At 46.1% G+C, this 525244-nt stretch overlaps 17 protein-coding genes, 2 non-coding genes and 1 pseudogene across 44 annotated transcripts in view; 7 read left to right on the forward strand and 13 right to left on the reverse strand.

Moving 5' to 3' along the window:
• Positions 1-7323: 7323 nt before the first annotated feature.
• Positions 7324-7806, forward strand: LOC120866321 (cytochrome c oxidase subunit NDUFA4-like). Its single transcript, XM_040243989.1, has one exon. It carries the CDS (start codon positions 7390-7392, stop codon positions 7636-7638), a length of 249 nt encoding a protein of 82 aa, XP_040099923.1. The 5' UTR covers positions 7324-7389; the 3' UTR covers positions 7639-7806.
• Positions 7807-15039: 7233 nt separating this feature from the next.
• Positions 15040-50918, reverse strand: LOC120866330 (DDB1- and CUL4-associated factor 12). The gene is made up of 9 exons (XM_040243997.1): positions 50347-50918; positions 48751-49005; positions 29932-30138; positions 28834-28894; positions 21956-22149; positions 20953-21018; positions 19550-19712; positions 17632-17810; positions 15040-17124 (listed from the first exon to the last, which is right to left on the reverse strand). The coding sequence occupies exons 1-9, from the start codon at positions 50422-50424 to the stop codon at positions 16966-16968; spliced, it is 1362 nt and encodes a 453-aa protein (XP_040099931.1). The 5' UTR covers positions 50425-50918; the 3' UTR covers positions 15040-16965.
• A 47365-nt stretch (positions 50919-98283) lies between these two features.
• On the forward strand, positions 98284-164223 carry LOC120866348 (ubiquitin-associated protein 1). Of its 5 annotated transcripts, none has more exons than XM_040244027.1 (7): positions 98284-98508; positions 139669-139709; positions 147385-147509; positions 153704-154627; positions 161552-161734; positions 162439-162540; positions 163079-164223. In XM_040244027.1, exons 2-7 carry the CDS (start codon positions 139676-139678, stop codon positions 163217-163219), a joined length of 1509 nt encoding a protein of 502 aa, XP_040099961.1. In that variant the 5' UTR covers positions 98284-98508; positions 139669-139675; the 3' UTR covers positions 163220-164223. The 5 variants fall into 5 exon arrangements, with proteins under 5 accessions (XP_040099961.1, XP_040099986.1, XP_040099968.1 ...); XM_040244034.1 differs by lacking the exon at positions 98284-98508 and adding an exon at positions 98526-99031; XM_040244043.1 differs by lacking the exon at positions 98284-98508 and adding an exon at positions 125405-125446.
• LOC120867958 lies at positions 119574-119680 on the reverse strand. Its single transcript, XR_005722096.1, has one exon. It is a non-coding gene; the product is annotated as a U6 spliceosomal RNA (small nuclear RNA).
• Positions 164081-229113, reverse strand: LOC120866340 (kinesin-like protein KIF24). Of its 2 annotated transcripts, none has more exons than XM_040244015.1 (14): positions 228944-229113; positions 206999-207650; positions 205310-205414; positions 203273-203462; positions 195511-195608; positions 192460-192675; positions 189149-189236; positions 182239-182360; positions 181341-181446; positions 174151-174222; positions 172240-172349; positions 168210-170435; positions 166894-166987; positions 164081-166146 (listed from the first exon to the last, which is right to left on the reverse strand). In XM_040244015.1, exons 2-14 carry the CDS (start codon positions 207619-207621, stop codon positions 166006-166008), a joined length of 4191 nt encoding a protein of 1396 aa, XP_040099949.1. In that variant the 5' UTR covers positions 207622-207650; positions 228944-229113; the 3' UTR covers positions 164081-166005. The 2 variants fall into 2 exon arrangements, with proteins under 2 accessions (XP_040099949.1, XP_040099941.1); XM_040244007.1 differs by having other exon boundaries at positions 205310-205417.
• A 221-nt stretch (positions 229114-229334) lies between these two features.
• LOC120866378 (bis(5'-nucleosyl)-tetraphosphatase [asymmetrical]-like) lies at positions 229335-240176 on the forward strand. Its single transcript, XM_040244071.1, has 3 exons — positions 229335-229441; positions 237327-237460; positions 239583-240176. Exons 2-3 carry the CDS (start codon positions 237334-237336, stop codon positions 239897-239899), a joined length of 444 nt encoding a protein of 147 aa, XP_040100005.1. The 5' UTR covers positions 229335-229441; positions 237327-237333; the 3' UTR covers positions 239900-240176.
• A 6656-nt stretch (positions 240177-246832) lies between these two features.
• LOC120866389 (myogenesis-regulating glycosidase) lies at positions 246833-254037 on the reverse strand. Its single transcript, XM_040244082.1, has 2 exons — positions 253923-254037; positions 246833-250349 (listed from the first exon to the last, which is right to left on the reverse strand). Exon 2 carries the CDS (start codon positions 250280-250282, stop codon positions 248138-248140), a length of 2145 nt encoding a protein of 714 aa, XP_040100016.1. The 5' UTR covers positions 250283-250349; positions 253923-254037; the 3' UTR covers positions 246833-248137.
• Positions 254038-254839: 802 nt separating this feature from the next.
• LOC120866397 (spermatid-specific manchette-related protein 1-like) lies at positions 254840-270049 on the reverse strand. Of its 3 annotated transcripts, XM_040244111.1 has the most exons (7): positions 269834-270049; positions 261591-261735; positions 259334-259482; positions 258267-258342; positions 257820-258060; positions 256549-256635; positions 254840-255749 (listed from the first exon to the last, which is right to left on the reverse strand). In XM_040244111.1, exons 1-7 carry the CDS (start codon positions 269966-269968, stop codon positions 255644-255646), a joined length of 939 nt encoding a protein of 312 aa, XP_040100045.1. In that variant the 5' UTR covers positions 269969-270049; the 3' UTR covers positions 254840-255643. The 3 variants fall into 3 exon arrangements, with proteins under 3 accessions (XP_040100045.1, XP_040100035.1, XP_040100024.1); XM_040244090.1 differs by lacking the exon at positions 269834-270049 and having other exon boundaries at positions 255662-255749; positions 257825-258060; positions 261591-262682; XM_040244101.1 differs by lacking the exons at positions 259334-259482; positions 269834-270049 and having other exon boundaries at positions 254841-255749; positions 261591-262682.
• Positions 270050-270429: 380 nt separating this feature from the next.
• Positions 270430-331355, reverse strand: FAM219A (family with sequence similarity 219 member A). 4 transcript variants are annotated; one of them, XM_040244142.1, is made up of 6 exons: positions 331008-331355; positions 279813-279861; positions 276591-276693; positions 276250-276330; positions 275577-275631; positions 270430-273353 (listed from the first exon to the last, which is right to left on the reverse strand). In XM_040244142.1, exons 1-6 carry the CDS (start codon positions 331065-331067, stop codon positions 273195-273197), a joined length of 507 nt encoding a protein of 168 aa, XP_040100076.1. In that variant the 5' UTR covers positions 331068-331355; the 3' UTR covers positions 270430-273194. The 4 variants fall into 4 exon arrangements, with proteins under 4 accessions (XP_040100076.1, XP_040100085.1, XP_040100066.1 ...); XM_040244151.1 differs by having other exon boundaries at positions 270430-273350; positions 331008-331346; XM_040244132.1 differs by having other exon boundaries at positions 270430-273350; positions 279762-279861; positions 331008-331346.
• TRNAG-UCC lies at positions 321371-321443 on the forward strand. Its single transcript has one exon. It is a non-coding gene; the product is annotated as a tRNA-Gly (tRNA).
• A 108-nt stretch (positions 331356-331463) lies between the features above and the next one.
• On the forward strand, positions 331464-400359 carry LOC120866428 (dynein intermediate chain 1, axonemal). 3 transcript variants are annotated; one of them, XM_040244165.1, is made up of 20 exons: positions 331464-331852; positions 354071-354103; positions 355865-355963; positions 356126-356206; positions 361676-361802; positions 362052-362161; positions 362545-362664; positions 364400-364459; positions 365740-365874; positions 370719-370803; positions 374085-374202; positions 374481-374524; positions 384368-384615; positions 390173-390262; positions 390389-390476; positions 391007-391086; positions 393003-393151; positions 393257-393356; positions 396758-396943; positions 400036-400359. In XM_040244165.1, the coding sequence occupies exons 1-20, from the start codon at positions 331799-331801 to the stop codon at positions 400132-400134; spliced, it is 2106 nt and encodes a 701-aa protein (XP_040100099.1). In that variant the 5' UTR covers positions 331464-331798; the 3' UTR covers positions 400135-400359. The 3 variants fall into 3 exon arrangements, with proteins under 3 accessions (XP_040100099.1, XP_040100093.1, XP_040100109.1); XM_040244159.1 differs by having other exon boundaries at positions 331591-331852; positions 393234-393356; XM_040244175.1 differs by lacking the exons at positions 393257-393356; positions 396758-396943; positions 400036-400359 and adding an exon at positions 391350-391485 and having other exon boundaries at positions 331591-331852; positions 393003-393124.
• On the reverse strand, positions 354962-355665 carry LOC120864930 (annotated as a pseudogene).
• Positions 400360-400423: 64 nt separating the features above from the next.
• Positions 400424-402338, reverse strand: LOC120866444 (adropin). Its single transcript, XM_040244188.1, has 2 exons — positions 402114-402338; positions 400424-401190 (listed from the first exon to the last, which is right to left on the reverse strand). Exon 2 carries the CDS (start codon positions 401058-401060, stop codon positions 400830-400832), a length of 231 nt encoding a protein of 76 aa, XP_040100122.1. The 5' UTR covers positions 401061-401190; positions 402114-402338; the 3' UTR covers positions 400424-400829.
• Positions 402339-426079: 23741 nt separating this feature from the next.
• On the reverse strand, positions 426080-463974 carry LOC120866450 (ciliary neurotrophic factor receptor subunit alpha). Of its 8 annotated transcripts, none has more exons than XM_040244214.1 (11): positions 463814-463974; positions 455878-455991; positions 450328-450361; positions 444145-444229; positions 439293-439526; positions 432459-432576; positions 432126-432292; positions 430921-431084; positions 427350-427530; positions 426827-426995; positions 426080-426732 (listed from the first exon to the last, which is right to left on the reverse strand). In XM_040244214.1, coding segments are annotated over exons 4-11 (1119 nt in total). In that variant the 5' UTR covers positions 450328-450361; positions 455878-455991; positions 463814-463974; the 3' UTR covers positions 426080-426731. The 8 variants fall into 8 exon arrangements, with proteins under 8 accessions (XP_040100148.1, XP_040100166.1, XP_040100158.1 ...); XM_040244232.1 differs by having other exon boundaries at positions 455878-455951; positions 463814-463968; XM_040244224.1 differs by lacking the exon at positions 450328-450361 and having other exon boundaries at positions 455878-455951.
• An 18544-nt stretch (positions 463975-482518) lies between these two features.
• Positions 482519-484741, reverse strand: LOC120866484 (ribonuclease P protein subunit p25-like protein). Of its 2 annotated transcripts, none has more exons than XM_040244270.1 (2): positions 484638-484741; positions 482519-483924 (listed from the first exon to the last, which is right to left on the reverse strand). In XM_040244270.1, exon 2 carries the CDS (start codon positions 483889-483891, stop codon positions 483400-483402), a length of 492 nt encoding a protein of 163 aa, XP_040100204.1. In that variant the 5' UTR covers positions 483892-483924; positions 484638-484741; the 3' UTR covers positions 482519-483399. The 2 variants fall into 2 exon arrangements, with proteins under 2 accessions (XP_040100204.1, XP_040100210.1); XM_040244276.1 differs by having other exon boundaries at positions 482519-483921; positions 484638-484734.
• A 1424-nt stretch (positions 484742-486165) lies between these two features.
• Positions 486166-494061, reverse strand: LOC120866500 (dynactin subunit 3). The gene is made up of 7 exons (XM_040244286.1): positions 493913-494061; positions 490932-491016; positions 490014-490100; positions 488353-488436; positions 487342-487400; positions 486686-486745; positions 486166-486493 (listed from the first exon to the last, which is right to left on the reverse strand). The coding sequence occupies exons 1-7, from the start codon at positions 494006-494008 to the stop codon at positions 486404-486406; spliced, it is 561 nt and encodes a 186-aa protein (XP_040100220.1). The 5' UTR covers positions 494009-494061; the 3' UTR covers positions 486166-486403.
• A 1119-nt stretch (positions 494062-495180) lies between these two features.
• Positions 495181-502354, reverse strand: LOC120866509 (AT-rich interactive domain-containing protein 3C-like). Of its 2 annotated transcripts, XM_040244296.1 has the most exons (7): positions 502031-502354; positions 500127-500199; positions 497886-498069; positions 497443-497726; positions 496536-496718; positions 496218-496307; positions 495181-495760 (listed from the first exon to the last, which is right to left on the reverse strand). In XM_040244296.1, the coding sequence occupies exons 1-7, from the start codon at positions 502352-502354 to the stop codon at positions 495660-495662; spliced, it is 1239 nt and encodes a 412-aa protein (XP_040100230.1). In that variant the 3' UTR covers positions 495181-495659. The 2 variants fall into 2 exon arrangements, with proteins under 2 accessions (XP_040100230.1, XP_040100236.1); XM_040244302.1 differs by lacking the exon at positions 496536-496718.
• A 3915-nt stretch (positions 502355-506269) lies between these two features.
• LOC120866523 (sigma non-opioid intracellular receptor 1) lies at positions 506270-512309 on the reverse strand. Of its 2 annotated transcripts, none has more exons than XM_040244312.1 (4): positions 511951-512219; positions 511618-511818; positions 511392-511484; positions 506270-506541 (listed from the first exon to the last, which is right to left on the reverse strand). In XM_040244312.1, exons 1-4 carry the CDS (start codon positions 512099-512101, stop codon positions 506411-506413), a joined length of 576 nt encoding a protein of 191 aa, XP_040100246.1. In that variant the 5' UTR covers positions 512102-512219; the 3' UTR covers positions 506270-506410. The 2 variants fall into 2 exon arrangements, with proteins under 2 accessions (XP_040100246.1, XP_040100241.1); XM_040244307.1 differs by lacking the exon at positions 506270-506541 and adding an exon at positions 509430-510476 and having other exon boundaries at positions 511951-512309.
• A 6831-nt stretch (positions 512310-519140) lies between these two features.
• On the forward strand, positions 519141-522495 carry LOC120866542 (galactose-1-phosphate uridylyltransferase). Of its 2 annotated transcripts, none has more exons than XM_040244323.1 (11): positions 519141-519303; positions 519576-519745; positions 520016-520091; positions 520182-520230; positions 520355-520484; positions 520636-520692; positions 520851-520973; positions 521254-521386; positions 521489-521572; positions 521883-522037; positions 522318-522495. In XM_040244323.1, the coding sequence occupies exons 1-11, from the start codon at positions 519279-519281 to the stop codon at positions 522396-522398; spliced, it is 1083 nt and encodes a 360-aa protein (XP_040100257.1). In that variant the 5' UTR covers positions 519141-519278; the 3' UTR covers positions 522399-522495. The 2 variants fall into 2 exon arrangements, with proteins under 2 accessions (XP_040100257.1, XP_040100262.1); XM_040244328.1 differs by having other exon boundaries at positions 519195-519382; positions 522318-522484.
• Positions 522496-524521: 2026 nt separating this feature from the next.
• LOC120866556 (interleukin-11 receptor subunit alpha) overlaps positions 524522-525244 on the forward strand; it is a 9534-nt gene continuing 8811 nt past the window's right edge. Inside the window, exon 1 of one of the 3 annotated variants that reach the window (XM_040244360.1) lies at positions 524522-524550. The gene's annotated coding sequence lies outside the window, so the exon portion shown is untranslated. Of the gene's footprint in view, positions 524551-524708; positions 525132-525244 lie in introns of those variants that run through there. The other 2 variants (XM_040244337.1, XM_040244342.1) reach the window with 2 other exon arrangements.

Here is a 525244-nt window from a genome sequence, read left to right on the forward strand (position 1 = left end):
TGACGACTCATTGGAAAAGACTCTGTTGCTGGGAGGGATTGGGGGCAGGAGGAGAAGGGGACGACAGAGGATGAGATGGCTGGATGGCATCACTGACTCGATGGACATGAGTCTGAGTGAACTCCGGGAGATGGTGATGAACAGGGAGGCCTGGCATGCTGCGATTCATGGGGTCACAAAGAGTCGGACACGACTGAGCGACTGAACTGAACTGAACTGAACTGAGTGACTAGCTCAATGCTGCTGTTAATTTACTGTGTGTCCTTGGGCAAGACCCTTCGTCTTCCAGGATCTTAGTTCCTGTATTTGTAAAACATAGAGGTTTCAGTATAAATAATCTCCTAAGTCCTTCCAGCTCTAGAAATCTTAGGGCTTTCTATGACTCCAGTTAAAGAGAAATTTCAGCCTCCCTCTCTGGTTTTCAAGTACTTTTCCTGAAATCACAGGTACAAGCCACCAAGGGGTACAAGAGACAGCCAGGTAGATTCCACAGTGGACTCAGTCCAAAGTGTAAAGTTAAAATTGTCAGTCTGGGTCTGTCTGGGAAAACTCCTCCAGAGCCAAAAGTTTCCAGCACTGGGACTCTCCCTGTGACTGGCAGCTCCAGGTGCCGGTCAGTTTCAACCACTTCATTTGGATGCCTGGCAGGAGCCTTCCTTCAGGAACTTTCGATTCTCCCAGGCTAAGTAGGTGCTGAGGGGAATACCTTTTTTTCCTTTCCTTTTCTTTGTTTTATTGGAGAGAAAGAGAAATAAAAAGAAGAAAACAAATACAGAGAGAGACTAGATTAATAGAAACAGAGAGATTGAGGAAAAGAAAAAAACATCAAGAGAAAAAGATTTTTCCTACATTTTCTAACAAGAGAAAACAAATACAAACAGGGTTGAAGATGAACTAAGAGCAGACTCCGACCACGCGTTAGAGAATTTCTTGGAAAGGATCATGTTTAAAATAAACACACATGCAGCACAGATGGAGGTATTTCTTCCTTTCCTTTTAAAATATTCCTTTCCTTTACAAAATTAAAAAAAAAATGTATTTTGCTGCCTTGGGTCTTAGTTGCAGCACGTAGATTCTCTTGCTGTGGTGCAAGGGTTCAGTAGTTGCCAATCCTGGGGCTTAGTTGCCCTGAGTCATGTGGGGGCTCAGTTTCCTGACCAGGGATCAAACTCATGTCCCCTGCATTGGAAGGCAGAGTCTTAACTACTGGACCATCAGGGAAATCCCTGGAGGTATTCTTTGCCTTTTCCCACCAATTCTTAACTCTGAGGTAACCTCTGTAACTCCTACATCCAGATGCCCAATGGAATAATTCTACATATTTTTTCATTCAGGCCCATGAGTTTCCTGGTTAAATTCTGTAGGAGCTACACTTATCATCTTGGAACTGAAGAGTCTAAAAGCTGAAAATGGTCTCAGTGCACCCTTTCCGTCCCTGCAGTGCTTTACAAAGGAGGAAACTGAGGCTCAGGAAGGCTGAGTAACTTTAGGTCCCACAGATAAGTGACAGAGCTAGGTTAGGTGGTAATTCATATATCTCAGTGGTACTTGCCCTGTCTATCAGGGTCCCAGCATGAGACAAAGCATAATCCCCAGGCCAGTGACAGGGGGAAATTGGATCATTATGGGACCTGAGAAGACAATTCTTACAATTCTTAAAGAGATGGGAATACTAGACCACTTTGCTTGCTTCCTATGAAATCTGTATGCTGGTCTCAAGAAGCAACAGTTAGAACTGGACATGGAACAATAGACTGATTCCAAATTGGGAAAGGAATATATCAAGGCTGTATATTGTCACCCTGCTTATTTAACTTCTATGCAGAGTATATCATGTAAGATGCTGGGCTGGATGAAGCATAGGCTGGAATCAACATTGCCAGGAGAAATATCAATAACCTCAATATGCAGATGACACCACCCTTATGGCAGAAAGTGAAGCGGAACTGAGGAACCTCTTGAAAGTGAAAGAAGAGTTTAAAAGCTGGCTTAAAACTCAACATTCAAAAGACTAAGATCATAGCATCTAGTCCCATTGCTTCATGGTAAATATATGAAGAAAGAATGGAAACAGTGAGAGACTTTATTTTCTTGGGCTCCAAAATCACTGCAGATGATGATTGCATGAAATTAAAAGAGACTTGCTCCTTGGAAGAAAAGCTATGACCAACCTAGACAGCATATTAAAAAGCAGAGACATTACTTTGCCAACATAGGTCCATCTAGTCAAAGCGATGGTTTTTCCACTAGTCATGTATGGATGTGAAAGTTGGACTATAAAGAAGGCTGAACACCGAAGAACTGATGCTTTTGAACTGTGGTGTTGGAGAAGACTCTTGAGAGTTCCTTGGACTGCAAGGAGATCCAACCAGTCAATCCAAAAGAAAATCAGTCCTAAATATTCATTGGAAGGAATGATGCTAAAGCTGAAGCTCCAGTACTTTGGCCACCTGATGCGAAGAACTGACTCACTGGAAAAGACCCTGATGCTGGGCAAGAATGAAGGCAGGAAAAGAAGGGGACAACAGAAGATGAGATGGTTGGATGGCATCACTGACTTGATACACGAGTCTGAGCAAGCTCCAGGAGTTGGTGATGGACAGGGAAGCCTGGCATGCTGCAGTCCATGGGGTTGCAAAGACTTGAACACAACTGAGCGACTGAACTGAACTGAGGAAACAATGAGATGGAGAAGAGAGTGTATGGAAAGGTGTCTTCAGACCCTGCTTTTAGAAAGGGGGTGTGTGTGATTGTGATGTGGAATAAACAGTCTCACATCCCTCTTTCCCCTTCCTTTAGCCTTCATTGGCTGAAACTAACCAGAAGCCAGAGGATAAGGAAGTGTGTTGGTAAGAGACCAAACTGCGGCCCTGAACAGATCTGGAACTAAAAGGAAGCAACTGTCATCTTTTTTTTTTTTTTCAATCAATATTTTATTTTGTGTCTGGCTTCTTTTTTTAAAAAATTGTTTTGTTTATTTATTTTTGGCTCTGCCAAGTCTTTGTTGCTGCATGGGGCTTTTCTTGAGTTGCGGCAAGCAGGGGCTATGCTCCAGTTGCGGTGAGCAGCCTTCTCATTGTGGTGGCTTTTATTGTTGCGGAGCACAGACTTTAGAGTACATGGGCTTCAGTAGTTGCGGCATGTAAGCTCAGTAGTTGTGGCTCCTGGGCTCTGGAGCACAGGCTCAATAGTTGTGGAGCACAGGCTTAGTTGATCTGAGGTATGTGGGATCTTCCCGGGTCGAGGAACAATGGAACCCGTGTCTCCTGCATTGGCTAGTGGATTCTTTACCACTGAGGCAGCAGGGAAGCCCAACCTGTCATCATTTTATTTACTGACATTTTCAAACAATGCTATTTATGCCCCATAAATTTGCCTTAAAGTGTGCAACACAACAAGCTGCCAGGAACGTAAGATACAACAGGATGCAACAAAGCTCCAAGTTAGAGCACTTTGCTGTCGTATGCTGAGGGAAGCAGAGACTAGATAGGTGGATGGAAGTATCCAGGCGCTGCTCTGCTCCTCAGCCCAGTGCTGACTCCACACAGACCTGGGGGAGAACCTTAAAACAGCCCAGGCCCTGCCTTCAAGGAATCTGAGTCTAGTCTACAAAGGGTGAGGCCTGACCATAGATGACTTCTCCTGGAGACCTGTGTGATGGTGTCAGGCAGGAAAGACTTTCTGGAGAATCAACAGAGATGCCCACTAGACAAGAGACAGAGAGGGCTGCAGTCTGTCCTGGGCTGTGCGAGGAAACAGTTTGGTGAAAGCTCAGGGAGACCTCGGGAAACTTCTCCTTCCTCAGAGTAAAGTTACCTCTCCTGATTTCAGTTACCTTTGACTGTATCCTGTCTCCTCCTCCCTTTCCCTGATTCCTCCTTTCCCTGAAGCCAGAGGAGTCTGGGGTGGAGTTAAGACTCTCAGAAGCAAGTGAAGCCAGTTCCAGCAGGCCTGAACATGTCCCGTTGAGGAATAGCCCCTGTAGAAAACGACTGGCCTCAACTGTAGCCACAGCCAGCTACAAACAGTGCAGAAAGAGGGGAAAGACCTCAGAGAAAACACGTGTCAGAACCTGACTCCAAACATTATGGCTGTTGTTGTTCACTTGCTCTGTCGTGTCCGACTCTGTGACCCCTTGGACTGCAGCATGCCAGGCTTCCCTGTCCCTCACCATTTCCCAGAGTTTGCCCAAGTTTATGTACATTGAATCAGTGATGCCATCCAACAGTCTCATCCTCTAGCGCCCTCTTTGCCTTCTTCCTTCAATCTCTCCCAGCATCAGGGTCTTTTCCAATGACTCTGTTGTTCACATTAGGTGGCCAAACATAGATGAACCCAAACTGGACCTGTAGAGGGCAAAGCTAACGTTCATCAAGCCCTAACCCTGATTAGTTAAAAAACATCTCTTTCCTGAGACCTTGCTCCAATTCTACCAGCTCAGCTCCTAGTAGAGTTCTTAGAGAAGTTACATCCCATCAATGACTCTAGGAGCCCTGCTTTCAGCTTCTTTCTCCAGGGTTGTTCAGGTCCCCTGTGTCCTAGGGAAAGGCCAAATAATGGCTTCCTTTGGCACAGGCAAAGTGGCTAAGCCTCTTTCTCTCCATAGTTAAAATGGGAGGCTGAGCCCAGGAAGGGTAAAGGGGCTCCTGGTTCCTGCTGTGGTAAAGGCCTGGCTGGATGCTTGAAGGCTTGGAGCTTTTTGTCCAAGTTAACTCTAGCTAGTTCCCATGCTCCTAGCTGCCCCATAGTCATAATTATTTGGACTTGAGTTTGAGTGAGGGAGGCTGGCCATCTTCCTGAGACTGTGAAATCTCAACAGATGGCACAGCCTGTTGGGAACCTTAAGAATGCTTCACACTTGTGCCCTATTTCAAAGCCCCTTCACATCTCTTATCGCAGAAGTTCCCCATCAGCCCAGAGACATTCAGACAGCCTACAGTCAAATAGCTGGTTTATGATTGGAGACAGGATGCCACTAGGAACATCAACCTTAGACCCAGTGGTCTTTCTCCAGACTGCCTCCTACCTCATTCCTCCAACACTCAGTTTACTGAATTTGGAGATTCAATGGCAACATCCTGTTCGTTCCTGGCATGGTGAGGTCTATCTAGCTTTAAACCACACACACACACACACACACACTTTTGAGAAATTGTGTGCATACATTTTTGTAAGTTAAGTCTGTACATAAATGCATAGAGGAGTTTGGTTCAAGGATGGTCTCTCCGAAAAGTCCATTATAGAAAACGAAACAAGAAAACCTTCTTTAAGACTTTACATTACAGCCCAGCCTACTCCTTCTTCCTCCTCTCTAAAAAAACATGTTTTGTACCTATCTCTGATCACACTCCATATGGAGTTTGCTTATACAGGGGTGGTGCCTCCAGAGGTTGGAAGTAAGTTCTGGCTCCCCCTACTGGGTGTATGATGAATTCATTGGCCCAAAGGAATTAGCCTCTCCAGAAGACTCTGGGGCTCTGGGAATGATGAAGTACCTGCCTGAGCTTGGAAAGACCCTGAGAAGCAGGGCTCCCTGAGAGGGGTGTGATCACAGAAGACTTCATAAAAGAGTTAGGCTCTGAACCACACCTTGAAAGATTTTGGTTGTGAGCAATTTTTTTTTTTTTTTTTTTTGGCCTTGCTGCATGGCTTGTGGGATCTTAATTTCCACATTAAGGATTGAACCTGTACCCTCTGCATTGGAAGCTCAAAGTTGTAACCACTAGATGGCCGGGGAAGTCTGGTTGTGAGCAGTTTTGACAAGGGAAGTGCTGTGTGAATTGAGAGGTTTGGATGAGTTGGCTGGCCTAAGCAAAAGGTTCATGCCCCAGAAAAGGGAAGTGAGGAATTTTTGTTCTAGGTTTTTTTGAGCAAAGGAGCAATCAATATTCTCTCTCCTCAGGACTTCCCTGGTGGTTCAGTGGCTAAGATTCCATGTTCCCAATGCAGGGGGCCTGGTTTCCATCCTTGGTCAGGGATCTAGATGCCATATGCTGCAACTAAGAATTCACATAACGCAACTAAAAGGTCTCACATGCTGCAACAAATACTGAAGAGCCCATGTGCTACCCTAAGACCCGGTGCAGCCAAATAAATAAATAAACATTTTAAAAAATCTCTCTCCTCCTTTATTATTAACTACTTATTCACAACCACCACATGTTGGGAAAAAAACTGAGGTGTGTTTTATTTCTATTTTATTTTTTTAATTTAATTAATTTATTTATTTTTGGCTGAGCTGGGGCTTCGGGCTTTTTCTCTAGTTGCATAAATCAGAAGCTACTCTCTCCGAGGCTACTCTCTGTTATGGTCGGGGGCTTCTCATTGCAGAGGTTTCTGTTATTGTAGAACTGGGGCTCAAGGGTATACAGGCTCAGTAGTTGGGGCTCCCAGACTCTAGAGCACAGGCTCAATAGTTGCTCCAGTAGCGTGTGGGATCCTCCCGTATTAGGGATTGAATCCATGTCTCCTGCACTGGCAAGTAGATTCTTTCCCACTGAGCCACCAGCAAAGCCTGGGAGAGGTGTATCTTAAATGACACTACTAGCAAATACAGATGAACAAGGGAATTTTAAAAAAATCATTAAAACTCTGCTGCCAAAATTCCAAAGGGGGTAATAGAAAGACCCATGAGCTTCCCAGGTGGCTTTAGCAATAAACAATCCGCCTGCCAATGCAAGAGATAAAAGAGACACGAGTTCTACCCTTGGGTTAGGAAGATCCCCGGGAGTAGGGAACAGTAACCCACTCCAGTATTCTTGCCTGGAAAATTCTGTGGACAGAGGAGCCTAGCGGGCTACAGTCCATGGGGCCACCAAGAGTCAGACATGACGAGCAACTGAGCACACACACCAAGAGATCCACTAGTGATAGTCTAGTGATAACATTTCAGATTTTTCCTATACTTAAATCTAGATATGTATGAATTTTATAAGAGATGGAAGCTGGTTTATAACTTTCTTAGTTAATAATATAGCCTATGTTTTGATTATTCTATGTCATTGCATATAGGTTTACCTGTTATGTACCATTTAAAACACTTTTTATTATAAAAAATCCCCAATATTACATAATTAGAAAGACTAGCATAATAAGGCCCCATAAACCCATCTGACAGCTTCAACGATTATCAGCATAGCTCTTTAAAATAATCTAACCCTCTGAATTATTATTAATTAATTAATTTAGCCACACCTCGAGGATAGGAGATCTGTTTCCCAGCCATTGATATAACCTGTGCCCTCTGCTGTGGAAGTGCAGATTCTTAACCACTAGACCAGTGGGGAAGATTCCCTTAGGATTATTTTAAAACAAATCCTTGAGTGCTTAATCTCCGGCCTTTCGGTTTAGTTTTTCTCTCGGTTTGGACCCGAGGCCACTGTCGAAACCATGCTCCGCCAGATCATCGGTCAGGCCAAGAAGCATCCTAGTTTGATCCCGCTCTTCATATTTATTGGAGCAGGAGGGACTGGAGCAGCACTGTATGTCGCACGCCTGGCGTTGTTCAATCCCGATGTCAGTTGGGACAGAAAGAATAACCCAGAACCCTGGAACAAACTAGGTCCTAATGATCAACACAAGTTCTACTCTGTGAATGTAGATTACAGCAAACTGAAGAAAGAAGGTCCAGACTTCTAAATGAAATATTTCACTATAAAGCTGATTAGAATGAAGGTCTTCCAGAAGCCATCCGCACAATTTTCCACTTAACCAGGAAATATTTCCCCTCTAAATGCACGAAATCATGTTGGTGTATTGTGTTGGGGTTTACACTGATGAATAAATAGTCTGAAACTTGAAAAAAAATAAACCAAAACAAAATAAATAAATAAATAAATAAAACAAATCCTTGACATCATGTTACTTCCTCTATAAATAAAATATCTCTAAGAGGTAAGATTAAAAGAAAATGTAATTATTAAAAAAAAGTCCATACTCACGATATCATTATTATACCTAGAAAAAGTAATAGTAATTCTTTACTATTATCTAATATCCAGTCAGTGTTAAGTTTTCCCTAATTATCAGTGTGTTTTTTTTTTTTTTTTAGTGGCATTTTTTTTTCTTGGCTGTGCCCCTGGCTTGTGGGGACTGAACCCTGCCGGCAATGAAAGTACTGAGACATAACCACTGGTGCATGCATGCTAAGTCACTTCAGTCATGTCTGACTCTTTGCAACTCTATGAACTATAGATTGACAGGCTCTTCTGTCCATGGGATTCTCCAGGCAAGAATACTGGAGTGGGTTGCCATGCCCTCCTCCAGGGGATCTTCCCCACCCAGGGATTGAGCTCGCTGCATTGGCAAGTAGGTTCTTTACCATTAGCGCCACCTGGGAAGCCCCTAACCACTGGACTGCCAGGGAATTCTCTCCCTGATTATCTTTCTCAGTTGCATTGTTTTGAATTAGGATATAAACACCCTTATGCATTACATTGCTTCCTATGCCTGTCTCAAGTCTCCCTTACTATATAATAGTTCTCTCTTTTCATGCTATTTGTTTATTGAAAAAAGTAGAACATTTTCCTTAGGTTCTGCATTTGGTTGTTTGCATCCCTGCTATACCATTGATATGTTCTTCTAGCCACTGGATTTTCTGAAAACTTAAAGATCTAAAAGCTTGCTCAGATCAAGTTTGATTTTCTGGCAAGAGTAGTTCTTAAGCAATCCTGTTAATTTCCTATTGCAACCCATCAGGAGGAACACAGAATGTGGTGGTCTTTCTCTGTAGGAAGATTAACCAAGAATATTTAACATTTTTATTTAGAACTTCCCTGGTGGTCCAGCAGTGAACACTCTGTGCTCCCAATACAGGGGCCCTGGGTGTTGCAACCTAAACCCAGGGCAGCCAAATAAATATATAATTTTTTTAATTTAAAATTTTAATTCTTTCCTTATTAATGGGCTTCCCAGGTGACGCAGTGATAAAGAATCCACCTGCCAATGCAGGAGACGTAAGAATCGCTGGTTAGATCCCTGGGCTGGGAAGATCCCCTGGAAAAGGAAATGGCAACCCACTCCGCTATTCTTGCCCGGTTTCCTCTATGTGCCCTCTGATGGATGAGGCTTATGCAAGCTTCCTGATGGGAGGGACTGACTGTGGGGAAAACTGGGTCTTGCTCTGGTGGGCAGGGCTGTGCTCAGTAAAACTTTAATCCAGTTGTCTACTGATGAGGGGGTGGGGGCTGTGCTCCCACCCTGTTAGCTACTTGGCATGAGGCGACCCAGTCCTGGAGTCTACTGCTTCTAGAGTGAGTGAAGTGAAGGTTGTGTCCCACTCTTTGTGACCCCATGGACTATACAGTCCATGGAATTCTCCAGGCCAGAATACTGGAGCGGGTGGCCTTTCCCTTCTCCAGGACATCTTCCCAACCCAGGTCTCCCGCATTGAAGGCAAATTCTTTACCAGCTGAGCCACAAGGGAAGCCCATACTGGCTCTATGGGAGGGCTATTGATGACCTCCAAGAGGACCTACCAGAGATGTAGCTCCCAGGACTGCTGCTGCCAGTGCCCCCGTCCCTGTGGTGGGCCATTGCCAACCCATGCCTCTGCAGGAAGACCCTCACACACTCACAGGTAGGTCTGGCTCAGTTCCCTGTGTGGTCACTTTTCCTTTCCGCTTGGTCTTGGTGTGTACAAGATTTGGTCTGTGCCCAACTAAGAGTGGACTCTGTTTCCCCCAGTCCCGTGGAAGTCCTGTAATCAAATCCCACTGGCCTTCAAAGTCAGATTCCCCGGGGATATCCAGTTCCTTGTCCAGATCCCCAGGCTGAGGAGCCTGATGTAGGGCCTAGAACCGTCACAACAGTGGGAAAACTTCCTTGGTATTATTATTCTCCAGTTTGTGGGTTGCCCACCTGACAGGTATAGGATTTGATTTTATCATGATTGTGCCCTTCCTACTGTTCTGCTGCAGCTTCTTTTTTGTCCTTGGATTTGGGGTATCTTTTCTTGGTGGGTTCCCTGTCAATGGTTGTTCAACAGCTGGTTGCAATTTTGGTGCTCTGGCAGGAGAAGGTGAGCGAATGTTCTTCTACTCCACCATCTTGAATCATGCTCCTCCCTCCACTATTCTTGTCTGGGAAATCCCACGGGTTGAGCAGCCTGGCGAGGCTACAGCCTGACTGAGCCTGAGCATGAACTTCCAGTTGTTTGTTTTGTCTTTTTGCTAATTAATCCTATGGACTTCCCTAGTAGTCCAGTGATTAGAAATCTGCCTGCTAATGCAGAGGACATGGGTTTGATCCCTGGTCCAGGAAGATCCTACATGCCTCAGAGCAACTAAGCGTGGGCCACAACTACCAAAGCCTGTATGCCCTAGAGCACGTGCTCTGTAACAAGAGATGTCACTGCAATGAGAAGACCACGCACCGTAACCAGAGAGTAGCCCCTGCTCTCAGCAACAAGAGGAAGCCTGTGTGCAGCAACCAAGACCCAGTGCAGCCAAAAATAATAAATAGATAAAAAATACTGATAAGTTGAGAAAACATATTAAAAAGAAATAATGCCCAACAACCATTTTTATACATCTGTCTTCGCATACTTGTCTAGAATATTTCCTAAAATTTCTAGAAGTCTGGGTCAATGGAGGCAATCAATAATTTTTGTTGTGGGTTTTTTGTTTTGGCCGCACTGTGCGGCATGTGAGATCTTATTTCCCAGACCAAGGATCGAACCCTCACTCCCTACATTAGGAGGGTGGAGTTTTAACCACTGGACTCTCAGGGAAGTCCTGAGATAAGAATTTTTCAATGCAATAAATACCATTTTGCTAGGCTCAGTCTTCCCAATTAAGACCATAGTAAATAAAATAAACCACTAGCTTAGGAACAATAAAGTCATGGCTGACTTTTCTGTTGACTTGGGCATCCTTCTTACTCTGGCTAGCAGCTCCAGGTCCACAGAGACAGGCACGGGGCAGATCCTATCATAAAGCAGGTTTAGGTGTGTTAGGCCTTAACTAGATCTTCTATTTTCTATTTTCAAGGGGGACTGCAGAGAGCTGTCCATATTTACTGGCTAATAAATCCAGAATGAGAAAGCACCCTGAGTCTCTACTGTCTCTACTGTCTATACTGTGAAAAGGTGACCTAGAGTAAAAGTTTAAAATGTTGAGGCAGTTTGAGATAGGAAAAAACAACCAGGGATAGGCAGCTTTGGGGATTACTGCCTCAGTTCTGGAAGGAACAGGATTTTCAGCCAGAAGCAAATGTTTTTATTTATCTATTTGGCTGTGCCGGGTCTTAGTTGCAGGATCTAGTTCCCTGATCAAGGATTGAACCTGGGCTCCCTGCATTGGGAGCATGGAGCCTTGGCCACTGGACTTCCAGGAAAATCCTTGAGCTTTAATTTTTGCTTTTATAAGTCTTAGCACTACTATGTAAGTACAGTTCCTCTTTGTATTATCAGAAAAGAAAAAAATTTTTCTTAAATCTCAAAAGTGATTTTATAAAAATTGGCATCTGAAAATTCCTCAGAATATTTCTGTATTAATTTGCTAGGTTTGCTGAAATAAATTACCATGAATTTGGTGGCTTTAAAGCAACAGAAATTCATTCTCTCATGGTTTTGGAGGCCAGAAATCCAAAATCAAGATGTCAGCAGGGCCACAATCCTTCCTAGGGCTCTGAAGAGCCCTTCCTTGCCTCTTCCAGCTTCTGGTGGCTCCTGGCATTATTTGGCTTACAAATGCATCACTTTAATCTCTTTTTGTCTTCACATCATCTTCTCTGGTTGATCCCGTATGTCACTGAGTGTTAGTCACTCAGTCATGTCCGACTCTTTGTGACCCCATAGACTAGATACCAGGCAGGAAGACTGGTATCTACTCTTTTCTCCTGGGGATTGTCCTAACCCAGAGATCAAGCCCAGGTCTACTGCATTACAAACAGATTCTTTACTGTCTAAACCATCAGGGAAGCCCTCATTCCTTAACTCAGTATAAGCCCATCTCAATCCTTCCTAATTACATCTACAAAGACCTTAAAGGTCACACTGATGATCTGGTAGCTTCCCTGGTGGCTCAGACCATAAAGAATCCACCTGCAGTGCAGGAGACCCAGGTTCAGTCCCTGGGTTGGGAAGATCCCCTGGAGGAGGGAATGGCTATCCACTTCACAATTCTTGCCTAGAGAATCCCATGGACAGAGGAGCCTGGTGGGCTACAGTCCATGGGATCACAGAGTCAGACACAACTGAATGACTAACCCTATCACTGTTCTGAGGTTCTGGTAGACTTGAATTCTGGGGATACACCATTCCACCTATAATTTCCAGTGTTTTATTGGAAACTATTAGGAAAATAAGACTCATTAATAAACCCTACTCTATTTACTTGCTTTGAGAACACTAGTAGAGGATCACTTCCAATTCTTCTTAGGCTTCCCTGCACTAGTACAATAGTTGTTGTGGATAACAGAAATCTAATGTCTAATTTGAATTCCTGTCTTCACTGTGTAAGATTAAAACAAAAAAAACAACTCATATCCAGAGAGGAGTAAAGACTTGTTTAAATCATGTCCATGAGCATCAGTGGTAGAACTGTAACTGAACCCATATCCTCCCCTTGCAGGCCACACTCACCTTGGGCAATTGGTACTTTACTTCCTCCAGGGAAGAGCAACAGTATCTTTTTTTTTTTTTCCTCCAGTATCTTTAATCAGGTAATATAACACCCTCTTCCCTCAAGAAAAAAGAAAGATCTAATGGAAACTTAAGCATGGTGATTGGAGCAATGATTTTTGTGTTTTTAGCACAAGGGCCAAGGGAAGCAGAGTAGTGGTGGTGGTGAAGGATGCTTCTTAGGTAAGCAACACATTGTAGGGCCCAAACTGCTACACCCCAGGCTAAGGTACCCAGCACAGTGTTCTCTGCATTGACAAATGGCCTTGACCCTGGGGAACAAAGAAGCCAGATTATTTCCAATCCTCTATCCAAGCTGTCATCAGCTAAGGAAAAAAGTAGCTATGAGTGAGGGAAGTTTATTTTAAGATGGGAGTTGATCATTTGTTTTCTTCCTGTTCATAGCACTAGGGATGTTAATTACAATTCTGAATACTGCTTAACAACAAAGGCAGTAAACATGTGACACTGAGCTCAGCTAATGAGTATTATTATCGTTTAAAAGTCCTGACTTCAGCAATTACACACTAATAAAGAGGAGTGTTCAGATGTGAGGCTCAACCCAGGGGGAATTAAGAGGACAACTCACACCTGTCTGGAGAGCTGAATCATAAATTCACACAATTCCATCTTGAGTTCAGTTCACACCTCTCTCTCTCTAGAGGTAGTTTAGAAACAAATTTCTACCATCTGTTTCTCTAGATAATTCTTTGGAGGAACTGAAATGAAGGCAGGAGAATCAAGTTAACAAACCTGAACTTTTTTTTGTCTTCGTCAGTAATTACAGAATTAGAAGCCCATGTTTCTACCCTTCCAAAGCTTCCAGCCATTTCAGCACAATAGTATGAAATGAGATGTGGGTAAAAGCAAGAAACATGGAGTATTTGTTTCTTTCCTTCATACCCCGTGTCCCAAAATTGTTGTCTCTGAGACACTAGCCAACTGAAAAGAAAGGAAGAAAACACTTGGATTGTAGGATCTTAGAAGATTGACTCCACAATCCTAAACCAAGGATCTTGACACCCTGACTTCTTTTCCTGGGTACCTGCTCTAGAAAATGTTTAGGATCGGAGAGCCCTGTGTTGGCAATCTTTAGCTTTATTAGGAACACTAATAAATTTAACATTAAGTTATCTTAATGGACCAGACTAATACTAATCCACTTTTGGAGTGGCAGGGATGGGGGAACCTGGAGCATAAATGAGATTCCAAAGCCGTCTGCAAAAGGACCCAAAGTATGATGGGAGGAGCCAGTAGACCATTTCGAATGAGGCATGTGCCTAAAAACAAGGACTTTCTTTCATGGCCTGGGAGTAAGGCCTGCTGGCAGGAATGGGAGGGACCACGTAAGTCCACAAAGCCCTTCTGTGATACATAGCTTGCTGCAAAGTCTGGCTGGAAAGTGGGAGCAGGGCCAAGATTCCACAGAGGCCAGAGGTCTAGGCCAGGCCCTCCCCACACTCTGTCACCTTTTTCTGAGCATGTCTCATGCACGAGTCCCATGGTAACCCCAAACCTCAGGTTGTGAAGAAGCATGTCTTTGTTTTCATCTGCATTTCCCCCAAGTAATCTGAACATGGGACGTTTTGCAAACAACCATTACTATTCTATGGATTGGGGATTCTGAAAAATCTCATTCTGGGAAAGGCTAATGTCAGTCCCTTGCCAAATGCTTTAACTGTTCTCCTCTGGGAAGCCCTTTCAACCGCTTCAACTCCTTCACTTCCCCTTTCCTGTTTTGCAGCCTTTGATCATGTATCAATAGGTGGTTGCTTGTATGAATCATCTTCTGAAGCAGTCTCTAACAGCAGCTGTATCCAGCTTGCCTGACTCTGTGGCCCAGTCCTGATGGGTCCTCCAGAGATGACTGTGAGGAGAGTGGTAGGGTTCAGCAGTCCACCTTTCTCTCAGTGACAGCCCGCTGGGAAGAACATCACTCACTACTGGTTTCTCCTCTTACAGTGAGCATCTATGGTTCCAACTTCAACAAAATGAAAGCCTGTTCCTGGGGCACTTTCAGTCATCCTCAGGGCCCCTCCACTGAAGCAGACGGGGCCCATCACCACCCCTGGTTTATGTAAGAGGAGCTGGTCACTTTGCTCATCCAGTCACTCAGAGCAAGGACTAGCATGCTCCCTCCCTGTCAGTCTGTACTTTTCTCCAAGCACCACACCACTTCCTCCAGGCATACCTACTCTCAACTGGACTCCAGAGCAAATGCTCCTGGGCCAGGGTTGGGGACCAGGAGCAAGCAGGTATTAGTGTGTTTTGCCCTTGACCCGCCTTTACCCTTGAGGGAACTCCTGTGTTCTGCTTCAAGCAATCCGAGAACCCCAAACTGACCTTCCAACCAGTCACTTGGGACCTTTTTCCTGCTGCCTCTTGGCTACACATACTCAAACCACTTTGCACTGGAATATTTATTTATTTTTACTTGGCAAAAAGTCAAGTGCTACATTTTGAAAAACAAAACCTCAAACAATCAACTGCATTACCCATCACAGAAGAGGGTCTGGCAACAGTACAAAACATTCTAAAATTATTTTTTTATACAAGTAGGTTTAAAATGAGTTCTGTGAGAACTAAGAAATCTACAGCTTGTAGTTTAATAATAGAAAAAAATTAAGACAATTAAAAGATCTGTAGCATCCAGCATTTTGCTTAATTCCCTGTTTATAGCACCTATATCTCTAGGTTAGAAGATGAGAATTCTAGAACCTATGGTGTATGCCTTGCAACACTATACAGGGTGGACTTGCTGTCTCCCCTCCCCATCAGCCCCCATCACCAAAGAGAAGATACTCTTTTTTTTTTCCAATCTCCTTAGTTACACCCAGAGCAGGGGGGACAACTGGGAAAGAGACTTGGACAATAGAGTGCAGGAATATGACTTCTTTCCCCAGAATGGGCTGCTACCAGAGTATGTGCCTAGAGTGGTGGAGGAATGTGGGGGTGAGAACAACTCTTATCTGTAATATGATGCATAAAAAAGCAAGGAGTAACTGGTCAGTCAGTTGCCTGCAAGTTCAAAAACCTCAGACTAAACAGTTCAAGGGCGGAACAAATCACTGATCACATTGCTGCTTCTACATGCACAACGCTGTTGGCTGCAGGCCACCCCATTGCCATCCCAGGACTGAGCCAACAGAGTGGCTCCACTGTCTTCAGAAAACACACATTCCACACATGAGGCACTCACTACACACAGATAAATCCCCTGCTCATCCCCACCCTCCTGAACTGAACCCATTTTAGAAAACACAAGCAAAACCCACTGGGGAGATTAGAAGAAAGGCAAAGAAGTTTCTCCTCAAAGCCAAAGGGACCAAAGTGTGTGAATTTTAGCAGACCTGAGGTCTCCCATTCTAGGTCCCTGAGAAACCATATCAGGTCTTGTCTGAAAGGAGGGGGAGGGAGGTTGGGATGGAAATTCTTTTTACCAAGTCCCACCAGACCTTCTGCAACTGCCAGAGCCACATTTTGAACTAAGACTCTGATGTTTTGGAGGTAGTGGCCATGGATTTGACCAGATGGGAAGCTGAAGCGGAAGTGACACATACACAGAAATGTCCTCCCCCAGGGGACACACAGAAGGGGAGAGGCAGGTGGGAGATGGATTACTTTGGAGTCCTGGCATCAGAGTCCCAGGAAGCTTTCAATCGAACTCAAAGGGTTTCCTACTGGTGATTTGTTTTCCTTTCTATTTTTACTTCCTATAATCAGTGTTGTTAGACTTTACAAAACAAGATAAAGACCAGTCCCAAAGCTGGACTCTGTGAATAAAGTTGTTTCTTTTATAAATATTTTAATTACAGTAATCCTCACTCCAGGTAACTTCAATGACACACAGAACTTGCAGGCACACAAGTTCTCTCTCACACACACACACCACACATACAACACACACACAGCCCCCAAACTTTCACAGAAAGTCTAGGACAGCAACTATATAATTATAAAGGAGCCCTACCCCTCAAGAGTGAAGTAAGGGTGAGAATGACTACGTCAATCTAAGGAACCCAGAGAGGGGAGAGTGTGTGTCACTTAAAGAAAAAATACAAACAGGAATTAACAATGTCTAGTTGAGAAGCCAGAAAGAAAAAAAGATAGTAAAGTTAAATTCTGTTTACCAAAAAAAGAAAAAACGAAACAAAAATACAAAAAATCCTTTAGATTTCTGTACAGAGGTTCTTCCTATCAAGTGCTTAAAGCATAGGCAAACTCTGGTGTTCCCACTAAAATATGAGGGCCTCACACAATTGGAAAAAAATCAAAAGAAGTAATGGAAACTGAAGATGGAAGTTAGTGTAAATCTCTGCATTTTGGGAGAGAGTTGGTTGTCATTAACTCCAGAGCCCAGCATAGTTTCCATGGAGCCCTGAGGGGAGGGGACCTCCTGCCACAAAGAGTTTCGTTCCAGACGAGTCGTAGCAGTGGGTGTAAACAGCATTGGGGAAGAAATCAATGTCCGAAAAGTAATTCCTCCAGGTTTCATCATGATTCTATGGGGGAAAAAAAAGAGACTCTATTAGCACTTGCCTGGGGGGCAGAAAAGGCGAAAGAAGGGACAAGGATGCTTTCTGGGCCCCTTGAAAGGAGAAGGTCCTGTTATGTATCAATGGATCCCAGGAGACTGGTGCTCATGGACTTGGGGGCCCATTTTTCCAAATGACATTAGGGAGGAGCCAAGTAGGATGAAGAAATGCTATGCAAGCCTAAGGTCTTCTCAGGACTGCTGGAACCAATGCTTTAATAATTCACTGGCAGTGTCAGGGGGAGGCTCCTTCTCCTTCTGACTGTTATCACCTGCAGGTTATCCTGGGTCAACTGGTGTGTCTTCTGGGCCTCAGTTTTCCCATGGATGTGCAGACACAAAAACAAAAATCACGGGACAGTGTCTTTACCTGCCTCTTACTAGTGAAAAACTATGATGTGTTAGTAGGGGTGGGAACGTAAACACAACTTTTCCATCACTGGCCAGTAACCATGTGAGGCCTGGGCTTACTCACCAGCCAGCCTTTGCCAGTTGTTAGTTTCAGGTTCTCTCCTGCGAGTTTGGGCTTGGACCCGTAACAAGCTGAGAGCTTCTCTTCCAGGAACCTCTGAGCTCGGATGTCATAGAACAGCAGGGAGCCCTGCCCTGTGCCCACAGTGATGATATGCTCATAGAAGCTCACTGACCGGATTCCTGAGAGAGAGAAAAGTAAAAAGGGCGATCGGATCTGCGAGCCCGAATTTCTCTGGCATTGAGTTCACATGCCACCCCAACATACCACAGCACCTTTCCTAAGGCAGACCTAGCTCATGCACAAGCCAAAGCACCGTGATGCCATACTGGCCATCCGCACATTAACAGGACCCTTCCCATAGCCTCAGAGAAGTGCTTGATGATGTCTGAGACGCTTGTGGCTTAGGACCGCAAGTCTGCCCTGAACCTTCCTGCCTCCCCTTGGCTCACTCTGAGCTCTTCTCCATTATATGTTTCTAACCCACACTGAAACTGAGGGTAATGTGCATATTTATAAATCATTACATTAACAAAGACTTTCTTGTATTTGACCTAAAACCACTACCATGGCACGGCAAGAGGTCTTTATCTGGTATTAAGTGTGTTAGGAGAGTGGCAAATCGCCTAGAACTCAAGACTCAAAGGTGCACAGTCTCTCACTTGTGAATTTAAGACAAGTCACCTAATCCCTTTGGGTCACAGGGAAAACACATTTGCTGCATCTGTGGATTAAATAAGAGCATGCGATGCAAAGAGGTTTCACTAGTATTTGTGAAATCAATATCTTCTTATTAGGTTTGAATGCTACTCCTGTAACAGTAACCAAAATCTCTTCACTGCAGACATCATTCCTGCTAAGGCAATTTACTCTTTCCCTTACTTACACACAGTTATGCTCTCAGTTCTGAAATGTAAGTATTTCAAAGATAACTAAAAACAAGCCCCAAAGGCTGTATCTGCAACATCTGCATGAAAATAACTACTACTTGAAAGAGAGAAGGGAAGCTAAAGTGTAACCCATGCAGTGCCTTTTAACTGCAACCATGCTTTTGCAAGAGAAGGGGGACAAAGGAGAGAGAAGGAGAAAACACACTTTGTTAAATTGGATCCTCTAGATTCTGGTCCCTGGGCTGTTCCCCCACCAACCAGTGTGATGCTGGGCAAGTTATTTAACCGATCTGGGTCCTAGTCTCCTCCTCTATAAAATGGGGGTGTAAACTGCCTCCCACAGCGTTCTTGGTAAGATGAAATGAGATGGCTGACTGAAGTATTCTAAAATCTTTAAGTACAGTACAAGCATGCCTTTTTATTCCTCAATAAAGAATGAGGGTGCCCTCAGAGAGAATATGCTATTAAAGATTGGTGGTGGTGGTGATGGTGGGGTTTTGAAGTCTAGTTCATCCAGTGGTCAGAACTAAATATCTTCATCTTTACTGACATACAATCGATATACAAGGCACTGGAAATGTTCAAAGTACACAATGTGAATTTTAACATATGTATATATCCACGACACCATCACCACAACCAAAATAATCATTATCACCCCCAAAAGTTTCCTCATAGCCCTCTGCAAAATGCCCCTCAGTCGACTGCATCATCCCTTAGCATAAAATGAATTTTCTAGTTCAGGCAGAGTTCCAACAAAAAAACTAACACAGGAAAGAGAGTAGGGTGATGTGAGGGAGTACAGAAACCACCAATATCCTGATGGTTGGTTTCCATCAAAGGCTTCTGTGACCACACATTTGTCTAAAGTGTTTGAAGCTTGGCTGCCATGCAGGCATTCCAGCTCCCCTCTGTGTTACCAAACACCTTCATAAAGATCTCTGTACTTGTCTGGACACCAATATAGAAACAGAAGGTGAAAAACCAACGGCAATGCAGCTGTAAGCCTGAGGGGCACACAGGGCTCTTACCACTGCCACGCTCCCTGGAGCAGACAGACTTGACGTTGTACGATGGCTGCCGCGGATCCAAGAAAGAGACGTGAGCTTGGGAGCCCACTGCATAGACTGACCATTCATTACCATAGGCCAGGCACACATTTTCACGGCAATACGGCAGTTTGGTGGAGAGGAGCTGAAAACAGAGAGGGGAGAAAGGTAACCACGGTAATACTAGAGAGTATACAGAAGGGCGCTGTTCTTTGCTGCCCACCTCTGTGGGCTTTCCTCATACACAAGACATGCAAAGTCAGAGATCAAAAGACATGTACTGCTCCATCCCAAGGCATGTTAGAGAAATAAAGGGTGGTGATAATAAACAAGATCTAGGTACTGAAGAGGACTGGTTAGAGGAAAAGGTCAAGCTGGAACTAAATAATGAGAAGCAGAGAGAAAGGCCAAAAACCACAGGCTGTTTCCAGGGATAACTCCAGGGCACTAAAGCCAAGGGCCCATCTGTTTTCTCTCCCAGGAAGAGCCCAACCTTCTCACTGATCTTCAGGTAGGAGACCTTGTTTCTGGCTACCTACAGCCTAAATCCCCCACTGTGTGGTAGCTTCCACTACAGAAAGCACACTCGTGGCTCTGCTCAACCCAGGCAGCCCAATCAGCGCTGACCCTGGATCCTTATCATTTAGCCAATCTTCAGAGTCCACTGAAGTTGAGGCACCCAGCAAGGGTGGTGGAGCCCAAAGGCTCCTGCGACATGAAGGAATCAGTAATTCCTGGAGCTCTGCTTCCTCTTGGAAGAGATTCCATTAAAGAAGGAATAAGTCTCAAAGGCCTCTGGGACAAGAACGGAGCAAAGGATTCACAGGTACATTTAGCTTTAGGCAAAAGCTGCTTGCAAATATTGTAAATTCATACCTTGCATTAGAGAAAGAAACTGCAACCTACTCCAGTGTTCTTGTCTGGAGAATTCCATGGACAGAGAAGCCTGGCAGGCTACAGCCCATGGGGTTGCAAAGAGTTGGGACACGACTAAGCAACCAACACACGTACCTTACATGATTATTTTGGAGATGACTTCTTTTAATTGATTTTTGTCAACAACTCCTAACATTTAGGTTTGCCTGCCCTTACAATGTTGCAAATAGTGCACAATCCATAAGCAAACACTGAAATGCATTGTGGAATGGAGGACTGCGAGTTAAAGGAGTCTCTCAGCAGGCCCTTGCAATGTGAACAATGTGAAAGCATCACCCCACTGACTTCTTTAAAAGATTTCTGAGAGAGGCAGGCTAGACTCAGAAGTTCATGTACCACGTGATCACATGTCCAGGCACTTCAAGAATCCATGTTTTAGATAAGAATGAAAAATTCAGAGAAGATTACAGTATTTTAAAGGTGAAACTACTAAGTCATGTTCATCATACCTTAGATAGGGTATTTTCAGTCTTCCAGAGATGAAAGTAGCCATCCAGCGATACTGCTCCCAATTCCTGCAAAAGCAATGAAAAACAGGTCATACACACAGCAACTAACATACAACAGTAAGCAGGAGAATACCTGCAGGATGGGGTCCTCCATTCCTCACTTGGATCCCATGATGGTGCCAGGGATTATCAGCCCCTCACCTCACCCTATGAAATGCAGCTGGACAACACAGTAAAGCAAGGCTGCTTCTTGAGAGAAGCCAAGAAGCTAGTCCAGGCTCCAAAAAAACCAGTAGCATACAATCATACACATGACATCCTATTTGATAGTTAGAACAGAGCACACACATGAAAGCCAGTTTTGTAAGTCTCAGTGTGAGAGCTTCTGTAAGTAGAGGGTCTAAGGTAGGAGATAAGTCTACCCCTAACCCCTAAACATGGATGAGAGATGGGAGGCTAAGGGAACTAGCCCTCAAATTGTGGTCTGACTCAAATTTTGGGAAAAGCCTTTCTTCTCTCATGGGTCTGGGTCTTCAAACCAGCAGTCTACTTAATAGTTCAGTTTCAGATCTGACTCAGATGATTAGACTTGATGGAAGTATTGAGAAGAGGCTGTGAAGAATGAAAAGAAACTGAATACAAGAGAGAAGAAAGTGAGTGCACATAGGAAAATCATACCCAAAACAGAGCACCTGCAAGGTCACGTGCAGATGAGAGACAGATCAGAATGGCTCTGGGGAAACTCTGAGAGGTTAACAGACATGAACCATGCAAAGAATACTCACTGCACAGGGTAGGTTTCGTAATTTTAGTTATAATCTTTCTCAGAGAGAGACTGTTACTGAGCATCCCTCAGTCTTCAAGAGATGCCGCTTGGGCTCAGAACCGAGTTATGCAGTAAGCTCTGACTCGGGAAAAGAGAAGGGAGGTGCATCTTCCAAGACATAAGCCAAGAAACTGAAGCAAGGGGAATAGGCTTCAGGGACCTCTGGCAAGCTCATACCTTGTTCTTGTTGTTGAAGGCCAGAGCCCGGACCTTGCAGTTGTCAGGGTTTGTGTCCTCCTTGGGGATGTCCTTTAAGGCCTTGTGAGTGATGTGAGAATACACAGGGACTTGCGACACATTGTGCCTTGCATCACTTTTGGTCAACACATCATCTGTCACCTCCCAGAGTCCCATAGAACCATCACGCGAGCCTGCCGGGCAAGGAAACCATGGGTATCAGACATACCAACTCGCCACGAGAGAGTCCCACAGAAGCCAGAAGGACTTTCTTAGCCTAGTCCTCTGGGCACCATGTTCACATGTGCAGAAGTCTGGCCAGTGGCCCAAACCAAAACGGACAGCAGTATGCATTTTAACAGCTACACTGAAAGGATGATTCAACTGAAGTGTAGGAGTTGATATCTAATCATATATATGTATGTTTTTTTGACCATGCCTGTCCCACAACCTGTGGGATCTTAGTTCCCCAACCAGGGATCGAATCTGCACCCCCTGAAATGGAAGCGCAGAGTCTTAACCACTGTACTGCCAGGGAAGTGGTTACATCAAAATGTAACCTTTAAGTGTAATGTGGTTGGTGAGACTTTTCAAAAGAGAACATAATACATTTGACAAAGCTCAGTAATGTTCCAAGCCAAATGCTCAGGTTACTGGGGCATGAATGCACAGGTGATTTCTACTAGGCAACAGGATCTGGCAACTTCCACTCTAGATCAGTGGTGCTTAACATTTTCTGAGTCATAGCACCTCTTTTTCAGACTTAGGAATGTTAAAGACTTCTTTCTCTGGAAAAATACACCAAAGATCTACATTGCACACTCAACTTCAGGGAGGTTCCTAGGCCCCTTAAAAGGACCACAATTCCTGAATTAAGAATGATTGTTCTACATAAGATGAATGCTTAAACATAAATTGTTTTCCTTAGGAAACAATAATGAAGCACTCAAAACAGGTCTATTGGATAGATATTAAAGAGTATCAAGAACCATTAAAAAAATTCTCAAATTCCTTTCAGTATCAATATTTGCCAACATTCCTTTCAGACCAGAAGCTGCCCCTCCCACACTTTAAATCTCCTGAATACTTCACAGTAAAAACTGTCTAACATGGGAGGAATATCACTCAATTTGCTTGCACTGTAAGGTCTGTGGACAGGTTCAAAACAGAGGGTTCAATATGTGTGAAATCTAGAAAAGGACACCAAGAGAAGGGCATATCTAGAACACTACGTAAGAGTTATAATGCAAGTTAAAAAAATAAAACACCCCAAGCTTTATTATGAAAAATGTCAAGCATGTTGAAATGTTGAAAGAATTTTACAATGAATTATATACTTACATCTAGAGTCTACCATCAATGTTTTTCTTATACTTGGTATATCATACATCTATCTATCCCTCTAAATGATCCTATTTTAACCTAGTAATGGTCCCATTTTAACAACTGGAATATATACTGAAAAAAGACTAGCAAGATGTATTTTAAAATGTTAACAGTGGCTATCTCTAGGCAGAGATTGTGTGGGTAATGCTTTCCTTTTTTATTTGAATTTTTAAAATTCTTATAACAAACATATGTTACTTTTGCAGTAAGGAAAAATTTATTTAAAGAACTAATCTGGCAGCAACATGAAGATTAGATTAGAGGAGATAAGACTAGAATCAGAGAGAAAATACAGAAGGACATTGGGATAATTCAAAAGACAGATGACAAGCACCCAGAGAGGACAGAAAATAAATTGATGGGTATAACAGATATTTTAGAAAATCATATCAACAGGGCTTGGTAATCTACGGAGACTGAACAGTCTTAGTTCCCTGGCTGTGTGCCTAGGTAGAAGGTAGGAGCATTTACCAATATGTCAATGGTAGGGAGAGGTGTGGTCCTGGGAGGGAGAGGATGAGTCTGAATACCCTGAATCTGAGGGGAATGTTCATCATCAAGGGGTTGATGGTCATCAAATGTAAACATTAACACTGGTTAACAAGTATTGAGCATTTTCACTATGGCAGCCACTAAACACTAAATCATTTGATCTTCCCAATGACCCTTTAAAGTATGTATAATCATTATCCATGTTTAAACCCAAGTCTTAAAAAGGCTTAAATAACTTGTCCTCTATGCTAATAAGCGGTAGGACCAGGATTCAAATTCAGGTCTTTATTATCAAAGCCAACATTCTTTTTTTTAATGCAGCAAAACCTATTTTAATGTTAATGGTACATCAAACATTCTTTTTTGGTAAATAATACAACCTTGTTTATACCCAATTAAGTAAGACATCTACATTGACTTAAAACTATCTGAACTTTCTTACTGATGTGACCTCTCAGAGTACGAAATTCCTGATTTGGATGTAAATGAAGCATAACTGAAAATTCAACAGCTTTTTTTTTTTTTTTACTGTACTGTGCAGAGTATGGGATCTTAGGATGCCAACCAAGGATCAAACCCAGGCCCTCTGCAGCTAAAACGTGGAGTCTCAACCACTGAACCACCAGGGAAGTTCCTCCCCAAGAATCTCCCCCCTGCTCTCCTGCACAGCTGAATGTTGGAGCTATTAATATTTGCAATTGAGCTGCTTACTGCAAAATTTTGAGGCCGTTTCTCAATCTTTATATATATCACTCCTCCAAATTAGGCTTCTTATAGTCTCTGCATGTATTATAGTTTTAAAATGTATACTGTGATTTTACTCTTTAGCTTCCAAAACTGTATGTGGTGGTGTGTATCCTGCACACAGCTTGTCACAGGACATCTCCATCATTAGGGTAGGGAGATGTACCAACTTAGATTTCCTCAATTTAGATAGCAAAATTATATATTAGGAACATTGATGGGTTTTGTTGTGTATGTAGAGTTTTTATTTATTCTACAGTTTAAAAGGAAGGTATGTTCTATATTATCATAATTAAAGTTTCAATAGATGACGAGAATAGCGCATTTAGATTTTAATCTTTCTTTTTTTTTTGGCCACTCCATGAAGCATATGGGCTCTTCCCCAATTAAGGATTAAACCACTGCCCCCTGCATTGGAAGTCTTAACCACTAAACCACCAAGGAAGTCCCTAGATTTTAATTTTTTACTATTAATATTGACTTACAATATTCTATTTGTTTCAGGTGTACAGCAGTGATTCAATATTTTTATAGATTATACTCCATTTAAGGTCATTATAAAATAATAGCCATATTTCTTTGTGCTGTACAATATATCCCTGTTGCTTATTTTATACACAGTAGTTTGTACTTAATTCCATACTTCTATCTTGCCCCCCACCCAGCCACTAGTTTATTCTCTTTTTCTGTGAAACTGTTTGTTTTTATACATTCATTTTATTTTCGGATTTCACATTCCAGTGATGAGTTTTTGTCTTTCTCTGACTTATTTCACTAAGCATAATACCGTTCAGGTCCGTCCATGTTGTTGAAAATGGTAGAATTTCATTCTTTTTTAATAGCTAATAGTCCATTGTGTATATATACCACATCTTCTGTTTTTTTAATTTTTACTTTACATTGGAATATAGTTGATTAACAGTATTGTGTTACTTTCAAGTGTACAGCAAAGTGATTCAGTTATATATTATATATATATATCTATTCTTTTTCAAATTATTTTCCCATTTAGGTTATTACAATATATTGAACAGAGTTCCTTGTGCTATATAATAGGTCCTTGTCGTTACCTGTTTTAGCTTTTCAGATGTGCCACGTGGCTTATGGGATTTTAGTTCCCTACCCAGGAACTGAACTTGGGCCCTTGGCAGTGAAACGCAGAGTCATAACCACTGGACTGCCAGGGAATTCCACAGCTACCTATTTTATTAAATTTTATTTTGGCTGCTTTGGGTCTCGGTTGTGGCACATGGGATTTTCACTGCCTCATGTGGCACTGTTCGTCGTGGTGCAGGGATTTTCCAGTTGTGGGGCTCCGGAGCACATGGGCTTAGCTGCTCCTTGGCCTGTGGGATCTTAGTTCCCCAACCAGGGATTGAACCTGTATCCCCTGCATTGGCAGGCGCATTCTTACCCACTGCACCACCAGGGACGTCCCCTGACCAATTTTTAACTGGGCTGTTTATTTTTTTATAGAGTTGTATGAGCTGTTTATATGTTTTAGATATTAATCCTTATTGGTCATATCATTTGCAAACATTTTCTCCCATTCCATAGGCTGTCTTTTTTTTGCTGTTTCCTTTGCCTCAGGAGATCAAATAGGACATTGTTATGATTTATATTAAAGAGAGTTCTGCCTATGTTTTCTAGGAGTTTCATGGTTTCCAGTCTTACATTTAGGTCTTTAATCTATTTTGAGTTTAGTTTAGTATATTGGTGTGAGAAAATGTTCTATCAATAATTTCATTCTTTTACATATAGCTGTCCATTTCCCCCAGCACTTCTCATTAAAAAGACTGTTTTTTTTCCATTGCATATGCTTTGCCACAGATTTACTGACCAGTTTTACTTCTTTGTTCTGTCCCATTGATCTGAGTGTCTTTCTGTGCCAGTACCATGCTGTTTCAATGACCACAGCTTTGTAGTTTAGTCTGAAGTCAGGGGGCATGCTATCTCTAGCTTTGTTCTTTTTTTATCTCAAGATTGCTCTGGCAGGAGTGCCCTGGTGGTGCAGTGGATGAGAATCCACCTGCATTGATCCCTGGTCCAGGAAGATTTCACATGTCGTGGAGCAACTACACCCATGTGCTACAACTACCACGCCTGTCCTCCAGAGCCCAAGAGCCACAACTACTGAGCCCAAGTGCCTAGAGCCCACGCTCCACAACAAGAAAAGCCACCACAATGGGACGCCTGCACACTGCAACAAAGAGTAGGCCCCACTCTCTGCAACTAGAAAAAGCCTGTGTACAGCAACAAAGACCCAAAGCAGCCAAAGGCCAGCAAGCAAGCAAACAAAATTTTTAAAAAAACTGCTCTAGCAATTTGGGCTCTTTTGTGGTTCCATATAAATTTTAGGACTGCTCTAGTTTGATGAAAAATGTCATGGGTATTTTGCTAAGGATTGCATTAAATCTGTAGATTGCTTAGGGAAATACAGATATTTTAACAGCATTAATTCCTCTAATCCAAGACCATAGGATATCTTTCCTTTCCTTTATAACATCTTCAATTTCCTTCATAAATGTTGTACAGTTTTCAGAGTCTAGTTCTCTCAGAATCAATATTCTTTCTTCTTTTTAAATTGAAATATAACTGATTTATAACACTATATTAATTTCAGGTAGATAACAAAATGACTCAGTATTTTTGAAGATTATATTCCATTATAGGTTATTATAAGATACTGAGCATAATACCCTGTGCTATACACTATATCCTTGCTGCTTTTTTATTTTATATACAGTAGTTTATATCAGTTAATCCCATACCCTTAACCTGTCCCGACTCCCTCCCTCTCTGTTTTGGTAACCTTAAGTTTGTATTCTATATTTGTGAGTCTGTTCCTGTTTCAGAGCCAGTATTCTTAAAACCTGCTTACTGTTCACAAAATGTAGTCTTAGAAGCTATCAGTCTGAAAACAGAACGTTCCCAGGGTATATTAAAAAAGAGAAGGAAAGCTCTCCAAAAAAGCGATGTCCTGGCTCCCAAACACCCCATTTAGTTCAGGTTACTGTCATACACATAGTCCCTATAGAGGGAACGTGATTCAGACTTTGCCCTCCAGGAGATCTCAATTCTTGGGGAGACAAATGACAGGGAATCCAAAAGCTTCCGAACCACTACTGAAAAATTTTGAACTGTGACTATGCTTGTCCATTAGACTTCTCTTCCTTCCTTGCTGTTTTCTATTGCCTTGCAAAAAATCCAAAGAAAGAAACATTTATGTCCCCTTAGCTTTGTTCGTAGCAGTTTTAAACATGGGCTTTGAACTGAGAGCTGGCTTCAGATCCTGACTCCATCCCTCACTGTCTCTGTAGCCTCTGGCAAATTATAACTTCTCAGAATCTAAATCTTCTTGTGAAATGAGGCTAACAATGCAAACCTTCTAGGATTGTTATGATGGTTCTAAGAAATAACATATGAAGTACTTAATTTAGCAACTCTTGTGATTTTTAAAAATTTGGGAATCTGGAATGGGCGATTATATTTTTACATATATATGCAGGCATGCTCCATCCCTCAGTCATGTCTGACTCTCTGCAACCCCATGGACCATAGCTCCTGAGACTCTTCTATCTATGGAATTATCCAGGCAAGGATACCGGAGTGGTTGCAATTTCCTCCTCCAGGGGATCTTCCTGACCCTCATCTCTTGTGTCTCCTGCATTGGCAGGTGGATTCTTTACTGCTGTGCCACCTGAGAAGCCAGGTACCCAGAAAAGCTGGCTGGCACTCTGAGCCTACGTTCTAGGCTGCTGTGGGTATTCAGAAAGCATTTGAGTATCTCTTCACTCATTTCCATGTATTTTTCCTGACTGTTCTACCACTGGGAGGGGAATTCCCCCAATCCTGTACAGCTTTATTAGCATTATAGAGTTGTACAGAAAATGATAATTGCTCCTAATATTTTCCAGAGCACAACTTTTCCAAAAGCACTTTCCCAACTATTGTCTCAGCGAATCGCAACAAAATGTTGAAGCTAAGGGGCCATCACACAGGCTCTTTTAAAAAAGGCAGAGTATGAGTAATAAGTGTGCCAGTACTTCCAGTACTTTCCAGATTAGGAATATACAAGGGACATGACTTATCCAAGGTCACATGCTAAGTCAGAGAAAGAGACAATACGAGGTTTTCTGGCCCCTGGCTGATGGTCGGTTATTGGGCTATTTCCAGTCCCGCTACTATCTCTTTTGTAACTTCTAGCCTCCCTCCCACCCTGCCACACCAGAATTCCTTGCAAAAGGGCAATTTACCAGACACGGCCATAGTGTCACTGATCCACGCGATGGAAAAGATCCAGTCCTTGTGTCCGTCCTTCAAGAGGAGGGCGCGATGGGTGCGGGAGGCGGGGGGGGAGGGGAAGAAACGAGTGAAATGAGGATAACAATGCACGCCCCTGAAAAGCTTAAAAGGCTGAATAAAAGTATCTCTAAAAATTACAATTCCCATCTTTGGTGATCACAACCCAAATGGCATGATCCTACAATCTTTAACTGTCTTGAGAAGCTCAAGGCTGGAATGAAACTGGCTTGCCTACGGGCTGTAAACATGGCCGGTGGACACACTGCTCCAGCACTCTATCTCTCGATGTCTTACCTGTGGCTCCTACACACCATTACCCACCTCTCATCCCTCCAACTTCATCCTGGGACTCTCCCCTTTGCTTCCTGGGACAACAGCTAGAACCGACCTCTATGTTCTTCCATCTTCTGAACTCTCTGCCTCAGACATCAGCATGGCTTGTACCCACATTTCCTTTAAGCCTCCCTGCTCAGTGTTATTCTTATCAAAGAGGCCTTCCCAGACAATAGCATCCTCCACCACACTCTCTCCCTTTAGCCTGCCTTTACTCTTCTCCATGGCACTCACCGCTCTGACTTACTGCTGGTACATTTCTGTTGGTTTATATGCCTCCCTTCACTTGAGCACAGGCTTCAAGAGGATGGGGGGGCTTTGTCTCTTTTATTCACTGCTACATCCCCAGAGTCTAAAACAATGCCTGGCCACAGAAGGGTCAAAAAATAGTTGCTGAATGAATAATTTAACAAACTTTTCTGACCATGGGCAGTAGGAGATGTGTAAACACTGTGGACTCAAACACCAAGCCACTGGTGCTGGCATCTGAGGTGTGCTGTGCGCGCGCACCTTTATCAACCATACCTTCTGCCAACATCTGAAGCTCTCTGTGGGGAGCGCAGTACCCACTCTGAAATCTCCACACCCACATCTCACCATGACAACTCCTCACCCCCACCCCAGCCCCCGAGTCAGCAGTAAGCAAACTATTCCTTCCTGAAGGGCTTACGGGAGGAAGGTCCATGTTACCTGCTGGGCTCTGTCTAAAAACTTACATCTCCCACACACACAGGATCTAGCGTAGGCAGCCGGTAGATGGCAAGACTATTAGGGTTGTCTCCTCCAGTGGCTAACAGAGTTCTAGAGGGATTCAGCTCGATGGCATGGATACCACAGCCCTGCTGAGTCACACATCCAGGCTCCCGGTCCTTCAGAATGGGAATCTTGGTGATCTGGCTTGTCTGGACATCCACTACAAACAGCTACAAGAGAAAAGAGATAAAGAAGGTGAAGTTTCTCTTCAGTGTGGCTGACCTTGGGTATAAATATCCATTCATTCACTCAGTTATCCATCAAACATTTAATTAATGTCTACTAACTGCAAAGTCAGGGCTACACTAGTCAAATGGAACATGTAAATAAGAAAACATAACAGAGATAGGTGTAGTATGTTATATAAACACAGAAAAGGAAGAAGTAAATTCTGCCTGATAGTCAAAGATGGCTTCAAAGAAGACTCGTATTAGACTTTGGACCTAATAAACCTGATGAAAGGTTTTCTACCAGTGCAACCGTATTATGTATCACTAATTCTTACCAACACATGTGTAGAAAATTATACACAAAACACATCACAACCACTATCAGACATAAGTATAAACCATACCAGGTTTGCTAGAGTGACCTGAGATGTGAGAGAAAAAGATATTCACATCTCAACTACTCATCTGTCCTGGGCCTCCATGTCTCTGCTTATGCTGCTCCTCCTGCCTGAAATGCCCTTATCCACCTCTGTAACAAACCAACCCTCTTTCGTTCTCCAAAATTCAACTCAGAGAAATGATTGATAGAAAAGATCAGTCTTAGAGAAAGGGCATTCCCAATGGAGTCTATTATTAAACTCTTTATGTGTCAATGATTCATTCCTTTATTTGCTCACCGAGTCAGCACCAATTCAATGCCAAGAACTGTTCTAGGTGTGAGAAACCTAACTACTAGGAATGATCTCTGTCCTCATATACCTTATAGTCTAGGAAGTTCATTTAAAATTCTATCAGCAAATCTCAGTGTGAAGCCAAAACATGTCAAATCTTTGTATAAACAACCTACTGCTTGCATAGGAAGATCTATGAGAGGAGGAAGTAGGTAATTCTTAAATTTAAAATAGAAAAAGAAAAGGAAGAGTAGCTAGAATAAAAGTGTCAAGCAGAGACTGGTTGGGGGGTGGTGCGGATTTTAAAAAGAAAGGAAGAGTGAGGGGAACCACTCACAAACCTGTAAACCCTGACAGCTATTTAAGGCCAAGCCCCACCTAACTGGCACCATCACCAATGTGTCTGACAGGCATTTTCAAATTTTCAAACTCAATGTGTCTATTTTTTTTTTTTTTAATTTTTACTTTACAATTCTGTATTGGTTTTGGCATAGATTGGCATGAATCTATGTGTCTAAAACAAATTATCTTCTTCCCCTAACTGTTCATTTCATCTGATACCACCACAATCTGTCTGCTCACACAAGCCTGGGATTCACCCTAGACTCCTAACTTCCTCTAAATATTCTTACAGTTGGCTCCTTCTTCTTCATACTCTCTTCTCTGCACGACTTGCCTTCAGGCAAGGCCATCAACAAAACTATACTCCATACTATAATCATTCATCTTCCTAAAGAATGGAAATCCTCCCATGTCCATTAAAAAATATCTAATAGTTCCCCTTCCCTTAACTTTGACTTCCCTGGTGGCTTAGACGGTAAAGCATCTGCCTACAATGCAAGAGACCTGGGTTCAATCCCTGGGTCGGGAAGATCCCCTGGAGAAGGAAATGATAACCTACTCTTGCCTGGAAAATCCCATGGACAGAAGAGCCTTGTAGGCTTCAGTTCATGGGGTCACAAACAGACGGACACAACTGAGTGACTTTACTTTCACTTTCCCCTAAATTCAAGCCCTTCAGCATGGCATCAAGATTCTCCTCAACGTGGCCCCTATCTATCTCTCCAGCTTCACATCCTTCCATGGACGTTATACTATAGAAAGAGCTGCTTATAAATTATTATAGTAGTAAATAGTAAATGTCGCTCAGTCGTGTCCGACTCTTCGTGACCCCATGGACTGAAGCCTGCCCGGCTCCTCCGTCCATGGGATTTTCCAGGCAAGAATACTGGAGTGGGTTGCCATTTCCTTCTCCAGGAGATCTTCCGAACCCAAGAATCAAACCTAGGTCTCCCGCATTGTAGGCAGACGCTTTTACCGTCTTAGCCACCGGGGAAGTCTTATAAATTATTACTTACACAAAAGTCTTCAATGATATATAGTGATTTTATTTCATGGTTAGGCTGTTCCAATGCCAGAAATGCTTTTGCCTACTCTTCTCTTTACCTGGCCATTATGTCCTTACGTTTCATGATTCAGTTCAGACATGTCCTCTCCTAATAGTTCTTAATGTCCAGGCTGATTAAGTTCCTCTCTTGCAGGCTTCCAAGATAGCCCTCTACTCACAATACTCAGATCTTATCACAGTTTTAAAATATTCACTTGTCTCTCTTCTCCATTAAGCTAATAATGCCCTCTCAATTCCAAGAGCAGGGGCTTTATCTTATCTGGTTCTGTTCTCCTGCCCCAACAACACAGAGCTATACAGTAAGCACTTAAAGAATAACCACCTTACCGGGGCCTGCCCAAAGATGTTAGGGGACCCCTATGTCCCTGCACTCAGAGTGGGGCCCTGGAGCTGAGTTCATCTGATATAAGCCCAGATGTCCAGATCACAGCATTGTCCTGGGGTGGCCTCCTGGCTTAGGGAGAACCAGTCCAGAGCCTAGATTAGACTAGGTCATTCAAATTCTCTCAGCAGTATGGAACTGGCTGGTGGCGCTAAACCAAACTGGGTGGCCATTTTCTACCAAAGCCATTCCCAGAGAAAAGGAAACAGTAAATTTATGAAGCCACCCCTGGGTCCTAGTGGCTTTCCAATTCCCAGCTGTTTCCTTCTGAGATCCAGGAATATTTTCTGCTCTTGGGGTTTGCGAGCTAGCCCTTCCAAGAAATATGATTGCATTTCTTACTCTTTTACAGCCTGCCAGATTTCTCTGTCCATGAATTCTCCAAGCAAGGATTCTCGAGTGGATAGCTATTCCCTTCTTCAGGGGATCTTCCTGACCCAGGGGTTGAATCTGGGTCTCCTGCGTTGCAGGCAGATTCTTTACCATCTGAGCCATCAGGGAAGCCCTAACCTAACCAACACAGCCCCTCAAATGTTAAATACAGCAAAATTTACTGCCCACTTACGCCTTTGTGTTGTATGGGACAACGTACCCGTAATATGTCAGCTTCTAGACCAGTGATTCTCAAACTGCTTATCACAATAACCTGGGGAAGTTTCTTTTTTAAAAAAACTACAAAACAAAAATAATTCCCATAGCCTACCATAAAACTCTTTCAACTAGAAAGTTCTGAATTTTGGGCCAGTAAAACTGAATTTTTGTCAAGAATCTCCAGGTGAATTTACTGACTGCTCAGGTTTAAAAACCACTGATCTAGAACTGTGCTAGTCAAAGGAACTTCGGAAGCTTGCTGGAAACCAAGAATCTCAGGCCTCACTCTAGACCTACTAAATCAGAATCTGGAGTTTCTCAAGATCTCCAAGTACATAGAAGTATCTGAGAAGCACTGGCGTAGAGACAATCTGCTCTGCACACTAAGGACAATGTATTTGATAAGAAACAACCCTATATCTTAAACAAGTCTCCATTTCTGCCTCCCAGAAAAGGAAAAGAGAAAAGGCTTTATTTATTTGCATCCAAGAGAGTCTTATGTCCAACCTCTCCAGTTTTGGACTTGGGAGAGGTCTAGGTTTAAGAATGCTTATTTAGCAGCTATGTGAACTTGATCAGTCATTTAACCTTTCTGAATCTTGCTTATCTAGAAAACTTAAATAATATTATTTATCTAATATGGCTGCTAAGAGATTTAATAAAATGTTAAGTATTTAGTACAGGGCTCAGGACAGAACAGGTGTCTTACAAGTACTGGTTCAGAGATAGTCTATTCTAATGTTTTGTTTCATTTCGCAGGTTATAAGACAGAATAGATGAACAAAATTTCATACAAGGGAGATACAAATGGCTGGCTCTGTAGAGGAAACCAAGAGTTTTCCCACAACCTCACCCTCACCAAGGAATGACAAAGCAGCATGTTAAGGAGGAAGCCCCCTTGCTTTTTCACAGGAAGTTTAAGAAATGTGGATGGGGAGACACTATGTGGCTGTATGACAAGGGGCCAAGGCTTCATATAGCTCCTGTAATATTTCCCAGAATGGGACTGCTCCCCACTCACCTACTGGGATACCTGCCAGCAACCAACAGCATGGCAGGGTAAGCTTGAGGCTTAATGGCTCCCTGCAGCTTATAAGTTAGGGCAGAGTGAAAAAAAGAAAGCAAAGGCCTTACAATCAGGAAGATTCTAAGACCAGCGAGGACACCTTTGCCTGCATGTATCTGCCTACAGACATATGTAACTGTGCCTATACAGAAAGCCAGAATGGCTTAATAAAATGGGGAGAGGGGAGATTCACAAAGTCTCTAAAACTCAGAGTGTGTTAGGCGGAAGCTAGTGGAGAAAGGAAAGTAAATCCACACAGGAAGCACAGATATCAAGATGAACTGTACTGAGTCAGATAATTAAAGGCCAGAGGGCAGCTTAAATCTGGGAAAGGGAAGAGGACTGAAACCTAGCAGAGGAATACACTCTCTATCCCCAACAGAGACATGGAGAGGCACAGGAGAGAGCCAAGACCAAGAAACACAGCAAAACAATGGTCAGCCAACACGCATCAAAAATTAAAAATGTATAAATGCTGCAATTACGCTAAGGAAATAATGACAAGTGAATAGCTTTAATTACAATGAATTCCATTTACTTATTTATTAATTTTTTTTTCTTTTTTTTTTTTACTGCATTGTGGCATGTGGGATCTTAATTCACCAATCAGGGATCAAACTCATGCCCCCTGCAATGGAAGCATGGCGTCTTAACCACTGGACCATCAAGGAAGTCCCAAGTTACAGTGACTTTTAAACTAGTGAAACACCACAGGCGATTGGATTATGATACAGCCTTTAAGAATGAGAGAGTGGCGGAGACTTACTAACACGGAAAGTTTCTCATGCTACGTTATTAAATGAATACCCTTTTAAAGACCTAAGTCCTAGAATGTTAATTTTTTCCCTCAATAAACACATATGACATGCATTATTTTAAAAGAAAAGGAGGACTTCTTTTCTGGTGGTTAACAATCCACCAGCCAATACAAGGTATGCGGGTCTGATCCCTGGGTCCAGGAAGATCCCACAGGCCCCGGAGCAATTAAGCCCGAGCACAATGGTAAAGCCTATGCTCTAGAGCCTAGGAGCCAGCCCACATGCTACAACTACTGAAGTTACTGCACCGCAACAAAGAGCAGCCCTGGCTCTCCAAAACTAGAGAAAGCCTGCAGGCAGCAAGGAAGATTCAGCAGAGCCAAAAAATACATAAATAATTTTAATTAAGTTTTGAAAAAAATAATTTAAAAAGATTGAAGGATAAGCAAAAGAATTGACCAACTAGCCTCATTTTACACAAATCTTCATTTCTTGCCATGAATAATGAAAAATAAATTCTATAATATTGAAGGATACTAATACTTAGTGTATAGATTATTCAGAAGAAAACAAGATACTCTCAGCTTTTTGTTCCCTAGAGCATCTTAAGGCGTAAGCTATTTTACTCAGAATTAACAGGAAGCCTTATCTCTAAACTGCAAACTACTAAAGAGCAGATTGTCATTATACACTAACTAATTATCTGGTATATTGCGAGATCATAAGCTTTTAATAATAACAGTATTAAAACAATAATATAATCTTTTCCCCTCATTCTTATTTCCTGAGCATTATAGCACAAAGACTTAATAATAATATGGTTATGTACTGCCCACTGAAAGGTAAGACCCCTCTCCAGGTGTTATTTGGAGCTCAAGACACTTGTGTGACTAAGAGGGGAAACTCTTTTGCCATATATCCTGCTGCTACTGCTAATCGCTTCAGTCGTGTCTGACTCTGTGCGACCCCATAGACGGCAGCCCACCAGGCTCTGCTGTCCCTGGGATTCTCCAGGCAAGAACACTGGAGTGGGTTGCCATTTCCTTCTCCAATGCCATATATCCTACACCACCTTATTTCCAAGTTCCTTCTTTACACCCTTTCCCCAGAGAGGAGAGAGGAGATATATTACATAACTGCTCCATCTTTGTCAGCAAACAAGACAAGCAATGAATGAAACTGGGCAAGGCCACTTTCTCCACTGCTTTAGGATAAGAAAATACAAGATTCACCTAGCTGAAGGTAACAATTTTTTTTTTTAATTACAGAGTTTACTGACAATACTTTATCTACAATACTGGAAATTTAAAAATGCAGGGAAATATTGTTCAGAATAGTATCTCTTGTCAAGTCTGTTCTCTGTTTTTCATTTGTCAAGTGCCTATTCAGTTATTAACCACATGCGTGTATAATGTGCATAGCTATAATCAGGAGAGAGAATTCTGTACCTTTTAACGTATCAAAAGCTCTGCATGTTATTACAGTCTTCACAATCATGTCAATGGCTCCATAATATCACACAGATTTGATTTACCATAAATTACTTAAGTATTCTATCATTAGCATTTTGATTAAAAATAGCTTCCAAAAAAAAAAAAAATAGCTTCCAATAATTATTCTGTTATGATTAGGTCAAAGGGCATAATATTTTAGGCTTTTCATTCAACAAATAATATATCCTAGGTCTTTGAAACATATGTTAAATTACTTTCAAAAAAGGGTTTTAGTGGCATTATAAATGTATTATCTATTCCGTTGTATTCTTATCAGAATTAGGTAACACTTTAATTTGTATACAGAAAATATCTCTTATCTGAATCCTTTTCATGATGAAATTAAATATAATTTCTTAATTATATTTTCTCATATAAATAATATCTACATGAGTAATTTTTAAATGCTTAAGCTATTTGGGATAAGACTAACATACAAAAAACAGGTCATTCACAGGGTAGAAAAATGCCAGCTTCTTATCTTTGGTGTACATGAATCTGGCCAGAAATACACCTAAAGAGTAGAACCATCAAACTACTGCTACCACATCCTCCTCCACCACTGCCATTAATCACATCAACAATTTACTAAGCATATATTCTAGGCACTTCGCTAACCGACCTCTTATTTAATTTTCTTCATGACTCTGGTAGGCAGATACTACTTGTTCCATTTATTTTAAAGGTGAAAGAAAGGTTTAGGAGAAGATATTTGTTCAAGGGTACAAAGCTAATAAGAAATGGAGCCCAGGACTTCCCTGGTGGTCCAGTGGCTAAGTATCCATGCTCCCAATTCAGGGGGTCCAAGTTTGATCCCTGGTCAGAGAACTAGATTCCACATCCTGCAACTAAAATCCCAAAAGGAAGATCAAAGATCCTGACTGCCGTAGCCAAGACCTGGTGCAGCCAAATAAATAAGAAATGGAGCCTAGATTCAACTCATGAATCTCTGAATCCAAATATACAATACAGAATGACTGAACCTTATTCATAGTGAAGTGAAAGTGAAAGTGAAGGCACTCAGTCGTGTCCGACTCTTTGCGACCCCGTGGACTGTAGCCCATCAGGTTCCTCCGTCCATGGGATTCTCCAGGCAAGAATACTGGAGTGGGTTGCCATTTCCTTCTCTAGGGGAATCTTCCCAACCCAGGGATCGAACCCAGGTCTCCTGCATTGTGGGCAGACACTTTAACCTCTGAGCCACCAGGGAAGCCCCTGACTGAAGTTTACTCTAACTCTTCCAGTAGAGAGACTAAGAAATTGGAACTAATGACCTAAGTTAAGATTTGACCTAAAAAAACAACAGGCAGGGACTTCCCTTGGTGGTGCAGTAGTTAAGACTTTGCACTTTCAATGCAGTAGGGTGCAGGTTCAATCCTTGGTCAAGCTTCATGGTGAGGTCAAAATATAAAAATAAAAAAGAATTTCTTGCTTTGTCTGTTGAGACCAGTAACAGGCATATAAAGAAAATAATTATTTATCAAGGGCTTCCTCAAAGTGATTACATCTAACTGGTTGCTGAACAGATTTTTTTTTTGGCTGCGCTGGGTCTTTGTTGCTGCAAGTGGGGTTTGTCTAGTTGCAGCAAGTGGTGGCTGCTCTTCATTGCAGTGCATGGACTTCTCATTGCTGAGGCTTCTCTTTATTGTGGCTCTCAGGCTCAGCAGTTTTGGTGCATGGGCTTAGCTGCCCCGTGGCATGTGGGGTCTTTCTAGACCAGGGATAGAACCCATGTCCTCTGCACTGGCAGATGGATTCTCAACCACTGGACCAGGCAAGTCCTACTAAACAGATATTAACCAAGATGCCTACAAGAAAATTCTTCCAGATCCATTAAACATGATGTCTCATCTGTGCCCTGAGTGTGGTTTAAAAAATACAAGGAAGATTCAAACAAGTGGTCCAGATTTAAAAAGATGACAAATATATATATATATATTACTGCTATATAGCATCAAGTCTAAGCCAGTGATTCATATAAACACTGCCTATAAGTTTGTTTAAAATTCCAATTTCTAGGTTTCAATGAAGGAAAAATCCTGAATTAGTCAGCACCAGCAAACTTGCATTTTAAACACATACCTGAAGTGACTATGATACAGATAACAAAGGCCTACGCGATCAGAAAGAAATCAAATACACATCAATTTAGAAGAATATGGACTTGCAAAGGAAGACTGAAGGAAAAGTCCAAGGAAAACAGGAACCAAATGAAGTAACTAGACTGTCTTATTAACTTTCCTCAGGAAGTTAGCAAACCTTCACTCTCAGTAACCTGGGTTTTCCCATCTTCCAAGCCTCCAGGACTGCCAGAACAGGCCATAAATTCACTAAGGCCATGCTGCGAAGCATGTGACTCAATTCTCCAGATGAGAAAGGTGATTAACAGGATTATTCATTATTAAAGACTACACATGAGTCTAGGAAAAAGGAAAAATGTTATCCAAAGGAGATTCAGTTAGTCTCGTCAACCAAACCCCCCAGTGACTTGAACTACTGTCTCTTGTTTCTGCCCAGCATCAGCCAAATGAGTCTATCTAGGGTCCCTCCACACTCTGTGTGTGTTCCGGACTCTGCTATAAAATGGACATCCCTGCTTCCTTTCCACTGCAGAAGCCTCTTCCTCCTCCAGGAAATCCCCTCTGAATATCCTATCTAGGAATGACTTCCTTCTTGGAGCAGTCCTGGCTGACACTTCTAGTGAGGCATCTATGTTGTCATTCACTTTGTCCATAGCTATTGAGACCAGTAGCTGTTGAGACCAGTAACAGGCATATAAAGAAAATAATTATTTATCAAGTGCTTCCTCAAAGTGATTACATCTAACTGTAATCTGCTGAACAGATTTTTTTTTGGCTGTGCTGGGTCTTTGTTGCTGCAAGCAGGGTTTGTCTAGCTGCAGCAAGTGGTGGTTGCTCTTCATGGCAGTGCATGGACTTCTCATTGCTGAGGCTTCTCCAATCCCACACAAAGTAGCGTTCTGCTATCTTTGGGAGAAAATCAATAAATGTTTATAAATTTAGTAAAAGTACACACAAACCATAAAATTGTCCTACTACATTCTAGCCAATGAAATGGAGAAACATTATCCTATTTCTTCTCACATTCAAAAACTGTCCTGATGAAAACATCCCCACTTAACATATAAGAGGGACTGGTGGCCTCTAAGGATCTGAAGGCCTGTAAGGCCATTCAAGTGGAATCAGTTTAAGAAACCAGAAGCTGCAGTCTAACCATAATTCTGGGTTGAACCCAGTTGCCACTTTTGGGTTAGTTTCTTCCATTTATCTCCTAGACCAGGAAACACATGAAGAATCTTGCTTAAGGTCAAGCTGGAGAGCAACACTCCTAGATAATACCAGGGAAAGCTCATTCCTCTGATTCTCATCTTGAACCAGATCCAGGTACCACTCACAGTCCAATAGAAAAAAATGCCTATATGTCCGCTTGACAAGAAGTAAAGACAGTTTTCTCTGATTGTAATACCTATCAAGGATCAAATCAGAAAATACAGCCTGGAGGGCAAGAGTCAACATGGTACCCCTATGTTCATTCTCCAACATCCCAAGCTTCCAACAGACTATTTATGAAATAAAGAGCATACCTCAAGCTCTGAGGTGGTTGTCAACTGAGGGCACAATGCCTAAAAATGCATGTCTGCCTATGTACACTTGTGCATGTGGCCTGTCACAGTAACTGAGGGTCCAAGATCCAGGGTTGCTGTCATCTATGGAGCAGAAGCCAAGAATGGGAAACACCCAGCAACAGGAGGCAAAGTCCCAGAGAAGGAAGAAACCACCAAAACACTTATCAATATTCTGGTTACGAAAAGCTGCCCTAAAATTCTTGAATCCTTCCATACGATTGCTGTTCAGGCCCTCATCTTTTTTTAAAAATTTTTACTGAAGTATTTCATGGAGAAGACAATGGCAACCCACTCCAGTACTTTTGCCTGGAAAATCCCATGGGCAGAGGAGCCCGGTGGGCTGCAGTCCATAGGGTTGCTAAGAGTCGGACACGACTGAACGACTTCACTTTCACGCATTGGAGAAGGAAATGGCAACCCACTCCAGTATTCTTGCCTGGAGAATAACAGGGATGGGGGAGCCTGGTGGGCTGCCGTCTATGGGGTCGCACAGAGTCAGACACGACTGAAGCGACTTAGCAGTAGCAGCAGCATAGCTAATTTATATTTGTTTCAGGTATACACCACTGTGATTCAAAATTTTTATGGCTTATACTCCCATTTAAAGTTATTATAAAATATTGGCTATATACCCTGTGTTGTAGTTTATTTTACACATAGTAGTTTGTACTTCTTTTTCTTTTGTTTGTACTTTTTAATCCCCTACTTTTATCTTTCCCTTCCCCTCTCTTCCCTCTACCCATTGGTAACTACTTGTTTATTCTTGATATCTGAGAATCTGTTTCTGTTCTGCACATACTTTAATTTTTAAGATTTCACATGTAAGTGATAACATATAGTGTATTCTTCTCTGACTTATTACACTAAGCATAATACCCTCCAGGTCCACCCACGTTGTTGCAAACGGTGAGTTTTCATTTTTTATGACTGAGTAGTATTCCATCATTGTGTGTGTATGTGTGTGTGTGTATATGGGCTTCCCAGGTGGCTAAGTGGTAAAGAATCCCCCTGCCGAAACAGGAGACGCAGGAGACCTGGGTTTGATCCTTGGGTCGGGAAGATTCCCCCGAGGAGGAAATGGCAACCCACTCCAGTATTCTTGCCTGGAGAATCCCCTGGACAGAGGAGTCTGGAAGGCTACAGTTTATGAGGTCTCAAAGAGTTGGACATGACTTAGTGAGTGAGCATACACACACGTATATATGTATGGGTGTGTGCTTTTATCTCACATCTTTTTTTAAATTTTTATTTATTTGGCTGTGGTGGGTCTTAGTTGCAGCACTTAGGATCTTTGATCTTAGTTGCAGCATGTGGGATATAGTTCCCCAACCAGGGCTCAAACCCGGGCCCCCTGCACTGGGCATGTGGTGGCTTTAGCCACTGGACCACCAGGGAAGTCCCTCACATCTTTATTTATCAGTTGATAAGAAACTTAAGTTGCTTCCATATCTTGGCAACTGTAAATAATGCTGCTATGAACACTAGTGCTTGTTTCTTTTTGAATTAGGGTTTTTACTTTTACTTTTTTTTGGTCAGAAATCCAAATTATGATCCATAATTGCTGGGATCTTACAACCATTCTATCCTCAGTTTGCAAGGAACCTCCATGCTGTTTTCCGTAGTGGCTGTACTAATTTACATTCCTATGCACAGCATACAAGGGTTCTCTTTTTTCTACATCCTTACCAACACTTGTTATTTGTGGTCTTTTGATAATAGCCATTCTTACAGGTGTGAGTGATATCTCATGATTTTGATTTGCATGTTTCTTGTAACTAAAAATGCTGGGCATGTTTTCACGTGTTTCTTGGCCATCTGGTATATCTTGTTTTTTAAAGATTTATTTTTAGTTTTCGGCTGTGGTGGGCCTTTGTTGCCCCTAGCTGGCTTTCTCTTGTGGTGAATGGGGGCTACTCTTTGTTGCTGTGCTCGGGCTTCTCATCACGGTGGCTATTCTTGCTGCAGAGCACATGGCTCTAAGCACACGGGCTTCAGTAACCGTGGCACACTGGCTTAGCTGCTCTGAGGCATGTAGGATCTTCCCAGGCCACGGGATCAAACCAGTGTCCCTTGCACTGTGAGGTGGATTCTTAACCACTGGACCAGCAGGGAAGTCCCTGTATTTCTTCTTGGAAAAATGTCTATCTGCCCAATGTTTAATTGGTTGTTTGTTCTTTTGATACTGAGTTGTATAAGCTGTTTACACATTTGGGGTACTAACCCTTTATTGTTTATATCATTTACAAACATTTTCTTGCATTTAGTAGGTTGTCTTCTCATTTTGTGGCTGGTTTCTTTTGCTGTAGAAAAGCTTTAAAGTTTAATTAGGTCCCATTTGCTTATTATGCTCTTTTTCTTTTCCCTTAGGCAATATATTAAAAAAATACTACTGTGATTTATGTCAGTTTTCTTTTTAATATTTATTTTTTGGCTGTGCTGGGTCTTAGCTGTGGAACACAGGGTCTTTGATCTTTGCTGTGGCATGCGGGATCTTTAGTTACAGCGTGCAAACTCTTAGTTGTGGCATGTGGGATCTAGTTCCCTGACAAGGGATTGAACCCAGGCCCCCTGCATTAAGAGTGTAGTCTCAGCCACTGGGCCACCAGGGAAGTCCTTATGTCAGTTTTCTGCCTATGTTTTCTTCTAGGTGTTTTATCACAGTTTCCAGTCTTAAACATAGGCCTTTAATCCATTCTGAGTTTATTTTTGTATATAAGAAAATGTTCTAATTTCATTCTTTTACATGTAGCTGCCCAGTTTTCCCAGCATCAATTTTCATTGAAGACTATCTTTTGTCCATTGTATAGTCTTGCCTCTCCAGTGCATGGGTCAGGCCCTACCACTCTTGACCATTAATTCTCTCACATACAGAGGGTGACCAAAGCCTGCAATATGCTAGGGTTTCTGGAGCTCATACCTGTGTTAAGCCAAGCAAGGTCTTCTCAAGATGAAGACAAGTCAGAAAGGAGCTGCCAACTCTAACACCATCACATATAATAGGCATAAACTTATTTCTAGTGCTCCTCTTCCTAAAGCCTTATAACATAAATTAACTTGACATAGAACTTCAGACTTTTGGAAGCATTTCCACGATGATTTTCAATCTAGATACACTTCTGCACACGTGCCCCAGCAGAATGAACGTGCCGAGATAGCAATTCTATGGCTTTCACATCTAAAATCTTCCTCTCAAAAGAGTCAAATATTCTAAAATAAAATGAAGACTAATTCTGGGATAACTGTGAACATGTTTTACTAGACAAAGAATAACCATATGCCATTTAAAACACTAAAACCTAGTTAGCAGGTTAATATCTTAACTACAAAATACAGGCAGATCATACAGATAAGAATGCTGTTAACCTGAGATGTACATCTGGCTGAACCCAAGGAATTCTGCAAGCATTTTAAAGCATTTTTTAAAGGTAATCCCTTTGGGAAAATAAAATAGTGAGACAAGGAGGAATGAATAAAAAAAATCTGGTCAGGACAAAACTCCCACATTTTTCCTTTGTTTCCATGTATCTCAAATTGAGTTTCATATTCTGCTTTTATGATTTTAGGAATATGAATATGTCAACTCAAGGACAAAAAAGTTTAGCTGTCTTCTTAACTCTGGTAACTACCATTCCACTCCACCCCCAAATTAGGCTTCTGCAAGGTCCTTCTTCGTCTTATCTGGCAGCAAACTGCAGCCCAAGTTCATTTTGTCTGCATCATAATGATTCACCAAGCCTAACAGTGAAGTCAGCAGTATATCTCTGACCATGACTTGGGAGATGGTGAGAAAGATAAAAGTAGCTCTGGCAACCAGGAGTTAGCCTGGGTTAGGCTTTGGGGTCTTGGTGAAAATAATTTCATAGGAGATTTTCCTGTGAAAATCCAGTTTATTATTACTTAAGTCTTTCCCCAACATCTTCTACTGAGGCTCCATAGTTCCCTATGGTGGAGGTCACCCTAGCTGCAAAGAGCGATTTATCTACTATAGGTGAGTGAGTCTCCAATAGTCAAAAAATGGGAAATAAGAGTTCATGTCTAAAATTAATTCCCCAAACTCTGGATACCTTATCACTCTGCCTATCACCATCCTTCCCGAACTGACCCCTCTCAAAATATCCACTTTCTTGATTTGTTTTCGGTATACTCTGGGTTTTCCTCTGACCTCCCTGCACCCCCTATAGCAGTTCTTCTTGCCCCATAAATACAGGTGTTCTTCAAGGGTCTGTTTGAACTTCTCTGTCAATATCAATGGTTCTTACCCATTTCTGGCTCCCAACACCCTTTCAAAATGTAGTGAGGGACTTCCCTGGTAGTCCATTGGCTAAGACTCTGGGCTCCCAATGCAGGCAGGGGGCCTGGGTTCGATCCCTGTCAGGGAACTAGATCCCACATGCCACAACTAAAGATCCCAAGTGCTGCAACAAAGACCCAGTGCAGCCAAATAAATAAAGAAAATGTAATAAAATCTGCTCCCCTACACCACTCTCCCCACATTATGCCCAGAAAATATATATAAAATGACATTTTTGCAATTTTAGGGAAGGTTTATAAAACCCAAGAGAGACCTCTCTACACTCTCTCCATGGTAATAGAACAGTTTTAATAATCCCTTATACATAGATGACTCCTAAACCACCAACTTCAATCTTTACCCCCTCTCAAACTTCAACTAATTAAAAGCACAAAACTAAATATTTTCTCTTCAAATGTTTTTTTGTGCCTGGCAAGCTACTCTTATTTAGCTTTTCTGTATAGTTTGCACATAACCTGAGTCTGTAACACTATACCAGCAAAATATACCTATCCATCCTGGTTCCCCAACCCATATTCCAGTTAAGGTTAGACTACCTCCTCTTCTTTAAATAATTTAGTAAAAATATGAATGTACTAATGTTTCAATCCTAAAGGAAATCAACCCTGAATATTCATTGGAAGGATTGATGCTGAAGCTGAAGCTCCAATACTTTGGCCACCTGATGTGAAGAGCCAACTCAGTGGAAAGGATCCTGATACTGGGAAAGACTGAGGGCAGAAAGAGAGGGCGCGACAGAGGATGAGATAGTTGGAGGACATCACTAAGTCAATAGGCATGAGTGGGAGCAAACTCCAGGAGATGATGAAGGACAGGAAGCCTGGCGTGCTGCAGTCCATGGGGTCACAGAGTCAGACAGAACTTAGTGAATGAACAACGTCATTAATGATTAGGACATCAACGTGGGAATTCTCCAGTGGTCCAGTGGTTAGGACTCCACACTACCAATGTAGGGGGCACACGTTTGATCCCTGGTCAAGGAACGAGGATCCCACAAGCTGTGTGGTGTGGGAAAAATAAACAATCACCACTACAACATAAGCTGGCCATCTAATTCCTGTAATTACTAGGCCCAGGGAATTCAGAGAGGTTGAAGGACTGCCTCTAGTTTGAGTGTAAGCCTACAGCACAGGGAAATTCCCACTGCAGGAATCAAGCTACAGAATAATTTACAATACTTCTGCTAATTTTTTCACAGAGGATGACCCACTGCCTCAGCGAATGTTTCTATACTACAGCCCCAAGTCAGTTAGTCTGGAAATGATCTGTGTCAAATGACCTGTGTGCACATAGCTCATAAATACCAACAGCAGCCAAGAGAGAAACAGCTTCGAACCCACAGATACATATTAAAAGATTATTTTAGAATATAAATAGTTGTGGTATATTTTTCCTACATTTAAATCATTTCATTGACAGTAAAATTTCAATACATCAAAACTTTACTACCAAGAATCAGACATGATCTCCTCCCTCTCCAAAATTTTCAACTGTTAGCCAAAGAGAGTTCTAACTGTTTAAGTAATTTTCCTTTTAAACTGAGGGAAGTCCCAGGGAGTGCTAAGAGCATGGGAAAAGGCTTTGGATTCATTATTCCGACTACTCCTTTTGAAGAATAAGATATTGCTAACTTGAAATATTTCTGAAGATGTTTACAGCTACATTCTCAGCACTGGATGTTACCACTCCCATTTTACAGACTGGAAAACAAAGGCACAGATGAAGGAATTATTTGCCAAATATTACAAAATGCAGACAAGAGCACTGTTTCTGATTCCCAATTTTGGTTCTGAAAGCTAAGAAAAGAAAAACACTACAAAAAGAAAACAAGCTTCCACTTTGAGTCATAAGGACCTAGGAAGGAAATATACTTTAAGTCATGAGGAAACAGGAAGACAGAAAGAGGAACATATCAAGAGTAGGTTAAATTACTACTTAATGTTAGTCTCACCTTCAAAAGGTCGTCAATAAATTCAAGAAACAGAAGACTATGATTCAGTTTACAATTAGCAACATTTGCTGGACAAAACACTATGATGGTTTGTGTAGGGTGTCCAATGAATTCCTCTAAATTCCTCTGTGTCAAGTGATGACAGTTCGCTTAAAACAAGAATGGTAGCCTGAGAGACTAAGAAAAGGAAGTTTTGCAGGAGCTTGCCACCACTATTTGGTTTTGAAAGGCTTCTTTATAATAAGCAGCCTTCAACAGAAGAGGAAATGAAAGCTTGGCCTCAACCACCATGGTACTGTACTCTTCCTTAAAACTAATATGTAAATCTTTGGATACCTCCTTGGTCCTATAGTGCATAAGAATCCGCCTGCGAATGTGCTGGCCATGTCTATGGAAAGAGGCTGAGGTGGCTGAGCTCTAGCACAAGGTGCTGAGGATGTTGGCTTTAGTCCAGGCCACTGTCCGGGCTGTAAGCAAGAGGAAGCTGCAGCCCACCCAGGCCCCCCTCACCCAGACACCTTCGAGGTAAACAAGATAAACAACTTCTTAAAGCTAAGCCTGAACATGTTGGTATGAAAATTGGCATCTGAACCAGGGTCTTTATTTCTCTGACATCATGCTATTTGTACTCTTCTATCCCAATCAATATCCACAATATCCAATCATGAATTGATTTATTTTATCCATGGTTTTAATTGTTCTGGATAAATTTACTGATAAAATTTTCCCTTCATTCACTAATAATTATCTAAATCATGCTATGTAAAAAATACTCTCCTACTCATGTCATATTCAACTTTCTTGCTTCTGAAACCTTTTCAGAAGGCCACTTTGCAAAGACCAAGCATTTATTTCCTGAACTATAGCACCAAACATACTTCCCTACCCTTTCTAATAAAAAATACATCTTTAGATTCTATCCCCTAAAATAAAGTGTTTGCCTTATTCCTATGCAAGTCAGGAAACAACAGTTAGAACTGGACATGGAACAACAGACTGGTTCCAAATAGGAAAAGGAGTACCTCAAGGCTGTATATTGTCACCCTGCTTATTTAACTTATATGCAGAGTACATCATGAGAAACGCTGGGCTAGAGGAAGCAACAGCTGGAATCAAGATTGCCGGGAGAAATATCAATAACCTCAGATATGCAGATGATACCACCCTTATGGCATAAAGTGAAGAGGAACTAAAAAGCCTCTTGATGAAAGTGAAAGAAGAGAGTGAAAAAGTTGGCTTAAAGTTCAACATTCAGAAAACTAAGATCATGGCATCTGGTCCCATCACTTCATGGCAAATAGATGGGGAAACAGTGGAAACAGTGGCCAACTTTATTTTTCTGGGCTCTAAAATTACTGCAGATAGTGACTGCAGCCATGAAATTAAAAGACGCTTACTCCTCGGAAGGAAAGTTATGACCAACCTAGACAGCATATTAAAAAGCAGAGACATTACTTTGCCAACAAAGGTCTGTCTAGTCAAGGGTATGGTTTGTAGTCATGTATGGATGTGAGAGTTGGACTATAAAGAAAGCTGAGCGCCAAACAACTGATGCTTTTGAACTGTGGTATTGGAGAAGACTCTTGAGAGTCCCTTGGACTGCAAGGACATCCAACCACTCTATCCTAAAGCAGATCAGTCCTGGGTGTTCATTGGAAGGACTGATGTTGAAGCTGAAACACCAATACTTTGGCCACCTGCTGCGAAGAGCTGATTCATTTGAAAAGACCCTGATGCTGGGAAAGATTGAGGGCAGAAGGAGAACGGGACAACAGAGGATGAGATGGTTGGATGGCATCACTGACTCAATGGACACGGATTTGGGTAGACTCTAGCAGTTGGTGATGGACAGGGAGGCCTGGTGTGCTGCGGTTCATGGGTTTGCAAAGAGTCAGACACCACTGAGCGACTGAACTATCTTCAGCCAAGTGTGAGTTTAAATACATCTATATATGCCCTTAGGCTAGCAGACAACACCAAGGTTTTCACTATCCTGTATCCTGAATGATGCCCTGACCATCATTCTTTCCTCTCCTTTGAGGTCTCTGACTTTAAAAAAAAAACAACATAAAAAGAAGGAAAAAAAAAAAAATCTAGAAGCAGTGGCATAACCATAATACAGACTAGACTCCTCTGAAGATTTATCAGAAAAGAAATGTGGAAGTGGAAAAAGGAATAGAGAAGAAGTCATGGACAGGTAAGAGGGGACGTAACAGAGACTAAGGCAGTCTCTTCCCCAAAGAACTGATGGGGAAACCAGAGTGAGAGATACCAGGGCACACGGAGCCATGTATCCAGAGCCAGGATAAAGTTCATACCCACCCAGACACTCACCGTGTTGCATTTTGTGCCACACACCACTTGCCTATGGTTCAGCCACTGAGATGCAAACACTTTATTAAGGGTCCCAAGGTGAAACTCTCTCTCCTTCAGGAGACTGGGAAGTTGCTGTGCTGCATACCCATGCAACACTCGGGAGTAGCTCGTTTCATTCTGTAGCCTGACTTCTCGGTTCTTCAGGTAGTACACTAAGGATCTCTTCACTGGGGGGAGTCGCTTCCTTTTGTGAAGTGAGTGATCCCAGCCAAACTGTGGAGAGCAAAAGGAGAAATCAAGGCTTTGCCAACTTTTGTCAGAATTGGGGATCCTCCCATATTATAGAACTCATCTCGCAGGATTTACATAGAACAGAGTTACAAATTCAATGCAACAGGAAAGTCAATCTTGAAGGCCACAGAAAAGATGCTGCTCATAGTCATACCCATGGGAAAAAAGGACTTGGAAGACAAAGGAATGAAAGCAAGACAATAAAAGAGGACAATAGGTTTCTTAAGGCCTTTTAAAGTGAAGGATTCAGGTACCTTAAAGTGAAAGTAAAACTTGGCTCAGTACAGTCGGACTCTTTGCGATGCCATGGAATATACAGTTCATAGAATTCTCCAGGCCAGAATATTGGAGTGGGCAGCCCTTCCCTTCTCCAGGGGAGCTTCCCAACCCAGGGATCGAACCCAGGTCTCCCGCATTGAAGGCAGATTCTTTACCAGCTGAACCACAAGGGAAGCCCAAGAATACTGGAGTGGGTAGCCTATCTCTTCTCCAGGGGTATCTTTCCGACCCAGGAATCGAACCAGGGTCTCCCACATTCCAGATGGATTCCTTAACCTTAAAACTATCCTTAATAGGGAAGGGAATGAAGGGCCCAGAGATTACCATACAGACCTGGGCTGCATCTCTAATGGCCCCCCTTCTCCCTCTCAGCCTGTACTCTACGCGGAGCCTGGTAGGTGCGGCCCAAGAAGCCCAGCTGGGCTCCCAGGTCTTTCAGGGATGCCCTAGCAATGGCCGTCTGCTTGTCACCAGGTCCGCGCTCCTGGGAGTTGTAGAATTCGAAAAATCAAACATCAACAGGGTGACAGGAACGGGAAATATGAGTCTGAAGAGACTCAAGACTCAGAGCGGGACAGGGTGATATCTGGAAACTGTTTATCTAGGGGGCTTGAGTACCCATAGGGAGGCTCATTCCTGAGAGACGCAACCATCTCCGTCCCCCGGCCACAGAAAGACAGACTTCACTCTCCCTCCCAATATCTTAGGCGAGGTTTTGTCCCCGATTCTCCTCGACTGGTTTCCCTTTCTCCGAAGCCCAGATTGTTTTTTCCTCAAGCCCCATTCCCGCCTGTAGATCTCCCCGGAACATGCCTCATTTTCAAGTTCCCCTTCAGTTTCTGACCCCTGCGGGCCTATCTGCTATCCAAAGAACTCCTAAGGACCCAGGCCTGATCCTATAGGCTAGAACACTGCTCTACGCACCTCCGTACATCACCCCTCCCCCCGCCAAGACCTTGGACCTCATTCCGGTTCCCAATGTGCGAACCCTATCCTCTGGGTGCCTCGGCCTTATCACCCGGGGCCAGGCGTCTCGGCCCTCACCTGTGGGTCCTGAGCGTCGCTCCCAGCTCCCGGCAAGGCGGGCGCTTTCCGCTTCCTGCTAACTGCTTTCCTGGCCATAGTGGGCAGCGCCGCCGCGGCCCCGCAGCCACATGGGGCGGGCGAATCGCGGGGGAGCTAGACGGCGGGTCATATACTGGGGCCCGGGGCCGCGCACCTTAGTGCGCCCGGCCCGGAAAATGGCCCGGACTCCGGGCGGCAATAGAAAATAAAAAAGGCAGGCAGGCAGAAGGGAAGGAGGGAGGGAGGACCGGGGCAGGGAAAGGGAAGGGAAAGGGAAGGGGAGACAGGAACCCGAAGCTTGTAGACGACCGAGTCTTGAAAGGACGGCGAGCGGCTGGAACCAAAACACCCCCTCCGTTTCGCCCGCGCTCCGTCACCCTCGCGCAACCGCAGTTCGTTTCGCGTCGCCACGGAGACGCAGTCCGGAGAGAAGGGCGGGGTTTAGGGCTGGCCGTAGAGTTCGCGGCTGTTGCTCACGGCTGCCCGCTCTTTTTCAACTGCCGTTGGACTGCCGCTGGAGGTTCGCGACTTCGGGGCAAAGGAATCTGGGTTTTGGCCGCCGACACCGGAGCCCCACCCGCCCATCCGGACGTACCCGGAAGTGAGGATGTTTAACCTCGCTCGCGGAAGGACTCCCTCCCAACACGCCTTTACCCCGCAGTCGCCACTGGTTATATCTCTTGAGCCCTGTGCGTTTTCCGGAACCTGTGAACCAAACCCTGGCGCCAAGGGCTGGACTCTGTGAGAGGAGGAGTTTACTTCCTCTTCCCACCCCCGGTAGCTCAGACGGTAAAGAATCTAATTGCAATACAGGAGCCCCAGGTCAATCCCTTCGTCGGGAAGATCCCCTGGAGAAGGGAATGGCTACCCACTCCAGTATTCTTGCCTGGAGAATTCCATGGACAGAGGAGCCTGGTGGGCTACAGTCCATAGGGTCACAAAGAGTCAGACTAACACTGCACCCCACCCCACAAGGTAGAGTCTGACTCGAAATCATTGCCAGCATACCTGACTTTCATACTGTAGAGAACCTACCCTGCTCGCCACAATCAGCCCAGGTACCCCTCAACACCCCCTGGGGAGCTCTCAGGCTTCATTTTCCACAGTCTTCTGCCTCCACTGGCCTCCTCCGCCTTACCGTCTCTGCTGCCCTAATCGCAACCGCCCATAAGTCACGTCTCCTTTAGCTGCTGCGTGAGACCTCGCCTCCCTTTAGAGTCCCATGACCTGCCGGTCACCCTGTCTTTTGTGCTGTATGAAATAGGCGTGCCACCGTAATTTTTTTCTTAGGTCTCCCACGCAGTCCTGAGGACTGGAATGAACAGGGGACTGCCACTGCCTGCCTGTCCCCCAGGGCCCAGGTTGTATCTCCATCAAGGCAGATAGGATGAAAATCTGAATCACAGAGAAGAGAGGAGCTTTTGACTTTTCAGTTCAATAAGGGCTGATATTGGTCACCAGGCAAGGGGCCTTCTTCAGGATCACCTTTGCTTCCATTTTCAGAAGATTCCGTAGGGGTGTGAGTGCCAGCCCCCACCTTTTTTCAGGCAAAGAAATCCTTTGAGGAAGCAGAGAGCTTCCTGATAGGCCTCAGGCTGTTAGTGCCCAGTTACCTGCTGATCCCTTCAGGCTTCAGGCCTCAGGCCTCATACCTCCAGGGAGCTCTGTTGGCCCATCTGAAGTTCTGCCTAGGAGGAGATCTGGGTTTGTTTTCCAAGCCGAACCAAAGACCAGATTGAGACAGTGTCCTCCGCCATCCCAAGTCAGCACTGTCACTAACTCCTAATTCCACCTTGGGAAAGGCAGCTCCATCTTACTTGGTCAGGTCTAGCCCTTCAGAGACATACACACAGTAAGTGGATCAGAAGTGGGTCAGCTTCCTTTTTTTGAGCCTGTTGTTCCAGTTCTGTCTTGCCTCACAATGCCCTGGATGACTCAGGAGCTCATTGGGCTAGAATCTGGAATTCCTTTGAGAATCTCTAGGCTCATATTGGGCTGCGCTTAGATCTTGGTCTCCTCTGCTGCTGTCATAGGCTATAGGCTCATCCTCCAGGTTGGTGCAGTTCATCTTGACATCCCAGGAGCTATCCCTGAATGTACCTTCCAGTGGAGCTCACCATTTCTGTGGAAATAAAATAGAATGAAGAGTTATTTGAAAGTGGGTTGTTATTCAGTCGCTAAGTCGTGTCCAACTCTTTGCGATCCCATGGACCTCCCTGTCTCTCACTATCTCCTGGAGTTTGCCCAAGTTCATGTTCATTGAATAGGTATTGGTATCCAACCAACTCATTCTCTGCTGCCCTCTTCTTTTGTCTCGGTCTTCCCAAACTTCATTTGGAAGTTTTAAAGTTTACAGTTGTTTCTAAAAGACTGATAATATGAAGTAATGGTGAGAAACAACTGGGACTCTCATACATTGCTAGTGGGTGTGGTAAATTGGTACAATTTGGAAAAAAAAATCTATGACCATACCTACCAAAGCTAAACACATGTAGGAGCAGTTTACTTCTGGCTGTAAACCCAAATAGAAATGAGTGTTTTTGTCTACCAAAAGTCATTTACAAGAATATTTGTAGTAACTCTATTCATAATAGTCATCAGTCAGTTCAGTTCAGTCGCTCAGTCATGTCCGACTCTTTGCGACCCCATGAATCGCAGCACGCCAGGCCTCCCTGTCCATCACCATCTCCCAAAGTTCACTCAAACTCACGTCCATCAAGTCAGTGATGCCATCCAGCCATCTCATCCTCTGTCGTCCCCTTCTCCTCCTGCCCACAATCCCTCCCAGCCATCAGAGTCTTTTCCAATGAGTCAACTCTTCACATGAGGTGGCCAAAGTACTGGAGTTTCAGCTTTAGCATCATTCCATCCAAAGAACACTCAGGGCTAATCTCCTTTAGAATGGACTGGTTGGATCTCCTTGCAGTCCAAGGGGCTCTCAAGAGTCTTCTCCACACAGTTCAAAAGCATTAATTCTTTAGCGCTCAGCTTTCTTCACAGTCCAACTCTCACATCAATACATGACCACTGGAAAAACCATAGCCTTGACTAGACAGACCTTTGTTGGCAAAGTAATGTCTCTGCTTTTCAATATGCTATCTAGGTTGGTCATAACTTTGCTTCCAAGGAGTAAGCGTCTTTTAATTTCATGGCTGCAATCACCATCTTCAGTGATTTTGGAGCCCAAAAAAATAAAGTCTGACACTTTCTACTGTTTCCCCATCTATTTCCCATGAAGATGGGACCAGATGCCTAATTATAAAAGTTGAAAGTAGTTCAAATTTCAATCAATAGTAAAATAGATTAACAGGGTTCCCATGACTTCTTGAGGTTTGATAGTTTGCCATAATGGTTCACTGAACATAAACACTATTACTGGTTTATTATAAGGGATATTAGGGACCTCCAGGAGGCTCAGTGGTAAAAAATCTTCCTGCCAATGCAGGAGCTGTGGGTTTGATCCCAGAGTCAGGAAGATTCCATGGAGGAGCAAATGGCAACCTAGTCTCCAATATCCTTGCCTGGAAAATTCCATTGACAGAGGAGCCTGGTAAGCTACACTCCATGGGGTCACAAAGGCTTGGACATGACTGAGCATGCACACATAAGGAATATTAAAAAGGATACAAATAAACAGATGAGGAGGTACATGAGATCTGGAAGGGTCCTGAGGCATGGGAACTTCTGTCCCCATGGAGTTGGGGGTGTTCCACCTCATGGCACGTGGATAATATGTTGACCAACTTGGAAGCTCTCCAGACCCTATGGTTTACAGTTTATATGGAGGTCCCATTATGTAGGCATGATTGATTAAACTGTTAGCCCTTGATAATTAACTCAGTCCCCAGTCCCTCCCTCCTTCCTGACAATTAGGAGACTGGGATTGAAAGTTTCAACATTCTAATTACAAGGTTGATTTCTCTGGCAAACAGCCCCCATCCTAAAGTTCTCCAGGGGCCCTTCTTTAATTTTTTTAGAAAATAATTTTATTTCTTCTTGGCTGTGCTAGGTCTTCGTTGCTGTGCAGACTTTTCTCTCATTGTGGAGAGCAGGGGCTACTTTTTAGCTTTGGTACACAGGCTTCTCATTGCTGTGGCTTCTTTTGTTGCAGAGCACGGGCTCTAGGGCAAGCAGACTTCATATTTGAGGCACATGGACTCAGTACTTGTGGCTCCTGGGCTCTTGAGCACAGGCTCGCGGGCTTATGCTCTGAGGCCTGTGAGATCCTTCCAGAACAGGGAGCAAACCGTGTCTCCTGTTTGAATCTCCAGGTGGATTCTTTACCTCAGAGCTACCAGGGAAGCCCTAGGGGCCCATCTTGAGTCACCTTACTAACATAAACCCAAGTGTGGTTGAAAAGGACTTATTATGAATAACAAAAGCTTCTTCTCTAAACATTATCACTTGGTAAATTACGAGAGTTTTAAGAGCTCTTACTGAACCAGAGATGAAACCAGATATATGTATTTCTTATTATATCACAGTATTACAGTAACGGATGTGTGCTAAGTGGCTTTAGTAGTGCCTGACTCTTTGCAAGAATACTGGAGTGTGTTGCCATGCCCTCCTCCAGCGGATCTTCCCTACCCAGGGATTGAACCCAAGTGTCCTGTGTCTCCTGCACTGGCAGGCAGGTTCTTTATGACTACCGCCACCTTAGAAGCCTACATCACAGTAATAGAAATCAAAATAGTCATTATTCTTGGTTGTTACTAGCTGGGAAGAGAACCCAAGGAGATTTCTGGTGTGCTGGAAATACCTATATCTTAATCTTGGTGATGATTATACTAGTGTACACATATATAAAATTTCTTCAAGCTGTAGATTTAATGATTGTGCAGTTTAAGTAAGTATACCTCAATATAAGGAAATAAACTTTCTATGGGAATTCCCTGGCATTTCAGTGGTTAGGCCTCTGTGCTTCCATTATAGGGGGCACAGGTTTGATCCCTGGTCAGGGAACTAAGATCCTGCAAGCTGTGTGGAACAGCCAGGAAAAAAGAAACATTCTGAATTCTTTCACCTGGATTCTTCTGTAATTTATAAGAGACAATCAGGCCAGGAAGGGGAAAATTTTTAAAACTGTAGCCATAGGCTGAGATGAACCCGAGAGGACATTGAATTTACCACATTGCTTTCAGCTTTACAAACAAAACAAAAATTCTCTTCAGATATGTGAAAAACTGGGAATCACCTTTGCCTCTCCCAGTTCTCATACCCTCTCACATACTCACACATCTATTCCATCACCAAGCCCTAATTATTTTATAAGTATCTTGAGTCAATTCACATCTCTCCATTACCCTAGTCCAACTCTGTCACTTATTGATCCAACCATTTGTGAAGGTCTCCTAAAAGAACTACCAATATCCACTCTTATCTCTTTTATTATTCTGTTCTGCGTTCTGCAGATTTTTTGAATGCAAATTTGAATAAGTCATCCCCATTCTCACCTCCAGGTTAACTTTCTTCAATGTCTTTCTCTTGTTCTTTGGATAAAGATAAAATCCTTAATCGGGCCTATAAGACCTTGCATGATCTGGTTCCTAACTTGACTCCAGCTACATCTCATACCATATGGGCCCTCTTTCAATTCTTCCTAACCAAAATGCTCCCTCCTACTCCAGGACCTGGGCACAGCTTTACCTCTATTTAGTTCATGGAAAGATTGAAGGCAGGAGGAGAAGGGGATGACAGAGGATGAGATTGTTGGATGGCATCACTGACTCGATGGACATGAGTTTGAGCAAGCTCCAGGAGTTGGTGATGGACAGGGAAACCTGGCCTGCTGCAGTCCCTGGGGTCAGAAAGAGACGACTGAGTGACTGAACTGAACGGAGTTCATCTGTTTGACTATTTGCTATTGTAATAGTCATTCTTTGGATCTCAGTTAAAACATTACTTCCTCAGAAAAGTGTTCCCTGGACTCTTTGACTAGTTATAATCCTTCCCCTCTGAATTATTCAGTTTCATAGCACCACATGCTTCTTTGTAGCACTTAACACAATTAGAATTTTATGTTTATTTATATGATTATTTGATTAATGTCTGTCTCCCCTACTAGAAGATAAGCTCCTCAAGAACAAGAACTATAGTTATTTTTGCTACCATTATATCTCTAGTGCCTAGCACGTACTAGCTCTCTACAAATAATTATTGACTAAATGGATAAATTAATGAATGAGTGCAATTTGAAACTTCCAGTATTAATGTATCCCTTGTTTGTCTACTCATTCTAGTATCTAATAAGAATCATTCATTCTTTTTCTTTTTAAATATTTATTTATTTGGGTGTGCTAGGTCTTAGTTGTGCCATGCAGGATCTTTCATTGTGGCATGTGGGATCTAGTTCCCCAGGGATCAAACCCAAGCCCCCTACATTGAGAGGGTGGAGTCTTAGCCACTGGACCACTAGGGAAATCCCAGAATCACTCATTCTTAGTAAATAATTTCTTGGACCTGAGCATCATCTTTTCTGTGACTAGTCTCCTACTACCATTACTCATCTCTCAATCTGGCTAAGATACTTTTCCTCTGTGCGCCCACAGAAACTCTGTATGGCTAATTTATCACATTGTGTTGTAATGGTCTGTTTTCTCTCCCAATATGACTGTTTCTCCAGCTAGCTTGAGAGCTACTCAAACAAATGACATCCTTATTTACCACCACATCCCTAGTGCCTGGGAAGGCATCTACCACATTTGATATATTCCCTAGATGTTGAATGACTGAATGAAGAGTAAGTCAAATGTATGTTTCTCAAAGTCCTCTAGGTATGTTCATAGTGATGTCAACAGTAGGTACAGGGAAGAGACTGTGATGAGAGTAATGCTGCAATAACTTGCTTTCAGAATGTTGAGTAAATCTATTTACTTATTTAAAATAGCTTTTTTTTCTAATTAAAAAAATGTGTTCAAAGTGCAATCTTGGAAAGCAAGAAAGGAAAAGATGGACACAAAAGAGACTTTCCTGGTGGTCCAGTGGTTAAGAATCCACATTCTGTAGGACAGCTAAGCCCGAGCACTGCAACTCTTGAGCCCAGGAGCCTCAACTAGAGAGAAAACTGTACACCACGAGGGAAGATCCAAAATCATGCAGCAAAGGTCCCGAGTGCTGCAACTAAGACCCGATGCAGCTAAAAATGAAACAAATAAATAAATAAATGTTTTTAAAAGACACACAATATAAATCACCCATAATTCCACCCTTCAGATAACCACTGTTTATATATGTATGTGTAACTTTCTAATTCTTTTTTTTAATGTAACTGTATCTGTATTTATATATCCATAAATGGTTCTTTTATTTATTTATTTTTATTTTTTTTATTTTACTTTACAATTCTGTATTGGTTTTGCCATACATTGACATGAATCCACCACGGGTGTACATGAGTTCCCAAACCTGAACCCCCCTCCCACACCCCTCCCCACAACATCTCTCTGGGTCATCCCCGGGTACCAGCCCCAAGCGTGCCATATCCTGCATCAGACATAGACTGGCAATTCAATTCTTACATGATATTATACATGTTTCAATACCATTCTCCCAAGTCATCTCACCCTCTCCCTCTCCCACTGAGTCCACATAAATGGTTCTTTTAAAAGATTATTTCAAACTATACTATTTGCAAAGAGTTGCAAAGAGTCAGACACGACTGTATTCCCTGGTGGCTCAGAGGTTAAAGCATCTGCCTCCAACGTGGGAGACCTGGGTTTGATCCCTGGCTTGGGAAGATCCCCTGGAGAAGGAAATGGCAACCCACTCCAGTATTCTTGCCTGGAGAATCCCCTGGACGGAGGAGCCTGGTAGGCTATAGTCCATGGGGTCGCAAAGAGCCGGACACGACTGAGCAACTTCACCTTCACCTTCATACTGTTTTCAAAAACTTTTATTATTTATTTTTGGCTGGGCGGGGTCTTCATTGCTGCACAGGCTTTTCTCTAGTTGCAGCAAGTGGGGGCTACTCTCTAGTTGCTGTGCATGGGCTTCTCACTGCAGTGGCCTCTCTTGTGGAGCACAGGCTCTAGGGCTTCAGGGGCTGCGGCTCCCAGGCTCTAGAGCACAGGCTCAATAGCTGTGGCACACGGGTGTAGCTGCTCCGTAGCATGTGGAACCTTACCGTATCAGGGGTTGAACCCGTGTCTCCTGTATTGGCAGGTGGATTCTCTACCACTGAGCCACCAAGAAGCCCTAAACTATACTATTTTATATTTTTAAATAAAAACCTAAATAATTCCCATTATCTTTACTTCCAAACCTCCAAGTCAGCCCTGGTAACCATTCCATCACCATGCAGTGTGCTACAGGAAGCCCATCAATGGTCGGGGGGACAAAGGACCTGCTTGTTTCTTACTTTCTCTTTGTTTTGGTCTTGCCAGGAAGAATAAATAACAAGAAATGCTATAAAATACTTTAATACTCTGGACAAATTGGATTGTGTTATACATGCTTAGTAACAATAATTCTTCATGTTTACTTGCAGAAATTCTTTGGAACAAACAAAGCAGATGTTGTCACAACACATTTCCCTTAATGTGTTGGAGCTAATTAATTCTCTTTGCTAGCAAAGGGCTCAGGAGGAAATCATTTTCTGTACTTGAAATTTTAATTCATACAAACCATAATAAAACATAGAAAGAAAAGAGACCTGAAAGACACAGGAGCATGAACTGGCACAGATGGCAGCTCAACAACTGCTCTCTGGTGATGTGAAAATGTTAGAAGTCCCCAAGGCATGTGAATGGTAATTATTTCACCCCTGTGGAAATATTTTTCTGATCCTGGGTCATAGATTATTAAAGGTGGAAAATACTATAAAGATACACGTGTGTGCTAAGTTGCTTCAGTCATGTCCAGTTCTGTGACTCTATGGACTGTAGCCTGCCAGGCTCCTCTGTCCATAGGATTCTCCAGGCAAGAATACTGGAGTGGGTTGCCATGCCCTCCTCCAGGGGATCTTCCCAACCCAGGGATTGAACCCACGTCTCTTATGTCCCCTGCATTGGCAGATAGGTTCTTTACCACTAGCGTCCCTGGGAAGCCCATTATAAAGATAGCTCATCTCATTGAATTCATACATTTATAGGAAACTGAAGCCAAAAAAGTCAAGTCACATAGGTAGACAACCCATGAGTGAGAAACGGAACCCAGGACCTCTGCTATTTTTTCAACTATTTCTGGGCCTGGTTGAAGTTGTAATGGTTTGGTTAAACTCTGGGAGTTGGTGATGGACAGTGAGGCCTGGCATGTTGCGGTTCATGGGGTTGCAAGAGTCGGACACGACTGAGCAACTGAACTAAACTGAACTGAACCATACAGATCCCAACTGTATAGTGTTCAAGAAATTCCAAAGTTAATGAACACATCCATGTACTACTGGGAGGGTGATACACCCCCAGTTCCACAGGGACAGAAGCTCTTGTGCTCAGGACTCTCTCAGACCACCTTGATGTAGCTCTTCATTTGGCTGTCTGTCTTCTTTATCATATCCTTTGTTATATAATAAACCTGTAAATATAAGAGTTTCCCTGAGTTCTGTGAGCTGTTTTAGCAAATAAATCCAAAGGGGAGGAGGTCATGGGAACCCCCTGATTATATCCAAGTGAAACAGAAGTTTTCAGTAACCTGGGGACCTACCACTTGCCATTCGAACCTGAAGTTGAGGGCAGTTTGTGGGACTGAACCCTTAACTTGCGGGATCTGACACTGTAGGGTCAGATTGGAGTTAACTGTTAGGGAAAAAAAGGAGGAAGACAGGGTTTTTTTTAAAGATTACTGCATTAAAGTTAAAAGGTTAACTAACACATCCATCACCTCACGTAGTTACTTTTCTTTATGTGTGGCAAGAACTTTTAAGATTTATTCTTTTCAGTTCAGTTCAGTCTCTCAGTCGTGTCCAACTCTTTGCCACCCCCTGAACTGCAGCACACCAGACCTCCCTGTCCATCACCAACTCCCGGAGTCCACCCAAATCCATGTTCATTGAGTCGATGATGCCATCCAACCATCTCATCCTCTGTCGTCCCCTTCTCCTCCTGCCCTCAATCTTTCCCAGCATCAGGGTCTTTTCCAATGAGTCAGCTCTTCACATCAGGTGGCCAAGATATTGGAGTTTCAGCTTCAACATCAGTCCTTCCAATAAACACCTAGGACTGATCTCCTTTAGGATGGAGTGGTTGGATGTCCTTGCAGTCCAAGGGACTCTCAAGAGTCTTCTCCAACACCACAGTTCAAAAGCATCAATTCTTCAGCACTCAGCTTTCTTTATGGTTCAACTCTCACATCCATACATGACCACTGGAAAAACCATACCCTTGACTAGATAGACCTTTGTTGACAAAGTAATGTCTCTGCTTTCTTAATATGCTGTCTAGGTTGGTCATAACTTTCCTTCCAAGAGTAAGCACTTTTTAATTTCATGGCTGCAATCAGCATCTGCAGTGATTTTGGAGCCCAGAAAAATAAAGTCAGCCGCCCTTTCCACCGTTTCCCCATCTATTTGCCAAGAAGTGATGGCACTGGTTGCCATGATCTTCGTTTTCTGAATGTTGAGCTTTAAGCCAACTTTTTCACTCTCCTCTTTCACTTTCATCAAGAGGTTCTTTAGTTCTTCACTTTCTGCCATAAGGGTGGTATCATCTGCGTATCTGAGGTGATTGATATTTCTCCCGGCAATCTTGATTCCAGCTTGTGTTTCTTCCAGCCCAGCGTCTCTCCTGATGTACTTTGCATATAAGTTAAATAAGCAAGGTGACAATACACAGCCTTGAGGTACTCCTTTTCCTATTTGGAACCAGTCTGTTGTTCCATGTCCAGTTCTAACTGTTGCTTCCTGACCTGCATACAGGTTTCTCAAGAGGCAGGTCAGGTTAGCAACTTTCAACTGTACAATATGGTATTGTAAACTATGTAGAATATTGGCCAGCCATATCTAATCTACAAAATACCTTCACAACAACACCTAGATTGGAGAAGGAAATGGCAACTCACTCCAGCATTCCTGCCTGGGAAATCCCATGGACAGAGGAGCCTGGCAGGCTACAGTCTGCAGGGTCTCAAAAGACTCAGACACGACCCAGCAACTAAACAACAAACAACAACAATAACAGCCTAGCAAAGTTGACACATACAACTAATCCCAGTCCACCCCTTGTCAATTTAAAATCTATACTTAGCTCAAGTTAGACTTAATCTTCAGATAAGAACAATCACAAAATCATACTTTCGCCTAGCATAATATAACTATCCCGCATTCAACCAAAAATACACCAACTCTTTCCCCAGAAGAGGACACAAAATCTTTGGGTGATGTCCATGCTTCACTTTGATATCTTGTAAGTGAAACACTTCAATGTAAAGTTAACTTCATTAATGTGTCTTATGTTATATAAAAAGATAAGAAACAAAGGTATTTGATACACATCACAAACGTATTCTAGTTAAAGGTAAAGTTTTTCCAGTACTCATGTACGGATGTGAGAGTGGGACTATGAAGAAAACTGAGAGCCAAAGAACTGATGCTTTTGAACTGAGGTGTTGGGGAAGACTCTTGAGAGTCTCTTGGATTGCAAGGAGATCCAACCAGTCCATCCTAGAGAAAATCGGTCCTGAATATTCATTGGAAGGACTGATGCTGAAGCTAAAACTCCAATACTCTGGTGACCTGATGTGAAGAACTGACTCATTGGAAAAGACCCTGATGCTGGGAAAGATTGAAGGCGAGAGGAGAAGGGGACAACAGAGGATGAGATGGTTGGATGGCATCACTGACTTGATGGACATGAGTCTAAATAAGTTCCGGGAGTTGGTGATGGACAGGGAAGCCTGGCATCCTGCAGTCCATGGGGTTGCAAATCAGACACCTCTGAGTGACTGAAATGAACAAACATATTCAGGACAAAAAAAAAAAAGAAGAAATATACATAAAATTACAATCCTTTCCTTGTTTCTGCAATGTTATGGGCTCAGAAAGTAAAAATTTTGGTAGTAGATTACTAGGCATCATAGTGAGGGCACCACTTCCATTTCCACCCCTTGATTCCTCAACCTATGAATATTGGATAGTGACAAAATAGCACAATGAATTATGCAGGCTCCTGGAGAAATCTTTGTGCATATCTCTGATTTCAGGGGATAAATTCCCAGAAGGAAGAGTGCTAAGTCAATGGGTATAAGCATTTTTAAGGTTCTTGATAGATTAAATCCCACTGCCTTTCAGGAAGGTCATGTCAGAGTTCATACCCTTTAGAAACATGAGCATTGTCTATTTCAACACATTGTTATCAATTCTGCTACTGCATGTTGTCACTATCAACTACTTTGAATAAACTGTTCTCAAAAGAGATTTCTGTTGAGGTAAATCAAAAATCTTACAGCCAACATAAGCCAGACTTTTTTAGGTATAGTACATTGGTAGAGAAAGACTGATGAGGTCTTTTCTAGTTGGAAAATTGCTGCAATTATGATAAAGAAATTTCCAAAGTGACCTCACCTTCTACTTAACATCATCACCTCCAACCTCAATAGAGAAGGTAGCACACATTCTGTTTGCTGTTGGCCAATGAAAATCATTGTACAAAAGCTGGCTTGTGATTAGAAAGACCCTCATAGGTAAAAACAACTAGTTTGCAATGAAGTAGGCATCTCAGTTGTATCTTGTAGAACTGAATGCAATGAAATTGTGGAACAGCCTAATGAATAAACAGGGATTTGGAACTGGAACAAGGATCCCTGTGTCTATTTTCATTTCCTAACCAGGGATTAAACTTGTGCCCCTTATAATGGAAGTGAAGACTACCAGGGAAATCCCCAACTATACTTTAAAAAGACACACACAGGACATCTCTGGTGGTCCAGTGGTTAAGAATTCGCCTGCCAATGCAGGGGACACCAGTTCAATTCCTGGTCTGGGAAGATCACACATGCCGCGGGGCAACTAAACCAGTGCACCACAGCTGCTCAGCCTGTACTCTAGAGTCGATCAGCTGTAATTACTGAGCTGAGAACCTAGAGACTGTGTTCTGCAACAAGAGAAGCCACTGCAATGAGATGTATACACTACTAGACAGTACCACCACTAGAGAGTAGCCCCTGCTGGCCACAACTAGAGAAAGTCCATATGCAGCAGCGAAGACCCAGTGCAGCCAAAAGTAAATAAATACATAAATAAAAATTCGAAAAAAAAGACACACACAAGACAGTAATACACACGTACATAGCACATAAGACACATACCATGTACCCACAACATACACAAGAAACACATACATACCACACACAATACACACGAGACATATAGCACATCATTCAACACACAGAACACACACCACATACATGTTCACAATACACAAGACCCCTACATAAACAGAGCACATACACAATGAAGAAGCTATTGTTTTCTGGCTGTTCCATAACACCTCTCACCACTTAGAGGTATCCAAGAGCCCACAATCATGACAATAACTGGTTGAAATGGTAGCACCATTACCTTGAAATGTCCCAATAAGATTTGATCCAACGTGGAGGACCTGTAATTTGGAACAAGTAAATTTATCTTTTTCTCTGGAAAAAGTAAAAAGAACAATCTTGAAAAGACTTTAACATAAGTATACTCTGAATTGTCAAAGAAAGAATAAGAGATTGAATAAAGCATAAAGAGAATAAAATATTGTGAAATTAAAACAGGCAAAAAATATGAATAGGTATACATAAAAATCAATCAATTTAATTAATAAAAACTATGGTAGTTTTAATAATGTCCACAAATTACTTGATACTTCTTCCTCCAGGAAATGGGGCTTAATTTCCCTCTTCTTCAGTATAAGCTAGACTTAGTGACTCACTTCCGAGACAGAATATGAAAAGGGAAAAATAATAACTTTTCAGTAGAGTCTTGGCAGATAAATTGAAAAATATAATAATATTGATAGATTGATATTATATACTCCCTGATGTGATGAGATGAGAAGCCACTTCAGGCTTATGGTATTTTCCCCCCAGATCTATAACTATAGTTTAACAATGAGAAAACATGAAAAAAAACTAAATTGAAGGACATTCTACAACATATCTGCCCAGTACTCTTCTAAAGTGCTGAGGTTATGAGAGATAAGGAAAGACTAAGAAACTGGAGGAAACTAAGGGGACTTGACTATAGGAGGTAATATAATATCTTGGAGTGGATTCTGAACATGTAAAGGATGTTAGTGAAACAATTGAGGAAATCTGAATAAAGTTAGTAGCATCGAATCAATGCTACTTTTTTAGATTGTTATATGAGAAATGTATCACAGTTAGATGTTACCATCGGGTGAAAAATATACAGGAAATCTCTGTGTGATCTTATAATTCTTCTGTAAATATAAAGTTACCTCAAAATCGGAAGTTTAAAAAATATAAAGAGGATGTCCTTGGTGCTCCAGTGGTCTTTTAAAGAATCTGCCTGCCAATGCAGGGCAATATGAGTTCGCTCCCTAGTATGGGAAGATTCCACATGCCACAGGGCAACTAAGCCTGTGCACCACAACTACTGAGCTCATGTGCCATAACTATTGAAGCTCTCATGGTCTGCAACAAGAGAAGCCACCACAATGAGAAGTCCTCACATTGCAGCTAAAGAGTAGCCCTTGCTCACCGCAACCAGAGAAAGCCCACACACAGCAACGAAGACCCAGTGCAGCCAAAAATAATAAATAAATAAATAAAATTTAAGAAAAATATGTAAATAAATAAATGAATCAGTTAAAAATCCTTAAAAGGATTTCCTTAAATGGAAAAGTACAGTTATTGGTGGCGGAGGGGGCCGGGTGGCCATCAATAAACAAGAGACATAATTTGAATAGACACAAAGAGAGACTTAGTGAATAGTAAGGTTGATCTGAGGAATTCACTGAGAGGATGTCACAAAAAGATAATATATAGTAAAAAGACATGGAGGATAGAAGTGGCATTAGTGAAAAAATGCCAAAGTATGGGTTCTGTCTCCAGAAACTCTGAAAAGACCTGGCAAAAACTGTCTCAGTTTTACCAGAACTCTGGGAGATAGTCAAAAGTTTATAACAACTAAATGCTAAAACAGAGAAAGGCCACTGAAACCCAGCAGAAGATCTTTGTGATGTTTTATCTTATCCTAGCCCCACCCTCTCCACTGCTCTCTGGTGCGGTAATATTCTTAAAGTTGACAGACCATATTCCTGGCGTGGGTACCTGCTTCTAGAAGAAGCAGAGGGGACCTTGTTCCAAAAGAATAGTTTGTCTTTTTGACCTGACTGAGGTTTCCCCAAAGGACTGATGTAAAGGTCTTTCTTTTGTCTCACTTAACCTGGAACTCTATGGGGCAGACAAACTATACAGAGGACTTTCCTTAAAAACATTGAAAGGCAATTGAACAAATTAGCACTTACCTGGACAAAAAAAATAATAATTGGAGCAAATGACAGGCACACCAAAATTCTAGGGAGGAAAATGCAGGGAGTGATATTCGAAGAGGGAATAAGGACTTTGAATGTTTCCTGTATATACTGGAATCCAGAAAGCCATATACATGCAAAGGGAAGGAAGGACACATGCTTAGAGAAGAACTGAGAAAAACATACGTTTTCACTTCTGGCCATTAAGCTCAGGGAAAGCAGGAAGTGGAGATTAAGTCAGGGTTGCAAACAACCTGTCTAAGCCTGGGAGTGAAACAACACAGATCACTGCAAAGACATGGAGATTTTTTTCCCCCCTTTTCTGCTCCTTTTTTCTTCTTCTTTCTTTTCTTCCAAGAATGTAAGGAAATCTCTCTGTCCAACTATAATTAAGAAATACGGTTATGTTGGAGAAGTTACTTGCTTTTAGAAAACAAAACATTGAATTATTTAGGAGTTTCTAACTTTTCAACATTCTAATATTTCCAACTTACTCTCGAGGTTCAGAAAAGAGAAGCAGGTTTGCTAATTTAGCAATCATTTCTGGGTTCTACTGTGTGATGGGTGTGGTGGATGGCAGAAATCTGACTTGGACCTCATCTCTGTCCTCTAGGAACTCATAGACTGGTAGGAGAACCCATCTACCTAAAATGCCAGACAGCCTAAGGGACTTAAGATGTGTGAAAGGACCATGCTAGCTCAACTGAGGGAGAGGACCAGGAACACCTTCTTAAAAGAGGTCATATAAACCAATTCTTGAAGGATGCTGAGTGTTTCAAGGGAGACAGATGAGTAGAATCTGTCTTTGATTGGAGGAGTGAAGGAGAGTGACCACTAATTGTTCTCCAATAACCCCATCTTTCAGTTGGTAATGAATCCTCCTTAGCTGGGTGCTTGGCAGTCAGCTGTAACACTTTTTATTTTTTGGCTGCGCTGCCTCTTCATTGCAGCTGGCATGCTCTCTAATTGAGGCACGAGGGCTTAGTTGCCCCATGGCCTGTGAAATCTTAGTTCCCTAACCAGGGATTGAATCCACTTCCCCTGCACTGAAAGGCAGATTCTTAACCACTGGTGTGCTGTATGTGCTAAGTTGCTTCAGTCGTGTTCAACTCTTTGCAACCCTATGGACCATAGCTGCCCTGTCCATGGGATTCTCCAACCAAGAATACTGGAGTGGGTTGCCATGCCCTCCTCCAGGGGATCTTCCTGACCCAGGGGTTGAACATGAGTCTCTTGCACTGACAGGTGGGTTCTTTACCTCTAGCACCACCACCTGGGAAGCCCTTAACCACTGGACCACCAAGAAGTCCCTTTTTAAAAAATAATAATAATAATACATTTTTTAACCCTGGTAATACATTTTTACAGTTGGGAATGACAATATGACTACATTCTGGTCAAAAGGGAAGTAAGCCAAAATGATGCTGGCAACCCCCAGGTCACATGTTTAACAAGAAGCGGCATAACTTCTCATTCTATCTTTGGGAAATAATAATGGTGAGTCAACAGTGACCCTATGGACAAATATATTATTATGGGTGGGGTAATGAGATGGCTAGAACTGGGTGATCCAGGGGTGACTTTGGGGAACAGTGCTTCTGGTCAGCCTTGCACAGTCTACTAATTCAGAGCTTCACCTGAGACAGAAACAGAACTTCTGCTTTGATTAAGCCACTGATATTTTTGTCTCCATCTAGTCAATATCCTAACTAATAAAAGCAGGAAGAAGACAGGAAAGGTAATGAGGGTATGAAACCTACTAAGAAAGGCAAACTCTCATTTTTTCCTTTCTTCTTTTTTTTCCCTCCTTCCCCTCTTCTAATCTATCCTTTGTTTCCTATGGGCTGTGCTCAGTCGCTTCAGTCATGTCTGACTCTTTGCAACCCTATGGACTGTAGCCTGCCAGGCTCCTCTGTCCATGGGATTCTCTAGGCAAGAATACTGGAGTGTGTTGCCATGCCCTCCTCCAGGGGATCTTCCTGACCCAGGAATTGAACCCATATTTCTGGTATCTCTTGCATTGCAAGCAGGTTTGTTCCCACTGAGCCACCTGGGAAGCTACTTGCTTCCTATAGTTATACATAAATGTATACACACACACACACACAAATACATGTATACACACACATTTGCTCTTCCATAACCCACTGGTACCAGATTTTTAGCTCTAGACATATCAACAGACTCATAGCTTCTATGTTTTTCCCGCTTAATCTGGCTACAAGTGAAATAGCTGTAAGTATGGAAACCATACTTACAGAGGTTCCTCAGAGGTTCCCTGCCACAGCATAGTGAGGCAGTAGGCATGTGGACGAGCTGTGGACAGGCGCATCTTCTTTGTCACTGTGGATGGAGGGTATTCTCTTTGTACAAATCAATTTGTAGGGAACAGAGGAACCATAATTTTCCTGGGAAGCTTTCTGTGTTTCCACAAAAGGGTCTTTTGAGGAAGTGTTCAATGTGAGAATCACAAATGTCTTTACTTTCCTTTTTCCAATCAAAACATCTAACTTCTTTATGTTACTTTATAGAGTATTTTAAGTACTGTTTTGGTCTTTTCAGTATCCTTGCTTTTGGTAACAGAATCCGCTTTTACTTTCGGTTCCTGTGCTTTGGACTGGGGCTGACCCAACCGTTTAACCCTAGGAATGCATACGTAATCCAGTTCTGCTCAAAGCTGGAGGTGGGGGTTGGGGGGAAATGCTTTCATAACGCTAAGATTATGACACTAGAAGAGTAAATATAATGTTGGAGCTGCTGGGATCCAGGAGGAGGGAGTCTATCTTAAAGGCAACACCGAGGAAAGCAGAAGCTAGGGGTAAAAGCCAAGCATGATTACCTCTGGGAAACCTGCTGCAGTGTGAATACAGTTTCTGTCACTGGAACCAAACAAAACTTGATAATCCATAGAGCATATCAAAAACACCTGTCTGGGGGTTTGCCTGATGGCTCAGTGGTAAAGAATCTGCCTATCAATACAAGAGACACGAGTTCGATCCTTTAATCGGGGAAGGTCCTGCCTGGGCGGAGCAACTGAGCTCAGGCGCCACAACTGTTGATCCTGTGCTCTAGAGCCCGGAAGCTGCAAGAACCAAGCCCACGTGCTACAGCTACTGAAGCCCACGTGCCCTAGATCCTGCTCTCTGCCACAGGAGAAGCTGCTGCAAAGGGAAGCCCGTGCACCGGAACTAGAGAGAAGCCTGAGCAGTAACAAAGACCCAGCACAGCCGCTAAATAAACAAAAAAAAATTTTTTAATTAAAAAAATACCTGAGTGACACAGATGTTATGCCTACCCAGATGTTTCTTTTTTAAAAAATTGACTTGTATTCCATCTTGTTCTGGAAAATATTGTTGGTCCCATCTAGTAAGAAGACTGTTCCTTTGTGTTCTGTCCATTTTGTTCTGTAGGAAGAAGGACACCAGCTGGATTTTAGGGATTTTAATCCTACCTCCACCATGTCCTAACAGTGAGACTCTGAACAAATCAAGGGAATACATTTGAACCTTGGTGTCCTTATTTTTCAAATGAATGTGTTATTGAATTATACTGAGGATCACATAAGATCACATATATGACTTATAAAATGCTCTAAAATGTTAAGAATTATTATAAAGTGGACTTTTAGGACCTAGGGAATCCCTCTTCCTTTCTATAGCCTGACTGTGTTGTAAAATTTGGAGTTGAGTAGAAAGGCCACATCATCCTCCAAAGATTCTACTATTTATACTTTCCTTATGAGAGTCTCTATTTTCTCACATCTTAGCCAACACTGAGTATTATGCATTTTTAAAATATTTGCTAGTCTGAAAAAAAAACAACTAAAAACATTTTAGCCTGATTACATTTTAGCCTTGTGAATGGTGCTTTTAACGCAGCTGGAGGTATTTTAAAAAATCTTCCAAACAAGAATCCTAAAGTCTACACAAATAGCAGAAAAGCAACTTCTTTTCTCCTTCCCTGGTACCAGCTGACTATTCAGCATGGTAATTAGATAAGATAGTTGGCCAGAGGCTATTTTATTTATTTATTTGCAATATTTTATTTTTATTTATTTATTTTTTTACTTTACAATACTGTATTGGTTCAGAGGCTATTTTAAAAACATTTTTCTTTATTTACTTATGGCTGTGCTGGGTCCTTGTGGCTGCGAGGGTTTTTATCTAGTTGCAGTGACCGGAGGCTACTCTCTAGTTTCAGTGCTTCTCACTGCAGTTGCTTCTTTTGTTGCAGAGAATGGGCGTTAGAGCACGGGCGTTATAGCACAGGGTCTAAAGCACAGGCTCAACTGTTGTGACACACAGGCTTAGTTGCTCCTTGGCGTGTGGGAATCTTCCCAGATCAGAGATTGAACCCATGTCTCCTGGATTGGCATGCAGACTCTTCACCACTGAACTACCAGGGAAGCCCTGGCCAGAGTCCCTTACAAGCTGTTGGGGACCTCTTCATTTCTGCCTCTTTTGTTGCGTGAATAAACGAACACATGCCCTTAGTGAAACTGCTAAATCATGACCCAGTGATCCACATCTCTTCAAGCCCGTTTCAGTCCGTCCTTGGTAACTTCTGAAATCATTGCATGATTCAGGTCAAATTTGTTCCCCAGGAGTTGATATCTGGAATGAAGGATCTATTCATGCATTTAAAATATAAAAGAATGATTAGAGGTAAAGATGAATAAAATAATATTCTATTCTATTTTATAACTCTTCATGCTTCTTAAAACACTATCACAGCACTCTTTTGAAACTTTCAAAAGCCCTGAGAAAAAAGACAACGTCATCTCTATTCTACAAAGGAGGAATTTGAGTTCCAGGGAGGTAAGGCAACTTGCAGAAGCAACACAGTGAATTATGACAGCGTGTGTCTGTGTGTGTCTGCTTATTTGCTCAGTCATGTCCGACTCTTTGTGACCCCATGGACTGTAGACCACCAAGCTCCTCTGTCCATGGAATTCTCCAGGCAAGAATACCGGAGTGGGTTGCCATTTCCTTCTCCAGAATTACGGCAGAGGCAGGACTAAAACCATGTCAACAGTCTTTCTCCTTTATCACACTGCTAGGGATCCCATTCACCTTCTGTAGCAGTGAAATCAACACTCACAAAGGCCCATCACAGTCTAGGAAGTTCATTCGAGGCACCGGTAGCTCTGTAAGGCCATCTGCCCCTATGGTTCTTTGTAAAACCCCTTCTTATTGGCCAGAACCATGAGGTATCTCTTACATTAGATCCTGTACACCTGCCATCATCAGTGTGTAGACAGTGCTAGTGAGGAAGGGTCCCTCATCCTTCACAATTAGTTAAGGATAGAATATCAAGCAGTACCCTAAGCTCCCAGGTCAAGTTGTAAAATTACAGAGTGTGTTGATAATGAAGTTTTTCTACTATTAATGGGAATTCAGCTGAAACAATCAGCAAGAACCCATAAGAGAGAGATTTCTGGCCACAGCCAAGAGATTGTATTTCAGCCAATTCTCCTAAGTATATGAGCCAGATGGGAGAGGGTGGGGGCCAGAGGAAGAGATAAAGGATAAAACATGATTCAGGAAATTGTAAAAGAGGGAAATGAGAAAACTCTAGTGCTTCTGGGAAGGAATGTCAAGACTAAAGACTCAAAGAACTTTTCACCATCCTCCCTCCATCCCTTTCTTTCTCTCTTTTTTTCTCCTCTGCTTTCCTTCCTTCCTTCCTCTCTTCCCCTCCCTCCCCCCTTTCCTTCCTTTCTTCGTCTTCTTTTTTTTTTTTTTTTAACAGTCTGGATGTACATGGATTTAAAAATGCCGAGGATTTAATTTCTCTAATTACTTGGAAGACCATCTGTGCCCTTCTTTGACCCTTAAACCCTTGCTCTGACGAAGGAACCACCTGCTAATCTGGCCAGTCCTCCTCTTCTCCAGTCTTCCCTACTTCCCATTCCCTACCATCTGGCTGTGGAATCACTTTTGTTAGCGAGTAGGACTGGGGGATGAAGCTCTAGGCAGAGGTCCTTCCCACCCAGCTGTGTCCGTGGTAGCTTGGGGACTGGCAAATATCAGGGGACCGCTTGACATCAGTCCACTCTTGGCCACCCACCAATATCCAAGAGCTGCCTTTGGGTGGAAACTGATTCTGGCTGAAGGAGTGTTTTTATCCTCCCTCTGTGGAGACTTCTACTCCTTTATCTCCCTTTTGCAGACCTGACTTAAGTTCAAGGCTGAGTCATCAGGGTGAGAAAGGAAATAACTTTTCTATACTTAAATGCAGGTTAATGACATGATAGCAGAATTCTAGTAATTACCATATATTGATCTAGTTAAAATCAGCCTCTATAATGAAAAATTCTGAGCAAAAGTGGATTTTTTCAGATTTACCATTTACAATGACATTAATTGTGAACTGACAAAGAAGAGGACCGGAGAAGGCAACGGCACCCCACTCCAGTACTCTTGCCTGGAAAATCCCACGGATGGAGGAGCCTGGTAGGCTGCAGTCCATGGGGTTGCTAGGAGTCAGACACGACTGAGTGACTTTACTTTCATTTTTCACTTTCATGCATTGGAGAAGGAAATGGCAACCCACTCCAGTGTTCTTGCCTGGAGAATCCCAGGGACGGGGGAGCCTGGTGGGCTGCCATCTATGGGGTCACACAGAGTCGGACACAACTGAAGCGAGTTAGCAGCAGCAGCAAAGAAGAGGACAAAGTTGGTTTAAACTGTTGCATCTTTTTTTTTTTTTTTTTGCTGTTGAGCAGTAAACTCCCATCAATTTCATTGACTCTTTCCTACTCTCCCAAGAATATGGGATAGAAAGAAAATAGAGCTGAAGATGAGGGCAAGAGTAGTAGAAAATTGAAGAAAGTTGCTTCGGAGGGTGGCTCACGTTTCTTATCAACTCTTTATTTATTTATTTTTTTGGCCATGCCACATGGCTCATGCGATCTTAGTTTCCAACCAGGGATCAAATCCTGGACCCTTGGGAATCGTAAACACTGGACTGCCAGGGAATTTCCAACTTCTCTTTCTTATATCTCACTGTTCACCCTATCCAGCCATTTCTCTGACTGATCTGCAGACCATCTCCACACTTCCAATCTTCCAGAACCTCCTTCTTTACTGGAATAAGCCACACCTACCTCTTGGTTCAGAGCTTGGTTCAGGGCTGGTCCTGGCACAAAGTCCATTAAATGAGACTTTGCTCTTACCTCTCTCTGGGTTCTACAGAAACTTTGCCCAGTTTCTGAGTGTGATGTGCCCCGAGAGTTAGAGTGAGCTCAAGAGTTTTTGTTTTGTTTTCTAATCACTCTCACAATTTGGAAACACTTCTCTTTTTCCTGGTAAACCTTTTGGCCTGAGTTACAATCACGAGTTTCAATCACCTGACCAATAGGCTGCTCCTGTGAACCAGAGATACAGGAGTGAGGAGCCCCTGAGGCCTGAGGAATCAATGTCTGAAGCACCTGTAAAGCTATGTGTGTGCTAAGTCCCTTCAATGTGTCCGACTCTTTGCGACCCTATGGACTGTGGCCCGCCAGGCTCCTCTGTCCATAGGGATTCACCAGGTAAGAATACTGGATTGCAATGCCCTCCTCCAGGGGATCTTCCCTACCAAGGGATCGAACCCACATCACTTATGTCTCCTATTGGCAGGCGGGTTCTTTATCACTAGCGCCATCTGGGAAACCCATAAAGTTGTGTACCAATGCTAATTTTAAGGAATAGTTGTAGGAAGTGATTCGGACAATACAAACTTTAGCTCTTTGCTTAACACAGAATTCAGCTCTTTGCCTTGCCAGTGGAAGCAAAAATCAGAGTTAGGGTACCTTCGGAATTGGCAAAGAGATGGTTCTCTGGCCTCAGTACATAAAGGACAGGACAGCCTCAGGTGGGCAGGGCGGTATAGCAGTTCAGGGCACCAGTTTTGGGGTCAGGAGGACTAGGGTTTGAAAGTGCTAAGCAAAAATGTACACTTTCTAAACCTGTTTCCTTTGTTGTAAATTGGGGTTAATAATATTGTCTACTTTCTGGGACTATTAAGATAATTAAATGCAAAGAGGAATATAAAACACTATGCTTAGGACATATTTTTTTTTCTTTTTACCTTTACTCAGTTGTGACAAAGGATACAACTCAGGAGAAACATCCAAATGGAAGAGATGTCTGGGGCAAAGAGTCGGGGTGGGGGTAGTATTGGGGACTCTCCATTCCCTCTGTAGGTGCACCCATCTCCCAGCACTTCCACTTTTTAAATGTGTTTATCAACCTAGAGGCTCTGAGAATCTCTATAATAAACAGTTGTTATACCTCCTCCCTGGCTCCCTTCCCGTCCTTGGGAGATCTAGTGTAGAGCTGAAAGCTCTTTTGTTTGTTTTTGGTTTTTTTGGCCACGCTGTGCACCAGGGATTGAACCTGGGCCTGGAAAGTGCCAAGTCCTAACCACTGGACCACCAGGGAATTCCCAAGCTGAAAGTGTAAACTTCTTTTCATTGATCTTTTCAGTGACCAGCCCTACCCTATGACTATCTAGGATCCCCACCCTAAATCACCTTCTTAGCATAAACTCCTATGTGATGACAGGGGCTGGTTATGAAAACCAGAAACTATTCCTAACACTCCCAAAATTTCAAAGATTTTTATGACCAGGAACTGGTGACAAAGATCAAAACTTTGGCTTGTATAACTTTAGCTTCTTAAAGTCATAGTTTTTTGTTTTTTTTAAATTGGAGGAAAATTGCTTTACAATGTTGTCATGGTTTCTGCCATACGAAAACACAAATCAGCCATAATTATACATATAACCCCTCCCTCTTGAGGCTCCCTCCCCTCCCCCTATCTCACCCCTCTAGATCATCACAGAGTGCCTGGCTGGGCTCCCTGTGTTATATAGCAACTTCTCACCAGCTATCTGTTTTACACATGTATATATGTCTAGCTACTTTCTCCATTTGTCCCACTCTCTTTCCCCCAGTGTCAACGAGTCTGTTCTCTATACCTGCATCTCCATTCCCTCCCAGCCAATATATTCATAGATACCATTTTTCTAGGTTCCATATATACAGGTTAATACACAATATTTGTTTTTCCCTTTCTGATTTACTTCACTCTAACAGGCTTAAGTTTCATCCGCCTCACTAGAACTGATCAAATTCATTCTTTTTTATGGCTGAGAAATATTAATATAAAAGTGAAAGTGAAGTTGCTCAGTCATGTCTGACTCTTTGTGACCCCATGGACTGTAGCCTACCAGGCTCCTCTGTCCATGGGATTTTCCAGGCAAGAGTACTGCAATGGGTTGCCATTTCCTTCTCCAGGGTATCTTCCCAACCCAGGGATGGAACCCAGGTCTCCTGCATTGCAGGCAGACACTTTACCATCTGAGCCACCAGGGATGTCCATTAATATAAAGCCAAACAGTTTTAACTTGTAGGATTTGGGGAGAGCTGAGGCACCTGGGCTCTTGAGAGCCTGAGCTGCTCCATCAGCCTGGCTGAACTTTCTCTGGGTATACAGGGGTGGGCAGTCTTCTGAGTCTTGAGAGCAGTAAATAGACACTGCATCACACATCCATCTCCATCTTCATGCAGAAAGCCTGGGAACCACAGGACCCTCCCTTCTGCTGCTGGCCTCAGAAAATCCCACCCATCCTGCCCTGCCTCCCTCCCCTACAACCCACAGCCCCAGCCCTCTTTTCCTTCCTTTCTCAGCCTGTCTCACAGAAAAGTGACGAGCCTTTCCATCCTACATTTGAGATTCAGCCTTGGTCCTGGTCTCAGACTTAAGCTGTCACCCCAGAGACATCACTGTGTTAGTTACCCCTCCTTCAACTCCAGACCAGAGTCCCAGCTGCCTGTACGTCATCTCTAACTTGGGGTCTCAGAAAGAGCAAGGGCAAAATTCAGCTCCTCATTTTCCCCTGAAGTCTGCTGCCACATCAATTTCTCCACTTCAGCTCTTCCAAATGTTCAGCCAAAATGAAACAAGCAAAACAGACAAAAACCAACCAAACAAAAAACCACCTTAGTTGTCCTTCACTTGATTTATCAGAAATCTTATTACTTATATTCCTTCTCTAGCCACTGCTTTGGTCTGGGCTCACATGCAGTCATCTGATCAGGAGACCCTCATTTGGGACTTTAGGATCTGCCTGGGGTTCAGACTTCCCTGGTGGCTCAGACGGTAAAGCGTCTGTTTACAATGTGGGAGACCGAGGTTTGATCCCTGGGTCAGGAAGATCCGCTGGAGAAGGAAATGGCAACCCACTCCAGTACTATTGCCTAGAATATCCCATGGACAGAGGAGCCTGGTAGGCTACAGTCCATGGGGTTGCAAAGAGTCGGACACGACTGAGCGACATTCCTTCCTTCCTTCCTTCCTTGGGGTTCAGGCAGGTGAGGGTGGGCAGGCCTCATCTATCAGCCTGACTGTGGCCACAGGAGCCTGTGGGCAGAGCTGGGCTTGGAGTGATAAAGTGATAAACTACTGAGACCCCTGGGAAGGAAGCAAGTCAGACCAGCTCTTGTGTGATGGGAAGGACTCCTGCTCTTGCTTTCGTACTCCAGTTAGCACTGGTGGCCCCAGAGATCCAGAGCCTCTGAATCGGTGAACAAAATCAACGGCAACCAAAACTAAGCATTTGGAAAACAATGAATATTATGCATGCCATTACACTAAGCTTTTTTTTTCTTCCTTTCTTCCTCTTCTAATCAATGACAGAAGAAACAAAGGCCATAGGAGGCCCCTCACTTCCAAGGGAGCCCTGGTTGCTCTGCAAATCTGTTAGCTGAGATACCCAAGTCACTCAGGACACCCAGAGCAAGTCATTACTTCTTTCTACTGTTGGGAGAAATGAGGAGTGGAAATTTAATCTTTTCCCCAGTGGAATAGCATGCTGTAATAGAAAGAACTTGAGTTTTGAAAGTAGGGTTTTGGGATTTCCCTGGTGGTCCAGTGGTTGGGACTCCATACTTGCACTGAAGGGGCGTGAGTTTGATCCCAGATCAGGGAACCAGGATCCCACGTGCAACAAGGTGAGCCCCAGAAAGAAAGAAAGTAGGGGTTTGACCTGACTTCAAATGCTGATTAGGCTGCTGAATTGCTTCATGATCAGTAACCTCTTGCAGTCTCTCTGAGAGATATTAATGCTTAGTACACAGGGTTATTGTGAGGAGTAAATGAGATGATGTATGTATATGCCAACCATATGCTAAGTAATGGTAGAATCTATGTTTTTGCCAGTTCCAGTAATTAATTTCCCTTATTCTAGTAGTTTAGTTTGATTTATCTTTGGAGAATGTATACTCTGAGGCTCTGCCAGTCAAGATGCCCTTCTGCCCCAAACGAAAAACTCAGGCTAGCCAAACACTCTCCCACCCTTAAAAATTTTTTTTTGGCTGTGCTGGGTCTGTGTATATCCTTTCCTCCTGCTTAATTTTTTAAATAATGTTCATGATAAAATTGCTTCTTCAATAAAAAGTACTAATTGCAAAAATTAGTAGTGAACTCCGACTGCAAGGAGATCCAACCAGTCCATCCTAAAGGAGATCAGTCCTGGGTGTTCATTGGAAGGACTGATGTTGAAGCTCAAACTCTGATACTCTGGCCACCTGATGCGAAGGGCTGACTCATTTTGAAAGACCCTGATGCTGAGAAAGATTGAGGGCAGGAGGAGAAGGGGACAAGAGAGGATGAGATGGTTGGATGGCATCACCAACACAATGGACATGGGTTTGGGTGGACTCTGGGAGTTGGTGATGGACAGGGAGGCCTGGCGTGTTGAGGCTCATGGGTCACAAAAAGTTGAACACGACTGAGCAACTGAAATGAACTGAACTGAACTGAAACCTAGGAGCCATGCCCTCCTCCAGGGGCTCTTCCCCACCCAGGGTTCAAACCTGCATCTCTTGCATTGCAGGTGGATTCTTTTACTGCTGAGCCACCTGGGAAGCCCAAGGACAGTAATTATTATAATTTGGTAACCTTTAATTTTGTAACATTTTTTCAAGTCTGCTTGAGTTTATAGTGTTAACTGTAATAAAATGTGCTGACCTAGAGTGTTCCTTTTTCACTTTTTTTTTTCCTAACTTATTTATTTCTTTTTGGCTGTGTTGGGTCTTTGATAAGGCACAAGGGCTTGTGGTCCTTGCTGTGTGCTGGCTTTCTTTAGTCGCAGCCAGTGGGAGCTACTCTCTAGCTGTGGAGCAGAGCTCTAGGGCACATGATCTTAGTTGCCCTACGGCATTTTAGACCAGGGATCGAACTTATGTCCCTAGCACTGGTAGGTGGATTCTTAACTACTAAACCTCCAGAGAAGTCTCTCTTTCATAACTTTTAATTTATATATGGTGAAAAATTAATCTACAGTGATAACTTAGGTCAAAACAAATTTAATCAGGAAAGTTCTTCAGAAACACATATTTTTATAGTATTTAAATTTTTTTTGTTTAATTTATGAATTTTAAATTTAACTATAGAGAGTTTTGAAAGGAGTAATTAATTTAGAAACAGATAAATATTTCTCTTTAAACTTCTTTAGATTTTAGTCTATGATTTTTTCCCTTTTCAATTCAATTTTTTATCCTTAAGTATTTTATTTTAAAATTTATTATTATTATTATTATTACTTTACCTTTTGGCTGCACCAAGCAGCATGTGGGATCTTATTTCTTGGACCAGGGATGGAATGACATGGAAGGGCAGAGTCTTAACTGCTGGACTACCAGGGAATCCCAATGCTGAATTATTTTTAAAGCAATCTATCCATTCCTAAGGGCTTCCCAAGTGGCTCAGTGGCAAAGAACCCATCTGCTAATGCAAAAGACATAAGAGACTTGGGTTTGATCCTGGGTGGGAAAGATTCCCTAGAGGAGGTCATAGCAACCCATTCCAGTATTCTTGCCTGGAAAATCCCAAGGACAGAGAAGCCTGGAGGACTATAGTCCATGGGGTTGCAAAGAGTTGGATAAGACTGAAGCAACTTAGCACATATGCAAGCAGCCATTCTTAAATCTCTTGCATCCTCAACTGATCTAATTCTCACTTCCTATTCATATTTCTCCAATTGTACCAAAAAAGACTTATACAGGTGGTCTGTACAAAGTAGGATCCAATCACAGACAAGACTGCAAATCTTTGAATCTGGTTGTTACATCCCTTTAAGTCTTTTTAAATTTATGAGAGTACTTTTTAAAAATAACTTTAGGACTTCCCTGGTGGTCTAGTGGTTAAGAATCCACTTGCCAATGCAGGAGACACAGGTTATAATCCTGATCTGGGAAGATTCCACGTGTCTTGGAACAACTAAGCCCATGCACTACAACTACTGAGCTCAAGTGTCACGACTACTGAAGTTCACATGCCCTAGAGACTGTGCTTTGCAACAAGAGAAGCCACCGCAATAAGCCCGCACACCACAACTAGAGAGTAGACCACTCTTCACTGCATCTAGAGAAAGCCCCAGAGCAGCAACAAAGACCTAGTGCAGCCAAAAAAAAAAAAAAAAAACACCCCACCAAATCGTTATTTTTTAGGGCAGTTTTATATTCATGACAAAATTGGGCAGAAAGTACAGCAGTTTGCACCATAGGCCCTGTACTGCCTCCCCCACTATCAACATCTCACAGGAGAGCAGGTTTTTTTATTTTGGTAAACAGTATATCACATAAAATTTACCATTTTAACTATATTAAAATCTACTTTCCTTTTATTTATGTATTTTCTCTTATTTTTTCCTTTTAAAAAGTAATACTGGAAACTAGACCAGTTTTCCTGCCGAATGTTTGACTTTATAAATTATTCTGATTGCTTCCTCAAGCTGTCATTCAATTTGTTCTTCTATTTCTTGTAAGTGAAGGTTAGATTTAAAGGCTTCATTAGTTCGAGTTAAACACTTTCAACAAAAATACATCACAGATGATATTGTATATTGCCCCTCACCTTCCAAGGAGATACATAGCACTGGTTTGTCCCCACCATTATTAAGAGTAAGACCTATTTTGATTGCTGGACTGAGGAGGTAACAGCTTGAAATTTATATTTTTCTTCACCTTACCATCAGAGTGGGGTTGCTTTGGAGATACAAAGGCACAGCTCCCTATCAACCACTCATTAATGATTAGCATCAATTAATAAACTTTGCCTGAATTAATAATACAATTATGTACTGGGAAATGATAATTTTTAACTACTTTTTAATATATTTATTAGCAAGCTATCTTTGATATAGAAGAATATTTTCTCATTACTTGGATAATTTAGTTTCAATGAAATATGGTTTCTACTGAAAAGGTAGAATAAATGTTTAATTTTTTATGTTCAGTTCGTAGCTGCTTCATTTGGTAAAAGTACTTTTTTTCTCACTTCACCTTTCAGATTTTATTTTGGATTTTTAGAGATTCATTGTGTTTCATTCAATAACAGTCACTACTTTTCCAGTTTTCAAATCTACCTAGCTTTGGATGATAGGAGGTCCTTCAAGATCAACTCCTGTGAACTTTTGATGTAACTCCATTGGTGTTTGAAAGTATCCTTGATTTTTCCATGTAACATCTCCTAAGTTTACCTTGTAATTTCCCTGCCACAGAAATGTAATCCACTAGTTTTCTCTGTGTTAATATGTTCTTTAAGCACCTGTATGGATGTGAGAGTTGGACTGTAAAGAAGGCTGAGTGCTGAAGAATTGATGCTTTTGAACTGTGGTGTTGGAGAAGACTCTTGAGAGTCTCTCGGACTGCAAGGAGATCCAACCAGTCCATTCTGAAGGAGATCAGCCCTGGGATTTCTTTGGAAGGAATGATGCTAAAGCTGAAACTCCACCTCATGCTAAGAGTTGACTCACTGGAAAAGACTCTGATGCTGTGAGGGATTTGGGGCAGGATGAGAAGGGGACGACAGAGGATGAGATGGCTGGATGGCATCATGGACTGGATGGATGTGAATCTGAGTGAGCTCCGGGAGTTGGTGATGGACAGGGAGGCCTGGCATGCTGCGATTCATGGAGTTGCAAAGAGTCGGACACAACTGAGCGACTGAACTGAACTGAAACATCCTTCTAGTGGCTACTTTGAAATCATTGTTGGTTAAATTGGACATCTGGTCACTTTCATAGGCAGTTTCTGTTCCCCATGTTTTTCCTTTTTTGGCTCTCTCTGTCTCTGACTACACTCAGCTATTAAGCTTCTCCAATTGTCTGATTACTCTATTTTCCACAATGTTAAGACATCCATTGCTTCACAGAGTAATCCAATCAAATTTGGGCTCCTTTGAAAGGATTCTTCTGGAGGTCAGTGTCTGAGATTTGTTCTATGACCAGGATGGATCTCGGCAGTCATCTCTTTTCCTGTTTTTCTTTGGCATCGTAGCTGGTTTATATCTGAGCCTATTGTCAAAGAACTTCTCTATTAATATTGTCTCCTAGTTGTCTTTTGCCACAACTTCCACTGGTTTTGAGAGTACTCTTAGGATTGAATTTCTCGATGGTTGGTTGCAAATGTAGTCAATTCCTTTGGGAAGGGATTAGAACTCACTGTTCTACGGCCTGCTTCTCCTGTGGTCAGAATCTGTGAGCCACATCTCTTGTGCTGGAGGAGGACACAATGGTGCTGTTCTTTCTAAGTGACATCCCGCTTTCAGACCTGACTGCTCTGTGGATGTGAGGGGAGGAAGCAGGCATGGGTCCCCTTGGCTTGCCTGCCTGAGATCCCTGCCGATAAGCCTCAAGAACAATCAGTTTTTTCATCTGCACCATACCCAAAGAGTGAGGTCTGGGCAGAAGAAAGGAACCCCACACCTCTTGACTGCCCTTACCCTGAATTTAGCCTGAGCAACAGGTAGCTGGGGGTAGAATGAGAAATGCTGTTGTATTTATTGTCCCTTCTAAGAAGACAGCCCTCTGACTGAGAGCCTGGGAGATGAGGGGGCTTGGGTTCTCGACTGTACAAGTCTCCAGTAGAGTCTCTGTCTTACTGAATTGGGAGCAAGAAGACAGAGAGTGAGATTTTTGGTTCAAACAACACAGACTGTAACAGTTCTTACCGAGTTTAAGTAGATGTTTTAAAAAATAAATGTTTCTTCATTTGCTATATGCTCATAGGGCCATTTCCAAATATTTAAACTTTTTAAAAGATAATTTTCACCGGTTTCCTCTGAGATCCTCATGCTCTCATGCTGAAAGTGGGACTTCTACATCATTCATATTTGATGTAATTACTGATATGGTTTCAACGTACCTTACTGCAATTTGTCTTCTATTTGTCCCATGTGCTGTGTCTTTCCTTTTCTCTTCTACTTCTTTAGCCCCCACCCTGCTCCTCCCTCCCTTTTCTCCTTTTGTTCTTTGTATTGTTATTACAATATGTTTTATTCTATGTATGTTATAAACTACAAAATACAATCCTGTATTTGTAAACAGTCAATTATCTCAAATATATTTTAAAATGAGATTTTTTTTTTTTGGTTTGTAATTATGTATATACCACTCCTGGCTTTCTTTTCTCCTTTATGTAGATCTAAATTTCCCTCTGGTATCATCATATTCTGTCTAAAGAAATTTCTTTAACATTTTTGATATTATAGATCTGAGGGTGATAGAATTTCTCAGCTTTTAAAAAAATATATATACATTTCAAGTGTATAGAATTATAGTTCAATACCTGTATGTATCACATAGCCTACTATCATCCATCATCACACAGTTGACCGCCTTCATCCTCTTAGCCCACCTCGCCAAATCCCATCCCCTCTGGTAACCAGTAATCTGATCTCTGTATCTATGAGTTTGTTTTTGTTTTATTTATTTGTTTTAGATTCAACATAAAAGACAAATACTTTTACCTTCTGATTTATTTTAATTAGCATAATACCTTCAATATCCATCCATGTTGTTGCAAATGGCAGGATTTCATTCCTTTTTATGGCTGAGTAGTATTCTACATCTTCTTTATCCATTCATCCATCAATAGACACTGATTGTTTCCATATCTTGGCTATTGTAGATAATACTGTAATAAACATAGGGATGCAATATCTTTTCAATTTAGTGTTTTTGTGTTCTTCCATAAATACTCAGAAGTGGAATTGTTTGTATCATATAGTAAATATTTTGAGGAATCTCAATACTATTCCACAATAGCAACACCTATTTATAGTCCCACCAAATGTGTATGAGGGTGAAATTTCTCAGCTTCTGTTTGTTTGAAAAAAGTCTTATTTTCCCTTCATTTTAAAAATTAATTTTTAAGTTTAAGGAAGTGTGGAAAATACAGGTACATGTAATTGATCATCTTAACCATTTTAAATGTTTTAATTTTTTTAATTAATTTTTATTGGAGTATAGTTGATTTATAATGCTGGGCTGACAATTTTTTTGTGGGTGTGTGGCTATGCTGGGTTTTTGTTGTGGAGCATGGCCTCTAGAACACGTGGGCTCTCTAGCTGTGGTGTGTGGGCTCTAGAGTGAGTGGGCTCAGTGGTTGCAGTGCTTGGGTTTAGCTGCCCCTTGACCTGTGGGATCTTGGTTTCCTGACCAGGGCTTGAACCTGCATCCCCTGCTTTGGAAGGCAGATCCTTAACCACAGGACCACCAGAGAAGTCCCTGAAAATTTTAAATTATTAATTGTGGTAAAATACACATAACATAAAACCTAACCATCTTAATCATTTTTAACTGTACAGTTCAGTAGTGTTAAATATAATTATGCTATATAACCAATCTCCAGAACTTTTCCATCATGCAAAACTGAAACTTCATTCCCTCGTTCCCCTCAGCCCCTGAGTAATCATCATTCTACTTCCTGTCTCTATGAACTTGACTACTCTCGATACTTCGTGTAAGTGAAATCATAAAATGTTTGTCCTTTTGTGACTGGCTTATTTTACTTAATAAGTAAAATATTTACTTCCTGGTGGTACAGAGGTTAAAGCATCTGCCTGCAATGTGGGAGACCTGGGTTCGATCCCTGGGTCGGGATGATTCCCTGGAGAAGAAATGGCAACCCACTCCAGTATTCTTGCCTGGAGAATCCCATGGACGGAGGAGCTTGGTGGGCTACAGTCCACAGGTCGCAGAGTCGGACACGACTGAGTGACTTCACTTTCACTTTATTTTATTTAAAGTGTCTTCAAAATTCATCTATGTTGTAGCATGTCAAAAAAAAAAAGTTTTTTGCCTGCTCTGTGCTGCTTGTGGGATCTTAGTTCCCCAACTAGGGATTGAACCTGAGCCTACAGCAGTGAAAGTATTGAGTCCTAACTACTGAACTGTAGGGGAATTCCCAGAATTTCCTTTTTATGGCTGAAAATATTCCTTTATATGTATAACCACTTTTTAAATGTGCTATTTTTCCTTCATTTTTTTCCCACTTCATTTTTGATGGATTTTTTTTGTGAGTAGAGAATTATGGGTTGCAACTAAAAACTTCTTTGATGTCATTCTGTTGCCTGGCTTGCATAATTTCAGTTGAGAGATCTTTGATCTTTCTTATATCTATTCCTATGTATTTTCTTTTTCATTTCTTTTTTTTTTTTTTTTTCTGATTGCCTTTAGGATTCATTTTTATCTTACTGTTTTCCAGGAATGTGCCTTGGTATGGTTTATCTTCATCCTAATTGGATAAATGGTTTTTCAGAAAAATTAAGAAAATGTGGACATTATTAAAAACATTTTCCTGACTCCTCCTGGGACTCCAATTACACATGTATTAGAACACTAGATATTGTCTCACAGAGGAGTGAGACTATTCATTTTTTTTTCCAGTCTTATTTTCCCTTGTGTTTTATACTGTATACTTTCTATTGCAATAACATTAGTTTCATTGGCGTCTCCTTTTAGTACTATCTAATCCGCTATTTTATCATCCAGTAAAATTTTCTTCTGGCCTATTGTAGTTTTCATATCTAGAAGTAAGATTTTGTTCTTCTTTTACATCTCCCATCTCACTCCATTATGTTCACATTTTTCTTTAAACGTTTTGAGCATATTTATAATAATTCTTTTAAAGTCCTTGCCTGTTAATTCTATCACCTATCTTTCTAATGACTAATTTTTTTCTTATAGTTGATTTACAATGTTGTGTTAATTTCTGATGTCCAGAGAGGTGATTCAGTTAAACATATATACATATATATACATACTCATTCTTTTTTGTATTCTTTTCCATTATAGTTTACTCCAGGATACTGAATATAGTTACCAGTGTTATACAGTAGGACTTTGTGGTTCATCCACTCTATGCATATTAATTTGCATCCAAATTCGCACTTCATCCTTCCCTTCCCTCCCCTCCCCCTTGGCAACTACAAGTCTGTTCACTATGTCTGTGAGTCTGCTTCTGTTTCTTAGATAAATTCATTTGTGTTAAATTTTAAATTCTACATACAAGTGATGTCATGTGGTATTTGTCTTTCTCTTTCTGATGTATTTCATTTAACACAATAATCTCTAGGTTCATCCACGTTGCTACAAATGGCATTATTTCATTCTTTTTTATGTCTGAGTAGTATTCCATTGTATATATGGTACCATGTTGTCTTTCTCCATTCATCTCTTGATCGACATTTAGGTTGTTTCCATGTCTTGGCTATTGTGAATAGGGCTGATATAAACATAGGGTACATTGATCTTTTTGAATTATAGTTTTGTTCAGATATATGTCCTGGAGTGGGATTACTGGATCATATGACAACTCTATTTTAGTTTTTTGAGGAACCACCATATTATTTTCCATAGTGGCTGCACCAACTTACATTCACACCAACTGGGTAGGAGGGTTCTCTTTTCTCCACATACTCTACAGCATTTATTTGTAGACTTTTTGGTATGGTGGCCATTCTGACTGGAGTGAGGTTGTATCTCATTGTAGTTTTGATCTGCATTTCTCTTACAATTAGCCATGTTGAGTATCTTTTCATATTTCTGTTGGCCATCTATATATCTTCTTTGGGGAAATGTCTGTTTAGGTCTTCTGCCCATTTTTTGATTGGATAATGATTTTTTTTTTTTTTCCTCCTGGTTCTGGGTCACATTTCTTTTGGCTTCTTTGCATGTTTTGCATCTAAAAAATTTCATGCCAGAGATTGTGAATGTAACATTGTTGAGAGTCTGGGTTTCCCCCCTTTTAGTAGCATTGACTTTTGTTTTGGCTTGCTGTTAAGTTACTTTCAGATAAGCTTGATCCTTTCAAGGCTTATTTTTAACTTTTATTATGGAAGGTCTAAAGCAGCTTTTTCTCTAAGGCTGGTTCAGTATAACTTTAAGTGTGAGATTCTCTGGGGAACTCTACTAAATTCCCCACATTTTCAATGGGTTCTCCTTTCTGGTTGAAAACTGAACACCTCCAGCCCCGTGTGAGCTCTGGGACTTGTTCAGCTGACAGTTCTCTTACAGTCTGACAAAAGCTGTCTTTGATTAAATTCTAGCCAGGCTCCTCTGAGCCCTCTTCTTGTTTAGGACTCAATTTGAGCCTATTAAAAACTATAGACTGTTAGCACAAATTATTTTTTCAGTCCCCTTCCCTCACATTGAAAGTCTTACAAAACACTAACATTGTTTCTAACAGCTCAAGGGAGCAGCCCTAGAATAATTCTCCTTAAAGTGCCCAAGAAAACTCAGTTACCAAAAAAAATTTGTTTTGTTTTATCCCACACCTGACAATAGGCCCCTGACCACTCTTTCTTAGAGCATTTACTAAAAGGGCTTACAATTATGAGTCTTTCTCCTGTCCCTTTGAGATGTATCTTTATCTCTTATAACTCCATAGTGTCTTTCTCAAGGACCGAAAGCCATTCCTTTGAAATGTAATCATCAGAATAGATAAGACTCTCCCACGCTCTGTGGAAGGATAGAATCCTGACTTAGATAATGGCCAGTAACAAACATAGTCGCTTTAATTGGCATTTACACTGACCAGCCCTTTGTAATTTTTCAATTCCCTGAGTTTTACTCAAACCTCTACCTTTCCCCCTGGCTTCTCCCTCATTCTCTCCTCGTCACTTCTCTACCAGTCAAAGCTGAGCTTGGTTCATGCTGAACTCCCTTCCCTGTTGCAATGGTATGTTACAGATCAAAATTTGTCCTTTTCACCTTAACTAGTGTCTGGCTTTGTTTATCTTTGACAATATATTTAACTAGACTTATGGTGTGCTGGATCATTGAAAAAGCAAGAGAGTTCCAGAAAAACATCTATTTCTGCTTTATTGACTATGCCAAAGCCTTTGACTGTGTGGATCACAATAAACTGTGGAAAATTCTGAAAGAGGTGAGAATACCAGACCACCTGACCTGCCTCTTGAGAAACCTATATGCAGGTCAGAAATCAACAGTTAGAACTGGACATGGAACAACAGACTGGTTCCAAATAGGGAAAGGAGTATGTCAAGGCTGTATATTGTCACCCTGCTTATTTAACTTATATGCAGAATATATCATGAAAAACACTGGTCTGGAAGAAGCACAAGCTGGATTCAAGATTGCCGGGAGAAATATCAATAACTTCAGATATGCAGATGACACCACCCTTATGGCAGAAAGTGAAGAGGAGCTAAAGAGCCTCTTGATGAAAGTGAAAGAAGAGAGTGAAAAAGTTGGCTTAAAGCTCAACATTCAGAAAACGAAGATCATGGCATCCGGTCCCATCACTTCATGGGAGATAGATGGGGAAACAGTGTCAGACTTTATTTTTGGGGGCCCCAGAATCACTGCAGAAGCAACAGTTAGAACTGGTGATTGTAGCCATGAAATTAAAAGACACTTACTCCTTGTAGGGAAAGTTATGGCCAACCTAGATAGCATATTCCAAAGCAGAGACATTACTTTGCCAGCAAAGGTCCATCTTGTCAAGGCTATTGTCTTTCCAATGGTCATGTATGGATGTGAGAGTTGGACTGTGAAGAAAGCTGAGCGCCGAAGAATTGATGCTTTTGAACTGTGGTGTTGGAGAAGACTCTGAGAGTCCCTTGGACTGCAAGGAGATCCAACCAGTCCATTCTGAAGGAGATCAGCCCTGGATGTTCTTTGAAAGGAATGATGCTAAAGCTGAAACTCCAGTACTTTGGCCACCTCATGTGAAGAGTTGACTCACTGGAAAAGACTCTGATGCTGGGAGGGATTGGGGGCAGGAGGAGAAGGGGACGACAGAGGATGAGATGGCTGGATGGCATCACTGACTCGATGGATGTGAGTTTGAGTGAACTCCAGGAGTTGGTGACGGACAGGGATGCCTGGCGTGCTGTGATTCATGGGGTCGCAAAGAGTAGGACACAACTGAGCGACTGAACTGAACTGAACTAATGGTGTGTGAGCATGCCTGTGCATGCTTAGGTGTGTCTGACTCTTTGCAACCCCATGGACTGTAGCTCACCAGGCTATTCATAAGCATGAAATCCCATTTTAGAGTTTGCCTTCTTGGCTCACTCCTGGCCCAGATCCCTGTCAGTCAGGTTTTCCAAGAAGCAGAGATTTGAATCCTGAAAGTTTATTGTAGAGAACTTTCAGGTTCATTGTGGGAAGGTGAAGAAAGCAAGGGTGGGCAGAAGAAGTTATGGCGTGAAAGGCATTCACAAAAGAGCTTCGGGCTATTCCAGGCAGAGCACTGGAGTTAGGATGAACCTGCAGAATTGTCTCTATTTGGAGCCAAGATAACTGGGCCTTTATGCCCTTGTGTCAATCAGTCTTTGAGTGTGGGCTGCCCTGGGGAAAAAGGCATGATTTGAAATGAACCTCAAGTAAGGTTACCTGGGGAGCTTAACTGCAAATGATCAGTCATTAACACTCCTAGCAGCTGGGGGAATGAACACTTTACTTTTGAAGAGTGGAGATATGAGGGAGCTACCACGACAGTCCTAAAATATGCTTCCCATTGTTTGAACCATTTACAACAGGAAAGTATTCATGCATTTGTCTAATAAAAAATGTTCAGAAGCATTTTCAAATAAGCAAACAAAAAGAAATAAGAAATTACCCATAGTCTTTCCTCTGACTTAATGACTAAATATTTTGGCATATGTGCTTTCAGAATTTCAGATTCAAAATTATATTGTGCATGTATATATCATGTCACAAAAATGAGACCATATTGTAGACATTGTTGGTAGTTCTTTTTTAACTTAGTAATGTTTTAGAATAATCTTCTCATATTTACATTCTCTGGAACATCCTTTTTTTAGAACAGTTTTAGGTTTACAGAAACAAATTGAGTAGATAGTGCAGAGTTCCCATATTCCTCCAGCTCCACTGCAGTTTCCCCTACAATTAACATACTGCGTTAGTGTGGTACATCTGTTACAATTAGTGAACCAGTATTGAAGCACTATAATTGGCTAAAGTCTGTGGTTTACATTAAGGTTCACTTTGTATAGTTCTGCAGATTTTGACAAATGCATGTTATGTGTTCACCATTACAGTATCATACAGATACAGCCCTAAAAATGTCATGTATTTCACCTACTCATTCTCCTTCTTCAAACCTTGGCAACCACTGATCTTACTGTGTCAATAATTTTGTCTTTTATAACGTCCTTTTTGATGGCTGCATAACATTGTCTCATATGGATTTATCCAACCACCCCTTTACTATGGGACACTGATTCTGTTATATTTATGTTACATTCTGTTCCATTAATGACTAGAATGCTGATGATAAACCTTGGATTTACGCAGCAGCAAATCAAATTTTGCTGACCTTGGGCACACAATTAATTCGCTTGCTGAGAAACTCATACTTAACTCTTACTGCTGTTTCATTATTTTTGGGCAAAGGAGCCTTTTAGATCTCACACACTGTCTTGGAAACCAAGGAAAACATCTGGCATTCACTCTGATGGGAGAACCAAAGCAAAGCTGTAAACACCATCTGCCAATTTTGCCTTCCAAAGGAGCCTTTCCGAATTTCCAGGGTTTCTCTTTGCCAACTCCTTGTCACAGCTAGCACCAGAAACAAATGAAATCATTGAGGTTTCTAATGATGTTCCGGGCCAGGAGGCCGGGGTCCCAGAGCTTCCTGCTCCACAGGTGTACATCCTTATAGGCTACCTCTGTGCATGTGTGCTAAGTCGCTTCGGTATTGTCAGATTCTTTGTGATCCTATGGACTGTAGATCCCTATGGACTGTCAGGCTCCTCTGTTCATGAGATTCCCCAGGCAAGAATACTCTAGTGGGTTGCCATGTCTGCCTCCAGGGGATCTTCTCAACACAAGAATTGAACCCATATCTCCTGTGGCTCCTGCATTGCAGGTGGATTCTTTACCACGGAGCCACCTATGAAGCCCCGCTCTCCATAGGTGTCTCCTTAAGCCAGGCAGCTGTGCATGGATGTTCACTTTGTTCTCTGTTTGAAAGTGCCTGGCTGAGGGTCCAGAGAGCTAAAATTCAGCTGCATTCAGCCTGCCAAATTGTAAACCCTGGCACTGCATCCACTCAGAGAGGGTGTCTTTTTCTATCTTACACAAGGCACAGTTTAGTGGCCGGCCTTGCCCTTGAGCTTGCTGCAATTAACTGTACGGTAGTTGTCTGTTTACATGTTTGTCTTCCTCCAAAAAAAATTTTTTTTTTTTTTTTTGCCACATGGCTTAGTTCCACAACCAGGGATTGAACGTGAGCCCTGGCAATGTAAGCACCAAGTCCTCACCACTGGGCCACCAACCTGGTCTTTTTTTTCCTTTGGCTATGCTGGCTCTTCGTTGCTGCGCTTGGACTTTCTCTAGTTGAGATGAGCAGGAGCTACTCTCTAATTGGTGTGTGAGCTTCTCATTGAGGTGGCTTCTCTTGTCGCAGAGCACAGGCTCTAGAGCTTAGACTCGGTTGTGGCACACAGGTTCAGTTGCCCCACGGCATGTGGAATCTTACTGGCCCAGGGACTGAAGCCACATCTCCTCTCCTGCATTGGCAGGTAGAGTCTCAACCACTGGACCACCAAGAAAGCCCTTGTTGTTGCTGTTTAGTTGCTGAGTTATGTCCAACTCTTTGCAACCCTATGGACTGTAGTCTGCCAGGTTCCTCTGTCCCTGGAATTTCCCAGGCAAAAATATTGGAGTGGGTTGCCATTTCCTTTTCTAGGGTCTCCCCACCCAGGGATCGAACCCACAACTCCTGCACTGGCAGGAAGGTTCTTTACCACTGAGACACCTGGGAGGCCCCAGAAAAGCCCTACTATTTACTTTTATTCTTTCACAGAAAGACTCTTCCCTTGCCTTCTGTTGTTTTCTCCTATTTTTCATATCCATCTCTCTCACTGATTTCTTGAACTACACAATAACTTTTTGAAATTGGTCATAACATTGTAATTTCCAAGCCAATTCTCTGTTTTCTCCTGAAAACTGCATTTCCAAGCTCCTTTGCTGACTGGATACTAGCTAGATTCATTCACTGCCAGTGAGGCACTGGCAGAAAAGGGGGAAGGGAGAAGTCCCGGTGATTCTTCCTCTCTCTTGTAACTGTGGAAGTATTTCCCAGCAGGGCCTGCCATCCTCTGTAATACATGATTTCTACTTCCCTTCCTTGCTTGGTTCCATGTCCTGCTGCCCATCTTCCTTCAGCTAAGTCCTGCCCCCTCCAGAGCCACTGCTGATACCTCTAGAGCCACTGTTGGCACGTGGGATCTTCATCGTGGCATGTTTTTTGTTGTGGTGCATGGTCTTAGTTGCCCTGAAGCATGTGAGATCATAGTTCCTTGAACAGGAATCAAACTTACATTCCTTGCATTGGAAGAAGGACCCTTAACCAGGGAATTCCCTCCTTTCAGTTTTTAATCTAGGCATTTAATACCTATCCATATATAGTTTTATTTTACAAAAATGAATACAATATGCATTATTCTGCAATTTGCTTTTTTAATTCCACAATGTATTGTGATAGTCACTGCCAAATTGCTCTACAAAAAGTTTTCACCAATTTGTATTGTCATTATATAAATTGTATATACTTCTCCTCCTGCCTTCAATCTTTTCCAGCATGAGGGTCTTTTCTAATGAGTCGGCTCTTCACATCAGGTGGCCAAAGTATTGGAGCTTGGGCTTCAGCATCAGTCCTTCCAATGAATATTCAGGATTGATTTCCTTTAGGATTGCCTGGTTTGATCTCCATGCAGTCCAAGAGACTCTCAAGAGTCTTCTCCAACTCCACAGTTCAAAAGCATCAATTCTTCGGCGCTCAGTGTACATCATTATCTGTACAACTCTCTAATTTCCTTACTTAACCGTCTTTAGAGCATCTTTATAGACTCATGGCTCCTGGCACATAGTAGGACTTTGTCAATGTTGGATGGCTAAATGAATGAAAGAGTGTAGAGCTGCTTGTATGTCTTTCCAGTCTCTTCTCTTAAATACCCCAAATCCTAGTGTATGAAGGGAGAGAGAAATAAGAGGAAACGCAGGAGGAATGCAAACTTGGTGTTGCTTGTCTAGAGTGCTCCTTCTAAGGCACCAGATGTGCTGGCACTGGGAGTGAACACAGGATAGGAAAAGGAGAGGACTGGCACCTTGTTCACCATCTTCTGACCCCAGGCGAGTTACCACTGGAATCCACACCTGGAAACTAACAAGTATGAGTCTCTCCTAGGAAGATTAAGAACTATTTGTTTTTCTAGAAAACTTCCCCACTTTCTTTCCATTTCTTTTTAAAAAATATTCTTTTAAATTAAAAATTAAAGTTTAGTTGATTTATGATGTTCTGTTAATTTCTTCTGTATGGGAAAGTGATTCAGTTTTTTATATATGGTTCTTCCAGTAGCCATGTATGGATGTGAGAGTTGAATGGTAAAGAAAGCTGAGAGCCGAAGAATTGATGCTTTTGAACTGTGGTGTTGGAGAAGACTCTTGAGAGTCCCTTGGACTGCAAGGAGATCCAACCAGTCCATTCTGAAGGAGATCAGCCCTGAGTGTTCTTTGAAAGGAATGATGCTAAAGCTGAAACTCCAGTACTTTGGCCACCTCATGCGAAGAGTTGACTCATTGGAAAAGACTCTGATGCTGGGAGGGATTAGGGGCAGGAAGAGAAGAGGACGACAGAGGATGAGATGGCTGGATGGCATCACCGACTTGATGGACATGGGTTTGGGTAAACTCCGGGAGTTGGTGATGAACAGGGAGGCCTGGAGTGCTGTGATTCATGGGGTCGCAAAGAGTCGGACACGACTGAGCGACTGAGCTGAACTGAACTGATATGTATATATATACATATATATATATATACATTCTTTTCTTGTTAATATCCTTTTTCACTATGGTTTATCATAGTAAACTGAATGCAGTTCTCTATGCTTTTCCATTTCTTTTTTAAAAAAGATTTATTATTTGTTGATTTTGGCTATGCGGGGTCTTCTTTGGTGTGTGAAGTTTTTCTCTAGTTTGGGCAAGTTGGGGCTACTCTCCAATTGTGATGTGCAGGCTTCTCATCGCAGTGGCTTCTCTTTGCAGAGCACAGGCTCTAGGTGTGTGGGGTTCAGTAGTTGTGGCGTAAGGGCTTAAGCTGCCCCACAGCATGTGGGGTCTTCCTGGGCTAGGGATCAAACCTGTGCCCCCGCATTGGCAGGTGGATTCTTCTTTTCTTATAAATACTTTTTATTTGTTTGTTTATTTTTGACTGTGCTGGATCTTTGCTGCTGTCAGGCTTTTCTCTAGTTGAGGCAAGTGGGGGCCACTCTTCGTTGCAGTGGGAGGGCTTTTCACTGGGGTTAGTTCTCTGGTTTGGAGCACAGGCTGTAGGGTGAGCCGGCTTCAGTAGCTGCTGCACGTGGGCTCAGTAGTTGCAGCTTGCAGGGCTCTAGAGCACAGACTCAATAGTTGTAGCACACGAACTTAGTTGTTCCAAGGCCTGTGGGATCTTCCTGGACCAGGAATCAAACCCATGTTTCCTGGTTGTCAGGCGGATTCTTTACCATTGCACCACCACAGAAATCCCATTTTTCCATTTCTTAAGGATGAGTTGCCTCCATGGAGGCTGGGGGGACATGGCAGGCTGGCTCAGGAGTAGGTGGTCACCAACTTGTGTGCGCGCTAAGTCTCTTCAGTCGTGTCGTACTCCTCGTGACCCTATGGACTGTAACCCTCCAGGCTCCTCTGTCCACGGGATTCTCCAGGCAAGACTATTGGAATACGTTGTCATACCCTCCTTCAGGGGATCTTCCCAATCCTGGGACTGAAACCACAGTTCTTATGTCTCCTGCATTGACAGGCAGGTTCTTTACCACTAGCACCACCTGGGAAGCCCCAGTTAGCTACTTGGTCCCCACTTAAAGCAAGAAGATAGAGAAGAAAAATTACTAGATCAGGAGACCAAGGCTGATGAGAAAGCCCCTGTCTGATGGAGGAGGTTTGTCTCTGATCTCAGAGAGTCGTACTCTGAGAGGAGAGGCACACGCCCAGTCCTCCAGAGGGTTTTCCTTCCTAATCCTCCATAGCACCATGGTCTTCTCATTCCTTTTCTACTTCTTGCTACTACCTTTGCATGTCTCTGCTTTATCTCCCCATGCCCTATTTGTTAGTGTTCCAAAGGGTCCCAGTCCCAGAAATTTTAATTAATCTCATTTTCCATTCTTCTAGCCATACATGCAAATTTGACTCAGGTCAAAAACTTTAAAAGTCATCCTTGAGTCTTCTGATTTTCTCACACTGTGCATCTAATCTGTGAGCAAATTCTTACAACTTTACCTTTAAAATGTACCCAGAACCTGACCATTTCTTATCACTTTCACTGCTATTGCCTGTCAGTCTACAGCACTATTTCCTGCCTGGGCTACTGCAATAACCTCTAAGTGGTCTTTCTTCTTTGCTTGTCCTTCTTTGGTTTACGCTCAGTCTTGTCACTAGAGTATCCTGATAAAAATTTTGATCATTTTCCTTCTCTGCTCAAAATTTTCCAATGGCTTTCAGCTTACTTAAAAAGCCAAAGTCCATAAAATGATCTACAAATCCCTATGTGATTTAGCCCCCTGTTACCTCTCTGCTTTCAGCTCCCATTATTGTCTTCATTGCTCACTCCATGCCAGCCACACTGGGTTGCTTATTGTTCCTAGAACATAGAAGGTGAGCTTTCATCTCAGGCCTTTGTACTTGATCCCTTGGCCTGGCATTTTGTCCTCCTAGGTATCTGCCTAACTCATTTCCTCACTTCCTTCAGGTCTTTTCTCAGATGCCATCTTTCCCTGGCCATCTTTTATACATTTCAATCCTGGATATTTTCTATCCCCTTTCCCTGCTTTATTCTTTGTAACAACTGTAACCATTATTATTATTATTTTCCTCTAAAATGTAAGATTTGTGAGAGCAGGGGTTTTTTTTGGGGGGGGTGGGTGGGTGCAGCAGGAGGTCTTTTTATATACTGCTGTATCACCAGTGCATAGAACAATGCCTGGCATACTGCAGCCATTCAATAAATACTTGCTGGATAAATGAATGAAAAATTCATTTGTTTAAGGAGTACCACTATTCTATACCTATGTGCTCCTTACCTCCTTCCTGATTTTCAAGCTCACATTTCCTTCTGAGTGTCTGTCCAGAAAATCTGCCATCATCCTAATCTCAGTTTGGCCAGCTACACTCATTGTTATTTCCCTTGGTACTTCAGTAAAAGTTAGGTCTTACTTCTGTTAATAAGACACCCCCAGAACTTGGCTCTTTCCTCTTCATGATTGCTCCTCCCATATAGAAGGTCTCTAAATCTTGTGAGTCTATTTCCCAAGTCTTATTCCAATTGATCTAGTCTTCATTCCCACTGTCTCTGTTTTAGTCCAGGTGTAAGTATTCAACTCAATGTAGAAGTCTACCAGACTTCCTTGGTGGTCTAGAGGTTAAGAATCTACCTTCCAACACAGGGGACAAGGATTCAATTCCTGGTCAGGGAACTAAGATCCCCCAAGGCAAATGGCAACTAAGACTGGGCAACTGCTGAGCCCGTATGCCACACAGAAAGATCCTGTATTCTGTAACTAAGACCTGAAGCAACCAAAATGAATAAATAAATATTTGGGCTTCTTAGGTGGCTCAATGGTAAAGAATCCATCTGCTAATGCAGGAGACACAGGAGACTCGGGTTTGAGCCATAGGTTGATAAGATCCCCTAGGGGAGGAAATGGCAACCCACTCCAGTAATTTTGCTTGGAAAATGCTATGGACAGAGGAGTCTGGAGGCTACAGTCCATGGGACTGCAAAAGAGTTGGACACGATTGAGCATGCAGGCACACAAAGAAGTCTACCTGGTAGTCTCCAATCCATTTTATTCACTGCTACCATGGCATCCGGTCCCATTACTTCATGGGAAATAGATGGGAAAACAGTGGAAACAGTGTCAGACTTTATTTTGGGGGTTCCAAAATCACTGCAGATGGTGATTGTAGCCATGAAATTAAAAGACGCTTACTCCTTGGAAGGAAAGTTATGACCAACCTAGATAGCATATTCAAAAGCAGAGACATTACTTTGCCAACAAAGGTCTGTCTAGTCAAGGCTATGGTTTTTCCAGCGGTCATGTATAGATGTGAGAGTTGGACTGTGAAGAAAGCTGAGCGCTGAAGAATTGATGCATTTGAACTGTGGTGTTGGAGAAGACTCTTGAGAGTCCCTTGGACTGCAAGGAGATCCAACCAGTCAATTCTAAAGGATATCAGCCCTGGATGTTCTTTGGAAGGAATGATGCTAAAGCTGAAACTCCAGTACTTTGGTCACCTCATGCGAAGAGTTGACTCATTGGAAAAGACCCTGATGCTGGGAGGGATTGGGGGCAGGAGGAGAAGGGGACAACAGAGGATGAGATGGCTGGATGGCATCACCGACTCGATGGACGTGAGTCTGAGTGAACTCCGGGAGTTGGTGATGGACAGGGAGGCCTGGCGTGCTGCGATTCATGGGGTCGCAAAGAGTCGGACACGACTGAGGGACTGAACTGAACTGAGCCATTTAAATTCTCCTGTTGAGGAGATTTGCTCAGATCACTGCTCTCTCCACAAACCTTCTGTGGCTGTGTTTGAATTAAGCAGGTAAGTTGTCCAGAACTGATGATTTCCTACTCTCTGTTCATTTTGACTGCCCCTCTTCTGGAATACCCACCTTCTCTCAATAAAACTGCTGCACTCTTCAAAATACAATTACCTGCTCTGGAGTTCTAGAAAATAGGGCTAGAGAATTAGATACCAGAATGTATACATTCTTTACCTGTAGAATCAAGAAATTGTAGAGATGTAAATCTTTCCTAATCCTTTAGCTAAAACTCATTTTTTTCCGAGAGCAACTGAAGCCACCATCACTCTTTTTCTAGAGTTACTGTTTATGCTTCTATTTCTCCCACCAGCTAGGAACTTTTTGGAACAAAGATTTATCTCATTCAGTTGTGAACATCCAGGCACCTGATTCTAGGAAACAGAAGGAAGTAAAGGTTTGGGATTGGATTACCTGGTTTAAATCCATTGAATGTCAGAATTGGAGGGAGATGTATTAGAGGTCACCTTTCAACCCATTCATTTTGTTGCTGAAATTTGTCCTCTGTTCACTAGTGCCTAAAAGAAACACGGAGACAGAGTTCTGGGTGAAATAGAAAATAACAGCTTTATTGCTTTGCCAGGCAAAAGGGGAACAGTGGGCTTATGCCCTCAAGATTGTGTGTCCTACCCCTGGTGGGGGTAGTAAGGAGTTTTATAGCTTCTAAGAAGTGGGGTGTGGTCAGCTTGTGGGCATTCTTATGATTGGATGGTGGTGAGGTAATTAAAAGCTTTTGGTTCCAACTTGTTTGGGGTCTATGTGCTTTCCTGTGTGCTTAGACACTTCAGTTGTGTCTGACTCTCTGAGACCCCACGGACTATGGCCTGCCAGGCTCCTCTATCCATGGGATTCTCCAGGCAAGAATACTGGAGTGGGTTGCCATTTCCTTCTCGCTTGCCTATAATTAACTTCTTCCACTTGGTGGTGGTGGTGGTGTGGGGCGAGGGGCAGGGGTAGGGGCTTCAGTATCTGCAAGACAGCTTAAATGACATAGCTCAGAATATTTTCTATAGTCCTTGAGGAAGAAATAAAGGTCCTCAACTTCGTTTAATGGCTAAAGTATTAGTTTGTAATGCTTGTTTTCTTTTTTTCTGTATTTTTTCGACTTGTCTGATTAAATTTATTCCTTGACTAAATTTTTCTACAGACAAGAGGCAGGAGGAGGACATGGGGGGAGGTCTGTTCTGAAAAGGCCTTATAGGATCCTGATCCCTTACAATTTATAAATTGGGAAAGTGAGGCCCAGAAAGGGTAGGACTTTGTACCAAGTCCATGACTCAGGATCTGAAGCCAGACATTCTGATTTCTAAGTAGGTCCCCTTGGAAAGCCTTTGTGCTTCTCTTTGAGATTCAGGGATCGCGGGCTTCCTCCTGGGAGGCTCTTCCAACCCCTACGTACTACCCTGTCGGTGACCCCCGCAGCTTTCCTCCAACCCTCCAGTCAGCCGGGTTCACTTGTTCCAATTGCAACCCTCCAGGTACCAGCAGATGTTCGCTCCTGGGGGAAATTAGCTACGTCACCATGACTCCTCCCATTGGCTCGAGGGGTGGGGCGCGACGGCACGACGTCAGACGCCCAAAGGGGAGGAGCAGTGAGGGGAAGGAGGAGGGAAGTGGGACTTCAACATGGCGGCTGTGGTACTGGCGGTGACTACGGTGACGGTCTGGCCCGGGGCGGGCAGAGTTGGAGGTGGTAGTGTTCGCTCTTCCTAGGGGCCGTCAGGAGCTCAGCAGGGACCGAGCCAGGGAGGCCGGTCGGCGGCAGCACCTTTCGGCTTCTGGCACGGCGGCTGCAGCATTCAGGTGAGGGGGCCTCTCGCTGGGGGAGGGAAGAGAGGGGCGGAGTTGGGAGTGGGAGCCGGTACCGGGAGACGGATGGGGGAGGGACAGGGAGGAAGCTGGAGACGGAGTGGAAAGAAGGAGCTGCAGCTCAGGGGGTGTGAGGGCCAAGGGGCCAGAGATGGGTGACTTGGGAAGGATTCTGGGAGAAGGGACGGGATGAGGGGACCAGCATTGAAGGGGCGGAGGGCAGATGGGATGCGGAAAAATAAGTGAGTTCGGATTAAGGGGACTAATGTTCTGCTGGAAAATAGGCGCAGTACGTAGCTGTCTGGAACGAGAGCTCGGTGGGAAATAGAGGATGTCGGGGAGAGAGAGGGACCTAGGTTTTAGTAAAGGTGAGTGATGGGGAGTTGAGAGAGAGCTGCGGACTTGAGATACAGATTTAGTTTTCTCTGAGGCGATGAGATTAGGGGGAAAGGGAGGAGACCAGACTCGGGGCGAGTGATCTTTGGGGATATATTCGACATTGCCTGGTCTTCTCCAGGTATGTTAGTCTTGCTGCTTTTGTTTCTTGGTTAGAGACTTATCTGTCCAGTCCACCTGGACTTCAGAAACACTTCCTAATCTTTCTTGTGAAACATGAAGTTATAGTTCATTTATTTGATCTCTTAATAGTGATCTCTGACCTTTGTGTTGTCTTCACATGTTTAAAGTGTGGCTGGCCATAAAAATACATTTTATATTAAAGTGAGATAAAATTTTCAGAGTTTTTAGATCCATGGAGTGTTGCAAAAACATATTTGGTAGTTTAGTTATCTGTTTAGTAGCTTTTGTTCTAACTCCACTTAATAGGGCTTCTTTCCTCAGTTCTAATTATTAGTGTTTTAGGATTTGGGTAGATTTGATGGATTTTTCTCTTTAGAATTTTTCCCGATTTGATGATAAGAAAAACAGGGCACTTAGTCTTTAGTGATATCCAGTTCGTTCTTGTAAGTGTCCCAAACTGAAAGTTAAACTGAAAGTTTCTGTATTATTTTGTAGCAAAGAATGTAAAATGTCCGAGGTCTAAAATAATTCCTTTGTCTACATTAACCTACTTTATAAAGTAGGATTTTTTTGGTGTGTTTTTATAGTAGGCTTTTATAAATTAAAGTTTTGTTTCTAATCCATCCTATTCATTCTGTGACTTATTCAATGTTTATTACTGCCTACTTTGTGTTGCATTAATAAGTCATTATAATTATGGAAATGGGAAAATTAATGTTTCTCTAGTGAGACTCTATCACTGTACAGCTTCATTGGAAGAAACTGTTTTTTTTGGAAATGAAAACTATGGAAGAAAATTATGTAAATATAAGAACTTCCTAAATTTTTACATTGTGTAGTATTTGACTCAATATTTCATCATGACATACTTTTTTTTTTTATCATGACATATTTTTTGTATATCTGAAAGCTTTTCTTTTTCTTTTGAAGAAGGCAGTATCCTGATATGATTGTATTACGTCTGTGATGAGTTCTCATTAGTAGTTGTTAGTTCCCATTTCTTAGGTTGGCAAATATCACTTTATCTTGTGCTACTTTTCTTTGATATCTCGACTATAGTAAGGTATTTAAAATGAGGATTCCTGAAGTTTAATTCAAATTTCTCTGAATTTTTTCACCATTATAAATGTTATCTTCATTACTGTAGAGTGTAGTTGTCAGTACTATACATTTTTCCTGTTATTTAATTATATTGTTGAATGTTTTGAGGTTTTTTCCATATGTAGATTATTTTAAGCATAACCATATTTTCCACAGACTAACCAAAACCAAAAACAAGCTACTATCTGGTCATCATTACAGGTAATTTTCTTCAGATAGCCTTTCTCAAGAAATGCAAAAGTTAGCATTACTGCAGTACTGTAAGTATTAGGGCTTCCCTGGTGGCCCATTGGTCAAGAACCTGCCTGCCAGTGCAGGAGGCTCGGGTTTGATCCCTGGGTGGGGTAGATTCCCTGGAGAAGAAAATGGCAACCCACCCCAGTATTCTTGCCTGGGAAATCCCGTGGACAGAGGAACCTAAAGAGCTACAGTCCAGGAGGTTGCAAAAGGATCGGACACAGCTTAGTGACTAAACAACCACCTCCACCATTAAGTATTAAATAAGCTTCTTAGAATCAAGAAAACCTTGAATTGAAGCTTAAAATCAATTGGATTTAGTTTCCCACATAGCATGAGAATCCTTATTTCTGTGCCATGAAGATAACTGAAAATCTGTCCTCTTTTCCAGAATCTAATTTCTTATAGGAAAAGAGCCTTTCAGTTAGAGAAAGATGTAATCAGGGTGTTGCTTTTCTTAGCACACAATGTCTTGTAGTATTTGAAAATAATTTGAATGTAAGAATATTATTTTCCTATGAATTGAGAGTTAACATTTCAGATTTTAAAAATTTTAGATGAGAGCTAGATTTACAAAGGGATAGGTGCTAACACTGGGTCTATATTAATGAGCTTAGGCATCGTTAAACACTTTACATCATCTCACTTTTATTCATATGATTTGTTTGGGTAGGCAAAGATAGCCTTGCTTTTTAGGTATTGAGGAAACTGAGGATCAGAAAAGTTAAGTAACTTAAACTAAGGAACTGCTCTAAATTCGTCCAGTTTCAGTGCCCTTACTCTGTCTGTTAGCTCAGACAATAAAGCGTCTGCCTGCAATGTAGGAGACCTGGGTTCAATCCCTGGGTCGGGAAGATCCCCTGGAGAAGGAAATGCCAATCCACTCCAGTCCTCTTGCCTGGAAAATTCCATGGATGGAGGAGCCTGGTAGGCTACAGTTCATGGGATCGCAGAGTCGGACACGACTGAGCTACTTCAGTGAACTTCACTGACTCTATCATAGTTACATCATTTTGCCCCTCTTACATGGTCACAGGGCCACTCCAATTCCTATGAAGTAAATTTAAACTATAAGTATGAGTTTTAAAAGTAATGTCATTTTAAACTGCTTGTTCTAATTGAAATAGCGTAACTGGAATGACAAATAGTTCATTACAGTTTAAGTCGCTTAAGATGTCATCAGTTCTAGGAGGAAATAAATACCTGAATATTTTGTACTTAACAAAATGAACTGTGTAAACTGGATAAAGGACTAAAAGTTTTTATGATTGTAATTGCTGAGTCAGGTTAGACCTGGTTCATCAAGGGCCAAAATTTGTATTTGGCAGTAATCCACTTGTGTTCTCAGAATTTTGGATTGGTCATTGTCAGTTGCTTAATGCTTACTAAACACTTCCAGTGTTTGACTCACTGAGTTGGTATATGGTATTTGTGAATCTTGTGGTTTACTGAGTCAAGAGCCAGCAGTGTGTGTGTGTTTTGGTTGCTTCACTTCCTCCCCAGTACTTGATATTGTCAGACTTTTAAATTTTTTTCTAATCTTTTGGGTTTGAAAGAGTATCTACCGTGTTTTATTAGCGTTTCCTGAAGTTGAGCATCTTTTTTGTATGTTCATTAGCCATTTGTATCTTTGTGATATGTATGTTCAAGTTCTCTGCCTATTTTTGAGTCGTCTTTTTTTCTGATTGATTTTTGAGAGTTTTTAATGTATTTTGTATACTAATTATTTGTTAATTTATGGTTTGCAAATATTCTCTCCCAGTTTTTAACTTGTCTTACCATCTCTTCATAGTCTTTTGATGAGAAAAGCTCATGGTTTTAATGAACTGAATGAACTTTTCAGACTTTTATGCTTTTTGTATCGTATTTAGGAAATCCTCTTCTGCTAGGCATGTTATTTTAATAAGTACCAAAGTTTATGTGTCATGTGGCATCTAATCTAACATTTAATACCAATATTTGCTTGATGAGGAAGGCCAGCTTCTCAGGAGTTGTGCTCGTATTGTATTTGGAGTTTTAAGAACCAGAGGGTTTTTTAAAAATTATTTTTTATTTAAAAAATATTTTTTTATTTGGCTGTGTGTATGGCATGGAGGATTAGTTCTCTGAATGGGGATTGAACCCATGCCTCATCCAGTGGAAGCTTGGTATCCTAACTGCTGGACCGAAAGGGAAATCCCAGGCCAGAGGGTTTTAAAAGGATTTTAAAAGCACAACCTGAATTGTACACATAGGTTATATATATTTCCCCAAGCTGGGAAACTTAACAGGTTTGTGAATGACGTATACATTTTATTGGGATTCCTAGGTGGCGCTTGTGGTAAAGAACCTGCCTGCCAGTGCAGTAGATGTAAGAGAGTTGGGTTTAGTTCCTGGGTTGGGGAGATCCCTTGGAGGAGAGCATAGCAACCCCCTCCAGTATTCTTGCCTGGAGAATCCCCTTGGACAGAGGAGCCTGTCAGGCTACAATCCGTAGGGTCGCAAAGAGTCGGACACGACTGAAGCAACTTAGTGAACACATACGTTTTACTAAATGTTAACCATGTGGTTTGACAGTGAGAGAGTTTTCTTGTGTGAACAATTGATAATGAGTCACTTATTCTGAGCAGTAGGATTTCTACTAAAATATGTTCATAAAGATTTTTTGATGTCTAGTCTGTCTAGTGTTGGGTTTTATCAAGAATAATTGTGAACTGTCAAAGGGCTGATTCGGAAGCATTTTGGAAGAGTATTTTTGTCTTTATTTTCAAGTAATATAGTATATAATTAGGTGGAATGTAATTACATGATTAAATAAAAAGAAATATGTCCATTTTCACAGTTAATGAGTTATTTATGTGGGGGGTATTTTTTGGGGAGGTGGGATTAGTATCATATGTTTATGGTATTTAAATTTAGTTAGATACTTTTAAAAGAATGAAATAACTCTTAGTACTGGAGAAACTATTTAAAGTTATGATTTATGATGGGAAATTCCCTGGTGGTCCAGTGGTTACGACTCTGTGCTTTCACTGCTGAGGGCTCAGATTCAATCCCGGTCAGGAAACTTAAGATCTTTCAGGCCGTGCCGCATGACCAGAAAAAAGTTATGATGAAAATTGCAAATCAGGTAGAAAATATGTGATGGAGGATATAGTTGTTCTTTTTTTTTTTTTTAACTCTCTGCCCAGTTCTTTAGGCTGTGTCTCCTATCCATATTAAACTCTTACCTGTTAGGTTATTTTTATTAAAATCTTGAGGGATTTGAATTTCTCTTTTGTGTATTAAAACCTCGTAAAAACTTTTGTTCTTTTCATAAGAAGGAACTGTTCTTCTAGGGAATTGGATGTCCTTATCCTGGCAAAGATCACGTTGAAATATAAAACATCCACCAGGCTTTAATTATACTGCAAATACTGTATAGTGTTATACAGTACACCTTTGATATTTGTGAAAGTTATTTTCCTAGATTTTTGAGAGTCCTTGCATAAATACCATACTTTAGAATGTCCCTCATAGTTTATAGAAAAGTATAATACAAAATTTTTAGTTACCGTCAGGTTTAATGGGTAAATAGATAAAAACAAACTTAAAGATTGTGATGCTAAATTCCATCTTTGGCTACCTTTAATTCTCAGTCTCTTACTGTTTGTTGGGATAAGCTTGATGGCCTGTCCCTAACCTTTATTAACCTTTATTAATTTATTAATAAATTAACTTTTGTTAATCCTTTGGAAACTCAAGGTCAGACTGGCTTTGCTTGTTTTGTGCTGCATCTCATCATCATGGTCTTAGTCCCAGGCAGAGTTCATATCCTCTTTCTCATTTCTTCCTTCACTTGGTAAGAATGAAATCTTCCTAATCCTAATACCTTCCTGTAGTTGGGAGTGTTAACATTTCCTTTTAGAGTTCATTGGGGAAGGATATGGGCAGTAGCTTCCTTTTTCCCTCCTTCTGGTAGATTATACCTTATTCCACGCCATGTATGATAAATGATTCTTTTCTGTGAGCGGAATTCAAAGTCCAATGTTGGATTACAAATTATTATGTGGAGTGGATTTTAGAGCTTCCTGGGTAGCTCAGTTGGTAAAGAATCCGCCTGCCATGTAGGAGACCCCTGTTCGATTCCTGGTTTGGGAAGATCCATTGGAAAAGGGAAAGACTAAACACTCCAATATTCTGGCCTGGAGAATTCCATGGACTATAGTCCATGGGGTGGCAAAGAATGGGACATGACTGAGTGACTTTCACTTTCACTTCACGTTCACGTGGAGTGGGTTTTAGGGGTAGCTAGTGAAATCTCAAAGAATTCCGTCAAAGGTTATTCTATTTCCAAGTGATAAAAACAATAGGAAACCAACTTGTTCTGAAATACTTCAAAATCACTGAAGGTCTTGAATTGTTTATTGATTGTTTATTGTTATTCATTCAAATGTCCCATCCATTTTCTAAAACAGGAAATTCCACCTAGTTCTTATAATTTAATAGGGAATCTAACTTTATCCTTGTAGTAGGTAGTTTTTATAATAATATTTCACTTACCTGGCTTATTCAGAGATCTCAGCATTTTATATAAGCGGAATTTAAAGATAATGGAACATTTCTTCTTTGAAAGCCCATATTAAAATTATTGGAAGATTATTAAATGAGTCTTTTATAAATGTAATTATATAATGCAGCCAGTAATAGTGTATGACTTACTCTATAATAATATAGGTCTTACTCCAAATGTCTCTAGGAAGCTATACATTTTGAGTTATGTTTTAAAAAAAGATGGTTTTGGTCTGTATGTATTGCTGACAGAATTCAGTGAAAGAGTACATGTTACGGTAACAGGCTTATTTTATTTAGTGGGTAAGAAATTATATTTAGGCAGAATTCTAGTTTGAACTGTTCTTGATCAGTCCAATATGATAGCCACATAGATAGTGGATATATAAAACATTTTTATCATTGTGAAAAGTTCTTTTAAACTGTTCTCAATCCTTGTTAAATTTTATTGTTCATGTAGATCACCTGGAGATTGTGGTAAAATGTAGATTCTGATTCAGTAGTTCTGGGTAGGTTTATGATTGTGCATTTTTAAAGAAATTCTCAGGTTATGTTGATGGCCCAAGGATCATACTTTGCATAGTAAACTTTGGAATTTACTATAATGTGAGGTTGATTTGGGACTTTTTATGAGATTTAAAAATTTTTTAATTTATTATAAGCTTTTTAATTAGTGTCTTTTGCCTGGAGAGATTATATTGCAATGGTCAGAACTGTAGAGTGAGTTTAAAGGTCTAAAGTTGTAGTTCCAAGTTTCCTTTTTAAAAACTAACCATCTCTTTCAGACTTGAACTTTTTAGTTTGTGAAACGAGAATAGGAATACTTGCTTATATCTCATAGAATGTAAGGTTTGCATAAGATGATGTATGTGATGGTATTTTCAAAACTAAGTAAGACTTCAACATATAGTTTTGAAAATTATGTAAAGTTTCTAACATGTGCTTCAATACAAGCATAATACCTTTTCACTGTCAGCTAATATCCTTATTCTCTAAAGGTAATATACTACATTTTATCCAGTGAGTCTCAGTAAGTTTAATTTATTCTTTTATGTTTAATGTTTGTCTTTTTGGATTTTTCTTTTAATAGTCTATCTGTTTGTTTAATTTTTGGCTGTGCTGGGTCTTCGTTGTTGTGCGTGGACTTTTCTCTGGTTGTGGCTAGTGGGGGCTGCTCCTTAATTGTGGTGCGAGGGCTTTTTGTTGCAGTGACTTCTCCTGTTGTAGAGCACAGGCTTCGGTAGTTGTGGCACATGGGCTTAGTTGCCTCATGGCATGTGCAATTTTCCCAGACCAGGGATTGAACCTGCATCCCCTGCATTGGCAGGCGGTTCCCAACGTGGACCACCAGAGAACGTCCCCCATTAGAATTAATTTCAAGGAGATGTTTTGTCCTGTTATAGCTGCCACTTAGAGAAGTGTGTATGTGTTTGTGTGTGTGTGTGTTCAGTCGCTAAGTCACATCTGACTCTTTGTGACCTCATGGACTATAGCACACCAGGCCTCCCTGTCCTTCACCATTTCCTTAAGTTTGATCAAGTTCATGTCCATTGCATTGGTGATGCCATCCAGCCACCTCATCCTCTGGCATCCTTTTCTACTGCCCTCAATCTTTCCCAGCATCAGGGACTTTTCCAGTGAGTCGGCTCTTTTTATCAGGTGGCCAAGTATTGGAGCTTCAGCTTCAGCATCAGTTGTTCCATTTCTCATGTCTGTATATGACTACTGGAAGAACTATAGCTTTGACTATATGAACCTTTGTGGGCAAAGTACTTAGAGAAGTATCAGGCAGTAATAGTAGGTACACCTTAAACAGATGTTAAATGAATGAGACAGATAAGTCTGAGAAATTAATTGCCTTTTGTTGTGACCAGGCAGGGATATTTTTTTAAATCAAGAGAAGTTGATTGGGAACCAGCTTTAAGCGGGGAACAAAGGGTCGGGAAGATTCCCTGGAGAAGGAAATGATTCCCCACTCCACTTTTTGCCTGGAGAATCCCAAGAACAGAGGAGCATGGTAGGCTACAGTCCATGACGTTGTGAAAAGTCAGACATGACTAACACACACACACAAAAGTAATTATATAGCTAGTTTTTCCATTGGGGGGAAAAATTAAAGCCAAATAACATACCTCTTCACTTTAGAATTCTGTTTGCATATTCCTGTGTTTTCTTACTGTGCTCTTTTGACTCATTTTAGTTAACTGTGTACAATTTCTTGTGGGTTTCCTTTTAACAAGATTTAACAACATTTTTGCTGTCTGATTTATTTTCAGAAATATTTTAGAGTTAAATTATAGTCATTTTACACTAGAATGTTATATAACTTTTTAAAAAGAGGACATTTTTCTTCATACATACACTACTGTTAACCATGCCCAACCATCTATGGTAAACAATGTTTCTTTTTTTTTTTTCTTTGGCCAGGCCACACAGCTTGTGGGATCTTAGTTCCCTGACCAGGGATTTCACCATGGCAGTGAAAGTGCTGAGTCCCAACCACTGGAGCCCCAGGGAACTCCCAACAATAATTTCATATTATCATATTATGTCAGTACTTACTCACATTTCCTCACTTGTCCCCTAAATGTCTTTTATGAGTTCACAGTGCAATTCTGACACTACCTAGAATTAGGTTAATGGGCTTCCCTGGTGGCACAGTGGTAAAGAATCCCCCTGCTAATGCAGGAGATGTGGGTTTGATCCCTGGGTTGGGAAGATCCCTTGGTGGAGGTAATGGCAACCTGCTCTAGTATTCTTGCCAGAAAGTCCCAGGAACAGAGGAGCCTGGCAGGCTACAGTCCAGAGGGTTGCAGAGTCGGACATGACTGAGGGACTAAGCACGCACACATGCACACAGGTTAAAGGCATAGTCATTCAGAAGACTGGCCAGATATCAGCCACAAGCTCAAGGGTTCCCAGAACATCTTGAAACAACTGGCTACAAATTTAGAGGTTCCCACACAGCCCTCAGGTTAGATAATTTGCTACAATGCCTTACAGAACTCAGAAAAGTGCTATATTTATAATTACAGACTTGTTATAGCAAAAAGTATACAAATCAGAACTAGTCAGAAGATGCCATAGGGTGAAACCTGGGAAGGTCAGAAACATGAAAATACTCTCCTGGTGGAAGCAGGATGTGTCACCCTCCTGACACATCATTGTGTCACCAGATTCAGAGAATATTGTTAACCAGAGAAGCTCAGCAGAGTTTGTGTCCAGATTTCATTTTATTGACTTATTACATAGGCATGATTCATTGGCCACAAGGTTAAATTTGATCTCCAGCCCTCCTCTTCCCCTCCCTCAAGGTTGAACATATTACATGGCTTAAAATCTTTACCTTCTAATCACATGATTTGTCTTTCTGGTATGGTCATCCTCTGTCCTAAGTCATCTTGTTAACATAAACATCCAAGTATGGTCTAGGGGCCCACCCAGAAAAACAAAGACTTTTGTATCACTTGGGAAATTCCAAGGATTTAGAGGATACCTCCAAGAAAAAGGGGCTTCCCTTGTGGTTCAGCTGGTAAAGAATCCGCCTGCAATGCTGGAGATGTGGGTTCGATCCCTGGATTGGGAGGATCCCTTGCAGAAAGGAGAGGCTGCCCACTCCAGTGTTCTGGCCTGGAGAACACTGGATGGGGTCGTCGAGAGTTGGACACTACTGAGCGACTTACACTTTCACTTCCCAGAACCAGAGACAAACGCTAACCAAATTCTTTATTGTACAAAATGGTTTGTTCAGTTCTAGGTCCAATAAAACCACTTAAAAAATATCTTAGGCTTCCTTTTCATTTTTTCAGTATTATGGGAATTTAAAAGTGTACCAGAGAGCAAGGAGAAAGTGTAATGAACTCCCATGTGCCCATTGCCCAGCTTGCACAGAGATCAACATTTGATCTTTTTCAAGCCTTTTCTCCTCCCTTTTTTGGGGATTGGGAAGTGCCTGAAATATTTTAAAGCAAATCTCAAACTTTCCTATAAATACATTATAATGTGTTTCTAACTGATAAAACTGTTAACTTTCTTTAAAAAATATAATTATGCTATTATCTAACAATTATTAGTAATTCCTTAATATAATGTAATAACCATCCTATATGAAAATTTCTCTTATTGTCTTAGAACTGTCACTTTACAGATAGTTTGTTCCATTCACAACTCAGGTCAGGTCCATACTTATCACTTATTTGGTTTTCAGGTCTGTTAACTTCTTCTGTGATATGGTAATTATCACCTTTTCATTGGAGAAACCAGGCCATTTGTCCTGAAGGTATTCCAAATTTAGGATTTGTCTGTGTGTTCTTGTGTTGTCTTTTTTGCTTGCTCCTCTCATTCTTGTAAAGAAAGGGTTCGAAGCTTGATTTAATTCATGTTTCTGTTGTTTGGTTGGGGGTAGCAGCCATCATAGAAGTGGTGCTGTGTCCTTTTTTTTACATCCCATCAGGAGGTACGTAATGAATGGTTGTCCCACTTTTTGTGATTCTAGTTATGTTCAGATGGTGTCAGCCCCATCCTTCTATTATAAAGCTCCCTGTTAATCTTTACCTAATAATTTACATTCCATTGATGATACTTACTTGAATCAATTATATAATTAGAAGTTATGAACTTGTATCATCACGCTGTTTTTTTCACATTTATGTTTATGAGGTGCCTTTCTTCTATGAAGAAGAGCTTTCCCTCATCAGCAGGGTTACCCTGAAGTGTAGTTCTACTGGAAAAGAATGAGGACTGCTTAATCTTTTCTTTTAATTACCAATTTCAAAGTTGGTATAATAGTTATCTCTTAAGAGTAGTAGGTTATTTGTGGTTTGTTTTTTTTCTGATAGTTTTCTATGGATCTTTGAATATCATCATAGACTTGTGGCTTTATAATGTGTGTTTAAAACAACTATAGTCATTATTTTTGATGCACAAGTTTTTAAGAATTTGGTAGCCTTTTGATATCACCTGTAAATCTTTGGAAATTTTCTTATATTCATGTACAACAAATGGCCCAGGTTTATCTTATAAGTTCTTTATCCATATCTGAAAGCAACCATTTCTCAGTGCAGACATACAAGATGGCCATCAGGCACGTGAAAAGATGCTCAACATTACTAATCATCAGGGAAATGCAAATCAAAACCACAGTGAAATGTTACCTCACACCTCTCAGGATGGCTATTATCAAAAAGTCAACAAATAACAAGTGTTGGCAACGATGTGGAGAAAATGGAGCCCTCATGCACTGTTGGTAGGAATATAAATTGTTGCAGCCACTATGGAAAACAGTGTAGAGATTCCCCCCAAAATTAAAAATTGAACTACCATCAGTTCAATTGCTCAGTCGTGTCCGACTCTTTGCGACCCCATGAGTCGCAGCACGCCAGGCCTCCCTGTCCATCACCAACTCCTGGAGTTCACTCAAACTCACGGCCATCGAGTAGGTGATGCCATCCAGCCATCTCATCCTCTGTTGTCCCCTTCTCCTCCTGCCCCCAATCCCTCCCAGCATCAGAGTCTTTTCCAATGAGTCAGCTCTTCGCATGAGGTGGCCAAAGTACTGGAGTTTCAGCTTTAGCATCATTCCTTCCAAAGAAATCCCAGGGTTGATCTCCTTCAGAATGAACTGGTTGGATCTCCTTGCAGTCCAAGGGACTCTCAAGAGTCTTCTCCAACACCACAGTTCAAATGCATCAATTCTTCTGTGCTCAGTTTTCTTTGGATGCCCAACTCTCACATCCACACATAACTACTAGAAAAACCATAGCCTTGACAAGATGGACCTTTGTTGGCAAAGTAATGTCTCTGCTTTTGAATATGCTGTCTAGGTTGGTCATAACTTTCTTTCCAAGGAGTAAGCGTCTTTTAATTTCATGGCTGCAGTCACCATCTGCAGTGATTTTGGAGCCCCCCAAAATAAAATCAGCCACTGTTTCCACGGTTTCTCCATCTATTTCCCATGAAGTGACGGGACCGGATACTATGATCTTAGTTTTCTGAATGTTGAGCTTTAAGCCAGCTTTTTCACTCTCCTCTTTCACTTTCATCTAGAAGCTCTTTTGTTCTTCCTCACTTTCTGCCATAAGGGTGGTGTCATCTGCATATCTGAGGTTATTGATATTTCTCCCAGTAATCTTGATTCCAGCTTGTGTTTCTTCCAGCCCAGCGTTTCTCATGATGTACTCTGCATATAAGTTAAATAAGCAGGGTGACAATATATAGCCTTGATGTATTCCTTTTCCTATTTGGAACCAGTCTGTTGTTCCATGTCCAGTTCTAACTGTTACTTCCTGACCTGCATACAGATTTCTCAAGAGGCAGGTTAAGTGGTCTGGTATTCCCATCTCTTTCAGAATTTTCCACAGTTTCTTGTGATCCATACAGTCAAAGGCTTTGGTATAGTCAATAAAGCAGAAATAGATGTTTTTCTGGAACTCTCTTGCTTTTTCCATGATCCAGCGGATGTTGGCAATTTGATCTCTGGTTCCTCTGCCTTTTCTAAAACCAGCTTGAACATTTGGATGTTCACAGTTCACATATTGCTGAAGTCTGGCTTGGAGAATTTTGAGCATTATTTTACCAGCGTGTGAGATGAGTGCAATTGTGCAGTAGTTTGAGCATTCTTTGGCATTGCCTTTCTTTGGGATTGGAATGAAAACTGACCTTTTCTAGTCCTGTGGCCACTGTTGAGTTTTCTGTGCTGATAAACATTTAAAATTATATTTCATGCATTTGAGAGTTATTCTCTTAGCAGTGTCTTTTGAGAAGTTTTCAATTTTAATGGTGTATTTTTTCATTTATGATTCGTGCTGTGGTGGTATATCGAAGATGTTACCTAATCACAGGTTGGAAAGATTTTCTATGTTCTCTTCTAGACGTTGTATGGTTTCAGATTTTACAAAGTCTGTGATCCATTTTTAGTTAATTTTTTAATATGTGGTGTGAGGTATGAATGGAAGGTTTTTTTTTTTTTTTTTACAATATAGATATCTCTTTGTTCCAGCACCTTTTGTTGAAAAGATTACCTTTTCTCTATTGAATTGCTCTTACACCTTAAAAATATTTCGTCTGTGTGTATGAGGATCTGATTTTGGATTCTGTTCTGTTCTTTTGATCTACTTATCTGTCTGTATGCCATCATACTATCTTGATAACTGTAGCTGTATAATTCTGAAATCAGGAAGTTTCCCAGTGTTGTTTTGGCTGTTCAGGCCTTTCACATTTTTCTGTGAATTTTAGAATTAGCTTGTTAGACTATCTACAGAAAACATGTTAGTGTTTTGTTTGCCATTGTATTGAATCTACAGATCAATTTGGGGAGAGTCAGTGCCCTAAAGATACTGAGTTAGAACCTGTGAACATGATATATCTGTCTCTCCATTTATTTAGGTCTTTACTGTAGATTGATAATTTGTGTATGCTGATATTTGTATGTTGAAACCTAATCCTCAATGTGGTGATATTTGGAGATTGGGTTTTTGGAAGATAATTAGGTCATGAGGAGGAACGCTCAGGAATGGGATTAGTACCCTTATAAAAGAGGTCCCTTACCCGCTTCCGTGGCCATGTGAGGTTATAGCAAAAAAAACAGCTATCAACGAACCAGGAAGCAGTCTGTAACCAGACACCAAATCTGCTTTTGCCTAGATCTTGAACTTCCAAAGCTTTGAGAACTGTGAAAAATGCATTCCTGTTTTTTTAAGCCACCCAGTCTAAAGTATTTTGTTACAGCAACTTGAACAGACTGAGATAGTCTTAAGTTTCTCTCAGCAGTGCTTTATAGTTTTCAGTGTTCGGGTCTTAGACATTTTTTTTGTCAGATATATTCCACAGTATTTCATAACTTTGAGTGCTCTTGTACACGGTTGTCTTGAGGAGGCCTTACAGATAGCTGAGAAAAGAAGAGAAGCTAAAGGCAAAGGAGAAAAGGGAAGATACACCCATTTGAATGCAGAGTTCTAGAGAATAGCAAGGAGAGATAAGAAAGCCTTCCTCAGTGATCAATGCAAAGAAATAGAGGAAAACAATAGAATGGGAAAGACTAGAGATCTCTTCAAGAAAATTAGAGATACCAAGGGAACATTTCATTCAAAGACGGGCACAATAAAGGACAGAAACAGTATGGACCTAACAGAAGCAGAAGATATTAACAAGAGGTGGCAAGAATACACAGAAGAATTATACAAAAAAGATCTGCATGACCTAGGTAACCATGATGGTGTGATCACTCACCTAGAGCTAGACCTAGAATGCGAAGTCAAATGGGCTTTAGGAAGCATCACTCTGAACAAAGCTAGAGGAGGCTATGGAATTCCAGTTGAGTTATTTCAAATCTAAAAGACAGTGCTGTTAAAGTACTGTGCTCAATATGCCAGCAAATTTGGAAAACTCAGCAGTGGCCACAGGACTGGAAAAGGTCAATTTCATTCCAATGCCAAAGAATGTTCAAACTGCTGCCCAATTGCACTCATCTCACACACCAGCAAAATAATGGCTCGAAATTCTCCAAGCTAGGCTTCAACAGTATGTGAACGGTGATCTTCCAGATGTTCAAGCTGGTTTTAGAAAAGGCAGAGGAACCAGAGATCAAATTGCCAACATCTGTTGGATCATCGAAAAAGTAAGAGCGTTCCAGGAAAACATCTACTTCTGCTTTATTGATTACACCAAACCCTTTGACTGTGTAGATCACAACAAACTGGGAAATTCTTGAAGAGATGGGAATACCAGGCCACCACCTTACCTGCCTCCTGAGAAATCTGTATGCAGGTCAAGTTAGAACTGGACATGAAATAACAGACTGGTTCCAAATCAGGGAAGAAGTACGTCAAGGCTGTATATTACCACCCTGCTTATTTAACTTATATGCAGAGTACATCGTGTGAAATGCCAGGCTGGATGAAGCATAAGCTGGAATCAAGATTACCGGGAGAAATATCAATAACCTCAGATATGCAGATGACACCCCTTTATGGCAGAAAGTGAAGAACTAAAGAGCCTCTTGATGAAAGTGAAAGAGGAGAGTGAAAAAGCTGGCTTAAAGCTCAACATTCAGAAAACTAAGATCTTTGCATCCGGTTGCATCACTCCATGGCAAATAGATGGAGAGACAGTGAAAACAGTGGCTGACTTTATTTTGGGGGGCTCCAAAATCACTGCAGATGGTGATTGCAGCCATGAACTTAAAAGACGCTTGTTCCTTGGAAGAAAAGCTATGACCAACCTAGACAGCATATTAAAAAGCAGAGACATTACTTTGCCAACAAAGGCCCGTCTTGTCAAGGCTATGGTTTTTCCAGTAGTCATGTATGGATATGAGAGTTGAACTATAAGGAAAGCTGAGCGCCAAAATACTGATGCTTTTGGACTGTGGTGTTGGAGAAGACTCTTAGAGTCCCGTGGACTGCAAGGAGATCAAACCCATAAATCCCAAAGGAAATCAGTCCTGAATATCAGTCCTGCAAGGACTGATGTTGAAGCTGAAGCTCCAGTGCTTTGGCCCCCTGATGTGAAGAGCTGACTCATTTGAAATGGACCTTAATGCTGGGAAAGATTGAAGGTGGGAAGAGAAGGAGACGACAGGGGATGAGATAGTTGGATGGCTTCACTGCCTCAATGGACATGAGTTTGAGCAAGCTCTGGGAGTTGGTGATGGACAGGGAGGCCTGGCGTGCTGTGGTCCATGGGGTCGCAAAGAGTCGGACATGACTGAGCAACTGAACTGAAACTGTACATGATGATTTTTAGCATTTCAGCTTCTCATTGTTCATTGCTAGGATATAAAATGTAATAATTACGTAATGATCTTATGTTCTCCAATCTTGCTAAACTTGTGTATAGTTTACTAGTTCTATTATTCTTCTGTAGATTCCACTAGACTTTCTACAGACCTTGCTGTCCAGAATAAGGTTTCATAGTTTTTTTTCCAATCTGGATGCCTCTTGTTTATTTTCTTTTTTCTTTTTTTTGTACTGGCTAGAACCTCCAATACAAGATTGAATAAAAGTGATGGAACATGGACATCCTTGCCTTATTCCTGAACTTAAGAGAAAAGTCTTTTCCATTAGGTATGATGTAGACTGTAGGCTTTTTTTTTTTTTTTAAATAGATGCCCTTTATCATTGAGGGCATCTATTAAAGTTGAGGAAATCCCCTTCTATTCTTAGTTTACTCAGGTTTTCAGGAATGGGTGTTGAATTTTGTTAAATGAACTCTCTGTGTCTCTTGAGATAATTGTATGGCTTTTCTTTTTTAATTTGCCAGTATGGTGAATTTCACTGATTAATGTTTTTTTAGTTTTATTTATATTTAATAATTTTTGGCTGTGCTGTGTCTTCATTGCTGCTCAGGCTTTACTCTAATTGTGGTGGCTTCTCTTGTTGCAAAGCAGAGTCTCCAGGGCATGTGGGCTTCTGAAGTTGTGGCATGTGGGCTCAGTAGTTGTGGTACACCAGGTTAGTTGCTTGGTGTCATGTGGGATCTTCCCAGGTCAGGGATTGAACCTGTCTCCTGTTTTGGCAGGCAGATTCTTTACCTCTGAGCTACCAGGGAAGCCGGTGCACTGATTAATTTTTTAGAAAGATATTCAACCAGTTATTTTTCATTATATTCAACCAATATATGCAACCAATTTTGCATTCCTGGGAAAAACTCAACTTTGTCTCTATATGGTATACTTTTATATGTTGTTGGATTTGAGTTACTAAACTTTTTAAGAATTTTTGCATTGATGTTTAGGAGGGATATTGTCCTATCATTTTCTCTTGTAATGTCTTGACTGTTTTTGTATCAAGATAATTTTTTGCCCTATAAACTGATTTGGAAATTATCCCTTCCTCTTTAATATTTTGAAAGAGTTTGTGTTCAATAGTTGATTTCACCAGTAAAACTAGGTGGGCCCTGAGTTTTCTTTATAAGATTTTTAACTTCAAATTCAGTTCATTTGAAAGGTATAGGGCTATTGAGGCTATTTATTTCATTTCAGGTGAGCTTTGGTCATTTGTGTTTTTTGTGAAATTGGTTCATTCATTTCACCTAAAATGCCAAACTTTTGGCATAAAATTGTTTCTGTATTATATTCTCTTTTAGTCTTTATAAGATCTATAGTGATATTCAGAAGTCGTCCATTCCTGAAATCAGTCATTTTGTTTTCTTCTAAATAGCCTGGTCTGGGGTTTTATCAATTTTATTGACCTTTGCAAAGAATCAACTTTTGTCTTTATTATTTGTTCTCTTCTGTTTTTCTTAATTATTATTTAGAAAAGAATTGACATGTTTAAAATTTGAAGTCAGTGGTATTCTGATTTTTAATATGGGTCCAGGCACTGATGGTTTCATTGTGCTATAGGTATTTTTCCAGACCACTGTTCTTGCTTACAGTTGTCAATGTTTCTCATTTTTGTGAAAATAATATACATTAGTTGCATTATAGGTAAATTAACTAGCTTGTACATAGTTGGATAATTTGTACACCATGTTGATAGAGTCATAATATTATTCTATTAGGGAATGAGGATTTTTACAACTTATGTTTACATTTGCCTTAGAAATAGTTCTGTATTATGTAACTGCTGCAAATTAAGCAAATCCTTTATGTTTGGAATTTCCTAAATATACTTTTAACAGAAGCTTCCGTTTCTGTAGTAGAGCAAACCAATATGTCATATTTCTGACTTTGTAGTTAGAAATTTCAGGTTAGACACTGGGATGCTATATTTAAGCAACTTGGGCCAGTAACCTGGTAGGATTTGTATTTCTATTCAACATGGATATGAAAAGGTAATATTAATATTTTGCTAATAGACAAAGTTCACTGTGTTGACATTTTATCTGCTGTGATTTTATTTTTTGCCCTAAAATAAAATATGCCAGTATTTTCATTCTTTTATGACTTTTTAAAAATTTATGTGGTGATGAGAGGAGAAACTTAGTGGAATACTTTTACACTCTTTGGAGGGTGGTAGAGCTTTGGTTATTTTCGAGAGGAGTTTCAAAAGATTTAGTACATATGTATGCTGAAGAAACACAAGCTGGAATCAAGACTGCCGGGAGAAATATCAATAACCTCAGATATGCAGATGACACCACCCTTATGGCAGAAAGTGAAGAGGAACTAAAAAGCCTCTTGATGAAAGTGAAAGAAGAGAGTGAAAAAGTTGGCTTAAAGCTCAACATTCAGAAAACGAAGATCATGGCATCTGGTCCCATCACTTCATGGCAAATAGATGGGGAAACAGTGTCAGACTTTATTTTTTGGGGCTCCAAAATCACTGCAGAAGCAACAGTTAGAACTGGTGATTGCAGCCATGAAATTAAAAGAAGCTTACTCCTTGGAAGAAAAGTTATGACCAACCTAGATAGCATATTCAAAAGCAGAGACATTACTTTGCCAACAAAGGTCCGTCTAGTCAAGGCTATGGTTTTTCCAGTGGTCATGTATGGATGTGAGAGTTGGACTGTGAAGAAAGCTGAGCGCCGAAGAATTGATGCTTTTGAACTGTGGTGTTGGAGAAGACTCTTGAGAGTCCCTTGGACTGCAAGGAGATCCAACCAATCAATTCTGAAGGAAATCAACCCTGGGATTTCTTTGGAAGGAATGATGCTAAAGCTGAAACTCCAGTACTTTGGCCACCTCATGCGAAGAGTTGACTCATTGGAAAAGACTTTGATGCTGGGAGGGGTTGGGGGCAGGAGAAGAAGGGGACGACAGAGGATGAGATGGCTAGATGGCATCACTGACTCGATGAACGTGAATCTGAGTGAACTCCGGGGGTTGGTGATGGACAGGGAGGCCTGGAGTGCTGCGATTCCTGGGGTCGCAAAGAGTTGGACATGACTAAGCAACTGAACTGAACTGAATGCTGAAATTATATCTTTAACTTAAAAAAAAAAATCTTTTACCTTTTAGAGGGTTTTCTATTTGATTTTCAGGGACTCAGAAGTCAATATAAACATGAATGTACCTTCAGCTTTAGAAGTAGAGACCTTATCACAGTTGCCAGTAATTTTGTTATCTTAATTGCTGCATGCAGTAATCTGAAGCAAAGTATGTTAGTTGATATTTTCAAAGGATGAGGAGCCTTTGTTGATTTTGTTTCCTAGACTTGAAACACACTGTTATCTTTTCCGTAACAGTTCGTCCTGTGTGTTCCCATTTTCTAAAAAGCTTATCTTTTATACTTTTTCTTTTTGGAACCCAGGCTGAAAATTGGTCTTTGAACAGAGGGAGTAAATTTTTTCATGTTAATTGTGATTAAAAATATATTTAGTTTAATTCTTATTCTACATTTTCTGTTTTCCTTCCTTTTTTTCTTGTTTTTTAAAATCATTCTTCCTTTTGATGAATTTTCTATATTTGACTTCTTTAGTTACTTGAAAGTTGCTTATCTTACTCCTTTATTCCTGTTGGTGGTTGTTAAAATTTTTATATGTAATTTTTATATGTTAAATCTATGTGTGCTGCATATGTGATCTCTACAATAAGACAAGTTTGTTTTACTTATTCCTTTCCCATATTTCTCCCATTTTAGGTCATCTCAGATTTCAGTTCCAGATCTATTACTTTTATGTTGGGAGTTGGACTAAATATATTTTACTGATTTATCTGCCCTCTGCTTTTTCTTTCTTTCTAAAAAATATTTATTAGGTTGCATCAGGTCTTAGTTGTGGCACTTGGGATCTTTCATTGCAGTACATGGACTCTCTAGTTGTGGTGTGAGGGCTCCAGAGCTTGCAATCTCAGAATTCGAGGCTTAGTTACTCTTTGACATGTGGGATCTTAAGGCCCTGAACAGAGATCAAACCCGTATTCCCTGGATCGAATTCTTAACCATTTTTTCACCAGGGAAGTCCCTGCCCACTGCCTTTTCTGATGTTTTACATTTCACCTACTTTATTTTTTTCCTTTTTTTTAAACTTTATTGTATTGGTTTTGCCATACATCAGCATGAATCCACCACGGGTGTACACGTGTTCCTGAATCCCCTTCCTACTTCCCTCCCCATACCATCCCTCTGGGTCATCCCAGTGCAACCAGCCCCGAGCATCCTGTATCCTGCATCGAACCTAGACTGGCGATTCGTTTCTTATATGATATTATACATGTTTCAATGCCAATCTCCCAAATCATTCCACCCTCTCCCTCTCCCACAGAGTCCAAAAGCCTGTTCTATACATCTGTGTCTCTTTTGCTGTTTCGCATGCAGGGTTATTGTTACCATCTTTCTAAATTCCATATATATGCGTTAGTATACTGTATTGGTGTTTTTCTTCCTGGCTTAACTTCATTCTGTATAATCGGCTCCAGTTTCATCCACCTCATTAGAACTGATTCAGATGTATTTTTTTTAATGGCTGAGTAGTACTCCATTGTGTATATGTACCACAGGTTTCTTATCTGTTCATCTGCTGATGGACATCTAGGTTGCTTCCATGTCCTGGCTATTATAAACAGTGCTGCGATGAACATTGGGGTATATGTGTCTCTTTCAGTTCTGGTTTCCTCGGTGTGTATGCCCAGAAGTGGGATTGCTGGGTCATAAGGCGGTTCTGTTTCCAGTTTTTTAAGGAGTCTCCACACTGTTCTCCATAGTGGCTATACTAGTTTGCATTCCCACCAGCAGTGTAAGAGAGTTCCCTTTTCTCCACACCCTCTCCAGCATTTATTGCTTGTAGACTTTAAAAATATGGAACGCTTCATGAATTTGCGTGTTATCCTTGCTCAGGGGCCATGCTAATCTTCTTTGTATCATTCCAATTTTAGTATATGTGCTGTCGAAGCGAGCACCATTTCACCTACTTTATATTAATTTAATGCTTTGCTGAACTATTTATCTGGATTCTTTTTTCAGGGAGAAATCAATGAAAGGTGAATTTTCAGTCTTTGGATGTTGAAATGTTTTCATTTTGCCAACTCATTTGGATACTGGGATTCTAATTTTAGAACAATATTTTATTTATTTTTGACTGTGCTGGGTCTTTGTTGCTGTGCGGGGCTTTCTCTAGTTGGGGCGAGGGGGAGCTACTGTCTAGTTGCAGTGTGTGGCCTTCTTGCAGTGGCTTCTCTTGTTGCAGAGCATGTGCTCTAGAGCACCAGCTCAGTAGCTGTGGCACACAGGTGCACATTCCACAAGATTGCCCCGTGGCATGTGGAATCTTCCTGGAGCAGGGATTGAACCTGTCTCTCCTGCATTGGCAGGTGGATTCTTAACTACTGAACCACCAGGGAAATCCTTAGAACTATTCTTAATTAGATTTTTGAAGATAATAGCTCCATACTTTTATAGCCTCAGCTGTTGATAGTGAAAGTTCTTGAGGCAAGTCTTACTCTTTCCTTTGAAGATAACCACTGTCTATCTGGAAGCTATTTGTTACTCAGATTTTTTAAAAATCTGGTGATGATCTAAATTTTTCTGATGTGTTTAGATTTCAGTTTTTACAAGTGCATTTTGCTTAGTACTTACCTCTTGAATTGGAAGAGGTGAGTACCGGCTCTTAGAGGTTTTATTTCTCTTTTTCATTATTTCAGTTCTGTCCTGAGAAAGTTGTTAGACAGATTTGGGAACTGCTTAAAACCATTGATCCTGAGCTTGAAACACTTTAATTGTGGTAGTTTTTTCTACCTTCTGTCCTGTTCTGTATTTAGGGCTGCATTAAAAAAAAAGCTTTGTTAGGATATAGTTCATATACCACAAAATTCATTCATTAAAAATGTACAATTCGGTGGTTCTTATTATTTTCACAGTGTGGTAAAACCACCACTGCAATCTATTGAAAATGTTCCAGAGAATTTTCAATACCCTAAAAAGAATCCTAATGCCTGTTAACATTCATTCCCTATTACTCTCTTCCCACAGCCCCTTGCAGCCACTAATTTACTTTGTTTGTGGATTTGCCTATTCTAGACATTTCACATAAATGAAAACATAATAGGTAGTCTTCTGTGACTTACTTCTTACTAATTCAGCATGTACTCTGTGTTTAACCATGCCATAGTATTCTTTTTATTGCCAAATAACATGCCATTGTGTGGGTATATCATATTTTATTTATCCATTCATCAGTTGATGGACATTTGGGTTGTTTTCACTTTGTCCATGTGAGTGTATGTTTTCATTTCTCTTGAGGATTATATTTAACATCTTATATTTCTAATAGTCTAGTTTGAACTGATAACCCACTTCAGTATCATATAAAGACTCTGTTCCTATATGGTTCCATCATATCCCTTTTAAATGTTGTTGTCACAGACTGCAACTTTATATACAACATGAGTGAACCTAGAGGACATTATGGTAAGTGAAATAAACCAGACATGGAACGACAGTAACATAGATTTATAATAATTCTTGTGCATTAAAAATTCTGTACAAGAAAAAAGAGGAGTTGGAAACCAAAAAAGCTATTTAGCTTATGTATCCTTAGCAGAGATCTTTATTTCTTCTTAGGGCTTTGAGTTAGTGTAGTATTCTGCCGTTTTAGCCTGAAGCATTTTTAATGTATCTTATAGGCCAGGTCCACTGGCAAGAAAGTCCTTCAGGTTCATATATCTGAGAATATTTCAATTTTTCCGTCATTTTTGAAGGATAGTCTCTTTGCCAGATACAGTATTCTTGGTTGACAGTGTTTTGTTTTATTTTGCAATTTAAATATGTCATCCTACTTACTGTCTTCTGTCCTTCATAGTTTCTTATTAGAAATTGGCTGTTAATCTTATTGAGGCTCTCTTGTAAATGATGAGTTCTTTTTCTTGGTTTTAAAGAGTCATTCAACAGTTTGGTTATAATGTGTTTGGGTTTGAATCTCTTTGAGTTTATCATACTTGGAGTTAATTGAGCTGCTTGGATTTGTAGATTGACATTTTTCATCACATCTGGGAAGATTTTGGCCATTATATTTTTAGATAGTCTTTCTGTCGTCCTTTTTCTTCTGAGACTCCTGTAAAGGGGATGTTGTTATGCTTAAAGGCATCTCACAGGTTCTTTAGACTCTGTTTGCTTTTCTTTATTCTTTTTCCTTTATTTGTAGACATTGCTCTATCTTCAAGTTTGCTGATTCTTCCTTTTGCCTGTTCACATCTACTCTTGTATTCCTCTAGGGAACTTTTTGTTTCAGTTATTGAATTTTTCAGCTCCAGAATAAAAATTACAGAAGTATAGAAAAAAGAACATCAAAGCTTTCTTTTTTCTTTTTTCTAGAACTAACCACTGTTAACAGTTTGGTATGAATCCTTCCTGATAAAAAAACCAATATATGTGCTTACTGAGTTTATCTTTAAGTTTTTATTTTGATACAATTTCTGATTCACCAGAGTACTCTCAATAATAGTACAGAGTTCCTGTATACCTTCTACTGAGATACCTAAGTGTTTCATATTTTTTATCTTCATTTATTCTCCTCCTGTGTCATCTATCTGTAAATTTGTATTTACATTATACATACTATCTTTTTCATAATTGCTTGAAATATTGCAGGCATGATACCCTAGTACTACTTTACAGTGTGTGCTTTCTAAAAATAAGAATGTTCTCTTACATAGCTAGATATTAATGATAAAAATCAAGAAATTAACTGATACTGAGTCACCCATTGTCCAGCAGTCTTAACAACAGAAAAGCATCTTGGTTCATGTAGTACATTTAGTGGTTTTGTCGCTTAAATTGACTTTATTTAATCTGAAACAGTTTTTCAGTCTTTGTCTCATGATTTTGATATATTTGTAGAGTACAGATCATTTATAGAATGTCCCTCAAGATCAGTTTGTTTTGGTACTTCTTCATGATTAGATTCAGGTTGTTTGATACCCTCTCATGATTGATTAATTTTTGGCAGGAATACTGCAGAATTGATGTGTTTTCAGTATATCATATATGGAGGTGTCAGTTTGTCTTGTTACTGGTGGTGGTGTTAATCAGTTTTGGTTACTTGGTTAAAGTGGTGTCTGCCAAGAGAAAGTTACTGTTTTCTCCACTATAATTAATAAAAAAATATATTGGGGGGAGATACTTTGAGACCATATACATATCCTGTTACTCTTGTGGAACTTGAACCCACTAGTTTTAGCATTTGCTGAAACTGTAGATTATTAATAATGATGGTTGCCAATTATATTAGGTTTAATTCATAGTTTTATAAAATTAAAATTAGAAAATTTAGAAAATTAAAATGTGATTAATTGCAGCCTCTGTCATTTAACAGTATGGCAGTAACATCTTTTTGTTTTAGTTCTTTCTTTTATAATGTTCTAAACTTATAAATGTAGATCTAAGTGTAACAGGTGTTAATCTTTTTTGTTCCTTTAAAAAAAATAAATTTCAAAAAAATAAAAATAAATAAATTTCAGGTGTGCAGTATAGTGATTCACAAATTTTAGAGATTATACTGCATTTATAGTTACTATAATGATTTTGTTTCATGTACATGTCCTCTTCAGAGTTATTTTGGAACAAATCCCAGATGTAGCTTTCTAATTGTAAATATATTTTGGTGTATCTCTGAAAGATAGGAATTAAAAAAAACTGATACCATTATCCTATCTTAAAATTTAACTTATTATTTAATATTATCATATGTCCAGTGGGTGTTAATATTTTCTCAATTGTTTTGTCTTTTTTTCTCAGTTTATTTTGGTTGGGATCTGGTATCCAAATAAAGAAATCTGTATATTATGACTGCTTTAGATTTATCTCTTACCCTCTTTTTTTTAACTTATAGATTCCCTCCTTTCTATTTTTCCTTTTCCTTTTCCTCCTTTGAAATTTTGTGTTGAAGTCAACACAATATTTTTCCTGGAAAATATCCTACAGCCAGGAGTCTGCTGTTTAATTCAATTTACTACTGTTTTAATTAGAAATTAATGATAAGTATATGTGGGCTTCCCTGGTGGGTCAGATGTAAAGAATGTGCAATGCAGGAGACCCATGTTCATTCCTTGGGTAAGGAAGATTCCCTGGAGGAGGGCATGGCCACCCATTGCAGTATTCTTGCCTGGAAAATCTCATGGGCAGAGGAGCCTGGCAGGCTACAGTCCATGGGGTTGCAAAGAGTTGGACACCACTGAAGCAACTTAGCGCCCACGCATACGTTTATTTCTTATTTTCTTGTTTTTCTCCTTCCCTGGTCAAGTTTTGGTGTCAGTATTATGCTAATCTCATATAATAACTTGGAAATTTGGCAACATTCATTCAGTAGGTACTTATTGAGCACTACTCACAGGGCAGTATGTTTGGTGAAATAGTGAACAAAACCAAAGTGGTTCTTGTACTTGCAGTGCTTAAAGCCTGGGGGAGAAAGCTAGGCAATAAATAAATCCTGTATAAAACTAAACTGCAAAGCTGTGTTTGTCTGCTTCCATTTTATGCGTAAGGATAATTTATGTGTTGGAATAATTATTTTCTTAAAGACTTGATAGAACTTTAAATAAAATTATTCTGGTACTTATATTTACATAAAGGGGTTTTCTTTGCCTGTGAAATTACTTAGCAACCCTAACCTTCTAACCTCAGATCCTTGATATTCTCTGACGTTGCGCCATCTTTATTTGTTCCCTGTTATTGCACAGTGTTCCCCTGAGGGTATGAGTTCTTAAGTTTAGGGAACAAGGCTCTGTTATTTCTTTGTTTCTATGGGAAAAAAATCATTCAGATTTCACATGACTGGGACAGTCAGACTGAAGTAATCCACTGAGTGTGAAGACTGCTGAAAGGACGAAAAGTTATGTTTGTGATTACTTCTCTCAGGTCAGATTAATAGCATCTGGTATGATAATTAGCTGCTTTGTATTTACATTAACCAGTTATTTTGTGTTGGCTTCTTGTAGAGTGAAATAGTATTATTAGTGTCAAATAGTAAGCATTTTCTCCTTCAGAAAAACATGGGTGTGGACTATGTACACTTACTGAGTCATAGACTCAACAAGTGAATACATGCTTTTATGTGCCCTCATAACTAAGAATGGGAAGTCTTCTGATATCTTTCTTATATATGTATATATGTTGTGCTGTGCTTAGTTGCTCAGCCATGTCCAACTCTTTGCAACCCCATGGACTGTAGCCTGCCAGGCTCTTCTGTCCATGGGTATTCTCCAGGGAAGAATACTGGAGTGGGTTGCCATGCCCTACTCTAGGGGCTCTTCCCAACCCAGGGATCAAACACAGGTCTCCCGGATTGCAGGAGGATTCTTAACTGAATGAGCCACCAGGGAAGCCCAAGACTGGAGTGGGTAGTTTATCCTTTCTCCAGAGGATCTTCCTGACCTAGGAATCGAACTGGGGTCTTCTGTGTTGCAGATTCTTTACTGTCAGATTTCCTTCTACTAGCAAATTCTTCGCCATCTGAGCCACCAGGAAAGCCCCTTATATATATATATGACTGTAAAAACGATTGAAGTACAAAGTTATAAAAGTATGTGTCTGGACCCATAAAGAGTTTGAAAAGATTGTCAGAGATCATTTACTCCAGGCTTCTCTTTTTACAGAAGAAGCCCTGAATTTTTTTTCCTTCTTTCTTTCAGAAGTTTTGACTGATTCCAAACCATCCCAAATTGATGAAAGAAGTGAGACCAGAACCCAAGTCTTTTGATTTTATTTATTTATTTATTCTTGGCTGTGCTGGGTCTTTGTTGCTATGCACAGGCTTTTTCTAGCTATGGCATGTGGAGGCTTCTCTCTAGGTGCAGTGCGTGAGCTTCCTGCTGCGGCAGCTTCTCTTGTTGCAAAGCACGGGCTCTGTGGTGCATGGACTTCAGTAGTTGCGGCACACGGGCTCAGTAGTTGCAGAACATCTGCTCAGTTGCTCCGTGGTTGTGGAATCTTCCCGGGCCAGGGACTGAACCCATGTATGCCCTGTGTTGGCAGGCAGAGTCTTAACCATTGGACCACCAGGGAGGTTCCAGATGATATTTTGGTTCAACAATTTCTTGAAATTATTTTTTCCTGGTTAATTTTTTTTTCATAGTTTTAAAAATTTAATGGGATAGGTTTATGGCTGTATTTCCTCTTGGGATATTGTACTGTTACTCACAACTCTAAATTACATAAAGGAAAACATTTTAAGTGAATTTAATGAATTGGCTAAGATACTGACTTGAAATTTTTAATTGACTAATGATTTATGTTATCACTTCCAATACTAAGTTTTAGCTAGTCAATACATTTCTGTTCTTACATATGTTAGTCTCATAGGCCTAATAATTTCAGACTATTTATTGGTAACTATAGGAAATCATTGTTTAACTTTTTGATTTTAAGGGTGTTGTTTTGTCTGGTTTCATTATCAAATTATGTATTAGTTAGTGATATAGAATTATATTTTCAGAAAGTTTGAGAGGGCAGGAAGATATGAAAAGCCACCTCTACTAAAGATTAGATGCTGTGCTAGATGTTTGGAGGATTAAGAGGCATCCAGAGTCCAGGAAAATCCTTTTTTGGATTTTTCTTGACCCATTTTGGAATTAGGTAGAGTTCTTAATTGCAGTTTTAATAACATCAGATTGGGTCAGTAATTTGTCTTGACAGTACTATGTTATCTTTTTAGTTACTGCTTTTTTTTTTAACCGCATGGCAGGGCATATGGAATCTTCTTTGCCCAACCAGGGATTCAACCTGCATCCCCTGCATTGGATGCACAGAGTCTTAACCACTGGACTGCCAAAGAAGTCTCTACTTGTTGCTTTTTAAATTTTAGCAGGCTCATGTTTAACTATAATTGGTGTTTATTAAATTGTGTGAAATGAACTTTGCACTGAATCAGTAGTTGCTTTTCTTTAGTTGGAGGATAATTGCTTTACAATGTTGTGTTGGTTTTTGCCATACTTCAAACAAGTATGAATCAGCTATAAGTATACATATATCCCTCCCTCTTAAGCCTCCCTCTCACTCCACTGTTTGCTTTTCTTAAAGTCTTTAGTATACTACATGATGAGTAGCTTTGGTGAAAACCTCAATTGCAAGAGAAATTAGTGAAAAACCTTGTACAGTCAACAACTTGCCTTTAAAAATAACCTTTGTTTTTGAAGTTTTTCATGAAGCAAGAGTTATGTTGGATTTTAAGTTTCAGAAAGTTATTTTTGGTTGTTAGCTTTCTGTATAGAGTGAAAATAGGGCAGTTGTGTACTGACACTGTACTTTTGTCTGGAATTTGATATGGAAGTGTGAGATGAGCATCCAACTTTTTTCTAGGTAGCTAATTGGCACTTGACAGATTTCAAATGGCACTTTAAATGTCTATATTAGGATATTTTTAGAGATTTCTACTCTCTTCCATTGATTTTATGTGCCAGTACAGGACAGATTTAAGTGTTGTTTCTTGTAATAAGTATTTTAGTATCTGATAGGCTGTTTTCCATTTATTATTTTCTTTGAAATTTTCTTGGCTATTGTTAACTGATATTTTCATATGAACTTTAGAATCAGCTTGTCTTGTTAAAAAAACAAAAACAAGATTAGGGAAACAAAAACAGCAACTTAGGGAGGAATTGATCTTAATGATGTATGTTTTAGCCAAGATTATCAATTTTTTTTGCAATTGTGTCTTTTTTTGTGTCTTAATAGTTTTAGTGTTTTTTCTTTTTTTGTTGTTGTTCAGTTCCTAAGTCATGTCTGACTCTTTACGACCCCATGGACTGCACCACACCAGGCTTCCATGTCCTTCACTAACTCCTGAAGTTTGCTTAGACTCATGTCCATTGATCTGATGATGAGATTCAACCATCTCATCCTGTGTCGTCCCCTTTTCCTCCTGCCTTCCATCTTTCCCAGCATCAGGGTCTTTTCCAGTGAATCAGCTCTTCACATCAAGTGGCCAAAGTATTGTAGCTTCAGCTTCAGCATCAGTCCTTCCAATGAATATTCAGGGTTGATTTCCTTTAGGATTGACATGTTTGATATCCTTGCTGTCCAAGGGATTCCCAGGAGTCTTCTCTAGCACTACAGTTTGAGAGCATCAGTTCTTCAGCACTCAACCTTCTTTATGGTCCAACTCTCACATCTGAACATGACTGTTGGAAAAACCATAGCTTTGACTATAGAGTTTGTTGGCAAAGTGATGTCTTGCTTTTTAATACACTGTCTGTTTTTGTCATAGCCTTTCTTCCACAGAGCAAGCGTCTTTTAATTTCATGGCTGCAGTCAGCATCCACAGTGATTTGGGAGTCCAGGAAAATAAAATCTGCCACCATTTCCATTTTTTCCTCATCTATTTGCCATGAAGTAATGGGACCCGATGCCATGATCTTAGTTTTTTGAATGTTGAGTTTTAAGCCAGCTTTTTCACTCTCCTCTTTCACTTTCATCAAGAGGCTCATTCGTCTTCCTTTCTGCCATCTCGGTGGTATCATTTGCATAACTGAGGTTGTTGATATTTCTTCCGCCATTCTTGATTCCAGCTTGTGATTCATCCACCCTGGCATTTCACATGATGTACTCTGCATGTAAGATAAATAAGCAGGGTACAATATACAACCTTGACATACTTCTTTCCAATTTTGAACCAGTCCGTTTTTCCATGTTCAGTTCTAACTGCTGCTTCTTGACTTGCATACAGGTTTCTCAGGAGGCAGGTTAAGATGAACTGGTATTCCCATCTCTTTAAGAAATTTTCAGTTTGTTGTCTTATCTCTTATGGTACATTTTGCTTCCATTGTACTTCTTATCTGATCATTGTATGTATGAAGGCTATTTGTTTCAGAATATTAATTTTGTACTGAGTAACACCTTTTTGTATTCTCTTGTTTGTAATAGTTTTTCAGTTTTTGGATCTCCTTGGGGAAGTCTGTCTTCTGACTTTTATACCTTTTATTCCTTTTATCTAATGTTAAATAAAGCAGTTGTGATAATCGACATCTTTGTCTTGTTCCTATGCTTAGTGAAGTCTTGGTATAGTTTCTCCATTAGTATTCTCTGGCTTTGGTATTGAGTGAGATGATTTTTGTTACTATTTTTAATGTTATGTTAAGGAGATGGCTATATGATTTTTCTTTCTAGATGTATTAATATATGGTGAATTACATCAACAGATTCCTAACATTGAACTCTCCTGTATTCATAACATAAATCCCACTTGGACATGATGTTTTCCTATAAATTCTCATTTTTTGAGGATTTTTTAATCCGTGTTTATACATGAGATTTTTCTGTAGTTTTTTCTTTTATGGAATCAATAGTCCTACTGTTTTAATTTTTATAACAATATATTCATGTATTTATTTATTTGACTGCACTGGTTCTTAGTTGTGGCACGTGGAATCTTTGATCTTCATTGCAGCATGTGAGATCCTCAGTTTTGGTGTGTGGGATCTAGTTCTCTGACCTGGGCCCCTTGCATTGGTGAGCATGGAGTCTTAGCCACTGGACCACCAGGGAAGTCCCAGTAGTCTTACTTCTAAAAAAAATTAGAAACTTTTCTTTTATGTTTTTGAACCATTAAAGTCATTGGACTAAGGTTTCTTTTGGGTGGCAAGAGTGCTTTGATAATTTTTTCAATTTCTTCTTTGGTTATATGTTAAGATTTCTGCCTCTTCTGTGGTCAGTTTTGATAATTAATATTTTTCTAGAAGATCTATTTTATCCAGGTTCTCAAATGTATTTGAAAGCAGGTGAACAAAGCAGTGATTTGGGATTATTTTAATTTCCTCTGTTTTGTATACATATTCCCCCCAACGTCCATTAAAATTACCTTAGGTGGATGGTTTTAATTTCCAAAGAATCAGCTCTTGGGTTTATTTAGTTGATAAGTTTTTCTGAGTTTAAATTGATTATTTTCTGCCCATTTCTTTGCTGTTTGCATTGTTGTGTTTTCCCTAAGTTCTCATGCTGTGGATTTTCCTCTTGAGTACTGCTGTGTGCTATAGATTTTCCAGAGTATCACTTTAGCCACTTATAGTATGTAGGTTCTCAACTGTAGTATTTTCATTGTCGTTATCTTTTGTGTTTTATTTTTGGTTGCCTTTTTTTTGACTGTGCCACTTGGCTTGTAAGATCCTAGTTCCCTGACCAGGGATGGAACCTGAGCCCCCAGCAGTGGAAGCACAGAGTACTAACCACAGGGCTGCTAGGGAATTCCCTTCTGGTGCCCTCTTTGAGCCATGATTTCTCTAAGAGACAGTTCAGAAATTCAGGCAGTAGGGCTTTTTTATTTTCTGATGTAATTTATAATTTTTTTGCCTTTTGACTATGGGCTGTACTACTGTTGACTTTTGAAATTCATTGGAATTTTCTTTGTGGCCTAATAATTACTCAAGTTTTTTATATAGTGTTCTGTGGATGCTTAAAAAGGTATATTCTGATTTCAGGGTACTTTTGACATAGTATGTTAGATTTATCTTACAAATAATGTATTTCTACGTAGTTATTTTCTTCTTATAGTTTGTGCTTTATGAGTGTTGATGCTATGTTATTTGAAGCATTTTGTAACGTTAGCTCATCATGGATTGCATTCTTTTTTTTTAAATTTTTTGGATTTCATCTTTTTTTACAGGTAGACAGAAAGAAACTTGACCACAGAACAGAAGCAAAAATTTGAGTCTAGTCTTGGGCCCTTTGGTGGCTGTAGGTTGCCCAGGTTGCCCTCAGAGGGGAGTACTTTAAAATGTTTCTCCTTTGCCTTTCTATTAGTATGAAGACGTATTTGGACCACTTGTGTGTGTTTGGTGGCTCCTCCCCCTCAAAAAAAAAAAAAAAAAAAAGGAAAAGAAATGTTAAATAATTCTTTCTTCAGGAAGAGCCCAGGCTATTCTTCACAGAATGTGTATACAGCAGGGGTCTGGTTTTAGCTCAAGGTCTGTCTGCGGTCAGGATCCAAACAGATCTGGACAGGTATGGCTCTGGCTGGTAGCTGGGGCCCTCCAGGAATCTGCTGATAGCTCAGCAGAGGAGCCAGACTGCCAGACAGGAGAGAAAGTGGGAGAAGGCCACAGTGTCTGCAGCCCCAGGGAAGAGGAGTCAAATTGTAGGGCCTGTGTCAGGGGCCAGAGGCAGCTCTGCCTAGCTAGCTGCTTCCTGTGACCAGCACCTCAGCTATGAGGGTGCAGTTCCCTTTGCTTCACTCCGCCACTCCCCCGATGCTGCCCTGCTGCTCCCCCTGCCCCGCCGGCCACCCAGCGCCACGGCCAGGCCACACTGCTACTTCTGTCCTCTGTCTTCGCTGTCCACCTCCAGTTCGGTTGTAAAATCAGTCTGCCCTCACTGAGGCCTCCTCTGCTATCTGTCATGGACTCCATTCTTTGTCAGTAAAGTAAAACACACCTATATTATACATCTATGAAATCTGTTACCTAGAACCATTTGTGTGTTTTCAAGTATTCTTACTGGTCTAGAAACCTCTGATTTATTCTTTTTTCTTCTCTCTGAGGTCACAGTTCATTTCAGTTCAGTCGCTCAATCATGTCTGACTCTTTACAACCCATGTACCACAGCTCGCCAGGCCTCCCTGTCCATCACCAGTTCCTGGAGTTTACCCAGACTCATGTCCATTGAGTCAATGATGCCGTCCAACCATCTCATCCTGTCGTCCCCTTCTCCTCCTGCCTTCAGTCTTTCCCAGCATCAGGGTCTTTTCAAATGAGTCAGCTCTTTGCAGCATGTGGCCAAAGTATTGGATTTTCAGCTTTAGTCTCAGTCCTTCCAATGAATACCCAGGACTGATCTCCTTTAGGATGGACTGGTTGGATCTCCTTGCAGTCCAAGGGACTCAGCTTTCTTTGGATGTCCAACTCTCACATCCATACATGACTACTGGAAAAACCATAGCCTTGACTAGACAGACCTTTGTTGACAAAATAATGTCTTTGCTTTTTAATATACTGTCCAGGTTGGTCATAACTTTCCTTCCAAGGAGTAAGTGTCTTTTAATTTCATGGCCGCAGTCACCATCTGCAGTGATTTTGGAGCCCAGAAAAATAAAGTCTGACACTGTTTCCATTGTTTCCCCATCTATTTGCCATGAAGTGATGGGACCAGATGCCATGATCTTAGTTTTCTGAATGTTTAGCTTTAAGCCAACTTTTTCACTCTCCTCTTTCGCTTTCATCTAGAGGCTCTTTTGTTCTTCTTTACTTTCTGCCATAAGGGTGGTGTCATCTGCATATCTGAGGTTATTGATATTTCTCCCAGCAAGCTTGATTCCAGCTTGTGCTTCTTCCAGCCCAGTGTTTCTCATGATGTGCTCTACGTGTAAGTTAAATAAGCAGGGTGACAATATACAGCCTTGACCAGTCTGTTGTTCCATGTCCAGTTCTAACTGTTGCTTCCTGACCTGCATACAGGTTTCTCAAGGTCAGGTGGTCTGGTATTCCCATCTCTTGAAGAATTTTCCACAGTTTATTGTGATCCACACAGTCAAAGGCTTTGGCATAGTCAATAAAGCAGAAATAGATGTTTTTCTGGAACTCTCTTGCTTTTCCAATGATCCAGTGGATACTGGCAATTTGATCTCTGGTTCCTCTGCCTTTTCTAAAACCAGCTTGAACATCTGGAATTTCACGGTTCATGTATTGCTGAAGCCTGGCTTGGAGAATTTTAATCATCACTTTACTCGTGTGTGAGATGAGTGCAATTGTGTGGTAGTTTGAGCATTCTTAGGCATTGCCTTTCTTTGGGATTGGAATGAAAACAGACCTTTTCCAGTCCTATGGCCACTGCTGAGTTTTCCAAATTTGCTGGCATATTGAGTGCAGCACTTTCACAGCATCATCTTTCAGGATTTGAAAGAGCTCAACTGGAATTCCATCACCTCCACTACCTTTGTTCATAGTGATGCTTCCTAAGGCCCACTTGACTTCACATTCCAGGATGTCTGGCTCTAGGTGAGTGATCACACCGTCGTGATTATCTTGGTTGTGAAGATCTTTTTTGTACAGTTCTGTGTATTCTTGCCACCTCTTAATATCTTCTGCTTCTGTTAAGTTCATACCATTTGTGTCCTTTATTGAGCCCATCTTTGCATGAAATGTTCCCTTGGTATCTCTAATTTTCTTGAAGAGATCTCTAGTCTTTCCCATTCTATTGTTTTCCTCTGTTTCTTTGCATTGATCACTGAGGAAGGCTTTCTTATCTCTCCTTGCTATTCTTTGGAACTCTGCATTCAGATGGGTATATATTTTCTTTTCTCCTTTGCTTTTTGCTACTCTTCTTTTCACAGCTATTTGTAAGGCCTCCTCAGACAGCCATTTTGCTTTTTTGCATTTCTTTTTCTTGGGGGTGGTCTTGATCCCTGACTCCTGTACAGTGTCATGAACCTCCATCCATAGTTCATCAGGCACTCTGTCTGTCAGATCTAGTCCGTTAAATCTATTTCTCACTTCCACTGTATAATCATAAGGGATTTGATTTAGGTCATACCTGAATGGTTTAGTGGTTTTCCTTACTTTCTTCAATTTAAGTCTGAATTTGGCAATAAGGACCTCATGATCTGCGCCACCATCTGTTCCCGGTCTTGTTTTTAACGACTGTATAGAGCTTCTCCATCTTTTGCTGCAAAGAATATAATCAGCCTGATTTCTGTGTTGGCCCTCTGGTCATGTCCATGTGTAGTCTTCTCCCGTGTTGTTGGAAGAAGGTGTTTGTTATCACCAGTGCGTTCTCTTGGCAAAACTCTATTAGCCTTTGCCCTGCTTCATTCTGTACTCCAAGGTCAGATTTGCCTGTTACTCCAGGTGTTTCTTGACTTCCTACTTTTGCATTCTGGTCCCCTATAATGGAAAGGACATCTTGAAAATTTTCCGTAATTCTACTATTATAGATTTATAGTACATTTAGATTTGGTTGATTATTCAGTCTACTACCCTTATTTTACCCATGAGAAAAGCTGAGGCTCCACAATGTCTCTGAGACCTGGGAGAAAAGAAAGCTTTTTGTCATGAGTATAGGGTAGCCTGGTATTGAAATTTAAATGGCATTTACATGTGTGATTTTTTTTTTTTTCTTTTTGGCCATACCACTTGGCATATTGGTTCCTAGCTCCCTGATCAGGGATTGAGTCTCTGCCCTCAGCAGTGAAAACGAGAAGTCACAAACACTTGAGACCCAACCACCGGACTGCCAAGGCTGCTGCATTTGTGATTTTTGTCACATATATGCTGTATAAGTCTTAACTTTGTTTTCAGACTTGCAATTTTCTGGATCCCAAAGCCATCTTTTTCTGTAAGTTGGAGAATTTCCTGATTACTTTGTATCTTGGGAAACTCCTGATGATTATAGCTTATATTGTTGTGTGTGACTGGGATAGCTTACTGAGTGATTAAATTGCTGCTGTGTATTATGAAGCTGTTTATAGAGCGTAATTTCTTGCAGTAGTAATTTGATGATGGTACAAGAAAGAAAAGAAATTTAGGACATTAATATTAAATTGCTCTTGGGCTTTTTCTTCCCCTTGTGAAGCTGGCTGGGGCTTGCTTAAAATGTTTTTCTTCTCCTGGTCTCCTACCCTTACCTCCTTTCACTTACCCTCCTCACCTTTCCCTTTTTCCATTCCTTACTCTATCTCTTCTGCCTTTTGCCCTCTAGCTCCTTCTCTCTCTGCAGTTAATTCTCTTGTTACCTGTTTCCCCATCTCTCTTTGTTCTTAGATGTCTTCCATCAGTGATTCAAAAATTTAAATTACTAGGTTATTTTCCTGTAGCATTTGAACTGAAATGGCACTCAACTAGTAAAGTAGAACATTGTTTTTAATTCTTGGTCATATGAGGGAGTTCTGCACTTTATTAGTGTAAAGTTTATGAATTTAAAATGTGTTGTTCTGCTTTCTACTTTTCCTTTAATAGAAGCATTTATATTTATTTTAGTGGAAATTTATAATTGTTTATGAATATATTGTCTCCTGGGAGCATTTATAATTTTATTTGGGGCAAAATTTATTTTTTCGATCTTTTTTTGTGTACATTTTTTACATAGTAAAAGTAATTCAGTTCAACTTGTAAAAACAATTAAAAATTTATTTCCCATCATTCATGTGCTTTTAGTGAATACTCTTCATGCCATCACAAACTTTTTTTTATTTCCAATTATTTAATTATTTCCATGATTGAACATTTAGATTATACGAAAATGTTACAAAAAAGTGCTTATGATTAAAATATAGGAAGTTTATGTGGAAGCTTCTATACACACACACATAGCATTTGATTTTGCTCAGATGTTCCGGGAAAAGAAAGTTGATCCCAAGTAGCTGTTAAACACTTTTTTTTTAAAAAAAAATTATTTTTGGTCACACTGTACAGCCTGTGAAATCTTAGTTCCCCAAACAGGAATCCAACTGTGTCCCCTCCATTCGAAACCCAGAGACCCAACCACTGGACCCTGGGAAAGTCCCTAAAATACTTTTGATACTTCAGAGATTGACTGCATAGCAGACATTAAAAAAATTCTTCAAGTGACCAAATATGGATGAATTTCTCATATTCTTAAGGTTTGTGAAAAATATAATCAGAGTTGCATTCAGTGAGCTATTTTAATATTTAAAGAAGACCCCTAGATAATCTATGTTTTATCACCTTATTAAGGCATAATTTTAAAGAATTTTTAATTGTTTATTTAATACTTTCTAATTGTTTATCTAGTAATAAAGGGGTATGGTGTTTTAATTTTCATTTATTATTCTTACTTTAAGAGAAATTTTGCTTTGTTGTTGATAATATGTGTGCTTTAATGGGGTGGGTATAGTTATTTGATTTGCGTTTCCCTGACTGGTGAATAACGATGTGTTAAACATCTTCTCATGTGTTTCTTTGGAGAAGGCAATGGCACCCCACTCCAGTACTCTTACCTGGAAAATCCCATGGATGGAGGAGCCTGGTGGGCTGCAGTCCATGGGGTTGCTAAGAGTCGGACATGACTGAGCGACTTCCCTTTCACTTTTCACTTTCATGCATTGGAGAAGGAAATGACAACCCACTCCAGTGTTCTTGCCTGGAGAATCCCAGGGATGGGGGAGCCTGGTGGGCTGCCATCTTTGGGGTCGCACAGAGTCGGACACGACTGAAGTGACTTGGCAGCAACAGCAGCAGCATGTGTTTCTTAGTTATTTGTATATCTTCTCTGGGAAATTATACAGATTCTTTTGCCTACTTTCTAATTGGCTTGTTTCTATTGTTGAAGTGTAGAGTTATCTATATATTCTAGATAAAAGTTCTTTATCAGATAGATGATTTGCAGATCAAATCTGCAGATCATTTTCTCCCATTCAGTGCATTGTTGTTGGTCGAACCTTTTTTAAAAAGTCATTAAAAATTCATTTAAATTTGGTGGAACTTCTTTAAGACATTCCTGATGTTAGCTTATTCACAAAATAATTTACTAAATCATTGCCTCAAAAAAAAAAAAAAAATCAGAGCCTCCGCTAAGCCATTTACCGCTCAAAAACAGCTGCTTCTTCAAATAGCTGATATCCCACAATATCAATAAATATTTGAAACAGACATGAAAACACTAATTTCCTGCACCTGTCTGTGAGTGTCTAGATGCTTAGATTCTCCTGCTTTCAATAGAGATTTAGAAGAAAATGCATTTCTGGTCTGTGCCTCTGTGGGAAGATTGAGGCTGCCAAGAATCTTGCTTCCAGGTTTATAAGTCTCCCTGTATTATTGTGTTTTAGGTACGTTATAATGATATTGAAGCCTGTAAGTTTCTATGAAGTCTTCGGTTCATACAAAAAAAAGTTAAGTCATTTTCAGTATGGTTTGTTGGTTGCTTGAAAATTGATGGTCCATATACTTTAAAATTATTAAGTTTGTTAACTAGTAGAATGGCAACCAGAATGCTTCATCCCAACATCATACTGGAAATTGAAACTATTAAAGTAGAGCTTTTAAAGACTATAAAATTAGTACTTGCTTGCCATAGAGTGTTCAGAAACTATAGAGAAATTTTATGAATTATTCCCAGTGCTGCCACTTAGAGGCAGCCACTTTAAATATTTTTAATATATTTCCTTCCAATGTTTTTCTTTTCACACATTCTAAAATATATTTTCTTTTAAAATCTGCTAGTGTGTACTTTTTCCATAATACTTTTTATTCTTAATGGGGTTGAGCACAACCTTTATCTTCTGCTCAGTGTTGTGGTTAAGTCCACAGCAGTTAACTAACCAGTAACTTTTTATGAGTAATGGAAATGGCGTGGTAATTGTTTGCTGTTGACACTTAACACTACCGTTGAATGACACTTGCTGGCTAGTAGTAAGTCTTAATGTGGGAACACCTACATTACCTACAGTGTTGGGTCACTGAATATCAGGACAGTATATAGCATGACTTTCTAATCAGTGTAGGACAGATAAGTTGGGATGTGAAATAAGCTATAGAACTGCCTCTGTGAGATGGCCTTGGTTAAGTTAGAATCAGGAATGGGTTATTGGAAGTGGTTTGTTCTGTTTGGTAGCTGCTTTTTTCCCCTCACTAAAGGGAGTTAATTTATTATCTTTCGATTGTAAAAAAAATTTTTTTTAAATTTTGGCTGTGCTGGGACTTCCTCGTGGTATGCAGGCTTTTCATTGTGTTATGTGTGGGCTTTCTCTAGTTGAGACAAGTGGGAGCTTCTCTTAGGTTGTGGCACATGGGTTTCTCTTGTTTCGGAGCACGGGCTCTAGAGCTCGTGGGCTCAGTAGTTGTACTGTGTGGGCTCAGTAGTTGCCCTGTGGCATGTGGGAGTTTAGTTCCTGGACCATGGGTCGAACCTGTGTCCCCAGCATTGGCAGGTGGATTCTTAATCACTGAACCACCAGCAAAGTCCCCATACTGTCTTAATTACTGTAATTTAATAGCAAGACTTGAAGTTAGGTGGTAAGTTCTCCAACTTTGTTCTTTTTCACAATCGTTTTGGCTGTTTCCTTTGCCATTATATGTACATTTTATTACTTAAAACTTGATTATTTTTGGCCGTGCTGGGCCTTCCTTGCGGTGTGTGGGCTTTCTCCAGTTGTGGCCCGTAGGCGTTGCTCCTCGCTGCTAGTACGCGGGCTTCTCACTCTGTTGGCCCCTCCTGTTGCAGCTCACGGGCTCTCGGCACAGGGGCTTCCATAGCTGCAGCACGTGGACTTCAGTCGTCGTGGTCCATGGGACCTAGTTGCTCCTTGGCGTGTGGAATCTTCCTAGACCAGGTATAAACCTGTGTCCCAGCATTGGCGAGCAGATTCTTACCCACTGTACCACCAGGGAAGTTCTACATGTAAATTTTAAAACCAGCTTGTCAGTTTCTTAAAATTCTGTACAGATTTAATTATTCTGAAGATTTTTCACATGATAGGTGTGATGTTCTTGCCTTCTTAATATAAGTGGAAAATATAGGCATACCTTGGAGATACTATGGGTTTGGTTCCAGACCACTAAAGAAGACAAGTATCAAAGTAAAGCAAGTCACACAGGTTTTTGGTTGTCCAGTACATAGAGAAGTTATGTTTACCCCGTAACCTGTTAAGTGTGTAATAATAGCATCATTTAAGAAAACAATATGTATACCTCAATTAAAAAATACTTCATTGCTAAAAAAAAATGCCATAATAATTGCAATATCAAAGGTCACTAATCATTATGACAAATATAATGAAAAAGTTTGAAGTAGTGTGAGAATTACCTAAAAGTGACCAGATGTGAGGTGAACAATGCTTTTGAAAAAATGGCGCCTCACTCCTTAGACTTGCTCAATGTAAGGTTGAGCATACTTTTAATTTGTGCAGTAAATTGAATTGCAGTAGAATAGGATATGCTTGTAGATCATTTTGAGTATGATGCTTTTCACTGTACTGTATGTAATGCAAATTGGTAGAGACCATACTATAAATTCATTATTCTTATATCTTAAGTTAAAAGTATAAACACTGCATCAAGGTAAATAAACTTTAAATTGAAGAACTCAGGTTGTTTGTGCAAGAGAAGGACTTTGTAACTGCTTATGTAGGGGCGAAGTGCAAAAATAGTATTAAGCTAGATGTGTGGTTTTATGGATTTTCCTCTTTGGTGTTTTCAGTTTTGGGGGCGCAGCACCACACACATAGCCTGTGGAATTACAGTTTGTGGAATCTCAGTTCTCTGACCAGAGATCAAATCCTGGCCCCCACAGTGGAAGCATGGAGTCTTAACCACTGAATTGTCAGGAAGGTTCCCCATTTTGGAATTTGCTACAAAATTGAAACAGTACAGAGGTGGTCCAGGTGCTAAGATTCCCTACTCCCAGTGTGTGCAGGGGGCCCAGGTTCAATCTCGGGTCAGGGAACTCGATCCCACATGCCATAATTAAGAGTTTACATGCCACGGTGAAGAACAAACATCCTGCGTGCCGCAACTAAGGCCAGCGCAGCCGAACAGATAGGTAAGATTGTACGTCATGGACTCCCTAATTCAGAAGTGTCAGTCTTAACAGTTACAGTTCATTTTCAATAAAAGGTCTGTATTTACATAACTGAATTAAATGAGATGGTTTAAAAATCTTGAGAAAACTGCCAAATACTGACATTTGTAGTTTATATCAGGAAGATAAGTGTTTAGTAGGGTTTTTTTGGGGGAGGGGTTTGACAGTTTGCATATAAATTGGTCAGTGGCCAGTTTGCTGTTCTAATATTTTGTTTGTTTTCAGAACATGTAGATTACAGGATTGTTTTTGTATAGAAAAGTGGTTTCTCCTCCTTTCTGCTTTCTTTTTTAAGACTTTGGGACTGAGAAGTTTGAGGTTGTATCAGTCCTGGAACTCTTTAGCCTTCTGGGTATTTTTTTGTATCTAAATTTTCTTACAATGGTTTGTTTACATCCCCTTGAGGTGTAATGTGGCTAAGACATGTTTCTTTGTTTTTCAGGTTCTAAATGGCTTCTAAGAAGTTGGGTGCAGATTTTCATGGTAAGTGGACTGTTAGATATTATGGTTTAAGTTTTGATCTGATCAGATAATTTGAAATCACATTAGTAAATGTCCCTTTTTGTTTATTTAAATGAGCTGATTGAGAAAAATAAAGTTGTACAACAGTGTAGCATATATGCATTCCATAGAACTTCACATATAACTTTAATATTGAAGCATTTCTTCAAATAGATAGTTAAACTTTGGAGTGTCATTGTGTTTATTATACTCGAAACTACTGGAGCTGGATAGGGAGCCTGTCTGTTTCTGTTGCTCTTCAGCAGTATTTTGAAGTAGTTACCATGCCCTTTCTTATTCACTGGTCCATCTCTTCTCCAATCAGGTGTGAACAATTCTAAGCCTTTAATTAACATTTTATAATGTTTCGATTTAGGTATTTTTCCCCCATAAAAAGAAGTAATTTACAACAAATGAGGCATGATTAGCAGGTCAATATATTACAGAAGTATTGGTAGTTGTAATGACAATTTGGGGCTTCTGTGGTGGCTCAGCAGTAAAGTATCCTCTTGCCAATGTAGGAGATCCCTGGGTTGGGATCCCCTGGAGAAGGAAATGGCAACCCACTCCAGTATTCTTGCCTGGGAAATTCCATGGACAGAGAGCCTGGCAGGCTACAGTCCATGCGGTGGCAGAGTTGGACATGACTTAGCAACTAACCAACAGGAATTACAATTTTGCATTTAAAAGCTAATAGTTTATCATCTTTTTCTGAGATACAACCTTCCAAAATGAATACATTAATAAACTTTGTTATCTGCATTTGATAGGAATGGAAGTACCTAGGAAGTTAAAATTAGACCATCTTTTCATATAGTAAAAGATAAGAAATACCAGAAATATCCAGATAACACAATTATTTTAAAGGGGTTTTAAAACTAATCTTCCATTTTAAAAATTGTCATTGTAAAAGTGATATATTAGACTGGATGGCAACATGTATCATTACACTCTTCTGATCTACAAAATATCACTAGCTAAGTCAGAGTAGTGCAACAGTTACTATGGTTTTTAACTTGTTTATATATTTTATGCAACAACTTTAATATTTTGAACCACCACTGTGCATATGCTTACATACATTGCTTGCATGTTTTGTTAAATCCTTTTGGATCAGTCATTCAAACTCTGGAATTTGTATTCTGTGTAATAGGTCAGGCATCAGATCTTCTAGGTAAGCTAACTCTGTTAAGGATTATTACAGGGCTTTTTCAAAGTATTCACATGATACAGAGAGGCAGATCTTAGTTGCCTCTGGATCACTTTTTCAAGGGAAAAGAGAGGACAGAGCCAAGGAGAGAGGGAAGACCTAGGAGAGAAAAGAACAAGGAAACTCCATTTTCATTGGAATGAAAATAAGTTGGACCTTAGTTTATTAGGTATTCCAGCTAAGCAGCCTAGAGAGAAGATTATAATTCTGATCAGTGAAGATTAATTTTTAAGGACTTCCTCCTCCTCTTTACATTCCTAACCAAAATATTGTTTAAATGAGACATTCATTCTATCCAAGTAAAATTTGAGAAGATTTTCTCTCTTTGGCTTCTGCTTTAATTTGCTGAGCTCCTACTTGAATTTTGGTGGCTTTAGTTTGGTTTTTAAAATAAAGAATCTTATTTTTAGATATCATGTAGTTTAAGGAATAGAAATTAAAGGGAATGAGTGGAGGATATTTAATAGGCAATCTTGTAGGCATCTGAATGCAGGAAATCAAATTCCGCCTGGCCTTACAAGGCTGAAATTAGAAACCCAGGAAACAAAGTCTACAGCTCTGTCCATCTCTCGTGCTCTTCTCTGCGGATGTGCTCCATTTTTATTCTGTTTATAGACTTGCTTTCTTGACCTACTTGTGTAGAGTGCACAGGGCCAAAAATGGCCTCCCTAGTTATGTTTGCTTCTTGACATCTGATTTTTGAACTTAAGTGGCTAGCATCATATAGCTAAAGTGTTTGTATCTCCTGGTCAAGTGAGTATCTGATTTGACACCATTTAATTTATGAGCCTCTGGGTTGGTCCCCCCTAAGTTAGGTATTATCTGATTGGGGATTAGATAACGTATGTACGTGTGTGTGTGTGTGTGTGAGATAACGTGTGTGTGTGTGTGTGTGTGTGATAACGCGTGTGTGTGTGTGTGTGTGTGTAATTCTAGGTCATTTGGAGTGTCCCCTAAGTTAGGTATTATCTGATTGGGGATTAGATAACGTGTGTGTGTGTGTGTAATTCTAGGTCATTTGGAGTGTGCACAAGGAGTTAACAGCTGCTCTCATGACTGGATATGAAAATACTTTTTTAAAAATTTAAATATTTGAGCTGACTATATCTTATACTGTGCTGTCTTATAACTAGTATTTTATTTTTCTTCAAGTTCATTCTTTTCAGCTGAGATTGAACTTCTTTCACTGTCATCAATAACCGTATACACCTAAATAATAGAATAAGAGATATAGTAACTTTTCAAAGACCTTTAAAAATATTTTTCTTATATTATGTAAATTGCAAACCTTTGTCTCGTTTAGAGCTGGCCTTTCTGAATGTCAGTCTTTAATTTTTAATTAATTTTCCACTTGTTTTATCTGAGAAAAAGTTATTTTCCAGAGGTGAATTTTAAAGGATTTTTAAAAAACTGATTCAACAAACAAATTACTTTTAAGTATCTGGAAAAATGCCTTGAGATTCTAATTTGAAAAAAAAAAGTCTTTGTAATTGGGCTTAATAAAACTAAACTCCCTCCTTTGAAAGGCCAAGCTGTCATATTTATGACCGTTTTTAGCTAACTTTTAGAAATGTTTATTTTGCTCTTTGTGTAATTTTTACTAACATATTGAATTACTTTTTCTGCTGAATGATAGAAAAAAATGTATATATTTATTTTTTGGCCACACTGTGTGGCATGTGGGATCTTAGTTCCCTAACTAAGGGAACCCGTCCCCCTGTAGTGGAAGCTGAGTCTTAACTGCTGAATTGCCAGGGAAGTCCATAGATTGTTTTAAAAGTTGATGTGTTACTGCTGTAAGTAACAGTGTAATATAGAGAAGTCAGCCATCCTTTAATCACTTTCTTGTGTACAAAATATGATGCCCATCTCCCTTCTTTTAAGATTTTAGCTTTTGTTTGCAACATTTTGACTATGAGGTGCCCTGGTGTGATTTTCTATGTATTTACCCTGCTTGGAGTTAGCTAAACTTCTTGGATCTATGGGTTAATGTCTTTTACTACTTTTGAAAATTTGCAGCGATTATCTCCTCTTTCATTTCTTTTGCTACATATCTCTCTCTCAGCCTTTTGAGACTAATCACATGCACATTAGGCTGTTTGATACTGTCCCAGAGATCTCTTAAGACTCTGTTCCATTTTTTTTTCTCTTTGTGTTTTAATTCTTTTAATTTCTTTTGACCTAATTTCAAATTCTTTAATTCTTTCCTCTTCTGAGTATTTTCTTCTGATTAGCATAGCCTGGCTTATGAACTATCAAAAATTTTATTCTCTCATACTGAATTTTTAGTGTTTTCATTTGTCTCTCTTTATTTCCATTTCTCTGTTGAAATTCCCCATCTGCTCACACATGTTCACCTATTCCACTAGATCCTTTAACACATTGATTACAGTTTTAAAATTCTCTGAGAATTCCGATACCTTTGCTATCCCTGAACTTGGGTTCTTCTTTTGATGGTAAATCACTTTTTCTTGTTTTTCTGTGTCTTATTTTTGATTTAACGCCAGAGCCTGCGTATTAAAAAGCTGATTTTGTAGGTTATCTTGTTTTTTGTTAGGGTATGAATACCATTTTCTTTTGACTGCTTATCTTGTAGTGATACTTACATGATTGTATGTGTGTATATGTGTGTATGTTTGTCTCTCCATTTATCTATGGATCTAATTTTGCAACTGTTAACCTGCTTTACAGCTTTAAGGTAATGATAGTTAATGGAATTGCCATTTTCACCTAATTTTAAATTTGATCTAGTCTTCTTTTTCAAAGACCTCAATTTGAACACAGTAAAATCTGCATTAAGCGTAATCTGTTTGCTACCCTCTATTAGGAATTTCTATCCCCATGTAGAATTAAATTTTTTTTTTCAGAAAATCAGGCAGGTTACAAGATCATAAATGTATCAGCAATTTAGAAAGAAAGGAAACAGAATGAAAACTTCTCAGAATTTATCCTGAGTCATTTACACATTCAGCCTGTTTCCTTCTTCCATGGCATAATGGCAAGCAGTGTGCAGAAACTGACCTCAAGGAACAACCCCTCCATCAGAGATGTACTTTGTTTTTTTTAATGAAACTGAAGGTAATGGTCTCAGATGTTTTAGAAGGATCTTCAGTAATAAAGACTGAAACTAAAAGGTACTTGGGTTGAGCCAGGAAATTGTTAGCCACAGAGCTTAATTCTCTTGGCCATGTGGTTGAGGTTTTATTGAATCTATTTAATAATAAAATGTATTGAGATACAAGAGAAATTGATGTTTTTAAATAGATATTCTGATATATTGGCTAAAAATGAATGGTTCCTAAGGTATAGTTGGTTATATTTGTAAAATTATTCTTTGTAATCCTCAAAGCAACCTTATTCAGTTGTACTAATCTCTGTCCATTATTTAAAAAGTTGCTTTTTTTGCTGTCTCTTAAATCCCTTTTGCCTTTTAGCTCTAACCCCTCATCCCAATAATCATGAAACTTCTTTACTCATTCCCTGTTAACAAAGCCTGGAGGAGGGGGCAGAAGGTTAGAGAATGTGCTAAATCACCCAAGGGTTGGCTTTGTTAGTGAAATGAAACTGCTTTTTAAACCAGTTACCTGTAATTGGTGCTTATTTAATAAAGGGGAATCACAGTTGTTTCAAGGTGTTCTACTTGATCTGGTCCGTCCTTAAGCCAAGACCTACTTCTGTTTATAGAATAGAAGTCATCTGTGTGCATATACAACACTGTCATAATTTTCTAACTGAAAGGTGTGCAGGGAAACTGAACACCTATCTTTAAAGATATTATCATTTGGCTCACATATCTTAAGTACTTTTTAAAATAGTTTTCCCCCCTTAACTCCCAATTACCAAACTCTAAAAGAACTATTCATTAAAAAAAATTTTTGTTAGTATTAACGTGGATAGGTTTTCTTATATTTGTGTATCATATATGCACATAAGTATTATTATACATAGGACTTTTAAAATATGTATGTGTCGTATAATTGGCCTACTTTGTGTACTTAAAATTTTCTTAAACAGAAGACTTAATTTTGTGATTATTGACTTGACTGTAAGTCTTTCCAGTGCTTCTTAGAAAATACCAGTTCCAGCTTTGTTTCCAGTTAATCAGGGCGCTAGCTGAAGGTAGACTCTAACTTTCAGTAACTTTTGAGCACCTGTTTTCATGGAAAACAGGTAAAACTTCTCTACAAATGAAAAGAGCCTTGCTTTTGATCTCTATACTGTAAAGCATTTTAAGTGACAGAAGGTTTTAGTGTTGTAACCAGGGTTTTGTTGGCAAGCTATGATGGTACCTGATACTTGTGTTTTTTTTTTTTTTTTCTTTTTTTGGTACCTCTGGTAAATTTTTGTGACTTTCTGCAGAACCTTATAAATGTGCTTACATCTTGCATGAATATCTGTTAAAACCTTTTTATCACTAGCTTTGTCATTTTAGGTAAATCATTTTGAGTTTTAATAAATACTAAGAAGTATAAGACCATGTGGTCTTTACTCTCATGAGATCTGCTCAATTTGATCAAAGTGTTGATCAAAGTCTTTGGTGGGGGGCAGGCAGGGGGTATAAGGAAACACACTTAATAATACAGAGTGGTAAGACCTGTTCTGAGATTGAGAAGGAAGTTTTTCTTAAGCTCATTCTTAAAGAACAAGACATAGTTAATCAAGTAAATCAGGGTGGGTATGTGACAGGCATTGGCACCTGAGAAAACACTTACACAAATATGACCAATATGAAAACTTTCCGAGAATGTTAACAATTATGGTTGTGCCTCAGAAAAATTATTAAATTGAACACAGTTGTGGATTTAATTTACTATCTGAGTTAGAGACAGTTAAGATGTTTTAATTCTAGCCAAAGGTTATGTGGGAAAGAGGTGGAACCTCTCCCCCAAGGGTAGGAACAGGAGCCTTCTTTCTGTTGGAGGTTTCAGGTGTATCAGAGCAGTGTCTACTACTCTTGGGAAATGGGAATGATGACAAGATTACAAATATATCCTGACCTTGATAAGTCTTGAAATCTACGGAGTTTTTATTAAGAGAAGCCTCTTCATGGAAGATGTATAATTGTCTTATTCTGTCCATGAGAATACTCAAGAAGATATATGTGTGTGAGACCCAGAAACAAGCCTTATTCTACCAGCTGCTAATATTAAAAAAGCAAAATTTATTTTATCAACTGTATTTCATTGTCCCTGATACTTCTGCCAGCATGTTAGCCCCAAACTTGTTCCAGAAAAGAAAAGATGGTCTGATTTGGAGTGTATACCTCGTAAGCTTCATAGACAGGAACGACCTCATTTGGTCTGACCCTATCAGTAGATTATAAGGTCCCGTCTTTCTGTGTTACTCAACTGTGATGGACAGAGAGCATTTAGGGAGTTAGAAGCAGTTCAGTTGCATATGGTTTGTGTCTCCTGATAATCCTAGTCTGATTCCTCTGGTCTTGTCTGGGTTTCCTTCCACATCTCCAAAATATCACTTTAAAATTTTTTTTAGAGTAGTTCTTTGTATTAATTAAAAAATGATCCTTACTGGAGTAGAGAAATTCTAACCAAAGAGGTTCTTTTGTGGAGATTCTATCAAGATTCTGTCATCAGTTCAGCAGTATTTAATAAGTGCCTTATATGTGCTGGGCAGTACTGTAGGTTTTGAGACTACATCAGTAAATAAAACTTAAATACTTGCAAGTTACTTGTATTCCATTGGGCAAGACAGACAATAAATACAATTAAAATGAAAATTACATAATATGTTAGAAGGTAATAAGTGCTATGGAGAAACATAGATAGTAATGTGAGATTACTATGGTTAGGGTGTGGGAGTAATTTTTAAAAGGGTGGTCAGTGTAAGCCTCACTTAGAAAGTGACATTTGAGCAAAGACTTGAAGGAGGTGAAGGAGTAAGCCATGTGACTGAGGGAAGAGCATTCCAGATAGAGGGAGCAGCCAGTGCAGATTCTTTGAGGTAATTTTGACCACGTCATGGTTGAGGAATAGAGAATCACTGTGACCTAGTGCAGTAAGCCAGGAGTTGAGGGCAAGAGAGGAAATGGGCGTTGGGGGAGGCCTTTTAGGTTGCTATGAGTACTTTGGCCTTTGTGCCAAGTATTCAAGTGTGCTAAGTCGCTTTAATCCTGTCCTGCTCTTTGCGACCCTATGGACTGTAGCCCATCAGGCTCCTCTGTCCATGACGATTCTCCAGGCAAGAAAATGAGTAGGTTGCCATGCCCTCCTCCAGGGGATCTTCCCAACCAAAGTAAAATCAGGTAGCCTCAAGTGAGAGTTCTTCCTTAGAGATATAGGGTCAGGAAAAGGTAAGCAGTCAGAGAAGGAACTCTGTAGCTTCTAGTCTTAGGATAGCATAAATTAATGTTGTATCCTAGACATAAGATTATACAAAAACAAATAATAAGTTCTTTGCTGATATTTTCTACTTTATTTTTGATTGTAGGGACTTTCAGTTACCTTGATGATGTCCCATTTAAGATAGGAGACAAATTCAAAACACCAGCTAAAGTTGGTCTTCCTATTGGCTTCTCCTTGCCTGATTGTTTGCAGGTTGTCAGAGAAGTACAGGTAAGTGGTAATTTTTAGTTAAAGTTTAGTACATTTACAATTTTAAGGAGTAAGAATTTGATGTATAGTACAATAGAAAAAAAAATCTTCTATCTCTTGTTGATGTTTCTGATAGCTCCTGTTACTGCTTGGCTCACATTGTCTCTGTCACGCACAGACATGCACATGTGCACAGGGGGGCCCGCCCCCCGCCCCAGCACCTTGTATATGTTTCTATATCTTTTACAGATCTTGTATAATCTGTTAGGTTGTATGTTCCTGGGGTTCTGTACCTTGTGCAAAACAAATTCCTGTTGCTCATCTGATTTGCTTCTTCTCCTCTTTCCTTCTGTAAATGTGCTCATTACCTTCTTGGTTACTCAAGTTACATAATATGTTCTCTCTGCTGTGTCTTCCCTTTGCCATTCAGTTTATTCCTTACCTTAGTTTTCACCTGGGCTATTTCCGTAGTCTCTTCAATGGGCTCCTCTGCTTACAGAGAAGCTTACAGAATTTTCCTTCTATTTTTCATACTGCTTCTAGAATAATATTCCTGAATATAAAAACTTACAATGATTCACCAACCCTTACTGAATCAAGTCTAGACATAAGATAATGGTCGAGTACCTTAGCTTATCATCTCCTCCATATTCCCTCCAAACCAGGATACTAGTGGCTTGTTGAATGTACTACATGTACTATTTGTCTGTATCATGCTTTTCTCATGAGTGGTTATATCCACTTGAAATAGTCTCCTCTTTCTCACCATACTGAAAGTGGTCTGCCTGTTAAAAATCTATTTATTCTTCTCGACTGTGCTTAAATGCCATTCCCTCAATAGCTTCTTTTTCAGTCCTTGGATCTTTAAAGCTCAGTTATATATAAATGTATAAGATTATATCTTGAAAGCAGCAAATGCCCCCATGCTATGTGACTTCCTACACTTACTGAATGCCTGCTTTTGAGGGACACTCTGCTGTGGCTGAGGATAGAGACAAATGCCTTACACTGTCCTCAAGGAGCTTATAGTTTAGAGAAGAAGTTACATGGAAAAACAGAAGGGTGCACTACTCACCCAAATACTTATTTCTGTGACTTTAGATTTTTAAAATACAACCTCTTGGCAAAGACGGGGAATTTACTAAAGCATTACTATGTTACTCTAAAGTGTATTCTTTGGGAGAAAAAAAAGATTTGGGAATTCCCTGGCAATCCAGTGGTTAGGATTATTCTGTGCTTTCACTGCTGAGCACCTAGGTTCGATCCCTGGTTGGGGAACTAAGATCCTACAAGTGGCATGGCACAGCCAAAAAATAATAATAAAAACTTTAATTTTTTTCTGGTCTTTGTAGGGAATAATCATAGTGGGAGAACTTATTACATTTTTAAATAATAGCTTTATTGATAAATAATTCACATACCCACAAAATTTTCCCTTTTAAGGTATGCAAATAACTGGAGTCTTTTTATTATTATATTTGGAGTTGTGTAACCATTACCACCATCTAATTCCAGAACATGTTTATCACCCCGAGAAGAAATCCAGGGTACATTAGTAGTCACTCCCTATTTTCCCCTCCCATCAAACCCTGGCAACCACTAAATCTACTTTCTGTTTTCATGAATTTGTCTATTCTGGAATATCATATAAATGGAATAATAGAATATTTAGTCTTTTATATATGACTATATAAATACATATGTGATAGGTTTATTTTATATAACATGATGTTTTCAAGTTTTACATTGATTTTTATAGCTGAATAATTCCATTGTGTTGATATACCACAGTTTGTTTATCCATTTATCAGGTGATAGATTTTTTTTTTTGGTCGTACTGAGTGGCATGTGGGATCTTAGTTCCCTGACCAGGCATTGAACCTGTGTCCCCTGCAGTGGAAGCTAGGAGTCTTAACCATTGGACCTCCAGGGAAGTCCACCATTGATAGACATTTTTGACGGTTTCCAGTTTTTTGGCTTTTAGGAACAATAGTGCTGTGACTATTTGTATACAGGTTTTTGTACAGACGTATGCTTTCAGTTTTCTTGGGTATGTACATTGGAGTGGAATTGTTGGATTATATATTAACTGTTTTACCTTTTGAGGAATTGCCAGACTGGAGTGGCCATACCAGTTTATAATCTTGCCTACACTGCATGAAGTTTCCAGTTTCTGCATATCCTTGCCAACTTTTGTTATCATCTGTCTTTTTGGTTATATACATCCTTATGGGTGTATGGTGGTTTCATAGTTTTTTTTTTTTTTTTCCTTTTTGGCCTCACGGTGTGGCATGTGGGCCTAGTTTCCTGACCAGGGATCAAACCTGCATCCCCGGCAGTGAAAGCAGTGCGTCTTAACCACTGGACTGCTAGGGGAGTCCCTCTTCATGGTGGTTTTGATGTACATTTCCCTAGTTTCAGGTAATGTTGAATATCTTACATGTTTTTGTATACTGAATTGATCCTCCTTTTGTATGGAGAATTTATTGAGCCAGGAGAGATGGCAATTTCCCATAGAAGTTTTTACCTTGTTCTGTTTGCCTGGTAGCTTTTTTATTGGCAACAACAAATACTGAGTAAATAGTACCCTGTGTGCAGGACATTATTAGCAATATGATTTAAATCACACCTGCATTTTATTTCAGTAGTTCTCATATTCACTGCCTCATTGAATCATTCAGAAAATTTGTTTAGAATCCCACATTTGTTGCTGTTGTAGGCTTTGCGGGGAATTTTCTATTTGAGCTGTGTGAAGCCCTAATGAGTGCCTGGTTCTTTGCCTGCCATACTCCCAGTGCCCACTAATGACAAAAGAGGAGATCAAGGCTCCAAGCTCCATTCCTGTGTGGGCTAGCTGCAGTGTTTTTGTTCTGGAACTGCAGCTAGCTCCCTTAAACTTCGGCTGCTTCGGTCTCCGGGAGGCAGTTAGGCTGTGGTGTTGGTGCTGCTCTCTCTCCATCCAGAAAGGAATCAGACCTAGAGCCCTAAACAGGTAGCTTGAAGCTTTGTGTAACTTTTTCATATTTGCCCTTGGGTTTCAGATTAAAAGTCCTCAAAGCGAGTCAGTAAATCATACAGAGACCTTGCACCCAGGCCCAGAAAGTTTTCATTGAAAATGAAACAGTAGTGGCGGCCACAGTAGTGGAGGGTGGCCCTTAGTGTCACAGCTTAGAGCAGACTCTGGTTCACTGATTAATGGGCTGGAATTGCCAAGTAATAGCTGTGTAATCTTACAAGATTGTTATAAGGATTAAGTAAAATAATGCATTTATAATGCTTACTCTTGATTCCTAGTACTCCATAAATATTAGATGCTGTTATATATTATTGCACACTCAAAAATCACATTTTTTCACCATAGTAATTCTCCTAATTTTTTCTGTTTCTTGTTTGTTTTTTTTACTATGTTCCAAGTATTCTACATTACTTTGGTAACTTTAAAAAAAACTTGAGGTTTTATTACAGAGGGAAGAAATTTCCAGTTGCTTTCGGGAGTAAAACTTCAGAGACCTGTGTTTACAGGCAGTGGGAAGTTGGTCACGCCTGTTTTTGGTGGGGGAAACCAGTTCCAAAATTGGATTTCCTCCCTAGTTAGAAGCAGCAACCTTTGGCCAGTGTTTTCTCACTGTTCCGTTAGAGAGAGAAAGGAAGCCCTGTGATACCCCAAGTGTTTTTCTAAGGCCCAGTAACTGACTTAGGAGTGTGTGAATGAACTTCTGGATCTGTGCATTTCCAGGCTTCTGTTGTGTTGTTTGCAGCTGGAAGGTTTAGGGATGAAACCTACTTTCTTCTACAGTGTTTTTTCTACTCTGAGACTCTTGTCATGGTAGGCCTCTTTCCTCTCTCTTTCCCCTCTTTACTCTTACTGTGTCTCCAGACACACTGTTTAGCTTTGATGCCTTAGGGTGAACACCAGAGGTTTTTACTCCTGTTCTAGCTGAATTTTGTTTAATATAATAGGTAATTTTTTCCAAGTATACAAATGAAATTTTTATAAATTGATCTATACTTGATACTTGAAGCTGCAAGTGGAAACAGTGACGATTTTATTTTCTTGGGCTCTAGAATCACTGCGGACAGTGACTGCAGCCATGAAATTAAAACACACTCCTTAGAAGAAAAGCTATGACCTACCTAGACTGCATATGAAAAAGCAGAGACATCACTTTGCTGACAAAGGTCTATATATAGTCAAAGCTATGGTTTTTCTAAGTCAGGTATGGATGTGAGAGTTGGACCATAAAGAAGGCTGAGTGCTGAAGAATTGATGCTTTTGAATTGTAGCACTGAAACTTTTGAGAGTACCCTGGACAGCAGGGAGATCAAACCAATCAATCCTAAGGGAAATCCACCCTGAATATTCATTGGAAGAACTGATGGCTGAAGCTGAAGCGCCAATACTTTGGCCACCTGCGGCAAAGAGCCGACTCTTTGGAAAAGACCCTCGTGCTGGGAGAGAAAGATTGAAGGCAGGAGGAGAAGAGGGTGACAAAGGAGGAGATGGTTTGATGGTGTCACTGACTCAACAAACATGAATTTGACCAAATTCTGTGAAGGACAGGGAAACCTGGTGTACTGTAATCCATGGGGTTGCAAAGAGTCAGACATGACTTAGTGACTGAACAGTGCTTAAAGCTATTAAGGAACCTTGAAGGGAATTTCTGTGCAGTTTATACTGTAAAATCTTTTTGTCAAAAATTGAGGTAACATTGATTTATAACTTTGTGGAAGTTTCATGTATACAGCATTATGTTTTGACTTGGGTATACCCTGCAGCACCCTTACCACCAGAATTTAGTTTCCATCTCTCACTACACTGTTGACCTTCTTTACTCAATTTTTGTCCCTTGGCTCATAACTAATCTGTTTTCTCTCTGTGTTCTTGTTTTGTTTTGTATGCTTGTGTGCGTGTACATGTGGAATCATGCAGTATTTATCTTTCACCTTCTGACTTCTTTCAGTTAGTATAATGCCATCAAGGTCTGTCCATGTTGTTGCAGGTGACAAGATTTCATCTTTCTTTTTTTAATTTCAAATTGTGTACATATGTACATACATAAACACACACCCCTCCCTCACATCTTCTTTTCCATACTGTTTTCCACAGTGGCTGTGCCAGTTTACACTCCCACCAACAATATGTATGAAGGTTCCCTTTTCTCCATATTCTCTCCAACACTTGTTATTTCTTGCCTTTTTGATAATAGACATTTTAGTGGGCGTGAGGTGATACCTTATTGTGGTTTTGATTTGCATTTCCCTAATAATTAGTGGTGATGTACATCTTTTCATGTGCCTCTGACCATCTGTATGGCTTCTTTGGAAGATTCTCCTCAGATCATCTGGCCATATTTTTTATGAGGTGGTTTGTTTTTGTTGAGTTTGCACTGTAAAAATCTCAATTTGAATATGTCTAGATTTCTTAATAAGCACTTTTCCTACAGTTAGAGTACAATCTGTTCATTGTAATTTGGTAGTGGTTTAGAGCATAGAATATATTGTCAGACTGCCTGGGTTCAGATCCAGGCTCTACCATTTAGCAGCGTCATGAACTTGAGCATAGCCATTGTAACGTTGAGGAGATCTAGAGAGCTAATACATAAAAAGTGTTTAGAATCAGGCATGGCACCTTGTAAGTGCTTCTTAAATACTAGGGCCTCTTGTTATATTGAGCATAGAGGACATTGTGTTAGACAATAGAGATCTTAAGAGTGTCTAAAGCCCAGTTGCTGCCCACAAGAGGCTTGTGATAGTGTTGCAGAAATGTTTTAGAGAAAGATTTCATGTGGTCACATGTGCTCAGCATCAAGTGGTAGAGACAGATACTATGTAAGAGTTCAGAGGAAGGAATGGGCCATCGGGAAAGCCTCATAGAGGAGGTGGTTGAGTTCTGCCTGAGCCACCAGTGAAGAATTCTAGGAAGGGAAATGGCCTGAGGGGAGAGAAGCACAGGAAGCTGCAAGGTACATATGACCTGGGTATATGATTAGAGATGGTGGGAGTTCTTTCTCATTAATTTCTATATGTAACCAGGGCGCAAAGTCTGATGAAATCTTACAAGCTTAGGAAGTCTTAGTTTTCCTGAGGCGGGATCCTCCCATACATCTTCAATGCTGTCTTGTCCAGTTCCTTTGTCTCAGGGTGAGAAAGAAGTGAATTCGGTGGGGGAGTGATGGCCACCTGGGTTCACATCTTTCTGTGATATATCTTTGCAGTATGACTTCTCCTTGGAAAAGAAAACCATTGAATGGGCTGAAGATCTTAAGAAGATCCAAGAAGCCCAGTGGGAAGCAGAGCGCAAGGCTGAGGAAGCAGAAGCTAAAGTGAATTCTAAGAGTGGCCCAGAGGGCGACAGCAAGATGAGCTTTTCCAAGACGCACAGTGCAGCCACCATGCCGCCTCCTATGAACCCCATCCTCGCCAGCTTACAGCACAACAGCATCCTCACCCCGACTCGAGTCAGCAGCAGTGCCCCGAAACAGAAAGTTCTCAGCCCGCCCCACACAAAGGCAGACTTCAATCCTGCTGACTTTGAGTGTGAAGAAGACCCGTTTGATAATCTGGAATTAAAAACTATTGATGAGAAGGAAGAGCTGAGAAACATTCTGGTGGGAACCAGTGGACCCATTATGGCCCAGTTATTGGACAGTAACTTGCCTCGAGGCAGCTCTGGGTCTGTGCTACAGGAGGAGGAGGTCCTGGCCTCCCTGGAGCGGGCCACCCTAGATTTCAAGCCTCTTCACAAACCCAATGGCTTTGTAACCTTACCACAGCTGGGCAACTGTGAAAAGATGTCGCTGTCCTCCAAAGTGTCCCTCCCCCCAATTCCTGCAGTGAGCAATATCAAGTCCTTGTCCTTCCCCAAACTTGACTCTGATGACAGCAGTCAGAAGACACCCAAGATGGCAAGCACTTTCCATAGCACATCCTGCCTCCGCAGTGGCACCTTATGGAATTTCCTAAAGCCTTCCACCCAAAGCAGTGCCAGTGAGCTCAACGGGCATCCTACCCTTGGGCTTTCAGCTTTGAACTTGGACAGTGGCACAGAGGTGCCAACCCTGACCCCTCCCCAGACACCTTCCCTGTCTGTCTTGTCTGTGTGCACAGAAGAATCAGCACCTCCAAATACACGTCCCACGGTAAGCCTTTTAAATTGCCCTGTATTAAAACTCCACAGATTTCTAAATCCTACCTAGATCCTACCTAGCAGTTGCCACCCTCACATTCTTTTCAAGATTTAGGGAAGGATGGGGCATGACCAAATTGACTTTGATTACATTAAGTACATATAGTTCTGGTTATTCTTCTGAGGACAGGGATTATTAGCTTTGCAGCTAACCTGGTAATGATTTTTTCCTCCCTATATCTTTTTAATCTTTTCCTTCAAAAAGATAATGTGTAGCATGTGAGTGATGTTTTCCTGCCTAATCAGTTTGTTGTTTTCCATGCTGCCGTGTCTTGTGTTTGCACTTTTTAAAGGTTTGCTCTCTTTGTGCCTTTTTACTTTTTCCTATTAACTTTTTTTTTTTTTTAACACTTACTTGGTACTCCTTATTTTATCTTCTCTCTACTTCCCTCTCCTCTCTCCTCCCATCTCATTCTGCCCTGAAGTTGGCTCCTGTGTGTTTGACTGATTTGGGGTTATGTTTCTTTTAACTAGGTGGTACTTTAGTAACTGGGGAAGTTTGAGCCAAAGGTTGAAATTTGCCATTTTTAAACCTGTGGATTTTAATACTGCAGTTACTTTTTTTCCTCTTTTTTGGCTTACTACTAAGAATTATGCAGTTTTCTCCAAAGGGAAGGAGAGGGGAAGATTGGAACAGATTTAGTATTGGAGGGTGGATTGACAGAAAAATTGTACTTGGGTCATCTTGAGTTTGGCCACCTGATGTGAAGAACTGACTCATTGGAAAAGACATTGGTACTGGGAAAAATGGAAGGCAGGAGGAGAAGGGAACAACAGAGGATGAGATGGTTGGATGGCATCACCGACTTGATGGACATGAGTTTGAGCAAGCTCTGGGAGTTGCCGATGGACAGGGAGGCCTGTCGTGCTACAGTTCATGGGGTCGCAAAGAGTTGGACATGACTCAGCAACTGAGCTGAACTGTATCATCTTGAAGGAAATCTGATTTGGTCACACAGAGAAGTTGCATATACAGGGAGGTTACTTTATGTGGTTGTTTCAGCAGCACAGAACAATACGTTATTGTATTATAGAATAGAAATCATAGAAGTCCAAGAACCTTTTGTTATACCAGTTCAGATTTTTAAATAACAGCATATCAAGGCGGTATTTAGAGTCAGAAAGGAGCCTGATTGTATTGGTCGGATATCTCTGAGACCATAATCAGCCTGCTCTTAGCTGATAGAAAAGATGAGCTTTGGCCTGCCTTAGAAAGAGTGCAGGTTCCCAGCTGTAACGTTCTTGATAAATGATTGTTTCTGCGTGAGTGCTTCCATTGTCAGAGAGCTTACTGCTGTAAATGTCCATGGACCTTGGCCCAGAGAAACTCAATAGAGTGCATAAACATTTCTTGTTTTTGTTTAGTCGCTCAGTCATGTCTACCTCTTTGCGATCCCAAGGACTGGAGCTCACCAAGTCCGTGCGATTTCCCAGGCAAGAATCCTGGAGTGGATTGCTGTTTCCTTCTCCAGGGAATCTTCCCGACCCAGGGATGTCTTCTGCATTGGCAGGTGGATTCTTTACTGTTGAAGTCCCCAGTGAAGCCTGTAACATCTCTTAGCATGGGCCTTATCCTAACTCCCCCGGGTTTGTGGTTGGGCTCTGGTCAGCAGGATACTCCTCTCTGCTCCCTAATTCATTGTATGCTTTAGAGAAATTAAAACCACTCCAGAAGGTTAGGGATCTTCAGCCACCACCATCCCCCACCCTCACCCCCATCTAACTTAAGAGTGTTAAAGTGAGCCATTGAGAGACCAAAGCCAGTGAACTAATTGCAAAGGGTATTTCTCAAACCAGAACACTCATCATTCTTTGACACATTTGATTGTGCAGTTTCTTTTGGGCCCATCCATTTTAGGGTACGAGGGTCCCTGCTTCATTCTGGTCTGGGGATTTGCTGCCCTGTGGGGGCAACTTTAAACAGAGTTGGAGTTGTGGTGATCTTTAAGGAAGTCGAGGCCCTTACTCCTAGGGAGCAAAGCCTAGTTCCATCCTGGCTTTCTGTCTTGGTGAGTCTTTGAAGCTGCTAGTTGGAACCTTTCCTGTGATGGTCGTCAGTTGGGCCATATACATCCTTCACATGGGAACTCCCAGGGAACTTCCGGAATTTAGTTCTTGTCATCTATTTCAGGCCCAGTGTTTGGGTCTCAGTTTTCAGATTTTCATGTGTCATTGTTTGTATAAACTAATCTTAGCAGTTGAGAACTCCAGGGGTCATCTTGAGAGGAACAGTCTTGAGATGCACCCTTATTCTCTGTGCAGCAGAGAGCTGCCTGCTCTAGCCCTAATCAGTGTGTCTTCCCGCCATGGCTCAGCCCCACCAGAGGCCTTGCTCTGCTCACAGCTTAGGCTCATCTGCCATCGGGTTCTCTTTCTCCAGGTATGGCTGTATATTCTCCACTCTGTCAGAGTTACTTCAGTGAAACATTTGCCTTTTTCCTTGTATTTGAGTTCTCAATTTACTTATTGTGGCCAGGAAGGATATGAGAAGTGCCAGTTCACTCTTAAATTGTATTTCAAATGATTTCTGATAATATATATTCTCTTAGCTTTTTGGTGCTTAAATCTGTTGATCATTTCACATGTTGCCATCGTTTTAATACTGAGTCACTCTCCATCTCTAGATTTAAAAAAAGGAGAGGCTTCCCTTGTGGTCCAGTGGTTAGGAATCAGCACTTCCATTGCCGTGGCCCTGGGTTCCATTCCTGGACAGGACTAAGATCCCAAAAGTCACGTGGCACAGCCAAAAAAAGAAATAGGAAAAAAATAGGAAGCTTTGAAAAAGACACAAAGAACTGAATTAAAAATTTTAAAAATTTAAAAATGAATTTATTTTTATCAAAGTAATACAAGAATATTTTAATGAAACCAAGTAGCATTTAAAAGGCTTATATTGAAAGAGTAGTTTCCTGCCTCACCTCTCTCTGATTCCAGTTTTGCTTCCCATAGTCAGGCACTTTTAACTCTTCAAACTGTATACTGGGATTTATCTCTATTTCTAAATTGGATGTTTACATTGCATTTTCTAAATTTATTAATTTTAGACAGGTTTATACTTCCTGTTACAGTAAGTTGAGGATTTAGCCCTTATAGTAGCCTTTCTTCCACCTTCTTGTATTTTTCATCATATTTATATCACAAGTTTTGGTTCAATTAATGTTAGTTAATATTATGATTGGGATGGAATACTGTGGTGGTGATGAGGATTTTCTTGGTAGCTTTTATTTCTTATAGTTTAACTGCCCCATTAAAAATTGTGTAATTTCTTTATACCTGTTGCTAGTTTTGTCCAAATGCTCCAAGAGTGTCAAAGACCTAGTGATAATTTTCTCATTCAAATACATTCAATTTTGAATCCTTGAATATCCAAAAATGTCTAAATTTTATCCTCATGTATGAATAATAGTTTGGCTCAATTTAGATTTCTTAGTTGAAGATCATTTTCTTTAAAAAAATTTTAAGACATTACTCCCTTAAAAACAAACAAACTTTCAGGGACTTTCCTGGTGGTCCACTGGTTAAGAATTTGCCTGCCAACAGGGGGATGTGAGTTCAGTCCCTGGTCGGGAAGATCCACATGCCTTGGAGCAACTAAGCCCGTGTGCCAAAGCTGTGCTCTGGAGCCCAGGAGCCACCACTGCCGAAGCCTGCGCGCCTAGAGCCACGCTCCGCAACGCAGGAAGCCACCGCAGTGGAAGCCTGTGTACCCCAACTAGAGAGCAGCCCCAGCCTGATGCAGCTGGGGAAAAGTGCGCACACAACAGTGAAGACCCCACGCAGCCATACATAAATAAATAAATAAGAACTAAAAACAGAAAGCTCTCAAGTTGAAGTACAAGCACCTCTGATTTCTAGCAATACTGTGCCATTTGGAGTTCTTCCCCTGCACCCACAAGCTTTTGGGATCCTTTTTTTTTTTGCATTTCTGGAGATTTGATATTTACCAGTGTAAATTTCACTTATTGTGCTTGACCCTGGATCCTTTCAAGCAAAGGCTCAGCTCAGTCTTCAAAATCTGGTTGCTGTGGTTTGTTTTTGGTATTATACTTTTCTGTTTCCTCTGTTCTTCCTATTTATGCTGGATGTTGGACCTCCTTGATGTTTTTCTAATTTGCTATCTCTTTTCTATCTCTTTGACTTTATGTTTTACTATCTGAAACGTATCCTTGACTATTATACCATTTTAAAAAAATCTCATAATATTTTAAATAAAAGTTTTACTTTATTTTAAATTTCCAAGTGCTCTGTCTTTTCCGTCTTCTGGTTTGGTCTTATGTTTGTGGCTTTGGCTTTCTATTCACTTTTAAGAGTGAGTCACTAAAAGAAAAACAGTCAAAATGTGGGGAATATGTATGTTGGGGTGTGCCTGCTGATCGTTAAGATTGACTAGTTAGTTGGCTTTGATGTAAAAGTGAAAGTAACTCAGTTGTGTCCGATTCTTTGTGACTCCATGGACTGTAGCCCCACTTCCATGGCTCCTCGGTCCATGGAGTTCTCCAGGCAAGAATACTGGAGGGGGTTGCCATTCCCTCCTCCAGGGTATCTTCCCGATCCAGGGATTGAACGTGGGTCTCCTGCATTGCAGGCAGATTTTACCATCTGAGCCACCAGAGAAAGCTTTGAAGAAAGTCAAAGTGAGGTTGCTTAGTCGTGTCCGACTCTTTGTGACCCCATGGACTGTAGCCTACCAGCCTCCTCCATCCACGGGATTTTCCAGGCAAGAGTCCAGGGGATCTTCCTGACCCAAGGATCAAACCCGAGTCTTCCTCATTGCAGGCAGACGCTTTAGCGTCTGAGCCACCAGGGCTTTGAAGGGAGCTCTGTAAAACATCAACATATGAAGATCTTGGGGGCTATTAAAGTTTATCTAAGAATTCTGCTTGAAGGCTAAAGAAAGTGAGGATACTGAGATAGGCTTACTCAATCCTGTTTTGGTTCTTGCACCTCCCTCTGCCATATGCTATGCCTGGTATCCTCAGTCCTTTTTGTTACTGATTCCCATTTTCTAGATTAAACCTTCTATCTCCACAGAAGGTGGGTTGGGGAAGGTCTTCCTGAGGGTTTTCTGCTGATCACTGCCTTCGTACTTTGCCTTACCCCAACAGTACCTGGTGCTTCCAAATGCTGAAACCTTCTCAGGGGTCTCCCGCTGGACGTGACTCTCCCATCTCCCACTTGTAACTTCATTGCTTCTGCCAGTTATTCTGCCTCCGTTAGCATTCCACCTTCTAAAATTTCATTGAAATACATTGTCTTCTGTTATGCCCTCTTTTTCTAAGGTTAATACAGCTTTATTATCATTTCAGTGGATTTTGGAAGGTAGAATCAATGTATCAGGGCCCAGGCTGTCTAGCTGGCTCAGTGGTAAAGAATCCGCCCGCCAGTGCAGGAGACACAGGAGATGCAGGTTCAATCCCTGGATTGAGAAGATCCCTTAGAGAAGGAAATGGCAACCCATTCTGGAAAATTCTGAGGACAGAGAAGCCTGGCAGGCTACAGTCCTTCGGTCGCAGAAAGTCAATTATGACCGAGCCACTGAGCACACAGACACGCGTATCAGGGCCATGTAAGTTTCAAGCTCAGAGCCAGGCTTCAAGCATTCAGAACTGCACGCGACATTGTACCTAACGTCTGGGAGCTCCTTCTTGTGTGAGAAGTACTGTGCCAGCAATGTGAAGAAGATGCTGTTTGGCTATTGGTATTTCCAGGCCCAGGCAGAACCTGCCCCTAAAAAGAGAGAGTCTTGGGGCCTGCAAAGTGGCCAGACTGGTGTGCTCCAGTTCCCATGCCCTGTTGTGACTCTTGTAACCTGAAGACTGAGCCCCAGGACTGTACTGCCTGGAGTGTGCTCTGGTGAGAGGGTTCAGCAGACACTGCAGGCTTTGAAGCTTCTTGGCTTCCCCCAGCTGACTTGGAGGAGAGTATCTGGTTATAGCTATAGAATTTTGAACATGCTTCTAGGATAAGCAGGCTTTTTTCCTCCTCTCTTCCTTTCCCCCAACCCCCCAAAAAAGGAGAGGGTTAAATAAAATTTTCTTGGATGATTTTTCCTGGTTCTTGGGAGATGAGCCAAGTTGTCAGAGAGCTTTTCCCATGGTGGTTCTGTCCTTCAGCCTGGGAGTGAGCTGCCTTTTTGCCTTGGGGCTGGCTGATTATTATCAGAAGTGGTGGTCGGGTTTAAGTCTGGGAATCTGTCCAGTCAGGCTGGGGGCCGGTGGTAGGAGCAGGCCGCCTGTGGCCAGTGCAGTAGAGGCTGGGCCCTAGGGACCTTGTTCCAGTCCTTGAGGGTACAGCCTGGAGGGGCTGTAGTCTTCAGCCTTGCTTTTGTAGCAGAGCATGGGAGCCCTGAGCTGGCCATCTACCAGCCCAGTGATAGACGTGACGACGGACACTGGGATGTGATGGACACGGTTACTGGGACAGTCAATTCCAGAGTGAGGGGATTTGAGATTAATGATCCCTCTAGTAGTCAGATACAGCAGTTTAGGAAAGGGATAATGGAGCCCTGGAGAAAAGTCGTAGCAGCCAGCAGGGTGCTACCAAAGGCGGTTTTCAGAACTTCTTTCTCCACTACAAACCCAGGGGATTTGGGCAGGGAAGGGCACGTGCTTTCATGGTGCGTCCTCACTCTGCAAGGTGGGATGAGGTCAGGTGTCTTTCCAACTTTTCTGTCCCTCAGCTGGAGCTCCCCTGCCCCTCTCTGTTCTTCCTCAGGATGTCTGGCCAGAAATCTGGCCCTTTCTTGCACACAGGTTACTTGACTGGAGGCTTGATTAGGTCAGGATTGATAACCCCCTGGATTGGGCCACCTCAGTGACTTGTCTTCCGGGGCCTGGGTCTGTCTGCTTGCCTTAATCCTTTCTCTCCCCCCCACTAGGTCACACCTCCTAATCTCTCAGTGTCACAAGTGCCCAACACTCCCAGCTGTCCCCAGGCTTACTCTGAACTGCAGGCGCTGTCCCCCAGCGAGCGGCACTGTGTGGAGACAGTGGTCAGCATGGGCTACTCATACGAGTGTGTCTTGAGAGCCATGAAGAAGAAAGGAGAGAATATTGAGCAGGTGAGTGCTTGGTCAGCCATAGGGCCGGGGCAGGGGAGAGGCCCCTGATCTTGGGAGCTGGAAGTGTCCTGCTTCTGTCCTGGAGTCCCTCAGACTCACAGCACCATTATCTTTTCCTGTGATTAGGGAGGGCGGGCAGGATTCAGGGGGGCTTTGTTGGGAGTTTCCAGCAGTGCTTCTGTTTTGGGGGCTCTGGGACCTAGGCTGAGGGGCAGACTTGGGAGTACCGGCGTTGAGGACTACCCTACCCAGTTACCTGTCTTCTCCTCTGCTTCTCCCGAGGCAGTGGCAGAATAGGCTTGAGTATGGTCAGATGTCGTCTTCCACAAATGTCTATCCTGTCAGAAGCACCCAGGCAGTTCTAATACAGGGTACTGGAGCCCTAAGCTTTGGGGGCACTTTCTGACTTGGGTGGTTTCTTAGGAGAATATCCTGCCCAGGCTGTGGGGTTGACGTCAGTTGGGAGATGTGAGTCAGCTGTGACAGAAACTCCTTTGAAGACTGTGAATGCATATTTAGAAGGGTGTGTCTATCAGCAAATAGTCACTGGGGTCCTGCTGTGTTGGACACAGTTCAAGGTACAAAGTCAAGTCCTATCCAGGATGTAATAGTCAAGGTGGGGAGCAGATGTGTTGATTTGTGTAAGACTTTTGGGAAGCACAGAAAACAGTGGCAGTAGGTGCTAAACCCTTTCTGTTTTCTAGATTCTCGACTATCTCTTTGCACATGGACAGCTCTGTGAGAAGGGCTTTGACCCTCTTTTGGTGGAGGAGGCTCTGGAAATGCAGCAGTGTTCAGAGGAAAAGGTAGGCACCTCCATGCTTCATGGGAACCTTCTAGAAAGAAGGGACAAAGCAGTCTGTCTTGAGGGCACTCCTGTTCCACAGCCTTCATCCCTCCCACTGACTGTAGGCAGAACTAGTTGGAGCAAGAATCTCCTGTGTCCAGACAGGCATGTGGATGTTTGGCTCACATGGAAGTATCAGATTGAAGACCGTCAACGATCCCAGGGAAGGGATGGGAAAAAATGACTTGGGCAAAAGCTGTACTTTCGGGTGATGGGGGAGATGTCTAGTCATTTTGCCTAGGCTGGATGGGAGCATGGATGTCAATGATGGGACCTGAATGAAGGTCAGTAAGATTTGGGGCCTGGGTGTGGCCCCTGAGGGATGACTGGCTGTGGCATCAACCTGTCTTCCTCCACGGCCATCCTCTGCTTGCTCGGGGCCCTGAGAGGCTCCGGCAAGGATGCCCTCCCAAGCAGCCCCTTAGGCATGTGTTTTGCTACTCGGCTGTGCTATGTGGCCAGAACCCTTTCTTGAATCTGTATTCTCTTCTCTTTAGATGATGGAGTTTCTTCAGTTAATGAGCAAATTTAAGGAAATGGGCTTTGAACTGAAAGATATTAAGGAAGTTCTGCTATTACACAACAACGACCAGGACAATGCTCTGGAAGACCTCATGGCTCGGGCAGGAGCCAGCTGAGATGAGGCCCTGCCTAGGCCCTGCCACAGAACCACCCCTGCAGGAGGCCCTGAGGAGCCCACCTGTGGGGAAGGAGAAGGGGCACACTTCCAGGTTTTCTTTTGGGGGTGGAAGGTCAGGTGTGGAGACTGCTTGCCAAGTCTCTACAAGCCTAGGTCCTGCCTGAGCTGGGGAGAAAGTGGGTAAGATTTGGGCATGCACATGCCCCCAGAACTGTCCTGGCTCCTTCCATATTAAAAGTATTTGTATCCTGAGAAGTGTCCTTCCCGCCTTGGCCCTCCAGATCGACTTCTCTGGTCTTTTTGGGATCTGTATGGCTTCAGCTGAAACCTGGCCCAGCTGCCAAAAGGAGCTGGGGAGCAGGAGGTGGTGGGGCCAGACTCAGTGCTGCTTCGGGGCTGAATGTTCCCTCGTCCGCAAGAGTGGGTTGACCTCTAATCCAAGTTGAGTGCAATTGAAAGGTTCCTCCAGGGTTCTGTTTCTTTCCCTTTTTAACAACGTCACTTAGTGTGACACTGGTTCTGCAGTGTCTCTGAGGTGCAGAGAATGCCCTTTAACCCTTGGGGCCCTGAGTTTGCCTTTTATGCCAAGCAGTTACCACACTTCCCTGCCCCAGCCTGTTTCTTTTGGCCTGGTTTGGACTACAATCTTCTGCTACCCAGGATTTTAGAGCCCCCTACTCTAGGAAGCAGTTGTCAGTTTAAGGAATCATTTGTCCCTTCCCAGCACATCAAGTGGAGGAAAAGCAGGCCATGATTTAGTCCCCCAGCACTAACTCCACCTCAGTTCTCCCTGGAGAACAGCCTCTCCCTCCAGCCCCTGCTCTAGGACAACACAACGAATAACACCTAGTCATAGAAATCAGTCTCTTTGGTTGGTTTTGTATTATGTTGTACATCATTAAAGATCTAAATACAAAGGATATACAGTCTTGATGAATCTAAAGTAATTTGCTAACTATTTTGATTCTTCAGAGAGAACTACTAATAAAAATCTAAAAGGTATATCCTGTTGTGGTGATTTCTTTATTGCCAAGGAATGTTTCGCTGCAGGGTGGAGGTTAGTGAGTGGTAAGCAGATTTGCTGGGGGATGGAACAGAAGCTAACCATTTTCTGTCATTTCACTCCTTTCTTCCAACTCTTAGGCCTGTGCAACCCAGGTTTTTGGTTTGGAAAGGCAGGCCTAGACACAAGGGTCTGTTTAAACCTGACATAGCTTGGTTTCTGGGTTAAGGACATAGACATGTGCCTTCCTGCAAGACTGACTGTGGAAGTGAGACAGGCTGGGCCTTTGGGAGATGCACTCAGAAGTGAGGACTAAGTCCCTTGTCCTGTGAGCAGCATCAGGCATATTTATGTGTTCCACAGGTAGGACGGGGATTCAGACTGCTTCACTAGCTCTCAGTGGTGCTGTTGTATTCAGTGGTACTAGATTTATCCCTAGCTTCTTGTCCTTAGTTGTAATACTCTCTCCCCCACAGTCCTCCCTGTGCTCTTGGCTTGGATGGGTCTCTCATTTTTGTAGTGATGATGATGTGAGGATACAGAACCTTTGGGCTCGGAAGCAGTAAGCTGGAAAGAGGCCGCCCTCTGGTGGTCAGATGAGGCGTGGCCATTGTCTCAGAAAGCCAGTTGGCCCCTCTTCTGGCCTTTAAAATTAATTAAACCCTTCTTTTAAAATTTGTAGAAGTTATCCTTTAACTTCTACAAGAGACCAAAACTTCATATCAAAATGGGTGTCAGGGCCAAGGCTTTGACATGTGAATCTCAACTTGATCCAAGGTGGCCTTGGTAAGTGATGGACTACCTGGTATTTCTTAAGCTTCTTTCTGCTAAAAAGATACACAGCAAACAACTCACATGAAGGGGTGCATGTATGTGTGTAAAACTGCTTTAGAGTCTCACTGGCCAGAGCGCTTAATGCCAAGGCACTGAACACAGGCCACTGCAAGGGTGAGTAGATGGCCAGGGCGACCCTGGATAAAGGTAAGGCTAGGAGATGGACTTGCCTGAGATACTCCAGCCATTCAACTATTCTGTGGGGGAGTACGGTGGGTGAGGACTCACAGATAGGACTTAGGAATATGATGCAGGCAGATGGTCTCAGCAAAAGGCAGATTGGGAAAGAATGCAGTGATGCGAGCACCCTCTTCCGTCTAAATACTGGGTTGCAGAGAGGGAGGGGAAATGGAAGCAAAAGACCTGTCCCGCATCTGCTCCTGTTATAGACGTCAAGTTACGGTTTATTCATTTTACGTTTTCAAAAGCTAACCTCCCAAGGGCTGGTGGGGCAGATCTCACCCAACCCCCACCCCACTAGGCACCAGCGTTTTAGTTTTGACCAAGTCCTGGAGGAAGGCACAGAATCCAGCTGGTAAAACCTCTAGGCTCAGCATGTCCTGTCCCCTAGCTTGCGACCTCCAACCTGTAGGTTACCGCTGACCACCCCGCCCCCCCATCCTCAGACCCCCAAATTCAGAAACATCTATAGGGTTGTTAGACCCAACTGTGTTTCCACAAAGGGTCAGTAACACAAATCATCAACCCCAAAGAAAAGGGGAGACCTATTAGAAGTTGTTCAGGCTCATCTGTCCTTCCCTGCAGAAGCCCCTGTGCTTGGAATTGGACAGATGCTTGCTCTGAGAGAGGAGCTGGGACCCAGGCCATGAGTGGTGAGGGAGCGACCAGCTGGGAGGGACAAGGGAGTGGGTGCCGAGATGTGCAGGGGGACCTGGTGGAGGCCCCTCCAGCTCTTGAGAGCCCAGCCACCCCGTACCAATTCCAATCTAAGACACCGCTGTCCTCTCGGGGCCTGCAGCTGGCTTGTGGCAGGCCAGGTATAGCTGTAGCTGGCTCCTCAGACTCTGGATGCACTTGGACTTCAGAACCATGATTTCATCTAACTGAATCACAAAACCTTCAAAATCCTGAGAAAGGAAACAAAGGTCAAATGGAGCTTTTGCTGTTACTGGCCCTCTGTCATATCTGCTTTTCTAATCCCTTCTCTTGCAGGAGGATTTCAGAGCCCAGGCCCTTCCTCCAGTTGGAAAACCTGCAGGATAGTCACCATGGCATAGGGTGGGCCCCCTTCTCTACAGAGAAGTATTTAAAGGGCAAAAGGGTGTTTTTCTAGAAGTACCTCTGATCTGCATAAGGCAAGTCACTGTTACCATCACAGGGAGGGGCCTCCAACAAGCCACTAGGAAGGCAGAATGGCCCGGAGAGAGGCTGGAAACAGTGGCCTGGGAATGGGGAGTGTCACGCTATCTCCCACCTGTCCTTGCACCCCTCAAGCCAGCTCAGAGGAGTGGCAAGAGAAGGAACAAAGCCTCAGCAAAGCTACAGTGTGGCAGCAGACCCTTTCTGCACACACTGCAGGAAACAGGGATGACTATCAAACTAGGGGGACTTCCCTGGTGGCTCCGTGGTAAAGAACAGGCCTGCCAATTCAGGAGACGTGGGTTCAATCCCTGGGTCGGGGCGATCCCCTGGAGAAGGAAATGGCAACTTAACTCCAGTATTCTTACCTGGAGAATCTCATGGACAGAGAAGCCTGGTGGGCAACAGTCCATGGGGTTGCAGAAGAGTCAGACATGACTTAGTGACTAAACAACTTCAAACTAGCTGCAGGCTAAGTCCCAACAGCCCTGGAGGCTCAAGCCAAGACCACTTACAGTAGGAGCCAGCTGGCTCATCAGAGTCTCCTCCTTGAAGCCCAACTCAGCCATTTCATCCAGCTGTTCCTGGTGTGCTTGGATGACCACCTGCCTGGGAAGCAGAAGGGATGCTGTCAGCCTTGGGCCTCCCATCTCATGGGCAGCTTTCTGGAACCGAGCCTCATTTCTAGGCCAGGAGCTGCTGCTTCCCAAAGAGGTCGAGGCTTTGATGGGAACGAGCTCCCCACCATCTCCTGCCTCTTCACCCGTTCTTTTCAGGGCTTGTCAAGGGACTAGGGAGTAGCCATGAGGTACTGGGAAGAGACAGTGGCTTTGGGAGCTGCCCCCCAGGGCGTCCTGGGTTCACTGAGAGACAGGGCTGGATGCTGCTTCTCCTCCGCTGGAGCTGCTCACAGCTTCCTTGCGCAGAAGCTAAAGGCTGTGCCACTGCAGCCTGCACGTGGCACAAGGTAGAGCCTACCACCTAGCCTGTGGGCATTTCTCCTCTCTGAGGGGAGTTCAGGGACCAGAGCAAGGGAGTCTGGGCTAGAAGCTGGAGGATCTGCCTTCTGTCAGACCCCCTTATGGGTAGAGACCACACAATAGCATGATTGTCCCCTGGCTATAGGTGGGCTCCTGCCCTGGACATCCCTGCATGCCCTTCTCTTTGCCAAAGGCCCAGGCCGAGCCCCAGTGAGCAGACAGACAGCTGGCCCTGGGGGTCGAGCCAGAGTGGAGGGCTGCGGCCTCACAGAGAAGCATCTGTTGCCACCCTGCCGTCCTGCGCCTCTAGCCCTCGAGCCCCGCTCCTTTCACATCCTCCAAGGCAGTCTCATTCTGCTGCACCATCCAGCCTCCTCTGGGGAAAGCAGCACAGTCAGCAGCCCCTGTTTCCTACCTTTGCCATCCTAGAAGGTGCCTAGAATGCTGGGGCTCTGGGGGCACAGTCTGCTGCTGCTGTGTCCTGGGACAGCACTTCCAGGAATACATACCCACCAGAATGAAGAGGATTCTGGTCTCACCTCGGGTCTCAGGCTTGGTCACAGGATCAGATCCTCCCTTCTCTCCCTCACATCTAGCTTTCCCAGGCTGAGGGCCCACCCACCCTGGGGGCCCACCCACCCTGGGGGCCCACCCACCCTGGCAGGCCTGCTCCAATACATTTTACTCCTACTGCCCATGTCAAATGCATCTAGGCAGGCTCCCTTGAAAAGGTGGACAAACAGCTTGTCCCTGAGCCAACCATAACTATTCCCAGAACAGACAGAACAATAAGCTGGCGTGGGAGTAGGGATGCCAAAGGGCCCAAGTCTAGGTAGCAGAGTCCAACTTACTGTGCATGTCCCAGGGCAGGCTGCCGGAGTTTCCCGGTGCTCTTGGGAGAGCCTGGCCTTGCTAAGGACCTTGGGATTGGCCTATGTTTGAGCCATGTGATGTCCTCATTGTAGCAAGACAGAGTGACGGGGTCTGTGGAGAAACCCAGTTCCGGCCAACTGGGCCCAGTCAGCTGCTTTCTCTCCTGGGCCCTGGGCTGGTCAGCCACATCACTATTTCCTGCTCGGAGGATGAGTGTAGGCCCAGCGTGAGGTCCTCCAGGATGTAAGGTGAGGAAGGGGTTTCCCAGGAAACCCTGGGAGCTGTCCAGCTCTGTCTCAGCATTGGCATCACGGTGCCCCCGGGAGAAGAGTGCGGTCCCTCTGCTCTGGCAGGCCTCCCCCGGGTCAGCCTCCCCGTTGGGCAGCTCATCAGGTGGGTGCTGACGGATGGGTGATGGGGACAGAGCTGGAAGACTGCCCCCAGGCTTGTCGTCGGGGGGAGATGAGGAGAGCCACAGGTGCTCAGTTGCCGAAGATGTTGGCAGGACCGCCTCTGGATCACCTGATGACACTGCGCAGCCCAATGCTGGCCCCTCTGTGTCCACTGCCACGAGACCACGCGCACTTCCATCCTGGGCCGGCTGCTCCCAGGAAGGAGCGCCCCCATCATCCAGGCTCTCCAGGAGGGACATGGTGAGCGGAGCCATCAGTCCAGAAGCATACTCAGAGCACGTGCCTAATTCACCATTAGAGTCTTCTCCTTGGAAAGGGTTACTGTTTTTCCTTGGTCTGGTCTCCAGAATTGGGCTGTCTTCACTGACTTCTCTCAGGGGTGTGCTCACTGTATCTCTCTGGTCTGGGGATCCAGGAACTGCAATGTGGGATAGTGAGCAAGTGAAACCATCTTCCTCCAGGGATGGCAAGCTGCCCTCGGCCTGCCCAGGAACCTCACTTCTGAAGGCTTCCTGTCTGAGGTCAAAAGCAGGGCCACCACCTCCTTCCCGATCATATACAGAGTCCACCTGTGAGCAGTAAGGCTTCCCTGCCAGGTCTTCTCTGGGAGGAGGCCCTGAGGAGCCTGAGTCCTCCTCTCCGCTCCAGTCCAAGGGCACCTGACCTGGGCTGCGGCTGTGATCGAGTGCTATCCTTCTGTGGCCTGCGGGGTCCCTGGAGTACACCCAGCTTCTAGTTACACCCTCCTTGTCACCATCTGGGCTGAGAAACAGACTCTGCTGCCTTTCAGCCATCTGCTCCTCAGGACCTTGCTCCCTCTGATGAAGGAAGAATGAGCCTTCGCTGTTCTCCGGGCTCTTTCCCTGCTTTGTGGTCCTCTGACAGGAGACATGTGAAAAAGAATCTTCACTGAAGTCACTGTCATCAGGGTCCTCGGCTTGGGGAACTTGGGCTCTATCATGACTCTCAGCACGATGAGGGTGGAAGGGAGGAGGGATGTCACTCTGGAGCTGCCCCTCTGGGGGCCGGGACCGGCATAAAAACCTTTCGAGGGGTTGGTACTGTAACTTCTGCTGGAGGAGAGGTGGCTGCTGGAATTGCTGGTGGTAAAAGCGCAAATGCTCCTCCCTCGCCTCCTGCTGCTCAGGGATGTTGTTGGTCCAGGCTTCAGAGGCAGGCCAGCTCGGCGCGCCCTCCTTGCTGCCCTGACCGTACTCTGCTAAGTGCTGGGCGCTGCCAAAGGAGAGCTCGCCTCGAGACACAAGCTGCTTCTGCACAGGCTGCACAGTCTGCACTTTCTTGCACCGGGAGGGTGGCTTACCATGGGCCAGGTCCCCTCCTGGGCCTGGCGCCCTGCTTCCCCAGCCTAGGGCGGTTTTGTTGCCAATTGCGTTTTTCTCAGAGCATAATGCAGCTGATTCTTCTGCCCTTTTTATGGCTACATGTCCAGACAGCACGGTTCCTTTGCTAGAGATAGTCTGAATGACCCACTCTCGGGGAGGACTCCCTCGAGAGCTACCCTCTTTGCCAGGAACCTTAGGTACAGAAGCAAAAGGGATGTTGGCTGGGTGACTAGCCAGAGGATGGGCCTTCCCTCTCATGAAGCCAGATGGCACTGTGAGCAGCTGCTGAAGGCCCAGCTTGACTTTTTTGGGAGAACATTTGTCCCCTGGCAGGGCCACAGGAGAGCTCTGAATTCGTTTTGGAGAAGAGTTAGAAGAGTTTCCAGATGTTCGATTTCTACTGTTAGCTGGAGTACAACATTTAATGCCTTTCTTTAGTTCTTTGACCCTGTAAATGACCATTTTATGTTAATGTACATTCCTGAATTCCCTTCGTATAGCTTTCAGAGAAAACAAAAACCAAAGAAAAGTATTACAAGAACTGGGAATTATTTTTTCATCTGGGAGAGAATAAAGGAAAGAATAAAGAGGATATTCTATTTCAACATGAAATACGTCGCTTTACTTGAACAAAGATCAGTGTCTTCTCTGAGGATATTAGCGTGCATCCAATATTCCATGATCAGGAGAGTGTTTTTCTTAACAAACTGAAGGTTCATAGCAACTCTGCATAGAGCAAGTCTATCAGTGCCACTTTTCCAACAAGATTATTTTTAAATTAAGGTATGTACATTGTTTTTTAAAAACATAATGCTACTGTACACATGATAAACTCCATAGTATAAATATAATTTTTACATGTACTGGGAAACCAATCTGAGACTTCAGTGTGATTTATCACAGTGGTCTGAACCAACGTTGTAGCATCTCCACAGTATACCTGTATTCTTGTCTGGGAAATTCCATGGACAGGAACTTGTATAGTCCAGGGACCACAAAGAGTCAGACACGACTGAGCATATGCCTATAATATTACTATTGTTGTTGAAGTTAACATATATGAGTGTTCACTCTGTGCCAGGTATGGCCCTAAGCCCTTCACACATGTCACCTCACTGAATCCATGTAACTGTTACATGAGGTAGGTGCTATCATTATCCGTGTTCACATTAAGGGAACTTAATGTGCCCAGAGAAGTTGAAAACTCGCCAAGATCACTCAGCTAGCTAGCGGCAGAGGCAGGGTACTGCCAAGACAGTTTCACTCTAGAGTCCATTCTAGTAGCCACTTTGTAAATGGTCTCTCCTATTGAACTGAGATAAAGTACACAGAGAACATCACTCAAGCCCTTGACGCCCAGGGGGAGCTCCTCCTTTCATTCACAAATATTAATAACACATCTACTAGGTACCAAGTACTGTCTAGGCAGGACAGAGACAGTAGAGAAAAAGATAAGGTTTCTGTTCTCATGGAACTTAAATGATAGCTTATCTTTCCTTCCTAGTGAGTTTCATAAAATGCCACAGATACAAAAGATTCTTCAACAGCAATTTTAAGAAAACCAGGTTCCCCTCAAATAGTCTGTTAACTTTGGAGACAGCTTCTGAGAGACTGAGAGGAGGTGTTGTATGGTAGGACCAGGCAGCAAAGCAGCCAGAGGAAAGGATGGTAACGAGAGCACTGTCAAACGAGGAGGAGACACCTGACCTGGGTAAAAGTGGGAGGGGCCCTGGCAGATGCCAAAGTCACTGGAGCCCTGGCCTGGCAGTCAGAGGCACTGGTTCTGCCACCAACGCCCAGTGAGCCCTTTTAAGGTTCCTCCTCTTTTCTGGGCCTCAGTTTCTCCTTCCATAAAACAAGGTTGATCTCTTCTGGACCTACATAGCTCTGAGTACTTCTGCCTTGACAAATAATAGGTACTCTATCCCTAACAGTTAGGGCTGAGGCTGGCAGGAAGAAAACCTCATGAAGCCTTCCACCCTGGCGAAATATTTCATCTCCGGCTAGCTATTTAAGAGCCACTGATGGAGTTGTCTCCTGAACAAGGGAACATGTCACCTTCCTCTTGTCACATTCACACTTGTAAAATGACAGGGCCTACCAAAACACATTCTTCACATGGCCAGTTGCACATTCCCCTGGCAGTAGAATTATTATCCCAAGAACAGGTTTGGGGAGCTCAAGGTCAGATCCTTGTGTGTGCAACTTTCACAAACACACACCCGCCACTCTGACACCTGAGGGGGACTCACCGGTCAGCATAGCGCAAAGTATTCAGGGTGTGTTCAGTGGCCACATGGCTTGGTGAGATGTTGGCGATCATGCAGGTTTTGGCATTGCCAATGAAAGAGTCCTTCAGCACCTATTCGAAACAGAAGGCAGGTCAGTGAAATCAACTAACAAAGGGCATATTGACTACTTACTGTGTTCAGGACACTGGGCCATACTCATACCTACCGCCTTCTACAAAAAGGCAATTCACAAAAGAAGAAACACAAATGATCAATAAACAAACAAAACAGGTACTCACTGCACCACTAATCAAAGAAATGCAGAGAAACCATTTTACAAAATTAAAATTTGTGGGGACTTCCCTGGTGGTCCACTGGATCCCATATGCTGCAACTAAGGGTTTGCATGCTGCAACTCAGAGTTCGTTACCTCAACTACGATCCAGTGCAGTCAAGTAATAAATAACTTAAATTTAAAAATTAAAATTTGGGGGCCTATAAGATTAAGAAAGACTCACAGGAACCTGCTCTGGTGAGGGTCTAGGGAAAGGGTGCTCCTGTACACTGCTATGCTGCCCACGTACTATGCAGTGTGAATTGGTACATGCCTTTGGGAGGGCAGTTTGGTAATATGGTAAAAACCTGGTAAAAAAAAGTTCCTATTTTTGGTTTGGCAATCACACTTCAAAGACTTTATCCTAAAGAGACAATTGCTCAACTGATTTTTTTTTTTAAGTATACACAGGATATTCATTACAATATTATAATAGTAAAATTTGGAAAATCTCTAAGTCTATAAACAAGTAACACTAAAAAATTATGAACTGCATACAACCATAAAAACAAATTATGGATATATGTACTTAGGTACCTGGAAAGATCTAAAACTTATGTTTGCATGAAAAAGGCGTATGATTCTGTAAGTGGATTTATGTGTTAAATTACTGATTTAATTAAATAGGAACACAATTTCTGGGGGTGGAGGACATGTTTTGAAAAATAACAAAGCCAATGTCAGAATCAGGACTAACCATCCAAAAGAAGGGTTTCCTGAGTCCCCAGTTGTAGTCATGTTTGAGAAGAAACCATCTAACCCATAGATGACTGATTCTAATAAGTTAGGAGCTACGTTATCATGGATTCTGCCCCAGTTCCTGTGAAGCTGTTGGTCTAGCTGCACAAAGTGAAAACTGCTCCCAGAACCCAGAGAGCCTCACCTAGACTGCCTCCTACCCAGTCTGCTCTACTGTGCAGTCTTGGTGCAAAAGGGAACCAGGGGTCCCTGTAACTGTCTTCACAGCTATTTGTACTGAGGCTGAGCCCTCCATGGGCCACTCTCCTTGGTGCCTCCTATCAATAAAGCACATGTTCATGACAGAAAAATGGAAGGAAAAAAATAAGCTATGGTCCTACTACTCAGAATAATCAGCTAACAGAGATGCATAATTTTTCTGTGTAGTTTTTTTTTTTCTCATTTCATATTTTTAAACTATAGATCTTGGTCATCTTTCCTGGAAGGACATGTCAAAAATCCATCTCATTCTTTTTAAATGCTGCCATTATTTTTTGTCTTGAAACACTGGTCTATCTAAGTCTACAACTAAGAGAGTACCAAGACAGCTACACTGCCATCCCCTTCAAAGGCTCAGAGATACCACTAAATCAACAAGGTTTCCTTTTGTTAGAAATAAATGGAAAGCTGCTGGACAGTGACCACTGCTTCCTGGCTGCTGTGTACTGCAGGGATCCCTGCCTGAGGATACCCTTTCTTCTTCAAGACAGAGCTCCTAGACGGAAGGTGACTCCTCCCCTCCTCCCTCCCCCTCCCCCACATCATGCCTTGCTGGCAGTGGACGCGCTCCTGAATGATTCAATGAATGGAAGAAGGAACACACGAGTGAACCAGAACGCAAAGCTCATATTTAACTTTACCTGAGTTAATTTGCTTTGCCTGAAAGGAGTGTGAGTGTGTTCCTGATCCAATGCACGGATACATTCCTTCAGCTGCAAAGTGGTAGAATAACAAGCACATCAAATATCACATGCAAAGTGAGACTAACAGATCAGATTTTTTTTTTTTTTTTTTAATAAACCACACTCATGCAACCTTCCTCCAAAAGGAAGTCAAAATGCCCTGGTAGTTTCTTGCTCAATAAGAACAATCAAGGTAGACTGGAAAACATCATCCTATGCTAGCTATGCCTGGTTAAGCACCCTGCCCCCGGCCCCCTCTCAACTTAAAGGCTGTGAACCTAGGATTAGAGCTGATAGCGCAGAACTGACAAGCCCAGGGACCCTCCCATTGGTCCCAGAGTCCAGCTTATGTGGTGGCAGTTCTGGCTTGCCGGCTCCCTTTCTCTTTTCACTCTTCCCAACTATAAGGTGCACTTAAATAGAGAAAATACTCATGCCACAACCCCGCCTCCCTGCTCACACATGCACACCGGCAGGTACAGCTACAAGTGTAGATTCAGATACAAGTTGTCTGAATGGAACAGGAGAAATCCTAGAGGGAGAGCTGGGAAGGAACTCGAAAATCACCTAGGTCTACACCCTCATTAAAAAAAATAGGAATGGTGGCCCAAAGGCAAAGAAGGGTATGTCACTTGCTCCTGGGCAGAGCCTCTCAAAGAAGTGCTCATTGGACATCACTAGTGCCAGCAGAAATCTGAATATATTCATCTCCAAGGGCAACACGCCCATCAGAAAGAGGGGACAAGACCAGGGAGGAGACATCTTCTATTTCTGAGTCATGCATCTAGGGTAAGCGACAGTAAATGAGAAGAAAGGGAGGGAAGAGAATGGAAGGGATCCCTTGGAAGTGCCAGTGCTGGGAGTTCACCAAGAAAAGGTAATTAGCCTTGAGAGTCTCCTGTGACTGTTCTTGGCAGCAGCCATAGATGTCCACAGCTAACCCTTCTCTATCCAAGAAGCTGCAAGGTTATAAGATGGTATAAAGGAATTTCCACTCTTATTACAAGTCAGTCCAATATCCCCACTGGGAAGATTCTCTAGAAGGGATGACCAGGTAACCAAACCTGGCCCCTGAGTTGCACCTGCCCCTTACATACTCAAATCCAAGTGTGGCCATCAATCTCTATGAGCCCTTGGGTCCCTTTAGCCTTGCTGAATCAGAATGGAAAGCAGACTTTACTAAGCTCTAAGGGAAAAGCAAGGGACATACCCAGGAAAGAAGAAAGGGGCATCTCTGTATGCCTCACAAAGCACAACATTTTGATCCTATTCTTTAAGGCTTGTTTCCAGGCTCCTTTACATGTTGTCTCCCATGTGAGATAGACAGTCAAGCCCCAAAGGATACTCCACAGATGCCATGCCATGCCATGCTAAGTTGCTTCAGTCGTGTCTGACTCTTTGCAACTCTATGGATTATAGCCCTCCAGGCTCCTCTGTCCATGGGATTTTCCAGGCAAGAATACTGGGGTGGGTTGCCATGCCCTCCTCCAGAGGATCTTTCTGATCCAGGGATCCAACCTATAACTCCTGCATTGGCAGGCAGATTCTAGCACCACCTGGGAAGCCCTCTCCACAGGTACCTCTTAGGTTTCCTAGTTAATTCCTGGACCATAAATTTAAACATGAGAATTAAAGACTTCCAGCTAGAGGCTTTAGACCTTTGGCAAATTTACTTAAGCTTCGGAATCCTGATCTATAAAGTGGGAATAAGAGAATCTGTTGTGAAAATTAAACTCACTAGTATGTAGTATGTACTCAAAAGTGTATTAGCTCCTTGGAGAAATGATTAATTTCAGGGCAAGGGCAAGGAAGAGTGTGCAACACCTTGTAGTGCTAAAAGGCATAAAGATTCTCAAAAAATGATGAGCATGTCAAAAGGATACAAAACCAACCTGAAAGAACTTATGGACAGAACCCCAGAAAGAACTCCCAATAGCCATTTTGGAAAATGTGAGCAAGAAAATAACTAATGATAGAAATGGATTCTAATTTAGCAAATGAAAGAAATACCCATTTACTATTCAGTTCAGTTGCTCAGTCGTGTCCGACTCTTTGTGACCCTATGAACTGCAGCGCCCCAGGCCTCCCTGTCCATCACCAACTCCCCGAGTTCACTCAAACTCATGTCCATTGAGTCAGTGATGCCATCCAGCCATCTCATCCTCTGTCATCCCCTTCTCTTCCTGCCCCTAATCCCTCCCAGCATCAGGGTCTTTTCCCATGAGGTGGCCAAAGTATTGGAGTTTCAGCTTTAGCATCAGTCCTTCCAGTGAACACCCAGGGCTGATCTCCTTTAGAACTGACTGGTTGGACCTCCTTGCAGTCCAAGGGACTCTCAAGAGTCTTCTCCAACACCACACTTCAAAAGCATCAATTCTTCGGTGCTCAGCTTTCTTCACAGTCCAACTCTCACATCTATACATGACTACTGGAAAAACCATAGCCTTGACTAGACGGACCTTTGTTGGCAAAGTAGTGTCTCTGCTTTTTAATATGCTATCTAGGTTGGTCATAACTTTTCTTCCAAGGAGTAAGTGTCTTTTAATTTCATGGCTGCAATCACCATCTGCAGTGATTTTGGAGCCCCCCAAAATAAAGTCTGACACTGTTTCCACTGTTTCCCCATCTATTTCCCATGAAGTGATGGGACCAGATGCCATGATCTTCGTTTTCTGAATGTTGAGCTTTAAGCCAACTTTTTCACTCTCCTCTTTCACTTTCATCAACAGGCTTTTTAGTTCCTCTTCACTTTCTGCCGTAAGGGAGGTGTCATCTGCATATCTGAGGTTATTGATATTTCTCCTGGCAATCTTGATTCCAGCTTGTGCTTCTTCCAGCCCAGTGTTTCTCATGATGTACTCTGCATATAAGTTAAATAAGCAGGGTAGCAATATACAGCCTTGATGTACTCCTTTCCCAATTTGGAACCAGTCTGTTGTTCCATGTCCAGTTCTAACTGTTGCTTCCTGACCTGCATATAGGTTTCTCAAGAGGAAGGTCAGGTGGTCTGGTATTCCCATCTCTTTCAGAATTTTCCACAGTTTATTGTGATCCACACAGTCAAAGGCTTCAGCATAGTCAATAAAGCAGAAATAGATGTTTTTCTGGAACTCTTTTGCTTTTTTGATGACCCAGAGGATGTTGGCAATTTGATCTCTGGTTCCTCTGCCTTTTCTAAAACCAGCTTGAACATCTGGAAGTTCACGGTTCATGTACTGCTGAAGCCTGGCTTGGAGAAGTTTGAGCATTACTTTACTAGAGTGTGAGATGAGTGCAATTGAGGAGATACCCCTCGTCCAAGGTAAGGAGCAGTGGCTGCACTTTGCTGGAGCAGCCGTGAAGAGATACCCCATGTCCAAGATAAGAGAAACCCAAGTAAGACGGTAGGTGTTGCAAGAGGGCATCAGAGGGCAGACACACTGAAACCATAATCACAGAAAACTAGCCAATCTGATCACACGGACCACAACCTTGTCTAACTCAATGAAACTAAGCCATGCCGTGTGGGGGACACCCAGGACGGGTGGGTCATGGTGGAGAGGTCTAACAGAATGTGGTCCACTGGAGAAGGGAATGGCAAACCACTTCAGTATTCTTGCCTTGAGAACCCCATGAACAGTATGATAATGCAAAATGATAGGATACTGAAAGAGGAGCTCCCCAGGTTAGTACGTACCCAATACGCTACTGGAGATCAGCGGAGAAATAACTCCAGAAAGAATGAAGGGATGGAGCCAAAGCAAAAACAATACCCAGCTGTGGATGTGTGACTGGTGATAGAAGCAAGGTCTGATGCTGTAAAGAGCAATATTGCATAGGAACCTGGAATGTCAGGTCCAGGAATCAAGGAAAATTGGAAGTGGTCAAACAGGAGATGGCTAGAGTGAACGTTGACATTCTATGAATCAGCGAACTAAAATGGACTGGAATGGGTGAATTTAACTCAGATGACCATTATATCTACTACTGTGGGCAGGAATCCCTTAGAAGAAATGGAGTAGCCATCATGGTCAACAAAAGAGTCCAAAATGCAGTACTTAGATGCAATCTCAAAAACGACAGAATGATCTCTGTTCATTTCCAAGGCAAACCATTCAATATCGCGGTAATCCAAGCCTATGCCCCAATCAGTAATGCTGAAGAAGGTGAAGTTGAACGGCTCTATAAGACCTAAAAGACCTTTTAGAAATAACACCCCAAAAAGATGCCCTTTTCATTATAGAGGACTGGAATGCAAAAGTAGGAAGTCAAGAAACACCTGGAGTAACAGGCAAATTTGGCCTTGGAGTACAGAATGAAGCAGGGCAAAGGCTAATAGCAAACACCCTCTTCCAACAACACAAGAGAAGACTCTACACAGGGACATCACCAGATGGTCAACACCGAAATCAGACTGATTATATTCTTTGGAGCCAAAGATGGAGAAGCTCTATACAGTCAGCAAAAACAAGACCGGGAGCTGACTGTGGCTCAGATCATTTACTGTTGTAAGTAAGTAAATAAATAAAGAGAAAAAACCCAGCTCTTTCTTGCAGCAGAATTCCAACTAATTAATGTAGACTGTGTGCTCAGTCACGAAGTCGTGTCTGACTCTTTTGCAACCCCATGGGCTGTAGCCTGCCAGGCTCATCTGTCCATGGGATTCTCCAGGTAAGAACACTGGAGTGGGTAGCCATTTCCTCCTCCAAGGGCTCTTCCCAACCCAGAGATCGAACCTGCATCTCCTGCACTGGCATGCAGATTCTTTACCACTGAGCCACAAGGGGATCCCCTAATGTAGAATGATGGGCACAGAAAAACCTCATCATGTAAATACCACAGTAATAACTGTTACAGTTAAGAATCATCAATGGATATTAAAATTAGACAGCAAAATTATGATGTAAATAAGCATAGTTTAAAAGTATCTGTCCATAAGGTACTTATTACAAAGGGAATAATCATAACTTCACAATGGGGAAACCTAGCAGAAACCACCTTAACTCAGTGATCAAGTTTAACATTACCAGTAATGACATATTGGCTGCTACAATACACTGAGAAGGGTACCACTTCTGTACTATTCTTGCTAAAAATTCATTATCTCAACCTAATAATGAGAAAACATTACACAAACCCAAATTCAGACACAGTCTGCAAAATAACTGGTCAGCATTTTTCAAAGGTGTTAAGGTCAAGATTGACAAAACTGAGGAGACTACAGAGCCAAGGCAGCTAAAGGTAGCACAGAATCCTAGACCCGAAAAAGGACACGAGTGGGACTGTTGATGAAATTCAAACAAGGTCTGTAGACAGCTAACAGAATTGTTTTAATGTTCATTTCCTGATTTAAGTTGCTACAGTTACATAAAAGTTAACACTGGGAAGGCTAGGTGAAGGAATGCTACATGTTTATTTTTGAAGCTTTTTTAAAATCTAAAATTTTTCAAAGTTTTTAAATAATAAAAAAAAGATGCTGACTCTTTCACCTCTCTCAGCCTCTCAATTTACCCCACATGAGACCTGAGAGTAATGTGTCTAGTAGGAGATTTCAGTTCTAATCAAAAAGACTTGACATGGATGGAAACAGGGCAGTACTAAAAAGGAATGGGGGTCTCTAACACAGTCATGAATGAGCTCCAGGATACTGTTAAGTGAAAAAAGCAAACTGCAGAGCAGTGTTAACAGTATGCTAGCCTTTTCTTTTATCCCATGAGAAAGGGGTGAGTACAAACAAACATGTTGGTAGAAACTGGTTACCTAAGGGGAGGGCGATGACAGGAGTGAGGGGATCGAGATGAACACTAGCCTTCTCTGAATGTGGCTTACTTTATAATTTTTCTTTAACTGAATACAAAATTGGTGAGCTTAAACACACAGAGTTATTTAGAGAGACTTTGCAATATAATATTATGACTGTACATCCCAAGAGGGATACAACATAAGGGTAAAAAGGACAACTGCAAAGAAATCTTAATCTGAATGCAGCAATCATATTAAAAGTAATATACCATTATTTTGGTATACATACATATTGAGGTAGAGCAAATAAATTATATTAATGTTGTTAGGAACTAAGAATTTTAGCATAAGAGAAAAGGGAGAGAAATACAAAGTCAAAAAAGCTAAGCAAAAACCCTGTAGTCTTAATTTTTAATTAATTTATTAGTATGAATCCATGATACACTTTTCCCTTCTCTGTCCATCAAAAAGACCTAGAAGTAAGAACTAACCCAGTGGTGATAAGCACCACTAGCACTCCTAAATGCTCCCTAACTACCATTTCCCTGTAAAACCAAGGCTTGTTGAAGAAATGGCTGGTTTAACTTCTGGGGAAAAAAATGTACAAGATAAGCCTACAACATTTTGTCTTACTAGAAAGCCAGGGACTAGTAGGGTTGTGTCAAAAAGACACAGGAACATAATGGCCTAAAATGTATAAATTAAAAAGTGAAAAAAAAAAGAGGAGGACAATGAGTTTATAATAATATAAAAACAAAAAAGTAAAGAACAACAAACTCATGGTCATGTTCAGGTTACCAGGACATCAACTCATTCTGAAAACTGTTGAGTGAAGGCAAAGAACCAAGCATTTATCTTGCCTCCATTGCATGAGCTAGACTTCAGGATAATCAGATAGTTGGGAGAAAGTTCTTTTCAGCTAATAAATACAGAAGGAATATTAGAATTAGAATATCACCATTTTGGAATCCCTAATAAAGCAATGGGATAAAAGTAATGCTCACTGACCGTTGCTAAAACCACAAGGCATAAAAGTTGATAGGAAACATAATAACGGAGGAATTAGATTGGTAACACTTGACTCTTCCTTAACTCTCAAAATCACAAGAAGAGATAATCAGACATTCTGTATCTCCTGATGGTAATTTTAAAACTTGATGAGAGCAGAAAATGTACTTAAGTGAACCATTCAGGCAACTGCAGAAATACTTCTTTGTTTCTAACTGGCAGGACTGACCAGAGGAAGAGGAGGCAGGGAGAAAGGAAGAGCTGTCTAGAACTGCCGAGAATCTGACTGGGCAGCCTCCATCTCCAACCCTGAAATTCCACTGCCTTATTCCAACCCACCCTCACCCACTTTGGCTGCATGTAAAGATGGGCATAATCTCTCAAGAAGGACTTTTAGATGAAAGGTTTAAACAACTTACAGCCAGAAGACTCTGGTTTATTTCCGCGCCTTCCATCTTTGTCTGTCTATCTGAGTCTCTGGCATCCGCTGCTCTTTCACTGCCAGCCAAGTCAATGAAAGAGATCCTAGAGAACAGACATAGCAGGCAAGATTTCTTTGGGGCTTTGGTATCTTTTTATATCAGCCAACATTTTGTGATGGCAGGAAGAAATCAACACAGGCCCATCCTCAGGAAAGTTAAAGACATTACTGTCAGTTTTCCAAAAGTATCACAAGATTTTAATCTGTCAGTTATAGCTGGCACTGTTCACTTACACTCTTCTGTTGGCTTTAACCATTTGTGAGAAAGTATGATTGAAATTAATTAAACATTCTTCCCATAAGGCTAAATAACTACAGTGCAAATCACTTAGGTGACCACTTAGATAATTAAATAGAGACGTTTGTGGGCTGCTTTCCAGCTCCCCACCCCCCAAAAGACTCATTACTCTGAGGTGAGATAGGCTCATCCATCACTGTGGCAGAGTGATGCTAAGATAGCACCAGAGAGGCGATGAATGTACCCATCTGTCGTATGGCTTCTTTCAAGAAGGATGGATTAATTTTCCTTTTTTTTTGACCTGTAAGCTCTCTGAGATGCATTTCCTACTATTCCTCTGCTGATACTGTGTTTCACACTAGAAGCAATCAATGTTCCTTTTAATAACTTAGAGTTGACCAACAATAGGTCATTACTTCATGGTTAATCAACTGGTGGCACTTTGGTACAATGATTTATTTCAGAGTTAATAACTCTATGGTGTATCCCTGAAATAAAGAACTCTATGGGGCAGGATGTCCTGTTGTTGAAAACACATATTTCAAAGTCACATTAAGGAAAGGCAGACAATGCAGTTCCCTGCATATTTCCAGCTCACCTGCCAAATGTCCTCTTGGCTGAATCTTTGATCTGAATTTGGATGATAGCGTGAGAGCGGGAGGAGTCTGCATTAACTCCAGTGGCCCTGGTGCTGCGCTCCTTGCTGCCCTTGAGGATCACCTGAAAATAAAATCCATAGGGTGACTTCTGCAAGGAGTAAACAAAGCCCTTTGGCTCCTAAGAGTTGGCTGAGAGAAGCAGAGACCAGACAGAAATTTGTCAGTATACTGCAGTCTTTTCCCTCTATGTGGAAAACTGCCTAAACACTAAATCATAAAGAGTAAGTACCCAAGAGCAATGACAACAATGTGGAAAACTAATCTTCGGGGAGAACATTCAACAGCTCAAGAGCTAATTTACTTCTTGATCTCATACACTCTTTTTAATATCTTTGATGGATTTATCCTGACTCAACTCCACAGGGCATAACTTGGCTCCAGAGTAAGGTCCCATAATACCCATCTGTCGTAGTAACTGAAGCAAAGGACAGAAATGTGCATCCCAGAATGAATAATCACATCCACCTGTTCCACCATAATGTAGTCATAAAGGAGACCAGGCCTGACATGTGGAAACATGGAAGTAATGAGTTATCACAATTGCTACAAGCCCATGATTACCCTGGAGACCACTGCTACTTCAAATGGGAGTGAAGACTAATGTGGATCCCTTTGGCCACAAAGGAATGGGGAAGAAGAGGTGAACCCTCAGGAATGGCCTCAAGCCACTGAAAACACAGCCATATATGAATATGTTGCCCTGATTTGGGGAAGTGTTAATTACTGAGAATCAAATAGGTGATGGACTTTAAAAACATTTGACAGAATCCTCAGTAGTCTAAGATGTGAGTATGGTTATTATGCTCAGTTTATAACTGAGGAATAAATTCAAAGGTAGACTTGCTCACAAATAGCTGTTTTGTGGCAGAACCAAATTCTACATCTAGCACCTAGTGTGGCTGATTCTAAAGCCCATGTGGTTTCCACTACATTGTGGGGACACTTATGATAAATTCATCTATTTGCAGTGTGAACTAGACCAAACGAAGCCCTATCTCATTTTTCCTCAATCTCTCAGAATTTTAATTTTTATCATATTTAACAAGGCTACCGTTTCCAAATTAAGAGTTCAAAAGTTGACGAAGTCAAACTTCAACAACAGTTTATAAAATACCTTAACTAGCAGGGGTAAGTACTTAAAAAAATTAACTAATATTAAATTTCTTCATGGCCTAAGTGATAGTTATGTCTCTGAAGATTACCTGTGCGATTTAGAATTGTATGTTAGAACCAGATTTTAAATGCACTCATTTTGTAAATAGCTTGCTAAAAGTTTAACGGGATTACCTTATGAATCCTTTTGTAAAGAGCAGAACTTGTTAATTTACAAAACTGGATTATCAACTGCATGGACAGCTTGCCGCTGCTAATCAGAAATCAGAAGAGTTATAGTAGTATCCCTTATACTGGTTGTGGTAAATGCCAAACAACAACAAAAAATCCTCCCCCAAAATACTGATAAATAAGGCTGGATGCTGGCTAGGTCACTTAAGACCAGATCTGTGACTGAACCATCTGGTTTACTTATCTATCTATGCCATGAAGCTTGCAGAATCTTTGTTCCCTGACTAGCGATTGAACTTGGAGCCACGGGAGTGAAAAGTGTCAAGTTCTCACCAGTGGACTTCCAGGGAATTCCTTTCATTCCGATTTCACACTTTCAAACATTATAATGCAAAGATGATGGATTACTTTAAATCTGTATTATTTTTACTAAACTTCTCTTTTTTCATTAGAAAGACAAGCTTACTGTGGAAAACTTAGAAAATATAGGAAAAATATAAAAATGAAAATATGTATCTTCCATAACTTCAGAGTTAAAAAGATTCTGGTGTATTTCCTCCTCCCAGAGTTTCAGGGTTCTCACAGCTCTTTTGACACACACACACACACACACACCATTTTACAAACTTCATGAAGAAACAGAGATCTTTTAAATGTATACATTTGTGATTTGTGTAAGCGATATGCTTGATAGATAAAGGAGAAGTTAATTATCCAAGGTCACACAGGCAGCATATGGTCAGGCTAGGGATAGAAGCCAGGTACCCTTTGCCACATGATGGCAGCAATGATGCTACTTCTGCTGGAATCTAATGAGAGCTCAGAGAGGCCTCAAGGTCATACCTAGTCAGGAACTGTGGTTACTGACAGGAAGCTCAAGGGGTGGCCTTGTGGTTCATCCCCAGGGGAGTTAAGAAAGACTGTCTTCTGAGGTTCTGTTATAGAGTTTTATGTTTGACTTTTCAGTACACCTTATTCACCATGATGTACTAGGTACCTGTGAGTGCATCTCAGAAAATCTAACATGTTGGCACGACCTTTCCTGACTAAATGCCTTTTAGGAAGACATGAGGCAATTTCTGGTCTATGGTCCAGTAGACCTCAGCCTCAGTAGCAGTCTGTAATCACCATGTTTTTTAGAAACTGTGGAATAAAGCAGCTGAGCTCTGAGGAGTAAAATGAGGCAGTCTGCAAAGATCATCAGACAAACTTTGTAAGTGGCATACAACTCAAGTGTAGCAGTTAGAAACAAAAATATGAAGTTAAACTGTCTGGGTTCACATGCCAGTTCTGACAATACGGTTGTCTGCACTCTTGAAAATCACTTTTCAGGGCCTCAGTTTCTTACCTATAAAATGGTAATTTCAAAAGTTATTTTTGAGACCAAAAAGAGATAATACATAGTAAAGCACTTAGTACTACGATTAGCACATATAAGTTCTCAATAAATACTAATTAAAAATATATACTAAAGAACTAACATATTTGTGTAAACTTCCAAAACATAAACTATTTCTTTTAAAAAATGTAAAATAATCAGAGACCTATGGAGAAAGAGCTTTATGGATCAACATGAGATTCCATGGCTCCCAAGTACAATTTAGAAGTTTTAAAAAAGAAGGAAGGAAGGAAAAGGAAAGGAAGAGGATAAAGAACAAAAAGAGACAATCTATTTGAGAGAAAGGCAAGTCAAGAAACAGAATAAAATTAATGTATCACCTTAAAAATCACAGGCCTCCCGTTTCTCCCACTACCTCTTTCTTTTCAAAGTCCTCCTTCCGTAATAAAGTCTATTGGGCAACTTTCTTAACCTAGACCCTTTAGACAAACATGTCATATGAGTAGTAAAATGGGGACCTGCTACAATAGAAAGGAGAGACAACTGTTGAATTCTCTGGCAATGGAAAATATTTGCGGACTTATTAATAAGATTAATAGATGTGGGGACTTCCCTGATGGTCCAGTGGCTAAGACTTAACGCTCCCAATTCAGTGGGCCTGGGTTTGATTTCTGTTGAGGGAACTAGATCCCACATGTCGCAACTAAGAGGTCACATGCTATAACTAAAGATCCTCATGCCACAACTAAGACCAGATACAGACAAATAAATAAATATATTAAAAAAAAAAAGAATAACAGACATGACAAATTCAACTAGCATCACAGTAAGCATTATATGTACATTATCTCATTTCCTTCTCTATCACCCAACCCAATCGTATTATATCCACGTTTCAGGCTCAGAAAAGTAAGACGTGCTCAAGGACACATGGCGCTGGGACCCAGCTTCATCCAGGCTTTAATCACCAAGCTTCCAGCAGAAATACCAAAGATGGGCTGTGAGCACTTGAGCAGGAGAGGCGCTGTGTATAGACTAAGTCTCTATCACCGGCATATGACTGAGACTTATCTTAGGGAAGCTCTGCTCTGTGGGCCTCTGCTACCAATTACAGCCAAGGCAGCATTAAAACATGAAGCAGATTTTTTAGAAGTTTGGGAATGGATGCCTGTAAGTGCATGAAATGTCTGTAAGAAAGACTGAAAAACCTGAAAGCCTATATAACTGAAAAAATGCCCATTGTTTGCCTGACAAAATCTTGATTCCAAATCTGGATGAATTAGCAAGTCCTCTATAAAGGCAGGGAAACCCTGGTGCCTGGATTGTTAAGACCAGGTAATAAATATACCTGGAAGGAGAAACCTCTTGGAGGAAGGACAACCCTGTGTGAAAAATGAAGCTGCTGGTTGTGCAGGCAGGCAACAAGTGGCCACGCCTGCGTGAGCCTGTGGGTGACCTTCGATAGTGACACCTGAGGGTGACACTTGAGCAAGCGCACAGGTGACACCTGAGTGAGGGGAACGGGGACACCTGAGAGGAAGCACGACACCTGAGTTAGCAAGGGCTGCTGTTCCGAGTCAATAAACGCTTATGAGGGTAGCCATGCCAGAGATCCATAATCTACATCAACCTTCCACCTTGGTCTCAGCTGGCTTCCTTCTTGTACTACCTCACATGTATTACAGACTGAGGGTAAGTGGTGATAACGGCAATATGTTCACTAACGAGAAACTTCCCTCTGCTGGTCTTAGAAAATACACCTTAGGACAGAGCAGTGCCATAAACTCTTCCAGGGTGAGAGTGATTTGACACTAGATTGCCCACTAACACAGTTATGACCCATAGCCAAGGAAAAGGGACTTCCTTTTAGTGTTTGATCCTTTCCCATTCAATTGGTCTAATTTCCAGGAACAACAGCATCATGAGGACCAACTCTCCTGAGACTCCCAGCCAAATAAAGGAATGACTAGGGGAAGTGGGGGCATGAAGACCACAAGGAACAGGCATATGAGAAACACTCTCCTTAGGACTCTGCTGTGGGGGGAGCTCTGGACAGGTCAAGAATAGTCAAGTCTCAAGAGAGCCCTTCAACATGTCCCACCCACTTTTGTTCTGCATCTGCCTCTGAGATCATTGGAAAGAGGGTCTTGGCTCTCAGGTGACTGTTAAAAACAGCCACAAAAGGTGCCATCCTTGGATTTTGCATATCAGGACTCAGGAGTCTGATAATCACATAAATACAAGGTCCCAGCCTTTAAATAAAATTTACCTATTTGTCCCAAGAAAAAGAAAGTTAGAAAAAGACTGGTGTCAATGGTGGGCCACCCTGCCATTTCACATACCCAAGTCCCTGGAGGGATGTACTGTGAAGCTGTCCTACAGGTGGTTATTGTCAAGTACCCAACTTGTCCTTTCAGGCTTCTCCCTTTGACTCTAGCCAGGCTTGTTGGATATACTAGAATGACTATGATAGCTATATGTTAGAATCACTGTGGGAGCTTTTAAAACAATACCCCCCTTTCTATACTGCTGGTAGGAATATAAAGTGGTGCAGCCAAAAACAGTTTGGCAGTTCCTCAAAAAGTATGACTCAGCAGTTCCACTCTTACACATATACTCAAAAAAACTGAAAACATATGTCCACACAAAACCTGTACATGAATGTTTGTAGCTCCATTATTCATAACAGCCAAAAGGTTGAAACTACATGCCCACAACTGATAAATGAATAAAATATGGTATATCCATACAACAGAATATTATTTAGCCATAAAAAGGAATGAAGTACATTTACCAATACTTCATTCAACAACACAGATGAACCTTGAAAACATTACACTAAGTGAAAAAAGCCAGAGTCAAAAGGTTACATATTGTATGATTACATTTATATGATGTGGCTAGAAGAGGTAAACCCATACAGATAGAAATTAGTGGTTTTCAGGTACCAGGTTCAGGGGAAACAGAGTAACTGCTAATGATACAGGATTTCATTTTGGTGTGATGAAAATGTTCTGGAATTAGATAGTGGTGACAGCTGCACAACTTTTTGAAAATACTAAAAAAAATCACTAGGTTGTGTATTTTAAAAAGGTAAACGTGAAAAAGCAGATTGTAAAGTACCTTTGGACGGACACATAAAAAAACTGAAAAATAAATTAGTTGCCTCAAGAATAGGGAATGAAAGGAACATTTTCATTGTAACTTTTGAATTTTGAATCCATGTGAAGGTATTATCCATTAAAATTTTTATTTAAAATATGGCTCCTTCTCTAGCAGCCTTTACCAGAGCCTATTACCATAAAAAAGCTGGCCCTAAAGTATCCTCTCCTGCATTCAGTTCAGTTCAGTTCAGTTGCTCAGTTGTGTCCGACTCTTTGCGACCCCATGAATCGCAGCACGCCAGGCCTCCCTGTCCACCACCAACTCCTGGAGTTCACTCAGATTCACATTCATCGAGTCGGTGATGCCATCCAGCCATCTCATCCTCTGTCGTCCCCTTCTCCTCCTGCCCCCAATCCTCCCAGCATCACAGTCTTTTCCAATGAGTCAACTCTTCACATGAGGTGGCCAAAGGACTGGAGTTTCAGCTTTAGCCATCATTCCTTCCAAAGAAATCCCAGGGCTGATCTCCTTCAGAATGGACTGGTTGGATCTCCTTGCAGTCCAAGGGACTCTCAAGTCTCCCAAATGCCTTACTTCCCACTATCAAGGCACTGAGACCTTGTAGAGAAAGGAACCATCCTCTCAGATGAGGATTTTTATTTTATAAATGTGAAATGGCGTGTTTGTCATTGCCGTTTGCCTAAGTGAAGCGAAAGTCCCTCAGTTGTGTTCAACTCTTTTGAGACCCATGGACTATACAATCCATGGAATTCTCCAGGCCAGAATACTGGAGTGGGTAGCCTTTCCCTTCTCTAGGGGATCTTCCCGACCCAGGAATCAAACCCAGGTCTCCCACATTGCAGGTGGATTCTTTACCAGCTGAGCCACAAGGGAAGCCCAAGAGCACTGAAGTGGGTAGCCGATCCCTTCTCCAGTGGATCTTCCTGACCCAGGAATCAACCTGGAGTCTCCTGCATTGCAGGCAGATTCTTTACCAACTGAACTATGAGGGAAGTCCGCCCTTTGCCTAAATCTGAGTCCATTATACTTGTGAGACAGCAAAATGAAGTCTTTCCTTGTACTTGGGCTGCTACAGTGGGGTAGTAAAGGAGGAAGATTACCTCTAAGAGGAGCTCCACACTATCCACCTGAAGCTCTCGCAGTCCCACTATTTGTACTACGTGCTTGCTATCTTCTCTTGCGAAGAGCCTGCAGAGACAAGAAGATGGTTGGTTTGGCAGAGCTCCAGTAACAGACTCTTCGTAACCCATTCCACCACTCCCCCATTATGTAGCAGTTTTGCTATTTTTTTGAGTGGGATTGATATGCCTTCTCCTTGCCTACCCCCACACCTCCTGACTCCAATGCTAGGCTTCAGGGTGGTCTTTGATTGCTGTACATAAATAAATCAACACCTTTGGCTACAAGGAACAGAATGAGTGGTTAACCAAGACCTATGCCAATCAGTGGATTGCTGGATACAGTGACTGGCTCAGGAGTTGATACAGGATCTCTGCTAATCCAATCAAAATAAAGTTCTAGTCTCTGGTTGTTAGGTACTCCTTTTTCCCTCTAGAATTGAAAAGCGTGTGGCCTTAGGAGCAGTGGTAGCCATTTTGCATCCACAAAAAAGACCGTTTTGGAATAAAGCTAACACCATGGGAGGTAGAACAGAAATGGAAAGAAACAGAGTCTTTATAACATCTCTGAACCTCTAGAGTCAAGAGACCATAAAGCTTCTCTAGGCTTTCTAGTTATATGAGTCAATGACTTCCCTAAATGCTTAAGCCAGTTAACAGTATGGTTTTATTTTACTACTTGCAACATAAGGACTTCTGATACATTTTTGAAGGAAGCAAGGAAGAGTTGGTATTGCAACTAAAGCCTCAGGCCTGAGCATAGTGTAATGAATAACGGTTACATCTACCACCATCAAACTAGATCTGCCAAGGGGCAGGTATTGCATCTATCAAAGACACTAAGATTATTTTCTCCCTCAGTAAGATAGTAATTAAAATGAATACTGGAATTTCACTTCGTAGCCAAACAAAAAGATTTTCTCAAAAGATGTTTTTTGCTGTTTATCCCTCAACCCAAGTTTCCAAATTTTTACAGAAGGATAGGGAAACAGCCTCATTGATGCTCATGACCTCTCAGAAGACAACTCTACTGGAACAGCTGGGCTTTGGGAATAAAAGGATCAAGCTTTCAGTGCCCTCACATCATTCCTGAACATATTTCCCAGACCCTATTCCCTGAGCTCACCCTGGAAAATTCCTAATGAATAGCCTAAAGTGTACTGCTGTATTTTCAAATCATATAAGCAAGAAGTATGTTTGTACAACTTTTAATGAAAAGGTATAAAGACACCTATCTTCTACTTTAAAGAGTTAATTTTAAGATCTATAAACTTTGGCTTTTAAGAGGCAGACTGAGCACATGTACTTCTACCTACCTTTGTCAAAGCCTCTTTTACAGAAAATATATTTATTTAGAAACAACAGGATAAGTTATAACAGCTCTAAACAAATAAGAAAGGGTGCTATCATTGAAGCAGGACATTTCAGAAGTCTCAGAAAGTAGGAAAAAAAGAGATATGAGCCAACTGACCAAAGAAAAACCCAAAAAACCCTAACATCTCCCAGCTGAAGATATTTTCAGAGTGAGTTTTCTCTAGAGAGCTCCAGAGAAGCTTTTACCCAGAAGTCAGCATATCCCCATTCCTGTAGCTATCATCAAAGAAGGCAGAAATACAGGGCAATAATACATAAAGAATTGTACTCACAAAAATATCATTAAAGAATTGTACTCACAAAGAAACCACACACACACACAGTACGGCATAACAGAGGCTTTTATTCTTATAGCAACTATTCTTTAAAGGAAGTGGCCATTTTGACTGGAAAAGGCTCCAAATAAGGGTATTAAGCTAGAAAGAGAAGCTGTGGTGAAGCTAACTTGAAGCTTCAAAACCAACACAGAGAACAGAAAAGAAAAGCATCTCTTCCTGAAGTAACCCCAAAGTAGAACCCTTCCTTATTTGGCAGTTGTGTCATGACTGAACCCTCAACTCCAGTACGTTCTCTGAACTGTGGCATACTGAAGGTCCTTTTTTCAGTTGAAATAGTCCACAGAATGGTGGCCTGCCTAAGCCCAGTTCCGTGACCTCTCCAGTTATACTACACTAGTGCCCCCCTGTGATGGGAGCCTACCTATCACGCTCTCCATGAACTGGAGCTGCTCCTCCACCCCTCCTTCCCATTCCAGTGTTGTCCTGGAGCACATGAAGCTTGCACAACCTTTTAGACAACTCTATGGGGCTTGGATACCTTTGCAGCAGGATAGTGTCTTTCATTTGATTTGGTTTTCCCAGACTTCCACCATGCTCAGCCTCAGCTCTCTCCTCTCCACCTGGTGTGGCTGCTCCCAACAGGTCTCAGGTCTGGTTAATTCTATCATGACAACCTTCTATCCCTCCACTTCCCCTAGCTCCTCTCACCTCCCTGTTCTCCCCGTCAGTTGATACCTTCACAACTTTGTTGCCTCCTACTCAGTTAAAATCATGTTTCAACCTAAGCAAAACTTTATGCCAGAAGAATACAAGAGGGATTTAAAATCTGTTTTTGAAAGAATACATTTCTAAAGTACTGTATTATGTTGTAAAGGGACTAGTTTAAGCCTTATAAGAGTTAAAAGTCTACTGTGAAGAAAATATTTTATTTTTATTGATATCAGAAAACTATCATTAAGTTTACCCTAAGATTACTGAGAGAAAAAACAAGAGGAAGTGGGAAAACATTATTTATAGTTCTTCCAGTATAATAATAGATCAAAAGAATAGGAAAGGATTTAAGTATATGTTGGTTTCCTGACTTCCTGAAATTATGACCTTTTCAAAGACCACAATGAAAGAGACATAGTCTTTTGATGAACATTAGGATATTGATCACTTAAAAAATACTACTGGAAGGCTAATTTACATTTTTCTGTAGCTGAATTAACAGTTTTAAAAAATATGCCTGATTCAGGAGACCCTCATTCATATAAGGGCACTGGACCCTCATTCATATAAGGGCACTGGTATACCAAAGCCTCTCATTAAATCCCACAATTCAGTGGGTTGTTATTGTTGTTCAGTCACTAAGTCGTGTCAGACTCTTTGTGACCCCATGGACTGTAGCATTCCAGGCTCCTCTGTCCTCCATTATCTCCCAAAGTTTGCTCAAATTCATGTCCATTGAGTCGATGATGCTATCTAACTACCTCATCCTCTGCCGCCCCCTTCTCTTTTTGCATTCAGTCTTTCCCAGCATCAGGGTCTTTCCAGTGAGTTGGCTCTTTGCATCAGGGGGCCAAAGTATTGAAGCTTCAGTGGGACTCTGGCTTAAAAGAATAAAGAACAGATTTACAGTTTCCCACTCATACCCAGTACCTTTTTCTTCTATTTAGAAGGTCATAAAGCTGTCCACAGTAGATTTCATAGAAGCTGATCCACACAAAAAGATGCCTTCTTGGCTGGGACACTTCCAGTTGTCTGAAGATGTCTCTGGCAGCCAGAGCATACAGTCCTGGGTTCTGATGAGTTCCTATCATGGTATAGGTCTTTCCAGCACCTGTCTGTCCATATGAGAAGCAAGTGGCATTGCCTCTGGGGGAAGAATCATCTGTATTTACTTTTAAATTTTAAGAGAACTGCTAACACAGATTTTTAAATGACAAAAGCCAGGTGGAAAAAGAATCTTCCATAAAATTCAACTATAAAATATACAGTCCTTTAAGAGGAGGGCTTTACATTATAAAAAATAGGAAGAGGAAAAGAATTCTCAAAGCAGTAGTTAAGTTTTTTTTATAGAAATTTTTCATGGAACTGGTACGACCATAAGACAACTCCAGAAGATATGGAAACAAAGACCTGATGTTGGGTGCTTTAGAGGATCCTTGAGGGGGAAAAAAAAAATTGTGTTAATCCTTAAAGATAAGTTTAGTGAAAGAAGTAATAGAAAACTAAATATAATAAATAACAGAAGATCATACAGTATGGTAGTGATCACTTATAAGAATATTAAGGAAGTTTAAACAGAGGCAAAATCAACAGAAGCAAAATATTTGAAGGAGGACTCACAAAAGACCTCTAATGGCCTTTCATCAATAAATTACTGGGCTACTTGATTTTCAAGACCCCTTAGAGCCCTGATGTCCTATGATTCTAAGTGGAAGTCACTGTTCCTGCATGTGGATATGTGTGTGCACACAAGCTGGATGGGTGTCGAAAACTGTAAAGTAAGAGGTGGACAGAAAAGTTGGGAGACCAACCTGCCAGCCACAGTGTATTTTAGGAGGAGATGAGGCCATGATTACCTGAGTACTATGGGATCCTAGGTACTATGTAGTCCTAGTACTATGTAGTACTAAACAGAGAGTGAACGTAATGTTATGCAATAAGTAGCTAGACTCTTATACAGGCATCCTATGGATTGATGACAAAAGTAGCAAGAAAAATATTCTATTAATATGTATGGACACAGGGGAACAGGAGGCTGGAGGTGGACAAAGAGATGAATACACAGAAAGGACATGAAGCCAGACAGAAACCAAAGAAACAGTGATTTGACAAGAGCAAAGTAATCATGGAAGTGTGAGAATCAAGACATGGGAGCAAATTAAAATGTAAGCTGTTTAGAAGCAGAGACTGGTTGGTTACTCCTTGTCTTTTAAATCATGGCTCCCAACAGTGTGAGCACTTGAAAACACTGGCAGAGTCACAGTTGGGAAAAGAATTACAGGAAAAAAATGTAAACACACTGAAGAAGATCTAACAGGATAAGAATAATAAAGAACAACATCTATCTTATCTTCTGAACATTTTTGTGATGAACTTCAAGTTAAAAAAAAAAATGAAGAAAGCTCTTACTACACTTTACAGAACTTAACCTAATAATTTCACCTAACTTGCAACTTTCTTATTTTTTATTGATAATGTCTTAACATTTAAATGTTAACTTATTTTAGAAACCTGCTCTCTCAAAATGCACTCCTTACTTTGGTGCATAAGAAACTGAACCAGAAAGAAAGTTCACTTTAACCTGTTCGTAAAAATACAAACTTCCATACAACTACAATAAAAAGACAACAAAAAACAGGCAAATGAAGATATCTGAGTGGCCACATTAGCACATCCTGGGGAATGTAAATTTATTTAAAAAAAAAAACAACACAATGAGATACAGTTCCATACCCATTAAACTGGCTAGAATAAAAAAGATTGACCATATCAAATACGGTGAGGGTACAGAACTTCAATTTTCATATATTGCTATTGGGAATATAAAATAGAGCAAGAAAAATTGTTTGACACTTTCTTATAAACCTATCCAATGACCTGGTAATTCCATTTACAGATTTTTATTCAAGATAAATTAAGAGATATCCATAAAAAGATCTGGATAAAAATGTTCATACAATTTTATTCATAATACTCCAAAATTGGAAAGAACCCAAATGTCCATCAAAAGAATGGATTAAAAAAAACTGGAATATTTATAGAAGGAAATATTACTCAGCAATAGAACTAGTTACATGCAACATGTACTAATATCAAAAAACATTATGCAAAGCAAAAGAAGCCAGGCATAAGATTTATAACAATCCTATTTCTATGACATTTTAGAATAGGCAAAACTAATCTACTGTGACAGAAAGCAAGTCAGTGGTTATATAAGACCTGGAGGTGAAGGCAGGAGAACTTTCTGGGGTGGTGGAAACGGTCTGTATCTTATTCCGGATATTGGTTACTTGGATACATCAAAACTCATCAAATCTACATACTTCTTAAGATCTGTGCATCTTGATGTATGTAAATTATACTTCAAATTTTAAGTTATAAAAGTTATTTTAAAAAATAAAAGTAAAAATACCCTGAAATCAACTACCCAACATTTTCTACCCATACCTGACTACTATATATTTTAACTATATAACAGAGCCCCACCAAGTACCTACTCTGTCCCATTTAATGTTTACTAAGTGTGAATAATTATTTTTAAATTAAAAAATACATCTATGAAAAGTGAGTGATAGTCACTTATCTATCCTACTTGAAAAAAAGTTAATGAAACTATAGCTAGAATACATAATTCCTATCAGCAAAAGTTCAAACTAATTACATAATTACAAGCACATACATCTTTTTATTCTAAGGACTTTGATAAAATAATATTGTTGGCAGTTTATATTTTTCCACTAAGCACAGAGAATCAATATCATCAATGTAAATGAAAATTCTGACTATTTCTAAATGTTTTGTGAATCCCATAAGGAGAGACATGGAATTTTCCAGAAGAGTCTAACTTGAATTCATTAGGTCAAAACACAATTTCATATTTAATTCAAAATAATAGAAAAGCATAAGTAATGTTTACAAAGAAATATGATTTATGGAAAATAGAAAATAAAAGGCAAGAGGAGAAAATAATTTCTATCATACCCATTGAAAATATGCTGAATGAGTGGGTGAGTAGTCTTCATGTAAATATCTTGATTAGTGCACGCCTCATCAAAGATTTCATCAAAATAAAAAACATGCTGAAAAAGAAATTTGATTTTTAGAGAAAGATACGTTCTGGATTTCCTTCATCACTATTTTAGCTGACACAGGATAAAGGTGGAAATACATTTTTAACTAATAGTAACTGTCCATGACAAAGTTAGAGATAATAAGCAATTATCAACTGTCAAATGACAGGGCCTAGTTTTACTTGAGATCTCTGTAGACATGTTCTTATACTATAAAAACTAAGCCACACGATTTTTGTTCTCTCTTAAGGGAAGTAAATTAATGAGTGTTAACAGTGAGCCAATCCTCCTTAAGTCTAGGAGAGGAACTGAATTACTGAATTCTATGGAGATTATTCTCATAGCCCAGCCTGAGCATGCGGGAAACATAAGCAAAGAGGCAAAGCAGGAAAGCACAAAGAATGTTTAGAAAACAGGGAGGATTTACTGTGTTTGAAATACAGGATACTGGCAGGTAGAAAAGTGAAATAGCAGGTGAGAATAAGGAGTTAGGACTATACTGTAGGGGTCTTGGGACACCAGCATTAAGGGAGAGGAGGGAATGCTTATATTTAATTTAGTACAAGTGGGAAGGCAAAAAACTTTGCAAAAGAGAGGGATGAGCAGAGCCATTTTATTGGAAGACTAATCTGCCTTATATTGTGCATGGATTGGAAACATGAACACTAGTGGTTAGGTTAAAGAAAGAAAGCAAAGGAAATTCACTCAGTCGTGTCCGACTCTTTGCGACCCCATGGGCTGTAGCCTACCAGGCTTCTCCATCCATGGAATTTTAGATTAGGTTAAGAAGGGTCTAAATTAGACAATGACAATATAAATAAAAAGAAATGAGTGCATGAGAAATTTGGCAGCTGACTGGATGTGATAGCTGGGGAGAGAAAGGAATCCAAGATTATTCCCAAATGAAAAACCATGGTAATCTGAAAGAGGAGAGGTAGGAGACCCCACTAGATTGGGTCTGGAAAGTGTTAGTTCAGCAAGCACTATTATTTGCATAATTTAGTGGCTTACTATGTTGGCAACCCAACTATATCTGGGTAAAAAATCCTAATAATTTCAAGTCTGACTGTAGTATCATAATGGCAATCCACACATGATGAATGAGAGATGAAGTCATATTTTATACTACCTTTTAGGCCTACTCTAAATATTCAGTTAAGACAAAATTTTATGGGGAAATTTTTTTTTGCAATAAACAAAACTTTTAACAACTGCAGTACAGGGCACAATTAAGATTTTTTTAAAAAATGGAAAGGAAACAGGAAAAATATTTTCAGCACTTTACATCTTCATACAAGTGTTACGGTTTTGTGTCTACATTCATCCATTGAGCATCAAATCCCCTAGATTTGAGATCTTTCAGCAATATTAGAACACTAACATAGAAGGTTCTTTTTACAAAGGTCTATGTTCTAGCTTTGGTTTTTCCCTAATTAAAAAACAAGGTCTGTCTGCGTCTTGAGCTGCTTCTCTGGTGGAAATGGGCTTAAGCCAGTTTACTATGGGTCACTGTACCCCAAGTATGATTTTGTTTCATATACATTACTTTAGAATGGAAATTTGTTAAGTCATTTGAGAAGAAATTGGAGTCACAAAGCCAAATTTATCAATAGAAAAAATTCTCCAGGGAATCCCTTGGTAGCCCAGTGGTTAGGACTCCAGCTTCTACTGCATGGGTCCTGCAAGCTGCACAGTGTGGCCAAAAAAAGAAAGAAAAAAAGTCTCCAAAAGTTAGGAGGTGAGAAAAACATGAAGCTGTGAAGCAGGACAAAGAGATCTGTGAACTTTTAGTGTTCTGAAACATGTGACTGATTTTAAGAACAGTAAAATCTAACTTTGAAGCTAGGTCATAGGTAGATGGCAGTTCATTATACTTTTGATTAGGCTTGAAAATGGCAATAATAAACAGCAAAATACATTTCTAAAATCCGATTTTAATGGACATGATTTATACCTAACTCATAAACAGGTCTTTAAGCAAGGAGACAAATACTTTCTTTGCTCAGCAATCACTGTATGTTTTTATAGTTAAGTATGATATCTTATTGCCAAATTCAGACTTAAATTGAAGAAAGTAGGGAAAATCACTAGACCATTCAGATATGACCTAAATCAAATCCCTTATGATTATACAGTGGAAGTGAGAAAAAGATTTAAGGGACTCGATCTGATAGAGTGCCTGATGAACTATGGGCGGAGGTTCGTGACACTGTACAGGAGACAGGGATCAAGACCATCCCCATGGAAAAGAAATGCAAAAAAGCAAAATGGCTGTCTGAGGCGGCCTTACAAATAGCTGTGAAAAGAAGAGAAGCGAAAAGCAAAGGAGAAAAGGAAAGATATAAGCATCTGAATTCAGAGTTCCAAAGAATAACAAGGAGATAAGAAAGCCTTCCTCAGCAATCAATGCAAAGAAATAGAGGAAAACAACAGAATGGGAAAGACTAGAGATCTCTTCAAGAAAATGAGATACCAAGGGAACATTTCATGCAAAGATGGGCTCAATAAAGGACACAGATGGTATGGACCTAACAGAAGCAGAAGATATTAAGAGGTGGCAAGAATACACAGAAGAACTGTACAAAAAAGATCTTCATGACCCAGATAATCACGATGGTGTGATCACTCACCTAGAGCCAGACATCCTGGAATGTGAAGTCAAGTGGGCCTTAGAAAGCATCACTACAAACAAAGCTAGGGGAAGTGATGGAATTCCAGCTGAGTTATTTCAAATCCTGAAAGATGATGCTGTCAAAGTGCTGCACTCAATATGCCAGCAAATTTGGAAAACTCAGCAGTGGCCACAGGACTGGAAAAGATCAGTTTTTATTCCAATCCCAAAGAAAGGCAATGCCAAAGGATGCTCAAACTACCACACAATTGCACTCATCTCACATGTTAGTAAAGTAATGCTCAAAATTCTCCAAGCCAGGCTTCAGCAATACGTGAGCCGTGAACTTCCAGATGTTCAAGCTGGTTTTAGAAAAGGCAGAGGAACCAGAGATCATATTGCCAACAACCGCTGGATCATCAAAAAAGCAAGAGAGTTCCAGAAAAACATCTATTTCTGCTTTATTGACTATGCCAAAGCCTTTGACTGTGTGGATCACAATAAACTGTGGAAAATTCTCAAAGAGATGGGAATATCAAACCATCTGACCTGCCTCTTGAGAAACCTATATGGAGGTCAGGAAACGACAGTTAGAACTGGACATGGAACAACAGACTGGTTCCAAATAGGAAAAGAAGTATGTCAAGGCTGTATTGTCGTCCTGCTTATTTAACTTATATGTAGAGTACATCATGAGAAATGCTGGACTGGAAGAAGCACAAGCTAGAGTCAAGACTGCCGGGAGAAATCTCAATAACCTCAGATATGCAAATGATACCACCCTTATGGCAGAAAGTGAAGAATTAAAAAGCCTCCTGATCAAAGTGAAAGAGGGGAGTGAAAAAGTTGGCTTAAAGTTCAGCATTCAGAAAACGAAGATCATGGCATCTCGTCCCATCACTTCATGGGAAAGAGATGGGCAAACAGTGGAAACAGTGTCAGACTTTATTTTTTGGGGCTCCAAAATCACTGCAGATGGTGATCGCAGCCATGAAATTAAAAGACGCTTGCTCCTTGGAAGGAAAGTTATGACCAACCTAGATAGCATATTGAAAAGCAGAGATATTGCTTTGCCAACAAAGGTCCGTCTAGTCAAGGCTATGGTTTTTCCAGTAGTCATGTATGCATGTGAGAGTTGGACTGGGAAGAAAGTTGAGCGCCAAAGAATTGATGCTTTTGAAGTGTGGTGCTGGAGAAGACTCTTGAGAGTCCCTTGGACTGCAAGGAGATCCAACCAGTCCATTCTGAAGGAAATCAGTCCTGGGTGTTCACTGGAAGGACTGATGCTGAAGCTGAAACTCCAATACTTTGTCCACCTCATGTGAAGAGTTGACTCATTGGAAAAGACCCTGATGCTGGGAGGATTGGGGGCAGGAGGAGAAGGGGACGACAGAGGATGAGATAGCTGGATGGCATCTTCGACTCGATGGACATGAGTTTCAGTAAACTCCGGGAGTTGGTGATGGACAGTGAGGCCTGGCGTGCTGTGATTCATGGGGTCGCAAAGAGTCGGACACGACTGAGAGACTGAACTGAACTGATGGTATCTAAAGAATTTTTGGCATTTCTCAGAAAACTTTTAAAAATGAAGAGAAATAAATGTGGGAATAAACTGGTTTTGGTTTTCCTTTATTTCACTGAGTATACGGCTATTCTCCTCTTTCTATAAGTGCTCTTGGGTAAACATTTTTGAAAGCATTTATTCATTAAAGGAATTAGTATCTTTCCATCTAATAGAACTGAAGATTGATTTTTCATGGCAAATTGATGGGGAAAAATGGAAACAGTTGCAGATTTTATTTTCCTGGGTTCCAAAATCACCGTGGACAGCGACTGCAGCCATGAGAGTAAAAGATGCTTCCTCCTTAGAAGAAAAGCTATGACAACCTAGATAGCGTATTAAAAAGCAGAGACAACACTGCCGACAAAGGTCCATAATAGTCAGAGCTATGGTTTTTCCAGTAGTCACGTACCAATGGGAGAATTGGACCATAAAGAAGGCTGAGCACCGAAGAATTGATGCTTTTGAATTGTGCTGCTGGTGAAGAATGTTGAGAGCCCCTTGGACTGCAAGATCAAAGCAGTCAACCCTAAAGAAAATCAACCTTGAACACTCGTTGGAAGGATTGATACTGAAGCTGAAGCTCCAATATTTTGACCACCTAATGAGAAGAGCCAACTCACTGCCAAAGACCCTGATGCTGGGAGGATTGAGGGCAGAAGGAGAAGAGAACAACAGAGGATGAGATGGTTGGATGGCATCATTGATTCCAGTTGGTGATGCCATCAAACTCAGTGAGCTTAAGCAAACTCCAGGAGATAGTGACGAACAGGGAAGATTGGCGTGCTGTAGTCCATTGGGTTGCGAAGAGTCAGACACAACTTAGCAACTGAACAACAACAACAATTTTTCCTTCCAATAGAACTTAAGTATTGATTTTTCTAATACTTCTGTAAGAATCTCTCATGAAAGATATGGGAACATGCACTTTGATTTGACCATATTTTATCAGTGAAGTTTGATTAACATTCACTTCATGGAGTTCCCTGGTGGCTTAATGGTTAGAATTCTGGGCTTTCACTGCTGTGGCCTGGATTCAATCCCAGGTCGGGGAACTAAGAGCCTGCAAGCTGCTCTGGGTACAGCCAAAAAAATAAAAAATCACTTTAGCCTTGATATGATAAGAGTTGCATAGCTTATTTTTTAAAGAATTTTTTTTTCAGATTATAAATGTATTTCTAAAATATCTCTGGAAAGATACACTTAGAATATCGATTGTCTTCAAGGACAAAATGAGATTAGAGACATTCTTCATAGCATGATCTATATCCTATTCAAAAGTTCTGATTTTATTGATATAAGAGTAATAATGCTGATTGCAGAAAAAAACATGGATTACAACAGATAAGAATATCAAATTATCTATAAATCTTACAACCCTGAGATGGCCACTACTGACTTTGATATATTTCAGTACCATCTTTTTTTAATCTATATATATTTTCCTTTATTTAAGAAATTGGGGATGAAAGAAACAGCTCTGTTTCCTTTTTTTTTTTCACTCATTATGTTGCTATCATAAACTTTAATGGTTAAGTATGACAGCACAATGTATGTATATGATCACATATATTAAGTAACAAAAGATCTGAAAGGATAAGATATTTAATTAAAAGACAAATAAATCAATTGTTTGAATACCTGAATAAGAGTAAAAATAAAACCCAAAGAATCTAGGATAAATATTTACTTGCTATGTTTGCTATGAACCTCCCTTTTCTTCTTTCTACTTAAGGAAGAGAGGGAGAAAAAAGGCCTCTCAACACATATTATAAGCATTGACAAGTAAGGAGTTTGACCTATGACAGCAAAGGTCCAAAGTTCAAACAGCAGAGAAAGAGCTATGGAAACTATGGATATTCAATAAGTATTGACCAATGGTAATGACAAAGAAATAAGGTTATTGTGTTTTGGGATAATGGAAAAATACAAAAGATAAAATGATGCCTCCTTGAGGGAATTACTGTGACAGAAGCATCATTAAGGCAGTCTTGGGTAGATGGTGACTGGATAGGGCTATTACTATGGCTATAAGTAGCCATGGAACTAGACAGCATTACAACTAATTGGTCATTTGGACTATCTTCAATATAAATACCTCCCACCTAGAGCTAACAGATTGTGCACTGACCAGCAATCGATAAGGCTGTTAAAGTGACTGAGTTGGTTAGACAGTGGCCTAGTAATTTAGTGCCCATAGAAAGACTCTGTGCATTGCTTCGCCTTACTGAGAAACCCAATTTTGGTAAGCAAAAAAAAACAAAGAACAATGCAAGTGTTAAAGAGGGGAGAGGATTAACAACCTGACTTCAGTGTTAAAGGATTTATTTCAGTAGAGTAAAATCTCAGCTGACCAAGGTGAATTGTCTGCACACCAGATTACTCACCATCTCTCTTTTTTTTTCCTTCCTACTAATCACTGGGCTTTGTACTTTTTTTTTTCTTATGCCACTTGGCCTGCAGGATCTCAGTTTTCTGACTAGGGAATGAGCCCAGGCCACAGCAGTGAAAATACCAAATCCTAACCATGAGACCACCAGGGGACTCTTAGTCACTGAATTTTGAAGCAAGAGACAGAATAGAATGGACATAATATGAACATTCAGGGAGGCAGATTCAGAGTAAGAGAAACTCTGAATTCCCAGATCTTAATAGATTATTCCTAATTGCTTCATGATTTTAAGAGTGCCTAAATTATAATATCTTCCATCAATGGAATGCTGCTTTCATAACAGACTAAAGGACTTATTGAAAGGGTACCTAAGAGCCAGGAATAAATTCATTTCAATATCAAACTCTTTGTTCTTGGACTTAATCATAATCATCCTGGCAGGGAGTGAACGTTTCTTAATGTGTTTGAGCTACCAGTGTTTTACTTAAACCCATACATGTTCAATGTGAAATCACATTCCTGGATTATCTTTACTCACTGCAATCTACCTTATACAAAGTGGCCTGTTCAGGAACCCAATTTCTACCAACTTAACTCTATGCCTAAACATAATTAAGAATCAAAATAAGCAGTTGGCTGGCAACCTGGGGCCATTTTGCTCTCCATCTTTAAACTTCAGACTTGCGCTCAGCAGAGTAAGTTCACACTGAGAGACAGGAGAGAACGGAGATTGGGTGACCATCTCACAGTTGGTCTGGGGCAACTCAGTGACTGTCCTTCCTACCAGCAGTTCATTATTTAAACTCTTTTCATTCTCCCATTTGCTCTTTTATGACTAAATAGGTATAATTAAATTCACATAAAGCATGGAAAGTGAATGTATAATGCAACTCTATTGCACGAGAGAGGAGGAATTATGCTTGCGTTATCCCCTACTGCACTGTATTTTTTAAACATGAAGGTTAAGTGTTATCAGTGATTAATGCAGTGTCACATAGAATGAATGCCAACACTCAAATCTAAAAACTGAATTTCAGAATTTGTACTCCTACTCAAACAAAAAACTTGACACTTGATAATGTTAGTTCCATCGAAGGAAAGTATCATACCTGTAGAATATACTGTGTGAGGTCAACTGCTTCTTTCTTCTCATGAACAAGTAGAGTTTCTTTATCTTTCACAGTAATAATGTTGATTTCTCCACGACGTACCTCCCTCATGCCCAGAGGGCGTTTTCGAACACAAACTCTGATTTTCTCCATCTCAGTCCAAGGATTCTCTTTTTCTGAAGTGTTCTGTCTGATATATGTTTATAAGTGGGCTTTAATTTTTAGTTAACAGAATAAAGCTACCTAAGAGGTCAAAGTATCAGTATATTTTGTTATAAATTAGGTGTAATACAAACACACACACACACATATACACACAATATTTGTTATATACTAAAGTGCTGACACTGAGAAAGTTCTTTCATTAGCTCTAAATCCTCCTGATTTACTTCTATCTCCATCTCTACTCAATCCCATCCAAATGCAAATTTCTTGCTTCTTTTCAATCCTCATTATTGTACATTTACTGTTTTCTTGACCATTCAATATAATTTTTTTTTTTTATCCTACCTGGGTTTATTAAACACCTTGAATTTGGTGGTAAGTTTCAATGTATTTCCCCCATGTTTCTCCCAGGTATATTCTGACCCTCCCTTTGTCCTTCTTGCTTCCTTTTTTTTTTTTTGCCTACCCTGATATGTATTTATTTGTTAGAATACGATCCTACTCCCAGGACAATTTTATGACTGGTGCTGTCCACCACTAATTCATCCTTCTATTCAGACACATTTCTTCTCTGGCTGTCTTCAGTGAGCTCATCTACCTTAACATCCAGAAGAGAGGCAATATTCCTTGGGTTAAGAGTACAAAATCCATCAGGTTTACTAGCTGAGCCTAATGGTGGCATATATGATACATCTAAGCACTGACCACTTTACCTATGTAGAAATGCCTCTTAAGCAAGGTAACAAGAAAAGAGAACCCTTGAAAGTAGATGTTTTACCAAGACCAATGCCTTTGGCACATATACTTACAATGTCTGAGAGAGACAAATCATTCCCTTCCTTTACACTTTAGAATTTGATTAATAACCCCTAAACAGCATTTTATAATAGATTTTACACAGGATATTTCACTATATAATTGTTTCATATCAATTTCAATTTTCTGAGACCTCCAACTGGCTGGAAAATTATTTTTTGCCAGGATCTAAATTAGTAAAAAGGAGGAAATAAAATTTCTAATATGATGCATAAAAAACTACTCAAGGCTTTTGAAATATGTTATTATTTTTTTTAACCAATGTATAGTAGACATCTAAAAAAAGAACCATTTTGGCTTGAAGTATGGCAAAATCCTGACGATCATTAAAAGTAAATGACAGGCATGTGGGGGTTCATTGTTCTATTTTCTCTTCTTTTGCATGTGTTTTATTTTTTATAAGAAAAAAACCAAACTTTCTTTGGGTTTTTTTGGACCATGCTGTGGGGTTTGCAGGATCTTAGTTCCCCAACCAGGACTGAACGCAAGCCCAGCAGTGAAAGTACAGAGTCTTAAACACTGGTCCACTGAGAATTTCTCAGAATAAAACACATTTTTAAAGCATCCTAAAAGGTTCTGCTAAGCTGCTAAGTCACTTCAGTCGTGCCTGACTCTGTGCAACCCCATAGACAGCAGCCCACTAAGCTCCTCTGTCCCTGGGATTTTCCAGGCAAGAGTACTGGCGTGGGTTGCCATTTCCTTCTCCAATGCATGAAAGTGAAAAGTGAAAGGGAAGTCGCTCAGTCGTGCCTGACTCTTAGCGACCCCATGGACTGCAGCCTACCAGGCTCCTCTGTCCATGGGATTTTCCAGGCAAGAGTACTGGGGTGGGGTGCCATTGCCTTCTCCAAAAAGGTTCTAGCTTTTTTTTTTTAAGGCTCTAGTTTTAATGTGCAGTACTGCCTAGAAGAAATAAACTATATCTGTCTGACATGCAAAGTTAACACAGCTAGAGTTAGGTCTATTCACGATCTTAAATAAGTCAGGGCAACCAGTCCTCTAAATGCCTTAGACTTTTATTAAAATTCAGAGTCCAATAAGTTATTTTGAACTTACCTAATTTGAGGTATCCAAAGAGAATGCTCTTCGGATAGGGATGACTCACTAACAGGAAGCTTCAAGTTGGTGAGGGAGTTTCTCAGGGTTCTAAAACTCTGGCTCCTACTTAGAATTTAGGGGAGAAGACAATATTGAGAATTATTGGGACAATGAACTTTCTTAACCTCCATTTCTCTAATATAATAAGGAATGGCGAGAGTAAGATGATACAAAAGGTGAGAGAGCTCAATTGAACACCTTTCGTCCTGGGTCTGCCATGTATAAACCTCTGTGAGAGCACTTAGCTCACTCTATGGTTGTCTGACTTCCCACTCACCCTGCCCCTAAGAGTCTCAGAGTCTCCAGATATTCTAATGATCTTTATATCTAGAATCAGGACAGGCAGAGGGGGTATTCTATATATGTGAAATAAATAAAGCAGCAATATTTAAACTAAAATATCCATTCTATGTAAATAAATAATGGAAAGTCGTATCTTCATTCTATTTATAAATAATTCCAATTTAGATTTTTATATGTTGTTCAATAAAAGACTAACATTCAAAAAAGTATTTGCTCTTTCACCGCTGAGCTAACCAACAGGACAGCAACAATCATGGTATTGATGGTCATAGAACAATCTAGTCCTTTCACAACTAAAAGAAGAAAAAAATACTATATGCTCTGTGCTTTGCTAAACCAAGCCAAAAAAAATTTTATTTTCAGAAACACTATAGAATTCATTTATGTATTTCAAATTACTGAAGACATTTTTACCTTTAAAATTGGGTTCTCTATTCTTTTAGAATAAAAGAACTGGTTGGTTATGAAATCCTCTGAAACCTTAGCCAATATAAGACCATATGGAAATACTTTGTTTTAAGGTATGAATAACAGCCCTTATTTTTTTTTTAAGTGGCTTAAGAATGTATTTTGTTTCTCCATAACTCACCAACCATAACTTTTAAAATAACAAAACAGGCCATACACATTATTTTTAAAAGAACGTATTTTCTATTATACCAAGGTTAGTATTAGGGATTACGTGATATTTCAATTCTTAGGGACCTTTTTCAAATTCTAACTCACAGCACTAAGTGAAAATAACTTATTGTCACTCTGGCTCCCAAACTGTAAATGCTATCAAAAGTATCTTACTATTTGCAATGACCAAACTCATCTGTTCTTCCAGGACTGGAATTGTAAAAAGCACTCAAAATCAGGACCATATTTCAAATTTTGCAGGTAAATCAACTGCTCCCAAGACCTATTTAATTCAACTAGCTGAATTAAACAGTGGTTTTTTTAAAACTAAGCTTCATGACCCCTGGTTGAAGTTAATTTGACAATCTAAAAAAAAAAAATCCTATGGATTTTGTAAATTTTTTTTCTACTGCAGAGGAAAGTTAACTCTTTTACCTTCATGGATGCACTAGATACCTCATGCCATGCTATAATAAAAACAGGTCTGCAGCAGACCCTGGTAAGTAGCTTGATGCACATGAACAATCATCTTTCTCCCATCTGGAAAGTCCAAATTCTTCATCAATTTCCCCCAGTCAAGGTATCTGCATTATCACCACAGAGGCTGTTCACTATTATTTTCTGTAAATATGGAGTAGTTGGTCTCCTCTGCTCATAGAGAACCCTGCCCTTGCCTAAGGCTCCTTTCCCTCCAGAAAAAAGAAAAAGATAAAAAGTTATTACCTGATATAGGAATGAGGGATTCCATAGTTATACCCTGAAACATGAGAGACTCTTTGAATAACTGAACTATCACAATTCCCCTGTACTGGAGAAAAGTGATTAGATGAAAAGGGTGAAGTCTTAGCTTCTTTTTGTATGTAGGAATCAGCGGCTGTGGCATTCAGAATTCCTGTTTGTATATGGTACTGGGAATTATCTGGTAGCATGTGCTCCAGTACTTTTATGTAGTTAGACTTCTGTTCACTTGCAGAAAAATCTGATAAATCACACAGTTCAAACTGATTGTTGCTGGTAGTTCTGTCTTTGTTGTCAGCAGGAGAATCAAAATGCAGTTGCCTTCGAGGGCCAGGTCTGGATTTCTGAGGCTTGACACACAGATTGCTTGTCTGAAGACGATAGTCTGGGCTACTGACTGCTTTATCTTCTTCCTGCATAATCTTAATGATTTTGATAAGTTGGAAGAGACGTTTGCGGTCATTCATGTCATGGACTCCCAATTTGGAGTAGTCCTTCATTGTAACGTTGGCTAATTCATCTATTTTCTGAAGGCCAAGGGCAGTAAAATGAGGATAATACTGTGCTAGTTCAGCTTCACAAAGACATTCATACAACCAGGATGTCATTTTTGTGAATAGGTTTGTTTCTATAAACTCTGAGGAGAAAAAAAAAATTCATTCACTTGAAATATACTATATATAATACAATTATTCCTTAAAAAAAAAAAAAAGAAAAGAAACCCACAAAAGAAATATGCAGCAAAATCTATTCCAGCATTCCAGGTTCTCAATAAATACATTTTTCTTTTAAAATGATTAAACAGCATAATGTATAAAGATGCTTATAATGCATTTATAGTAATTTGTCCTTTGCTTAATAAAAAGAGACTTTCAGTTATGTATACACATAGGTACATGCACATACACATAACACAAATCACTTACTTATTCTAGGGAGTTCCTTCCAACCTTGCAATATCTACTTCACATATACCACAAACTACTGAAACCTTCTCCCCAACTGCTGATTGTTACAGGGCTAATTTTAGATGTTCAAGTTAATGTCAAGGCATGTCGCACAACTGTTTCCCATGATTAACGAACAAAGGCTAAGAACTATTTCAAAATGGAAAGCAGAATTAAATAGTGACTCAGAGAAGATCATGAATATAATTCAGAGAAAATCACATTTGTATATACTGAGTACTGGTAGAAGTTAGTTGAATAAAGAGGTAAAAACATCATTAATTCAGAATCTACTAATTCAGGATTTTCAGATCATTCTAAAAGGCAGGTGTTTGTAGATGTCTACCTATATACAGAACATGAATAAAAGAATTTACCTAGGAAATTAATACCATGGTCAAAAATTTTAATGGCTACACATTAAAATGTTTAAAAAATTTAACACAAGCTATTTAATTAAATACTAACAAATGATGTGGTAATAACACATAATCCTAGTCTATTATTAAAGTCAGGACCCTGGGGAGTTCTTCGTATCACTGTTAATCAAGTTCAAGTTCATAAGAATATTGAAAGGTAAGTAAACTACATTTTCTCTAAAAAAATTTTTTTAATAGTTCAGAGTTTTCAAAATTCTATTAGTTCTTAGTAAAGCTTTTCTATTTTTCACTTTAATTTATATTTTATCTTCCTTCTAGGAGAAACAGAAAAAGAGGTCAGGGCCAGGTAAAAGTCTTAATTAAAGGACCCTGAGTAACAAACTTCGGAGGAAATGGTCAAAGGGGCTAAAAAGCACATTCTAAACTCATCCTGCCCTTTTCCATTTGTGGTAGATGAAAAAAGAAAAATTCTTTGCAGGGCTTTCCACCAAGAGATGAAATTTACTTCTGTTGCATTTAGGCTGGCCTTGTGACATGTTTTGGCCAACAGAAAGTGGTGGAAATGACACTATGTGACTTATAGGCCTAGTCAAGAGCCCTTGTACTGCTGTCAGTCACTAAGTCATGTCTGACTCTGCGACCCTGTGGACTGAGCACTCCAGGCTTCCCAGTTCTACACTATCTCCTGGAGTTTGCTCAAACTCGTGTACATTGAGTTGGAGACCATCCAACCATCTCATCCTCTGCCACCTTCTTCTCCTGCCTTCAATCTTTCCCAGTATCAGGATATTTTCCAATGAGTCAGCTCTTTGCATCAGGTGGCTTAAATATTGGAGCTTCAGCATCAGTCCTTCCAATGAATATTCAGAACTGATTTCCTTTAGGATTGACTGGTTTGATCTCCTTGCAGTCCAAGGGACTCTCAAGAGTCCTCTCCAACACCACAGTTTAAAAGCATCAATTCTTTGAGATAGTGATGGACAGGGAAGCCTGGCGTGCTGCAGTCCATGGGGTCGCAGAGAGTCGGACACGACTGAGAGACTGAACTGAACTGAACTGACAGGCTTCTTTATGGTCTGACTCGCACATTCGTCCATAATTACTAGATAAACCATAGCTTTGACAATACGGACCTTTGTCAGCAAAGTGATGTCTCTGCTTTTTAATCCACTGTCTAGGTTTTTTCATAGTTTTCCTTCCAAGGAGCAAGCGTTTTTTAATTTCACGGCTGTACTCACCATCCACAGTGATTTTGGAGCTCAAGAAAATAAAGTTTGTCACTGTTTGCATTGTTTCCTTATCTATTTGCCATGAAATGACCAGATGCCATTATCTTAGTTTTTTGAGTTTCAAAGCCAGCTTTTTCACTCTCCTCTTTCACCTTCATCAAGAGGTTCTTTAGTTCCTCTTTGCTTTCTACCATAAGGGTAGTTTCATCTGCATATCTGAGGTTGTTGATACTTCTCCCAGCAATCTTGATTCCAGCTCCTGAGTCATCCAGCCCGACATTTCACATGATGTACTTTCCATAGAAGTTAAATAAGCTGGGTGACAATATACAGTCTTAACATACTTCCTTCCCAATTTTGAACCAATCTGTTGTTCCATGACTGGTACTAACTGTTGCTTCTTGGCCTTCATACAGGTTTAACAGGAGGCAGGTAAAGTTATCTGGTACTCCCGTCTCTTTAAGAATTTTCCATAGTTTGTTGTAATCCACATAAAGTCTTTAGTGTTGTCAATGAAGCAGATGTTTTTCTGGAATGTTGGCAATTTAATCTCTGGTTCCTCTGACTTTTTAAAAATCAGCTTGTACATCTGTAAGTTTTTGGTTCACATACTGCTGAAACCTAGCTTGAAGCATTTTGAGCATAATCTTGCTAGCATGTGAAATGAGCACAATTGTATGGTAGCTTGAATATTTTTTGGCATTGTCTTTCTTTAAGAATGGAATGAAAGCTGACCTTTTCCAGTCCTATGGCCACTGCTAAGTTTTCCAAATTTGCTAACATATTGAGTGCAGCATTTAAATAGCATCATCATTTAGGATTTGAAATAGCTCAGCTGGAATTTCATCACCTCCTCTAGCTTTGTTCATAGTGATGCTTCCGAAGGCCCACTTGACTTCACATTCCAGGATGTCTGGCTCTAGGTAAGTGATCATACCATCGTGGTTATCCAAGTCATTAAGATCATTTTTGTATAGTTCTTCTCTGTACTCTTGCCACCTCTCCTTAACCTCTTCGGCTTTTGTTAGGTCCTTAATGTTTCGGCTTTTGTTAGGTCCTTAATGTTTCTGTCCTTTACTGTGCTCACCCTTGCATGAAATGTTCCCTTGATATCTCCAGTTTTCTCAGAGAGATCTCTAGTCTTTCCCGTTCTATTGTTTCCCTCTATTTCTCTGCATTGTTCATTAAAGAAGGCCTTCTTATCTCTCCTTGCTATTTTCTGAAACTCTGTATTCAGTTGGGTAAATCTTTCCCTTTCTCCCTTGCCTTTTCTTTCTATTCTTTCCTCAGATATTTGTTAAGCCTCCCCAGACAACTGCTTTATCTTCTTGCATGTCTTTTTCTTGGGGATGTTTTTGGTCACTGGCTCCTGTACAATGTTACGAATCTCTGTCCATAGCTCTTCAGACACTCTCTCTACCAGATCTAATCCCTTAAATCTATCTGTCACCTCTACTGCATAATAATAAGGGATTTGATTTAGGTCATACCTTAATGGCCTAGTGGTTTTCCCTACTTTCTTCAATTTAAGCCTGAATTTTTCAATAAGGAGTTCATGATCTGAGCCACAGCTCCTGGTCTTTTTCCTGCTGACTGTATAGCACTTCTCCATCTTTGGCTACAAAGAACATAATCAATCTAATTTTGGTACTGACCATTTGGTGATGTCCATGTGTAGAGCTGTCTCTTGTGTTGTTGGAAAAGGGTGTTTGGTATGACAAGCATGTTCTCTTGACAAGACTCTGTTAGCCTTTGCCCTGCTTCATTTTGTACTTCAAGGCCAAACTTGCTTGTTATTCCGGGTTATCTCTTGACTTCCTACTTTTGCATTCCAATGCCCTATGATTACACAGACATCTTTTTTTTAGTGTTGGTTCTAGAAGGTTTTATAGGCCTTCATGGAACCATTCAACATCAGCTTCCTCAGCATCAGTATTGTGGCATAGACTTGAATTACTGTAATACTGAATGATTTACCTTGGAAACGAAATAAGACCATTCTGTTGTTTTTAAAATTGTACTCAAGTACTGGATTTCAGATTCTTTTGTTGACTATGAGGGCTATTCCATTTCTTCTAAGGGATTCTTGCCCACAGTAGTAAATATAATGGTCATCTGAATTAAATTTGCCCATTCTCATCCATTTTAGTTCAGTGATTCCTAAAGATGTTGATGTTCAGCACTGCCATCTCCTGCTTGACCATGTCCAATTTACCTTGATTCATGGACCTAACATTCCAGGTTCCTAGGCAATATTGTTCTTTATAACATTAGACTTTACTTTCACCACCAGACACGTCCACAACTGAGCGTTGTTTCCTCTTGGCCCAGCTGCTTCATTCTATCTGAAGCTATAAGTAATTGCCCTCCCTTCTTCCCCAGTAGCATACTGGACACCTTCCGACCTGAGGGGTCAGGTAATCTTCCAGTGTCATATCTTTTTGCCTTTATATACTGTTCATATTCTCACGGCAAGAATACTGGACTGGGTTGCCATTTCCTCCTCCACTGGATGTTCTGTCAGAACTCTTCACTATGACCCGGCCGTCTTGGGTGGTCCTGCACAGCATGGCGCATAGCTTTATTGAGTTATGAAAGCCCCTTCACGACAACAAGGCTGTGATCCACTTTGCTGTACGCCAAAAACTAATACAACAATGTAAATCTACTCCAATAAGATTTTTTAAAATAGATACGCTTTGTATCACATTTCTTTCCATGTCACAAAAAGTCCAGCTCCTCCCTTCTTCTGCGATAATGATCAGAATCACTCCAGGAACTTTAAGAAATATAGATACCTGAGCCCCATCCCAGATCCATAAGAAAACAAAAAAAAACAGGGACTTTCCTGGTGGTTCAGTTGTTAAGAGTCTGCCTCCCAATGCAGGAGACATGGGTTTGATCCCTGGTTCAGGAAGATTCCACACGCCATGAAGCAACTACGCCTGTGTACCACAACTACTGAGTCTGTGCTCTAGAGCCCAAGATCTGCAACTACTGAAGCCTGCATGCTCTAGAGTCTGTGCTCTGCAACAAGACAAGCCACCTCAATGAGAAGCCTGTGCACCACAACTTGAGAGTAGCTTCCACTGATCACAATGAAAGAAAGCCCGTGCACATCAATGAAGACCCACTGCAATCAAAAAATAATTTTTTTAAAAAAAGTACTCTATAAATGTATTCATTATGCAGTACACAGATTCTGTAAAGCATTTACTAAGTGCCCAGCAAACAGCAGGCATAGTGATCTACCTATAGCATTTTAAAATACTTTCCTTATAAAAAATTTCAAACATCACAAAAGTAAACAGAATTGTACCATGAACTCTCATCTTATCCACCCATAGATTCTTCAGTTATCAAAATTTCCCACACTTGCTTCTCCTATTCTTTCCTTTCCTGAAATATTTTAAAAGTAAATCCTAGATATGTCATTTCACTTCTAAATTTTCTAAACAGATATTTTCTTATGTAACCCTAGTGCCATTATTATACCTAGTAAGTTGTTTTTTTTTTTTAATTTTACTTTATTTTACTTTACAATACTGTATTGGTTTTGCCATACATCAACATGAATCCGCCACGGGTGTACATGAGTTCCCAATCCTGAACCCCCCTCCCACCTCCTTCCCCATACCATCTCTCTGGGTCATCCCAGTGCACCAGCCCCAAGCATCCTGTATCGTGCATCGAACCTAGACTGGTGATTTGTTTCTTACATAATGTTATACAAAGATGCCACAAAAAAAGAAAACTACAGGCCGATATCACTGATGAACACAGATGCAACAGTTCTTAACAAAATTCTAGCAATCAGAATCCAACAACACATTAAAAAGATCATACACCATGACCAAGTGGGCTTTATCCCAGGGATGCAAGGATTCTTCAATATCCGCAAATCAATCAATGTAATTCACCACATTAACAAACTGAAAAATAAAAGCCATATGATTATCTCAATAGATGTAGAAAAAGCCTTTGACAAAATTCAACATCCATTTATGATTAAAACTCTCCAGAAAGCAGGAATAGAAGGAACATACCTCAACATAATAAAAGCTATATATGACAAACCCACAGCAAACATTATCCTCAATGGTGAAAAATTGAAAGCATTTCCCCTAAAGTCAGGAACAAGACAAGGGTGCCCACTTTCACTGCTACTATACAACATAGTTCTGGAAGTTTTGGCCACAGCAATCGGAGCAGAAAAAGAAATAAAAGGAATCCAAATTGGCAAAGAAGAAGTAAAACTCTCACTGTTTGCAGATGACATGATCCTCTACATAGAAAACCCTAAAGACTCCACCAGAAAATTACTAGAGCTAACCAATGAATATGGTAAAGTTGCAGGATATAAAATCAACACACAGAAATCCGTTGCATTCCTATACACTAATAATGAGAAAGTAGAAAAAGAAATTAAGGAAACAATTCCATTCATCATTGCAACGAGAAGAATAAAATACTTAGGAATATATCTACCTAAAGAAACTAAAGACCTATATATAGAAAACCTAGTAAGTTTAAAAATAATTATTTGGTATCTTATACTCAGTCCATAATATAATTTACCCAATTATCTAAAAGAAAATCTCTATTTATATTTAAATATATAATGCATATATATTTTAAAGTATCTTTTTACAAAAGTATTTTTTTGTTCAAATCAGAATAAAAACAAGGATCGTGAATTTCATTGTTATGTCTCCTTTTTTCCTCACAGGGCAGTACCCCATTCTTTCTTTTTTCCTTTATATTCCACTGACAACACAGAAACCAAATATGTCCTAAGTATGGGATATATTACACTAAAAAAATTCCTCATTGTTCATCTGAAATTCACATTTAACTAAGTGTCCTATTTTATGCTGGCTTAAGCTGGCAACTCTATATTTGAATCAAGTTCCACAATTTGGGCAAAATATTTCATAGGTGTTACCATGTGCTTCATAGTATATCACACCAGAATACATTCAATGTCTGCAAACTGCAGACTGATTTCCTTCATTGCAATCTTATCAACCAATTAATCCAATGGTTTCGTCCACTGATGACTGTTATCTGCCTCAATCATTTCACTGGGATTGCAAAATGGTGGTTTTCTGAATCTATCACTCTTTTTGGAATTTTCCTATAAAGAAAAACTTTCTGTCAACAACTAGGGCTATTTGATTATCCAAAATAGAGTTAGCACATGAAGGCAGGCATAAGAGTATCCTTTCTTTTTAATTTCTAATTTTCAGAGTTAAGTAGTGGCTAGTTATTTTGGATGGTATCCAATGAGTTCTTCTGGAGTTTTGCTTTTCTTTTTCTTTTGGGGGGGGTTTTCAAATTCACTATTAACTCATGGGTTTTTATATATTTCAAGTGTTTTAATCAATTTTCTTAGTCTTTGAAAGCTTCATATTTCCTGGCCGAAATCTAAAATCAGCTTTTTTTCAAGAAATATGTATTTCTGTTTTGGAAGTAACTGCCCTTTGTCCCACATCCAGCTAAAGGTTATATATGCCTGTCTTAAGCAGAGAGGGCCTGGGCATTAGCAAAAAAGGGAAAAGAATGAGCACAACCACATTGGCTTTTATCTTCCTTTTGGAGATAGGAAGAATTCTATACAGCCACAAGTAGCTAATCTAGAATAGACACTACTTACTGCATATCACTTACCTAGAGCCAGACATCCTGGAATGTGAAGTCAAGTGGGCCTTAGGAAGCATCTCTACAAACAAAGCTAGTGGAGGTGGTGGAATTCCAGTTGAGTTATTTGAAATCCTAAAAGATGATGCTGTGAAAATGCTGCACTCAATATGCCAGCAAATTTGGAAAACTCAGCAGTGGCCACAGGACTGGAAAAGGTCAGTTTTTATTCCAATCCCAAAGAAAGGCAATGCCAAAGAATGCTCAAACTACTGCACAATTGCACTCAAAACACACACTAGTAAAGTAATGCTCAAAATTTTCCAAGCCAGGCTTCAGCAATATGTGAACCGTGAACTTCCAGATGTTCAAGCTGGTTTTAGAAAAGGCAGAGGAACCAGAGATCATATTTGCCAACATCTGCTGGATCATCAAAAAAGCAAGAGAGTTCCAGAAAAACATCCATTTCTGCTTTATTGACTATGCCAAAGCCTTTGACTATGTGGATCACAATAAACTGTGGAAAATTCTTCAAGAAATGGGAATACCAGACCACCTGACCTGCCTCTTGAGAAATCTGTATGCAGATCAGGAAGCGACAGTTAGAACTGGACATGGAAAAACAGACTGGTTCCAAATAGGAAAAGGAGTACGTCAAGGCTGTATATTGTCACCCTGCTTATTTAACTTATATGCAGAGTACATCTTGAGAAACGCTGGGCTGGAAGAGCACAAGCTGGAATCAAGATTGCTGGGAGAAATATCAATAAACTCAGATATACAGATGAAACCACCCTTATGGCAGAAAGTGAAGAAGAACTAAAGAGCCTCTTGATGAAAGTGAAAGAAGAGAGTGGAAAAAGTTGGCTTAAAGCTCAACATTCAGAAAACAAAGATCATGGCATCCGGTCCCATCACTTCATGGCAAATAGATGGGGAAACAGTGGAAACAGTGGCCGACTTTATTTTGGGGGGCTCCAAAATCACTGCAGATAGTGACTGCAGCCATGAAATTAAAAGACGCTTACTTGGAAGGAAAGTTATGACCAACCTAGACAGCATATTAAAAAGCAGAGACATTACTTTGTCAACAAAGGTCTGTCTTGTCAAGGCTATAGTTTTTCCAATAGTCATGTATGGGTGTGAGAGTTGGACATCCAAAGAAAGCTGAGCACAGAAGCATTGATGCTTTTGAGCTGTGGTGTTGGAGAAGGCTCTTGAGAATCCCTTGGACTCCAAGGAGGTCCAACCAGTCCACTCTAAAGATCATCAGTCCTGGGTGTTCATTGGAAGGACTGATGTTGAAGCTGAAACTCCAATACTTTGGCCACCTGATGCAAAGAACTGACTCATTGGAAAAGACCCTGATGGTGGGAAAGATTGAGGGAAGGAGGAGAAGGGGTCGACAGAGGATAAGATGGTTGGATGGCATCCCCGACTCAATGGACATGAGTTTGGGTAAACTCCGGGAGTTGGTGATGGACAGGGAGGCCTGGCGTGCTGCGGTTCATGGGGTTGCAAAGAGTCGGACACGACTGAGTGACTGAACTGAACTGAACTACTGTATATTTGAGTTACTAAATATTCTCTCTAGGTCAATTTCTGACTTCAGTGTCAACTCCAAAATTTAGTTGTGGCTTCTTTAAGCTTTATTAAGAAGGATGTTGAGGCATTTACAATCATTAATAGAAAACAAGATGAGAATTTGGGGGCTGGGAAGGGCAAGTCATTTCCATTTTATTTCTTGCAGCCCTTCTTACATACTGAAGTTAAAAATGTACCACCGACACCTTTGTTGCACTGTGACAATGAGGATGTCAGTGTAGTTCCTTAATATAAAAGTGACAGGATATAATAATCACTAAGAAGTGGAAGGACCAGACAATGGAATATAGATAAAAATTTTTAGTAAATTAAGTATTTTAAGAAATCTGTCTGTTTTAAACATCCCCTACTATTAATAGTTTATAAAGATTCAGATAAAAATAGCAAACTGATAAAAGATGAGTTAGAAGTCAAGGTGGATGACTATTGATTTTGCTTAGTGTTTGAGCTTTCCTGTTACATTAGCTATAACTTCACTGGTTTGCTTTTCTCTCCTCCTGTACCCATGGTAAATAATCCAAATCTATTTCAATTCTTTCTCTTTTTTTTTTTGGTGAACCACAAGACACAAGGATCCTAGTTCCCTATCAGGGATAGAATCTATGTCCCCTGCAGTGGAAGTGTGGCATCCTAACCATGGACTGCCAGGGAATTCCCTCAATTCTTTCTTATTAAGCTCTGAAACAGCTTCAAAATCTCCTTTTGGGTGTGAGTGCACGACAGGGTACAATTCCATGAGTTCTGACAGTTGTAAACACCTGTAAAACCATCACCACAATTAAAATACAGAATATTTCCATCACCTTCAGAAGATTCGTCACATCTCTCTGCACTCCATCCTACCCTCTGTCCTTGGCCCTAGCCAACGACTGATCTGACTCCTTGGAAAAGACCTTGATGTTGGGAAAGACTGAAGGCAGGAGAAGGGGATGCCAGATAATGAGATGGCTGGATGGCATCACCAACTCGATGGATATGAGTTTGAGTGAACTCCGGGAGTTGGTGATGGACAGGGAGGCCTGGCGTGCTGAGTCCATGGGGTTGTAAAGAGTCAGACATGACTGAGCGACTGAACTGATCTGTATGACGTTTCTGTCATTACATATAAGTTTGCTTTTCTGAAAGCTTATGTAAATGGAAGTATACAATATATTCTCTTTTGTATCTGGGTTCTTTTATTTAGCATAATGATTATGAGATTCATCCATAATGCACATGTCACACCCTCATTTTACTCAGGAGGAAAAAGACTAGAATGAATCAGTGAGTTGCCCAAGTTTTAACACAGCTCTCAAGGAACAGTTCTCAGATTCAAACTTAGGTCTTCTCGTGGCTAGTCCCATGTTCTTTGCACTATTCCATGCTGCCTCCGTCAAAAGCAGCTGCAAAGACAGCTCCCCGCCAGCTCCCCTAAGAGGCCCACTATGTACCCTGCTCAGCAGAATAGCTGCCTCCTGCAGATCTGTGCTGCAGCATGGTATCTCTCACAGCTGCCACCACCAGGAAAATGTCCTGCAAATCAGTAAAACCCAATGGAGGCCAGATGGGCAGATTTTTACATGAGGGCCCACTCATGTTCAATGCCACAAGTATGCACAGTGCTCCTTTGTGACCCAGAGAATGCTAGGTCTCAGCTGTTGGGGTAACAATCAGAAATAGAGTCTTGGAAGAAATCCAGTTGGCAGAAATTCAAATTTTCTTATCCTGGTGGCAGAGAAAATAAACTGGAAGGGGAATTCATGCAACTTTATACACAATTAAGGAAGCTGATTCACATTCCAGGATGTGGATAAGATCCAACTATTTAACATGTCCCCTCAAACTTTTCATTCATCTATCTAAACTATGTAACTCTACCCACCTAAACTGCCTCAAACTGAACTTGGAATCAGATAACTCTCAGTCATTTAGCTGTGTAACCTTGGGCAAAATCACTTAGTTTCTCTGAGTTTCATTTCCCCCTCTCAAAGGATGTGATAAAATATTTATGTAAAACTAACTTGAAAATTTTAAAGTACTCCATAAAAATGGAGCCATGCTCTTACTCAGCACTGGGTCACTGTGCCTGGTTTGTAAGAAGTGTTGACTTATTAGAAACAGATACATCATATGAAAGATTTTTAGAACTATTAAAAGGTGGTTTCTATTATTTGATTTATAAAAAGTTGAATATGTAAGAGATTCAAAAGGTAAGAGATTAGAGATATGGAAGTAGAGGAATTATACTTGCAAAATACACTAAGTAATAGTAGTACTATGTGTAGGCTTCTATTAACTTATTATTTCATCGATAACGACTGTACAAATACTTTCCTCTCCTTCATGGACAGGGGGATTCTTTACCACTGCGCCAGCAGGAAAGTCCAAACACTTAGTTACTATATATTATATAGAGATATTAGATGATGCTACATACCAAAATACTAAGGTATAATTTATGTATAACAAACTAGACCAATTTTAGAACAGTTTCATAAGTTCTGACAAATACATCAAAACACCAATACAACCAAGACAGTCCCATCAAAAGATTTCCCAGTGCCCCTTGGGAGTCAATACTCTCCTCCACCCATGGTCCCAGCTAATCTTTGATCTGCTTTCTGTCACTATGGCGAGTGTATTTTCTGCAATTTTTCATAAAATAAAATCGTATAGTGTCATTGTTAGTTTAAATCTATTTAATATACAAAGACTGAAATTTGGGGGATTTTTCCTTTCTTAGGTCTTCGGGAAAAAGTTAAAATGATTATACTATTTTTCATAGCTCTTTTTTCACTGACCTAAATGACATCTGCTAATAAGGAAAATTTTTCTTAAATCAGTCTAATTTAACAGAAAAATGAATAGTGAAACAAATTTGAAGAAAATATCACAATCTACTGCTGCTTGACTGTATAAATGTCAATTCAAAATCTCAATTTTCTTTTTTTAAAAAAGTATTTATTTATTTGGCTGCATCAGGTCTTAGTTGCAGCACACAGGATCTTCACTGTACCATGTGGGATCTAGTTCCCTGACCAGGGATCAAACCCAGGGCCCCTGCACTGGGAGCCCAGTCTTAGCCATTGGATCATCACAGAAGTCCCTTAAGATTATTCAATATTTCCAATAAGTTATTGCTCACTATAAAAGTAGACAACCCAAATCTAAGGTCTATATATTCCTGGTCAATCAGAAAAACGGGGGAAATCGCCCAAGTTCTAAAGCAGCCAAGCTATTTTCAGTTTTTCAAATTCATGTTACATTTCAAATACTTAAATTATCAAAGAGAAAAAGGAAAAAAAGGGTCAATACACCCCCCAGAACATCATTAAACTTTAATAACTTTTTAGAGATATAATTCACATATCATAAAACTCACTCATTTAAAGTGTATGATTCAATATTTTTTAGTATGTTCACAGAGTTGTAGCAACCATCACCACAATTTAATTTTAGAACATTTTTACCACTCCAAAAAAACCCCCCGATATCATTAAATTTTAGATGTTACACTAGCATCTAAAAGAGAAAAGCATTTCTCCTAAAACATTTACTTCTATAATTAACAAAAACAAAATTAATCACGGAAGAAATCAAGAAAATGTATTGAAAGTTTCTGTGGAAATTTAGGCTGTGGTTAACAGCTGTTAAGAAGGTACAGGATGAATTATTTTTTAGACTCGTGTAGCACAGAATGAAAATCTCAAGAGCTTTGTTGAATAAATTAGAAGAGCATTCTGAATATGTTCCAGGTGGGTGTTTATGGCCATAGTTTTTAAGAAGTAATTCAATATAAACCTAATAATGCATAAACTAAAGCCAGTTTCATTTTATTAAGAATATTAGGAAGTGTACCCTAACTTATTTTAAATAAATCACCCTGTTTAAAACAGAAAGAAAATCTGATTCATTTGTCCATGTATTTCATAGTATCAAATAATGTTATTTTTATAATGTTTAACTAAATAATTCTTTAAAGGGGTATTTATTTTTGTTATAAAGAATACAATGAAGAGGAAAGTAAAATGTGGCTTTGGGTAACTTTCATGGTAGAAAAAACAAAAGTTGGTAACATTTGTGTGTCACAGACTTTTTAAAAGAAAAATATTCAAAGTTAATTCAGAAATAACTCATGTTCTCAAGTTTAAAAAAATTCACTCCATTCAACAACAAAATTTCAAATTATTTATGCTGAGCAACCCCAGAAACAACTAAAATTTCACAAATGCTAGAAATAACCAGATCATTTGTGAGGTAATTAAAAACACACACATAGTAAATAGAACTTAAATATAATTAATCCTAGATCAAACCTGACAAATACAACTTACAAAGCTCTTTAAAAGACCATTAAATTTTAAAATAAATATTCCGCATGGAAAAGCCTTTTAAGTGCACTTTTAGGAAGTTATTTATAATGTAACTGTAAAAGAGTAATATTTACTTCTAAATATGATTCGATTATGTTAGAGGAAACATTTTTAATGGTATGGCAGAGAACATAAAGCTTTCCAGAAAGAGAAAATAAGGGGCAATGAGGCAGGTTATCTTCACTAAGGGGAAAAAGATGTGGCAGAGAGAAAACAAATTAAAGAAGGGAGAGTTATGGAGAACATTCAGAACAAAGGATTATGGGGGTAAAGAACACTGAAAAACAGTGTGGCGTTATCTCACAAAGTTGAGTGTTTATATAGCCTACAACCAAGCAACTCAACTCTTAGGTATATTCCTTAGAAAAACCTCTGCACAGGAGCTTCATGAGGCACACACAGAAAATGTTCAGAGCAGCACTGTTCACAAAAGCCAAAAACAAAATAACCTGAATGCCCACTGGCAGGAGGATAAACAAACTTGGGTATATTCAAACAACGGAACATTACACAGTAGTGGAAAGAGAACAAACATACTGAACAACTTATCAAATCTCAGAAACATAATGAGGAAAAAAACAAATCCCAGAAAACAATGTCCCTTTTCCTAACACTTCAAAAGCAAGCAAATCCACTGCATTATTTAGGCATCAAAATAGAAAATGTAGGATAAAGGTTATTTCTGATGGAAGAGCAAGAAAATGGTGAACAGGAAGAGAATACAGGATATTATCCGCTAGGTCTTAGGCATTTATTCATTTTGTATTATGCTTTGTAACTTACATATATATGCTTCATAATACCCTTTGGAATGTATCACATAATATTTATATTAAGATAAAGGGGGAAAAAAAGAATCCTAGCGCTTTCCCCATCAATAGAGATCATCCTGTCTATAGCTGATCTAGGGCATCAGAGGATGAGATGGCTGGACGGCATCACTGATGCAATGGACATGAACTTGGGCAAACTTTGAGAGACGGTTGGAAGACATGGAGGCCTGGCATGCTGCAGCCCATGGGGTTGCAAAGAGTTGGACATGACTGGGAGACTAAACAACAACAACAAAGTCTATAATACTAAGCCCATGAAGGATTTCCTCACACCTTGTAGTCTGGCTTGAATGTTTAAAACTTTTTAAAATGTCAATATTTAAAAGGCAAGAACAATTAAAATTAAGTTATGGCTGTACTCTTTAGAAGGACATATACTACCCTATACACCATAGTCCCCCTGCTCCCCATTCCTTTATACATTTCCATTAATTGGTTAGCCCTGTGTACATCAGAGTTTAAGAACTAGGATCTGCTTCAACACCTTCATTTTATGTGGTATCTGAGGCTCTGAATGATTAAGTGACTTGCCTAAGGTCACACAGCTTTGACAGGCTAAACCTCAGTGGTCTTTTCAAACACCTTACTATTTTCCGCTTTCTTTCTTTTTTTTTTTTTTAATTTTCCGCTTTCTACTTACTGAGATATATATTTTTTAAATGAATATACTGTTTCTGAAAGTAAGGGACTACATAGGCAGGTCAGCAGGCATTAGAACATACTATATGCTCTCATTAATATAGAGGTGATGTGAAATATTATACAAGGACTAAAATAGCTCTGACTGCCAAGAAGTATTTCTTTATCTGAGTTCCCCTAAATTGTGACAATAGCCACTTAAAAAATACATATCCCTATAACAACTGTATTGAGATATAATTCATATACCATACAACTTACCCATTTAAAGTTTCAAAGCCTTTTAGTATATGCCTTTTTAGTATGTGTAGTACTAAACCACCAATCCATCTGGCCCTAGGTAATAATGACCACTTTAAAAGTCACACACAAAGTCACACAATACTGTTAGTAACTACATACAATACAAATCCAATATTCTCAATGAAACTGCATTAAGACATTTGTATACCCTACAATAGGCATAAGATCCCTAATTAAGAACACAAGAATTCAATATTGCCAGTGGGAGGTTAAAAGATGGATAACAGAGTATATACTCTTCCTCTAACAAGGGAATTAAGTTATTTCAAGTTCCAGATATTGTTCTATCTATAGACCATTGGTCTTAAGAAAGGGATACTAGACACCTGCTTAAAACAACAGCTGCAATAAGAATATGATTCCTAATGTAATTCTTAAGGCTAGATGTGAATTTTGGGATATAAATCATATGAGTTATACCCAAAAGTACTTTGTGAAAGATTATTTTTGCAACTGAAAAAAAAAAAGTTTCAAGGTTTATGGTTAAGTAGCTAATGCTTTGCAATTACTGCAATTTCATTCAAGAGCCCCCCTATGACTCTTTAAAATTTCTAAGTTTGCTGCAAAGCATGGAAGCAATCACCTAAAAATAAGCATAACAAAACTGCTGGACTCAGTTATTTTAAAACAGTGCAAGTATTGCTCTCTCTAAATATAGAGGTTTAATTTTGAAAGAATTCCCTGCAACAGGTGGTAACCAATATTGGCTTTAAACTCAGTGTTTTATTTTTTAAATCTTGGTCTAATCCAATTGTGGTGGTGCTAGTGGTAAAAAGCTTACCTGCCGATGCAGGAGATGTAAGAGATATGGATTTGATCTTTGGGTTGGGAAGATGCCTGGAGGAGGGCATGGCAACCCACTCCAGTATTCAAGCCTAGAGAATCCCATGGACAGAGAAGCATGGTGGGCTACACACGGGGTTGCACAGAGTCGGACACCACTGAAGCAACAGCGCACATGTACAATCCAATTATAGATGCTGGTCACGTTCAGATTTGTTGCCATTTTGCAGTTATAAAATACTTATCATAAAATACATCTCACATGGTTAATAGCTATTACAACATAGTTATATTTGTATTATCACATAACTTTATATAATATATAGTCGTGGTTTTCGATAACGATATTGTTGTAGGAAAAGTAACTATTACAGTTTTTATAAATTACTAAGATGATAAGAGATTCTTTTACTCAGGGTTATACTCTCTTGGGAACTGTTACCACAATGGCACCAGAAATTATTTCGAAAGGAATGATGCTGAGAAAACAAAGGACAACTAAAACAATTCCATTCACTGGGATCTGATGCTGGGAAAGACTAAGGCAGGAGGAGAAGGGGACAACAGGATGAGATGGCTGGATGGCATCACTGACTCAATGGACATAAGTCTGAGTAAACTCCGGGAGTTGGTGATGGACAGGGAGGCCTGGCGTGCTGTAGTCCATGGGGTCTCAAAAGAGTCGGACACAACTGAGCAATTGAACTGAACTGAATTAATTATGCTACCTGATTAATCTTCCAAGACTTTTTGTGAGAGATGGCAATTATCATCACCTCGCTTTATATAAATGAAACCAATCCATAAATTTATTAAAAACAGCTATATGAATTTGTTTTGACAGCAATCAGATATCTGCATGTTGGCTACACAATTCTATACCACTAGTTCTAACCAATCAAATCTCAACATAAGCAGGTAACTTAAAAGACTGTAATAGACACACTACTACTCCCCATTGCTTGTGAAATCTCTACTAGTCGTTTTGGCCTGGATATCGTGTAATATTATTAACCAGCTACTTTCAGAATCTCAGTGTAACTTTATCTCACCTCACAATAAAACTAACCATCTTATAGTATCTTTGCCTCCAACCTGCAGCAAAAATATGCAGGTATCACCATCGAAATGTCCTCAGGAGTGAACATCCAAACTATCAGTCAATAACTAAACTCATTAACTCCCCACAAGATCTGTTCCTCCATTTCTCTGTGCCTTGGAGAAGTGGGGGCTGGGGTGGGGTAAGTGAAAAAATACCACTTATCTAGACACTCAGAGCTAAACAGGGAAGCATCTTTAGACTCCTTCCCCTTTAATCCCAAACCTAATCAACAGGTCCAGTCAATTTAATCTCCCAAGTATCTGTCACATCTCCCCTTAGATATCCTCATTCCTACTACCACAGAAATGGTTCAGCCTCAGATGGTGGTTCACCTAGATCATCACGTGCCTCTTAATTGCTGTCCTCATCTCCAGTTTTGCCCCCTCCAAGCCATCGACTGCACTAGAGAACCAGATCGTTATTCTGAAAGCACAGTTATGACCATGCTGCTCCCTTATTTAAAACCTTTCAGTGGCATCCTATCTAAAGGCCAAAATCCAAGTTCCTTAGCATGTCCTACAAAGCTTCTCATGCTGGGAAAGATTGAGGGCAGAAGGAGAAGGGGGCAACAGAAGATGAAATGGTGGGATGGCATCACTGACTCAATGGACATGAGTTTGAGCAAACTAATAGTACAAGACAGGGAAGCCTGGTGTATGGCAGTCCAGGGGACAGCGGAAGAGTCAGACAAAACAACAAAGCTCTACAGTCTAGCTCATTCCTCTCCCCACCTCCCTCCTTAGTTCAGTCAACTTCTTAGACTGTTATCTCTGCATTTATACACGCTGTACTCTTAAATGGCCTCCTCTGACTCTCATCAAACCTCATTTTAACTTTCTCTTACCCACTGATTAAAACACAAATGAGTTTTTTCTGGTTTCCCCAGATGCGGTTGGATTTCCCTTCTATGTTCATATCATACTTTTTGCATATTTCTATTATTGAAGCTACATTCTGTTATAATTATCTATGAGTATGTCTATTTTCTTCACTAGAATATCATCTTGTGGTCAAGGAATGTGTCTTATTAATCTTTTTATCCCTAGAACCTAAAGAGTCCTGGGAATAATAAACATTCAATAATTATTCAATGCATAAATATCCCTACACTATTTTTAAAAGTATAAAAAAGCATTTGATACCATTTGCAGTCACAGGTAGTAGAAACTTTTATATCAGGCATAGTTTGATTACTTAGGAAAACTATAGCAGAGTTGGCAGTGCCTTGACTCACTGCTTCTGAGCAAGAAAATGAAAGAAGTTCCTATCACACAAAGGAACTGCTATGGACAAAGCTATGGTTACAGTAATAAAAACCTTTCATCTAGTCACCTACTGTTAAACAGGCAAAAAATGATAGTGACTTGGAAGAGATTTTTGCTTTTGTGAGGATTAACTGGGATAATGTAATAAAGTGCTAAATAAGCAATCAAATAACATAAGCACTCAAAAAAACAAACAAACAAAGACTAAGAATAGAAGATATACATTGGTCTCTGCCTTGAGATCCTGGCACAGAGCTCCTAAAACCCTTGTAATTTTCCATGTGATAACAGCACTAGGAGTATCTCTTAGTGGCAACTCTGGGTCAGCTCCTGGATGGAAAGACTAAACCACAAAGAGAAACTTAAAATTTTCAGCCACTCTGGAGGCTCCTAGTCTCCAGAGATGGGAGAAGGGCTGGCAATGGAGTTAATAACTGATCATGTCTGTATGATGAAGCCTCCGTGAAAATCCCAAAAGTGCAGGGTTCAGAAAGCTTTTGGGTGGGCGTATTCATCAATACTGAGAGGGTGGCACATCCCAAATCCACAGGCACAGAAGCTCCTGCACTTGAAACCTCCCCTGTCTACCTCTTCATCTGACTGTTATCTGAATCCTTTATCATATCCTTTAATATACTGGTCAACATCAGCGTTTCTCTGAGTTCTGGGAGCTGCTGCAGCAAATTAATTGAACCTGAGGAGGGGGCTTGGGAACCTCCAATTCATAGTCAAATCTAACAGAAGTTGTGGGTATCTGAGGGCTTACTACTTGTAACTGGTATCTGAAGTGATATGGGAGCAGTCTTGGGGGACTAAGCCCTTAACCTCTAGGATCTGACACTACCTCCAGGTAAACAGTGCTGGATTGAGGTAAATTGTAGAACACCCAGCTGGTGTCATGGAGAGCTGTTTTGGCGGGGAGGGGGAACCCTGACACGTGGTTTTTCCCTACACAGGAAAAAAGACATACTGGTGGAAAACTGAATTTTTCCAATATGAATGGTACCTATTAGTTTATGCTTATGGAAAAGTCTTCTTGTTTAATAGGATGATGAACATCAAAGTCCTTGAGACATCATCTTGGGAAGTATATAATGATTACAACAAAGTACAAGTAGAAATCCATCACTCACTTAACAATATCTGTTGATGCCCTACTCTGAACAAATTATGAATAGGCTTGCTGAACCAGTGCAGGAAACTGGATTAATTTATCAATTAAAGTAAACAGATCTGAGAAGAATATTTCAACTCACTTTACAAACAACAAAACTGGAGCCCAGAGAAAGAAACTGCTGTTTCTCCTCAACTGGAAGATGAGAGAACCATACCCTAGTTTGCCCAAGGCCATACTATGAATAGTTAAAATGATTTTCATTTACAACAGAAACCAGAAGTTTTTAACGAAGTGGTATGTGGGCAGTACATTATGTGCGTAGTACATTACTGTACTATGCTAAGAAAAATGTAATATTTATATAAAGGCCTTGATACAGTGCTTTTCTCATGGTAAATGCTCAATAATGGTAGCTATTACCTCCAGCTGTATGGTCTTTGGAAGGCTGAGTGTGTGATATCTACCTGGCAACAACTGCTTGACTAAATTGATAATCGAGCCACAGGACTTCTAATCTTAATTTAACCTTTTGATTTTCCAGATGGAAAAAGAGAAATCTAAAAGAGCTAAATGACCTTCAAAGCCAGCCATAGCGAGTGAGTTAGAACCAAGACCAAACCCTGAATCCCCAGTCGGGTTTCCATTACATGTCACAGGTCTGTGGCTTAGCTATAGGGTTTTATTCGAACTGTCATAGGAAAGTAATTAAGAACAGAGCTGCTATAACTAACTTTTTTCAATCTTTTTATTAAAGTCAGCATTGAGCTATGATTTTGATATAAGAATCAGCAAAGCATAATGGCAACATATATAGTCTTATGAGTTAAAAATGAAACAACAGTCTTGGTAATGCAATTCTATCAGGGACACCTGATAAATGGAAAGGCTACCAGAGCAGCTGTTATATGTGCTGAAGGAGACTAAAAGCAGAATACAAATACAAAAGAGAAAAGGATTTAAATAAAACGTTTTCCAAAACACACTGAAAATGTGACAATAGCTGTGGGTCACTAAGAAACTGACATTATGTCTCTTGGCATACAGCAACAACAGAATGGTTTTAAGCAACACTAACACAAAGTTCAATAAAAAACACTGGGAGACCAAGACTAAAAGCCACGAGGTAGGAAGAGTTCCAGTAAGCAACGAAAACGTTCTCCATTTCACAGAGTGGAAAGATTAACCGTGAACTTTCAGGTCTTTGTGCATTATGAGATTAGAACACCCTCCTCCTAGTTCTATAAAAATTAAAAAATAATCTCTGTATGGGAGGAAAAACAGGGCAGGGCATAGAGAGAAATCCAATCTATTTGTGGTGACTTAAATTCAACTCAACAAATATTTCCTGAAAAATCTACTATGTGTGAAATATGTAAGATGTTTGCCTTGCCTCAGAGACTTCAGAATTACATGAGAGAAGGGACAAGAACGGGGTTCACGGAAGTACACAAATAACCCAAAGCAGAACAGAAGCGCTCTGAGAGAGGTTCCAATCAGGGCTATGGGTTCAAAAGCAAGACTCCGAGACTCAGAAAAGGTTTCACAGGAGAAGTGGGGAAGAAGGGTAGGAGAGTGGGTGAATGGCCGACCGGGAGAGGTCAACTCCCGGTTTCCTTTACAACTGCCCGCCTCTTCACGCGCTCGGCGGGCGCCCTGCTCACCCTCTCCGGCGAGGGCAGGCACTAAGGCTCTCGACCAGGCCAACCCGCCTTGATTCTCTTCCGCCATTTCTCACCTCCGAGGCTTCCAAATTCCTCCTCAGTCAACCTTGTCTGAAGACTGAAGATAACGCTGAGAGGAGAGAGCCCCAAGGAGGGCGACCAGAGCCCTCTCTGCTCACAAGCTGGAGCCTGCGGCCAGGCCTCATCCCCATGGCAACGCCGCCAAGCGCCGGTTCGAACGCCCGCGCCGACGCCCGCGCTCCGGCTGTCCCACACAGTCCACCAATGAGCATCGAGGGAACTCGTGGACGTGAACCGCCTTCTCTTCTCGAAGGCCAATCAGAAACCCGATGAAACAGTGGGCGTAACTCTCCATTTCCGTCGTTCAACCAATCGTTCCACTGTAATGAAAATCTCGCGATGTTCTAAGTGAGAGAAACGCACCTTTGAGGCGGGTCCAGGATCCTTCCGCCCCGAGCTGTTGGTCTTCCAAAGCGCAACCCAGCTCTTGGGATTGGTCGACGGACTGCCAGTCTCGCCCAAGGTCCGCCTTTTGCCTCCTTCTACTTGGGGTGAGTAGCCTTACAGAGGGATTACTGGGTTTAGTTCTCCGTGGAGAAACTGAGTCTCGGTGCAATGAGAGTCTGTAGCTGACCAACCTCCGGTAGCTGTAGGGTCAGGAGTGGACTTGCCCTTCTCCAGCTGGCTGTGGGGCGCGAGCAGGCCAGACTCCAGCCGCTGCAGAGAGAAGGGAGGGACCCTCCGGGGGCCCCGCGAGCCTTGTTTGTCCCGCGACGAGTGGTGATCGGGAAGGTCGTCGGAAACCCAGAGTACCGGGTGTGGGGCCCAGCGATCCGAGCGCCATACCTTGCCTTCCTTGGGCCTCAGTTTTAACTTTGTTATTACTATTTAAACTCTGCCTACTTTCCAAGAGAGGTTTTATATTTACAAATTACTTCCTTTATTGAATGGATACTATCGTGACAGTTAAAACAGAAGTAAAGAAAGTCACAGGAGAGTCCTACTACCTAAAAAACTTCTTTTTTTCTTGTGGCCTAGTTTGGACCTTATGTATCTATTATATCTCTTAAGGGGGAAAATAAATGAATGACATTAAATAAGTTGAATGCAATCAAATAGCCAAATGTAGCTGGTGTAGAGTCCAGGATAGGCAGATCTGCTTTTGAGTCCCTACCCAGACTCATCACTGAGCTGTAATTTTCTTTTTCCTCTTCTGAAATGGAGGAGTAATGCCTCATGGGGTTGTTGTGAAAATTAAGTGAAATAATGAAGGTAAAGCACTTGGCAAAATGCCTGACAAGTAGTAACTTCCAAAAGTGGTAGCTATTATCTTCATACTAGAAATAAGAAAATATATTAGCCAATGGAACCAGTAGATGTACTGTAATTGAGTGGCCAATTTAGTTCAAAACTTGTCAGTTAAATAACTAATAATTAAGGAAACAATCCATTCTTCAAAAGAGTGAAATTTCTTCCTAGTAGCTATATTAAAACATCTTGTGGGGCTGTCAGGGATGTACATGGTGTGATGAACAGTGTGTTCACTGACAGTTTTGCAGAAAATATGAAAAGTCATTTTTTTTATTCAACTTAATGAAAGCTAAGAGCATGCCATTAAAACATAACAGAGAAGCTTTTTGATGACGTTTTATACAGGGGTTAAGTATGACATATATCTAGTACTTCTGATATGTCAGACCCTACGTATACATTATTTATTTTAAACTCTACAACAACTGTTAATAGTAGGTTGGTATTTCCTTATTTGGAAAATGAGGCCTAGAGAAGTGTGTTGCTCAAAATAACATGCTGTTGAATTAGGGAGCTAAGTCTTTCTCACTGCAAAGCCAGCCATGCTTTTCTGTGTTGTTCGTTCTGTTTTTGATTGAGAAAAGATGAAAATACTTGGAATACTGGCAGTCTTTACCGTCTGAGCCGCCAGGGAAGCCTCCCAGGTGATGCTGGTGGTAAAGAACCCTCCTGCCAATGCAGGAGACTAAGAGAAGGGGGTTCAAGCCCTAGACTGGGAAGATCCCCTGGAGGAGGAAATAACAATCCACTCCAGTATTCTTGCCTGGAGAATCTCATGGACAGAGGAGCCTGGAGAGCTACAGCCCATGGGGTCACAAAGAGTCAGACACGACTGAAGTGACTTAGCAAGCAAGCAAACTCCTAGTCATCCTTTAAAACTCTTACGGAGTACCCCTTGACCTAAAGATAATCATTCCTTCTTTGCCGTCTTTACATCTCACACATACCTTTGTGATGCACAAAACACATCTGGTGACTTGTCTGTTTAAATATCTTCCACTTCCACTAGTATTCAGCTTCCTGTCTATTCTTCAGTCCTGTCACACTGCTTGTCGAATGGAACACACTCAACGGACATTAGATGAGAGAATAAATCATTTCAGGCTCTAGTATTAGAATTCCCCATGTTTGCTTTCCAGAATTGTACAGCAGATGGCACTAACAGGCCACTTAACAGTTCTCCTTCACCAGAAATGATTTTTGTCCCAACCTTGTCTGACTTTGACTTCATCCTTGAAGCCAGTATTCATGTCATTACAGGTGAAATCTCCCATTTCCTCCCTCAGCCAAACAGCAAAGATAGCAAGATGACTCAGCAGCTTAGTCTCTGAAACAGTGGCAGATGTCCAGGTAAAGGTGAGGTTGAGGGAACATTTTCTTTGTCTCATCAGTTTATGGTAGTTGGGGGCTTTTTCTTTTCTTTTTTAGTTTTATCTTTTTGTTGATGTTGCTTTATTCAAGGATGGGAGCCTTATTTCTGTTCACTTCTTTGAAAGGGAAGAAGGGACTAGGAGAATTGGAAAAGAGACCATTATGATGTGGGATGTGAAGAGAAGCTGAGCAGTCACATAGCTAGCTGCTTGTAGGTAGGCAGAGCTGACCTTCCTCCTCATAGTGGAGTGGCCTGGGCAAATTTCCTGGACTCTAGTGCCCCAAGTTAGTTACTTGTGTACTTGTCCAAGGCTGGCATCAAGCGTGTCCCCAGTACTTGGTGCTTGAGAACCCTCAGGCTACACTGGGTATGGTTTTGAACGTGTGGTTATGGGCTCCAGCTTCCCAGAAAAGAAAGGAAAAAAAAAAAAGCAGAGGCATAGAAACCTTTATCAGAGAGACAAAGTTTAAGGGCATCAGACTATACCCCTTCAGGGTTGTCTCTGGGCAACAGGATCTTCATCTATGTCAGCCTCTAACTAAAACGTCTGTGAATAGGATTTCAGTTAGACATCTTTAAAATCCTCCATATGAATGTAGATCAAAGTGTGGGAATTTGGGGACTGGAAGCGATTTAATAAATCATTTTCGTGTCCTCTCTCAGGGCCACTTGTGCCCTAAGCCCTGCTCTTTCGCGGTAAGCAAAGTTGTATAATGGAAAAAATACAAACTTTGAAGTTAGACTTGGTTTCCCTGGTATCTCTGATGGTCAAGATTCTGCCTGCAATGCAAAAAACCCAAGTTAGATCCCTGAGTTGGGAAGATCCCCTGGAGAAGGGAATGGGTACCCACTCCAGTATTCTTGCCTGGAGAATTCTGTGGACAGAGGAGCGTGGAGGGCTACAGTCCATGGGGTTGCAAAGAGTCAGATACCACTGAGTGACTAATACTTTCACTTTTCACTTTTACTTAGATTCAAATCTCAGCATTCACAGACCAGTTATGTGTTTGGGCAAGTATTTTAAACATTTTGAATCTGAATTTCCTTATCTTCAACTGGTGGTAACAATGCTTATTGTGAAGAGTTGTCTTGAGCATTATAAAAGATAAAAAACTTTGCCTGGGGTAGATTCTTAATTGATAACATGGTGGGATGAAATACCGTTTCTGCTAGAGGGATTTTAGACTAGGAGGAACAGGTTGCAGGAGGATTTGGAGAGCTCTTTTTAAAGGTACATTTGTGACGGCTCCTGTGGTTGAGCTGTGCTTGCAATAGCACTCTGATTAATTTGATGAAAATATTGGACCACAACACATCAGTATAGACATTTATCTGTGAATTATTTTTTGGCACCTAAGTCCTCAACCTCCTAGGCAGTGAGGGAATTGTATCTACAGAGAAAGCCAAGAGCACTTTTCCTTAGCTTCTGGAACCTTCTGATGACATTGAGGGGGGGGTTTGTTCAGGTTTTTTTAAACCACCTAAGGCACTTTGCCACTTTGCTGAAGTGTGAATTGCCTGCTGTCAGCCTGGAGTTCTCACCTCCGCAATCTGGCTGCAGGTATATTTGCATATTAGATGGTGTGTTCTTTAACCCCCTGAGGTTTCAATCCACTCAGAGTTTGTGTGCCAGAGTGAGTGTGTATATGTGTATCTGTGAGAGAGAGAGAGAGGAAGAAAGAAATCTGAATACTTTAAAACCCCAGGATAGTTTCAGCTCCATGGTCTCCAGAAAAACAGAAAACCTCCAACAATAGCTCCATTGACTTTTATGTAAATGGCACTCTTCAGGAAAACACTGGGCTATTTCCCAAAGTCCCAGAATATAACCTGAGCATTTGTTTGAGTGGGAGGTGGGGAGACAGTTCTGTTGAGTCAATGAACATCTGTTGAGAGCTGCTGTGCTGGGTCCCAGGAGATAGCTCACAGTCTGGCTCTTACCTGCCAGAGGTACAGAGATTTACCATACTAGGTGTGCATGCTTGTGATGGCTTTGTAGCTAAGCTGGAACTGAGTTTCCCAGGGGTCCCTTCCTGGATAGTTCCAGGTTAGGGCTGACCTCAGGAGAATTTTGTGCAAGATTTGGAAGGCTGAAGTGAAGTAGCAGCCAGTCCACTGTGAAGGACAGAGCAGGATCCTGGGCATGGTTGCAGGACATACCTCTGGACACTCTGGTCTGCTGGCTCACTTTAGGGTGCAGGACAGCACCCAGACCCGCAGCTCCCCAACTCCTGCTGCATCGCCTCCTTCAGCTGTTCTGAGTCCTGGGTTGGCTGTATGCTCAGCTCTGTGGCAAAGGCGCCAGCTTCTCCTGCAAGTCATCCAAGTCAATGAGCTTGGAGACAGTGGACAGAAGTCAATTTGTTCTCACAGGTTCCAGTTTTCCTTATTGTCTTCCCCTTCACAGTCAGCTTTCCTTTCCAACTGCTGGCATCACCAGCTTACAGAGATTTCAGGCCTAACACCAGATGCAGAGGTGACAGAGGTACATGGGTTTCTCCATCAACTTCCTGATTGGACAAGGTCTATTCCCTACCCTGAATTCTTATAGTATTCTGTTTCTCTTATCAAACATGACAGTAGTAGATTATTCAGGCCATGTTAAAGGCCAAGAAGATGGAGGGATTAGAAGCCAGAAGGCTTCACAGAAGAGGTGACATCTGAGTTGTTGCTGAAAGGATAAGGAGATGGTTGCATGGATGGGGAAGGAAGGAGAAACTGTAGAGTTCAGCTGGCTCAAGCCATGATTGGAGGGTGAGCAGGAATTCTGCCTTTCTGTCCTCTCTGGGTACAGAGCACAGGTAGAAAGTGAACATCTGTCTGATCCTGGCTCTTGATCCTAGCTCTTCTGGTCTGGCTGTTAGCTGTGGTCACCGTTGAATACAGATATCCACTGAGATACAGTTTTGCTAGGGTGCACCCTTATCACTAACCTAAGCCTCCTCCCCATAGGACAGTACTGGCCTGCTGCCCTCTCCCCAGTGGTGCCACATGGCCACCGCAGGCTTGTCTCTCTTGGCCCCCATGGAGGCATCTTTGTTTCCTCATGCTGTGTTGGTGACAGCAGTGGTGTGAAAGAATGCCCAGGGGCTTCCTGTCCTAGGCAGGGCACTGTGCCCTCTAGCCTTGGATGCCTAAGCTTGTCCCAACATCCATCTCATGGGACTCGACTCAAAGCAGGGGCAAGGTACCCTACACCTGTAACTTGCTGATGCTTTCTGAGCATCACGATAGGAAGGCCTGGGATCAGGTACCTGTTCTTACCTAAACCTGTAGCCAGTAATTTGAAATCTTTCTTCACTAGTTCTTTGGTGACAGGGTTCTTTCTGGCTTCCAGAATAAAGTCTTCAGCATGTATTTATTCCCTGGGAGACCAGGGAACAGAACACCACATTTAACAAAAGCCCTGATACCGGTTTATGTATGAATTTTAAACTCAGAAGGATCCACACTTTACGTACTGTTATGAGCCAATCTTTTTCCACTTAGTGTGTCTGAAAATCTTTTTACAAGCAGCACATTTGTCTCTACCTCATTTTTTAAAAAACACATTTTAATTCTTGTTTATTTTGGCTGCACTGGGTCTTCATTGTGGTGCAGGGGTTCCCTTGTTGAGGGGCACAGACTCCACAGAGCTCAGGCCTGGTGGTCGTGGCACATGGACTTGGTTCCCCCATGGCACATGGGATCTTAGTTCCCCAACCAGGGATTGAACCCTGCATTGGAAGGCAGATTCTTAACCACTGGACCGCCAGGGAAGCTCATCTTGATTGAGCAGCATCAAGGGGGCCATGGAGATCATCAACTCCTATTCCAGCCACTCCTCTCAGCGTCAGTTGTGCCACCCAGGAGCACCAGCTTCTTCTCTGGCCCTGGAATCCTGCAGATGAGGCCCTGCAGCTTGGGCCTCTCCCTGCCTGGGCCAGTCTCTCAGACCTCAACTGCACTTTAGACCCCTGGTTTTCTTTCAGTTCTGCCCTCTCACCTGGGAACCTTTGTCCATGCCGTTCCCTCCACCTGGAACACACTTTCCTCTTTCCCTTTGTCAGTTTACCTTTTATGCATCCTTTACTTCTCTGCTCAAATACCTTTCCTTCAGGAAGCATTCCTTATTGCTTCTCGGCCTTTTGGCTAAGATCAAGTGTAAGAAGCATACCTTGATCCCTCCAAGTTTCCAATCATACATTTTCCCTTTGGAACACAGACCTTTTTGACAAATGTTTTTAAATTTGCTTAACTATTTGTTTAAAGTCTTCCTCTCCTACTAGACTATAAACTATATTCTATATTCATGTGAGGGCAAAGACCAAGCACAGTACTTGGTACATAGTAGGTGCTCCATAAATATTTGCTGCATGAACAAACGCCACAAGTTTTTCTTTAGCAGAGCCTTACTGAAAAGATCTTCTAGGTTTTTTTGTTTTTTGGTGTGTATGTGTGTGTTTGGCTGCACGCATGGCATGCAGGATCTTAGTTCCACACCCCCTGCAGTGGAATCTCAGAGTCTTAAAGGCTGGACCACCAGGGAAGTCCCTCCTGTCTTTTCTTGTTGACATTTTTTCCTGCAGTGGAAAGAAGACTAAAAAAGTCTGTTGTTATTGTATGGCTGATTATAAAGTTAATGTTCTCTGTAAATTTCCAAATAATACAGATATATATGGAGCAGAAAATGAAAGTTTCCCCATAATCTCATCCTCAAGAAAACAGTATTAATGATGTGTATCCTCTTCCAGACATTTTTCTGTGCATATTGAAGTCTACTGAGTGCTTATTAATCAGCAGGCACTGTTCTAAACCATTTGACAAAGTCAAGTCATGTAATCCTCACAGCAACCCTTTATAGCAGAGCTATCATTATCCCGTCTTACAGCTGAGGAAACTGAGCCTTAGGAGCTCATCACATGGTGAATGAGTGGCAGAGCTCGAACTTGAACCCAGGCTCCAGGTTCATACTCTTGACCACTCTGCTAGTTCGCTTCTGATGGGATGGGAAGGAGACTTTCTACCATGGGTGCTCCTTTATATTTTGGATTTTGGACCATGTGAATGTATCACATTCCAAAACATAAAAGACTGAAAAAAATCAGTAACAAATAAATGTTTAGAACACTAAGCCACCATTCCTAAGTGACCCTTCTAAGCCATCGGAAACCACATTGTTTCCCAGAGAACGCTAATCAATACTCTGTGATGGCCTATATGGGAAAGAATCTAAAATGGAGTAGATATATGTATAATGATTCATTCTGCTGTACACAGAAACTAACCAACCTTGTAAATCAACTATACCCCAAAATAAATAAACGATAGAAGTTAAAAAATACAAAGAAACCATACTTTGGGGTCTCTTTGCTCCAGAGTCTCAAGCTGGAGGCTGAGGGAAATGGGATTGTGGATTTGATGATGACATTGTACTGCATCTCTCCCATTCCCAGCATCTCTCCAGTTTTGCTGAGTTTGCACCTGAGGATCTCCCATCTCTACATACACACATGGGCCCTGCTCCGGCAGGGAGACCCGGAAGAGTTGGGACAGACCCACACTACCAGCTAGAGGCCGGGGCCTGCAGTTAGACACAAAGGCCTGTCTCTGACTCCTGGCTTCCCCGCATTGGTCCTCAGCATTTAGGTGACGAGGTCACTGTTAGCTGGTCTGTGTGACTCCCCAGCACCAGAGTGCTGCCCCACTCCAGCCTCCTCAGTATGAATCTTCCTGTTTTGTGTAACTTGGCACATGTTTTGTTACGCCTTCAGATAGACCATGGCCCTGAGAGCATGTGGCTTGATCATCTTCCGAAGACGCCTCATCCCCAAGGTGGACAGCACTGCCATTGAGTTTCTACTGCTACAGGCATCAGATGGCATTCATCACTGGACTCCTCCCAAAGGTGGGAGGCCAGGGGGTGGGCTGTGGGGAAATGCCAAGTGCTGTTCAGAAATCCACGCTGCCAGGCACCCTACAACACTTGCTTCCCAGTGATTGTATAGCAGGAGGTGGGTATGTGGGCAGAAACTCTTGGCCCTTTCTGCATACAAGGTCTACATGCCAGGCCAGAGAAGAACTGAAATAGAACTCTGTGGCTGAATACCAGGTTTTCTTGTATCGGTCACCAGAGCGTCAGCCTCTCCAGTGAATGGTGGGGAAGAAGAGGCACTGGGCTGGCAGCTGGGGACCCTGGGGCCAGGTCATTACTGGGCTACAGGTTAAAAGTGAACAGCCCCCAGACAGAAGGGAGCAGAGACTTTAAGGGAAAGTGGGGTGGGGGGGAGGTGAACAAGGCTTCTCCAGGGTTGGAGGAGGGCTTCTATGATAGCTCAGATGGTAAAGAATGTGCCTGCGGTTTGAGAGACCTGGGTTCAAACCCTGGGTTGGGAAAATTCCCTGGAGAAGGGAATGACTACCCACTCTAGTATTCTTGCCTGGAGAATTCCATAGACAGAGAAGCCTGGCGGGCCGTAGTCAGTCCATGGGGTCATAAAGAGTCGGATGCGACTGAGCGACTAACATCTTAGGGCTGGAGAACAAGGAAGTGGGAACAGGAAAAACAATTGGCACTTTTGAGTTCCACTGAGGAGAAACAAAGTGGGAAAAAAAAAAAAAGAGGTGTCACCAATACTATGAATAGGAATATTCACACTTGCCTCCTGATCACCTGAGTCACACTGCATGGTGCCTCTTGATGAAAGATTTCAAAGGAAATCTCTGAATTTTCCCTGCCTTAGGCGAGGGAGAAGTTACAGTCTTAGCACTGATGGCCAGAATGCTAAATAGATGCTGTTGCGTGGGGTGTGCTCAGAGGTTTGCACACAGTTCTGAGGGAAGGTCAGGCATCCCGAATCAGCGTCACCTCTCTGCCCTCCAGCATCCCTCCCACCTGCCTCCCCTGATGCAGTACCTGCCTGGCTTTGTGTCCACGGCTATGTGAGGTGCTTCCAGAGAAAATCCCCCAGCAGCCATGGACAGAAATGGAATTTTAAGTCCAGACTCCTGGACGCTTTCTGTGGGAGCTATGCAGCAGCAGCTGACTGGGGCGCTGCTCTGGGGACCCCTGGGAAGGAGGAGACTAGGATGTAGCCCTGTCTTTGAGCTAAGAAGAGAACAGCTAAGAATTCCTGCTTCCCAGGAGCTCCCGAACCAGGAGGCCCCCAGCAACTTGTTGAAACCATGTGTTGATCGAGGCTGCCAGACCCCTCCCAGGCCTTCTTGGCCCCTTTGGGCAAGCTGAGAATTTGCAGGGAGGGCCTGGAGGCAAAGCCGAGGGCTGCTCCCAGTCTGCAGAGCTTCAAGTTCTCTTACAACAGTTTCTTGGCAGTTGTCTGCTTGAGTTTGGGCCTTGCCAACAAATTTTCTTAGAACTGGCTCTCGGCTTGTCCTTAGTCTAAGTTCCCATCAGGACTTTCCCTATGAAACTAGAATCTGGCCTTACTCAGAAAGATGAAAACAATTTGGAAGAGCCTTGATAGCTACTTGGAAACAGCTGCCGATGCCTTGGTATAGGGTTTAGACCCTGACTGTTGGCCCTGGGACTTCAGGCACCAACTGTATACGATGTTAAGTCCTCACTGTGGGCTATAAGCGAAGAACTCCCTCTTCAGCCAGCTCCCACCTGGCAAGAAAGGACCACCCTTCCTTGGGAAAGTCACGTTAAGGTCTCCCAGGGAAGGGTCTCCCTGAGAACATGGGATGAAGAGAGCTCCAGAGAAAAATAGAGCAGAGGTCTGGGGGAGGCCGATTTCCACATCGAGGAGCAGCATTCTAGACCAGACTTGCCAAATATATGGTTTGTTTCACTCTCTGTAGGGAAGATGGGGTCGGGAAGGGGCTTGCCCAGACACCACAGAGCCATACCCTACCTGCCCTGTACCCTTTTCCCTGCCAGTTTAGGATATTGCCAAAGCCTAGCAACACCTAGAAAAGTCACCAGAGACCCCAGCTTTAAATCATCTGACCTGGAAAATCTAGCTTTGTCGACGATTATATTCGCTTCCTCTTCTTTTTTTCCTCACCAGGCCATGTGGAACCAGGAGAAAGTGACTTGGAAACAGCCCTTCGGGAGACCCAGGAAGAAGCAGGCATAGAAGCAGCCCAGCTGACCATCATTGAGGGCTTCAGAAGGGAGCTCAGTTACGTGGCCAGAGAGAAGCCTAAAATCGTCATCTACTGGCTGGCGGAGGTAAAGGACTGTGATGTGGAGGTCCGCCTCTCCCACGAGCACCAGGCCTACCGCTGGCTGGAGCTGGAGGATGCCTGCCAGTTGGCTCAGTTTGAGGAGATGAAGGCGGCACTCCAAGAAGGACACCAGTTTCTCTGCTCCACAGCGACCTGAACTGACCAGAGTCGGGCCTTTTGCCTCAGTAGGATCCTTCAGGGCCTTCTGAGATGAACTGCCTTCACTTCATTTCACTTCCTTGGTCTTTGGCTCATTATAGCAGAGAGCAGAGAGGCTAGTAAAATCAGCTGAGGACTCTCAGAGGAGAGCAAGCAAGAATCTCTGCTAGGTGGAAAAGAAGGGAAAGGAGGAGTTAAAAAAAAAAAGCCAAGGTCCAGTGAGTGCCTCCTTATACTTTATGAATAAACTTCAAGCAGCTTCTCTTTCCCTCTAACCTGCTGTATTTATTTCATGGACTCTTGCCCTGGGCGTGGAGGGGCAGTGGAGAAAACTAGAGTGGATCAGAGCTCCAACCTTAGCCGGAGGGAACCTTGGGTCCAACCACTGTACCCCAGAGAAGCTGAGGGAGGGAGTCAGAATCAGGGAGACCCAACATGACCAGGGTAGCTCTTCTGTCCCTGAACCTCCAAGCACTCTTACCACACCCCACCGACGTGCCTGAGATGTTGTGGCTTTTATCAGAATGGACATACAAGTGAGTGGGACTGGAGCATAGGAATTGGGTCTACCCGCCATATCCACAGATGCTGAGGACCCACAGTGGGACTCGAACATCTGCAGAGTTTGGTATCCATAGTGGGTCCCCCAGTTCTCCGCAGATAATGGAGTACGATTGTACTCACTAATGTATCTTTTCCTGGCACCAGGGACACATGTTGCAGGTGCTCAGTAAGTATTTCCTAAAATAGAGACCCAGAGAACATTGGAACAGATCCCCAGTCACAACAGGGACAGGAGGATCAGGGAGCCCTGGGCCGCCAGGTCAATGACACACACACTCCAGCCTCCCAGCCCAGTCCTGACTCCCACAGTCAGCGTGGTGTCAGTGTGACTGAGGTCACTGGTGAGGAGCAGGCATGAGCCTGGGGCCTCTGCTGGGCCACCTGCAGCCCTGTCACTCCCCTGTGCCATCCTCGCCTACTGCGGTCTTCACCTTTAGCAGGCCTTGCTCATTCCTGTTCCTCTCTTCCTACCTACTCCCTTTCTCCACAATTCTGTTGGAAGATCCAGAGGCGCAAGAGTTAGGCCCTGGCCCTCTTTTCCCTTGCTACTAGGCTCACGGAACGCAGGGAAGGTGTTAGATCCTATAGCCCTTCCAGGAGCTGTTAGCAGCTGGGTTCATGTGGATTTCATTTGAGGGTTGTTGCCCAATGAAGTGCGGAAGATTGGCTGGGAAGGGGCATTGGCAAAGGTCAACCTGGATTACCAGGGTCAAGAACAGGCACCCCCAGACAAAATAGAGAAGTCGCCCGGGTCTCTGACAGGCTTCCAGATGTTTTCAGTCACCGATTCTCCGTGCAGACAGGGCAGAAGTACTAGTGAACAGGATCTTGGAGCCCTGCCAGGGGCCTGAATGGTTTTGTTCCTCACCCCTCTGAGCGGCACTCCCTGAAGGAGGCCTGCTGCAGGAAGTTTTTGGAGCTTAGTGTTCTCTTTCCAGGCCAGCAGGGACCACATCCTACTGATTTAATAAATGCCTGCTGGGCAGTGGTGCCAAACCACAGACTGGCTGCCTCTTAATGAGGGCTGGCCAGCCCTGTGCTCTCAGCATGGGAGTCTGAGGGAGTCTGTGGAATCTCAAAATGCTCAACGCTTGTACATCAGAGTTCGAAGGGACCTGGAAAATGACCTGATTCTGCTGCTCGTTTTTTTTTAAGCTAGGAATATTAAGGCTTAAGGAGGTAGATGGCCCTGGCAATTGTCTATATGTGAGGTCCTTGAGAATTAGGTGCCCGAGGGGACTTTTATTTTAGAATATCTTGTGTAGCTTTGGAGTCATTCTTCTAGGCCTTACAGAGTTTTCCATTAAAACAGGTACTTTGGAGAAGGGGGTGGATAAATTGCACTCAGCTGCTTGCTTTGTGGGAAGAATTGACAGGTGTGACTAGGGGATGTTAATGGGCAGTGGATGAGGGAGGGTGAGAGCAGAGCTGAGACTGGGATCTAACAGGTGAGTGGGCTTTGTTGTCATCACCACTTTGCTTTTGGCTGCCTGGGCTTGTTCAAGGGTCATGGGACTAAGACTGCAATTTCCCCTTCAGTCTCAGGCCCTCCCACCAGGTTCCAGAGCATCTCCTCCTGGGAGCTTTCCCTGACAACGACTCATTCTGTAAACACGGTTCTGTCCCCACCTACACCCAAAGAGGCTTCTCTTGGAGTTGCACTGGTTTTCCCAACTACCACCTGCACCACCCCAGGGTGAAATGTTAAGTCTTCAGTCGTGTCTGACTCTTTGCAACCCCATGGGTTAGAGCTCACCAGGCTTCTCTGTCCGTGGAATTCTCCAGGCAAGAATACTGGCGTGGTTTACTATTCCCTTCTCCAGGGGTTCCTGACCCAGGGATTGAACCCAGGTCTCCTGCATCGAAGGCAGATTCTTTAACCTCTGAGCCACCAGGGAAGCCCATCCCGGGGTGAAGAAGCGTCTAGTAAATTAATCCCCACGAGGATCGTCCTAAGTTGCCCCCTCTTGGGGGCCTTTGATAGAGGCTCTGGAAAACCAAAATGCCCTCTTGACTCTCAGAAGCAGTATCTTACACCCCCACAGTAAGCAGTTGTTTGCTGAATTGAAGACCTAAAGGCATGAAGCTATAGGGGTGATTTTAATTGTATAATTTAAATTGAAATACTGGTGCTGGTGTGGGACCCCAAGTCGGGCCCCCACTTGTGAGAAGCAGAGGCTGACTGCTCCCTGAGTGATCCAGCGGGTCCCTTAAGCTCTAGAGGGCGGTGCCAACCTCACTGCTGCCCCCCTTCGCTGGGCTGTGCTACAGAGTCCAGCGAAGCTTGCTCTCCACGTTCCTTCTAACCCTCCCCCTTCGCTTCCTTCCCCTCCTACCCTGCCTCCACCTCAGATTATGTAATAGGAAGCTCTCAACAGGACCCCCTGAGGAGGGGAAAGGGGCTATGGAGAGGAAAGACAGCACTAGGATATTGAGTACTGAGGCACAATCTCTTCCTGTTCTTCAGACTGGGACCCCCCCCTCACCGCCCAGGGACTGAGCCTCTTCCTCTTCAGCTTTCCCCACTCCCCCAACCCCACCCTCAGACTCAGGGCTTAACCTCATAAGGCCAAGAATTCTCCTCTCTCCTAATTGGTGAGGGGGTGAAAAGGTACAAATTTTCAGTTATAAAATAAATAAATACAGTCTTTGGGCTGTAATGAACAGCATGGTCGTGACTATAGTTAATACTGTATTGTATTGAATGTAGGTAGGAGAGTGGATCTTGTAATGTATTGAATGCAGGTAGGAGAGTGGATCTTGAATGGTCTCATTACAAGAAAAAATTTTTTTTGTAACTGATGACAGCTGTTAACTGGACTTACTGTGGTGCTCATTTAGCAATATATACAAATAATGAATCATTACATTGAATACCTGAAGTTAATATAATGTTACTGATGCCTCATTTTAACAAAAATTTCAGTTTCTCTTTTCCCCTATAGTCCATTAAAATGGTAAAGTACTTTGAAAAAAAGAAATTCTCTCCTCCCCTCAAGCTGCTGGAAAGATCCTTGGGCATGATGAAATAAAATAGCTAGCCTGAAGATAAAAACCACGTTGTTCCTTGGGAGCTGGGGTGTGTACCAAAGAGGGGAGGGCGTCAGCAGAAGTCCCACTGAGTCGGACAATGGCAGGAAAGGAAATCACCCAGTTGCTGCTGCAGTCTTCTTCAAGGCTGGTCTGGGCAGGCCTCCTCTCATAGGGTTGGGCTGTGCAGCTGTTCCCAGAACAGAAGGGAGTATCTCTTCAAATGATTTTCAAAATATGCTCATAAGCATGTGTGTGTGAGCAAAACAGAAGTGTGAGAAGAATTTAGATCTTAGAGGTCTTGAACATCAGAGCTTGAATTTTTTCCTAAATGACCTGATTGAATTTCAGAAAGATTTCCTTGGCTGCCTGCTATACTGATTGAATTTAAGGGTTCAAGAGTGGACAGAGTTAGGAATCCACTGCAATGGTCCAGGCTAGAACTGATAAGATCTGACATGGGGTAGTGGCCAGGAGATGGAGAAGTTAATACTGCCCTGGATTTGAGAAAAGGAACCAGAATTCCTGGTGAGGGGAACCAAAAAAAGAAGACTTACTTGCTCTGTAGCCAACCAGGGTGAGGGATCCTTTGCCCAAATCTGGGAGAACAGAGCAAAGATCCTCCCAGAAAATTCAAATCTTGGTCTTGAGAAAGGACTTGCCCAGAGTTCAGCCGACTCATATAGTGCTGGAAGGGAAACTGGGGCAGACTCTAAGGCTGCACACGGTCACAGAACGGGAGTGTTAGTCCCCAGTCCCAGATATTCTGCAGTGTCCACTCAAGCTCCCCTCTATTACTCCTGGAGAAGGGAGCTCTCCGTTCCTGCATACCAGCCTCCCCACCCCCACCCTCAGTGGTACAGAAAAGACCAGTGGGAAACTGGCCATAACAAGGCTGCTGGAAGCTCCATGGAGGGGGGCTAGCCCTCCCTCCCACCCCGATGTGCAGAAAGACAAACATGGAATGTACAAGAGGTGCTGGCAGGGATGGTGGGCTGGACAAGGCTCCGTGGGGGCAGAGTTTCTGGCATCCTAGCAAATGCGTAGAGGAAGCTTTCAGTCCTGGTCCCTCCCCTCCCCACCCCAAGACCAGCTCTTTCTCACGGTTCCTACCATTCCAGTCACCACCCCAGACTTCTTGAACCTCTCTTTTTTGTTGTCAGTGGGGGAAAGGGAAACACTTCTTGGTCTAGAATTGGACCCATTGGGTGGCTGCTTCAAAGACATACATTTCTGTGATTTCACAACCTTGGATGTGTACAGACAGGAGCTGGGCCAAGCTGTTGAAAGATGGGTGAAGCCTGGGTGGCAGATTCTAGGTATCTCAATACAGAACATCAGGTTCCAGTCCAGCCTTGGGGACTAATCTGTGTGACTCAAGTCAATGCCCTCTTCCCTCTCTGTGTTTTAATTCATTCATCTGTGCTTTTGTGATTAATGAGATCAATGGCAGAGGCCAGACTAGAAACCAAACCACAAGTCAGGGCCCGTTTGGCTGGGATGTGGCCAGTCAAGGGCACTCTGCCCTCTGGCCCTGCCTTAGCACACAGTGAGTGCTCAGTGGGCATGGTGTGTCCCCTCCTCCAGCTGAGCTGCCTGCCCTCAATGCCTTCTTAAAATTCTTAACATTTGACTTTTTTTTTTTTTTCAATTGGCCACACCACATGGCTTGTGGGATCTTAGTTCTCTGATGACCAGGGATCGAACCCTGGCCCCCTGCAATGGAAGTGTGGAGTCCTAACTGCTGGACGGTCAGGGAACTCCCTCAGTGCTCTTCTAAAGGATACTCCTCCTCCAGGCCAGATGACTTAGGCCCTCCAGATTACTTGACCTAGCCCCACCCTCCCATGCCATCTCAGCACACACTTGCTTGGTCCTGGGCTGCAGAACTTTATGCTACATGTTCTGTAATCTGAACTGTCCAACATGTGAGCCACTAGTTACACATGGCTTTTGAACACTTGAAATGTGGCTAGCATGCCTGAAGAACTGGATTTTTAATTACATTTATTTAAAAATTAAATTTAAGAAGTGATATGTGACTAGAGGCTACCCAGTAGGATACAGCACAAGTTTTAGGCAGTTTTCCTTCAGTCTTTGTTTACAATCAAGAGTTAATAGGAGTTACCATTTACTAAACACTTACTTCTTGCCAATTTTTGCATAAGTACTTTACAGACACATCTCAATGAGTCCTAGAAATTTTATTTTAAAGATAAAGAGGCTGATGCTTGAAAGGTTAGGTCAACTGCTTCAGACTGCATAGTCTGAAGTGGAGGGCCATTTAAATGTGAGTCATGCTCTCCAGCCATTCAGGAAACTTCCCAGGACCCAGCTTAGGTTTCTTCCTTCTACATATCCCACCGCTGTGCACCAGGACCTAGGAAGGCTCATCATGGAATACTGACTGGTAAATGCTCTTGCCCAAAAAGAGAGGGAAGATAATTCCATGTACTCCCCATCTCCTGGGGACTCCTGGCTCCTGACATTCCACTTCAGATGTCTCTTTTCTTGCCTTTCTCCTGAACCACAGTGTCCCCCAGGTCCAAACTCAGAGCTCAACTGAGTGCTGTGTGTAGAGGTTTGGGAAGAGGGTATCACATGCAGGCTTAGAGCAAGCCAGCTGGGCTGGGACCTGGAGCCTGGAAAAAGTTCATGTTGTTTTTAAGCAAGAAAAAAACCCAAAAAACTATTATAATAGCTTTTATTGAGCACCTACTTGTGCCAGGCACTTTACATACATCTGTGCTTGTAATTCCCACAACAACCTGGGAGGTAGGCATTATTATCACCATTTTATAGATGAAGAAACTGAGGCTCAGAGAGGTTAAGCAGCTTACTCAAGGCCACACAGTTTGTAGATGAGTGGTAGAATCAGGGGTGAGTGCTCCTAAAGTTTCACTAGCATTCTTCACAAAGAAAATCGAGGGGGTGGAGGAGTGGGCAAAGAGATGCATTCCCTAGGGGGTGAGGGGCTGATTCTGCTGTCAGAGCTGTTAAGGGAAGCTGGTGCCGCTGCTGCTGCTAAGTCGCTTCAGACTCTCTGCGACCCCATAGATGGCAGCCCACCAGGCTCCCCCGTCTCTGCTGAACCCTGCCCTATCTCCCACCTCCCCACTGCTGGCAAGCCACTCCTTCCTCAGACTCAGCTGCAAAGGCAGAAAAAACTCTCTGGCTGCTCTTCTTAGCAAAGAAAAGTAACTAAAATGAAAAATCTTACCCTGTGTGTATATTTGTGGGTGTCGTTGTGTGCGGTAGTTTGTGTGCTGAAGCACACCACCACCAAAATAAAAACATCCTTTCCCCACTTCCCTGGTTTTTATTTTGGTCTTTCCCCCCCTCCTATTTTCCCACCCAGCTTGTGGGATTCCTGGCCTGGGGATCAAACCTGCGCCCACTGTGGTGGAAGCATGCAGTCCTAACCACTGGACCACCAGGGAATTCCCTAATGTCCCTCCCTTTTAAGCCACACTTCTGCCATGTGTATAGGGAGTGAGGCAGCTGAGAAATCTAGACAGGGCTGTTTATTTTCTACTAGAGTCCCAGGGACATCACCTAGGAAGGGACCAGGTTGAAAATCAAAACCTCAAGTTTGCTCCCTGCCCCTTCCCTCCAGGCTTATGCAACCTCAGAGGTATTGTTGTGTTAATTCCATAGATCCAGGGACCCGAGGTGCCTCTCTCTCTCTCTCTCACACACACACACACACACACACACATACACACAGAACACACACACACACAGGTTCTTGAGTTAAGGCACCAAGTCTGGCCTGCATGGCCTTGTGAGTCTTTGCCCATCAGGCAGTAGCCCTGGCCCAGGGCTGAACCATGTGTGTACACAGATGTCTAAGGAGGGGGTTAGGAGTCTCTTCACAAATGAGGGACGATGACGATGGCTCTGTCCTCCCGGCCTTTGGGAGGGGACCACTTGCCTCCTTGTCAGTTGGCCAAGTACCTCCATCCCTTGTCGCCAGCTGGGTGGGACCAGGTCAGCCACAGTTCAGGCAAGTGCTGAGAACTCAGGGCCTGGCACTTTCCAACACCAAGAATGTGCCCTTTCTAAGTGTGGCAGGAGGCTATTTTGGGACCTTCAAGAGGACCAAGCCACCACTTCAGAAGGACAAAGATGGAAGGTGAGGCTTCTTTCTGTGCTTTTCTGTTTTTGTTTTGGCCATGCCACTGTGGTATGCAGGATCTTAGTTCCCCTACTAGGGATTGAACTCCAGCCCCCTGCAGTGGAAGGATGGAGTCCTAACCACCTGACCACCACAGGAAGTTCCCCTCTCTGTGCGTTTAATACCCAACTGTGTTTTACAGAGAGCTGATTTTTTTCCTCTGAGCTCTCTTGCCCCCACCCAAGGGAAGGAGTTTCTGTAGACTGGAGTGCCTGTGGAGAGGAGGGCTCTAACAACTGTGCGTGGGGGAGGGGGGCAGGTGTTGCTCCAATGTCTTCTCCCCCCCCCCCCCCCCCCGCCCCTACAGGAGCCAGTTCCAGCACATTTAGGTCAATTACCCACTTAGTGGGTGGTATAAAGTTGGGGACTTCCTGGGGGATAGACGGTACGGTTGTGATTTTGAGGGTTAAAGGCCTACATGAAGACTAGGGTTAGGGCTGCCAGGCTTCTGGGCCCTGGGCTGGGTCAGGATACCCAGATGAAATAAGCGATCTCGTCCAGGTCAACGGGGTAATCCGTGAGCAGCACTGGTGTCTTGTCAAAAAGCTCACCTTTATAGCTGCGCCACTTGCCTGCGGGCAGGTAGACGTCCCGCTCCTGCTTGCCCGGCTCCAGTACGGGTGCCACGAGCAGCGTGTCTCCGATAAGAAACTGTGAGTCGATGCGGTGCGCCGTCTCATCGCCCGGCGCGATCCACCAGAGGGGGCGCACGATGGGGTCGCCCGTGTCAGTGACCTCACCCGCCAGCTCCAACAACAGTGGCGCCACGAGCGAGGCCCTCAGCGCGGTGAACTTGTGCGCGATGGCCACCACTTCAGCGTCGTACCGCCAGGGTGGAACGGAGAACTGCATAGCTGGCATGAAGGCGGCCACTTCCAGCCAGCGCACGTACAGCTCGCGCTCGGGCACATCGCCGCCGCTGGTTGAGCGCTCAGATACAGCGTTGCCACCCACCATATCGGGCAGGATGAAGGGGTAGCCCAGCATGCTGACAGTGAGCACCGCGGGGATGAGCGAGCGCAGCCCCAGATCGTAGCCCCACACCGAGTCGCGGTCCACCAGGCGGAAAAAGCACGATATGTTCTGGGACTGGTAGCCCACGCGGACCTCGGCCAGCGAGAAGAAGGGCAGCGCCATCTCCGTGTAGCGCCGGCTCCAGATGTTGGGATCAGACAGCGGCCTGTAGGTACTGAAGTCCCGGGGCAAATAGCTGACTTCGCCAGCGTCAAACTTGAAGGAGGCCACGGAGTAGCGCGAGCGCAGCCGCCTTAGGTGTCCTTGGAACCAGTCGCGGGCCTCGGGGCGGGTGAAGTCGAGCACTGCGCCTATGCCATTCCACCAGCGCACGAGAGCCGGCAGCCGGCCGGTGGGTTCGCGCACAAACAGCTCCCGCTCCACGCCCTCGCCAAAGCGGGAAGAGTTGTAGTTGACAAACGGGTGCACCCAAAGCGTGACGCGAAAGCCGGCGTCGCGCAGGCGGCGGAACATGTCACTGGCGTTGGGAAACTTGGCCTCGTCGAAGTCGAAGTCACCATAGGCAGGAGTGTACATGTCGTCGATTTCCAGGTGGCTGCTGTTGAAGCGGTGCTGACGGATCTGTTGGGCGAAACGCTGCACCTTGTCTTGGTCCACCGCGCGCCCGTACAGCACCCATGTGGACCAGATGGGGTCCCGGAAGGCTTCGGGTGCTGGGACCCTCGACGGCTTGTTGAAATAGCGCCGCACCATGTACTTGTGGATGGAGGTGACGTCCGAGCCGACGCACACGCGGTAACTGAGCTCGGGTGCAGCGGCTCGGCCGGCTGGCGGCTTGTAGGGCGTGTCATGGTAGCGCGCCTGCAGTCTCAGGGAGCGCTCCGTGCTGTTCCAGCCCAGGTGGAAGGGCACCGAGTCATTGACCTTGATGGCGGCCGCGCGCGACGACAGCCAGTAGCGCTCGAGGATGCCGCCAAAGGCGGCATCGGAGGAGTAGACATCACTGGTGACGAAGGGCTGCGGCTCCTGCTGGCCGTCCAGGCGGATGGGCCAGTGCTGGGTCTTCATCTCGGCGCCGCCGTACCAGTGCGCCCCAGCATCGCCCAGGAACATGGCGTGCTCCACCGCGCGCCCCGGAGCCGCCTCCTCCCAGCGCACGCGGTAGCACATGACTGTGTCTTTGGGTCGCACGGTCTGGATGAAGAAGTGCAGCGGGCGCCCATCCGCTGTGCGAGAGCAGCCAAGCAGGGCGCCGTCGCGGCTGCAGGAATCCAGGTCCAGGACGCCCGAGCGGAAGGCCAGGCGGAACACCTGCTCGCCCTTCTGGTTGCGAATCGAGAAGCCACCGCGGTTGAGGTCCAGCAGCTCCGCGCGCAGGCGTTCCGCCTTTCGTAGAGAGGCACTGTAGTAGCACCAGGCCACCACTGCGGCCAACACCAGCAGCAGCCCCAGCACCGCGGAGCCCAGCAGCGGCTTCAGCTCTTTGGACGGCTTGGGCTTGGTAGGGGAAAAGTTGTCAGGCAAGAAGGTGTACATGGTTGCGGCTGTGACGGTCTCAGGAGTCTTACGATCTGTGTGGCTCCCAGAGCGGCGGCGGGGGTAGGCCTGGGAATTCTCCTGAGAATTCTGGGGCATCAGCCCCCGGTTAAGGAAGGAGCGGGCAGGGGGGCCACCCGACAAAGCCAATCTGAACCTGGCCGGCCTGATTCAGGAAGGGGAAGAGAGAGGTGGAACTGAGCCTTCTCATTCCATAGTATTTACATTTGCTTCTGTAAGACAAGTGTGTATTTTGGGCAGTTGTATACTGGGACGTCAGGACTTTACTCTTACCAGGATATTCTGTCTGCACCTTACCTACCCTTTCTCATGGGCACCCTGCTTGCCAAAATTAGTCAGGACTCTGAGAGGGGAGGTAGCTCAGAAGGTAAAGAATCTGCCTGCAGTGCAGGAGACCGGGGCTTGATCCGTGGGCTGGGAAAGTCCCCTGGAGAAGGAAATGGCAACCCACTCCAGTATTCTTACCTGGAAAATTCCACGGACAGAAGAGCCTGGCTGGCTACAGTCCATGGGGTCTCAAAGAGTGGGATATGACTGAGTGACTAACACTTTCAGTTTCTGAAAGGGGAGGGGCAGATGACATGCATCTCCATTTTCCTGGTGGAGGAACAAATCCAGACAGAGTCAGGGAGCTGTCCAGGATCACAGAATTAATCAGGCCTCCCTGGATCACACATGGGGGCTGTTCAGGATGATGAGAAGGGGAAGGATCTGGAGAAGGCCTAGTTTCCCAGAGTGGTGGCCATGATGTGAGAAGGGAGATAAGCCTGTGAGCTCCTTGACACCTCTAACACAGTGGTAGGCTGGTTTTCCTATGCAGGAGGGGAAGAGGAGAAAGGAAGGGGAACAGCTCAGACATGGAATTTAATCTTGAGTCAGAAGTCATATTAAATCTGGAGATTAGACAAGATACTTGAAGCCACACTCAGTCCTAGGGCCTGGTTTGGCGTGGGGGATGGGGCAGGGTGAGTTTTGGACATTAGGAAAGGTTCAGGAGCCTAGTATGAGGGCTTGGTGGCTTCTTACATCTCCCTCTCTTTGCTCTCAAACTCCCCTCTGCTCTCAGCCATCAGGACCACTGAGTCCCTGTCCCTGCCCGCCTTCCTGCTCTGCTCCCAGCACCCACACCTGTGGGTCGGTTACCTCCTGGCTTTGTCTCCAGCACTCTCCCATTGTCCTGCTTGCTCCTATCCTAGAGAGAGCACTGTTATTTCTCTCCTGTACCACTGCAACACTTCCTCAATAGGCCTCCCTGATTTCAACTTCCTTTCCCCCCAAGGCCTTCTGCTCCCAGATACTAACCTGATCTTTCTAAAGCAGTTATCAGATTACATCTCTCCCTAGTTCAGGGAGCTGCTCAAGACCGCTATGATGTTCAGAAGACTAAGCTTTGCAAATTGAGGCTCAAGGCATACATGGTCTCACTGTCCTTCTGATTCCATTTCTACCCAGGCCTATCCTGTGACTACCAACCTCATTCCTTCCTTAACCTAAATCCTTCAGGCCACCTGCTTCAGGAAATTTCACCCACCCATCTTGGGTCAATTTCTTTTCCCCACCCCCAACTCTCTGGCAGTCAGACACCCACTACTACACACATACACTTACGCATACTGTATGCTAAAGACTCAGATATGACTGCAGAGAAATACAAACTTAGGTGGAGGTGTGTCCCAACCTGCTGTTCAAGCCTACTGACCCTTTCTGTCCCAGCCCTCAGGGCAGAGTCCAACAAAGAAATAGCACCAACCAGGTGCATACACAGATATATATACACTGCCAGCCCACCAGCTGCCCACCTGCTCCAGCTGGAGGTTGAGGGGGTGGTGGGGAGGAAAGAAGAGACTGACAAACAGTAATTAGACTCCTCCCAGATGCCAGTGTCTGTTTCCAAGTCCCCAGAGACTTCCAAGGACTTTCCAGAACTGCTCAGGGTTCTCACCTACCCCCACGCCCCAAAGACATTATCAAGAATGCCAGATGCAGATCAGAAGTTTGATCCCAGATGTCAATATACAGCTCCCAACAATATCCTCCCCCACCCCCTACCAGTGAGGTTCAATCTTGGGGCCTTATTCTCCGAGCTCCTTCCCCTAACTCTCGAAATTGGTTAGTTCCAGCTGGTCTAGAACAGCCTCTTACTCCCTTCCTCTCATCCTACACAATTTAGCCTTCAAAATTCCCCCACCCCACTATGGACTCCCTTCCTGTAGGCATAGGTTAGAAAAGTCCTGGAAAGTGTAGGTAGTAGCCTTTAGCTGATGCCCTTAAGCTAGTGTTAGTCGCTCAGTCATGTCTGACTCTGTAACCCCATGGACTGAAGCCCACCAGGCTCCTCTGTCCATGGAATTCTCCAGGCAAGAATGCTGGAGTGGGTTGCCATGCCCATCTCCAGGGGATCTTTCCAACCCAGGGATCGAACCCTGGGTTCATTGCAGGCAGATTCTTTACCATCTGAGCCACCATGGACACCCTTAAGCCCTTAAGCTAAGCAAGACCCAAAGCAGGCTTTGGCGGACCAGGATGCCAAAATTCATTCAAGATAATCAAGGTCCCTTCTGGGCATCTAGGGAGAAAGGGTCTGTATCTAATATAAGAGGGACAGCTCATCCTCAAAACGTTCATATTATGCCGACCCATCTACTGACCCCTGGAGGCATGGAGAGGCCACCAAGGTGTCCTCAAAAACCTTTCAAACACTTAGGTTCTAAGAATCTTTACTTAACTACAATTCGGAGGTTCTTTGGTGAAGGACAGAAACCCACAGGTTCTGTGCTGGTCTCCTTAAATGCCACCATGGCATCCAACCCTAACAATAATGCTGAACAGGGGGCACAGCAGCGGTGCCACTTTACAGGTGAGGAAATAGGGCCCAAACAGAAAAAGGAGCTGGTTTGAAGTCACTCAGGTAGCAAGGTTTCTTGAGTCCAAAATCCCAGTTTAACCCCCACAGGGTAAGTTTTAGGAATGGGAGACAATGATTGGCTATCTGAATACAGTAGAGAAAAGGAGTCTTGTGGCCAAAGGGGTGGGACAGGCTTCCATTGGGTGGATGTGGGCATGGTGAGGCCTGTCCTCCCAAGGGCTGGTGCTGCTGCTGGCTCCAGAAAGGCTTCTTGGGGTTGGGAAGTGGCAATTTTAACGGCATCTGGTACAGGGACTGTGGTTCCGGTGTTAACGGTGGCCCTGGAGACCCCTGTAATCGGCTGCCTCCGCCATCTGGCCAACCACAGGCTAAGGCTGGTAGGTGGGGGTTTGCCCTAGCCAAGCCTCTCCCCACTTGACGGTCAACCTCAGTCTTGGCTTCCAGCCTCTAGCTGGTTCTAACCGGGAGGGTCAGGCCCAACACAACTGAGGGGAGGCCATTCCACGTTGAGCTGCTTGTCCAACACAATTCCCAGGGGTAGGGTGGGGGTGGAAATGTCAAAGGCAACTCGATCCGGGCCCCTCTTCCCGTCCTGCGCAGCAAAGGGATCCAGGGATATCGAGTGACTGAGCCTACAGCCTGGAATACCCTACACCCACTGCCAATGCTGCAGCTATAATGTCCGAAGGGACAGACTGAGGTCAAGGGGCCGGTCGCCAGCTGGTGACCGCGGCCCAAAAAGGAGCTTAGGTGTCCAGGTTCACCCCACCTACTCGTCTGTAGGAGAGAAAGTGCAGGAAATACTCTCCCCCAGCACCCTCCACCCAAGGTTTTCCCGCGGGGCTCACTCACGGCAGTGACCCCAGAAGTGGGGGTGAAGGGAGGCTACCGCAGATCCCCTCCAAGCTCGCAGAAGTTGAGCTGCTACGGTGCGACCCGGGGCGCTGCCTCGCAGGGGACTGCCGAGGCCGTCCTCAGGCCCCGCCCCCTGGCTGCTCGGCCACGCCCCGGTCGTTTGGACTCGCCTAGTCTCGAAGTCCAGCTCCGCCGCTGGCGTCGGACCATCCTCCCACATTGTCACGAGGACTAGAGGCCACGCCTCTTAGACCCTACCTTCCCCCCGCCTGCTCTTTGCCCAGCTCGGGGCAGCTCAGGCCAGCCGCCTGCCTGGTGCTTCCCGGCTCACCACCCTCTTCACCGGGCCCCCCCCAGTCCCCGCCCCACTCGCCTGCAGGCCCGCCCCTGGTGGACTGTTGCTCACCCACACGCGGGCGGGGCTCTGCCCCAGGCCTGCTGGGAAGTGTAGTTCTGGAGGAAAGTGCAGCTGCCGAACGTTATGGCACCCCACTCCAGTACTCTTGCCTGGAAAATCCCATGGATGGAGGAGCCTGGTGGGCTGCCGTCTATGGGGTCGCACAGAGTCGGACACGACTGAAGCGACTCAGCAGCAGCAGCAGCAGCAAGGCTAAATTTGGGATGTGTATGAGAAGGCGCGAGCCTTAGGGTAATGGGGCAGAGCTGGCTCTCGGGATTCCTTTTCCTCCAGGTTTGGGCAGGTTGAGGCCGTCTTGGTATAACGCTCTCATCAGCTCTTTTCCCATGTATAAAAAGGGAAGGGGAATTCTGGGAAGATACCAGAGGTTCAATGCAGGTTGGATCCAATCAAGGACCCCACGGAGTGTAGCCTTGTTCCATCATCCGGGAGGCCCGATCTGTCAGTTCCCAGCGGATCAGACCAGCAGTGTCTGAGGTTAGGGACTGGGAAGACCAGATTCTGCTTGGTATTTTGCAAAGTCTTCCCCCACCCACTTCCCTTGGTGACAGCCCTTACAAGTGCCTGTGCTGTGAGGAGGTGGGTGTGCCCCAGCATACACCTGCACCCAGGAGGAATGGGGTGAAAAATACCAAAGACCCTAGAGACTCCAGAACACCCCAAACCTTCTTCTTGAGGGACAGAGAAACAGACTTTGTTGTGTGACTTGAAATGAAAGACTTCTTGGTCATGAAATCTTCCAAAATTGTTCTGGAACCCACCCCTTGGACTTGGGTCAGGGAGGGCAGTAAGGGGTTCTGTATAGACTTTAGGGTGGCTGTGACAGAGACTCTGGGGACAGAGATCATGAGATTGGGTAAGGGACATGGCTTTGACTGCAGTTTGGAGGATTCTGGTCCACTGAGATATGGAGGTGATGGGACATCTAGGTTGGAGGATATTGGGGAAATGTCAGTTGTGCCCTCCTGGGATGGGAGGTGAATGGGACCTCCTGAGTGGCTAGGTGGGCCCGTTGGTTTGGGCTCTGGAATGGAAAGGAGGAGGACATGCCCCTCATAGAGCTACTGTTATGTGTCAGGGGGGCACTCAGTGCCACCCATGGGAACTACTGAGATGATGGGGTGGGGAGGGCTCAGTGCATGATGACTTTGAGAAACTGCATCTCTGCTGACGAGGTGTGGCAGAGGCCTGAGGGACTGACTCCTCATGCCAGCCCTGCTGGGTGAGGACACTGCAGGCAGCCTTTAGGGTGAAGAATTAATTTATTGTTCAGCCCCCTTGGCCCGGCCAGCCCGGGCTTCTACCAGCAGTGGTAGTCAGGATAGGTCTCGGACACAAACTCAGGGTGGACAACATAGTTGTTTCTCTGCGAGCCACCAGTCTTCTTGAAGTGACTTGTGTCCCATCTGTGGGGAGAGATGGGTCAGCCCTTTTGGACCCTCATACATCTGACTCCAATTCTCAATGACCTCAGGTACTACTGTTAAATTTTTTATTCCCAATACCCACTCCCTAACATTGATTTCCTACCCTTTAATTCAAAAGCATCAATTGATGCTTTTGAACTGTGGTGTTGGAGAAGACTCTTGAGAGTCCCTTGACTGCAAGGAGATCAAACCAGTCAATCCTAAAGGAAATCAGTCCTGAAAATTCACTGGAAGGACTGATGCTGAAGCTGAAACCCCAATACTTCGGCTACCTGATGGGAAGAACTGACTCATTGGAAAAGACCCTGAGGCTGGGAGAGATTGAAGGCAGGAGAAGGGGATGACAGAGGATTAGATGGTTGGCTGGCATCACGGGATTGATGGACATGAGTTCTGAGCAAACTCTGGGAGTTGGTGATGGACAGGGAAGCCTGGCATGCTGCAGTCGATGGGGTCGCAGAGTCGGACACAACTGAGCAACTGAACTGAACCCTTTAAGTCAAGCCCTGAACCTAACACCCTGATCTCTTGACTCTAAGCCCCACTGAAGCCCCACTGCCAACCTGTAACTCTTCAATGCCAATCTCCATGCCCTCTCCTGGGGCTCTCATTTAGTTGCCAATTTGACTTCCCCATGGCACTAGCGCCCCCTTGTGTCATCTTCCCGTCGGTGCATTACAGCGAACAGCTCACCTCCGTTAGTTCCTGGGTCCCCCGCCACTCAAGGTTACAGCTTCTTTTGTGGGTGCGAATTTGCATGTGTGTGCGCCAGACTTACCTAAGGTTCGGACAGGGGTAGTACGACGGCTGGGGAGTTATAACAGCACATTGCATTCCGGGTCGGTGCTCGCAGGGAGACACACTCCTGAAGGGAGAAACGGTGGGCAGGAAGGAGTTGGGCCTTTTGATTTCTCTCCACACCCCAGCCCAGACCAAGACCCTGAGCAGCGTGTCTTGGTCTGTTCAGGTATCTGTCCTACGGCTCGGAGATCCTCCCCTCCAGCCTCCTGGCCCTTCAAGATCTCCTCGAAGTATTGCCTCCGGGAAGACACCTGGAAGTCCCTCTCCCCACAAGGCCTGGTTTCTGCCGCCCAGGCTGGCCACGGAGAACGCTGTACTCTGGGGAGGGTTGGAGGGTCCAGTCATTGAGGATCCTGGATCCTCGCTTATCGACGAAGCGATTTTCTGAGGCTTAAGCACTTTCTCCCTCCTCCACACCCTTGTGAGTGATAAGACCCAGTTTCGCTCAATACATCAGGCTCTCTCAGCCTGGGGAGGGACGGGGTGTCTCCACAGGGTTAGGGACAGGGTTCAGGACCCCCTCCCCTTTTCGCAGCTCTCTAGGCAGACGCGGATGTTGGAGTTCTCGCAGGCTCAGCCCGCCTTGTCTAACGCCAGGTGCAGGGAGATAGATGGCAATCTGAGCTTCTGCTGAGCGCCCGAGCCTCAGTTTCCTCCACAATAACACGCGAGGCTGTCTATCTCCAGAGGTGGTACGGGGCTCCGAGGAGGCCAGGACCCTTCTGTTACCCACGCGGTCACCATTTCCTCGCCCTCTCAGAACCCAACGATAACCCTGCCGATGTACCATCCGCGAGGCCCAGGAATAGGGGACACTATTCTGAGGACACGTGGCGCTCCGCAAGCTAGAACCTGCGTCTCCAGGGCCTGGTGGCCAGGTAGGGGGCAGGGCCGGCGAGCGAGAGAGAACAGGATGAAATTGGTGCGAGGGGTTTGTTCCTCCAAGAAGCTCTCCAGCGGAGCTTCCAGAAGACAAACAAGAGCCAGGTGGACTTTGAGCCCAGCTGGCGCAGGTCTCTAGCCTCAGCAGTCTGCTCAGGCCATGAGGCCCTAGGAATGGACAGGGAGGCGCCCAGTAAGGGAACCGCGCGGGCTGGAGGCGGAGTGGGGTCTGGCACAGAGGCCGGGCAGAGGCTAGAAGTGGCGCGGGACGCCAAGCCCGCAGGGGAGGCGGGAAGGGGTAGGGCTGGGCTCTGGGGGCGGGGCTTGTTTGGGGGCGGGGCCCGGCGACAGCGCGGCCCTGCGAACCTTACAGTAGGCAGCTCTGTGCATAAAGGCCGCAGGCGGCGTTCCGTGCAGGGTGGCCCGGAGACGGAGTAGTCCATCCCACGCAGACAGTAGTGGCGGCCCGAGCAAGCGCTCTCATATCCCTGAAAGGGCAGGCGGCCTGGCAGCGGGTCCACACACCCGCAGCGGGGCGTGATCTGCGGCTGCGGCTGCGGCTGGTTTCGTGACAGCGAGTTCAGCATGTTCACCACTACCTCGCGCTCTGAGCCCGCGAGCCCCGAGCCCAGAAGACCCAGACACAAAGTCATAGGAACGGCCAGAGAGGAGGTCAGAGACAGGAAGAGATGGAGACACAAACCGAAACAGGGTTACAACCTCGTCAAGACCCTCAACATTTGTTCTATACCTCGAGGCTCCATCCCTCCGGCCTTCTGGTCTACCCATTTCCCTCCGCTTTCCCTCCGTTACCGTAGGCATTGAGTCGCTCCGGCTTAGGAGGATACACCAAGGGCATTCCTCGAACCACTGTCTCCATCCCGGCCTCCTGGAAGTGGCATAAACGCTGCCTCAAGTTCTGACCCGGAAGAATTCCTCCCTTGGTGGGTTCTCCCAGAACACCCAGACTAATCCCAGGCCGCGCCTTCTACTCTTCAACGCTCTGAGTGTTTGGGGTTGTCTCCGGGCAACGCAGTTTATTCCGCCTCCCTGGGGGGTGGGCATGGGGGTGGGGGAAGGGGAGCTGTAGGTGGACCCGGTCTGGACCTGGGTCCCTGCCATCACTGTCTCCGCGTTTGCCTTTGATTTGATCCCTCCTTATCTAGCCGACTCTGTGTCACCGTGTCTCTCTAAAAGGAGTTTTTAAATATTGCATTGTTGCCTGTCCATCAGAATCATTTAAGGATCTTGTGAAAAATTCTGATTCTTGAGTAAGTTCTAATTCAGAAGGGTTCAGTCAACCTGAGGTCAGCCATCAACCTACAGCTAAGAGCCCCTATTCTAGCCTGCAATCCTCTCATAGTCCTTCTGTCTTGATGCCTGAGGTCATGTCCGGACTCTTTCCTATCTCCTTGGAAGACTGTCCTGAATCTCTCTGCTCTGTCTCTGGATGGCCTTGTTCTGCCTCCTTTTGTCCTTGTTATCATCACAAAGGAGGGAAGAGAGGAGAAGGTAGACTCAGCCTATCACTCACTCCTTGGCCAGACCACTAGAGAGGGGCCAGGTGGCAAGCTTCAGGAAGGTAGCATGTCAAGGAGTTTGCACCAGCCTCTGTCTCCACACAGCCTAGCCAGAGATTGGGACCCTGGAGACCCAGTTCCTAGAGATTGGGACTCAAGGGCCCAGCACAGCTTCACTCCTGAGCTCCCTTGTTTCCTAGGAAATATAAACCCTAGTCTCACAAGTGGGAAAAGGCCTTGGAACCTTGGTGGGAAAGGGATGAGAAACTAATGGTGAAATGTCAGACCCTGTGATTTGGGAGGCAGATGGTGAGGGTGCCATCCCAGACCCCAGGCATCTTTGCTGGGCACAGTAGGTACCTTAGGCAGCCGGGGAAGGTATGTGGTACATTTGTTCCAGCAGTTGTAAGGTCCCATCCTCCATGTGTTATACCGGTTACTGCAGAGGTAGTTTGGGTTGCCACACAGGTAGTTTGGGTTGCCACACAGGTAGTTTGGGTTGCATTTGTCTGCTTGATCACAGGGATGGAGATATATAAGACAGGATTACTCCTTAATTTTTTTTTCTAGGATTACTCCTTATTCTATCCCAGGATCTGGGGAGCCGCTAAATGTCTCTCCTCTGATCCCTACCACAAAGCTGGACTCCCACTAATCTCCCTTAGACCAGAAAAGCCCATCCTGGCCCCACATTTGTCTTAGATACTGAGATGCAGCCTGAATCCCACCTAAAGCAAGCTTCTGAGTGGGGTCTGTGTCCTTTGAGCTGGTTACTTTTCATCCTAGCACCACCCTCTCTGAATCAGCCAACATGGAAACCCTGGAAATAGGCCTCCTTCCAAATCTTCCCTTCATCTTCCACATGAAGGCTCAAAGTCTGCTTATTCTGCCTCCTTAAAATCACTTGAGTCTATTCCTTCCTCCAATCCCCCATGATCTTACTCCTGTATTTCCGCAGTGCCTAAGCCAGGAGACAATAATGTCATGGTTAATAGAATGGACTCTGCGGACAGACTCCTGTGGTTCTAATTTCAGCTCTGCCAGATATTAACTGTGTGTGATCTTGATCTAGTTAATTTCATCTTGTCTCTGTTTCCTTACTTTTAATATGGGACTAATAATACTATCTACCCCATAGGGTTGTTGTGAGATTTAAATAAGTTATCATATGTAAAACACTGAGAACAATGCCTGGCACACAGAAGACTATCATCATCATTATTACTGTGATTATTATTGCTATTAGTCTATTGGTCTTCCTACCTCATTTTGAAATCCTACAATTGAATCTCTACATAGAAACTTTGGCACTTATCATAAATGAAAATCCCCATGTAAAAACCCTCCAAAGCTGCACCCACCCAGTTACCTAAGTCTGTCTTGTAAGTTCCTCTATGATCCACCCCACTAACAGTGTGAAGGAACACACCTGAGAGATTAGGAAAGCAGGTCTAGGGGCCACAGAGGAAGAGCAGGTGTGTGTACATGTGGGGTAGTGTGTACTGAGGGGTCCAGGTTGGATGGTTGGACATACTGAGTTTGAAGTGTTTGGGGCCATTTAGGTAAATCTGATCATAATCAGCTAAAGGAGAGTGGAATTCTGGTGAGAGGTCAAGGCTAGAAATAAAGACTTGGAGTTGTCAGTAATTAAAGTTGTGGGTTAAATTAAATGGTTTCAGGAGAGAAATGAGAGAAGAGGGCTCAGATCAGCACCCCGAGAAACCCTATGTTTCCAGAATGATTAGACAAGAGACCCAGGAAATTGAGGCATCAGAGAAGCTCGTGGGGTTTCACATCTTCCTTTCACAGATGGAGGGAAGGAGTTTCATAAAGTAGAGAGTTGTCAGAGTGAAATGCACAAGGTAGGTCTCATAAGGAAAAGACTGAAGAGTCCCATGGATGAGGTAACTGGAACCATACAAGATCAATTTTAATAACATTAAGTGTAAGTGTAGGAGATGCAGATTCCCAATTTCAATTGAACATTAATCAGTTCATTCAACAAATATTTAGGAAGCCTGATGCTATTCTGGATGGAGGGGGCCCAGCTCTAAATAAAACAAGACTTTCTGCTCTTTTGGAATGTATAGGGAGACAAATAATAAACATCTAACCAAATGAGAAAGATGATTTCTCATAAGGCATAAGGAGTGACTCTTATTTTCAAGAATTTTGGCTGTTAGGGGGAGGAGCAAGAGATAATTTTTAGGCAGAGGAAAATTAGAAAAGTCTTCCAGGTTGAGGGGAGAGAGGTGTGGTGGGGCAGGGCCACCCAGAAGATGGGAGAAGATGGCACCCAGAATACACATGAAGGAATTTGTTTGGAGGAGGTTAATGCAGCCTCCCTTACTCTAGGGATAAGACCAAGGCCTCTTCCAGTTCTTTGGCACAGACTGGGAGCTCCCAAAAGGTAGAGCCTGGATCTCCTTCTCCAGGGTCAGGGGTCAGGGTCAGGGTCAGGACAGATGGTTGGGACTCAAGTTAGAATGGGGGAGATAAGAATAGAAGGCCAGGTTGTGGATGGGGATAAGGACCAGGGTGGAGGTCAGGATTCAAGTTGGGTTCAGGTGTAGGGTCTTTGTTGGGGTCACTGAATGGGTGAGCGGTAAGGCCCTACCTTCCTCTGGACAGAGCCAGTATTTCTCAGGGAAGTAGGGGTGGCTTGGTATGGAACCCTTGTAGCTGTAGTCCTGCACAGCACACTTGAGCATCTTCTGCAGGGCGTCAGGATCCACATGGCGCTGTGCAGTCTGAGTCAGGCCCTGGGCAAGGGGAGAGGGGAAGAGATGGCTAGGTGCATGGAGACCCCAGCCTTGGTATCCTGCTGGACCTAGATTTAGCTCTTGAGGTCAGCCCAGGTGGGTGTTCCACCTCTCCCTCTATGCTGGAGGGATATCCAGGCCAGCTTTGCTTGAGTCACCCTTTCTTCCATCTAAGGACTCGGAACCTGACGTTTGCCCTCAGTCAGAGTGACTTCCTGATGTTCTCATTCCTGTCCTTTCCTTGACTAGGACTTCTAAGGGCAGAGCTAGGTGTCTTGTCTTCTTTCTTCCAGACTGTGTGCTGCCTGGGCTCAGGGTCTGGGTCTCCCTCGACAGAGTAGTAGACCTATGGTGGAACCTGGAGCCTCAGGACAGGCTGGCTGCCCTGGGAGCTGGCTGCCTTAGGCAGGTGTTTAGGACAGGGAGGACTCTTGAAGAATCTGGCACCCTATAGGAGATGAAGAATGGGGCCAGAGGGGCACCTACTTTAAAAATCGAATTCTCTGACTCCAGCCTGAGCTGAATTCTACTGTGGCTCTCATCTTGACACCAGTATTACGCTTGACCCTGACATCATTCACGTTGTGCTATTCTTCATCCTAGCCTGGCTTTTCCCCTGATCTTGGTTCAGACTCTAGGTCCCTCTGCTTCTTGAGGTTCACCTCATCTTATCCTATCACCCCAAATTCCAGATCAAGGTCTCCCTTTGGAGGCTCCCTTCTCCTCAGCTAAATGTAGATTGCCAGGTTAGTTGTGGGCCCATGTCTCTGTAGGGATCCAGGATGAAAGTCAGCTGGGTTACAGAGGTGGGCCACCCAGCAAAGTCAAATACCAGAAAGGACTTCCTCATCATGGGGGGCAGCAAGGTGCTGGGCTGGTGACGTTGCTACCACACTTCCCCTGTGTGATCTAAAAAGCAGAGGCTTCTCTTGGCCAGGGGTGAGACCTTGCTGCTCCTAGCGCTCCTGCTGCTGCTGCTGCTGCTAAGTCGCTTCAGTCGTGTCTGACTCTGTGCGACCCCAGAGACGGCAGCCCACCAGGCTCTGCCATCCCTGGGATTCTCCAGGCAAGAACAATGGAGTGGGTTGCTGTTTCCTTCTCCAATGTGTGAAAGTGAAAAGTGAAAGTGAAGTCACTCAATTATGTCCAACTCTTCGCCACCCCATGGACTGTAGCCTACCAGGCTCCTCCGTCCATGGGATTTTCCAGGCAAGAGTACTGGAGTGGGGTGCCTTTGCCTTCTCCCCTAGGGAGAGAAGGCAGGGGCTCCTAGACCCCTGAAAATCCCTTAGCTGAGGGGCTTCTTGGGTCCTGCATGCCAACTGAGGTTTTGTTCTGTGGGCAGATCCCGCACAGTCATACTCCATATGGGTGAAGGGGCCCCAAGACTTAGTACTCTCCTAAGTTTTACACACACACAAACACATGCGAGTCCAGACACATAGATCTGTGCACCCAGATACACTCATAGACACATGTACAGATGTACATCTATGCAAACACAGTCAGACATGCTCACGGACCCATAGACACTCAGACACGCTCACATACCCACAGATGTGTGCACTCGTACGTGTGCGCGTGCACACATACACGTAGTCATTTAAAAGAACCCACAGATATCTTCAGTGTTTCCCTTTAAGGCTTTCCTCAGATATTTATTATCTTTGTTTGTCTGTTCATTAATAGGAGATTATAAAGACTAACTGAAGGCTCTGAGCTGTGGGTGGGCATCATTGTAGGCTGGTCTGGCTAGACTATTTGTTGCAAACTCTGTCAGTATCTGTAAGTCTTTTCCCTTGGGTTGATCAGATCTCTCCGAAAAGACTCTCAATCTTTGGCTTGAGAGTTGTACCTGGCTGCCAGTGTTTTGAGAACCTAGTGGAGAATAGGGCTGGTGGGGGTTTTAGTATTCAGCATATGGAGGTTCACCTGTTTTTAATATGGTACCCTGACCTTAGCTGGGTCTGGAATTCCCAGTCCTGAGATCCTTGCCAGAAAATAAGCCTTCTGACTTTTGCAGAGATGAGCAAGTAGTCACCCTATGGCATGGAGTAGAGGAGGGAGTTAGTGGTTTTAATTGTTTCTTTTTATTTTGTTCAAGCCAAGCATTATGCAGGATCCTAGTTCCCAAATTCCACCAGCCAGGGATCAAACCTGTACACTCTGCATTGGCAGCATGGAGTCTTAACCACTGGACCACCAGAGGAGTTCCTTTAATTGCTTTTTAACAGTGTTCAAATCATTGTTTCAGCCTTGGTCCTGTCCCATCTTAGTTTCAGAGAAGCCTAATATTACTAATTTCTGAACCTTTTGAAAATTCCGCAGTTTTAAACTGAATTATGCCTTGTGTTTCCCACTATTAGCTTTGGATTCAGCTTTCTCAGAACTGTTGTCAGTTACTTAACTATCACACTTTCCAGCTTCTGAAATTTTGTTGTCATTGTCCCACTTTTTCACTATTTTTGTGAACTGATGTCTTAAATGTCCACTTATTATAGTTTTAGAGGAGTTTTAGGAAGGAGTCAAAACATGTGCTCAATCTTAACCCAGAGAATAATCCTTTATACATTCTACATATTCTTTTGTCAGTTACATGTTGCAAATATCATCTCTCAGTTTATGGCTTATATCTTCATTTTCTTTTTGGTGACTTTTGATGAACATAAGTACTTAATTTTAATATAACTGAATTTATTAATCTTAGGTAGTGCTTTTGTGACTTAGGAAATCTACCCATAATCTAAAATAATGGAAATAATATATAATTTCTTCTAAAAGCTATACAGTTTTACTTGCTATATTTAAGTCTTAATTTGTCAGGAACTGGATCTTGTGCTTGGGGTGAATTAGGGATCAATTTTATTTTTAATCCACATGGGTAATCAGTTGTCTCATTGAGTAATCTACCTTCTCCCACAAATTTTTTAAAGTATTTATTTACTTGGCTGTGTTGGGTTTTAGTTGTGGCACATGGGATCTTTTGTTGTGGGGTGGGGGCTTCTCTAGTTGCAGCATGTAGGCGCCAATGATGGCACCAGCTGGGTAGTTGCAGTGTGCAGGCTTAGTTGCCTTGCAGCATGTGGGATCTTAGTTCCTCAACCAGGGATCAAACCTGCATTCCCTGCATTGGAAGGTAGACTCTCAACCACTGGACCAGCAGGGAAGTCCCTCCCACATATTTGCAAAGCTACCCCATCCTGATACATCTTTTCCCATAGCTTTACTTTCTTTTTAAAAAAATTTTTTTAATGTATGTACAATTTTTAATATTTATTTTGATTTATTTATTTGGCTGTGCTGGTCTTAGTTGTGACATGTGGGATCTTTAGTTGCAGCATGTGGGATCTAGTTTCCTGACCAGGGATCAAACCCAGACCTCCTATATTGGGAGCACAGAGTCTTAGCCACTGGACCACCAGGCAAGTCCCTCCATAGCTTTACTTTCAATCATCTCTGTTGCATATTGTTTCTATTTATGTGTGGCTCCATTTCTGGTCTATTTTATTCCATTAATCAGTCTGTATATCACTTCAGTAATACTATGCTTTATGAATTTCTGTAGATTGGTAATAAATATTATTATCTGATAGAGCAAGTTCTCGTTTTCTTCAGGTGTGTTTTAGCTAGTCTTGGTCCTTGGCTCTTCTCTATAAATTTTAGAAACAGACTGACAAATTCTTCGAGGAATCTTATTCAGATTTTATTCAGAATTGTATTGAATCTCTATGTTAGTGACTTTTCCTCTCCAAGAGCATGCTATGCCTCTTCATTTAAGTATTTTCTTAAAGTATTCAAAGTTTTATAATATTATCCATACAGTTTTACATAGACTGTTATTTATTTCTACTAAGTTTAACTCTTTGATGCTTCCTAAACACTTGTTTTTGATGTAAAGAAATGTGGTTGACTTATATTCATTTGACTTTCTAAATTCTCTTATTTGAATAATTTTCAGATTCTATATGTACAACTGTATCATCTGTGAATAATTGAATCATGACAGTTTTTATAAAAATTCCTTTCCTATCCTTGTATCTTACATGAATGATATTGTTTTCCAATATACAATTTACATGGTATTGTTTTCCAATATTTTGGTTCTTTCTTTAAATTTTACAAGCTAAAATCATTATAATGATTTTCTGTAGACAGTTTTGCTTAAATTTATCTCATTTACCAATTTCTTAGCTCATCCTTCCTTCTTGTATCTCAAATTTCCCTTTTGTGATTAGTTCCCTTTCCTCAAAGTATATCCTTTAGAAATTCTTTAGTAGGTCTTATGGTAGTAAATGTTTTAATTTTTATTTGCCTGTAAGTGTCTTTATCTTATTTATTTATTGGCATTGAAAGGAAGATGCATTGAAAATAATTTCTCTCTGCATTTTTTAAAGTCATCTCTTATGCTGGTGTTGCACAGCTTTGAATGAGTTACCTAAGAATCCGTGGATTCATTTCTCGTTAGTTGTGGAAAATTCAGAGCCTTTTCCTCTTCAGATAATTCTCCTTTCTGCTCTTTCATCCTAGGACTCTGAGTAGTTGTGTGAGATCTTCCCCTTCTTTCATGTTGCTTAATGTATCTTCCATATTTTCTCTCTCTCTGTGCTGCATTCTGGAAAATTTATTTCATTCTTTCACTTTGCTGACACTCAATTTTTTCTTTTTTCAAATTTTGGCTGTGCCTGGTCTTTACTGTGGCATGTGGACTCGTCATTGTGGCACGTGGGCTCCTCTCTAGCTGCTGTGTGCAGACTTAGCTGCTCCACTGGCATGTGAGATCTTAGTTCCCTGACCAGGGATCGAACCTGAGTCCCCTGCACTGGAAGGCAGATTCTTAACCACTGGACCACCAGGAAAGACCCTCACTGACACTCTTAAGCTGTGTCTAATTAGCTTTTTAACCCATCCACTGAGTTTTTGGTTTTAACATACATATCTTTTATTTCTAAAATTTCTATTCATTTAAAAATTTGTCTGTCCTTTTAAGAACATAATCTCTTATTTCTTGCTCTTTCTGATGATTTCACACTTCATTTTTAAAGACTCGTAATTATTTTGTATTCTTTGTTAATTCCAATATCTTATGTCCTTAGAGGTTTAAGGCTGTTGCTTATTGTTTCTACTGCCTCTGTCATATGGTGGTTTGTTTCCTTTTGTCTCTTATTATGAGCTCAGATTTGAATGACTGTACTTTGAAGGGTACCTAGAGACCTACATTGAAGATATTTTCCAACACAGAATATATATACATGTGTGTGGGGGTGGGGTGGGGGCAGGGAGCCAGGGATCATTGGATTTTCTGGTTCAGTTTGGGAATTACAGGTTTAGGTTGCTCCATCTTGCAGCTAGTTTAAGGCTCAAACTTCTGCTTGTAGTACTGATAGTGGCATTTGTTCTCAGGGCAATTCTGTCATCTTAGTATACTTACCACTCATCTCCACTGACAGTCCAAAACAAAATAAAAATTAATTGTTATGCAAGACCTAGTTGTTTGGAACCATGAGCGTCCTTCAGTTTTAGACCACCATACTGTCAGAAGCAGAAGCCTTTTCTTTCATTATTAATCCACTGCTATCTAACTTTCATTCCTTTCCACTCAACGAAGCTGTAGAGTCAGGTGGCTAAGGGTTACTACAGCCAAGAGATCCCTTTCTGTGCTGACAACATTTGAAACTGAGCTTTGTCTAATAATAGTGTCTTTGTTGGTTTCTCTTGGATTTTTCCTCCTATCACTCTGTCTCCTTTCATGGCTCTTATTCCTTTACCTACCCCCTGAATATTGATGTTCTCCAAAGTTCTGTCCTTAGCCATTTTCTTACTCTTTTTCGGCAATCTGAATTACTCCTACGATTTTAGCTACCACCTATGTGTTGATTTCAAAATCTATGTCTGTAGCCCGGACCTCTTTTCTTTGCTTTGGATAAGTATATCCAGCTACCTATCAGACATCTTTACCTGGAAGTCCTTGAATATTTTTGCCCCCAGAAGAACCCCAAACCTCTCTCTAATGTGCATTCCAAATCTCAGTTGGTAGCACTGCCATTCTTCTAGTTTTCCAGAGCCCTAAACCCAGGAGTCATCCTAATCTCTCTCATCTTCATATCCAGATGGTGACCAAGATGTGTTGACCTACTTCCTAAAAATTCTCTCCTATTGAATTTGGAAAAGCAGGCAGGCACTTTCATATCTTGCTGGTGGGCATGTAGATTATTATGACCTCATCACAGCAATTTGAAGAATATAACAAAGTTTCTTGGATTTGGCCTTTCTCCCAACAGTTTCATATCTATGAATTTATCCTAAGAGAACAGTTGATGTACACAAAGAATGTACAAGAATGACTATACTAGCAAACTTTTATAAGCAATCTAAGTTTCCAATAGTATAAAATTCCTGAACTATATTTTGGTACATTCATAAAGTAACACACCATACAGTTATTAAAATTACATTATTGAATATTTTTGACACAGGAAAATGTACTTGATAGATGGTTTTGCAGAAAAAGCAAGATTCAAAACATGGTATACAACATGACACCAACTTCATAAAATTTTTTTTGCTTCCTGAAAGGGCACAGGGTAATAAATTACCAGTGGTTATTCTAGGTAGCGAGAATTATAGGACTTTTTCTTTGTGCTTCTCTTAGTTATCCCCATTTTCTGCATTGAGCATATATTTATTTTGTAATTACAAAAATAATTTTTAAAATGTCCTCCTATTCAACAAATTCCCCTTTTCACTGCTACAGACTCTCCTTATCTCCCACCTACATCCTCTCCCCTTATCCTTCACCATCTCATGGGGCTTCCTGCCCTCAGTCCCAGTCCCTTCAATCTCCTGCCTCTGTGGCCAGAGTTGCTTACAATCCAAGCATGACACTCCCAGGATCAGAAACCTGGAGCATTATGACTGCATTTCGCAACACAACCTGCGGCTCTTCATGGTCTGCAGGCTCCTCTCTTACCGTTGGGCTGGTTTCTCTCTCTGCTCTAGTCCTTAGTACCTGGTGGGTCCCCGCCCCGGTGTTGCCCTTTTTTATATCTCTTCTGCTCGAAGTGTCCTCCTCCTGGCTCTCTTTTTAAAAATCAATTAATTTATTTTTTTGACTGTGCTGCGTCTTTGTTGCTATGCACAAGCTTTCTCTCGTTGCAGGCTTAGTAGCTGTGGAGCACAAGCTTAATTTCTCGGATTTAACCTGCACTGGCAGGTTTGTTCTTAATGACTAGCCCACCAGGGAAGTCCCTCCTGGATCTCTTAGTAGACCTGCCCTTCGGGTCCCTGGAGTGAGGTCTTCTTTCTGATTCTTCTACCAGCACAAGCCTCTGCTGTTGCATGTTTCACACTGGGCACTTTGTTCCTTTCTTGCTGAGAGCTCCTCAGAGGCAGGGCCTGGCTCTTCATGGTTGTAACCATACAGTACCTGGCACACGTAAGTACTCAGCAAAGTTGTGTTGGATGGTACACGCAGATTATCTTCCGTGGGCAGAGTCACAATTAGACTCACATATCTCCTTTCTATTTTGTGAAGCTGCACACCCCCACTTGGCCGCCTGTCTTCCACCACAGGAGACTGTGACATGCATGCATAAAAACATGCCTGTAGGCACAGCCCACAGGCAGCCTCAGGGCCTTTGCACTTTCTGATCACTCTGCCTGGAATCCTGTTCTTTCAGTTCCTCACATAGCTCAAAGGTGAGCTAGTTGTTGCTCACTTTTCCAGTCTCAACTTAATGTCACCTTGAAAGAGAGCGAGACCTCTTCCATCACTCTCAATATAAGTAGCTCTCTCTTACTTTTCATTTCCAGCACCATGTTTATTTCCTTTACAGAATTTTGGACAATCTTGTTTATTTCTTATCATCTGTCTCTCTCCATTCCCTATCCTGGTGGAGTAGCAAGGTACCATAAGGGCAGGGTCTTGTACTACTTTATATATATTAGAAGTTCTATGCCTAAGCAAATGAATCATATACACACAAAACTACAAATAATTACAAACACACAATGACAGCCACACCATCAGTCATCCAGACACCCACAGCCATACATTCTGGACTGCACTCCCCCAAAACTCCCACACCAGCTTCCCACTTACCCGGGTCACAAACTTGTTGGCTTCCCAGGCCCATAGAGGTGGGTCCTTGTAGACCTCCTTGATGGAGGTAGGGGCCCTGTAGGAGTCACTGTAGGTGCTGACGGGGGTCTTGGTCTTTTGGGAAAAGAGGAACATAGTGGGGTCTGGGGGACGCCGTGGTGGGCTTTACCTACCAAGGGCTCCTGCAAGACATCAGTGACCACCCCTTCTTTCCCAGACAGCCCGGCAGGTACCCCTAGCTGCTGTGACCCCCTCCTGTGGAGGGTCTCTCAGCTTCCCTCCCTCACAGCCTTCTTGCTCCTACCCCACCCTGATTCCCTCTCTACGATGGGCACTGCCCATTATGATATCATCTGGCTCAGCCCCATCTCCGGGGAGGTGAAGATTGACTCCCCACCCCAGTCTCTTCCTGCCTTCAGCCTCTCAAAAGGGCCCAATTTCCAAGAGTTCACAAGGTCCCCAGAGACCTTCTAGGCCAAGCTTCTCACTGTGGTGAAGAGGAATGGAGATTCCGAGGGGTCAAGTTCAGAGGGTCAGTTCTCTGCCCTCCCCGGCCCATCTGCCCCTGGCCCCGACCCCAGGTAGGGAGCTGAGGCTAGCTTGTTTGATGCTTTTAATATCATTATTTGTGTTACACGATACACAACCAAGGATGATGGTCAATACTGCGATGGAAATGTTAAAAAAAATATTATACACGGCTCATGTCTTCCACACACCTTCCTGGAAATAAATTAGTGAGCACGGAGAAACCTGGCTGGGTGGCAGCCAGTGCTGGGGGCAGGGAGTGTTAAGGCAGTATCTACAAGGGGGAGGGCGGCAGGGGCAAGCCAAGGCCTCCGTTCTCCCCTCCAACCTCCTGGGTAGGAAGGTGGGAACTGCACACTCTCCCTACACCCAGAGGGTGCTAGCCACCAGCTTCCTACTTCTCTCCACCACATGGCCTCAGCGAGAAGCCCCTGTCTGCCAGAGGATTAGGTATATCTTGTGGGGAGGGAGCCTTTCCCCTTGTTCCTCAGGGCCAGAGAGGTTGAACAGTGGGCCAGATTCACACGGCATGTCAGCAGCAAAGGCAGCAGTCTAAATGAGCCCTGGTTGGGGCCCTGCCTGGAAAAGAGGAGGTACCCGTGTTCCTGAAGGGTGAGTCAAGGAGCCCGGGGTGGTGGTAGTAGGAAGCACGGCTCTGGTGCCCAGATGACAGGGGGTGGGTCTGCTGAGCAGGGTGGGAGCAATGGGCTCAGATGGGGGCCAGTCTGGGCCATGTGAGTCCTGCAGCTGACTTCTCTGTCCTTTGCCTCAACTTGGCATTTCCTCATCATCTAACCAGGGTCCCTGAACTAAGAGGAGGTGGGGCTGGGCTGGAGAAGTTGAGGGGAGCTGGCAGCCCCTGGGTGTGGTGCAGGGAGAGGGGATACCCTCCTAAGCCAGCAGCCTTGCTCTCTCTTCTCTCTGCCCTCTCCCCTTTCTAGCCTGCCAAGATGGCAGCCAGGGACTGGGCTGTGGGTTTGGCCTGCGCACACTTGCAGCATGTGAGTGGTATGTATTAGAGTGGACTGGCCAGCATGTGTGGGATGGGGTCAGCCTGAGGAATGGCCCTGGGATATGCGGTTCAAGGAGCAGAGACCTGAGTGGGTGTAGGCCATCTGTGCTTTCGTTTTTCTTCACTTGGGGGCAGGTCTGCATTGCCCAGGCCCAGGAGAGGGCCTTGGTCCCCTCCTCCCTCTTGATTTTCATCCTCAGCTTTTCTGGCCACAACCCCCGCCCCTCCACCAGTGAGTAACAGTGGCAGAAGCAGCAGTAGATACATACATTCTGACTCTCACACACCCCATAGATACAGCTATACACTGTATGCAGCTACACACATAGGTACAGTTACACACACAGGTACAGCTACACACACAATAGATACCCACATATACATATACATTCACAGACACACACACTCACATCCCCCCAAAGATCCACATGTATTCAGACATACACAGGTACCATAGGAACTTCCCCCTCTTTTCTCCACACAGACATGCAGCTCAGGAAGACCCCAGGTATACTTGAAGACTCCCAGAGACCTCCCTATCCACCTCCAAGGAAATTCCTATGAAGAAATTTCTTCAGGTTTGAAATAACCTTCAAAATAATTTCAGATGCTGCTCACTATGCCGTGGAGGAAACAGAAGGCCAGAGAACGTAACTGACTTGTTGGAAGTAAGAGGAAGCGTGCCTGAGCGAGGACCAGAACTCAGACTTCTGACCCCCATCCCAGGGCTGTCGGTCCACTGAACTGCTGAGCAGCCTCTCACACTGTTAACAGGTCACACAGTCATTTCCCCACCACAGCCACCACAGTCATCTAGAGAGACAGGCCCAACCCAGAGATGCAGACAAACACTCTGACAGCTCCAGGTGCACACACACTCTGCCAAGCCGTCCCTACCATACACCTGCTGCCACTGTATTCTCCCAGGCTTGCTTTCTTGAGATTCTTCCTGGGAAGCAGCCTCTAGGACCTTGTGCTAGAGTAAGACCACAATGGGGCTTTTGAGGCCAGCCTTATCTCCTGCTTCCAGCCCAGGACAGATGAACAGAACAGAAATGTGGGGGGCAGGGGAAGGGGTGCAGAGAGATAGATGTGTTAGTTAGGGGCAGCTGAGGACGGATCATACCACCAAAACTCTGGCTGTCTCTAAGGCCCACCTCACCCGCCACGCAATCCAGACAGCAAGGAAGGAGGTGAATGGGGCAAAGAGGAGGAAGATGGCAGTGATCTGATGGATGGGGGACAATATCCCGCTGGGCAGCTTTGCCAGACTTCCCATCTGGAGATGAGGGGAGAAACGCAAATGGTACATGGGCCAGCAAGGGAGCATGTGGAGGCGGCTCTGTGGGGCTGGGCCCTGACCCTGTTGGCCTTGACCTTTCTCCCTCCCAGCCCCTTTCCTTGGCTGGTGCTGGGGGTTCCTGGCTTCAATGGGGTGGAGCCAAACCCTGGCTTTGTGATCCTGCCCCTTAATCATTACTGTTAGCCTCCACGAAGTCCAGTCACCCCTTTCCTCCACCAGACAGGCTTCGGGGAGGGGGCAGGATGCTGGGCAAGGTCCCCCAGGTAACTGAACAAACAGCCCTCCCCTCCTCAGCCCCCCTGGGTGGAGAGAGACCCGGTTTTGGTTTCTCCGGCTCCATGAACACACAGAGGTACACGTCCTACCATAGGAGGAAGCAATGACTGTTACGAGGTTGGCGGCTGTAGGGGGCGCAGGGCCCCGGGGGGCAGGTGGATGAGCAGGGGAGGGGCTGGCCCCTGCCCGGTCCAAGCTGGCCCCTGGTGGCCCCACCCCGGCGGCCGCAGCGGCCCCGCCCGCTACTGGATGTGGCAGGCGGTGGAGGACGTGGCCTGGCAGCACATGCAGGTGGGGTTCACGGACTTGGGGGGAATGAGGTCCAGGTCCTCGTCGTCGGGGATCTCATCTAACCGGTAGCCGTCCTTCAGCAGCTGGATGTTCAAATCTTGGTTGATCTGCTGCAGACAAAGGGGAGGAAGGTCAGGCTCGGGGCCATCCGGAGGCGCCAGCCGTCCACATCCAGCCCTGTCCCATCCCCGGCTCTCCAGAAATCCCAGGCTTTGCACCTCCTTTAGGCCCCAGCCTCAGTTCTGGCCTCCCTTACAGGCACATCCTCTTGGGGCTCCACCTGGCTCTGCTACTCACCCCACCCCTTTCTAAGGGCAACTTCCCACCTCGGGTCCTGCTTCTGTTCGCTCTGTCCCTATTTCAGGCCCTCGCCCATAACGTGTCACCCCTATGTCACACCCCATTGTAGTTCAGGGCCCTGTTCCAACCTGGGTTGGAACCCCGCTGCTAACCCTGTGCTCCCAGCACTGTAGGCGGAGTCAGATCTTAGCCCCATCCAGCACCGGCTCCACCTCAGTTCAGTCGCTCAGTCCTGTCTGACTTTTTATGACCCATGGACTGCAACACACTGGGCTTCTCTGTCCATCACCAGCTCCCGGAGCTTGCTCAAACTCATGTCCATCAAGTCGGTGATGTCATCCAACCATCTCATCCTCTGTCGTCCCCTTCTCCTCCTGCCTTCAATCTTGCCCAGCATCAGAGTCTTTTCCAATGAGTCAGTTCTTCGCATCAGGTAGCCAAGTATTGGAGTTTCAGCTTCAGCTTCAATCCTTACAATGAACATTCAGGACTGATTTCCTTCAGGATTGACTGGTTTGATCTCCTTGCAGTAAAGGGACTCTCAAGAGTCTTCTCCAACACCACAGTTCAAAAGCATCAATTCTTTGGTGTTCAGCCTTCTTTATGGTCCAACTCTCACATCCATACATGACTACTGGAAAAACCATAGCTTTGACCAGACAGACCTTTGTTGGCAAAGTAACATCTCTGCATTTTAATATGCTGTCTAGGTTGGTCATTGCTTTTCTTCCAAGAAGTAAGCGTCTTTTAATTTCATGGCTGCATTCACCATCTGCCGTGATTTTGGAGCCCCCAAAATTAAAGCCTGTCACTATTTCCATTGTTTTCCCATCTATTTGCCATGAAGTGATGGGACTGGATACCGTGATCTTAGTTTTCTGAATGTTGAGCTTTAAGCCAATTTTTTCACTCCCCTCTTTCACTTTCATCAAGAGGCTCTTTGGTTCTTCTTCACTTTCTGCCATAAGGGTGATGTCATCTGCATATCTGAGGTTATTGATATTTCTCCCTGCAATCTTGATTCCAGCTTGTGTTTCCTCCAGTCCAGCGTTTCTCATGATGTACTCTGCATATAAGTTAAATAAGCAGGGTGACAATATACAGCCTTGACGTACTCTTTTCCTGATTGGTACCAGTCTGTTGTTCCATGTCCAGTTCTAACTGTTGCTTTTTGACTTGCATACAGATTTCTCAGGAGGCAGGAGAGGTGGTCTGGTATTCCTATCTCTTGAAGGATTTTCCACAGTTTATTGTGATCCACACAGTCAAAGGGTTTGGCATAGTCAATAAAGCAGAAGTAGATGTTTTTCTGGAACTCTCTTGCTTTTTCTATGATCCAGCATTTGCTGGCAATTTGATCTCTGGTTCCTCTGCCTTTTCTAAATCCAGCTTGAACATCTGGAAGTTCATGGTTCATGTACTGTTGAAGCCTGCCTTGGAGAATTTTGAGCATTACTTTACTAGTGTGTGAGATGAGTGCAATTGTGCAGTAGTTTGAACATTGTTTGGCATTGCCTTTCTTTGGGATTGGAATGAACACCCACCTTTTCCAGTCCTGTGGCCACTGCTGAGTTTTCCAAATTTGCTCACATATTGAGTGAAGCCCTTTCACAACATCATCTTTTAGGATTTGAAATAGCTCAACTGGAATTCCATCACCTCCACTAGCTTTGTTCATAGTGATGCTTCCTAAGGCCCACTTGACTTTGCATTCCAGCACTCTAGGTGAGTGATCACATCATCGTGGTTATCTGGATCATAAAGATCTTTTTTGTATAGTTCTTCTGTGTATTCTTGCCACTACTTCTTAATATCTTCTGCTTCTGTTAGGTCCATACCATTTTTGTCTTTTATTGTGTCCATCTTTGCATGAAATGTTCCCTTGGTATCTCTAATTTTCTTGAAGAGATCTCTAGTCTTTCCCATTCTATTGCCCACTGCTCTGCTCAGGGTGTTTTGGTTTTAGCCCCACCCCTTCCCCTAGAGGTGGTCCTACTAAGGTGCGTTTAGGGTAAGAAGCAGTGGGGCCTCACCTCAGCAGAGGAGTAGCCAGAGGAGGAGTATCTGGACATGTCAAAGTCATCATCACTGGCCGCAGAGGAGAGAAGGCAGAGAGGAAGTGATTTCCAGACATTAAATAGAAAATTCTCTTTACCCTCCCCCAAATCAGTCAGTACCTCCTCCTCCCCCCACACTTCTAAATAAACAGCACAATCTTAGCAGAAACCATGCTTGCTGTGGGAATGCAGTTTTAAGCCAGGTTCCTTAGCCCCACCCTTCTAAATACATGACTACCTTTAACCTCCTTCTAAATCAAGCTGCTACTACCCCACAGCCTTGCCCCTCTTTTTCCTAGGCTCAGATCACCTGGGTTTGTTGGGTTTTCCCAAAGTCTAGATCTAGCCAGGTCTGTGCCCCGCAGTAGGGCTCCCCCCTCAGAGTGGGCAGGGCACTACAGCCTCAGGGCCCATTCTAGGGGCAGCTACCGGGTCAGCTGTCCCGGGACAGCAGCAGATTGCACTGATCCCCTTTCCTGTCTCTGCTCCCCCATCTCCATTCTTTGGGGGAATAACCCTCAGAGAGCTCCTGGCTGAGGGACACCCTCATTCTGACAGTAGAGCAGGTGTGGCCTGTTCAGCCCACTTGTTTATTCCCACTCCCACACAGCTCTGGCTTGCCTGGCTACCCCGAAGTCTCCATACACACCTGTCTGTGTCAAGGGCTACCAGTGGCTTCTCATCCGGGCTCTGGTCAAGCGAGGAGTAGCCTTTATTTGGGACGACCAGCCTGGGTGGAGAATTTGGGGGACTGGATTGGTGATTGAAGCACACCAACCTGGCAAGGAACTGGGCTGGGCCACACCCCACAATCTCCCTTCCCACCCCCACCTCACCCTACCCCATCCCATCCCGCCACCTTGATCCAATGAGACTCTCTCCTCTCAGAGAAGAGCTGGGCCTGAGGAGGGAGGGAAGAGGGGAGGCTCAGAGCCAGCAGAGACAGGACCCAGCTGGCAGGGTCCTGGTGGGGGTGGGGCGGGGCCCTACCTTGTCCGGGCCATGACATTGTTCTTCTTGGGTTGCTGGTTGACAGGGCTACCCATGCTGCCATTCTTCAGGGAGCCCTTCCGGGCCAGCTCCCGCTGCTTCTCTGCAGGGGAACATGGGAAAGAAGCTGTGTCCTGCCTCCAGGGCCACCCTGCCTTACCACTCAGGACAGCCTGGGCTGGCCTCCATGGTGAAACTCCTTGCTTCTCTAAGAACTGAGGCAAGGATCCAACTCTAGGCCCTGCTGCTTGAAAGAGACAGTGCTTTCCTCTGCCCAACCTGAGGCAGATAGTGAAGGGTGACAGGAGGAGGCTGACCCCCATCTTCCAGGAACTGTACTCCCAAGTGGGGCAGCTAGCATGTGCTTGATCGAGAGAAAGGCTGGAGAGGGAGAGATGGAATAGAAGGATGGCAGGGTTCCTGCAGGTGACACCTTGAGGTGGAGTGGAAAATGTTAGTTGCTCAGTTGTGTCCAACTCTGTGACTCCGTTAGACTGTAGCCCACCAGGCTCCTTTGTCCACTAGGTTCTGCTAGGCAAGAACACTGGAGTGGGTGGCCATTCCTTTCTCCAGAGGGTCTTCCCGACCTAGGGATTGAACCCGGGTCTCCTGCACTGCAGGCAGATGGTCTACCTTCTGAACCACCAGGGAAGCCCACTTGAGGTAGAAAGGAGGGCATTTGAGGAAGGAAGGGTAGTGTATAGAAAAGTGCATTTAGAAGTGAGTGTAATAAGTGTGGATCTGGATGGGATGGAGGGATGAAGATGGAGGAAGGTCGTGTTAGAAAAGTTAGATACATTTATTCAGTCATTTATTTATTCAGCAAACATCTGTGTCACCAGTCATGTATTAGGTCCTGTGCACAAGGGACTGGGGGCCCCCTCTGATTACAGACTTGGAGCATGAAGGCCTGAATGCCAAGCAGAGGAGTCTGGGCTTAATGGAAAAGGAAAAGAAGCCGCTGAAGGTTATGGAGCAGGAGGGGCAGCATGGGGCAGGCAGGGTAAAGGCAGCAGGCTGAGGGACCCCTCTGCTGAGACTACTTCTGACTCCTCAGTCAGCCTGTGGATTCTCCAAGGATCTAGAACCTACCAGATTCATGGGACTGGCAACCAAGGGACCCATTGCCTGGTGTGTGGCTCTCCCAGGAGTCAGTTTCTGCCTGGGCCCTACAGGAGGCCTGTCTACCCATTCCTTCTCCTCACAGCAGCTCCGATACTGGCAAAAGGACTGCCAGGGGAAAGCCCTCACAAAACAACAAGTTCCAGAGAGGAAGGATGGGATGGGCATTTATAGATACTGTGACTCTGGAATTTTCTCGACCTCCATGTCTCTCATCTACTCTCTAACCCTCATTCTTTGCCACTGCTCATCTATCTCACGCCCGCAAACCCACCTCCACCTCCTTTCCCGCAAGGTAGCAGCTGCCATTACCACCCCAAGCCTCTAGGGGGTGCAGTTTGCCTTATAAGTTCCCGGTGGGGATTCTCAGTGCATCTGGGATAAGGCTGTGAATTTTTCTAGAGGAGCTGTGGTGATAATACAATGGTCGGGGGGAAGGTATTGTTTTTAAAAGCATGTTGGAATTGTTGGAAACGGTGAAAAAATGCTAATAAACTGCAAAAGCAAACTACAGACTACTGTGCAACTATTAAAAGAAGTCATTTTCCATATACTGATATTAGAAGGGGCTCTAAGACATTAATCAGAAAACAAAAAAGAAAAAAATTACAGAAAATGTGGACAGTATGATACCACTTGTGTTTAAATACAAAATAAAACTAGAAAAACCAAAACCAAAACCAAAACACTTGGAATGATTATCTCTGGGGAGGAGAAAATGATGGGGAAGAGTAAAGAAGTTATATTTGTTAAATACTTATGTTGTTAAATTAAATAATAATAAGAAAATAAAACTGGCTGCAGTTTGGGTCTGGTGTCCTGTCCTGGGAAGATGAACAAATTCCACTGAGAGGACTGTTCTCTTGTTTAGAAAAACAGCCTGAGGGGCTCCCTGGATTTGGTCTGGAAGGAGAAAAGCAAGTCAAAAGGAAAAAAGAAAAGCTGAATAATATAACAGGACTCTGCAAAGGTGTCCTGGCAGCTGCTGAGCAAGGTTTTGGAACAGATTTCTCAGGACTAAGCAGAGGGCCCAGTATTTGATGGGCAGTTGGAGCCTGGGGAGCAAGATGAGCAGGAGTGCGGCCGGGATGGCAGAGAAGCTCTGAAGGAAGACCATGGCCTGTATTTAATTGTTAACTCTTTCCTGGGTGCACTGTGTTAGCTATACTTTCACTCGTGAAAACAAATTTTTTATTTATTTATTGATGGCTGCACCTCATGGCCTGTGGGATCTTAGTTCCCTGACCAGGGATTGGACCTAGGCCTTCAGCAGTGGAAATGAAGTGTACTAACTACTGGACCGCCAGGGAATTCCTGAAACCATTTTTTAAAATTAGAAGACTGTTATGTATGGCAGCCTTGGGTGAGTGAGATGGTCCCTGAGGGAGAGAGGTGGTGTTGGCGGGAGGTAAAGCGAGCGCAGCAGCTGCAGGAGCTCTGGGCAGTGACTGGGAGAGAGGTGGCTCAGAGGAGTGAGCGGCAGCATAAACTGACTTTGGAGTGGACGTGAGATAAACCCCCAAGGGCAGGGTGACCCTGGGAAGCCAGGAGAGGTTTGGGTTTATTAAGAAACTAAGGGAAAGTTTCTCCATCAGGAGCCAACAAGATCTGGAGATATCCAGATAGGCTGACTAGGAAGGGGGAGAGGGGCTCAGCTTCTAGGGGAGAGGAGCCAGGTTCCAGGCTTCGGGAGCCTCACTCCTTTCTGCCCTCAGACACAGGAACTGATGCCTACTTCTAAGGCAGCTAGCTTCCTCTCAGCCTGGTCCAGTGTTTGATGGGGCTTCTGACCCTCTCTCTGGGGTTCCTGCAGCTATGCCCCAGAAAACCTGGAGCCTTCTGGACCCCAGAGATGCCTCTAGACCTCTGGGCGCCTGTAGAGAATTATCACCTCCCTCTTGGCCTTGCAGGAGAGACGGTACCTGGCGGTGCCAGTGACTCGGTGGCTAGAGTCTTGGAATTGTCTAGCCTGAGCTGTACCTCTTTGCAGACCCAGCGCACCTTGCCTGTCCACGCCCAACATCTCCCTCACCCCCCAGATACACTCACCCAGCTTCACTTGGAGCGGGGATGGTTTGTAATTCATGGCTACTGACTCACCCTCCCGGGCGTCACAGTCTCCGTCTGAGATGGAGGCGGCGGCTGGGTCCTGGGGGAGAAAGCAGGGGGACAGGGAGCCGTTAGGAGGTGAACACAGGGGGTTGTTCTCACCTGTCCTCTGTGGGTATTTCTCCCTGGCAGCGGATGGGGTTCAGGAAGGGAGGGATAGACCCATCTACCACGGAAGGAAGATCAGGAGCTGGGTGGAAGAGCCCGGGATCTTGGCTCTATTTACACCCATCTGGGTGTCTGTCCTTTAAGTCCCGTGTCATCTGCCACCCCCAGGAAGCCTACTGTGATTCTTTAAACCCACAGGACCACCTTCTCTTGCCTCCCATACTAGTCACCATGCTCCTTAGGGCCCTGCCTTGTTTAGAAAGATCTTTCTAGGTTCCTGTGAGTTTAAGTCTGGATTAAGGTCTGAGCAGGTGCTCCCTGAGACGGTCCTTCGCCATTTCCCCAGCTCTGGCTGATCCCTTCCCAGGATCCAGAGAACTGACTGGCTGAGCCAGGCTAGACTTTCAGGCTGTAGCCACGCAGTTCTAGTGAGAACTTCTCCATTTCACAGATGGATCCTAAAGAGTGTCTCCCGAGAGAACCTGAATGGTTGGCTGGGAATGGCAGGTGAGAAGACAAACAATGGCAAGTCAGCCAGTGGCCAGCTCATCCTGTGTTGCCCAGACAGGGCTGGACACTACAGATAGCAAGACAGCATGCATTCTGTGCATTGTCCAGGGTCTGGAACCATTTTGGTCTCTCTCACTGCCCTCTTTACCAACTTCTTCCCATTGCTATGGGTGTTATGCTGTCCCAAGTCCTATGTTAGCCTCACTATTCTCTCCAGAACACCCCCAAATCTCTGCTACAAGATCCAGGGCCTTATCCTACTCTGCCTCAGTCAGTTGGAAGGCGCTGGAGTCATTCACCCTCTCCCTGAGAAATTGATAACCAGCCATGGACGTAGGATGCTGCCATCCTAACCATCCACCTAGGGTCATAGAGTGGTAAGCCTAAGATCAGAGGATCGCAGAGAGGCTCCAGGGCTGTGCCCATTCTGCCTCTGGGGACATGGAGAGCAGACAGAGAGGCAGGGAGAACGCTGGAGGATGGGCCCTGTGGGGCCAGGCCCAGGGATCTGAGTAGCTTCTGGTGACCATTAAAGGAAGGCTATGCAGCCATTATGGTGGTTTAGTTTCCCTTTAGAATGAAGCAGGGGGGATGAAAACATGCTTGCCACTAAAGGAAAAGGGAAAAGTCTAGAATGTTTTGGAGGGAAATCCTGGCCTTGTCTGTGTTTCTTTAGGCCATCCAGAGTGCAAGGCCTGGGTGGGCTGTGTTGCCACAGTGGTTTGTGAGTTCCTGAGGGCAGAACCCAGGCCTGTGTCCTCTTCTTTGATTCCCAGCCTTAGCTGTCACTGAGGGGAATGGGACAGAAGGGTAGAACAGGTGGGGGGTACTGGGGGCTCAGTGCATGCATCCCAGGCAACCTCCCAAGCCACTGGTCTTTCCAAGTCCTTCATCCTCTGCCTCCCTGGCTTGGCTCCTCCTTGGGAGACTGATCTCTGGCAGCACCTGTCCCCTGCTGCCCTGGAGAAGGAGACCTCTAGTGACCCATCCATGTCTCTCTGTGGTCAAAACAGTGCTGCCTGCAGGGGACATGGAGATCAGCCGGTGAGCACTAGGCTGCAGGGACGCTCACTGCCAAGGCTGCCTGAGCGAGGGCTTCTCAAAGGCAGAACCCACAAACGTGCCCGTGGGGCCCTCCCAGGGAAGCACTGGCAGATTTCCAATTTCCCTTCCTCTCTCTGTAGTGTTTGTCACATGTCACACACACCATGTCCATTTGGAAAGGGTTTCTCCTCTGGCTTCCAGGACACCATGCCCCCTGGCTCATCTTGCTTCTTTGACCATCACCTCTGCCTTCTCCCACAGTTAACTTCAAGAACTCAAGTCCTTGGGTGTTTGTGGCTAACTTTTCCCTCCTTGACGCAGATGAGTCCATCAGAGTGTCTTCTCTCAGGCTGGAGGTCCTGGGTGGCAACACTGGAGGGGGCCAGTGCAGGAAGGTTGGGGCCTGAGTGGGAAGCTGTTGAGTGACTCTGGTCACAGGGACCCACATGTATTCCCTAAGGCCACTGGGATTCCTGAGTGACACTGCCAGTCCCTTTAGGCCAAGAGCCAGTGTGTAAAGCCCTAGACTGCGAGGTCCCATTCAGCATCTCCCCATCACTGTCCTTGATGGAAGGCCATCTTTGAGGCAGGAACAAAGATTCTGGCACTGTGCCTGCAAACTCAAGCCTTCACTGTGGGCTTCTTGTATGTCTATCCTGAGAAGTGCAGCCAATGCACCGTGACCACCACATGGAAATATAATCAGGGAGATTGGATGTGAAATATTCATGAATACAAGTATCAGAGAGGAATCCAGGCAGAAGGAAGCATCTGGCTCGAAGAAATCAGGGAAAATTTAAAATGCCCCCCAAGGACATCTGACAGGAGTTAGCTAGATCCAGAAACTAGAGTGGTGATTAGCAAGGTTATTAATAAACACTCAGCAGAGACAGACATTGAAATGCATCTCTAACAGCAGCCCATGTTTCTACAACCCTGCACGCAAATTCTCCAAAGACTATGGAGATGATTAATAGCTCAATCTCACTGTTTCTGGGATGGAATAAATCAGCTAATGACCAGAGCAAAACCAATATAACTAGAGGAAGGCAGAAGTACCAGAAGAATCTTAAGAGTTAGTCTGGTCCAGTGATTTTCATTCAACCGTGTTTCCTGAACCCTGTGCCTTGGGCAGGGCTGAGTGCGAGAGGAGAGCAACAGGAGGGGGTCTGACTTCTCTGAAACTAGAATAGATCTGTTTTTATGTATTTATTTGGCTGTGTCAGGTCTTAGCTGTGGCACACGGGATTTCCACTGTGTCATGTGGGATCTTGCGATGCAGTGCGTGGACTCTCTGGTTGTGGTGTGTAGGCACGTTGCGGCACACGGGGCTTAGCTACTCTGCAACATAGGGGATCCTAGTTCCCAGACCAGGTATCAAACCCACGTTCCCTGCATTCCAAGGTGGATTCCCAACTACTGGACCACCAGGGAAATCCCCAGAATAGATCCATTTTGATTTCACTTACATAGGAGCCTTTCTGCAAGATTTTGGTTGAAGGAAGGGTTTTATTGCTTTAAAAGAAAGGTGAGGGAGGGAGTTTAAAACACATTGATTTAGCCCAATCTTTTAAAAATGCTTTACTATAGAACTTATTAAATTTACATGAAAACAGAGAAAATAGTATAGTGAGATCCTGGGTACCTACCAAACAAATTACTAGCTTCAACAAATTACCACTTAGACTATTCTTTAAAAAAAAATATCTTGGATCCTCCATTTATAACACTAGCTATGTGATCTGGGTTTTAGTTTCTACATCTGTAAAGTGGGGCTTACACTAATACCTATGTCAAAAGTTTCTGTAAGGATAAAGTGAGACTATGTAACCTAGTGCTTAATATGCAAGCATTTAGAGTAGTACTTAGTATATATACTACATCCAGCACACTCTATGTGTGGTATAGCTATGAGGCTTTTATTCGCACAGGCTCTGTGGGACACACAGCCATGAACAGTGTACTCTGGCAGTGACCAATCCACAGCACCAGCCCTGTCACCACCCAGGTTGGGGCCTGGCTTATGTGGGGAGATATCTGTGGAAGAGATGCTCGCTCAACAGGGTGAGGAGGGGCCTGAATCAGGGAGCATTCTGTCTCCTCTCTCTCCTCACTTCCTTACGCTGCATTTCCCTCACTTAGTTATCAGCGGTCAGCCTGGGGCTCATCAAGATATATAGCAATAGACCCATCCTTAAGGAGCTCCCAGTAATTATCAGTAAATGTAACAAGAGCCATAAAAGTAGAGGGAAAGGGACAAAGGGAGGGTGGTCAGAGAAAACGTCCCAGAAGAAGACTCCTGAAAAGATCTCCAAACATCAGTTTCCCAGTTATCTTAAGAGGAAGGATGTTCAGGGAACATCTGCAGAGGCTCAGAAGCCTGAAACTAGCATTGCATATTCAAGAAACAGTCAATATTTTGCTACAGTTGAAACCTAGAAGGTATGATGATGAAGAGTGACAGGAAATAAAGTTGTGGGGCCAGCAGGGCTCAGATCATGGTGGAAGATGGGCCTTGATTTTGTTCTTTACTCAGAAGATGATGGCAGAGGAGCCAGTGAAGCCTTGAGTAGGGGAGTAACATGACCAGATTCGAGATGGAGAAGGACACTCTAAAAGTCATGTAGAAGATTGGTGGGAAGGAAATGAGACTGGGATTTAGGGAACTATTGCAACAGTGCCAGCAAGAGATGACAGAGGCCTGAACTAAGCAGAAGATAAAAAGTCATAAAGGAGGATGTTAAAGAGAGTAGAGTGGCAGACCTCAGGGATAAAATGGAGGAGGAGTCCAGACACTCCTAGTTTTCTGTGTTGGGTAACTGGGAAAGGGATGCTTGTAGTAATTATTAAAACAGACAGTGCAGGAGAAGGCATAACTATGGTCAGGGAAAACCAGATGAGCTCAGTTTGGGACAGGTTGAGCTTTGAAGTGTATTTCGGACACTAAATGACATCGTTAGTAGATACTGAGGTTCAGGATCTCAAGAAAGAGCTGTGGACTGATGGTAACTGAAGCCCACAGAGGAGAATAAACCTTTCAGGGAGAACAAGCACAGTGAAACAGACAGGAACCAAGAATAGTGTCCTGGAGAGCATCCAACCTTAGGAAATGAGTGGAAGAAGAAGATTGAGTAGGAGCAGAAAGGCAAGATGTAGAAAAAGATCCAGGAAGATATTCAAGCAGTTTCCAGGTGAAACAAATCAATAATGTCAAACTAATACATGAGTCCATAAGATAAAGATAATATTTAGAAATGAGGCAGTCGTAGGTGACCTCAGCAAACAGAGGTTTGGTTGAATGGTAAGAACAGAGCCCAGATTACAAGGGATGTAGGAGGGGAGAGGAGATGAGGAAGTAGAAACAGTGAACACAGGCTGTTCTCTCAAGGAGCTAAACTGAGAAGAGAGAGTGAGAATGGACAGTCAGAGGGAGTTTTGGAGTTGAAGGATTCTTTGGAGGGAGGGAACACATGACCACTGTTTCACACTGAGGGGTAGAAAATTGAGTAGAAAGGGAGATGTTCGATGGACTATGGTCTTTGAGGAGTTAAGAGAAGATAGAACCAGAATCAGATGAGAGGAGGAATGCTCCTTACTGAAATGGAAGGGAGGTGAAGATGGGTGGAGGATGCAGATAACATAGAGACAGGAAGGTGGGTGGAAAGTTAAGGGAGTTCATTCCTAAAACCCTAGTTAAGTAAAAGAAGGGGGCAGATGCTAAGGGGTTGAGGAAAAGAGGGACTCTTGGTGGCTGGACAGGAGTGGAAGATCAGACTGGCAGGGGTTTCAGCTACAAATCTTCAACTTTCACCCACTCTTGAGCTTGCCTTCAGGATGAAAGGCACTCTCCGTGGTGCTGAACAATTTTGCCTTTGTCTTATGGACTGAACACAGATGATTCAAGGTAACAACATGATTCAATTTTCGCCTTCCCACAGGAAAGGTAACCTCTGTCCTCACCTTCAAGCACTAATTTTCAGGAAGATGGAAAATGAAATGGATTTAGAATAAGGTATGAAGAGGCAAAGTGCTTGTATCAACATTATCTAACCTCTCTTTGCCTAACACACATGAATTTCCCTCTAGTTTTAGGAGGGAGCTGGTGGAAGCAGTTCTGAGTTATGAAATGCTGAAAGGCTACCTCTGGAATAGTCATGTCTGTACCCTGTTCAGTTCCCCTGGGAGAAAGCAGAACAGACTTAGAGCAGGAACAGGAACAGGGCCAGGAGGACGTAGTACTAAGAAGGAAAGGAAAACAGGGGGTGATCTGGAGCTAAGGCCACTCTCTGATGGGCAGAGAGACAGCAAGATAGGGTATCAAAAAAACAACTCCGTTTCTGTCACAAGTGGTTCAGCTCAGAAACTTCCTGAGGCTGTGGCTCCCTGAAGAGTTATGCTACTCCCCCAAAACATCCCTTGGGACTGGGTGGTAATAAGCATGTTTAGATGTCAATATTTTAGAGGGAGATCCAAAAGAATGCAACTCGATGCCTTTCTGTCCAATGCCCATGGCTTGGCAGAAACCTAACGTCCAGTCCAAGAATATTCAGTAGCAGTTTAGACATTGGTTAGACCTCTCGGCTTTCTTGCAGATGGCTGTCCATTCAGCCTCTAAGGTATTCCCGTCCCTCTCTGGCTCACCATGAGAATTATTTGGCCAATGACAGTTCCTACTCCAGAGAAGGATCTGAGGTCCTGTGAGTACCATGGTTAGGGAGCTCTCACTTTTATCCCCTATCTCCCTCTTTGCTAGCATTTCTGCCAGGCAACTGGCCAGGACTTCTATCCTTTCAGGACATATTAAGACCCTTAGGGTCCCCAATTATAGGGAAGGACAAAGACCTCTGTTAGGTGTAAGGTCTTTTGGGGGATATCTGGAAGGCGAAGTGGTGAAGAACAGAAAAGTGAGGGAAGTCTATGCAGCCTGAATTCGGGAAAGGGGTCAGAGGACCCTGCCTAGTTCAGGGAGGCCTCTCTTATCAGTCTAAATCTCTTCACTCTTTAGGTTTTTCTCTATAAGAAGACTCAGTTCAAACAAAGTCAATACTGAGTGGCACTCCTTTCCAGCTCTGGCCTGGGTGCTGGTAGTAGGGAAGAAAACACACCTTCTCCACATACACCACACTTCTTCAGAGCATTATGGGATGAAGCAAAGCTCCCTAGAAGGAGGCAGAAAGGATTCTTGTGGCTGGGCTAGAGTTCAAGAACTCAAGGGGGTCTTGTGTATAGCTGAAGATTTTCTGTTTCCTTAAACAGCTCCTAGGATGGAATTCATCCCCCAAAAGAAGCACCACCCACCAGCTTTAGTAGCTTTGTGGTGACTGTCATTGGGGAATCAAAATGCAGAAACCCATGGCTAGAAACAACTTTAGCCATGGCGAGTTTAATAGATTTTTCTATTATAAAGTGATACATGCTAAAATTTAAAAAATCACATTTAGTTTTACCACTTTGAGGCAATCTTTGTTAATGTTCTAGTGTATCTGAGTCTTTTATGTATACTACAGTAGCAACACTAGGGGCTTTCCCTCTCTGGAAGCTGGTGTTTCGCCTGTCCTCATGGTCACAGGCATGGGCCTCTAGGTAGGTACATTGTTGGGTCTATGTGGTCCCGTCCATGCTTAGACCAGGTGGAGCCCATCAGAGCATCCCCCAGAATTGGGAAGTGGGGCTTCTACGAGGAAACATGAAGTTTAAGACTATAGATTAGGTAGCAGAGAAGGTCACTGGCAGGGAGACAAGAATAAAGCTGATGTTCAGAAAGAAGAAACACAAGAGCTAGAAAGTCTTCCCTAGGTTTCAGGTTCTGGTTTTAGAACTTGTCCTGTCCCTCTAAGGTTTGATTACCTGTCCTCTTTTATTGGACTTCCCTGGTGGCTCAGATGGTAAAACATCTGCCTACAATGTGGGAGACCCAGGTTCAATCCCTGGGTTGGGAAGATCTCCTGGAGAAGGAAATGGCAACCCACTCTGGTATTCTTGCCTGGAAAATCCCATGGACAGAGGAGGCTGGTAGGGCAACAGTCCATGGGGTCACAAAGAGTCGGACATGACTGAGTGACTTCACTTTTCCTTTCCTCTTGTATTAGGAGAAAATCTAGTGTCGTTACAGTCTAGTCACCTTTTTAGCTTAAACTAGCTTGAGTTGGATTTTGTTACTATAACCAGAAAGTATCTGCTAATAATTATTCATAGAACAACATTTAAAGAAAAACATACTGTATCTTATATTCTGTATTTTAAAAAATTAGTATTAGGGCATATTCAACTCTCCATATTTTTACATAGTTTTCTTAACCATCAGCTTAATGGCTACAAGATATCCATAAAGGGGACATACAATAACTTTTTAACCTTTCACTTATTTTGGACATTTAGGTGGTTTGCAATATTGCACTATTATAAATCAAAAAGTGCGAATGCTTTTAAGATTCTTGATACATACTGCCAAACTGCTTTCCCAGAGGATTCTTCCAATTTACAATGCCTCTAGTCACAACCAATAGCTATAGCTGGTTTTTTAGTATTTTATTTTTTACTGTGTACCAGAGTATTTCAGGTCATCACATCTATCTACTGTTTTCCAAGAGAGCTCTTCTCCAGTCCTATTTCCCCCTGGGGAATCTTCTTTCAAAGAACAGAATTTCCTCTGGGCATCATCTGCCAGACAAAATATTCCTGACTTGAAGCCACTGATTAAGAACAAAAGGCGAGAAGACTGTTACACTGCAGCTTGGGAAAGGTACCAGTAGCGCATGGACCACTAGTACTGTCAGCTAGCGGGCGGCCATGCTTCAGCTGGTCCCTGGCCTGTGCACATCAGCTGCAGGCACTGGGACTGAAGCTGCAGGTCCAGGAGGCAAACCTCACCGAGGAGGTCTCCCTTGCTTTCAGATTTGGGGTGAGACAATGAACCAAAATGGCTCTGGAGTTATTCCAGAAAGACAGGCAGCTCCCACTCCCTTACCTATTATTTAGTTTTCAAAAATAGCTACTCAGAAACAAGGAGAGAAAAGGATGGTGAAAGATACGAAGCTAGCACTGGGATGGCAAAGAACTGGATTCATTTAAAAGGAAAATTGCATTTATTTATCTTTGGCAAGGCTGGGTCTTCATTGCTGCGGAGGCTTTTCTCTTGTTATGGCGAGCAGGGGCTGCTCTCTGGTTGCAGTGTGCAGGCTTCCTATTACAATGAGTTCTCTTGTTGCTGAGCACATGGTTCCATGGCATTTGGGCTTCAGTAGTCACAGCAAGAGGGCTCAGTAGCTGTGGTTCGCAGGCTCTACAGTATGGCCTCAGTAGTTGTGGTGCATGGGCTTAGTTGCTCTGAGGCATGTGGGATCGCCCCGGACCAGGGATTAAACTGTGTCTCCTGAATTGGCAGGTGGGTTCTTTACTACTGAGCCACCAGGGAAGCCCCAGATTCATTTGGGGGAGACAAGGGACTTGTGGATTTTTAAAATGATGTAGAATCCTGCTTTGCCTTCTCTGTGGTTAGGGCTGCTTATCCTATATTGGTGTTCTGTCGTTCCTATTCACCTGGAAAGCCTATGAACAAAAAGCCTTTGTTGGGGAGATAGGGAAAATGCCTAACTCAGGGACAACTAGATAGCAACAGTGGCTTGGGGGAAGCCTCTGCAAAAAGGCCTAGAGGATGAGCCTCCTGACCCAGGAGACAGGGGCAGGGCCAGAAATTGAGAAACCTTGGTTCCTCCGGGAGGCTTGACTTGGCCTAGTCCTTGAACTTCATCCCTATCCCCAAGCTCATCCTCTGGGCCAGATGTTAAGCAGGCTCCTGTCTTACCTTGGACCGGGCAGAGACACAGGTCTTAGCCTCTACAGTCTGGTGAACCAAAATGGTTTTGAGTCCTACATCCTGCTCCTCCGTCACCTGCTCCTATTTCAACCTCTTTAGGGAGAGGCCATCTCACTTAATGGAGAAAGGGGTAAAGGTGTAAAATTCTTTAAAAAAGTAGATCAACAATGGTTGAAGTGATAAATTTTATGTTATATTTATTTTACCACAATGCGAAAAAATGGGGGAAAAAAGAGATTAACTGGTAGGGCCTGAGGCAGAAGAAGATGGTATGAGGGTGGACAGTGGAGAGGAGGCAGTCCCTTCTCTTATTTAATTCAGTTTCGGCCAACACAGACTTTGGAGATGAGACTTTGCATAGAAATGATTCCAAAATCAAGGGAGTTAAAGGGGACAAGGGATCTGCAGTTCTAAGGGCCTTCTACTTGGACAGGGTGGAAAGGAGGCAAAGGGGATTGGATACTCAGGGATAATGGAGCTTTAAGGAGTGTGGTCCAGAGGACCCTTTAGTTTCTTTTATGGATCCTAGTTCCCCAGTGTAAAGAGGGTGGCACAGAACACCAAGGGAGATGCTGCCAAAGAACTGATAGACAGTGTTTGCTTGGAAGAGTCCTTGAGACTGGTCCCTTATCCCTGCACATGGTAGGGAGCTGAAGCAAGAGAAATGTCAACAAACATTGACATGTGGTCTGCACCAGACTACTTGTGGATGGATCTTCATCTGGATCTTGGCTCCAAATCTCACTTGAGGATGTTTGATAAGCTTCAGTTACTCAGAGACTTACCCAAGCCTGCACTGCCTCATGACTCTTCTGGACTCCTGGATTTCCCAAGAAGGCAGTTATCTGAAAGTCTATGGGATGTCTTCCCAGGGCTGCCATCTCTGACTCCTTTCCTCTGGCCTTGGAAGAGTAAAGAGCTACTTGTCTGTGGTGGACAACGGACTTAGAGGGCTGGTATGAAGTAGCTTCTCCCCTCTGTGGCATTTCCTGCCTCTGCCTTTCTTCTCCCTTACAGACTCATCTAACTCACCAGCCTCCATTATGCCTGGCAAGCACCACTTTTTGCCCATAAAGACAACTTGCATTTCTCTGGCCAGAGCAGTCTCCTGTTCTTTCCTTTTTTTGGTCATCCCAATAGTTAAGCATTGGTGAGCTTGAAAGTGAGGTGTTAGTCACTCTGTAATGTCCAACTCTTTGAGACTCCATGGACTGTAGCCCGCCAGGCTCTCTGTCCCTGGGATTCTCTAGGCAAGAATACTGGAGTGGGTAGCCATTTCCTTCTCCAGGGGATCTTGCAGACCTAGGGATCAAATTTGCATTGTAGGCAGATTTTTTACCGTCTGAGCCACCAGGGAAGCTTAATGCTTGCAACTTGTTTAAAAAAAACAAAAAAACTTGATGTTCACTAAACAACAACAAGGCGGCAGACAGGACAAAATGCATTTTGAAGAGGGAAAAAGACCCAGACCTGGTTCTCTTCAAGAAGTGAAAGTGAGGTGAAGTGAAGTCGCTCAGTCATGTCCGACTCTTTGCGACCCCATGGACTGTAGCCTACCAGGCTCCACAGTCCACGGAATTTTCCAGGCAAGAGTACTGGAGTGGGTTGCCTCTTCCTTCTCCAGGGGATCTTCCCAACCCAGGGATCGAACCCAGGTCTCCCACATTGCCAGCAGACGCTTTACCATCTGAGCCACCAGGGAAGCCAAGAAGACTTTAGTCTAAAGGTGGGGAATTGACAGGCACACAGATTAGCCTGTTCAAGGCAGAGAGAGGAACATGAGAGGCAGGAATGCATGAAGGGTGGGGGGAGCACAGAGAAGGTGATGGCAGTGGAGATTGTTTATCCTCCCAGACAAAGAGGGTCAGGCTCTTCTTTGATCAGGGGGCTTCCCTTGTAACTCAGCTGGTAAAGAATCTGTCTGAAATGGAGGAGACCTGGGTTCGATCCCTAGGTTGGGAAGATCCCCTGGGGAAGGGAAAGGTTACCCACTCCAGTAGTCTGGCCTAGAGCATTCCATGGACTATATAGTCCATGGGGTGGCAAAGAGTCAGACACGACTGAGCAATGTGCACTTTTACTTTGATCAAAGCAGAGGATCAGCTCTTAGGTCAATGGGTACTTTGGCAAGAAGACTCAGAGCAATGATTAGTGAGGTTTAGCCCTAGGGCTAGGACTTTATTCTCACTACTTTTTAATGCTGCTGCTAGTACAACCTCTACTCTGTCACGGGGCACCCAGTCCACCCTGTTTCTGTGGGTCAAGTACAGAGATGCAAGGGGCTCAGTACATCAGGGTCTTTTCCTTTACCACGAGATACACAGACAACTCTCCCATAAGGAAGGGTCAAGAGGCTGTAGGTGGGTGGCAGGAAAGTGTTTTCATTGGGAAGGCAAATATGAATTCACAGTCCTAAGATAGGGATACGGTAGCTCTGGTGAAACAAACCCTTACTGGCCCCAGCAGTCACTCTCACCAGGCCTGTTTTGTGCAGCAGGGAGGTCGATGCTAAGGTCACTTGGGGGCTCAGGGCCCATCTCAGGAGAGGAGGAGGTCAGAGAAGGGAGGGAGAGACTTGTGAACCCTATCTGAGTTTCCCTAGAGAAGTCAGATGGTGGTGGAAGAGTAGGGGGAGGGGAGGTTCTACACTAGCCCAAGCTCAAGGCAAGATCTCAGCTGTGAAGACAGCCATTTGCTGGTTATGAGTCTCTAGAGGGAAACAATACTCCTCTGCAAAGCTAGATGATGGTGGAGTCCCTGCTGGAAGGGCTTCCCCGGGCCGTCCTGTCACTCCCTGGCTGGTGTAGTAATGCTGAATGGATAACTCAAGGCTACCACCTCAATCCTGAGGCATCTACAGGTAGGGACCCTGAAACAACAAATAATCAACACTTACTTAAAGAGCTCCCCAGAGCTCTGCAGCCCATTTCTCTGAGGAATGTCTTCTTTGCTCTGATTACATCTGAGCAGGCTTCATCTCTTCTAGGCCATTCTGACACACCTCTACAGCTTATATCCTTCCACACCACTGAGCACATCTATGTACCTTTAGGGTGGTACTTTTTAAACAGTAATGGGCATACAAATCACCTGGGAATATTGTTTAAATGTAGATTCTGATTCAGCAGGTCTGGAAAGTGAAAGTGCCAGAGTCTCAGTTGTGTCCAACTCTTTGCAATGCTATGGACTGTGGCCCGCCAGGCTCCTCTGTCCATGGGATTCTCCAGGCAAGAATACTGGAGTGGGTTGCTGTGCCCTCTTCCAAGGGATCTTCCCAACCCAGGGACCGAGCCCAGGTCTCCAGCATTGCAGGCGGATTCTTTACCATTTGAGCTGCCAAGGAGGGTCTCAGTAGGTCGGGAGTGGAACATGATTATGAGTATCCACATTTCACAGAAGCTCCAAGGTGATACCAGTGTTCTTAGTTCAGGGACCACACTTTGAAGAGCGGGGCTCTAGGCGAGCCCCTCTACACTGACACCATGCCCGGGCAGCCCCTCAGAGTGCTCTCTGCCCCAGCCTTAATCTGGTTAATTCTTAGTGTGAAGAGAGGATGATGATTTGGTGGGGGAGGAGATTAGGGACTTACAGCAGCAGAGCTGGCTGGGGCCAGGCAGGGAGCTGCACAGAACAGCTTAGCCCAGGCATGGTTCTTCCGGACTTTATGAGATATTTTAGCTACTATCTCTTGAACATCTGCTCTATGAATAGTTACGGTGCTAGGTGCTTCATGTACATTGTCTCATTTAATTCTCCTAAAAGACCAAGTCAGGTAAATATCCCCATTTCAGAAGTGAAGAGCCAGGTTGTATAAAGCAATATGTTCAAATTCACACTTAGAAGGTGGAAGCACTAGGAGTGGAATCTAATTTGCTCATTTAAAAATATCCCAGCCTCTCCTCAGAGACATCAGATGAAGTCATGAGATTAACAATACTTTAGAACTTAGCTGAGGGACTGTTGTCTTGTAAAGCAGGCACTTCAAAGGCTGGCACTAGTTTAATCACATCTCTACTGCTCTGCACACTTTCGGAGCTCCTCTTGAGAAAATCATGCATGCTTTCTGATCATTGGCCTCCTGCTCAATGAGTTCTCCATAGGAAGAAAGTATTAGAGCCAGGAAGCTGTCAATAACTCAAGATGGAGAGAGAAAGAGAGACTGGCAGGAAGCAGCAAGCAGGAAAAATCCCTGGGAGCTGAGAGTGCTAAGCCCATGAGAGGAACGCAGAGGGCAGTACAAGAAAGGGAGACAAAAAGGTCTCAGCCGCTCATTCAGTTCAGGTCCCAGACTTTATATTACATTCTAGGCACTGTGCTGGGTGCTGCTGATACAAAGACGATATGGCCTTTGCCCATGAAGAGCTCATAGGCCAGTAAGTAAGGTAAATGAATATACAGATAATTTTAATATTAATAATATGAGAAGGGCTAGAACAGATAGAAGTTTGTGTTGAGTGTTTTAGGGACATAAGATAAGACAGAAGCATCTATCCCACTCTTGGGAATTAGGGAGGACTTCTTCAAAGAAAGCTGAGGCATGAAGGATGAGTAGGAGGTAGATGCGAACCAGATGAAGAAAGGAACAGGAAAGGAGGGGAGTGGGATGAATTAGGAGATTGGGATTGACATACATACACTACTATGTACAAATCACTAATAGATCACTAATGAGAACAGGAAACTCCACTCAGTGCTCTGCGGTGACCTAAATGGGAAGGAAATCCAAAAAGAGGGGCTATATGGACACACATGACTGATCTGCTTTGCTGTATAGCAGAAACTAATACAATATTGTAAAGCAACTATATTCCAATAAAAATTAATTTAAAAAAGAAAGAATAGATAAAAAAAAAAAGGAGTGGGAAGAAGACACACACGACTATATGGCAGGCAGAAGGAACGGCTCAATCTTGCTGGGATATTACACGTAGGGGTGAAGTGGGAGATGATGGGACTAGAATGGGATGAAGGCTTAAAATCATGAAGGGCTTTGTACGTCCTGTTCAGGGCTTTGGACTTTAACTGGAAATAATGGGGAGCAATTGAAGGATTTTAAGCCCATTGTCAGATTTATAGAAATAGATCATTCTGGGAGTGGTGTGGGAGAATAGGAAGGAATGAACAAACTAGAGGCAGGGCACCAGATAAGAGGCATTGCAAGAGGTGATAAAAGCTGGCAAAAGGCAGTCAGTGGGGTTGGAGCAAAGGGGATGCTGAAGAAAAACACATCGAGGTCAAACTGTCAGGACTCAGTGGCTGATTGCATCTGAGTTTGAGGGAAAGACCTTGGCTAGGATGACTCCCAAGTTTTTTCCTAACTCAGGTGCCTGAGTGAATTGTGATACCACCAAATAACAGAGAAACAGAAATAAGAGTAAGTTTAATGATTTTGTTTTGTGCAGGGGTGTGTGCATGTGTGACTGTAAATATGAAGGTGGGAAGAAAAAACTTGGCCAACACCAAAGCTGAAGGGGGTGGAGTAGAAGACTGACAGCTGTGGTCAGACACACAGGGGACCAAGGGGAGGCTGATGTCATGGACGTCAGGGAAGGACAAGGTCTTGAGAAGGACAATGAGACTAAGGGATGGTTAAGACTGGGGGAAAGAGCCAACAGAGAAGGGTGAGCTATTCAAAGACATCCAGAAAAAGAACTTAAGACATAGTGCTTGTTCTCTGGTTTCCTGACACTTTGGCAAAAACTTAACTTTGTTCTCAACAATTATGGGTCTGATCTTTGGGAAGCTTGAGACTCCCCACAGAGAGAAACCCTTCAGTAGAGAAGTCCAGCCATGGTCTGGAGATCAAGGCAGATTTGCTGTTTCTTGGAAGTGTAGGCAAGAGTGGGCTGAAGGCAAGGTGTTCTAACTGGGGTCTGACCAACCTCAAAATAACAGCAAGCAGAGGGGTGTGTAGTTGCCCCAGGTCCTGGGATGCCCCCTCATGAGATGGCAAAAAAAGCAAAGATCCTTGGGTTCCTAGTCCTTTGGCAGGAAGCCTGCACAGACCTCAGCCTAGGAATCTGGGGCAGAGGGATTCAAGGAGGACAGCTTGCATTGAGATTTTTCTAGAACCTGAATACCCGCTCCATCAACTATGAACATCCAGTGGAAGCTCAGTCTCAGACTGGGATTATTTAGTGATCAGGATTTCATACTCTGAATACCTTCAATAATACGTTTCGGCAAAAGTAAGGTAAAACTAAAGAACTGCTTGACTTTATTTTTTTAATAGTTTTATTTCTAACATATTATGCTGCTGCTGCTGCTGCTAAGTCGCTTCAATCGTGTCCGACTCTGTGCGACCCCATAGACGGCAGCCCACCAGGCTCCTCTGTCCATGGGATTTTCCAGGCAAGAGTACTGGAGTGGGGTTGCATTGCCTTCTCTGCTAACATACTACAGCTTCTTTTTATTTCTTAAAAAAAAATTCCTTTTTTTTTTTTTGCCACACTATGTGGCTTGCAGGATTTTAGTTCCCCAACAAGGGATTGAATCCGGGTCATGGCAGTGAAAGCACCCAGTCCCAGTCACTGGAACACCAGGGAACTCCTTGACTTATTAATAATTGCTAATCAGACACCCTTCTTATGCAGATGACATCACCCTTATGGCAGAAAACAAAGAACTAAAGAGCCTCTTGATGAAATTGAAAGAGGAGAGTGAAAAAGTTGGCTTAAAGCTCAACATTCAGAAAACTAAGAAAATGGCATCCAGTCCCATCACTTAATGACAAAACAGATGGGGAAACAATGGAAACAGTGACAGACTTTATTTTCTTAAGTTCCAGAATCACTGCAGATGGTGACTGCAGCCACAAAATTAAAAGACACTTGCTTCTTGGAAGAAAATCTATGACAAACCTAGACAGTATATTAAAAAGCAGAAACATTACTTTGCCTACAAAGTTCCATCTAATCACAGTTATGATTTTTCCAGTAGTCATGTATAGATGTGAGCGTTTGACCATAAAGAAGGCTGAACACTGAAGAATTGATGCTTTTGAACTGTGGTATTGGAGAAGACTCTTGAGAGTCCCTTGACTGCAAGGAGATCAAACCAGTCAATCCGAAAGGAAATCAATCCTGAATATTTATTAGAAGGATGGAGCTGAAACCGAAGCTCCAATACTTTGACTACCTGATGCAAACGCCGACTCTAGCAAAGGCCCTGATGCTGGGAGGGATTGGGGGCAGGAGGAGAAGGGGATGACAGAGGATGAGACGGTTGGATGGCATCACTGACTCAATGGACAAGAGTTTGAGCAAGCTCTGGGAGATGGTGAAGGACAGGGAAGCTGGGCGTGCTGCAGACCATGGGGTTGCAAAGAGTTGGACACAACTGAGCAACTGAACTGAACTGAACTGTGAGAAAAGTTAGGGAATAGTACAGAGTGGATGTAATAGACCCTAGTTTCTGTGTCTCCTGCAACCAAACACCAGAACCTGTGAGTGCCCAGGGCACTGAAGTACAGGAGAGCCATGCTTGTGCTAAGGCAGAGGACACTGGCAAAAACAGTGAGGTTGGACTGACTTCTCCCTGAACCTTGACTTTGGGGGCCTACTGTATTTTGGAAAAAAAAAAAAAAAGTTTGGAAAATGAAGAGACTGTGTTTGGCTATTTACAAAAATAGATCTGTGAATGCTGCTAGAGTTGAAGGAATGTTTTATGCTATTTGATACATTTGAAACAACCCAACAAGCTAAAAATTTTTGCTGTGAAAGGAATGTTTTTTCTGTAGGGTTAAATTTTGGTTACAATAAGAAAGGAAGCTCCAAATATTCCCATATTCCCTGTCAGGGGAATAATGCTTTTTTCTTCACTCTACAACCTTATAGCAGTCAGAAAGTTAGTTACAAAGTTAGTCTCATCTGGCTTCTAAGCAACCCAGAATAACCATTTTTCAGTATTTTGGTTTCCATGTGTGCTGAGTTGTTTCAGTCTCCCCTGACTATTTGCAACCCCATGAGTGTAGCCCACCAGGCTCCTGTGTCCATGGGATTATCCAGGCAAGAATACTGGAGGGGTTGCCATGCCCTCCTCCAGGGGATCTTCCTGACTCAGGGATAGAACCCATATCTCTTACATCTCCTGCACTGGCAGGCAGGTTCTTTACCACTAGTGCCACCTGGGAAGCCTTTTGGCTTCTATGGTGGTGGTGGTTTAGTCACTAAGTCGTGTCCCCATGGACTGCAGTCTGTCCATTGGATTTCCCAGGCAAGAATACTGGAGTGGGTTGTCATTTCCTTCTCTAGGGAATCTTCCCGACAGAGGGATCAAACCTGGGTCTCCTGCATTGCAGGCCTATTCTTTACCAACTGAGCTACCAGGGCTTCTATATGGACACATAATTTCACAGGCAGTAGGAATCTGCCTTGTCTTATTACGGCCTCTACTCTTTCCCCTACTCCGTTCTATCTTTTACTCCATTGAAAACCAAAGCATTGGCTCCTTGGTGATTTTATCCTATTGCAATGTTTAAGAGAGTAATTCTCCACTCCTTGTTACATATAGCTGGGACTAGGACAAGTTCTTTCTGTATAGGTAGGAAAACTGATGGTCTGTGGGAAGAATTGGAAACTCCTGGGTCGCAGAGTACAGTCGACCCTGGGCTGCTCTGGATTCTGAGATAATTGTGCCACCCACCCTCTTCTGGCCCAGTTCCAGCCAGCTGCAAATTGTCTGGATTGAGCTGCTTCGACTCACTGATGTTATCGGCCTCACAGTGCCTGGAGCACACAGATAGGAACAGGCAATGGCGCCGTCTCACCGGATGTAGTAATGTAATTTAGTTTCTGAAATCCAAGTATAAAATCTTGGAAGATGACTTTTTTTTTAAATCTCTGTCCTCAAGAGGGGGGTGATGGCGTGGAATTCCCAGCAAAACCATCTAAATAGGGAAATGGCTTCTGTCATATAGTAATAAATAGTTCAAAGCCGTGCAGAAACATACAGAGAGGATTTGTAGGGAAAGTAGGTGTCGAGTCTTTCTTGTTTCCTCTCTCCCACCTCCTCTGGGCTGTGAGGATCACTCTATTTGTGTGAACCCCAGGCGAGAGCCTCTCCTGAGTGTTCTTGTGAGTGTGCCCTGAGCTAGGGAGATGGAACCAGCCTCGCGTGGGGGAATGCCACAGCAGTTTGAGTGGATCTCAACTACCCTTCCCACCTTTTTTGGAAAGGAGTTATTCAGACCAGGATGAAGGCAAAGAAGCAGCTGCTTGCCTTCCCTTCTGTTTCCCCAACCTCATCTCAGGCACTTTTCCCCAGGCTTACTACACTTGGCATCACAGGTCTTCTTTATTTCTAATGGAGATCCAAGATCCCCTCCCCCAACCCCACCCCATCCTGCTCCTGCCCCGCTTCTGGCTAGATCTTGTCCTTCATGGCTTAGCTGACACATCACCCTTTAAAAGTAGCTCCCTGGGACTTCCTTGGTGGTCCAGTGGTTAAGACTCTCCCTGCCAATGCAGGGGACACAGGTTTGATCCCTGGTCTGGGAAGATCCCACAAGCCGTGGAGCAATTAAGCCTGTGCGCAACAACTATCGAGGCTGTGCTCTAAAGCCTGGGACCTGCAATTACTGAAGGCTGAATGCCCTAGAGCCTGCCTCCACAAGAGAAGCCACTGCAGTGAGAAGCCCAGGCACCCCAACTAGAGAGTAGCCTCCACAAGAGAATCCACTGCAGTGAGAAGCCCAGGCACCCCAACTAGAGAGTAGCCCCCACTTGCTGCAACTAGAGAAAGCTCATGCATAGCAAGGAAAACCCAGTGCAACTAAAAATAATTTTTTTTAAAGTAGCTTCCCATGAACACCAAGTTCCCTGGTGTTCCCTATATTAGGTCCCTCTACAACATACTCTCTTAGTCCCTCCCCCATACATTTCTTTTTCTTTCATGCAGTTGTCAAATTTTACTCTAATGATTATTTGTATAATGTATTTGCTTAACAAATCTTTAGGAAAGCAGGGACCATGCCAGCCTCCACCATATCCTCCCAGTGCCTAGCATGCAGAAGGAACAGACATAATCTGATAGCAGACCAACAGGTTGCTTCTATTTGGTTTGAAGCTTCAGCAAGGATATTTCTGTAACAGAAAGGTGGCAAAGGGCTGGTGGCCTGCCAGGTGGTGCCAGGACCTTGTCTAATAGTGCCTCAGACAGAGGCGGCATTCTGTGCTTTTTGTAGGACCACTTCATCTATGTAGGTGAAAGACTCCCTTCAGGAAGTTATTCTGGAGAATAGCCAAAGTAGGAATCCCCCAAACCTTCACTCACTTGCTCACTTGAAGGCTTGATCTTGTTAAAAACTCACTTAAGGTTCATGGTCGAAGCAGCAGCTCAACTCTCAGTCATCTTCTCATGGAGACTGATCACTCCTAGCTGAACAGACAGCTTTCTACATGACTCAAGGGCCAGGCTCAGATTCTGCTTGCAGATAAGCACACCTGTCACCATATGAGTAAGGCCCAACTCTTACTGTCAAGTGTCAGAGGAGTGGGAGGGAGCCCGCCTGGCATCCCAACCATCAGAAAGCCCTTTGGAGGGAGGTGGCGGGGGGGGTGGTGGTGCTGCTGCTCTGCTCCTCCTTCTGTTCAGAGTGCTTTCTGACAACCTGGGACTTGCAGTCATGTGTACCAGGCATGAATCACCCAAGGCAGGGGAGCTCTTGGGAGTCAGACACCAGGGCAAGGAGATGGCAAAGAAAAACGTGAGAAATCTCCCTGAACATAAACACAGCCTCTGGCTGCAGAGTGGGGCCTGTGGATTGCATTGACTTTGAGAGTCTAGACAGGTCTGTTTTTATTCAGGCCCTGAGATTCTAGGAAGAGCCTTCAGGGCAGAGAGTAAATGAGCTGTCCCAGGTCGATGCCAGATGGCAGCCCTGGGATCAGAATTCATGAGCCCCTCTTTCCAGCCAGCTGCTCCCTCCCCTGAGTCCTGAACTGTTTCTTCTTCTGAATACTCAGGATTGTATTCAATTTAGTAAGGTTTGTGGTCACATAATCACTGCTCCTAAGGAAAACAATGACTACAGAGCATCAAATGTAAGGAAGGCAAACATGGGGCGCCTTTGCCCCTGAGAGAACAGCCAAAAGCAAGCCCTGGCTGAGGTTAGGCCTGTTCTACTTGAACAAAACCCAACACAAACAACTCTCTTGGGATCTGGCAGAGTCCTCATCTGCTCTCATTTCTTCTCCAGGCTTCCTTGTGTGTCAAAGGCCTGTGTTTAGCTCCATAGTAAGGGTCTCTCCTGGAAGCAGAATACACGGTTTCCAGGTAGAAGAGAGGGGCCAGGCTGGGGGACAGTCTGGATCCAGATCCTCTTTTTATCCATAAATCAGTTGCTTCCTTGTTAATGCTCCCATCTCCAGGAAGACTAGCCCTAGTCCTTCCCGCCCAAGCTCTGCCAGGTCCACCCAGGCCTCAGCGAACACTGGATGTTCCTTCCCCAGCCCGGCCTCTCCCTGGCCCATTATGACTACCTGGTGCTAAGAGAGGGAGCCTGCAGCTCCCTGCAGTTCTCAGTAAGGTTTCACTACTGCTATAGCACCTGCTTCCGTGACAGCAAGTTCTCTGAGGATAAGGCATGTAATGGCCTTTGGGCTCAGACACTGCCTTCAGTCAGGGACCCGGGAGCCTATGAGATATAGAGGGAGCAATGGAGGAGAGCCTTGCACAAGGCCCAGAGAGGGCTGGTGGTAGGGTTTGGATCCTGAGTGTTTTCACTCAGGCTCAGTGCAGGCAGACTGACTTTCCCTCCTGACCCGCCCAGGCAATTAAAGTGCACAGTCACCTCATTTGCCAGTATCTGATTCATTTACCCATAGAAGAGGCCTGGAGGTGGAGGAGGAATTTCAACTAGAAAGTCCAGCCCCTAGTAGATGATTATGATTTCTCTGCCCTTCCAGACACCTCACACACATCCCTCCTTTAAATGACTTGAGGCATAAGGGAAGAGACCTCCCTATAGGGCTTATTTAACTCTCCTCTACCTAGAGGCCATGTGCATGTCTAGAGTTGGGGTGACAGGCTGTTTTGTTTCTGCTTCTACTTGCTACACCTGCCCCCTCCACCTTATGTCAATGCCCTTCCCCTAAAAAGAGAGGTCTTTAAATCCAGTGTCTTCCCACTGCCAGGATGAAGATGCAGTGAGAGCTCATGAAGGGTTCCAGCTTCAGACCTTGAAGCCTGCTCAGTGCTTCTCCTGTTTCCCCTGCCTCATACCCTCTACTCTCAGACTGAAGAGGGGAGCACAGGACTATTAGAGACAAAAGCTCTTTTAACATTTCTTGTTCTACTAGACTGTTACCACTCCCACACCCCCACTCACTCAGTGTTGTACAGCCCAGAGGTAACAGGGTAATATATCCTGATCAAGGACAGCTCAGGATATGACATGCTTGTCTTGAAGGCTTATGTCACTTTCACAGTTATGGAGACCTCAACAGAGAGCTCAGTCTGGCTGGATGTGTATGGGGGTGATGTTGGGTGGGGCAGGGGCTGGAGGAATTAAGGGGGAGTCCCTGGATCCATAGGACTAATATTGGAAAGAGAAGAGGCCAGACTCCTTTCACAGCTAGAGACATGTGCAGGAAAGCTGCTCAGCATCAAATAAGTAAGTGCCTGAAGGACTCAGGCACCTAGACTTTTCAGACCTGGCATGGACCAGGCTCTTTTAGGAGCTGTCCAGGGTCCTGAACTGCCTTCACCTGAAGACCTTGGTGACTTTGAACAAGTCCTGCCTGTCAGTTAATGCAAACCTTAAATGCTTCTGGCTGCTCTCTGCTTATCCCTGATACCAACTGCCTGCTTGGACCCATGGCCCACACAGCCTGAAGTAGTTCAAGCATGACTCTAATCACTCTCTATGGCTGCATACTGGGCTTCACGCCAGCAGCCTGACTCCCTGGCCAGCTTTGCAACAAGGGGTGAGTTTGAGGATACAGGTATGTGTGTGAGAAAATATCTCCCAGTCCCTGTGGAAGCTCAGGACCAAATAAGCCTGGCTCAGGGACAAGGTGGCCAGAGGGAAGGGAGAAAGTTCTCCATGTGACACATCCCTAGACAGCTTGGCGGCTCCTCCCTCCACCTCAGTGGCTGCTGCACACACATGCTGACACACACACGCATATACACAAATCCCAGATCCTCTGTACTGTCACTGCAGAGCCTGTATGCTGCAGCAAAGGTAGTCTCCGTTGTCTGCACTTGAGCAGAGTGTACCTGCTTTGTTCCCATCCTGGACATTACAGATATTTGGCAAAGAACATCAAAAGTTAAATAAATAAAGTCTTTCTTTTTCTGAATTCAAGAGGAATTTGTAGTCATTGTACAAAGTCCAGATAAGCAGAAAAGAAAAAGAAAAAAATCATCACCCTTAATCCAATCATCTGGAGCTATATCCAATGTAAACCTCCTGGCACACACCCTGGATCCTTGTGTGTGTGTGTGTGCATGTATGTGTGAACACCCAAGTGAGTGTCAGTAAGAGGCAGTAGAGTGCAGTGGTTAAAAGCATGAGTAATAGCTCTGCCATTTACTTATCTGTGTGGTCTTAATCAAATTTCTTATACCTCTGGGTCTGTTTTTCATCTTCAACATGGGGAAAGTAATAGTACCCATCTCACAGGGTTTTTGGAAGAACTAAATGGGATAAAGTGCTTAGCACAGGCCCTGACATATGGTAAGCAGTCAATAAAGGGTAGCTCTTATCATACATACATACACCCTCATAGAAATCATTCTGTAATACTATTTAATGCCCAGTTTTAAAACATAGATTCTTTTCCATCTCAGATAAAAGCTGAAGAGAAGATGAGTAAGTTCAGTTTTCTTCATTTCCTGTCTGGCCCAACTTTCCAGGCTTCCGTAGGGATAAGCTGGGTCCTGGGAAAGAGAATGGCCTTCAAGTTCAGGGAGGTAAATAGCAGTCCTTGATCCAGGGCATCTAGCTTTCAGCCTGAGTCCTGTAGCCAGGAGATAGCAGGGGCTTCCTGCCATCAGAAGTCAAGGTCCTCTCCTCTTATTGAGCTTTAGGCCACAGCCCGCTGGCCCACTTGCTCTGGCCAGCACTTTCTACCCCTCTGCCCTGGAGTGTCCCACTCTCCTCTAGGGGCTCCTTCCTCTTGGCACCTACACAAGACTATTTGCCCAGTTGAGCCTGCTCCCTTGATGCCTGAGTCCTGGTTGAGCTCCCCCCACCTCTCCTGTTCTGATACTGACTTCCCAGTTAAAATCCAATCATCTTTTCTCAGGTGATCTTGGGCAGTGCTGACCAGATCTTTCTAGACATTCTGTTTTCTCTTGGCTTGTATAAAAACATTCTATCCCTATTTGTTTTGACCATCCTCCCCATGGCTCCTCCTCTCATGCTCCAGATATAGATGACTTTCTCAGTAAGGCCGCTGTCTTTCTTTCTACATGGACTCTCCTGGCATGTCGAAATACAATAGCAACATAAACTTATTATTTCAAGCAATCTCTCTATGGGTTTTACTCTCAAATTTATATCTCTGACTCCTCTCTTAAGCTCCAGACCCACATTTCCAACTGCCTACTAGATTCACTGATGTCATACCCCTCTCCCTAGGCTAGTTCTTCCTTTTAACTACCCTTATTTTGTTAGTACACAACCACTTTCCCAGTTAAATAAGCTCAAAAAATCTTTTAGCTTTGAAATCGTTTTGTTTACAGAAAGTTATGAAGACAGTGCTGAGAAAGTCCATATACCTTTCACCCAGGTTTTCCTAATGTTATCGTCTTGTAGAACCATGGCGCACTGATTAAATCAATACTATTCACTAAACTGCAGACTGTGCGATCTCTCCAGTTTTTTCATTGATATCCCCTTTTCTGTTCCAGGATCCATGTTGCAATTCATTGACATGTCTTCATGGTCACCTGAGTTTCTTAGTCATTTCTTGACTTTCAGGAGTAGAAATGACTGAAAAGGTCAGGCATTTTCTAGAATGTTCCCTCAATTTCTATTTATCTGTCATTCTCTCATGATTAGACTGAGGCTATGGGGTTTCTTGGAAGAATACTATATAGGTGATGTGTCTTTCTCACCACAGGTTATCCAGGGAACATGACTTCATGCTGGTGATGTTAACTAATCACTTAGGGTGGCGTTTGCCAGATTTCTCCCCTATCAAGTTACAATTTTTCTCTTATTCTGACTATATTCTATTAGTTAAAAACAAGTCATTAACTTCAGGCCACACTCAAGGGCAGGGGAATTAAGTTTTACTTCCTAGAGTGAGGAGGATCAAAGAATTTATGGACATAAAACTACCACAGTAAACAACACAAATTTGGGGAGAGATTCTGATAGATATGCAAATATCTTGTTTCTCCTTAAAGTTTCACCCACTAGTTTTTAGCAGTCAGTGGATCTTGCCAGCAGCAATATGTATTATGATGTTCAAATTGCTATTTTAAAATTTCCCTCATTCTTTCCATGAATAAATGTAAACTTTAAATTTTAATAAGCGTTTTTTTTACATAAAAATTGGAATTCTTCTGAAAGGAAGACTTGTCCCGTCTTCTAAGTTTATTTGTTTATGTATTAAGTCATTCATTTTTTTCAGTATGGATTTATGTATATTAATATCCCCGGGGCCGGTTATAATCCAATGCAATTGTTATTTATTTTGTTGCTCAAATTGTTCCAGTTTTGGCCACTGGGAGCTCTTTCAAGTTGGCTCCTGTCTTTTTGACCTGTCTATGGGGTCATTTTGACCCACTTCTTTTTCCTTTATCTTTCTGGCAAGTTAATCATGAACCTATGGTAGCACTTTCTTAAAAATATCTAACACTTATCTTTTTTTAAAAAAGCATTCTCTCAGCCAACATCTTGCTTCAGGTCCTTATCATCTTATTCCAGGCCCACTACACTGGTGACCCACTCATCACCCCAATGTGTCTCTTCTTCTTCCAACTTACCCTGTGCATTGCTCTTAAATTACTCTTCTGGGAATTAAACACTGCTCTGATTACAGCATTTCCTTGTGCAAGACCCTTCAATGGCTCCCACCACTTAAAAACTCCTTGACCTGACATTCAATAGTTGTAACAGCGTTTTACCAATCTGGCTGCTTCTCCAATTGCTCATCTTTCCAAATCCTTTGTTCTCTGTTCCAGCTGTCAGCCCTATATGCAGATGACTTCCTATTTCTGCCTCTGGTCCTAACTAGTGTATCATTTTAAGCCATTAAAAAAAAAACTTTATTGGTTTCTTTAACTTACAAAAGTAATACATGTTGATGGGGGAAATTAAAACAATACAGAAGAGGTTAAGATAGAAAATGAGTCTCTACTCTCCTCTGCCCTCCCCTTTCCTCAGGCTGGTTAAGAATGAAGTGACCTTTTGAGATTGTTCAGTATCTCTCCTACATCTCCCTATCACACTTCTTTTTCCTTTATCTTTCTATCACAGCAAACAGATTTAGAGACATGCTTATGACTTCAGAGTTTATAATACAAATCAGAAAAGGTTAAATTCAGAAAAAAACACATATCTTCATATGTATATTGCACTTATGCTTTCAAAGCCTTTCCACTTAATATTATCGCACTTAATCTGTGATAGTCATAAGAGATAGAAACAGCATCTTTATATTGTTATTATTAATATATTTTTTTAGGTTCACAGTAAAATTGAAGGAAAGGCACAGAGATTTTCTATATACCCCCTACTTCCGCATATGCATAGCCTCCCCCATTGTCAACACTCCCACCAGTGTGATACAGGCTTACCACTTTTATTGTGCTTCATAGATACTGCATGTTTTACAAATTGAAGGTTTGTGGTGAACCTGCATCAAGCAAGACTATTGGAACCATTTTTCCAACAGCATTTGCTCACTTCATGTCTCTGGGTCACATTTTAGTAGTTCTTGCAGTATTTCAAACATTTTCATTATTATTATATTATTATGGTGATCTGTGATTAGTGATCTTTGATCACTGATTGTTTGGGGGCACCAAAAACTATGCGCATGTAAGATGATGAACTTAATAAATGTAGTGTGTACTCTGACTGCTCCACCAACTGGCCATTCCCCTGTCTCTCTCTCTTTCCTTGGGCCTCCCTACTCTCTGAGACACAATATTGAAATTAGGCCAATTAATAGCCCTACAACAGCCTCTAAGTGTTCAAGTAGAAGGAAGGATCAGATCTCTCTCAGTTTCAGTGAAAAACTGGAAAAGGTTAAGCTTAGTGAAGAAGGCTGTCAAAAGCTGAGACAGGCTGGAAACAGCCTCTTGCCCCAAACAGTTAGGCAAGTGAATGCAAAGACAAAGTTCTTGAAGGAAATCAAAAGTACAAGTGAACACAGGAATGATAAGAAAATGAAACAGCCTTATTGGTAATATAGAGAAAGCTTTAGTGGTGTGGATAGAAGATTAAACCAACCACAATATTCCCTTAAGCCAAATCCTAGGCCAGAGCAAGGCTCTAACTCTTCTATTCTATGAAGTCTGAGAAAGGTAAGGAAGCTGCAGAAGAAACATTTGAAGATAGCAGAGTTTTTGGTTCATGAAGTTTAAGAGAAGCTGTCTCCAGAACATAGAAGTGCAAGCTGAAGCAGCAAGTGCTAACATAGAAGCTGCAGCAAGTCACGCAGAAGATACAGCTAAGATACTGAATGAAGGTGGTTACACTATGGAACAGATGTTCAGTGGAGTAGATGTAACAGTCTTACACTGGAAGAAGATGCCATCTAGGACTGTCACAGCTAAAGAGGAGAAGTCAATGCTTGGCTTCAAAACTTGATAGAGGACAGGCTGACTCTCTCATTATGGTGTAATGCATCCAGTGACTTTAAGTTGAAGCCAATGAAATCTTACCATTCTAAAAATCCTGGGGTCCTGAAGAACTATGCTAAATCTACTCTGCTTCTGCTCTATAAATGGAACAACAAAGCCTGGGTGACAGCACAACTGTTACAGCCCACTGTTGAGACCTACTACTTAGGAAAAAAGATTCCTTTCAAAATATTCATGTTCAGTGACATTGTACCTGGTCACCCAAGAGCTCTGATGGAGATGTACAATGAGATTAATGTTGTTTTCATGCCTGCTAACACAACATCCATTCTGCAGTCTATGGATCAAGGAGTAATTCTGACTTTCAAGTTTTACTACTTAAATATATTTTGTAAGGCTATTGCTGACATAGAGAGTGATTCCACTGATGAATCTGGACAAAGTTAGTTGAAAATCTTTTAGAAAGGATTTTCATTCTAGATACCATTAAGAACATTTGTGATTCATGGGGAAAATATCAATATTAACAGGAGTTTGGAAGAAGCTGATTCCAGCGCTCACAGATGACTTTCAGGGGTTCAAGATTTCAGTGAGAATAACTGCAGATGTGGAGGAAATAATAAGAGAAATAAAATTAGAAGTGGGACTTGAAGATGGGACTGAATTGCTGCAATCTCATCCTAAAGCTTTAATGGATGAGGAGTTGCATCTTATGGATGAACAAAGAAAAGTGGTTTCTTGAGATGAAATCTACTCCTGGTGAAGATGCTGTGAAGATTGTTGACATGACAACAAAGGACTTAGAATATTGCATAAATTTAGTTGATAAAGCAGTGGCAGGACTTGAGAAGACTGACTCCAATTTTCAAAGAGGCTCTACTGTGGGTAAAATGTTATCAAATAGCATCGAATGCTACAGAAAAATTGTTCACGAAAGGAAGAGCCAAACAGTGCCACAAATTCTTTGTTGTCTTATTTTGAGAAACTTCTACAACACCCCCCTCAGTGCACACATTTTTAAATTAAGGTATATATATTGACTTCCCTGGTGGCTCAGACAGTAAAGCGTCTGGCTACAAGGCAGGAGACCAGGTTCAGTCCTTGGGTCAGGAAGATCCCCTGGAGAAGGAGATGGCAACCCATTCCAGTACTCTTGCCTGGAAAAATCCCATGGATGGAAGAGCCTGGTAGGCTACAGTCCATGGGGTCGCAAAGAGTTGGACATGACTGAGCGACTTTCTTTCTTTTCTTTTCTTTTCTCATTGTCTTTTTAGACATAATGCTATTGCACACTTGATAGAGCAGATGCATGTGCTCAGTTGTTCAGTTGTATCTGACTTTTACATGCACTGGGAATCAAAAAAATGTGTGTAACTCCCTTGATCACAACATCTGCGTATTGCAGTGGTCTGGAACCAAACCCACAATGTCTCTGAGGTATGTCTGTAGATTTGTTAAAATTGATGGACTATACTCACTTATCATAATCACCCCAAATCCACAGTTCACATTAGGGCTCATTCTTGGTGTTATACACGCTGTGGGTTTGAACAAATGTAAAATGACATGTATCCATCACTATGGTATCAAACACAGTATATTTTCACTGCCCTAAAAATCCAGCATCTATTGTTTATTCCAATTTGATAGAGAAAAATGCTGACACTCTGTAAAGCTAAGCAGCTTCCCTGAAGTCCTCTAGCTAGGGCTTGGTCCTAAGACTCCTAACCCCTTTCCTACTTTACCACATAAAAGGACCACACTGAGAACCACAACACGATGAGCAGAGGCACTAAGGGGAGAAAGGCCAGGAGCCAAAGAGAACCACTCAGAAAACTGACACATCAGTGATCATATCTTTACCTTGGGGAATGTGAGAATAATTTTGTCTCCATGTTTTTCTTTCATGGTGAAGTGAGAATGCACATATCTAAACAGGAAATAAGAGGAATGTATCTGATCAATGTGGATGGCTTTCCATTCTCAAAGAAATGCTCTACCTCCTGAAATCCTCAGGGTTCTGCAAAATTTGAGAAGGAAGTAAGAAGAATTGGGTCAAATGTAGCCAAACGAAAGCTGGAGGTGCCCAGCAGGGGCTAGATTGGCCAGACAAGTGGGATATAAGTATCTGGCAGCATCTCCATAGCCAATTCATCTCACCGATTTGTTGCATGTCTGCTTGGAAAATGTGGGAATTATGAGGTAAGAGCTAATCTCTGGGTAGGCAATGACACAGTAGAAAGAAAATTATTTTTGCCACTTGTTTCCTAAAATGGGGAAAAATGATTTAGAGAAAACCTAACACTGGTTTTCCATCAATTGGTTACAATAAATTCAAATACACAGAAGAATGTGAAAGTTCCCTTGTATGTCAGAACTGTTAACAGTTTGTTACATATTTTTAGACTTTTAAAATGTATATATAAATTTAAACATAGATTAATCTGATCATCCATATTCCAAATGTATGGGAGAATGTTAACTTTTATGTTATATGTATTTTACCAAAATAAGAAATATATATCTTGAACATCTTCCCATGCTAATCTGGATTAGATCTTCAGTTCAGTCACTCAGTTGTGTCCAACTCTTTGCGACCCCATGAACTGCAGCACGCCAGGCCTCCCTGTCCATTACCAACTCCTGGAGCTTACCCAAACTCATGTCCATCGAGTCAGTGATGCCATCCAACCATCTCATCCTCTGTCATCCCCTTCTCCTGCCCTCAATCTTTCCCAACATCAGGGTCCTTTCAAATGAGTCAGCTCTTCGCATCAGGTGGCCAAAATACAGGAGTTTCAGCTTCAACATCAGTCCTTCCAACGAACACCCAGGACATTTCCTTTAGGATGTACTGGTTGGATCTCCTTGCAGTCCAAGGGACTCTCAGGAGTCTTCTCCAACACCACAGTTCAAAAGCATCAATTATTCGGTGCTCAGCTTTCTTTATGGCAACCCCCTCCAGTGTTCTTGCCTGGAGAATCCCAGGGACAGGGGAGCCTAGTGGGCTGCTGTCTCTGGGGTCGCACAGAGTTGGACACGACTGAAACGACTTAGCAGCAGCTTTCTTTATAGTCCAACTCTCACATCCATACCTGACTACTGGAAAAACCATAGCCTTGACTAGATGGACCTTTGCTGGGAAAGTAATGTCTCTGTTTTTTAATATGCTGTCTAGGTTGGTCATAACTTTCCTTCCAAGGAATAAGCGTCTTTTAATTTCACAGCTGCAACCACCATCTGCAGTGATTTTGGAGCCCCCAAAATAAAGTCAGCCACTGTTTTCACTGTTTCCCCATCTATTTACCATGAAGTGATGGGACCAGATGCCATGATCTTCGTTTTCTGAATGTTGAGCTTTAAGCCAACTTTTTCACTTCCCTCTTTCACTTTCATCAAGAGGCTCTTTAGTTCTTCACTTTCTGCCATAAGGGTGGTGTCATCTGCATATCTGAGGTTATTGATATTTCTCCCAGCAATCTTGATTCCAGCTTGTGCTTCTTCCAGCCCAGCATTTCTCATGATGTACTCTGCATATAAGTTAAATAAGCAGGGTGACAATATATAGCCTCGACGTACTCCTTTCCCAATTTGGAACTAGTCTGTTGTTCCATGTCCAGTTCTAACTGTTGATTCCTGACCTGCATACAGGTTTCTCAAGAGGCAGGTCAGGTGGTCTGATATTCCCATCTCTTTCAGAATTTTCCACAGTTTATTGTGATCCACACAGTCAAAGCCTTTGGCATAGTCAATAAAGCAGAAATAGATGTTTTTCTGGAACTCTCTTGCTTTTTCAATGATCCCTCAGATGTTGGCAATTTGATCTCTGGTTCCTCTGCCTTTTCTAAAAACAGCTTAAACATCTGGAAGTTCACGGTTCACGTATTGCTGAAGCCTGGCTTGGAGAATTTTGAGCATTACTTTACTAGCATGTGAGATGAATGCAATTGTGTGGTAGTTTGAGCATTCTTTGGCATTGCCCTTCTTTGGGATTGGAATGAAAACTGACCTTTTCCAGTCCTGTGGCTACTGCTGAGTTTTCCAAATTTGCTGACATATTGAGTGCAGCACTTTCACAGCATCATCTTTTAGGATTTGAAATAACTCAACTGGAATTCCATCACCTCCACTAGCTTTGTTCGTAGAGATGCTTCCTAAGGCCCACTTGACTTCACATTCCAGGATGTCTGGCTCTAGGTGAGTGATCATACCATCGTGATTATCTGGGTCATGAAGATCTTTTTTGTATAGTTCTTCTGTGTACTCTTGCCACCTCTTCTTAATATCTCCTGCTTCTGTTAGGTCCCTACCATTTCTGTCCTTTATCGAGCCCATCTTTGCATGAAATGTTCCCTTGGTATCTCTAATTTTCTTGAAGAGATCTCTAGTCTTCCCTATTCTATTGTTTCCCTCTATTTCTTTGCTTTGGTCACCTTGCTATTCTTTGGAACTCTGCATTCAAATGGATTAGATCTTCCTTTCTTTTAAAAGGCTGGCCTGCATGTATGCTGTGGGATGATGTATCATGATTTATTTAATCAACCCCCACTGATGGAGATTTATGTTGTTTGCTTTCTTTTCTTTCCCCCCTCATTATTATAATGTTGCAGCTATTTATAACTACTATACTGTTATAATATTACATAATATTAGATATATATTTATTGATAACTATTATAATATCTTTATACACTTGTCTATTTCTTCAGTTTAATACATTCTTAGAAGTAGGACTGCTGAGGGGGTCAGTGGGCGTGCACACATTGTATTGCCAGTTTCTTTCCAGAGAGGCTGTGATAATGTATGTCCTCATCAAAAGGGGTTTTGGGGGATACTCAGGTTTTGAAATCAGAAGATCTGGATTATATGGGTCTAAGGCCAGCTAGTTGTATGACCTTTGGCAAATTATCTTTCTTAATATCCCTTTACTTTCCAGGGCCAGTGTTAGAATTAAATGAAATAATGTATATAAAGTGCTTTGCAGCATGCCTGACACCTATAGCAAATGGTAGCCCTTTGTTGCTCTGTCTTCATTTACTTTGTTTCCATCTGGTCTAAAGGATTCATCAGTCCCAATTTCCTTGGCCACAGAAAGGAGCTTGGGATATTAAGTAACTTGAGTTTTTCTAATCAACAGCAAGAGATATTGCTCTCTCACTGAGTCTGAATCTCCCAGGAAAGCTTTGCAGCCAATTTGCAGAGCTCTATCTTTAGTGACTAAATCACAAAGAGACAAACTCTCTGCCTCTCAATGATCTTTCCTAGGATCTTAATCAGGCCATGCTTGCTCCCTAGGACACTGTGATCAGACCATTTCCACGGCTGGCCCCTCAGCTCTTCAAATCAGGCCACTACATTAAGCCCTGGAGGCTACAAAGGGCTCATGGAAACCAGATAAGAGACAGACCTTAAGACATATGCTCTCCGGGACACTGGGGAGTCCAGCTTGAATCCCCTTCCCTGTGCCCGTCCAGAGTCTGACCCCAAAGCACCAGGTCTGGAACTGGATTATAGTTCTTGGGGTTTTTAAGTTCCAAAAGTATGGGTTTAGGGTTGAAATTAACTAGTTACCCTGTGACAGAGGTGCTCAGTGACAACACTCCAAACTCCCAAAAGGGGGCAGTGTAGTGCTATGGTTAGGAGCATGGGCTTTGACTACACACCTGGGCTTGAAACAGGGCTTTGCCACTCATTACTGTGTGACCTTGGTCTCATTTGCCTCCTCTGAAGAGTAAGGGTGTACCTTCTTCACATTGCTGAAAGGATGAAATTAAACTTCTCTCTGGTGGCAGACACACAGTAGTCATAGAAAGCAGGACACACATCTGTAGGGTGTCTGGTTGAATATGATAGTCAGATAGGACATGGGGTTACCAAGTAGAGGAGACAAGAAGATTGAATCCATTCAGTTTATTTATTCATTCGTTTGTTCATTCATTCATTCAGCAGGTATCTAGTGAGTGTTTACTATGTAAGAAAACTTGTGAGGCACAGGAGACAAAATGGGAAATAAAAACAGATATGGTCTCTGCCTTCACATAACCTGGTTTTCAGAAGGATCCATGAGAATAATCATACAAACATATGTAAAATTACAAATGTAAAAAGTGAAAAAGTACTTCCCTCATGGCACAGTTGTTATGAATCTGCCTGCCAATGCAAGGGACGTGGGTCTGATCGCTGGTCCGGAAGATCCCACATGTCGTGGGGCAGCTAAGGCCATGTGCCGCAACTTCTGAAGCCCGTGCACTCTAGAACCTGTGCTCTGCAAGAAGAGAAGTCAGCACAGCGAGAAGCCCCTGTACCGCAGCTAGAGAGCAGCCTCCGCTCCTCGCAACCAGAGAAAGCCTGCATGCAGCAATGAAGACCCACGGCAGCCAAAATTTTAAAAATAAATACATTTTTTAAAGTGAAGCAAGGAGAAGGCCACTGACCAAGTCTAGAAATTCAAGAGGAGCTCCCTGTGATGAAATTATAGCCGAGCTGAGATCTGAAGGATGTGTCAGAGTAACCAAAACAAGGCAGAAGGTGCACGGAAGACATTTCAGGCAGAAGGAACAACAGGAACAAAGGCCCGACAGCAGAAGGGAGCCTCAGATGCCAGGGAAATGGAGGAAAAGCCAGTGAGGCTGGGTGTGGTGATGGGGTTAATGTGGTATGAGATTAGCTGGAGACTCTCATGGTCTGTGAGCAGTTTGGAAAAGAATTTCCAGACATGAGGCAGAATGAGAAGAGAATAAAGTTTATTAGAATGGGAGACGCTGTTAGAACAGCAGGCCAGCTCAAGGGAGAACTGGTGTTGAACAGGGGTCCTTAGTTTACTTTTATACTCAGGGTACAAGGAGCAGGATAGGGGTCTTGTGGGTCATTTGCTGATTGGATTTCCCATTTTGTCTGGGCGGGGGAAGCAAATACCTTCTCCCTGTGTGGAGTAGGAGGGGAGAGAGGTTACACTGCTCAGGAGGACCTGAAATCCATCAGTAGTTACAACATGGGGGAGGGAAGGATGATAAGGGTCTGGTTTTTCCGTTCCTGCATTCCAAGACCCTCCGTGGTTTTATCTGCTCTTTTGTCCTTGGGTCTCCACAGAGACCAGACCACATAAGGGCATGTAGGCCACGTTAAGGGTTTGAGTATTTATAGCAAGCACAAGGGGGGAGCCATTGAGCTGTAAGGTGCTGTACTGGGCATCCTTGCTACTTGGCAATGCTTTCCTCTGATATCTCCTTTCATTGGGATGGAAAGGATAGTGCTCCCCAAATTCTTGCTGCAGCTGTCTCTGTCAAGAGAGTGACTGCACCTAGATCCTCACTGCCCAGGGAAGAACTAGACATAGGAAGAATGTGAATAGGGGCATCCAAGGCTGTGAGACTCATCAGAAATTCTGTACTTGGTAGATGAGCTGTCACTACAAAGCTAATGTTTTCTGGCTACTGTGTAGCCAGCCTCCACTTCTCAGCTTTCCTGCACTATTGGATGCTCCTTTCTTTGTTTTTAAATTTTTTTTTTTTTTTTTTGGCTACACCATGTGGCATGTGGGATCTTAGTTCCCAGACCAGGGATTCAACCCGGGCCCCATGCATTGTAAGTGAAGAGTCTTAACCACTGGACCACCAGGGAAGTCCCTATCAGATGTTCCTTTGCATTGGACAAAACGACTAAGGGACTAGTAGTAGCTGTTAGGCTTGGGTGGTGGAAGTGCAGCACTCCTGTGGGTGGGAGCAGGGCCCCGGGTGGGTTCAGTTTGCAGGAAGTGGCTCTCAAGCTCTGTGTGCCCTCCTGGTTAGCCGGCTCGCAGTACCCGTGGCGCTTTCACTGCTTGTTTGGGGCGCATGCACACTTGGAAGTGCATATCTTTACAGTCTCTCCTCTGTGAAGATGGGCACCGGGGGTGAAGATCCTGGGCCGTGCAGGAATGCTAAAATCCCAGAAGGTGGGGGCTATGTTCTAGCCCTCAGAGGCTTTTGAACTTGGTTGGAAAGAGAAAGGGGCCTGTCTATCCATCCCCTCCTCCTGTCTCTCCCGGACTCTCTGGGCCCACAGTCCAGCTAAACAGGAAACCAGGCTTGGGTCCCTGCCAGGGCCCAGGCTGGGGCAGGAAGCTCAGGAAACCACTGAGAAAGACCCTCTTTAGCATAAAAGAAGGCTGCTCAGAAATGCTTGGGAAGGTAAAATAAACCCAGCCCCTGCTGATCAGTCTCCCAGAGGAGGAGGAGACCGGAGCTGCTGCTACTCACCAGCACAGTCAAGTGTGGCCCTCACAGGATTCACAGAGGGCACACCTAGGGGCTTCATGAGGAGAGACAGTGCTCTCTCAGTGAGGACAGACTCCAAGGAAGGGCCCTCCCTCAGAACCCAGGTCCACAATGAAGCGGGCTAGGCACATGTGGTCTAAAGACATCCTGGGGCCGTCTTGGGTTGATAAGGAAGGAAATGATGGTATAGGATAAGGGCAGTGGTAGAAAAAGGACCTAAAGAAGAAAGGGCTAGGGAGAGCTGTGATATGTCTGGGGACAAAGGCAGAGAGTTGACAGGGGTTCTCCGTTGTTCAAATGTGAAGAAAGCACCTGATGAAATAATGGACTGAGTCACACACAGACAACAGATGTGTGGTGGCCAAGGTCGGGGAAGGGTCGGGGAAGGATGGATTGGGAGTTCAGGACTAGCAGATGCAAACTATGACATATAGGATGGATAAACAACAAGGTCCTACTGCACAGCACAGGAAACTACATTCGTTATCCTGTGATAAACCATAATGGAAAGGAATACGAAAAAGAATGTGTGTGTGTATATATATATATATATATGACTGAATCACTTTGCTGGGCAGCAGACCTTAACACAACATTGTAAATCAACCATATGTGCTTAGCTGCTTATTTGTGTCCGACTCGGAGACCCTGTGGACTGTAGCTCTCTACCCATGGGATTCTCCAAGCAAGAATATTGGAGTGGGTTGCCATGCCCTTCTCCAGGGGAATCTTCCCAACCCAGGGATCAAACTGGGGTTCTCTGCATTGCAGGTGGATTCTTTACCGTCTGAGGCACAGGAGAAATCAACTATTCTTGAATTAAAATAAATTTTTTTTAAAAAAGGAAAGAATGGACTGAGGTGATAGCCATCAATGGCTGCTAAAAACATTAGGTGAAAGGCTGAAGAGAAACCTTTGTGATGGAGATATCAGGCTAACTACACCACTAATCAATTCAAACAACACAAAACGTGGGACAGCCATGTGTCCAGTGCCTCCTGATACGATGCAATGGGAAATATGGAGCACCACCTTGGAAGTATCCTTCACAAAAAAGTTGAATTAGAATCTGATCGGACCTTGAGGTTTAGATACCACTCTGCAGAAATACCGGAGACGGAGGACTACAGATGAAATAATTATTGAAGGTAATCTAGTGGTGGGTACAGATGAAACAAGACTAGCCCTAGGTTGATAATGATTTAACTCGAGTGGTTCACTTTACCTTTTTCTCCACTTTATACGTGTTTCAAATTTTCCATGACAAAATGTTTTAACATTTTTGAGAAAGTCTGCAGACTGGAAACTGCCTCCTTCTCCAGCCCACTGACCTGTGGGGAGAGTAGTTGCAACGTGGACTTTTTCAAATGTTTCCTGAACCCTGAGAGTTGGCCTTTGAGAGCTGAAAAGAAAGCAGGATGTCATCCGCTAGTGTCAGTAGTGGGGTTCTCCAGGAAGGCCCCCTCCACCAACAGGACTATTCAACTGCCAGGGCTCGGAAGGCCAGGGGCAGAGCCTCCTCCAGCCCAAGCCCACTCAATAGAACCTGCTCTGGGAACCAGTGGGAGCACAGAGCACTTCCATCTCTCAGTTCAGTTCAGTTCAGTCACTCAGTCGTGTCCGACTCTTTGCAACCCCATGGACTGCAGCACGCCAGGCTTCCCTGTCCATCACCAACTCCCGAAGCTTACTCAAACTTATGTCCATCGAATCTTCCATCTCTAGCCTGGCCTAATCAGGGCCGTACCAAGGAGGCCAAGGACTCTCCTCATTTGGTGGTAAGAATAATAAACCATCTCCTCACCCTCTCCTATAAAAATTCTCTTGGGAAGCACTAGCAAAAAATGGAAATCACCAGCCTTTTAATCACCATCAACCTTTAGATCAGAAATGATGCAGTAATTTGAAGTTCATTTTCATATACATGATCTTATGTTTATTTTATAAATAGTTTAAAAGATTAGGAGCTTGGCCAAAGGTCATAACAAAAGGGCTAGAGCTGGAATATGCCCAGCCAACTACCTACCAGGGCTGTGCACAGCTCCTGCCCTGAGGCCCATGCCCCTCACTAGCTCTCCCTGATCTCTACACACACACACACACACACACACACACACACCCTGCCCCCCCCCCCCCCCTACCCCCCCCCCCCCCCCCCCAAGGATACTCACACCAATTCCTCTCCTGGAGTTCCTTAAGACTGCCTGGTTGCTATAGCTCTGCCCCTGGCAAATGAAGGCTCTGAAACACAAAGTTCCATCAGGAAGTTGATGGAGAGACTGATAGCTGAGCAAATCTTGGTTGCTGACGGGTTCTTTTTGGTGCCAGTGTTTTCTATCTTGAATATCATCCCCCAGCCTGGTCTCCCTCCCTGACTCCATGTAATAATGCTCCCTCCTCTTCCCCAAACTACTTACCAGCCACCACCACCTTCCTACATCATGATCCCCATTATCCTCTAAGTTTATGACCTCCTCTGAGCCAGGGCTGGAAGCAGCAGAACTGCTGAGATCAGAGAGGACTTTCTGGAAGCTGAAATCCTCAGAGAACCCCTTTGGGATTTGCAGAAGGCCCAGTGCAGGTCCTTCTCACCAGCTGCTGCAATTAACATGTCAACATGACTGCTGACTTTCCCACCAGAGGCACGCCTGCCCTGGGCAGAACAGCTTGTAGCATTTGGTTTTTGTGCTAAGGAGAATGTGAACCCCATGCCTGACAGACAAAGAACTGGACATCGAGGTTAACACTCTTCCCTTCCTCTAAGAACTCATCACCCTCTGATATATACTCCTGATATATACTTTTTCATCTCCAAGAGGATGCATGCAAGTCATCCAATGGTGGAAGACCCAGGTAGGAGTTCTTCATCAGCAGACCTAAGTTGTTTTTGCTCACTAAATATTACACATCACAACTCTATTCATAGCTTTTCCAGCCTCACAACAAAGTGGGCAGCGCAATCATCAGCTGTGCCACCAACAGGGAAGTGGGCAGCACGATCATCAGCTGTGCCACCAACAGGGAAGTGGGCAGCGCGATCATCAGCTGTGCCATCAACAGGGGAGTGGCTGGATTGACTCCTCCATGTTTCACTTTTTTTCAAATAAGTGCCCTTTAAATCTTTTTTTTTTAAGATTTAATTAATTTGTCTTTGGCTGTGCTGGGTCTTTGTTGCTGTGCGGGCATTTTTTCTCTAGCTGAGGTGAGCAGGGGCTGCTCTCCAGTTGCAATGCTCAGGCTTCTCACTGAGGTGGCTTCTCTTGTTGCACAGCATGGGCTCCAGGCTCTCCAGGTCCAGTAGCTATGGCTCACGGGTTCCAGAGCATGGACTCAATAGCTGTGGTGCATGGGCTAGTTGCTCTATGGCGTGTGAGATCTTCTCGGACCAGGGATCTTCCCATGTCTCCTTCACTGGCAGGCAGATTCTTTACTACTGAGTCACCAAGGAAGCCCCTAAATCTCTCTTTTCTAATTCACTTATTTGGCTGTGGTGGGTCTTAGTCGTGGCATGTGGGCTTCTCTCTAGCTGTGAAGCTGCATGGGCTCAAACGGGCTCAATAGGATGAGTAGCACAGCCCCGTGGCACGTGGGATCTTAAGTTCCTGGACCACGAATCAAACCTGCAGCTCCTGTACTGCAAGGCAGTTTCTTAACCACTGGACCACCAGGGAAGTCCTAGTAAGTCACTCTTTGTCAGAGCACTCAAGCTCCTTCTCATCCTGTGGTCTGAGCTCAAACATCACTTTCTCACGGGAGCCTCTCCTGACACCCCCAATCTAAAGTGGGAAGCTTTATTTTTCTCTCATGCTACCTTGTTCCTATCTGTTCTCTCTCTTGTCATAGTTTATCACTGTGATTTTGTTTGTGCATCTTATCTGTTTGACATCTCTCTTTCCCACTGGATTGCCAGTTCATAAAGGCAGGGCCCATGTTTGCTTTATTTACCATATCATTCCTTGGGTCCGGTATAGTGTTTTGAGGTGCTCAAAAGCTATTTTTTGGATCACAAATGAGTATCCCAATTCATGTATACCCCTGAATCTCTCATAATTCCCTACATGTTCCATATACTCTGCTAATGAAGTTCCACCTAGTCATCCACCTCTGGGTCTCTCCTGCTCCCTTCCTTAGAATCACCTCGCAACCTCCCCACTCTTACTCATTTTTAAAGGATGCAGCTATAGTCTTCTATAGTTTTGTTTCATGAGAGCAAGTTTCTTCTTTGCCAAACTGTGAGCTTTGGGAGTAGAAGCTATCTGTCCAGGAGTTAAAAATGGGTGGGGAGGTAGGGGGAGTTGGGTGATGAGACTCACAATGCATCATAAGTGGACACTGCAAATCAGGATGTTATGTGTATCAAGTTACATGGTAGAGGTTAGAAGCTTTGACGATTGGTTGAGAACTCAGTACAACAGTCAGGGAAGGCTTTCTGGGGAAGAAGAGTTTATATGGATTTCTGAAGCATGGGAAAAAATGGAATAGGCTTAGAAGGAGAGGAGAGAGAATATTTAATAGGAGAGGAGGCCTTAAGATGCCAATAGATGAGAGGAGGTGAAGGGAGGGCCTTGCTGGACCTACTGGGAAGAAAGTTGGCATGAACGGTAGAAAGTATGGCCAGCTGGAAGGAAAAAGAGTATAGATGCCTTAAAAACCAGCAGAGAAATTTAAGTTGATACAGAAGAACTTAAGCTCAGATTGTGAGGGAAATAACATGGGCCTGAGAGTCAGGATGCCCAAATTCTAGTCTCAGCCATGCCAACCTCTAGCTGGGCAATGGCCAAGTCTGTTTATCTTTGTGGAATTCTGCTGGCACATCTGTAATGTAGGCACAAATTATTTTCCCAATCTATTGCACAAGGTGGGGTTCAGGTGTTTTGGAAACATCTTTGCATCTACCTTAACAAGGAATCCAAGATAAGGATAAGACAATTGTACCCATAAACTTCACACAAAGACAATGGATTAAGGCCACAGGATAGGCAGAATGGAGATTCATATCTTATTGAAGGAGAAGAAAGAATACCTGGAAAACATGGCATTTTTGATTGACCTTGAAAGATAGGATAGATTAAAAACACTTAATAACAGACAACTAGGAAAGTGCTGCTCATACTAAGCTCCACAGTGAATTTTGGGGGGCATGTTTATATCACACACACTTAATAGAGTCATGTTTAATGCTGGAATGTTGTTCCTAGCTCCTGCTCTACAGAGAGTGTGGCATTTTGCAAAGAGCAGTGTGTCTTCTAGGTGCCTGGCTTCTGGCCCCATTTAGGAACTGCTGCCACAGGAAACACAAGGCAATGGAATCCAGAGGCAGAAGCATGTCCATGCTCCCACCCAAAGGCCCTGGTTCCTCCCTGTGAAGCCACAGGTAATATGAAGTCTATCCATCTTTCCTTCCTTAACTCTAGTCCTTTAGGCATTTGAAAACCTTAAAATGCTTTTTCTGAAACTGTTGCTTTTTCTGCTTTGTTTTTACCAGCTGAACAGCCTCAGTTCTTCCAACTATTCCCACAGGACATGGTTTTGACTCCTTTCATTTCCAGTCCTTTCTTCTTTTGAAGGATAACATCAGCTGCAGATGCAGCATTTGGACCGCGCTGACCAGTGCAGAGTAGGACTCTCGCCTCCCAGGACCTGAACTCCACAAATCTATAAACACAGCCTAATAGCACACTAGCTTGTCTGGTGGCTGTGTCACACAGTGGACTTCCATTAAGCATCTGTCCACATAGCACTAGCTCTCTTTGAAGGTCTACCCTAGTCTACCCACTCACACACCCTCACCTAGGTTCCTATTTAAATTCCACGGTGCTGAATTCAACCAGCTCCATCTCTGAGCATGAGTCATGTTACACACAGGCAGCATAGTTTCTACTAAGTATGAAACCACTACCTCACTAGCCCCTGTGGACTTTTATCTATATTAGCAGCAGCCTGGCCTAAGATTTCATTGCACGTTCTTGCCTTGGTTCTACATTACTAGGCAAAGGGCTACCCTATTTCAGATGTGTCCTAAGCTCAATATAACAATAGGTACAGGGACTTCCCTGGCAGTCCAGTGGTTAAGATACTGCATTTCCACTGCAAGGGGCCCAGGTTCGATCCCTGGTCAGGGAAATAAGATCCCGCATGTCATGTGGTGGGGCCAAAACAAAAAAAACAGGTACAGCCATTAAATATGATCATAAAACTTCCACCAACAATAAAGAGAAGTCCAGTACCAGTGTTATGAATGGTGGCAGCCCCACAGTTATCTATACTTGGTCAGATCACATGAAGAGGTCTGTGTCTATGGCCAGGAGTGGGAAACTCAAAAGCGCCCACTGGAGCAGCTAGGATGACTAGAGATTTGGAAACCAGAGTCCAGGAAAATGGTAGAAGGAAGAAACAAAGCCTGTTTAGCTTGGGTAACAGAATGCTAAGGCTGTATAGCCCACAGTACGGCCTCTCCCCTCCCATAACTGCTGGCTTAAGGATTTCCTCTCGGAGCCTGCTTCTTCTTCTTGCTCCTTTGGCTGTGGGCTTATAGTTTCATCTTTAGCGTGGCCAACCGTTCATGAGATATTTATGAGATCTCTCTCTGAATCTGCCTCTCTTCCCCTCTTATCTGCTCAGCAGAGTCAAGGCTATTCCGTCTTATGTGGCCTATTTATTTCCAAAGGTTTGTTACCTTTATTATCAAGTCAATACTTCAAAAACCCATGCTGAAGATCAGGGTAGGAAAGATCAGTTTTCTCCATTCATCTCTTAAGGAGCTATATCCTAAGACTCCAGCCCTCAGTGAAACAGATTGCTAAGCCTGCTACCATCTCCAGGAGAATTCCTTTCCTGCATTGCTTGCCTAGGATGGCTATGACGATGCAAGGTTATTTCAAGCAGAACACTAGAACTGGCATCCCCCCACTGAAGACTATGGCAGACATGAGAGCTCAACCAGGTCACTGTTTCTCTTTGAACCAGGACTTAGTCTCAGAATTCACCTTAACACATGCTCCAGGCAGCTGGGACTAATCAGTGGGCACTGGAATAAGGTGTGAACAGAACTGAGGCATGCAGCAGCCACTCCACAGTTAAAAGTAAAATACTAAATGGGTAAAGTGTACAGTATATGAATTTATATCTCAGTGAAGCTGTCAAAAAAAAGAAAAGTTAATGATGAAAATTTGCTGGTTTCACCAAAGCAGCATTTAGTAGAGGGACTTGAAGGAAAGCAACCCCTACCCCCCGCCTTAGCATTATCTTGAGAAAAAACTAGGCATTTGATATTTGCTTCCATACCTGACCAAAGTTCACTAAGAACTTCCTACTGATTGCAACCAATTCAGATCCTCACATAAAGCAGCAACATCCTATTAGAAACTAGCAGGAGGCTGAATGGTATGGCTTATAAAATAGGCTCAGAAGAGCTTGGAAGAATAGAAACCTAGACTCGATCAGAACAGAAACTAATTTCTTTTTTAAAAAGTTATTTATTTATTTGTTCTGTGCCAGGTCTTAGCTGTGGTATGTTGGTATGTGGGATCTAGTTACCTGCAGGGATTGAACCTGGGTCCCCTGCATTGAGAGCACAGAGTCTTAGCCACTGGACTGCCAGGGAAGTCACAAGACTAATTTCTAAGCCAGAGTTTCCCAAAGAGTATTCCACAAAACACAACGGTTCTGTTAAGATGTTAATAGATATAATAAGGAAAAAGTTCCATAGTTACATAAGCTTGAGAAACACTGGGTTAAACAAAGCTGGAAAGGTTTCTTTATTGCAGGGCTTCTCAGAGTCTTTAAAATGCTAGCAAACATTGTGATAGGATAGAGTGTATAGATTCCCAAAGGAATTTGTCTATAGACTCTTTTATCCCCCCCATAAAGTATCTCAAAGGACTAATATTCCTAAGAATGTACTATAGGAAATGCTGGTCTGAGCCAGGCTTGCCTGAGAGCTTCATTAATTCCTTTGTAAGGATAAAACTGGAAATTAATACGGGAACTATAAATCATTTATAGTTTACACATAATTATGTTTAAGTTAACTACATTGTAAAATATATATGGTTCTCACACCACAGTTTGGTGCAATTAATTCAATCAATCTTAGTTAAAGTACTCCTTCAGGTACTGCTCCAAATAGATAGATGGGTTGGACTCTGGTTATGACAGCCAAGAGTCTGGTGATGAAAACAGGGAAAACCAGGCCAGGAACCACAGTAGCTGGGCTCATTTGTGCCTGGGTGTAGCCTCTTGTCATACTTAATACTTCTTAGGGCTAGAAAGGTCATTCAGAGAACACTCTTTATAGCCACTGTTGTGTGTGTGCTTAGTTGCTCAGTCGACTCTTTGTGACCCCAGGGACTGTAGCCCACCAGACTCCTCTGTCCATGGAATTTTCCAGGCAAGAATGCTGGAGTGGGTTGCCATTTCCTCCTCTAGGGGATCTTCCTGACCCAGGGCTGGAACCCATATCTCCTTCATTGGCAAGAGGATTCTTTAACACTGAACCACCTGGGAAGCCCCCTTTATAGCCATTAGTCCCCTCTTACTTGTATACACACTCACATACATTATTATCATTATAGAAACTTAAAATTCACCCTCAAGAGACACAGCCTTCTGATCCTTAATTTGACATCTCCGAATAACAACAACAAACACAAGTATATATTTGCTTGAACTGGTTCCTAAGAATGTAAAGTGTAGAGGGATCTTCTACAGTCCCCACCTACCCATTCCTCAGGCCAGACCTTCTGGGCCTTCTTCCTAGACAACTTCCCCACTCCAGAGTCCCTCCCTAAAAGCAGGAGCTTACTCTGCTGCTCCAGGGTGAGGCCTCTGGGTCATGTGCCAGTTTCTGAACTGCAGAACCAAGCCAAATCCAGAGCTGCTCCCAGCTCTGCCTCCTTCCTTCCTTCCTTTCTCCCACCCAGACGGCCAGATTCCCACCAGTCTCCTTAGGAAACAATGACTTGAGAGTCTGCTGAGCCACACCTCTTGCTTCCTTCAACTAGCACCTCTGGGTATTAGCCCTAAGCCTGATTCTCTGCTTCCTGCCTCCTCTGGGGCTTCCTGCACCAGTTCTTCTGGGTTCTGCTGGAAGACAGGAAGCAGCTAAGCCAAGATGCAGAGTCTCAGGACTTCCCTGGTGGTCCAGTGGCTGAGACTCTGTGCTCCCAATGCAGGGATTCCGGGTTCTACCCTTGGTCAGGGATCTAGATCCCACATACCACAACTAAGAGTTCACACGCCATAACTAAAGATCCCATGTGCCGCATCTAAGACCCAGCACAGCCTAAATAAATAAATATTTTTAAAAAGAAGAAGCAGCTGAATCTCTCATGTCTGCTTTCCAGACAAAGGGCTCCATCTGCCCTCTCAAAGAGGGTGGAGGGTCCCTGAAGCTGATCAGGTTCAAGTGAGGCTCTGCTCACTCTGAGCCATAGTCAGTCGAGGGCAGCAGGCAGCTGGGGGTTGGAGATGACTCAGCTTGTCTCCCAGCTCCCATGGAGCCAGGTAACCTCCTGGTGCCACATGCCCCTCTGCAGAGGCTACACTAGGGTGTTTTGAGAAGCCAGCTCACCCTGGAGCGATCTGAACCCAGAAGCCTGCTACCCTGCCTAGAAGACGGCAGCCTGGGTGCTGCTCCTACACCAGGCGCAGCTTTCCAGGCTGGTCTCAGAGAAGAAAGGTTATGACAGCCAAGGAACATCTGTATATATATTCCTTTCCATTTTGACTCTTGCAAGTGAAGCGATAACTCATACAACTATTCTAGAAGAAATCAGTGAACCAATCAGTCAGAAAACCAGAGGTTTGACCAGAATGATGGTAGAAGGCAAGGCAAGGCCAGAAACTGCAACATCAAACACTCTCACAACCAACAGGGAATTTTATTTTTCCTATATCAAAGTGCTGCTGGGAAGAAAAAAATCAACCATGGCTCCTCACGGCCACCAATTCACTTGCATCCATCAAAGCAGGTTACAGAGGGAAAGCATTCATTGGCAGATGAGTGCATTTCTCCATATCATTTTGAGGCTGTGGGGCCAGTGTCACTCTGCTCTTCAGGTTTTCGGGACTCCTGGGTCCCCCATCACCCCAAGATTGCAGCTTCAGCAGCAAAGCAGAGGGAAAAACAAAGCAGTCTTCCCCCATACAAGCAGTTCCTGAAGCCAAGAGGTACACGGACCCTTCAAATTTCCCTGGGTGGTGATGGTACCTCTTTGCCATCCAGATATCCATGCCAGAAACCTGGGAGTCATCCTTGACTCCCCACCTCTCCACTCTACCTCCAAATAGGTACTGTATCTGTATATATGTTCCTTCCTCTCCTCCTTTAGTGTAGGCATTCATCATTTCTTGCCTAGATTATTATTGTGTGTGTTAGTCACTCAGTTGTATCTGACTCTTTGCAATCCCATGGACTGCAGCCCAGCAGGCTCCACTGTCCATGGACTTATCCAGGTAAGAATACTGGAGTGGGTAGCCATTCCCTTCTCTAGGGAATCTTCCCAATCCAGGGACTGAATCTCGATCTCCTGCATTGCAGGTAGATTCTTTACTGTCTGAGCCTCCAGGGAAGCCCAGATTATTATTGTTCCCACCTTCATATTAGTTTCCCAACCTCCAGTCTCACCTTTTCCAGTCTCTCAACCACTGCTAGAGTGACAGTCCTAAATTCAAATTTGGTCATGTTATTTCCTTAACTATAAGCCTTCAGTTTTTCAAATGCATCCTTTTGATCCTTCCTTTATGGTCTTTACCTGGAACTCTTGTCCTCACCTCCTCATATTGACAAATATGCCAATATTGACAATATTGCCAAGTTTCTGGTCCTCTTCTAAGAGCCCGTTCGGCAATGTCTCCTCTGTGAAGCCTTCTTTGACCACTAGATGAGAGGCCTTGGTGGACCTGGTTCTTACTTCTTACAGGGCTCATTACCCCGAGTGCCTCGATCTGTCTTGACTGTGTATATCCATTTCTGGAGCAAGAGGGTGTGCTACTGAGCCCAGCACAACATTTAGTAGAAAGCAGGTTGTTAGTGTTTGTTGTGGAGAAGGCAATGGCAACCCACTCCAGTACTCTTGCCTGGGGAATCCCAGGGACGGAGGAGCCTGGTAGGCTTCCATCTACGGGGTCGCACAGAGTGGGACACGACTAAAGCGACTTAGCAGCAGCAGCAGCAGTTTGTTGACTGAGGAGATGAGCAATAAGGGAGGAGCTGGAGGTCTAAGCAAACCTGATCCTCACTTTGCAATACAGGAAGAGAGAGAAGGGTGTGCCTCTTTCAGAGCCTGAGAAATGCTACTGGGTCATGAGCTACGTCGACCACTAGGAGAATCCACCCTTAAACTGAAGAGTCATCTTCCTATGGATTTAAGGAGGTGACCTAAGGTGCCTCAACCACAGAATATATATAGGTTGATTTTCCATAGTGGCTTCTTGCTAGCTTTACAATGTTCCCTCTGCTGTGGCCCACCCATTAAATTAATGTCCTGACCATCCCCATCCCTGAGTGCCAGGAGTCAGGAGGAGTCTGAAACTCTTTTCCAATCTCACGTGGTCAAAGGGTCAGAACTTCAGCATTCCCCCTGGGAGGTATCCCTCTTTTCCAGGAATGCCCTCCATTGATCTCCACCCATTCCTAACAAGTATCTAAAACCTTTCTGTAGCCATTTGAGCCCAGCCTTCTCCTGGCCACCCCCCAGAGAGATCTCACTTGTCTTTATCTATAAAGTACCTGGAACTGAGCATATGCTCATGAACTAAACAAATGTGCTCATGGATAAGCTGGGTTTCAGTGAGGCTAGACTAGTATTTCTCTCAAGTGCACAGAGACTCCACCTGGTGCCATATGCCACCCCCCACCCCGCCTTTTTTTGCACCAAATCTCTTCCTCTCCAATTACTGTCAAAGAGAAGACATATAAACTGTGAGGTTGTACCAACCAGCTCAGCAGACAGACAAGAGGGCCAGAGAGCCTATCCCTGCTGCTGATACAAACAATAGCCAAAATTCAACCCACCTGCTCAACAGTGAACTGTGGACAGCTGGGAGCCTCTCTAGATCACTGTAGTGTGTGGCTTGGCCACAGAACTGACATACAAGGTGTGCCTGTCCCTGGCAGTTTCTCGGGGAAAATCTGTGCTCAGAAACACTCAGGAGTGTCTAGGAGATAGACATAGCAGGAGAGGAACCCAGGGACTAGGTCTCCAAGAGGAGCTCTCATTCCTTTCATAAAGAGACAGAGCTTGCAGAGCTCTCAGGGCTGGGCCCAGGCCTGGTTCAGCTGCAGAGACGCAGCCACACCAATTAAACAACTGGTGTGATGAGGAAAGGAGGGAGGGGACTCCCTTCAGGCAAATTCCCACCTGGGACAGGAGGCTCCTGCAGCTGTGGCAACAGCAGCACCAACAACAGAACAGGGACCTCTTCCTCTTCCTCCCACAGGGAACTAATGCTTAAATTAGCACCTTGGAAACACCCAGATCTGCGGGCTGCGCTTTTTCTCCCAGCTCCTGCCACTCCCCTAGGCCTCCTATTCAAGTGAAATTTTCTCTTTCAAGTAAAATAAAAAAGATGTTTTCCATCTAGAGTTCATCTTTCCAAGTAAGGAATAGCCCCTGGATTCTTCTAGCCACTCCAGGGTGGGATAGGGTTATTTGCTGATCAACCCTATGTGACAGGCTACTGTCAGTAAGTACAGCTTGGTCCTGAAGCGGCAATGATACTGACGCCAGTATTGCCCTGTTTCCCTCAGGATTTAAGGAGACAGCCCCCACTCTGCCTTCAGAGGGCCTCACCCTGAGGAGGGTGAGCATGAACAGTAACTTCTGTGGAAATGTGAACTGCAGAAGTCAGGACTATATCTGTATTGCTAACCACTGTGTCCCTAGTACCTAGCGCAGTACCTGGAATAGAGCTGGTGCTCACCAAGTATTTGGTGAATGAATTTGCTGGAACAATGACATCAGGATGCTATGATATTCTTTGGAAGAGCAAGGAAGTATTATTCAAAGAAACAGTTTGTCTTCACTTCATAAATAGGAAAACTGAGTCCAGAGAAGAGAGATTTCCTAGAGGTCTCAATAAATAATGGCAAAAAATGAACTAGGTCACAGCTGAGTCTTAGGCCCTGGTTTTCACGGTCTACCCAAACACCCCTAAAGAGCTACTCTGCTCTTCTCTTCTGCAGTATGCCACCTTTATTCCTTATGCCCCGAAATGAAGACTCTTGGGGAAACTCCACACGAGATTTTATTGGTCTCAATAGCACAAAGAGCACTTAAGGAGTTCCGTGAGTGTGCGCATGGGTGCTAAGTCGCTTCAGTTGTGTCCGACTCTTTGCAACCCCATGGACTGTAGCCCATCAGGTTCCTCTGTTCATGGGGGTTCTCCAGGCAAGAACACTGAAGTGGGTTGCCATGCCCTTCTCCAGGGATCAAACCCACGTCTCATGTCTTCTGGATTGGCAGGCAGGTTCTATACCACTAGCGCCACCTGGGAAGCTCAAGGAGTTCTAGGAATCCTCAACTTTGACGTTGGAACAGAGATGGGGAGGTAGAGACATGCAGGGCAATGGCTATGACCCCTGAATGGGGGATGACTGTATTGCTGTTTCCATAAGATTCAGCCTCAACAAAGTATCCTCTTGCAGAGAAGTGCTCCTTTAGCCTTAAAGAAAAGATCTAAAGTCAGTCAGGGTTTTTCTGATAACTGCCTCCTTGCCAGAAGCACTTCTACTCTGGAGCCACACAGGCCAGAAATAGTTCAGAAGTCTTTTGAGGACACTACTCACTCAAACAAACCATTGTTGATAACTTCATTCAATAACAGAGGCATGAGGGATGACCGGGGAGCCTGGTGACCCCCTCCTTCTCCCCGCTCCCTGGAAAACAGCTATTGCCTCCCATCTTAGTAACCCCAGATAGGAGGCAAGAACCAACTCATTGCTCTCTTCTGATGCCTTGGATCTCTTCCTCTGCTCCTTCATCTGCCCTCCTTTTGATTCTTGCTTAGATAAGAACTGGAAGGGCAGTCTAGCTTGACAAGCCAGGTTGGCTGGAAGGATAATCCAGAAAGGAACATTCTCTTAGCCCAGCCTGAAGTTCTTCAGATTCATGGGACAGACTTCTTACCAGGATTTTCTGGCCCTCAAACAATCCAATAATGGCATCAGGCTAGGAAAAAAGTCCATCAGCATCTCTTTCCCCCGTTTAATATTGTACACTTCTGTAGAACTTCTCTGGGCTCCTAGAACTAAGTCATCAGGAAAGGAGGAAAAAACGACACATCTCCTGCCAGGTGGCCTCTAATGATTCCCTCTACCATCTCCAAAAGGTGTGGCTTAGAGTAGGTCATGGGTCCCTGTCAAGGTCTGTCTTGGCCGCTGTAATGTACACATTACTCGCTCAGAATGCCACAAAGCACATCTGTCAGCCAGGGTCGGGGTGGGGGAGGGGCGGCAAAGGTAGGAATCTGTTCCTCACGTTCACTTAACACAGAGGGGAGAGGGTTAGGAACCCCAGAGCTTCAAGACTTGGAGAGCTCTGTTCAGCTCCACCTGAGCTCAGAGAATACCTCACTCACACCTTCAGATTCTCGGCCTGCTTTGCCTCCTTCCAGCTCCCACCAGGACTCCAAGTGGGAAAGAAGGAAAAGCAAAGCGAACAGAGCCGAGGCACTCCCCTCCTTCTCCCTCTCCCTATATCAGTAGAAGAGACGCCGCCGCTAGGCCTCAGCGTGTCTCCCCGGGCAAATGTACCAGCCAGTCAGGTATACACGGGGAGCCGACCCCAGTGGGAATGGTCTCTCCCAGGCCAGCCTCCGTGCACGGCCCTCCCCCTTCCATCCTCTCCGCGCCGGCAGCGATGACATCATTCTTCCCTGACTCCCGGACCGCGGGCAGGATCGGAGCCCAGCAAGGACTCCCAGCACGCAGGCCTAGGATGCTCGGGCTCTTCCGAACCGGTGGGCACAGGCGGCTCCTGTGCGGCCCCGCCCCCTCTCCCGCCGTTTCCGAGCTCTCTCATCTGAGCTCTGGATTCTCCATCTCGCCGCCGTGCTCTCCTCTTCCCGGCTCCAGCATCCCCAGCCTAGATTGCGTGCACTCTCCTCCGGAGAAGAACCGAATCCCCGGGTCCTGCATGGACACCGTCCCCCTACCGGTCCTCGGCCCGGGCCCCGCGTTCCCACCCATTGCCAGTGAACTGTCGGGCAGGCCCCTCCTCCTCTACAAACCTATTCGCGTCCGTCAGACTGACTGCTCCTGGCCCCCTCCCCCGCTCTGAGCATCACAGGCCTCTAGGTCTAAACGCCTCCCTACCTCCCATCCTCGCCCCCTGGGCCTGCCTCCGGCGGTGCCCCATGACAGTTCCCTTCCTTTCCCCGCTATCGGCCTCCACTAACGTTGTGCACCACTGCGCCCCCGCTCAGTTCCATCCGACGGCGCTCCCCGTAGCTCCCTCGGCCTGCCTCCGCTGACAGTGCTCTCCGCCCTTACAGGCCTCTTTGCTGTCATCCCACATATTCTCCCACGGATTTCTCTTCCTACAAGTCCCCCTCCCCCGGCGATGCGTTTTCTTGGCTCTCTACCCCATCCGAGGCGTCCGCACAGTCCCCAAGGCTTGACTCCCTCCCTCCCCCTCCGGCAGCGCCCCCTCCCGGCCCTGGCCTGCCCGCCGCCCGCCCCCTCACCAGCGGCTGCATCTCCGAGTGCGCGGTGGGCACCTGGAACCGGTCGATCTCCTCCATCATGGTGCCGGCGGGCGAGCGGGCCGGGGGCCGGGCGCGGCCGGGGACGCCGACGGGGACCGCGCCGGGCGGCGGCCCCAGGTGCCGGGTGGGTGGTGCAGACTAGGCCGCCCCGGACCAGTCGGGCAGATGGAGGGTTGGTCGCGGGGCAGGAGATCTGCAGGCGGGCTGAGGCCGGCGTGGCTCCGTCGGCTTGCCTAGCGCTACAGCGTCAGTGGCAGGGCAAAGCCGCAGGTCTTGCCTCGCCTCCTCCTCCGCCGCCGCCTCCTGTCAGCAGCTCAGCCACTGCGGTGACTCGGCAACTCCACTTCCGGGTCCGGGACACCGCCTGAATCCTGCATTATTCATGAGGAGGCGGTGTCTGGAGACCGAGTCCCTCCCGCATGCAGGAGTTCTAGTGGCGCGGCCGCCGGTCGTCTTGCCTGAGGGGGCGGGGCCTAATGGAGCCGGTGGTTCCCCGCGCGCCCAGCCCCGCCTTCCCCTCGAGCCGGGAGGGGCATCAGAGGCGCCTGCGCCTTGGCTGCTGGTTAGTTGCTGGGTAACCGCGTCGAGGGAGGAGGCGATTCCCTTCTGCAAGGGCGCGGAGGACCCACAACGTCGGCTGTCCCCAAAGAACCTCTGAGACTGGGAATTGAAGTGAAAAAGAATCTGGATTTTGTGTGCATTATTGAGGGGACGGACAAACTTCTTGTCCTCAGGCAGAGGAGCGTTTTGTAGGCGGTCCAAGTGTTGAGATGCTTCCTGCCTCTTCAAAGATGCCCCACAAACAACCGCCTCCTCGTAAGCAGGTAACACACCTCGACCTGCTCTGTTTTGATGACCTCTGACCTTCGCTGCCAGTGACCACCAATCATACCTCTGCTACTGACGCTTCATCTTCCTTTCCCTGTTGACTTTCTCCCTGTGACTCCTGGCCTGTGTTCCCAGTGACTTCTGACCGGGTCCTGCTCTCTTCCACTAATCCTAGCCTCCTCTCCCACACTGCCCCGCACTGCTGTTTCCTACCACTCTTTCACTTGTCCTCCTCTCACCATTCCATTCCCTCACTCCATGACCCACCCTGACCAGCCCATCCTCCTTAAGCCCCCACCCCCTCTCTTACCAATATGTTCCTCATTGCCCTCACAGTCTTGTCCCAAAGAATTTATTTTTCCCGTCCTTTTCTGAGTGCCCAGTGCTGGACTAGGTGGAGACACAGGCCTTCGGGAGCTCACAAAAGAAGTGGAGGAGAACTGTACAGAGAGACACAGATTATATGGGGTTGTATGCTTCAGGTCTTCTGTGTTGGGAGACTTGTGAGGAGAGAGCACTCAGACAAAGAGGAAAGAAGCTCTTTTCCCATCTCCTTTCACACACTGCACACTCCAAACTGGCCCATCCAGACTGCCCTTGTTGCCACCTGGACAGATGTCATCTCTTCTCACAGGAAACCTAAGAGTCACCCTTCTTAACCCACCCAGCTCACCCTGGGAGGAGAAGCAAGGCCCAGCTTCTTGAGGAGCTCTCTGTGACGAAGCCACTCAATTCTTCAAGGATCACTTTTTCCAAACTCTTTACGAATTATCGGGCTTCCCTGATAGCTCAGTCAGTAAAGAATCCACCTGCAATGCGGGAGACCTGGGTTCGATCCCTAGGTTGGGAAGATCCCCTGGAGAAGGGAAAGGCTACCCACTCCAGTATTCTGGCCTGGAGAATTTCTTGGACTCTATATATAGTCCATGGAGTTGCAAAGAGTCAGACAGGACTGAGTGACTTTCACTTCACTTTCACTTTACGAATCATCGTCTTACAATTAATATGCAGTTTCTTGCTTTGTGAAGCAGGGCTCCTATTTATTTATTCTTAAATAATATCTCAGGCCTAGGTATTTTGAGATTTGGAGACCGTATCTGTGTGCCTGCTGTTTATGACTCTACATATTTGGGTCTGACTTCCTCTATATTAGGTTTCCCAGGTGGCACCGTGGTAAAGAATCTGCCTGCAAATGCAGGAGATGCAGGAAACTCAGATTTGATCGTTGGGTCGGGAATATCCCCTGGAGTAGGAAGTGGCAGCCTGTTCCAGTATTCTTGCCCAGATAATCCCATGGATGGAGGAGCCTGGCAGGCTACAGTCCATGGAGTGGCGTCTAAGCGGCTTAGCACGCACCCCTCCATATTACTTGCCCGGTCTCCTTTGCTTCTTTCACCTGGCCTTCCACAGCAGGTGCGCCCACCATTCTTAGATCTCTGAAACTATGGAAAGGCTGCTTTTCCCGTATGGCCTTGCCCTAGTTTTATGTCAGGGTTGAACTGTGTTTTGAAACTCGTACTATCCTTGGGGCTGCTGACCCATAATATACATGCAGTTTGTTTTAAATTTGGCATTGCTGAGGACTGGTTCACATACAACAAAATGGACCATTTTAGTTGTATATGTTGACAAGATTTTACAAAGTTATACAGTTGTGAACCACTACAACAATAAAGATATAACACACTTCCTCTACTCCCCAAAGTTTCCTTGTACCTCATCCCAGTCCATTCTCCCCAACTTCCTAGCCCCAAGTAATTACTAGATTGGATTTTTCTAGGGGTTTGAACAAGCTTGGGAATCAGTTTCTCCAGTCCATTAGGGGAGACATTAGCGGTTTTAGGTAAACTGAGAGTGGAGAGAGGTGACAGCAAACAGGAGACAGAAACATGGGTCAACTGGCCTTGCACACATCAATGCTGCTGCTTTGGACGGAAAGGTTGTTTTAGAACAGGGTAAATATACTTGTGTGGGATGTGAGCAGAAGCTGGGTTGTGCTAGGTTATATTCATCACTCTTTTGTCTCCATGAGGCCTATAACCTGAGTCATTTATGAACTGGGTGTGGGACAACCTAGAGAACCTTGAGAAGTCCCTGTCCTCTGGAAACTCAGGCCTGTGGGGGAGACAGAACAGGGGCATATAAAGATAAGGGAGGATGCAATCCCTGGGGTTGAAAGGGAGAGAGGTATGCAGGTTGGAGCAGCAGAGAAACTTCAGGAAGGAGGCAGCTATGACTTGGAGGCCTGCAGTGGAGAGGGAAGGTCAGGATTGGATTTGTCAGGGGACGGAGAAGAATTTAAACTCCATTGTTTGTATCAGTGATCAAGTCTTCTATTGGCTCCCTCTTGCTCTCAGAATAAAGTCCCAAAAGTCCAATGTCTTTGTATGGCCTAGAAGGCCTTGGCAGGTCTAACCTTTGCTACCCACCTGATTTCAGATTTCATCGTTGCTCTGTGAAGATTCCTCAGTTCCACCACACCGGAACTGCCCTCACTTCCTGGAAAATGACATCCATGCTGTTGTTCTCCTCTAAGCCTTTGACACTGCTATTTCCTCTGACTGCTTGGTACAGTCTTTTTGTCTGCTGCCACCTGCCCCATCCCAACCTGCCCCAAATCTCTCCTTAATCTCCTGTTCATACATCACATCTCAGTTTGCCCAGCATATTCTCCTATCAAGGGTTAAGGTCCCTTTCTGGAGGCAGGATGTAGTGATATCCCTACTAGACTGTAAATGTCAAAACTCTGATGTCAAGGATCATGTCTGTCTCATTCATTGTTGATTCCCCTGAACCTAGCACAATGCCTGGAATATATTAAATCCTGAAAATGGGTAGAATATGAATTCTGAATGCTTCCAATTGTTGTTTGGAAATTTTGATCTGGGTGAGTTTGAAGGCTAGAAAAGGGTGAGCCTTGGATGAGGAGACTGGTGGGGAGTGATAACAAGGAATTGTAACTGTAGAAGCACACTTTTCTGGGTTTATATTTATATCTGCTTTGGTAGTAAGGCTGTGAATGGTTCAGATTTGAAATATATGTACCCATGCTTTAAGAGCTGGGCGTTGGAAATTGAGGACAAAAATGCTGATGATATAAATATTCTCATTCAACAATTATTTACTGAGCACCTACTATATGCCAGGTATTGTTCTAGGTATTGATGATATTTGTTGTTGTTGTTTAGTCACTAAATTGTTTCGGATTCTTTTGGAACCTCATGGACTATAGTCTATCAGGCTTCTCTGTGCATGGATTTCCCAGCCAAGAATACTGGAATGGGTTGCCATTTCAGGGGGTTCCTTCTTCAAGGGATCTTCCCAACCCAGGGATTGAACCTGTGTCTCTTGCATTGGCAGGCGGGTTCTTTACCACTGAGCCACCAGGGAAGCCCACTGGTGATATAGCAACAAATAAAACAAACACAAAACCCTGCTCTCAGGGAGCTTATCTTTTAGTTGGAGATAAATTGTCAATAAACAAATAAGTAAAATATATTGTTTGTCAGATGATGATGGGTGTCCTGAAGAAAAATAAGGCAGGGAAAGGAATAGGAAGTTCAGGGAACCAGAATATTATGGTTTCAACATAGTGGTTTGGCAGGGGAGACGGGGGGAAGCAGTGGCTCATAGAGGTGACATTTGAGAAAGACCTGAAGGCAGTGAAGGAATTAACTGTGTGATATTCTGGGGGGAAGGCATTCCTGACAGAGGGCATAGTAAGTGTAAAGTTCCTGAGATGGGAGCTTGCTCACACATGTTCTGGATCAGTGAGGAAGGGAGGAGGAAAGTGGCAGGAAATACGGTCAGAGACATGTTCCCCTCTATTCCAGAGGGTTAATCAAATAACCATGGCATATTAAATTGATCATGATGAAGCTCCATGAATCATAATTTGTAATTAAAATTCATGAACGTCAGGCACCATAAACCAGGACCAGCTCAAAACATCACTGGTAATACCCCAATAACAGAGTGTCCTTCCTGAAAATTTCGAGAATTCCAACTGGCTGCATGTGTATATGCAAGAGGAATTTTGCATCGTTGCCAAACATTGCCTGGCAGCCAGACTCCTCAGCAGAGAACTGAATTAGAGTCTTCTGTGAAATCCAGTTAAAGGCTAATTTTAGTTTATGACTAACAAGTTTTAGTACTCTTTTATAACTCAGTTACCATAAAAAAAAAATCAAAAGTCTGGAATTTTGCATCATTTGCCTGTAGGAACCAAAGAAAAGTCTTGCCTTTTTACATCACTTCTTGTGATCTCTTCAAAAGCCCCTCCGGGACAATACTTTGAGAAATACTGATCTTAATGAGGTGTAATGAGGGTAGGGGTAAGTGGGCAAGAGTTTCAAGGCCAGAAGACAGTCTTAGATGATTCAGAGATTTTGAGTCTGATGACTAGGCCTGGGAGCCACAGAAGAAAGGACAGGAGGAGGTGAGCAGAATCGGAGGCAAGTTGATACACTTCTCTTTGTCCTAAGTTCGATCCTTCCTCTTGTGACCCTTCTCAGTGTCATCCTTGCTTCCTCACATCCTTACATTCTCATCCTCATCTCTTCTTCGAGCCCTTGATCTGAGACTTTGCCCCTTTACTTCCTAAATCTCTTGAATCAGATCACTTTGTTCCTATTCATGGCCACCCCATTAGCCCTGTCTACTGTCATCTCTCACCTCGACAGTTGTAAAAGCTTTGTCAAGCTTTATCACCGGTACTCCTCTCATCTACCCAGGTCCCTTCCAATCCATTCTCTATACCATACCAAGGGATCAACTGTCAATCTGATTATGCCACCCCCCACTCAAAACCCTTCAGTGACTTCCTACTTCTTTTAGGAGAGGAACCAGTTGTTTATCTTATTTATTATTATTATTATTTATTTGGCTACCCTGGGTCTTAGTTGCAGCATGTGGGATCTAGTTCCTTGACCAGGGATTGACCCCTGGCCCCCTGCATTGGGAGCTTGGAGTCTTAGCCACTGGACCATGAGAGAAGTCCCAAAGAGGGACGAATTTTTTTAAAAACTCTCAGGTAAAACAAACAAACAAAAAAACCCTCAGGTGCCTATATGGGCTGAGGCCTGCTTGGGTATCTAAGCCTTCACTTGTACCACTGTTCCCCAGTCATTGCTATACTTCAGTTCTTTGTTGTCCCTTCTTTGTGGAACATTCTCCATGCCCTCTCTCCCTCACTGCTGCACTCACTCACAAGACTCTGGTCCAAACAGCAGCCCCCACAACCACCTTAACGGTCTGTGCCTTGTTAATGAAGAGAGTGAAGTTTTCTCTGTATTTATAGTTTCATTGTCCGTGATCTTCTCTTCTAGAGCATGCATCCCAGGGTGTAATTATTCACTTGTTTGTGTAATTATTTTATTAGTGTATGTCTCTCCCATTAGATTGTGAGGCCTTGAGAGCAGGGCCTGTGGATGTTTTTCCTCACAGCTGTATTCTCAGCTCCTAGCACAGTGGCCATTGCTCTTGACGAATGATTGTTAAATGAACTATGGGAAGCAGCTGAGGAAGTAGCATTGGCGCAGTGGAAACCTGTGGTTGGTGATCCTAACACTGATTCTGAGGGAATCAGGGACGATTTCTAGAAGGAACACCATGATTCAAGGTTTGGACAAAGGTCCAACATGTAGGATAAGAACTGACCAGAGAGATTAGAAGACTAAGGAAGAATAATGTTCTTCTGGGGAGCAGAGTGCTTACTGGTTATGTGGTCAGTCATGATGCATCTGCTAATGAAGAGAACTAGACACAGCATTGGATTTGATAATTAGGAAGTCATTGAAGATCTTGGAGACAGTTTGAGAGATAAAAAGCAGACGGAATTGAGCTAAGAAGGCATAAAGACCATGTAGACAGGATTTCTTTTTTTTTTTCAGATGAAATGAAGGCTTGAATATATTAAGTGCTAAGGTGAGGCATTTGCCTGGCAGAAACAGAGAGAAGTTGAAGATGAAAGAGATAAAATGAAGACTAGAACCAAGTGTCTGAGGAGGTGGAAGTGTGTCAGTTGTGGCCAAGGGGTGGAACACTTTGTAACAGAAAAGGAGAAAGGAGGAAGGGATGGATGTAGATGAGGATAATTCAGAGGCTTAGTGACAGGAAGTTGAAAGAATTTTCTCTTCTCTTTCTCTAGTTGTGTTACAGAATTCCTTCTGGAAGTGATAACTAGAAAATAAATTTTGCCAGTGGTTGTTCCATTTTGTTATGATTGCAGTCATGCTATTTTCAGAGCTATGGTCTGAGGTTTTTCATGCCCAATTATCAGATTACAAAACAGCTGGGAGCATTTGAGGCCAGAGCTTGGTCTCCACCCCCATCCCCTACCCCTCACCTCGTTTACTGCACATTGCTAGTACTCAGTACTTGCCAGGTAGTTGAATAATAATAGTAGAGGTGTCTTGTGCTTATCCCTGGGCTTTGCAGCCTGCAAGCAGATGCTGAAGAATAATTTTGGTTCTCTGGCTCCAGCTGTGAACAAGCCATATGAAATTGTTTTCTGCCAGCTAGAAATTGGTATGAAGTGTTCAATTTTCCCAATTGCTGAGACTGAGTGGTATGGAAGAAGTGAGCAAAAAACACGGCTGTTAATCAAACTGGTTTCCCTGCTTTGTGTCTCACAATACTTTGTCCTGTTCAAAGAGTCTCTGGATTCTGGTAGTGTGTTTATGTCTTCCGTTTAGCTCATTTCCTAGATTTGAGAATCCTTGGAGTGGGACCAACTCAACTTTTATTCTTCTTTAGCTGCCATCCTAGCATCTGGTACATAGTAGATGCTTAATAAATACTGGATGAATAAATAATGACTGGATGAATTAGTGGGTGAGTAAATAATGACTGATGGAAAGGTGTGCGCATACATGCAAAGTCGCTTCAGTCATGTCCAACTCTTTGTGGCCCTATGGACTGTAGCCTGCCAGGTTTCTCTGTGGGATTCTCCAGGCAAGAATACTGGAGTGGGTTGCAAAGCCCTCTTCCAGGGGATCTTCCCGACCCAGGGATTGAACCCACATCTCTTACCTCTCCTGCATTGGCAGGGAGGTTCTTTATCACTAGTGCCACCCTGGAAGTCTGATGGAAAGGTATGTACTGCAATACCCTGAACGCTAACTTTTCCTTGTAGGCCTGCAGAAGAAGCAACTCATGCCTTCTTTGTTTTAGTCAAAACACCCAATTCTGTTAATTTTTTTAGGGACCCCACTCCTGATATTAACCTTCTTTTCCTATTTCTATTCCTATCAGACATCCATTTTCTCAGTTACTTATTTTTTCCATGTGTCATACATTCAGCCTCAAATCTTGCTTTGGAACAAATTGGAATACAAATGGATAAGACAAATCTGCTAATCCCTGGACAGACACTTGGATCCAGGTCCCTGCATCTTTGTTAATGATTCTTTTCCCTCTGCCTGGAATGCCTGAGCCTATCCAACTTCTGCCCTTTATGAGCCTGGAAAACTGTAAGGCACAATATATGTGCCTTTAGCTAAGCTCTGTAAGTGGCGAAGAATAGAGGCTCACATATGTTACTTCAAAAACAAGGTGAGATGGGTGAAGAGGAAAGTGTATATTTTAGGGGTTTGTGGGTAGATATTATAAATACATAAATAGCCTAGAATTAGACTCAGAAACCTCTTTGTTCTGAAACAGATGTTGGTACTAATTTCTTTCTCCATGTCTCTCATAGCTTCTCTACTTTTCTTCTTCTTCTTAATATTTATTTATTTGCCTGCACTGGGTCTTAGCTGAGGCACGTGGAATCCTCGTTGTATCATTCCGGATCTTTTGTTGTCACTCAAGGTCTCAGTAGTTTTGGCACATGGGCTTTAGTTGCTCCGTAACATGTGGGATCTTAGTTCCCTGCCCAGGGATTGAACCCACATCCCCTGCATTGCAAGGCAGGTTCTTAACCACTGGACCACCAGGGAAGTCCCCGCTCTACTTTTCTTAGCAACTATATTTCATTCCCTATTTTCATTTCCCAAGCAGTCAACTTTTTTATGGTTTCAGCTCCCTCATTACTTACTGTGTTTTCAGCTCATCATGGCTACTCTGGCCTCTTCTGTCTCATAAAACGTCTCCATCAGTATCTACATCCCTCCACCAGTTCTCTCTGTGGTCCCAATTCAAACCCTTGGAGAAGAAATCTGATTGTCTCCAGCTTACCTGTTCACGCTAGGCTGTATCAAGGAGGGATATGGTCCTATGACTCTCTAAGGAGCCAAAGCTGTGAAGCAGGGCAATTTCCCTTAGAAGGAGGTATGGTCTTTCCTTGGCTCCTTCTGTGCAGGATATAACCTGCTTTATTGAGAGTAATTTCTACATTGCTTCTGATAAGTCTTTCTCATACGTTGTTCGGAAAGGGCCTCAGATATTTTCCAACTGGTTGCTTCCATTCAGGGCTGATATTTACATTACAAAAGGTTCTGTCCTTTACAAAAGCCTTTTACTTTAAGAGGTTTTTTTTTTTTTTAATAGCACATTTCTACATGAATTTTTAAATGCATCACACTCTATGCATAACTTTTACAGACCTTGACATAGGAAATATATTGTGGCCATGATGGAGCATTTCATACTGGACTCACCATCTCACTATGAACAGCCTGTAATCCTGGACACAATATGTGAAGCAGCTGGTTTCGGTACCCGCCCAATCCTAAGGGAAGGAGAACACCCAAACATGAGTTACATGTTTATCTTTGCTTTCGGCATTGGGTCAGTTTCTTCTCTTTTTAAACTCTTTTTTCAAATGTATAACTAATGAACTAATACTTATTCATTTTTTTGGCTGCACTGGGTCTTAGTTGCAGCATATGCCCTCTTTTAGTTGTGGCATGCAGGATCTTTAGTTCATGTGGCATGCATGAACTCTTAGTTGCATTGTGCCTGACCAGGGACTGAGCCTGGGCCTCCTGCGCTGGGAACATGGAGCCTTAGCCACTGGACTACCAGGGAAGTTCTTGGGTCAATTTCTTGATCATGGCTCAGGGAGAGAGAGCCAAAGGAGAGCACTGTGATACCAGTGATATCCAGTGTTGGAATTAGTAGGCAATGGCTTGAAAGCAGTTGTTAAAATACATTTATGGACTAAAAAAAAGTATTGACTTAAAGAATGGGGAATCTAAGCCTCCAAAATGGAAACAATAGAAAAATAAATATCAGAACTCTCCTAATAGTAAATGTGAAGATAGACCATTGAGATTATCCAGTCTGAAAAACAGAGAAAAACAAGATTAGAAGCAATAAAGAGCCTTAGTGACCTGTGGGAATATGTCGTATTTGTATCTGTAACTTGCAAGTAGCTGGAATCCCAGAAGGAAGAAGAGGAGAGGGAAAGTAGTTAAAAAAAAAAATTGTCAAAAATCTCTTAAATTTGGTGGAAAACATATTAGCAGAGGTTCAATGAGCCCAAAGCAGGATAAATCAAGGAAAACCAAAGGTAGGTTGCTCACAATCAAAATGCCAAGGATAAAAATAAAATCTTGAAAGTAACCAGAGAAAAATGACACAATACACAGAATGGAATAATAGGGTCATGACTGACTTCCAACTGTAAACAAAAGCAGTCAGAAGACAATGGAATGTCATAGTTAATGTACTGAAAGAAAATTACCATCAAGCCAGAATTCTGTGTCCAATAAAAATATCCCTCAAAGGAAGACTTTCTATAAATACATTTTCAGATAAACTAAAACTGACAAAATTTGCCATCAGCAGACCTTCACTATAAGAAGTACAGAAAGCAGGACTTCCCTGGTGGTCCAGAGGTTAAGAATTTGCCTTGCAGTGGAAGGGACATGGGTCTGATCTCTGGTTGGGGAAGAATCCCCTCTTCTCCCACCTCTGCATGGAAACAACTAAGACCTGACACAACCAAATGAATCTTAAAGAAAAAAGAAGTATGGAAAGAAGTTCTTTAAGCAGAGGGAATATGACACCTGATGGAAGCGCTGTCTGTGGGAAGGCCCCAAAAGTACTAGTAATACTAAATATGGGCCTAAAGATAAAATACTAGATATTTGGCTTCTATTAATTTTCTTAAGAGGCATATGACTGTTTAAAACAAAAATAATACCACTGTAAGCTGAAGCTTATAATGTATATAGAAATAAAATATGTGACAACAACCTCAAAGATGAGGTTGTGGTGGTAAATAGAATTAAGGTGTGATGGACTGGAAGAAGCACAAGCTAGAATCAAGATTGCTGGGAGAAATATCAATAACCTCAGACATGCAGATGACACCACCCTAATGGCAGAAAGTGAAAAGGAGCTAAAAAGCCTCTTGATGAAAGTGAAAGAGGAGAGTGGAAAAGTTGGCTTAAAGCTCAACATTCAGAGAACGAAGATCATGGCATCCGGTCCCATCACTTCATGGCAAATAGATGGGGAAACAGTGGAAACAGTGTCAGACTTTATTTTGGGGGGCTCCAAAATCACTGCAGATGGTGACTGCAGCCATGAAATTAAAAGACGCTTACTCCTTGGAAGAAAAGTTATGACCAACCTAGACAGCACATTCAAAAGCAGAGATATTACTTTGCTGACTAAGGTCCGTCTAGTCAAGGCTGTGGTTTTTCCAGTAGTCATGTATGGATGTGAGAGTTGGACTGTGAAGAAAGCTGAGCGCCGAAGAATTTGATGCTTTTGAACTCGGGTGTTGGAGAAGACTCTTGAGAGTCCTTTGGACTGCAAGGAGATCCAACCAGTCCATTCTGAAGGAGATCAGCCCTGGGATTTCTTTGGAAGGAATGATGCTAAAGCTGAAGCTCCAGTACTTTGGCCACCTCATGCGAAGAGTTGACTCATTGGAAAAGACTCTGATGCTGGGAGGGATTGGGGGCAGGAGGAGAAGGGGACGACAGAGGTTGAGATGGCTGGATGGCATCACTGACTCGATGAACGTGAGTCTGCGTGAACTCTGGGAGTTGGTGATGGACAAGGAGGCCTGGCGTGCTGAGATTCATGGGGTCACAAAGAGTCGGACACGACTGAGTGACTGAACTGAACTGAAGGTTATTACTTTGTTAAATATGAAGTGGTGTGTTATTTATTCTTAATAGACTATGATTGGTTTAAGGTACATACTGTAAACCTTAGAGCAACCACTAGAAAGTAATACAAAAAGGCACAGCTAAAAATCCAACAGAGAAAATAAAATGAAATACTAAAAACCTAAACTAACATAAAAGAAGGGAGAAGATGAACAGAGGAAAAAGTAGATGAAAAATAGAAAACAAAGGGGAGTATGGTAAAGACAATCACACCAATACTTTCAATTGAAAGGCAGAGATTATCAAGCTAGGGGGGGAAACAAGCAAGACCCAACTTTATGCTGCTTGTAGGAAGTATAGTTTAAGTGTAAAGACATAGAAAGTTTGAAAACTAAAAAGTGTGGTAAAACATACCATGCAAGTAGCAAGCATAAGAAAGCTATATGACTATAGTATTATCAGAGCTAAGTAGGCTTCAAGACAAAGAGTATTTCCAAAGAAAAATATGGACATTTCATAATGATAAAAGATCAATTCAAGAGGTGATGTGAAATCTCAAATGTGTATGTACCTGCTAATAGCACTTCGAAATATATCAACCAAAAACTGACCAGAGCTAAATGGAGAAATATAAAAGGATACAATGATAGCTGGAGATTTTAACACTTTTCACTCAGTTGAAATATGTAGATCTGTTAACCAACTTGACTTAATTAACATTTATAGAACCCAAGAATGGCAGAATGTTAAAAAAAAAATAGATCGTACACTGGGACGTACAGTGAGTCTCAATACATTTCAAAATATTAATACCTTACAGGTTTTCATTCAATTCAAAATCAACATCAGTCCATGACAGGAAGAATCTCAGGATACTAGGAATAGTTTGACCAAAATGAAATTAATCATAAATAGCAAATCCCTAAATATTTAGGAATTGACAAATGCACTTCTAAATGTAAAAAAAAAAAAAAAAAAAAAAGGAAATTAAAAAATGCTTTTAATTGGATGGGCTTCCCAGATGGCTCACTGGTAAAGAATCCGCCTGCCAATGCAGTAGATGTGGGTTTGATCCCTGGGTTGGGAAGATCCCCTGGAGAAGGAAATGACAACCCACTCTAGTATTCTTGCCTGGGAAATCCCATGGACAGAGGAGCCTGGCAGGCTATAGTCCATGGGGTGGCAAAAGAGTTGGACACGACATAGTGACTAAACAACAACAATGAAAATAAAACATCACAAATTGTGGGGTTATGCTGAAGTTGGACTTAATAAAAATGTGTAGTTTTAAATGCCTATTTCAGAAAAGAAAAAAGATTTAAAATAAATGTTCTAAGTTTCTACCTTAAGAAAATAGAAAAAGATGAGCAAATTAAATCCAGAATAACAGAAGCAAAATCTATTTCATTGATTCCCTTTCTTTTATTAATTTACTCATCTTATTGTTTCATAGAAACGCTAGAAAAACAATAGAGAAAATTAACAAAGTCAGAAGTTGGTTCATTGAAAAGATTGATAAAATTGATAAAACTTAGCAAGCTTGGCTCATCAAGAAAAAAAGAAAACAAAATAGCCAATAACAGGAATGAAAAATGTGATATCACTACAGATTGTACAGACATTAAAAAGGGTAATAAATGGATATTATCAACAACTTTATGGCAATAAATTCAACAGTGTAAATGGAATGGACAAATTTCTTGAAAAAAAAAAAAGTTTGCCTTAACACAAAAAGAAATGGAAAATATGAAGACCATATCTACTTAAAGAAATTGAATTCATAATTTAAAACCTTCCCACAAAGAAACTCTAGGCCAAATGGGTTCACTGATGAATAGATATGTCAGGAATAAATTTAACACCAATCTTATACAAAGTCTTAGAGGAAACAGAGAAGGGTATCAGTTCCAACTGACTTGATGTCAGTATAATTCTGATATCAAAATCAAAACTGTTATAAGAAAAGAGGGTAGGCCAACATCCTTCATGAATATAAATGCAAAAAAATCTGATGAAATATTAGCAAATCTGTTCTAGCAATATATTAATAAAATAATAGACCAAGTGAGGTTTATTTCAACAAGACAAAGTTAGCTCAACATTAAAAACCCAATCAATATATTTCTTCACATTAACCGAAAAAAGAGGGGGAAACCATATGACAACATCATAATAGATTCAGAAAAGAAGTTGACAAGCTTCAACTCTTCTCCTTGTCGATCAGTCGTGTTCAACTCTTTACGACCCCATGGACTGCAGCACACGAGGCCTCCCTGTCCATCACCAAGCCCCGGAGTTCACTCAAACTCATGGCCATTGAGTCGGTGATGCCATCCAACCATCTCATCCTCTGTCATCCCCTTCTCCTCCTGCCTTCAATCTTTCCCAGCATCAGGGTCTTTTCAAATGAGTCAGCTCTTCACATGAGGTGGCCAACGTATTAGAGTTTCAGCTTCAACATCAGTCCTTCCAATGAACATTCAGGACTGATTTCCTTTAGGATGGACTGGTTAGATCTCCTTGCAGTCCAAGGGACTCTCAAGAGTCTTCTCCAACACCACAGTTCAAAAGCATCAATTCTTTGGTGCTCAGCTTTCTTTATAGTCTAACTCTCACATCCATACCTGACTACTGGAAAAACCATAGTCTTGACTAGACAGACCTTTGTTGGGAAAGTAATGTCTCTGCTTTTTAATATGCTGTCTAGGTTGGTCATAACTTTCCTTCTAAGGAGTAAGTGTCTTTTAATTTCATGGCTGCATCACCATCTGCAGTGATTGTGGAGCCCCCAAAAATAAAGTCTGACACTGTTTCCAATGTTTCGCCATCTATTTCCCATGAAGTGATGGGACCAGATGCCATGATCTTAGTTTTCTGAATGTTGAGCTTTAAGCCAACTTTTTCACTTTCCTCTTTCACTTTCATCAAGAGGCTCTTTGGCTCCTTTTCACTTTCTGCCATAAGGGTGGTGTCATCTGTATATCTGAGGTTATTGATATTTCTCCCGGCAATCTTGATTCCAACTTGTGCTTCTTCCAGCCCAGCATTTCTCATGATGTACTCTGCATATAAGTTAAATAAGCAGGGTGACAATATACAGCCTTGACGTACTCCTTTTCCTATTTGGAACCAGTCTGTTGTTCCATGTCCAGTTCTAACTGTTGCTTCCTGACCAGCATACAGGTTTCTCAGGAGGCAGGTCAGGTGGTCTGGTATTCCCATCTCTTTCAGAATTTTCCACAGTTTATTGTGATCCACACAGTCAAAGGCTTCAGCATAGTCAATAAAGCAGAAATAGATGTTTTTCTGGAACTCTCTTGCTTTTTCAATGATCCATCAGATGTTGGCAATTTGATCTCTGGTTCCTCTGCCTTTTCTAAAAACAGCTTGAACATCTGGAAGTTCATGGTTCACGTATTGTTGAAGCCCAGCTTGGAGAATTTTGAGCATTACTTTACTAGCATGTGAGATGAGTGCAATTGTGCAGTAGTTTGAGTATTCTTTGGCATTGCCTTTCTTTGGGATTGGAATGAACACTGACTTTTTCCAGTCCTGTGGCTACTGCTGAGTTTTCCAAATTTGCTGACATATTGAGTGCAGCACTTTCACAGCATCATCTTTCAGGATTTGAAATAGCTCAGCTGGAATTCCATCACCTCCACTAGCTTTGTTCGTAGTGATGCTTCCTAAGGCCCACTTGACTTCATATTCCAGGATGTCTGGCTCTAGCTGAGTGATCACACCATCGTGATTATCTGGGTCATGAAGACCTTTTTTGTACTAGTTCTTCGGTATATTCTTGCCACCTCTTAATATCTTCTGCTTCTGTTAGGTGCATACCATTTCTGCCCTTAATTGTGCCCGTCTTTGCATGAAATGTTCCCTTGGTATCTCTAATTTTCTTGACAAGATTCAACATCCACCCACAAAAGATGAGAATAAGGGCCAAATGAGATGATGCACTCCAAAGTGTTCAGTAAACTGAAAGATGCTGTATAAACGGAGTTTTTTTAGTTTCATCCCTCTGCTGTACACCCTGAGATTTATAGCTTCCTTTCTGACAAGGATTTCATGGGACCTGGACAACACACTTTTCAACTATTCAATAAATGCCCTCAGAATGAGAGTCAATCGGCATGCAGCAGACCATGGTAGAATAATAAAGTAATAACACTGCCTCTGGTACTTGAGGGCTTACTGAGTGCTAGGCTCTGAGTAAGGTTCTCATCATGTATTGTTGTATTTTATCCTGACGGCAAATCTAAGGAAAGTACTAATATTTTTCTCTGCCTTATAAGTGAGAGAATGAGGATGAGGACATAAATACCTTGCTCAAGTTCGCACATGTAGTTGGTGACAGAATCAGGAATCCAGCCAGGCTTACACCAGAGCTTCAGGTTTTAAACCCTACCCGGCCTTGCTGTCTCTAGCCTTATTTGGGAAGAGGCCCATAGCTTTGGCTTCTTCCCTCTTGGTCTTCCAGGGAAGCGTGAGTTTGGTCTCATGTTCCTTTTTCTGCATTCTGAGCATTATGCTAACACTGCATTAATAGGAAAAAAAAAAAAACTACCGTCTTTAACTGTATTAACTTTAAAAATTCTTAATTAGCATTTTAAATTATAAAAGTAATGCACATTTACATTTAAAATATTAAAACCATGAGAATGAGTATAAGGTAAACTGCATTTTTTCCCTTTCCTGCAACTCCCCAGACACATTTCCTGGACCAAACCACTCTCAATGGAATCTACATTATTCTTCCAGAAATTTCGTGTGTGCACACATTCTTAAAGTAAGATGATGGGTCATCTGTATATGTAACTTGCTTGTTTAACAATAAAAAAAGCTTGGAGGCTTTACATAACAATACATAAAAGTTACCGCATTCTTTTAAAAATATGCATAATATCCCATTGAATGGCTATACCATATTGTATTTCACTAGGCCCCTATGGATGAATATTTAGTTTTTTTCCCCCATTTTTGAAATATTACCAAAAGGCTGCAGTGAGCAATTTTGTATATACATCTTATGCATATGTATTATAGTATGCATAAGTATACTTATGCATTAGTATGCATATATATACAATATATATATAAATACTATCGCATTTATATAGGAAAAATTCAAAAAAGCAGAGTTGCTGAGTTGAGAGGTATACGCATTTGAAATTTTGGCAGGTATTGCCAATTAACCCTGCATGAGTTGGCATGCCCACAATAGTGTATGATAGTACCTGTTAGCCTTTATCTTTGTTGTTGTTTAGTCGCTAAGTCGTGTCATATTCTTTGTGACCCCAATGGAAGCACACCAGGCTTCCCTGTCCTTCACCATCTCCTGGAGTTTGCTCAAAGTTGCCCATTGAGTCGGTGATACCATCCAACCATCTCATTTTCTGTTGCCTCCTTCTCCTCCTGCCCTCCATCTTTCCCAGCATTAGGCTCTTTTTCCAGTGGGTCGGCTTTCTGCATCAGGTGGTCAAAGTATTGGAGCTTCAGCATCAGGACTTCCAATGAATAATTCAGGGTTGACTTCTTTTAGGATTGACTGATTTGATCTCCTTGCTATCTGAGGAACTCTCACCTAGTGTTTCAAAATTTTGAGATCTCCTTCAACCATACTTATTGAGCACCTTCTGGGTGCTTTAGACACTGCGCTAGGCTCAGGGATTTGAAATGCAGTCAGTGAAGCTGGAGGAAGATTTGTTGGTAAATTACTGCTCCTTTGGGACTAAGAGCTTTTACCCTTTTAGAAACGGAAACTGCAAGCTGGTGAGGTATTTAGTTTCAATTTAGCTTAATGGAAACCTGTTAGGGAGTTTTAAAATAAGGACCAAGACAACTGAAATGGTGAACAAAATCTCCTGGGGCCCCAGGAAGGAGGATGCAGTGTCTGTGGGTTTGCACGCTTCAAAGAGCTGCTCTTTCCAGAAAAGAACACATTTTACCAAGGAACTCTTGGGTGGACGTGTGAGCTGCTGAAGACTTGTAAGTCATCCCTAGGGCAAGTGCTTCCTAGTAAGCAAAGGGACAGACAGATCCTGCTTGGCTAGGCAGAGCAGGGTGTATAAGTGGGAATAATAATACTACCAACAGTCCTTTATTGGGCACAGACTCTGGCCAGGCACTGCAATTTGCATTTTATGTACATTGACTCATTGAATCCTCATAACTATGGGCTATGGTTGCCTTCAGAGGGCATTGGTATGATGCCTATTTAAGAGATAAGGATACTGAGAAGACAAGTAACTTGCCTAGCAGGTAGCAGAGAAGGGACTCAAACCAGGTATGGTTGACTTCAAAGGCCATATTTGGGCCCCATGGATATATCTGAGCACATACTTGTTTTTAAAATAATATCTTCATAATAGGGAGCAGTTTAAGAAGTTTTGATCTCCTGACTTACCCCTAAAATATATTCAGGGACAGCTGGATTGCTTACACTGTGCACTATGTCGTGTATCAGAACAAGTCTGCATGCATGCTAACCTGCTTCAGTCATATGCAATTCTTTGTGACCCTATGCTCCTCTGTCCATAGGATTCTCCAGGCAAGAATACTGGAGTGGGTTGCCATGCCCTCCTCTAGGGAATCTTCCTGACTCAGAGCTATAATGCCTCTTATGTCTCCTGCATTGGCAGGGGGGTTCTTTACCACTAGTGCCACCTGAGAAGCCCCCAAACAAGTCTAAGTGCAGATAAATGCCCAGTGTGTGCTAAGTGGCTTCAGTCATGTCTGACTCTTTGCAATACCATGGACTGTAGCCTGCCATGCTCCTCTGTCCATGGGATTCTGCAGGCAAGAATAGTGGAGTGGGTTGCCATGCCCTCCTCCAGGGGATCTTCCCTACCCAGGGACAGAACCCGGGTCTCTTACATCTCCTGCACTGGCAGGCAAGTTACCGCTAGCGCCACCTGGGAAGCCCCAAGTGCCCAGTAGGTGGCAATAATAATCATCTGTTACACTGAATTTTCTTTTTCAAAGCACGCTTCCATGGCTGTGGCAGGAAAAGAGGTGGAGATGCGGTGGATGCCATGTTAGGGATTTGGGGATTCCACTTGTGGGTGACGGGGAGCCCTTAGAGGCTTTAAAGTAGAAGAGTGATCAAGTTTACATTTTAAGAAGATTACTTAGAGTGATTAAGAGTTTGGGAACATGTTCATGTTCAGCTCTGGGTCAGTTGCTTCATCTTGCTATGCCTCAGGGTCCTCATCTGTAAAACTCCTGTTTTACAGATTTTAATGATGTTATAATCCTTCCCCATAGGATGGTTATGAAGATTAAATGAGATCATGTACATAAATTGCTTATAAATGGTTGGCTCAGGGTCAGTGCTCAATAGCTGAAAATGGTGATAGATATAATTATGAGAGTGGAGAGAAAGTGGAGTTAGGGTAATCAAACGCAGTTTGGCTAGAGGGAGTAAGGATTTGAATTAAAGGGGGATATGAATGGAGAGGATAGTTATAAAAGATATTAAAGTGATAGAATTGTTAGACTTAGAAGACGCTAGTAAAAGGATAAGGGAAAGACAGGTAACTGATGGCTCCCAGTTTCCAACCTGGGTGCTTGAATGGTCGTACACTTGAGTGAGATAGGAGATACTAGAGGAGATGGAAGTTTGGAGTGGAAAAAAAAGATGATGGTTGGGGTGCAAAAAGAACACAATGAGGTTGATTTTTTAAGATAATGAGTATGAGTACTCTGTCACAAATTTGAAAATCTAAGCTTTGTCATTTGAGCTTCAAGACAAAGAAGAAGATGAATCTGTGGGTGGGCATAAGAGCACCCAGGAGAATGTGTAGAAACAGAAGACTAGGGGGTCAAGCACCCATTCCCAGAGGGGTCAAGGATATTGAGAAAGAACTATTGGGGGTGGAGAAGTCTCTAGATGGAGCAAGGGAGCCCTCAGCAATGTCAGGTCCTGTAAGAGAACTGAGAACTAGGCAGTGGAGTCATTACCAGTTCCTGCCCTCAGGATGCTCACACTAATATCTCTTAATAGTGAAAATAGAAAAGTGCTTTACTATGAAGGAATTCGCTGGGACATCTGTTATCCCATTGATCATCAGGGTTACTCTGATCACCCTGGTGGCCTGCGGGGGCACCACTCCTTCATGGGCTCCTCCCTTGACTTCACAGAATGACTGAAATGCCGCATCCAAGAGTAGAGGGTCTTCTTTGGGCAGTGTTTTAGAATGGGGGATCTCCCTTGCTGGAATCTCCTAGCTGCCTCTGGTGTGCACTGCACTATTATGCTTCTTTTCATAATTCTGTCCCCTTTTGCAGAACAAAACCTGGAGACAACAGAGTATCTATTTGAAGTTACATTTCGTCCTTCATCTCTCCACAGCCAAGGCTAATGGTGGTGATGTGAGGCAGGGCAGATCCTTGCTCAGAGTGCCGACAGAAAGAAGAGAGGGAGGTAGGAGAAAGGTCCAGATTAGATGATGGAACTGGCAGAGGCTAGCTGGGTAGGGTTTTGTTAGGTCAAGATAGTGGGAGCCGAGATAGGGCTTTCTGGGTGGTGCTAGTGGTAAAGAACCCGCCTGTCGATGCCGGAGATGTAACGGACGCAGGTTTGGTCCCTGGGTCGGGAAGATCCCCTGAAGAAGGAAATGGCAAGCCATTCCAGTATTCTTGCCTGGGAAATCCTGTGGACAAAGGAGTCTAGCAGGCTACAGTCCATGGGGTCACAGAGTCGGTCAGGACTTAGCATGCATGCACAGAGTGGGAACAGGGAGGGAGAAGGAGAAGGTGGCATTCTTGGCAGGAGGAATGGTAAAAGCAAAGGTGCAGAAGTGGGAAAGCAGAGGCCAAGCTCAGGAAATGTGAGTACCTTGCTGGCATGCATCTCAGAGTGGTGGGAGAGCAGGCTGGACCAGAGATGCGGGGTTGCAAGTTCCGAGGGCCAAACGAGGGACTTTGGGCTGTCTTCTTCTGTAGTTTGACAGCTTCTGGGAGGAAGCTTCAAAAACCTTTCAGGAATTCAGGCTTGTCTGCCTCAGACTTCTCCTTCTGGAAGACCAACAGCCCAAGGTGGCAGCCTGACATTCAATCTCCTTTGTCATGGTTGGGTAGTCAGGGCTGTAGCTGATTTCACTGGCCTGTTTTGCATTTATTATAGTGTGGCTTTTACAGTGTGTTAATTGAAATATTTCCAACTGCCAAAAACAATTACACTCAAATTGCCTTGTCAGTTCTTTTATTGCCAGATAAATGTTTTACAGACATATTTACCGGGGGCAATGGTAACTGGATCTCGTTTCCTATTTGGGGCTGGCAGCCTGGGGTGGGGTTGGCCCTCCAGTGCTCTGTTGTGGGCCAGAAAACTGTTGGATATTGTGGCGCTTCCATCTCATTACCTTAGGGATCAGAGGATCTTCAAAGGAAAGCCGCTTTCTGGCTCATGTGGCTTAGCCTCAGAGGAGGGTTCCCATCCCTGGAAACCTAGACAACCTGGCAGAAATCTGAATCCTGCTGCTGCCCTCCTAGCAACAATCCCTGCCTAAGCCAGGACATGCCCTTCTCACCCTCTGGAATCCCCTCCCCATCCACCATCAAAGCCTCTCCACAGGCCCTGCCATGGAAGAGTTGCGAGAGCCCTTCCGGTCTAACCCCCTCACTTTGCATTTGGGAAACTAGGACCCAGAGACCTCCTCTAAGATCACTCAGGTGGTCAGCGAGAGCTGAGAGCCGAGGTCTCTGCCTGGTGTGCCAGGCCTTCACCAACATGTGCCCTTTGGTTTCTCGACTGCCTTGCCCCCTTCTTCAAGGCCTAGACCTGCTTCTTCCAAGCTTAACACTCCCCAACACACACATCTCCAGTCTCTACCGATCTCCTTCTTGCTCCATCACCTGAAACAACTATTTGTTCAGTGTCTACACTGCAGGGTTTTGTTTTATTTCTTTGGTGGAGCATTTTATAGTTTCTGTTATTGTTCTGCTCTTGCCATTTCACATACCGTTTTCCTCTTCTGGACAGCCTTTCTGAAAAACATTTTCTCCACTTGGATAACCCAAACTTGTCTTTTGATATTGAGCTGAGAAATAGCCATCTCAGTGAGGCTTTCTTGTGCGCCCAGGCTGGGTAGGTGTTTCCACGCATGAGCACCCTGGGCATATGTCTCTACTGCTGGCATAGAGCAGACTTTCGAGAGAACATGCTGAGTGAATGAGTGAGTAAATAATGAGCACTGATCACATGCTTCTGTCCTCCATGGACCCTGAGAAACAGGGATAGGGACCCCATCTCTCTTCATCTTTGTCTCACTGCCTAGGTTAGTCCTTGACACATGAGTAGGTACTCAACAAATGTTTATCTAGTTGAATCCAGCATGCTACTCTTGGGACTTCCCTGGTGGTCCAGTGGTTAAGAATCTGCCTGCCAGTGCGGAGGACACGAATTCGATTCCTGGTCTGGGAAGATCCCACATGCCACACAGCAATTAAACTTGTGTGCCCCGATTACTGAGCCTGTGTGCCACAACAACTGAAGTCTGTGTGCACCAAATCACATGCTCTCCAACTAGAAAAAGCCCACATGCAGCAACGAAGACCTGGCACAGCCATAAATAAATAGATAATTTTTTTAAGAAGCATGCTACTCTTGGGAACATAAAATTTTAGCAGGCTAGAACTGGAAGGTCATCATATCCAATCTTATGCATCTTAAGGTAGATGAGAAAACAGGATTCAAGAGGAGAAACATTTTCCCGGGGTCATGATTACTAAGGGGTTTGATGGCATTCATTCATATATTCAATACCTGTTTTGAACACCTGCTATATTCTGAGACAGCAGTGTACGAAGCAGAGTACCCAAACCTTCATCATAAACAACTGTTTATAAATATACTCTGCCCTCAGAATCCCCTTAATGCCTGGCACAGAGATGAGCACTTAGTATATGATTTTAAAAAATGTTTGTTGAGCTAATTGCAGATAAGAAATGCCAGGCAGTAAGTTACCCGGTTGCTCTTCAGGGATCAGTCTCACTGATGCTGGAATCAGGTTGCCTCAGATATAGGGCCTCCTTGGCTGGGCACCTGTTGTCGATGAGAAGACTGTCTGTGAGATTTGAGGAAGCTCAATGTCGCTTGTCTTTGAGGTCCTTGGGCAGAAGCTCCCCTGTAATTTCTCTTTCTGATATTCCTATGGAGAGTCACTTATGACTTATCTTCTGTTTCTGTTCCTTTTTCAGAGCATCACCATGGGCAGAGGAGCCAGGAAGAGAGTAAGTACTGAGACCACGCAGTTTCTTAGCAAAAAGCTAATAGCATTTCTTCTGTTCAAATATTAGTTATATCTTTTTAAAGAAAAGCAAAAAGAACGTTAAAATCACCCTTAAACCTATCACTCCGGGAAACCTCTTAGTTAACATGTAATGCTATATCTTCCCAGATATTTCTATGCACATATAAAAATTACATGTATTTATTTTTAACTGGAGTCAAAGTGTATGTTCTTTTACAATCTGCTTTTTACATACTATTTAGAGTACTTTCCATTGTCAATAAATATACTTTCATAGAATCATTTTAAATTAATGCACACTATTTTACCTTATGTTCATTAAGGCCATTCCATAATTTTGTTCAACCATGCCCCATTGTTGGACACTTAAATATTTCCTCTTTTTCACTATTATGAACAACCCTCCAACAAACATTCATGCATTTAAATCTTTAGGCCTATCCTTATTTTTTTTCTTAATATAAATTCCTATAACATAGAAATTTGAGTCAAAGAGTACAAATAATATGTTGGCCAAAAAGATAGTTCAAGTTTTTCCTTAACATCTTATGGAAAAGCCCAAACAAACATTTTGGTCAACTCAATACTTATTAGGCTTTTGATAAATATTTCCAAATTGCTCTTTAGAAAGGTTGTACTAATTTACAAGTGCCCATTTTCCCACAGCCTATCCAACATTAGATATTGGTTTTGTCTGTTTGGCTTTCTTTGGTTTTAGTTTTAGACAGTTTTTTTGTTTGTTTGTTTCATTTTGTTTTGTTTGCTTGCTTGCTTGTTTTTTTGTGTTCAAAATGTACTGGTTAGGATGGTTTCCCATCCATCCGGATTTAGGGTGCTTTTAGTGCTGTCTTTGTCTGAAGGCGCATCCTTCTGTAAGCTTTGCAGTTCCTCCTGTAGGCTGGCTGAAGACAGTAGAGCAACACACGAAACTATTGTTTGTGCCTGTTGACTAAAGACAGAGGTGATTTTATAGATTCCTGGGCATTTCACATCCATGAAGTAGGAACTGGGGCTCTACACCAGGCGCTTCTTCTTGTGTCTCCTCTTCTGGACAGGGATGGAGGAGATCCTGTGTGTGTTCTCATGGGGAAGTGGTCACTGCCCTTCACCAGTGTAATAGTGAAAAAATTGCATTGTTTTATTTTGCATGTCTTTGATTGCTAGTGAGGGTGAATATTTTTTAATATGTCATGGGCCACTGTGGCAAGGTATTAAACTGTCTATCAGGGAAGTGGAAAACTTCTAGTTATTGATTTTTTCTGCTTCAAGGCTTTGATAAGGACTATGAGGCTTCAAGTTACAAAGTACTGGAAGTATTACTGTAACAATAACCTTAAGGTGGCAAACTAGAAGGTAAAATATGAATGAGAGTTGAAGTAGCTTGAAGAATGGCTGGGGGTCTTTTCACAGCTCGTCCTGGCTATTAGCTTCCAGGCTGCATGGGAAGCGGTAAGAAGGAGCCGGTTCTGGTCTCGCTCCTGGGGCCAAGGACCCAGCACAGTATTCCAGCTAAGCCCAGACCCTCAGGCCTGAGGTGGCCATGATCTTCCAGGCAATGCGAACTCCGGTCTAAGCAGTTCCTCTGGATCCTTGCATGAGTGCTGTCTTGTACGGTTTGTGTTCTGTGTCTTGGGGCAGAGCTTGGCTTCTGGGAGGATGGTGAATGAAAGGGCTTCCTACAGTGCTGCTTGCTTGTCTAAGCAGACAAGGCTCTTGTTTCTCATGGGAGGTTTTTGTCCAGGATGAAGACTCAGGAACTGAAGTAGGGGAAGGGACAGATGAATGGGTGCAGTCCAAAGCCACAGTTAGACCCCCTGACCAACTGGACTTGACTGATGCGGTAAGTGAGCAGCATCTTACTCCCACCCCTTCCACCGCCTCCAGCCTTGGAGATGGACTCTGCACAGAACCTAGGTTGCCAGTTGTCTGCTTACATCCCAGGGTACCTTCAGAGGGGGTGGGGGCCTCTACATTTGACCCTCTTGGTGTTTCTCTCCCTCAGGAGCTGAAGGAGGAGTTCACCCGGATTCTGACAGCCAACAATCCACATGCACCCCAGAACATCGTCAGGTACAGCTTCAAAGTAAGTCATCCTCTCTGGAGTAGAGGCCTCTGGGTGCTCCTTGGCTTGGTGACTTGCTATGTTGCAAAAACCCCTCAGCTCTTTTTAAAAAAATTTATTTTTGGCTGCGCCGGGTCTTTGTTGCTGCCTGCAGGCTTTCTCTAGTTGCAGCAACGGAGAACTACTCTCCAATTGCGGTGTGCGGGCTTCTCATTGCAGTGGCTTCTCTTGTTGCAGAGCACGGGATCTAGGGCAAAGGCTTCAGTAATTATGGCGCATAGGCTCAGTAGTTGTGGCTCGCTGGCTTAGTTGCTCCACAGCATGTGGGATATTCCTGGACAAGGGATCAAACCCATGTCCCCCTGCATTGGCAGGCACGTTCTTAACCGCTGGACCACCAGGGAAGTCCTGCCTCTCAGTTCTTGCAGAGATCACCTTTAAAGTGAATTCGCTGGCTGAAACTCTGAGATTTTACCTGGAGTTTTCTAGAGATTTTTGAAATTTCTTTATGAATCTTCCTTCAGTCTCACTAATTACATTGTCTTAAGTGCCCTGCAGAGCCACTCTTTTCAAGAATCCTGAAGTGAATAATTTGGTAGGAAAAGTACTTTTCCAATGTATGTTAGTCACTAACATCAATCATTGGGTCTCCAGAAGCCAGTGTGGCAGTGTCAGGCCCTATATTAGAACTTTTACATAGGATATCTCATTAATCCTCAGGTTTTTTGCTATAGGAACAATTTTTACCTTCATTTTATGGAAACCAAGAGTAAACAGATAAAACAAATTATAAAAGTCACATAGCCAGGATTCAAAGCAAAATTTGAACTAGTTTGATTGACTCTAAAGGAGAAGGCAATGGCACCCCACTCCAGTACTCTGGCCTGGAAAATCCCATGGACAGCGGAGCCTAGTAGGCTGCAGTCCATGGGGTCGTGAAGAGTCGGACACAACTGAGCGACTTCCCTTGCACTTTTCACTTTCATGCATTGGAGAAGGAAATGGCAACCCACCCCAGTGTTCTTGCCTGGAGAATCCCAGGGACGGGGGAGCCTGGTGGGCTGCCGTCTAAGGGGTCGCACAGAGTCGGACATGACTGAAGTGACTTAGCAGCAGCAGCAGCAGCAAAGCAACATTACAACACTTCTTTAAAAAAAATGGTATGTATACAGACACACGTACAGATACAGAGTTTTGAATATATAAAAGAAATCTAGAAACCCATGGTACTAGCTTCAAAAGATTTTTTTGTTGTTGTTGTTTTTTGCTTCAAAAGATTTGAAAGAGCAATGAATATACAATGGAAACTAAACCTCCTTCTCCTGTCCTTTTCCTTGACAGCACACTATGAGCAGTTTCTTTCTCTTTTTTAAAAACAGTTTTATTGAGATATAATATTTACATACTATAGAATAACCCCATTTAAAAGTGTACAATTCAATGGCTTTTTGTATATTTACATATTATGCAACTATCACCACAAGCAACTCTAGAACGTTTTCGTTTTCCCCCAAAGAAGCCCCATACCTCTTAGTTGCCACTCCTAGTTTCCCATTTCTTCCAGTCTTAGGCAACCACTAATCCCTTTTTCAGCTTTAGAGATTTGCCTCTTCTGGACATTCCATACAAGAGAAATCAAATAATATGTCATCTTTTGCGACTGAGTTCTTTCGTTTAGCGTACTGTTTTCAAGGTTCCTCCATGCTGTAATATGTCCCGGTGCTTTATTTCTTTTTATTGCCAAATAATATTCAGTCGTATGACTATATCATTTCATTTACTCAATTGAATGTCCATCAATTGATGGACTTTTGGATTGTTTCTGCTTCTTGGCTGTTATGAACAATGCTGTTATGAACGTTCATGTACCAGTTTTTGTGAATTTTTTTGTGAACACACTGCTTTTTATTCAAGATTGAGTAGGCACCCCCTCCACAAAGAGGTGGGACAAATTCAGGTGTATTTCTTGAGAGGTCCCACTCATGAGTTGTGCTCATGGTGTCCCTCGGGCAGCCCGTTAAGAGGCAGGGGGTAGGTGGCAGAGAGAAGCTGCCTCACGTCCCTGATCTTATGCTGGAGTGCAGCGTGCTCTATGAGATCCTGTTCTTTTGACCTCTGAAAGAGGATCTCTTTGGGACTCAGTGGGAGGCATGCTACAGGCAGAGGATTGGTGTCAATGTACCTCTCTTGCCCTCTTGGAAGCCCAGTTATTAGAAAAGATTCTTGTGTGTCAGCTGCCAGCTGGGTAGCCGTGGGCTCCCAAGAAGGCTCACCTCCTCCAACTTTCTAACAGCCTCCCAGGCCTGCCTGGCATTCCTCCCACAGAGCTGGCCTCCAAGTCCTTCCCTGAGATCTAAGAGCTTTAGGTCTCCAAAGCTATTACTTTCCCTTGAAGTGCTGGCCTGGGGAGGCAGAGTGTTCAGATCTAAGCATGCCTCTCCTCCTTGCACAGAAGCAATGGAATCTGAATTCCATCCCTAAATTGAAGAGGAAGGTCCTAGTCACTACTGGGGACAGGATGAGGTGACATCTTAAATGACAACTGTATGGATAATTTATTCCCATGGACATCTCCATTGTCAAAATAATAGCTAGTATTTTTACTGAGCAATTATTATGTGTCAGACACTCTTTTTGAGTGCCTGATAGATTGCTTTCATTATTTTCAATACTTAACTATCCTTCAAACTACTCATTCTCATTTTGCAGATGAAGAAATTAAAGCTTAGAGTGGCTAAGCCTAAGGTCATGCAGGTAATAGGGAGCAGAATCAAGATTTGGATCCAATTCTGCCCACATCCACAGACCATGCTCTTAAGCACTGCACTGTCACATCTCCCCATCCATCTGTGTTATTGAGAGAGGAAGAGCTTTATGGTGACTTTTAAAGGCAGAGTGTCCCATTCTGTGTGCAGAAATAGTGATTCTTTCTGTTCTCCAGGGACAGGTGGGCCTGGTACCAGCCCATGGGTTGGTTTCCTCTGTGGTGAGTTTATCTCAGTGTGCCATACAAAGGTAATACTTTTCTGTATGACTTGAAAAGGGCTGGGGACTTCCCTTGTAAGTCCAGTGGTTAAAAATCTGCCTGCCAATGCAGGAGACACGAATTCAGTTCCGGGAGGATCGCATGTACCTCAGAGCAAATAAGCCCGTGTGACGTAAGTACTGAGTCCATGCTCTAGAGCCCACAAGCCACAACTGCTGAAGCCCCTGATCCCACAGCCCGTGCTCCACAATAAGAGAAGACATCCACACACCACACGAGAAACCCATGAACCACCACTGGAGAACGCCCCCACACAGGAACAAAGACCCAGCACAGCCAAAAATCAGTAAGATAAGATACAAAAAGGAATAAACCCCTGCTCTCAAACTTTAGGGCTAGGATGCTGACCACTAAGGAGGTAGCCTAGAGGAACCAGACTATAAGCTTTATAAAAGCAGGGACCATATCTGCTTTTGCTAAGCTTTGTATTTCTAGAACCTAGGAAATACTTGGCACATTGTGTCTATTCAAAAATTATTTGTTGACAAATGAATGAACAAGGTTGCCTGTGCTTTAATAGTAGCCATGTTTCTCGTTTGCCATGTGACTTGACAAGTGCCAAGCAAGCCCCAATCTTTTCTACATTTTTGTGATCCTCTTAACGGATGGGGGACTTGGTATCTCTGAGGATCTATCCAGCCCTGGCATCCACTAAATAGAGTGGAGAAAAGGCCAGGTCAGGTGTGTTTGATGACTATGTGTGACCTCTCTGAGTTCTGGTAAGGGAGGCAAGATAGAATCTCTTGACATGGATGAAGGAGTCAGTGACAGGTCAATTCAGAGTTACTCAGAGTTGGAAGAATGTATTTTAAAATATGTCTTTGACAGCACACGTAAAATAATGAAATTAGGCCATTCTCGAATACCATATACAAAAATAAATGTAAAAAGGATTAAACACTTAAATGTAACACTGGAAACTATAAGACTCCTAGAGGAAAGCATAGGCAGAGCACTCTGACATAAACTGTAGCAACATGTTTTGGATCTGTTTCTTAAAGCAAAGGAAATAAAAGCAAAAAGAAACAAATGGGACCTAATTAAACGGTTACCTAATTAAATGGTTACCTTTGCACAGCAAAGATAATGGTTGATAAAACAAAAAGACAACCTACTAAATGGGAGAAAATATTTGCAAATGATATGACTGATAAGGAGTTAACTTCCAAAATATACAAACAGTTCATATAACTCAACATAAAAAAAAAAAAAAAACAACAAACAACCTGATGGGCAGAAGACCTGATTAGACATCTTTCCAAAGAGGACATGCAGGTGGCCAGCATGCATATGAAAGGATACTCACCATCACTCAACATCAGGGCAATGCAAATCTAAACCACAATGAGCTATCACCTCACACCTGCCAGAAAGGCTATCATCAAAAGACCACAAATAACAAATGTTGGTGAGGATGCGTACACTGTTGATGAGAATGTAAATTGATGCAGACACTGTGGAAAACAACATAAAGGTTTCTGGAGAAAAACTAAAAATAGAACTACTATGTGACCCAGCAGTTCCACTCTGGGTATATATCTGAGAAAAACAGAAACACTGCTTCAGAAAGATACATGCGCCCCAGTGTTCATAGCAGCACTAATTATAATTACCAAGATATGTAAGTAATCTATGTGTCCATCAACAGATGAATGGATAAAGATGTGGTGTATATATATACAATGGAAAACTACTCATAAAAATAAAATTTTGCCATTAGCAGCAATATGGATGGACTTGGAGGGTATTATGCTAAGTGAAATAACTCAGATAAAGACAAGTACTGTATGATATCACTTATATGTGGAATCTAAAAAACACAATGAACTAACGAATTAACAAAAAGAAGCAAACTCACAGATACAGAGAACAAACCTAGTAGTTTCTAGTGGGGAGAGGAAGGTGAGGGGGTGGTATAGGAGCAGGGGTGTAAGAGGTACAAACTATTAGGTACTAAATATAAAATAAGCTACAAGGATATAGTGTACAACACAGGAATATAGCCAATATTTTATAATAACTATTATTAGACAACAACAAAAATTGGAATATAACCTTTAAAATTGTGAATCATTATATTGCACACCTGGAATTTATATAATATTGTATTGGGTTGGCCAAAAGTTTATTGGGATTTTTCTGTGAGGTGTTATGAAAAAATCCAAACAAACTTTTTGGCCAACCCAATACAACAGCTATACTTTAATAAAATTTTAGAAGGAAAGCAAAAAAAGTCTTAACAAGAACTTAAAAACAACCACACCTTCATTTGTTTTCTCTTCTTGAAACTGGAATGCAGTGAAAACTTCAGGTTAACTGAGGATTTAGTAAGTGATAATTCTGTTAACAGATGGACCATCTCAGGCCTTTCAAGTGAAGGCAGACTGTATTTTGATGCCAGCCCTTTGGGAACCTCTGGTCTGATACAGCCCCTTTCTTCCCAGGAAGGCACATACAAGCTCATTGGCTTTGTGGACCAGCTGGCAGTTCACTTCACCCAGGTCGGGAACCTGATCCCCAAAGACTCGGATGAAGGGCGACGGCAGCACTACCGTGATGAGTTAGCAGCCGGTAAGCCCCTGGGTCAACCTGAGGCTACAGCCCAGAGCCCGGTCCCCTTTCTCTGGTCACCGTAGGGAGGGGGTGGCTAAGCCTGAACACTGCAGAGCCTCTTCCTTTCTAACAGCTGGCTCTCCTGGAGAGGTCTGGGAGAACCCTGGGGCAGGTGAGGTCTGAAAGACAGAAACCAAGAAGGCCTTGCCCTGCCAGGGGATAGGGGAGTGTGTGGGACTCTGGGCTCAACAGCAATATCCCACCAAGGTTCTCAGGAGTCCACCAAGGTGGTGATTTCAGAAACAGAAATCCTGGAAGAAGAAGAAGAGCCCAAGGAAGCTGAAGCTGGGAGTCAAACGGATGTGCCTATAGTTGAGGTTCAGTATAATATTGCTGTCCATCCCACCCCTTCCCTGGAGGAGGAAATGGCAACCTACTCCAGTATTCTTGCCTGGAAAATCCCATGGACAGAGGAGCCTGGCAGGCTTCAGTCCATGGGATCACAAAGAGTCAGACACGACTGAGCATGCACTTGCCCACCCCTTACGGCTCCAGCTTTGTCTGGAGGCTTTAAGGACACTTGGGGGGTGGGGACTGAAGGTGAGAAGTGAAGAGGCCACAGGTGCCAAGACCTCTGGCATCATCCTTCCCTCACACTCCCACCCTACCCCCGGACACGACTTCTCCCCACTCCCCACCCCACACCACCTTCTTCTCACAGCTCAGTCCTGGTCCTATGGGCCTTTTCTTTTCCTCTCAGGCATCTGAGAAAGTGGCTGAAGAAGAATTGATGACTCCTAAGCAGCCCAAGGAGCGAAAGCTCACCAACAAGTTCAACTTCAGTGAGAGGGCCTCACAGACCTTCAATAACCCTCTCCGGGTAAAGCAACCCTCCACCCAGCCCCTTTGCCTCAAAGCTCCACGCTGTCCATAGTGGGGAAGAAGCAGGACTGACCCCAACCCCTGCAGCCCTCAGCCTGGCAGGTGACAGGGCAGATGGAACCGTTTCGCTCTCCAAGGAGAGCTGGGAGCATATGTTCATGTCCCTATGAGTCATCCAGGCAGGAGTTCAGAGGGAGTAACAAGGAAGCTGGATTCCTCTATCAAGAGACTGAAACCTGAATTGGGCCTCAAAGCTGAGGTCAGAGTTTGGGGAAGGTAGAGGAGATGAGAGTGTGCCGGGGAGATAAGATAAGACTAGGAGCCAGTTTGACTGAAGCTGATGGTCTCTTTGATACACTGGCTGGTATTTCCCTGGCTCATATATATGGAGGAAGCTGCTGCTACTGCTGCTAAGTCGCTTCAGTCGTGTCCGACTCTGTGCGACCCCATGGGCTGCAGCCTACCAGGCTCCTCCGTCCATGGGATTTTCCAGGCAAGAGTACTGGAGTGGATTTCCATTGCCTTCTCCTATAACTGCATAGTGATACACCAATTCAACTTACTGCTATGGGGGAAAAACACCATTTAATGAGACAGGAAGACAAAGCACAAACCCGACTAAGGGCACACACGCTGTGGACCACAGCACGGCTATGACCAGAGCAAGTGGGGGGGCGGGGGAAGGGAGATGGATGGGTAAACTACAGCCTCGGGGGGCAGAGGAACCTGAGTACGGGCTGAAAGCACCTATCAGGGTTTCAGGTGAGAGACCCACATATGTAAGGCAGTGTTCTACACAAGTCAATCTGGGAGGAGGGCAGATATTTACAAAGGATATAAAAGCAAAAAGAAACAAATGGGACTTAGGTAAACTTAAAAGTTTTTGCACAGCAAAGAAAACCATTGGTGAAATGAAAAGACAACCTATTGGATGGGAGAAAATATTTGCAGGGTGGGTTTTTGGCAGCTCCTAACCACCCTCTGTAGTAGACAAGTTTATTGGCATTAAGTATATTCACCTTGTTATTCGACCTTCACCACCATCTATTTCTAGAACTTTTTATTTTCCCAAACTGAAACTGTACTGTTAAAGACTAACTCCTCAACAATCCACCTTCCCCCAACCCCTGTCCTCTGGGGCTACTGCCATTCTACTTTCTGTCTGTATTCATGGGTCGCAAAGAGTCAGACACGACTGAGTGACTGAACTGAACTGAACTGAACTGAACCACCCTCTGTAGTCCCTGTGCTGACACTGAATAATCTGAGACATGATGAGGGGGGGGGGGGCGGGGGGGTACACTCGCCTGGTGAAGCTAGAGACCCCAGCATATGGGAGAAATCACCTTGAGGTGAGGAAGTTTGGCCCAATGGCTTGCCAGAGGTTGACTGGAGCATCCAGAGGCTGGCCAGAGGTTGACCAAAGCATCCAGAGGCTGGCCAAGGCCCGACTTCTTGTAGATCTGTCCATCCCCTACTTGGAGTTCTTCTTGATTGAAACTGTCACAGTCGGGCTTCAGTGGCCCTACTTTCTAGTTTAGGCTTCTTCTGAAGGAGGCTTGCATGAAAAATCTAGGCTTTCACTGCATCAGTTTGTCCTTTGCCCAGGCCACTCTTTACTTCCCCAGTGCTGTGTCCCACCTCTCCCTCAGTCCAAGCAAAATGCTTCTCATGTGGCTATACCACTGGGGAAAGAGGCTTTCTGTGGGTCACCTGTTGTCATTGTTCTCTAGGACCGAGAATGTCAGATGGAGCCTCCTCCTAGGACAAACTTTTCAGCCACAGCCAACCAGGTGAGGCCCTGGGCCAGTCTAAAAGCCATCGCTCCCCACCCCACCCCCATCCCGTATCCTTGTTTTGCTCCCTCAACAAGGGAGACTGGTGTGGTCATAGATTCCTCTGGAAGTCTGCTCTCCTCATCCACCCTCTTCCTGGCTCCTTGTCCAATCTCTGAACTCCAGGCACATGAGACAGTAGGTCTCTACTCAGAGGGCTCAGAAACAGCCCAGGATAAGACTGTCCAATGGGGACACAGGTATGGTTTCTAGAAGTTCCTCCAAGATTGGGGGAAATGTACATTTCCCAGGAGTCTCTGCAGCCTGTAGCATGTCACAACTGACTCTGCAGTGTTAGCACTCTGACCCTGCCCTTCCAGCAGCCTTCAATGTTCCTGCAGACCCTCCTTCCCCCTCAAGTCCTATGGGATAACCACACTGATTTGGGCAGGATATGGTGCCAGATAACCTGAGCTCAGTCCCCGACTCTGCTGTTCACACTGTAAGATCCTAGGCAAACCATGTCACTCTTCATGCCTCAGTTTCTTTATTTATCAAATGAGAATGACAAGCAGCTTCACAGGGTTGCTGGAGGGCTCTGAGTGAGATAACGGAAGTACAGTGCTGTGTGCAGGACCGGCCCCTGGGGGAATTACTAAAGAGAGGATGTGCCTCTCTGGCCTGCAGGTGGCAGTGACTGCTCAGCTCTGGGGAGCACACAGAGCTACCTGGGGCATTTGTCCAGCCCCAGATCCATGCAGCTTCCTCTGCTACTATCCTTGGGCTTCTCTTGCTGTCAAATCCAGTTAGCAGGAATTCCTTTACTTTTGTTTATCTCTTTATGCTGAGAAAGTATGATCAGGGCTGTGGACAACAGGCCTGAGCCAATATGTTTATCCCATCTCTATAGTGGGGGGTCATTTTTAAAATTTCCTAGTTCAGAGTCTCATAATCCACTAAGAAAAAGGTGATCTAGCTGATCACTGCCCATTTGTTCTGCCTGGCAGAGGTAGTAGGCTGGAATGATACTGATCTCCAGCTGATAACTGAGCCCCTGGGTTGCAGGGTGGAAAGCCCAGCTTTCAGGGATGCCCTGAGAGTCCCTTCATTCCTGTTCTAGAGCTGACCATTAGCAGTGAGTGTCACTGAATGCATAATAGCAGTGGGCCAAGTAGAGGATGCTATGAAGGCATGTGACTGGGTTTAGGATCAACTCCTGAAGCCCTAAAGGCTGAAGAGCAGCTGGCCAGGTGAAGATTTTGCCCTGAGATGATCCTTCTCATCTTGTCTTTGCCTAGTGGGAGATCTACGATGCCTACATGGAAGAGCTCGAGAAGCAGGAAAAGACTAAAGAGAAGGAGAAGACAAAGACCCCAGTGGCTAAAAAGATGGGGAAAATGGCCATGAGGAAGATGACATCTATGGAGTCCCAGGTTTGGTGAGGGCTCCCATGGCTCTGTCACAGAGAATGACTGAGTGGGCTCTTGGCTCCTGGGTAGAAAGAAGCCTGGCTGTCTGGTAGGACTTCACAGACACTTAAGGGCAGGGGGCATGCTAGTGATACTTAGGAACAGCCCTTGCCTTGTAGGAAAGTGTGAGGAGAGATCTAACTGCCTCTGGCATTCCACACATTCCTCCTGCTCCCCGACCCCTCACAATTTCTTATAGGTCTGGAGGCTAGCAGGAATTCAGAATTGTTGGGTTAGGGAACAGCAGGAGAGATGGATGGTATTAAAAGCTTGATATGCACCTTGGGAGAGCTGGGGAGGCTTCCCAGGGCAGAGTGGCATGTGAGGATAAGGCTCCACCTCCTTGGCCAAAGCTCATGAGGTTTGGGAGGGAGATTTGCTTCCTGGGCTTCAGTCCTTGGGTTTACTTGCACTCAATTCTCTAGGTCCAGGAGGCAAGTCAGAGCTAATCACAGGTACCAGAGAGTCCAGGCCAATGAGTGGCCGCCCTGGGCTGGATTCGCAATGAAGAGCTATGCAGGAGTCATAGTAGAGGTCATGGCTGGGAGCTCACTGTGGAAGTAGCCAGCACAGGTTGGGGTTCATCATGGAAGTTACAGTGAACAGTCACTGCAGGGATGGTCACCACAGGGGGATACTGAGGGGCCATGTGTGTCCCTTCAATAGAGAGGGAGCTGGGCCAGGAGCCAGGGTCCCAATATGGAGATCAGGATGAGTCTGACCTGCAACGGGGCAGGAAGGACAAGGACCACAGAAAGCGAAGGTCACGTTCAGCACCTTGGAGAGCTCCCACCAGCTCTCAGGGAAGTAGTTCTGCTCCACCCTGGAATCGAATCCAGATCGCACTCTCCCTTTCTCTGAAGTATGCCCACTTCCACTCACTTCCATGCCCAGGATAAAGTCACATTTTAGGGGAGGTTTGAGGGTTCCAGGCCCTGATTTAATAGGAGCTGTCCAGTTGAGTTTCATGTAATCAGAGCAAGCACTTGGTGATCATGACTGTGCTGGTATTGGAACCCTGAGGTGAAAGATAAGTCCTGGCCCTGCATTTGCCTTGTCTGGACCCTTAACCTCTCCTGCACCATTCCCTAGAGTTTAGGGGTTTCGGGGGGTTACTGGCCTGGGTCAAGATTCACTTGAAGATCCATCAGGGTTTGGCTATGAGCTCTATAGTGGGAGCATGGTTAAAGAAAGATCCCTTGGACCAAGGCTGAAAATTGTCCTTAGGTCTCAACCCTACCAGAATTGGTGTCTAACACCCTCAGGGAGGCAGGACCACAGCAGATTCTTCCAGCTTGGCTAACACGAAAAGCTGTGATGTAGGCAGATTCCAGCCCTCTGGACAAAGAAATGCAGTGAAGCAGGATACTGGGGGTATAACATAGCCAGTTAATACTTTAGTATTCTAGGTTGTCGCAGAGCACCAGTTTGAGTTTCCTGAGTCATACAGCAAATTCCCACTGGCTATCTATTTTATATATGGTAGTGTATATGCTTCCATGAGTGGGAGGGAGGTTCAAGGAGGGGACATATATATACCTATCAGTTCAGTTCAGTTCAGTCACTCAGTCGTGTCCCTTTGTGACCCCATGAATCACAACACGCCAGGCCTCCCTGTCCATCACCAACTCCTGGAGTTCACTCAAACTCACGTCCATTGAGTTGGTGATGCCATCCAGCCATCTCATCCTCTGTCGTCCCCTTTTCCTCCTGCCCCCAATCCCTCCCAGCATCAGAGTCTTTCCCAATGAGTCAACTCTTCTTCACGTGAGGTGGCCAAAGTATTGGAGTTTCAGTTTTAGCATCATTCCTTCCAAAGAACACCCAGGGCTGATCTCCTTTAGAATGGACTGGTTGGATCTCCTTGCAGTCCAACGGAATCTCAAGAGTCTTCTCCAACACCACAGTTCAAAAGCATCAATTCTTCGACGCTCAGCCTTCTTCACAATCCAACTCTAACATCCATACATGACCACAAAACCATAGCCTTGACTAGACGGACCTTTGTTGGCAAGGTAATGTCTCTGCTTTTCAATAAGCTATCTAGGTTGGTCATAACTTTTCTTCCAAGCTGATTCATGTTGATGTATGGCAGAAACTGACACATTATTATAAAGCAATTATCCTTCAAATAAAAATAAATTAATTAAAAATAATACTTTAGTATTCTATTTGGCCTTCCCCCAAGGGAACTGATCTCTAACCATGGATCCCAAGTACTAGGACAGGCTGTCTGTCCAGACCAGAGTGGAGGTAAGAGTTGCCTTCCCCTTTGTTTAGGCTCAGCATGTGAACAAAGTGATACCCCTTTAGAGACCTGGATCTGATTAGGTTGGTGTAAAGCTCAAAAGTATGGGAGAGGAAAAAGCAGAGTAACTTCATGATACCCTGAGGAAGGTCTGCAGTGTTAGATCTCAGGTTTCTGTCTCATTAATGATTTGGGTGAATGTACAGAAATGAATGCAAGCTTTTCTGATCTGAACAATTAGGACAGGAATGGGGGAAAGGGCTCAGAGGCCACAAGTTCAGTCAGAACCAATAAAGAGCCACGTCTGCTCCAGGAGCATAGTTTCCCGAACCACACTCTCTCCTCAGAGCACACCTGGAGCCCTGAATCTCCCAGGGCCAGGCTGGCCATCTGGGGAGGGATGGCTCTCTGTGTGGGGCTCAGAGCATGGGCCCTGGAGTCCATAGGTTTGAGTTTACATCCTGACTTTGTCACCGAGCTGAAAAATTTAAAAACTTGTTCTCTCATCTGTGGTGGTGGTTTAGTTGCTAAGTCATGTCTGACTCTTTGCAACTCCATGGATTGTAGCCCACCAGGCTCCTCTGTCCATGGGATTTTTCAGGCAAGAGTACTGGAGAGGGTTGTAATTTCCTTCTCCAGGGCATCTTCTTGACTCAGGGGTCAAACCTGTGTCTCCTGCATTGGCAGGTGGATTCTTTACCAACTGAGCCACCAGGGAAGCCCAAGAAAACAGCCTAATGATACCTGATTTGCAAGCTTGTCTTGAGAACCCAAGATGATGTATGCACAGCCCCCAAGATAGTCCTTGCTTGATCCTAGGTATTGACTGTTAAGAGGCCACCAAGGCTGATGGAGCTGGACGGGGCCACCTGAGGGAGTACTGACTTGAGGAATGAGGCCCTGTCCTCCCACATCAGAGGAGCTGTCCCCCGGCACACACACCTTTCTGTGGCTGGAGGACAGAGTTAGGACCACGGGGATAAGACTCAGGGAAGTAGGTCTCAGTTAACAGGCTGTCTGACCACACAAAATACCACCTGGCATGGGGAGAAACACTTGCCAGGAAGCTGCTGAGGGGGACAGATTCTTGCTTTGGGTCAAGGGGTAAGGGGAGTAGCTGGTTCCAGGTGAGCTCTGAGGCTTATGATTATAAGACTCCAATGAATGTCCTTGGTGAGTTTTCTGGAGGCAGTTTCGAAAACTGATGAAAGAGTCTCAAAGGGCAGCCCCCAAGTGTGACTTTGTCAGTCCCCACTACACCAGGCTGCATGTTCCCTCTGACACCACCATCACTGTTACCACTGGGCACTGGGTGAATAACACCACGCTGATTATTACACATCCTACCTGTATTAGGGTCCTATAATGACCCTATGATGCAGAAGGCATCATCCATCCCTGCTGTAGCAGGAGTATTCTAAATCACGGAGACCTTCACATACCTAAGGTTGCCATTGGGCTCCTAGTCTGTGGGAGGGGATGGGAATGCAGACTTGTGTGGCCCCAGAACCCATTCTGTTAACCTCTGCGCAATGCTGTCAGTCCTGGGAAAGCACGTCCCAGAGAGCTGTGGCCCTTTGGGGCCCCCTTGGAGGGCTGTCCACTCCACTGGTTCATTCCTGCCACCTGCCCTAGACATGTTGGACCTGTCTTGCCAGCCCCAAACTCTTCGCTCCTCTTTCATCCTGCTGTAGTGGTGTTCCATTGAGGACGTATGGAGTTTCACATGATATTGAATTTGGTTTTTGTTCAGATCGAGTCATTTTCCCTGATATGAAGCTTCCTGCTTTGCCTTTGGCCATGGGCAGGGCCTTGAGTTAGAAGCCAGTTCTGTCTCATACTCCCTATAGTAAAGGCATGTCTCTTTCCCTTCCCTGGACCTTCCCCTCAACTTTTTTTAAAATTTGTTTTTAATTGAAGGATAATTGCTTTATAATATTGATTTCTGCCATACATCAACATGAATTAGCCATAGGTGTATATATGCCCCCTCCCTCTTGAACTTTCCAACCACTTCCCACCCTTTCCTACCGCTCTAGATTGTTACAGAGCCCCAGTTCGAATTCCCTGAGTCATACAGCAAATTTCCATTGGCTATCTATTTTACATGCCCCTCAACTTTTGACTGAATAAGTTGGACCACAAGATTTCTGGGACCTTTAATGGGAGTCCTTGTTTTTGCTCAGGCTGCTGAAACCTCTGTCCCCACCAGAGAAGCCTCCTCCCGGCCCTATCTGCTCTCCCCTCCAGTACCCCTCTGGGCTCTCCTCATGGGCCCTGTCTTGTGCTTAGAGATGAGCCATCTCCAGAATAAACTCAGGATGAAAGAGCAGGAGGCAAGCTCTACCTAGGGGCCAACTATGGCAGTGCAGACTCCCTGTGCCACTTGTGAGCTGGGCATTCCTGGAAAAGGGTGGTGAGGAAAACCTTTACAGAGCTATCTGGGGTGGGCGGGGTCAGAGAGGCTTTGCTGAACCAATTGCAAGTCAGGGCTGCAGCTGAGGGAGAGACCTTCCAGAATGGTGGCTTATGAGGACCGGTGGCCCCTGTATCTCCACAGAGTGATGACATCACCAAAGTGACTCAAGCAGCTAAAATTGTGGAGCGGATGGTCAACCAAAACACATATGATGATGTTGCTCAGGGTAAGATTTAAAGTGCCAGCAACTGCTATTATTACTTTATTAAAAATCGCTCATACAAAGTGAGTATTTGAGTGTCCCATGCTGGGTCCTACAGGGGCAAGAGGAGAAAAATAGCCCCTCCCTCCTCTGGACGTCACTAGGGAAATAAGACTTACACAGTTCAAACGGGAACCATGGCATAAGAAAAAATGGGTGTCGTGATGTGATCTGACAATGGTGCATAAAGACACCTGCACGCTAGTTATTTAATGTCATCTTCCCCACAATCATGGGAGGCATTGGAGCAGAGATTTTATCCCTTCTTCACACATGAGGAAGCCAAGGCCAAGGGCACCCAAACCTGGGTCTTAAGCCTCGTAGTTCCGTGTCCTGTTCTCTGCTCTGCCCATTTTAGGGACAGTCTAAGTGCTAGACTGCAGACACAGACTGCTCTGGTCTCCTCCAGAACGAAGGAGGAGGAAGTGAGGCACAGCCACGGTCATGGAAGGCTTTGGGGAGGGCTGAGCTGGACGCCAAGGGATAAGTGGCGTCTGAGTGGGAGATTAGCGGAGGGCAGACGTTCGGGCAGGGGACAGCACGAGCAGTGACTCACTCAGTAGTGAAAATGAATGGAAAGGACTCTGGAGACGCGGGACAGCAGGCTCATTGTCTCTGACAGGGGCTCTCTTGGAAAGTGGGGAGAGTTCAGGCTGGAGAGATGGTTGGAGCCAGTTAAGAAAGGGCCTTGAATATCGCACAGGGAATCTGAGCTTTCTCTGCAGAGTTCAAAGCTTCCTCTATACAGGAACAGAGCCTGAGGACAGCAGGGCTGAGGAGGGGGAGGGTATGACGAGGCAGAAGATGGGGCAGAGGCGAGGATGAGGTTCAGCTGTGGGTCGAGTGGGCCTCCCGGCACCTTACTCAGAATGCATCTTCAGCAATGGAGAAAAAGGAGCAGTTATAGTATGAAAAACAAGCACCAGCCCTCCCTGGGAACAGCCCTGTACCAGGTGTTGTGCTGTGCCATTTACACGTATTTTATTTCATCCTGACAGCCACCCTGTCAGGTGAATACCACTATGACCTCCCCTTTATGGATGAGACATTCAGGCTGAAAGGTTGCCACTTGTTCCAAACCGCAGCTAGCCTGAGGTGTCAGGGATACAGTTGGGACTCGAAGACAGGTCCCCCGGATCCAGAGCCTAAGCACTTCAGCACAAGACCACGGAGTCACTGATCTGGAAGAGACATTTCAAATAAACACTCAGTAGGTCTATGCAAGTGATTAATTAGTGACGTGGTGAAGCAAGAGATTGATTCAGAAATGCTTAAATCCTGGGGGCCTGGGAAATTCTGGTGTCTCTGACAGAGCCAGGGAAACGGAATCCTTCCCATGGCATGAACAGCACATTCCCAAGTGGCTTGTATTTCCCTGAGAGGTTGTGCATTTATTTGGAGCGGCTGCCTCCCTGGAGTTGGCAGTTCCCCACTGCTGGCTGATCTCCTCTGCTGACAGCCCAGAGCTCTTCTCCGTGACTTGATGCTCATTGCTCACCCATGGGACAGAGAAACCAGGGCTGCCAAGACCAGCCGCCTAAACAAGCCCCCTTGTTATCATTCAGGCTGGAAAACGACCTTGAGTGCTTTTCAGAGCTGTCAAAAGTACACGGCAGCTGTGAATGAATTTGTCACTCACACAGCTTGGCTTCCTGAAACCCAGCCTCTGCAAGCAGCCCACTGAAGGGCTGCAAACATGATTAATATCCATGGAGAAATTGGCCTTGGTGAACCTTTTTCATTTATAAGAACACAGGCACATAAAAATGCATTGAACTTTGATTTTTTTTTAATTGCATACACTTTTCCCTTTGGGAAAGTGTATTTGTGAAGGAGAAGTGAAAACAGAAGTGTTACCAATTAATCTCTCCGAAATGAAGTCTTTTCAAATACAGCCCAAGCTCAGGGATTTCTGATGTGATCAAGCCTCACGCCTCTGACCACTCTAATCTTTTTTTATTCTGAGCCATTTTTGAGGATTTGGTGTAAGTCCCCAAACATCAAAGTGTGGGACATTGGGAGAGAGGCTGGGGCTGTGCCTGGGCCTATCCTTGACCATGGTGGGTGAGAGGATCATTTTCTACCGGGGCACCCTTGGTTGGAAAGAAGACTGAGAACTATTTCCTTTTGTTGATATATTTTGTTGCCTTCTTTGAACAATCACCGGGTGCCCGCTCTGTGGCCGGCCCTGTGCTAGGCACTGTGGGTCCAGAGATGATAACACTGTGCTTCCTGTTCCCCTAGAGCTGTGGGCTGGGGGAGACAGGCAAAAGGACACCAAGAGGCACCGCTGTGTGGCCCGTGTTTCAGCAGACCAGAGGCAGGGGTGGGGCGGAGGAGGAGGTGAACTCTGTCTGCTCAGCAACAAAGTGAAGGCCTCACAGAGGAGGAGCTTGATCTGGATCTAGAGTGAGTGGGAGTTTCCAGGAGGAGCAGAGCATTTTCGATACTTTGATGTACGGAGTATGCGAACAGCTGGCTGGAGGTGACATGGTAGTGGCTTGGAGCCTTGGTTCAATCAGGAAGCGCCTGTGCCAGGGGAGCCACCAAGGGGTTTTTCAGGGCAGTGGGGAACTGGTTTATTTGTTCTCCCTCTCATGGCTCTGTGGAATGTGGACTGGAGGAGGAAAGTCTGGAGGTAGGGAGACCAGCTGGGAGGGTGGTGTCGTAGTCTGGGTGGTGGCTGTTGGGGACTGAACCTAGACTGTGGCTATGGAGCTGGAGAGAAGTGAATGGATTAAAAAGATAATCAGAAGGAAAATATGAGGAATGATGAAAAGAGGTCAGTGAAGGATTACCAAAATTTCTGGTATAGACAAGTAGAAAGATGGGTGCGGCTTCTGCCTAAGTTAAAGGAAATGAGAGGTAGAGCGAGTTTAGGGCAGGAGATGAACTTGAGTTCAGAGCACCTATGAGGGAGCCAGGCGGCTTCACTGTGGTGGGCTTGGCAGTGAATATGAAGATGGAGAAACCTGGAATTTTATCCTCAGGGATATAGCCACTTTAGTGTCATTTACCTCCAAAAACAACAATAACAGTAACAACAACATTACAGAGAGCTTACTCTGTGCCACTTATTTTCCTAAGTACTTTACCTGTATTAGCAATGAATCCTCACAGTAGTCCTTTGAGGTAGGTATTCTTACGATTCACACTCGGACACACAAAGAGGTTAATTGTTTTGGCCAAAGAGGTACAGACAGAAAACGGTAGTCCAGGACTGACTCAGTTTGTGTGTGTTTAAGATTTTAAGTACTATGAGGATGCGGCTGACGAGTATCGGGACCAGGAGGGTACCCTGCTGCCTCTTTGGAAGTTCCAAAATGACAAAGCGAAGCGCCTGGCCGTCACCGCCCTCTGCTGGTGAGTAGAAGCATTGCAGAAAACCTGGAGTGCCTGAGCACCTGCTGGGTACCAAGCCACAAGCAAGCAGCTCCTACCCAAGCTCAGCCACCTTGAAGGTGACACATAGCATTATGGGAAAAAGCGAGACTGGGATTCTTATGGAACCGCCCTAGGTCTCTAAGGTCAACAGTGTCTGTCTGCGGTGCAGTTAAGGCACCAGTGTACATGGGAGGGCTTGTATCCATGGGCAAACCATGTCCATTTCCTAGGCTGATGGGTTCTTATTTCTTTTGCAGGAATCCAAAGTACAACGATCTGTTTGCAGTGGGCCATGGCTCCTGTAAGTCATCCGGCTATTTGTTCATCTGCTTACTCAACCAACAAACACTAAATACCTACTCAGTGCAGAACTCTTTGCCAGGTGTGAAAGATACAGAGATGACTAAGGTCTAGTCATACTGCTCACAGTCTAGGGGAGAAGCCCCACCGTCACACTGGCAATTAGTGCTGCGTGAAGGAATATGCCAAAATGAGCCTCGAAGGAGTTACTACGGTGAAGAAAGAGGGGCAGAGGACTTCCATATGAGGCAGCAGCAAAGGTCGGGAGGCAGGAGAGATATGGGAGGAAATGAGGCTGTAGAGGGGGCGGGGCAGCCCTAAAGGGCTTGGTAAGCCATCCCAAGAAGCTTAGACCTTCTCTCAAAGGGAAACCACTGAAGGAATTTGAGAAAGGCAGGGACACAACCACTACAGGGAGGAACTGCAGGCAGGAAACTGGAGGCTAGAGACAGTTGGGAGACTAGGGAAGGCATCCCAAAGAGAGAGGGCAGGCTCTGAACCACCAGCGTGGAGTGAAGCTGGAGAAGTGGGCTTGAGAAGCATGAGAAGGTGGACTGGGCCAGACCCGGGAGGGCCTGGCTGGTGGGATCTTCGTGAAGAGAGTTTCCAGAGCAGCCCCTGGAGCAGGTGGAGGACAAGGCTTTGATGTTCATTGCTGGCCCCTGCCCCCTCGGAGAGCACTGCCTTATGGGATGTTCTCTCCCCGGCAGCTTCCCTCACCCCTCAGTGGGAGGCAGCACTGTGGGAACTGTGTGGCTTTCCTTCGTGTTTCCTGGGCCCTGCAGAAGCCCCTGCCTCCCCTCTGGCCTGGACATTCCCCCTTCCTAACAGGAGAGGGCCCCAGACTTCGTGCAAGCCGCAGCTCCCCCGGCTGACAGCGCGCTTTCTGGCTGAGAGAATGAGCTTCTGCAAACAGAAAAACCTTCCCATTCTCCAAGCTGCTGCTGGCTGGCAGGCATACAAGCTCCCGGTCTCTGCCCCTCAGACCGCCTGTCCGCCCAGCCCATTCTTTGCCCGGGGTGGGGGAGGGAGGCGAGGGCCAAGAGGAGTGGGTGTTTGTCATTCCTCTCAGGGAGGAAACCCTTGGAGCTGCTCCCAGTCTCATGGTCTGGGCCGCCTCCGAGGATGCCCTAAATGCCCGCTTTGTGTCCCCACTCCCGAGGGTGGGCTGCTGCCAAGCAGGAGGCACCCACCCCCTCTGGCAGGGAGCTAGCACATTCCTCCCCCTGCTGCAGCTACTGGGCCTGGACGTGGGCCGGGTGCTGAGCGGGCCTCCTAGGAGTGGGTGTGGACCCCTCTCTGGGGCTGCTCTCAGCCCAGGCTCTTTGCCCAGGACCGAGGTGGGGAGAGTGGGGAGGCTCCCCAGCAGGTGGGAGGAGAAACTGCTTCAGCTCTCCCATCTCCTCCTTTCACCGAGGGCCAGAGTGGAGTGTCAGCTGGCTGGGGTCATATAGAGGTTGCCCTTGGGGGCAGTGTTAGCCAGAGGCAGTGGCACAGAGTGACACCCCCACCAGGAATTGATGGCCCCAATTCCAATGGGCCCAGTGGCCTCTTTTGAGCAGGCATGCACCCTGGAAGGGTCTCTTTGTCCTTTGTCGGCCACACCCACATGTCTGGGTAGCACTACTATCAGCTGCAGACCTTCTGGCTGGAGGGTCACTTCCCAGTGATGTGACCTGGAGCTGAAAGCTGCTCTGAGCCTTGGTTTTTCCTCTGGTGACCTGGAGAGGCTGACGCCTGGTACCCTCCGTCATGTTATGAGACACACGTGGAAGAAAAGCAGCAAATGTGCCCCTTGAGCTGTAGGTACCGTCTGCACAGAAAGGACGAATGTTGCTGATTTGTCGGTCTTTCTGTTTCCTAGCTCTCCGGCAGGGCTGCAGAGAGAAGGGCTTGTTGGGGACAGGGAGGAGTCAGACGAGGCTCCGCCTCTTCTCTTAGACAGCTGGGCCCAGCAGAGGCGGTGGTATTATTCTCACTGGCACGGGAGCTGTTGACCAGCTTTCCACTGGGCATCTATTCCTCACAGCCTTGCACGTCTCAGTACCACCCTGCGGAGGCCTGAGCAGAGCCAGGCTGGACTGGGACTCAAAGGGCTCCTGCATTCACTCCTGAGGTTGCCCCAGGGAGCCCCATGCTGCAAATACCTGGGTGTCTCCTTGGAAGAAAGTGAGCAAAGCCAAGGCCGGGAAAAAGGCACCTTAATGCCCGCATGGGTTGCTGTGAGGAGCAGCTGCTCACCAGCCTCCATTACCCTATCTTTGGAAATTCCCAGATGCCTGCCTCCCATCATCAGACTTTGCCTCATGCGGACAAACTCTGAAGTGAGAGTTTGGGTTTGTTGTTGGACTTGACCCTGATGAGTTCAGCCCAGGACTCTTTTTGCCTGGGATACCCCAATGTTGACTCTCTAACCTGATCAAATAAGACTCGGGCAGGGGAAGGCAGGTACCTAGGAAGGATTGGGGCCGAGCCCACATTCGGGCACAAGGCCAGTTGGCTGGAGCCAGGCTGGGAGCAAGCAGGTGGGGAAGAGAGCTTGGGCAATTGCCTGCAACATCACAGAGCAGTCACACCTGCCTTCCCTCGTGGCTGCTGGGTACCAGGTGGTGGGCATGTCAGGCTGCATACAGGGCTGAGACTGGGGCTCCCCCTGGGGCCAGGCTTCGTGTCTCAGCTGAGTGGAGAAAGGCTGTCAGCAGGTGAGAGCAGATGGAGGAACACTGGAGGGCAGAGGAAGGTAGTCTAGGAAGAGATGGCCCACGGGGCAAAGCTGGGGTGCAGTTGTGTCAGCCTGCTGCACTGAGGGGATGCTCCCTAGCTCATTAGGCCATTCACAGCAGGGAAGTGGGGACTCCTCACGATCTGTCAGGCAGGGATGGTGGATCAGACCGTGTGTGTGTCCTGACTGGCTCTCACACAGGAGACAGGGAGGAAACCTCCCAGCGGGTCATGTCTTAGAAGGGTGGATGAGCCAGCTGACCTTCAGCCCAGCCTCGGAGGGATAGCACCCACAAAAGTGGCCAAAGTCTGGCCCTGAGCCCCAGTATTACACCCATTCCCACTCTGTCCCACTGCCTCCTGGCCGGTCCCTCAGCCTGCCCAGGCCAGGGATCTACTTGTAAGGGATTTAAATCTTCCCTGGTCATTTATTTGTCAGCTTCACTAATTAAGCAGTGTTAATTTCATTTACTGAAAATGGAAATTCATCCACCTCATTTCTCCCCGTTCATCCTCCACACACAAAATCCATCACTCCTCAGCTGCAGGCTGCGTAAAATTTACAGGACTAATTATGTTGTCAGGTCTCTTTGTAAATACAGTCCATAAAGGCCACTGTGCTCGCCGGGTTGTAGTGCAAGGGCATTCCTGTTGTTAGTTTAATTACTGGTTAGTTATTTAGGTTCTCAAATGTTTGCCTCATTTTCCCTAAATCAAATTAAATGTCCCGCTTGATGTATTCTGTCTCCAAGGCCTTGCTCTTATTTCCCACACTATTTAAATATCCCAACTCCTAATTGGGTGAGAGCTCTAGGAAAAGCCCAGATGCTGGAAGGCAGGATCCAGCCTGGCACCACAGTCTCAGGGTCACACTGGCAGTTTGGAACCCTGTAACACTGATGTCCCTTCTTGGGGGCAGCCCTGGGCTCGTCCCCTGCCTTTGGAGACTGAAAATCCTAACCCAAGGGACAGTCTGTGCCTGGAGTCCAAGAGGGCAGGGCTGGGATGTGGGAAACTGAAGAAGGGTTTCCTTATTGTCAGCAGGAGAGCTGGGGGTCATTAGCTTCCATCCCCCTGATTTCTAGAGGGACTGCTTCCAAATCACCCTAGCAAATGTATCATCTATGGCCTGTTGGGCTGCCCCCCGCCACAGACCTGCTAGCCCCACATCGCCCCACTGTGAGACCAGAGAAGGAGAAAGTGATCGAGAAACCCACAACTTAAACGTAACTGGATAGGGAGTCTTGTAGGTCAGAAGCAAAAGGTCCCTACCACATGTGTCAGGCCGCAGACAGGACGTGGCAAAAACCTTCACTGCTGGGGGAGGAGGAGCCTACCATTTATAGGGAAATTGACATCAGGTTGGCTCATCAGTCGCCAGGGAAACCAGCGCTGGGTGGGGGGCAAGCACTTAGGTAGCTGTTGAGTAAGCCCTGTGATTAGGAGGATTGGAAAGTCATGTGAGCAGGTGGAGGTGAAGCAGGGGCTGGTTGACTGGGGGATGTGCAGGGAGCAAGAGAACAACCATGTTGAGTGACCTCTCCCTCTGATTCCTGAAAGTAGAGTTTGGGTCACACTTCCCCGTGACCTAGTTAGTTTCCTATATCTGCAGTAACAAATTACCACGAACATAAGGGCTTTGTTGTTGTTCAGTCGCTACATCATGCCCAACTCTTTGTGACCCCATGGACTGCAGCGCACCAGGCTTCCCTGTCCTCACTATCTCCCAGAGTTTGCTCAAACTCATGTCCATTGAACCAGTGATGCCATCCAACCATCTCATCGTCTGTTGTCTCCTTCTCTTGTCATCAGTCTTTCCCAGCATCAGGGTCTGTTCCTATGAGTCAGCTCTTTGCATCAGGTGGCCAAAGTATTGGCCTTCCATGGAAGGCCATTCAGTGGCCTTCCAATGACTATTCAGGGTTAATTCCTTCAGGATTGACTGATTTGAACATAACAGCTCAAAACAACACAAATCTATTGTCTTACAGTTCTGGAGGTCGACGTCTAAAATGGGTTTTGCTGAGCAAAAATCAGGTGTCAGCAGGGCTTTGTTCCTTTTGGAGGTTTGGAGGGCCATCCATTTCCTTGTCTCTCTTAGCTTCAAGGCTGCCTGTATTCCATGGCTTGTGGCCTCTTTCCAGCTAGCAAGTGCCTCATTCTGACGTCGGCTTCTGGTGTCAGTGCTCTGACCTGCCTGCCTCCCCCCTTCCCTTATAAGGACCCCTGTGATTACACTGGCTCTACCCAGATAATCCAGGATAATCTTCCCATCTCAAGGCCTTAACTTAATCACATCTACAAAATCCCTTTTGCTGTGCAAAGTAACATATTTATGGGCTCTGGGGATTAGGACATGGACATGGGGGGAGGGCATTATTCTGCCCACCACAGCCCCTCTGAGTGCCTCTTACATGACTTAATAAGGGAATCATCAAACAGCTGCTGCCTTGGGCTCAAGCCCTGGGCCGGATTCGTCAGGGAGCTGCAGGAAGAGAGGAGGAGGCCTGCTGGCTGTCGCTGGCTTGGCAACCTTGTCTCTGCAGCTTGGCACCTACTTCTCTCTGACCACTGGCCTGGCTTAAGCCGGATGCCCCAACATGCCCTCTGCCTGCTCTGCACTCCCTAAATCCTAAGCAGAATCCCAGGCTTCTCCTGACCGCCAGGACTCTCCAGAGCTGCCCCCTACTATCTAGAGCTCTGGGCAGGGGTGGAGTAGTGGCGCTGCCTGGGCCCCAGGAGAGGGTGCTGAGGGGAGTGAGAGCTTCAGTCGATTGTGGAATGAAGCCATCCTTCCCCTGAGACAATGGCTTTCTGAGAATGGCCAGATCATACTCTATTAGGGATTTGAATCTCCTCACCCAAATCTCCTGAATCATTGAAGGCTAGAGTCAGAGAGGCGGTAGAGATTATCCAGCAAAGCAGGGTTAGCAGGAGGCAGCTCTCCCTCTGAGACAGGAAGTCTTCTGGGCCATGCCAGGCCACGCTCCATCCTTTGGTGGCAGGCTAAGGAAAAATCTGCTCGTAATAGTAATACACCTGTAATAATAGAGTATGGGTAGAGGAATTCCAGGGGGTAGGTGGGCACTCATAGTGGAGAAGCCGAATGGTCTAGAAGGCTTCTTGGAGAAGGCAAAATTACAAAGTGAAGCTAAGGCCAGACCAGTGGCCCTCCCTCTCCCCGTCTTGGAGTCACAGGCCAGACGGTTTATCACCTCTCCCTTCTCCCTTCCTCACTCTCTCCCTTTCCCCCTTCCTCTGTTCCTCTTTCCCTGCCACCCAGCCAACAGAGATTCACTGAAATCCCATGGCCCAGAGGAACCTGAAATTCCTTCACGAGCCCCAGACGTCAGGGCTCCTGCCTCTTTATATAATGGAGTGTGGAACTGGGGGCTTCTATCTGTGTCGCTGGACCTTCCAGTCCTGCGCTGGGGAGCCAGGTAGTTTGTGGGATTCAGGATCAAGTACCCCAGAGCCCAGGGCTCTGTGAGCCTTGAACGTGATGGGATTCTACCATTCACTGGGAACTGAGGCACTGGGAGTGACCTTGATGTCAATGTCTTACTGGGACTTCTGGTGACCTGGTCAGTGGCATCATACTGGGAATGATGGCAGGCTGGGCAGTGATGTCACCAGGACTGCTGGTAGCCTCAGCGATGATGTCACATGGAGACCACTGGTGGTCTGAGTAGTGATGTCACGTTAGGACTTTTGGAAGACAGGATGATGCTCTCCTGTAGCACTGTTGCAAATTGGGGCCCTGACATCACCCTGGGTACACTTACAGGATAGAATAGTGAGGGTTCATAGGGGTCCAGAGTCAGGGACAAGAACATCATAGATAATATGGAGAGGAAGCCCTAGCTGAATGAGAGTTTTTCTGTTTTCCTGGTGTGGTTTGGTAGACAAAGCCCTGAATTGGCATTCAGGAAACACATGGTCTAACCATGATTAGAAGCTGTGATCTTTATGTCAGGACGGCTTGTTTGGTTGAAAGTAACAGAGACCACTTGAGCCAGGTTAAGAACGGGAGGCTTACCGTCAGGATGTGTGTGGCCTGGGAGCGCTGGCAGGATCTAAGGCTTTAGTGTGGCTGGTTGCTTACTCTCTGTGTCCCTGCCTTATGAAATCCATGCTTCTCTCTGCCAGAACTTTCCTCTCATCACAAGTGGCTGCCCTGGCCTTTACACATCCACTTGTCCAGATTCTGGAGGGATTATTTGCTTTGCCAGACACCCCATTGCCCCCAGAAGTCCAGTGCCCCCTTGTTCTCCTTTCTCTACTTTCATGTAAAATTTGGATTCGCGCTGTTACCTTGAGCAGGGTAACTAACAGGATATTGGGTGTGATAAGCATCAAGTGATGGGCCTAATGTACTCAGGCACATCGTTTCTACCCCCAGGCCTCAGTTTGAAGTGAAAGTGTTAGTCGCTCAGTCATGTCTGACTCTGCAACCCCATGGACTGTAGCCTGCCAGGCTCCTCTGTCCATGGGATTTCCCAGGCAAGAATACTGGAGTGGGCAGCCATTCCCTTCTCCAGGGGATCGTCCTGACCCAGGGATGGAACCCAGGTCTCCTGCATTGTAGGCAGATTCTTCTTTACTCTCTGAGACCAGGGTTTCAGTTTATCCACCTATATAATCTGGGGGCCATAGTTCAGCATCTGGTGGTTCTGGGAGCAGGTCAGAGATGTTCACACTGCAGAGTTACTGAGCCAACCTAGGGTTTCCAACCCTCCTTTCCTGGTTCCACTGGCTGTGAAGGTTCTGTGCACATTTGTGGCAGGGCAGGGGCTGCTGGAAGTGTGTCTAGAAAAAGCGAGTCATTGCTGCTGTCCCTCAAGGGACCAGATCCCTGGGGTATAGTGAGAGCAAATGTGGGGATCACGCCTGCCTTTGACCCTTGGGGCAGCAAGGAGAGCATCCAAATCCTTAGCCTGAGCATCTGTCACCCAACTGCCCACCTTTTCATTCACCCTCCTGCCTGCCCACTCCTCCCATCAGTCTTGCTTGGCATCCAGGCCACAGGGCGTCCAGGGCGTCGACAGCTCACCTCTGGCATGGCAGTTCAGAGTCTGATTGCTTGGCAAGGGCTTGCCCATTCAGCCTCAGGGGTCTGGCTCCCTGTCACCACACCAGGAGCCGCCAAGGGCAGGCCCATGTCTCCAGAGGGCTGTGCCTGTCCCTGCCAGGCTCAGCCCAGAGGGAGGCCCCAGTCACGATTTGGGTAATGAACAAAAGGAGCTACGAGGGACTGTTCCACTGCCCAGTTCAGTTCCCTTCATGGTCTGATTGGGAAAGACACCCCCTCAGCCAACTGTAGAACTCTCCCCGAATTGAACAGTCAGCTCTCGGGGCTTACCCTGGACCCTGTGAGGTGAGGTACTGCCAGCTCCCATCCCTACCTCGAGGCCAGTCCCCTACTGGCTCGGCGACATGCCAGGTGCAGGGTGACCAGCCTGGCCTCCTCACTTTCCCCAGAACAGAAGCCCTTTCCTTCCTGAACCATGGTGTGCCTCCCTGTGGTTCAGGCTGGTCCCTGGTACCTTCCACTCCAGGGGCTGCCACTCCTTACATAGGAAGCCACCTGTGCCCATGACTGGGGAGGGGTTCTGTTGACAAGTAGCCACAGCAAGGGAAAATGGGCTTCCCTGCAGGCAGCTGCGCTGGTGGGCGTGCCAGCTTGCTCACTGCAGGCCACCCTGGCTCCCAGGAAGCGTCAGCTCTGTCTGCAGCAGGCCCGGGCTGAGGGTACCTGGGGCGGTGGTAGTTAGCTCATGCCCAGAGCCCAGGGAGCCCAGCCCAGTCACTCGCTCCCCCAAAAAAGGGGCAGCCTTAGGAATAAGACAGAATGACTCAGCAAAACTTACCAAGTTGGGGCTGCCTCCCTTTCTTTCTCACCCACAGGCTCCACACCTCAGGACTGGCCATTTTGTTGGGAGGGCCTGGTCTGCAGTTGTGGGGGTCAGAGGAGCTAGCCCTGGGGGCCCAGGGGAGAGCCCTTGTGTCAGCTAAAAGGCTGCCTTAGCATAGGGCCCCCAAGAGGGGGGCAGGGGGTTGTTCTAGACATCCACCTCGCCAGCTCTGGCTCCTCTGAGCTTGGGAAGGGTCCTGGGCTGGTGGCAGGAGAGCCAGAACTGAGGGCAGGGGCTGTGTTCTGTTCAGTGACTGCATGATCATGATGGGCGCTGGGTGAGCAGAGAACGAAAGACTGGTGTCACCCCCTCGCCAGGGGTGGGCAGGGAGAAGGACTTCTGCTGAGCGGCCCGCTGTCAACCACCAAACACTGTGCCCAGGCCAGAGGGACAGATAACATGGTGGCCTACCGAAGCCCCGCTGGCTGACCTGGGACTTCTCGAATCTAGGAGCAAGCATAGAGCTGGGCTTCCTGGGTAGCTCAAACGGTAAAGAATCCGCCTGCAATGCAGGAGACCTCGGTCAGGAAGATCCCCTGGAAGAGGGCATGGCAACCCATTCCAGTATTCTTGCCTGGAGAATCCTACGGACAGAGGACTAGCAGGGCTAAACGCTACAGTCCATGGTGTCACACAGAGTCAGACACGACTGAGCAACTGACACTTTCACTTTAGAGCTAGGGCTCGGCTGCAACTGGGGGCTGTGGGGCCGGAGGGTATGGGAAGATGCCCACAGGTGGCCAGTGTGAGACCACACAGACAATTCCATGTTAGTCCAGACGGAACCCCTGTCCTTGGCTGAGGATGAGGGGTACACAGCCACTATCCCAGCACCTAAGCACAATAGATGGGCTGGGCATCTAGGGATACTGCTCTGTCCCAAGCCCACCCACATCCTTCACGTAACAACTCTTTGAGCTGGCAACCCCCTTTCCTGTACCCCCAGGGAGACTAAGGAGAATGACTGTCCACCCCTCAAGTACACCTGGTCACCTGGTCTGTTGCACCCACTGCTGAACCCGAAGGAAGGGGTGGGCCAAGTCTCATGGTTCCATTTCGCAGACGGAGAAGATGAAGACCAGAGAGGACCCCCCCCTCATCTTCCCACACTCCCTGTGGGAGACAGAGGGGGGCAGGGCTTGTCGGCCCTGTCGGGGAGGGGCTGGGACTTGGACCCTCCAACCACCGCCGCCTCTTCCCTGGGACAGATGACTTCATGAAGCAGAGCCGTGGCATGCTGCTCTTGTACAGCATGAAGAACCCCAGCTTCCCCGAATACATCTTCAGCAGTGAGAGCGGCATCATGTGCCTGGACATGCACGTGGACCACCCCTACCTGGTGGTGGTGGGCCACTACGATGGCAACGTGGCCATTTACAGCCTGAAGAAGCCCCACTCCCAGCCCTCCTTCCGCAGCTCAGCCAAATCTGGCAAGCACACGGACCCCGTGTGGCAGGTCAGCCTCGGAACCGAGTGGGAGGAGTGGGTGTGGCTGGGCGGCAGCGGGTGGGCCTGGGAGCCACGGGAGGAAGGGACCTTGGGGAGGAGAGGGCCACAGACTAGGAGTTGGGGATGACAGCTACCGGCTTAGAGGCCAAGGAGCTGGGCGTGAGAAGGGCAGAGACGAGTGTCAGGAGGCAAGAGGGTCTGCTGTAAGGGTGGTGGTCTCCTGCCCATCCATCTGCTAAGGACCTCGGATCTCTGAGGAGTGCTGCTCAATGACTCAGATTCGGTGGCTGGATGGCTTCGGGCGTGATGGGCCTCCGCTGAGTATGTTAAGGGCTCCAGGGGTCTACGAAAAGTGAAAGTGTTAGTCGCTCAGTTATGTCCGATTCTTTGTGACCCCCATGGACTATAGCCCCCCAGGCTACTCTGTTCATGGGATTCTCCAGGCAATGGCCATGCCCTTCTCCAGGGGATCTTCCTGACCCAGGGATCAAACCCAATTCTCCTGCATTGCGAGCAGATTCTTTACCGTCTGAGCTACCCAGGAAGCCAAGGGTCTATGGTCTTCCTCAACTGCCCACAGGGACTCTGTTCTACCATCTGGGCTAGATTTGAGGGATCTCCCAGAGAAGGGTAGGTGCTGCTGGTTCTCTGCCTTCCAGGTGGGGCTGTAAGACCTGGCAAGTGGGGGCTGTGAGTACCCAGCTTCTCCAGATAAGCATGGAATGGGACCATTGTGGTTGCTGGGGCTGGATTTCACCCTGACTTTGCGTCTCCCACCTTACTGTGCTGGGAGTGGGTTTCACAGTTTCGTTCTCAGAACCTCTTAGCTCTGGCTTCACAGCCCTTCCTCACTGCGTTCCAAAGATGTCCCTTCTTCTGAGCCTGGGCACCCTTACCCCGTGGTCTGGCCTGGGAGAATCTAAGCACACATTTCTGTCTCAAGTTGCCCAAGGCCTCTGGGGGGCTCAGACAGTGCTGGGGTCTGTCTTCTCATTGTCCTCTGTTCCCTGCCCTGACAGGGTCTGCCGGCAGGCTCTGCACCCCTGCCTGTCTGGCCCTGAACTTCCTGAGTCACATGGATGCCCAGGCCCTGGCTTTTGGCCCCCAGACAGGCCTGAGCAGAAGGAGGGTTGCCCAGGCACAGGGGAAGTGGGGACCTCTCAGCTTCATCCTTTACCCGGATCTGGGGCACAGGAAGGAGGCACCTCCTCCCATGAAATACCCTCCCCTCAACCAAGGCCAGAGTCAGAACTGCAGCTTCAGGGGTTCTTTCCTCTGGAAAGCCTACCTCCCGAGTCATCACGTCCAGGCACACGGGGCTCCAGACATGGGGAGGATGTCTGCAGAGACATTAAAGTCCAGGGAGAGAAAAGACTTGCTTTGATCAAACTAAACCAGCATCAGACCTGCCCTTGCTTTGCCAGCTCAAACACACAGCCCAGGGCCAAGCGCAGAGAATCTGAGGGTGGCCTGACTCTCCTCAAGCCCAGGAGAGGGCGAGAGGCCAAGGCCAACCAGCCTACTCCCTCTCTGCTCTGTTCTCAGAATCAAATAGCAAGTTGGAGAGAGAAGTGGGGCTCACAGGAGACCGCTCCCCCTTGCCTGGATGGGTGCCAGGGAGACTGGATAGGGTGGCCTTCTGTTCTCCCACAGTCCTTGCAGGAGAACAGGGCTGCTGCCTTTGCAAAACCGAAGACTCTGAGTTCTTGGCTAGAATCAGGGCTTGTGACGTGGGAGGGGCCTGCCCGTCTCTGTCTCCTTTAACGACTTCCTCCTGTTCTCTTCCTTCGCTTGCTCTCATTCCCTCCCTGCTTCCTCATCCTCTCTTCATTCATCCATTCATTCAGCAACTCCTGCCTGTTCACTCCTCTGGAGGCTGGTGATGCTCAAGGATTTGGTCTCCAGAGTTCCTGGCAGGGACACACAGCAGCCAAGGTTGAGCAGATAGGACGTGTGCTAATTGCCAAGGAGGGCTGAGGATTGTCCAAAGTGCTGGGGGATGAGAAGCAGGGACTGGAAGGCCAAGGATGTCTTCCTAGAGGAAGAAGCACCTGAGCAGGATTGTGAAGCCTAAGGAAGCATGCACTGATGAAGACGGCTGCAAAGGGGCCACATGCACCGGAAAGACACGGGCACAAGCAGAAGGGCCTGCTGGGAAATGAAGCAACACAGGGAGCACAGTGTGCAGGACAGGGAGGAGCAGCGGGACCTGAGAAGGGCCTAAGTGCCCAGTCCTGGGTGTGCTTCTCCAGCAAGGCGGAAGCTCGGATTCTACACGTCAGTGGTCTCAAATGAAGTGTTGGTGCATGCGTGCCAAGTTGCTTCAGTCGTGTCTGACTCTTCATAACCCCATGGACTATAAAGCCTGCCATGCCCCTCTGTTCATGGGATTCTCCATGCAAGAATACTAGAGTGGGTTGCCATTTCCCCCTCCAGAGGATCTCCCTGACCCAGGAATCGAACCCACGTCCCATACGTCTCCTGCATTGGCAGGCGAGTTCTTTACCACTAATGCCACCTGGGAAGCCTAGTGTTAGTGAAGTACAGAAGCTCAATGTATTAGAAAGATGAGAGTGGGGCTGCTCTGTTAAGATCAGGGTCCTGATTGCTTGAGGGTCCCCTGTCATCACTCCCCACATCCCCTGAGCAACTTTCCCAAGGCTTCAAGAGCTCCTCCCAGCATAATTTGAAAATCACTGTCCAACCATCAGAGGATCTGGGGGCAAAGAAATCCCACAGTCATGCAGTGTCCTGGAGATATCTTCCAGCCGCAGTGTGAGAGAGCTTAAGACTGAGCCACAACAGGGGCATTGGAGATGAAAGTGAGAAAATAGGGTTGAGAGCTGTTGAGGAATAAAATTAAGAGAAGGAAGTGACTGGCTGGCTATGGGGGAAGGGAAAGTTGGTGACGGCACCTGAAACTCTGGTTTGGGACAAGCTGTAGGATGCCACAGAATTCTGGACAGAAGTTAATACAAGAAGCCAGAAGAGGCGTCCTACAGGCAGTTGGTTGTATATCTGGGAGCCTGAAAAAGAGCCGGGGCTCGTGAAGGTGTCAGAGACATCAAAGTCTTAGGTCCTTCTTCAAGGGAGAAATGTCTTGGGAGAAATCAGAGAGATTGTTTTTGATCGCAAAAGCCAGGCTGGGGGCCGAAGGACTTTGTTCTGTTGGTAACAGGGAGCCATGGAAAGTTTTGGAGCCAGGGTCTCCAAAGGGGACAGGGTTCCGGTCCCACGGCACAGGCTGCCTCCCATCTGGGTAGCGTAGCCCTGTTCAGGCCTGGCTGGGAAGCCCCAACCAGCAGCACTCTGCAGAATATGTGTGTGTGTGTGTGTGTGTGTGTGTGTGTGTGTATCCTCTGCTACACTGGGGTAGGAGGCAGGAAGGATATGAGCAGACCCTGGGGTCAAACACGCCTGCCCTGATAAGAGAACACGGAAGAGAAGGAATCAGTGGTGCAGGCCTCTGACTCCTCCCTACCGCCTGCTTCCTGGGCACTCGTTCATCCTCTCAATCCCACTTCCACCTGCCCCCTCTGTGCCCTCTTTATTTCTACCTTCCCACCTCCACTCCAGGAACATGTGTGCAACTTGCACACACACACACATACACACACACCTGCAAATACATGCACCACCCCCGACTGGGCATCAGGCTGCTAAGTGGGGTGTGAAATACAATTTCCATGCGCGCCAGCGGCCACTCATTAAACACTTCCCTTTGCAGCTCCCCTGTGCCTCTTACTGTCTGGCCTTTGACACCCCCATCCGCTCCCCCCTTTAAAGGGACTACCTTTACGCAGAAGAGGGAGCTGTCTCGGCATCAAGACTGCTCTGACTTGTGCCTCACAGGCTGTGTGGTGTTCTAGGCCTCTTGGCAAAAGCACAAAAGAGCAGTCTGCCCAGACAGGCCCAGGCAGGACGAGGTCTGCCCTCCTGCAGCTCTGACAGCCAGGTCTGGAGGGGGGTCCCCTGGAGAAGAAATCCCCTCCACGCTCCCACCCCACGTATACTGCTCAAGAGCCAGGTTACAACTGTGGTTACAGACAGCACCCCTGGGTTCCCGTCCGCCCTCACTGGGCCTCTCCTTCTGACAGGGGAAGGATGGTGGTCCCAGCGCAGGAGGCCTGGAGGCTGGAAAGCTCTGGGCACCCAGCCCCGCCCCAGCCCTCCCGGACACAGCTCTGCTGGGCCTCCACATCTGGCAACAGAAACTTGAGCCTCAAGCGTGTCATCTTCATAAGACAACAGCTCTGTCTCCAAAACACTTTCCCATATGTTTGCTTCCAGCCCGGAGAATATGGGTGGGGAAGAATTATTAACCCCAATTTGCAGTTGGAGAAGTGTAGCTTATATCTGAGATGCTGGGAGCAAGATTTTAGAAGCAGGAGCTAGTGGTGAAGTGAAGGTGGGAACAGAAGAAAGGCTACCTGGAGAAAAACCAAGCCTGGATGGGGAGGGAAGCAAGCAGGAAAAAAAGAACCTTGGCACCTTGATTCCTACGATGGTGGCTATTACTTATTGAACACTTAATATCTGCAGTGTTCTGACCTAAGAGCTTCACATTCATTATTTCATTTATTCCTTACAACAAACTCATGCTATTATGGTTTCTGTTTTAGAAATGAGGAAGCTGGTTGATGGGCTCTCGACATAAGGAGGTCGAACGCAGAGCCACTGCTTTCTAACAACTTGTTACAAAAATAGCTTCCTATTCTGTATTGGGGTTTGGGAGCTCCCCATCCCCTTCCCCATCTCACCCCCTTACTCCCCTCCACCTCAGATCGTAAAGATTCTGCCTGCAGTGCAGGAGACCTGGGTTTGATCCCTGCATCGGGAAGATCCCCTGGAGAAGGGAATGGCAATCCACCCCAGTATTCTTGCACGGAGAAGCCACATGGACAGAGGAGGCTGGTGGGCTACAGATCCTGGGGTTGAAAAGAGTCAGACACAGCTGACCAAACCCCACCACATATGCCCCACCCCCCATTCCCAACCAGAAGAAGGGCTTGTTCTACATCCAAATGGATTCCCAGGAGTTTTTCTCAGGGAGCAAATAGGGACTTACAGATGGAGGTGTCTGAAAGTTAAGGTTACAATGGACACCCTCTTTCCCTTTGTAAACAGTATTTTTATACTTCATCCTAACCATCTCAGGTTTTATACATGGAATCCCACAAATTGGGGTTTTCTGTTCCTCCCCCCATGTGGGTGAGAGTGGGGAAAAGGTACGTATTTAAAGAAAATAAAATTTAACAACAGTTTCTCTAAACAAACAAACAAAAAACAGGGCTCCTAGCTGCCAACGCAGAGAGGAACCAGGTACCTCCACTGCTGAGCCGGGAGACTTGGGGCAGTGCCCCACTGGCACATTGCCTCAGGATGCTCGGGGAAGGGGGGCGGTGAGTGAAGAGGGAGGGCAGGACCATCATGGGACCCTAGGAAATGGGCTCCCAGAACTGGCTTCTGGGCCTCAGAAGGGTCCTTGAGTGAGCCCTGCTCAGCTCGCAGCCCTAACCCGACACCCTCGCAGGGCCCCAGAGCTCACAGTGTGGATGTTGCAGGTCAGGTGGCAGAAGGATGACATGGACCATAACCTCAACTTCTTCTCTGTGTCATCGGACGGCAGGATCGTGTCTTGGACGCTCGTGAAGGTGCGTGTTTCCCAGGAAGGGTCGTGCAGGGGTGAAGATGGGGAGTGGTGGGAGCCAGATGGCAGGGGACTCCAACCCTGCCATCCAGCCCCACCGGTGCGCCTCCCCCTCCCTGTGTGACCACAGAGTGAGCTGGTTCACACTGACGTCATCAAGCTGAAGGTGGAGGGCAGCACCACGGAAGGTCTCGAGGGCTTGCAGATACACACAGTGGGTAAGAGCCCCTGCACCTCATCTCCGGCCTGGCCACATCCCCCCGGGCCCAGGAGGTCTGGTCCTCCCTCTTTCTGCACACCCCACTTCCCCTCCTGCCGGGTAGGAGAAGGTAAGGAGAAAGCCTGGTCCTGAGCAGTCTGCAGACCCTCCCTGTTTATGCAGATCAGGCCCCTGTTTACCCAGATCCCATCCCTGTTTACTCAATTCCTCCCCTGTTTATGCAGACCGTATCCCTGTTTGCAGACCCTTTCCCTGTTTACCCTGACCCCGACCCTGTTTAACTCAATCCCCACCTTGTTTATCCAGGCCCCATTCCTGTCTGCAGAAGCCCTGGCCCGTTTGCAGAGTTCCAACTGCCGGGCTCTAGCAGCAGCCCTGGGACCCAGTTTCTGTTTGCCCGGCTGGCTCCGGCCCTCATAGTACCCAGACTCAGGCTTTCCCAGGGGAGGGCCTACTGGGTAGAGGTGGATGCTGGAGGCCTCCTTCCCTTCCAGAACTGGCCTAAAGCGGTTCCCTCTTCTCCCAAAGGCTGCGGCACTGCCTTTGACTTCCACAGAGAGATCGACTACCTGTTTCTGGTGGGCACAGAGGAGGGAAAAATCTACAAGGTGAGGTAGTGCTGTGCCGATGCCAGCTTCTTACAGGGCCACTAGACCTGGGAGGTTGTCATTCTCAACAGACCATATTCGGATGGATCTCGGGGCTCATCAGTACTAGAAGGCTTTCTGGGGAAAGAGAATGCATTGCTTTCTTTTTTAAAAAAATGTATTTATTTCTAATTGAAGGATAATTGCATTACAGTATTGTGTTGGTTTCTGCCAAACATCAACATGAACCAGCCATAGGTATACATACATATGTCCCCTCCCAGAATGCATTTGTTGACCTGCTTGGGTGTCAGGAAGAGGGACTGACTGCAGGAAAGGAGATGAAGAATCTAGAGGGTGACTTTAGCCCAGCTCAGCATCTTTCCCTCACGTCCTGCTCCCTGCCTGGGGGTGAAGGAGGTAGAGCTGGGCACGGGGGGTTGCGGGGGAAGAGGTGGGGCTTGGAACATCCTGAAAAGACTTCCTAGAGGAGATCTGAACTTGAGCTGAGCTTTGAAGGCTGGGTAACAAGAAAACCTACCTCTGAACAACGGGTTCATCCCAGCTGGTGGTGGGATGGAACTTGGTGGCCCGCTTCTGCCAGGTCTCAGAGTTAGTAGGTGAACATCCTTCTGAACCTTCATCCATCCAGAAATAGCTCCGCTGCAAGCTTTTCTTAGGCTCAGAAACTCAGAATGTTAATTACAGGCAGCCTCCCGGGAGCCCCTGAGGCCCAGGCAGAGCCGATCTGAATGCAAAAGATGTCCCCACCCCCCTTCTCCACCCCTGCTTGTGGCTGCGGGAGACAGGAAGAGACCAGTCAGTCACTCAGTCTCCTGGAGGGAGGAAGCAAAGGGCACAGTGGCCAGGGCAGGAAACCAAATGAGAAATCAGGAGACTGGGACCTGTTCCTGGCTCTGCACTTGCTTTTCTGGGAGCAAATGAAAGTGAAAGTGTTAGTCACTCAGTCATGTCTGACTCTTTGCGATCGACTCCATGGATTGTAGCCCACCAGGCTCCTCTATCCATGGGATTCTCCAGACAAGAATACTGGAGTGGGTTGCCATGCCTTTCTCCAGGGGATCTTCCCAATGCAGGGACTGAACCCAGGTCTCTCACATTGCAGGCGGATTCTTTACCATGTGAGACACCAGGGAAGCCCCTACCTGAGAAAGGTGGGATGTTTACCACCGCTGCAAGGATTCTGTCTGTGGACTGCTGGTGGATCCAGGGCTCTGTCTGCCTGTCCACAGGCCTTGGCGTGGACACAAACTAGACCATACCGCCACCAGAACCCCTAGACCTGCTCTGCCTGGGCTCAGGATTGTACTGTGCTTAGTCGTTCAGTTGTGTCTGACTCTTTGTGACCCCCTGGGCTGTAACCCTGCCAGGTTTCTCTATCCATGGGATTCTCCAGACAAGAATACTGGAGTGGGTTGCCATGCCTTTCTCCAGGGGATCTTCCCAATGCAGGGATTGAACCCAGGTCTCCCACATTGTAGGCGGATTCTTTACCATGTGAGACACCAGGGAAGCCCCGAAATACTGGAGTGGTTGGCCTATCCCTTCTGTAGTGGATCTTCCTGACCCAGGAATTGAACCAGGGTTTCCTGCATTGCAGGCAGGATCTTTATCAGCTGAGCTACCAGGGAAGCCTCAGGGAGGAAAGGCAGTTTCTGCCTGGCCTGGAATCCTCTGGGCAGACTTCTTTCACCCTCCAGGCTCCCCTGCCCACCCAAACCTCAGTCCCTTAAGCCCCTCCTTTCTCTCTGGTTGCTTTGAGGGTGAGAAGAACAGCCAAGAGCTTGGCCCCAGCTCAGCTGGGACAGTGAGGCAGGGCGGGGACAGAAGAGGAATCTCAGGATCTGACCCTCCGGAGCCCCCTGGGGAAGTGGTGGCTGACCGTGCTCACTCATGCTTCCCCACCCCCACCCCAGTGCTCCAAATCCTACTCCAGCCAGTTCCTTGACACCTACGACGCCCACAACATGGCCGTGGATGCTGTGTCCTGGAACCCCTACCATACCAAGGTCTTCATGTCCTGCAGCTCCGACTGGACAGTGAAGATATGGGACCACACCATCAAGTGAGGGGCCTGCCCTCCCTCAGGCTGCACCCTGGGCGGGGACCGGTAGGGTTCTGGCACCATGAGCCCTCTGTTCTCTCAGCTTTCCGCTCTTCCCCACTGCAGGACCCCGATGTTCATCTATGACCTCAATTCAGCTGTGGGAGACGTGGCCTGGGCACCATACTCGTCCACTGTGTTCGCAGCAGTCACCACCAACGGGAAGGTAAGTGCCCCTTTCCTGACCCTGCTGACCCCCTACTGAAGACAAGATGAGCCATCTCAGCTGTCCCTCCTGGAGGGACCACCCCAGGCCCAGGGCAGCTGGGGGAAGGCGGAACATAGGACGCTCTGTGTCCTCAAGGGCCAGGCCACTTGGGGCCCTGTCAAAAGAGGGGTCATTCAGGGACTTCCCTGGTGGTCCAGTGGTTAAGAATCCAAAGCGGGGGGATACAGGTTTGATCCCTGGTCCTGGAAGATTCCACATGCATGGGGCAACCAAGTCCATGGGCCACAACTGTTGAACCCACATGCTGCAACTGCTGAAGCCCACATGCCTAGAGCCTGAGAGCCTCAGCAAGAGAAGCCACTGCAGTGAGAGGCCCAGCTAGAGGAAACCCACGTGCCGGTAGAAGACCAGCACAGCCAAAAGTAAAAAAGAGAGGGATCTGTCATCCCATGAGGCCTGGAGGAGAGAGTGGAGCTGTTCACCTTGAAGGAGAGAGCAAGATGTGAAATAGGATCCCATGAGGAGGAGCTGTCTTCTCTGAGGGCCCTGGGGAGCGAGCTACAGGGTGGGGGTGCCAGCTTGATGTAAAGAGAAACTTATACACCAGAGTCAATCTGTGGTCGAAATAGCATCTGAAAGGTAGTGAGGTCCCCATCACTGGGAATGTGCAAGCTGAGTCTGAGCGGGCAGCTGGGAAGGGTCTGTGCAACAATAAGAACTGGTGAAAGCTCAAAAACAACTTGTGGGGAAATTTTTTTGGGGGGAAAGTTTTTATGCAACATAATTTACTTATGGACTTTGATGTAAGCTGAGAGGCACCTGCCAGGAAAGAATAGAGTGTATTAAGGCATCACCCTTAAGTCAGTCATTTATTTGCTGAACAAATGTCTAACCAAGGGCCAACTGTGGCTCCCAACTCCAGGCCAGGGCCTGGTGATTCAGGTGATGCACCGAGCTTATGTTCCAGTGAAGGGAAAGAAATAGAATACAACAACCAAACCCCCAATAGAGTTAAGTGCTAGGCAGAGATCAAAAGAGGATGACATGTGTACACCAGTGTTCACAGCCGCATTATTCATAACAGCCAAAAAAGTGGAAACAACCCAAATGTCTGTAACTGATGAATGAGTAAACAATAAGTACTCCATCCATAAGAAGTATTACTCAGCACTAACAGGGAATGTACTACTGATACATGCTATATCATGGATGAACACTGAAAGCATGCTTAGTTTAAGAAGCCAGTCTCAGAGACTTCCCTGGATGTCCGGTGTTTAAGACTTCGCCTTCCAATGCAGGAGGTATAGGTTTGATCCCTGGTTGGGGAGCTGAGATCCCATATGCCTCTTGGCCAAAAAACCAAAACAGAAAACAGAAGGAATATTGTAACATCTTCAATAAAATCTTTAAACATAGTCCACATCAAAAAAATCTTTTAAAAAATTAAGAAGCCAGTCACAAAAGACCAAACACTTTCTGATTCCATTTATGCAGGTCTAGAATAGGCAAGGAGAAGGCAGTGGCATCCCACTCCAGTACTCTTACCTGGAAAATCCCATGGACGGAGGAACCTGGTGGGCTGCAGTCCGTGGAGTCGCCAAGAGTCGGACAGGACTGAGCGACTTCACTTTCACTTTTCACTTTCATGCATTGGAGAAGGAAATGGCAACCCACTCCAGTGTTCTTGCCTGGAGAATCCCAGGGACAGGGGAGCCTGGTGGGCTGCCATCCATGGGGTCACACAGAGTCGGACATGACTGAAGCGACTTAGCAGCAGCAGCAGCAGAATAGGCAAATTTACAGAAATAAAGTAGATTTGTGGTTACCTAGGGAAAGAGGGGTTGGGAGAAAGTGGGTATGACTGGTAATAGGCATAAGGGTTCTTTTTGGGGTGATGAAAATGTTCTATACTTGGTTGTGGTGATGGTTACATAACTGTGAATATACTAAAAAACAGGAATTATATACTTTAAATGGGTAAATTTTATAGTATATTAATTATATCTCCACAAAGCTGTTATGGGGCTTCCCTGATAGCTCAGATGGTAAAGAATCCATCTGCAATGCAGGAGACCTGGTTTCCATCCCTGGGTCAGAAAGATCCCCTGGAATGGCTACCCATTTGTGCCAGGAAAATCCCATAGACAGAGAGTCTGGCGGGCTACAGTCCATGGGGTTGCAAAAAGTCGGACATGACTGAGTGACTAACACTTTCATTTTCAAAGCTGTTATATCTTTAAAAATAGAATGATGCACAAGGAAAGGACTGGGTGGTCTCTTAGATAAAGTGGTCAGGGAAATCTTTAAAGAGGTGACATTCAAGTAGAGAGCTGGGTCACACAAAAGGGTCAGGTGAAGATGAGTGAGGCCTTCCAGACAAAGGAACTGCTAGTGCAAATGCCCTGAGGGGAGAATCAGCTGGAAAGGTTTAAGGAACAGGAAGTTAGGGTGGCCGGGATCTAGTAGGCAAAGGGCTGAGAGCCTGAGGTGAGAGCAAATGGTGCAGAATCGAGAGAAAGAATCAGAATTTTTATGTAGCATGCCCAGGGAGACTATTGGAGGATTCCAGATTTTTAAAAGGTAAGCTACACAGAGGATGGATAAGAGAAGGGTGGGGGAGATGAAGCAGGAAGACCAGTTAGGATGCTGCATAGTCTAGGCAAAACTTGCTAATGGTTTGGACTCACAATGCAGTAAAAATAAGATCCAACACTCGTTCAGCACCTATATGGCAAGCACTGTCGAAGTACCTGACATATATTCATTTGGTAGAAACTCTGGCTCTGCCACTTACCGGCAAGTTAGGCTTAAGAGCCTCCATCTCCTCATTTATAAAATGTGGAAAATAACAGAACCTACCTGATAGAGTGGCTGTGACTACTGTAATTAGATGAGGCAACCAGGTAACATGCTTGTCCAGAGTCTAGTACATCATACTGTAGAAGTTGCTCAGCTGTGTCTGACACTTTGCAACCCCATGGACTGTAGCCCACCAGGCTCCTCTGTCCATGGAATTCTGCAGGCAAGAATACTGGAGAGGTGGCCATTCCCTTCTCCAGGGGATCTTTCCAACCTAGGGATTGAACCCAGGTCTCCTGCACTGCAGGCAGATTCTTTACCATCTGAGCCGCCAGGAAAGCTGTAAGTGCTCCATAAATGGCAGCTGCTATTACTGTTAATTCTATAGAGACTTAAATTTTCTCCTAAACATTTTATTGTCATTCCCTCAACCACAGGAAAAACAAACAGAGACACAAATCGCCTCTCCTACTGCCTCCAACTCCAGTGTGCTAGGCTTCTGTGTTTCCCAAGAAAGTCCAGGGGCAGGTCCTCTGGTTGTGGGGAGCGGGGACAGGGACCCCATTTCCCTGATTGTGCTGACACCTACCTCTTCACAGACGCACGTGTTTGACTTGTCCATCAACAAGTACGAGGCCATCTGCAACCAGCCCGTGGTGGCCAAAAAGAAGAACAAGCTCACCCACGTGCAGTTCAATCCCATCCACCCCATCATCATTGTGGGCGATGACCGAGGGCACGTCACCTGCCTCAAGCTCTCACCCAACTTGCGCAAGATGCCGAAGGTACAGTCTTGGGGAATTTGGGCTGCCAAGAAAGTCTCCAGGATGGCGGGATGGTGGGGAGGGGGTGGTTGGTGAGAGAAAGGGGAGGAGCCAGGGGATAGCCCCAGGTTTCTGGCTTTGGAGGCCCAGGGTAAGGGTGATGTCATTGTCCAAGTGAGAAGCATAGAAGTAGGTTTATAGGGGGACAGATGGGTTCTGACACGCTGAATCTGAGCCCCAGGTGGAGACAACAGGTAAGCAGGTGACTAGAGTCCAAAGTCTGGGGGCAGTACATGGGCATCATTGGCTTGCTTGGTGTTATCCAGGCAGGGTCTTGGGGCTTAGTTTCCAGTCACTCGCTGGGCTTGCACAGAGCTTCAACGCCAATGGTCCCTGAACTGGGAGCTGTGGGTTCACACAGGAAGCAGGAAATGAGCCGTGAGGAGGGTAACTAGGTCAGTAGCTAGGCAGTCCTCCTTTAGAGCTCTGGTTCCTTTCTGGGATCTAGAATGATCCAGAGATCCTGACCAGAGCCCAAGGGCTCTGAATACAGGCCACAGAGCCCAGAGCCATGACCTCAAAGTCTAGATCTCAGAGTCCCGATTCAGACTTAAGAACCCAGACTTTAGAATCCAGAGCCCAAGGGTCCAAATTAAAAATCCAAAACCCTAGATCTCAGTCCTGTCCATTTGGATGCTAGGAGAGAATTTGCTCCCTGCTAGGTTCTGGACCAAGGTCAGAGCTGAGCTGGGGCTGAGCCACGTTGCCCTGATGACTGTACCCCCTGGGTTGCCATTTGATGCCTTTACTTGCAGTTTGAGGAAACAGCAGGGCCCTCTTTCAGCTGCTGACACCTGCCCCCATGTGCCACCACCAAGACAGGTGCCACTGCACTAACCCTCTCATGCCAGCCTGGCCTATTCCCCACCATGGCCAGGAAGGCAAGGGCTAGGATTTTGGCTGGGCCTGTAATTGTAGCCAGCTGGGGGAGGGGGTGGACTTGGCTATAAATACTCAGAAGGCTGCTGAGTGCCTGCAGCTGTGGCCCAGAGGCTGTGGGGTGGGGTGGGGTGGGGGGTTGGGGTGGGCGTGGTCTGAAACTCTGCTAAGCCCTGCTAGTTGGCCTCCAGGAGCTAGAGGAAGGCAGTACAATTTGTGGAACAGATAAAATCTGTTCTTGATTTAGTGAGGAGCATGACCCAGGCTTAGGCTGGTAGAGTTGGATAGCCCCGTGGGAGGGATGGTGGTGACCCCTCCGGGCTGGGGGACAGCCATCACACGTTGAAGGGAGTAGATGTGGCGGGAGGCCTGCCTTGCCCACTCTGACCCAGGGAGGCAAGGATCTCCCAGTCTCAACTCCTCAGAGCAAGGGTCAGCATCAGTATCTCTGAGGACCTGAGGACATAGGTACCTGGGAGTCAGAGAACCTGAGCAGGTGACAGCTGGGGGCTAGTTCTTCCATGGACTGGCAGTTCCTCTGAAACTGTCACCTGACTCTATCAGCAGCCAAGTGACTCAGGCCAGAGGAAGTCCTGTGGGCATCCCTCCTGCCCCCCTTTGCAGGCTGCAGTCTCCCTGATCTCCCCAAGAGGGCTGGGCCACAGAGGCCTGACTGCTCAGCCCAAGGAGCGTCCCGTGACTGGTGTCAGAGCCCACCAAAGGTCAAGGCCTATTTTCCCCAGCTACTGTCTAGATGGCAACTATAGCTCGGAAAGGCAAGGAACTTGCCCAGAGTCACATAGGGAGTTAACAACTAAAAGCCAGGCTTCCTGACTCCCAGGAGATGAGGTGAGGGTGAGAAGAGAACATGAGGTTAATCTGGGAGACAGAGAGGGAAGGGAGAAAGAGACATCTTTGTCCTCTGCCTCACGAGTGTCGGGGTGAGCGGGGCAGGGGCAAAGACGCTGAGCCTCGAGGGGAGGGGGAGGCAGATTTGGGAACAGGTGCAGGAGTCATGCCAGGAGGAAATCTGAGCTCCACCGGGTGTCGGCAGCCAAGATGAGCCAGAAAAGGGCCTGCGGGCCCCACCTCTCCCCCCACCTCACAGCCATGGCCAGATCCGGGCTGGGTCCCCAGCAGGCAAGGCTGGGGCAGGTGCCAGTGAGCCCTGGGCACAGGTGGCTGAGAGGGCAGGGGGCTCGGGTACAGAGGGAAGGCAAGAAATGGCAGCTCCCCCAGCCCAGCCCACACCACACTGCCTGGACAGAAGGGAGGATGGCACTGGTGCTAGTCTGCTAAGGAGCTTGCAGGCCTGTCACACACACCCAGTGACCCAACACTAAGTAAGTGTGTGTGTGTGTCTGTGTGTGTGTCAGTCGTGTCTGACTCTTCTGTGACCCACGGACTAGCATGGGATTTCCCAGGCAGTGAGTTGCCATTTCCTACTCCAGTGGATCTTCCTGACCCAGGAGTCAAACCCATGTCCCTTGCATCTCCTACATCGTCAGGCAGATTCTTTACCACTGCACCACATGCGACACCCCGTTGCCAGGGGTGGGAGGTGGGGTCATTAATTCAAGACCCGCTGTTCTTGGGGACAGTCCCAGCTGAGGACATCTGGAACCACATGGGACATGCCATCTGCCTTCCTGACACCCTCCCCGACCTGGGGATAACTGACACAGCAGGCCTGGCCCCAAGTGGTACCCCACTCCCTGCCTGAGCTGGAAGTACTGGGTCAGAGTACTAGGTGAGGGCACCTGTGGCTTTGTCCACACTTTCCCTCCACAAACACACACCTCTTAGCTCCTTGTTAGGACTCAGCCAGAGACTTTCCTGTAGGAAGGGTGGTCCCGACTGGTAGAGGTCTGGGACTACAGCTCTTCCTGGCTTGCCCCCCTCCACCCCCCCCACCATCAGGATACTATGTCCATCTGAGGTTCAAAACAAGAGCTAGATGTTTCTTCCAGGCCTTAGCTGGGCCCTGGTCATCGAACCTGAGATGGGGAAGGATCCTGCAGGCGTGGGAGGAGGCAGGGGTCCAGAAGCTAACTGGGCAGGAGAGGGCATGGCAGTGCTGGGGTAAGCTGGGCTGAGGAGGTGATGCTGGGAGGCAGCAAGAGGTGGCCCTTCCCTCACCAGTCCTCCCTGGTGTGTACTTTTCTTCTCCCCAGGAGAAGAAGGGCCAGGAAATACAGAAGGGGCCAGCTGTGGAGATCGCAAAATTGGACAAACTGCTGAACCTGGTGAGGGAAGTGAAAACCAAGACCTGAGGACCTGGCCTCCGAACCTGGCCCGTGTCTTGAACCTAGTTCTTGTAGCCCCTGACCCTGATACCCCAGTCCAGCCTTAGCACCCAGTATGTGTCTGACACTACCCCTGATCAGGTCCCAGTGCCCTGCTCTGGCCCTGGTCCCATCACCTCACCCCAGGACTTGGTCCTCAACCCCTGTTACCCTCTCTTACTTTGCACAAATAAACCTGTGTCTGGAAGTCTACCCACATCTTTAATTTTGCTACAGCAGGGCACCCAGGAAGAGGAGAGAATCTCAGGGTAGAGTCTTAGATCCATTTATTATCCAGCAAACAGTAGGAGGACCAGAGGAGGGACCCAGCCTGGACACCCTCCCATTATTGCCATGGATTCTAGTTTGCTTGCCCAACCTTGAGGGCCGAGAGGCGCTTGGCCTAGGGGGAGGGTGGACCCCACCCCCGACCGCTGGGATGGAGCAGAGTCCAGATGGCCCTGGCCCTAGCACCCACTCATGAACCCCTGCCCCAGGCCTGTCTACCTAGGGGCAGGGCCGCTCTTGGAGCCAGGCCGACCAGACACTGGGCAGCTAGGTCCAGTTCCACACAGGCTGGACTCTGAGTTCTGGACCCCAGGCCGGCTGGACCCTGGGATCCCAATTCCAGATGCCAGGTGGGGTGGACTTAAGTCCCAGACTCCGGGCTAGGCCAGGGGCCTTCAGGGCTGCAGCAGGTAGCTGCCTTCATGGCTGGGCTTCTGGGGCGGGGGTGCCTTCTCAGGACAGGGGCCAGGGCTGGAGTTGGGACTGGATTCGGAGAGGGAGTCGATGTTGGCAGAGCGCGAGTGGCAGGCCCAGCAGAGAATGACCCAGAGCAGCAGCAGCAAGAAGCCGACGAGGCCGTTGCAGATGATGGCGATGAGAGCCCCCTGGGAGAGGGCTGCCCCCATGACGGGCACACCCTCAGACGAGCACAGGCTGAGAAGCTGCCTCAATGGCAGGACCCATGCCGAAGCGGGGCGCTGGGACAGCTGGCCTTCCACACACTCAGCGATCCCTGGGCAGTGGAGATGTCTGAGCCTGTGGGGGGTACAGAGCAGAGGCAAAGCATGGTGAGGAGGAAAGGGGGGGGTGAGGCCGAGGAGGAGAGGGTGGAGAAGAGAGCCCCCTCCCATACCTCCGGCCTCCCAACACTTCACAGAGCCAGGACCTGGCTCTGGGCACCTGGATGGGGGTGTGGCCACCGTGGGGAAGCCGGAGTGGGCATGGCCTGGACCTGCCCACTGAATGTCCAGCCCTCAGAAGAACTGTACGAGTGGGTGGGATTGAGGAAGCCCAAGGCCTTGAAGGATGGGCACTGTGACCAGCTTTGGTGTGGCCTGGGCACCTCCCTGCTCTCAGGACTTCAGCCAACCAGCCCGGGAGACCTCCAGAGGTGCCAGCTCACACAGAGGGAACTTTGTGGAGGCCTGGCAGGCGTGTGTGGGTCTGTGTATCCAAAACTGTGTACCTAGGTGCGCCTCTCAGAGAGACCGTTTCACCAGGTCAGGTGCGTGTGTCTCTGTGTCTGGCTCTTACTCTGTCCCTTGGTTCTTGCCTGGACGTGCACCTCAGCCTCTGTATACCCACCTCCGGTGTGTACCCATCTGTAGCTCTCTTTTATATCTGTCTCTCTTATGTATCCCCATCTCTGAGTCCTGAGTGTCTCTCTTGTGTCTCCTTTCTCTCCTAGTCTATTTCTTTGTGTATCTCTGGATCAGTCTCTGCATGCCTAGGTCTCTTGTGTCTCTCGTCTCTCTTTCTTCCCCGCTGTGTGTCCATCTGTCCCCGTGGACGTGTCTCACTCCCCTCTCTGTGAGGTCTCTGTAGTTTTGTGCGTCTCTCGCGTGTCTGTCTTTGTGTCTGACTCTCCTTCTCCCCGGCTGTGTCTCTGAGTCTTAAGCCTCTTTATCTCCGTCTCTGGTTCTCAACCCCCATGCCCGTGGTGGGTGGGCCCCTCTTACCTGAGTTAAGCCCGGTGCGCGCCCGCAGGAGAATCCGGGGTAGCGGGATGCTGGGCGCCGAATGATGCTCGGGAACCTGCGCGGGGGGGCGGGCAGCGGGAGGCGGGCAGGGGTGACTTCCCCTCCCCAGGCCCTCCCCCTCGGCAGCGCAGCCTCCGCCGGCCGCTCCCGCCGCGGCGCGACCGGGGCGGCCTCTGCCGCGGGCGGTCTGCAGCGAGCGGCCACCTCCTCCCCCTGGGGCGGCGCCTCCTCCGCGGCCGCGGCCGCTCGCCTGCTCGCACGGCGGCGCTCGGGCGGCGGCGGCGGTCTGGGCGCGGAGTTCGGCTAGGCTCGGCTACGTTCGGCTACGTTCGGCTGGGCTCGACTGGTCTCTCGGCTAGGCTCGGCCAGGCTCCGCCGACCGCAAAAACAGCGAAGGAGCCCCGCCTCCTGGGAGGCTGCGGCCGGCGGCTTGCCGGAGGAGGAGCCATCCCTCGCCGCTGCCGCTATTTAATTGGCTCCCCGTGCCAGGCTCCCTTGCCATTGGTTGTGCCCTGGGGAGAAGACTGGCCCGCCCCTTGTGCGGGCGGGGGCGGGGGTGGGAAGAGGGCTGAAGGGGCTATTCAGTCTGGATCCCTCCCCCGGGGAAAGGGACAGGAGCCGGACCCGCCTACCTGCGGGGATTTCTTGCACCTACCTCACCAGGAAGATCTGCACACCCAAAAGCTGAGAAAGGCCAAAGCCTCTGTATCCCTCTACTTGAGGGGACCACCCCTTCATATCTGCGAGAGGTCTCTGTCCTCTTCATCTGCAGGAAGGCACTGGGATACCACATCCGGGAGGAGACCGAACCTCTCCTGGTGTTGAAGTCCCCTATACCCCGCACGTCCACTCTCACCTGAGTGTAAACCCTGCATCCCCACTTCAGAGGGTCTGTGGTTGGCTCCACATTCCCTCGCCTCAGGAGGTGTGAGCAGCTCTGACAACCTAAGTTGTTTTGACACATGTTGAGTTCCCACCCAGTATCGGTCAGGGCTTCGTACTCTGACCTTCTATGGGGGAGCCTAGGACAGAGGGGAATGGGGTATTTTGAGGGATGGCTTAGTCCCGGCTAGAATAGAATCAGGCACGACTGTCCATCCTAGAAGCTCCTGACTCCTCCATCTAGAAGCTCTCCTAAGAGAAAGGTCTGCTTGGGCAGGAGCCATCAGGTAGGGCTTCCTACCCACCTTCATATGCCAGCGATTCCTCGTGTTCTGAATGGACCCTTTTTTCATTCCACTAGACGTATTCTCCCATGGGTAAGCACAGCTCTGAAGCTATTCTGTGAAGTCTTCTCAGTGCTCCCAAATCCAATGTTAACTTATCTCTGGACTTCTAGATGCAAATCCAAGTGCCAGCCAGAATCAGTGTCGTTGATTTCTGGTTCTGCCACTTAACTAACTTTGTGATCTTGGGCAAGTTACTCAACCTCTTTTAGCCTTGGCTTCCTCATGTGTAAAATAGTTTAGCCTCAGTTTTCTCATCTGTAATAGCTACCTCTGAAGATGGTGTTTATACCAGACACATCTCAGCAAATGCCGCATCTCAACAAATGCCAAGTGACACAACCCCAGGGATCACATGGGTAAGGGACCCCCTTCCCTCAGTGACATCTCTATAAATCCAAGTGCTGTCTTGAAAATGAGACAAGGAAGGGTAAAACAACCTGAAAGGCTGAGTCATCCAAACCTATTGAGTTACTTAGACCTGTCTAAAATAAAATTTCAGACCCGACTGAATTTACCAGAGAGGATTAATTTTAGTTTCCCCTGCTCCTGTTACCCAGCAGGGTGGGGGCACTGTGGACAAGATCAAATCAGTTCTAGGAAAGAGAGAAGACTAATAATATTGCACATCTGAGTGTAATATGAGTGAATTTGTGACCCAGCTGCAGGAGTTTAGATTTTATCCAGAAGACAGTGGGGAGCCACTGAAGAAATTTTGAACAGAGGAGTAAATGTGATCATATTCAGAAATTAGAAGGATGATTTGGGCTGCTGGGTAGAAGGAGGGATTGAAGGCATTTGAGAGTGTAGGTAAGGGATTGAAATGACGTAGGGAAATAGGAATGGGGAGATCAAGAAAGCATTGAGAATATAATTCTCTAAGTTACAATTGTCAGGACTTAGAGCCCTAGACCTATAGGATACGGGGAGTAAGAGGGAGGAAAAGTCTGGGATAACCCCCTGGTGATAGGGATGCATGTGTGTGTGTTCAGATGCTTCAGTTGTGTCTGACTCTTTGTGACCTATGGACTGAAGTCCCCCAGGCCCATCAGTCCCTGGGATTCTCCAGGCAAGAGTACTGGAGTGGGTTGCCATGCTCTCCTCCAGGGGATCTTCCCCACCCTGGGATGGAACCTGGGTTTCCTGCATTACAGACATATGCTTTACTGCTGAGCCGCCAGGGAAGCCCGATGATGGTGGCACTGTGATGCTATTTGCTAAGAGAACACAGGAACAGGAGGAAGTTTCAGCAGGGGTTTGAGGTGGAGAGGTGATGAGTTCTGTTTTGGGTATGTTGAATTTCAGGTACCAATTGGCCATCCAAGTTGAGATGTTGACTAGAAGGTTGGATGAACAGGTCTGAGGTGCAGGAGAGAGGTCCAGGTTGAAGATAACATTTTGTGAGTTTTAGCAAAGGAGCAGTAGTCAAACCAGGAGAGTGAAAGAATTCACCCAGGAAAAACAGGAACTGGTTTAAACAAAAAGATACATTTATAATCAGATACCTGAAACCTAAAGACAAGGATGCCTCAAGGACAACTGAAACTAATAGGTCAAAAGCCATTAACTTCTCTCTCCACTTTTCATCTCTCTTATTTTCTGCCTGTCTCCTTCATTTCCATCCTCTGCCTTGCCTCAACATTGTCATCCCCACCCCAAGACTGGCTTCCAGTGCTCTTCTGGTCCATGTGCTGAAAAACAAAACTTCAGACAACCCCAAAGCTTAAAATTGTACTGTCTAGGCATCCAAAAAGACACTGGCTTTGTTTTCTTGGCTGCAGTTTGCATGTTACTCAGGAAGCACTTTGATTGGCTCAGCTTAGTTAGAGGCTTGGACCAATTAACTGGGTCCAAGGAATGGACGAGGATCAGATTGCTTAACATGGCCCTACTGTCATAACTGCATGGACTTCGGGATGAGTAGAACAGAAGAAGAGAAATTCTGAAAAAGCTGAATGGCATTTGTTCACTATAGTTCATTGTTTGCATAACACAAACACATTGTTTCCCTATATGTATGATTCCAAAAATGCCCTCACCTATATAATCCAACTATCCCACTATATATATGCCAATAAATTAACTTCCTTTTCAATGGAGGACAGCTCAATGACACATCCAGCTGCTGCTTCTGGAGGGTAAATCACAGGACCAATATTCTTCGTATCCTTTAAACAACTCCTCCCCACCCGCCCACAAAAAAGCCTCCTGATATTTAGAGATGGAAGAAATAGAGAGTAAAATGGAGTAGAAAGAAAGCATTGTATAGTGACCACTAATTATATAGTGGCCATTATATAGTGGCCATAATAGAATGTATTTTGACCATGAGTAACAGTGAAAATGATGGGACTAGAAAATCTCTTGGCAGCTATTGGTTGACTCACTTCTTTGACTACAGAGTTCTCCATCAGCCAATCTGGCTGCCCCAGGTTTTGCCCACAAAGATGAGATTCCTTATCCAGTGCTCTGAGAGCACCATTGTGGGAGGGTTTCTCTATGGGACACTGAACTGATTAGCACTCCACTTTCTGGTGGTGTCTTAGGGATTTTTCTGGAATTGAGCAGTCACACATCTCTGCATTTATAAGGACTGGATATGATTTTATTTTTCCTCCCAGACGACACTATTCTTTTACAACTATTCGTTGAAAATCAGCCATCTGTCAATTTCATCTGGGGTGGGGGTGGGGAGAATTCTGTTGGCTAATATCATATTTCATTGATCTTGAGGCCCATTTTTTTTCTAATGTAAACAACTCTAAAATCAGAATATATCTTACCATTAATGGCATGTAACAGCCTCTATTTTTTTATTTCAAGCCTCTATTTTTTTTTAGTGATTCATATTATTCATTTAGTAATTCAAATAACTTGCCTCTTATAATTGATGGAACATGCGATTTACTAAATATAGCAATTTTATCAGTCAGAGTTCTTGCTCACAAATAATGGAATCCACTCTGAATAGTTGAAGCATGAAAGAGATTTGTTCAAAGATATCGTGTAGCTCAGCGTTGTTAGGAGGGTTAAGGGAACGGGCCTGAGGCTGTTTCTAGGAGCAACACCCAAACCACATGGCGCAACCTGATGAGGAAGTGGCAGTCATCACCGCTCCAAACACTAAGCCCTATGGCACTTAAGTGGTAAGAACTCAGTGTTTGTTTTTTTTTAATTAGAGGATAATTACAATATTGTGATGGTTTCTGCCATACGTCAACATGCATCAAGAACTCCGTATTGTAACCACGAGGAAGCCACTGCTGTTGCGACTACCACTTCCAAAAGCTAGACACTTGTGCTATAGGAAATTGAAGTCCTATGTCCAACCTGCCTCATTTCAATATCGGTCAGAATTCATTAAATAACACAGTAGTTACAAACAAACCCCAGATCTTACTGGCTTAAAATAGCAAAGATGTATTTCTTGTTCAGCTACAGTTCCAGTATGGGTGAAAGGGAGAGGAAGAATCTTCTCACTGTGGTCACTGAGGGATCTCAGCTATTGGAAGCTCCACCAGCTTATGATGCCACCTTCTTCTTTTTTAAATAATTTTTTAAAGTATTTATTTGGTTGCACTGGATCTTAATTGAGGCACACAGGGTCTTTTAGTAGTGGCATGTGACCTCTTCATTGCAGCATGTGGAATCAAGTTCTCTGACCAGGGACTGAACCTGGGCCCTCTGCACTGGGAGTACAGAGTCTTAGCCACTGGACCACCAGGGAAGTCCTGATGCTACCTTCTTGATATGAGCCTTCAGAGTTGGCTGTGGCAGAAGAGAGTGAGGTTGGAAAGCGTATACTGGCTTCTGCTCACACTGCATTGATCAAAACAAATCTCATGACCACAAGCACAGTCCTCCTGGTGCTTAGAAGGAGAGGAGAACCAGAAATACTGCTGAACTTTAGTGATATTTACCTCGCTCAGATTGCTCACTTCCAATCAAAGATTCACGTGGGGGAAGTAGCATGCCTGTAGACAAAATGCAAGGAGTGCTTGGAATTTTAGTCCTGACTTCTGTGTTGAGGAGGCTAGGTTTTTAAATGAGAATTTTGCCCAGATAGAAACACTACTTAAAAGTTGAAAGCATCCATGAATACCGCAAGACTTCCACTTCCATAATCAATGCTAGAATTTTGTAGAACCACACTCTCTGAATCTTCAGGTTTGCCAAGAAGATGCAAGGTTTGTGCCAGCTCTTGGAGCAGTTTTTCCTTTTTAGCACTATGTCTGGAAGCACTTTTAGTCCCTCTGACTGTGGTTTCTGGCTTCCTGGGACATCACAGGCTGGAGTGACAAGGCTGGAAACCTTTCTTCAACCTGTCCTTGAATGATGCCCTTGGCTTTCCTGCATCCTATTCAAGTCACTTTATGGTGAGAGGCATCATCACGTTTGCCTGACAGGGTGGTAGTGGTGGTGTTGTTTAGTTGCTAAGTCGTGTCCGACTCTGCAACTCCATAAACTGTAGCCCTCCAGGCTCCTCTGTCCATGGGGTTTCCCAGGCAAGAACACTGGAGTGGGTTTCCATTTCTTTCTCCAGGGGATCTTCCTGATCTAGGGATTGAACCCGGGTCTCCTGCATTGATAGGTGGATTTTTTTTTTTTTTAAACTGCTAAGTCACCAGGGGAGCCACACCTGGCAGGGTAGAGATATCCCAAATGGCGGTCTGAAAGCAGTTAGAGGACTACAGAGCAAGTTTTAACTTATTTAACTCAGATATGGAAATGTTTCAGTCTTGACCTCAGACTGCTAGGAGCTAGATCATTTATGCACCTTGCTGAACTGCAGAAGCTAAGTTATCAGCTGTTCTCTGATATTGATGCCCTGGACCTGAGAGGCCCAGGTCCCAGCAATCAAGATGGAGGTACATTGCAAGAACCAGAGGCACTGAACAAGCCCTGCTTGTCATCCCCACCTGCCTTCTCCCTCCCCTTTCTTCTCTCCAGACAAGCATCTTGCACTTCCTCAGTCACCACAATAATAATAACAAACCAACTTCTGATAATGCTCAAGTTGATAGTTTAAATCCAGGTACCTAACAAAATGTTGGTTCATCTTTCAGTTCCAGTTCAGGTTTATGCTTCTCAGTTCAAACTCCAAAATTTCTAAGGACTTGCTCTCATCAGCCTGGCTTTGGTCAGGTGCCATTCCTTGCACCAATTATGGAGCCCTATACCAAGGTCACAGATGTGGAGCCCTGCACCAAGGTCATCCCTGAAACTGACTGAACCCCATAGCAACCATTGCCATGAGCCCCCCGATCTAAACCAGCCAGCCCTCTGACTCCGTATTAGATAAAAATACCCACCTTGTTACGCACCCTATAACACCCTATTGATATTGTTGTTCAGTCACTAAGTCATGTCCAAATCTGCAACCTCATGGACTGCAGCACTCCGGGCTCCTCTGTCTTCCACTATCTCCTGGAGTTTGCTCAGATTCATGTCTTTGAGTTCGTGATGCTATCTAACCATCTCAGCCTCTGCTGCCCTCTTCTCCTTTTGCTTTCAGTCTTTTTCCACATCAGGATCTTTTCCAATGAGCTGGCTCTTCACATCAAGTGGCCAAGTTATTGGAGCTTCAGCTTCAGTATCAGTCCTTTCAATGAATATTTAAGGTTGATTTCCTTTAGGATTGACTGATTTGATCTCCTTGCAGTCCAAGGGCATCTCAAGAGTCTTCTGCAACACCTCAATTTGAAAGCATCAATTTTTCAGCACTCAGCCTTCTTTATGGTCCAACTCTCACATCCATATATAACTACTGGAAAAACCATAACTTCAACTATATGGACCTTTGTTAGCAAAGTGATATCTCTGCTTTTTAATACATTGTCTAGATTTGTCATAGCACCCTAACCAATCACCTAATGCCACCCTTCCAGCAGGAATTTTCTTTGTCTTGAGGCTATAAAAATTGGCTACTAGCCCATGAAAGGTGTTGGTTCTCCCTGGTCTGTCAGGGGATGAACCCACTGTTCTAACAGCATCTTCTGCTCTAATAAACTCTATTCTCCATTCATTCTGCCTCATGTCTGGAAATTGTTTTCCAGCCTATGCTTGGGCCACAACACCAATGACCTGTGGAGAGGGAAGGGAGGTGGGGTCATAGGATGTGACTCCCATGAAACCATATGAGTAAAAGGCTGTTCTCACCAGAAGGGAAAAGAAACATGAAGGAGGATACCATACTGATGTTCATGGATACAGGGGAAAAGTAGTTTTATGTTCTACTATATTTACAGGAAGGAACATAGTTTTAAGGAAGCCAAGAAAGGACAGACGTTCAAGAAGGAGGGAGAGATCAGCAATCCAGAATGCCAAAGAGAGGGCCAGGTAGTTCGTAGGAAGGGACCATTGGACGTCAGAACAAGGAGGTTATTATCTTGGCAAAAAGCAGCTCACTTTATATTTGCAGTGGGCAGTGGAGATGGGGTATAGTGGTTTCAGGAGTAAGTTCAGTTCAGTTCAGTTGCTCAGTCATGTCCAACTCTTTGCGACCCCATGGACTGCAGCACACCAGGCATCCCTGTCCCTTGCCAACTCCTGGAGTTTACTCAAACTCATGTCCCTTGAGTCGGTGATGCCATCCAACCATCTCATCCTCTGTCATCTTCTTCTCCTCCTGCCTCAATCTTTCCCAGCATCAGGGTCTTTTTAAATGAGCCAGTTCTTCACATCAGGTGGCCAAGGTATTGGAGTTTCAGCTTCAACACCAGTCCTTCCAATGCATATTCAGGACTGATTTCCTTTACGATGGACTGGTTGGATCTCCTTGTAGTCCAAGGGACTCTCAAGAGTCTTCTCCAACACCACACTTCAAAAGCATCAATTCTTCGGTGCTCAGCTTTCTTTACAGTCCAACTCTCACATCCATACATGACTACTGGAAAAACCGTAGCTTTGACTAGACAGACCTTTGTTGAGAAAGTAATGTCTCTGCTTTTTAATATGCTATCTAGGTTGGTCATAAGTTTTCTTCCAAGGAGCAAGTGTCTTTTAATTTCATGGCTGCAGTCACCATCTGCAATGATTTTGGAGCCCCCTAAAATAAAGTCTGTCATTGTTTCCATTGTTTCTCCATCTATTTCCTATTAAGTGATGGGACCAGATGCCATGATCTTAGGAAGATTGAGTTTTAAGCCAACTTTTTCACTCTCCTCTTTCACTTTCATCAAGAGGCTCTTTAGTTCTTCTTTAGTTTCTGCCATAAGGGTGGTGTCATCTGCATATCTGAGGTTATTGATATTTCTCCAGACAATCTTGATTCCAGCTTGTGCTTCATCCAGCCCAGTGTTTCTCATGATGTACTCTACATATAAGTTAAATAAGTGACAATATACAGCCTTGAAGTACTCCTTTCCCTATTTGGAACCAGTCTGTTCCATGTCCAGTTCTGACTGTTGCTTCCTGACCTGCATACAGATTTCTTAAGAGGCAGGTCAGGTGGTCTGGTATTCCCATCTCTTTAAGAATTTTCAAGAGTTTGTTGTGATCCACACAGTCAAAGGCTTTGGCATAGTCAATAAAGCAGAAGTAGATATTTTTCTGGAACTCTCTCGCTTTTTCTTACTTCTGGAACTCTTGTTCCTTTTCTGGAACTCTCTTGCTTTTTCTTACTTCAGGAATAAGAAGTGCATGCAATATAGATTACTGACTGGAAAAATTGGGTGGAAGGAGAATAGATACAGAAGGATGTGGAATTAGAGGAGTTTTTTTTCTGAAATGTTTTTGGATTCCCCTGGTGGTCCAGTGGTTAAGACTCCACACTCCCAATGCAAGAGATCTGGGTTCAATCACTGGTTGTGCATACTGTGCTCAGTTGCTTCAATCGTGTCCAACTCTGTGCAACCCTGTGTACTGCAACCTACCAGGTTCCTCTGTCCATGGGATTCTCCAGGCAAGAATACTGGAGTGGGTTGCCGTGCCCTCCTCCAGAGGATCTTTCCGACCCCGGGATTGAACCCAAGACTCTTATGTCTTTCTATCTGCATTGGCAGGTGGGTTCTTTACCACTAGCACCATCTGGGAAGCCCCAATCCCTGGTCAGGGAACTAGATCCCACATGCCGCAACTGAGACCAGCACAGCCAAATAAACAAATAATAAAAATAAATTTAAAAAAAGAACCCTGAATTCCAACTCAGGCAAGATGGTTCTTTAAATAAATAGAAATAAAATAAAAATATCTTATGTGTTTCTAACACAGGATTGTTTAAATACTGGTGAGAAGGAACCAGGACAAAGGATATAATTGATAGCTATTTTTATTATTACTCTCTTGCCTCCCCCGGGCTGCACAGATCCAGGCATGAATGGAGAGGAATGGAAGCCAAGGCCCTGGCAGAAGGTGTGAACCAGTTTGACTTTTCCTCAGCCACATCCGAAAGTAGGGTGGAGAGAGGAGGTGCCTGGCCTTGACGCTGGGTGACCCAGGTTGGGGCCCAGAGCACCCTGGGATCGTAACATGGTCTGTGCCCAGACAGAGAGGCTTTGTGTAGACAACAGAGAGTCCCAGGCCTGGAGCCAGCACCTCAGGTGGTGGCCGGGTTGATACAAAGCAGTCACACTCTGGGATGGGCAAATGTGCCACGTGTTCTGGTTCCCCATCTCAGAACCATGCCTGTCGCTGCCCACTCCCCAGTTGATCATCTTCCCTCCTCCCTGCCAAGCAGTCACCTGCTTGCTCAGCTCCACTCCCTACCTCCCATCACTCCTCAGCCACTGCCCCCACCTTCTGTGCTCAGCATCCCTCAAGCTGGCTCACCAAGGTCATTTTCATCTCCTTGTCACAGCTAATGAATACACTTCTGCCTTTATCTTTGTTGACTTCTTGGCAGTAGTGAGGCCGTTGATCCCTTCTTAAAACACTACCATTCTTTGTCTTCCACGAAGCCACTGTCTCTGGGAACATTTATTCCTCCTCCTAAAACAACAACTGTTGTTTATGAAGCACACAGAGCTGTACAGGCATCACAATTTCCCTCACCTGCACACAGACCAGGTCAATGGAGCAGATGAAGGAATGGGGGATCAAGGCAATTGGGGGGCTTTTCTAAAGCCCCATAGCAGCAGTGACATCCCGGATTAAAACCCAAATTTGAGGGACTTCCCTGGTGGCCCAGTGGTTAAGAATCTGCCTGCCAATGCAGGGGACATGAGTTTAATCCCTGGCCTGGGAACTAAGATCCCACATGCCACAGGGAAACTAAGCCTGCACGTCACAGCTACTGAGCCTATGCTCTTGAGCCTGGGAGCTGCAACTACTTACTGAAGCCCACGTGCCCTAGAGCCAGTGCTTTGCAACAAGAGAAGCCACTGCAATGAGATGCCTGAGCATCACAACTAGAGAGTTGTCTCTGCTCGCTGCAACTAGAGAAAGCCCGCATGCAGTGACAAAGGGCCAGCACAGCCAAAAATAAGTGAGTTAATTAATTTTTCTAAAAAATGAATTTGTTGCCTTACCCTCAACTCTGCCATGCTGCGTGGCTATCTTGCTTCTCTGGCCCCTCTGCAGCCTCCGAGGTGGGTTATCCTCTCTGCACCCACCCTCCTTTCCTCTTCTCCTCTCCAGTGAGCTCCTCCCCGGCATCATGAGTTCAGCACACATTGTTGTGCCAACAGCGCTTTAACACCAACCCAGACCTTCACTCCCAAGTCCCAGACTAGTATTTGTTGCTGCTGAGGTTATTAGAAGCTAAGATTTATGGAGTGTTTACAACATAGTAGGCACTGTACTAACTTCTTTATATACGTCATCTCATTAAATCCTTACAACCCTAATGAGATAAGTGTTTTCTTCCCATTTTCCACTTAAGGAAACTGAGCCTTAGAGAGATTAATCACCTTGTCCCAGGTCAACAGGAGCCCGGGTTACCTGACCCCTGAGCACATTCTAGTAACTACTGACTGGATGCTTCCATACTTATACTTGACCTGTCTGCATCTGAGCCTGGCTGCCTCTTACATGCTACATAACCACAGGCAAGTGACTGAATGTCTGAGCCACAATTATTATCAACTTCCCCACAGCCTATCCTCCTCCTACACTCACTAGTTCAAGAAACAGCCCTACAGTCTTCCAGTCAACAGGGCTTGCTCGGGTCTCTTTCTCCTCCCTTCCTCCCTACGCTCAAGACGTGGTGGTTCTGTGCTCTAAAAGCACAGTTCTCCAAACTGATTTTTACCAGTGTGGACAGGGAAGTGTGGAGGGGCAACACAGGGGTAGGGGAGTAAGAGGTACAAACTACTGCGTATAAAATAAGCTACAAGAACGTACTGTACAACTAGGGATATAGCCAATATTTTATAAAAATTATAAATGGAGCATAACCTTTGCAAATTGTGAGTCACTCTATTGTACACCTGGAACTTATATAATATTGTACAGCTACTGTACTTCAATTTTTTAAAAAAATTTTTTTAAAGGCGAAAAAAAAAAAAAAAAAAGACACGGTTCTCATTGCCCCGGCCCTAGTGCTCACACACCGTTCTCTCAAAGCACCTCACGCAGTCCTGCTTCCACTCTCACCACCGTGGGTTCTGAAGTCACTTCCTCTTTGCCTCCTCTGCATGGCCCCAGCGCAGTCTCTCCCAACACAACCTCCCCAGCTCCCAGGGCCCCCTGACTCTCAGCAGAAGCTCCTGAACCTCAGCCTGGCTTTCAGAGCCCAGCTTGCCCATGTCCACCTTCTCTGCTGCTCCAACTCTGCACCCAGTCGCTCCTCCCCACAGGAGGAGCCTCATGTTCCCACTTTCCTCCCCAGGGTGGCATTCTCTGCTTCTCCGCAGTCTCTCCTACAACTGGTATGTGCTTGCTTTTCTGTTAACACTGAGTCCAGAGATTGGGTGTGCTCAGGCTGGCAAAATGGGTAATGTTTTTCTATTTTATAAACCAAATACTTATATAAATGAAATGTATTTTATATAAATTATATTGTTGTTGTTGAGTCCTAAGTTGTGTCTGACTCTTTGAGATCCCGTGCAGTGCAGTAAGCCAGACTCCTGTGTCCTTCGCTATCACCCAGAGTTTTCTCAAACTCATGTCCATTGAGTTGGACTTGCTATCTAACCAACTTGTCATCTGTCGTCCCCTTCTCCTTTTGCCTTTAGTCTTTCCCAGCATCAGGGTCTTTTCCAGTCTTTCAGTGAATATTCAGGGTTGATTTCTTTTAGGATTGACTGCTTTAATCTCCTTGCTGTCCAAGGGACTCTCGAGAGTCTTCTCCAGCACCACTATTCAAAAGCATCAGTTCTTTAGCACTTAGCCTTCTTTATGGTCCAATGCTCACATCCATATGTGACTAATGGAAAAACCATAGCTTTGGTTATATGGACCTTTGTTGGCAAAGTTATGTCTCTGCTTTTTAATATGCTGTCTAGGTTTGTCATAGCTTTCCTTCCAAGGAGCAAGTGTTTTTTAATTTCATGGTTGCAGTCATCGTCCACAGTGATTTTGGAGCTCAAGAAAAGAAAATCTGTCACTTCCTCTACTTTTTCTCCTTCTATTTCCCATGAAATGATGGGACTGGATGCCATGATCTTAGTTTTTTGAATGCTGACTCTTCTCTTTCACCTTTATCAAGAAGCTAAATGGCAACCTACTCCAGTATTCTTGCCTGGAGAATCCCACGGACAAAGGAGCCTGGTGGCCTACAGTCCATGGGGTCACAAAGAGTAGGACACGACTGAACGACTAACACACACACACACACACACACACAATGTTCTACCATTAGGGTGGTATCATTTGCATATCTGAGGTTGTTGATATTTCTCTCAGCAATCTTGATTCCAGCTTATGATTCATCCAGCCTGGCATTTCACATGATGTACTTTTCATAGAAGTTAAGTAAGCAGGGTGACAATATACAGCTTTGTTGAACTCCTTTTCCATGTTCAAAGTCTGGTTCTAACTGTTGCTTCTTGACTCACATACAGATTTCTCAGAGTAAAGGTAGGGTAGTCTGGTATTCCCATCACTTTAAGAATTTTCCACAGTTTGTTTTGATCCACACAGTCTTCCCTGGTGGCTCAGATGGTAAAGAATCTCCCTGCAATGCAGGAGACCCACGTTCGATCCCTGGATCCAAAAGATCCCTTGGAGAAAGGAATGGCAACCCACTCCAATATTCTTGCTTGGAGAATTCCATGGACAGAGGAGCCTGGCGGTCTTCAGTCTAAGGAGTCGCAAAGAGTCGAACACGACTGAATGACTAACAGTTTCACTCTCACACAGTCAAAAGTTTTCATGTAGTCAATGAAGCACAATAGCTGTTTTATATAAAAATACATAAATTATATATATTTACATAAATATATAAGCCAGATGTAGAACAATTATTAATTAATCATTTATTTATTGGTTGTGCGGGGTCTTCGTTGCTGCACAGGCTTTTCTCTAGCTACAGCGAGTGGGGGCTGCTCTCTAGTTGAGGTGTACAGGCTTCTCATCGCGGTGGCTTCTACTGTTGCAAAGCATGGGTGCATGGGCTTCAGCAGCTGCAGCATGCAGGCTCAGTAGTTGCCGTTTGTGGGCTGTAGAGCACAGGCTCAATTGTTTCAGAACACAGGCTTTGTTGCTCCGCAGCATGTGGGATCTTCCCAGATCAGGCTTGGAACCCATGTCTTCTGCATTTCCAGACAGATTCTTTACCACTGAGCCACCAGGGAAGCCCTATATAACAATATTATATAAATTAAATATATAGTTGCACAGCAGTGTGAATATACTCAAAAACACAGAACTATGCTCCCCTGGTGGCTCAAATGATAAAGAATCTGTCTGCGATTCAGGAGACCTGGGTTTGATCCCTGGGTTGGGAAGATCCCCTGGAGAAGGAAATGGCTACCCACTCCAGTATTCTTGCCTGGCAAATCCGATGGACAGAGAAGCCTGGTGGGCTATAGTCCACGGGCTCACAAAGAGTCAAACACGACTGAGTGACTAACACTTCCACACTTTAAGCACTAAAATGGTTCAAGTGGTAAATCCAAACCAAATTAAATGTAACTCCTCTCCAAGGTCCCAAGCAGAAGGAAGGTCATGGGGGGCACCACCCCATTGCATCCTCTTTAACTGTGCAGAGACATTGGATATTTGATGCTGTGGTGTACACGGTCTCTACTGAGATTCCTAGGTTGGAGCTCAATGTCCAGGATCCTTTCTTCCCAAGCCTGCCCTGACCCCTCTCCTAGGTCATCATTAGGGAGTACTTGTGGGTCCCACTTACCCATGCAAAAGCAGACCCCCCTCTTCATTTGGGAGGGACACTCTGGGTGACTTTGCCTCTCTTCTTAGCAAAATCACTTCAAGAAGCTTAGGCCTCCAGAAGGCCAGAGTCGGGAAGATGTCTGTGGCTGGCTCAACCTTGAAACTGAGATTGTCATCCCAGGAGAAAAGGAGGAAAAAGGCCCAGTCGTATGCCTGAGACAGGAAAGGGAAGACAGCAACCCTATGGGCTAAGCTGGCATACCAATGTCTGCCTCAGGTGGCAAAATCGCTTGGGAGCAGAAATCAAAAGGTGTCTCTCCCTGCATGTACAGACACACACTAACACAGACACATAACCCACAGTCAGAGATACACAGCACACAAGCAAAGGCACATGTGTGCAGAAACAACAAGCTTACCCACAGGTACAGGCAGGCGCATGAAAACACACGTTCATACAGTACACATATGTCTAATGCTCACTGCACACGTCCTGCATATCCAGGAAAATACACTTAAAGGGGTTCACGGGTTTCCATAACACACACACACACGTGCATACCCAAAGGTAAACCTATCCATAGACTCAACAGGTATCAGCAAATGTGTTTTGGACCAATGACCAAGGAAAAGAATTCAGAGATAAACACACAGATCAGTTTTCTAGAGATTGGAAGCATGCGAGTAATGAGGAGGAGAGGCTGCTGGGAGAGAGCCAGGTGGAAATCGGGAAGGGAGAGGTCCTAACCCCAAGGAATGAGAGTAATGATTATTTACATGGCACCAACTGCTCACCTTGCCCTCACCTACCCATCTGCTCATTTATCAGTTACTGAGCTGGGTCTTCTGCTGGGCTTGGGAAGCAGGGAGCCTGGTCTCCAGCCCTGACCTCACATGCACAGCCTGGGAGCGAGAGACACCTATCCATGAGCAGCTCTAACAGAGAGTGGTGAGTGTCGTGAAGGAGGATACACAACCCCTTCTGGGCGATTGGAAACTTGAACACTGAACAAGTAGGAGTTGGGAGGATGAGGCAGATGGCTATGGAGGTCAACTTGGACCAAAGCAACAGCACATAGGAATGTCTGGTGGTAGTTTCCTGTTGCTGTTTTAATAAATTACCACAAACTTAATGGCTTCCAACAGATTATTCTCTTACAGTCTGAAGGTCAGAGGACAGAAATCAGTTTCACCGGGCCGATGTCAAGGTGTGGACCTGGGAGGGGAATCAATTTCCCTGCCGTTTCAGCTTCTAGCAGCTGCCTGTGTTCCCTAGCTTGTGGGCCCTTCCTACATCTTCCAGCCTCTGCTTCCATCATCCCATCACCTTCTCCTCTGACGACTCCCGCATCTTTTCTATTAGGATAGCTGTAATTGCATCCACACCACCTGTTAATCCAGGATAATCTTCCCATTTTAAGACCCTTAATTTAATCACAGCTGTAAAATCCTTCTACCATGTAAATGAACATTCAAAGTTTCTGGGAATTAGGATGCAGACTAATTTGGGGGCCATTATTCAGCCTACCACAAGGTGAGTGGTGGATTATCTCACAATCTTCATAACATCTTCTAATGTAAATCTTGTTATCCCCAGATTGAAGAGGAATCTTAGGCTCAAGATTAGGTGATTTACCTTAAACCAAAAGGGAGAGAGAAAGAGAAAGATAAGTTTTTTTAAAAAAACAGAAAAAAGATGCAAATTTATTTTTTAAATGATTTTTAAGTCATATAAAAGAATACAGAGAAAAATTCAACTGGTCATTCAAAGATCTCACCAGACAGAAATGGTCAGTATTATTTGTATGCATAAAGCATTAACGGAGATTGAGAGATGGAGAGAGAGGTAAAAATAGAGCCAGACACAAAAATGAATGAGACACACTTAGAAGTTTTTTTTTTTTTAAAAAACCAAAGGGCAAAGTGCATTGTTGTATTTAAGAGGGGAAAGAAACTAAAGTGAAAATGAAGAAATAAACAACTTCAACTAAATATTTCCTCACCTCAAAAAGCTATTCATTCTTAAAAGCACCCTCTCAAGTTAAGAAAAACAATTTCACTTAAGAGATTAGAGTAGGATTTTTACAATTATGTTTTGGTTTTATCTGCATATTAGTTGCTCTGAACTATGAAAGAAAATGTGATTTTCTGCACTCCCTCCTGCCCCTTTCCTCCATTCAAGACTGTGTTGCCAATGTTGTTTTTATTTTATCAGGATTTATAATATTTACTGGAGAAGGCAATGGCACCCCACTCCAGTACTCTTGCCTGGAAAAATCCCATGGACAGAGGAGCCTGGTGGGCTGCAGTCCCTGGGGTCGCTAAGAGTCGGACACGACTGAGCTTCACTTTCACTTTTCACTTTCAAGCATTGGAGAAGGAAATGGCAACCCACTCCAGTGTTCTTGCCTGGAGAATCCCAGGGACAGAGGAGCCTAATGGGCTGCCATCTATGGGGTCGCACAGAGTCGGACACGACTGAATCGACTTAGCAGCAGCATAATATTTACATTCTGTTCTGCAACTAAAATTCCTAACAGGTAAATCTTAATCTAAAGGAATTAATCTTCACCACCAGTCCTCTTGGGGCTTCCCAGGTGGTTCAGTAGTGAAGAACCCAACTGCCAACGCAGGAGATGCAGGGGGCACAGATGCAATCCTTGGGTTGGGAAGATCTGCTGGAGGAAGACACGGTGACCCAAGGAGCCTGGCGGGATGCAAAGAGGAGCCTGGCGGGATGCAAAGAGGAGCACGGGGTCGCAAAGCAGACATGACTGAGTGCCTGAGCATGCTCCAGTCCTTTACCATGAACTTCCCCTCCTCAGCTCCTTATTTTGGTTCATCTCTTGGCTGGTTGGATTTTGTCCTTGCCTAGTTTTTCCAGAAGGACTCCTGAGTTCTGTATCCCTAAATTCATGATTGAGATCAACCCCTTGGTTCATTATGTTTTGGGGGATGACATTTTTTTACCCTCAGAATTTTGTAGATTTTGTTTCAATATCTTCGTTTGATGAATGTTACCTTGGAGAGATCTGAGTTCAGACTGAATTTCCCCTCCACTGACATGACTTGCTTTTTCTGCCTAGATTTCTCAAGTATTCTTATTTTATCCTCTAAGTTTGGTTACTAAATCAGTGTGTCTTAATGTCAATGCTATTCCGTATCAATTCTTCTAGCATATGGTGTGCACTTTCAATCTGAATATTCAGTTCTTGTTTCATTTCAGGGGAAGCCTTCCTGTGTTTCATACCTTAATAACTCTTGCTGTTCCATTTTTGGAACCTCAGCTTTAGGGCTGCTAATTATGCTATGGTAGCTTGTCTTTGTCCTTCACTCTAATTGCTTGAATGTCTTTACCTTTCCAATCACATTTACTCTTGGTATTTCAAGTCTTTCCTACACATTACTTTGGTGTCCAGTCATATCCATTCTGTGCTTTGCTGTTTCTGGTTTATTTGTTATATCTGTAATGGTACTGTTTGGGTCCTTTATTATTTTTCCTTAGTTCTGTGATCTCTCTTTCATCTCATTGTTGTTTTATCATCCTGTCTTTGGGTTCCTGTTTTATTGATTTCAAACTATTATTACAGCCTTCCATAACAGGAAGAACTTGCCAGAAATCTGCTTTTATTCCTTTGGTTGTGTCTTCTTCTAGATTGGGCTGTTTATCTTGTTTTTGCCTTCTGTCCTCCTGTTCCTTTCTTTCCCTGCCTCCTTCCCTTCCTTCCCACCTATGTCATGGCTATGATCCATGCGCCTAGAGGCCATGCTGTTTCCTTTCCTCTTACATCTGCCATGCTCACATTTAGCAGACCTCTCCTTGCTCTGGAGTCAAATGCCTGCCCATCTTGTCTGGACCATTTTGTCTTCCCCTGGGAGCTATGGTTTAAAAGCTGGCTATTGCTTTCAAGTCCACCCACCCCATGTCTGTGGCCTGCGGGTGGCTTGGGTGGGGCTGCCTGCTGACCTTGATGGGGCCTGAGCGCTCCCTCTCTGAGGCCATGTTAGAAATCCTGCTGCAGCTAGTGGGTGGGGCACTCCCCATCCTGTATGCATGGAGCCCCCAGCCTCAGACCAGTACCCTGGAAGATGCCAAGCCATAGCACCTCTTCCTGCCTCTCCTGAGGTCTCATGGACGAATACAGCAGGAAGATCCCCTGGAGGAGGGCAGAGAAATCCACTCCAGTATTTTTGCCTGGAGAATCCCATGGACAAAGGAGCCTGACGAGTCCATAGGGTTGCAGACTGACTGAAGCAACCTAGCACGCATGCACATTTACAAAGCATTTTTTTCTCCCCACCCCTCCCCAGATTTTCCCTGAGGCTACCTACTCACTCAACAGTCCACTTCTCTCAGATTACAGTGTATTAGTGAGAATTCTTGGTGTTCTGTTGACTCGCCTTTTCTCAGTGCTACTTTTGGCCATGGGGTTAGGAGACATACCACTCACGCACTGCTTCAGAATCTTCTGTTCCTTTCCTTGGCTATCGCATTTGAAGGTTTATAAAAAGAACTTCCTTGTTTGGTTGGACTTGAGCTTGTAACAGCATTTTTGTTTTGGTTTGTTTTGGCTTTTGTTCAGTTTGTTAGTGGGGGGTAGGACCAAGTGGAGTGATTCTGTGATGGTGACGTCTTTTTGCTGTCCTAACTCGGAGATTCCCAGCCTTGTTTGGTCCATGCCTCTCCCCTGACGGACTCCCCCCCCGCAACTCTGGACAAGATCCTACCAGCCCCATCCCCATGACTCTTAGGTCCCAGTGGTGAGACCGGGGTCCACAGGACTAGGCCTCTGCACAGAGTGGGTAACCAGCCCACTGTGAAGAGGGATGAGCAGGGAGTGTTTCACGGAGGCAGCATCAGAAGAGATATCGGGTAGGGGACAGCAGGAACCAAGACCTGGAGATAGGAGCACTAGAAACAGTGATGGAGGAACGGGGTGTAGTGGAGTGGGGGTGGGGTGTTCCGCTGGAGCAGCACCAGCTGAAGGTAGCAGAAGGAGAAGCACTGGAGAGGAGGGCAGGCAGGGCCAAGGCGTGCAGACTAGCCTGGGGACTGACTGCCCCTGTGCGTGACCAAAGCACTCAGTGTCTGCACTCTAAAGGATCCTCTGGTGTGCAGGCGCGGGCACAGATGGGGAGGCCCGGGTCCACCTCTCCTCCCCATCTCAGCTCCTCCCAGGGAAACTTCTCTGATGGCCCACCCACAGCCTCCCTTCCAGGTGCCCCGAGAGACTCCTGCTCCATCCCCTATAGCCACGCAAAGGCCTCAGCTGCAGCCGCACTGGGCACATGCTGCCACATCACAGACGTGCCCCTGCTCACCCAGCCACACCAAAGCATGACCGCACAGCTGCCCAGCATCACACAGACGTGTCCGCGATGTTGCGGGCACCCTTCGCACAGCCCCACACTGTCTGGCTCCCTCTGGAGCCTTTGGCTCTGATTCTCTTGAGAGCTTGCCCTGCCCCCTGGTGGCCACTCCTCAAGCCATTGCCCTTTGGTCCACTCCCTTCAGGGCCTTTGTCGTTGATCAGTCGCTCAGTTGTCCAACTCTTTGTGACCCCATGGACTGCAGCATGCCAGGCTTCCCTGTCCATCAACATCTCCCAGAGCTTGCTCAAACTCGTGTCCATTGAGTCGGTGATACCATCCAACCATCTCTTTCTCTGTCGTCCCCTTCTCCTCCTGCTCAAAGAAGCTTCTAGCCTTGAGCAACCTCTACCTTCAGACCTCAGGCACTGTCAGACCAGGCTCCCTTGGATCGCTTGCTCATAGACAGGCCTCTCCCATCAGACCAGTGCTGTTGGCCAAGACTTTCTCATATAGAGTGACCAACTATTCTATTTTCCTGGGAACGAGGGGGTATTCAGTGCTAAACCTGGGAAAGTCCCAGGCAAACTAGGGCTAGTTGGTCCTGTTCTCAGACCCTTGTGTCTTCAGAGTAGACCCTCCTCAGACTGGTCCCTTCAGAGATTTCTGGATCGGCCTAGGCCCTCACATTGGCCCTTCCAAACAAGATCTCTTCAGCAGCAAGTGTCCCAGGCCAGCCTCCCTCAGACCAGTTCTGTCACACAGGCCCTCTCAGACCCACTCACCTCCAGATTAGCCTTCCCCATCAGAGTGACTGTCAGCCTCCCTTCCAGCCTCCCTCCTCAGACCAGCTCCATCAGACTTCTCTCCTCAGACCTCCCTCCTCTCTGCCCTCCTCTGAGAAAAGCGGTGAGGATTGAACTCCAGTCCTTCCAGGCTTTAGCCCTACATCCTCAGGGAGGTGCTACCTCTTGAAGGTTCTGTCTCTACCTGTCCATGTTCAGTAGCTCTGGGCATAGTGAACACATGGAGCTCAAGACACAGACACACAGGTGCTGGTCCCAGGGCTGGCTTTGGAGCCAGCATCCACATGAACCTCAAGACACAAAGACACACAGGTGCCGGCCCCAGGGCTGGCTTTGGAGCCAGTATCCTATTCTTTACATGTGAAGATAAGCTTTCTCAGAGCCCCAGCCTAGGGAGTTAGTGAGCTCTAGGGAGTTCTCAATGCTGGGGGTTGCATGGAGGTATTCCTGCCTGCAGTCTCCTGACCACCTCCCTCTCCTAGCTGGCTGCTGGGAGGCAGGCGTGAATGCCTGCACTGATCATTGCCTGCCCGGGAGGATGAAGGGCGGGCAGGCAGCCGAGAGGGGGCAGCAGAAGCCAGGACAGCCCCTGGCTCAGGCCAGGGAGGCATGGCAGCCAGGGGCTGGGGTCTGGACCAGGACAGGAACATGGAGAGAGAGGCAGAGAGAGGGAGTGGATGCCAGAGTCTGGAAAGAGGAAGAGAGACACACAGCTGGGGCTGGAGATATATATACACAGAGACAGACACACAGGGGGAGACACGGAGACTGAGCAATGGGGACAGACCCACAGGGACCGAGGGAGGGAAGCAGGAAAAGACAAGACTGAGAGAGAGAGAGAAGGGACAGAGGCAAAGACAGGGATGGAGACAGAGAAAGAGATGGCTAGAAAGACAAAGAGGGCAGCAGACACAGGAGACATACAGAGAGAAACACAAGGATGGAGACCAGAACAAAGGTTCAGAGATAGGCATGGGACAGAGACATAGGCATGCAATGGGTTCAGAGATGATGGGCAGACACGGTAGTGCTACAGGAATGGCACAGAGGAAGGTTCCCGTGCCCCTTGAGAGAGCAAGAACTAGCGAGCTGAAAGCTGGGCTGCTTGCTCCGTGGGGTGGGATCCAAATCTCCCCCAGCAGTACCCCTCTCCCACCCGCACCAGCAGTGTTTTAATTCTCCAGGTTCTGACTGAGCTCCAAAAACTGATGCCAAGGCTGTCCTCAGCTCCCAGAACCACGACGAGATACAACGGATGCAGAAGAGCCAGCCTAAGGAGGCAGCCACTGACAGCAGCCAAGACCCTCCCCAGGCAAGCAGCCTCTGCGAGGTCGGGGATCAGGACCCCCAAAGAGGGATGACCACCGCTGGGCCCGGGTCCAGTCTGGTCAGATGTGGGGACACTGTCCCTGAAGCCCCCTAAGGGCTTGGGATGGGGCTGGGGCTCTCCCTTGGGAATGGAGTCAGGGAGACGCCTTGATCCTCCTCTCCATCGGCCTCTGAGGTTCCTGCAAGCCCCCTCCCTTCCTTCTCTTCCCCAGGCCCCACATAATTGCTTTCCCATGTTGCTAATGGAGGCCAGATTGATGATGCCCAAGCCTTGGGCGGGCGGTGGGTGGGTCAGGGCTGACCAGGGCTCTCAAGGCAGGAAAGAGCATGCGCCTGAGACCCCCTACTATAGCCCTCCTACCACAGGACAGGGAAGAGGGAGGTTTGGACCAACCTTGAGAAGACAATGTCCTTCTCAAGAGTTGGTGACCCCCCCTATGCCCTCCACCCCTGCTGGGCCTGGAATGCAGGTTTCAGGCCCAAGCTTCACCTCACAGAGACCAGACAGACACTGGGGATCCAGGACACAGAGATGGGTCCACAGTCGCTTCTCAGGAGGTTCTTCCTGGGAGCCCCTTCCTGTCGATGAGGAGCAGTGTGCTCATATAGCTGGGGCTATCTGGCTTGAAAAACCACAGGTGTTTCTAGCCTGACACCGGCCTCTGCCTTCCACAGCATCTTCAGCCTGGAATGCCCCCTTGTCCTCCAGTGCCCGGGCTAGAGGAGGGCTGGGCCCCTTTGTTCTCAGGCCTTCACCTACCCAGAGTCCTGTCCAGGCCTGACTCATCAGTGCTTCTGGAACCATGAATCCATCCTCCCAGGACATCATCCCAGGGGGGCATGGAGACCAGCAATGGAATGCCCATTTCCTGGCCCTGGCTTGAGGAGGAGGGCTGGAACCCGGGCTGCACGTGTGGCCCAAGGGTCAGTGGCTCAGTGGTGGTATGGCTCGGTGCATGCCGGGGGGTGGGGGTGGGAGAAGTGTGCACCAGCCTGCACGCTAATGGCTTTGACCCCACTTCTCTCCTTGCTCCCGCTGCCCAGAGCATGGCCAGGTCTGGCTCTCTGGCTGCGGCTCTGGCCTAACCCTGTGCCCCTACCCCCAGGCCAAAGGTGCCTTCCAACTTGGCCCCAGCCTTGGGCCTTCTCAGCCAAGGAGTGGCAGGGGGTGGCTCTGACAAGGAGCAGGCCTGGGGCAGCCAGAGGCTCCTCCTCTGAGGAGCAACCAAAGGGAACCTGGAGTCCCAGCCTGGGCACTGGAAGGGTGTGGGTATGAGCAGGGAATGGGGCTGCACCAAAGACTGAGCACTCTATGAAGCCAAAGCCCGCTCCTCTCCCACTCACACCGAATCCTCGCTGTAACCTAACCCCGGGGTAGACCACGCAGTCCACACTCCCCGTCCTGAGTCAAGTCCTGGGTCACATGCCAGGTGGCCTCCTCCGGGCAACCTCCCTGCCCGCCCAGGCCCAGGCCCCTCTGCACACTGAGCCCCGAGTTCAGGCTGAACCTTGGCCTGTGTCTCCTGGCTGGCAGGGATGACAAGCCCTCCATCCAGAGGATGGAGCCTTATCTCCTCCCCTTCATGCCCCTCTGCCCTGTGGGTAAAGCCAGGCCTGGGCACTTGTGGATGCAGAAGATCTGAAGACATCCCTTAACAGGCCACGGCCCTGCCAGGATTTAGCAGCCTGCAGGACTGACTAGAACCCACTCCAGTATTCTTGCCTGAGGAATCCCATGGATAGAGGAGCTTGGTGGGTTACAGTCCATGGGGTTGCAGAGAGTCGGACACGACTGAGCAACTAAACAAGCAAGCAAGCAAGGGCTGTCAGGACATTCCCAGGTGAGAGCTGCCTCACCAGCTGGGACCTTTCATTCCCCACAACTCTGCCCGTGGCCTCCAGGGAGTGCTCCCTCCCCACCAGAAGCAGAAAGTCCCCATCCCAGACACCTCCTCCTGGGAGCTGACCTGCCCGTCCCGACCTCTTCCCTCCTCCAGGCCTGGAAGGGGAGGGGTCCTGGGGTGAGGGTTACCTTCCCAAAGCGGGTCTGTTCCAAGGACTCATGAAATGGTGACGTTTAATGAGAACCCCCCCACCCCCACCCCTGTATATACATCTATAAAAAATTCAAATACAGCAAGTTACCATTGAGTCAGACTAGAAGGGACTGACAGGGCATTAAATACTGTGGGGTGGGAGCAGGAAAGGTGGAGGGTCGTACAAAAACAGGGGCAGAGGTGGGGGGCTGAAAAGTGTGGGCGCTGGGGGAAGGGGATGGCTGGGCCCCCCCAGCATCAGGAGCTTATAATCTGATGGTGGCAACAGAGACCCTGGGACAGACAGGAGGTGGGGACAGGAGGAGAGACTGGAGGTGAGGGGCTCCCCTCAGGCCCCCCAAGGGCTCCTGGGAGCGCTGGCGTTGGAGGGTCCAGCCCCAGGGGGGCAGGATAGGGGCGAGTGGTGGGGTCTTTGGTGGGTGGGTTAGCTGCATGGCCCCCTCCCGTGAGGGAGGGAGGTGGGCCGGCATGGGGTGGCGGGGCCAGGGGAGGGACGGCAGGCCCAGGCCTGCCGGGGTCTCTACAAATTGTGTCTGAAGAGAATGCAGAAGGCTCTCCTGCCCGTGTGCAAAATAGAAACCGGGGTCTTCGGGCTCAGCTCCGGCCTCCTGCTCCTCTGCAGGTGCGCTGGCGTGTCCTCACAGGATGCCGGGCTCTGGGGGGCGAACAGGGCAGGAGGCCATAAGGGAAGCGGCTGGCCCGGGGGTCCCCTCAGGCTCCTCTCTGCCGCCCAGCCTCACTCCACTCACCAGATCAGGAGACTGCTGGCAGTGGTGGCAGCGGCAGCCAGGGCCAGAGTAACAGGGACACTGACGAAGGAGGGCGCCGAGGCTGCCCCGCCGCTGCCCAGCTCCCCGGGGTCACAGATCTTCGTGGTGGGCGGGGGTGCCAGTGAGCTGGTGGTGCTGGTCGTGGTCTCTGGGGAACATGGAGGAAACTCAGGGAAGGGCTGGGCCAGGGCTGGGATTCCTCCCGGATCTGGGGGTCCAGGAGACATGGCTCCTGCCTCCTGTGTCAGACCAGTGCTGCCTCCCTCGTGAGATAGCCCCAGCCTCACCCATCAGGCAGGTCCTTGCTGCTTCCCCCAGGCACACAGATGACCCCTCCATCCAGTGACCCCTGCTGAGAATGTCCAAAGAGTAAGGACAAGGAACAGCAGGGGTTGGACAGACCGAGGGGAGTGTGGCAGCCACACAGGGTTCAGAGAGCCCTAGGGCAGACGCTCCAAGTCCCAGGAGGACAGGAGGCAGCACGAGGTGAGGGGAGGCTCACCGGGGGCCTGGGCCTCAGTGGTCAGGTGTCGTGGCTCCTCCGTCCAGGGCGTCGCGTGGGCAGCCACGCTCCAGTCGCTCCACGTCCCAATCTCGTTGTCCTTGGCCGCCACCTGGATGATATACTCCTTGCCAGCGTAGGCATCTGTGATGGTGTGCGCCGTGCCGTCTGACAGCTCCACCTGCAGCCAGACCACCACGGAGAGGGGCGGGGAGAGGGACGGTGGACCCTGGAGGTCAGGAGAGTGAGGCACCCCCGGGAGACAGGAGGACACTTTGGGGAGGGGAGAGGAGTGAACATACCCCTGGAGGGCATGAGGACTTCCCTGGGGGAGGGAGGGGCTAATGAGAACACCCCTAGAGGAGAGGGGAGACCCCCCACCAGGGAGCGAAGACAGTCCTGAGGGAGATCTTTAAGGAGACCGAAAGCACCCGCACCCCGAGGCGAGAGTCAGCAGGACTGTGCTCACGTCTCCTCTCTGCTGTCACGAAGCTCTCTCACAAGCCCCTGACCTCAGTCCCAGCAGGAGGCAACACGAGGTTGGGGTGAGAGAGGGTTAGTGCGGTGCTGCCCTCTTCCTCCCCCATGAAGAAGCTGTTTAGCGGGAAAGCCACACGCACAGACTTGGAGCTGGGCTGCCCGAGCCCAGATTTCAGCTCCATCCATCCCCTCCTCGCTAGGTGACTTACTTAACTTCCACTTGCCTTGCAGTCCTCATCTGTAAAATGGCGTTAACGATCTCTCTCACAGGGTTGTAATAAGGATGCAGGCACAGGGCGAGGGCCAAACAGACTTCAGCCAGCTCTGTCATTATCACGGGTTCCAACTCGGAGCCCGGGTTCCCAGATGCCCAGCGCACCCACCAGCCTGGCCCCAGCTGGGTCTCTCCCTCAGGGAGGCCTCCAGCCTGAGGCGGAAAAGGGGTGGGGGGCGGTTCCAGGGCAGAGGGACAGCTGCTCCATTTCCTCCTGGAGGCATCACTACCCCGCCTCCGCCTGGCCAGCCCCATCATGCTGGTCTCCCCCACCCTCCAGGCTGGCCTGCCTGTCCGGCGCCCCTCCCAGGCCCAGGCTGGGCTCTGGTTCATCTCAGCGGCACCCGCTGCCTCATTAAGCCGCCTCGTAAACAGGGGCAGCCGGCAGGGGCGGAGGAGGGGCCGCTCTGGGCCACGTCTGGCTTCAGGGCTTTTTTGGTCCCCATTCCAGTCTTCTCCCAGCAAGCCAGGGTCTGGGCTACCTGACCTGACAGCCTGTGAGTACAAGTGTGTGTATGTGTGTGTGTAGCTGGGTCCAAGTGGGGCGGGAAGGCCTCCCAACCCCTCCAGGGTCCGTGGGCCTCAGGTAGGAGGTGTGGGTAGAACCAGAGTCAGTATGGAAGACAGTTTGGACCCAGACCTGGGCTCAGTGAGTCCTACTCTAGCCCTAGAAGATGGGTGGGCCTCAGAGACCCTCCCCTCCTGGAGCTGGAGCCCAGTTCCACCTCTGGTCCCCTCTGGCTCTGCAAAGACTCTCTCTGCTAAGTAGACCCAGCTCATTCAGCTCCTCCCCCTCGCCAGGATTCGACCCTCAGGCCCCCTGCTTTGATTCTGTCCCCCAGATCTTTCCCCAAATGGAGAGAACCATGGGGAGCAGTTCAAATGACCACCTCACTGGCAGGCCTAGGGTGGGCAACCCACCACACCTCTAGTGACGTGGCCTATAAGCCCATGGCTCTCCAGGAAGCCACGTCTCCTAGGCGTGGGCCCTTCTAGTCAGGTTGTCAGTGATCCCTTAATCCACCCCCTTCAGAGAACGGCTCCACAAGTGGCAGGAACTCCCGAATTGCTGGCATCTGCCTTGACTAGGAGGCCTCCCTCCAGTCTGTGGCCACATGGCCTCCAGCCTTCCTGCTGAGTGAGGCCCAGGGCCTAAAGATGCAGGGAACCCACGCTTGTCTCCCGGGTCCATTTTGAGAGCCCCTGCCTGACCTCAGGGCACCCATTCTTGTGTGATTCCTGGCCTGTATCTCTCACTTCCTCCTGAAAAGCCAAGTGATGTTTTTCTCTGCTTGCCCCTCCCCATCATACACCTGCCTCTCCCCAAGACTAAGGACTGCTGCTGCTGCTGAGTCACTTCAGTCGTGTCCGACTCTGTGTGACCCCATAGATGACAGCCCACCAGGCTCCCACATCCCTGGGATTCTCCAGGCAAGAACACTAGAGTGGGTTGCCATTTCCTTCTCCAAAGACTAAAGACTGGGGACAGTCAATGCTGTTCAGAGCAAACCTCAAGTTCAAAAGAACCATATATCTAGCCAACCACCAAGCTGACGTGACATGGAACAGGGCTAACGTGGGCCACAGGCCACACGTATCCTTGCCATGGAACCCACATACTCTGCTCTGCCCATGTCAGCGTGGGGGTCGGTTCTGCCCACGGTGCAGGCCAGTGCGTGGCCTTGGCACGTTAGTCACATGCATGGTGGGAGCATGGTTCCTGCTGGGGACCACGTGTGTGTGTGCATGTTCCCGTGTGTGTGTGGTGGGCAGTGTGCCAGGTCCACGGCAAGGCGTGTGCGCTGCGACGCGCAGGGCTGCTGCCTGTAGCTCGTTAGCAGGGGAGGGGGGCTTGTGAAACTAGACCCTGGTTATTAGCAATGCATTAGTCGCGGGCAGCTGGCCAGGCAGGAGGGACTCCGGACTCTTGTCAGGGAACATATGAGCATATGAGCAGCCTTGTGGGGGCCAGGCCTGCAACCAGGACAGGCGCCCTGGAATTGAATTACATACTTTAAAGGCCAGCTGGGACAGGGGCATGAGGAGATGGGGCTGGAACCAGGTAGACGTGGTGGGGGTACAGGGTGACCCTGAGTGCCAGCCTGGGTTGCCCTGGGGAGCATCCTCCCAGCCCCAGTCCTTGCCTTCAGACCTCCAGCCCTAAGACAGAACCCACAACCCCAGGCTCTCAAGGAGAGAGAAACTCCAGTCTGCCCCAAACCCTTGGCAGATCCCCAGAGCTCTCTCTCATAGCTTGATCAACATCCCAGACAACAGCCTGACCCCGTGCTGCCCCTGTCCACGGCTTGCTTCCTGGCCCAAATCACCTTCTGACCCATAACTTAAAGCTGACACCTAAGCGAGGCTTGACTTTGGAGCCATGACACTAGTCATGGCCTGAACTCACACCCTGGGTTGAGCTTGACTCTATTGCCTGATTCTGACCCCTGGAGCCCATCTGTGAGGACAGGGACCATCCTGTCCCTTGGGTCCAGGCCCAGAGCCTGGTCCAGAGTGTAGGAGAGAGAAGTCTGATCAGGGCTGAAGCCAGAGACAGGAAAAGGGAAACTGCCACCATCTGCCCCCAGCATCTCTCTCCACTATCCTGGGGAGTCACATAGACAGGCGTGTTTGACTGTCCTAATGGGGGTCAATCAGGATGCCCCCAGCCAGCTCCATCCATCCTTCCAGGCCGACCCTCCACCCCAGAAAGCCTCTCCGACTGCTCTCAGGCTTCCCACCGGAACAGCCAGCAGCAAGGACTCCCATGCTGTGTGGCTCTGATTCCGGCTCTCGGGATCCGGGCGGGGCACTCACATGCTGCCACTGGTCCAGGATGAGGGGTCGATAGCGCAGAAAGAACTTGAGAGGAAAGGACTCGGGGTCGGGCCAGGTTGACGGGGTCTGCCACGTCACCTCTAGCCGGCGAGGGTTGCTGGGCACTGGCCGGGCTACCACGTTTTCCGGAGGGTCAGGCTTCACTGTTTAGGAAACACAGCTTTGGTATCACACTGATCTCTTGGAACAACCCCAGCCACCATGACAACCAGCGCACATCGATAATCATTGGTCTCCTCTGTTGTTAGCTTTGGCAACTACTGTTAACAACCATTTCATTCCTTCCACCTTTCACATCCCTGTCATCACCAATGACTGTCACCACAGTCACTGCCACCAGCTCATGATATCAACATCATAAATTTCATCCCAACCCCATCCTCATGATGACCAGCATCCCGATTACTAAGCCGGTGTCATGCTCTATCATGACCCTCCTCAGCGCCCAGATCACCCACTCCTGTACCAGCATCATATACTGCCCCCAAATCTGGCTTTCCACCTCAACTTTTCCAGTTCCCAACTGAGACACGGCCTCCCTTGGAAGACTCTGGGCTTGAAGCTGCTCTGTGGGTCAAGGTTAAAAGACAGTTCACAGGTGCTGCAGATCTGGGTTGGAAGTGGGCTGAGGATCTGATGGAAGCAGCTAAGGGCTGAGGTCATGTAGAGTCTGGCCGAGGATCCAGCCATGGCAGGGGTGTGGGCGGAGGCAAAGGGTCTGGCTGGGATGGGACAGGGGCAGGCAGGGGGTCTGGTTGGGATGGGGGCTGGGAGGAGGGCGGTCTCTGTCCCAGTCCTGTCTCCTATTCTGACACCTCATTCATCACAGGCCGTAAGGAAGCCATTAGCGTGGTTGTGGGGGGCGTGGATTGGAGGCTGCAGCTGCACAAGGGTCTGGCCCGGCCTGCCCCCCTCCCCCTCCTGCATGCTCTGGGAGCCAGAGAGATGAGAAGAGCTGCTGGAGAGGCCTCTCGGCCCCAGCAGGTAAAGGGCATCCACTCAAATGTTCACAGGTGTGTACATGCCATGCGTGGACGTACATGTTATACATTCCACACACATCTGGGCAGACACTCATGAACATCCCCACGTGTGCTCATACACACTTCTGGCAAACATCCACTTACACACTCCCACTGCAGGATGCAGCAGGGAGCCCCTCCCTCCCCGCAATCCCCACGCACCGATGGTGAACTCATCAAAGGTGATGGCTGTGGCATTGTGGCCCAGGGCATTGCTGACACTTATCGAGACCTTGTACTTGACGGTGGAGAACAGGTGCATGTAGCGGATGTGGCAGCGGTTCTTGACGGCCGGGTCCTTCTCACAGACCATCATTTTGGAGCCGTGCCTGGGGAGGGGTGAAGCCCAGGCACCATCACCAACCTCAAGGATCAGGCAGGGTGGAGGCTGGGAGAAGGTCAAGCCCAAGGCTGGGCTACAGGGTGTGGATGGAGGGCATGGAGGGGGCCCGGGAGAGGTCAGGGTTGAACCGGGTCCTGGGTATGTCTACTCACAGCACAGTCACATTGAAGGTGTTGGGGATGTAGGTGGGAGTGGGCAGATGCCAGCTGCAGTAGAAGCCCTTGGGATAAGTGTTGGAGCGGCAGCTGAGCACAGGCTCCCGCGGTGGCACTGGGGGGAAGGGGCGAGGACAGCACGGTCAGGGCGTTCCTGAGCCCCCCAGTCCCTGGTGCAAGTGTGGGGACAGGTGGGCCCCAAAACCCCAGCTCTCCCTCTTCAACCCAACAGCAATGCCAGAGGTGGGGGTGGGAAGTGCTGTCAGCGAGGGTCTGAGGCTTCCCAGGCCACAGAGAGCCAGATGTTTAATTAAAGAAAAACAAGGGCTGTATGGAGAGGGAGCCCCCCCTCCACCTGCTCAATGGAGGCGGGAACCATGGGGAGCAGGGGGCTGCGGGCCTCAGCTCATCAATCACGGGACGGAGGTGATGTCTGGAGGAACTGGCCCCAGCCCCACGTCTCCTGCCACTTTTCGTCCATCTCCAGAGGGAGACTGCAACAGAGGTCAAGGGTGGGGGGCTCCACCGGGTCCTCTGGTTGCTGGGGTGATCAGGGTGCACTCCCAGCCGAAGACACATTCCAGGCTTCCCCTCAGAAGAGAAGAAGGAACACAAGACAGCCCTGGGGGCGCCACGCAAATGACAGCACTGTTCACGCGCATGTATGTGTTACATGTGTGTGTGTGACGTGAGTGACATGTGATGGAATGTGGGAATGTATGTAGGCGGGTCTGTATATGCAGCTCACACCACATGCCTACACGTGTGACTGTGTGCGTGTGTGTTGTTCCGTTGGCATGTACTCACCCCAGCCCCAGTCCCCAAGAAGCCGGTTATACAGTCAGCAGCTGCCTTACTCTGGGGACCGCAGAGGGCCAGAGAGGGCTGGGGACATGCCTGGGGTCACACAGCAAGCCGGAGCCAGTGCCAAGCAGCAGGATGGGAATACCCACTGGCATGACCACACCTACGTACTTGGGAAGTCCTCCCTGTGTCCTAACCACTCTTTTTGCTGCTGTGAGCACTCAGCCCAGCTGTCCCACCCTCGGGTGTTGGGTAAGGCGTGAGGACAGCCGGCTCAGGTTCCTGGAAGGAGGCAGTTTCTGTGATCTGACCCAGGCAAGGAATGTCCGTCCACAGCTCCGGGGATACTGACACCTCCCTTCTGTGCCCTCCCACCCCGCCCCCTGCCTGACAGGTGGACAGGAAGCGGGAGGGGGCAGCTCAAGAAGCCAGGGATGGTGAAGGGGAGGGCATGTCTACGCCTGCTGAGTGGCTGTGGTGATACACGGCGAACTGTGGGCTCTCATCCAGGGTGCACGTGATTATGAGTGACTCTGTGTGATTTCATGTTCATGCCCAGTATGTGTGAGGTATGTATGTGCTCAGACCCCCAGGGAGCGATCCAGCTCTGCAGCAGGAGTGATGAGGGCGTCAGACGGGCACGAGGGGAGCTCAGGAGTGATGAGGGGGCCAGAGGGGCGTGAGGGGAGCTCAGGATTGATGAGGGGGCCAGAGGGGGATGAGGGGAGCTCAGGAGTGATGAGGGGGTCAGAAGGACATTAGAGGAGCTCGAGAGCAATGAGGGGTGTCAGAGGGGCATGAGGCCAGCTGAGGAGTGATGAGGGGGTCAGATAGGCATGAGAGCAGATCAGGAGTGATGAGGGGGTCAGAGTGGCACGACAGCAGCTTGTGTGTAGCAGGCAGAGTGGGCGACGGTGTGGGCTGAGATGTCTCCAGCCCCAGGCCTGCAGGGAGAGTTGGGGGCCAGTGGAGCCTGCATAACGGGCAACCTGCCTGCTGCCCACTGCGGTCTGTCTCCCCTGGGAAGCCTTCCTGGCCCTGAGTTCATCTTGTGTCTGTCCTGTGTTCATCCTGTGTGCCTCACATATCCCTTGCCTATCTGCCCAGGGGCATAGAGGCATGGGGGTGGGGTGGGGGGGGGCGGCCAAGGACACAGGAAGTGCCTTGTGGGGACCTGTGGGCCAGGCCAGAGCTGGCAGTCACCCCAGGAGGAAAGGACATTCCGAGGTCGGCTGAGAAGCCTCCACTCCCCCCTGCACCCCGCCCCACCCTCCCTTAGCCCAGGCTTCAAAGGAGAGGGCGCTGGGGGGGTGAGGACTGAAGCCTGCAGAGTCAGCTCCCTGCCACCTGGGACTCTGGAGGGCAGAGCAGGGACGGACTCGCCTCCCCATTGACCAGCTCCCTCCGTTCCCCTCTGACCATCCTCCCCCCTCAGACGAGCCTCCTCTCAAACCTCCCCCTCAAATCAGTTCCCCTCTCTGACTGGCTGACTGGGCAGGTCATGGGGGGCGTTTGGGGGGGGGAGCAGGGCTTTGTCTGTCATCTGGCTACTCCTGCCTGGCCCTGGGCCCTGAGTAGGGAAGGGCTTGGGTTTCCTGACAGGGACCAGGTTTCTCAGAGGGAAAAGGAGGAAAGAAAAACAAAGAAAAGGAAGAAAAGGAGTGACTCGCTGCAGCTGGAGCCCAGCTGAGGGACTGGGTGGGTGGAGGTGGGGTGCTGTGAGAGACCAAGTGTGAGGTTGTGGGACAGTGTGCAATTAGGAGGCCTGTTGTGAGTGTGCTGCACGTCAGGGGAGAAGCTGTTTGTGAGAGACTGCAGTTGTGAGGCGGCGTGTGGAACTCTGATGGGCTTCCTGTGTGTGACTGGGAGTCCGGGCAGCTGTGTCACCACGACTGGACGTGTGTGGCCGGATGACCGTGTTTGTGTGGGACTCGGGGTGAGGCTGTGCGATGTGGGGACTGTTCAACAACATGTCTGAGGCCGCGTGGCCAAGGTCCTCTGTACAGAGGCATGTAAACGCGCTATTGTGTGTGAGACAGTGATAGCAAGACCACGGACCTGCGACGCTGTGTGAGAGACAGACTTGAAGCCTGAAGGTGTTTTTCAAACCGTGGGTGTGGGAAGGTGCCCAGTGTGTTCACACATTTAGCAGAACACACCGTTTGAGAGCATGTGCGTGAGCCGAAGCCCGTGCGCATGCGTGTCACGTTATCACAAACACGCACGCTCCGGGGTGCCCAGACCTCCTGAGTCGCCCCTGTGGGGGCTCCTGAGATGCCCAAACGACGGCACCAGCCTGCAGTAGGGCGTCCGAGCGCCCCATGCGGGGCCGCGTGTGCGTGTGCATGCGTGCGTGTACCCTCGCTGGCCCAGGGTTTGTTTGTTTTCCTCCTAATTGGCTTGTTTTTCCATGTCCAGCCCACCAAACCGCATGTTTTTCCTCTCATCTCGCCAGCCCGCCTGGGCTGGAGCCCCCGGCACGCATGAGGCCTGCCCAACGGCTCAGAGAGGAGGAGGGGCAGGCTGCCCACGCCCCTGGCCAGGCCAGATCAGGCCAGGCAGGGCGGGGTGACCCTTCCAGCTCCAGCCCTCCCGGGCCGCACCCACACTACTCCTCCTCTTGCCTGGGCATTCAGGGCCCGTGGCCCATCCTAACCTTATCTCGTGACATCTCTTCTGGACTCCCAAATGCCCACCTTCCACCCATCTTTTCTCTCCCCAACTTCTTCAACCATGGGCTGTTCTTTCCTTCCCAGCAAACAGAACTGAGGAGGAAGCGATGCTGAACTGAGGGGGGACTAGAGTTCCTGTCTTGACCAATCAAACACGAATATTTTAAAACTGGACAAGGAACTGTCTATTTAAAATTAGTCAGTCTCTGATTTATTTCAGCCTAAAATCAGAATGACATGGAATTAGCAGTGTCTAGGGAAACAAAAGGATGCTACTAAAAGAAACCTTGTGATCCTGTTTCCTAATGTGTGTGTTGGTGGGGGGGTGTCCTTTCATCACCTTGGGTAGGGGCCTCTTTAGAAGGGGGTGTGATCATCTGCCCGAGGGCAGAAAGGTGGGTCAAGAGGAAGCAGTTCAGGGATCAGCCTGGTTAAGGGGACTTACAACAGAATATTTTTATGATCAGGTTCCCTTGGAAATAGAGACACAAAAATCTTACATGTTTAAGATAAATATTAAATAATTTTTAGTCTGAATGGCCCACAAATCAGGGGTAACTCTGTCCTGTTCTCTGAAAGCTGGTGAGAAGGATAATTTGATATTGAATGTTGCCAAACCCGGTCTCTTGTTACTAATATAAAGTGACTGAAATGATCATGATTAATGTCCCCTGTTCCTCTGACCAACCCTAGAAGGAAACAAGGCAATGTGAGATAAGTACCTGATAACTAATGCTACAGCCAATTCACGGCCAGCACCCCTCTGACAGGCAGGGCCTGAAGAGTGGTCAGCGCTATATATAAAAAGTCTGGGCTCTGGTCACAAAGAGCAGCTGTGGGCATGGCCTGTGGGCATGGCTACCGGCATTACTTCTAGACCCAATCTCCCTTCAGTGACCTCTCAAAGAAAAGCAAGTAATTGGGAATGAGGGCCGGAGTCACCCAGGCCTGGCCATCACAGCCAGCTTTGTCCATCAGAAGCCTTCTGGGGCTCAAGCTGATAAGACACGGGTGTGGGTGACTTGTGCCAAGTTGGCCTCATCCTCCTTTGCATGCCACTCAGCATGTGGCCTCTTTCCCCACAGGAGGGACCAGGGCTAGGCTGCAGGGTCCACTTCTGATGCACCCTGTGGTGGGCCAGGGAAGACTCCAGTGGGCAGGAGTCACTCCACCCTGGGCTTGCGACTAAGACGTTTGGTTATGACTGCCGTCTCTCCACTTTAAACATGTAAAAAGGCTTTTCTGTGGGGAAAGGAACATCCCTACCAAAACATACTTTCCCCTCTCCTCTGGCCCCACTGATGGGTCAGTGTTTTTGTGAAGGATGCTGAGCAACCCTTCAGCCTAACATTTCCCACGGTTGTCCACACCTATCGCCTGACAATGGGGCAAGGACCCGCTCTCAGGCCCCTCAAGCATCTCTTCTCCTCGGCAGATCGGCAGCTCCGAGGGAGTAAGTAGAGTGGGGTATATCGCCCAAATGGGATGAGGCCAGAGAAGCCTGAATCCTTGCCTCAAGAAGAAAAGAAATGAAACTATGTTCAGAGTATTTATTCTGTCAGTTGATGCCTCCAGCTGAGCACCAAGGACCTGCCCAGCTGACCCTCAGCAACACTGATAACCTCCTCCTCCGGAGCTTCCTAACACCGCTTCTGAATCGCACTCACTTGCTTCCCCTTCTCCCTTCCTGCCGGGCTCCTTCTGATCTCTCATCTCTTTTGTGGCTCATTTCCTTCGATCAACCCCTTTTACAGCGATGGTCTTCAGGGCTCGGTCCTGGGTCATCTTCTCTCTTCATCCCACAGTCTCACCCTTGACCATCTCATCCCCTCCCAAAGAATTAATGCTGACAACCACCCCCTTCTCAATTTCCATCTCTAGCACAGGCCTCTCCCTGAGTCCCAGAACCTCAGATCCATTGGCTACCAGCCATCTACTCCTAGTTGTCCCCCAGGGACCAAAACCCAACATCTACAGCAGATGGTGCCGCAGATCCCTCACCCGCACCCGCTGACCGCCTCTGCAGTTATTTGCCTAAGAGCTTTCTTTGGCCACCAAAACCTGCATTGCCTGCCGGGGCATCAGGCCAAAAGTGCTGGGGAATGAAAGCCTCCCTGCCCCCGCCCCCACTCCTCAGTGTGTAAGCATCCGGGCTCCCTCAGCCCTCAGGCAGGAGAACTCCAAGGCACTTGCCCTGCCTCCTCAGCTTCTAGAGCTCCCCCAGCAGGGTGGGCTCCAGCCACCCAGAAGCAATGGCTAGGTAACTCCCTCTTTATTGGCTAACGTCACTTCCTTTTCTCTATCATTCTCCCATGCCATAATGATGTTTCTGTCACCTGCCAAATAAACTACTTGCCTGTGAACTATCATCTTGGGTTCTGATTCCAGGGAAAGCCAAACTGAGACACCGCATGAACAGAACACACTGCCTCCTCCTCCCGCTGACCCCTGCACCTTGTCTCCGTTGCAGCAATCGGTCCTACCAGCTGTCTTGACTCCACTGTCCACTCTCCCACTCTCCCTACCTCTGATCCATCAGCGACTGCTGGAGGCAAAATCATTCTTCTCAGCTTCCCAACCCCATGTTCCAGTCCCAGGTCTTCCTCCACTCTCTTGCATCCGAGCAACAGCCTCCTTCCTGCCCCTTGCTTTGCCCACCCACCTGCCAGCCCTGCAGCATAGTGAGAAAGATCTTTTAACAACATGACCCTGATCATGTCCCTCCCCTCCTTCAGCTCCCTTCTGCCATTTACACCAACCCAAGTGGCCTTCCCAGGCCCTTTCAGCCTCTGTGGACTATGATCACATTCAGCTCTCGGCCAGAAAGAACTTTTTCAATGTATCTTCCAAATTCCCCAAGTCTCCACGTGCCTCCCATTCCAGGAAGCCTTCCTTCTTCCCCAGGGCCTCCTAGACTGTCCACACCTCTCCCAGCATCACCAGATATCCCATTTTCTCCCCCAAGGCCCTCGCAGCCAGCCCCTGGGAGAGCATGCACTGGAACGAGGCCAACCCAGCTCGGAGCTGTGACCTAGGATTCCTCCCACCAGGCCCCACATGGGCAGTGCCCTGCCAGCCCTCCTGAGCCCATCTTGTCGTAGGGGATAGGATTTCTGGGTCTCAAAGACCTCCAGTGGAGGGTGGATACCAGTGCAAAATGCCAGAGGTCTGCACTCAGGGGGCGACACTGGGCTCAGAGGTCGGAACAATAGGCTTAGACAAGGTCAGAGGACAGGGGTCAGGACCTCCACCACCACCAGGAAGGGGATGTGATCTGGGCCAAGGGTCTGGGCCTCACGGACTCCCCCACTAAGTGAAGTGGGGGGTCACACGAGGGGTTGGGAGTCACACTTACAGCCCACATGGAGAAGCACCTGGTGGCGCAGGTGCCAGGAGTCGCGGTGGAAGCAGGCGTAGAGGCCGCCGTGGCCCAGCTCCAGGCTCTGGAGCACGAGCTGAGAGCCGTTGAGCAGGTCAGGGGCCAGGTCTGTGCCATTCACCCGCCACGTCACCGCCGCGTCCCAGCTGGCGGTCCCACACGGCAGAGTCACGTCTGAGCCCAGGCGCTCGTACTGCACGTGGGGAGTCTCTGTAGGGGGTGGGGAGGGCACAAGGCAGAAGTCACAGGTCACAGCCTGGCCCAGCACTTCCAGATGATAGCGACAGCAGGCGCCCTGAGGCTCAGGGTGCGAGTGTCTTGGGGAGACAAGGCATCTGCAAAATTCCTTCATGGCACGCAAGGGCACAAGTAAGTGTCTCCAAACTTGGATGTGTGCGTCCGGGGACCGTGTGTGTGACTGGGCGATGCTGTATGCGTGTATGAGAGAGAGTTTGTGTAGAGTGCTGGGACAGAAGACCTAAGTCACCTCCAGTCACCAGGTCCTTTTGAAAGTTCTCCTGACCCCCCAAACCCCAGCCTCCCGCCACCAAGAGGCCCAGCCCCAGTCACTGATATCTGCTAGCCAGGCAAGCTGAGCCAAGGGGCCCCCTCTTGAACTCCTTCCTCTGTCTCTTCCCTTTTCTTCATCCTCCCCATCCTTGTTTTTGTGTCCTGCCCTTCTCCCTCTCCCCGACAACTCTGAACCCCTGACAAGGCCCTGTCCCCCAGCGGTCCAGGGCAGCAGAAGGAGGAAGAGTGGGCACAGGAGCCCTAGGGACCTCCTGGCAGCTGTCAACACGGTGGTGAGGCAGGAACTGCATGGGGTGCGGGTGCGGGTGGGGAAGCCCAGGGACTGCGGGAGCTCTGACCATGCCTCTCCTGCCCCCAGGAGGGGCCTGTCAGAGCCCACAGCAAAGCCCAGCCCTGGCCTCAGCCGCCCAGGCATGATGGACAGAGCCCAGGAGACTGGAGCGGAAGGGCGGAGGGGGCAACTGTCGAGAGGAGAGCGAGGTGGGGAGGCAGTGAGACAAAGTCCTGGACACTGACCTCCAGACATGGCCGAGCAGCAGGGCATGGGGAGACACAGGCCTGCCCTCCTCATCCCGCCCCCCAGCCTGGAAGGATAGATGCTTCCCCAGACCTGTAGTTCTGTGTAGTGAGGGTGGGAGGGGCAGAGCAAGGGGGGTGGGGGGGCTGCGGGATCCCTCGTTAACACTCCCTCGGTCTCCCCTCCAGAGAGCCACCCCGCTGAGTTGGGGGATTTTCAGAGGCAATTCCTGTTAACGAGCCAATTAAGTTGGGCCAGTGGCCTCTTAATTAGACTTGTTAACACCACCGGGGCCACAGGAGGTAGGGATCCCCCTATGCTGCCAGCGGCCCCCTTCCCCTCCCTCACACACCTCTCCCCAGCCCTGCTTTTCTCTGGGCTGGAACATCTGTCCCCAGTTGCTGCCTCTGTGGCCCTCCCCAGGCCAGGATCCCTGTGTGTCTGCAGGGCCCTGTTCTGCCCCTCTCTGAGCCTCTCTGTCCCTGTCAAAGGAGAGGGAAGCAGGAAACCCCGCCAGCCCTGACCACTCGTCCGTGGGGCCTGGGACCAGCCGAACAGAGGATGAACAGGCGGAAGGGTGGCGGCTCGGGGTGGGGGGAGGACCTTGGAGGCCGCAGCTGTGAGGCTAGAGCAGAGATTGACTGGGGGCCTCCCTCTGACCAGAGGCCCAGGGTCCAGGGCTCAAGCCATAGAGCCGCCCCCAGTCCACCAGCCCTAGCCCCCGAGCCCCCCTCCAGCCTCCCTTCCAAAAACCTGGAGCTTCCAGGAAGCAGGCCAAGCCCCTCTCTCTGCACACCGCCCCGCCCCCCAGCAGAGATTCTGTATCCAGCTGCCTGAGGAGGAGGCTGAAAACTGACCGTCGGGGGGTCAGGAAGACTGCGGGGAGAGGGGCATGGTCATTACGGTCCCAAGGGCTCTGCACCGACACTGACCAATAGAGGCTCAGAACTCACGTGGCCCCAGCATGGCTCACTAATACCGGGGCAGGCAGGAACAGCCACGAGAGAAGGACACCCACCCGACGGCACAACAGATGTGATGGCAGTGGGGTAATACAGAGCAGGGAAACCCTGTCTGCCTCACAAAGGAAACGGAAACACACAATCTGACAACAACGACAAACCAACCATGGAAGGGCAGGGCAGGAGTAGAAGCATGACAACACAATGAGATGACCACCGCAGGCCACAGCGCAGAGGCAGGGGAAAACGTGAGGCGGCTGTCACGGCGCCACGACCGCTGTAGGGACACCACAGCAGCAATACACACGGCCACGCCACAGCCCCAAAGATGGCAGTGATTCAATCCTTCGTCCCTGGACAGCTCCCCCAACCCCCAGCCCCACGGGCGCCCCTCCTGATGTGCTGTCCATTTCAGAAATTAAATCAAGCCGCAGGGGGAGGATGGGGTTCTTGGCCCTGACGCAGTGACAAATGCTCCGAAGGAATCAGCTGTGAAAAGGTTGTTAGAAGCCAGGATAAGAGACAGAGACAGGATGAGGTCATGGACACGGGGAACGCACAGGGACAGAGCCGACGGCTCCCTCACACCTGTGCACACAGGCTCACATGGGGACCACATGCCGGAAACAGTCCCCCCTCCAGGGCGTCCTAAGCAACTTCACATCACCACACACATAGGATGAGGACCGTCACCGTAAGAAGAGCACGCACACACGGGACAACCGTCCACAGGTCAAGGACACACTGGGACACTGTCCCATGGCAGGGACGTGATGATGACATACGTGTAGAGGAATGGCACTGTCAGCGAGAGGCACAGTAACACACGGACACATGGTCTCACACACAGAGACACAAACACACAGAGAGCAGACACAAAGAGAAACAATCAGGCAGGGCGGAAAGTCTCAGCCACAAGGACACAACTCAGTCTCAGTCACAGGCCACAGTCACATACCGGCCACGTCACACACAAGGATATGACCACACAGAAATGCACTCCAACAGGGACACAGCCTCACCCACACAAGAACACAGTCCAGTGCACAAGGACAGTCTCACACCCAAAGATGCAGCCTACATCCCCACACAGGGCAGGGGCCAGGCCACTGGGAGAGGCCACCGGCAGGCCTGGGCTGGTCGGGTCAATGCAGGAGCCCCTGGCATACGCCGACTGCAGGTGGGGCTCAATGGGCTGGCCTGGTGGTTCCTTGAGACCCTACCCACTGGGGAGCAGCCCTGAGATAGGCCAGGATCTCTTTGGGCCTCGGCATTGGGTTCACAAGGAAGAGGCCATAGGAGCCTTGACCTACTAAACTCTTTGAACCCACAGCCTTGAGGGTCATGGAGCTCAGTCATCTGGGCCTGCTATGTGCCTGGGCCCTACCTTCTCTGCTTCTACCTGGGCCAGCTGAGGTGGGGGGCAGGACACAGCCGAGGGGGGAGCTCCCTACACTTGGAGCCTCATTCGAGGAGTTTTGAGGTCAGAACTTGGGCTCATGTGGCCACCTGAAGTGCTGCCTCCAATGCAGATGGGCTAGGGGTCACGTGGTCACCCTTCCCAGCAGGGGTGCAGCTCCATGCAGTCTCTGCTCTTCGTGTTTGTGTCCCTGTGAGGCGGACACAGCTTGCACTGGACAAGTGGTCGGGGAATGGGGGAGGCTATCAATGGCCCCGCCTGGGCACCCCCTCACCCCTTCAGCCATCCCATCTCACTGGTGGGCCAGCCTTCTCCCACCTGCCCATCCCCTCAGCATGTTCTGGGGCTACCATCCCTGTCCCAGTATTCCTTCTAGGATAAGCGAGGGGCTTTCTTACCCACTGTCTCTCCCAGTGCCTCCCACTGCACCCCCCATAAACCTGAAGGGACCCCACTTCACCAGGCCCTGCCCCTGCTGCTGCTGCTGCTGCTGCCAAGTCGCTTCAATTGTGTCCGACTCTGTGCGACCCCATAGACGGCAGCCCACCAGGCTCCCCCGTCCCTGGGATTTTCCAGGCAAGAACACTGGAGTGGGTTGCCATTTCCTTCTCCAATGCATGAAAGTGAAAAGTGAAAGTGAAGTTGCTCAGTTGTGTCCGACTCTTAGCGACTCCATGGACTGCAGCCTACCAGGCTCCTCTGTCCATGGGATTTTCCAGGGAAGAGTACTGGAGTGGGGTGCCATTGCTTTCTCCGGTCCTCTTCTTTATCAGCCCACAATTAATGTCATTGTAAATGGTAAATAGAAATCTGAAAAAATCCATTTTTGCTCAGAATTTTTCATTATAGAGGCTGATTTTAACTAGACCAATATATGGTAATTACTAGAATTCTGCTATCATGTCATTAACCCGCATTTAAGCATAGAAAAGTTAGCCGCCCTCAATGTAGTTCCTCAGTTGTGTCCAACTCTTTGTGACCCCGTAAACTGTAGCCCACCAGGCTCCTCTCATCCTTGGAATTCTCCAAGTAAGAATACTGGAAGGGTTTCCATGCCTTCCTCCACGGGCTCTTCCTGACCCAGGGATCAAACCCGGGTCTCCTGCATGGAAGGCAGATTTTTTACCATCTACTCCACCTGTACCCTGTATCCACACTAGTGGGAAGAGGATCAGACAATGCCATCAGCATGAAACCACTCAGCAGTGACTGGGGGGTTGTGCTTATGGGACAATGTCAGTGGGCCACCCCGTGTATCAGTCACACGACTCATGTTCATGTGTGACAATGCCAGCACATGGCAGTATGTGGCTCCTGGGTGGGTGCGTACAGTTATGCCAGAGAGGGTCCTGCTCAGCTCTGGGAGCGCCCCTTGTCCCCCGCCCACCCAGCACTCACCCTGCGGACTGTGTCTCTGGGCGTAGACCACGGCAGCAGCAGCAGCAAGCACGGCACAGCAGGCCCACGGGACCGGAGCAGCCATCTGCTGGGAAAAAAGTGGGCGGCGGGGAAAGGGACAGCATCAGCCCAGGCGGGGCCGCTTGGGGAGCACCCCCCACCCCATTCTCAGGAAAGACTGGGAAATCCCAGCCCTAGGGCCAGGGCACCTTGACCCCAAGCGCCCTTCTTAATGGAGCTCAGGACCCTCTTCAAGCAACAGAAAATAACCTTATTGGCATCTGTAGGCAAAGGTTTGCTGAGATGGTAGAAGGCAACCTACAGCGGTTTGTTGTTCGATAAGGAAGCTGGCTGCAGGATGTAGTCAACCACAGATGAGTTATAGAACACTGGTAATGCTAGGGCCATTTTTCTAGAAAAAAGATAACTTTACTGGTGAGGTTAGCTAATTAGCTATAAACACTGCAAACTGAAAGGGTAATGCTTTAACTTGATTGGAAGTCTATACATCTCCAAACTGCCTTGAACAGAAGGCCCCTGCCATGCTCCTGGGGAGAGACCCTTGGATCTGCCCTACCATGTTACCCCTACCTGCACCCCCTCACCCCCAGGTGAGCCTTGCCCAGCAGGGCTCTGGGATATTCAGAGCAGCAGGGTATCAGGGCAGTGGTACATTGTGAGCAGGTCAGAAGTGGTTTCTGCTTTAGTGGACACCAGTGATCATGAGAAGGATGAAGGCTTTTCAGATTTATGTCCCAGTCAGGGACCCCAGCCTATCACCCTTCAGCCTAGGAGCCTGAGAGCCCCAGTTGTACGTCAGTGTCTGCACACTCCCATGTGGGTACACACTGCACAGTCAGGATGTGTTTCCAGAAGCCAGGATGGATCCAGCGGCCCCTCAATGCGTTGTCCTGCTCCTAGGATGGGTCCAGCTGCCCTCACACTGCTCCACCCCAGCACACACCTATACCTAAGGAGAGGGAAACAACCATCTCCTGCCCAAGAGGTTCCAAATCTCTCTCATTCCAGTCTTGAAGAGAGACAAAGTTCTGTCAACAAGACAGAAGCAGAGATCCAGAGACAGACCACTCCCAGACACTCAACCAGGGCCCCTACCAGAGGCACAGTCAGACACACAGCAAAGACTCTGCCCCCAACAGGAGACACAGCCCCACAGAAAGAGCCTACACACAGGCTGGAGAGACTGCGTGGGGCACGAGCCAGAGAAACAGGTAGATCAACCAGATAACCAGCCAGAGACACACCAGAGAACAGCCAACACACAGTCAAAGGGCCCACCAGAAACACTGTACCACACTCAGCCAGATGCAGGCAGATGTATCAGAGAAAGAGCAAGAAACCCAGTCAGAGAAGCAGCCATCAGCGACACAGGCCAGGGACACTGTCAGAAACCCTGCCAGAGAAACTGCCTGACGCACAAGCAGAGAAACACCAGGGAAACTGACAGACGCAAACAGGCATACACCCAGAAAAACAGCCGGAGAGAGGGCCAGAGACGCAGCCAGATGCTCAGTCAGGAAGTCTCCATAGCACTCAGAACACTGCCAGGGACACTCAGACACACAGTCGGACACACTGCCAGAGACACCGTCAGAAACGCTGCCAGAGAAACAGCCAGAGAGGGCTAGAGCAGTGTGGGTGTCAGCCTGGAGCGGGGTTGGGGTGGGGGAGTGCAGAGACTCTGACTTCTGGGGGCTCCTTTGGGGAAGGGCTCCTGCCTGCCCACGGCTGCACTTGCCCCTCCCCAGGCCAGTCTTCCCCGATGCACCTGGTGCTCCTCCAGCCAGGGCGCTGGAGCCCCGCACGGCTCACCTCTCTAGGCCCCGACTGGCCTCAGCAACCCCTCCCACATCTGCGACTCCTGAGGCCTTTGCTACCACTTGGCCTGGCTCCTGACCCTCAGCCACTCCCCCCTCTCCAGCTACTCCTCAGGCTTAGAAGGTTAAGACAATGGCCAAGGACACAGTCAGCAAGTGGTGGGGCCAATAAAGGAACCCAGGATGAGCCAGCTCTAAATTCAGAGCTGGTGTGAGAAAAACAGATAAGAGGCTGGAAGCCCACCTGGTTCCCCCCGCCCCCCACAGCTTCCCTCTGCCTTCAACCCTTGCAGGGGGCCCTCAGACCCTCCCCTAAAACCTCTACCATCCACTTTTCTCCTCACAGCCAGCAAGAGACTCCATCTCAGGGCCAACCTGCTGCCCAGCACATGGGAGAGGACCCAGGGCCTGGGAGGCAGATGGGCAGACAGAGGGGACAGAGGTTAGATGACAGGATGGGAGTAGAGAGACAGGGTGGTCCTCTTCTTCCAGCTCCTTCCTGGTCCCAGCTGGGAGGGGTGTGGGGGGTGACAAGGCCTGGCATGAGTGAAATGCATACAAGCAAACACACACACACACACACATGCGGGTCCCCACAGGGGGAGGGGTGGCTTCTTCATCAAAGTCGGCTCCATCAGCCCGATGAGTTACTGTAAGGGCCGGGCCCTGGGCCAAAGAGGCTGCAGCCATGGGAGCCGAGCACTGCTGAGAGCGCTGCAGAGACAGGGGGATGGGGTACCAAGCAGATGCTGCACGGCTGGGGGCACCCAGAAAAGGGAGACACCTGGGGAGAGGGGAACGGAGAGGGAAAGCTGTGAGCTGAGACCCTGAGGGACAAGAAAAGACCAACACGGAGAAATGGAAGAAGAGACACAGGAAGACACAGGGAGCACAGGATACTAGCAGAGATTCAAGGGCAGCGGGAGAGACACGACCTGGAGAGAGCGACAGAAACGAGACACAAGCAAGGTCTCTGTGCCCACTGACAGCATCTCTCGAAGCCCACTCAGCTCCGGCAGTGTAAGGGGAGGATGCTGTCAGTGCAGCCGTACTGGCGGATCTGAGACAAAAGCAGGGCTTCCAGGGGGCTGGGGGGCTTCTGCCCATAAAGCCAAGAGCCTCGCCCCTAGGGGATAAGAGTAGATGGAAACCCCACCCCACTTACAGGTCCAGGAAGTCCCAGGCACTTTGACTTCCCTCTTCCCTCCGAGTCCCAGCTGGACCCATTCCCAGTTAGGGAAGCTGAGGCCAGAGACATCTAGGCTACACCTCTGCCCGGCCCTAGCTCACCTCAGGTCACCCATCCCAGGGCAAAGAGCATCTTTCCCAGGAATTTTCCAAGTCCACACCCACGGCTCTGGGATAGATCTAGAGCATAAATCTGTAAAGCCCCAGATGAGGGCTATGCGAACTGGCCCAGGCTCCATAAGCCCTTCCAGAGGGCCAGCCTGGCTTCCAGCCCCAGACCCAGCAGTGAGGAGAGAGCAGAAGGCACCCCACTAACAAGTGCCCAGCAGCCCAAACCCCTTGTGAGCAGAAGCCCAGCACCTCTCCTGACACAGAAGCCCAGTGTCGCCACATGCATACACATAGGTGACTCATCAAGAGGCCATCCTGGCCCCCAACTTACCATCATGTCCCACGACGACACAAGGACACCACTACACAGGAATAACAACATTCACTACAACTGACACAGGTGTGCAGTCGACAATGCCCACAGGGGTACTGACAGTCACTACAGTGATAGTGAGGCACTGAGTCACGGTCACGTCCAATGACACCACCGGACAGGGGGATGGCACCTGTTGACACGGACACAGTCACAGTGACAGTAACCTTGGTATCAAAGATGCAATGAGACTGCCAGCCACTCAGGCTGACAATGACGTGACACCCACAGTGATACAGGGAGGCTGACAGACTCGGTAAGATGGACAGTCACATAGAGTAACACCAGCCTGCAGAAATGTTGACACCATGGAGGCTGATAGTCTCCAGCCATGACACTGATAGAGTGACAGGCTCCGGATCAGGGATCTCAACTACCAAGTTTCTGGCTTAGGATCCAGGGCCCAAGACCCCTCTTGCCAGTGCCAGCAAGTTCCCAGGTACCCTGAGTCCCGACCCTCACCCCCTGCCCAGCCGAAGGCAAAACCTGAGAAAGGGAAGTGTGAATTTGGGAAAGCCCCTATTCATCCTGCAGAAATAGGGCAGGTTAAGTTAATCAACCCAACCCTGAGGAGTCCCTGCCACATCCAGGGTGAGGGTGGGAGTTCTGAGCATCACTGCCTGGAGCCCAGCTCTGACTGGGCGTGTGCTGATGTGCAATAGTGTGTTCAGAGCTTTAGGCTTCAGGGTGTTGGTTGGTGTGGGTCAGGTGGGCTCAGTCTGGCCTGGAAAATGAATGAACAGCGAGGGCCTACGTGGTGCCTTTGAGAAACTGAGACCCAGTGAAGGTCACTGGCCTGGACCCCACCCCCCGGCCTGGGGCTGGGGTGAGGTCAGGAGTGTTTCTCTGATGGAGAGCATCTGGCCTACAGCGGGGGCCATGGGGACATCTCCATGGCTTCCAGTCCCCTTCAGCAAACCCGGACTCTGGAATCCTCCAGGAAAGGGGAAAGGCACTCTCTCGGGGCCTCATCCCCTTCTCCTCGCCCTGCAGTGGCTCTAGAGGACACATCCTGAGAATGAGGCAAGAACCCGGGACAAAAGGACCCACGGATTGAAAGGCCTAGGAAACTCTACAGGCCTCTGACCTGCAGAGGAATTAGGGTGAAGGGAGGAAGAGAGGCACCTACTCTTGGGGACGGAGAGAGAAAATGAGAGACAGAGCAGGGGCAGAGATAGGGACAAGGGCATGGTGGGCAGGGAGGCTCAGACCCGGCTGGCTGAGGGGGAGCCTGGGAGAGACAGTCTGGGCGGGCGGGAAGCTATAGGAGCGGGAGGAGGGGCTGAGGCCAGAAGGCCCCCAGATCCCACCAGGCCTAGGCAGCCTGGACAGCGTGGGCGGTGAGGGCGGGGGCAGAGGCCGGAGGAGTCCAGAGGCCGGGGGTTGGGGGGAGGCCAAGGAAGGAGGCCTGGCCCCTGGCAGCTGGCCCAGCAGGCCCCCCATGGGGGAGGGGGCGGGCCCAGGTCAGGGGCCAGCTCCTGGGCTGGGGCTGGCTGGCCATGGGGCAGGCTCCCACTCTCCATGGCGTCTCTCCCTGTCTCTGAGTCTCTGGTCTCTTTCTTTCTCTTTGAATCCAGACCCGGCCCTCCTCTCAGCGACCCCCCGCCCACCTTAAGGGGCACAGGACCCAGAAGCTGTGCCTGGGTTTAAGCCTTATCTCTTCTTCCAATGCCACCCCATCCCCACACACTCCAGGGGCAAGCCCCCTGTGCTCTGGGGGAAGGACACTGCCCAAACATAGAGCCACTCCTCCCTTATAGAAGTGGGGCAGGATGAAGCTGAGCACCAGTGGGAGGGGGGCCAGGAGGGAGGCGGCGGGTGGGGAGCAGTCCCCCAGCTCCAGTCTCTGGCTGAGGTTGTGGAAAAGGAGGCGGCCCAACGTGAGTGAATTGGGGGGGGGTATCCGCACCTGCTATTGTGACCTCCACAGCCGGAGATGGGGGCCTGGGGGTGGGGGACAAGATTCCAATGGATTTTGGCAGCGGCTTGGACTCTTGAGTGCTCACGCCCCCCACCCCCCAACCTCTTGTACCGTGGGGACCCTGAGATCAGCATGTGCGTGCCCTGCTGCACATGTGTGCTGGCGTGTTGCGCGCTTCCCACGCCGGGCCTGGCTGGGCCACTGGGAGGTGTCCAACGGAGATACCCATCCGAATCACACCACCCGGGCCCACACGTGGAGCCCCACTCGAGCCCTGTGCTGCTTGTGACCTGGGCGCTGGCTCGTCCACGCTCATGTATGCAGGCCTGGACAAGAGCAGTCCTCTAGAAAGGTCCAGGCTTGCTCCCTGAAAAGTCATCTGACCCAACCCTCTGCTTCTCCAATGGGGAGCAGGAAGGGGCAGAGAAGTTCATATCCTCCCCGTGGGCACATGGGCTCTGGACAGCTTCACAGCATCCGAGACGCAAGTGCTAACTCCCCTCCCCCTAGCCCCAGTCCAGAGTCCCTCCTGTCTTCTAGGAGAATCAGGAGGATCTCTCCATGCAGAAGAGGGCCACACACCAGTCAGGTTAGGTCTAGGGGGAGCCAGGCGGCTCCTCATGGAGGAACAGACGCTGCAGGAGGTTACAGACAGCTGGAAGGCCTCCATGGAAGGTGGGGGATGGGCAGGTCAATGGGGCTGACCAAGACTTCCCTCAGCTGACAGGGGAGGGGGCTTGCAGCAGACTCACAGCAGATGAGGCAGGCAGGAGGCTGCAGAGCCCTCTGTGGAGACAGAAGGATGGACAGAATCGCTCTCTAGGCCTGGGGGCTGGGACAAAGACCTCTTTGCCTCAGCCTCTCCCACTACCCCCCACGCAGGGCCCCATCACCACTATGGCGCAGACACAACCTCGAATACATACACAGAGGTTGGCGCTTGCAAGGCTGGTTGTATGTGGGCGCATGCACACACACACACACACACACAGGGAGGGGTGGGCAGTGTGTGTGAAGCGTCGATGTGTAACAAAAGGAACTAAAGATGGTCTTTCGGACAGAGTCCGAGATGAGCGAGGGGAACAGAAACTTCAACTGTCTTCACGTGTGCTGTTCTCCTCAACCCCCCTCCACGCACGCACACTGCACACACTACTGAGGAAGCTTCTGGTCTGCTGGGCAAAAGCAAGCCATCCTTCCTCCCCCTTCCTCCCCTCCGCACAGTGGGGAAGCCAGAGCAATCTGTTCCTGATGGGTAAACACAGGCATGAGTATGTGCGCACACATGCTCTCACACACACACGCTCTCTCTCTCACACACACACACACACACACACACCCGCGATCCAGGGGCACACAACACCCGGCGCTCGCTTCACCCCAAGACACACAGGCACACTCAGGCTCTCACTACCATCGCAGAGCTCCCAAATCCCCCCATCTCCACCATGCAGCTAGAGCTTCACAGACACACCCAGGCGCCCCTCTCGCAGACACTGGCATCATATTCTGCCATTACCGCCACTCATCATGGCCTCCCACGTGGACACCCACTACCACATCCTCGCACACACTGGTGTGCACGCACACAAGAATCACAATCACAGTCACACACACAGACTCTCACACACATGCTCAATCAAAACAGTTCTGGCCTCACATATGGATACCAGCACACACTCAGAACAGTCACCCTTGCACACAGATACTGTAGCACCTCCAGAAACTCAGAGTCCACAGCGCCCACTCCCATTACCCTCAGCCCTCACACCTCTACACCCGGCAGTGAGAAACACACACATACACACCCAGAATAGTCACTCCCTGCTGGGACCTTGGGTTGCCAGGCCCGTGCTCAGAGGAAGGGAAGATAAAGCTCAGGGTGCCTAACACAGAAAGGGAAAGTTTCTAAAAATCAAGGGAACAGAACACTATTCCCTACTTGGCGCCTTTCTCTCCTCACCCTGCTTTCACCAGCATTCAGGAATGAGGAGAGATCCTGGCCAGAGTGGAGCGGTGAGGAAGCCCCCAGGCGAAGAGAGAGTGGCAACGGTAGCGGCAGGAGCCAGCAAGCCCCAGAAGCCAGCCTGCTCCCCAGGGCCCTCCCACCGCCCCTCCTCACCACTTCTTCTCCAAGAAGAGCAGCAGCAGCTCACAGCCTAGCTGCCTGCTGTGTGAGCCCGGGCCTCGGAAACCTCTCTGTGCCTACAGCTGTCTACAGGGCACCTGAATGTCAGGCCTGGCTGCAGGGAGTGGGGGAAGGGGAAGGAGATGAGACCTTGACCTCAAGCCCCAGCCCCTGCCAAAGCCCTGTCATCACTGTCCAACCTGAAGAGAAATGGGGACAGCCCTGGCCAAGCCAGCGCTGCCTTAACAAACCATCAGGACAAGAATCCTAAAGCGTCCTTGGACCCTGCAACCCCGCCCCCCATCACAAGAGAAGACGCTGTGTCGCTGTCCAGGCAGAAAGGAATCCAGGCTGGGCTGGCCAGGCCCTAACCCGGGAACAACCATCAGTGCTGCTGACGTCCTCGCCACTTGCTGCTCCAGGTGTAGTGTGAGCCCTGATGCCCCATCCTAAAGAGAGCCTGCCTGGGCTCCACGGACCAGGCCTGGGAGGGAACACCCGGCGGCAGAGCCCAAGGAAACCAAGCAAGGCAAAGCCCAGGAAGCCAGGTGACGAGACTTAAGGAAAGCGACAAAAGAATTCAGGCAGCCGGGTTAAGGGAAACTAGGTGACAAGGCTCCAAAGAACACAGGCTGTGGGGGCCAATGAGACCTGGCCGCAGGGACCGAAGTTATTTAGCTCAGAGGTGGGGACCAACGGAGCCGAGCAAGAGGCCCACAGGATGTAGGAAAAGAAAGATACTGGGAGCTCATCCCTCTGTCCGGACGTCACCCCCACAACCGGGGCCTCTCTCTCAGTAGCCCCCTTCCCACCCCGGTGGTGGTCCCCTCCCCCAGGCCAGTGGACACGGCCAGACCCCTCCTCTTGCTGGAGGCCTGGTCCGGCTGCAGCCAGTGGGCCCCGGCCCCATCCCTGGGACCTCAGGAAGTCCCAGTCCCTCCCACCGGCTGCAGAGGCAGAGGGGGGCTGCTGGGGGGAGAGAAAAAGAAGAGGAGAGAGAGACAGCTTGGCAGGGGGAGCGCTGAGCAGCCGCGGGGGGCGGGGGCCGAGAAAGGAGCGGGAAGCGCCGGGGCGGGCTGGCGGGCGGCGCGGGCGGGGGTGACAAGTTCTCCGGCCCCGCGGCCGCGCGGCCACTGACCTGGGTCCCCGCGCAGGCGCCCCGTCGGTGCCTCCGGCGCTCCGTGGGTCCGCCCGTCCGCCCGCGGGCATCGGGCCCCCCGGGGTTCGGGGCTGGGGCCCGGACGGCCCGGGGAGCAGGCGTGTCCCCCCCACCCCCGAGCGTCCCGGCGGGCGGGGGGCCGAGCCGTTGCGAGCGAGCTGGGCGGCGAGCGGGCCGGGAGGCGGGGAGGAAGGAGCGCGCGGCGGGCGAGCGAGCCGAGCGAGCGGAGGGAGCGAGTGAGGGACGGCAGGCAGTGAGGTCATCCTTTGAATCTAATTGTCTGAGTCAGGAGGAGATGTGGCACTCGAGGCAGGGGGAGGGGAGGGGGAAGGGACCCTCCCGGCTCCGGCCCACCGCCACCCCCGCCCCTCCTCACCCCTGGGGGCTGCCGCGGCCTCCCCTCCCCCGCCCGGGCCGAGTCTTCTCAGGCCAACTGGGACCAACTCCGGCCAGTCTCACTCAGGGCTGACCTCTGCTGCGAAGGGCTCTCCGTCCCACATCACCCCAGAGAGTCTCGTCTCTAGGGGGGACGAAGAGCCCCCTCCCGGTCCAGTTTGCCTTCCTGCCTGTCTGAGGTCAGGGGAAGCCCCCATTCCACCCCAGGTCTACTTCTGCCCTCTGAGGAGAAAGAGGGAACTTCCACCAGCCTTCCTAGGGACCTTGTGCACTCTAGAAGCTGGAGTCCGCAACTCTACTCCCTGAGTGACCTGCGTTGGAAATTTGGGGGAATCCGGACATTGAACCACAGCTCACCTCCCTCCTTTCTGAGGATGCCAGTTCAATGCCAGCCAGTCCTCCAGTCCTGCACTTTGAGGGGCACTAGGACCCCCAGTGGACCCCAGGGTCCCCCTACTCTGCATGCCCAACCCTTCAGGAGGGGCAGAAGCCAGGCCAGACACCTCAGGTCCCCAGAGGCTGCTCAGGGGAACAGGCCACTCCAGTGGTTTGGGGAGGGCAAGATGGCAGTTGGTCCCTGGACTTGTCAGGTGTGTGTGCACACCCATGCATGCACACAGGAGCACGTGCACACGTGTGTATACACACACACCCCCACGGAATGGTGGAGGGAGACCAGGAGGCTGGGGATGCTCACACGGATGGCCACACAGCTCTCCCCTTGTCCCCATGGGGGAGGGGTGATAAATATTTAAGGGGCTTTTAGCTCTGAAGGGGCCGAAGCTGGGGGAGGGAGGGGGATCCACGATGCCTGATTAATGGGGTTACGGGCTCGGATCAATCCATCCGCCCGCCGTCTCCCTCCCCCTCCTCCTCCCTCCCTCCGCCTAATGCGCTTTATCAGGAGACGCTTTTCTGACTTGGCAGCGTCGGGTGTTTTAAATAGACCCATTTAGAGCAGGGGTTGGGGGAGAAAGGAGGGGGGGAAGGGAGACAGAGATTGAGACAGGCTGGGAGACAGAGACGAATCAGAAGAGAGAGAGACAAGCCCGGAAGAGAGAGACTGGGAGTGGAGAGACAGAAGGAGATGCAGAGACACGGAAATAAGAGGCTGAGGATGACACTCCCGCAGAGGCTCAACGGGGGGGGGGGGGACCGGTGATGGGAGGCCAAGGGGAAGCTGGGGGGCTGAAGAGCAGAAACAAACAAAAGAGAGAGACAGACGCAGAGAGGAAAGGAGCCCCCAATAGCAAGGAGAAACGGAGAGAGAGGTTCTCTGCAAGGGCTGAGTGCTAGCCTGGGAGACAGCAGATATCCTTTATTTCCAAAAACAGTTTTTCATCCACTTTGTTAAATTAAAAAGCTGGTTTTAAAGCGGTGCTGAAGGTGCTGCTGGGGGAGGGTGGACAGAACTGCCAAGTCCTCCCTCACAGCCTCCTCCTCTGCCCCCACAGAAGCCGCCTCAGCCTTTCCCCCTGGGGGGCAGGGGGGTTCTCCAGCTCCCCTGCTCTCTGCACTCCTCAGGGATCCCCAGGGACAGGGTCAGGGCATCTGAGCTACTGTTCATTGGCAGAAAGTCCTTCCTGCTGTCTGGCCTCAGTCCCTCCTGCTCCAGGGAGCCCATTCTCTTGCCTGACCGCTAGCCTGTTCTCCAACCCCAGTTCCGGCTCCCTAAGGTGTCCCCAGTGTGTGTGGGGTGATTAGCACAGCTCAACAACTCAGTTTCCCAACCGGCCACCAAGCTCCTCCCAGGTATTCCCCTCATTGTTGTGCAAATCTGAACTTCTGATGGACACCCCACGCCGTCTTCAGGTCCTCTGGGAACGGGGAGACTAAAGTGTGAGTAACCCTCTCCAGCCTTCTAAAGTCCCTTTTCTACTCTTCAGAACCCCAGCTCCATTTTAAGTCCCTTTTATGGCCATAATGTTGTCAGCCTGAGATACACTCGGCTTGGACCCCACCCTCGACAACACCCCACTGCTAGTTCTGAAGGGTCAGCCCCACACACCCCCACCCCACCTCCAGGCCAGGAAAATGGCCAGTCTGTTTGGGAGCTGAGATGAAAAGCCCTGCCGGCCTTTGTGGGCCTCTGGCGGGTTTTCGACAATAGGCCCTTCCGTTCCGCTCCAGCGCCTCGATTTCTTGAGCACCCCCACCCTGGGGCTGCCAATCCAGGGGCCTTGCCTGGCCTGAATGAAAGGCAGGGAGAGTCAGGCCCAACCCCCAAGGCTGGCCTCAGAAGATTTTGGACTTTCTGACCCTCCATCCCATCTCCTCCAAGCTCAGCGGCTCCCCACCAATTAAGCCAGAGAGATGCTTTGGGCAGAGAAGCAGCCTGACAATGAGAGAGAAACATGCTCCCATATCCGGGATTCAGCCCCAGCAGTGCAGAACTGAGTTTTCTGACCTGGCTTTGCCCTTGCCTGTGTGATGGTGAGTAAGTCTCCTCCCTTTTATAGGCCTGTCATGGGGGCATGAAAAGCCTCAGGAGGAAGGAGTGGGGAAGAACAGGAAGGGATCTCAGACCCTCCTTCACTCACATCCCCAGACCTTCGGCCCCCATGGCACCTGCCAGCTGCCCTGAAACTGACCTGCCTCCCTCGGGCCCCCAGCACATACCTCTTCACCAACCACTGCACACCGAGCACATCAATGTCCTCCTCTTCCTCCAGACCAGGTTCTTCTGGAGACTTCTGAAACCAAGGGGGTGGGATGATGTGACAAGGCTGGGTTCTAGAAGGGCAAAGGGCACAAATCAGAGGCCACAGAGGAGCCGCAGACCTTAGTCAAACTCAGAGCTCATTTCACACTCACAACCCCACTGTGAGAAGGGGAAACTGAGGCAGGTAGCAGGTCAGTGTCCAGAGGAGAAAAAATTGGGAGTGGTCCAGACTCCCTGAAGCACCCTTTGCAGACATTAGGTTCTCAACTGCAGGGACAAGGAGAGGCCAGAAGCCTGACACCACACATAGATGCAAACCCACAGACCATGTGAAATCCCCACACAACCAGTTCACAGACACAAGTACCTCCACGTCACACACATCCTCCCATGCACACTCACACAGGGACACATGGCCCCCAGCAGGCAGAAACACACACCATCATGCTGTCTTCTCCTCATCACCACTATGATTTATTGAGCATCTGTTATGTGCCAGGAACTGTGTTAGGCACTTTATATACATGATCTCATTTAATCTTCATGACTTCTCCATGAGGTAGGTTCTATTATTGTTCCCATTTGACAGCTGAAAAAACAGATTCTGGGAGGTTAACTGGCCGAAGATCACACAGCCGATCAATTCCAGAGCAGAGATTTGAGTGCAAATCTCCTTCTGGAGCCCTTCTACTAGTGCAGCTTCCCTCTGCAGATCTCTCCCCAGCCAGCACAGTGCCTTTCCCAATAATAACGGGAACAGCTAACACTTGCTCAGGACCCCTGATGAGCCAAACACCATGATGAAGACCTAACATAGTTTTGTACCAGATCACCAAAACAACCTTTGAAGGTAATCTTGTTCCCATTTTGCAGATGAGAAAACTGAGGCTCAGAGAACAAAAGCACTTTACCTTGCCCAACGTCACATGACTGGTGCTGAAGAAAGCTATTCTGAAAGTCATTGTTGCTTCTAGGACTCCAGTTATTTGGACAGAGCCCTTGACTTCTACAAGACCCTGGAAGATTCTCAGGATCCAACTGCTCCATTCCCCACCACAGTGTCTGCCAAAGGCATGATAAGGTGCCTAAACACATATGCATGAAAAAGGAACTCCATGTCATCAAAATCTGCCCGGAGAGGCAGAGGTACCACCAACCAGGGAGAGATGGCCGGAAACTCAAACAAGGTGTTAGGGACAGGCTGACTGGTGGTAAGAGATACAGACACACCGACAGGCCCACAGAGATGGAGACATAGAGGAAGACAGACACATGGGGCTGAGGGACGACAGAGGCGGTGGGGAAAGGAGACAACAGAGGGAGAGGAGGATGCAGGCTGACATGAAAAAACAGACAGATACACACTGACGTACACAGGCAGACTAACAGAGAGTCATCCAACGTTCAGGAAAGCAAACTGAAAGCAAAACAGGACTCGTGTATAAGTGAACGTGTAGGGGAGTATGCATTCGAGTGTGCCTGTGTTGGGGGCATGCAGAGTCTGTATCACTACACACATTACACCAGCTGCTTCTAGCAGTTTCATCTGATTAATAATAAATGCCCCATAATTACAGCCGCTCCCCCCAGCCCTTCTTCCTGTTTTTTTTGTTAGCTGCTGCCAGGCCAGCCCCCAATAGACCCCAGGGCCCCCTCCATCCTCACCTGCTGCCTTATAGGGGGCTGAGAGGACATGAGCTGGGGAAGGAGGCCAGACTCCCAATCTGAAGGGGAATACCCATTTCTCTATGTTGGATTAATGCCCCATGCCTCTAAGAAAAAGGTCATGCCATTTAGATCTCACTCAGAACCCTCCCCCAGCTCCTCTGTTCCCCTGGTATAACCTCTGAGCCCTAATATGGCCGAGGGGCCCAGGTCTGGGATGCAGAGAGATGAACTCTTGATCACTCACTGGCTGAAAGAAATCTCCATTCACCAAGTTACCTCAGTCTCAGAACCCCACAGGCTCAAACAAGGAAGGGTCCAGGACAGCCCCACCCCCACCCCCCATCTCATCATTCCCACCCCGGCAGCCTCAGAGTCTCTGCCCACTTGTGTACCCCACGCTTTGGACACCCAGTGGCTCTGCCTCCATTCCTGAGCCCCCTCCTCAAGTCCACCTCCTCCCAGGCCCCCCACCCTAGCTCTCCAAGGCAGCTCTATCAGAGTCAGCTGTGGGTTTGTGCTGATCTGTTTCTAATCGCTGGGGCCTGGTTCACGCTTGCCCACCCCCCCCCAATATTGATTCCATTATTTGGAGAGTCATTGACGTCAGGGACCTGGATGGGTGCCAAAACCACGTTCTCTCAGGGCCCAGCCCCCATCCCGCGATTTCACGGAGGGGCCCAGAAAGGTCAGCTCATGGGCCAAGGTCACATGACATCTGTCCTCAGAGGCTGGGCTCATCTTACCTTTCCGGGACCACTCTGAGTCCCTTTCTCCTGAGGAAGAGGGGCTCCACAGAGGCCCGGGGGTCAGAAGTGAGGTGGGGACGTATAGCACGGGGTGTGGAAGAAACTCACTGGGACTTGGGCTGCAAGGAAGAGCTCTAGGAGAAGGGATAGGGTCAGTGGCTCAGAAAAGGCTACCTGGGGAAGATATTTTCCTTGGTCACACACCATTTTGGAACATCCTGAAGCTGGACTTGAAATGGTTACCAATGACTACTTGATTTTTGTGTCTGTTATCAGTTGTATCTCCAGGCTCTCTCTGAGAAAGAAATTCTTGGTGGCGCAAGATAACAGATTACCTTAAATGTTGCCATAATGTGACTAACTGGCACCGCTCTTTCAGAAACCTTTGTTCCCTACAAAGCGAAGGCTCTTTCTCCTGTTTAACTCCTGGCCCATGCTGCCTGCCTCAGTTTCCCTGCACTCTTTCTGTCTCTCCTGCCTCTGTGCCTATCCCATCAAGATGCAGCCACTGCTACCCCAGCACCTCCGAGGCTCTGGCTGCACAGGGTATTTTTAGGATCTGAACTCTGTGTTCTCAGACAGACATTAATAACCAATACAGACAGTCCATGGTGCCCACAGCAGCTAAACCTCAGAAGTGAAGTGAAAGTCGCTCAGTCGTGTTCGACTCTTTGCGACCCCAAGGACTATACAGTCCATGGAATTTTCCAAGCCAGAGTATTTGAGTGGGTAGCCGTTCCCTTCTCCAGGGGATTGTCCCAACTCAGAGATCGAACCCAGGTCTCCTGCATTGCAGGCAGATTTTTACCAGCTGAGCCACCAGGGAAGCCCATCCTCAAAGGCTCGGACCTAGGGTCCACTGCTTTAGCTAGAGTCCAAGAAAACGAGATTTAGAGAAAGCAAGGGACATGCTCACGACCACGTGGGGGAAGAAAGCATTTTCCCATCTTCTGAAAAATCCTGAAGCTGGGGAGAGGACAGAATTGAGCTCTGATCTCTGCCACAGACCTTTTCAAGGAAGAAGCTGCCCATCCTTTGCACTCCTTCCCTGAATACAGGGAAGTCCTTCCTTCAATCTTGCTTGCAAATCACTTAGGGGTGGTTCAAACCAAAAAACAGGGTTAGGCCACAGAGGCTGTTGAGTCTCAAGCCACAAACCCTGGAGAGTCCCCTCTCCCCACAGTCTGTCCCACTCAGTGTTCATTCCTCAACATTTCTTGAGCACCTAATCCCTGCAGGCCAGGGAATTAGGGACATGGCCCTGCCCACCAACATTACTCAGTCTGGTTGTAGAGAAAGATTGTTTACTCAACACTGGCCTCCCACTGCGTACCTTGTCTATACCAGAGGCAGGGTCGGTGGGAGCTGAGGCTTGTGGACCCCCACCCCTAAGTCCCAGATTTCACAGGCAGTTAGTCACTCTGCAGCCTTGCTAAGCACTGCAAAGAGGAAGGAGAGGCAGTGTACAGTGGGGCATTCTGACCTCCCTCAGGACTAAGGATGCTTCAGTCCATTCCTGAACCCCAGGAGTCACCACTCCAGTCTATTAACAACTTTGGCCCCTTCGGACTTGTGTTCCAGCCCCAGCTTCAAGGAGCTGGTTCCTCACAGCTGTAGGGTTCAACTCTTCCCCACGTCTGCCCAGCTCTTCCTCTCACCTCCTTGGCTCTGGTGACCCCCAACCCAGCATGGCTCTATGCTTTGGGGGCCCTCTTTGCCTTCTGCAGAGGTAAAGAGGGGCGATGACCTCAGTGCCCTCAGCCCACTGGGACCACGGCCTCCCCAGCCCCTCCCCACAGGAAGCTAGGGTCTGGGGTGGGTGTGGTCACTCAGGGCCCCTGGAGTTTACACAGCTGAGGTATTCCCCCCACACACCCCCAATCCCTTGGTGGGTCTGGAGGAGGGGTCAGCTCTCTTCTCAGCCTCCTAGTTCTCTGGGACCCCCCTCCCAACCGGGCACACATGGTCCCCCCCAAAACCCATCTGCATTTCAAAGAAAATACGCTCCATCTGTTTCCGATTCATTTACACTTCAACTCACCATGGGGGGGCAGAGCAGGGCGCCTTGCCTTTAAGCCCTTCACTCCCATAGGGGGGCTGGAGAGCACGTGTCCTGCTCTGGGACAAGGAGCAGTTACAGCCTAGCCATCTGAGCCTGAGAGCCAGATCCCTACTTCGTGGGGTGCTGGTGCACTGGCCTCCATAAAAAGAAGGGTGTAAAGCCCCGGGCAGTGTCTTCAAGGCAGGTGGAGTCCTAAGACTGATTGCAACCTGACCCAATGGCCACCCCATCCCACCCCCGCAGAACTACTGCTCTTCTGGGAGGCAGAGTGGAGAACCCCAGGCAGATGCTGGAGACAGGATAAGGACTCAGGCATTCCAGGAGACACTGCGAGATATAACAAAACGTGGCCCAACCCCATTCCAGCCAGGGAAAAGGAGAGAGAAGAGGGTGCGTTCCACTCCAGTCTTCTCCCCCAGCCACCTTCTCACCATAGATCTGGGGCTACCATCTCCCCTAGAATCAGAGATTCGCTGTCTAGGAGAGGTCAAAGAAGCCAGATGTCTATCCCCCTCAAGTCAGCTTTCACACTGCTCCCATCTGAAGGATGACTGGGATGGGGGAGATGTCTTGGGAAGACATTAGTCTTATTTCCCCAATACCTGACCCTCTCTATCACAGGAGAGGTACCCAAAACTACTGAACAAAACTGTGCATGTACATGGTTCATAGGGAACCCTAAGGGTACATGTCACCCCTGAACCAAAAAGCCACTCAGCCGTCCTGAGAGTGATTGAGAGCCTAGTCTCCTGTGGAAGAACAGGCAGAAGGGTTTAACTGGGTGTTTCCCACCACTCTCCACCAGCCCACGACCCAAGTAATGGACATGACCAAACACATCTCTTCCACTCCCCACCTCTGGAAAACACAGATCTTGTAATAGTCTCTGTTCCTGTCCCCAGCTGCCCCGAGACATACCATAAACCAGTGAAAGCATGGGTGAGTTGAACTGTGAGTTCTAAGTTACCCTGGGAGTGTGAACATAATCCTAATGTGGGTTTGAGTGTCCCAGAATGGAAAGCTAACTTAGTGTGATTCTAAGTGTGAATCCCAGGGTTTCCATGTGAATATGAAAGCCTCAGGGTGCAAGTACCAGTCTGAGTGTGAGCACTGGGGCCCTAGTGTGACTCTGAATCTAAGCCCCAGGATGGAAGTAAGTTTAATGTAACTACCAGGGATGTCAGTCTGAGTGTGAACACCAAGATGGAAGTTTAGGTTTGAGTGTGAATGCTGGTCTCACTGTGCATATGACTATAAGCCCCAGGGCTGAAATGGGAGTCTAACTGTGAGCCCCAGGATTCCCAAACAAGTCAGTACAGACAAGAGTCCTAGTGTTCATGTAAGCCCCTGGTCTTTGGGGCTTTCTGAGGGTTAGCTAAGGTTCCCCACGTGAGTCTGAGTATGAGCACTGGGGTCCCTTTATAAGTATGGGTCCCTAAGTGATCCCAGGATGGAAGTGAGTATCTTGCGTGTCCTAGTGTGAATCTGAGTGTGAACTCCAAGATGTGAGCATGCATGTATGAACCCCAATGTCCTATGTGAGTCCTTGAGCTCAAATGAACCCCTGGTTCCCCAGGTGAGTCTGGGTGTGAGCCCCAGAATGTGTGAATCTGAGAAAGCTCCATGGTGTCAGTGTGAGTCCCAGTGTGAGCCTTAGGACCTCTGGGAGTTCTGAGCTTGGGCTCTAGGTCTCAGTATTAGCCTATGAGCCTCAGGACAGAAATGTGAATCTAAGTGTGAGCCTAGAGTCCCAATGTGAGTCTGAGTGTAAACTCCAGGACTGAAATGTATCACTGGATATGACCAGAATATAAGTGTGAATCTGAGTGGAAGTCCACTGTCCTGTGGTAACTCTGAGTGTGAATCCATATGCGTTTAAGTGTCCCAGTATGAAGCTGAGTATAAATTCCAGAGCCTCTAGAAGTCTTGCACGTGAACTTTAAACTCCTACTTTTCACATAAGGCTCAGGGTCCCAGTCGGAGTATTAACCGTGATGGAGTGTGAGTGAAGGGCTGCATGTCACCAATCCCGACCAGGAGCCCTAAGAACCAGCCCAGAGGATCTGTGTGGATTTTGGCAGTGGAACAGGTATGCAGAATTTATGGAGACACAGTCCCCTCCACCTACCAAGCTCTGGCTAGCCATACAGCCATAGAAACATCTAATTGTTCAAGCTCCATCATCCCCACACATGCATTGGTACACAATCATACCCAGAGTTAGACACACAAAAATGCACTCAGTGTTTCAGACCCCCCGACAAACAGCAATTACAGATGCACAAACACACTCAGCATTTCATACACCCACCACCTCCGTGATTACAGCCACAGGAATACCCCCAGTGACACAGACACAATTACATTAAGTACTACAGGCAAAGCAAATAGTGTTGCAGACACACTTCTCCAGCGGCATGCACACACACACCCAGTGTTGCAGACACAACACTGCCAGCCACACAGACGCTTCTCAAAAGAGAGAGACTAGACGGAAAGAGAAAGAAAATCCTGAATTTTCAACAAGGCGTGAAATAGTCCTGCCCGCCTGAAGCTACTGACGGGGGGAGGGGGCCAAGGGAGCGGGCGAGCGCGAGATCTAGCGCTGGAAGAGAGGCTCGGGAGAGGAGAGGCTCGGAGCCGAGGAGGAGAGCTGTCCGTCTGGTGACCTCCCCGCGGCCCAGCCCCCACGCACCGGGCGCTACACTACTCCGGGCAGCACAGGGACACCCAGGCTGGCTCCAGCAGAGCCGCACTAGGGGAAGACACACACCGGCAGACTCACAAAGAGGCGGGGATACACCGCAGGCGGACTCACACGGACACACAACACGGGAGCACTTACAAAGAGATTCTGGAGGAGACCCACTAAACGGAGATACATCCAGGCGGACTCACGAGGAAACCACAGGCAGGCTCGCGCCGACACACACACACACACACACAAGCGGATTCACATGGACACCCATATACTGGCGGACGCGCAACCTTCCGTTCACACCCCTGGGCGCTTTCAAGTCCAGATTTCTGCTGGAGAAGGAAGCCGCCTCTGGGCGCGCGGGGGTCACTACGACCCCCCAGCTCCGGAATTTTCCCAAACCCTGCGCGCGACGTTGAGAGGTGAGGGAGAACCCGGTGCTAGGGCGATCGATCCCTGCCACCTCCCGCCGGCCGACTGTCCGCCCCACCACCACCACGCCCAACCCCCGGCGCGCCCGGACGTGGGGGGCTGCTTCTTCTGCGCCCCCGCCCCCGAGTTTACGGGCAAAGTTTCCCGTGAACTTTCTTGTCCCCCCACCCCAGTCTCGGGCCCATGCACATCCCCTCCCTCTTCCCGCGCGCACGAGGGCCGCGGATCTGTCGGTCAACCTGAGGGTTTGAGGGTCCGGCCGCGCGCGCTCCGCGCGAGGTACTCACCGCGCTCTCGGGCCGCCGGGGCTCCGCGCCTAGCCCTTCGACCGCCTCCGGCAGGGAGAGAGGCAGGGAGCGCGGAGCTAGCACCGCCGCCGGATCCCGCCGCCGAGCCCCGCGCTGCGCCGGCTGGAGCCGCCGCCTCCGCTGCCGCCGCCGCCCGCTCTGCACCGGCTCCTCGGCGCTCGGCGGCTTTAACCCCCCCCATCCTCCTCCCTCCCTCGCGCGCTCCCTCCCTCCTTCCCTCGCCCATGTGACCGCGGGCGCCCGCCCGGCCGCGCGCGCCCTCGCTCCCCTCCCCCTCCCTCCTTGTCTCCCCGCGCCTCCGCGGCCGCGCGCCGCGACCCCCTCCCGACCACGGCCCCCGCGCGCCCCCGCCGTGGCACGCTCCCGCTCCTGGCACGCGCGGGCACAGTCATCCTGCGCAGGCCTGTGAGCCCCCACTCCCCCTCACTCAGGCTGGCTCCCACCCTCCCCCCGCGGGCACACTCGCCCGCACTGGCACGCGTGGCCCCCTCGCCTTCACCCTCTCTCGGGAACGCCCTCCAGACGGCTGTAGTCCCCGTGCTTCACGCGCAGCCGGGACCGCGGGTCTCAGAAACGCGCGCGCACCCACACCCACACCCACTCCGCCGGATTCCCCAGGGCCGCCGGGCGCGCATCCAATCCCCCAGGGTCGCTCATTCACACTCCCTCGTTCGCTCAGCCTTGGCCAGGTCTCCGCGGCGCACACTCCCGCACGTTCGAGCCCTTAGTGCCTCGCACGGACACCCTGGCACACGCGGGGCCAACTCTCAGGGTCCTCCCGCCAGCATCTCCGTGAGAAGAGCTGGAGCAGGAGCCCCCAGGCCCTACTTTGGGCCGAAGAGCCCAGCCGCCTCTGCCCTTCCCAGATCTCCTACCGCCCCCAGCAACGACGCCCCCTCTCCCAGTCTTAGACACGTACACCCCTCACATCGAAGGAAGGGGTACTGTTTGCTCGCACGACCCGAAGTGGACCAGGCTGAAAACGCAGGCCCTCCCCTCCCATCAAGTTTCCGGTGATACACCACAACTACCCCTTTCCCCTCTCCTTCACCCTCACCTAACCCATCCCCGGACTCACGGCCTGGGGATTGACCGCCACTGGGATGCGGGATGTAGGGAGAGTGCGCCCTTTTTGCCCGGGTCGGCAGTGCCAGAGCGCGAGTGCCAGAGTTGGGCGCTGGAGGTTCACCCCTCGAGCTTCCCGCGCCCCGGGGCCTGGGGTCTGGCTATTACAGGGAGGCATTCAGGTTAGACAACCCGACTACCTCTAAGGCTACAGGAGAGCGCCACAGAAAGGGTGAATGCCAGGGGGCGGAGAACGAGTGGCCCACCCCCATCCCCACCCCTTGGATTTTTCATCTGACCTTTGACCCATAATCCCAGCTGCCTGGCCCCTCCGGGGAGCTGTGCGAGGTTTGCGGGCGGGGAAGAGGGGGAAGGAAGTATCTCGCTACTTCCTCACACCCTTCCCTACTAGGCTGCCCAGAGCGCCCGGGCCCTTTTCCCAACAAATGCCTCAGGGACTCCCATTGCAGAGGAAAAAACCTTCCCGCCACTGCCCGGGCTTTTCACTTTTACTTCCATGGCCGCAGGATCCCATCAGTGCAACCAGCAGGGGTCAGCCGGGGCTGGGGCTCAGAGAGGGCCAGCTGGGGCTTAGGGACACACGGAGAAATAGTGACTTCCAGCCGAAATCAGCTCACGCCCACCCACAGTAGGTGTCTTCTATCTGGCCTCTCTGGATCAGGAGCCTTCAAGTACCCACGTCGCGGGCGGAGACAGGGTGGTGGGCACCGGGAAGGAGTGGAAACGTTGCGACAGAATCTGGGGGTGAGGGAGGCGGCGGTGGGGGTGTCAGGAATTGCCTCTCCTTCTGCGCCGAAACTAGGCCTGGGAGAGGTTGGGTGCTGAGGGGGGCGGCGCCCCTCCCCTCGAGCCGCAGTCTGGCGTCGAGATCTGCGGGGTTCTTGGTGGGCTGACTTGACCTCCAGATCTTCCCGTGTCCTGGACTCAGCAGCTTTCTGCCAGGTTGAGATCAGAGGGGAGATCCGCCCCGGATCAACGTGCCCTCCCCACCTGGGGGCGCTGGGGTGCCATAGGTCGTGCCCAAGCCCGCGGGTGCTGGGGCAGGGTCCGGGCGGGGTAACCGGGGTCCGGCAGCCAGGTAAATCGCTGTTTCCGAGGATTAGCGAGGACCAGAGGCGCGCGTCGGAACGGATTCCACCGTCGGTCTATCTGCAGCTTCTCGCGGCGCAGTACCCAGCGGCCGCGCCCGCTTCCCCAGGGCCACAGCGACACCTGGCGGGCGGTGCGGGAGGCGCGTTCCCGCTCAAGCCGCAGCTCAAGCAAAGAGGCAGCAGCGTCCTCCTAAACGAGCAACGAGGGTGCGGCCCCTGTCTCCCACCTGCCCCTGCCGCCTGGTCCAGAAGAGATTCTCCTTGCGTCTTGGCTGGGGCAACAAATTACTCGTGCTTTTCTGCTCCTGCTGGCTCCAGTGCCCTGTCTGCAAACGAGCTTCTGAGCTTTCTAAGCCTCCGTGTTGAACCCTCCTTTACCCCATCCCCCTGGCGGCAAAGCCGAGCCTCGTCGGTGGCTCTTCAAATCCCTTGCAGGAGCTGGACCTGTCTCCTCTCCGGCTTTAATAGGCGTCCCTATCCCCGGTAGCCCCAGCTCTACATCAGTCCCCTTCTCTTTCGTGCCCACTTATCCTTAAGCCACATCCCACTTTGCTGACCCCCTCCCCCAACCCCACGCCATCTTCACCATCTGCCTCTCCTATGGGTCAGCAGGGAATAACGTCCCTAGTGCAGAGCCCTAGTGCTCTGCAAGAGACGGGGATTATAGATTTGAGCATTCTGGAAGGCCTTGGGAAATTGGAGGTGGGGGTTCTCCCTGACTCTGTAAAACTCCTGAGTTTTATGGCTACCATGAAAGACTTTTGGCTACACCCTCCTCCATCCTGACCTACACTTGGACCACCTCCCACCCACCCCCCTTTCCCTGGAGATAGCTGTGCCATGCCAAGCCTTTGGGTGACAAGGACCCTTTCCGATTCCTTTGTCCTCAAGGAAAGAGAGCCCCCACCCCATCTACATTTTCCAGTGCTCCTTCAGGAAATGGTGCTTATTTCTAACCTGTTATACCATCAGAAAGGTCCACCTTGGGGCACATACCTGGCTACCCAAAATCACAAATACACACCCAGACTGTCTTACCTCCAAATGCTGGACACACCTTATTTAAAATCACATGTGTGTGTGTGCTAAGTCACTCAGTCGTGTCCAACTCTTTGCAACCTCGAGGACTATAGCCCACTAGGCTCCTCTGTACATTGGATTCTCCAGACAAGAATACTAGAGTGGGTTGCCATGCCCTTCTGCAGCAGATCTTCCTGACCCAGGGATCGAACCCAGGTCTCTGATGTCTCTGGCATTGGCTGGTGGGTTCTTTACCACTAGCGCCAGCTGGAAAGCCCATCATGTTACATACCTAGTCTCAAAGAGTGAAATGTGTATATTGAACCTCAATATGGCACACTGGGAGTCCGGGACCCCTGCCTGGGGCTGGGAGTTAGAGGTCTCAAGGACCGAACTCCTGGAATCACACACTTACACACCGCACCACACACAGACACGGTCACCCACACAACCAAGTACTCAGTCACACCACGTGGCACACACGCAGAGTCACACACGCTCTCAATCACACAAAGTCCCACACTGGGGTTTGGCAGGTCGGGGCGGGCTCCCAGAGGCAGTTACGTAAACGCCCTCGCAGCCCTCCCTTGCTCCCCCTCACCCCCCTCCTGCTTCCTCACACAGTGCCAGCGCCCGGGGCGGCTTGGCCGGGGCCCGGGAACAGCTCGGCCTCGCGGAGGCTCCAGGCGCCGAGAAACCCGATCCGACATAGCCCCAGGCCGAGCCAGGGAGGGGGGCCTGGAGCACCAGCCCCCCAGCACGCTCAGGGTCCAGCTCAGCCCCCCAGAGATGACTCACACAACACCCTGGGACACCACCTAGGGCCCATTTACAACACCCCCTGCAGACCACCCCCTTCTGGAATCTGGATCGCCACCTGAGTGTACCCTGACCCCTTCACTCTCTGGCACCGGAAAAGAGCAGATTACCTAAAGGTAGAGAAGGGGTTAGTGCTGAAGCCATAATGGTGGTGCTTAAGTATTCAGCCGGGAATTGCCCCCAGTTCTCTGGAGCCATCTCTTCATCCTCGCTGGGGTTCTCTAAAGCCGCTGTGAGAAAGAGATGCTTTTGCTCTTGCCCCAGGCCCCCTCACATTCGCTGCCTACGGTTCCCAACATATTCTATCAGAATTCTAAGTTATTCAAATAGATCCAAGGCTCCCCCATCGCCTTTGGTATCCTTCCTTCCTCCTTAGTTGGAAGTTCTAACTCCAGTCTAACCCCAGTTCCTCCTGTTTTGCTAAGAAGGAAGTTTGAGGGCAACCTGAGACCTTGGGACTGGGGAATGAAATCCCTGAAAGGAGGAAGGATTAAGGCTTAGGAAACTGCTGACAGTTAGGAGTCTAAGAGGAGAGGAGAGACTGTCTGTGTCCCCCCGCCCCCACCCTGCCATCACCACCACCCATTCTGCAGCTCAGACTCAATTTTTCACAATAGCTTTTGAGTATCTGCCTGGGCTGCCCAGGCCCAGGCAGAAAGGGAATTTCCCCCTATGTTCTCTCTTAATGAACAAAACATTTCATGTTGAAATTCCTCCTCTGCCCCCAGCCCAGTGTCTCCAGGACCCCCCAGCCTGACCAAGCAGGGGGACCATTAAGAGGGGAGTAACAGAGTAGAAGGAAGCCCCCGGGGGAAGTGTCATTTACATTGAAGGGGGCATCTTTTTTCATCAATAATTAGGGTGACTTTTTTTTTCACTTTTGGCTAAAATCACCCACTCCTATGGCAGCTTCCCAGAAAGGGCGGCCAGAGAGCGGCCGGCGCTGTCCCGAGGCCCAGGACATGGCCCCCCTCCCCTGGGCGAGAAGCCTTCCCTGAGTTGTTTTCCTGGTCTCTTCCTCTTGGATGTTTTTTTGATTATTAATCACATTTTCCATCCGCAGGCTCAGTCCAGACCCCCTCCCCCTGGGGTCAGGGCTGGACACAGGGAGGAGGAGCAGTCTCCAGGACAAGATGGGCAGTGACCTGGTCTTGGCTGACCTAAAAGAGGTCAACAGCAGCATGTTACAGATCACACCTCTGCCACCCCAGGAGATAGTAGGATGTCAATCAATAGGAGCGGAGTAAACAAATGAGCAGGTGTCCAGCTTTCACAACATGCAGCTGGTACTGAAGGCAAAGCCCCCAGTATCCCTCTCTTGATGGCACAGACAGGGAATCAGCTCAGAGAGGGAGAGTCACCTGCCCAGAGTCACACAGCAAGTTAGTACCAGAGCCGGAACAGGACCCCAGGAGAGCTGATAGTTCCTCCATCCATAAGGCAGTCAATAAATATGTATTGAACACTTAGTATATGCCAGGCATTGACTTAAGTGACAAGACAGTAGTGAACCAACCAGATGAAAATCTCTTCCCTCTCAAGGCTGTGGAGCAACTAAAACTCCGCACACTGCTGGTGGGTATATAAGTTGGTTCAACCACTTTGGAACACTGTTTGGCAGGATCTTCTAAGCTAAACATATGTATATCCCATGACCCAGCAATTCCACTCCTAGATGTATAGCCAAAGGACATTACTGTGCATATTTACCAAGAATGTTCTTAGCAGTTTATTCATTATAGCCTCAAACTGGAAACCACTAAGTGAATGAATAGATTGTGATAGAGTTCCAACAATGGAAAAGGACCAACTATAGCTACACACAACAAACATGGATAAAGCTCACAACCAAAACATTGAGCAAGGGGTGGGGGAAACAAGAACCAAACAGAAAAGAGTATGTATTGAATGATTTCATTTCCATAGAGCTCAAGGCAAAGCTGATTTACAGTGAGAAGCCAGAATTGCAGTTACCTTTGCTGGGAGTGGAGAGGGGCTAGGGAGGGAAGGGAGGTTTCCAAGAGCATACATACGTATGTCAGAATTTAAGTTGTGATCTTAAGATGTGTGCGCTTTATTGTTTACTTTTTGCCGTTAAAAAATAAAAAAGATATTTAAAAATCTCCTGCCCTCATGAGAGTCACATTCTAGTCAGGGAAGATGAATACTAAATAAAATAGGTAAGTGTTATGTCTGTCCATGTAAGAGTGCTGAGTCTGACTCCATAGGCCCCTCGGGGAAGGAACGACAGCCTACATGTCACCTAAAAGAAGTCTGGATAAGCCCCTCTGCCCTTGCCCAGAGTGCCACACTCTTTTCCCTTAGAGTAGTGAGCGTGATGTTCCACTACCTAGCTACTTGGATGGCACCTGTGAGCTCCATGAGGGTAGTCCTATGGCCGCCATCTCCTGGCACCTAGAGCCCGGTCTGCCATAGAACAGATGCTCCTCCCATGGGAAGCAGAGCTAAATAAATGTCAAATGCGTGAGTGAATGACTGATGCAAGCAGGAACTGGGGAAGTAGAGTCCCAGGACATGGGGGAGAGAGCCTGTCTTGATGGGTCACAACCCCCAGGGGTGGGAAACAGATTTTGGTATTCAGCAGGGGCTTGAGCAGAGACCTCGAAGGCAGAATGAGGTTTCCTGAGTGGTTCGGAGACCACATCCTGAAGCACCTCTGGTGCCAAGGCCACACAGGCCTGAAAAGGCATAAAGTAGGTGAGGAACAGACCCAGATTTGCCTTCTAGTGGGAAAGTTGAGCCTGCCAGGAAGAAGATGGCGAGAAAGGCTAAGACTGAAGGTAGGGCAGCCGCGGAGGTGTTAGCAGTGACCAGTGGGAGAGAGACCTCATCCTGATTAGGGGCAGGGCCATGGGGTGGAAGAGAAAATACGAGGCTTTGGAGGAGGCAGGGAGCATGGGCACTCAGATTCATCTGCTTCATCTGCTCCCATTACCACTGGAGGGAACCCTCCCCACTACCCGTTGCCCTATACACAGAGAGCAGGATCCCCAGACACTCAGTGTCCAGGGTCTCCTCTTCCGAGGTCCCGAGGCCCAGGTGATCCCAGGCTCCGGGCTATCTGGAAAGAGAAGTAGATGGTCAGGGATGGAGGAGAGGATCCAGAGCTGGTGGGGTGAGAGAGACAGAAGAGGACAGGGCAACAGGGGTTAGCCGCTCTGTGTGCTGGGAGGTGGGAACAAGAGCAACAGGCTTGCACAGTCACAGCTGCAGATTTTCCTCCTGTGTTGCAAAAAATGTGCATGAAACTAATTCCCTGCTCAGAAACACCCACCCTCATGGGCCCTGACCCCCCTCCCCTCCCTTCCTTCACAGGGGAGGCACACGTCTTTAAGGATTGTCCCCCTGGAGCACCAGCCCAGAGTCTGCCCTCGATCTCTGCTGCTGTAGAGCTGCCTCCAAGACAAGAAAGAGGGCTGGGATTTCCAAACCAGACTAAGGGCCATGTGGCCCCAAAACCAGCTCCCTTCATTTCCGGAAGCTCCATTCCTGGACAGCCTGTGATTCCCTGGGGCAGAGAGAGAGGGGAGAAAAGAGGCCCCACTTTCCCCCCAGAAACTCAACTGCGGTGATTCAGAAGATAGAACAGGATTAGAGATGTGGAGACTGAATGCCAGAGACACCAAGTCTCAGGGAAACAGACAGAGGCAGCAGGGGAGTTCAAGAGAGAAAACTCAATTAAATTCACCTCAACAGACATTTATTAGCACCTACTATGTGCCAAGCCCAGAGGGAACATTTGTGTACGGAAGCACAGAGGACTCCCAGGTTTTTGGTATGTGGCTGGGAGACGATGTTGTTTTCCACAGGGCTGGAGAGGGGATCAGGGCTTGATGTGGCCCGTGGAAGGGTCTGTGGGATGGTGGCCAGCAGGGGTGTGGAGGGGGAGGGCAGAGAACTTGAGAGAGGGCGGGTTGCTGGCGGGTGCAGTCCCTGTCTACAGCTCCCCACACTCTCTACACCAGCACGTGTCGGCTGCACCGACATTCATCATCTCAGACTGACCTGAGCACTATGAAGGTGCTGGAAGCAGGCAGGGTAGACCAGAGAGCAGGGAAAGGCAGTGATGAAGGGGAGGGGAGGAGAAAATTGAGGCTGAAACTCTGGGAAGCATGATTAAAAGACAGAGAGAGCAGGGAAGGGGGTGGTAGCCCCAGAGGGAGAAGGGGAGCCAGGAGGCAGCGTTGTCACAGGATCTAAAAGGAGCCTGGTGAGGCCAAGAAAGAGCCCTGGCTTTAGCAGCCAGGAGTTGGGGGAGGCCAGCGGGGCCAAGCTGGTGCTCTGGAGCTAGCTGATACAGAGGCCTGTGAGCAGAGGGTGGGCCCCCTTCCCCAGCCTCCCCATTGTTTCCAGAGCCCTGCTTGGTCTGGCAGCACCTCTCTCAGCCAGGGCCAGGGGAAGAAGAGGATGAAAAAGCTCCCCCACCTCCAGACTGCCATCCCTGTGCCCCTGGACTTCCCAGGAGGGTCCTGAGCCCGCCTTGAGCTCGGGAGCCCGAAGCAGTCTGGGACCCCTGGGGACCCTGGGGGTAATTAAAACCAGGGCTAAGACATTAGAAACCATAACGCCGACTCCCCGGCTCCCCCAGGCTGGCTCCTGGTTTTCTTCTTGCCAGATCCTCTCTGCTGCTGACAGCTTGGCTCTCTAGGCCCCCACCAGCTGGGCTGATGACCCTCCTCCCCAAACCAGGGGCCTCTAACCAGAAGACCCCCAAAGCCAGCCTGCAGGGACCTCATTTCTGTGCTCAGACAACCTCAATGTATACTAGGCTGACCTCCATATGAAAGAATCCCCCAATTCAAATCTGGGTCCCTTATTGCAGAAGCTATTCTAGGGTGCTGAAGGAAGACCATGGGAAGGGTTTCTTGATAGAGAAAGGAAAGAGAGAGGAAGAGACGCAGGGCAGAAGTGCCTCTCAGCTAGCAGGTGATCCACAAGGGCGTGGAAAAGAAAGAATGAGTCTTCCAACCTGGGCCCCACCAAAGCCAGGTGTCGGCTGGGCCGAATCTGAAGCAGGGCGAGGACAGGCTGTGCCTCAGGGTGGCAGGAAGGAGGGAGGTCCACTAGGTTCTGTGGAGTTCCCCTTCCCCCTCGCTCCCTGCCCTCATGTCTCTGACAACAAGGTCAGGAAGCCACATGTTTGCTGGTCTGATGGGAAGGGCCCTCCTCCTACACAGCTGTCTGGCCATTTCAGGATTCCCAAATTCCCTGGGAGTGCTGCCGTGGGAATCTGTCTCCCCCTCAGTCTCTAAGTCTGTCTCGCTCCTTGGCTCTTCAGGGAGACCAAAGGGATCAAACACCTTGTTGTTTTTGTTTTAATCACTGAGTTGTGTCCAACTCTTGCGACCCCATGGACGGATGCCCACCAGGCTCCTCTGTCCATGGGATTCTCCAGGCAAGAATACTGGAGTGGGTAGCCATTTCCTTCCCCATGGGTATCTTTCAACCCAGGGATCGAACCTGTGTCTCCTGCATTGGCCGGCAGATTCTTTACTGCTGAGCCATCAGGAAAGCCCCATCAAATACCTACTCCATCACTTACTGGCCTTGTGGCCTCAGGCAGGTGACTTACGGTCTTGGTGTCTCAATTACCCAGGGAGTGAAATGGGATCAGAATCACGCCTAACACCTAGGACTGTTGTGAAGATTCAGTGAAATGAGATAATCTAGTCTAGTGATCAGCACCAACCTGGTGGGTATTAGAGCCCCATCTGGCTTGGGCTTTCTCCCCATCCATGTCTCCTCCTCTGTCTGTTGGTCTTTCTCTCCATCTGGCCATCTATATCACTCTATTTCTCTCAGTCTTTGTCCACCTTTCTCTCTCTTGTCCTCTCCCCATATCAAGCTCTGTCCAGACAGCCCTGGTTGACTCTGCTCCAACCCATGTTGATACAACCAGCCCAGGCCAACGGAGGTGGGGTGTCCGGGGAGGTTTGTAATTCAAACACGGAATTCCCAGCAGCAGGCTCACGCCTGGGCCTGAACATGGGTGAATCACAGTTGGTGGGAAGAGCGATTATGTCTGTATCCTTTCTGGAGGGGCAGGACTGGGGGCTCAGTCTGGCAGCCTCTTGGAGGAGAGGGGACTTGCCCTGACTGCGCTGGCCACCCCCACACCTGGGCTCAAGCCAGATTCCCCATATTTAGAGCCTGTGTGGAGGTAAGGCAACCTGCTCAGAGCCCAGGACTGAAAGGGGAAGCCCTTCACTTCAATGTGGAGGTGGTTTGTGCATGTTAAGTCTCTAAGTCGTGTCTTGACTCTGCGACCCCATGGACTGTAGCCTGCCAGGCTCCTCTGTCCATGAGATTTCTCAGGCGAGAATACTGGAGTGGGTTGCCACTTCCTTTTCCATGGGGTGGTCTGCTGCTGCTGCTAAGTTGCTTCAGTCGTGTCCGAATCTGTGCGACCACACAGACGGCAGCCCACCAGGCTCTCCCATTCCTGGGATTCTCCAGGCAAGAACACTGGAGTGGGTTGCCATTTCCTTCTCCATGGGGTGGTCTACCTGCCCTCAAAACACTCTTATCGACCCTCACCCCCAAGTCTTGTTCTTAGCTTCCCATACACCATCCCAAATCCTGTATAGAGGCATGTCTCTGTCTCAACCTTGATCCATGACTTCTGCACCCCCAAACTGAGGCTACCAAGATAGGAAACTGTGGGGGTTGAAGAGTCTAGGTTCTTCACTTGGACCAAAGAGTTCCTTCTTGGGAGGGTTGGGGGAGACAAAAAGTCTAGATGTCACTTTTGATCACTGTGGACCTGTGAAGGCAGAAGGCATGCGTAAAATAGGTGCTTTAGAATCATAAACCAGATGGAGGAGGGGGATACAAAGGACCCCAAACAGGGAATTGGATGGCTGAGGCTGCAGCAGGCAGAACCATGGGTAGGCTGTGGAAAGGCTGCTGTTTGATTCTGTGGCTCAGCAAGGAATCTTCTCTGGGGGCCAGGATTGGTCTCAACTAGTCCCAGATGCCCCCATATCTGAGTCCTCGCCAGGCCCCTCACGTCAACCCTTGGGAAGAGGGCCAGGGTTGAGGTCAATTCCCTATTCCCAGTGCATCATTGTCTCAAGGTGCCCGCCAGCTTTGTGGAACGGGAGCTGGAGCTACAGATCCAGAGAGGGAGACACACCAGGTAGGGTCACACAGCAGGCAGAGGCTGAGAGCCCTGATGTCCTGGCAGCCAGCCTGGGTCTGTCACGGGGATCCTGTGCCAACACTGTGACAGGGGCCAGACCAAAACCAGGCATTTATGTGGGGAGAGAGCCGAGGAATCCTTGAACATGTTGGCAGCTGGGCCAGGGCTGGAGCATCCCATCAGGCAAGGACAGACGTGCAGTTTCCTGTCTTTCCCATCAGATGGAGACATGCACTGGGATAAGGGGTTCCGAGAGGCAGAGCACAAGAGAAGAGAGAGAGAACCTTGGGAGAGAGACCAAGAAATAGATACAATCAGAGTCAGACACTAAAATAGAGATGTGGAGAAATAAGATGTGAGTCAGAGACACAGAGATACGGAGATGCAGAAGGAGGGAGAGCTAGGGAATTAAAGACACAGAGACCAAGATCAGGCAAGACACAGAGTCAGAGAGAACTGTCTTTGAGTCTCAGAAGAACCATGACACAGCGTTAACAATATACAGACATAGACAGACCCTCAGAGACTAGGAGATGGAAAAGAAAAACAGGAGGGAGAAGTAGAAATGAAGATGATGGGGAGAGAGACAGAAAGATCCAGAGAGGCAGAGCGATGCAGAGAGGGAAAGGCAAATGGGGACAAAGACAGAATGAGGCAGAGAGTGAGGTCAACAGCAGGCATGGGGAGAGCAGGTTACAGAGGAGACTCTCCTGGTCTCCAGTCTCTCCAGCCTGGTCTCTCCAGGGTTTGGACCCCCCATCCCCTTGCTATTCTCTGGTTTCCATAGAAACAGGGAGGGCAGCGCTGAATTTGCATATACATCTACATCTTTTCTATCTGCATAATTCAACAGGTTTCCGTGCATATTCATGAGACCGTGAATGAAGGTGACTCTCCCAGTCCCTGCTCAAAACGTGGCTGTGATGCCCCCTGGCTTGCAGTTCACAGGCATGGCTCCAGGCCCAATCTCACAGGCCCTGACTTGTCCCCTCTCACCCAAACATTCCCCCATACTTCCCTACCTCCCAACCTTTCCTCAGGTGAGGCCCCTCTGCTTTCCAGGGACGCTGACGTCCTTTTCTCAGCATCAGACCTGCTGACAGTACATGCATGCAGGCACTTACGCACACACTCACTTGCGTGTGTGCACATGAACTCTGGTGGGGGGGGGGCATGACAGTGAGGGAGCAGTGCTCACCTTGGTTCCCTGCTGGAGGAGACCCCTCAGTCACACTCCCATCTGGAGTCAGAGAAGAGAGTGCACGAAGGGATCACCTTCCAGAGGCTGAGGTCTAAGCAGAGCTGAAGGCCACAGATACACCAACAAAGAGGGACCGAGGACATTGTGGCCTCCACATGGAAACTGACAGAGACCTGGAGTTCTGGCAAGAATACCCCGAGGAGCTAGAACAGAGCCTGAAGGAGTCTCCAGAACAGAAGGACTGAGGTGGCTCAGATGGTGGGGGAGAGACTGCCTAGGGACAAGAACCCTTTCAAAGTGCCAAGCCTTGAAAGCTCTTGCAGCCTGGGCAGGGCTTCTCCAGGGCCTTCTCCAGCCGTAATTTTGGCTTCACCATCTCCCCTGGATCCCTGCAGCAGCCTCCTCACTGCTCACCCTGCCCAGTGCCCTCAGTCCACTTTCCACCCAGCAGCAGCCAGAGCTCTCTCTGAAAGAGCAATCAAATATCCCTCACCACTCCCTCCTCTTCACCTTCAGAAACTCTCCATCACTCTCAAGAAAGCGTGCAGGCTCCTCAGCCAGGCAGTCGGGCCTTTCCAGTCTGGCTCCCACCCATCTCTGAGCCTCATTCCTCATACTCCCTGCTTTGAATTTCACAGTCCAGTGATCATTTCTGTGCTCTTCTCACTTCTATGCCTTAGCTCATTCCTGCCCTTTACACAGAACGTCCTTTCCACTTTTCTTCCAGCTTTTTTGGGGGGCCATGCCACATGCCATATAGGATCTCAGTTCCCCAGTCAGGGATCGAACCTGCATCCCGTGCACTGGAAGCATGGAGTCTTAACCACTGGACTCTCAGGATAGTCATAGCTCTTATTCGAGATCCTACATAGGCACTACCTCCTTCTCTTTGAAGCTTTGCCTGTTCCTAATGACTGGATGAGGGACTCTGAACTCCTGAAGTCTAATGAACTTGCTTAATTTCTATACTCATCACACTAATAATGAAATCACTGATATATATGACTTATAGCCCTCATGAGGCTGGAGCTCCCAAGCCCAGTGACTATATTGGTCACATTATGGGTGATAATTAGCTATTTGTTGAATAACTGAGAAGTCACTAAGCCTGTGCTAGGTCGCTTCAGTCGTGTCTGACTCTTTGCGACCCTATGGACTGTAGCCCGCCAGACTCCTCTGGGGATGTCCATGGGGATTCTCCAGGCAAGAATATTGGAATGGGTTGCCATGCCCTCCTCCAGATCTTCCTGACCCAGGGATAGAAACCAAGTTTCTTATGTCTTCTGCATTGGCAAGCGGATTCTTTACCACTAGTGCCACCTGGGAAGCCCTGAGAGGTCACTAAGCCTATGGAAGGCCAAATTTCAAGCCTTGACTACCCTCTCTGTGTCCTAACTGCACAGATCCTGCAAAGGGAAGGAATGCGCTATTCCTTCGCAAATGATGCCATCTTGTGGACAAACTCAAAAGTGCAGCCAGACATTACCCGGGAGTGGTTCAGTTCAGTTCAGTCGCTCAGGCTCAGTCGTGACTCTTTGCGACCCCATGAATCGCAGCACGCCAGGCCTCCCTGTCCATCACCAACTCCCGGGGTTCACTCAAACTCACGTCCATCGAGTCAGTGATGCCATCCAGCCATCTCATCCTCTGTCGTCCCCTTCTCCTCCTGCACCCAATCTCTCCCAGCAAAAGTCTTTTCCAATGATTCAACTCTTCGCATGAGGTGGCCAAAGTACTGGAGTTTCAGCTTTAGCATCATTCCTTCCCAAGAACACCCAGGACTGATCTCCTTTAGAATGGACTGGTTGGGGCTGTCAAACAGGGGCTGATCCTGGAGCTCCAGGCAAATGGTGGGGAGTGAGGAGCTAGGCTCTGAACAGGGAGTGCTACTGGTGTCTTTGAAAAATCTTGATGAGCTCTAAGCAGAAAGAATGGCAACACCAAAGGCTCAGAAGCAGAAAAATGTCATGACAAGTGGGAAGAGTAGGGGGTTAGTGTGGCCAGAGCCCCGGGTCGAAGGGGACTGAGTCAAAGATGGACTGTGCTGTGGAAGTAAGAAGAAAAAAGGCAGAGGAAGGGAGATCAGAGGTGCTTGACTGCAGTTTTAAATGGAGTGGTCAAAACAGGCCTCATTGAGGTGACATTTGAGCAAAGCCTTAAAGAGGCAGGGAGATAGCAATGCAGGTATCTGGCAGGGCATTCCAAACAAAGAGAACAGCCAGTTCCCTGACTGTTGGAGAACTCAGAGGGGAGTGAAGCAGGGAGACCAGCAAGGAGACTGTTGTAAGACAACGATGGGCACAAATCACCAGAGTCTGTGGGAATGGAGAGACCTAGCAAGCAAAATTGCCAGGACTTGGCGCCTGCCTGCATTTGGGAGGTGTCTAGCTCCTCCAGTCATATTGTTCTGAAGTCCTCACTTCAAGGGTACTCACTGTGCATGCCACCTCTAAGGCAGGTAGTGAGAATGCTCAGCACATTCTATCCTGGATGCTCCTGCCTCCTCAACATACCCATGATCACCCTCCCCAGCCTCTTAAATTCCTCAACCTCACCTTCAGTGACTTTCCCTCTAGACTACCAGGTATCTACTCTCATGCCCACTATCAAGCCCTGCCAGTTCCTAAAACTCTCAAACTCACTGATTTCATTTCATCCTTTGGCTCCTATGAAGTGTTGAATTGCATCCCTCCATAAATATGTTGGAGTCCTAACCCTTAGTACCTCACAATGTGACCTTATTTGAAAATAGGATCTTTACAGAGCTAAGTTAAAACGAGGCCATTGGGATCAAATGGTCAAATATGACTGGTGTCCTTATAAAACGGAGAAATTTGGAGACAGAAACAGACACAAAGGAAGATGGATGTGAAGACGAATGACTGGAGTAAAGCAGCCAAAAGCCAAGACCAAAGACTGCTGGCACACCGGAAGCTAGGAAGCATTAAGGAAGGATTCCCAGGCAGGTTTCAGAGGGAAGTGGCTCTGACACCTTGATTTGGGGCTTCTAGTCTCCAAAACTGTGAGACAGAACAGTTCTGTTGTTCTAAGCCACCCAGTTGGTGGTCCTTTGTTATGGGTGCCCTAGAAACTGGTACCACTATGATGAAACTGAAAGTAAAAGTGAAGTCGCTCAGTTGTGTCCAACTCTTTTCAACCCTGTGGTCTGTAGTCTACCAGGCTCCTCCGTCCATGGGGATTCTCCAGGCAAGAATACTGGAGTGGGTTGCCATTTCCTTCTCCAGGGATCTTCCTGACCCAGGTATCGAGCCTGGGTCTCCCGCATTGCAGATGCTTTACCCTCTGAGCTACCAGGAAAGCATACAATACTCTGTCCCACTTCTCTCAGATACTCTACCTCACTCCACCCCATTTTTATAAGGACCTCTAGGCCACTGACCCCTGCCCCTTTCTAGCTGCACTTCTTTCCCGACCTAGGTTGGATTCCTTGGACCTTCTTCACATACACTCTCTTGCCAGTCTCACTATTCCTGCTTCCCCTGAGTCTTACTTGACCTGTGGGTGCTGCTGGAGTGCACTCTGACTGATGATATTGTAAGTTCATGGTCACCAACTTCATCTGGGGTTCTGGCTTTGCCTGGTCATCCTCCTATACCTCACTAGCTGTCTTCCCCAGCTGAAACAACTCTCTACCAGCCTCCTTACTCCACTCTCAACAGCAGAGCTGGACTTCTGCTTTGAGATTAGAAGCCTCTGAACTCTGAATTCCGTGTCCCACCTTTACCTCTATACCCACCTGCGTGCATAGCCATCCTCAACTCTGTCCCTCCTGCTACAGGCAGACATCTCTCCTCTGCCCTTTGCAAGGCCCATGCCTCCCCACTCTAAGACCCACTCCCTTTCATCGCCCCCAGGAGTGTCATTCTGAGTTAGCCACAATCTCCTGCATCTCCATGCCTTTCCCTACTGGCTTCCTCCATCAGCCTATAAACTAGTCTCTGCTAATTTATTAAAAATAAACAAAACTCTCTGTATCCCAGAATCATCTCTCTCCTCCTATCACAATAGTTTGTTGAAAAAGCTATCTCCACTTCCCTACCTTTTGTGCCAAGGTATTACCTTTTCTAAGAGATTATGGAGGAAGATGCTCGGAGCTGGTGATGGACAGGGAGGCCTGGCATGCTGCAATTCATGGGGTCGCAAAGAGTCGGACATGACTGAGCGACTGAACTGAAGGAGAAAGTGAGAAGAAATTGAATTGGCAAATGTACATAGTACTTATGCTCCCTCCCTCCTAAGCTTGGTCAGGCTTTCTGATTCTGAACGCCTCACTCTGGCTCCCTCCCTGACATTCCTCTGATAGGACTCACTTGGGCCCCCAAAGTGGCCAAGGAGGGAAAAGGCCCCAGATTCACTAGCCTTTGCTCTCCCGGCCTGTGTCCTTTCTCCTGATTCTCCGAGTAGTGGCAGATCCTATTCTTCTCAAGGGATTTTGACTGCAACTCAGTTTCCCTCCACATTACCCCTGCCATCATCAAGACCCCAGGTGGTGCCTTAATGAGGAGCTGCCCAGTGGGGAGTCCCAGAGCCTGTGATGCTGCCTAACTGAATCACTCCCTCAACATAGTCACCACGCTTAGTTCACATACTCTTTCCACCCTGGCCGCCACACACTGGATCAAGATGGGATGCTGAGCCAAAGATCAATACTCTGCAAGAAGCCTGGTCCCAAATCTCTGGGGACCAATGATACACAGGGGGCTGTTGATGGTAAAGGACATGCAAGTAAAGATATTCAGAGAAATGGCAATATGCAGAAGCTGAGCAGGAGCAAAAAACATGAATTAGACACAGAGAGTAAGTCAGGCAGTTGCTCGTAGCCAGACACGGAGTCAGAACCACAGCCACTAGGACGGTATTAGATGCTTCATGACCTTCTGCAGTTGAGAGGCCCAGCTGGGAAGCAGCAGAGGGTTTTTCTGTCTTACCTAGCATGCCCTGAATCTCTCACCCCTCCACTCCGGGCAAGAAAAAGATGCAGCGTTCCAAGTTTTGACCACAGCCTGCTGGTCCTGTGGTCCCCTCATGCCTGTTCTAAGACCTTATTGAGGCCTCCAGTCCCCCAACTCCATCTCTCCCAATATTTCAACCCCACCTGCCTGGATCCTCAGCCAGACATCACTTCAACACCCTCCAACTGCTGTGCCCACCCTGCTACATGGTCCCAGAAGAGTCCACACTTTATGCTTTCCTAGTGATTGAACACCCATGCTGTGGACACAATGGAGAACATAAAATCCAGTGGAAGATCCAATTTGCTCAACTCTTCACTGAGTCCACTACTGCCCACGATCCTGCTCTGGTTCCTGTAGCCTCCTGGCTACCACTGCAGTCTTCACCTTTCTTTATGCTCCTGACCTGTCCATGGTGAACCTGAACCTACAGCCAAGGTGAGAGAGAAGAGGAACCGCTAGGGGTAAAAAGGGTGAGAACTGAAGGGGGAAGGTAGAATTGAGCATATGTTTTTAAGGAAAAAGCATGTTTGTAAGCTGACTCCTTCATGAGGGCAATGAACATTTTCAGTCATCCCTCGGTATCCTCAGGGAACTGGCTCTAGGAGCCCCCATGAATTTTTTTTTTACCAAAATACTCAAGTCCCTTAAATAAAAAGGTGGAGTACAATCAGCTGTTTGTATCCACGAGTTCTACATCCACAGATATGGAGAGCTGAGGGTATACAGGCCCAGGTGATATCTAAGAATCATATGTATATTTCTACATTTAATCCTCATAACAATCCTTCGAGGCAAGCACTACATCTTGTTCTATGGATGATGAGAACACTAAAGCACAGAGCAGTAACTTCCTAGTAAGTGGCAGAACCAGGATTCAAATCCAGACAGCTTGGTGACCAAGGCCATGATCTCAACCACTATATTGTAATACAGGCATACTTCAGAGACATTTTGGGTGCAGTTCCAGACCACCTCAATAAAAGGAAGATCTCTATAGTGCAAGTCACAGAAGTTTATTGATTTCCCAGTGCTTAAAAAAGTTATGTTTACTCTAAGAAGTGAAGTGAAGTCGCTCAGTCATGTTTGACTCTTTGCGACCCCGTGGACTGTAGCCTACCAGGCTTCTCTGTCCATGGGATTCTCCAGGCAAGAATACTGGAGTGGGTTACCATTTCCTTCTGTAGGGGATCTTCCCGACCCAGGGATCGAACCCGGGTTTCCCACATTGGAGGCAGAGGTTTTAACCTCTGAGCCACCAGGGAAGCCCTATACTGTAGTCTATTATGAATGTGACAGAATTATAGCTAAAAAACAATCTACATACATACCTTAATTTTAAAATATTTTATTGCTAAAAAATGCTAACCATCATTTGAGTTTTCACTAAGTTACAGTAGTAACATCATAGATCACTATAACAAATATAATAATAATTAAAGTTTGAGATATTTTGAGAATTACCAAAATGTGACAGAGACACGAAATGAACACTGTTGGAAAAATGGTGTTGCCAGACTTGTTCAGTGCAGGCTTGCCACAGAACTTCACTTCTTATGTAAGAAATGTAGTATCTGCGTGCAACAAAATGAGGTATGTCTCTATGCTGCAGGTGGAGAAAAATGCAGAGTCCTTCAACCAGCCCCAAATAGGAAGCAGATAGCTACCCAGGGATCTAGACAGTCAGGTTACTGCTTGAGGCTGCATCTTCAGTCCAGATCCTCCCAGCACCCATCTGAACCTACTTTTCCTGTCTCCAGACTGGGAGCTCCTGGGGGTCAAGGGCAGGGACTCCCACTCCCCTAATCCTACTTCCACACAGCAGGCCAAGCAGAGGTTTATCAGACAAAGAGACAGAGCCTTTATTTCCTAACTCACTCCTTGGATCTCTGTCAGAAGACAGATGAAAGGCACTGTATGTAGAAGGCAAAGTAACCTTCTTCTTTCTCTACATAATATTTTATTTACGCTGTGGCAAGTTGACCTACACATTGACTTAGGATGTTGCTTCTTAAGCAATCTAGAACCCGGCAGAGACTCCACACCTGTCACTCTTCACAAAAGTCCCTTTCCAGGAGCCAGAGGGAAGGGGAAGCAGGACAGGGAGGCCCACTTTCATAAACTCAAGTTTTGTTGGAGACCTTGAGCAGTTAGAGGCTTCTCAAAGGTACAGCCATCCTAGACAGTCTAGACAACAGCTTGCCCACAGGTCCTCAGAACCGGCTGTCTCGAGCCCTTCTTCGAGGCTGAGGGCCACAGCTGGAGGCAGGTGTGGGCCCGAGGTCAGGGGGTGCCCCAGGGGGCTGGTAGCCATACTCATTGGGGTCCAGGGGGTCTCGGCTCAGCAGCACCCACACTGCAGGCACGTGGCTGCGGACCGTGAGGGGATCCAGGCCAGTGTCAGCTGAGGTAGGCACCCAGCTGTCCTCGGTCTGCAGGAAGCGCAGCTTGGTAAGCTGGTACAAGCCTGGTACCCGCCGTTTGACAATCTCAGCACAGCTGACAGCCTTGCCTGCAGCGCGGCCAGAGCCTGAGAATACCACGTGGCGAGCGCTGCCGCCCTCCAGCCGCTCCAGCGCCAAGCCCAAGAGGTTGCGGATCTTGCTGCCGGCTCGGACCCGCATCTCCAGGGTATCAGGAGGCAGCTGGGGCATCGGGGAAGGTGCGGGGAGTTCCACAGAGCCAGCTTTCCGGTAGTGCTCCATCCAGCCTGCTGTCGTGTCCGCCTTGCTGCCCAGCTGCAGGGAAGTCAAAGGATGGTGGGCACTGTGTCCCAGGCCACCCCCACCCTAGGGTGCTGCTCCACCCAGACTTCCCAGAAATGGGACCTTAAACCCCTCATCCCCAGGACAAGGAGTCATGCCTGCCTCCCCCTAGGGGGGCATGTACCCCAGTCCTCTGGACAGGGCCATAACCCTCCACCGACCCTGAACACCGGCCAAGCCCCTCCATCTCTAGCTCCCTGGCACTGGGAATGAACCTTTCTCATCCGGGGCTCCTGGGGACTGGATCCAGGCCCTCACCCGAGACTCCCTAAGCACAAGGCTGAGTGCTCCTCACCCTGGGCTCTCCACGGGGCGACCGGGCAAAGGCGCCTCACTTCGTGCTCCCAGAGGTCAGGGCCAAGCTCCCCCCTCCCGGCCCCCCACACCCCATGCTCCACCAAACGGAGCCAAGAGCCCTCATCCAAAAGCTCCTCAAAGACAGAAACGATCCCCTCCCCAACTCCTGGACCCCGAGGACAGGGTCGGGCACCCCTCTCTCATCCAGAGATTCCAGGGTCGATCCCCTCAACCTAGGGTCCCTCAGACACTGGGAAGCAGAGGCTTGACGCCAACGACTGCTCGGGCCACCCCTGGCGTCGGGGCCGCGAGAGGCCGGGCTCCGCGATCCCCACCGCCACGGGCCACCGCAGAGGCCCAGCACCCGGCCTCCCCTCTCCTCCTCGCACCTCCAGGCGCCCCTGCCCCGCAGGGCTCCGGCTCTCACCGCCGCGGCCGCGCACTCCCTACGCTCGATCTGAAGCCAAGATGGCGCGGGCCGAGAGCGCGCCGAGGTCGCGGGGCCGCGCCCGCCGGACGGGGCGGGGCCTGAGGGGCCGGGTTCGCAAACTGAGAGGTTCCGGACGCCGGGGAGGGAGCTGGCCCCGAACGCGAGGATCCGCTGCACGCAGGGTGTCTTTGCTGTTCTGCCCCAGGCAAGGAGCATTCCTTTGCTAGCGGAGAGAACGCTGCGGGGGAGAGGAGCCGCCAGCAGAGGAGTCCCGCGTCCGAAGTCCGCGTCGGAAGGATGCGGAGGATTTGGCCCTTAGAAGATTCAGGGCAGGCGTTACTCGCTGAGCACACCGCAGTAGCAGAGCAGAGTGGCGGGTTTCTCTTTGGACCGGAGCTAGAGGTGCCGGGTGATGTGGCCCTGCGGGGGCGAGAGCCTAGATCACCGAGTTCTGAACTTTAACCTCACCCTGTGGGCACTGGCGAACCACAGGGGGCTTTCATCGAGGCGCAAGTCAGACTTGTTCGTGTGCGCAGCTCTCGGGCCTCCCTCTGGTGACTCCTGGCCGCACGTCCCAGGGGCATGTCCGCGGTGCTTCGTAAGTTGCCCTGCCTTTAAGTGCTCCAATATTTGTTAAAGCACTTGTTGAAAGAATGAGCCAGAGAAACAACACTGGGAATGGGGAAAAGTAAATTAAGGTGGAAGACACTACGAGGTGGGTTTGGCGACTCTTCGGATGGAGGAGGGAAGAGTCTAGGATGGCTCAGTTTCAGACGTGTTGGATTTGAGATGCCAATGAGGCCGCGCCGGTACGGTGGCGGGCAGGTCGACGTAAAGGGGCCTGGAGCCGCAGCAGTCCCGGAGACCATAAGGGGACAGCAAACACTTGGTGGAGTGAGGTGCCATCGGTTTCTTTGCTAACATGCCAACTCTCCCTCCTTTCCAGCCACAGCACCGCCCCGCCCCACCCCCGTCCAAAAGCCCTCTGCATCCGCTTTTAGGCTCCCCTTCTCTTATAGCATCAGGAGAGCAACACAGAGGCTCCCCTCTCCTTTGCACATCTGCTCCCTTGGTTCTCAAAGACCCTGCGTATCACTCTCCAGAGCTACCTGCCACATCCTTTTCTTCTGTGTCCCCAAAGAACCCTTGTGCCACATGGTTCCCTCGCCTTTTCCATGACTGTTTCCCCTGCTATCCTGTTCAGGGCAAGGATCAGGTGGACCCTTACCTGTGACCTCCCCACCTGGTATGGCATCTGACATTTAGAGTGTACTTGGTAAATGTGGGATAAATAGATATAAAACCAAATGTTCCACTCACATCAAGCAAATGAGAGCATTCATCCTGAGGGCTCTATATCTCCCAGAAAGCTAGACTAGGATGAGTATAGCTGGTGGTCCAACTCCTAGGAAGATGGACAACTCTGGCCTCCACCACCCTCATCCCCACCACCATTCCCATCCAAGACCAGGAAGCTAACACACTCCTGCAGTGATCTCTACAGTTTTATTGTCACTGGAACAGGACACTGATGAGGGGAGGAGGTGCAAAGAGCAAATCTCAAGTAACCAGACCTCTGACCTCAGAGCCCCACCTGAGTCCCGCCAGGTAGGTCTTGAATCCAATAAATACAGAGCCACCTCTTTTCTGCTCTGTTACAAGGGCAGGCTGGCACAGGTCCTGGAGCCTGGCTGCCCCAGCCCACCCTGGGATGGGAAGCGCCATTCACTCTTCCACAGGCTTCACTTGCTTGGCAGCTTCTAGCTGGCAGAGAAGTTCATCCCACTGCACAAACTGCTTGGAGAGAAGCATTGTCTGGTCACAAGTCAAGGTGAGAATGAGAATCTGAGAGAGGGAGAAGAAAGATGTTTGCCTCTGCCTAAAGGCAGGGGGAGCTGGGGAACAGACAGACTGGTCGGGATGGGTTGAGAGACAGAACTAGGAATGGAATAAAAGGCCAGGCTCCATACAGCACTCCTCAGGGGCCCAGCTGAGCGGAAAGGATACAGTCTTGTTGTATTCCTCCAGAAGCACCTTAGACTCCTCAGTGATCTCCACACACTGGTCCTGTGGGGCCAAGGTGGGGCAAAGAAAGGCGTTAGACAGAGCCTACACTCCCCACTGCCTGCCTCATCAGGGACCCTTGCTCCTCAGAAAAGGTAATGTTTAACCTCAGAGCTAAAAGGAGCAAATTTCTAAAGAGGCACTTTCAGGCTCCGCTATGGGTAGCCTAACTGCAGTCCTGAGGTTGATGGAAGAGGGAGCGAACCACACATTTAAAGACCTATTCCTACCGGTATATCCCTCCTTCTCCCCTGTACCCTATGTCTGAACCCTCTCTGAACTTCACACTAGAGCCTGGCAATAGTGAAAAAACAGCTCCTCTACCTATGGTCAAGGATACATCATCCCCAGGAATTCTTGGGCACCTCCCAACATCAATCCTCTGGTGTCTCAGGACAGCCCTAATCTGGAGGCAGGAGGCCTAGATTTTACCCTAGGCAAGTCTCTTTCCCTCTGGAAGGTGCATGCAAGACAAAGGAGAAACCCTAACTTTCCCCTGAAGCTGACATCAGCTCCTGAGGCTACTTCCCCAGGAGACAGGGGTGGGGACAAGGAGCCTCACCACCTCTACTTTCCTACCTGGTCTCTCCCCTCCATACCTGCTGCTGGATGTGGATCTGGGCCAAGCTCTGCAGGCGGGCGGCATGCTCAGGAACGGCTGTAAAACGCAACGCACACTGCCCAGTGATGCTTGTGCCTTCCCCCGGGACTGCTCAATAGTCTATTAGGTCTTCGGCAGGATTAGAGTATTGAGTGGAGAAGCTAAACAAACGCCAGCTTCATCGACCACTGCAGCCGGAGGTGGTGGTGGTGGGGCTCCCTGCCCACCCCAGTCCTACTCTAGGACCCAAAGGGGAGGGGAAATACAGTCCCCTAGAAGACAAAACCTTGGGGTTTCCAGAAGTGCCCCATATACCCACCCCAGTGCTGTGAGCAGGACAGGTAAAGAAAGCTTTGATTATTATAGGATCTGTTCCTTTGCTCTCAGCCCAGCGGGACCAGAGCTCCCTGGCCCAGGGAACAGGGAGCCTGCAGGTGGGCTGAGGACAAATGCAAGGTCCCTAAGCTGGTCACCTGGAACCCAACACCCAGAGCCTCAGCCACCATGCAGGGCCCACAGCTTAACACTGTCAGATGCTCAGCAGGAAACTGATCAGGGGTAGGGAGGGGGAGCTGGGATAAATACCTCCAGAGACAGACAAGATGGATATCTGGATTCAATTAAAGTCACTGTCTGCTTGTCAAAATCCCGGCCCAGGGCAGTGCAGCAGGAAGAATTCACACACATTCACACACACACCCCCCGCAGGGACTCTTACAGTAAAACCTGGCCTCTGCAACACCCTGAAGGACAGATGCTGAGGGGTGGGGTAGAAAACAGAAGAAATCCTAGAGTGGGAGGCCACTGGGCTTACCTGAGTGTCCTTAGGGCCAAACTGCCTGAGTTCTGAAGCTGAGCTCTATGCCCTGGAAATTTTAATCCTAGTGCAGGCGGCCAGTACCCCCCAGGTGAGGGTAAAGACAAGGAGCAGAGCCAGTCTGATCCCAGGGAAGTCCTGCCCATCCTACCTCCCCACGTAGAGCAGAGGAGATGCAACCCCAGAAGGTACCTTTGATGTGAGTGCTGTCCAGCATGGGCACCAGAGCCTCCACCTGCTCCAGAAGTGCAACCTGCGAGAGAATGAACTGCTCCTCTGCGGCATGAACAGACAGAGAGTAGCAGTGAGGCGGGCCCAGGCACAGCCACTCCTGGGTGAGGAGCTGGGGACCAGGCCAGGGAGAGGACTGAGTCCTGGAGCCAGGGGCAGCCACTCTGTCCACCGCCCCCTTCTTTCTGTGCACACTCCCCCAGTCTGCCTCCACCTCTCCTGGATGCCACTGGTCTGACCTATCTTGAGCCCTATCTCTAAGTGCCTCCAAATCCAACCTTTCTCCAAGTTTTAACTCAGGCCTCTCCCCCAGCCTCCTATCCACAAATTCAGAGAGCCCCTCCTAGGCCACAGGAGACAAAGTACTTCAGACCTGAAGTACCCAAGGGCTCCTGGGAAAGTCTGAAAGAGGGGACTTGTGGAAGATACCTGGCAGGTAGTGCTCAGTGGATCAGAGAGCACAATTACAAGTTCCTGGAGAACTGGGACAGTAACAGGAGAGTCCAGTGACAAGCGCAGCAGGACTGGGATGGCCCTGTGCACAGGGGGTTTTAATGACTGCAGAGTGGGAAGGGGATTCAAGAAGGGAGGACAGTTATGTCAGTCATCTGATGGCAAGAATGCATGTCAATCAGTAGAGGAAAAAGAATTCATTTGGCTGAACTGGAGCAAGGAGAGCACAGGAAACAGCTAGATGGGAGGGGAGATCTGGCAGTCTATACGGAGCTTTGAATGGTAGGCTAAGGAATTAGGAATTTATCCTAGTAGGAAGAGAAAGATATAGACACGCTGAGGTTCCAAAGTAAACACTGTGGCATGCTGGAAATGTGTTTTGGGAAGATGATAGTGAGCCACATGCAAGAAGTGGGAAACTAGGGTCAAGAAGAGGACTTAGGAATAAGCAAAGGAAAAAAAAGAAAGAAAAGAAGAGGACTTAGGAAACTGTTCAAGTGCCAGGGGATGAACACCGAGATAGTGCCACACGGAGGGGTGGAGAGGCTGGACTCAAGAATCGGTGCAGAAGAAGACCTCCTGAACTTGGTGTCTGAGCCACAGCAGTGGTTCAGGGATGTTCTGGTTCACTGCTGTATACCTCACACCTAGGATGTCCGGATCTCAGCAGATGAGCACTTGAATGCATGAACAAACACAGGTGATGGCAAACCATACCTTGTGGAGTAGCTAACTAACTGATAAGCAAACATTGCTAAGACAAGAGTTCCTGCCTAGAACTCTGAAATCCCAGCACCTTCCCACCTGCAAGATGCTGAAACCCATGCTTATATCTTCATCTCTCCCACGGCAATGCTCTCTGCCCCCACCCTTTCCTAGAAGCTCTGTGTCTGCCGAGCAGAAGTAAGGAAGGTTCTGAAGGAAAATCCTAGAGGCATGCCATAGATAGAACACCGGAGTCGCTTCCACAGTGGCTGGCACTCTGGTCTGCAGCTGGCTCCAGGTTCTACTGTACCCAGTGTCTACAAGAGGACCACAAGTCCACCTCCAGCCTCAGTCCAGATTCCAGAGAGCAGCTTCCCAGGCTGCATCCAGGAGAGGACTGAGAGGGAGGCCATCTCTGTGCCCAGCGTCCCCCACATGCACATGCACATCCTATCCAGCACTACCTGCCAAGATGAACTGCAGCTTGGAGGCATCAGGTAAGGCAATGCGGTCAATGTACTCAGGATCCAGGTATTTGATCAAGTCTTCAACTAGAAAAGTAACAAGATGGAAAATGGAATAAGGTTGAGGAGTGGGGATCAGTCTTCTGAAGGAAGGATATCAGGGCAAGGGTCAGCCTTGGGGAGAGCCTTGAGTGAGGAATTGATACCCACAGGGTCCACCAGGCCCCCATCCCCACTTCCCTGTCTCTTCCCTCTGATCACCTGCTATTCAGTCACTAAGTCATGTCCGACTCTTTGGACCCTGTGAACTGCAGCATGCCAGGCTTCTCTGTCCCTCTCTATCTCTGGGAGTTTGCTCAGATTCATGTCCATTGAGTCAGTGATGCTATCTAACCATCTTGCTGGCCAGAGTCAAATTTTACAGCTGGGAACACAATTACCTCCAATACCCTGGGGCCCTCAGCATTTTCACTGATCTATCTTCAAGGGTAGAAGGTACCTTGCCCCTCTATGCCACCAAGATGTGCCAGAACTTTATATAAATTCTAGTTACTGAACAGGTTGCTAGCTCTGACATAATCAAAAAGGCCTGGCTGAGCCAAAGCTGGGGCTCTCAAGGTGCCTGCTTTCTTTCCTGCCCCTGAACCTTGCCTATGGAAATTCCACACTCCTCCTCTCTCCTTCCCCAGTGGACTTTCAGGCAGCGCTCTTATCTCATAACTTAGGACATTGCCATGGGCTTGGGGTTTAACCACAAAGTAGAAAGCATACCCCAATTCACCATTTCATCAGGAAAATGTCTTCACCTGCTATCCCCAAAGGGAAACTCCAGTGACCTATTGGGCTTAAGGGCCTAGGCAGGGAATCAGGAAGCATAGACTTGAGGAGGGCAGGCAGGCACCTCATGGAAACACTTACTTTTTTTGTACAGAACCTTCACCCTCTCCCTCTTGCTGGCGATGTTCCCCAAAGCCACCTGCACCTTGACCAGGCCATCAGCCACCTGTAAGGGGAGTGGAAGTTAATTCCAAGATTTACCACTTGGCCCAAGGCTTGGAAGAGATAAAGAATCTTCATTTCCTCAGACTCCAAACTTCCTTGTCCCTACAATCACCCCCTTCTCTTGTATTAAGAGATCCAACTCAACTTTCTGGGAATCCTCAGTATGAAGGGGTAGATAATCATGTACTCCTCGGGGAGTTTCATGTGTGATTGGGGAAGTAATAAACTACTTCAGGGTTTATGGGGCACTAGCACATACTATTGGAGAAGGCAATGGCATCCCACTCCAGTATTCTTGCCTGGAAAATCCCATGGACGGAAGAGCCTGGTAGTCTGCAGTTCATGGGGTCACTAAGAGTCAGACATGACTGAGCGACTTCACTTCAACCATTATTTAATACCATCCATTTTTATCACCCCAAAAGATGCACCATAGTCATTAACCATCACTGCCCATTCCCCCTCATCCTAGCCCATAGTAAACATTAATCTATTTTCTGTCTCTGTGGATTTGCCTTTTCTGGACATTCATATGAATGGAATGATACAATATGTGGTTTTTTGTGTCTGGCTTCTTTCACTTAGTATAATGCTTTCAAGATTCACCCACCTTGTAGCAGGGTATCAGTACTTCATTTCTTCTTATGGGTGAATAATATTTTCTACAGATATGCCACATTTATTAATCCACTCATCATACAGCCTCTCTTCCTCCGGGCTACACGTCTCTACCATGTGTTTTTACAGCCCCCACCCAGTGTTTCCCAACCCCATCATAGGTCACTTAATATAGTAAATGCAGGCCTACATGCCAGTCTGCATGCCCTCTTCTAGTATGAAGTAGTGTTAGTCACTCTGGAGAATGCGATGGCACCCCACTCCAGAACTCTTGCCTTGAAAATCCCATGGATGGAGGAGCCTGGTAGGCTGCAGTTCATGGGGTTGCGAAGAATCGGACACGACTCAGCGACTTCCCTTTCACTTTTCACTTTCATGCATTGGAGAAGGAAATGGCAACCTGCTCCAGTGTTCTTGCCTGGAGAATCCCAGGGATCGGGGAGCCTGGTGGGCTGCCGTCTATGGGGTCGCAGAGTCGGACACGACTGAAGTGACTTAGCAGCAGCAGCACATACTATATATTCGCTGATCCCTTCCTCTTGGCTAAATTGATCTAGGCTTTAAGGGTAGAGAGTGAGGAATTCCAGTATTAAAGGGTTGAATAGAGGGAGAGACTATGAAAGTGAATGATCTCACACAGGTTTTAGGTTAGAGGGTAAGGAATGCTGATATTCAAGGACCAAATATATGAGGAGGTAAATCAGTTCAGTCTCTCAGTCATGTCCGACTCTTTGCGACCCCATGAACTGCAGCACTCCAGGCCTCCCTGTCCATCACTAACTCCCAGAGTCCACCCAAACCCATGTTCATTGAGTTGGTGACGCCATCCAACCATCTCATCCTCTGTCATCCCCTTCTCCTCCTGCCCTCAATCTTTCCCAGCATCAGTGTCTTTTTCCAGTGAGTCTGCTCTTCGCATCAGGTGGCCAAAGTATTGGAGTTTCAGCTTCAACATCAGTCCTTCCAATGAACACCCAGGACTGATCTCCTTTAGGATGGACTGATTGGATCTCCTTACAGTCCAAGGGACTCTCAAGAGTCTTCTCCAACTCCACAGTTCAAAAGCATCAATTCTTCAGTGCTCAGCTTTCTTTATAGTCCAACTGTCACATCCATACATGACTACTGGAAAAACCATAGCCTTGACTAGATGGACCTTTGTTGGCAAAGTAATGTCTCTGCTTTTTAATATGCTGTCTAGGTTGGTCATAACTTTCTTTCCAAGGAGTAAGCGTCTTTTAATTTCACGGCTGCAATCACAATCTGCAGTGATTTTGGAGCCCAGAAAAATAAAGTCAGCCACTGTTTCCACTATTTCCCCATCTATTTACCATGAAGTGATGGGACTGGATGCCATGATCTTAGTTTTCTGAATGTTGAGCTTTAAGCCAACTTTTTCACTCTCCTCTTTCACTTTCATCAAGAGGCTCTTTAGTTTGTCTTCACTTTCTGCCATAAGGGTGGTGTCATCTGAATATCTGAGGTTATTGATATTTCTCCCTGCAATCTTACTGAGTAAAAGCAGCCAGAGAGACAGGAGGCAAATCAGGAGGATTTGCATTATAGATGTCAAAGGGAAAAAATGTTTTGAGAAGACAGTTCTCAAATGGAACACAATCTGGTGACAACTAATACCACAAGCAGTGTACGCATGTACGTCATTACGTCTGAGGCACTCAACTCCAGGGTATGCCCGATACAGCCACATTCAGTGAAAGGTCTTTCCATAATTAAAAACGGGGATGGACGGGAAGTGAGCTCTCAAAATTCAGCCACTAGAGGGAAGGACTGTCAGTCCATATCTGAACACTCAGTATTCAATCCTTTCCCCTCCTAATCCTGGCCCTCTCAGACCTCATCCCTAACTCCCTGGAGCCTTCCTTATCCATCTCTGGTCTGCCTCTTTTGGGGTCCCATGGACCTCTCTTTGCACAATTCACTTAGCAATTAGGCAAGGCTCCACAACGTCCCTTTCACTGTGACTTAAGCTCTTACTGAAAGCTCTTACTCATTAGTTTCTCGAGTGTGTCAGGTCTCCCCAACTATCCCGCGAGGGTAAAGACGGAGTCTCCTCTTTGAGCCCACTTCAAGCCCACAGTTCCCTCCATGGGAATGGATCCCAAGGGTCCGATATGCTCTGGGAGGTCTCGGACCTTTGCTATTTCAATGGCCTAGTTGCGAGCAATGGGGCTGGAGCTGCAGCATCCATCTCCAGGACCAGGCCAATAGGCCACTCCTCTTTGCCCCAGTGAGGGACCACTGGACCCAAGATCGCTCACCTTCCGCGAGCCGCGAGACCCGCCTGGTCCGTATACCCAGCGCTCCAGCTCCTCCACCCGGGCCTGTAGCCGCTGAACATCGGTCACAGCCGCCATGGCTCCCGCTGTCCCGCCTCAGCCAGGAATAGCCAGAGGGCAGGACATCCGTCCAAATAGAGAAGGCGGGCCAATCCGAGTGGACAGGAGCCCTTGCATACAGGAAGTGACGCAACGATTCAGCCCTTCGATGCGGAAGTGGCAGGCAGGGCCTACGAAAAGCTGCCTGGTAACCTAGGCAACGACTACCTGTCAGGCGCTAATTTCCAGCCCCTGCTTGTCAAGACGAACTTTGCCTCTCTTCTTCGAATTCCAGGGTACCAGACAGATTTCCCCTGCCCTTTCCCCGAGGTTGCACATATAAATATACCCATTATTGTAAGATTGGTCCATTCCCATAGAATAGTAGGAAGTTCCGTGAGATACTTTTGGAATCTTCTAAGAGACTTTATTTTTTTAGGCTCCAAAATCACTGCAGATGGTGACTGCAGCCATGAAATTAAAAGACGCTTACTCCTTGGAAGGAAAGTTATGACTAACCCAGATAGCATATTCAAAAGCAGAGACATTACTTTGCCAACAAAGGTCCGTCTAGTCAAGGCTATCGTTTTTCCAGTAGTCATGTATGCATGTGAGAGTCGGACTGTGAAGAAGGCTGAGTGCCGAAGAATTGATGCTTTTGAACTGTGAAGTTGGAGAAGACTCTTGAGAGTCTCTTGGACTGCAAGGAGATCCAACCAGTCCATTCTAAAGATCAGTCCTGGGTATTCTTTGGAAGGACTGATGCTAAAGCTGAAACTCCAGTACTTTGGCCGCCTCATGAGAAGAGTTGACTCATTGGAAAAGACTCTGATGCTGGGAGGGATTGTGGGCAGAAGGAGAAGGGGACAACAGAGGATGAGATGGCTGGATGGCATCGCCGACTCCATGGACATGAGTTTGAGTGAACTCCAGCAGTTGGTGAAGAACAGGGAGGCCTGGTGTGCTGCGATTCATGGGGTCGCAAAGAGTTGAACACGACTGAGCGACTGAACTGAACTGAAATGAAGGTTCACGCAATTAAGCGTCTTGCCCAAGAACACTCAACACTGTACTGATGTGGCAGGATTGGAATTTGAACTCAGGTAGTCTGATTCATGAGACTGAGTTCTCCTATTCATGGCCTTTGCTATTCTGTCTTCCTCCCTGAAAACCCCTGGCCCAACACAGCCTGTGTATACCATATAATTCCTCTTCCTCCCCAACCCATAGATCCAAACAAGAAGGAGAGGAGGCACTGGAGAGGGAGGGATTGCAGCTTTATTATCCAGATATGAATTGAGGGACATCTCCTTTACAACAACGCAACCCATCCCTTCACCTGGCTCCTGAAGAGAAGCAGGTCTGACTTGAAGAGGTGGCGTTCTAAAGATGACATTGGCACAGGGGAGCACACGAGGAGATGATGGTAAGAACTCTTATTATTATCAGGGGCAGAACTCTTTGGTAGATGCTGCTGGAGTTGGCCAGGGAGGGAGTCCCCTCCTTTTGGCAATGAGGTAGATGTAACATCAAAAGAAATCTCTTTGGCTTCAAGTCCATATGGCAGTGGGGGGTGGGGGTGGGTAGTGTTCACCTCCCAGGGCTGGGTCCTAGAATGGGCATGCTGGAAGAATGGGTCTCCTTCTCCCTCAGCAATGGGGTGGGGACTCTCAATTTCAAGTAAGAGTTCTCAGGGTGAGGTGCTGGAAGGGGGCCCTGTCGGGAGTGGGGGTGCAGGGTTGGTTGGGCCCTGGGAAGCTGGTACAGGCTGGCGACGGGCAAAGAGGACACCTAGCAAAGAGATGAGGAATTGGTAGAGGGCAAAGACAAGCAGGTAAAAGTAAGGCAAAGAAATAGAAGAGGGAAACAAAAGTCAGTGTCCTGATTGCTAGAATATCACGCACAGAGCCCTGTCACAACCAACGAGGACAAGTCCCTTGAGTCAGTTAAAGACTCTTGTGCCAATATAGATACCCTCCAACATGTAAACAAGAAACATTTACACTGATACACAAACCCATGATAAGACATCCCATGGTATTCATGCCAGAGAGGTCATGCCTTGGACCCCATGCCATGTAGACACCCCCTTTAATCCAGGTCAGTGTAGCAATTCCCTGAACCCCATGTTACCCATGCAGGTTTGGATATCCCTGAACCTCATGCTAGTAGAGAAAGTCTAAAACCTCCATGCCAGCATAAATACCCATGACCTCATGCGAACAGAAACAGCCTACAGGACCCATACCAGTGTAGACTACCCCGTTGATCTCTAGGGCCATGTTGATACTGCTGATACCAGTGCCTGCCAGACTGAGAGGCCCATCCAGCCGCTCTTCTGTCCCGGAGGGAGCAGGGAAGTCACATTTTGGGGAATTAGATTTCAGCTATAAGCTCCCCCCTCCATCCCTGTAGACAGCCCCCATCCCACTTCAGCCCCACACCTGTAATCGCAGAAGTGTCTACTGAGGGATCTATCTGCCCCACCTCCAATGCCTATTGGGTGATGAGTCTGTCCTCCCTCATTGCACAGGCTAAGCCCTCTCAGCAACAAGTCCCTCCTCACCCCTAAGGGGAACCTTGCCACGGGGCAGGAAACTGGGGGGTGTGCTGTGTCGAGGTAGGTCCATGGGCCCCATCAGCACAGCCCTCTTCTCTGGGGGTTCCTCTGGTGCCACCTTCTCACGTGCAGGTCCAAAGGCCAGGCCCACAGGCAGTGCCAGTCGAGGGGTGGGAATTCTGCTCTCCTCTGAAAAAAAAAACCAAAAACAGATCATTTAGCTCCCCTGGCCCAAACAACTCTGTCCCTGCATCTAGTTTTCCCCATAGGCCTGGAACCAAGGGAGGTTACCCAAGTTCAAGCACCAAATTCAATCTCCCCTCCCATCCAGTCTCAGCGTAGAGGCTCTGAAGCTGGAGAGCTCAAAAAGGCCAATATACCTGACTAGGTTGGTCCAATCTGGGGGAATTCCCTTGCTTTTTTTAAATTTATTTTTTAATATAAATTTATTTATTTTAATTGGAGGCTAATTACTTTACAATATTGTATTGGTTTTGCCATACATTGCCATGAATCCGCCGCGGGTGTACATGTATTCCCCATCCTGAACTCCCCTCCCTTGCTTTTGATTGTTAAATAATCCAGGGAAAATAGCAGGCAGAAACCACATGCAGATAAAAGCCATCAGTGAACAGGTGTGGAATGAAGCTGCTCTGGATAAAGGACCTTTCCCTGAGCTTCAGCCCCACACCGCGCGGTAACCCTTACCCCGGAGCTCCCAACGTTTCACTGATTCCAAAAATCACGACACCTAAACCTTAGCATACACCAAACCTTAGTGCCCATCAGTCCTTATTGTCCCCATACTTCGATGCCTCCCAGACCTCAGTGTTCACATATTTTAATGTTCCCTTTATCTCAGCACTCTTCTGGTCTCAGAGACCCTCATAATTCAGCCGCTCTACCCTCACACCTTTCTTAACGGGGCTCGGACTTAGCCGCGCGCAGGCGTGGGCCGGCAGGCCGGAGGCGGGGCCATGAGCAGAGCGTGGGCCGGGCGTGGGCGGGGCGGGCCCGGGCTCGGGGGCGGGGCCAAGAGTGCCCCGAGGTGGCTGCCCAGCCAGACCGAAGAGCGGGGCTGCGGTGTAAGCCTGACGACGGCCCTCGCGCCGGTTGCTGTCGATGGCAGCCTGGAGCTCCCCAGGGGAGCTGAGCGCCCGCGTCTCGCATTCATACGGGTACAGATACTTCATGTACCTAGGAGCGGACGGGGTGGGGTGGGGTGGAGTGGGGTGGGAGGCTGGGCCCAGCTGATCAAGCCACACACCCGGACAAGAACCCTCGGGGGGGCCCCCCAAGCCCCCGGCCCCCAGCTCCCGCGCCTCGCTCCCACCGCTCGCGCGCGCCTGGCCTCACTGGGTGCGTAGAGTGAAGGCGGCCGACGTGATGGTGGTGGGCAGGCTGAGGCCGCGCGTGACCTCCCGCCACACCTTGCGATTGATGACTTCCACCAGACCGCCCTTGGCCGTCACCAGGCGGAACAGCGCGTACAGGTCCAGCACCTGCTTCGCCATGATGGGCACACGGTTCACGGGTGTCCCTGATGAGGGGTGAGCAGAGAGTCAGGACACTAAGACCCTGTCTGCCGGCATCCTCAGAGAGTGGAGGAATTGGCTGCCTGGACCAGTCTTGGCAAGGCCCTGGCGATGGGGAGGTGGGATTGCAGGCGGAGCCCACAGCCTCCAGAGCCTCCACTGTAGCAGGAAGGACGGGAGGCTAGACTAGGGGGTGGCAAACTTCTTCTGTAAAGGGCCAAACAAATGGTAAATGTTTTAGGCTTTCCAGGCCAGTCTCTTAGAGCTACTCCACTCTGCCATTGCAGGCTGAAAGGATATTTAAAGGAATAGAATATAGAGGATATTTAAAGGAATGAACGCGGCTCTAGTCCAATAAAACTTTATTATTTACACACTCTTAAATTCAAATTTTGGAGAAGGCAATGGCACCCCACTCCAGTACTCTTGCCTGGAAAATCCCATGGACAGAGGAGCCTGGTGGGCTGCAGTCCATGGGGTCGCTAAGAGTCGGACAGGACTGAGCGACTTCACTTTCACTTTTCACTTTCATGCATTGGAGAAGGAAATGGCAACCCACTCCAGTATTCTTGCCTGGAGAATCCAAGGGACGGGGGAGCCTGGTGGGGTGCCGTCTATGGGGTCGCACAGAGTCGGACGACTGAAGTGACTTAGCAGCAGCAGTAGCAAATTCAAATTTCACACGTCCAGAAAGGTTATTCGTCTTTCAAATTTTCCCCTTATTTAAAAATGTGAAACCCCCTTTTTTTCTCGTGGGCGATTAGCTTTGGCCTCCTGGCTTTAGTTTGCCGCCCCCTGGGGTAGACCATAGGAAGGACTTCCTGATAGTGCTGAAGAGCCAGACTCCTCTAAGTAGCGGCCCCTGGGTGGCTGCAGAGGCCGGGGGATGGTGAATGGAAGAAACAGCCTCCGCAGCGGCTCGCCGACTCCGCAGTCCCCGCCGCCCCCGCCGGCCGGTCCTGACAAAGGGGCCTGTCTGCGCTGAGCGATGGGCCCCAGTTAATTCCTTACCGATCTCGGCCCCTTCCGCTGCCGCCTTTGGACCCGAACAATTAGCTGCGGTCTGATTAATGGGGGGAAATTATCGGCCCCGCGGGACACCCTCCCCCGCACAGGGAGCACAGTAAGGCAGGGACCTGAGGGAGGCAGAGCTGGGGGGAAGAGGGGGCTGGGATCTGCTCAGACCACACTATCCCACCCAGTGGAGGGGATACCAGGAGGAAGGGGCAGGGAGGGGACATTGGGATCAGAATGACCCAGCCTTCCTGGGGAGCAAAAGGCCCTGGAGCCCCACTGAGGGTCCTTGGTTGGGAAGGGACCTGCGCGGGGTGCTGGCCTGGCCCTGGGGTGGGGGCCTGAGGGACTTTGGCCGCCAGCTGCACTAAGGGGGTGGGGGTGGGGGCCAGTGCAGCCAGTTAATTAGCGGCTTATCAGGCTGCTCTAGGAGTGAGTTAATTAGCTTTGTAGAGAGAGATAATGAGTCAGTCTTCTGGACCCATGAATCTGGGGAGAAGCTGAAGTGATGAACTGCCGCCCACCCTGATCCCTTCATGGACCCTTGTTGCATTCACTTCTGGCTCTGAGATTTCTGGAAAGGAATTCCTTCTCCTCCACAGCACCCCCTACCCCTCGAGAGAAGTCCTTCCTTGGGTCTAATTCCAGTCCTTCCTGCTGCAAAACACATTGGATGTTTCCTGCCTGAAGCAAGGGGAAACTGAGGAGAGACAAGGCTGGAGGAAGGGCCAGGGAGGAGAACCAAGGCATTTCCAGTACCCCAATTCTGGAAACCCCCACACCCCAGGCCAGCCCCCTACCACTTCACCCTCCCACCCTCCCAATTGATCCCACACTCATTAACCTGCCAGCAGGCTGCCCACTAATTAATCCCTGGGTGGAGAAGGGGGGCAGGGTCAGAGGTTAAAGATGCTATTGAGGACCCAAAGGATAGGTGCTGCCAAGCCCAGATCTCTGCAAAGAGGACCCAAACTGAGGATTAAACCCTGGGGTTTCCCTTCCTTGAACCTGGTACGTGAGGGTCCCTCCCTTACATCAACCCACTCACCCCTCTTCTGCATGAAGCTAAACAGGTCATCGAGAAATTCTTTCCTCTTGGGGTCTGCATCGAGCTCGTACAGCTGGGGAAAAACAGGTCATTTCCCAGCTCTGTATCCACCCCCCCACACACACTGGGACCCCCTTCAACTCCAACCCCTGGATAAAGGACCCCAGCTGAAGGGGCAAGGAGGTTCTGAAACATAGACTTCCTGAGAAAGCATTGAGCTCTTTGCCCTGGGAGCAGGTAGGGACATTTTTTTTCCCCCTGATACATACAGACACCCTCTACTGGCTAGCAGTGCTGTGCCCTGGGCAGTTAACACCACCCACCAGGGGAGTAAGGGAAGAGAAAGCTGCAGATGTTCTGCCTGCCTTCCAGAGCCCTAGGGAGGAAGTCAGGCTGGTGCTGTGTTCTACATTGAGGAAATTGACAGATATGGCTGAGTCACTCATTCACTGATTCATTTGTGCTAGGGTTTCTTGCTGCTCACACATCCGTGTGCCAGGACTGGGGTTGAGGGGCAGAGATGCCTCTAACCCATCCCTCTGGCAGGGTGGATGCTCAGGAAAGCTGGATTGAAACCTAGGGCCTCTCAGCCCACATTCTGGTCTGATCTCCTTCCAGGAACAGTTTCCTCTACTTCAGAAGCTGCCGCAGAGCCAATGGCTCTGGACCACCCAAGACCTGTAGGGTGAGGACTTGAAAGGCCAGGGATCCTCCCACCCCTTCTCAGTCACCTACTTCCAGTATCAGCTCTCAAATACCCCAAGGAGGGACAATCTCTAAGTTAACAGTGTCTTTTACCCAAGTAACAATCCCTGAGAAACACCGACAGGTAACATTCCATCCCCTAATAGGAACTCTCAGAGTAAAAAAATACCCATGAGTAACAAACCCCAGAGATGCACCTTTAGATCTGCACTCCCACAAGAACTGAGCCCTAAGTCTTAGATGGATACCTGCAGATAACACGCGTGCTTTCCAAGTAATAAGCCTCTGAATTACACCTACGAGTAATAGTCGCTAGAGCCACATCTCCAGAGTAACAGAGCCCTGAGAAACAGCCCAAGTTTTACACAAAAGCCACAGAATCTAACCACAGATTAACACTTCGGGAAAATACCCCAAACCAACACCCTATGAGTAACACCACCAGAATAGCACACTGAGAATCAGTGCCCTGCATGACACCTCCTAATGACAGCCTAGAGTAGTGCCTTAGAGTAACATCCAGATGGGTTCTGAGGGGATGAAGAGCCTCAAATTAAGGCCCTGTGAGTAAGGTCCTGTCATTCCCAGCTGCCCAGGGGCCCTTCAGTCCCACTGTGACTGTAGTGGTCACCATGGGCTGGCAACTGTCACCCCATAGGACTCAGGCCAGGAAGAGGATTTGGATGGGGAGAAGGCGACAAGAAAGAGACAAGGTGGATATCAGCTTGCCAAAGGAGTGGCAACCTCCACTCCACTTTTAAAGCCAGAGGTAGGCATCCCAGGACACCTCGACTGGTCGCTGGACTCTGACCTTGTGACTTGATGTGGAGAAGGTGGCATAGTGCTGGCACTGGAATCCCCAGTTCCCAGATCCCCCTTCCTCAGAATTCTTGAAGATTCCTACACCCCTCCCACTTGCCCTTCCAGCCTCAACAACAAGTGCCTTCAGTCTGTCAGCCTCCATTTTTCTGGGTATCTCCTGCACTTCATGGTGTATGCCTTCTTTCTGTCTCTCGGGTGTGTCTGTCTCTTCCTTCCTGTCACTGTCTCTCCCTGTCTCCCCACTGTCTCTCTCCAGGTCTCTGTCTCTGTCCTTCCATCCTGCAGAGTGCAGTGGGGGTGGGGGTGCTATTAATCCCCTTGCTCTGTTTTGCCCAAAGAGTAGGAAGGGGGAGGGCCTGACATTGAGAGGGTCCTACCTGCTTGAACTGCTCCTCGTAGGTCCACTCGTGGGGATGAGGTCCAGGGGGCTGGCTGGAAGGTGAGCTGCTGCCCCGGGTCCCTGGCCGGCTCTCCTCAGCTGCCTCATCTTCTGCCCCAGCTTCTTCTTCCTCCTCATCTTGGCCATCCTCTTCTTCCTCAGCTCCAACCTCCCCCAACCCCCTCTCAGGGGCCTCCAGGGTGCGGGATCCAGGAAAGGAAGGCCCTGGTGGTGCTGGTGGTGGTGGTGGTGGGTGTGGAGGGGCCAGTGGCCCCACCCCCTGGGCCAGCCTGGCTGCCTGCTGCCTCTGCAGGGCTTCCATGACAGCTTCCAGGCGCAGTCCCCCCACGGGTGGAGGGGCTGGCACCAGGCGGGGCCCTGAGGAAAGGGCTGCCTGTGGGGGAGGGAATGATGGGTGTTGGATCCAACCAAGGGGAGGTGGTCATGGATTCAGGGAAGCACCAAGGGGGGGCATGAGGAAAAAGTCAGAAAGATCGCTTTCTCAGAAATCCACCGAGAGGTAAAAAAGAGCAGGAGAGACAGGGACCGGACCCAGAGAGACAGACACGGACATTGACAGAGCACAGGTAGAGACTGAGCAGATCAAAGAGGGTGACAAGGACCAAGAAACAGAGAGAAATGGAGGGGAGAGAGAGAATGACAGGGAGATGTGAGGACAGAAATGGAGACGGGCCTGAGAGATGGGGAGAGACGAGAGACTGAGAGGGACCAAGGTGGAGAGAGGCAGAGACAGAGATGGGGAGAGATGAGATTAATAGAGACATCAGAAAGAGACTGGGCAGATAGGAGATAGAGGAGCAAGAGATAAAAATCAAAGACCTGAGTGACAGGCTGTCCAGGGAGAGTCACAGAGAGACAGAGGCAGACAAATAGTAAGACCAGGGGAGAGAGGGACCGGAGAAGACCGCAGCAGGAGGCAGAGACGGAAGAAAGAGATTAGACAGAGACAGGGCAAAACAGTTAATAGACAGGGGGCAGAGACGGGGGAAAAGACGGAGCCGAGGCAGAGAGGCTGCGGACTAGACCCGAGGAAGAGCGGGAACAGAAGATCCCCGGGACAGACCCCGGGACGGGGCCGGGGACGCCGGGGTCTCGCTCCCAGCTGCCACACTCACCAGCCTGGCGCGGCCCGCTGCCCCCGTAGTCTCCACGGCGCTCCCTCCGTTCAGCCCGCCTCTCGGGCGGCCCCTGTCGCGGCTCGGTTCCCCGCGCAGAGTCCCCTGCCGTGCGCTCCTGCCGCCGCGCGCCCCTCCGGCCTCCGTGCGCTCACTCGCTGCTCTGCTGGCGGCGGCCGTGAGGGCGGGACCCGAGCGGGGCAGGGCGGGCGGGGAGGCAGGGGGAGGCCCCGGGAGCGGGGACGGGGGGAGGCCTCTGCGGCTTCCAGCCCCCCAACAGGTGTCTCCCACCCTCCATACAGCCAGATTCGGGGAGGATAGGGCGCTGGAGAGCTTCTGAGGATCGTGCAAAGGAGAGTGAGGCGTCCCCCATCCCTGAACTCCGGTCCGGGGTCCTTCCTCGGCCGCACACGTCCAGCGTAGGGGCCCCACACCAGTCCTCCGTGCCCGGCATCCTAACAACAACATTCGTGTTCACACACCAACACACTCTGTCCGGAGTTCAAGGCACACAGCCGCCGTGTCTCACACTTGGCTACAGGAATGCTGTGGTGCCAATGCCTAGACTGGCTGTGATCAGGAGGGGAATCACTGCAGGGTTCTGGGGTGACCGTGCAGGGCCTGGACAGAGCAGAAACTTCCCCTTGCCCTGCTTAGGTGCTGGCCCCAGCTGCAGGCACGCTGCAGCTTGCACCATACTCACACATGGTGAACTCACTTCTGCACTCACACACTCAGAGGTCTCTGAGCTGACTGCACACCAACGTCAGGGCACACATACCACCTGCAGGTACAAAGCTACACCACGTTTAGCTCTTTTGACGTTCTATTATGGAAAATGTCAACGTATTCCCAAGAAGAGTGACTAGAATAATGAGTCTCTGGCACTCCTCATGAATTTCAAGGGTGATCAGATTTTGCCCATTTTTCCAGACACCCTCTACCCATGTTTGCATAACTATTTCCAACTGCTCCAGGCTCACCCCGCCCCCAGTTATCCTCCAGATGAGGAGATGCCATTCCTTAGCAGCCTGGACCCCACTCTTAAGCACCCTCATACATTCCACAGTTTCTTCCTATGCCCAAGGAAATTGACCTACTAAAAGCACCGAGGGTCACCCAGTGGTGATGCCAAGTGCGTGAGTGAACATCAGGCCTCTGTAGGAGTGATAGCTGGCATGGTTGTGAAACTCTGCTGTGTCAAACACAGCACTTGGCACCTGACGTCATTCATACTCACTGAGATATACTGTGCCAGGGCCAAGATTCCTCTAGGAGGCAGAAATTCAGGGGTGAGTTTAACCTTCTTCTTCCTCATCCACCCTCTCCCAATCAATCTGTTCCTCTCAGATCCAGGTTGCCCTGGCCTGGACCACCAACTCTTCTTACCAGGATCTTGTGGTGGGTAACACCCCTGTGCTCTCCCTGGCTCCAGCTTCCATCCCGTCCCCAGCTCATTTCCTGCTGAAGTCCTTGTTCTCTTTTAGCCCACCCCTGGTCACAGTGAGACTCAGGGCTGCTCATACCCTTGGATCACTCCAGTGCCCACCTGCTCAGATTTCAGATCGGACAGCCAGTCAGACACCATCTCCACCAAGAAGCCTTGGCGATCCCACCACTTTCAAATCCGAAGCCCCCTGCCCCCACGGCTTTGTGTGGTGTAAGTTCTCCTGCGGCAGAGTCAGGCCCCTCTGCTGCCCCACCTCGCTCCCCACCCTCCAACTTCTCAGGCTGTTCAGAGGAGAGGAGGTACCCGGAGAGGGATAAAGGTAAGGTTCCTTCACTTTCACTTTTCACTTTCATGCATTGGAGAGGGAAATGGCAACCCGTTCCAGTGTTCTTGCCTGGAGAATCCCAGGGACAGGGGAGCCTGGTGGGCTGCTGTCTACGGCGTCGCACAGAGTCGGACAGGGCTGAAGTGACTTAGCAGCTATTGGAAAGGTAGGAACTGGCTTGAGGGAATTCCAGTTCTGAGGGTTTGGAGATTGCTTTGGAGGGGATGGAGAGGGATAAGGGACTGGGATGCTACTCGCCAAGGAAAAGAATCAAGTGGGGCTTCAAGAATAGTGGGGCTTCCCTTGTTGCTCAGTGGTAAAGAATCTGTCTGCTGTTGTAGGAGACATGGTTGGATCACTGATCCGGGAAGATCCCACATGTCACACCACAACTACTGAGCCTGTGCTCTAGAGCCTGGGAGTCACAATTCATGAGCCCACGTGCCACAAGAACTGAAGCCCGAGTGCCCAAAGCTTGTGCTACGCAACAAGAGAAGCCGCTGCAATGAGAAGCCCTCGAACCACAACTAGAGAGTAATCCCAGCCCACCACTAGAGAAAAGCCTGCGCAGAAACAAAGACCACGCACAGCCAAAAATAAATAAAATTATGTTTTTAAAAAAGAAGCATAGTAAATTCACATTTGGGTCTAGGCTGCTGCTGGTGCTACTGCTAAGTCGCTTCAGTCGTGTCCGACTCTGTGAGACCCCATAGACGGCAGCCCACCAGGCTCCCCCCCGTCCCTGGGATTCTCCAGGCAAGAATACTGGAGTGGGCAGCCATTTCCTTCTCCAATGCATGAAAGTGAAAAGTGAAAGTGAAGTCGCTCAGTCTTGTCCGACCCTTACTGACCCCATGGACTGCAGCCTACCAGGCTCCTCCGTTCATGGGTTTCCAGGCAAGGGTACCGGAGTGGGTTGCCATTGCCTTCTCCAGTTGGGTCTAGGCTAGGAAGGCACAACGGGGAAGGGCAGAGGAGAAGGAATAAGCTGACTGGAACCTGGTTTCTCTTTCTCTCTCTCCATCTGCGAAGAAGAAAGGCATCTTATACCCATATATAGCCCCCCTCTGAGCCTGTACCTCACAGGTAGATAGATCTAGACCTCCATTCATCCAACACATACTTATGGAGCACCTACATTATGCAAGGCACTGTTGGACACAGGAGTAAATATAGCAAAGTCCTTATTATAATGGCATAATTCCAGTGGGAGAAATATATAGTCTGTATAGTAAGCAAAATGGAGAAAAATAAATCTGGGTTGAGGGAATAGAAAGGGAATAGTGTATTAGTTACCTATTACTGTGCAACAAATTACATTCAAACTTAGCAGCTTGAAACAGCATTTATTTTTTCACTATTTTGTGGATCAGGAATTCGAGAGTGGCTTAGCTGAGGGGTGCTGACTGTTTTTCATGAGGTTGTAGTCAAGATGTTGGCTGCAGTGATTTGAAGGTTTGGCTGGGACTAGAAGATCCACTTTGCTCGCATGACTGTTGGCAAGAGGCTGTTCTCCCCAGCTGGGCCGCTCCATAGGAGAGGACCTCGTGTCCAAGTGTCCTCCCAACCTGGCAGCTGGTTTCCCCCAGAGAGAGTGACTGAAGAGGGAAGAGAGCTTTTTATAGCCTAGTTTTAGAAGTCACACACTGTCACTTATGCCATATATTATTTGTTAAAAGTACATAACTAAATCCAGCCTACACTTAAGGGGAAGGGAATTAGGCTTCACTTCTTAAAAGGAAGAGTATCAAAAATTTACTATTTGAAAACCAACACAGAAGGGCTGATATTACCCAATGTTAAGGGAAGGACTCACTGAGCAGGAATTGAAGGAGGGGAGGAAAGGCCATCCAGATACTTAGGGAAGAGCCTTGCAGTCAGAACAGCAGGTGCAAATATCCTGAAGTGGAAGTTTGATGTACTGGAAGAAAAGTAAGGCCACTGGTCTAGAACACAGTGGCCAAGGTGACCAGTTGGATGTTTGGTCAGAGGTAACATGGACCTTGGAGTAAGCTCTTGGAGGCAGTGAAAGGACTGGATGAGATGGGAAGCCATTGGAAATGGCTGAGCAAAGAGTGAAAGTCTGACTCTGGTTGTTGAGTCTGACTCTGACCTTCCATGATGGATGTAAGCATGAGGCTCAGTTAGGAGGCCATTGCAGTAATCCAGGCAAGAGATGATGATGCCTTGTACCAGGGTGGTAACAGTGGAGGTGGCAAGGAGTGGTAAGATGCTGAATATATTTTGAAGATAAATCTGACAGGATCTGTTGATGTCTTGAATGTAGAATGTGAGAGAATGAAAGGTATCCAAGATGACTTCAAGGTGTTTGGCCAAAGCACCTGGGTAAGTGGAGGTGCTCTTAACTGAGGCCATAAAGATCGCAGGAGGTGCAGGATTGGGAGAGAAATCAGTTTGTGTTGAGCATTTTGAGATGCCAATTAGATGACCAAGTGAAGATAAAAGAAATCAGCTATCTGAATCTGGAGCTCAGAGGAGACCAAAAATGACTCATCAAGACACACAGACGGTCCTCAGGTTCCAACCACTGTTGCAAATGGCAGGGTTTCCTTCTTTTTCATGGCTGAATAATATTCCTTATAGATATATACCACATTTTCTTTATCTATTCATTCTTGAGAGTATTATGTGAAATGAAATAATCAGATAAAGACAAATGTTATACATTCTCACTTAAATGCAGACTCTAAAAAAAACAAAAAACTGAACTCATAGAAACAGAGAACAGATTGGTGGTTGCCAGAGGTTAGGGGTAATGTGGGGGCAGGGGAGAAATGATTGTTGTCAAAAGGTAAACTTCCAATTATAAGATAAGTCAGTCCTGGGGATGTAATGTACAACATACTGACTATAGTCAACAATATTATATGGCATATTTGAAAGTTGCTTAGAGAGTAGATCCTGAAACCTCTCATTAAAAGAAAAAAATTATGACTGTGTGGTGGTGAATGTTAACTTGTAATCATTTCACAATATAGACATTTATCAAATTATTACATTGTATACCTCAAAATTAATAAAACCTTGCATATCAATTGTATCTCAGTATAGCTGGTTTATAGGCATATAGATGGTACTTATTTATGGTTGTCCCGTGTGGCTTGTGGGATCTTAGTTTCCTGACCTAGGATTGAACCCAGACCTCAGCAGTGGAAGCCTCAAGTCCTAACCACTGGATTGCTAGGGGATTCCTTAGATGGTATTTAAAGTCATGAAATGGTTGCAATCACCTCAGAGCAGTATAGACCTGGGAAGTCAGAGGTTGAGGAAATAAGCAAGATCTAGCAAAGAAGGCAAAGAAGGAAGAGTAGTGTCCTCTGAGCGACATGAGCGTTTTAAGATTGTATCAAGTTAAAGTGAGAAGAAATAACCACTGGACATAGCAGCAGAGATGAGGAGCCTCGGAGCTTAGTCCTATGTGAAAGAAAGAAATGACATAGGGAGCTGGGGCATCCCTAATAGATGTGGGCTCTAAGCCTAGTGGCAAAGGTGGGTTTCATGGTGAGAGAAATTCTGAGGCTTGACTTTGCAACCTGTGATCAAATGGAGAGGCTGCAGCCAGAGCCTGTCATGGCCGACACGGTGGTGGTGGACTCTCAGGAGGCATTCTTGCCTGGGCCTCACATTCATTCTGTGTGACCAATTTAGACTTTTTTTTGATGTTCTCAGTGGTTATATATGTAGTCTTTTGTATTTTTGTTCATTAGAATGTCAAATCTTTAGAATAAGACATTTTTTATAACCATGTTTCTTCCATTTTAAATATATTAGAGTGCAAAGAAGTGAGGCCTGAGTCTTGCTCAACCTCAGAGCAAGGTAGGAGGGTGAGGCAAGTGCAGGGCCCTTGGGAGTGTGCACTTCAGGAACCTCTCTGATCTCATCCTAGTCCCAGCCCTCACTACCTCAGACATCACCAGATACTGTGCCTGCTGCCCACTCCTGGGAGCCTCCACCGAAGTAAGGGATCCTGGAAAAAGCAGACTGGAGACGAGGAACTCTTGCTCTGGGTGGAGGTGAACATGCTACCCTGGAAACCTAGTACAAAGCAGATGGAGAATGATGCTGCCTTACAGCTCAAAGGTGGCTGCACACTGCCACCCAGTGATCATTCAGGGTAGGAACCCCAGGACTGATCCCAGAACAGCACTAGCAGAGCTAAGACCAAGACACCAAGAGGAAGACACACACCTCAGTTAGCCTTGAATTTCTTAAACTGTGGCATTCAGACTTGGTGGACAGAAACTTATTAAACATGCTGATCTCAAGGCCTCAACCCAGAACTGATCTCTGGGGACTGGGCACAATAATCCATAGAGACAATGAGCCTGCGGGTGATTCCTGGGAACACTGAAGTATTGAGTAAAAAGCCGCTGTCATATAAACTGAATCACACAGTGAGGGAGAAACCTTCTTGAGGCCTCCAGGAGTTAGAGGTTTTCCTGCTGCTCAGAGACGAAAAGAAATGAAACTGTTCAACAGGTCTTTATTAACAGAGATAGACAGATGGACAAAGAATGCAGCAAGGGCAGTGTCCAGAAGCTGTGATGGGTGTGTGCGCAGAAAAGGCTTTCTTTAGGCCAGCGACAGCCCCTTGGACCTGGGCCCACCTGTCCAGGTACTCATCCCAGCAGTGGGCCCTGGGCTGAGGCCAGCTTCCCCATCATACTCTGGAGGGAGGTGTGACCTCAGCATTTTCCATTCTCCTGGTTCTCCAGAGGGTAGGGGACAGATCATGAGGGTACTTGCATAGCAGGGGAACAAAAAGGGGTAAGGCATATGGTGAGGATGGGAGATGAAGGGGAAGGGAATCATAGCTGCAGGTGAAAGGAGCCTCCAAAGGCAGCCCCTCTTCTCCCCTATCCCCCCTAAGCAATGGCTGCTGGGCTGAAGGTTCACACCCAGGCAGTTTGAAATAGCCACCCCCATCTCTAACTCCAGAGCTCTGACTAGGGGCAGAGAGGTTCTGGAGAGGCCTGAGTTAGTGAGTGGAGCTTGTGGGATGTGTGTTAGAACATGACTGGCTCCCTTGGTACACGTGGGGCTCCCTCTCTGGATGGGTGTGAATGCTGCCATACACACAGGATTCAGTATCTGAATGTGCGTCTTATGTGTTCCCATGACTCTTTATGTTTGGTTGTATAAGCATGTATGTCCCTGCTCATACATCAGGAATTCAGTATCTGCATGTGGTGTGTTCCTGTTTGTTCACATGGGCTCCAGCAAGTGGATGTGTGCGGGCCTGCCCGCTCCTGCCCATCCACAGGTCCTCCTTCAGGCCTGGCTGGTCAGGCGTCCTGGCCGAAGAGGTAGGTGGTGAGTTCCAGCCGGAGGCCCCGGGCATAGGCTCGAAGAGTGTAGAAGAGGGTGAGGAAGTCCTGGGTGCTGAAGACAGTGTCAGCCAGTGCGAAGCCCAGGGTAGAGGGGATGACACCCCGGCCATACTCCACCATCCATGTGTTTGGCCCCCACTCCACAGCCGTTGCCTCACCAGGCCCGTGCACCACTGTCTCCCCTGGGGGGACAGGGAGCAACCACCTGAGGATCCGGGCCCTGCTCTCCCCTTCCATGGCCACCCCCACCCCTGGCCTATAGGCTCTCTAGGGGTAGGGAATGGACAGGCAACTTCAGGAAAGGAAAAGCTTTACCTCACTGGTTTGGTTGGGTAAGGGGCTAAGGTGGCCAATCCTGAACTTTCCTTTGTGGCATCACCTGGCTCATGTCCTCTCGGGGGGGAAGTCTCACTTGGCCCTGCACCACTGTCTGGGAGCCATGGAAGTCTGCATTCCCAAGCCTCACTCATGTCAAGCAGAAGTTTAGCTAAACTTGGGCTGGGCCTATTAGATAGGGTGAGATAAATATGAAACTTGCTAGGCTTTCTGAGAAATGTAGCTGTTCAATTACAATACCTGCCACACTTGTTTGGTTTTTTTTTTGCTGTGCTGTGCAGTATGCAGGATCTTAGTTCCCTGACAAGGGATCTGACCCATGCCCTGCTGTACTAGGAGTGCAGTTGTAACCACTGGACTGTCAGGGAAATCTCATGCCTGCCATGCTTGTAACATTCAACACCAAAGTTACTCAGCAGTTCAAATGCTTCATTATACAAAAAAGGGGAGACAACTGTCTGCCTTGTCTTGGGGCATGATAGCATTTCTGATTACCCAACTGACTCCAGTAACTGCTGGGAATACTGGATGATTAAAAATCAGACATGGTTAACAGGAGGTTATGTTTGCACTTGGACAGGGGAAAAGTCACAGAAACCCTCAACACTGCCTCACCAACCACCTGTGGCTTACCTGGAGGGCAAAGGAACTAGGTGGAGGGCCCCTCAATGCACCCCCTTTTCCATGGCATCGCTCCTTCCCCCAACTACAAGTACCCAAGAATGAAAAGACCACCTCTCTGACAAAGTCACCCAACCCACCTGGGTAGAAGACCTCACTTTTAGTAGTACCCTCTCTCCACTGGTGGAAGGTGCCAGAGATGATGGTATCCGAGATCTCAGCCCAGTAGCGCCCTGAGGAACAATCAAATGGACACTGAGTACCAGGGTATCCGTAGTATCCTACGGCTTGGCCAAACGGCAGAAAGGAGGGCATGGGCCTTTGTACAGCCCCAGCCTCCCAGTCCGGCCCGCCGCCAGCACTGACCCGAGTGGCCGCTAGAGCCCAGAGCGGTGCCGAAGAGCAGCACGTACTCGGACAGGGAGGCGTGCAGAAGGCACATGGCGCCCATCCAGCCTCCCGCGTTCACGAACACCCACTGCAGGTCCTCGTCGGGCAGCACGTGGCCCGGGTGCAGCCGCCGCAGCTCCACGATCAGCCGAGAGAAGGCCAGCTCGTGGTCCAGCCCTGGCGGGGGTAGAGGAACAAGAGTCAGGGCCAGCACCGGTCCGGAACTGGGAAACGGTGCCCTCGGAACCTCCAGCTCGGCCCGGCCCGCCCCAACCCCGTGGTCCTCCACCCGTTCACCCGCCGGCTCACCCGCGTACTGCCGAGCCAGCTGCGCGATCTCTTCGTGCTGGAAGACGAAGCTCTGAGTGCCCAGCCAGAGCCAGACCACCTGGGCCAGCACAGCCGCGACCGCCAGGAGCAGCGCGGCCCACGCCCACCGCCGGCCCACGCCCCAACACATGCCGGTGGGTGGCCTGGCACAGTGCAGCGCTAGCGGGTGCCGAGGCGGGAGGCTGTGACTCTCACTGCCTCCGAGTCTGCGGCGCGCGGTCTACTACCCGTTCCCCCGCCACCGCCGTGGTACGGCTCGCCCTGGCCAATCGGAACTGCCAGGGCGCCGGGGCACCGCCTCTCGGGTTGAACCATTATCTCTCCGGGAGTGGGGAGCCGGGAGCTCCGAGGGGGCGGGGAGCCGCCGCACGCGTCAGGCGAGGGGGCGGGGCCAAGCCCTCCGAGCTGCCGGCCTTCCGGCCTCTAGGCGGGGTCTCTTCTACTGCCGTCCTACTTGCGGTAGGAGAGGGTGGCGGTGAGACGCAGAATGGACTGGCCGTCCTGGGCTCACTGACTGGTGAAGCAGGTGAACCCGGAAGCAGAGCCTTCCGGGACTTGAGATGGTAAATGCCCTCCTTTGTTAGCACAGAAGGTGGGAAGGAGGCTCTTCAACTTGGGAACGTATGCAAGGCTTTTGGAGGCGGTGACACTTGAGCAGTGTCTTTAAGAGAGATGGGAAGGGCATTGCAGTGAGCCAGTGAGACCTTCTCCAAGAGCAAAGGCATGGAGGAGAGACACAGCGTGGGGTTTACCGGGGGCCGACAATTCTTTATTCAGAAGCACAAAATGTGAGAGGAGGGCCTTGTAAACCAACTGAAGGTTATCAGCCGCGGGGGAGTGATAAAGAAAGAGAAGCAGAAGCAGCAGAAAAAAGGCAGCATAGTGCGGTGATAAGAAAGAAAGACTGAATTAAAAACCTGGCCTCTGCCACCTACTAGTTGTGTGATCTTGGACAAGTTGTTTAAACTCTTTATAACTCAATTTTCTCATCTGTAAAATGGGATGAATAAAAGGACATCGTTTATTGTGATGAAGACTAAACCAGTTAATATTTACAAAGCAATTAATGTCTGGCATGTGGTGTCATGTGCTCAGTTCAGTTCAGTTCAGTCGCTCAGTCGTGTCGGACTCTTTGTGACCCCATGAATCTCAGCACGCCAGGCCTCCCATCCATCGCCATCTCCCGGACTTCACTCAGACTCACGTCCATTGAGTCCCTGCTGCCATCCAGCCATCTCATCCTCTGTCCTCCCCTTCTCCTCCTGCCCCCAACCCCTCCCAGCATCAGAGTCTTTTCCAATGAGTCAACTCTTCGCATGAGGTGGCCAAAGTACTGGAGTTTCAGCTTTAGCATCATTCCTTCCAAAGAACACCCAGGGTTGAGCTCCTTCAGAATGGACTGGTTGGATCTCCTTGCAGTCCAAGGGACTCTCAAGAGTCTTCTCCAACACCACAGTTCAAAAGCATCAATTCTTCGGCACTCAGCCTTCTTCAAAGTCCAACTCTCACATCCATACATGACCACAGGAAAAACCATAGCCTTGGGTAGATGGACCTTAGTCGGCAAAGTAATGTCTCTGCTTTTGAATATACTATCTAGGTTGGTCATAACTTTTCTTCCAAGGAGTAAGCATCTTTTAATTTCATGGCTGCAGTCACCATCTGCAGTGATTTTTGGAGGCCCCAAAAATAACGTCTGACACTGTTTCCACTGTTTCCCCATCTATTTCCCATGAAGTGATGGGACCGGATGCCATGATCTTTGTTTTCCGAATGTTGAGCTTTAAGCCAACTTTTTCGCTCCCCTCTTTCACTTTCATCAAGAGGCTTTTTAGTTCCTCTTCACTTTCTGCCATAAGGGTGGTGTCATCTGCATATCTGAGGTTATTGAGATTTCTCCCAGCGATCTTGATTCCAGCTTGTGCTTCTTCCAGTCCAGCGTTTCTCATGATGTACTCTGCATATAAGTTAAATAAGCAGGGTGACAATATACAGCCTTGACGTACTCCTTTTCCTATTTGGAACCAGTCTGTTGTTCCATGTCCAGTTCTAACTGTTGCTTCCTGATCTGCATACGGATTTCTCAAGAGGCAGGTTAGGTGGTCTGGTATTCCCATTTCTTTCAGAATTTTCCACAGTTTCTTGTGATCCACACAGTCAAAGGCTTTGGCATAGTCAATAAAACAGGAATAGATGTTTTTCTGGAACTCTCTTGCTTTTTCCATGATCCAGTGGATGTTGGCAATTTGATCTGTGGTTCCTCTGCCTTTTCTAAAACCAGCTTGAACATCAGGGAGTTCACGGTTCACGTATTGCTGAAGCCTGGCTTGGAGAATTTTGAGCATTACTTTACTAGCATGTGAGATGAGTGCAATTGTGGGGTATAGTTTGAGCATTCTGTGGCATTGCCTTTCTTTAGAATTGGAATGAAAACTGACCTTTTCCAGTCCTGTGGCCACTGCTGAGTTTTCCAAATTTGCTGGCATATTGAGTGCAGCACTTTCACAGCATCATCTTTCAGGATTTGAAACAGCTCAACTGGAATTCCATCACCTCCATTAGCTTTGTTCCTAGTGATGCTTTCTAAGGCCCACTTGACTTCACATTCCAAGATGTCTGGCTCTAGATTAGTGATCACATCATCATGATTATCTTGGTCATGAAGATCTTTTTTGTACAGTTCTTCCGTGTATTCTTGCCACTTCTTCTTAATATCTTCTGCTTCTGTTAGGTCCATACCATTTCTGTCCTTTATCGAGCCCATCTTTGCATGAAATGTTCCCTTGGTATCTCTAATTTTCTTGAAGAGATCTCTAGTCTTTCCCATTCTGTTGTTTTCCTCTATTTCTTTGCATTGATCGTTGAAGAAGGCTTTCTTATCTCTTCTTGCTATTCTTTGGAACTCTGCATTCAGATGCTTTTCAGATGCTTTTATCTTTCCTTTTCTCCTTTGCTTTTCACCTCTCTTCTTTTCACAGCTATTTGTAAGGCCTCCCCAGACAGCCATTTTGCTTTTTTGCATTTCTTTTCCATGGGGATGGTCTTGATCCCTGTCTCCTGTACAATGTCACGAACCTCATTCCATAGTTCATCGGGCACTCTATCTATCAGATCTAGGCCCTTAAATCTATTTCTCACTTCCACTGTATAATCATAAGGGGTTTGATTTAGGTCATACCTGAATGGTCTAGCGGTTTTCCCTACTTTTTTCAATTTGTCATGTGCTAGTTATATAAATAAAACATAAAGGAGAAGAGAATTGGAAAACTGTAGCCTCGCACATGAGAATGATGGAATGAGAGGTCAACACAGTCAAATATAATTGAGTGGTCCTATTAAATGATGGGAAATGGTCATTGAGTTTCTCAGGAGGGACATGTAGCAGAGGGGTTGCTATACATTCACATATCCATTCCTTTTGCTCTTGGGCAGCCAGATTATATTCCAGTCTACTCAGTAGTTAGGTGAGAAGTATAGGCAGAAATGATTCCAATGAAGTATAGGCAGAAATGATGCCAATGAAGTATAGGCAGAAATGATGTATGCCACTTCAATGTCTGGCTCCTAAAATCTGTGAAATTATTGACACATTCTCTCTTGCCTTATCTATTATCATAGTTACATACAGTTAAGTAGTTAGTAGAGAATTCTGAATGTTGCATGGGACAGAGCGCTTCCTCTCTCCCTCAGTGGACTATGGTGCTAAGCCACTGAGTTTGCGAGTTGTTTGTTACAGCAACTAAGATTATTTTTCCTGATTACTAAAGGGCAAAAGACTTGTTACAGTGTACTGTGCAGATAAGAGTAGAGGCTGGGAAGATGGACTATTTTTTTTTTTTTTGAGATACTTTTAACTAAGAAGGGAAAGATTTAGAAAGGGATTATTGCAAGACTGAGGGAACATGTTTTTGTATTGGCTCTGGCTTCTGTGACACTCCTGAACTGACCATTCTTTAGTATCCCGAGTAGCAGGGACTAGCCCAAAACTCTGGTCCCTACCATGCTGTTTTAGGAAGAGTCCTCTGGGACTGTCTAGGTCTGCAGCTCCCTTACCTGGTCTTTCAGAAATCTCCAGCACACACTGTTTTTAAAAAAGAGAAAGGCTAATTATTAGAGAGATGCAAATCAAAACCACACTAAGGTATGATCTCACATGGGTCAGAATGGCCATGATCAAATTGTCTATAAATAAATTCAGGACAGGATGTGGAGAAAAGGGAACCTTCCTATCCTGTTGGTGGGAATGTAAACTGGTACAGCCACTATGGAGAACAGTATGGAGGTTCCCTAAAAAATAAAAATAGAGCTACCATATGATCCAGCAATCCCACTCCTTGGCATATATCCAGATAAAATCATAATTCGAAAAGATGCTTGCTGACTTCTCTGGTGGCGTACTGGATAAGAATCTGCCTGCTAATGCAGGGGACACAGGTTCGACCTCTGGTGCAGGAAGATTCTACATGTGGCAGAGCAACTAAGCCTGTGTGCCGTAACTACTGAGCCCACCTGCTGCAACTACGGAAGCCTGAGAGCCTAGAGCCTATGCCCTGCAACAAGAGAAGCCACCACAATGAGAAGCCCATGCACCAGAACAAAGAGTATCCCCTGCTAACTTCAACTAGAGAAAGCCCACACAACAAAAAGCAGTGAAGACCCAACACAGCCAAAAATAAATAAATAAAATTATATTAAAAAGAGAAAAGATGCAAGTACCCTAATGTTCATTGCAACACTCTTTATAATAGCCAAGACATGGAATCAACCTAAATGTCCATTGACATGGATAAAGAAGATGTGGTACATATATACAATGTAATATTGCTGCTGCTGCTGCTAAGTCGCTTCAGTCGTGTCTGACTCTGCGACCCCAGAGACGGCAGCCCACCAGGCTCCCCTGTCCCTAGGATTCTCCAGGCAAGAACACTGGAGTGGGTTGTCATTTCCTTCTCCAATGCATGAAAGTGAAAAGTGAAAGAAGTCGCTCAGTCGTGTCCAACTCTTAGAGACCCCATGGATTGCAGCCTACCAGGCTCCTCCGTCCATGGGATTTTCCAGGCAAGAGTACTGGAGTAGGGTGCCATTGCCTTCTCCAACACAATGTAATATTACTCAGCCATAAAAAAAGGATGAAATAATGGCAACACAGATGGACATAGAGATTATTATACTAAGTGAAGTAAGTCAGACAGAAACCAGTAACCAAAGCACATATTGCTGGGACTTCCCTGGCAGTCCATTGGTTAAGACTTCATGCTTCCAATGCAGGGAACGCAGGTTGGATCTGTGGCCCTGGAACTAAGATCTCACATGCTATGGCAAAAAAAAAAAAAAAAAAAGGCTGAATATTTGGAAATTGCCTGGTAGTCCAGTGGTCTGTGCTTCCACTGCAGGGGGAATGGGTTTGATCCCTGGTTAGAGGATTAAGATCCCGTATGCCATGTGGTGTGACCAAAAATAAATAAATAAAATAAACAGTTTTCTTTAAAAAAATGCACATAACTCTTCCTGTTTTTCTTCATCCTGAACTCCCCTCTGGGCACACCATTGTGGGGTCAGCTACAGTGGCTGCTGCAGTGGCAATATTTATTGTTAGCAGACAACATGCCCTTTCCACAAAAAGCAGATTTTTTTATTCCTTTCCCTCCCTATTTCACTTTCATGCACTGGAGAAGGAAATCGCAACCCACTCCAGTATTCTTGCCTGGAGAATCCCAGGGACGGGGGAACCTGTCGAGCTGCCGTCTATGGGGTCGCACAGAGTCGAACACGACTGAAGCGACTTAGCAGCAGCAGCAGCTCCCTATTTCATGGGCAGCCAATGGGATATATAAAGCTCTGGTTTCTCAGCTCCCTGCCCTCTAGTGGTGGGCTTTAGATTTCAGTCTGAGGCCCCTGGGGCAGAGATAAGGTAAATGACCTAAGACCCAGTTTTTACATCTGAGCTCAGCAAAACACCTGGCTTGACCTGGTGTGGCTTGGGGGAAGGGGCCTTCCTGCTACTGCCCAGCTCCTAGCTCACTAGGTTTCTATCTTAAGGTTCACTGAGGGAGTTCCCTGGTGGCCCAGTGTTTAGGATTCTGGGCTCTCACTGCCATGACTCAGGTTCAATCCCTGGTTAGGGAACTGACCATCCTGTGCATGGTGTGCCAAAAAAAAAAAAAAGAAAGGAAGAAAGAAAGGCAAGCTCACTGAAGTCTCAGAGACATTTCAAAGCATCAGGAAGAGCTTGTAAACTTGGGTCCACATCTCAGTTTGGCCACTTATCCTCTGGATGACCTTGAGGTGTCTGTTCTCCACTGAGAAATGGGGAGGAGGTTCAGGCAATATTTAGATGACTCTATAAAGTGCCAGGGGAGGAATTAATTTGATATTTATTCTAGTTTTAGCCAACTAGTTTGATCCAAGGAAAAGTTGGAGAAGGGACAGGATTGTGCAAAGGAAACACCCCTGACCTCACTCAGATGGTTGTTGGAGCTACTGATAGTCCTGTCCTCCCCACAATTTCAGATTTCTTATAGCCTTCTTACCCTGACCACTTCCTGTGCTTTGTGTGTGTCTGTATATATGACACACAGAAAGAATATGGTTAGTTAGCCCCCTTTCCCCAAGCCTGTTTTTGCTGCCTGGTGGGGCTAGCATATGGTTACTGTGAGGTACCCACTACTCTAAGTAGTTCCTGAAGCCAGGGTTTAGGTGAAGCAGATCAAAGCCCACAGCCCCATACCCCATCCTCTTGCTCTTCCTCCACCAGAGTCACTGCACAGGTAAGTGAGGTGGTTGTGGATCCAGGGTTATACCCTTACCTATCCTAGAATGTCAGCTCTGGGAGGGCTGAGACTATGGCTTGTGCACACAGGGACATCCTTTTGCGCCACATGGAGCCTAGGTTCCTGGCACGCGGTAGATGCTTAGTAGGTAAATATTTGCTGAATGAATGACCAAATGACTTAATGCAGCAAAGAAGTCTTTTAAGCATCCTGGAGCTGAGGGATCTGTAGTAAGCAGTTTCACAGAGGCTGTTTCAGGGTAGTTAGTGGCTTTGGCCCTAGAGTGGGATCATCAGAGTCGCCCCCTGTAGGGGTAGTCAGTCCTGAGCCCCGCCCCCAGGTGGTAGGGCGGACCCTCGGGCTGTCACGTGCCGGCGGCTGTTCAATCATCGAGGCCGGGGCGGGGCCAGACAGACGAGGCGATGGGGGCGAAGTGAGCAAGCTCAAAGTTCCAGACGATACCTCCCCCTCGGTGGCCTCCAGTCGCGCCGCGGAGCGTGTCCTGAGCAGCGCCAGCAGGCGTTAGAGGCGGACGCCATGGCCACAACCTTCCGGGCAAGCGGTAACTGCAGGGCGGCCGGGACTCGCTGGGACGCGAAACTGAACCCTCCCCTTCCTTAGGAAGTTGTCCCTGCCCGCAGGTCGGCGCGCCCACCGGTCCAGGCACGCGCGGCGAAGGGACACGCCGGTGTTGGGGCTGCAGGCTAATTGGCGCAGCTCCGGCCTTTAGCTCTTGAGCAGGGTGGGGCCAAGAGGGTGCATCCGAGCTTGGGCCTTCCGCAGGGGAGAAGGGGGCGGAGAGCTTTGTGACTGATCTGGACTCTCTGCCGCCAGAGCATCAGCATATCCGCTACAACCCGCTACAAGATGAGTGGGTGCTGGTGTCAGCGCACCGCATGAAGCGTCCCTGGCAGGGGCAGGTAGAGCCCCCGCTTCTGACGACAGTACCCCGCCATGACCCCCACAACCCTCTCTGTCCGGGGGCCACACGGGCCAATGGAGAGGTCAGTCTTTAGATCCTACATCTGCAGGCTTGGCGGGGAGTGGGAGTAGGGGAGTAGCTCCATCTCCTTTCCCTTACAGCTCCCCTTCACCCCACAAAGGACTGGACCCTAACCCTTCATCTCACAGGGGGAGTGACCTCCTTCCGGGTCATGTCCCACCAAGTCTTTTTGACCTCAGAGTGGCCTTCCCCACCTACTTATAACCTTGAGACCCACCAGATGACTGGTGGTATAGGCCAGCAAAGGCTTCTAGCCCATGCTTGTCTGTAGGTGAATCCTGACTATGAAGGCACCTTCCTGTTTGACAACGACTTCCCAGCTCTGCAGCCTGATGCCCCTAGTCCAGGTAACCTGGTTCTGGGTGCTGTTGGGGAGCAAAGAGGTTGTACCTTGTTGGGGGACTTCTGCTGCATAGAGTGATACCCCTTTATCTTAGGACCCAGTGATCACCCCCTTTTTCAAGCAGAGGCTGCTCGAGGAGTTTGGTAACAATGAATTTCTACTCTTACACCCTTCAACCTGGGGCCTGGACTGAATACTAGGATTGGGCCCTACCACCAACACAGCAAGCCCTATACCTATGTCATCTCTCCTTCCTTCACCACCTAGTAAGGTCATGTGCTTCCACCCCTGGTCGGATGTGACACTGCCGCTCATGTCGGTCCCCGAAATCCGAGCTGTCGTTGATGCTTGGGCCTCAGTCACAGAGGAACTGGGTGCCCAGTACCCTTGGGTGCAGGTCTGTGAGGTTGCCCCCTCTACTAGATGGTCAGGGAAGGGGTGGTACAATTTGGTTCTGGGAATTGGCACTTTTATTTCCATGGGCTGTGGTCGCGAGGGGTTGACTTGGTGTCTTTTTGGCTATAAAGCTCCCTACTCCTACCTCGTAGATCTTTGAAAACAAAGGAGCCATGATGGGCTGTTCTAACCCCCATCCCCACTGCCAGGTAAGAGTGTGAGGGGCTTCCATAGATATCTGGGCTGAGTCCAACCCAGCACTGTGGGGTGGGGAACTGGAGTAAGGGAAGGGCCAGAGGAAGTATGCTACTGATGTGGAGGCTCAGTGGGTGAAGGATCTGCCTGCTCTTCTACTGCCCCTTGACAGGTGTGGGCCAGCAGCTTCCTGCCAGATGTTGCCCAGCGTGAGGAGCGATGTCAGCGGGCCTATCAGAGTCAGCATGGAGAGCCCCTGCTCGTGGAGTACGGCCGCCAGGAGCTGCTCAGGAAGGTGGGAGAAAGCCAAACCTTGTGTCCCTAAGAAGCCCCTAGCCTCACCTCAAAAGGAGAGGTGTGTGAAGGAGAAGGGTAGAAGGGAAGTAGCAGAGAGACTTGCTAGGAGGACACAGCAATAAGCTAAAAGAAAGATAATGAAGGCTTAGACTAGGGTGATAGTGACAGAGGTGGTGAGAAGCCATCAGTTTCTTCATAGGTTTTTTGGTCTTCCCTTACCTATCTGCTGGCCTCCTCACACCCACCTTGATGACATCGTTTCCATTGGGTTGGCCTAGGAACGTCTGGTCCTAACTAGTGAGTACTGGTTAGTGCTGGTCCCCTTCTGGGCAGTGTGGCCCTTCCAGACACTACTGCTGCCCCGTCGGCATGTGCGGCGGCTGCCTGAGCTGACTCCCGCTGAGCGTGATGGTGAGTCTCCCAGCTGGGCCCCTGGGGCCAGGTTTTGGCTGGGGATGGCTCTGGTGGGGACAGCATCTGCACCCCAGACTGAGAGTCAGGCTCTGATTCCAGATCTATCCTCCATCATGAAGAAGCTCTTGACCAAGTATGACAACCTATTTGAGACATCCTTCCCCTACTCCATGGGCTGGCACGGTGAGGCTTCCAGAGCACCCGTATCTATCCCCAACGCCATTTCTGGGCTCCTGGGTCCCAGCTTAGTGGACTGAAACTCCCAGCAGGCCTTGGAACACTTGCTGGGGAAGCATTCAGAGCAGATATGCCGGAACTGAGGGTGGAGACGTGAACAGTGAAACTATGTCTCCCAGTGCACTTTCCGGTGTCTTGTCTCTCTGGCAGAGAATGCTGGAAGATGTAGTTTTCAGGTACCTGCTATGGTTTGGGGAGCTAGGCTGAAGAACTAAGAAAGGACCTTTCCCAACCATCTCTGCCTTCTTTCTGTCAGGAGCTCCCACAGGATCAGAGGCTGGAGCCAACTGGGACCACTGGCAGCTACATGCTCATTATTACCCTCCACTCTTGCGCTCTGCTACAGTTCGGAAGTTCATGGTTGGCTATGAAATGCTTGCCCAGGCCCAGAGGGACCTCACCCCGGAGCAGGTCAGGATTTGGAACACCCTGGATCCTTGGGTCCCCTTTTCTCTCCTGTTTCCTCAAGGGATCCAACAATCATAACCCTAAAAACCCCCATAACTTGCGTATTCCTGGGGACTCCAGAGCTGCTCAACTCCTTCATCTCTGGCTATTCCAGCAGTCCTTCTCACCAACCTCCCTGCCCCACACACCCTCCCCAGTGTCTAGTGTCTTCTGGCACTCAGAACTCCATACCCCATTCTGGGCAAACATTACCCTCCCTAATTATCCCCTTTCCTCCTTCCAGGCTGCAGAGAGACTAAGGGCACTTCCTGAGGTTCATTACCGCCTGGGGCAGAAGGACAGGGAGACAGCAGCCATCGCCTGACCATGCTGACCACAGGGCCTTCTGCCTGAGGAACCAGGGCTTAGAATTTGGGCAGATGTGGGATCAATAAAACTATGCTTCTCAAACTTTAATCACATAGTCTAATGCCAGAGGAGTGTGAACTCTGATCCCTGGGGGTCTGGGGTTAAAGGCTGAAGGCATAGCTCCAGCCACAACTTTCTTTGTCAACTTTTTTGCTTACTCAGTCGCTCAGTTGTGTCCGACTCTTTGCGACCCTTTGGACTGTAACCCGCCAGGTTCCTCTGTCCATGGAATTTTCCAAGCAGGAATACTGGAGTGAGTTGCCATTTCCTCCTCCAAGTGGATCTTCCCGACCCAGGGATTGAACCTGTGACTCCCAAGAGATGTGCAAAAATTTAACAGTGCGACCTCCCCACCTCTCCTTCGCCCCAAATCTCTGAACAAAATTAATACTCAATGTCATATGTGGCTTATAGAGTCTTTTACTCCTAGGGTAACAAGGCAGCCCAGTTTAAAATTGTTTTAGAATCCTTTGTTCTTATCTTTGGCTGAGGCTTTGGGAAAACCAGAGCCTCCCTTGCACCATCCCTAGGGTGTCAACTCACCACGCCTGGGACTGAGGGTTTGGTGGGCATCAGGAAAGGAGGATCCTAGTCCCAGTGGTCAGTGGCCAGGCACTGGGCCGCTGGCCAGAACCCTGGCTTTGTGAGTGGCTGTATCTTGGCTCTGCTCCAGCCCACAGAGGCTGAATGGGCGGGCAGGGAACGTGTACGTGGCTTTTTGTCCTTGGCCTTTCCAGACTCCCACATGTAGCATGTATGCATAGTGTCTGCACACCTCTGTTGCCCCTGTGCCCCAGTCATTGCAGAGGACAGAAGATAGTCCTGGCAGGGCGGGGCTGCCAGAGTTAGGAGCCCTGAGGCCTAGAAGGAGGGCATGATTTGTGGAGTGACCCTCAGTCCAGCCACGCTTGTCTGGACCTGTTTCCCTGGCAAGACTGTAACTGGGAATAACAAGTCATACAACCCAGGAGATGTGATGTACCTAGGGTCTTCCAAACATTTAGGTGAAGTCAGGAGCTTGTGAGTGATACAGGAATGGCCAGAGCACTTTTTGTCTCCTTTCTTTCCAAGGGAATTGAGACTCTGGGAGGGGGAATCACATCAGGCAGGACCGTAATACCCTAACCCAGGATAACCTTTGCTGCCTTCCAGCCCCTGGGTCCTGTCTTCCTAGAGACCCTGGAGGGGAAGGGTCAACTTGGAGTGTTGCCCTGTTTTGAAGAAGCTCAGCGACTTCACTTTCACTTTTCACTTTGATGCACTGGAGAAGGACATGGCAGCCCACTCCAGTGTTCTTGCCTGGAGAATCCCAGGGATGGCGGAGCCTGGTGGGCTGCCATCTATGGGGTCGCACAGAGTTGGACACGACTGAAGCGACTTAGTAGCAGCAGCAGCAGCAGCAGACAAATGTGGCACACATTTTCCTTGAGCCCCCATTGACTGGGGAATGGAACCCTAGACGGACGGCTAGTTTCTTAAGACATACATTCCTACTACACACACACACACACACAGACACACACACATTTGATCCTACACCTTTGAATGGCCTGCATTTTGGAGTCATCCGGGGAGTTTTAAACAGTACTGATTTAATTGGAGTGTGGCTTGGCGGTTATAAAACCACGATGTCCAGTGACGTTTGAGACCCACCGCCTTAACAGCAGTCCACCTCCTTGTCTTATCTGGAGTCAGGGGCACCTTCAGCTTCCCCGGTCACCTGCCCAGTAGCTCCTAAGCCACAAAACCTGAGGCTTTGTTTGCGGACAGCTGGGAGCGGGGAGGGGCCTGGGAGCTTCAGGTCCCGCGGTCCCAGGAGGAGGGGCTTTCGGGGCCCGGACCCAGGAACCCAGCTCCACACTCTGTCCCCCGGCGGCAGCCTCCTCAGTCCCGGACGGGACAGGAAGTGTCCGGCCGAGGTGGGGGTGGAGGTGATTGGCAGTTGGAGGCTCCAATGGGCCGAGACCCCCCCCGATTTCACCCTGCTCCTTCCATTGGCGCCTGGGCGGAGCCGCCCCCACGGCGGGGCCCCAGGGCGGGAGGGAGTCGAGGCCGGGGCAGAGGGCGAGGGCGAGGGCGGAGGGCGCTGGCGGCGGCGGCCGCGGAAGGTGAGGCCTGATGGGGCCGCGGGTGAACTGGCGGGAGCCTCGCCAGGAGAGGGCGGGGCAGAGGGGTGAGGGATTGAGCGACTGACGGACTGTCAGTGTGCTTGTGTGTGTGTGTGTGTGTGTGTGTGTGTGTGTGTGTGCGTGCGCGCGCCTGTGAGACTGCCAAGGCTGTGTGTGACGATGTCAATGTGCGAGACTTCACAACAGTGTCGCTTGGTGCAACTGTCAGCTAGTATGCCTGCGGGTGTCGCTGTGCTTGTGGCTGAGTCTGCATGTGGCTGTGCGGGTGTGCGATTCCGTGTGCGTGTGTCTGTCAGTGTGCAGTGTGGGGGCAGAGACTGGGTCAAACGTTTGTGCGGGTGAGACGGTCCGTGAGCACAGCGGGGCAACTGTGTTTTGGGAAGGTCTCTGAGGGATCTGAGATGTGTCTGCCAATGTGAGAGTGCGTGGCTGGGTTTGTGTGTGCTCAGGTGTGACTTCAGCCGTGGCAGAGTAAGAATGGGACTTGCACTCCACGTGTGTCCTGTGTCCTGACTGTTAGACTGCGTGGAGCTGGGTTTGCATCCTGGGGACTCACTTCGGTAGGTAGCTGATGACACTGACCTTTCTACTCAGTGGCCTGCATGGACGGACCCATCTCAACACATTTGGCTTCCCCTTCTTTTAGTGCTCCTGTCACTGGCCCTTTGATCCT

The sequence above is a fragment of the Oryx dammah genome, unplaced genomic scaffold (genome assembly GCF_014754425.2).
Source record: "Oryx dammah isolate SB20612 unplaced genomic scaffold, SCBI_Odam_1.1 HiC_scaffold_1, whole genome shotgun sequence".
In the NCBI taxonomy this organism is placed as follows: Eukaryota; Metazoa; Chordata; class Mammalia; order Artiodactyla; family Bovidae; genus Oryx; species Oryx dammah.

Bases quoted from the DNA above. Each gene is read 5' to 3' on its own strand.
- LOC120866444 (XM_040244188.1), bottom strand. From the start codon at position 401,060: ATGGGGGCAGCCCTCTCCCAGGGGGCTCTCATCGCCATCATCTGCAAC.
- LOC120866330 (XM_040243997.1), bottom strand. From the start codon at position 50,424: ATGGCCAGGAAAGCAGTTAGCAGGAAGCGGAAAGCGCCCGCCTTGCCG. The intron at 28,895-29,931 runs GTAAGTTTTTAG...CTCCTCTTGAAG, and splicing joins ATCCTGTGTGTGTGGGAGAT to GACGGACACAAGGACTGGAT. The intron at 17,125-17,631 runs GTGAGTAAGCCC...TTTCCCCCATAG, and splicing joins CAACTGGCAAAGGCTGGCTG to AATCATGATGAAACCTGGAG.
- LOC120866484 (XM_040244270.1), bottom strand. From the start codon at position 483,891: ATGGAGCACTACCGGAAAGCTGGCTCTGTGGAACTCCCCGCACCTTCC.
- LOC120866348 (XM_040244027.1), top strand. From the start codon at position 139,676: ATGGCTTCTAAGAAGTTGGGTGCAGATTTTCATG. The intron at 161,735-162,438 runs GTGAGTGCTTGG...TCTGTTTTCTAG, and splicing joins AAGGAGAGAATATTGAGCAG to ATTCTCGACTATCTCTTTGC. The intron at 162,541-163,078 runs GTAGGCACCTCC...TCTTCTCTTTAG, and splicing joins AGCAGTGTTCAGAGGAAAAG to ATGATGGAGTTTCTTCAGTT.
- LOC120866428 (XM_040244165.1), top strand. From the start codon at position 331,799: ATGCTTCCTGCCTCTTCAAAGATGCCCCACAAACAACCGCCTCCTCGT. The intron at 393,357-396,757 runs GTAAGTGCCCCT...ACCTCTTCACAG, and splicing joins CAGTCACCACCAACGGGAAG to ACGCACGTGTTTGACTTGTC. The intron at 396,944-400,035 runs GTACAGTCTTGG...TCTTCTCCCCAG, and splicing joins ACTTGCGCAAGATGCCGAAG to GAGAAGAAGGGCCAGGAAAT.
- LOC120866340 (XM_040244007.1), bottom strand. From the start codon at position 207,621: ATGACATCCTGGTTGTATGAATGTCTTTGTGAAGCTGAACTAGCACAG. The intron at 172,350-174,150 runs GTAAAGTTAAAT...TGTTTCGAATAG, and splicing joins GGCAAAGCAAATTAACTCAG to GTGCTGAAGGACTCTTTCAT. The intron at 166,147-166,893 runs GTAAGTGGTCTT...TTCCTTTCTCAG, and splicing joins TGAGCCAGCTGGCTCCTACT to GATTTTGAAGGTTTTGTGAT.
- LOC120866500 (XM_040244286.1), bottom strand. From the start codon at position 494,008: ATGGCGGCTGTGACCGATGTTCAGCGGCTACAGGCCCGGGTGGAGGAG. The intron at 488,437-490,013 runs GTAGTGCTGGAT...TTCATGCCGCAG, and splicing joins GCTGCAGTTCATCTTGGCAG to AGGAGCAGTTCATTCTCTCG. The intron at 486,746-487,341 runs GTATGGAGGGGA...TTGGCCCCACAG, and splicing joins AGATCCACATCCAGCAGCAG to GACCAGTGTGTGGAGATCAC.
- LOC120866450 (XM_040244224.1), bottom strand. From the start codon at position 444,229: ATGGCTGCTCCGGTCCCGTGGGCCTGCTGTGCCGTGCTTGCTGCTGCT. The intron at 432,577-439,292 runs GTAAGTGTGACT...CCTTCCCCCCAG, and splicing joins GGTGCTTCTCCATGTGGGCT to TGCCACCGCGGGAGCCTGTG. The intron at 427,531-430,920 runs GTGAGTGCCCCG...GTCTGGCTGCAG, and splicing joins TCCTGGACCAGTGGCAGCAT to GTGGAGCTGTCAGACGGCAC.
- LOC120866378 (XM_040244071.1), top strand. From the start codon at position 237,334: ATGGCCCTGAGAGCATGTGGCTTGATCATCTTCCGAAGACGCCTCATC. The intron at 237,461-239,582 runs GTGGGAGGCCAG...TTTCCTCACCAG, and splicing joins TCACTGGACTCCTCCCAAAG to GCCATGTGGAACCAGGAGAA.
- LOC120866321 (XM_040243989.1), top strand. From the start codon at position 7,390: ATGCTCCGCCAGATCATCGGTCAGGCCAAGAAGCATCCTAGTTTGATC.
- LOC120866389 (XM_040244082.1), bottom strand. From the start codon at position 250,282: ATGCCCCAGAATTCTCAGGAGAATTCCCAGGCCTACCCCCGCCGCCGC.
- FAM219A (XM_040244122.1), bottom strand. From the start codon at position 331,067: ATGATGGAGGAGATCGACCGGTTCCAGGTGCCCACCGCGCACTCGGAG. The intron at 279,862-331,007 runs GTGAGGGGGCGG...TTTCTCCCCCAG, and splicing joins ACTCGGAGATGCAGCCGCTG to GACCCAGCCGCCGCCTCCAT. The intron at 276,694-279,761 runs GTGAGTGTATCT...GTTCCCCTGCAG, and splicing joins CCCGCTCCAAGTGAAGCTGG to AGAAGCAGCGGGAGCTGGCC.
- LOC120866397 (XM_040244111.1), bottom strand. From the start codon at position 269,968: ATGTTCCTCTTTTCCCAAAAGACCAAGACCCCCGTCAGCACCTACAGT. The intron at 258,343-259,333 runs GTACCTACTGTG...TGCCACTTCCAG, and splicing joins ACCTTCCCCGGCTGCCTAAG to GAGGCCGGGATGGAGACAGT. The intron at 258,061-258,266 runs GTAACGGAGGGA...TCGCGGGCTCAG, and splicing joins GGAGCGACTCAATGCCTACG to AGCGCGAGGTAGTGGTGAAC.
- LOC120866542 (XM_040244323.1), top strand. From the start codon at position 519,279: ATGGCCACAACCTTCCGGGCAAGCG. The intron at 520,231-520,354 runs GTAACAATGAAT...TTCACCACCTAG, and splicing joins GAGGCTGCTCGAGGAGTTTG to TAAGGTCATGTGCTTCCACC. The intron at 520,693-520,850 runs GTAAGAGTGTGA...GCCCCTTGACAG, and splicing joins ACCCCCATCCCCACTGCCAG to GTGTGGGCCAGCAGCTTCCT.
- LOC120866523 (XM_040244307.1), bottom strand. From the start codon at position 512,101: ATGTGTTGGGGCGTGGGCCGGCGGTGGGCGTGGGCCGCGCTGCTCCTG. The intron at 511,485-511,617 runs GTCAGTGCTGGC...ATTGTTCCTCAG, and splicing joins GGGCTCTAGCGGCCACTCGG to GGCGCTACTGGGCTGAGATC. The intron at 510,477-511,391 runs GTGGGTTGGGTG...CTGTCCCCCCAG, and splicing joins AAGTGAGGTCTTCTACCCAG to GGGAGACAGTGGTGCACGGG.
- LOC120866509 (XM_040244296.1), bottom strand. From the start codon at position 502,354: ATGGAAGCCCTGCAGAGGCAGCAGGCAGCCAGGCTGGCCCAGGGGGTG. The intron at 497,727-497,885 runs GTGAGGCCAGGC...GTCCGCTCCTAG, and splicing joins GCCTTCACTCTACGCACCCA to GTACATGAAGTATCTGTACC. The intron at 495,761-496,217 runs GTATGGGTCCTG...TCTCTTTGCTAG, and splicing joins CAACGGGGTAGTCTACACTG to GTGTCCTCTTTGCCCGTCGC.